Source organism: Pelodiscus sinensis, chromosome 14, assembly GCF_049634645.1.
Source record: "Pelodiscus sinensis isolate JC-2024 chromosome 14, ASM4963464v1, whole genome shotgun sequence".
In the NCBI taxonomy this organism is placed as follows: Eukaryota; Metazoa; Chordata; order Testudines; family Trionychidae; genus Pelodiscus; species Pelodiscus sinensis.
Genome location: NC_134724.1, coordinates 37,010,192 through 37,438,290, shown reverse-complemented (window position 1 = coordinate 37,438,290; position 428,099 = coordinate 37,010,192). Strand labels below are relative to the sequence as shown.

The window sequence follows — 428,099 nt, the reverse complement described above, 5'->3', positions numbered from 1 at the left end:
TGTAGCTCAGACTTTCCATTGTCGTCACGGGCATGCGGTGGAACAACTGCTTGAGGGCAAGGCCTGGAAAGTGAAGGCACAAAACCAAGTCAGGCTAACTCCACTGATTTCCCCCCAGGGCATTCCAGGGCTGGGCAGAGGCAATGGCTGTGCAGAGCACAGTGCCACTGACAAGAGCCTAAGGTTTGATTGGCCCTTGAGCCTGCATCCTTTGAGACTGCAGGGAACCCACAGGAGTTAGGAACCCACACACCACTCTCCTCAAAGCATGTCACAAAGGGCAGCTGTATCATTAGCACCATTTTACAGGTGGGGAAACTGAGGCACGGGGCGGGGACATGACTTGCCCAAGGTCACCCAGGAGGCCAGTGGCAGAGCTGGGAATGGAACCCAGGCAAGGAACAGCTGCAGATTGTAAATAACCAGGGTTGTGCTTTCCCTGTGCCCTAGGCCAGGTCTACACTCCTATAGAAAGTCACTTTAAGAGAGACAGCTCCAGCTATGAGACTTTCTGCAGCGTCCCCACTGCGGAAGGTTTATGGGAGAAACTCTCCCATCGACGTCTCTTACTCCTCGCGACTCGCTGAAGCACTGAGGTCAATGGGGGCGCCATCAAGAGTTGATTCAGTGGGGCCTCACTAGACCCACTAAATCGATCCCTGCGAGATCCATCCCTGGAGCACAGATCGCAGGTTAGTGGAAACCTGGCCTCAGTGAGCGAACACGGAGAGCAGAGCGAGCAGCACGCACATGAAAGATGTACCGCCCCGGCAGGGCCCTCTGGGGGCTGCTGCAGCACAGGGAGTAATGCTAATCCAGAGGCCACTCTCGGAGAGCATGAGAGGATGCTGAACTTCCCAGGGCTCGAGTGGCAAACCCCCATAGTCCCCGGGGGCGGAGACCCACGTTTTCAAATGTGGCCACTGTGTGTGGGCGTCCAAGTGGAGACTGAGGCCTGCGGGTGCCCTGCTGCTTTCACGCAGAGTTTGGGGCTTCGGCACGACCGAAGATCAGACCTGTGGCATCCCCAAATCAGGCACCTGAACATGGAGGCCTTCGGCCTCGGTGATCACCCTGGAAATTGCTGGCCTGAATTGGTGGCTGCCTGGCCTGCAGCAGCCAGCTCTGTGCCAGCTACCAGGCGGTTCCCCATTTTAGCCCCTGCCGGTTCGTTGCCAGCAGGCGGCTGCTCTCCCAGGGCTGGGTCCTGAGCAGGTGAGCTGGGCCTGCCTGGGTTGGGATCCAACCTCAGGAGCGTGGCCCCTCCCCGATGGAGGCTACCCAGGTGAACTCTACCCCCAGCGCAGAAATCCCAGTGGGGCCAGGATTTCGCCCTCAGTGGGAATAAGTCAGCGCAGGCGCTACGCTGTGTGGCGTGGGGGACTGTGCCTGAGGGCTGAGGGTGTGGTTACGCCCAGCCAGCTGGAAGCCGGAGCCCTGGTCCTCCCTGGTGTTTAGGCACCAAACACCCATTGATTTCAGGAGACGTTAGGACCTGGGTGATTGTTGAGCGGTGAATTGGCCCCCCTCATGCAAGCAGCCGCTGCGGTGATCAGCGCATGGAAAGATTGTCTTGCTCTTCGGCTGGAGAGCAATGGTGCAGCCCAGGAGCCAGGGAAGAATGCGCTGTCCCAGTGCCCGCCTCCTCATCCGGGGTCAGCCTGAAGGCTCCTGAAGACCCTCAGGGCTACAGCCTGCAGGCCCCTCTTGGAAAATGGGGCAGCCCTTTCCGAGGTGCAAGGTGGCCCCAGGTGAACGCCACAGCCCGGAGTCACTTTAGCAGAGGAGCATTTTGGTTCCCTTAGGAAGAGGCAGGGTTGCTAACACCTGGTTGGAAACGCTAGGGAGTGCGGGTGGCCGAGTGTTCCCAGGGGCACGGCTTAATTAGGCCTGTTGGAAGCTGGCCAGGGCCACAGAGGCAGCACCTAACTCTTGCAGAGGGCCATGGGACCTGGTAATGATGCCGCTGTCAGCTTTGCTATTTCCTGCCAGGCTGCTGGGCGCTCACAAAGGCAGCACCTGCCTCTTGCAGGCCAGAAAGGATTTTACATGGGGAAATGTCACCCCTGGAAGTGTTCACTGTTGGAGCAGGGGCCCAGGGGGTGACGTGCCTGGACTCTGGACTACACACGGCCAGCACAGCGGGTGGCTTTCTGCCCCGGCTCCGGTACTTTGTCAAACACCCCGTGCAAAGAGGGGCTGATTCACCTTGGACGTGTTGGGCCCTAAATTGCTCTCGGGGGGTTACAGAACTTAACTTTTCAGGGAAGCACAGGTACCTTGGGTCAGGGGCAGTTATTGTCCATTACTCCAGACTCTGGCTGGGTCATGCTGTCACCTCAGGGAAAACATAGGTAGGGGGCTATGAAATGCCTCATATAATTTCTCCACAGCTCTGCTGTGGTAGACAGAGAGTCCTAGGAGCTAGTGCACTAGGTAAGGCTTCAGGAGTCCTGAGGGCTAGTCCCAGCTCTGCTGTGGGCTGGTTGAGTGCCCATAGGCCAGTCATACCCCTCTGTACTGGGCCTCAGTTTGCCCATCTGTAAAACAGGGATAATGGCCCTCCCTTCCTGTGTGGAGAGCTCTGAAATTGACTGATGAAAAGCTCTAGGCAAGCGCTGGGGATGGGGGTGGGTTTTGCCAGTTACCCAGATTAAGCCAGGGGGTTCTCCTGTAATATCCCCTAGGTCAGGTGTTTTCTGCAGGAGTCTTCTGGTTGTTTCCCCCTTGCGATAAGCCCAGGAGCGTTGCTTGCAACCCGCAGCGCTTGCCTAGTGCTTTTCACCGGTCCGTGTCAGAGCGCTCCACAGCAGGGCAGGGCCATTGTCCCCGTTTTACAGATGGACAAACTGAGGCCCAGAGCAGGGCGCACGAGTGGCCTGTGCTCACTCCCCCAGCCCGCAGCAGAGCGGGGACGGAGCCGGCCAGGCAGAGCCGGGCGCCGCGGGAAGCTGCCGCAGCCGCTGGGCACTTGACTGGGGCGCTCGGGCCCCGCCCCTCACCTGAGCCCGGGGAGGCGCTGCGGGGGCGGGGCCTGAGGCGGCCAATGGGCGAGCGCGGAGGAAGTTGTGCGCTCTGTGGGCGGGGCTCCCGGCAGCCAATAGGAGGCGGCGGGCGGGGCGTGAGCGGCCGGCGCTGGCTGGAGCGGAGCGGGGCGCGGGATGACGGCGCCGAGCCGGGGGGAGAGCGCGGGGCCGCCGCCGCCCAGGTAGCGGGACGGGGGCGCCCCAGCTTGGGAGAGGGGGGCGCTGGGTGGGGGTGCGGAGGGCCGGGCGGAGGGAGATGGGGGGCGCCGGGCCGGGTGGGGGCATGGGGGAGGCGCCAGGGGGACGGGCCGGATGGGGGGGCGGGAGAAGATGGGGGTCCGGGCTGGGTGGGGAGGTGGGGGTCCGGGCTGGGTGGGAGATGGGGGTGCGGGCCGGGTGGAGAGGCGGGGGGAGATGGGGGTCCGGGCCGGGTGGAGAGGCGGGGGGAGATGGGGGTCCGGGCTGGGTGGGGGCGGGGGGAGATGGGGGTGCGTGCGGGGGGGGCGGGGGGAGATGGGCGTTCGTGCGGGGGGGCGGGGGGAGATGGGGGTCCGGGCTGGGTGGGGGCGGGGGGAGATGGGGGTGCGTGCGGGGGGGCGGGGGGAGATGGGGGTCCGGGCTGGGTGGGAGATGGGGGTGCGGGGGGAGATGGGGGTGCGTGCGGGGGGGCGGGGGGAGATGGGGGTCCGGGCTGGGTGGGAGATGGGGGTGCGGGGGGAGATGGGGGGCAGGCCAGGGGGCAGCGTGCCTGGGCTGGGCGGTTGTGCTCCGCGGTGCTGGAGGGAAGTTGGCTCCTGTTGTACCGTCAGACCCTACTGGCCTGTGTCCGGGGCGGGCGGGACCGGCCCTTCCATTCGCGCTCCGTTAGCAGCGGGGTAGGGGATCTCAGTCCTGCCCTGGGATCTTGGTCCTGCCTGGGGCTGTCAGCCCAAGAGGCACCTGCCGGCTTTGCTTGCCGCGAGGGCCCCAGAGGTGCGAGGTGCCTGGGTGCAGCCCACCTAACGCAGGGGGACTCGGCTGTCCCTACCAGGGGCCTGCGGTGTGGGAGTTTGCTCCTGGCGTGGCAGAGTCTGAGCGTCCCCCATCCTCTAGGGCTGGGTCTCCAAGGCCGGTTGCTCTGTCCACAAGCCGGCGGCTAAGTCAGGATCTGGAGCTGTCACTGGAGGCAGAGCTGGCCCCGCTGTGTGGTGTTGCCATGTGGGGGTTACACCTGGCCGCTGATGGGCTGTTTGATTTGAGGCTGAGACTGCTGCCTGCGAGGACTTTCCCTTCCTTGCCTGCCTGCTGCTCTCTGTACACTTGCCCCTAAGTGCCCCGTTCTGCCACAGGTGAAGCAGCAGGAAGAGGCGTTTGTGCTAGTTGCGGGAGTGTCTCCATGCCTGACTGTCCACAGGGCATTTGCAGTTCCTCTGCGCAGGCAGCGTCTCTGGGCTGCTCTAGCTGGTTAATCCGGGCTCTTTGCAGCCGGACTAGAGCAAGCGGGTGCCTGCAGCTAGGGGTTTTGCAAATGCCTTGCGGTGGAGATTGCCAGCTGAGGACAGAGCGGTCTGTCTGGCTGAAGGCTAAACAAGGAGCTTTTCTGCTAGAGTAGCAGCCAGGGGTTGCTTGCTGAGGGTCTGGAGGCCCCGTGGAACCGGGCCCAGTGTCTCACGGCTGGTGCAAGTCACTAGGAACCATGGGTGGTGTTCTTGTCAACACCCCCTTTTGGGAGGGAGAGATGCCTGCTTCTCTGACCCGTCCTTCCTCACTGGCCCCTTCAGGTGGTGCATATTGCGCTGTCTAGTTAGCGAAGTGGTACCAAGGCAGCGGGGCCCTCAGGTCCTAGGCTCCGGTCAATCTGGGGTTTGGAGCTGGCCTGCTGACCCCTTCCTTAGAGTGGCAGTTCTCAGACTCAGGTGCACCGTGACCACCCGCTGTTGACAAAAAGGGCTGCAGGACCCGAGCCTGCCTGAGTCCCAGTGCTCTGGGCAGGGGCCAAGCTCAGCTGTTTCATCCCCAGGAGGGCGGGCCTGTAGCCGGGAGCTCGCCACGGGGGCTGAAGCCAGTCTAATGCCAGCCCTGAGGACCCTGCTGCAATGGTGTCACGACCCACAGTTGGAGAATTGCTGCCCTAGAGCCATTAGCTGCCTTCTCCAGGCTTGGTGACTCTAACAGGGGCAGGCGGGGGCACTGTGTGGGATCTTTGCACACAGGGACCCCTGGGGTTCCTGGGCAATTGCTCCTTTGCCCTTTGTTGCTTCAGGCTTGGTTTGGGGCACTTTAATCGTGAGGGCAACGTTTCCCGTAAGGGCAGGGTGGGAATTCACTTCCCTCTTGGTTCAGGGGGGCTCTGGGTACGCGGCAAGGCTGCTCTGCTTTGCCAGCTTGGGAGGCCAGGGTGATTTGAAAGGGAGTGCTGGTTACGACCCCTTGGGAGGGAGGAGAGTCCAGCCCCTCTGATGCTTGTGTTTGCAAGATTTCCCGCTGCTTCTATGCAGGTGCCCTCTTGAACAAGAAAGTGGGCCCGAAGCCCAGCCATGCCCTAGACAGGGCTGCAGAGCAGCTGGGTTTGGGCGCAGCCGGCTCTGTAAAACCAGAGAGCTGGAATGGGACGGAGGAGATTTCCCTCGCCATCGTTAACTGGGCAGGAGCAATTCCACACAGGCCTTGGTGCCAGCGCCGGGCTGCGTCGTACCGAGAGGAGTTGCTGGCTTGGAGGAGGAGGAGGGCGGCAGTTGCTGGAAGCTCCTGGTTATCTCCTTGCACAGTTGTCGCTTTGTGTGCTGCCGTTGGTCCTGGAGGGCAGTGCTGCGGAAGCCGCTCGCTGCTTCCCGGCGCGGAACGGGGCAGGACACGTCGGCAGATTAGTGGGCAGCGGTTCTCCTGCCGACTTCCAGGCTTTGTGCGTGCGACTGTTCCGGGGCAGGGCTTAGAAGCCCTGTGGTTTTGCTGAGTTTCAGGGGCCCCTTTCTATCGTGGAGCACGTGGTTTTACACTGGTAAAGCCGAGGGAGACGTCAGACTTTTATTTAGCAGCCACAGAAAGTTTTCCCTGCACGTTCTGTCTCCTCCCTTTTACTGCACCCAACAGGCAGCGGGGTCGTCCCCCTGCCCGTGCTTTCTCCAATATGCTAATGAAGTGCCCTACTGTGTCCTGCTGGGAAGCGGGAGTCGCTCTTTCCTGTAAAGCGAGGCCGGGCCTGCCTTTGAATTGCCGCACTACCAGGATCTGCACTGTTTGTTCTGCTTTATTACACTTCGTCCTTTGTAGGAGCATCCGACTAGCACCTACCTCCCCTGCATGTGTGCAGGTGAGTTCTTCCCGCAGGGTCCTGGCTTGCGAATGCTGGTTTGCCTCTGGGTGCAGGACTGTGGCGCAGGCCCTTAGAACGTGGCTAGCAGGGAGGGAGAGCCTGGCATGCCTGGGTTAGTCTGCCTCGTTGGCGTGTCCTTGCTCATGCTGCTTAGACGGCCACTGTGGCCGCAAGGACCGGGGCTGCCGCACGCAGCCTCCCAGCCAGCCAGCAGATGACAATGACTTTTGATTGCTACTGACCTTCTCGTGACTGGCCGGCCAGAACTGCCTGGCTCCACCAGTGCCTAAAACGGGGCCGCTGGATTCTTGTGACTAAGAGCCGAGCCCGCTGCTCCGTTGCTTTCTCAGAGAGCTAAGCAAGCAACGTTCTCCTCTTCCCGGGATCTTCCCTTCCTGACCGGGCGCCTCCGCGCGTGGCCTGGGCTGTCACTCCCTTGCCCAGCGCCAGTCTGCGGGGATGTCTCGCCGAGGTGGAAGCCTTCCCATCGGCGCCCTCCCATCCCCTCTCCCGGGAGACTGCAGCAGCAGTCTGGCTCTTGGAGCACGTGGTGGAGCTGAGCCAGTTGCATTTGGTTTCCTGTTTCAAGGCTGTTCTCTGGAGGCCAGGGACCCTACTGAAGTCCAGGGCGAGTTTCCATTTCCTGAGGCGAGGGATGTAAAATCCCGGTTAATTGGTTAAGCGTTAAACAGTACGTCTAAGGGGTTAACCGGGGAGAGAGGGAGCGGATGGGGGTCAGCAGGAGGGGCTTACAGTTAGCGGGTGAAGCATTGACATCCCTCCTGGGGACCAGATGGGACGGGGCCCTTTGCCAAAGGACCTGCTGTCAGAAGGGAGGTTGCTTTCCCGCCTCCAGGCCAGCATGCTCGGCTGTTTGGAAACGTGGACGCTGTATCCCAGTTGCAGACCTTCCGGGCGCTGCGCCTCCTGGGGGCCTGGTGCAGCTGAGCCCCGTGCAGCCTGGCCCTCGCTGGAGCACCGCCGGCTGTTCCAGGCAATGTGGGGGGTGCAAGATTGATTGACAGGTGCCCCGGTGTTGGGGCGTGGTTGGGTTTGGGCTGTGGTAGCCCCCTTGGGCTGGGCTTCTCGGGGGTGGTAGCTGGGACCTGTCTGAGCAGCATGGCTAGGCGGAGGGCCCAGGACAGCGCCGGCGTGAGAGGTGTGTGTGTGGGGGGGGGAGGGGGAGCTGGCGTACCAGTGACACGCTGAGCATGGAAGTTGTGACCTGTCCAATCAGATCTCCTTGGGGCAGTGGGGGAAGGGAGCCCCACGCGTGAGCCTTCCCCCAGGACTCGGCCCTTCGTGGTGGCCACAGGCAGCGTGGGGCGATTGTTCCGGCTTCACCACAGGCTGGGCTCATTCTCCTCGCCGCCCGGTCTGTGGGCCGAGCATTGCGGGCGCCACTTCCTCCTCCGAGCAGGAACCCTTCCCAGCCTGGCTGGCCCTCGGCCGCCTCTGGGCCACGCCTGGCTGCCCCCATTCTCTGGTCTCCTGGCGAGGCTCAGGCCTGCCAGCCCCCGGCGGGCCTAGAACATGGCACGTCTGTGGAAGGGGTCTGGTGCATGTCTTGCCTCCATTCCTGTGGGGCGTTGAGCAGTGGGGACTAGTATCCCCCGAAACCACCTTTGAGCCCTGCGCGTGAGTGTGTGTCCCTGTGGCCTCTCTCTGGGCTGGGTGAGCGTGCGGCTGGTGGGCCGAGCGTGCACCCCCTGCCGGCCGAGGCTGATAGATGCTGCCTGTCGTGTGCTGCGGGCGACCTTGGCGAGAAGCAGGTTGTGCTCGGCCTGCCCTAGGCTTGCTGTACGTGCTGGGTGCGCGCTGCCCGGCTGCAGCGCGGTTTTATGGCACGCCTCTCTAGTCGTAAGGAACTAACTGAAGCAACCTGGGAGCTGTTAGCAGTTCTCCTGGGGCACAGCAGAGCTCCCGGAAGACTGGAGAACAGCAAAACTAGGCCAACTTGCTAAAGACAGGCCCTGGCTTCGATTTCTGGCCAGGTACTGGAGCAGGTTAATTACAAAGAATCCGTCTGAGCCCTGGAGGGTAAATGGGTGCTGAGGGAGAGTGGCATGGATTTGTCAAGACACAATCGTGCCAATTCCAAACTGACTGAACTCCCTTCTCCGACAGGCGTACGGAGCTAGCGGGTAGCGGGGAAGCAGTAGCTGCGATACATCTTGAATGTTGGGTACGGCTTTTGAGGCAGGTCTGCATGATAGTGTCAGAAGCAAAGCAGGGAAAGGGGTGTGCTTGGATACAGTTTCTAGGGGGTGAATGCACAACTGGTTGGAAGACTGTTCCAAGTGTAGCTCTTAATGGTTCACTGCAGACTGGTAGGGGATGGCTAATAGGGGCCCGCAGGGTGGGTCAGTGTGTTCATGAATGACGCGCATAACAGAGTCGCTCAGGCTTATAAAAATCTGCAGAGGACACCAAGCTGGGAGGGGTTGCAAGCACTGTGGTGCACAGGGCTAGATTGCAAATGGTCTTGACAAATTGGAGAGCTGATCCAAAAGCAACAGGAGCCTGACGCGGGAGGGAAAATCAGACACGCCGTTACAAAGTGGGTTACAATGGGCTCGGCAGTGGGACCGCTGGGGTTAGTGGCTCGCGAGTGGAATGAGAGTCAGCAGTGTGGTTCGGGGGTGTTAATGGGAGTGTGGTATGCATGGCACAGGAGCGCCGGCGAGGCCCCGGCTGGAGCGCTGGGTCCGGTTCTGGGTCCCCAGTTCGGGAAGGATGGGGCAGAGTCCAGAGAGCAACGCAGCTGATAAAAGGTTAATACAACAGGGCGTGTGCAGGCTGGAGAAAAGAAGGCCGAGGGGGCCTGATAAGTCGGTGAGGGCTGCTGTGAAGAGGATGCATATCGGCCATCGTGGGCCCGTTGCAGGCAGGGCGGGGAGGGCTGAGCCGAAAGGGCAGCAGGGGAGAGTTAGCCCAGGGAACGGTCTCGCTGCGCAGGTGGGGACGCTCCGGAACATCCCCGTCGCGGGAGGCGTTCGGGACCGGGATGGACGCCCGCCAGGGCCGAGCTAACGTGTCACCCTGCCTCCGGCCAGCAGGCAGCGCTTGGCTTCTCGAGGTCTCCTCCACCCGGCGTTTCTGCGCTAGTGCTGCCTCTGGCACAGTTCCTGGGGTATTTCCTTCTGCCCTTCGGGCTGCCTGGCCCTCGAGCGCTTTGTGTTCTGGAGTCGTTTTACTGCCCGGCCCTTTGCACCCCGCCCCGGGGTCTTTGTCCGCTCTGGCTGATCCCAGCTGCGAATAGCAGCTCACAGCGACTCCCTCCCCGCACGTCTGCTGTGGGTGCAATCTGCTGCTACGAGAGGTGCCACCCAGTGGAGCGTGGGGGCAGGGAGGGCGGGTGGAAGATGGTCATTGGTCTGTCTGGCGTTGGGCTAAGACGGAGCTAGATCTCGGGTAATCGTTCTGCTCCGTGTTCCCACTGTGCTTGCAGAATTGCATCTTGATCTTTTGTACTGAGATAGCGCTGGGACGTGGCTGTTTGTTCCGCGGCTCCTGGTTTTCAGTTACCTGTGGGGACAATCTGGGCCCCAGGCGCTTCCCCCCTTGCTCCTGACATTGTGTCCCCGTTGTGGGAGATGCAGGGGCGGGGAGGCGGTAACGGTTAAATGCCAGTGAAGCCTTTGCGCAGCCGGGCGCTCACGCCGCGCTTGGCTGTCCCCACCTCGCTGGGCCTTTCGGCTCCCCTTGCCAATATTCGCCCATCGCTTCCGCGGTGAAACTGACATTTCCCAATGGAAACATGGAATCCTGCCAAGCCGCGGTAGCAGCGTGCCTGGCCTGGGACCGGGTGGGGCAGAGGACAGCGCTCTGCGGTAAGCGCCTCTGCTGAGGTGGCCACCGCTCCGTCCTGGGACGCTAGGAGCCCCCGTGGCAGTCGAGGGAGAAGCCGACTGACCCGCGTTGGCCGGGCGAGCGTCTCCAGGCAGAACTGGGTCCCCGGGTTCAGTGGCGGGGATGGGTGAACGACGCGCTCTGCCCTGGGGCTGCTGGCCTCTGCGTGGCCTGCGAGGGCCACACGTGGCCGGGCCCGAGCACCGCAGTGAACAGCTGGTGCCCTTCTAATCTGGATGATCTCCAGTTCCTGGGAGACGAGGGGCTTAGTGTAAGCCTCCTCGCGCCTTCCTCGGGGCTCTCCGCATCCGTGGCTCAGGGTTCAGCCGGGGCTGGGGGCTGACGGCGTCAGCTGCTGGGCTGTTTAATTCTCCAGCAGCAAAAGCCTTTCTGCAGTTCCTGTGTCCGCCCCGGGAGGGGGAGGGAATGGCCTTGATTGGACCAGCACCGCAGAGCTCAGGATATCACCCCCCCCGGGTCGTTCTCCATGTCCACTGAGCCCCCCTCCGCTGACCTGGCTTGTCCAAGCAGTGGCCAGCGACCTGCCCTTGGTCGTGAGCCTCCCCTCTTGGGGGGGAGGGGGTGCTTCTGCCCGGGCCGGGGAGCCGACGAGCCTTCGGAGCAAACGGCAGCACGTTGTGTCTCCGCGCCTCCTGCCCCGCTGAGGTGAAGCCCCATGTGCAGGGGCTTTCTCCTGCTGCCCCCATGTGAGTGGTGGGGAGCCGGGGTCCCCCGACGCTGGGTTTCTGGCAGCCGTGGTGTCCCCGGGCCTGAAGAGGCGGGACGGCTCCCCTTGCCGTGGCGGCGGGGCCAGCTGAGTCAGCGGTGTGCCGGCCTCCCCCCGGGGGGGCATGTGGGCAGGTGTGCTGGAGGTAGAGCAAGTCCCGGGTTGTGCTGGGGGGGGTGACGCCCGTCACTGGCCCTGCTGCCCAGGCCGCCGCCTGAGTCTCCTTCTGCACGTTGGGTGCGTGCGACCCGAGTCCGCCAGATCGACTCAAGCTGAGGGAGCTTCGGACAGGTTGGGGTCACAAGTGAGAGCCAGTCCCTGCCCCTGACGGGGAGGGGAAACTGAGGTCCTGTGCGCACCGGGGACTTGCCCAGTGCCAGCAGCAGGCCGGGCAGAGCTGCCATGCTGGTGAAATGGCAGGGGAGAAGTTGGCTTGGCGGCCGCTTGCTGCAACGTGGCAGCTGCTCCGTTAGACGCCTGTTTGCAGAGCGCCAGAGAAGGAAGCTGGAGCCCGTCTGGTCTCCTGAGGAGCGAGACGCGCCGGGTGTGCTCAGCCGCAGCCGGGGAGGCAGGCACCTGGAGCCGCTAGCTGCTTTTTGCAGGGGCTGAGTCCCTGCCCCGGGTGCCGGCTCGCTTAGATCCTGCTCCCTTGCTTGCCAGAGAGCTGCCAGGGGCCTCTCCCCTGGGTCCGTGCCGGCTGGCGGGGGCTGGCATCGCTGAACCCGAGTCGTGAAGAGGCAGGGGCCAGGCCCAGGGATGGTGTTTGGCCCAGAGGCCAGGGCCGCAGCTCCAGGGCAGGTTGCTGTGCTGGCAGCCTGGCAGTGGCAGCCCGGTCCCCAGGTGGCCGGGGCCGCAGGGGGTGTTTGGCTCCTGCGGAAATGCTGCCACCGGCGCCCTTCAGAGCCCTGCAACCCTGTCCCGACGGCCTCAGCGACTGGGCCGTTCAGCCGCGTCCCCGCAGTTCACTCTGGCTGCCCCTGGGCAGTGCTTGGGGGCGCCCCGCCGAGGCAGGAGTCTCCCACCCTTCCTGCCCCACAGTGGGCAGCACCCTGTAGGGGGCGGAGGCGCTTACTGCGAGGGGTCGGGGGGTCTCCCGCTTGGTTCCATCCCAGACTTGCTGGGCGTGTTGAACGCGTCACCCCCCGGCTGGGCATCGCGATTTCCTTCCCAGCGCATGGTGCAGGGCGATCTCCAAAGCCGAGAGTCCCCGGCCCGGCCTTCCTGCCCCATGGCAAAGCCGCTGGACGCTTGGGAGAGCCGGAGGTGGGGCCGAGGCCGCGGAACTTGGTGTTTGGCACCCGGGGGGCTAAGGGCCAGAAGCCGGGCCTGGCGGCCCCAACAGGGAAACTGGGGAGAGGGAAACGTATTCTTGCACGCCGCCCCGGCCTGAGGGAAGAGGGAGGCAAATCTGAGCCCGTTGGCTTGTGGGTTCCGGGCTGGCTCTTCTGGGGGGTGTGGCAATGGGGCTGCTGTCAGACCGGAGACTGGCTGTTCCCCACTGCTGGGGCCTGGCTGGGGCGGGTTTTACGGGCAGGTCCCGACCGGCTTTGGCTGCCCCGGGGCTCTGAGCTGGTTAACCCGGTGCTGTGCCTGGCCTGCCGGAGGGGCTGGGACACATCTGGCCGAGCGCCCTGGCGTGTTGCGCTGCTGGGTGCTCCGCCTGGGTCCGTGGTCCCTGCCTGGTGACCGGGTGTGACGTAGTGGGGGGGAACTTGCTGGTTTCTATGAGTCTGTGGTAACCTCCACTGGCTGCCGTGGGTACCGCTACCCAGAAGCACAGGCCATGAGTCATTATGCAAAGAATGTCTCAACCTGTCTGACGAGTCACCCCCCATGGAGAGGGACAAAGGAAGGTGGATGCTGCCCTGGCTGGGGGGCAGGGCTGGAGGAGAGTGAGTTAGTTTCTGTCTGGGAGCATGGAGGAGACAGCCTAGGGAAAGGGGCTGGAGTTTAGGGGCCCAGTCTCCCGCATCTCAAGGGGGCCTGAGGCATCCTAGCCCAGCTCTGGGACCATCTGTGCTGTGCTGTATCCTGGAGAGGCAATAAACTTCCTCTATTCCACCGGCTGGTGCAGTCTGTTTGTGCCATTTTGGGGTGCAGGAGACGGGGGACCCCCAACGCGCTGTCACACCGGGCGGCCAGCAGTGGGCTGCGGTGGAGATGCCTGGAGCAGGCGCCCTGTGTGGCTGGCGCAGGAGGAGTGCCCGTGGCATGGAGCAGGCGGCGGGCTCCTCTCCGTGCCTGGGCTTGGTGGTTACGTCCCCGGCTTCGCCCCCCCCCCCCCCCCCGTGAGCCTTTCTGACGCCTCCTGGCTCTGGTGCCGCGACCCGGGCATCCTGTAAACACGTCTCTTCCTGCTGCGGCTGGCAGCTGGCCCCTTTCCAGTCCCTTGTCCCAGCGCAGTGCTGGGGCCTGCTTGGAGGGCTGCTGTTGTGAGCCTCATGTCCACTCCTGAGCCGGCTGGCCCCTCTCCGGACAGAGGCGGCGCCGGACCTGGCCGGTGCCTGCTCTGCGGCCCGGAAAGGGATTGGCCTCTAGAAGGAGCCATTTCCTCGGGGTGAGGTTCCATGGCACGAGCGTAGCCCTCTATCCTGCTGCTGCTCTGAGCAAGGGCCCTCGAGCCGCCCCAGAACTGCACCCATCGGAGCCACGAGCCCGGCTCCGGGGCCGCGTCCCGCTGGAACGGAGTCTGTGGGTTTGCATGTGTCTGTGTCAGGGTGCGGGCCGGCCGCTGCGCTCGGGGGGCCTGATCCCACCGCCCTGGGACGTATGTCCGGCGAGCACCGGCGTGGAAGGCAGCCGGCTGGAAGGATCCCGTCCTGGATGCCGTCCGGTGCCGGGCGTATGGGCTGCCAGCCTGCGCGCAGCTGCTCCCCTCACAAAGGGCGTCCTGTTAGCGTGCAGCCAGCTCCCCTCTTGAGCACAAGTGCTGGCGTGTGACTCCTGTCAGCTGCTCTCCCCACACAGTGCGCCCCGAGCCCGGCCCCGCCTCTTGGCCGGGTCAGTAGCTCTCTGGCTCTCCGGCCGGGGCCGGCCAAGCGCGTCCGGATGCTGCGTGCGCCGAGAGGGCTGTGGCAGAGAGCTGGGAGGAGAGCCGGAGGGTTTAATATGGCAGCCAGGCGAGCCGGAGTGCTGTCCGCCCCGCCCCCGGTGCCTGTGCAGCGGCCGCTGGTACAGGGAGATTGGCTCAGGCAGCTGCAGTGGTGAGGCAGGTAATTGACATGATCAGTTCTCGGGAGAGCCGAGGGGGTGAGGTCGGCTGCTGGGCGTCCGCTGCTCTCCTGGGGCAGGGCAGGCTCCTTCGAACCACACAGCAAACCTCTCGGTTAAACTAGGGCTGTCAAATCCTGTGTGTCAAGTCCCCAGGGTCAAGTGAAAGTTTCCCAGTTCCCCGGCATCCGGGGCTGCTCAGCCAGGCCGCCCTGGGCCACATGCCAGTCAGGAGAATGCCTCTGGGGAACGGGGAACCCTCGACATGCCTGGTTCAGCTAGAGCTCCGGGCGCCGGAGCTGGCTTGGCGGTAACTTGAAGAGCAGGCCGGCCAGACGCCTGCACGGGACTGCCTTGGGTTGCTCAGTCCGGTTTCAGTCCAGGGAGCTGGAGGAGAGGGCGTCCCAAGCGCCTGTCTAGCCCCACGTTCCCCGAGTTACTTGTGTCTGGACTTTGCAGGATTAGCCCTTCCCCGGAGGGCCCGGGGGGAGCAGGCTCCAAGGGGCCTCTCGGTTCTGGTCAGCGGCTTCCTCGCCGCTCAGCTTTGCGAGTGGCGCAGCAACGTGCCTTCAAATCCGCAGGCCTCGGGTGTTTCCAGACGGGGGCAGGGTGCACGTGGGATCGGAAGGCACAGCGGGATTAGCCAGGTCCAGCCTGGGCTATGGGAGGTTGCAAGCGTTGGTTGCTGTGGCTAGTGTGACGCGTGGCTTCGTGTGTTGGGTTTTGTGGCGTGTTGGCGAGGGGTGTTCCTGCGGACTCCACCCACAGAGGGCTGGGTCCCAGTCTGTGGTGGTGAGGCACATAGGCACGTGGGTGGAGCGTGTCCCTCGGTCTGTCGGTGGCTTGTGGGCCTCCTGGGGATGGTGTCGGGAGGGAGCGGGCAATCTCCCGGGCTGTGTGTCTCGGCGGCAGCCTCGTGGGTCTCCCGGAGAGAGATCTCTAGTCTGGACGAAATGCCTCGGTGGCCTTATGGTACTGGCCCTGCTGTGAGGATGTGTCTCTCTGGCCTGGCTACAACAGTTGCGTTTTGTCATATAGACAAGGCCTCGCTGCTGCTCTGTGACCCAGGCAAAGGCCAGGGCTGGACCGAGGTGCCGGGACGCCCCGTAGCTCCTGGCTAGACCTATCAGCGGTCGAGCACCGACAACGTCTTTCACCGCACTGTCAGTTTTGGAAACCTGCAGAATGCATCCCAGCGTTATGTAGGTCGCTGCTCCGCCGTCGCAGTCCCTCGCGCTTATCTAGAGCTTCTCCCCCGCGTGGCTCAGCCCATTCCACGTGGAGGGGGAGGCCCACTTGTTAGTGCGACTTCTGACACCCCTGGGGAAGGAGCAGATCCCTGGCACGTGGGACAGCGTCACTCGTGACCCGGGCGGCTCATGCGGCCGCTCCATCCTTAGTAGGGTGCGTCTCATGGGCAGTGTTCCCTGGGGGCGGTTGCCCAGGAGAGATTCAAATACTGCCCAGCTGATCAGCAGCGTGCCCCCAGCCGCAGCCTGTGGGTCTCGTGGTGGTGCACACCTTACATCCCTCGGTGCACATAACAAAATGTATTCTGCACATGGATCTAAAAAATGAGCAGGAAGGTTGCTTGGGGGTGTTTAATCTTTGGCCTCCTGCTGCTTCCCACCTGCAGCATCCTGTCCCCAGCACCTGTATGTCTGCCCTGCTTGGCAGTGGCCGCGGCTCCTGGAGGACGTGGGGCCTGGCTGGACACGCGAGGTGGTTCAGATGAGCGCAAGCAATCATTCGCAAGGGCAAGGGCGGCCGGGGAGCCACCTGGAATAACTGAGCGGCACAGAGACAAGCCCCGGGTTCTCTGGGTAGTAATGACATGGCAGGGGGTTCAGGGTTGGACAGGGCGGAGGAGGGGAGGAAGCAAGAATGAGCCGGTCCTGAGCGAATGCCGGAGGGGGAGCTCTGGGGACTGTGTGGACGACAGGCTGAACCATAATCTACTGGGGGGGGGCTTAGTCAAAGGTTCACGTGGCCCCTTGTGCTGCGCGTGGCCCCGGCACCGAACAGGCTGCTCGGCGCTTCTGGGGCGGTTTGTATGACTTGAACACCAAGGAGACTGAACCGGGGGGTTGTCTGGAGACGGGCTCCCCCCTGCCCAGGGCTGCTCCCCCGCCCACCCCGCTGAATTAGGGAACCGGTTACATATAAAGTTGAACTGGTGAATTAGATGGGATTTGACATCCCGACTGGGGCTGTTGAGCCTGCGTCCTCGCTGCAAAGAGGGTGAATTGCCAGCCTGTGTGAAAGCAGCCCCCGATTTCTAACCCCCTCCCTCCAGCCAGCTACTCCTGGGTGAAAGTGCCACTGGCCTCGGGGAGGGGTTTGTGGGTGGAGAGGAGGGCGGCTGGGAACAGCCACGCAAGATCCCGGCTCTCCTCGCCTAAGGCACGACGGAGCCATGGCTCTTGGGCTGAGCGATGGCTCTGAATCATACAACACTAGGACTGGAAGGTACCTTGAGAGTCATCGAGTCCGGTCCCCTGCCCTCATGGCAGGACCCAGTACTGTCTAGACCATCCCTGATAGACATTTATCTAACCTGCTCTTAAATATCTCCAGAGATGGGGATTCCACAACCTCCCTGGACAATTTATTCCAGTGTTTGACCACCCTGACAGGTAGGAATTTTTCCTAATGTCCAATCTAAACCTCCCTGGCTGCAGTTTAAGCCCCTTGCTTCTTGTTCTGTCCCCAGAGGCCAAGGAGAACAATTTGTCTCCCTCCTCTTTGTGACACCCTTTTAGATACCTAAAAACCACTCTCATGTCCCCTCTGTCTTCTCCTTGTCAAACTGAACAAGCCCAGTTCTCTCGGTCTCCCCTCACAGGTCATGTTCTCTAGACCTTTCATCATTCTTGTTGCTCTACTCTAGACCGTCTCCAAATCTTTCTTGAAATGTGGTGCCCAGAACTGGACACAATACTCCAGCTGAGGCCTAACCAGCGCAGAGTAGAGCGGAAGAACGACTTCTCGTGTCTTGCTCACAACACTCCTGTTAATGTATCCTAGAATGATGTTTGCTTTTTTTGCAACAGTGTCACACTGTTGACTCATATTTAGCTTGTGATCCACTATAGCCCCTAGATCCTTTTCTGCTGTACTCCTTCCTAGACAGTCGCTTCCTGTTCTGTTTGTGAGTCAGATTGTTCCTTCCTAAGGGGAGCACTTTGCATTTCTCCTTATTAAACTTCATCCTGTTTACCTCAGACCATTTCTCCAATTTGTCCAGATCACTTTGAATTATGTCCCTATCCTCCAAAGCAGTTGCAACCCCTCCCAGCTTGGGATCATCTGCAAACTTAATAAGCGTACTCTCTATGCCGATATCTAAATCGTTGAAGATATTGAACAGAACGAGTCCCAAAACAGACCCCTGCGGAACCTCTCTTGTTGTGCCCTTCTAGCATAATTGTGAACCATTAATAACTACTCTCTGAGAACGGTTATCCGGTTATCTAGTCAGTTAAGCACCTGCCTTATAGTAGCCCTATCTAAGTTGTATTTGCCTAGTTTATTGATAAGAAGATCATGCGAAACTGTATCAAACGCCTTACTAAAGTCTAGGTATACCACGTCCACCGCTTCTCCCTTATCCACAAGACTCGTTATCCTATTAAAGAAAGCTATCAGATTGGTTTCACATGATTTATTCTTTACAAATCTATGCTGGCTGTTCCCTATCACCTTATCTTCCAGGTGTTTGCAGATGATTGCCTTAATTACTTGCTCCATTATCTTTCCTGGCATAGAAGTTAAACTGACTGGTCTGTAGTTTCTTGGGTTGTTCTTATTCCCCTTTTTATAGATGGGCGCTAGATTTGCCCTTTTCCAGTCTTCTGGAATCTCTCCTGTCTTCCATGATTTTCCAAAGATGATAGTTAAAGGCTCAGATACCACCTCTATCAGCTCCTGGAGTATTCTAGGATGCATTTAATCAGGACCTGGTGACTTGCAGACATCTAACTTTTCTAGGTGATTTTTAACTTATTTTTTTATTTTATCTTCTAAACCTACCCCCTTCCCACTAGCATTCACTGTTCGGCATTTCTTCATCAGACTTCTCGGTGCAGACTGAAACAAAGAAGTCATTGAGCATCTCCGCCATTTCCAAGTTTCCTGTTACTGCTTCTCCCTCCTCACTAAGCAGTGGGCCTACCCTGTCCTTGGTCTTCCTCTTGCTTTTAATGTATTTATAGAATGTCTTCTTGTTTCCCTTTATGCCTCTAGCTAGTTTGATCTCATTTTGTGCCTTTGCCTTTTAATGCCCGTGCATTCCCGTATTGTTTGCTTGTATTCATCCTTTGTAATTTGTCCTACTTTCCATTTTTACATGACTCCTTTTTTATTTTTAGATCATGCACGATCTCGTGGTTAAGCCAAGGCAGTCTCTTGCCATATTTTCTATCTTTCCGACGCAGTGGGATAGCTTGCTTTTGGACCCTTAGTAATGTCCCTTTGAAAAACTGCCAACTCTCTTCAGTTGTTTTTCTCCTCAGTCTTGCTTCCCATGGGACCTTACCTACCAGCTCTCTGAGCTTACCAAAATCTGCCTTCCTGAAATCCATTGTCTCTATTTTGCTGTTCTCGCTTCCACCGTTCCTTAGAATCATGAACGCTCATGATCGCTTCCACTCAAGCTGCCTTCCACTTTCAAATTCTCAACCAGCTCCTCCCTATTTGTTAAAATCCAATCTAGAACAGCTTCCCCCGAGTAGCTTTCTCAACCTTCTGAACTAAAAAGTTGTCTTCAATGCAGTCCAAGAACTTCTTGGCTAATCCATTTCCCTCCGAGTTCCGCCCTGCGACTTGCCTTACGTGCAGTCCCTTGGGCTGGGTTCTTTCGGCCGGCTCTGGAAACGCGCCCCTTCCCCGCGCCGGCAGGATGTGCAGTGCCACAGGGCCCGAGCACGGCCATTTCCTCGTGTGCGCGGCCCACGCTCGCCACTTCCGTTCGGCTGCAAGGCCTGGGAGAACGCCGGGCTGGCAAAGAGCCCTGCCGACCGGGAGTGGCTGCTTATTCCTGGAGCGGGTGTGTCCCATCAGTGCTGCTCCATCCAGGCAGCGTGCCCCTGCCCTGGGGGGCTGGGGAAGTACAGGACTAGTTTGCCCTGCTGCTTTGCTCGCTCAGGGGTGTGGAAAAACACACCCTGCCTGAGGAGCAGGAACGGTCTTGCTCAGGGGTGTGGAAACACACCCTGCCTGAGGAGCAGGAACGGTCTTGCTCAGGGGTGTGGAAACACACCCCGCCTGGAGCACAGCAAGGCCAGGGCTGTAAAGTGCCAGCATGAACTGGGTCCCAGCACCGTTAGCTGCTCCCCCGTGGAGGGGGTTTACCTAGAGCGCTGGGGGAGAGCCCCGGGGCGGTGGCCACGTAGCCGTGGCACCTTTAACTGCAGCGCAGAGGGCCTTGGTCTTGTGGCCGGCTGCGTGTCGCTCTGCCCTGCAGGCGGGACCGGTTGCAGTGGGGCGGCTGTTCCGTAGGAAGCAGCTGGCTGTATGTGGCGAAAGCCGTTGGCGCTCAGCACACCCACGAACTGTTGCTTTTCCTCCAGCCCCTCGATTGGGTTTCAGTCCTTTGTTTGCCAGCAGAGCAATGTGATCGCAGCTGGCACCTTGCGCAGAGCTCAGGCCATTGTGTCCCTGCGAGCACAGAGGCTGCCTCGCCCGGCAGCTGGCTAACGCGGAACCGCGCGGGGCGAGGCCGTGTGTGCGGTTACTGCTAGCGCCAGGCCCCACCCAAGCGGCCTGTCTCCGCCTGCCGTAAGCGTTTCCAGGCGGTGGCGACGGCTTCCCGAGGCGCCCGGCAGGGCAGGACACTTGGCTGTTGGGTGGTGATCTTCATCAGGCCTGTTGCCTCTTGTGTGCCAATGGAGCTGGCCTGCGTGTGCACCAGGGCCTGTTGCGGACGGGGGAACTGAGGCACAACCATGCAGGGCCGTGGGCAAGGACACTGAGCGCGTGTGAAGAGCCAGGAGTAGAGTTCAGGCCCCTGAAATCCTGAGTGGGGACCTGAAAACACTGACCTTGAGTTACAGATCCGGATTTACGGGAAGGACGCAGTCGGGTTCCTGTCTTTGGAGGGTACCTGTGTAGGGTCGTGTCGCCCACTCTGCTGTGCAGCGCCAGAACTCCCAGAGCAGCCGCTTGAAGGAAAAAACCAAACGTTGCGGGACTTGGGATGATAATCACACGAGTGGGCAACATGGCAAATGGGGTTCCCAGTCCACCCCCCTGCCTGCAGGGCCGGCTGTCCTGGGCGGTTAGCAGGCTCTGGGCTGAGCTGGAGACGGACCTGGGCCTCCGTCTGCTGCGGCCTGTTAAAATGCCAAACTCCTTCTTGCGAGTTGCGTTTGCAAACACACAAGCCCTTTGGGGCGTGTAATTCTCACAGCCGGGGGCACGATCCCTGGGCCTTGGCCCATCCGGGAGCCACTAGACGTCGGGGGAGGGGTCCCTCACAGTTGCTGTGCTTGTGTGCGGTGAGGAGTGTGCACATGGGGGGCCGTGCACGTGTCCTCTGCAAACGGCCGGTTGAGTCAGTGGTGAAAATCCACCGACCGAATTAAAATTCCAGGCAGCCTGTCCGCCTGCTGCAATCTGAGCTTGTCCCGGCTTGCTGGAATCGCTGCGCCGGCCTTGTCTCTGGGCAGGGAAGGTGCTAAGGAAACGCCAGCCGGCCCCGCAGTCGGGGGAGGTCTGGCCTTATCGGCTGTCGGACGGCGCCGCCCGACGCGTGTGGGGTTCTCCCGCGACTGGAGGGCGCTGATGGGAGGAGGAGAAATGGGTCAGTTTCACAATGCGCATGGTAGCGAGGACTAGCCCCTTACGGGGAGCGGGCCTGGGGCTTGGTGCCGGGCTGCCCCGGGGCGCTCCCCAGAACAGATCAGGAGCAGATGTGGAACGAACAGCCGCTCTGGTGCCCTGGTGGGAGCGGGTGCGCCGAGCGCAGTGACTGGGCGCGTTGTTCCCGGTGGCCGGCGGGCTCCCGGCAGGGTGGGAGGCTCAGCCCCTCTCTCCTGGCCCCGGCTCCCTGCTCGAGTGGGGTCCCGCTCACCCAGCTCCCTCCTGCAGGCCATGTTAACCTGGCCGGGGGCTGGGAAGAGCGAGGGGCCCTAGGCTGTGGGGGGGCTGCTGATTCCAGTCCCACATGACAAAACCCTGCCGAAGGGGACAGGCAGCCCAGCCGACGCCTCCACTCAGGGCTGCCTACCCAGAGGCTGACGTCTGTTCCCGTCTCCCCGGCCCCCTCTCCTGCCCGGCACTCGCTGGCAGGCTGAAGGTCTGGATCAGCGTCCAGTCCCCGCTTCATCTGCTGCTGTCGGTGCCTGGAAGGCCGGGGAATTGGAGGCCTGCCAGCCGCTGCCGCTATCCCCGGCTGGGGCGCTCCTCCGCTTTCTGGCCACGGCTCGCAGCCCCGTGGCGAGTCCCCGCCAGTTCTCGTGGGCAAATCCCCCCTTCCGCGGCCTGGGACTGTTCAACTCACCCCCTTTGTTCCGTTCTGTCTGCCGGCAGCACGAAGCCAGCGCAGGAGAAAGCAGCTTCCCTGAAGAGCTCTGAGCTCATGCACAGCCAGGAGAAACTGGAGGCGTCTCCCAAGGAACGGAGCCTGGATGGCCTGGATGGCAGGTGGGTGCCGCGCGGGCTGGGCTCGGTCGGTTGATGGCAGATTTCAGCCTGGGCCAGGGTTCCTTGTACGCTGAGCACCGGGGCAGCCACCCAGCAGAGAGTCCGGCGCCACCCAGCTGATGGGTCCTGTGTTGCTACTGGTGGTGCACATCCGCACATGTAGGGCTAACTGGGCCCATTGCGTGCCCCGGGGCGCTCTGCGGCAGGGCAGCAGCGAAGGGCTGGGAGATCCCACTGAACTAGGCCAGGCCGGGCATCTTGCGCCAGCCGTTTGCCCTGCCCCTTGTGTGCCACGTCCCATGGAGAACCGCAGCTGGCACGACGTGAAACCCAGCCGGTAGGGCGCTCCCGCAGCATTTCCCAGGTACCACGTAGGTCTCCTGAGCTGCTGCTGGGTCCCCGTTGTCTCTAGGGAGGCCCAGGCCACCCCTGGTTCACAGAGCCCAGAGCGGGGCGAAGATCAGTATTTATAGCCCATCGCACTAAGGGTCCGTCGGCTCCCGGGTCCTGCCTGGCAGTGGCTGGTGTGATCTGTCCAGCACGGGCTTCTTTGCGCACCACCTTGACCTGCCCACCAGCGGCGGTTCCTGGCTAGCGTTCAGCTCACTGCCTGGAATCCAAGAGTTTACACCCATGATGTGGTTTCCCACTGCAGCTGTCTCCTGTCAATCTCCAAGTCTCCTCCCCTGAACTGCTTTATTTCCTGCAGCAGCTAGTTCCACAGGTTGATTGTGTGCGTAAGGCCCGGGGGGAGGGAGGGAACGCCTGTCACACGCGAAGCGCCCCCGTCTGCATGCTCAGCACCATTCAGTAGGTTGTCTCACCCCGTTGGATCTGTGCAGGGGCAAGGGCAGGGCGGAGTCTCACTAGGATCTCTCGATCTCTCTCTCTCTCTCTCTCTTGCACGCAGCTTGCACCTGAATGAAGTGCTGAAGGATGAAGAAATAAAGAAATGCCACCGAGAAGCGGTGAGTGGGGGTGCGGCTGCCCGTGGGGCACTGGAACTGTTGCGTCAGTCCCCGGGGTGGGGGGGGCGGCGGCCGTGCGGAGGGGGGTGACGGTGTCTGTCCTGTTGCCAGCGTCTGGGTCAGTGCTGGGCCTGGGCCGAGTGCGACAGCGACAGGCTCTGTGGCGCGTTACGCGGGGCGGGACGCCTGCTCGGGATCTCTGCGAGCGCCAGACGGGAACAGGGCCTGGGGCTGTTCCTGCTGGGCGGGGAGGTCTGGGCCCACTGACCCGTGGAAAAATCAGTTGGAGGCTGCACAAAAGTAAGAAGCAAACCCCCCCACCCATACTGACATGGCTCCGAGTGAGAAGCAGAAAGACCCTCCCCCACATTCCCCTCGCTCACCCTGAGGCTCTGGCGTGGGGTCAGAAACGAGGGGTTCAATGTGTGGGAGTGGGGGTGCCAGGAAGTAGGCTTGGGCTGTGGGCTCTGGGTCTAGGCTGGAGGGAGGATGCAGGGGTGGAGTGGGGGGTTCGGGCTCTGGGCGGGGGGTGCAGGAGTGGGGGGTGCAGGGTCTGGGCGGAGTGGGAGGTGTGGGCTCTGGGAGGGAGGGGGGTGCAGGGTTGAGAGGGGGTGCAGGAGTGGGGGGTGTGGGTCTGGGCTGGAGAGAGGGTGCAGGGGTGGAGTTGGGGGGTGCAGGGTCTGGGCGGGGGGGTGCAGGAGTGGGGGGTGTGGGTCTGGGCTGGAGAGAGGGTGCAGGGGTGGAGTTGGGGGGTGCAGGGTCTGGGCGGGGGGGTGCAGGAGTGGGGGGTGTGGGTCTGGGCTGGAGAGAGGGTGCAGGGGTGGAGTTGGGGGGTGCAGGGTCTGGGCGGGGGGGTGCGGGTTTGGGCTGGAGAGAGGGTGCAGGGGTGGAGTGGGAGGTGCAGGGTCTGGGCGGGGGGGGTGCAGGAGTGGGGGGTGTGGGTCTGGGCTGGAGAGAGGGTGCAGGGGTGGAGTTGGGGGGTGCAGGGTCTGGGCGGGGGGGTGCAGGAGTGGGGGGTGTGGGTCTGGGCTGGAGAGAGGGTGCAGGGGTGGAGTTGGGGGGTGCAGGGTCTGGGCGGGGGGGTGCAGGAGTGGGGGGGTGTGGGCTCTGGGCGGGAAGGTGAACGCAGGAACCACTCCTCCCTCTGCCACACACAGCCCATGGGTTGGCTCAGGGCCCAGCCTGCCTGACTGGGTCGGGGCCCCACCTGCTGCTCCTGGATCTGGCCCGGGGCCCGTCGGTTCCCCACCCCCGTCGGTTTCTGCTGCCCCTTGTCTGCACCTCCTGGAGTCCCTGGTCTCAGCCCCTCCCGGGACTCCCCCTCCCCCCTGCTTCCCCTCTCCCTGCGGCTGCTTTTTGCTGCCCCTGCTACATCCTGTGGCCTGGGCCCCTCCTGCCCGTGCGTAGCTGGGCGCTGCTGGTCCCTCGTCCTGCGCCCAGCCCCCGTGGGGGGAGCCTTTAGCGGTGCGGGGCAAGGCCGGGCGGCATGGGAAGCTGTTGCAGTGGCGGAGCCCGGCCTGAGGCAAGCGGGCGCTGGTCTGTGGCAGCGCCTCCGTGTGCCCAGATGGCCTAGCTGCCCTGCGGCGCGTCCCCAGCCCTCGGCTGCCCAGGGCCCGTGGCGCTGCCATGGGGAGTCTGAGGCCCGGCCCTTTGGATGCCCCTGCCCCCGCTCTCGGCGGGCCTGCTTTGAGGTGGCATCGGCTGCAGGGACCCCACGCGGCTCGCCCGCGTCCCCTCCTCCTGCTCCCTGCCAGGGCCGTGGCCTCTGCCGCCCAGGGCGGGGCGGCTGGTCCCACGGGTGCCAAGGGGGGAGCTTGGCAGCGGAGAGCCGGCTGCGGCAGCCCCCTTCCTCATGCCTTGTGATGGGCCCAGGCTGGGGGTGTCGGCTTTGCAATGCGCCCCGCGGCCCCACCCCGAGTCCAGGCCGGCGGAGTCGCACGGGGCTAAGGACAGGAGGGGCAGCGGAGCCCAGACGCAGCCCCAGGCCAAATGTCTCTGGGGCACTTTGTAACCCAGCAGCTGCAGCTGTGCAAGCAGCCGGCCGACCGGAGCCAGCTGTGCCGCGGGGGGGTTAGCGCCTCTCACCCTCCTGGCTTAGCAGCGGGGAATCAGGTGCTTAACCAAGAGGGGTACAATTGCACGGCCGAGAGCGATCCCGGGCTCAGAGCAGCGAGGGCCGGTGAGACGGCAGCTCTGAGTGCCGCCGGGCGGGTTCAGCCCCGCCTCTGTGCGTCGGCTGCTCCACCAACCTGTACCGGCGTCTCACGGGCACGGTGCGCGGAGACGCTTCAAGCCACGGCCTCGGAGCTGCCGTTGGGAGATGAGGCTAGCCAGGGTCCTGCTCTCCCCCACCCCATGGTGCTGCGGGGGCACGCAGGCCTCTGGGCTCCCCACTGTCCCTGCTGACTTGCTGGCCACCCCGTCACTGTCGCCCGTGCAGACCCTGGCGGAAGAGGCCGGCTCTTGCAGCGGCCCACGTCTGATGTTCAGGGGAGGTTCCTCTGGCCGTTTGCGGTTCCCCAGCTGTAGGCCAGGCCAGGGCCCTGGATGGGGACAGAGGCAGTGGGGTGTTTTCTAGCCGTGGACGAAGGGCAGGTTTGGGCTCTCTGCTGCTTTGGAACCCATTGGCCACGCGGTGCCGGCCATGAGCCAATGACAGAGCCCAGCCAGGTAGGCGGAATTGCTCGTGAGGGACTTGGTTTATTTCTTCTGAATAAATCCATTGTGCAAATGTCTCGTCTGGCTTGGGGGCTCCCATGGGTGGCTGCGCCGTGTCCCAGTTGCTGTGGGTTGCGGTGGTACCCGGGTCAGGCCCGTGGTCCCGGTTGTGGTGGTACCTGGGTCAGGCCCGTGGTCCCGGTTGCGGTGGTACCCGGGTCAGGCCCGTGGTCCCGGTTGCGGTGGTACCCGGGTCAGGCCCGTGGTCCCGGTTGTGGTGGTACCCGGGTCAGGCCCGTGGTCCCGGTTGCGGTGGCACATGGGTCAGGCCCATCCCAGATGGCACAGGGAGGCTGTTTGTCGGCTGTTGAAGGAACCCAATCGAAGGGTAAACGCCTTCCCTCCCACTTGTACGGCCTGGGGAGGGCTCCTCTCCACCCGTCACTGGGCGAGCAGAGAGCTACTGGCACGTGGCTGTTTAACCTTTGCAGTTGCCTGACTGGGCTGGCGCGCTGGTGGGCCTGGGGCGGGCCCCGGAGACCTGGCCGGCCCCTCCCCGCTGGGCCTGAGGCGCTGGAAGGCCCCAGTGGACAGCTGGCTAGCGAGGGCAGCAGGGGATGTTTTGCCTCCGTGTTCTCCAGGAAGTTGAATTCTCTGGGGCCGTGCTGCCCGTCCGGTCCCTCGTAGCCAGCTGCTCTCTTGCCTTAGCTTAGGGCCTGCTCGCTAGGGACGTGAGAGGTTAACTGGCTAACCGCGAGCAGCCCCGTCCGTAGTGGGCCCGGCCCCTGCACCGCAGGTTACTTGCGGCTCTGCCTGAGGGGCTGCCAAGGGCTGTCGGCTCCATTCCCGGGGAGCCGGCTGCAGAGCCCACAGAGGAGCCAGGAGCAGGCCCGGCGGGCAGCCGCTGGGGTTCGTGGCACGTACACGGTTTCCTTTTGAAACCAGTCCTGACGTCCCTGCTGTCTCTGCACCCGGGGCACTCGGTGACCACGCTGCTTTGATCGGCCGCTCGTCAGTTCCTCCGCACCCCACGCCCTCGGCTGGCAGCTCTCGGCTCGTCTGCGCCGCGCCGCGTGCTCCCGGCTCCTCGGCGTGGGATGCCGAGGGCGGGAAGAGCAGAGCCGGGCCAAAACCCTTTGGCCACACACAAGCGCTCGGATTTTCACCCCCAGCTGAACTCAGAGTGGTCAGGGGCTGGCTAGGCTCAGTGCGCACCGGGCACTCTGCTGGTCAGACACAGAACTGCCCCGTGTCATAGCCCCCGTACCGCTCTCCACCATCCTCCTTTCGCTCCAGCGGCAGGGCCCATGCTGCTGGTGCAGGAGGACCTGGGCGGGTCCTATCCCAGGGGAGACGAGGACCCTTCTGACTGCTCGACCGTCTTTAATTTCCAGCTCCCCAGCAAGTACAACTCTCAGTACCACAAGCTGTTCAAGGACATCCCCATGGAGGAGAGCGTCTTGAAAGGTGAGGGGCGGGCCGGGGGCAGCTAGTCCTGGGCCCCTCCCGTTTTGTCCCCTCCCACCCTTCTTCCCTTACTCCCCAGAGCCCAAGGCACCCCGCTGTGTGGAGCCCGGGGAGGGGCCAAGGCCCCGGCCCCAGTCGCTGACCCCCCAGTCGCTGCCCCCCCAGCCCTGGTGCTGCAGGTGGCTGGCAGGGCAGCACACCAGGCAGGCAGCCTGGCCTCACCCCAGCCACCCTGCAGGCGGGGCCATGGCTGGCATGTCCAGTGCCTGCTGCCCCTGCCAGCTGCCCTCCCCTTTCCACGTGACTGGGCAGGGCCTGGCCGCCAGCTGGGTCCCCAGGCCAGTGGCCTGAGCACAGGGCTCCGTGGGTTTTGCTGTAGGCCTGGGTCCCCCCCTTGTGACCTCTGCGTGTGTTGCAGTCTGCTCCTGTGCGCTCCAGCGAGACATCCTGATCCAGGGCCGGCTCTACATCTCGCCCAACTGGCTCTGCTTCCACGCCAACCTCTTCGGGAAGGACATCAAGGTACCGCAGCGCCCCCGCCCCGCCAGCCTGGGCGGCCGCCTCCCTGCCTGCACTCCCCCCGTCCCGCGGAGGCCTGATGCCCCCTTCCCTCTGCCCTTCACGTGGGCCAGCAGCACAGTCTTGTACCGAGCTCCCATGGCTCTTAGGCCGAGTCCCTTCCCCCCAGGTTCTGCTGTTGCCACGGGGCCCAAATGGGGCTGGGGATTTCCGTGTGCTGCTGGGGGAGCCAGCGGCCTGTCTAGTAACCTCAGAGGCCGCGCACGGGAGCCAGTGCTTGTCGTTAGGGTGGGCTTTTTAATTCCACGCTGCAAATACTCGTGGAGGCTCAGACTGTCCGGGCCTCAACCAGAGGCCCCCAGAGCTTCTGAAGCCGATCTCCAGCTTCCTCTCCGCTCTCTGCCAGGGCGGTCGTTGGCCGTTTGCCCGTCAATGCTGGAGCTGATGGGTAACTTCCTTGTGTGTTTTTTTGGAACAGACTCTTTTAAAAACTGGGCCACGCAGCTGAATTATTCATCCCAGGCTATTCCTGTTCAAACAAATCTCGGAGCGAAGGAATGCGCGGCAGCTCCCAAAGCTGAGCATGTTTCAGTGAAGTTGTCCTGCTAGGAAACTATGTCCCGGTTTATTTTTGACTGTGCCCTTGAATGCAGGGATCCTTATCGAGGTCCCTGGCTGCAGAGCAGCCCTGTGGTGTTGGACCAGGGCCTCTTTCTGCGTCGGCTGTACTGAGACTGTATAAACTCAGACCCCGTCTGAAGCCGAGGTTAACCCTGGAGTGCGGAGAGCCCGAATGCTGCCAATGTGAAGATGTGCCCAGCCCGCGATGGCCGCCAGGTCGCCGCCTACATGGGAGGCTGTTGGACAGCCGTGTACTGGCGACGGGGGCGCTGTGTTTTACGAGGCTAAAACCCGTCCCCTGGCTTGCAAAGTGGAGCGCTCTGACGCTAGGCAGCGCAGGAATTCCAGCTGCCCGGCGCATGCTGTTTGTCTCGTTCTGTGCACTGGGGCTCCAATCCGAATTGCATTTAACCCTCGCTGGCCAGTGTGGCTACGGCTTAGGGATGTGCTAGTGTAGCCGATGAACTGGTAGGCAAAAGCTCATAGGTGAATGCTACAGACTGCATGCATTTCCCCCCGCTGCCAGTACATTTTTTAGTAGGCTGGCCAGCAGCCCGGCTCAGTCCTGGCTGGAGCTCAGACCTGTCTCTTCATCAGAGGCAGCAGCGCAGGGAAACGGGCAGCCGGGCTGCGATAAGGAAGTTAAGTAGCGGGTAATTGACTAATCGAATAGTCGGTGCATTTTGCATGGACTATTGGATTGGTCGATAGGGCGCCGCCTCCTTTGAAGTGTAGCAACGGCCCTAGGGCAAAAGCGCCGCGTGGAGCCCGGGGTGAGCTGGGCACTCCCCCGCTGGCCCCGTGCGGCGTTGCTGCTTGGAGATGCTGCTGTGGTGTTTCAAAGCGGCAGTGCTGCACGGCGCCTGGGGTCAGCGGGGGAGACCCCAGCTAATCCCAGGCTCCCTGCGGTGCTGCCGCTTTGAAGTCCCCCCTTCTTCTCCCTCTCTTTCCCCCCCGCTGCCTCTATCTGATAGAGGCAGCAAGGGGGCGGGAAGCGACTAGGCGACTATCCTGTTGGCTGGTCCTTCACATCCCTAGTCCGCAAGGGCAGCTGGTTTTTCACCTGCCTGTCCTCATGGACCAGCTCCCGCCTGGCAGCAGCGCGGTGCGGCAGGACCTTGGGCGTGGGGGCTGGAGCGCGCTGGCTTCTGGCCCCGCCCCCGGGGACTACAGACTAGTCCAGTAACTGGGAGAGTTCCCGATGTTCCCCGACTATTCAAATAACCGACATGTAAGGTCCCTTGCGTGGATGCGTGCGGGGGGCCCAGGCGCAGTGTCTCCAGGCCTGGCTCGGCTGCCGGGCTTTAGAACAGCCCTGGAGACATTCAGGCCCCTTGCTGACCCCTTATTGCAGCATACATGCACCCTGCCCAGCCCCTGGCTTATTGCCCCCCATCCCTGCCGGGAGCACAGAACTGGCAGCTCCCTGGCGGGTTCCCCCTCCGGGCCTGCCTGTCGGCTGTATCCGTAGCGGTGTGTTCTGCCTCCCAGGTGGTGATCCCGGTGGTCTCCGTTCAGTTGATTAAGAAGCACAAGACGGCCCGGCTGCTGCCCAACGGGCTGGCTATCACCACCACGGCCAGCAGGAAGGTAAGCGAGCCGGCTTCCCGCTTCGTGCCAGCCTGTGGGCTCGTGTCCCGGTCTGGTCGGCCCCAGGCTGCTCTGCCCTGTTGCTTTGCCGAGACGGCCGGGGACACGTCTGGTGTTAAAATCCAGAACGTACGCTGTCTCCCTCCTTCAAAACCATCCCTCAGCCAACCCAGACCCTGCCGGGCATTGCATGTTTAGAGACGCGTTCTAGGCCGTGGGAGTTGGGGTGAGTGAGGATGAAGGATGGGCCTTATTGGTGCAGCCACTGCTGGGGTGAGGCATGGCAGCTGATTAGCTGCTTGTAGCAGCACGAGACAGCCAGGGCCCGGAGATGGAGAGGAAATGTCTGTGGCGGCGCAGGGGAGTGTGCGGAGGCCCAGTGCTGCAGGCTGGGCTTGGGCCAGAGTCCTCAGTGGACACCGCAGCCAGGGGATGGTTGCTCTCAGTTCCCCTCGCCCCGCCCATGAAGCGTGTGTGTGTGGTTGAGCCACACGCAAAGGCGAGCCCAGCTGAGCCTGGCTACCTCGACTCGGCCTCCAGCCAACCCCGTTAACCCGGCCTCCCCCAGGACGGGGGACTCGGCCAGGTCAGCCGTGTTACGAAACACCCGGGCGTAACCCTGACCTCGCAGGAGGGCGCCTGGCCCCAGCACTGCGCTGCCCCGGCTTCCAGCCAGCGGCCCCGGGCCCCGCGGCTGAGCCGAAGAGCTGAGCAATGCTGGGGCTTCCAGCCAAACCTTCGCAGAGTCAAACCGACGTAACGGTCAAAGCCAGCGATGGTTTCCTGTTGAGAAATGGAAGCCTTTGGGGTGTTTCTCCCGTTGGCTTTGGGCGGGGGAGGTGACTGGAAGGGCGGCTGGAGAGCCTGTGAATCCTGAGGATTCTTCTGCCGGATCCGAGTTTTCGTAAGAGCCCCTCTCGTGGTCGGTCGTTTCACATGCTCACAGCTTCCCGTCAGATGTGTGATGGGAACATCCTGAACCAGTAACATCCGGGGGCGTGCGACCTCAGCCGGTTCGTCTGCCCTGGTGAGCAGAGGTCTCTTGCGCCGCTCAAACTTAGCCACTTCTCTGCGGCGGGGTGGCCCGTAGGGAATGGCCGCGAGGACGGAACGGGCGGCTGAGAATGAAAACCCTGGTTTGGAATGTTGGGGCTTCCGACCCTGAATTCCCTACTGGAGCAACCGGCTGCGGTTCCTGCAAGGGGGCGGGGGGCATCTATGATTAGGGTTGCCAGATGGTTTAACCAAAAATACCGACCCCTCTCCTCCCCCCACCCCTCCAAAAAAACAAACAAACAAAAAAAACTACCGGGGAAAAAATTCTCCCGGGGGGGGGAATGAGACCAAAGTTGTTAAGCAAAAAAAAAAAACCCAAAAACAAGCACTGTGCTTTTAAATGGCCCCGCACTCGTCACTCCCTCGCCAGACGCGGTAGGGGGAAATTGTCCCCGCCGGGCTTCCGTCCGAGGGAAACAGGAAATACTGGACATTTTACGTCTGGTATTTTCTGCTGTTTTTTTAACGGGACGCGGGACGCGAGTTCTGGGCTGTCCAGGTGAATGCCGGACACCTGGCAATAATAGGACAGAGAGGTTGAGGTGGGTGTTAGCTTCATCTTCAGCAAAACTCAGACGCTCGAAGGAACTTGTGGAGACAGCCAGCCTCCTGCACGCCCCTCCTCCTGGCGCTAAAATGCGGGAGCAGAGCTAAGCCGTGTGGAGCCCACGTTTTGCTGGGAAACCCTGGCTTGGCAGCCATTTCAACGGAGGGAGGAAAAAGATTTGAGGCTGGGCCCTCTGGAGCAAAGCGGTACCCTCCCTTCCTTATTCCCCCACTGGCTCTGAACCTGCACTGACAACTTCTCCCCAGCCAGGCTCTCTTCTTCTGGGCAGTCCAGCAAGCTCAGCCCTCTAAAAGGCTCCTGGAAATTTCCGTGCGCTGCTGTCTCGTGGGAACAGGCCTCCGTGGAATACGGGCGGGTGGGCAGCGCTCTGCCTGTGGCTGCTGGCAGGAAGCCAGGGGGTGCGTGGCCCTCTTCCCGTGGGGATCGGTGCTGAGCTAATGGCCTGCACACCGCTGGAGGCTTCTGCCTTGCAGGGACGGGGTGGGGGGGAATTCAACACCCAGATTCTGACAGGTCTGACTAATTAGCTCCTGGAGTTAGAAGCCAGCCCCCGCATCCTGGCTGGAGTCCCAGCTCTGACCTGTCTGACATCCCCGCTGCAAGGGATGGGCACCCTGCGTTTCCTTGCCTCCGTCTCTTCAAAGCGATACGGACACATGCAAATGACTCCCCTTAGGCCGAAGCACCCGTACCAAATGGGCAGCGGCTGTCTAGGAAGGGGCGCTGCAGAAAGGGAGCTAGGGGTCACAGCGGATCACAAGCTAAATAGGAGTCAACAATGTGTCACTGCAGAAGAAGCAAATGTAATTCTGGGGGGTGTTAGCAGGAGTGCGGTGAGCAAGACCTGAGGAGTCATTCTTCTGCGCTGCGCTACTTAGGCCTCCGCTGGAGAGTTGTGTCCAGTTCGGAGCCCTGCGTTTTGGGACAAATTGGAGAAAGTCTAGAGAAGAGCAAGGAAAGTGATTAGAGGTCTAGAAACAACGCCCTGTTGGGCTTGCTTAGTCTGAAGAGGAGGAGATGGTGGTGGGAGGTGAAGGGAGAGGGTTAGGAGATGGGGACATAGGTGATTAAAAGGAGGAAGGAGAAAAATTATTCTCCTTAATCTCTGATGACAGGATAAAAAGCAACGGGCTTAAATTGCAGCAAGGGAGGTTTAGGTCGCACATTGGAAAAAACTTCCTGCCTGTCAAGGTGGTGAAACACTGGAATACGTTGCCGGGGGAGGTCGTGGAGTCTCCACCCCTGGAGATATTGAAGAGCAGGTTGGACAAACACCTGCCAGGGATGATCTAGACAGTGCTTGGCCCTGCCGTGAAGGCAGGGGACTGGACTCGATGCCTCTCAGCGTTCTTTCCAGTTGTGTGATTAGTGAAGAGCGTTGCGGATAGCTGACTATTCCACCCCAGAGGTGGCTGCATTTTCGTGCTGGCTGATGACGCTCTCTGGAGCCCATCAGAGTGGTGTTCTTGCGACAGGCGCTCTGCGTGGGAGCAAAGTCCTGTTGGTTTTAAAACGAACCCTTAGGTTTGCTGTGGGAGTGACCGGAAAGGGGGTTTCCCAAAGTACCCAGTGTCGGCCTGTCTGCTCCCACTGGAGCTAGAACCGTGGGGGAGGGGCCTCTGGATGCAAACGAGCTGTTCCCGTGTCCAGCAGCGTGACGCTGTGCAGAGCTGGCTGCATGGCTGGCTACAGCACCAGCTCTGGTGACCAGCCCCGGGCGTCTCTGGAGAGCACGTCGATGTGAGCGTTCCCCCGCTCCCGCCAGCGCGCTCTTGAGTCTAACGCTGAGCGTCCCGTCAGGCAGCGGAGCCGGGCCAAAGGTTGGGGCTGCCCACGGACAGCGTCTCACTGCGTGTGTCTCTGCTTTCAGTACATCTTCGTGTCCTTGATCTCCCGGGACAGCGTGTACGACGTGCTGAGGAGGGTCTGCACGCATCTCCAGGTACCTTCCGCTGTCACCAGTCCGCAGCCCCCGCCGCTGGTGGGAGGGAGCCCGGGCCCGAGCCAGGGTCTGATGCTGCTGTGCTTGGCCAGTGGCAACGCTGCCTCCACTTTGGGCCGTGTCCGAAGGAAGGAAGGCCCTGGGAATGGGTTTGCCTCGGAGTTGCATGGCTCTGTTTGGGGGTAGAGCTAAGTCTCCTTCCCATATTAGTGCTGTTGCACTGCCCAGGAGCTCCGCCGTTGGGCCCAGGTGGGGCGGCCGGGCTGACCCAAGAGGGGGGCTCAGACCGTTGGTTTCCTGCCGAGAGCCCGGCTTTGGAGCAGCCCCAGAGAAGAGCCCTGTGCCGCTGGCAAGCAGCTCTCTCCACAGCAGGAGTTGGTCCAGCACAAGACCTTGGCTCCCCGTCGCTCTCCCGTCCACACGGTGCTTGTTGGCCTTCCTCGGATGCGATCCCTCCCTCCGAGGGCCGGGCTAGCTCTGACTGGGGAAAAGGGGTTCACACCCCACCTGGGGGAGCACCGAGGAGGCTCCTTTGCTCGATCAGGCTGAGGCGTCTTCTCGCCCGTACACCAGCCTGCACCGTCCCCTGGAGCATTGGGACGTGACACACAATTCACGTGGCGCAGCCCCAGAGAGCCTCGATTTCCTCTGGTTTGTGCTGCCAGCCAGTTGCAGCCGTTTCTAGGTCACCGCTAACTAGGCTGGCTGCGCGAGGACTGCTTCGACTACCGGCGCGTGGGTGCGCTATTTGGAGCCGCCGCGCAGAAGCCCTGGCTCTGCCGGGATTTGCGTTCGGACGGGCTCTTGCCGGGGGGGTCACATCGGGAGAAAAGCAGTGAGGCACGTTGGATGGAAGGGGAAATGTAAAACACGTCTGGGGAGGAAACCCTCCGTCCTTAGCTAGGGAGAGCACAAGCCAGCTCCAAAGGACCCCCTTTCTTCTGACCCCTTGATTGTGAGGCATCAGGGTCTGGAGTAGAATTCGGAGACTCCCTGATGCAGGGAAGTGCCTCTTGTGCGTAACAGGATGCGCTGGGATCCTTCGGAGATGATGCAGATTCTTCCGCTGGCTTCCCCTGACAGCCCACCTAGGCAGCACCCAATAGCTCTGCCTCAGGAGGGCTTGCTTCCCCCGGGCTGGCGTTACCTGTGTGTTAGAGGGAGGAGAAACTGAGGCAGGGGGAGGGGAAATGACTCCCCCAAAGCCTGGCCATGGGTCTGGAGAGCTCCTGGGGTCTCCCCAAGCCCAGACCGTCGTCACCCACAGTCTCCCAAAGCGTCTTTACGCTGCTGATTTTGGTCGGTGTTGGAAACAAGAAGAGTCACCCCGATGCTGGTGAGTCCTAGTTCGCCTGTCTCCAGCCCGTGCTGTCTCTGCTGCAGTAACCCTTTTGTTAGCATATGTCCCGTGTACGGACGCCACAGCCTGAGGGTTTGCACGTGGCACGTTCGTATGCCGGCGATGTCAGCAGCGTGGCGCCCGGCGTTGCCGTAACTTTGTGTCGGGGGACAGGGGCAGCGGAGGGTTCTAGGCGAGATGCTCCGACTCGGGGCCTCGGGAGATGGGTCAGTAACGGCCGCTCCTCCCCCTCTTCCAGGTTTCAAGTAAGAAGAGTTTGAGTTTGAAAGAATTCGCAGAGGAACCTGATTCCGTGTCCCTGGTAAGAGCCGCAGTTGTGCACCAGGGGTCGGGAATGGTGGTGAGGTAGCTCTCCATGCCCCTGGTGCAGTCTCTGCTGTGAACACGGTAGCGCAAAGGCTGCCAGCTGGGAAACATCTGTTTGAAGTGAGAGCAAGTCTAATAAATCCCCGGGTGCGTTGGATCTGCCAAGAGCAGCACTGGAGTGTGTCAGACACCAGCTGCTCTGTCTGCCTCCTCCCTCGGCCCTGGCAAAGCTCGGCGTTGGCCGTGAGCGGAGGTCACGGATATGCACTGTTAGCACGTCCTGCAGGATCTTTGGGCAGAATCCAGCATGACTTGACCAATGTGGCTATTAGTGGGGGGGTGGAGGGGTGTGAACGGGCTCGTTTGGAAAATCCTGAGTTAAGCATGAGCCTTCAAAACACCGGCACCAAGAGTCCAGTCCAGGGTTATAGAAATAAAATCTGCTCGGTGTTCAAACAGCTCCTTCCGTAACGGCTGGAGCCGAGATCCTAAACTGCAGTAAAGCCGCCTGAGTCACCCACACCTAACATGCAGGGAACATGATTAAATGAGCGACAGATTAAAGCCCTTCTCTGACGCGTCCCTTTCAGCCGAGTCACCAGCTGATGGGGATGCAAAGCTCGACGTTTTGTATTTGCAGCGGAAATCGCTCTCTGGGAAAGCCAGCCCACGGGACAGCGCACAGTCTCTGGAAAGGCGCTGGCAGACAGCTGGGGCGGATTTGGCTGGAAAATAGGAATTCTGTTTTGTGGCTTCAGAATTGGGTTTTGTTCTGCAGCGGAAGGAGAAATGGAGCTTTTCACATTTTTCATGGACAAATGAGAGTGCGGGCGAGTGCCGCCCCGTAGCACCCCCCCCCCCCCCCTGGCCGGCGGGCGAGTGCCGCCCCGTAGAACCCCCCCCCCCCCCCGGCCGGCGGGCGCCGCCCCGTAGAACCCCCCCCCCCAGCCGGCGGGCGACTGCCGCCCCGTAGCACCCCCCCCCCCCGGCCGGCGGGCGAGTGCTGTCCCGTAGCACACCCCCCCCCCCCCCCCCCGGCTGGCGGGCGAGTGCCTGGCTAGTCTGGGGGTGGGCCTCTCGCTCGGGACTGAACCGCCGCAGGGACAGTGCACTTGCGGCCGATGCTGCTCTGTGGCGTTTCCCTTTGAACTCGTTGGCACTGTCTGAGGAGGAACAAGCTATGCTGAAAGATTCCCGCCCAGCTCCTGCTGCCGGGCAGGTAACCGCTCGCCCAGCGGGAACTCTCTGGCAGCTGCCTGGCATGAGCGGCGCATGCGCTGTTGGAACGGCCCGGGCGGCTCTGGCTGAACGGCAAGTGTCGGGTGTAGGAAACTGCCAAAGATGTTTCCCACAGTTGTGTTGGAAAAAAACTTGGGCCTGTCCAGACCCGCTGTGGTGGAGCGGTTCCTGCTTCGGATACGGCCGCGGGGAGGGAATCCAAGGGGGGGGGGGGGGGGACGACCACCCAGTGGTGCTCTAGGAAGACCAAAGGCCTTCGGGTCTGTTTGACATGCAGGTGGGGTTGATTTAGCGCAGGAAGGACCTGGGGCTAAGGGGGCCGAGGGCTCCAGCAGGACGAGCCACGGCACTCGGGTAAGGCGTGTGCACCACCTGGTGGTTGGACGGGTGTTTGTTTCATTCAGAAACAGCCGGATGTACACTCGTCGCAGGTCGGACCTCCCTGCTCTGGCACCGCTGGGACCAGGGAGTCTTCTGGACCAGGGGAGATCAGTGCTCCCTGCTGGCTGCCCGGCTCCAGGCTTCCTCTCCCTGGGGCTCCCCACCCGCTGCTGGCCCGGCCAGGGCTACCTGCAGCTCCCTGCTGCCGCGTGGTATCCTGTGGGCCCCACATTCTCCCAGCTAGTTCCTGCTCCCGCCTCCCGGGAGCAACATGCCCGGCCTGGCCGGGCCCCCGGTGGTGCCGGAGCAGAGTGCCGGATGCAGGGGCTCCACCCGTATTGCTGCTGCAGACAAAGCGAATGCCGTTGGCTTCTTCCGTCACTCGCCTCCCTTGCTAGGCCTGTGTGGTTCGGAGGCGGTGACCTCGCTGGAGCTGCGTGCCCCAGAGCAGCTGTGTCTGTGGGGCAGGGAGCGCTGGGCTGCTGCGGCCCCTCGACATCCTCGCAGGAGCCTGCCCCGTGTTGGCGGCCGCTCGCGTGCGGACAGCTGCCTCTGCCGGGGGGCGGATGCCGAAGGGAGAGTGGCCCGTTGGCTGAGCCTGACACCCATCCTGCTGCGAAGGCTCTCTAGTGCCCAGGGGGGACAGTGCTGGGCCCCCACCTTCATGGGCTCCTGTTGGGGGCTTCGTCCCAGAGCGAGGGTCCCGTGCCCTGAAATGAGACTGCAGAGCCCTGGCCGCTGGGAGCAGAATCCGTCAGCGCTGCCTGCCCGGGAGACATGGCAGGGGGACGGGCACTCTCGCGGCTCCGGCTGCGGCACGTCAGCCTGGCGTGCTGGGCAGTGGCCCAAAATGCCCTGGGAAAGCCGGCCCAGCCCTGGTTCTCAGCTGGATCTCGGGGAGCAGCTGGTGCAGAGGCTCCAGCTGGCGTCTGTCCGCGTGAGCAAGCGTTGCACCTGTCCTGCGCTCCCTGGCCGCGCTGCAGAGGCCTCTGATCCACCCCTGGCGGCACTGGTGCTGGCTTTAGGGCTGGCTGATCCCCTTATCGCAGGAGTTCCTTTGTGTTTGCCAGGTCCCTGCCCGTTATCTCTTGGCCGTTTGCCTAATGCGCCCTGAGGCGCAGGAGCTGCCGGGAGCCGTCCGCGCCGAGGGGCCGCTGCTCCGGCCTCCGGAGAACGGCGAGTGTGAGAGAGGCGAGGTTACGGGCAGTAGCGGGGGCGTCGCTCCTGCTGTAAAGGCCCTGCTGCAGCTGAAACACGTAAGAGCCAAGCAGAGCTCCCTGGCTCCAGCTAGGAGCTGTAGGCGCGAGTGCAGCCCTAGCCTGGGGCCAGTTTTAGGAGTGGGGGTGCTGACCTGCCCTCCCCTCCCGCGTTTCCCCCCTCCCCGGCCGGGAGCAAAGCCCTGGCATGCAGGGCCAGCCGCTGGGACCCGGGGCACAGGGCTGGCGGCAGAGCCCCCAGCATGTGGGGCCGAAGCAGGGACTCCGGGCATGTGGAGCTGGCCCCTGGGTGCTGCAACCCCCCCATGCCGAGTTCCCGTGCCTAGGCACCTAGTGCTTGCAGTGCGCCGGCTTGGGTCCCGGGGAGCTGCTCTGCGCCTGGGCTGCAACTGCCAGGGCCCCAATCCCACCATGTTTTCAAGCCTGCCCCCCGCCCCCCGAGCTTGGGTCTCCCTGGGCCCTCAGCCCCCTGGAGCAGCAGCGGGCAGGACTCGCCTGCCTGGCGGACGTGGGGCGGGGAGGGGACAGTCCCGGGGGACTCGGCTCAGGGATGGGAGAACCATTGATGCTTGCGGGTTACTTGCATTTATCTGCCCCCCCCCCCCCACCCCTCCGCACTGTGAGCCACATCCCCTGCACGTCCCCTCCTTTCGCCTGCGCAGGGCGGAGTGGGCCCCTCATTCCAGGGGCTGGGCCCCATCCCTCCAGCTTCAGAGGCCTGGCAGTGGTGCCAAGAAGGTCCCTTGAAGCGCGGGGGGGGCTCTGAGGCTGGGTTCCAAAGCCACCTCCTTCCAACCAGCCCGGCCCGCACGCTGCTCAGCCAGAGACCTGGGGCGAGAGGGGAGCCCCGGAGCCCTGCGAGCCTCCTGCGGGAGCAGGCAGATCTCCACTGGAGTGTCCCCGGTCAGTGGGGTCCTAGGGGGGACCCTCCGGCTTCTCGGAGAGGCTGAGACGGACGAGGGCAGAAAACCAGTCAAATGTGAGAATGGTACCAAGCAGAATCCCGGCCCTCTTCAGTCTGCCCCTGGGGATGCAGGGCTGCAGCGCCTGGATGGTTTCAGCGGCCGGCAGGCTGGGGATTCCAGCTCTTGCTCCAGCAGCGTGAGCTCTGAATTCCGCTTCCTGTAATAAGGAAGCCAGGGCCGGGTTTTCCACTTGGCTGTTGAGCGTGAGAACTTGGAAGCATTTAGCTGGGTCCTCTCCAAAGCCTGGGCAGCAGAAATGTGCTTGGGGAGGGGACAGTCTCAGACGCTGATCGGCTCCCATGGCCGTGCATCAGCAGGCGTGCACAGCCGCAGACACGCCGTGCGTTGGTCTGAGCGCTGACCCTCGGCCTTCCGGCTGGTTCCTGCTCCTCCTTCAACACCTGACCCTCCGCCTGACATCCCGGCACCCATTGAGGAGGGTTCAGTGAGCGAGCCAGGGTTTGCACTTGTGAGAGGGGCTGTGCATGGATTGGATTCCGTGCACGGCGGTAGTGCAAGGCAGGCGTGACGCCCGAAAGAGGCCAGGAGTGTCAAGCCCAGCCAGAAATCTTCCTCGGCACTGGCCGTGTTGGGCTGGGAGCCGTTTTACCGTGCGCTCCAGCAGGACGTTCTGCGGCGTGGAATCGCCCTGCCGAAACGTTTATAACAGCTGCCTCTGCCCGCGCCAGCTGGGTTGGCAGTGCCAGGGGCGGAGAGGGCCGCCGTGCCAGGAGCGCGGTGGTGAGTGTTTTCAGGGTGCTTGTGGAGGCGCTAGGTGAGATGCGTGGTGCAGAGCGGACGAACCGTTGGGCGACTTTCCCAGGCACCCGGCAGATTCTCCGGCCCTTGTGCTCAGAGAGCAGGGGCATCTAACTGATGTGCCCAGGCCCTTGCAGTCAGACCGAGGGGAGGGGAGGCTGCTGTAGAGCTCCCCTGGCATGGAGGAGCCATGGGGGGGGTATGCTCGCAGGGTGGACTAGCTGGGTAGGCCCCAGCCTATTAGAGACACAAGGGGATGAGGCCTGGTTTCTTCCCAAACCAGCTCTGTTGGCGAGATTGACGCGGGCTGAGCCGCACCGAGCTCCGCATCAGGCGGGTGGTGGTTTTACAACCCCCTTTCCCTTGTGTGCGGGTGCGTCCCGGCTGCTCAGACTGGGGAGAGCTGCCGGTCCCAGATTCCCTGTCGTCCCGGCTCCCCAAGGGGCGAGGTGCAGCGCCAAACCCCATGCGCCTGCTGAGCAGGCAAGGCCGGGATGCCGGATGCTGCAGCCCGAAAGCGGGGCCAGCAGGCTCCCCTGGGCGATGCAGGTGCGAGGCAGAGACTCCGGGAGCCCTCGGAGAGTGTCGCGGGGTCTGGCTGCTGGCCCTGTGAGCGCGGTGCAGGGACAAGGGAATCCCTGGGCCGGTCCGGGAAGTCAAGGCAGCTGCTCAGAATGGCCCTTCCAGCGAGATGACCAGAGATCCGCCCAAGCCCCACGATTGTGCCGAAAACCTCAGCCAGGCTTCCGCCATGGCCGTGCTTGCCGCGCCCTGCCTGCTCCGGGGGAGACGCCCCCTGGCCCTAGCGAGGCACCCTTCTGCCGGGGCTGGAAGCCAGCACTTGCGGCTGATGTTACTGGTCGCCCTGTGATGGGAATGTGGCTGGGGTTGGCAGCCCAGATGGGTCCTGGCGGGGGCCTCTCCGGTGCGCAGAGCAGCTCCCAGTCCTGCTGAGCGAGTTCCCTCTGGGCCTGGCTGGTCGGTGCTGGAGGCCGGGGCGGGGGTGTCGCTGACCTTCGTGTCTTCCGCAGGAGGTGATCGTCCCGGAGGTGAAGTGGAGGAAGGTTTCCCCGGCGGCGCTCTCCCTCGCTCTCCCCGATGCAGACTACCAGTGCATCCACCGCGCCTCCATCAGCAGCCTCAGCACCAAGGAGAGCTCCTTCAATTCCCAGGAGCCCCTGGTGTCAGGTGCGGGGAGCTGGGCGTGGAGGGTTGGCGCTGGGGCCACTCAGCCGCGTGTTTACAGTCTCCGTTGCGACTGGCCGTGGGAAGGTTTCTCTGGCCGGTGCCTGGCTTTGGATGGGTTGTTTGGCTGGCCGCCCTTCCGACCTCTCACGGGGGGAAATGGAGGCACCGGGGCTGGGGGATTGGCTGAGGGACTCAAAGGGTCAGACCGGGGATTAGAAATTGGCTTCCCTAGTTCTCGCAGCCCCTAGACTGAGCCTCTGGCAGCTGGTGCCTGGCTGAGCCCACATTCCTGTGCGGCACCGGGCCGGGCGGTGGGTGGAGGACGCGCCGACGGTGTCTAGGAGATGCAGGCCCTGGCTGCCAGGGAAGGAGGAAGCAGTATCTGCTGTCTCTCTTGTGAAGAGCTGACAGACCGGGCCGGGTCTGGGCACAGCTGAGGGCGTCCGCTCAGGGTGAATTGCTCAACTGCGGAGCTCCTTACAGCCCCCAGACTGGTGACCTCTCCAAACAGGCCACACACCAGTCCCACAGAGCGCTTCAGCTGCTTGTCTGAAGCCTCACGAGCAAAACCCCTCCAACACCCCAGCAATATCCGTGCCCCAGATGGCCCCGGGCCTCATACACAGGTGGGGGGTCTAGAACCCAATCCCACCTTCCCGGAACAAGTTCTGTCCGGTTCCAAGAAACCAGCCAGCGTTCCCTGGTCAATTTACACTCTGGACCTTACCCACAAATCACGCTGGGCCAATCCTTTAGAATCTATATCTAAAGGTTTATTACTACAAGAAAGAAAAGCTTGAGAGTGAGGCTGTTAAAGTATCATATGTTACATGCATCGAATCTCCCAGTTGTCGATGCAGGCTCTAGCAGAGATGTTACAGCTGCTGTCTTAAAAGTCCTTGGTGCACATCCTATGCCAGGATGGGTCCACGGTTCTTCCCGGCTCGTGATTCCCTCCGAGGCCGCATCTGGGGTCAGGAGCAGATCTGTAGACCAAGATGGAGTCGACCACATGGCCTATTTATCCCTCCTTCCTGGCTTCTTCCAAGCTGGAGGGAGTCACGTGGCCAGTGGCCAGGTGTGTCTTTGGCCTCCAGAGATCCATTGTTCCCTGGAGACTTGCTCATTAGCATGTCCCTGGGCAAACATTCCCGGCCCAATACTCAACCACATACAGAGAAACTTCCAGTCTCCATCCAGAGTACATATTCATAACTCCACCCCCAGACATTATACAGATCTATGAAGAGCAGATACAGAATCAGAAGACAGGGAGCTTTTGTTTGACACCTCACATGGCCCCTTTGTACCACTCTTGGGGCAAACACCCCCCACGGGTGCAGCAGTGACCTGGCTGCTCCCCTCAAAATCCAATAATGTGACCAAGAGCATCCCTTTGGGACCCTGGCTATCGATGGAGGCTGGTCCTCTTGGAGCGCTGGTTGTGCGCAGCTCAGAGCCATCACGAGAGCCCTACGGGCTGCAACCCTCCTCTCTGCCCCCCAAGGGGCATGTGGCGCTGCTCAGCATTGCCCTGCCGCTGTTTCCCCATGCAGCACACAGGAACAGCCCCCCGAGCTCTCCCGAGAGCAGGAGGCCTAGCCAAGGACACCGCTCCAGTGGCCTGTGCGACAGCCGCCTCGGTGGCAAAGCAGTTCCCTGGTAGAGTACAGCCTTTGCCCATTGCACGGTGGCTGCAGATCGCTCCACTCCACTGCGGGGGAGAGAGAGACACGGAGCCTGGGGCATTGTGACCCATCGAAGAGCTTTGCTCTGGTTGGGTTGCCTGGCTGGAGAGCCCCGGGCTCCTTAGTGGTGACTGGCGGTGGCCAGCCCCTCATGAAACATAGTCGGGGAACAGACAGGCGCCCAGGCAGCCCTGGTGGAGAGAGGGTCCTCTCCTAGCTGCTTGGGTGCCGGTTCCTGGCAAGACTTGGCTGCACGGGGCAGCAGAGGGTCGAGGCTCTGGTGCGGTTTTCCCCTCGCAGGAGAGAGTTCCGTTGTGCGGGGCGTCCCCGGCGAACACAGGCCGCGTGAGGTACAGACGCTCACGGAAAGGGCCGGGGATTGGCCAGGGGTTCCCCAGGGACAGCACCGTCGGGAGCGTTGGGCAGGGCAGGTCTGTCGGGGCTCCTGCTGGGGGAGGCCGGGTCGGTACGCGGGAACAGCCCATCTGTCCGTTGCGTCAGACGTCTCTTGGCCCTGGTTTCAGAAAGCGCAATAAACACGGAAGAGGAGTTGGAGGAGGAGCCCAGCTACGTAGCGGAGCTGAGACCATCCGATTATCAGCTCCTGAAAATCTTCATCGTGCTGTAAGCCTGCGCCGGGCGGAGACCGCTGTGTGGGGCGGAGCGCCGTGGCCGCTAGGGGTGGCCAGGTGACGGTGGACTGGTTCCCTGGGAGCAGCCCCACTTCTCATCCCAAGACCAGCGTGAGGGGCAGGAAGCTTCCTAGGCTGACGAGGGACGGCGGCTTTCTCCCCCACGTGCCCTCCGCCACAGGCCTGCCCCTTGCTGCTCCCTGGAATAGCCCTCGTAGGGGTGGGCTCCCAGGAGTCCTGAGGCCTGCCCCCTCTGTCGCGGAGCCAGGCTGCCCCGCTCTGTGTGGCCGGGGCGGGGCTGGTGTCCGGGCGGCGCCGTTCAGCACCAAAGGCAGAGGAGCCTGGGGAGCGGGAGGCTGGAAGCCGCTCGTGGCTGCAGAGGGCCTCTGTGGCCGGCAGCTCCCAGCTGGGCCAGAGTGGCCGGTTTCGGGAGGGAGCGTGCTGGCCACTCTGTAGTCGCACTGGGCTGAGGCTAGTGACGGGCTCTGCACCTGAGATCCACGGGAGGGCCCAGAAACGCTCCCCTTGTCCCCAGGCTGCCCAGTTGCTCTGCCCCGACACGGCTCCCGCTTGGGAGGGAGGGTGTGCTTACATGTCCCCTGCAGCGAGCCGGCCCTCTGTGCTAGGCTCCCGCTAGCTCGTTCCAGGCCTGGGAGCCCAGCACCGAGCGCTTCCTCAGCCAGCCGGTGCCCTCCCAGGGCCCTGGAGCAGGTCACGGGGATTGGGCCAGCCTCTTGCGGCTGGGAGGGGGACCCTGCACTGCTGCTGCCTGTGCTGGGGCTGCAGAGAACGTGGTCCCTGGGGCTCCCATCCAGCCCTTTTCTCCTAGCACCACGGAAGGCAAGTCTCCATCCCGCCCCGGCTGTATTGGGAGCCTGCCGCGGCTCACTGGGCCTGGCCCCCTTGTGCACGCAGGCTCTGTGGCCCTGCCCGGGGGGTGGGCGTTGAAGGCCGGTTCCCACAGCCAGAAGAGGGCCCTGCGGTCTTGGTGCAGTGAGGACGGCTCCCTCGAGCCCATGGGACTTGCTCTCCATGTCACGCCTGGGCACTGGGGTCTGTCCTGCAGGCCAGCCAGATGGTGCCGTGCCGGGCAGCCCCGTGGAGACGCGCTGCCGCTGTAGCATGTGGAGACTCAGCCGAAGTACCCGTGTGTCCCGCGGAGACGCCCCCTTGATTTTAGCCCCTTCCTCCCTTCTCGGCCCCGTAGGCCCCGACTGGGAGAACGCAGCCCCTGCTGAGCAGCTGTGGCCCCCGAGGCTTTCAGCCCTAACCCCAGCTCCTGTTTGTGCCTAGGATCTGCCTCCTGGTGGTGTCCTCCTCCTACCTGGCGTTCCGGATCTTCCGTCTGGAGCAGCAGCTCTGCTCTCTGAATCGGGACTACCTCTCGCGCGGGCACCGCAGGTAGGGCCCTTCTCAGCTCGGGGCCGTTTGGGGCCGGACTCTGCTCCTGGGGGGTGCCTGCTGTACCCTGCAGGAGAGAGGCCATTTTCCCACCCCCCAATTTGCCTGCACCCTGAGTGTTTCCTTCCCCCCAGCCCCTGTCTCCGGTGCCTTGTCAGTGTGGCTGCGGCCTTCCAGGGGGGGTCGGTGGCATTTGCACCGTGCTCCCTGTGGCCGGTGCTCTTGGCTCGTGCTGGGTGCCTTTCCCAGTATTGGCAGGGGAATGGACGTGAGCAGCTCTCTCACCCAAACCCAGCGCTCTGGCCTTGCTTCCCTGGTGGCGTGAGGACTGGCAGGGAATGCTGGATGGGAAAGAGCTCACTGGGTCTTTCTCCCTGATGGGCGGCGTTACTGAGACCCTCCCCTGACCCCAGCCCAGCACTAGCGGCTCAGCCTTTCCACGGCTGCGGCAGCGTCCCTGGTGCAGTTACACGCCACATGCCCACAGACCCGGCGCTGCTGCCTTACGGTCTGGACTTCCCACAGCGCTCGAGGGAGCAGGACTGGGCCCCAAGCAGCGTGGGGGCGCCATAGTCGGGGCAGCTCACTGGGCAGGGAGATGGTGCCTCTGGATTCCGCCCCCGAAGGGCGTGATAGGTCTCACGAGCTGGGATCTGTCCCCTGTCCCCTCTCTTCACCCCTTCCCCCCGGAATAAATTCCTGGGGAGCCCGGGGTGAAGGCGGGGCCCTGGATGAGTCGCGTGGCTCTGTGGCTTGTTTGCAGGTGACCGGCGCCCCACAGCTGTGGCTCGGATGGACCTTGCCAGGAACTAGCACTTTTGTCCAGCTCTCCAGGGGACCGCGGTGAGCGTGGCTGCTGTCGAGAGAGTCCGACTCTCAGCCTGTGTAGCTGCTGACTGGCGCCGCCGCCCTCTGTGGTGGCCAAGCCCCATGTACCTCCCGTGGCCCGGCGTACTGGCCGGCCGTGCAGCCACTTCTGTACGTAGCTCGCTCCCACGCGCCAGCTCCGTCGGAGTCCTGGGGCCGCCGCGCTGGAGAGCGAATCGAGCCGCGTCTCCGGCTGGACTGTGAGCAGGCAAGGAAGCGAGCGGCTCGGCGGCCCTGGAATCGCCTCTTGGACGTAGGAGGTGCCAGAGCAGCGCTCGGTCTGCCGCCCCGATCAGCACAACGTGCACCCGATACTGTTGTTTTCTTACCAGCAGGGACCCCTGCTCCAGCAGGGACTGACTGTCCGTCTAACCTGCGCCGGTGCCTGCAGGGCTCCCTGCTGCTCGCTAGGAGAGGGGCCGGTGCCAGCAAAACCACATGTTCTTCCAGGGCTTTGGCTTGGGCTCAGACGCCCAGTACCCAGCCCACAACGCCAGCGGAGCCGGAGGCTCGAGCACCTACCACACCAGCATGGGCCATTGTCGCATCCGTGGGACAGTGGCACGACAGAATGGCGACCGGGCCTTTCTGGGGAGAGGCTGCGGGGCCAGACCCGCGTTACCTCCTTTTTTATTCCGACTTCCGCTTTGTTTTCTTCGGCGAGGACAGCCGTGGCCCTCGGTTCCAGGAGACGCCCCGGGCAGGGGCTGGCCCTCCGGGAGGAGCTCAGGAGGGGGACACAGCCAGGGCGTGGCCTGTTCTTCTGCAACACATGCCCTATGCACAGTTCTCACCAGGACGCGTTTCCTCTTGCTCCGGGCCTGGGCCTCGCCGGGTCCCAACACGCAGCTCCGCTGAGGTGCCATGTTCCTCCTCAGGCCAGGCTCTGTCAGTCGTCAGGCCGGCGGGCAGTGGACAATGACGGGTGCCGGGTGGTGCCAGACAGGGTGTGGCGGGCTCCAGGCAGACTCCGGCTGACATCCAGTTATTCAGGGGCCAAGAGCAAACTGAGTGGGGGAGATTCTTGTGCCACGCTCCGGGGGGAGGCGCACCTCTGTGGGGACTGGCTGCAATGCAGCGACGGGCCAGGATCGCTGCTTTCCCCGGGGATAATTTCGGGGGTGGGTCTGACCCCGTCTTGCACAGCCAACCGCTCCTCTTGCTGGGGTACGACTGTGCTTACAGCCCTTCAGCGACACTAACCCGGGCTCTGGGGGGAGCCCCAGCAAGCAGGGCTGTGGGCTCACATGGCAGACAGGGCTCCCCCCCCAGGACCAGCCACCCACGCTGCTTCAGCGCTCTGCCTGGGTCAGGTCTGCGCCCAGCGCTTGCCCCCCCTGAGGTCAGGCCCCGGGCTGCCGGCAGCGGTGCACGCTGATCGTGTCAGCCGCGGGTCTTGGCATGCCACGGTAGAGTGGGCAGCATCCTAGGGGGGAGATGGAGCCACCATCTGTGCAGCCATGCCTGCTGGCTTGCGTGGCCCGTGCAGGGAGAAGCCCTGTGATGCTGACTCCAGAGCCCGGCTGAGCTTGTTCCACTGCCATTTGTGTCGTGGTGGCTACCGGCCTGTGCCGGGGCTGGGCTCCGGGCGCACCGAGGTAGGACTGTGCTGCCCATCGGTAAGTCTGTTGCTTGCTTTGAGCACTCCTCCGTTTTCCTGTCCTAGCTGCAGGTTACGTGCCATTTCCCAGCTGCGTTTTTTGTCCTTTGCCCCTCGAGCAGGATGGCCCCTAAGCAGGAGAACTCTACGGGGATGCCAGAGCGGCTCCCGCAGGAAGGCCGGACGTTACTTCCTCCCCCGCCCCCTGCGTTGCACCGCTGAACACCAAGGGCAGGCTGCCAGTCGTGCTAGCTCAGATCAGCTGGGAGGTGGCGGGGAGCATATACCCCGCTAGGGTTTCAGAGCATCCTTTCTTCTCTCCAGAGGGCAGGGGAATGCGGCCAGGCGGTAGCCCAGAGATGAGCAGCCAGGCAGGTTCTTGGTGGTGGCACAGTCCTTTTCCGAGACCCCGTCTGCCCGAGCGGGGCTGCACAGAGGAGAAGAGGGACCGTCCTGTGAGCGCTGTGCTCAGGAGACAAGGGCCCTCGCGGTGGTACGGGCAGCCGTGGATACCTCATGCGGGTGTTCCCAGCGTGCGCGCTGCCAGCCCTCCCTGCCACTCGCTTTGCTCCTCACCAAACGCCCCTCGCTCCTGTTCCCGACTGGCTGAGGTCTGCCCCGGCCCGCGGAAGAGCAAGCGGTGTTTGGTGAAGGACCCCTGCAGACAGGCCAGGCGCGGAGCAGGCTAGGGTTACCATCCCCTGATGCCAGCGGGATCTTGGCTGGCCTCCGCCCGAGCCCATGTCCCTCAGGATGTTCAGGGCCCAGCTGTGGCACGGGGGGGCCTCGGCTGGTTTGTTTGGGGGTGGGGTGGCTCGCAGTCCAGGAGCGAAACGTGGCGCTCAACTGCCATGACCTGCTTCTTACCCGAGTCGCCTCCTCTAGCCAGCTGCTGCCGGGCCGTGCAGACAGCAGAGCAGCCTGATTCCTGCAGGCCCCGCGCTCTGCCTGCCTCAAGATTCCCTGCCCCCCAGCCTGTGCTCCCTACTGGCGTTAGTCCTGGGCTGGCGGGGGAGGCCGGTTCACAGCGCCAGCGTGGTCAGGCTGGTGTGGAAGCGGTAAGACCCGGGGTACAAAGGCCCCATTGCCACAATCCCAAGGCACGAGGAAGGGCTCCACTCAGAGGCCGTGCTCCCGCTGCCTGGCAGGGGCAAAGGCCACAGCCAGCCGTGGTCCCTGTGGCCGAGGGAAGGGGAGGAGCCGGGGAGGGGCTAATGACCATGGCAAAGCTCGTTGGGAGAAGCCAGGCTCTTGGCCAGAGCCCCGTCTCGCTGGGCCAGGTGCTCGCGCAGTATTCCGGTCCCGGAGCAATCCTGCGCTGTTGCCCCTTCTGGTGCGCCAGGGCGCGCTGGGCAGGCAGCAGTGGACTCTGCATGCCCACCCAGCCTGTCTGCTGCTATTTTTCTATGTGCTGTAAACCAGAAGTATTGCTACAGGTCCAGTGCCTGGTGTGTGGCCCCCAGCCCGTTGTACCACCACGTGCGCTGGCCGGCGGGTGGGACGAGAATGCTGTCTCGTCGTAGCCTGTGAAGACGTTTTCAATAAACCCAGCATTTTCTAATGGGTCAGGGCCCGACCGGTCTTTGGGCGCGTGGGGAAACGCGGGGGCGCGGAGCTGAGGTTCACTGCCCTGCGGGCTCGGCCTGTGAGCATCTACGGTACAGACCAAGCCGGGCCTGAGCAGAGCACGGCTGGGGTGTCTCAAGGGAGATGCTGACGGTGCAGGAGTGGCGAGGGGCCCTTCCGGCTGTCGGTGCTGGGCCAAGGCCAGGCGGCTGCAGGAGGTCCTGGGTGACGTACTGCTAGGCCGTGCCTGGGATCCTAGGTGCTACCAGGGTGCCGATAAGGAGCGCCACGTGGTGTAGCTCTCAGCACTCCCCAAGGGGCGCACACGGGCGTTCCAGTCCTGCATAGCTCAGCGCGTGCTGCTCCCCCGCCCATCCCTCCCTCCCCCGGCACCTGGGCAGTGCTGCAACTGGTGGTTGATTGTTGGCTTCTCCCCCCTGCCCCAACCTCACTTCTGTGCTGCCTGGCTTGTGCAGGGGATGCCACCTTGCCAGAGGGGTGCCCAGGCAGCGCCCGATCCCACCCTGTTCCCGCCATCCCCGCCCAGGAGCGTCGGCAGGGAGGGGAGCAGCGGCTCCATGTGCTCCTGAGGCTGCGGGGCAGGTGGCAGCATCAGGCCTGCTGAAGGCCAACGGGTCCCGGCTCAGGAGCACATGGACCTAGTCAGTTGCACGTTGGCCCCCTGGGCAGGGCAGGACAGGTGGTCTGGCATCAGCATGGTGCTTTGGCTACCTCACTCCCAGCCCTCCCTAAGAGGGGCAAATAAGGCTGGAGAGCCCGTCCACTGGCAGGAAATCGCATCCCGGGGCCAAGCGCAGAACCGCTCCCTGGAAAGGAGGGAAAGTGGCGCGTTTCTCGTATGCTGACGAGAGGGAGTGTGGCCTGAATGCCGAGGAGACTTGCTGGTGAGCCGTCCGCTCCTCCCCCGCTGGGGGCCTTTCCCTGGAATAACAGGAGCCGAAGAAGAGCTGAGGGGTGTGCGGCAGCGAGTTCACATGGGGGTGGGGGGTGAGCGAGGCTGGCAGTGCGGGGTGCAGCCTTTAGTTCAAGGGCACTTGGTAATGACGTGTTCCACCCTGGCGGGGTTGGCTCTGGTGCCTTCCAGGCCAAGCTCTCCTCTGCGCCTTGTTCCAGCTCTAGTGCCTCAATGAGGCCAGACGGCCTCCAGAACGTCGCGGCTCCTTTGTCCAGGTGAGTGATGGTACAGCAGCCTAAGCAGAGCTACATCCCACACCAGTTACAGCTGTTGCTTTACTCCCATCGTCCTAAAGATCGCCACCACGGGGGCAGTTCCTGGAGGGAGCCCAGTTTTCCCATTCGGGGCCACCCTTTTAGAATGGGATTCTGACTGCACTTCATACCCTGTGCCAACCCTCTTTTTTCCTTGCTCCCCAGGAATACTGGGGTACCCCATTTTCTATAGGTGTTCTATAGGAACATTTTCTTGTTCCTTATATTCTCAGGAGCATGGATGTCCCAGGTTCTGCCGTTTGGACATGTTAGGGAAAAAATGTGCCTCTAGGGCATTTTGTGACCTAAAATCTTGCAGGTTAACTTTTTTGCAAGACCACTCATTGGTACAGTGTGGTGGCCCACTCGTGGGCCTTGGTTGCCCATCCCACTCCCAGGGACCAGCCTAGGGGCTGCATTAGTAGAAGCATTGCAGCAGATTGAGGGAAATGATTATTCCCCTCTATTCAGCATGGAGAGGTCACGTGTGGAGTCTGGCGTACAGGTCACCCACACACGCTGCAGAAAGGGTGTGGACGAATTGGAGAGAGTCCAGTGGAAGGCCATGGTCTCAAGCTGCAGTGGGGGAGGTCTAGATTGGATATTAGGAAAAACTCTTTCCCTAGGTGGGTGGAGAAGCACTGGGATGGGTTCCCTAGGGAGGGGGTGGAATCTCCATTCCTAGAGGTGTTTAAGTCCTGGCTTGACAAAGCCCTGGCTGCGTTGATTTAGGTGGGATTGGTCCTGCCTTGGGCAGGAGGCTGGACCGGATGACTCCTGAGGTCTCTTCCAGCTCTGATTCTATGAAGGCAAGGTAAACGATTAGAGGGCTGGGGCATGTGATTGCTGAGGGAACTGGACTTAGTCTGCAGAAAAGGTGGAGGAGGGGGGATCTGATAGCAGCCTTCAGCGACCTGAAGGGAGATTCCAGAGAGGCTGTTCTCACTGGAGGCAGACAGCTGAACCAGGAGCAATGGTCTCAAGTTGCAGTGGGGGAGGTCTAGGTTGGATATTAGGAAAAGCTATTTCCTTAGGAGGATGGTGAGGCACTGGGATGAGTTCCCTAGGAAGTGGTATGGTGGAATCTCCATCCCTGGAGGTTTTGAACACACCCGTGGTTGGGGTTGATCTAGATGACCTCCTGAGGTCTCTGCCAACCATAATTGTACATGTGGCTACTGTGGGCAGAGTCTGTTGATCACTTCTACAGTGAGTTGCTTGACCACGCTTTATTTAATTATGAAATATACTCGAGACCAAATAGCCAGTAAAAAGCCAAGTCCCAGGTACTTCTAGCCCACTTTACTAGTCTCATTTAGCACAGACACTCTAATTGACACTTTTTTCCCTCTTTTTTTTCCTTCTCTTTCCCTTCCTATCCCGTGTCTCTGCTATTTATTTGTCCCCTGCACCCCTTTCTCCAGTCATCTGAAAAAGTGGGTTGTGCCCACGAAAGCTCATGACACCACCGACGTGTTTTGTGAGTCTGTAAAATGGCACCAGACCACTGGTGGTTGTTTTTATTAATGAGTGGTTTTCCAGTTGCAGACTGACAAGGCTCCTGCTCTGAAAGAAATAGCCGGTGCCCGTCAGGAAAAAGGTTCTAGTTGCTGACAGTCCCTGCAAAGTGACGTTGACCGTACGCAGAAAGTGTGCGCTCAAAGGCACATCCCTAACGCCACTGTGTTCCATATCCGCAAGAGCATACCTGCAACTGCATTCAGTTAATTAGCTTTTTACCTCGTTTGTCTCCAGTGCCATGGTGAACCCTTTCCTCTCCTGTTCGGAGCCCAGGCGTTCCAGGACCCGCCCTTCTCTCTGTTCTGGGCACATGCATTTCCGGTACTAAGAGGTGTGGGACAAGGCTGAAGAGGGTTGGGAAGGTAACTCCCTTTCTGTTGCTATGAGGAAACAACTGTATGTCCTCCTGCTGCCTGTTTTAATTTCTACTTAGGCCAAAGTCTCTAATTCCTCTAAGGCTAGCTGTTGTGGGCTCCGTGAGAGAAGTGAACAGACTTCTAATAAAGCCATATCTCTCTCCGTGGTCTATGAATGCTTAGGTGTACTTGTTGTAGGCTTGGAATATCCACTGCAGCTAGTCCTATTGCCGTGCTAGGGATGCGAGCCAGCACAGGTTAGTCACCAGGTCTCTGGGCTGGAACTTGGAGCGGAGGGTGGGCCTGGCTTCCCCCGCCAGCGATGGCGAAGCACTCGAAGCCCCGAGCGAAGGGCTGGACTTAAAAGGGCCTGTGATGGGGCTAAAGATCCTGGCGGGACAGTTTGGTGAACTCTTGGCTACCCTGGAACGCACAAGGTGTTGACACTGTGGAGGGAGGTCAGGCCCTCGGCCCCTGCACCAGTGGTGGCTAAGCAGGTGCAGTGGCGGCAGGAAGAGGTTCATGTTGACTGTGAGACTTGGCCCGAGGTTTGGAGGAGGTAGGCTGCCTAGTAAGGCTGGCAAGGACGGGGGGAGAGTTTGCAGTATCTCCCCCAGCCTGTAGCAAGCACTCCACCCCGCTGTGTGCACACTTCCCTTGGCTGACACTTCTCAATGGCTACTGAGTAGCACATGCCAGCGCCGGCTGTAGCGGCAACAACCGTTCCAATCATTTCACTCACTAGAGGGCAATGCTGACTAAGAAACAGGCAGCGAGGATTTAAATAGTTGTGATTGTCCAAGTAAAATGTTTGCAAGTTACTTCTGTGCAGACTAAGATTGGCCTGAGCCTTTGTAACACACAACAGGCTGGGCACTGAGCGGGTTCTTTTTTTTTTTTTTTAAACTTTCTAGGCGTTCTGAGAATTAGAGGAAGGATTCAATCCATTTTACCTTAACCCAGGAGTAACCCGCATTACAGGATGAGTTCTATTCACCGCCATGCGCAAAGCACACTTAAGCACTTGCAGAATCAAGTTCTGTGTTCAGTGGTCCTCATGAAACACAGTGAGTTGTGCATGTGGAAATCGAACAATAACTTCCACTTTATGCCAGGGCAGTGCGATGTTAACATGGAGGCCAGGTTGTATGAGGATGGAGATGAGGCATTTTTTCTCCACACGAGATTTTTCACCAAGGTTACGATGTGGATGGGGTGAACTTATACGCTTCTAGTAAGTCCTGGAATCTATTCTGCTGTGGAAATTAGGCTGGAAATTCCCTGGAAAAGGCGTTGCTGGAACATAGCCAGTACTTTGTGTCTCAAGAGAGACTGTACGTGTTTGAGGAGTAGGCTCACAGAATGCAGACAAGTGGGCAAATCATTTTTCCAGGCAATTATTCAGTAAGCTGATTTCACTTTCAAAAGTGCGTGAGTTTAAGGTGAACTGTGCCTCTCTTGTGAACTGGCCTTGTGCACAGCCCTGTCTCTGCAGACACCTGAAATACACAGGTGTGCCTCACCCCTCCGTGTATTACTGACCAACCCTAGTCTCCAAGCCCCACCCTGCCAAAACAGCCACTAGGGATGTTCAATTTTGATTAATCAGCTAATTGAGTAGTCAATGGAATTTGCATCAACTACTCGATTACTCAGTAAAGGGAGGCTCTTGTTATCCCACTGCGTCTCTCCCTCTGAGATGTTCAAAAGCTGTCCATGGCTCTTACAGAATCATAGAGCTGGAAGAGACCCCAGGAGGTCATCAAGTCCAGCCCCCAGCCCAAGGCAGGACCAACCTCAATTAAATCAAGCCAGCCAGGGCTGTGTCAAGCTGAAACTTAAAAACCTCTAGGGATGGAGATTCCACCCCCTCCATAGCTAACCCATTTCAGTGCTTCCCCACCCGCCTAGGGAAATAGTTTTTCCTAATATCCAACCTAGACCTCCCCCACTGTAACTTGAGACCATTGCTCCTTGTTCAGTCATCTGTCTCCACTGAGAACGGCCTCTCTCCATCTTCTTTGGAACCCCCCTTCAGGAAGTTGAAGGCTGCTATCAAATCCCCCCACCCTCTTCGCTTCTGCAGACTAAGTAAACCCAAATCCCTCAGTCTCTCCTCGCTCCAGCCCCCTAATCATTTTGGTTGCCCTCCGCTGGATCCTCTCCAATGCGTCCACATGCTTTCTATAGTGGGGTGCTCAGAACTGGGTGCAACACTCCAGATGTGGCCTCACCAGAGCCAAAGAAAGGGGAATAATCACTTCTCTAGATCTGCTGGCAATGCTCCTCCTAATGCACCCTAACATGCCATTAGCCTTCTTGGCTATAAGGGCACACTGTTGACTCATGTCCAGCTTCTCATCCACTGTAACCCCCAGGTCCTTTTCTGCTGAACTGCTACTTAGCCGGTCGGTCCCCAGCTTGTAACAATGCTTGGGATTCTTCTGTCCCAAGGGCAGGACTCCTCACTTGTTCTTGTTGAACCTCCTCAGATTTCTTTTAGCCCAATCCTCTAATCTGTCGAGGCAGGGCCGTCCTTAGCCATAGGCAATTGCCGAGGGCACCAGTATTTCTGGGGCACCAATACTGCAAGCTTGTTTGTGTTGCTAAGAGCACATCAGGCATAGGGGCACCAGTTTAATAATCCCGCCTAGGGCACCATAAATCCTAAAGACAGCCCTGTGTCTAGGTCACTCTGGACTCTATCCCTGCCTTCTCGCATATCTACCTCTCCCCCTACCTTAGTGTCCTTTGCAAACTTGCTGAGGGTGCAGTCCATACTTCCTAACTTGTTCTTTCCCCACCGAGGGCTGCCCACCTCCTTCCCATACTGTGTTGCCTAGTGCATTAGTCTGGGAGCTGACCATGTCCCTGAAGACAGAGGCAAAGAAAGCATTGAGTACTTCAGCTTTCCCCACATCATCTGTCACTAGGTTACCTCCTGCATCCAGTAAGGGCCCCACACCCTCTTATTGCTAACATGCCTGTAGAAACCTTTCTTGTTATCCTTCACATCCCTTGCTAGCTGCAATGCCAATTGCGCTTTCGCCTTCCTGATAACTCCCCTGCATTCTCGAGCAATATATTTATACTCCTCCCTAGTCCTCTGTCCACGTTTCCACTTCTTGTAAGCTTCCTTTTTGTGTTTAAGATCACCAAGGATTTTCCCAGTAAGTCAATCTGGTCGCCTACCATATTTGCTGATCTTCCTGTGCCTTCAATAAGGCTTTTTTAACACTGCCAGCTCTCCTGGACTCCTTTCCCCTTCATGTAAGCATCCCAGGGAATCCTACCCGTCTGGTCTCTGAGGGAGTCAGTCTGCTTTTCTGACGTCCAGGGTGTGTATTTTGCTACTCTTTCTTCTTTTGGTCAGAATCCTGAAATCTACCATCTCATGATCACTGCTTCCCAGGTTGGCACCCACCTCTACTTCCCCTACTAGTTCCTGTCTGTGAGCAGAAGGTCAAGCTGCGCACGGCCCCTGGTGGGTTCCTTCAGCACTTGTACCCAACCTTCTCCAAAAACTTCCTGGATTGCCTGTGTGCTGCCGTATTGGTCTCCCAACGGATGTCAGGGTGATTAAAGTCACAGGCGACTCTTGTACGTTCCAAAGGGAGAGGAGCAGCAGTGGTACTGGCACAAGTGGGACTGTTTCAGTGCCTGCTCGTGTGGTTTCCTGCTGCCCCCTACCCCTGTGGAAATGGTACTGGGGGAGAAAACCGGCTTTTAAGTCATCTCCCCCCTGGACTGGCTCGTGGTGCCCCCCCCTTGCTGCCTCTATCAAGAGTAGTACTGGAAGTGACTAGTCAAGTGGGAACTTGGCTACCCAATGAGCATTTGCTATCGGGTAGCCAACTAGTCACTTACATCCCTACCAGCTATCCTGGCTTAAAAATCTACAGCACATACCCAGGCTGGGAGGCTGCCTCATGTTTTTCTTGTGCAGCGAGCATGTTGTAAGTGGGGTGCTTGAGGCTAGATGAAGCATTATGTAAAGATCACAAGTGACCCCATATCTGGTGCCGTGGTTGTATCTGCAAAAACAAGGAGGCGTGTGGCCCCGTGGAGGCTGACATATCTATTTGGGTGTAAGCTTTCGTGGGTAACGCCCACTTTGGCAGATGGATTGGTCCTCAAGAAGCCACTGACAAAATCAGCATTGCCAAGGGCTAGGTGAGCCTCTGTGCAGTTTTCTGCAAAGAACTGTGCGGTACCTACAGCCGGACTGTGACACAGCAAGGTGGAGGAAGGGAGAGGCTTGTTTAAATGGTCAAAACCAGCATTTGTGTTTCTGATGACTCTAAAATCAAGCACTGAGCCCCTCTCCATCTAGCCAGCAGGAGGGGGCCAGTCCCTGGCCAGCCTGGGGCTTGCAGATTGCCAGCCTGTCCTCACCCAGGAAGCTTTGAAGAAGATAAAGGAGGAAGGTGGGTTGGTACCTTTCTTTGCAGTGACACAGTTGCAGTGCCTGTTAGTTTTGTTGACCAGCAGGGAAGTATTTGTTTAACCCCCTTCACACTGTTTATTCTTACTGGGCCTGGTGCCGCCCTTGGTACTTACATATTTGCTTTTCTTTGTGTAAAGAAATTCCACCCTTAATTCTCTCACCACTTCCTCAGCTGCTCGCTGGCTGGCTGAGCAGGAGGCCAGTTCCGTGGCTTTATCCCCACATGTGGCACCAGGCCCATGGAACTCCCGGTTTGCTACTGGCACCCACTCTCACCTGCTACCTCATCTTTACTGTCAACGTTTCCTGGGTACCCAATTTGACCACCTCCCCCTAGGCATGCAGGTGCCTCTTTCTCCCGCAATGCGATTCCTGAATAGGGCCCTAACAAATTTGTGATCCACTTCGGTCAATTTCATGGTTGGAGGCTTTAAACAATCATAAAGGTCATGCTTTCAGCTATGCCAATCTGAAATGGCGCAGCTATGTTACTGTAGGGTCCTAAACCAAAAGCAGGGCGTGTAGGTTATTGTAGCCAGGTCCTGGTACTGCCACCCTGGCTTCTGAGCAGCTGCCTTCAGAGCCAGCTGCCCAGCATGGCCATGCCGTGGCCCCCTACTTTCAGAGCTGCTGGTCTCCCCTGTGAAATCAGTAAAGAGGGTGAATCTACCCAGGAGACCAGAGGTCACGGTCCATGATGTTTTTCACAGACATGAATTTGGTCGTCAGCTGCCTCAGCTGTGTGGGGGACCCAAACTGATAGACAACTGCTGAGCATGCACCCTGGGTTCGGTACCATTCAAAATCCAGGAGGTTGAGGTGCCCTATGTTGAATTTCCCTTCTCTGCTGGAAGGGGGGAGAGGTTTGAAACTGGTCTCTCGCTTCTCAGGAGATGACGTGAACCACTGAGCTATGAGATCGCTGAGTGGGAGAGGGGAGCTTCCTGTATCTTCTGCTGAAGCTGCCCTAGAGTAGCTAATGAAAACAGGGCCAGGGGCCTGCTCCCTCGAAATACTTTGTGGAAACCGAGGGCACCCAGTACTTAGGATTGGGTCCCTATGCTGGGCCACAAACCTAGGCCACCTATTTTAAAGCTCTCTAGATACCACTAACTGATGGAAAACCTCTCACTCACAAGCAGCAATGCACCCCTCCACTGCAAACAGGCGTTTGATCTCATGGCCAATCTTTCCTCCTCTAGGAGAAATTGTCCTGCAGCTCTTTTGCTGTGCAACAGCCAGTGGCTGCGTCTAGACTGGCAAGATTTTCCGCAAAAGCGTCTGCTTTTGTGGAAATACTTGCCAGCTGTCTACACTGGCCGCTTGAATTTGCGTAAGACCGGTAACGATCTAATGTAAGATTGTCAGTGTTGTTCCGCAAATACTATGCTGTTCTTGTTCAGGGGGGTAAAAGCCCTGTTGTGCAAATGTATTTGCGCAAGAGGGCCAGTGTAGACAACTAAAAACTGTTTTGCGCAAAAAAGCCCCGATGGCGAAAATTGCACAAAACTGCGTCTATATTGGACGGACGCTTTTCCGCAAAAAGTGCTTTTGCGCAAAAGCGTCTGTGCCGATCTAGCCGCTCTTTTCCGCAAATGCTTTTAACGGAAAAACTTTTCCGTTAAAAGCATTTGCGGAAAATCATGCCAGTCTAGACTTATCCAGTGGGTATTAGGGATGCAAAGAGACACTTAAGCCTGAAAATCTCTCCCTCCCCACTATCATATATGATTTAACGGGAGTTAATTTCCATGCTTCCTGACTCTTGCTGTATTTTTATACTCTTGCTTAATCTGCTCCACTGCCTAGTTGCTAGAAGTGTTGTGAAGTGATAGGAAGACCAGATTCAGGTCTGTTCCAACTCTGTGACACATGGCTCAGCAGCTCTTCATGGTGCCCAAACAGAGGAAGCATCTGCTTGTGAATCATGCAGCTGACTGTAAAAGACGCTACCGAAGGCACAGAAATGTTGCTGCTTCTTGGGGGCTTCGCAAAGTGTGGCAATGGCAACTTCTCCTCCTCCATGTTGTATTCCTATGCCTCTAATGAAAAGAGCTACATCAGGGTAAGGTGTTTCTGTGACTGGTTAATAAGGTGTAGGAATTCTTTCCTTCCCCCACCTGCCCACTCTATTCACATTGAAAACGTAACCTATCAAACACAGTGTGGCTTTTTCAATTGGTATCTTTCTTTATTCTTGGTACTGAATTCTCCATGTGATCGGCCTGCCTGGGAGAAGGGGATTTCTTTCCCCCTCCCCTCATATGCTGTAGTGAGCTAAGCTGAACAGCATTCTCGGGGCGGGGGAGATGTCTGCTAAAATCATACCACAGCAAGACCTATTTCTCTGTATAATCTGAACAGCTAATCTGGAAGGCAGGGCAAAAGAGCGAGGTTGTGCATCCATGTGTTAATTACTTCTTGGTGGCAGGAAATAGGAAGGGGGAGGAAAAAAAACCAAGCAAATAATCTCAGAGAGAGCAGACCACCTCACAGTCTCACCTCTGACAGGCTATCCAAGCAGCACAGTTCAGCATGTTCAGTCAGGCACTGTGTTTTGCATAAGGTGACTCAACAATCCTATTTCATCAGACGGTTCCCAGGATTTCAGATGCAGGTCAGTAGAACTGACTTCTCCCATATACTCAAAAGGATAATGAAAAAGCAAAGAGCAAGAGGCAAACCCTCTGTTGTTAGCATTGGCAAATCTAGGAAGGATCATTACCTTGTGATCGTTAACTCCTTCCCCCACAATCACTATGGTTTGTTTGACTGGGCACTTTGGAAGAATTCATTGGGACAGATGCTCACTTGGTATGAATCAGGGTTTCTCTGTTGAAATCAACGAAGCGATTTGTTTTCTGTGTCTACTATTCCATCTTCCTACTGTTTTGGATCCCCACTGTAATCCAGTCCTGCAGCCACAGCATTTCTGTTTTGAATCAACCACTTACATTGGGGAGGATAGAGAAGTACAACAAAGACTAACAGCTTGATTTTTCTGGCTACGTCTACACAGCTTCTGCAAAAGCCTATGCAAATGAAGTGTGGATTAGCATATTGCCATACTTCATTTGCATACTTAATTAGGAGCAGTTTTTTGCACAGCAAGGGGATGTCCACACAGTGCATTTTTGCACAAAAACCCCCTCTTGTGCAAGAGCTGTTCTTCTGCATTTTTTCAGGAAGAACAGCTCTTGAACAAGAGGGTTTTTTGCGCACAAACCTCTTGTGCAAAAATGGCTCCTAATTAATGATGCTAACAAAGCGCAGCAATATGCCAATCTGTTCCTCATTTGCAGAGGCTTTTGCAGAAGAGAGAAACTGTGTAGATGTAGCCATTGACATCAGCACCTCTGAAAAATCAGACACCACACTTGTGTGTGCACTCCTAGCACATACCGCTTTTTATGATACATGAAAAGATCCAAGAGGTTTTTTCCTTTGTTTTGTAAACTAGGAATATAAAAGGGTTTTTTGGGGGGGAGGAGGGAATTTTGCTAGAGAGGTTGTTGGAGGTCTTGTTTATTGAGTTGTCTTAAAACTTAACTGGAGGGGTGGAAGCTGAGGTTTTTTTTTTTTTCCCTTCCAACTTTTTTCAGATACTTGTACAAAGAAAGTGCAGAGGAAAATAAGCTTTATTCGGTGGTTAAAACTCTCTCCATCTCAAGCAGGTTTCACTGTCTTAGCACTTGTTTTGACACTCTTCTACTAGTTTTCCAGTGGTTCAACCATCCAGGATACAAAAAAAAGTGCATTTCTGACACCAAAACAAGCAGGCCTTTGTTATACATCTTTAAAAAAGCACCAAAAGAGGGCAAAAATCACTTTTCTTCTTACCTTTGGAGGCCCCTTTAAATGATCCTCAGCTTTAATGCTGATTGTGCAGGTGTGACTTTATACTCTCAGAGGACAAGATATGGATATCCCAGTACCAAATTTTTGGACCTAATTGTGTAGCTAGATTGCTAAATCCTGTAACAGGGAGACACAATTAAGAAGCAGGGAGAAAGCAGAGGTGTCCTTATAAAAGTAGGCCGTACGTATGTATGACAGACACCACTGAAGCTGGTTTGATTTAGACTAGAGAGAACATTTAAAATCACCTAAGGAGGACAGTTTGCTTGCAAGGGGAGGAACCTTCTCCTACCTAGTTTGAAAAGTGCTTGAACGCATAACACTGCTGCTGGGTGCACAAAGCAAGAGTACCTGTCCTTAAGTCTGAAGGCTAGTGGGTTGTAGAGGAGACTGGCTTTTTAGCTGAGGTGGCGCAGTGTAGCCATGCGGGAGGGGTCACATTCTTTTGGTGGAGCAATCCTGTACATAGCTACCTCCCTCAGGCACTGGGGGTGGAGACTAGAGGCCAGGAAAGGTAGGTCTTGGGAATGGAGAAGGAGCGTGGGGGAGAGCAAATACATTTCAATCATTTGCAAGCAAGTCTGGCAATGAGAGCTTTCCATTCTGACCGCCGCCGCGTGATATATGAGGGTGTGAGGAGCTGCAGGACTGGCTCCTGCAGGCCCCTGAAGTACCCCTGACACAGAGCCTCTGTGTTACAGATCACATACATTCCACAGTCATAGCTGTTCTGCTGGGCAGGGGCCTTCTCCTCTACAAAGGCCACTCTGCCTCCTCTCTTGCCCAGAAATGTCTCCAGCTTCCCTGCCACCTGCTTGGCATGAGCAGAGTTGCTCTTTCTCTGGGAGTCATAATGAGCAAAGCAGTTTTTGTCCCGGAAGTAAACCAACAGGCTCCAATGGGTGCCCCCAGCAGCCTGGTTGGAATTATCATTGATGGCCAGGAACACCACCTCCTTGTGCGGGAGGCACAGCGGCTTCAGGAACACAGCTACTTCCTCTGGGCTGGTGGCACACTTGATGAACTGAGCCACTTCGGGACTGACAAAGCATACTTGTTCGGAAAAGTCTTGGAATTGGTCACTAGAAAAGTACTCAAAGGCAAATCCAATGATGTGGTCATTAAGCCAGTTGGGGGGATCCAGCAAGGACACATCCGACTGCCTCAGCAAGCTGTCCACATAACTCAGAACAACAGGGTCCATTCTGCATAGGCAGGGGCCTCAGCACTCCAAGAAAGGTCAAAAGCTAAGATAAACCAAAGGGGATAAGAGAAGTTACTCTCCAACTAGCCTGCACCTTTCCACTGTGAAGACATGGAGCCATGAGAAAAACTAAGGGATTTTTGCCACCCGTGTTTAAGAAATGAAGGTAAAACATTTATCAAATGGCAAGCAGTGTAAAAAAGGAGAGAAGAAGGGTATGCAAGCACATTCCCCCTACCCATTAGTGTGTGGTGGAGATTGGGTGGAACCAGCTGGATCCCCACCCAGGCTGATGCTAGAAACTGCATTGCTGTGTTCCCCACAATACTGTGGAGAGGAAGAATGCTCCAATGGTTAGAATGCCAGTAAGGGCCATGGGTTCAATTCCTAACTTGCCACAAACTGTGTGTGTAATCTTGGGCAAATATTTGGTCTCTGCCTGCCTCACCTGTAAAAGGGGGATATGCCGTCAGTCTCTGCCTCCCAGGACTGTTGTGAGAAAAAACATATTCAAGATCAAGAGGGATCAGACACTCAGGTGATGGGACCATATAGGAACCTAAGATAGATGGCTGCATGGCTCATGGAAGGGGTAATGTGTGTCTGAAGGGGAATGGGGGCCAAAGTGAAGGCAGCTGGCTTCAGCAATGTGACTGAGTTTGCTCAGCATAAACCAAGCAGGGGAGCTTGTGACCCTCCCCATGTACCACCCCACTCCTCCCCACTTCTGGTTCACGGTGTCGGAAGAACTACTTGATGTAAAACAGGTTGTCTTCCAGCTTCGCGGAAAGGAAGCGGTCTGTAATGGAGGAATACACCATGGAAAAACAAGTTTATTATCATGATAAACTCCCCCATATGCAAGCACTCTTTAGCATCCAGTTTAGCAACTGTATTACTACTTGGACTATGTACATCGGTATCAAGTATGCAAATTCAAGATGTGCAATTACCCCAGCTGAAATCCTCACTTCTGCTCAAACATAAATGGTGTAGTAGTTATACTGTCTACATAACCTAAAGAAAGATCTGAGTCCCAAATGAAGATATCATTTTAAAATAAGGCCTTTAGAAATTTTCTGAAATTCAATGGCTATTAAAAAATTGTACCCTGTAACATTGGAAACTTAAAGAAAAAAGGATTTTACATGTCTGGATTCTCACCATGGAGTGAATTTCAACTCTGCAGGTAATTACGATCATCTCTGCCCTTCCCTTACTGCAAATTAAAATGGTGCTGAGTTACACCTGGTACAGAAAAAAATGGAGACCCTCTAGGCTAGAACATAAGTACTGGGGTCTGAAACTGACCAAAAGGTGAAACTGCTCAATCTAATATCCAAGGTAAGTGACATGCTCATTAGTCAGGCCGCTTAAGTAGTAAAAATTAAATCAGAATTTTAAAAATCTGAGGGGAAAAAACTACAAAACACTTTTAAAAAAAAAAATCTAATCATGCACATGGAAGGAAGTGAGCTATTGAATAGCAAATACTAAGCACTGGTTGCACTTTGAAACACAGATTAGGATTTGACCAATATATTCCCCTGTGTTATCGTACGGTGGTGACAGTGACTTCTGTGTCTTCCCATTTCCTCTCCTTCCCCAAGCATCTCCATGCCTGATAATCTTCAGCTGCTGAAATATGCTGGCCACAGGCTGCTCTGAAGCTACTCTACCAGGCCGAAAGTTTGATGGTCCCAGAAAGAGGGAATTGTAAAGGTGACTTGAAGCCACTTTTGCCATACACTAGAGATGTAGCAAGTAGTTTAAACATGTAATCATGTAACCACTAAAACTCAGTGGTTACATGTGTTGCAGGCTCTGCCATATGCAGCAAAGCTGGCTTCCTTAAAGTGGGGCTGGCAGGCTTTGCTGCAGCCCACTCCCAGGGAGCCATCATGTGACCAGCCGGGGGCCCGAACTGGCCCGCCATGGACAGGGACTGCTCCAGTCAGCCGGAGCAGCCCCTGCCTGTGGTGAGCCCTGCGGCAGGCGGGGAGCTGTTCTAGCCCCTACTGTGTTAATCGGCACCTGTAAGCTTCACCCATTAAGGGTGAGACTTACCAGTTAACTGGTTAAGCATTTACATCCCTGCCCTAGATACCCTCTGGCGTCACTTCACACATAGCCCAGAAGCAAGCAAGCCCTTTACTTCCAAAATTCTGTGCAAAAATCAATAGTGTCACTTCATGATTCTTTGTAATCAAGGCAGTACTCGTCCACTAGGATAGGAATCAGCTCAGGCATTGTTTGTTTATGCGTTACAAAGGAGTGGATTTGGACTGTTCTTTGTGGCCACAAAAACATTTTCCTGGTCCATGTATATGTTAAGGTTAAGCTTATCAGATCTTGGCAAGGTCCCTTTAACTTGTGACTGCCCATGAAAGCTTGTTAAACTGAATAACAATGATACATGCAACACATTAAATGTGTAATATATACCAGAAGGAAGATCTACCTGCATGATGTATAATACATAGGAAGGAAGGCCCAAGGTGAAATATCTTAACCTTTAAAAGCTCATCACTGCTAGCTCATATAGAAATAGCCATTCAAAAGGGAGCAGCCATGATAAGTCTGCTACTGAGAAGCTTTTCCAGATACATGCAGATCAAAGCAGCCAACTTGCCAATCATGCCTGGCAAGAATTAATGGTTCATGATGAAGCTTGCATCCTAAACTTTGTTCTTTTTACTCCCTGTAGCGACGAAACTTGGCTTTCCATTTTTTTCAAAGTAAATAATTTGCCAGCTTCCCACAAGCACACACACTTCCTGATTATAATGAACAACACTTAATTGCTATTCGCTATTACTTTTAATTTTATTCCCATCTGGTATTTGTGAAACTGCTTGTAAGATCTGCCTGATGACTCACTAGATGAACTGCACAGTTTAAAGGAGAATGCTTCAGAGACTCACATTCATCCTAGAGGCACTCAGCACAAGTGGTACATACTTCACCACAAATAATACAGCCAGTCTGGAATCTGCAGCTCTCTTTCTGTGGAATACTACCTTCCAATTAAAACTACAAACCAACTCTGCTGTTTGCAGGACATTGTTCATTTAATCTACTTCTTCATATGTCAGAGCTGCCTAATATGTTATATTATAAACTTACAAAACAAATGGTCTGGTAACACTTTATACAAAACATGTAGATGGTATCATGAGCTTTCGTGGGCACAGCCCACTTCTTCAGATGACTGGAGTTCTTAGTTTAGGCTGTGCAGATTCAAAATAAATAGAGAGGGGCGGGGGGAGGGGAGAAAAAAAAGAAGGGGATGGGAAACAAGGAACAGAGGGTATGAAAATATCGAAGGGAAGAACAGGTAGGCAGAACTGGTAACCTATAAGCATCTAAAAATTGGATAGTTAAAAAGAGATAAGGATCATAGGATAGCAGTTAGATAGGAAGGGTACTAACGCAAGAATCTACACAGACAAAGATATGTTGGCACCTTCATCGAATGTTAGGTTGATAATGTCCCAGCCATCCAATAGCTCGATTGAGGAGGTTATCAGTGTGAGAACTGAATTTGTGGATGAACTGTAATTCCAACACCTCTGTGTATTTGGCTTGTAGAATTGGTTTGTGATAAGACAGCCACCTGGAGATCTTTTAATGAACGATTAGGTAGACTGAAGCGTTCTCCAACAGGTTTCTGTATGTTCCCTTTATGTATATCTGATTTGTGTCCATTGATTCTTTCCCATAGGGACTGTCCAGCTTGTCCAATATATATAGCAGTGGGGCATTGCTGGCATTTGATGGCACAGATCAAATTACTGGATGTGCAGTTAAATGAGCCTTTGATTTGGTAGCTTATGTTGTTGGCTCCAGTGATGAATTCTCTTATATAGATATGTGGGCAGAGTTGGCACTGCAGCTGATTGTAGGGCTGGGTTCCTGGATGCTTATGATGTGGTTGCGTAGCATAGTAACTAGAAAAAATTCGTTTCAGGTTGGGGGGTTGTCTGTAAATGAGAATAGGCTTTTCCCCCAAGGCCTCGAGAGTGAAGGATCATTTTCCAAGATGGGTTACGGATTGTGTATAATGCGTTGGCGGGGTCTGAGTTGTGGACTGTAGGTAACGGCAAGTAGAATTCTGTTGTTTTCTCTTTTGGGTCTGTCTTGATGTAGTTCATGTCTGGGTACTTTTTTGGCTCTTTCAATCTGTTTTTTCACTTCTCCAGGTGGGTATTTCAGTTTTAGAAATGCTCTATAAAGATCCTGTAGGTGTTTGTCTGTGGGATTGGAGCAAATCCGGTTGTATTTTAGGGCTTGGCTGTATGCAATAGATTGAGAAATGTATCTGGGATGGAAGCTAGAGTCCTGAAGGTAAGTGTAGCGGTCAGTGGGTTTCCGGTATAGGATGGTGGAAATTTGTCCATTATTTAGTTGTACTGTAGTGTCCAGGAAGTGAATTTCTCATGTGGACTGGTCCAGGCTGAGGTTGATAGTGGGGTGGAAGTTGTTGAAATCCTTGTGAAAGTCTTTGTCTCTTTTCCGTGGGTCCATACGATGATGTCATCAATGTAGCATAAGTAAATTAGGATGGGAGGGAGTGAGAGCTGAGGAAACGTTGTTCAAGGTCAGCCATAAAGATGTTGGCATATTGTGATGCCCATGGCTGTGCTGCTGACTTGGAGATACAAATTGTCTCCGAATTGGAAGTAGTTGTGGGTGAGGACAAAGTAGCAGAGCTCTGTAATCAGGTGTGCAGTGCTGTCATCGGGTATGGTGTTCCTGATAGCCTGTAATCCATCTTCATGTGGAATGTTGGTGTAAAGGGCTTCTACGTCCATAGGGGCCAGGATGGTATTTTCAGGTAGATTACTGATGTTTTGAAGTTTCCTCAGGAAGTCAGTGGTGTCGCGGAGGTAGCTGGGAGTGCTGGTAACGTAGGGTCTGAGGAAGGAGTCAATATAGCCAGATAACCCTGTGATAAGTGTGCCAATGCTTGAAATGATGGGCCGTCCGAGATTTCCAAGTTTGTGTATTTTGGGTAGCAGATAGAAAATTCCTGGTCAGGGGTTAGGGTGGGATGTTAATGTAAATTTGTTCCTGAGCAGCATCAGGGAGCTTCATGAGCAGTTTTTTTCAGGGTGTGTTTTTTTTTTTTTTTTTTTTTTTTTTTTTTTTTGTATTCCTTAGTGGGGTCACAGGAGAGAGGATTGTAGAATCTGGTATTGGTGAGTTGTCTGTTTGCCTCCTGTTATCCTATGATTCTTATCTGCTTCTTTTAACTATCCAATCTTTAGGTGCTTATAGGTTACCAGTTCTGCCTACTTGTTTTTCTCTTTGATATTTTCATACCCTCTGCTCCTTGTCTTCCCATCCCCTTCCTTTTTTCCCCCTCCCTATTTATTTGGGGTCTACACATCCTAAACTCAAAACTCCAGTCATCTGAAGAAGTGGGCTGTACCCAAGAAAGCTCATGATACCATCTACATGTTTCGTTAGTCTGTACTGGATAAACTTAATAAATAGTCTGGTAGCACTTTATAGACTAACTCTCCTACCCCCTGAAATTGTGTTCTTTTATGTAATTCTAGTATAATAAAACATGCTTCCAAAGTTATCAAAAGTTACTAGCCCCTCCAAGATTTACTCACCCACCTCTTATAATAAGTCTTATTATTTACAAAAAACCTAATCCTATCAGAATAACTTGTCAAAGGTTATGCACGGTAAGAAAAGTGGAATGTTGCACGGTTTTAGTCAGGTTCTAGACAGGTAGAAGTTGAGGAAAATTTTACAGTTCTCTCATGCCTACAGACTGCAGCCACAGACAATGCATACACCTTCCAGTTTATCATCGAAGATCAAAGACCAGCCCTATCAAACTGCAAGATGGAACATCATTTTTGGAATTAACATATCAATTAAGCAAGCCCCAAATCCTGCCAGCAATAAAAAGCCTTTGAACTTAAAAAAAAAAAAAAAAAAAAAGTACACCAGGTCAGGACTGCAGTCATGGGCTTATGTTTTACTCAAGGGTGAGGGCAGGGAGACAGATGAGTGATTGGCAGAGTACAGCACTGTGATCTGGTGGAGATGGAGTTTGGTGAACAGAAGGGAGAAAAATAAATTCCAGATTATTTCATCTGAGGTGAAGTGACTGGTGATCCACTTTGTGTTTTCTGATTTTTCTACTTATTTCAATCTGCATTAATTCAATAAAATATTGCAAAGGCCTAAAGAAAGAACACATCTAAAACCAAAGTGTGCATCTTCCTCCTGAAAAGAATACTATATCATATGGTGGAATTCAGGCATAAGCACTGCTTTGGGCATTATGTTGTTTGATTTTTAAAAAATAGTAGCCACTGTGACAGAAGGATGACACATATCAAGTGACAGTGTAGATCCTAGTGTTCTTTTAGATGGCACAATCTGAGAGGTTATGTTTTTATATATTATTAGACAATAAGACTTTCACATGATTGCTGTACTCTCCAAGTAATTCCTCAGTTTCCCTTCTTTTGACGAACCGCATGTTACACAATTGGTATTTTAAATGTCTTTCCTTCTGAGGTGTGAAGAACATTCAGTTTTTCACTCGAGTGTAGGCTTCCTAAATTGTTCCTGGCCCTCTTCCCTAGTCTTCATTGACAAACTTGTTGCACAGCTTTCCTATGCCTCCCTTGCACGGTTTCACAACACTCGTGCAGCTGTCACTCCAGCTCCCTCTACAGAAGGGGTGCGGGTGATCACGTCCTCCCGGGAGGGGGCAAGTCCCTGTTCACGTCTCCTTGTCAGCAGAGGAAGGGGCTTATGCCCGCGGCCCCCACGTTCCAAGGGGAGGTGTTAACCGCCGGGCTGAAGCCCTGGGAGCAGACAGCCTCGGTGGGCCCACGGGCAGGGCGGGGGGTGGAAGAGGCGAGGCCGATAGCAGCGCGGCCGAGCCTGCCCCCCCCCCCCCCGCACAGCGCTGCTGAGCCTCCCCCTCCCGCACAGCGCGCGGTGCTCTCGAGTGACCAGCAGGGCAACTGCCCCTTCGCCCCAGGGCGCGGCCCCTCCTCCCCGCCGCTGGGAGGGGCAGGCCTGGGCTGCCGAATAAGCGGCTCGAGCCGGACCCAGCCCGGGAAACCTCCCCCAGCCCAGAGGCTGCGGTGAGGGGCGCAGCGGGCGGCCTAAGGGGTCACCGGGGCAGGAGGAACCGGGCCGGCCCCACCCCGGGAGGAGCAGCGCGGGAGGGGCCCTTGCCGCGGCGCCGCACCTCACCTGCCGCCGCATAGCTCCCCCGCCGCCCCCGTGCGTTGCTAATGACAGCCGCAAAGGCAGGCGCACACTGTCGTAAACCGGCACCAGGATGTGCGACGCCCACGGCGTGGGGATAGGAAAGAGGGGGGCAGTATCCCATTGGCCCCGCCCCTGAAGGAGGTTAATTAGCATAGGTAAGGAAAACGACGCAGACAGCTACTGCGCATGCGCGGAAGGGCGGCGCGCGGAAGCAAGAGATGGCTGGAGGCGCGGCGCCTGAGCTGGTAGGGGGCGGGGCGGCTCCCGGGGCCTCAGGGGAGGGGCGGGGGCGCGGCCGGGGGCGTGGTCGGGCGGGCTGGGCGCGCGGGTCAGGCGCGCATGGTTCGGGCGCGCGCGCGGCGTGGGTCGCGCGCAGGCCAGTTGGGCAGTGCGAGCCGCGCAACGCCCGTGCGAGCCGAGCCGCAGCCGGTGCCGGCGGAGCCCCGAGCGCGCCCCCGAGCGAGCGGCCGCGGAGCGCAGGGATGCGCCGCCTCCCCGGCACCCAGGTGAGAGACCGGCCGCGGCGGAGGGAGCCGAGCGACCCGCCTCCCGCATCCCGCGCGGGGCGCGCCTAGCCCTGCCCCCCGGGGCGAAACAGCCCCCCCTCCTACCTCCTGCTCTGCCCCTCTGTCCCCCCCGGGGCGAGACAGTCCCCCCTCCCACCCCCTGCTCTGCCCCCCGCCCTGCCCCTCTGCCCCCCCCGGGGCCAGACAGCCCCCCTTCCTGCCCCCCTTCTGCCCCCCGGGGCGAGACAGTCCCCCCTCCTACCCCCCTGCTCTGCCCCTCCGCCCTGCCCCTCTGCCCCCCCCCCGGCGAGACAGCCCCCCCGCCCTGCCCTCCTCGCTGTGGGCCCCCCCGGGGCGAGACAGCCCCTCCTGCTCTGCCCCCCTCCTGACCCCTGGGGCAAGACACCCCTTCCTCCGTTCTTCCCTCCCCTCGGCCCCCCTGCTGTACGCTCCCTCTTTCTTTCCTTCCCTCTGCCCTGCACCCCGCGGGCGAGACACCCCCCGTCCTTCCCCCTCCCCCCTGCCGTGGGCCCCCCGTCCTTCCTCCTCCCTGCCCCTAGCCTTGCACCCTCCGAGGGCGAGACAGCCCCCACCGTTCTTCTCCTCCCCCCGTTCTGGACCCCCCCCATCATTTCCCTCTCCCGTCCCTGCATTCCCTGGGGGTGAGACAGCTCCTCCGTTCTTCCCTTCCCCCCGGGGGAGCAAGACACCACTTCCTTCCCATCCTCCAGCTGTGCAACCCCTGGGAAGAAACACCCCCCATTCTTCCCCTCCCCCCGGCCCTGCTCTCCCCGGGGGCAAGACAGTCCCCCATCTTTCCCCTATCCCTGGCTCTGCACCCTGGAAGGGGGGGGCAAAATGCTCCTCCACCACACCTCTGACCCTGCACACCTGGGGACAGGAGGACCCTACCATCATTGCCCTCTGCCCATTCTTTCATTTCCCTGAGTGGGGTGATGGTGGGGCACTGCCACTGTTTGTGCCCCCTCCCTCTTCCCCTGGCCAGATGAGCGTTCTTCTCCATCTGGCTGGTTAAAGTGAAGGCAGCCCTGCCATTGCTTTGCTCGCCCCATCCCTGCAACCCACTCAGTGGGGGGAGGGGTATGATCCTGACATTGCTGCTCTTTCCTGCCCATCCCTGTAGGAGCAGGGAACCTCACCTGTCCCTGTGCCTGGTCTCTTTCTCCCTTAGGCGAGTTGTACAACTGCTGTGTTTTTCCTTTCTTCAGTCCTCTTCTATACCAGCAACCAATGCAGTACCTTTAGCAGCAGCAGCAGCCGCTCTGTGCTGTTGCTGGGTCTCATGCAAGCATGCCTTGTGGCTCCTCCAGACTGGGGAGGCGAGTCTTTATTGGGGTGGGGTGCAAAATAATTTCAGATGGGTGGGGTTATTCCCTGTGTTTCTTGGCCCCCTTCTCCTCCACCCCATATTAGTGCCACTGTAGGGTGGGGGTATACTGGGGCCCTGGGCCCTGATGGGGAAGAGATTGTACGGTCCTTGGAAATAGTGAGCTAGTCAGAGAGGCCAACGTTTTCAAACATGAGTGCCTAAAATTAGACACTTAAATGAATATATAGCAATATAAATACCTTATACATTGGTACCTAAATAAATGTGCTGATTTTCAGAGGTGTGGAGTACTCACCTTCTGCTGATTCCAAAACTGTTAAAGTCAATGAGATATGCAGGTGCTTAGTACGTACCAGTAAAACATCTGCCCTTTATATAGGCACAAATTTGTGGTTTATCTTGGATATCTGTAGTGCATGATTTTGAGCAATACATGTCAATGCCATAATTGCATCTATGCAACGAAACACATTTTACTTTATATTAAGTTTTCATTTTGTTATTTATTGTTATTAAAGGTGATATAGCCTTGTAAAGCAAAGCACTCCGTGTTGTGGCCCCATATGCACTATAAAATCCACCATGTCAGACACCGGGGTATAGCATTTCAATCTTTCAACAGAGTTAATACAAGTTTTGGGCTTGCAACCTAACTGAGACTAAGATGTTTTAACTGTGCTCCCAAATTGTGCTACAGCTTAGAACAAATCACACCTTTGTAAGTGGATGGAAATGATGCTGGTGGCTGCTCAGTTGTGAATCTGATTAAAAGAGCAAAATTAAACAGCAAAAGAGGAAGGGGGAGAAGCTATTTTCACTTGGCAACCTATAGAAGAGGTCTCATTGTTTTTCCATATGTCTTTTATTAGAGTTGGATAGTTTCCTTGTTGCATTGAGGATTTTCTCAAAACATTTGGTTTCTTTTACTGTCATTTTACGCTGGATAGGAAATAAGGTAAGTTCCTTTCTGGCATGTCAGAATAGTGGCAGGATTTGTTTCAATACCTAAACACCTATAATTCATGGTCAGTGTTTTGATGATGTATTTGTTGATGTTGATGCTTCATTCTTTGTTTCTCAAATGGGCAAGTGGAGAACACTGCAGTGTAAACTACTATCATTAGCAAGTTAGCCACATTAGACTGTTGTCACTACAAGGCTAGGAAATCACTCCAGGCAATAAATGTTTTGAATGATATTCCTCATAGTTATTAAAGGATGCAGTAGCCTGGTTGATTTGTATAGGAAAACTTTAAATGAAGGCATAATGTGTGTAATATACAGTAGACATTGTTATCTCTTTAAATTTATAATCTATTTTGTTTTGGGTCTTATTCAAGTGTTGTAGTTTTTGTAAAGCAAAACGATGCTTGTTTAAGGTAACATGACTGCAGACTGAAAAATAAACTATCTTTTTGTATTTTACTCATCAAAATATATGGTTGAGAAGACTTAGTTAAGGGTGGGAGGAGGATTAAGTGTTTCTTTTTTTCTGACTTAACATTAGTGTTTACATAATATATTTTCATTAAAGCATGGCTAGTACACGTTCAGTCTCTCTAGTCCAGCGCTCTTGGGTCTAGCACAGTGGTTAAGAACATAAGAATGGCCATACTGGGTCAGACCAAAGGTCCATCTAGCCCAGTATCCTGTCTGCCGACAGTGGCCAGAACCAGGTGCCCCAGAGGGGGTGGACCGAAGACAACGATTAAGCAATTTGTCTCCGGTCATCCTTCTCCAGCCTCTCACAAACAGAGGCCAGGGACACCAATTCTATCCCCTGGCTAATAGCCTTTTATGGACCTAACCTCCATGAAATTATCTAGCTTCTCTTTAAACTCTGTCATAGTCCTAGCCTTCACAGCCTCCTCTGGCAAGGAGTTCCACGGGTTGACTACACGCTGTGTGAAGAAGAACTTTCTTTTATTAGTTTTAAACCTGCTCCCCATTAATTTCATTTGGTGCCCTCTAGTTCTTCTATTATGGGAACTAATAAATAACTTTTCTTTATCCGTCCTCTCCACACCACTGATGATTTTATATACCTAGACTTTTTGGCATCACGCCCCCTTTTTGATTTTTGAGAAACCCTCATGCCCCCCCTCCCAAAAAATAGCAGCAAAACTTGGGGTGGGATTGATGGGGGTGTGTGTAGCTGGGTTGCCTCGTGCCCCCCTGGAATTTCTTCAAGCCCCCCCCAAAGGGGCACGCCCCCCAGTTTGGGAACCCATGGTCTAGCAACAGCTGTGGTTTGCCATGATTTTAGTTAGCGGCATGCCCACTTATCATGGGTGTAGCCAAGTTTCTCATGGTCCCCTAAAGTTTGTTTTCAGCCATCAGTCCTAGCTATCAGTGTTCTGTGCTGCTGCTTAGCTCTAATTTACCCCTAAATGTCTCCTAAGAGCCCAGTAAGCAGTAGAAGTGTTGGTTATGCTGTTAGAAAATATTGACCTCCTGTGGTTCGGCAATTTCTCTGGTTTGGCACAGGTCAGGTCCCGAAGGTGCCAGACTAGAAAAGTTCAAACTGTATATAGGTGTTTGGTGGTTTGAACATTTTTTAAGATAGTAGATAGAGGCATAAAATGTAATCTTCTGAACAGAATGTATTCTCACTGAAAACACAACCTGAGGATTTTTCTACACTAGTGTGTTGTTTTTTGTGTGCGCGTGGCGTAAGGAAAATTTCCTATAATTGGTAACGCTATTGGGAAAATTAGCATAGACAAAGTATTAAGCAAATGCTGGTACAGGTTGAACCTCCAGGACTCTCCGGTCCAATAACATCTGTGGTCTGGCAAGGCCACAGATGTTGCTGGACCAAAGAGCCCTGGGATAGCAGGGTCTGTGGAGTCCAGGCTAGGCCAGCAGCAGCTAGGCAGGGAAACCCCGGAGTGGGCCAAGCCAGACAGTGTCTGGGAACTACTGACCTGGCCAGGGAACCCCCAGCCTCAGTGGGGTCAAGTGGCTGGACGAGCCCCCGCTGGGGGATCCTGAAAACTCCCCAGCAGCAGGGCCGCACAGCAGCCTGGAAGCTCTGGCTTGGGAACCCCAATGGCAGGGCCAGGCAGCACCTGAGAGTACTGGCCCCAGCAGGGGAATCCCCTGTGGCAGCAGTGGCCCTGGCCAGGAAACCCTGGGAAGCCCTGGCTGGGAACTCCCTGGGGGCAGCAGAGCTGGGCCGCAGCAGTGGGGCAGGCAGTGGCCGGGCAGCCTTGGGGATGGGAAACCCAAGGAACCTCTGGAGGTACCAGGGCCAGCAGTCGCTGAATGGGGCTGGTGGCAGCCAGGCGGGGGCCCCCCGGCAGCAGGTGATGGGGAGCCCTGGCCAGGCCAGAGTTAGTGGGACAGCGGCCGGGCAGGGAACCCTAGCCTTGAGAGCCCCAGAGAGAGGAGCCAGCAGCAGGGCAGCCAGCAGGGGAATATTGACCTTCCCTGGTCTGGCAAACTCCCTGGTTCGGGACAGCTCAGGTCTCGAGGGTGCTGGATCAGGGAGGTCCAACCTGTGTTGTAATAGTGTGATTAGGTCTGTTTTGGATGGGATTTGATGACAAAATATTCAACACTGTTGCTTGTGGGAAGTCTTGTCTGCACTAGGCTTTCCAGTGTTACTGTCACCACTGGCTCTATGTAATAAGAGCAGTGGGGTGGGGGGAAATATTGTAAAAAAATATTGTAAAGAATCATAGAGCTGGAAGAGACCTCAGGAAGTCATAGATTAGCTCTGGTGCCTAACTTCAGTAATACATGCTGTGATGTCCTTTGCTATTAGTCAGTTTAATTATTTAGCAGTTTCAATAAAAATAGACTGATGTAATAAATAATCTTCATTTAAACCTCTTTTAGTTGCCAGTGAATTATCCCGATTTTTAAATAAATGCTGTATTCTTAATGTACAGTACTTTTAGAGTGGAACGTCCCTTAATATGTCACCGAGGCTTTGAGTACCATTCTGCTAGGTTAAAAAAGCTATTATTTTCATTATTCTAAAATTTTACTTAGGTGTAGAAAAATATCTACTTTGCTTTAGGGAAAAAAAATCCCCAAACTTAAGTGATATTGTAGAGTTTTTACAGCATCTAACTGTCCTTGTCCTTTTATTGTTGGAACAGTCTTTCTTCTGGATATTTTGGCAGCCTTCACTTCATATAGTTACATTTCATACCCTGAGGTCATGTTGAGACTGATTTAGAATATGACCAAAAGTAATCATGGCTTTCAGTTAGTTTGCTGTGGCATATGTTCTTGTGTCTGTCAGACTAGCAGGCAGTGTCTGCTAGGGATGAAAGTGACTAGTCGACTATCTGATAAGCAAATGCATATCGGATAGTCGACTAGCGACTCAACTGGTTGTCCTTCGCCACCCCCCCCGCTGCCTCTGTCAGAGAGAGGCAGCAAGGGGGGGAGCTGGCTTAAAAGCCGGTTCCCCGCCCAGCACCATCTCTGTGGAGAAGGAACAGGGGCTTCTCTGTGGAGAAGCGAGCACTTCTGCCTTTGAAATGTAGAAAGAGGGCTCTTGGTACATTTCCAAAGCAGAAGCACTGTGGGGAACCTGGGGAGAGCTGGGAACTCAAACAGTACTCTGCTGGCCCTGTGCTCCCTGCTTTTGAAATGTACAAGAGCTCTTGTACCTTTCAAAAGCAAAGTGGCACTGGGAGCTCAGGACCAGCGGGGGACTGTTTGAGTCTCTCTCTGGCTGTGCTCCCTGTAGCACTTTTGCCTTTGAAATGTAGTGAGAGCCAGCCGGGCTTTTGCTACATTTCAGAGGCGGAGGTGCCCTTACTGACTAATTGAATAGTCAATGCAAATTACATCGACTGTGATTACTTGATTTATCTAAATTAACATCCTTAATGTCTGCTCTATACCAGTACCAAACAATAGAGATGGGTGGCCAAAATTATTGACCTGCCCGGCTCTATACAGTAATCTCCAGAGGTTTGAGAGCTGCAAGACATGCACAACCTGCTCTATGGGTTCATTTTCCTGAGGAGCAGGGAGAAAGCCTCAAGTTTTTGCTCCTCAGAAAGCAGAATCTTCTATCCCTACCATCCTGCCCAAGGACAGAAGGCCTGAGCTCTTCCCCTCCCAAAGTCTGGTTGATGGAGAATGGGTAAGAAGGATGGGAGGAGCTTCACGAGCTGTTTTTTAATGATAAAAGAAGTGCATTAAAAGCCAAGGTTTGGCCACACCTATATAGAGAGTAGGAGCAAGCCTACTGAGAATGCTATGTAAAGATAGGTGTTGGTGAAAGGAATTAAAGCTCATTTACAAGCAGAAAATGTAGTTCTGTTTTTACGTGAGAAGTTGAATACTGAAAGTCGCTGTCTGGCGTTAAATTCAGAGATGTATTTAGGAGATTGAAAATCTTTGTTTTTCAAAATACAGTTTAAACCTTTGTTTCACTTTTCATAGTGAAGTGCTAGGTTTGGATTGTGAATCTTTTCTTCCTTTCAACTCCAACAGATTTTATATAGCAAAAGGGTTTTACACATTCAAAAGATACCAACGGAGCATAGATTTAAGGCTGGCGCTATACTAGACCCTAAATGTTGGCTTAAGGTGCGCAACTCCAGCTATGTAAATGTAGCTAGAATAGACATGCCTTAAGCCGAGCTGGGTGCTGTCTCCCTAACAAGAGGTTCATGGGAGCAAACACTCATGTCAAATTCCCTTCCTCCTTGTGAGTTGAGGAGTATCGGCACTAGCTGACGGTGCCCTCAGCATTCGATTTAGCAGGTCCTTACTAACCCGATTAAATCGACTGCCAAAAGATCAATGTCTGGCATAGCAAGTGGAGATGTGGCCTGATGCAGCCATCCTGCATATACTTAGACGACTTATCTGTAATTAAGCATGTGCTTGGGTCCAAGAGGCTGCACCTTTGCTCTGTACTTGCCGAGTATCCCTCCTTTAGCATTTAAGGATGGAGTTAGACACCTACAATTTCCTTTAGAGATTAGAAATGTATTAATTCATCAATCTTGTTTCTCATGGCTGTTTTTCTGTCAGTCTGATGCTTGAGAATTAAATGTGCTCTTGTCCAAAAGGACTATTGTTGTGTCATAGACTCTACTCTGGACTGCCCTTCCACAGTCTCTATTGTAGGAGGCATGCTGAACAGCCCATTCACAAGTTTTGGGGAAACCAAAATAGTGTGAGGCAATTTCTGCCTCATGCTTTCAGTTATGGCCATAGACCCAAACAAGGCCCGTAGAATCTGAGAAAAATTGGACTGGAAGGACCTTGACAGGTCAGCTAGTCCTATTCCCTGTACTGAGTCGTCATGACTAAGTATTATTTGGCCATCCTTGACAGGTGGGCATCTAATCTGTTCTTAAAAACGTCCACTGATGAAGATACTACAGTCTCAGTAGGTAATTTGTTCCAGTGCTTAACTATCCTTATGTTAGGAAAAACTTTTTTCCTAAATCTCCCTTGCTGCAATTTAAGCCAATTACTTCTTGTTCTGTCCTTGGTGGTTACAGAGAACCTACTTAAAGATTGTTATATCATCTCCCTGTATTTTCTTCTCCAGACTAGAGTGATCCGCAGCCGCGGATATAGGGCAGGGTGAGCGGCGCAGCTGCCCTGCGCTTCAGTAGGCCCCGTGCACACACTGCTACCTGTGGGCTGTGGCCGTGGCGCATGCGTGAACTTGTGCTGCCCTGGGCCCCACAAAACTCTCATCCGCCCCCCCCCCCCCCCCGGTGATCTGCCTTCACGTCAGTGGGCTGCAGCAACCCATAGTCCTCCGGGGCTCCACCTGCAGCCCCTCTGTCTGTCCATCCTCCCCCATGTGCTTCTCTTGCACTGGGGCACTGGAACCCCACACTTACCTGTCCTTCCCCTCCTCAGCATTTTCAGGGCATCCATATCTCCTGATTCATGCTCCATTTCCACTCCTCCCAGAGCTGGAACACCACAAACAGCTGATTTGAGGCATTTCAGCTCTGGGAGGAAGGAGAGGGAGTGGGAATGGAGGATGACTCAAGCAATTTGCAACTCCTCTGATAGTGCTGGGAGGGAGGGGGGGCTATAGGAAGCGCATGGCTCCAGTGCCCCAATGCATGATAGAGATTTTGGTAAATGTGGTTTTGGGTAAATGTGTAACCACTGTATTTTTCAGCAGTTACACTTTTACACATGGGGGCAGGCAAGCACTGGCTCTTACCTGCTCCTCCTTCCCCCCACCTGCTGCCTCTGATTCATAGCTGGGGGAGGGAGGGGGGCAGGCAGGCAGGCAGAGGCAGAAGTCTGGTGGGGGCAGGTTGCTCTGTGGGAGCCGGTGCTCAGGGGAGCCGGCTTAAACCCAAGGACTGCCTCCCACTTGTCTCTCTGTGGGAGGCGTCAGGATGAGGGAGCAGCTCTGTGGGAGCTAGCATGTGTGGGGAGTTGGCTTGAAAGCCAGATCCCCACAGGCACTGGCTCCCGCTTCTCCCCCCCCCACCCTTGCTTCCTCTGATTATCAGTTAAGCTCCAGGCTTATCGGTTTATTGTGTTAATGGCTACATGCCAAAATCCCTAGTGCACCCAGAGGTGTTTGGGGGAGGGAGGCAGCCGGGGGGTCCACAGATCACAGGAGGAGCACCAGTGGGCTGCGCGTTGCCCACCACTGGTCTAGGATATGGTTTTTAGTGCGTTTATGAAAAGATTATGTAAAACCGTATTAAAAGCTTTATCAAAGTTGAGATGTACAATAGTTACTGCATCTCCGCATTTACAAGGCTTGCTGCATTGTCAGAGAAGGATGTTAGTATCTTGTTAGTATCTTAATTCTTGAGTTTAAATATGCCATGTACGTACTCATGAGTTTCGATAAATTTTTATTTAGTTGCTTATTTTCAATAAGGCCAGGGAAATAATTTATGAATTTTGGGACCAAGCTAATGAATCTGTATCCCTTTAGTTCAGTGGTTCCCAAACTATTCGGCATCACGCCCCCTTTTTGATTTTTGAGAAACCCTCACGCCCTCCGTCCCTAAAAAATAGCAGCAAAACTGGGGTGGGATTGATGGGGGTGTGTGTGTGGTTGGGTTGCCTCACCCCCCCCTGGAAGTTCTTCATGCACCCCAGTTTGGGAACCCATGCTTTAGTTATTGTTGGTTGGTTGGTTTTTTGCAGTGTTATATTGACCACAAAGTCAGCAATGGATGTATAAGACTAATTTAATGGCATTTAATAAATACAATCCATGTGTGAGGTCCAGATCCCATCAATCAAAAATAGCAACTGTGAAACCACTTTCAAGTAAACTGAATCAAAACTCAATTTCAGTCTGGGTAATTTGATTCTGTTATTAAAACAGATGGGCAAAATTAATACACTATATCATGTATAGTTAATTATGTTATGCATTGTTGTATACAGTTAATACAAGTGCAGAATATTTTAGTTTTTTCTTTGGAGCAGCTATTGCAATAATGGCTTATAAAGTTTGATTTTTTCAGTCTTTCATTTACCAAAAAAACCATCAAAACAAAACAGCTCTTTGTAATTTGAAGGAGTCAGCAGGAAACTAATACAAACAATAGATCTCTTTCTGGTGGTATTATGTGAACATGCTGACATGTATATGTACTAGCTAACACTTCAGTAATTAGGGATGTTAGGAAAACTTTTTGCTAACTGTTTCCAATTGGCTAGATAATTATTTGTTTTCTACTGTGCATCTAAATTATTTTTTTAGTCTAGGATAATTAAGACAATTTTAGTCAACATAAATTATAATTATATACAAACCATTCAAAGGATAAACTTAAAAACCAACCAATAGACTAGCAGCACCTTAAAGATTAACAAAACATGTAGATGGTATTATGAGCTTTCGTGGGCGCAACCCACTTCTTCAGATGTCCTGTCATCTGAAGCAGTGGGTTGCGCCCACGAAAGCTTATAATACCATCTACATGTTTTGTTAATCTTTAAGGTGCTGCTAGTCTATTGGTTGGTTTTTAAAGTTTTTCCTGTTAGACTAACTCAGCTTCCCTTCTGAAGCATTAAAAGGATGTTAAGGTTGCATAATCAATCACTCAAAAGTTAAGTAGTATGGGAATTCATAGAATCATAGAACCACAGAGCTAGAAGAGACCTCAGAAGGTCATCAAGTCCATCCCCCTGCCCTAAGCAGGACCAATCCCAACTAAATCAACCCAGCCAGAGATTTGTCAAGCTGAGACTATTTAGTAGCCTGTGCAAAACCGCTCCTTTGGGTGTACGCATTATGATAGTCTTTAGTTACATGACAACATACAATTTATGTTTACACAGGACCCCCTTCTTCATGCCGGTCAGGATCTTGTTCTCTCTGCATTCAAGTCATTCTTAAAAACAGCTGAAGTGTTTTTACTGAAAATTTCCAAAAAAGTTGAGCCAGAGGTAGCGACTCGGATTTGGAAAATTTCAGCTCAGAGTGTAAAAGCTTGGCACAGTTATAAGCAACTGAAAATTGGGTTTTGCAATTGAAAATGTTGGGCAGTATATTTGGAATTATAGTTACAATTAAATATAAAATATTTTAAAGCATAAATAGATAAGCTAAGACTCTTTCAGTGCTTTAGAAGAAACTGCTAGTTGATAAAACTGCCGGAGAGATTTGTTTGCTCTTACATGTGATTATGTTGTATTTTAAATATTGAAACACTTATTTGGCATATGGTTTGCGTGATTTGTGTGTGTGTTTCCAAAAGTTAAACTTCCAAAATAATGAACATTGCAACCTCTGAAAGCCAGATCTTTATTTTGCTAAAAAAAAGTTTCACTTGCTAAGGCCTCGTTCCTGCAATATGTATTTGCAAATCATTGTACATGTGTCTACTTCCTCTGCAGTAAATGAGATTACTCCCGTGGTTAAAAGAAATATGTGCATGCATATTAGAGTGTTTAAATGTGTTTTCTAAATGTGTACCTGCTGAAAGTTTCGTGCGGGGGGGGGGGGGGGGGAAGGAGAGGGGAAGCCGGTTGTGAGGGAGCTGGTGCGTGCAGGGAGCTAGCTTTTAAGACTGCTTTCTGCGCATACCGGCTCCTGTGGAGTGGCCTTCTGTCCCACTCCCCCCCCCATGCTGATTCAGAGGCAGTGGGGAGAGGGGGTGGTGGGAGCCGGTGCTTGTGGGGCTCCAGTTTTTAATCTGGGTCCCCGCAAGGACGTTTTCAGCTGTGTGTGAGTGTGTGTATTGAGGAGGGGGGGAAGAGTTTGCATGCTTCTCTGTGGGAGCTGGTATGAATGAGGAGCTGGCTTAAAAGCCATTTCCCCCATGTACCAACTCCTGTTCTCCCCTCCCCCTTGCTGCTGCAGCAGAGGGCGGCACAGCATGGGAGGCAGACAGTATGTACCTTTTGACACGTTTACACTATCACATCACTAATACACATTTGAATTAGGGCTTAAATTTTTAATTTTGTGATTTTTTTTCTCCCCTGGTATTTCTCTAGGAAATGTCAAAATGGTAGGTCCTGCTTTTGAGCAGATGGCTAATGTACTCAGAAATAAAGCTTGTTAATTGTGTCATCTTCCTGTTACATAGTGGTATAAAAATGCATGGCTGTAATTTTTTCAAGTTAGGTGACTCTGGGGTCATCACAACTCATTGCACTGGTTTCAGGGGTGAGTGAGTTTCTTATTGGGCTATTAGAGTAATGCTTGTGCATAGGTACGTAGGCTATTAGAAACAATGTGATGGAATTGTTTCTGGTTTGAGGTAATTTGTATGGACGTCTTTTCTTCTTTATTCTAGATTTTTCTTATGGTATCTTATAAGAACAAATGTCCAGGAATTAAGTTCAATAAATATAATCAACATGCACAGTTCATATTAGATGATGAGGGGGGGGGTGGGAAGGAGAGGGAAAGGGAAATTAATTTTTCTTTTGTAAGAGATGTATAGGCATCTCTATATATCTTAATATTACCAAGTAATATAGTAGTAAGAGTTGATATCTTGCTTTACTGATAAATTAAGCATTGTATTAAGATTTCAAGTTTGTATTTTAGGAATCTTTGATATAGGTCAAATTAAAAATAAGCTCAGACACTTCAGATGGGGGCTTTATGGAAAATGTTAAGTTATTAGAACGTAAGACTATTGAATTGTGCCTGTTGAGATTATTAGGAACAGATGTAATACAGCTGGTTTAAGTGTAAAATCTTTTAAAGAGTTATCTTCTGATGTATTTTAACTGTTATTTGTTTTGTAGTGTGGGGAGATTATTTGATAGGTAGCAACGATTTTATATGCAAGATGAGCACTGGCTTTCATTGCCACAGATTCCTTTCAAAGTGAAAAGAGAAGAGAAAAAATAGTTTATCCTTTATTACTGTCCAGTAAAAAAATTCCTCCTGTTTTTTGCTTTAAGTATTTTTAATTTTATTCAGAGGGAATATAGCTTTATTAAGACAACATAACTAGATACTTATACTTACACTAATACTTATTTTTCTTTTGGCAGCTTATCAGAATTCCTTTAGGCTATGTCTCTACCTGACTCACTGGAGATCAATCTTCTGGTGTTTGATTTAGCGGGTCTAGTAAGGACCTGCTAAATCGAACGCTGATAGTGCCCCCGATCGGGGCCGGTATTCCTACACCTTGCGAGGAGTAAGGGAAGCTGACAGGAGCATATATTCCCGTCAACTTCCTGCTGTGGAGTTGGCACCAAACTTGGCTTAAGGTATGTCAACTCTTGCTACATTATTTACGTAGCTGGAGTTGCGTACCTTAAGTCAACCTTCTTGGTCTAATATAGACCTGGTGTTAGTCTCAGCAGGGATACACAATCCCCCTTGAATCCTTTCTGTCATGATTTAACCTTACAAGTATCCTCATTGTGGCTGAAGACAACTAGGTGGAACTTTCTTTAGACTCTGTCAATGCTTCTCCACTGCCAGCTAGAGGTATTTCTATGAGCATTATGAAGCTCTCTTTCCCTCACAAGGATTGAGAGAGTTGCCTTTCTGCCAGCCTCATCTCCTACAGGCATGAGGATCAAGAAACTGAGACTGGAAACAGAATCCAGATATCCCACATTTCTGGTAGTGCAGAACATTATAATTACTCATCTGATCTGGCCCTATTCAGTGCATTTAACTTCAGAAGAATCTGAGTATGTGCAGAGTCTGTTACTAGCACCACATAGAACATACTTTAACAGTGTCTGAATCACAAGGACTATCAATGTATTTTACTATAGGTGAAGCTGATAGTGACCAGTTATTTGACGCTTTTCATTATGAAAGATTCTTCTGACTTTTTTCTGAGAATCAGTCACACCTCCATTGTTTGCAACAGGTCTTTGAGATTCAGCAGGGTGAAATCTTTAAGGTCAGCAAAGTGCCTTTTGTTTGTCCCATGAAATTCTGTTGAGATTTAGCTCATTTAAGTCACAGTTGTCCTGCTGTGATGTGCATTTGTCAGGAAAGCAGTACACTCCCATTCTGAAGAGCTGGTCCCGGTAGCTACCTCTGCAGCAGCAGTACATATTGCACAGGGAATGCTTTGGAAGTTTGTTAGGGCTGTTGCTGCTGCGGCACATTCTTCCTCTTGATTGGATGCAAATGATCCAAATGACCTGTCTCACGTATGGGGATGCCACGTGGGATAGGAGCCCCCAATCTCCTGCATGGTAGTATGCAGGCCTGCCAACAGCAATTCCATGCCCCAGTGCGGAAGAGTCAATGGGGCCCATGCATGTACAAGCTGCACCCACATGGATGCTGTAAGCCTGATGTTTGGGTGGTGCTACACCTGCGCTGGCTGGTACCCAATGAGCTGCTGGGCGTGCTCTTCCGGCACGGCCAGGGTTTCCACATGCTTGCCTGGCTGCCTTTGCTGCTGCTTGTCCCACCTTCTGCATATCTAGGAACCCTGTGGCCCACCAAAAGGCCCCAGGGTTACCGGCCGCCAAAGCTGCCTCCTTTGCCCTCCTTTCCAGTCAGTGGGCCTGGTAGTATGTGAAATGTGAGTGGAGAGCTGGACCAGGCTACTCTTGATCACCTCCTGCACCTAGCACATGGCATCAGCAGTTTATTTTCTCCCCCTTTGGCATAACAGACTATTTTGCCAGCTCCAGAGGCATTTGTCTTTAGTTTCAGCTTCCAAGTGGTATCATGTTCGAGACCCAAAGCAAACACAATAATTATCTAATCTTGAGTTGGACTATGTTTTGATCATTCTGCTAACATGAGTATCCAAGAACAGTCTAGCATCTGTGACCCATGTTTCAAACAGTAACTGAACTTCTTCAGGGTTGCTGATCCAATTTTTCTATATTTTTCTTCCAATTTATCAGTGTTCCCATAGTCGTAACTCATAACAATGAGAACGGCCAGACTGGGTCAGATGAAAGGTCCATCTAGCCCAGTATCCTGTCTGCCGACTGTGGACAATGCCAGATGCCCCAGAGGAAGGTATCAAACAGGCAATCCTCACACGATCCCTCCCCTATCACCTACCTCCAGACAAACAGAGACTTGCCACACCAGTCCTACCCATCCTGGCTAATAGCCATTGATGGACCTCACCTCTATGAATCTAAATCTAGTCCTGTCTTGATCTGATATTAAGCCTCATCCAAGCTCTACTCTCTCACAGGCAGTGGTTTATTTGCTCTACAGCAGGGCTTCTCAACCTTAGAAGCCCCGGGTCCACAATGATATTCACAGCACATGCCGAGGGCCGCAATTTGTGTGGTTGCATATACATGCAAATTTATATGCAAATCGCTTCTTTGACACTGACGGGCATGAATACAAAGATTAAGGCAAGACTATACAACATGCAGGCCCCATTTAAGTCAGGTCTGCTGATATTAATAAAATGCAATATTAACCAGATTTCCACCCATATAACAACACTTTTAATGAGCAATGACAGACCAGGAATTTACTAAAACGCACATCAACAGAAGACCATTATATTGACTACTTTCTTGTTTTGGCTCCCACCTGTGGGCCATGTGTTGAGCCCTGCATAAATCCAAACCACACTGCAGGCTGCAAATAAACAGGCCGCGGGTCACATGTTGAGTAGCCCTGCTCTATTGCATCTAGAGGATCAGACATAAGAAATAGGGAGTAAGGTATTAACATCAAAGCCATTATTGGTGTTCTCCACTAGCCCTCCTTATGGGCTCATACACATTGGAAGGTCCATTTCTATTTCCTTCCCCCTGAATAAGAATGATGGGAAATGGTCCTAATTATAGTTTCTTATCTCATTTCACTAATCTGGTAAAAGGGAGAATTAATTGTTTACTAGAAGTTGGATTTTGAAACAAGTGACCATTGACGTCTCTGAATTCTGAACAGAAGCTGTATTTCATAAAATGGTCCTTTCCCCTTCCACAAGAATAACCTTTTCATAACCCTCCCACAAACATAACATACTACTTTTTCGACCAATTTTCCTGTAAGTGCATCTGCTCTTTTAGATGTGAGCCATCATTAAAGTGCTAAAGAAAGGAATTCTCAGAAATGGACATCCTACTGTTCCCTGGCTCACAAGAAATATTTGACCCTAAATGGATGTATCTATTCATTTTTACCACCAAATTCAGCAGAGGAGGTGGTTTTCAAATTTATGCTCACATTTATGACAAAAGTTGCCTTTCTGGCATCTGTGGCCATGCAAGACACATTACTATTTCTCTGCCATCAGAGATGCTCATATTTCCTGCTGGACCCTATTCATTTTCAATAATTTGTGCTTCCTTTTAGATCTACCTGTCAGGATAAGAAGCTCCTTTTGGCTTGATGAGGCTACACACAAATGTGTATCTCAGTTTTAGGAATCCTTGTGCTCCTACCATCTTATCTGAGTCTTGAGCTTTCAGACTTTAAAAAAAAAAAAATTACATTGGAATGTCCAGCTTCTCAGAGGGGAATAATATTGTTTTTTTCCCCCAAAGTGTTTGTGATGACTGGCTTGTTCATTATCCCTGTTGCTTCTTTTTCTCCATTTCACAAGAGTTCTCTGGAACTTATGCAGATGTGGTAGGAATGATGTTTGTTTAAACATTAGTTCTTTGACAAATGGTCTGCAAATTGCATTTTTGCCTCTGAAGGAACATCATAAACTTAAAAATCCTTAAATCTTCTGATTTTTGAAGTGTTATTTTTAACTTTCTAAAGTATTTAATGTAAGTGAAAGACCAGAGAAATCTCAATCTCTCTCTCTCTCTCTCTCTCGTATCATCTATTATGTGGGATTTTTTTTTCATACTACAACAGAAGAGAAAATATTTTAAAACTGATTGTAAAACCATAAAATTTGAGGAAACTCAGAAGCAAGGGTAATATCTAAAACCACTTTTAATTCAGCTATGAAATTGACTTGATTTTAAGTTGACACAGTATACCTTTTAAGTGAAAGCTTGATCTGATAAAATTCCATGGTGTACAGTTAATTGCTGTTGAACATCTCTACTTTTTCACCAGTTTTGTCTTTTCTGTAGGAGCACCAGTCTCAAGGTATTATGGTGGTATAGACAGTCAGTGTTCGCTTGTGACTCAGTGGTAAATTAACTAATGAGAACTGATGTAATGTTTGACAAAACAAATATATTCATTTTCATCAAATTTGGTTTTTATTTGCTGATAGCACACTTACCTTGAATCATTAACTGAGGATTTGCAATCTTTTTGCTGTTTGGCAGGTCTTTGTGTGTGTTTAGGGTCTGTTTGCTTTCAGCCGTCAAACACTGACTATTTAACAGATTAGAAAAAGTCCTTATTTTAAAAAATGCAAAGAACAAACACACCACCCCAACTATCTACAGTTATTTGAAGGCTTGGTTTTTCAAAGGGGCCTAAAGATTGGGTGCTCAGTTCTCATTGAATTTCAATACAAGTTGAATCCCTAAATTTTTAGGGGGGGATAGGGTGGCGGCGGGAAGAGCCAACCCAGCATCAACATAAATGAGTGTTTGTTTTAAATGCTTTTCTGTGTGTGGCCAGTATTGGTAATTATGTACAGTATGTATAGTAACTATTTAATTTTGAGCACTCAAATTATTGTTTTACAAGAGATCATTAGGAGTTGTGGTTGTAGAGGTAAATCACTACTTTCCTTTGTAGATTTCTTTGTTTATTCATGTGAAGTACCTCAGAATCATTAATGGTTTTATCCTCAACAGTGCTGTGAGGTAAAATATATTTCAATGGTTTGTATTTATTGGGTACATACCATAGGACTTCAACTGTAAGGACTAGTGGATGATGTAATCCTTAAAGAATGTGGTACCATTACTGCAGAAAAACTTAAAGTGCAAGTAGGATATGCAACAAGTAATTAGAAATGCTCTACTCACTTTATTAAAGGGACATTGGCAAGTTGTTTAGGCTCCAAATTTAATACTTTTAAATTTTGGATATTATAGTACTAATTGACTTACTAGGGTTTCTTTTGATGGTTAACTGCAGCATTGAATTTAAAAAGCACTTTGCTCTGCTAGCAACTAAAATGTAATTCCAACACATCAAGCTTGTGTGGAATTGACACTTGCTATTATAATATGCAATTTTTAATGTGCTAAAGGTAACATTCAGTCTGAACCCATAGGAACCTTCCTAAAAATACAGCTTTTATTTCATTTACACAAATGTGTCAGTAAGTTGGTGTTCACGTGAATGAACAATGTTTAAAATGCTGGGTTATTGGATAATACTTGGGAGTTGGTGATAAGGCACAGAGGTTTTTTTTTACTGCTGTTCTTTAAAGTTAGTACATTTTCACCCATTTTACACGAGTTGAATGTTGATGGTTAACAGCTGGATGTTTAGTGACCCGGGGGTAATGAATTAGTATCAACAAGTGTAAGATGCTGTTGTGAAGGCCACATAACAAAGAAAAAGTTATTTCTAGACAGTGATCAAGTAATTTTAACCTTCTATTGAATAGTCTAAATAGACTGGTTGTAGTGATAAATCACTACTTTCCTTTGTAGATTTCTTTGTTTATTCGCATGAAGTACCTCAGAATCATTAGTGGTTTTATCCTACTGCTGCATACACCATTGATGATTTATGCCTTCACAACTTGTTGATACTCAACATCCAACTGATAACCATCAAAATTCAACTCGTGTAAAATGGGTGAAAATTTACTAACTTTAAAGAACAGCCATAAAAAAAAAACCTCTGTGCCTTATCACAATTCCCAGTATTATCCAGTCACTGTAAAAGAGGTTTTCCAGACAGTGAACCATTCTTCTAGTTCGTCACTGAACCCTTTCCAGTTGAACATCTTTTCTTAAAGTATGACCACAAGACCTGGACGCAGAATTGCAGTCATGAATCATCAATGGTGTATGCAGCAGTAATGATACTTCCTGCTCTTACTCCGTATTCCCCTGCTTGTACCTATAAGGATCACATTCGTGCTGAGCCACTGCATCACACTGACACCTCATCAGTTGGATACCCACCCTGACCTGTAGGTCCCTTTCATAGTCACCACTTTCAAAAATATGGTTTCCAATCCTGTAAATTGTCACCTGTGTTCTTCGTTCCTAGATATACAGCCTTGCATTTGGTTGTATTAGAATCTGTGCTATTCAAATAGTCTGCTTTACTAAACAATCCAGATTATGGAACGGTCAGTCCCCACAACATTCATTAGTTACCACTTTATCAATTTTTGTCATTTGCAGTTTTTACCAGCGAAGTTATAGTGGAGTAGCAGTTCTGTACGGTCAGGGTTGAGTGTTCCTTACTGTTTAAAAGATTACTTTGCTAGGTGCTCTAAAATATATATGTTTACTGAGATTATCTTGAAATGTGGTGTTTGCCTCTTAAAAGTTTATAGTAGAGGTTTTGGAACTATTTTGGGGGTCATTTCATCAAAGCTTTCCTGAGATACAACCTCTCTAAAATGTAATTTGTTTACAAAATAAGATGGTTCTTCTATTTTTGCATACACTTGGGGCTCAAAATATGGCTTTGATCTTCCACCAAATCACTGCTTGTTCAGGATCATATCAGTGTCACTTTGAGGAAGCAATATTTAAGGGCTAACTTTAAAACTCACGCTCAGGTTGACTCAAACTCCTGAGCCAAAGAATGTGAAATGACATGTGCAGGAAGATGAGAGCTCTGTTGCTAGATGGTTTGCAGACAGGCTGTCTGTTACAGTAACTGGCTGGCTTAGGTGACATATTGTGGCTGTTGAATTTGATCAACACCCATTTATTAAGAGTTCAATTCCTATCGTTAGCAGTTTTCGGGTAATCTGAGTTATGCACATTAATTGTTCTCTCTCTGAATTATTCATTGGATGCCTTTTGGAAGTTTTGCCCTGAAGCCCAAGTTTTTTGGTTTAAGAGGCAATATTTTTAAGTGCTTTAAAAGCCACATACAGGCTCTGATTTTAATGTTATGGTATGGTCAAGGACATTAAGTACTCTAGTAAGTAGTTAGGCTGATGTAATCATGATTCATGCTTCTCAAGTCATTTCCAAAACAATGGAAATGTGTTGAGAAAAGCAAGTCATTGGGTCCTTAGGTCAACAGATTTTATGAAACACAGTTGCCTAACATGAGTTGCTCGTAACTTTTAAAGATCGTTATTACTTCTTGTGCAGATCTAGGCTAATGCTGGAGTAGTGCATGGGGTGTGGGGATTGGGAAGGTGCAAGGAAGGGGTTCTTCTTCCTTGAAAGCATCATGGTTTAGGGCTTTAGTCTGGTAGAACTCATTAGGGGTTAGCTCACCCCTAGACAGTCTTTATTAATATAAAGCATCATCCAAATGCAGTTATAGCTTAAACCTCTCTAGTTCAGCACACTTTGGTCTGACAACATCCATGGAATGACATGATTTTAGTTAGCCGGATGTCCACTTATTACAGATGTGGCCAAGTTTTCTGCAGTACTATAAAGTTTTACAGCCACCAGTCCTAGAGCTCAGTATTATTTAGCTCTAATTTACCCCAAATGTCTTCTAAGAGGCCAGAAAGCAGTGGAAGTGTTGATAATGCTGCTAGACAATATTGGCCTCTCTGATTTGGCACCGGGCAGGTCCTGAGGGTGCCAGACTAGAGAGATTCACCCTGTATTGAAAACCCAGTTTGCTGACTAGTTAGGATGAGCTACGTTTCCAAAACATTTAGCTTCTCCTGTGATCCCTTAGCAAATAAGGAATCATCATCAAGGGGACCTCTTGCTTTCTGGTAGCTAAGTATTACTGACAGAACAGGACGACTGGAGGGGAAAGGAAATTGGATTTTATGGGGTTGCTGTGTACTGTTGTTCTGTACTTCCTGGTTTTCAGGCATTTGAGTGTAGCTGAACTCCATGTTCTGGAAAAGCATAAGGTACCACTGGGCAGCGTTAACTCTGTTAATGTGTTTTGGCAGCCACATTCATTCTGTGCAATTGATAAAGGTTGAATAGCATTGGCTAAGAACAGATATTCATGAGATCCCATTAGAAATACCCCTGCAAGATGATGTATTACTATTTGATACATCAGTTTGCTAGTTTTTATCCATTTAATATGTGCCATGTTCATTTTTGTCTTGTGGTAATTATTTCATCAAATGATGTGGTCCTAAATCAGTACTTAGTGTAAATACATCATGGTAACATAGTTTCCTTTATCAACCAAACTTGTGATTGAGTCAAAAACTGATGTTAAATGCAACGAGACCTGTTTACAGGAAACCTCGGTTGATTGGCTTTAAGCATACAGCCCATTGTAGTACCATCCTTTAATTCTTTAGTTCCCTAATAATTTTTGTTGCCCTTTGCTGGATTCTCCCTAATTTGTCCACATACTTTCCGTAGCTGAAGGTCTAAAACTGGATGCGGTTCTCCAGTTGTGTTCTCACCGTGCCGAACAGAGGGAAATAATCACTTCCCTTGATCTGCTGGAAATGCTCCTGCTAATGCAGCCCAGTATGCTGTTAGCCTTCTTAGCAACAAGGGCACACTGACTTCTTGCTTGTTGTAATTCTCAGGTCCTTTTCTGCAGATCTGCTGCTTGATCAGTCAGTACCCAGGCTGTCGCAGTGCATGGGATTCTTCCATCTGAAATGCAGGAATCTGCACTTGTTCTTTTTAAACCTTTGATTTCTTTTGGCTCAATCTTCCAATTTGTCTAGGTCACTCTGGACCCTGTTCCTATCCTCCAGTGTACCTACCTCTCCCCCTAGCTCAGAGTCCTCTGCAAACTTGCTGAGGGTGCAATCCATCCCATTATACAGATCATTAATGAAGATTTTGAACAAAAGCGGCTCTAGGACCGAGCTTTGGGGCCCTCTGCTTGATACCAGCTGCCAGCTAGACATCGTGGCATTGATCACTACCCGTTGAGCCTGACAATTGAGCCAGCTTTCTGTATCCCTTCAGCTAAGCCACACTACTTTAACTCATGGCAAGAATACTGTGGGAGACTGTATCAAAAGCTATGCCAATATAAAGGTATATCTCATCCACCGCTTTCCCCGTGTCCACAGAACCAGTTATCTCATCATAGAATGCAATCAGGTTGATCAGGCATAACTTGCCTTTTGTGAATCCATGTTGGTTGTTCATGATCACCTTCTGCTCTTCCAAGTGTTTCAAAATGGATTCCTTGAAGACCTGCTCCATGATTTTTTCCAAGTTCTGAGGTGGGGCTGACTGGTCTGTTCTTCCCCGGGTTCTCCTTCTTTCCGTTTTTAAAGATGGGCCCATTTGCCCATTTTCACCTCCTCTGATCACCATGAATTTTCAGAGATATTGGCCAATGGTTCTGCAGTCACATGAGCCAAATATCTTATGCATTAGATCCGGCCCCATGAATTTGTGTGTGTCTGTTTTTTCTGCTCATCTCCTTCTCATTCTGTGCTGCCCAGTGCAGCAGTCTGTGAGCTGACCAAAGTGTGTGTGTGGGGGGGAAGTACATCTGTCACTAAGTTTCTTCTCTCATTTGGTAAGGGTCCCAGATCATCTTGTTGCTAACATACCTGTAGAAACCCTCCTTGCTATTCTTCACATCCCTTACTAGCTGCAACTCCAGTTGCGCCTTGGCCTTTCTAATGACCAGGGCTCGTGAACCGTGGCGAGCCCTGCTCGCCAGCCGCACTGTCCAGCATGCGCAGATCGCCCGAACCCATCTCTTCTGGGTTACAATCTACTCGCCACAGGTGAGTAGATAGTATTATTTGTCGAGCCCTGCTAATGACACGCCTGTATGCTTAAGCAGTATTTTTGTATTCCTTCCTAGTCATCAGTCCAGGTTTCCACTTCTTGTCAGCTTCCTTTTTTCCTATCCCACAGTGCCTGCACCCCTTTGCATTCTGGATTCTGCTCCAGTGTGCACTGGGACCAAAACTCTGCAGCAAGTTCTGGGTACACGTCGTCAGCAGCTTATAATGCACTCGTTTCCCCCTCCACCACTGCTTAAGACCAATGGCAAACAGTCTTTTAGTGCTCGTTTTTCTCTTGCTGGTTATCCGCGCAGTTACCATAGCAGAGTAAGCATGGAACCATCATGGATCCCATTGAGCATCAAAGCGTTACGATGATGACGATCATGTTACACTTGGTGCGTCTAATGTCCAAAGCATATCCAGAGTCAACTGGAATGAGACAGAATCACAGAAGGCCACGAACAGACTAAGGATGTAAATCCCAATGAATTGGTTAATCAGTTAAATGTTAGACTGACTTAACGTTTAATTGGTTAACCGACAAAGGGATCCCTGCCCTGACCCTGGGGCTGCCGCTGCCGCCGCCGCCTAACCTGTTAGAATAAAATGAAGGCCTGTCTAAGGACACTAGGGATGTGTTAAGTACAAGACCAAGTTATGCTTTTAAGTAGCCACTTTGCAGCAGGCACATTTCGGAGCTCTTGGGAGAGCAGCTGGACTCAGTTTGGTGGCAAGCCCAGTAAGGGACAGGCTGGGGCACGAGCCAGTGCGCAGGAAGGAGCACTGGGCTTGGGTGTAGTGGCAGAGCAGGATCGGGGCTCACATGGTGCCTGAGCGTTTGGCACACCTCCATTTGTCGGGAAAGTACAACTTGCCCGTCCCACGGAAGGGAGGAGGATGGAGGTCCTGGGGTGGCGGCAGGGTAGGAGCTCAAGCCAAGCTTCATTGGGGATGAGTAAATGGAGGTTTGAAGCGTCAGGTAATAGCGTCCCCTGCTTCATCCAGGTTGCTGTGCGAGAGATCAGTCTTCTCCAAATCTCACAATGACAGGGAGCAGGTGCTGACTGAATGTGGCCAGAAATCTGGACCTCATGCTGCAATGCTTTGAGCTGCAGTGCCGCCAGACCACTTACTGCTGGCTTGGTGTGGGACAGTGTCCTACTGTGGGGGGTCAGAATAAGGCAGCCCCCAGGAACCTTGTGAGAAGGACTAAAGAGTTCTTCTGCAAGAGCTCTATGGACATGATTCCCATTCCATCTCCAGCCATGTTAACAAGCTGTTCTGGGGACCCCTGACTGCATAGGCACATATGTAGCAGCGGCATATTTGTGGCAATGCTTCAGACTACGTTTGCCTCCTTCATCGTTTGCTACGACTGCCTCAGCGTTCACTTATGTAGGAAGGTAAAGAGCAGAGGACGGATCTGATGTGCTTGTAATAGTCACGTGGCTGAAGAGAGACAGTGCAGTGCCCCGTACCAGTTGGAGTTTCCCAAGGGCTGATGTCTTCATCACATGTATATTGCATTGACGTAGTCTGGCTGTCAGGTGGTAACACCATGTGTAATTGAGGCCAGATCATCATTTACCAGGTTGAGAAGGAGTCTTATAGCCAGTCAGAAATAGTAGCAAGCATTACTCATAGATGCTACCATGGGAGGGCTTAGCCTCAGCAAGAAATCCAGGAGCAGTCTTAAGCTACAGACTGAATTGACCAACTGTGGGTGTCTCTCTTTAGGCCAAGGAGACAGTTCCATGACTGCAAGCTCTTAATTTGCTCACCAGCATAACTTCTGTTGCTTAGGTTCATTTTCATCCAAATTCATGAGCTTATCTTGTCCAGACAAGGTGATATTGTGTTGATAGTGACATGGTCATATGCAGTGAAGCATAAATATAGCTGTGTATTCAGTTCTGTATCCAGTGATTGGATCAAGAAGCTTCCATTAGCACTGAGAGCTGAGCAGTAAAATATTTTTCACAGGATTGAAATTGTATTTCAAAAATTTAGTTAGAAGGAAGATCGCTTGATGGTAACCCCTCTGGCCACTTTCCCCTCACTTTCATTTCTGATACTTTATGGAAAGGACTTGATAGTGAACAGTTACTTGTTTTATATTTAAATGTACATTTTAATCTTACAATGAAATAGCTGTAGTAGTATATTTAGAAATAATATCTTTCTGCTTATTTCTTCATTCATAAATGGTGTTAACATATCTTCAGGGCAGTTGTTACTCAGCTAAAAGAAACAATATAACAAAGAAACAAAAGTTAAATGAAGACTTCAGAGAATTGGGGAGTGGTATAATCACTTTTGACTAAAATGAATGCAGAAGTACACACCTTGGCTTATAATACCGAGACATTTCAATTTTATCTGAAATTACTTGCTTCAGGGAAACAAGACTCAAGCTGCAATTGAGTAGAGCAGGGGTCTCCAAACTACGGCCCGCGGGCCGGATGCGGCCCGCGAGGCCCTCTCATCCGGCCCGTGGAGACCTTTTTGTCTACGGAAAAAAAAAATACAGAAATTTACGTGTATCCTGCCAAGATCAGCCGCAGCTTACGTGGACGTTATGTTTTTACCGAATTAAAATAGAGGCACACAGTAGTGCGTTATGTTTTCCAACCGATCATTACATTGCAAAACCTTATTCGCTGCTTACTTTTTCTAAATCTAAAGCCAGAAATGTCTGCTATTTTGGCATCCAGGAAACAATTTCACCATTCACACTAATACAGGTGTTCATGTGTAGTGTATCAATGTGTTATTAAATAATAACTGAATAAAATAATATTAAATAAATAATTAAAAACACCATCCATGTTTTGATTGTTTTTTATTTGGACCTCAAGTGTGTAGTCGGCCCCCGAACTGCTGTTTGATAGTTAATGCGGCCCTCGGGCTGAAAAGTTTGGAGACCCCTGGAGTAGAGTGTTGCATAAGAAGTTTTTTCTTCTATTTCGTATACCTCTAAAAAAGTTCTGGATCAAACAATTTTTGACCCCTTCCACGTACGAATTCACCAATAGTTTGTTCCAAGACACAGAGCCAACTATGGCTTTAGATTGTTTGAATTTTCTTCAGTCTCTGTGATTTCATTTCCCCTTTTGTTTTCTGTCTTAAAATAGGACAATTGCAGTGAAGCAAAGTTCTTGCCACATTCACTTATCTTTAATCAGGAACTGCTATGATTTTAAATCGAATGCTACAAGAAAATGTATGCTTCAGGTATACTCTTCCTTCATTTTTTTTCTCTCAGAGGGATTAACATCTCTAAAAGTATAGCAATAATAAAGCTGTGATGTGAGCCTTCTGGCTCTAAATTGGGGCTGAAAGTTCAGTCAAGTTTTTAAAACTCTTTTTTTTTTTATGAAAAATGTGAACTCCCTAACCAGGTCCTCAGTGATACAGAATATAAATATTGGCTGTCCTACTTTAAAAAAAAATCCCATCTCATTCCTTTGATTCCATGTAGAGGAAACAATTTTTTTCAAAAGTGTCTTTTTAGGATTTTTGTTCCAGGAGTAAATAGAGCTGGTAGTTGGGCATATTTGCTGATAGCATTTGTGGATGGGCTGTATACCACTCTAGGCAATTTAATAATTCCAGGCTCCAATAAACTTTTCAACCTCTGTCTTACCTCCACCCTATCCCTTGGAATGCTTTTCTGGGACATTAGTCCTCTGATGGTTAGGCTTGAAATCAGATGAAAGTTTCTAACTTACTGATGGCCAGTCTATATCCATTTGTTCTGATGCCAGCATTGTCCCTTAAATAACTCCTGTCCCTCTCTACTATTTATCGATATTGATGTATTTGTAGAGGAAAATCATATTTTCTTCCCTCACTGGCTAAATAAGCCAAGCTCTTTATGCCTCCTCTTGTAAGGTAGGCTCTCTAGTCCTCTGATAATCCTAGTAGCTCCTCGCTTCACGTGTCCTGTTTGAATTGGTCTGTCTTAAACATGGGAGACCAGATCTGCACTCCCTAGTGAGCCTTAGGTATTGAGTCGTGCGATTTATGTTAAGAAATAATAAAAATCCACTGATGAGACGTGGCCGTCTCAGTTGATGGCTTGAACAGATTTTTATTTCATATCTCGGTGAGGTTTTGTTTTTGTTTTTAAATTGGAAATCGCTTGCACTGCTTAAAATCTGGAATTGGAAATTCACTACAAAGTAAAAATGTACACTTCCTCAAAAACTCTATTTACAAGTGCAGGGTATCGTCTGTGATTGTGGATGCTGAGCACTTCTGGAAATAAGACCATAGGTGTTTCAAGTGGGGCATGGATAGAATAAGGGGCATAGAATTTGTAGCCACTAGTAAAAGCACCTACCTGTCCAACATTGTATGAAGTCTGTCTCACTCTTGGTGAAGAAGGGAGAAGCTGATGCTAATGAATATAAATCAAAAGCTAGGAATTGTAGAAAACGGATAATGAAGCAGAGAAGCTTAAAGAGAAATCTATGGTCAGCAGAGCTAAGGGCAACAAGAAAAAGTTAAGTGTATTAGGAACAGAGAGACTTGTAACAATGGTATTAGTCCATTACTAGATGTAAATGGGGGAGTTATCAATAATACAGAGAAGGCAGAAATGTTCAGTAAATATTTTGTTGTGTCCTTGGGGAAAAACAGATGCTGTAATTTGTATCTTAGCAATCATGTCAAGATGGGAGAATAACACAACATATAGATGGTATCATGAGCTTTTGTGGGCACAACTCACCACGAAATCTCATTATACCGTGGTTTGTTAGTCTTTGAGGTGCTGCAAGACTATTCGTTGTTTTTTCCAGTTAGACCAGTGGTCCCCAACACAGTGCCCGCGGGCGCCATGGCGCCCGCGGGGGCATTTGTGTGCGCCCGCCAAGTGCTCAGGGCTGGCCTGGCCCCGGGCATGTGGCGCTGCATGGTACCGGAGCCGGCCCCGGGCGCATGGTGCACGGTAAGCGCCGGCCCCGGGAGCGCTGCCGCCTGCACTCTGGCTGCGCGGCACTTGGAGAGGGGGAGCGCCGGCCCTGGTCGCGTGGCATTTGGGGAGGGGGAAGCGCTGGCCCTGGTCACGTGGTGCTGGGGGGAGGGGGAACGCGCTGGCCCCAGGCACGCGGCACATGGGGGGGCGCTGGCCCCGGGCGCAAGGCAGGCGAACGGCCATGCCCCCTGGCGCCCGGCAGCCTCTAAAGGTTGGGGACCACTGAGTTAGACTAACTCAGCTACCCCTCTGAAACTTTCAGTTGGTCCAGATAACTTGCATCCAAATGTTTTTTAAAAGAGTTGGTGGACAAGCTCTCTGGATTGTTACTGTAGATATTTCAATAGGTCTTGGAACACTGGGGAAAACCCAAAAGTCTAGAAGAAAGCTGCTATATTAATATTTTACAAGGATAAACAAGTTGATCTGGGTAACTGAAATTCTATAGTCTCATTGGTTACAGGCAAGATACTGGAATGGTGATTCAAAACTTAGTTTTACAGGATCTACATTTCACAAATCCATGCCGATTATATTCCTTGATTTCTTCATTAACTAATGTGATTTAAAAAAAAATGAAATTACTAATTTGGTTGACAATGTTAATAGTGTTGATGTAATATAGTTAGGGTTCTATAAGACATTTCACTTGGGATCACATAGCATTTTGATTAAAACTGGGAAGATATAATACTAACATGACCCAGATTAAATGGATTAAAAATTGATTAAATAATCAGTCTAAAAATTGTCATTGTAAACAGTAAATCATGATCATATGCTATGTTTTTATTGGGGTTCTGTAGGAGCAGGCCTTGGCTCTATGCTATATAAAATCTTTAAAAATCTCAGGAAAACGTTTGCAGATGTCACAAATTAAGGAGTGTTAAATAATGAAGAGTACATGTTGTTAAGATCGCTTGGCAAATTTGGGTGCAAGGAAACATATATTTTAATATGATCAAATGTACATATCTGGGGTCAAAGAATGTAGCCAGATTTACAAGGTGGAGCACCTGAGAAGCAGTGACCTTGAAGAAGATTTGGGGGTCATGATGGTCAGTCAGCTGAGCATGAGCTACCTGGACAAGACTGGCTAAAAGAGTTTACAGAACCCTCGGATGCATAAACAGAGAACTCGAGTTAGGAGGGAAGAGGTTATTTTGCCTCTGTCACTAGTGCAACTTCTGCTGGAATACAGAGTCCAGTTATTGTGTGTTGAATTCAGGAAGGTCTTGGATAAATTGGAGCGTCTTCAGAGAAGAGCTACAAGAATGATTATGGATTAGAAAACATAGCTTACAGTTTTAGACTCAAAAAGCTTCCTCTGTTTATCTTAACAAAGAGTAGGTTAAGGAGTGACTTAATTACAGTCTATAAGAACTCGCATGCAGGGAAAAGTATAATACAAGCCAACAGCTGGAAACTGAAGTTAGACAAATTGAGACTGGACATAAGGCATCCTTTTTTAACACTGAGAATAATTAACCATTGGAACAACTTACTCAGGGTCTTGGCGGATTCTCTGTATCTGGTGATTTTTAAATCAAGATGAGATGTTTTTCTAAAAGGTCTGCTCTGGCCATTAATTTGGGCAAGTTCTATGGCCTGTGTTATTCAGAAGGCTAGACTAGATGATTGCAGTGGTCTCTTCTGCTTTGGAATCTGAGTTAGGGATGTAAAAAACGGTTTAAAAACATAACCGTGTAACTGCTAAAACCCCTAGCGGTTACACTTGCGGGGGCTCTGCAGTGTGAAGCTTAAATAAGCTTTATAACGCATAGTCTGCAATGAAGCCTCTTCCCTGGGAGCTCCTGCTGGCCCTGCTCCTGGAGAAGCTTTGCTGTGGGCTCTGCAGCTGGCTCCCCTGAAGTGGGGCTGGCAGACCTTGCCGGTACCACTCCCGGGGAGCCAGCATGTAACCTCCGGCGGGGAGGGTCGGGCACCAGAGCAGCCCGTTGCTGTGGTCCCCACGGTGCTGGAGCAGCCCCCTCCCCAAGGCAGGCAAGTTGGTGCTCCAGCCCCTTCTTGTTAACCGGAACCAGTAAGCCGCACCCATTAAGGCCGAGTCTTACCGGTTAACCATTTACAACCCTGCTATGAATTTACATGTCTCCCCTTTTTCAGAGTGAAACCTGGATACTTCCTACAGACAAGAGCCCTATTTGCTCTGTAACCCTGATCTGTTCTCTGCATTTTAGACACGAGGAATTTTCACTAATGTCAATTATTCCAAAGTGTAGTTATTCCACTTATGTGATTTCTGGACATAACAAGCTCTAAATATTTTTCTGTATTAATTTTGTGAATATACACACGCAAAATGGGAAATAGCTCACTTTTCTAGATTGTTGTATTTCACAAGGCGAGTTATTGTCAGACCTCCCCGCAGCAATAACAGAGAAATACATCTGCCTTGGACATTCGTCAGATTCTCAGTAAGGAAGTAGTTAATCCTGAAGCATATGCTGATGTGGGGAAACAATGTAAGCCAGTTGCTGTGGCTGCTAGGGTGTGGTTCAGAAAAGACCAGTTTCTGGGGCTGTTTACTGGCTGAGCCAGAGAGGGCTAATTATAGACACAAACTAGGGAAGGAAGAGAACAGGGTCAATTAGAGCATCCAGCACTGTTTCCTTTAAATTAGTAGTTTGGTTGAATAGATTAAAAATAATAAAAAAGCAGAGAGTGAATTTTCAAATGTATTGACTTGGAATTGTGCCAGTGGCTATAGTGAATGAAATCTTATGACTTGTTCCACACTGATTTTTAAGTAAATAGTAGTATCCATTGTGTAGTTGTATTTGCAGTCCACCCATCTTCAGTTTTAAAGAAGACAGTGGGGATGGTATTCTCTTTTTCCTGTGATTTCTCTTTTTGAGCATCTGCGTTTGAATGTAAGTAAGTTGTCAGAGTGAGGTCTATGAAAAGAAGCATGTTTGACATTGTTTAACAAACTGGATCTTTGAAATAGAAGTAATAGACTCATATGCAGGCTAAACTGGTTCACAGCTAATAATTGTATTTGGTGCCCTTTAGCCAGCTGAGCTCCTACTCTCTTTCTGGTAAAAGGCAGCGTTCTACAGACTGTGTCTTTTGGAAGTAAGTGTCTGTGTTTCTTTCCTGTCTTCCAGCATGGCCTTTACTTGGAAAAATTTTAGGCAACTGAATGGAGAAAAAAGAGGAGAGAGCGCCTACAGTTGTAGTCTCACTGTTCAGCCCACACGGGCAGGTTCCTTCTGCCAGTCCTGTGACTCAGCTCTAGGCTTGCTTGCTTCCTTGAGGCAACTTCTGGCAACATATCAAAGGAGTGTCCTGTGCTTTCAAGCCGTGACTGAAAGAGGGCTTCGCTAGAGTGCAAGCTGTGTCCGTGGGATAGTGTCTCCTCAGGAATCTTCTGTGTCTACAGCCCTGTAAGGTACACCATTGCCCTCCACAAAATCTGTTACTCTTATGGGCAGAGAATGGTTTTTCTCCAAGTAAGCTTAGCAAGCCACCCATTTCTTCAAAACGGTGGTTTTCAAAGTAAATCACGAGAGCCATCGTCAGAGGCATGTGAGAATATCCTGTAATGGCTTACAATGAATGCATTTTATGTAGTAAGACTTGGCAATGCGATTATAGGTGTATTCTGACCCTTTCTCAGACGGGGGTAAGTGGGAGATTGCATTATTTGGAAAGGGGTATGCAGCCTAAAAATCAGGCATGCTGCTTTAAAGCAGTAATTTTCTATCTGGGGATATATCAGATACCACTATCAAATGTATTTCAGACCACAAAACTGTCCTTTGGGTGGTTCGCCCGCAAGTTCTTTGTGCTGTTGCGCATCTTCTAATGAATGGTCTGCTCTTCCGTTCATTTTCAGTATTTCAATTTTGGAAATCCTGGTTAAATACTGAGAGTCACTATCCCTCCCTCAGAATTGGCCATTTTGTAACCAAACATCCAGCTCATCACAGAATAGAGATCAGAATAAACCTTCCTTCTTTTGGTATCTGTTCACCCTCTTCGCTGGGGCAGATTGAAGTGTGTGGGAGAGGAGGATTTCCTTGTTGTTTTGAGTGGACAGCAATTACTTGAGGTCTTGCTTAGAAGATAGCTTCCTTCAGAAGATGCAACTGGGAATTGGGGAGGAGGATGGAATTCTATAAAATATCATCAGGTGACCTGACGTCAAAAGCAGGTGAGGGAATGTGGCTCTACAGTCTTACTAAACTTAAAAAATGGCTGAGTTTTGTGTCTCCAGTGTTCACTTCAAAACTAAATCCTTCAGGTCAACTCTGGCAGTCTGAGTGATTTTCTGACATCAGTAAGGATGCAAATGTCTGTTTCTCTGTGCATTCCCATGTACCTCAGTCAATAGAATTTTTGACATTTATGGTTAGATGCGACAGATTCTCGTTAGTCCATATCCTGCATTTGGCAAACCCACCAAGAGTTTTCAATAAAGGATTAATGATGACAGTTTTCCAGAAGGAGGGGAAACTCCTTAATGACTGACTGGTTCAGGAGAAGGCTACACAGAATAATAGTTATTCCATTCTCTGACTGTCAACCAAGAGAAAAGCGCTCTCGTTGTGGCCAAACACACTTCGTATCTGGGAGCCTGTGGGGATTGTCTGCAGGAGTGGAGATCTCTCAAGAGGTGTGAAACTGAAGGCTCTTACTCAGTTAGTATATAGTCAGGAAACATTCCTGGCAAGAACTCTTACATATTTTTGATGGCCTTTTCAGGCGTTATTCCCAAGGCTTGAATACTTCTGTGAACTTTGCAGCCATTTCTTCTGATTTCAGGGAAGAATTCAGTAAAGTGGAGGAAATATTTTGATCCCTAATTGCAAGAAAGGTTCTACCCTACAGCTGTGAATGAATAGGTCAAACACCCTTTATGGCCAGGGAAGGGGGATATCCTATTAACTTCTTGGTAGTCTGAGAGCAGTGGAATCTGGGGGCTTGTGTACATGGAGGTGAACGAGTGTGATTTGTGAAGTGTACTAGTATGCTGCATTTGAACTATCACATGGATTACCTATTGGCATGCTCTAGAAGTTACCTTAATTAATCTGATCTATGTATATTTTAGAATGCACAACAGGATGTAAACAGTCCAGTCAGAGCACCATATGTTAGTGTGCTGCACAGATCATGCCCTTCTGATGTTTTTTGCTGCACTGTGCAGGCGAGCCCCGAGACCCGGAAAGTAAAGAAACAAAGTTCTCCTTTCTCTTCAAATATTACTTGCAATTTCTCCTATATTTGGCTGTCTTTGGAGAATGCTTATATTCGTGCTGTACGGGGTCACAGACAGTGATGTTCAGATCTTACTGTGGTTTATTCCTGAACAATCTCTGTTCTGTCTGACTGTAAGTGAATGCATGTCATTTCGTAGTAAGGGAAGAGGAAACTTCCACTGTCTTCATATTTGTAAGAGGCTAAGAAAAGGCTTAGTAGAATAGATTGCATTTCCAGAATTGCCTTTGTGCATCTCTCCAGCCCTTTATGGTCAACACCACCATCTTGCCACCCACCCAACCTCACACTCTGGTACCGACTTGACTTGGCCTTTTCTTCAGACCTACCTCCCACCTCCAGCCAGAGTCCACGTCTTGCCAATTCTTCCTACGCAACGTCTCCAACATCTCCCAGGCTTTCCTCTTGTGCTGACCCACTAGGCCCCTATCCAACCTTTCATCTTTTGCCTTAACTACTGTAACTGTGTCTCTGGTTTTGCCTCAAATGCATTCAGAATGCGGCTGCTGAACCATTTGTCTTCTCCACTGCGTGAAACACAAGCTTTCTGTTCTCGCCTTTTCAGGCTCCTCTCCTGCAATTATTTGATTTACCGTTTATAAGCTAGATCATAAACTTGTTAAGATAGAGACTGTCTCTTAAATACTTGCAAAATGCTTAGCACAGTAGGGCTCAAATATTCCTTGGAGCTTTTGTGTTATGCACAAATAATAGGTATCAATTTTGTAACGTTTGACAGAAATCAGGGATGAAAATTTATTTATTTAGTGTAAAAACAATCCTGTCTGCCCTAAAACATCCCTAAGATCCTTATTCATAAAGTTATTTTCTATAAAATCATTACAACTTCAAATATATATCTGCTGTCCATATAAAACAGCCTAATGCTTGGATTTGCTGAAATTTAAGAAGATTGGCAATGGCAGTGAAGAAACTGATCAGATTCATCTCGCATTTGTTGTAGATTTTGATGTATCAGCACAACTGATGGACAGAATTTAAGCCAGGGACATTTCAAAGCATGGCTCTTAGTCCAGTTATTTTTACACAGACTGTAGCAAGTAGCTAAGTACAGCATTCATGCTTATTTGTAAACTTTTAAATAGAACTGATGGTTGCTTTCCCCCAGCGCATGTTTGTTGATACATAGGCTTAAGCAAAACAAAACACAAAACCAGAACATAACTTTGGGTGTTACAGAATACCACTTCCCAGAAGTAATTTGACTACTTACATGTCATTCACTAATAAAGTGGACTATGAAAGTGCACACTTTCTGCTTTAGAGGTCATGGCCTTTTCAAAATCTCAGGTTAGAATTAGCCATTCAACTCTTAAGTATTTCATTGAAAGTCATTGGGATCTGTAGGTGCTAAGGACCTCTGAAATCAGGCTAATTTCATGTGGGTTTCTAAACAAAGATTTAGGTGCCTATCTTCAGACATTCTAAATTTGAAAATTGTACCCGAGCGTGCATAATGTCTATGATTAGATGCTGAATAGAGCACAGAATGGGGATAATTGTGTCACTTCGGTAAGTGATTTGTCAGGTTTACTTTATACAAGGCATTAGTGTAATTTTGTGTAATCTTCACACAAATGTAATATTTATCTATGACTGACACCAAGATCATTGTTTCATTTACCACGTGTTTAGCCTACTAAAAAAAAATTCATAACCTGTTTTAACTTTCTCCACCACCTATACATTTTAGTAAACTTAGTATTCAGGAAATCACATTGGTTTTCTATGGACTATTTTTAGTTGCTGTTTGCTGAAAAGATTGCAAAGGCAACTGTGCATTGAAATAATAATAATAATAGTCCACCAAGTTGACAGGATTAGATTTTCCTTTCCTAGGATCAGAATTGATTGAGTGTTATACTATCCGAAAGCCAGTGTAAAGTAAGCAATATTATCCTGGCTCTTTCTACTGTTGCCGAGTGTTGTGGTAAGTCTTCTCTTCGGTCGACAATGCTGCAGGTGGTGATCAATGAGATTGCACAGGTCCCATGATTTTTCAGCAGATCAGCTTCCTTTTTTGCATAGAAAAGATTTGCTTCCTGCTCCGAATGAGGCAGGTCGGAACACAAGTGATAATTCTGTTGTTTAACTGCATGGTTAGCTTGTTTTAGTTAATTTGAAGTCACTATTTTACTCTTCTAAAATGCCTGTTTTGATTCTTTTCTAGTTGAGGGAGCTAGAGCTGGAACCAGAGAGGAAAAACTTGTAATAGGCAATCTGCAGCAGCTCTCAAGATCTCAGCTGCCAAATCTTTGTGTGCAGTTTGGTCAGCCTGGGAACCTCCTCGCTGAGGTGGTAGCTTCTCTTATTCCTGCAGCTGTGCTAGCAGCAATCTGTACTTTGGCTGATGTTCAGGACAGGAAACAAAAGGATGAGGTATTTCAAGGCTCGTAGATTGATGCCAAAGGTAAAGAACAATAGCTACATACGGTAAAAGCATACATGGGATAACACTGTTGCAGTTCAGACATAGCCGTCTCCTTGATGTTCTGGTTTCATGGACATCACACCCTGCCTGTATGATTTCTTTCCCTTTTACTCAGGGTCTGGAGCATTATTAGACATGACTCTATATCAAACATGAATGCTTAGCAAGCTCCGACTAGATTTGGCTACCTGCAAGTCTTCCCTTTGAGATCTGTGGCTAATGGTGAATACAGTGACCCGAATACAGCCTTCTCAAAACAAAGTATTGTTTCATTTTAAGAGCAGGAATGCAGAATAATGGATCAGGTTTATGGACCCATTGTTCTTACTGTTTTGGACAATCAATAAGATGGGTCTTGCTAGTATTATGCCATCATATAAGTTTATCTGAGGGTACAGTTGGCTTTCTGTGCTATGAAAAGAGTTCTCATGCTTAATTTCCTGCAGAAAGGATCAGAGATGACCTTTACAGCAGCTCAGTGTCTGAACAGCATTTACAATTTAGGGTGGTTTGTTTATTTTGAGCACAGTCTGTCGAATGTAGAGTTAATCTTGGACCCTGTCCCAAAGAATTTACATAGCTTCTGTACTTTTGTCATAAAAAGTCACTTTGTGTCTTTTCCATCACCTTGATGTTTTGAAAAAAAAAATTCCGTCTGTGTTCTGATCACTGACAGTTTCCCCATACTGCCAGACTCTGCTTCCATACTGCCTGTTTGCTGCAGACAAAAATGTTTTATGGTAAAAGTATGGAAGTATACTGGCACAAAACCGAGCAGCTTTAATCTCACCTAATTCTTCCATTTAGTACCAGGTCAGAAAAGGCTTTTAAAAATATTTTCAGGGGCCTACAATATGTACATCTTAAGAATGGTAACATGAATCATTGTTTTGCTTTATTTGCCATCTTATTTTTGAAGCCGCAGAAGTATAACTGTTAACTTGATAGCAGTAAATAATTTCAGATTTTGTTGTCCAAGGTAAAAATGACGTACTTTTGAACATATAATTGCTCTTTGGAAGAGGTCTATTCTCCTCTCAGTGGGCGAGGATGTTAATTACCTCATTTCTGTGACAATATATCACTTAATATATTGTGTCTATCCTGGAAAACGGAGACTATGAAAACTCGATAATCAGTTGAACATGAGCTTCCCTGTGTGACACTGTGGCCAAAACAATTCTTAGATGTTATAAACAAGGTTATCTTGAGCAGGAACAGGGAGGTTATATTGATCCTATATTTTTCACAGGTGAGACGACTACTGGGATATTGATCCTGTTCTTGTGTCAGTAATTAAGAAAGATGTTGATAAATTAGAGTTCCAAGAAGAGCTGTGAGAAAGATTAAAGGATTAGAAAACATACCTTATAGCCGTGGTTACCAACCAGTAGATCGCTATCTACCGGTAGATTTCAGGGGCTCTAAGAGTAGCTCTTGAGCCCTCTCTGAACTGCGTGCCTGCACAGTACATTTACATTAGATTTCCTCATTTGAGGAGCAGCTACTCACCGAGCAACACCACAGGTGAGTAGCTGCAAGGAATGGTGGGAGCTGGGAGGTCGGGAGGGCTGAAACACCCCAGCCAGCTGACTGTGGCTTTCACAGCGGGAGCTAGGCGCAGCCTCCCTGGGCTGAGCACAGGGCAGCCGGGCTGGAGGGAAGAGAAGCAGCTGACCAGCAAGCAGGCCATGGTGCTCAGCCAGGGTGCACCACGTTTCACGTGGGCTGGCGCAGAGGAGAAGCTGCCTGGCCAGCTGGCTGTGGTGTTCAGCCCAGAGGAGGCTGAACCGCACTCCAGCTGATAGGGTGGCTTCCCCTCTGCGCCTGACCATGTGGAGCTTGCTGGCACCCTGGCTGAGCACCATGGTCTGCTGGCTGGGCAGTCACTTTCCTTCGCTCCAGCCCGGCTGCCCTGCGGTCAGTCCGGAGGGAGCGCGGGTTGGAAGCTTCCCTATGTGGCTGGTGTAGGGAACTCCCTGCCCCCAACCTTGTTCCCTCTCCTCTGCCCCAAACTTGTCCCCCGCCCTCCTGGCCCCCTGTTCCCTCTCCCTTTCCCCCCCACCCCGCTGCAGAAACCTGCCCCCCCTGCAGAAACTTGTCCCTCGGCACCCTGCCCCCCCTGCAGAAACCAGTTCCTTCTGGCACCCTGTCTCCTACTACAGAAACCTGTCTCCCTGCTCCCCTCTGCAGAAACGTGTCCCCCCCAGCACTCTGTCCCATGCTGCAGAAACCTGTCCTGGCACCCTGCCCCCTCTCCCCTGCCCCCACTGGCACCCTTTTCCCTGCCCCAGAACCCACTAGCACCCCTCCCCAGTATTGTGTCCCCTGCTCCCAAGTGACTTTTCTATGGGTCAGTGACCCCTGACTCAAGGCAGGTTTCCTGCCATTCTCATAAATAAAGACAACGCAGAAACTTTTTAACATAGTCTTTTATTTAAAAATGAAGCTTGGCCAACAAACCTCCAATTGGGGCCAAGCCCCCATCTGGCCACAACCACTCCTGCATTCCCCCTTCCCCAGACCCTAGATCTGAGCCTATCAAACACTGGAATCTCCTGCCCTCAGCCCATCACATACCCCAACCCAAATTCCTGCACCCACCCCAGAGACTACACATCCTGTCTCAACACAGCAAGGGTCCAGCTGGACTGCAGGAGTTTTTCAGGATTCTGGAGATATCCCAGAAAAACTCTTCTGCATCCAGGGTTGCGTTGGTTCTTCCGCTTTTTTAGTGGAAGAGCAAACAGGCTCTTTTGGTCACCCCTATATTCCTCTTTCCACAAGGAATAAGGTGGCTTCCAAAAGAAGGGTTTTTTTTCTGACATTTGGTCCAGTCTAGACAGGCCAAATGTTGGAAAAACCTCTTCCTACAGAAGAATTTTTTTTTTAAAGCAGCAGTATAAGGATTGGGGATAGCAAGTGACAGAGAGGAGGAGAATAGAGAGGGCGGGGCTTCACGGAAGGGGCGGGGCTTCAAGGAAGGGGTGGGGTGGTAGATCTTGGCTTGGCCTGTCATTTAAAAAGTGATCTTGGGTGTAAAAAGGTTGGAGACCACTGCCTTATAGCAATAATCTAAATAAACTGAGCTCCATGAGTTTAACGAAGAAAAAATTATGGGCGTGTTTTGATCAGTCGGAAGTACCTACATGAGCAACAGATATTTGATGATGGACTCTTCACTGTAGGAAAGAAACGTATAGAAACGATTCAATGGTCAGATGTTGAAGTTAGACAAACTACAGGGGTGTTAAATTTGGTTTAATCAACTAATGGACTAGTTGATGGACTTTCCATCGACTAGTCAATTAGTTGATAAGCGGGGAAGTTCACCCCGCTGCTGCTCTGCCTTTTAAATGTATTAAAAGCCTATCGACTCTTAATACATTTAAAAGGCTAAAGCGCAGCAGGAGGGACCCAGCACGAGCTGGGACAGCTGATTCCCAGCTTGTGCCAGGTCCCTCCTGCTGCACACCAGCCTTTTAAATGTATTGAGAGCTGACAGGCTCTTAATACATTTAAAAAACAGAGGTGCAGCATCTGGGATTGGGCGCAAGCTCGTGCCTGGCTCCTGCTACTCCCCTGTGGAGACGGTGCTGGGGGGAACTGGCTTTTAAGCTATCTCCTCCCAACACTGGCTCCTGCTCCCCCCTTGCTGTCTGCAGTACAGGCAGCAAGGGGGAGAGGAGAGTGACTAGTCAAGCGACTAGTTGATTATCTGATGAGCAAAAGCTGATCAGATAGTCAACGAGTGGACTAGCTGACTAGAAATAAGTAAGTCATGAATGTTTCCAGCACTGAGTAATTTACCATTTGAATAACTTACCCTGGAGTGGTGAGGTTTCTCCATTACTGGCAACTTTTAAATCACGATCAGTTACACTCTGGTTCAAACAGGAATTACTAAAACAAAGTCCGATGGTCAGTGTTATGCAGAAGGTCAGACTAGATGATCACTAGTCCCTTATAGCTTATTTATTAATCTGTACGTGCTCTTTTACATTTTAGACATACATATTAATCTATGTCAGAGGTGTAGCCGTGTTAGTCTGTATCTGCAGAAAACAGTGAGGAATTCCGTGGCACCTAGATGGCTGATTTATTTGTGCGTAAGCTTTCATGCATCAGATGCATCCAATGAAGTGGTTTTCACCTACAAAACCTTATGCCCAAATAAATCTGTTAGCTTTTAAGGTGCCATTGGTTAATCTTTGAGAGACCACAATGCGTAAATAGTCTGCTCAACTTGCAGAATGGTGTACCAGAAATTTTACCTCCTGTTTTCTTCCCTAGGTACTGTTGACGCAATTTGTCTCAAGTGTAAACTCAAATAAGAGGGAAGATAGGGGAAATAATTAGACCCAGAAAAGTTTTAATTGTTAACAGCATCTGTAAAAGAAAAGGGAAACATTTACAAGGAAGAACATATTACTCCAAAAAGTATTTCCAATTAAACTTCATTCTCAATGAATACGCAATCATATTATAGTCTTAGAGTGCAAGGACGTTCCTAGAGGGCCCACCTAAGCTACTCTGGAGCCTTGTCTTACGCTTTGTACGAGACCTATAAAACTTATTCTAAACTAGAAGATTGACCTGATGTTGCTTGGGTGCTTAACTCAAACAAGCTTTGTTTTACTTCGTTTAACTCTCTGCTCTGTGGTGGGGCTGGGGATAAAAGGTTTATTATGCAGACTGCCCCGTGGAGAGAGGACAACCCCAGCCCTCTCACTACAGCAACTTGGGGCCAGGTGAGAAGCGCCTGTCCATGGTTGCTGCAGCGGGCATAGATGCGGAGGGATGCATGTTCCTCAGCTGGGGCAACAGACGTACAGACAAACTCTGAAATATATAGTAGATAGCTGTCCTTTTCTTCACCTCTTCAGGCTCACTGGGGTTATAGCTGTCCTGGTCCCCATCTCTGCCCCCTTGCTGTGCAGTGCAGCAGCTGGCTTTTTGGGAGTGGCAGAGCTTAGCCAGTAATAGAAACCAATAAGCATCAGCTTATCGGTTAACCTCTTATCTCCCTATAGTGTGCAGGAAAATTACGGATGGATTTCAGCAGTGGCCTTGCATAGAACTATTCTAACAAGAGCCAGTGAGTAAATCAACAGCAAGGGTTACGTTCCTTGGTTATGCGTGTGCTAGTTGGTCACTGGGACTCTTCATTGCATGATACTTGCTGCTTTAAGAACTTTTCAGAAAGCTGCGAGCAGGGATATTCTTCCCCAGCTGGTGGATAACTATTGGCAATGTTGAAAGACCAATAGTGATGCTGGTGGATTCAGACTGTCCCTTGCTCCTGGGGCTCATGAAGCTGTGACTGGAACCTGGATGGCACTAAGGAAAGATTCAGGTGTGCAGGTGTGGGATGTGCATTTGGTAGATTGAAGGGATGCTGGCAGTGTTTACTTACTGTGTTAGATCTCAGCAAGAAAAACATTCCCATGGCTCTAGCTGCCTCTGATGTAGCTGTGAAGTCAAGAGGAGAAAAGCTGCTGCCAGGATTGGAGGATGAGGTGGACCAGCTGTCTGCTGACTTTGTGCAGCCGGATGAGCAGACTTTTAGCAGAGCCAACTTGAATCTTTGCAGGTAAGGGAAGCCTTAGAAGACCATTTGGAGTTACACACAGTAATGTTATCATTAGGGGTGGGTCTTTGTCTGCCACTTGGAATTATGGAATGTGTCATGTACACTAGAAAACATCCTGCGTTTCCAAAAATTGAACTTCATTGTGATCAAAAAACAGGTGGGGCTGTAGCTGATGTGCTGGGGAGAGGCCACATGAATCAATTAATTAATTAATAATGTGTATCAATATGGAGGTGATGTGTCAATCATCGCCATATTGGTGACTATTACACACGTGGAATGAATTCTGTAAAAAGAATAAAAAATTAAAGGGAACAATCATGTTCGGGGGGGCAGGATAGCTCAGTGGTTTGAGCATTGGCCTGCTGAACCCAGGTTTGTAAGTTCAATCCTTGAGGGGGCCTTTTAGAGATCTGGGGCAAATCTGTCAGGGATGGTGCTTGGTCCTGCTGTGAGGGCAGGAGACTGGACTCAATGACCTCTCAAGGTTCCTTCCAGTTCTGTGAGATAAGTATATCTCCATATATTTATTTATGTATTCCTGCTGTACTGTTTCATCCCTCTGCCCCTATAAAGGAGCTGTATGTGGTTGTTTGGGGTAATAGCATTAAACACCATGGAAACACACCATGAAAACAAAATAACCTATTGTCTCTTTAATGTACCTATTTCCCTGCTCATAATATTTCTGCTCAGGCCTGCTGAGAGAGACCAAAACCAAGATTTTCCTCCCATCTGGCATCAGATGGAGGACACAGCCAGCCAATGCTGGCTCATGTCATTGACGGAAAAGCAAAATGAAAGGAAAATAAATAGTCTTATCTAACTGTCTCCAGTGAGAATTTCCACTCTGCTTCCAGCAGGGTTTAAAGCATTCTGTTTCCCAGATTGTCTGACTACCAAAATCAGTCATGGTTGAGGAATCTTCCGTCTTTTAACACTGTTCTGCCTGAATGAGGTAGTATCAGTTATGGAATTTTCAGGCCACCTACTTTTGATCAGAGGTGGTGCATAACACTATTCTAACAAGAGCCTGCGAGTAAATCAACAGAAAGGGAAGCTTCCTGTGGTTAAATTTGTGTCGATTGGGAGAAGAAAGTCTGCTACCTACTTTCCTCTCAAACTCCCCCTCCTCCCACACTTCCTTCTCCTGTCCTGTCGAGTCCTGCTGGAAACCTCATATCTGTGCAGATTCTCGGGGGTAGTACAGACTCTCTATCTGGCTCTTTTTGCAGAAAGTTAATCCCTTCAATTCCTCATGTAGTGCATTAAAAATATGAAGAATAGGACTGTCAACCCATTAAAAATTAATTGCAATTAATTGCAAAATTAATAATCTGTTAATAGAAAACCATTTATTTAAATATTTACAGATGTCTTCTACATTTTCAAATGCATTGATTTCAGTTGCAACACAGAATACAAATATTTGCACTGTAAAAAAGAGATTTTTTCAGTTTATCTAATTTAAATAGTGAAAGTTGCACTTACAAATATAGAGTTCTGTACAAAAATAACTGCATTCAGAAATAAAACAATGTAAAACTTTAGAGCCTAGAAAGTCTACTCAGTCCTACTTGTTCAGCCATTCACTCAAAACAAGTTTGTTTACATTTGCAGAAAATAATGCTGCCCACTTCTTGTTTACAGTGTCACCTAAAAGTGAGAATGGGCATTTGCATTACACTGTTCTAGCTGGTGTCGCAAGATATTCACGTGCCAGATGTGCTCAGGTTTCATATGTCCCTTCATGCTTCAGCCATAATTCTAGAGGACATGTGTCCATGCTGATGATGGGTTCTGGTTGATAATGATCCAAAGCAGAACAGACTGAAGCATGTTCATTTTCATCATCTGAGTTAGATACCGCCAACAGAAGGTTGATTTTCTTTTTTTGGTGGTTCAGATTCTGTCGTTTCTGCATCGGAGTGTTGCTATTTTAAGACTTCTGCAACCATAGAATCATAGAACACTAGAACTGCAAGGGACCTCGAGAGATCATCAAGACCGGTCCTCTGCCCTCACAGCAGGACCAAGCAAGTCATGACTACTCAACACGTGGCCCGTGGGCTGCATGCAGCCCGTGGCCTGTTTGTTTGCAGCCTGCGGTTCTTAAACCTTGGATTGAGTTCTCTAACTATCTTTAGAAATCTCACATTGGTTTGTTTTTCCGTTTTGTCAATACTGCAGTTGAAAGTGTTCTTAAAATGAACAACATGTTTTGGGTCATTATCTGAGACCGCTAAACATACACTTCCCCCCAAAGAGTTCTGTCACACATTTAATTAATGTATTATTTTTTTTAATGAGCATCATCTGCAGGGATGCATATCCTCTGGAATGGTGGCCAAAGCATGAAGGGACATACCAATGTTTAGAATATCTGGCATATAAATACCTTGCAGTGGCCTTTACAAAAGTGCCATGCGAATACCTGTGCTCATTTTCAGGTCACAGCGTAAATAAAAAGCAGGCAGCATTATGTCTTGTAAATGTAAACAAACTTGTTTGTCTCGGTGATTCTTTTGAAGAAGCAGCAGGACAGAGGCTACGTCTAGACGACCAGCCTCTTTTGAAAGACAGTATTTAGACTGCAACCTCTTCTTTCAAAAAAAGCGAGCTGCTTTTTCGAAAGAGAGCACCCAGGCAGTCTGGATGCTCTCTTTCGAAAAAGCCCTGTTTGCGTTCAAGAACGCCTTTTTTCAAAAGAGCGCTTTCAAAAAAAGGTGTTCTTCCTCGTAAAATGAGGTTTACTGCGGTCGAAAAAACCGCATGTTCTTTTGATTTAATTGAGAAAACTTGGCAGCAGTCTAGATGCAGGGGAAGTTTTTTTTTTTTAAAAAAATAGGCCACTTTTTTTCGAAAAAAACCCTGTAGTCTAGACACACCTTGAGTGAAGTTGTAGGCTCTAAAGTTTTACATTGTAATTTTTTGAGTGCTGCTATTAAACAAAAATTCAACATTTCTGAGAGATTGCACTTCAATATTTATATGAGGTGAATTGAAAAGTACTATTTCTTCTATCATTTCTTCAGTGCAGATATTTGTAACAATAGTAAAGTGAGCAGCTGTCTACTTTGCATTAGGGATGTGGTCGTGTAAACGGTTTAGCAGGCTCCCTGTGAGCACTGGCTCCCAGGGGCGCCACCTGTGTTTCTCCTCTCCCCGCGTCCCCTCCCACCCACTCTGCCCAGCGCAGGGGGGGGGCCAGGGACTGATGCACACGTACCAGCTCCCTCCTCCTGTGCGCCTCCTTCCCCGTGCTGCTGCCTCTGATAAAATCCAGCTCCCCACACACACTGGCTCCCAGGGAGCACCTCTCCTCAGCCTTCCCCCCGCATGTAAACGTGTAACCGCTGACATTTTCAGCACTTAGACATTTACCAGCATACACGCATTTTCACATGCCTACTTTGCATTCTGCATTGAAATCAATCATTCTAAAAATGTAGAAAACATCCAAAAATATTTAATACATTTCAATTGGTATTCTGTTGTTTAACAGTGTGATTAAAACTGCAATTCATCACAGTTTTTTGAGTTAATTGTGTTAGTAAACTGTGATTAATCAATCGGTATAATAAATAGTAGTGGGGCTAAAGATACATAATACATAATGTAAAGTGCTGTGGTTGCAGCGCTCTCGAGTTCTGTCTCTACAAACTCCTTTTCCTGACCAGTTGGACCACCCATCTCCACGTCTGGAATTCTGTTTGGCTCGTGTCATAGCATTGGAGGGAATGAGAAAACTGACTGGGTCGTTTTGTCCATCCCCTGACAAGCAGATGGTCTAAGAAGGCTCAGAAACAAAGGAGGGAGGCCTTTTGAAATGGTGAATTTTTGCTACATGTGTCATAAAAGAGCATAGATAATAAACCATAGCGAGAACAAGTTGTGAATACATAAAAAGCATGTTAAAAATAACAGTCCACAGTGGTCAAAATTACAGACGATAACAAAATGGCCATTTCATCCAAGATTTGCAAAAGAGGCTAATGACTTTGGTTGCTTCCAATTTTGCATGTCCAACTTGAAGTCCTTAGGTATGTACGTACTACCCTGGTCAAGAATCATTATTAGCCACAGTAGATGCACTGATATTTTGCTCCTCCTTTTTAGTAGGACTTACCAACAAAGAGATCCAGGGGTTGTAGGCCTATAACTCCCCCAGCTGTTCCTTAGGCTTTTTCTCCACACTGTTCCACACACTTGCGAACTGTAAAGCAGGAGTTTGATGGGTCAGTCGAGGTCAGCATATCAGCCTCCATTTCTCCAGACTTAAGCTGCCGCCTCTGTGCAAACTTTGTGTCCCGTTTCTGTGGCGTGTGATCCTAGTTTACATCATACCAATGAACCCTGAGTGCTGTGGGTATAGAATATACTTTCACGTTTGCTTCCGCTTCTCCCTCTCCCAGTAACTGTCTTAAGGCACTCGTTATCCAGGAAGTTCAATCACTCTTTCACTTGGGAGCCATAGGCCAGGTCTACACTAGGGGATAAGTTCGAATCAAGATCTGCAACTCCAGCTATGCTAATTATGAAGCTGGAGTTGACGTACCTTTATTTGAACTTTTGTGCCATCCCCATAGTGGGAGGTCAATGGGAGAAACACTGTCAACTTCTCTTACTCCTGGCGAGGAGTAGGAGCACCAGTGCTGACAGCAGCACCCTCAGCATTCAAGTTAGCAGGTCTTTACTAGACCCACTAAATCAAATGCCAGATGATGGATCTCCGGAGCGTCGATCCACGGATAAGTATAGACGTGGCTATAGAGTAGGTTTCCTTTCATTTTAGAGGGAAGGGATTTTTTTCTCCATATTTTCTAATCCCAAAATCAAATGGGTTTTAGACCAATTCTAAACTTACGTCAATTCAACACATTCTTAAAAAGGATAAAGATCAAGAGTGCCAGTTTATCCTTACCTAGATGATTGATTTGTCAAAGACTGGTGCAAACTTCAAGTGCAGAGCAGTGTTGTTCTGATCCAGTCAGTGATCAGTGCTCTGGGACTGTTGATTAACCCAGAAAAATCTCCCCGGTCTCTGGTCCAAAGGGTAGTTTATAGGCACTGGACTCATCTCAACCAGAACTTTTCTTCTGCACGCCAGGTTGCAGACAATTTGATCAGTTGTTATTGATTTGAAAGCTTGCTGATGGCAACGTTTAATTGAGGTTTCTGGGTCACATGGCTGCTTGTGCCTGCGTGTTTCAGTACACGAGACTGCAGTTCAGAACTGCAGCGCTGGCTGGCATCAGTCTACTGGCCATGGTGCTGTCAGTTAGATTCAGCGATGGGAGTGCCCTCCCATGTCCCAGCGTGTGTGTTCCCTTTGCTTACCCATAAGCGACTCACAAAGTAACAGATGCTTCAGCTCTGGGATGGGGAGCCCATCTGGGTTCTCTGCAGATGCAGGGTCTGTGGTCCTCAGAGGGCTTAATTGTCAATTCTCTGATGTTGATGTGTAAAGCTGTCAGACCGGCATGCCAAGAATTCCTGCTACAGTGTTGGGGAAGCACAGTCTTCACAGACAGCACAGTGGCAGTATTCTACCTCAGCAGGCGAGGGACCTGAATCCTCTTCACTCTGTCCAGAGTAGGAGCTCTCTATTGTCACTCGATAGCTCTGAAAGCATCTTACCTGCCAGATACAGTGAACAACCTAGCAGACCCCCTTAGCAGATTGTTTATGGCCTCTTTGCTGAGATGAGGAAACTCCTGTGGCTGGAAGATGGCCACAAGTCCACCTATTTGCAACAATGTCCATGAGAGAGAGAGAGACAGACAATAACAGATGCCTTTGTACTGGCGTGAGAGCTTTTCCACAAATCTTGCTCATTCACAGGATGAAACTAAAGATAAGACAGGATCAGGCCAGAATCATGTGAGCACTGTTCACTTTATCCGAGTTTTAACTGAATCAATATATTTGAAAATGTAGAAAAACAAAAATATTTACTAAATTTCAATTGATATTCCAGTGTTTGGCAGTGCACTTAAAACTGGGATCAATCACAATTTCTTTGAGTTAATCGCATGAGTTAACTGTGATTGATAGCCCTAATTTAAATTTTATATATATATATATTATATATATATATAAAAATAAAATCCTCAAGGTGTGGAGACATGCTTGAAAACATGACTAGTGCGTGCCCTAAAAATTAAACCCCTGAAGAACAAAAACCAGATTGCAAAGTGAACCTCCATTAAAAAAACAAAACAACAAAACCTGATTATTTTTTTTTAAGCCAGTCCCATGGCTTTTTGGAGCTGACCTCATGACTTAAATGTTGGGGACTTGGTGATAATGTTTTGCTAAATTTTAATATGTAAGTTTCAGTGAATAATATGTGGGAACCTTATTGAAAGTGTGTGTGTGTGTGTGTGTGTGTGTGTGTGTGTGTGTGTGTGTAAAAAAAAAAAAAAAAAAAAAGCAATTCTGCTAGGAGCAATAAGAATTAAGTCAGATTTTCTCAGTTTCTGCTTGAATGGTTCAGAATTAACTGGAGAAACAAATCTATTGTGCAGATTACGGATTTGAAATACTCACAACTTTAAAAGTACTACATAAATGATCACACTCATTTAAGAAATTAATCTCCCTATCTAAAGCCAGGTTTGAACTTTCTTGTGTGCCACTGAATGTCAGATACCTAAAAAATGGTTGAAATGTATTTTCCAGACAAAAAATTCCTTTTGTGCTAAGACCAAGCATAAACAAAAATCATCACCTTGGCATTCTATTTGTAAAAAGCTGAGTGGGACTGCTTTGCTGTGTCAGATACTGCAGGATTTCCTGCTATATTCAAGACTCAAGTGACTCCTTGATGCTGCTAGGGCTCTGGTGGAGGATAGAGGAGGGCAGGGGAATAAAGCAGTATTTTGAAAGTCAATTGAATCAGAAATCTGTGATCAGAAGCTGAGTGGCATGTGCTTCCTGTGCATGCTATAATAGGTAAAAATGGTGTTACTTCTCCATATATAGCCGCCATATCTGACTGCATGTGTTTATAGTCTTCTGAACAGGTCTGGAAATCTTTCATCTCTTCTCTTTGCCTTTTTCAAAAATTAACCAAACATGTAAATTGCAATGTAAATTCACAAGCAACCACATTTTAATCCAGAACTATTTGAAAAATAACATGTGTGTAATTTACTGGTATCTTGAGGATCATTTGTCAGCATCTGTTTTTTAATCCTCGTACATAGAGTAGAAGATGGAAATGTCTTGGACATGACAGTGACATTTCTTTGACATAGGGCCTTATGAGATACAGTTGCACAGTATTTCCCGCCTGAGTTTCAGATACTCTTGTTAGCAGCAAATCTTTGGAGCTCTTTTGTAAAACTGACAAATACCAAATAGCCGTGCGTCTGATTGCAGCTGAGAGGTAGCATCTGCTCTGTGACTGACCCTTTATTACTGTACTGTGACGAAACAGGCTGCAAGTTGAATGGATGGTTTGTTACATGGTATGGCCTTGGGCAGCTGCCTGCTGTGTTGAACGCTGCTGTCCTAATGTTTCTAATTCTGCCAGTGAATTGGAGTGCGAATAACTTCAAAAAAAGCAATAGGTTAAATCTCCCAATGTCTTCTTCCCTCCCCCATGCTGCTGTTTTCCCTGTTGTTTCATAATGAACTTGCTTTGCCTTAGGGAAAAAAACTGAGCTAATTTTGTTTACTCATTGTACTTAATACTTGTGTTGCTGGATCCCCTTGATTCTTCTTTGACAGGGAGACTCTGTCACTACTTGTTCATCTGAATGACTAATTTGGTCATATGGAATCAGAAAGTTGTTTCCACTTTTGATTAAGTACCCCTTTTTTCTTCCTCACCCTTCTACTTATATTCCATTTCTAAAATAAAATGTTGTAAACAAAAAGCAGAGGTGTTTATTATCGGAATGCCTAGGAAGTCTACTCATGGACCCGCTGTTGTAAGTGCTGTACAAACCCAGAGCAAAGATATTCCTTGCCTGAAGGCGCTTGCCATGGGGGAATACAGTGAAGCAAAAAGACAACATTAGTCACAGCCCACCAGCAGCCCCCAGCTGTTGTCAAGTGTAGGCCTCAGACCAAAGCGGTGTTTGAGGTGATCTTTGCAAATGGGTAACAAGGGAGTTTGGTGGTTGCTTATAGAGAACACCTCCCAGTCATGAATGGCTTGATTTTATATGCGTTATTGGAAGTTCTTCTGCTGAAGGGAAAAAAATCGAAATATGTAAGACTGAATGTGTATGCAAATTAAATTAGTAAACAGGACTCAAGCAACCAAAGACATTTATTTATCTGGGATCCTTGTGAAAAGTTGCTCTGTTGGTCTCTGGCTGTCCAGAAAATGTACAACCCTAGGGCACTTTTTGAAAATAAGGAATATATGAATCCCTGTTTCATGGTTAATAATCCATTTTTTTTAAAGCAGGTTCTAACATTCACAGGGGAAACTAAGCTATTCTGAAGAGAAAGACACTAGGGATGTGAAAGTGTAACTGTGTACATGGTTAAGCGTTGAGACTGCTCATCAGAGCTGTCAGAGGCAGCAGTGCAAGGGAGAGAGCTGTGGAAGCCAGCTCACTACCTCCCTCCCCCCTGCATGTAACAGTGTAACCGCTGACATTTTCAGTGGTTACATGTTTACTTACGTAATCGTATTTTAACATCCCTAGAAGATACTGTTCTATTTTAGGTTCCCTTCTTCAGATAGAAAAAATTGTCTTTGCTGATATCCTGTTGCCTAGCTCTGAGTATTGGAGGATGACTCTGAATTATCTTTGGCTTAAATCAAAATAGAAAAAGATCAGTCCATTTTGCTATTCTGTTTGATACAGGTTTTTACACTGCACTCCTCGGTGTGTACCTTCCGTCTGTGCATTCAGCAGTGTGATTGATGCCCATCATGTGTTGTTTGTCCTTTTATCTTCTCTCCCAGGGGAGAAACGTGTGCAGCAGAGCAGCTTGTTTTGGGAGGATTTTTAAAAATCTGGATGTTGCTATGTATTGGTTAGAGAAGGCAGGTCAAAGAAATGCGCCTTGTTCTTGAGCTGGCAGCTGGTGGTGTGTCCGATAGTCCTTGGTGTGTGGGAGAGTTTTCCATAGTCGGACTGGAGTTTGAGAAAGTAGGGTCTCCCACACAGATGAGCGTTACCCTTATTTTAGGAAGTGGCACTGTGCCAGAGGAGCGTAGTAGTTGACCATGGTCTTCATCCTGGAGCTTTAGGCATTTTTTTTATAACCAGGGCCTCAAGTCCTGTGCAATGTCAAGTTGCCAACTTTCTAATGGCCTGCCCTGCCCCTTTCAGGAGGCCCCTCCTCCTCCTCACTCCATCCCCCCATCTTGTCCCCCACTTTCATCAGGCCCAGAGTCAGTAGTCGGGATGGGGGCAGCACACAGAGGCTCCTGCTCTCTCACCTCGCCCCCCCCCCCCCCCCCCCCGAGGTCTAGGAGCTGCAAGGACCTGCTGTCCACTTACCAGGAGCTACATGGAGACATAGCAGGTGGGGAGCCGGTTTTAGCCCTGCTGTGCACCCAACTGGGCTTTTAATGGTCCACTTGCCAGTGCTGAGTAGAGCCACCAGGACCACTGTTCCCTCTATTTTCCATCCATGTGCGGAATAAATGTTATGTGCATTGAGGCATGTGTGGATGTGGACCACCACTAGTAGAAACATACTGCTGGCTGTGCAAGCTCTTCTAATCAACCGGGAAGCATTTGAATCACTCCTGGGTGGCAGCCTAAGTGCTCAGCTAGCTGGGGACATGAGCCAGTATCCCTTTTTCGCCAGGTGTTCTGGTTGAAAACCAGACTCCTGGCCACACTTGTGCAGTAGTGTGTATTAGTCAACGTATCAGTCCTCCTATAGAAAGCGCTTATTGCGGGGCACTTAACAGGGGAAGAGGGTTGCATTAGATTTTGATGCTCAAAGCCCCAAATGGATCTTTACAGAGATAGATTCATGCAGAGGAACTAGATTCAAGGAGGCATCTCTTTTACAGTGGCAGCCCTTTTCTTGGAGAAACATGATCTGAGTTTCAGTGTATGGAAGATTTATAAATACACCTTAAAGAACAAACTAAAACCATTTGTCTGGTAATCAAAATGAAGAGGTAGATAGATTTATGGCAGTTCACCTTTAAAAGAGTAGCTTGTTTTTAAAAAATGTAATTTTTAATACAACTTTGTTACCCATGCAAGATTGTATGTGCGTTTAAATGTAGCGCTTTTCTCTAAGATTATAATTAGGAATAATTGATATTACCATTTTAAAGAAATGTGTTTCCAAAAGAAAGCTTGTAATGCTTTCAGTGGATTTAAGAACTGGTGGTGAATGCTGATCTTGTAACGTTGTCTTTTGGTAAGACTAGTTCGCCTTCTTTATTTTGGCCAACAGTATGTTTTACCTTTCTGATTCTACCTTTGATAGCAAAGCCTGCAGTCCAAAAGATTTTCTTTTCCCACTGGATATATAACAGTATGTAAAGCTATACTCCTGTTTGTGAATTTGGCTGCATGGATGAACTAAGTATAGTAAAACCTGCAGATTAAACAGGAAACAGTCTATACCTTTTCATTGAGCAATGCAGATTGAATCGTTATGTAGCTTAAAAACAAATAATGTCAATATAAATTTAGTTTTTCATTTTTAATACTGCAAGAAATGCTGTTTCAGCAGCTACAAATTTAAATTTTGTTTGGATGTTTTTTCTAGGACTGTGTTGTTAATGTGACCTGGATGAGATGGCTAAAATCAAGGTGTGGCACAGATGTATTTCAACCTCTAGTAGAAAGTAGGAGTATTGGCAACCTGTTGTACTGTTGCCCTCGAGGCACTGGGATACTCTGTAGTACTAGAGGAGGGAATGGGGACTCCTGGTGTGGGTGGAGGGAGCCGTTGGACCTGAGGTGGGGGGAAGGAAAAGGAGGGGTGTACAGAGAGCTTCTAGTATGAGGGCTGTGTGTGGTGCCTTATATTCCTGAAACAGAAGAGGATGAGACTATGGCTCAAAGGGATCTTGGGGTGGAGGGAGAAGGGAACGGAGGAATGCAACGTCTTCAGCCTATGGAAAGAACAAAGCGTAGTAGTTTTTAGGACACTAATTTCTAGACTGTGGTTGTGGGTGTGCCTTGAGTTTGAGCTCACCTACCCAAGTTATTCTGGGCCCTGGAACAGTGAAGCAAGATGTGGCAGGGCAGACTTGTGTTAGGGCTAGCCCTATGAGTAACTATCCTGGGTTGGAGGCAAGCTTTACATCTCCCCGATTTCACTGAGCCGGGAGCCAGGCTAGCTAGATTAAAGTTAGCTCAGAGGATTCCTCAAGCTGCAGTCCAGATGTATCCCAAGAGTTCTGATGATGGAATTCCATTCTCTATCATAGTCTAATAATTCTTCAGTCTTCTTTTGAATGCTTTGGAAACCATACCCAACAAAATATTTGGCTGACACTATTGAATAATGGTTAACAAATAACTTTTTAAAATCCACAGCAACTTGAATATAGTGGGGATTCTTAACAGAAAAGTCAGTAATAAGAGAGACTCCCAAATCTTACAGGGAGACTGTTTGGACTTGTGTGAAAGAGCTCGAAGAAAAAAAAACAGATAAGGAAAATTGCTTCTCTATTCACTCTAGTATGCAGTTCAACAGTTGGCACCTCCCAGAGAAATGAGTTACTGTAATATGGGCATCCTTTGAAAGCCTAAAGCATTTCAGTAAATGTCACAGTGGAGTATGCTTGTGCAAATCTATCATGGTTGACAAATGAACGAGCACAAGGCCAGGAAGTGGCTTTGAAAATATTATTTAAAGATGCTTCTCCTCTTTCTGCCTTTGAAAGTCCTATTGAACTTGAGTGAGCTTTACAAGTTGCTAATGGTTTTCTTTTGCTGTGACACAAACCTCTCTGACCACTTCCTTAAGCCATCTAACAGAGCAGGATTTAGAGGCTGCTTGAATTTTAAGTAGTGGTGCTGTCTACAAAGTCTGTCTCTCCTTGTACGCCACTGATCACCAATCAGTAGATGGGGATCTACTAGTAGATCTTGGAGTTTCTGACAGGCAATCCTGACTGCTTTGTCCTGGAGCCCCGCATGGAAGCCTTAGAGCAGCCATGACCCGATCAGCAGTGCTTAGCTGGCAGCTGAGAGGCAGCACAGGGCTAGGTGAGAGGGGTGGGGCTAGTGCTGGGCATCTCTAAGAAGTGGGGGACATGGGACTAATTGAGGACTGGGGGCTGCCGCTGAGGGGATTGGGTGCAGTGGGGCTGTGGAAACAGGAGGCTGGTGTTGGGTCTCTAAGGGGTGGGAGTCTGGCACTGAGGCGTTTGGGATGGGTTGCTGGCACTGGAGGGCTCTGAAGGTGGGAGGCTGTTGCTGAGGGGGTTGGGTGCAGGGGACCCTAGGGTCAGTGGCTGTCACTGGGGGCTAGTGGAAGGGTAGGGGCTAGCGCTGGCACTGGGGAGCTCTGGGGCCAGGGTGTTCTCCAGACCCACCCCCCCGAACCACCACCAACAGCCAACTTGAGCTGTAGCAGCCACCCGCCCTGTGGCGACTGTTGGAGTTGAAGCTAGCTGTTAACGGCGCTCTAGGAGACGGGGCTTTTGGCAGATAGTAACATTTTATTTGCATACTTCCATATTAATTATCTGCATAATGAATATGCAAATACAATGTTACCATCTGCCAAAAGTTTGTGAATGAGTTTGTTGGTTCATGGTATAACACAGGTTGGGAACCACTGCTCTAAGGTGCTCCAGGGCCATTCGTTGTTTACGTTTTTTAAGTTACAGTCTAACATGGCCACCCCCGAGTCCTCCAATAGATAGAACTAGCACTCAGGTCTAAGATTAGGCCACCCTGCAATGCTGGAAATCTGGTCTGCCTTGCACAAATTTCCAATCACAATCCAGAAGACTGTTTCGGGAAATGAAATCATGTCCCAGCTGTTGTCATGGGCGTAAGGCAATGTGTCACACAGCAGGCCTTCTCATTGTTTGTATAACCCCAGACATGAGCAATTATATCTATACCTCAAGTTGAGAGGGGTTTTGATAAGGCCTTTTTCTTTGCCTTCTCCAGAGAGGTTTTAACCGTAATGATGTGCTTGGGGATCATCATGCTGGAAAACAAATCTCATGGTCATTTAATCTCCTTTTAATCTCTTACCTAAAAGCATTGCTGGAAGGATTAGAATGTTTGTATTTTAAGCAATGTGTGTCTCTTCTTTTTCCATTCCCCATTGTGTTCTTTGAGAGTCGACTTCTAAACATTAGATACTACCCTGCTTTATTATGGCTTTTTGTGTTTGTGTCAAATATCAATTCATCAAAAAAGCTACTCGGCATCCATACATTGTAATTCTACTGTGTATGTACACATACCACTCCTATGAGAACTAGCTAACCGTTCTCAGTGAGTCTTCTGTAAAGGTATAGAATGTGTTAGTGTAGAGATGTCAGATAGTCCTTTCCCCATTATTTTTGTCGTGTAACCCTGTCATGACTTTCCTTTTTTTCCTCTCTTTCCAATTTCTTCCTTTGGAAGAATAGCATCAGCAGTAACTATGAGAGCAAGTAGACTTTAAAAAGAAGTGCATTTTACAAGTAGACCCATCTTAAGTGTCTTTATCAAAGATGCATTCTGGATGCTGGGTTGCCTTTTCTGCTGCTGGTTGCATCCACTAGTCTGTGGCATCATTCTTTATTTGTTTTACACTTTGTAGACAATGCACTGACAATGCATTATGTCAGTACAATAGTTCAGGACTCTTCTCCTTCCTCCAAGTCCTAATATGAATAAATATGTATATTTTTATGGTGAAATATGTTTAACTCTTTTTGGGATTATATTAATGGAATTAATGCTATTCACACAATACAAAAGATGTTACTTGTTAAAAAGAAACTGGGAACAGAAATATTACACAGGCTGTAATTAAATTGTAAGTCATAAGAACTTAGAGGAATGAAGGTAAAAGAAAAGCGACAGTCCAAAAACATTTTTCCTAAACTTTTGTATGCATGTTGGCAAACAGAAGCTACAATTAGTTGCAGTTAAGGTTGACAGCCCACAGTCCCACCCACCCAAAACCTTAAACAAATGGAAATAAGAAGTTAGAAGGATTTATGCATTCCTTTCCACCTTCGTGCCACCCACAACGCTATTGATCGCGCACTGCAAGGCTCCACAAAGCTTTGACTTTCATCTGCAACAGCTACCACCTCTCTTCCCTCACCTCTCCCAAAAAAATTCCACAAAAGCAAAAATCATATCATGGCTTCATCAGTTCATACTCATTGTCAGTGTTCTAGAATGAGCTAGAATTTGTTTTGTAATGAAGTTTCAGAGGGGGGAGCCGTGTTCATCTGTAACTGGAAAAAAAAACGAAATAAACCAACAACGAATAGTCCTGCAGCACCTTAGAGACAACAAAAAATGAAGGTATCATGATGGAACGAAAGCAAAGATACTGGAGCGAATACCTGTTGCAAAGGGTAAATTCTGCAGCTAAGAATGTCTCTTGTTACAGTCATTTCTGTTATGTGCTGCTTTATCGTCATCATCATCAACCATGGGCTCGGCGCCCATTGGTGTCCATTGCCTCCCTCACTATTTCCTTCCATCTTTCCCTGTCCAGTGTGGAGCGGCTTAGTTTTTGTAGACTATCTCTGCACCAATCTACTAGATCATCTACCCATTCTCTGTGGGGTCTGCCTCTCCTATTCAGACCATACATTATGCTGAATACCAGGGTCTTAACTTTTCGCTCATTATTCATTGTGCAGATATGCCCGAATAGCTGTAACTTTCATTGTATAATCTTCTGCAGTAAGTTCTCTTTTGGCTCTATCTTCCTATATAATTCCTTGTTGATAACCTTCTGCATTCATCCTATTCTCAGGATCTTTCTATAACAACTTCTCTCGAATGCCAATATCCTTCTCTTCGCATCTTTGATTATCACCCATGTCTCACATCTGTACTACATGCTGCTAAATACACACGTTTTCAAGACTCTCCGCTTCATTTCTAAGGTAATGGCTTTACTTTTCCAGATCTTATCCATCGCCTTCAAACTCACTCTTGCTTTCGCTATTTTAGTTGCTGTTTCCTTCTTATAGTCTAGATATGTCATGTTGCTCCCCAAATACGTGAACTTCTCTACGGTCTCTAGTTAGATCCCATCTACACTGATCTTCCTTCCCATTTCCTTATGTCCAAATACCATTGTCTTCATTTTATCGATATTCATAATCAGTCCATACTGCTTCCCTTCCTCATTTAGCACCTGCACCATTCTCCATAACTTCTCTTCATCTTCTTCAATGATAATTATATCATCCGCATACCTCAAGTTGTTAATTCTCATCCCATGCACCGATATCCCTTCTATCTCTTCCTGGATCTTGTCTATCGCTTTCTCTAGGTATGTGATGAAGATACTCAGAGATATCGGATCTCCTTGTCTCGGACTTCTACTCGTTCTAAACAAACTTCCCAACTCTCTGCACAGTCTCAACTGCTGCCTCCGCATTATTGTTGATATCCTTCAACAACCGTATCAGTCTGCTATCCACTCCGTACGACTCCAACACCGCCCAAGTCACCTTCTGATCTATACCGTCAAATGCCTTCTGAAAATCAATGAAGCAATTGTAGATGTTGTTCTTTCACTGAGCTTTCTCTACTATCAATCTTAGTGCTAATATCTGCTGTATGGTACTTCTGTCTTTCCTGAATCTCGCTTGCTCATCCACTAGATGTTCTAATGGTATATAATAAAATGTGTATGGTTGCAGTCTGTACTCGTGCTCGAATGCACAATTTGCACACACAGGAAAGTTACTACGAGTAATAGAAGTGAGTGAAGTGTTGAAGCAGAAGGTACTTCTCTCATTTTTGAGATCAGATGTTCTTCATTCTAGTAGATGATAATGTGGTTGGTATAACAATTATGTTTAATATTTTTCCATATGTATACATAAGTCTTACATTTTCATTTCATATTTTACTTACCTATCCCAGATTAATAATAGTGACCTTTTACTTATTTGTCCCTAAAACGGAATGCTTGTGCCAGGAAGACTTGGTTTTGAAATTTTTATAACATTGTAGTACAGTGAGTCAATACATAAAAAGGTAAATAAACCCAGCAATGTAGCTCAAATGTGAACTGTGTTATGTAAGCCGTTCCCACCCTATGAATGACATTTAAAGTAGGAACCTGCTTTTCTAAATACATATCCTAGTTCTCAGGCTAATCTTCTGTTGGGTTTAGTATTAATCTTTCTTTGAATATTTCCCTTGTTAGATGTTTCAACTATACTTGTGACTTAACGATAACACAGGCTTTTTTCTATCTAGTCATCTGTTAAATATTAGATGTCTGGTTTTGATCACCCTGGAGCTGTTTCATGAGTAAAAATTATATCTTCGTTTATAACGCTGGTCCACTTTCAGAAAACACGCCTCCCAATTTTATTTTTCAGAATTAGCACAGATCAATTAAAAGGAAAAAAAAAACTTTAATTGAATGTATTGACTGGCTCTATTTTTGTAGAAATGCAGAAAAGCATTTCTTCCCTTTCCCGGTGAGATTTAGTGCTTTTGTAATGTGCTAGAATGACATCACTATACCTCGAAGCCTGTGGCTTACAAAGTACATTCAGATGAGCAGTGAGTATTTCCCAGTACTGTCCTACAAATCTTGCCTCAGCCCCACTCTGGAAGGACCACTAATGATGGAGAGTAATTGAATATTTGGCCTGTGCCTGGCTACTCTAAGACAGAGAACAAGGTCATTTTGTTCTGACAGTTGTGATTTTTAGCAAAGTTGGCATCTTACGATACTTCAGGGAGTTTCTAACTTCTTTAGGTGCTAAAAAAAGGTCATATTTCAGCCTCATTCTTCACCATGCACGAAAAGCACAGTGTTTCAGAGTTTGGTAGACACTAGGTTGTGGCACGGTGCTTGCATACGTGCCAGTGTCTGTTAAGTTTGCAGGGTTTTTCCATAGAATGCTTGGGTTTATCAGATATTTATTTATTCCACTTTTTGTGCCACTCTGTTTTCATCATACATCCCTGTGTTTAGAAATTTGTTTTTTTTCCCCCTGAGAGTGCTAGATTTAGCAAAAGTATCTGGCTTCTGTGTCACACAGCCCAATTTTTTCAGTGTCTGCAGCTGTAAGTGGTAGCTAGCTGCATTACCTTTTGCTGAACTGGGCCATATGTCCATAGCACTGTTTTGGCAATAAATTCTAAATGACTTTTAAAAAAAAAGTTTGGTGATTTAGTATCTTAAAAACATTCAGACTCATTCTGACTAGAGAGATTGACTGAACAACTCATCCTTCTGGTCTGTTAGCTTCTAGACCTGAATGTAATAAACTCCCTCTTGCTCTTCCATAAACCCTGGTCTCAGATGCTACCCTGGGATTTCTAGGCATGAGCCATGTACTGGTCTTCTAGTGGCTCAACCCTCCCCCTTCTCACTGTAATAATGGGAGCTGGTTACTGCTGTGCTCTTTGTAGCACTCGAGTTGCAATTTTAGCTAAACAAGACATTTTCTACGTAGTCCATGGCAATGTGAGCCATTCAGTGGTTCTACTCCAAAAAGAGACATTGCGAGGTTCCATGTTTGTGTCTGCTCCCTTTACTGGTAACTGTGTCCTTTTTTTTTTCTTTTCAATTGCCAGCTAATGTTTCATTAACCAGTTTTCTGCAGGCCAGATTCAGTCATTAGATCTTTGCCACTGTGTTTTATTCACTGAGGTGAATAAAATAGACTAAAATTTAACTTTGAATTGGCATTTAGTTAACTATTTCATTTATGCATGGAGGGAGATGAGAATCCAGATCGCTATGTTGGCTGTCTAGTCCAGGGAAAACTTTTGTTTATAAAGTCAGCAGCTATGACTGAATATAAGCAGGGATCAGAACTGTTGACTTAGATACCATTATTTCTACATAGTTACTTTCCAGAATAGAAATAGACTTTACATTTGTATTAATTCTCAAGGTTTGATGGTTGCTTTGTAACCTCTTTTGTTTGGAGGAAAAGGTTTGAAGGTAAATTTGCCTCTGTTTCTCAATACATTTTTGTTGTCCTTCTATGTAGATTATAATGGCCTTGGTGAAGTCTCAGATTGTCTTGTGTAACATGAAACTCACCGACTTTCAATAAATAAACTTTTGCAAGTACAGTTTTTAAAGATACATTTGGTTTGTAAAAAATAACAGCCTGTGGGCTCTTAACCATGCAGATGTTCATTTGTGGGTTGAATTCACATCTGAGAATTATTTGGGGAAAAGCTCCCAAAAAGGTAAATAAGTGGTGCTATACCTTAACCCAGAGGTTAACTGATCACATGCTCTGTTTCATTCATTCCAGAATTAACTAGTTGTGAAATTTACTATGAAGCGAGCTACATTTTAAAACATTTTGAAAGCCAATCTCAAAAAGGGGGTAGATTCTGTTGGATGGCTTGCTGAAACAGAGTATCTGTTCTAAGAGGATGAGTAACAGTGCTATTTGTTTGCATTTGATTACTAATGTAACCTTCCCATGGCATGAAAGGAGCTGTGGAAAGCATGCATCCATGTTTGTCATACCCCTCTTAATAGCCTTTGTGTAGAATTATCCAAAAGGTGAGGGTGAGGCTTTGGGAAATAAAAGAGAATTACCAGTTTAAAAGTTTCCAGGGAAGCTTGGCTCATGATAGTGAGTAAACCTCTGGTGTCTTTTTATAAACCTTCCCTCTCCCTCCCCCTCCACCTAACAAACTGCTTTGGGATTCCTGCTTTTTCTTATTTTTTAGGGTTTTGAAGTTGCTTCATAAGCTAAATTAAGATTTGAAGGTTGGGGCATATGGAGCACGTAGATTTGCAGAATCTACATCTTAGTTGAGTATATATGCTTAACGTTAAGAAAATTGTTCTAATTTACTCAGTATGCTAAAATTTAGAGCACCGCCTAGGTATTTTCCTGCAAAGGAATTTTCTATGATTTTTTTTATCATATTTTATTGTACTCTGTCAGCTGTGTAGAAATACACTATGCGATTTATGATGCTGAGCTCGGGTGAAGTGGGTGGATCTTGCTAGGAAGAAAGGATAATGCATGATGTCATCTCCTCCTTCCTCATAATATAAGACTTAACTCCAGCCTTGTGCAGCTGACAAGACTGCAGCTATTTAATGGAACATGCTGCCGAGGGCTGGTCTGCCTTTCAGATTTTTTTCCTGTGGTACCGTTCTGTGAAATAATTTGCCTTCCTATTTCAATCTACAGCACAAGCTGCAGACAACAGAAAGTGGTGGTGAGATGGGGACAAAAGGCATGTTTATTTCAGAGGTAATTGAGAGCTGCTTTGGATGGTAATGTGCAGATGTTGAAATCTATATGAACAGCTGAAGGATTTTTTTTAAGAACTTGGGGTTTGCCAGAGCTGAGGTGGTGCATGTGAAAGTAAGAAGTGTCATAAGACAGAGCGTGGAATTGTGGAACTGGCATTTGCAAAGAAGTTGAAAAGAAGAAAAGCTTTATACACACAACTGCTGCTGGGGTTGCTGATTGTGCTTTTTTGTGAAGGTTATCAGCGTTTGAGAGTCCACAAGGAAAATATATCAGCAACTTCGCTGATGGGAGTGGAACTAATTTCATTGCACGGTGATGACTGGGAACTGATCAGGACAGAGACAGAAGACTTGGAGGGTACTGTAAAAGTATACATTTGTTTAATTGATTGTTGTGATTGCCATACAGATGTTCAAGAAAGAGGAGAGTGGCACTCAGAGAATGACGCAAGAAATGTAACAAAAAAGTGTTTTGAGAGCTAAGTATTTTTAAGCTAGATGCATAGGAAGATGTGTTAGGTGTCATTGCCAGTCCCAAATGTTCAAAAAGCCCGAATGAGGCCCCAGAAAAGTCACAGTTGGCTTAAAAATAATTATTTTTAAAAATTACATGGGGGGGGGGGGTTTGGGGTTTTTCCCTTGTGGTTTTCTAATCTTTAGGGGTATATATTTTCATGCTTTCTTCCACATCCACGAGGTCTAGAAACAGTTTTAAAAATGAAAGCTGAGATTGTGTATTCACATAACTCCAGGGAACTGAGCATTTAAAAATAGTGCTAATTATTGCAAGATATGCAATCAAATCATGACCTGGGAACACTTGAAATATTTTATTTAAATCTAGCAGAGATTGCAACAAAGGTACAGTTTAGAGAACTTTATCATTAGAGTGATTCGAAAATATGTCCAGTTCACTATGGATTATAATTGAGACAGATCTGTACTATTGGTGTAAATAAGGGAGCATTATTTTAGTGACATTTTTTTATTTTGTCCAAGCACTACCCAACTCCACTGGTTAATTTAAAATCCTTTAACTGTGATCTTTGATATAACTGACAAATTAACAGAGAACAGTCACTTAACCTGATTTCTTGAACTTCAGTAACCTTTTGCAGAGTAAATTTTGTGGAGCAGTTTTTATGTATTGTTTCATCATTTGTAGGGTTGTTTGATTATTTGTTTTAATAATTATGGCTATAATCCTTTGTAGACAATACAATAAATCCAGTAGTTTATTCCTTTGTGTATATAAAATAGACTGAATTCTCCTTGGAAGATTGCCTGATTCTCAGTATACAGGCCAACAAAATGTAAATTACATACATTTTCAAACTGAGTATAATTGTTGTAGAACATCTCTCTTGGGGGAAGAAGTTAAAAGAAATATTTCCAGGAGCGTGTAAAAATAGAAATCTAGAAAGTAATTCTTTTAGCTGCTTTGTTTGATAGTATTTTTATAAAACAATGTAAATGACAGATATTTACCTGTCATGTATCAATATAAAATACATTTGATAAAGAATTTCATAAAATATTATCCCCATAAAACTATAATTTTCATTTTATTTATTTTAGACACTTAAAAATTAGAGATTTGCCTGTGTTCAGACCAGTACCATACAAGGATATTGTATCCTTGTGCATGCCACTCGGCACATTACACAGCCAGATTTGTATCGCTTCACCTGAGTACCTTTATGGTTGGGTTAGGGTGCGTGCATGTGGTTTTGTTCCATTTCTCTTCGTTCCTTAAAGTTGTTGAGCTCAGCAGGGTAGAAGTGTCTTGTCCCTAAAGTCCTGCAAAGCTCCTAATCTCTGAATGTAAGAGGTCCCATTTCCCCATCTCCTGCAGAGCTCCTGAGAAGCTCAGTTTCCCTCTGAGTCTGAGGACCAGCGGTGTTCTGTATGGTAATTCTTAATATACGTAGGGCTTGTCTACACTTAAAATGCTGCAATGGCTCTGCTGTAGCTCTTCAGTTAAAAACATTACCTATGTATTGATGTAGGTATTCCACCTCCCCAAATCGGGGGAGGAGGAGGTATATTGATGAGAGAAGTCTCTCTTCAATCTAGTGCTCTCTGTTGTGGGGAGGAAAGGGGTGGGGAGGAGTTAGGTCATGTTTTGCTCAGAGGTGGTGGGTTTTCACTGAGTATAGTTCTACCAACCTAATTTCCTTATTTAGCCCAATCCCAGGACTCTGATTCAGCAGAGCATTTAAGCAAATGCTTGAATCCTTTCCTATTCAGGAAAGCACTTAGCACATATTTAGCCGTAAGCGTATACATATGTATTTTGGATAGGAGTGGACTCCTGAATCAGGCCCAAATAGATTTGTCAAGGGATGTTGTTCTGCTAAGAGGGTCAGCTGAAGATCCCTTAGAAGGATCCTTCAAAACACAATAGAGAACATTCACTTTTATAAAGACTCATCTCCCTGACTACTGAGAAGTACTGGTATCCAAAAGCAGATTCCACTTTCGTTACAAGAAGCTATTCAATTAGAAAGGGTTGAAATTCACATTGCAGAAATAAACAGTTAAAATTCCATTCATGTCCAGTACGTAAGAGTTATTTAAACCCATGACTTTTTCAAGCACGAAGTAATGTTTTTGTCTGCAGTCCATGATTCTAAAGTAAAATGACAAGAGAAGTTTATTTTATAAGAAAAATAGGGAAAACTAGCCTTTTAGTCTGCTAGCTTTACCCCGGAGTCAAAAATGCTTCTGCAGTGTGATTATGGAAACTGTTAAATATTTTCTGAAACTACTGTAGCGTCCTTTACAGTGCGCTCTGCCTTTCAGTCTGTGTGCGCTTTTAAAGATTTGTATTGTATTGTTTGGCCCTGGAGGTGGAGACAAAGGTGGTGTGTGTGTGTGTGTGTGTGTGTGTGTGTGTGTGTGTGTGTGTGTGTGTGTGTGTGTGTGTGTGTGTGTGTGTGTATGGGGGGGGGAGGGTGTCCTTACCTCTAAGCATCACTACTCTCCATCCACGCCTGGGGCCTCTCTCTTCACTTTTGAAGTCCTCAGCAGGAGTGGTTCATATGGAGAGAGGACCCTGTTTTATTTCATTCTTTGAGGATCACAGATCTCAATTCTTACATGTTTAGTCAAGGGGTTTTTCCTCTAATTTTTTTTATCCTCACTGGAGCTGAACATTCATATCAGACATGGGGAAAAATGTTCTTTATGATACTTATGTATCACCTAAATGACATTAAAAGAAAGTTAAGTCAAGCATTCAAAAGTGAGAAAACATTAAAATTAAGGTGGCCGTGTAACGTAATTCAGCCCCCTTGTGCGTATATAAGTATTGAATGACATGATCATATACTATTTTTTTCCACAGGACCTCAGCCTTATTCAGTATACTAGATGGAGAGTGTTCACTGAATGAGCAGCTATTCAATATTTAATGTTATCCTCATCATTCAGTGATTGTGGTCCCATGCATTATTCACTGCACCCCATCCAGATCCTGCCCGCACTGAATATAAAATTATTACTTTTCTATGGTTTTATATTGAGTTCTCATTCTAGCATCTTAATTCATTGCAAACCTTAAAATCATATCTCTACACTTCTGTGTGGTGAGCTGATAGTGTTACTCCCGCTTTACCTAGGGGAATCGAGGCACAACAATTAAAACCAAAATTGATTCAAACTGAGCACATGCATTTAATTTACACTTTGGAACTCTTGGGCCTGCTTTTTCAGAGTACAGTAAACTTCCGATAATCCGGCACCTTTAGGACCCAGGGGGTGCCAGATTATCAGATATGCCGGACTATCAGAAGGGGGGGCTATGAGGGATCTGGAGTGGGGTGGGAGGGGATGCCACTCCGGACCCCTCATAGCCCCCCTTACGATAGTCCGGCTCTGCCCTAGGCATCCCTGATTCAGCCACTGCTTGTCAGTTTCAGCAGCAGCTGAATCTGGGATGCCTGCAATAGAGCAGCTGGGGTGCTGCCGGGTTGGTCCCGCAGCGCCTAGGGGTGGCGCTACGGCACCAACCCAGCAGCACTCAAGCTGCTCTTGGGGACGCCTGGGACAGAGCAGCTGGGGTACTGCCCGGTTGGTCCCGTAGCGCTGACCCTCGGGGCTGCGGGACCAACCTGGCAGCACCCCAGCTGCTCTTGGGGACGCCTGGGGCAGAGCAGCTGGAGTGCTGCCGGGTTGGTCCCGCAGCGCCGTCCTTTGGCGCTGCGGGACCAACCCGGCAGGACCCCAGCTGCTCTGCCCCAGGGGTCCCCGAGTCAGCTGCTGCTGAAACAGATCAGTGGCTGATTCCAGGAAGCCCCGGGCAGAGCAGCTCTGCCCCGGGCTTCCTGGAATCAGCCGCTGATCTGTTTCAGCAGCAGCTGACTCGGGGACGCCTGGGGCAGAGCAGCTGGAGTGCTGCCGGGTTGGTCCCGCAGCGCCAAAGGACGGCGCTGCGGGACCAACCCCGCAGCACTCCAGCTGCTCTGCCCCAGGCGTCCCCAAGAGTAGCTGGGGTGCTGCCGGTTTGGTCCCGCAGCTCCGAGGGGCAGTGCTATGAGACCAACCCGGCAGCACCCCAGCTGCTCTGCTCCCGGCTTCTCCGATTCAGCTGCTGGTCAGTTTCAGCAGCAGCTGAATGGGGGAAGCCTGTCCGGCTGCCCCAGCACTTCCGGGTTCCTGATGGTGCCGGACCATCAGGAGTCCCGGAGCATTGGATGCCGGACTAATGGAGTTTTACTGTACTTGGGGGTTTACAGCACTTACATATATTGGAACAGCATCCCATGGATCTCAGGTGCCTTTGTCAGTTTTCAGAACTTCTGAGGTCTGAATTGCATGGGTCTCTCAAACTGAGCCCTAGAGAATGGGGAACATACGGTGGCCACCTATGCACATTTTGCTTTATGACTTGCCCAGCATCACAAGACACTTGGTGGCAGAGGCAGGGATGGAAAACAGTAATCTGGGGTGGCATTCAAACTGCCCGAAATAAAGCCATCCTTTCTGTTCCTGCAGTCTCCTGCCTCATTTTCCCCACACCTTTCAACTAGAAGTTCAGATCCGGGGCCCTACAGCAACATTCACCACACAATGCTTTTTCATTCCCCGGAGCACCGTCCATCCTATGCACATTTTGAGGCAGGTAAAAAAAGTTTGTGATTGGATTAAAGTTTGTATCACAATGCACACATGCAAGGGCGCTGAATTAAGATTGCACGGCCAATCTAAAAAGTGTCCAACTTTTTTTTTTTAAGCGAGAGGATGTAATACTTTCTACCCTCCGCTTCTGCCCTCCAGCCTTCCACTCTGAGGAGTCAGTTTACTTTTCTTCCACTTCCTCTTACTTTTTGCCCACTAGAAAAAGTGCATGAGAGGAAGTGAAACAGTGAGGCTTTTCCACTTAGTTTTTTATGTGTTTTGTACATGCATGCATCCTCCTTCCCCCCCATCATTGGAAAAATTTATCAAAATACAAATATGGTTTAAAAAGTGAACAAAACTAAAATATTTGTGCAAACATTTTCACAAATAAAGACCAGTTTTGTACAACTCTACCTGAGATCGGTTGGACTAGGCTAAGGCAGAGAGGGCATGAAAAAGGGTTTCTTACAGGAAAGCCCATGAATGCTCATTGTTACAGTTTTCAGCGTGAGAGTTCACAATCCTTTGCTACCTGGCTCCTTGCTGATCAGCCAGGCTTAGGAGGTCAAATTATTTTGCTCTCCCTTCATGCCCAGCCAGCCAGTATGTTGTGTAGGATATCTTGAGCCCTACTCTCTGAGCATATTGCACCTCCAGACTGGGTGGGCTTCAGTAGCGGTACAGGGGTGGTGCTGCTGGGCAGGATTATAGACTTCAGTGCTCTGCTTGTTCAGGGCAGGAGAGGTCAAGAAGCGATCTGAAGATCTTTGCACTCAACAGCTGGAAATCCATTGGTCTGGATTGAAAAATGCTTTGTTGTAGAAACCTGATTGACATGTAGGGAAAATCTCCTCTGTCTCTTAATATAGGGCAAAGTTGGTGTTCCTTCTGGTGTTTTCAGGGGTGTTGCTGGCTTTGCTGTGAAACAGTCTAAAAATGTCATCTCTTTTGGGGGATGATATCTGCTTTAAATTATGCTCACTAATTGATATCTATTCCTCGTCAGTTACGTGCACTATCTGAAGGGGTTTGGATTGTGTGGGGTATCTCGAGGATCAGAATCAGTACCACATCTCATTGATGCCAAACCAACTTCACTCCCAAAGCGGTGCTTGAAAGCACTGAAATAGGTCTTTTTAAATGAAACCAAATACAAGTCCAACATGGATTAGCTGGACTAGTATTTTAAAGTAGTTAGAAAGAAATGTGCTATAGCATTTGGAGGGTTTTTTAAGCGTAAGCAAGTAATGTGTATCCTAGAGAGAAATCCAGAAAACAAAAATTTCACTGGAAGTAAGGATAAAGAGATCCTGCTGACACAAATGATGAGTGATACAAGCATTTAAACATGTCTTATGGTTTGACATCACAAGAGCCCTGCAATGGAATTTTAGCCTTAGTGTACATGCTGTTGAGGGTGCATAATTCTATATGTTCGTACGGCCCCAAAATGACTAATGTCACTTTTGCTGTTATGTTCTCAAAGGTCAAATATTTTAGTCATTAGTTTACATCATCAATGGGACTATTGTGTTCATATGGAACATTTTATCGAGACAATACTGGAGGCTTCAAGAGGAATTCATATGGCAAAAATATATTTTGATGTTTATATTATCAGACATTGAGTTAGATTTGGAATACAGAAAATCCCATACTGTTGCCCTTCTATGTTCCCCAATCATGCATTACCTTTAGATGATCTAATCTTGCCTCAGTGCAAGGACTAGATGAACTCTTGTTTCTGTGATTTTTACATAAGCCGTCTTTCTGTTTACATTTTTACGGCAGAACATTATTTTTTTATTTGGATTCCTTTAATTGATGATGATAATAATAGTAATTCTTGTTAATAGTGATACTTCAGATAGAAAGATGATACATTCAGTTCAGTAAATCACAGCTTTTCTATTGACACCTTATATGCCATACATAGTATAAGTTTTGTTGCAATTCTATAACTTTGGCACATAAGAACAGCCATACTTGTTTGGACCAAAGGTCCATCTGGTCCCGTCACCTGACAGTGGCCAATGCCAGGTGTCCCAGAGGGAATGAGCAGAACAGGGAATCATCAAGTGATCCCTTCTTTGTTGCCCATTCCCAGCTTCTGACAAACAGAGGCTAGGTACACCATTCCTACCCATCCTGGCTAATACCATTGATGGACCTAACCTCCATATATTGTAGCAGCAATGATCATAATTTAATCAGACAATGACACAATCATAATGAACCGAAATGAAAGTTTTTGTGCATGTGAATGAATCATTTATGCTCTGCAGTGAGTTACAAAAAACAATTCCTTCAGAGGAATGCTGAGTGACTTTATATAGCATGACTAAAATTTGGTGGTTCTGTCCCATCAGAACCTCAAGATGGAATTAATTCTTTGTAGCCCTCTGCAGATGCTTTGTAGCTTAACATCAAGGGCTATTTTTAAAATTTGAATAGCCGCATAAATAACCAAAACTTACATCGGTGCAGCAATCTTTAGAAATCACTAGAACAGTTAAGCAAAAAGACAATATAGTGTGGATTGTATTAAAATTAATTCATTGTGAGTTAGGCCTTGTGCTGGCAGTATTAGCCTAGAATTAATGCAATACTTTTCTGTCTCTGGAGTCTTAATGGAATTGTATAAATATCTAAGAGTTCTGTTGTGGTCAGTCAGCATATGGAGTTCGCTGTTAAATGATTCAAATTCATATCTGCAGAGGATAAAATATTCATGGCGGAGATTTCTTTGCATCCTGCCTGATCACTTGACTTTTGCTTTGTAATCAAATAGCTATTGGAAGGAGTAAAACAACTTTTGTCACTCATCAGTTTTCATTAAAACACGAACAACCTATCACTTAGACCGTAATATTTGTACATCACAATTTCTATTAAGAAATCACTTTTTCTTCCATTGGAAATGCAGCCCTCTAGGATGGAACATAGAGAGTACTTTCATAGCACTATCACTGTCTGTAAGTTGAGAAAAGCAAGAGATGACCCACTTGTGAAATTCTGTCCATTTGAAACTGCAGTAGTTCATAGATTCCAAGGCCACAAGGGATCACTATGATCATCTTAACATCTCTTGTATGACACAGGCCTATGCCACAGAACTGCCCCAAAACATCCAATTTCAATTTAAAAATGGTCAGTGATGGAGAATCCCCTTTCACCTCTGGTAAGTTGTTCCAATGGTTAATTTCCCTCACTGTCAAAAAATGTACACCTTATTTCCTGTCTACATTTATCTCGCTCCAACTTCCAAGCATAGAATCCTATTATGAGAGCAAGTGCGGATCCACATCTGATCTGCATCCGCCGGACTCAACTCCTCATCTGATCTGGATTTTACTTGTATCCACACAACAGAGCTGGAGGGAGGGAGCATGGATGAGCAAAGGAAGGGCAGGATTGTGCATGGAAGAGTCAGGTAGCATGCCAGGGCTCTGCAGTTCAGTGCTCATCAGGCAGGGTCAGCACTCAGCCCCTCCTGCACGGAGAGAGAGAGAGAGTGCAGCTTCTTGAGTCCTTTCCCTGCCGGCAGTGCAGGGGCCTGCTCTGGCTTCCCCCACCCCCTCCACGGGTATTTGTTCCACTATCCATGGATATATGTGGATATTGCACCCTTTTCTGCTTGATTGAAGGCCCAGAATTTAATATTTGTTCTTCAGTGTTTAACGTTAAAACGTAAAACTGTGATGAAAATTTACTAGTCTATTAAATGGTACAGATCATCCTATAGATTTTTTTTCTATTGAAGTATTTATATGAAAAAAGTAAGTATTAACTTGGTTAGAATTTTAACAGGGTTCAAAAAAGAGCTAGATAGATTCATGGAGGTTCAGTCCATCAATGGCTGTTAGCCAGGATGGTAGGAATGGTGTCCCTAGCTTCTGTTTCTCTGGAGGTGAGAGACAGGGGAGGGATCACGTGAGGATTACCTGTTGTGATCTCTCCCTCTGTGGCATCTGGTATTGGCCACTGTTGGCAGATAGGATACTGAGCTGGATGGACCTTTGGGCTGACCCACTATGGCCATTCTGATAGGGTGTGCGGTATTGGCCCAGACAGTCTGGTATTTTTGCCTCCTGTCCGGTATTTTCTGATTTTTTTTTTCTTTTTAAACGGACATCTAAAATGTCTGGTATTTTCTGATTTTTTTTTCCCCCCTGCCAGGAGGCAAAAATACTGGGCACCTGGCAACCCGACACATACTTAGTAATTGGGTCCAGCCCCCAGGCCCAGACCCCCCAGAGGAGCTGTCTTCTGGCTCGGAGCAGGAAAACAAGATGGCCGCCGGCAAAAAGCCTCAACAGGGCCATGCGGTTTTTTTTTATTTAAAAAAAATTTTTTTTTGCTTAGTAACTCTCGGGGTCTTTTTTTCCCTCAACAACTGTGGCCTCCCCCTTTTGGCGGGGGAGTGGGGGTGTTTGGTATTTTTGTTTAAACCATCTGGCATCCCTATGTTCTTATGTTTGAGTTAAGATTTTTAAGAGGAGTGACTTCTGAGTAGCTTAATTCTTTGGCCTGTTAATTTGATGCACATTTAAAGCCCCTGACTTTCTGAAGTATGAACAGCCTTTGAAAGTCAGATCGCTTCAGTATAGTTATTTTTAGACATCTTAGCTTTTTAGGGTAAGTTGTTATAAGTTTGACTGTCACATGAGCATACATCTTATTCATGAGTGTGTGGTCAGATTGAAAGTTCAGTTTCCGGTTATAAAACTGAATGAAACTCTTCCTGGAACAGAGCATGTGTTCGAGAGACTTTGGCATGAGAAGTGTAACAAGGACATGATGCCTTTCTCTGCTTACATCATTGGTGGGAACTAGCTGTGCAGACTGATACAGTGGCTAATTGGAGATAATAATAAATTGAGAAAGGATTGGTCTGATTATTTTAGCATTGAAAAACACTCATTACAGCATCTGTTTCCATCTCAAGAATTCCTCTAAAGAACAAACTCCAAAACCTTTCTGAATGATCATTTGCATACTTACTGTATGGTAAACATTTTTAAAGGCCTTAACTATGGCTTTAAGTTTCTGTTTTACTGATTTTTATAAGAATTATGTAGCCATTTTTTTTTTATTTTCAGAAATATATAACTTGGGCATAAAATCCACTCTTTTGGAAAAGATTGATTCATTTCGTTAAGAATGTAGCCTTTTGAAACTTGGCTATACAAAATGACTAGCTGTTTTCAAGTGAGATCTCCTTGTATAAAACTTTGCAGGCTTGTTTCAGTATATTCACTTATATTAGATGGAGTGTAAATTGTAATCTACACTAGAGTGTGGTATACTAATTGTGTGGATCCTAGCTGGTTTATGTTAAAAGTTGCTGAGTGCGCATTAATGTAATACGGTTTGAAATGGCGCTATATCTGTGTGTACTTGGGAGCAGAGGTCATGTCTTCACTACAGGCTGGATTGATGGGCCATAATCACTCCAGCAGGACTTGATTTATCATGTCTAGTATAGATGAGATGAATCAATCGCCAGCCACTTTCCTATCGTCTCCAGTACTCCACAAGAATGAGAAGAGGAAGCGGAGTCAGCAGGAGAGCCTCAGCTGTGGACTTACTGCTGTGAAGACGCTATAATAAGCTGCTCTGAGCATGTAATTTTCAGCTACATTATTCATATAGCTAAAGTTGTGTAACTTGGGTCGATGGCCCGTAGTAGTGTACACATAGTCTTAGGAACTTTTAGTGTGCATCAGCAGGGTCCACACGATCAATTAGCTCATGACACACTGCTGTGCACTAGAATGTATACCTCAACTAGTGTGGATCCAATGTAAACACAATGTAAACAAGTCCCTAGATATTTTATATTCTTATATGACCCTTCTAGCCACAGGTTGCCTATCACTGCATTAGAATAACAGGTTAATGAGAACATTATAGTGAATGCTAAGAAAAAGTGGGTACACAACAGAACATGAGGGTAATGAACACCATGCAAATTATGCTAAGCAGCTTGTAAGCAAGGCTTTGCATAATCATACTGTAGTGTATTGAAACCTGACCCTTGCTAGTTCTCATGGGCTTCCTTGCTGATAAAGTAACCTTCCCTTGCCTAAAGAAGAGAGGAACAATGGCACAGGAAAAGCTCCAGTTTCCTTCCCTACTGTGTTAGCACATGCTAGGCTATTTACTAGCAAGCTACTCCCTCTAGCAACAGCTTTGATGGCAAAAAGTTGTGTGTTTTCCTTATGCTTGAGGCAACAGCAGTGCTGAGTTCAGCAGTGTTTGCATTTTTGTGATGCTGTGTTACAAAATATTGGGGGGAACATTTTCCTAAAGTACGTTAGAGCTGCAAAATGTGTTTATGGCAATACGTTTTCTTGGTTTTTAGAAGTGCTTGAGTTTTCATGGCAACCATGCAGTATTTTCTATTCATCTTTTCAGGAATTTTTTATCCTAACAGTTTCCTGTGTCTGTTTTGTCAGTCTGAACATCTGTTACAAGTTATTGGTGGATAGGTGTTCCAGACTCCCATTAACTCTAATATAGGTTAAAGGGTCAATAATGGGAGGATTTGATACTTTTTCTTGGATAAAGGGAAGGTGCTTCACTAGTCTTTGCTTACTTAACTCTTACTCGCTTTTGTGAGATGTATTTTAGGATATGTGTATGCTTTGTCTTTGTCTACACTATACAGCTTTTAACATCACAGCTGTGCTGCTAAAAATCTGACACTGTAGCTGCTGTTTGTCAGCTCTTTTGCCAACACAACACTTCCATCCCTAGCAAGCAGTGTTCATGTTCTTGGCATGAGAGATCTCCCACTGATAACACACTGTTTGCACTGGTACTTGTTGATGCAAAATTTGTGTTTCAAGGGGTAGGGGTTAGTACCTCTGAACACCAAAAGTTTTCTTGTTCAATTGCCAGTGTAGATACAGTCTTAACATGCTACAGCAGCACAACTGCAGCACTTCGGTATAGATGTTTCCTACAGCAACAGGAGGGATTTTTCCATCACTTCCCTCAGATGTGGCAGGTAGGTTGATAGAAGAATTCTTCCATCAACCTAGCACTTTCCACACTGGGTATTAGACTGGTGTAGCAATACCTTTTATGGCTATTGATATTTCACATCTCTGGGAGACATAGTAAGTAAGTTTTCAGTGTAGACAAGCCCTAAATCAATCAAATAAAGAGAATTTATCTTCCAACACTCTCCCCTCATCAGTTCTAATCTTGACACTAGTCCTTTCTACTTTTTTAGCCATGCAATGTTTGTTGATTTAGTTACCACCTCTCAAGGAGGTGGATTTACTACAGCAGTGCAGTGGTGCTGCTGTAGTATTTTACGGGTAGATGTAGCTGAGTTTTGGTGATTGCAAGTTGCAGCTGTCACAAATGGAAGGGAAAAGGAGTCCCTCATGAATGACCACTGAATGGTGCCTCCAGAGGCCAGCTCTTTTCTCATTTGTGCCATCTGAAGCCCTTCATATCTGAAGAGAAGTCTGGCTGGGCAGTAGGCAGGCCACGAGGAAAAAAGGTGATATTTGGGCCTCAGCCTTATGTCCAGGTGGAAAGTCCAGTGCAGTGAGGGTAGTCAGAAATCTCCTATAATCTTCGCCTCCCTATTTTATCCCCTTTCGGGAGATGAAGGGAATTCTCCAGTAATTCTCCCCCCATCAGGGCCGTACTGAGACATGTGGGTGCCCCTTCAAACAGATACACTCTAAATACATTTATTATCAAGACTTTTTTTTAAGTTCAACATTTATCTATTAGGTACAGGGAGAAATTTGAATTTCTATTAAAAATTGTAAACTGTAAATTTTTATTCAAAATAAGGAATTTAAATATATATAATTTACAAAGGAATAAGAAGATTAGCATAGGCGCTGCTATTACTCTTGGAAATGTGGAAGCAGCATTGCCTATGAAATGAACTTTGTACAACTTAACAAGTCTCCCCTGGAGATAAATCACGTGTGCCTATAGGAGTTGCTGAACTAGGATGAGGGCTTTACAAAAACTTCTGTAAAGTGTCTGAAGATGCATATCTGAGTAGGCTAGGTGCTTAACATCTATTGACTTGTGATAGGAATTAAGCACCTAATCTCTGTAGGCACTTTTGTGAATCTTAGGTGCCTATGTGCATCTTTTGGTTCCTAAATACCTTTTTAAATGTGGCCCAAGATTGATACACACAACTCAATTTCAGCCTGGTGTATACCTCATGGAGTTTAATTGATTGTGATCACTCTTGTTGGGAGTCAGGGCAGGTTTTGGTCTACTCTGTACTCTCTTGTTAACAGAGATGAAAGTAAGGCAGTGCACCACTCCCAGCTAGCTGGAGTGCTTAGCTGCAGAAGGAGGCCGGGCATGCTCCCAGCTGAGCTTCTGGGGCTCTCCTGGAAGGTGGCACATTAAGCAGCAGGCTGGTTAAAGGAGCTGGCTGGGGGGTGCTCCCAGCCCAGCTGGAGGGCGGTGCAGCCTCCCCTGGCTGAGCACAGGGCAGCTGGGCTGAAGCAAAGAGAAGCTGCTGCCCTGCCAGCTGGCAGTGGTTTTAAGCTCAGGTGCATCACGCTCCATGTGGGCTGGAGGCTCAGAGGGGTAGCTGCCTGATCAGCTGGCTGCAGTGTTTAGCAGAGGCTGCACTACACTCCAGCCCATTGGGGGGCTTTCCCTGAGCTTTAAACCACGGCCAGCTGGCAGGACAGCAGCTCCTCTTTGCTTCAGCCCAGCTGCCCTGTGCTCAGCCCGGGGAGGCTGCACCGCCCTCCAGCTGGGCTGGGAGCACCCCCAGCCAGCTCCTTTAACCAGCCTGCTGCTTAATGTGCCACCTTCCAGGAGAGCCCCAGAAGCTCAGCTGGGAGCATGCCCCAGCTGGCCATGGTGCTCAGCCAGGGTCCCCCCCCACACTCCACGTGGGCTGGAGAAGCAGAGGGAAAGCCCCGAATCAGCTGGAGGGAGCCTAGAGGACTTGGCCAAATGAAAAGGAGTCAGCGCCCTCATGTTAACTCACCGCCCCTCAGGAGCCACCAAGTCTCCACACAAGAGCTGGGGCTGCAGGCGGGATGCAGCTGGGTGAAGCAGCAGCCGTCGCCCTACTGCGTTCCATGCGCCAGCCCTAGAGGCACCTGCAGGTGACCCTGGGTGTGTTTTAGCACCCCCTCATAGGATGGCGCCTTGGGCAGCTGCCCAGCTAGCCCATGCCGTAATCCGGCCCTGCCCCCCATCTGGGAGGATTTGAATGTGGCATTCCTTGGAGCCCATAAGTGGTGCTCCATTGAATAGCTAGCTTGGTCTTTTCAGAGTGATGCGTGAGACCCCTCCCCTGAAGACCAAGTGTACCGTTGCAATGTTCCCAGCTCATGGTGTGCGAGGGAGAGGGCCTGTAGTGTCTAGTTAATGCTAATTAGTCTCAGGGCTTGGTTTACCATCTTCAGACAATTTTCTAACTCTGGGTTAAAACTTATAATTTTAACCAAGCCATATTTATCTTACAGTTTGTAACTGTCAAAATAATAAATGTCCCACATCACTCTTATTTTTAAAAATGCTTGATTTAAAAATTCTGCTCTTCCTATGGCAAACAGTTAGTACCTAAATTCAGTTCTGCCAGCATTTGGTTTTGTCCTTTGAAAAATTTCATTCGCTACCAGGGTTTAGGAATTGAAGAGTTTATAGTACAGTTTGTAAACTCCTAAACTATTTACATACAGAATAGGTGCACAACAGATAAGGCATTCCTGTCTGAAGAAAGAACGGTCATATTTGGAGAACCTCTGATAGATTTCAAGGTCAGAGAGAACCACTGTGAACACCTAGCTTAACCTTCTGTATAACACAGGCAACAGCACTTCTCCAAAATAATTCGAAGAGTGCATGCATTAAGTCCACAAATAGATAAATAATGACCAGAGCTTCCAAAATTAAACATGGGCTTTCCTATTCCTTGTACTGCAAAATCTAAAAGTTGTGGTTAGATTTCCAGTGAAATAAGGGCACTTGTGCCCCCTCCTTTAGCCTCCTCAAAGATCAGCATATTGGTGTATCAGTTCAAAGAAATCTTTGGTGTAGACTGAGTCATGCTAATTTTATAAGCTGCAGCATGTTTGGTATAGACACATCTGTACTGATTCATTGCATCTCATTTATGAGTCTGTAGAAGTGAGCTGCGGTTTTCTTTAGCTACATGGATATAGTTTTATTTTGGAGTACTGGGATATTTGAAAATTTTACTCAATGTTCTTAAAACACATGGCATTGCTAAAAATGTGAAGTACACAGGGTTTATATAAAGCCAGTGTTCATGGATTATACCGTATCCAGTCTTGTCTTTTTTCATATCTTTATCATTTTAATTTACATATCCAAGCACAAAGATATGATTACATATTTATCAGAGTGATACAATACCACCACCTGCTTGGACAGTATTCATTTTGGTAACTCATCCTCTCTCTAGACAGAGGAATACAGCAATGCCATTAAGTGAAATGACTGTTTTCCTTTGCATGGATAAATCACATTTTGTCGTAAGAATACTTCTAGTGTGCTTGGATGTTTTTAAAATCCAGAGAGAGAGAGACCAAACATTGGGAAGTACCTTGTTAAACCTTACTTCTGTGCACCCATGATTGTGGAAGGCTCTTTGCAAACACTCCACTGATTTAAAATAACACATCTGTAAAACATTTCTGGCACTATTTACAAATATTAAACTGCATCATCTGATGGAACATGAGTGTGTGTAGCTGAAGCTACTTTTAGGGTTTGTATAATTCTGTCACTTTAAAATTGTTGCAAGCCAGTTGTCCCCTCTGCTGCATATTGCTAAATTAGAATTTCATTGGATGCTTCTAGCTTTAAAAGTAGCACAGTGAAACAGATTTCGCAAAGGTACAATTCCAAGATGATTGACATTTTTGCAGTCCAGAAAACCAGTTCTTGACTCTGTAGACTGCCAAACCTTTCAGGTTATAATATTGTAGCTCAGTTAAGCAACTCTCTATTATGACATACTACTGTGTCAAAGTAACACAGGTTCCTAAATTCATTCACAAATTCTAAGGCCAGTAGGGACTGCTATGATCTAGTCTGACCTCTTGTATTACAAAGGCCATAGAACTTCCTCCAAAGAATTCCTTTTGAGCTAGAGCATGTCTTAAAAAAAATTCCAATCTTGATTTAATAATTGCCAGCGACAGAAAAATGCCTCTCTAAAAATGAATAGAAGTTGTCTAGGGCCTCTTACAGACTTTGTTGCAGTTTATGGGGAGCCTGTCAAGCTTCAAGACCTCGTGTTAATTAGCCAGAAACAGGTTAGCAGGTCAAGTTAAACCCTAGGTTTCCCCAGTCGTAACGTGACCTGCTAACTTGCGTGGAAACAACAAACTGCCTTGTCATCACTAGGATTGTAGCTTGATTTACTTACCTTGTGCCAGGTAATGTAAGAACATACTTTATATCCCCTAATGGCAGATATTACTGCCAATGGAGGGTTTGAAAACAAACTGGGTTCAAAGTTCCTACTGGCTAGTATATTTGTTTTTATTTTTTTAAAGGTATGGCTAATCCAAAATCTAGCTGTATGTGCTTTTCCAGTATCAGAGGGGTAGCCGTGTTAGTCTGAATCTGCAAAAGCGGCGAGGAGTCCTGTGGCACCTTATAGACCAACTGAAGTGTTGGAGCATAAGCTTTCATGGGCAAAGACCCGCTTCGTCAGATGCAGCTTTTCCCAGTACATGATGTGTATTCTGAAGCAGTGTGTGCAGCTTTCACAGTTTGTTAGAATCCATGCCAAGTATGTTGCATGGGAACAAATTGATATACTGTGTTCTTCAAGCCTGTATCTAGGAATGTACACTCACGGAGATATTTGACGAGAGTTGAATAAGTAGATACAGCATAAAATAATACTTTGCATTTCTGTAATACCTTCCATCAGAGGATCCGAAAAGCCTTTTATACACTTGAATAAATTCAATGCTTTATCACCATTGTGAGGGAGGTGATTTTCTTATATCACACAGTGATAAAAAGAGGCAGAGGTACTGCTGAGTCATGCGAAGTTGAGCAGTTACTCTGGTATGGCCTCCTGCAGGCGAGCCATTGAATTATTGCTCCCTTGCTGGACGATGGCTGTTGAAGGTTGTTTAACCTGCCCCTGCGGTTACTTTACTTGGTGTTGTCCCGGAGAAGGGGGCGGGAAAGGGGGGTTAATGTGTGGCTCTCAGTATGTTTTAGTGACAGCTATACAACACAATCTCATAACTTCATATGCACTAGAGATAGGCCTGTTTAGAGAGATCAGTGACTTTCAGCTAATCATAACCTTTCCCTGATACCTTACATGGCATGTTTTATATGCAGTGTCAGTTCTATACAGGTGAGGAATATGGGACTCCTCCACAGTGTAGAATGTCACAGTGGTATGCCGGGGCAGGCTGCAGCTCACAGCACTAAGGAAGTTCTAAGCAAAGCTGCAACTCACGGACAGTGAGGGTCAGGCTGCCATATGCTAAGTCTACGCTTATACTTGAAAGCATCGCTGTGGCGGCGCTTTCATTTTAGAAGTTTAGCCGAAGCCATAGTTTGGCAGGTCCTTGAAGTGGTCTGTTTCACCAGGAGCTGCAGAGCCATCCAGAATTGGGAGAGCACAATGCTTGCTTGAAGCTGCCATCCCACCACCAGCTCCTGGGTTGTGACTTGTGTACGGTGCCTCTTACAGAATCTCCCCATGTTCCTGGGCTGATTGTGGCCCAGACCATAGAGAATTGAGATTATCTTGGGTGGTACTGAAAGGAAATGTAGGACTGAGTGGATGACTTGATTGTGTGTCAGGAAGTATGCCACAATCTCAGGAATTATTTTTAACTTTGGCAATATTTTCTGTTCTTTGAAATCAGCCAGTGTGTGTAATGCGCATACTTCCATAGACTCAGACCGACTCGCTACAGCACACGGTACTTAGAGGTAAGATCTGTTAATACTGTAAATAAATTGGAGAAGGAAAGGTAAAATCGCTAACATACACCCACGCAAGTGCTGTCAACTTGCAAGCTCCCCCATTTTCTGTCTGGAATGTCACAATAAGAAATGAGTGTCTGTTTCTGTGCTGTGTGAGAGTAATTTGGCTGTATATCCAGTGGGCAGTAAAAGGGTTGAGTTAGCTTCATGAACATTGATAACTCTCTGCACTATTTGAAGCATTAGAGGGAAAGGAGAACTCAGAGCTGGGTCTTTTATAAAGTAATTGCTTCATGATCCAGATTTGTACTCCGTTTACTTGTTTCTGTCTTTTTTTTTTTTTTTAAGATGTGGAGGGGGACGTAGGTTAAGAATTTGATTATGGCTGTAACTGGCCAACTGAGAATTGCCCATGGGAGTTTAAGATGGAGCACAAAAGCCTGAGGTGGTCTCCTGCACCCGCTCTGTCGCTGGCCACCTCATCTGGGAGTAGAAGGTGCATCAGAATGGAAGTTCTGCTGCATCAGCAAACCCTGGACAGTTTTTTCTCTTTGTGAAATGCCTAGAATGCTGCTAGGTATTATAGAAAAACTAACATGGATTTTTTTTTAACCAAATTCTGTATTTGTGAGCATCTTATGGCAAGTCACTATTTGCCAAAGTGGTAGTGTATTTACATCACGTGAGAAATAGTAAGCTAGCTTTCATTTTGCTTTGGCACTGAACTGAGTCTCAGTTGTAAAAATTTCAATATTGTTATGAGTGAAATTAGACCTCATGAAAAACAAGGAACTAAATTATTTTAAATAGTCTTATGAGCAACCTGCCAGTTTCCAGAATCCCTTAACAATATCGGACATACTCTTATTTTGATTTGAATGCTATCTTGTGAAATGTGTGTTGGAGAAAATGTATGTTTCATCATCTGGATTGATGACGAAAGCAATTTCTTTTCTGTTTAGAATATCTCTTTATTGCAGCAATTTGAAGCTGTTTAATTTTAAAAATAATAATAATTCTGTTATACTGACAGTAGCCCAAAATCACACTTAACAGATATTAAGGGTCATAATATCCTCACAAGGCAGATATTTTTAAATGCCTTTTACGTGTGAGTAAACGGATGCCCAGATACTTGTGAACCATTAAAAAAAAAAAGATAGTCTCTTTGTTTACTTTAACTATCCAAAGAATGAAAGCACCAAAAGTACAAACTCTCAAAAGTGAGTTAATTTGTAAAACTATACTGTTTTGTAGAATTGATTTTGTGCCACCATCGCTTGGGACCAAAAGTAGCTATACCAATCACAAAACACAACTTTCTTCACTGACTGTGGCCATAATAAAATGCATTTAAATCTAGAGATGCATTTCAAATCCCTGATGCCCTAGAGCAGGCATGTCCAAAGTCCGGCCCGCGGGCCAATTGCGGCCCGTGTTCCGATTTAATACGGCCCCCGCTTCCTCCCCCTCTCCTGGCTCCCCGGCGCTCTTTTGAACTGGCACGTCCAGCGCGCCGCTTCCGGCCGCGCCGCCGCCGCCCATAGCCTCCACGGTCCTAGAGCCTGCCCTGTAGGGCACGTCCGCAGCCCCGCTCCCCCGCTCGGCTGCGGGTTCGCCCTGCCTCCTGGCCGCCGTGAGGCTGGCATGCCCTGCGCTCTCGGCCCGCCTCCGACCCTGCGGGCCCTCGGCCTTGGGGCTGAGAGTGCAGGGACGGCCCTCACGCATGTTCACTTCTTCAAATCTGGCCCTCTTTGAAAAAAGTTTGGACACCCCTGCCCTAGAGTCTTGGTAGTTCCTGCAAAATCTGAAGTGATCTATCCTTGAGATGATCAGATTAGAATGGAGCCTGAAATTACCACCATTAGCACAGTAAAGGTGTTCTAGCTGCAGTTTTCTTGAAAGGATCATGATATTTAAACTGCTTTCTTTCCAAATGGCACCTTTGGAAGACTCAGTTACTTTTGTAAAAATCTGAATAGTATGGCTGAGGATGGTATGTAGCTGTTAGATTGCTTTACCTTTTCATACAAAGTGCATAAGTATATTTAAAATACTTGTTACTAAAAGAAATCCCTAAATCTAAAACATTTTTGTCTTGATTTTGTAGTGTTGATGTCATGCCGGCACACTGGACCATTCTAAAGATGCACTGCAGGTACTAATGGGAAGGGTCCAATATGAATGTAAATGATGTTGGAGGAAGACGACGCTTTGAGGACAGTGAGTTTACACTACACGTATACCCTGGGAGCATTGCTGAAGGGACCATTTATTGCCCCATTACTGCCAGAAAAACTTCAACAGCTGCTGAGGCAATAGACTCTCTCATAAATAAACTGCAACTAGACAAAACAAAATGTTACGTGCTAGCAGAGGTGAAGGAGTTTGGTGGGGAGGAATGGATTCTCAATCCGACAGACTGCCCCGTCCAGCGCATGATGCTGTGGCCCCGCATGGCCCTCGAGAACCGCCTGAGTGGGGAAGACTATCGCTTCCTTCTGAGGGAGAAGAATCTAGATGGGTCGATTCATTATGGCAGTCTCCAGTCCTGGCTCCAGGTGACCGAAGAGCGTCGCAGGATGATGGAACGTGGATTCCTCCCTCAGCCGCAGCAGAAGGACTATGATGATTTGTGCAGTTTACCGGATTTAAATGAGAAAACGCTCTTGGAAAATCTCAGAAACCGCTTTAAGCAGGAAAAAATTTATACCTATGTAGGCAGCATTCTGATCGTTATTAATCCCTTCAAATTTCTCCCCATCTACAATCCGAAGTATGTCAAAATGTATGATAATCATCAACTTGGGAAGCTGGAGCCCCATATTTATGCTGTGGCTGATGTGGCCTATCATGCTATGCTCCAGCGCAGGAAGAACCAGTGCATTGTGATATCAGGAGAAAGCGGGTCAGGGAAAACGCAGAGCACAAACTTTCTGATTCATCACCTCACTGCTCTCAGCCAGAAGGGATTTGTCAGTGGAGTCGAACAGATTATTCTTGGAGCTGGGCCAGTGCTGGAGGTAAGATTAAAGGGGCAGTGACGACACAGCCATTTTTGATGTGTTCTAAAACAAATAGTTCTGATTGTATATTATCGGCTGGGGGGTATCTGCTAAAAGATAGCAAGCAAGACTACAGCATTAACAATAACAATATTTAGGTGTGGACCTTCTTCAAGACCATATAAATTTAACGTTGTTGAAAAAATTCAGTTAACAGTTACTTTGTGAAGTAATTAATAACATACTTTTTCACTTTCGCATGCTATAGCAGAGCTATAAAATAGTGAATTTTATTTTCTAAAATCCTTGGTGATCCCCCCCCCCCCAAAATTCCTTTCAATTAACAGCCTTAATTACTAGAAGATTTAAAAATTGAGTTTACTACACTCAGTGCATTGGTATTGTTGCTTCAAACTACTGTAAATGTTTACAGTTAACTTTATTGGGTTTTTTTATAAAAAGACTTGGACAGGCTTTAGGTTAGAAGCCTTGCTCCTCCTTCCCCATCAGTCAGAAAAATTAATGTATACACGAAAATGTGCATGTGTGGTCTGTTGGCAGATGAAAATTTTTGTGAAGAAAAGAAATGAGGTGAGCTGGGCAGGTAGCTCTTCAAGGGCCTGCAGGTGTCCATTGTACTTCAGCTGTATGCACGCCCAGAGTTGGAGATTTGTCCCTAAGGACTGATGCAGTTAGGGTGACGCAAGGCAGCTTATGTTGATCTAACTATGAACGTGTCTACACTTAGATTTTAATCCTGCTGAAGTAACTTCCTGAGACATTACCCACTGTACAGCCTGGACAAGTGGACAGCTGCGTCCCCTCGATTCTCTAGCCTTGGGTGCCTTTTCTGCTGCTTTGTTGTGAAAGGAATCATTCCTGCTTGGCTCACCTATAGCCTCCAGCATGTAAACCACTCCAGCTATATTGCATGAGGTGCTGTAGCCAGTTACCCATGAATTACATTGTGGGCAACACCAGCAAATTCTCACTCCCAGGCTTCCCCCAGAAATGTCTATCTTGTGTTGCCTAATAGCTTCCAGGAAAAAACAAGCTGTAAATGCTGTCATTTCATTAACAGAAAAGGGTACGCACAAATCTTCTTATCCTAAATGAAGTTTGTCAAGTTCTTCAAACTAAACATATGTTGGTTTAGATAAAACATTAAAACAAGTGAATTAACTATGGAAAGACAGGTTTGGGGTGATTATGAGTAAAGAGGCATAGACATTAGGATTGGTTACAAAGAAATAAAAGTTAAGCATGATCAGTATCTAACTTAACAATCTAAATGCATTCAGAGGAAAGGTTTCTCTTACCACATGTTTATAGCAGTTGGGTCCTGGCTGAAAGAAATCCAACCAATCCCCAGTTTGATTCCCTATTCTTCATGTTTGTTTGATGCTGTGGGTAGAGATGGAGGGAGAGCTGTAATCTGTGGAGTCAGCTCTTATTACTTAGAGTTCTTAGAAAATAATCTCCTGCTGAGGTTGAGGAGACGACGTCTGTGGGGGCAGGTATCTCCAGTTGTCTTTGATAAAGTGTACATTTCTCATTCATAATTTCCTTCCAAAGAATGGCCACTTCACTAGCTGATGATCCATTTGATTTTGGTGACGCCTGGCCGAGGCATCATTTTGCCTTAGAAGCCAGTTGGTACATGCTTTGTATGTGGCTCTTCTTCCTTTTCAGATGACCGGAAACTGTGCTGGAGTAAGGGGTTTTTTCCTTGAGGGGAAAAAATTGGGGTGATTTTTGTTGTGAATTGAGTTCTGTGTTTTGTTTTTTTTCCCAACGTAGGGAGGTTTTGTAGTGTTTCCTAAAGACAGTCATATTTTGGATTTATTTTTTTCCTTTGGAAACTTGTTCTGTAATAGGATCCATTCACCTGAGAATCCTTGGTCAAGGTTGTCATGGGCTTCAGACAGGGTTTTGTAATCTGTCCCTTTCCTGAGTAGTGCAACAGTTTTGGCATTTCATGGAATGTGTTCACCCGTGTGGCTGAGACCTATTCTAGTAACATCTTTGAGGATTGGGATCAAGGCAATAAGTTGATAGCTAAGGAGAACCGGATGTCTGAGAGGCTGGAGTATGTGTTTTATGTGTGTGTGGCTGCCTAAATTATGGAGTAGGGGGACGTCTCCATTTTGCAAAAATTCGCCTTTGCTTTATTTTCATACTCAGCTTCAGATTCTTAGTATTGCAGTAATCTGGTCTGGAGGTGACAAATTCATGCATCACTTTGGGCCAGTCTACATCTGGGAAGATGGGACTAAATTTCCAACAAACTGGACATAGAATCCTAGAATACTAGGACTGGAAGGGACCTTGAGAGGTCATCGAGTCCAGTCCCTGCCCTCATGGCTGGACCAAATACTGTCTAGACCATCCCTGATAGACATTTATCTAACCTACTCTTAAATATGTCCACAGATGGAGATTCCACAACCTCCCTAGGCAATTAACCACCCGGACAGTTAGGAACTTTTTCCTCATGTCCAACCTAAACCTCTCTTGCTGCAGTTTAAGCCCACTGCTTCTTGTCCTATCCTCAGAGGCCAGGAAGAACAATTTTTCTCCCTCCTCCTTGTGACACCCATTTAGATACCTGAAAACTGCTATCATGTCCCCTCTCAATCTTCTCTTTTCCAAGGTAAACAAGCCCAATGCTTTCAGTCTTTCATCGGTCATGTTCTCTAGACCTTTCATCATTCTTGTTGCACTTCTCTGGACCTTCTCCAATTTCTCCACATCTTTCTTGAAATGTAATGCCCAGAACTGGACACAGTACTCCAACTGAGGCCAACTTACTCACAACACACCTATTAATGCATCCTAGAATAATGTTTGCTTTTTTTGCAACAGCGTCACACTGTGGACTCATATTTAGCTTGTGGTTCACTATGACCCCTAGTTCCCTTTCTGTCGTACTCCTTCCTAGATAGTCGCTTCCCATTCTGTATGTGCGAGTCGGATTGTTCTTTCCTAAGGGGAACATTTTGTATTTGTCCTTATTAAACTTCATCCTGTTTTACCTCAGACCATTTCTCCAATTTGTCCAGATCATTTTGAATTAGGACCCTGTCCTCCAAAGCAGTTGCATCCCCTCCCAGTTCGGTATCATCTGCAAACTTAATAAGCGCACTCTCTATGCCGATATCTAAATTGTTGATGAAGATATTGAACAGAACGGGTCCCAAAAATAACTGATTGAAAGAAGGCATCTCCATGATATGAGGGTCTTTGCGCAGATGCAGTATTGATTTGGAAATAAATAACCAATTTTCCCAATACTGTTGTTTATTCTAAAGTATTTGCTGCTGATTATGGAAGGTCTGTTGAACTGGGCTCTTAGTGTCACATTTACCAAGCTAATTGTACCTTTGGCTCCCTCGTGGACTCTGAGAACACACCCTGCTTAGCCTCAGGTTATCATTTCTTTTGGGTAGAATCATAACAGGCAACTGTGAGTAACTTAGTAGGTTGATTGATCTTCAAGTATCAGAAGTTCTGTTCTCACTGGGAGCAAAATCAGCAGTGACCAGACAAACTTCTTAAAGCCAAGCTAGAGCCAAGGCATTTGAAGAAAGAACAGATCTAAAAAGAGTAAACCAGTTTGTATGTATGCATGCCTGCCTCTCCCTATGGCTTACCAGTCCTGAGGAAGCTCATCTTCAGATTGCCTCCTGCCAGACCCTATCTTTGTGCTGTTCCACAGGACAGCTCCTGAAAATTGTCACCCCGCCCCCAGACTTTTAATTGTTTTGCCCTTCAATCAGTTAGTTCCCATCCTGAAAACACAGATGTCTCTTCAGATTGGAGTGAAATATTCCTCTGCCCTGTAATTGGTCTCCAGTGCTTGTTGGGGAGATTTTGTTTATCCATAGCTATTCATTTTCCCCATAACACCCTTATTAAGCAAACTAAGTTCATTTGTACAGGAAAGTCTTCTAACCCAATGTTCAATAGCTTCCTCTCGGATCAGGTTGCACAGTGTTTATAAAACCATTACATCTCAATATTCTTAGATTATTACAAAGCAGCTCTGCATAAGTCACATGTAGGATTAGTTCTGAGAAGTTAGGCTGCCTATTTTTGGAGTTACTGATTATTCTCCGTTCCTGTTGGACTCTGTAAACGTCACCATATGCCTGGTGGACTTCATAACGTTTGTCAGATCCTATGTATTCTTTATATTATCTGTCACTCGTTGCAGGAGCAAAGCTTCCCTTGTGGTTCATGCATGCAGTGCTGGAGCATAGGGTTAAGTAGTCCTGCAAGCGTGGCTTTCCAAAGGATGAGGAAAAAGAGAGACTTTTGGGGAAAGGTAATTGCTGAGACACCATGGACAAGAAGTCCTCTAATGCAGCGGTCTTAAATCTCGCAGGAGCAGAGTTTCTGGCCCACACACTGTCACGATTTAATATTTCAGATGTCTTTTTCAAATCTAACGTTCATTTATAATTTCCTGGTTTTAAGTGTTGGCTGTTTTTAAACTATTTTAATTCTGGTTTAATCACATTTTGTGTGTGGGATATATGTCAGAGCCCGCCTCCCCAGTGTGTGTGTGTGTTGTTGCTTTGTAAAAATATAAAACCTATCAAAAGACGTACAATAGAACCCAGCTACAAACTGTGTCCCTCCTAGCCAACTTTGAATATATACAGCAGCGGTTCCCAACCTTTTCCAGATGGGGACCCATTTTGACAATTCAGGAAGACTTGGTGACCCAGGGCAACTCAAAAACAGGGGGAAGAGAGAGGGCAGAGCCACCTGGGGGGAGACCCTTGGTGACCCTTTTGAAATGTAATGGCGACCCATATTTGGGTCCCAGCCCGTAGGTTGGGAAACCCTGATACAGGGGCGGCCCAAGGCGGGCTGCCGGCAGCTGGCACCCCAGGCGGAATGTGCGATTGGCGCCCCCGTATCCCAGGCAGAATGCGTGATCGGTGACCCTGCCTCCACTGCCCTCAAGGGTGTGATGTCATCATTGGGCGTCCCGTTTAACGCGGCGCCCTAGGCAATGGCCGAGTCGGCCTATATGCACGGGAAGCCCCTGCCCTGATACACAAGGATGGACAAAGCCCACCCAAGCACCTGGTAACCATATTTTTCAAATAGTAAAGAAATACTTTCCAGCCAGTTCCAGGCCCCTAAGCTAACAGTGGTCAAGCATGCTCATGTTCTCTCTGCAAATCTCCCTGGTTTCTGTTCCTTAGACACTGCCTTTTTTCTGCTGGTAAATAAGCAATTTGCATTTCTGTAAATGTAGGCAGTGCACAAGCCCTTTAATGTTGCTGTGATCTCAAGGACCTTTGTTTACAGGGGTTGTGGTAGGCTCTCAAGATCTAGATGCTCAGACAGACCCTCTTTGCTCTTAGAGTGTCTTGTATGTAAACAGTCTAAGGATGTTATTGTTGTAGAAACTGAAGTGTTTGCCATTCATTTTCTTGCGACTTTATTCCACAGTTTTTCCATGTGCTGGGGTTAAAAGTAGAGGAGGTAGGGCTCTGTTCAATCACACCTCACTGGACTTGCTGAGCTCTTAAACCATTTCATGTGCGGCATTGTGAATTTCACAGAATCGTGTGCTTTCTGAGCTCCTGCCCCCACCAGCTTTTGGCTAGCGTGTTCCATGTTTTGGCAGCCTTGTGGCTGTGAATGCACTTTTCTAACTGCTTTCAGATCTCTCGCCCATAGTGTGGTCATTCCAAAACTACTTCTGGACACCGATCCAGCTAGCAATCACAAAAATGAGCACCGATACATTTAATTGATGCATACTTCTGTTTTTTCATTCTTAGACTTTGTGGGGTAAACTGATTGTAGTCAGTGAAGTTATATTGTTGTCTGTGTAGGATCTGACCTTGGTTCCTAATTTACAGTGTTGCTATTTTTGCCTTTTTTACCAATTCATTTTTCTGTGAAGTGTGCTTCATATCTTCTGCATTTCTCTCCCCTATTTCTTCTTTTGTTCCCATCTTTCCCTTTTATCCTTCACTGCTAAACACTCAGGCCCTGAGCCACAATCACACTTCCCTACACCAAACAGCAGAATGGAGGCTTTGCTGATCACAACTTTTTTGGAGCTTAGCCTTGCATTTTCGTCAGCCATAGGCAATACCAGACTGAGACGCAACTGGGGACTGTTGCTGGATTTGTCCTACACTAGACCACCAGGACATGCATTCGCTCTATTTACATCACCCTTTCCAACCTCTCCGCAAAGTCCCTCAAATAGCAGTGACAATTGAGCTATCTCTTCACAAGCGGTGCATTCCCAATGATGCCAGCATGGCTGGAGTGGAAGTGCAGAATACTATGATTTTATGCGTTTTCCTATGGCTCCTGTGACACCTTTATAATGCACTTTGTACAACAGCACACCTCGACCATCTCCCTGAGATTCCCCCCTCCGAGATAGTTTGGAAATAAAATTATATGATCCTTGGCCAAATTAGATTCCTTTAGAACACTGTAAAGGCATGTCAGTATTTGCCATCAAGTAATCTTTGTGAGGTCCGTAATATATTTACAAAGCCAGTAGTGTGTATGGTTTCCTGCTTTCTGAAAGCATAACACCTTTTAGGATGTGATTGTTCTGAATTCTACTTCTATGAAATAAATAGCTTTTCAGTTTGTCAGAATGGTGTTTGAAATGTACATTTGGTGTATGGTGAGTTGCTTGCAGATCTGACAGTTATTTATAGAAATATCCTAATTGAATGGCAGTTTTGTCACATTTGGTATGTTTGTATTCATTTGGTATGTTTGTATTTGACATTGGTGGTTGACTTCAAACAAATCCTATTGGTATTTGACTTCATTGTATGAGTTGGCATTATTTGAACAGTGACTAAATAGCCCTTTTGTGATCAATTGCCACTTGACTGCTGTACCTACACTCCAACTGGGAAGCTTTCAAGTACTGTAGTGAAAAAGAGCCAACTATTTCTTTGTTGCTTCGTTTCTTGTTTGTTTTATGTGCATTTTCCAACTTCAGTTCATAGTGAAAATACATTATTTTCTTCCTAGTTAAGATGCTGTCTTTCATATGGTATTGGTGCTATTGAGTGTTTACAAGAAAATAGTGACCATCAAAGCAAGGTCTAGAGGAGTTCAGGTGCAAAACTGTGTATAATTTGTCATTAGGTTTAGGTGTTGAAGGAGAATAACCTTTTTTTCCCCCTGCAGAATAATGAACTCACATTATCTTGCTGCAATCCTAGTGGAAACATGGAACTGTAGCTTTATTTTGAGGTAAAATATGAGAAATCATCGATACGATGGTAACTCTTCCTAGCTACTTGGTGGTGAAGATGGTGTGCCTTGTCACCACTAGGATTTCACAGCAGGATAACGATTGTATCTGAGGAAGTGAGTCTGGCCCACGAAAGCTCATCACCTAATAAACCATCTTGTTAGTCTTTAAAGTGCTACATAGTCCTGTTGATTGTATCCTAATTAGTCTGCTGTAACCCCCCTAACTTCTTTGAGATGAACTTCGTCTTAAGCTTTGCTCTGAAAATGGCCTTCGCACTGTTACCAGTTTTTTGAGCAAGATATCGAATGGGGAAATCTGCTCAACTCCTGACTCAGGAGCACACCCCGTCCACAGGGCAGAGGAAACCTTACTGTTTGGATGTGGAATTATTTCTCAGTTTCCCAGCTTGTTTTCTTTATTACGTCCCTTCGAGATTGAAAGTTTGCTGACTCATCCTAGTACTTTTCACATGCACCATCACAGGGATGTTGTCCTGCTCTACGCAGCTGTAGGAGCCATGGGCACTTTCCTCAGTCTGCTGTAGAAGTAAGCATGGCAGGATTCGATTTCTATCCGGAATGTTTATTTCACTGTACACAGACAAACTGATGAAAAATATTTACATAGGTAATCAAAATGTATGGATAGGCAAAGTAAGAAAAAAGGCTGCTTGTACTTATTAAGAGTTTAAGGATATTTACTCTGTTTTGGCATGATAATGACAATTTGTGTGTTAAACCTTATAAAGCTGTAACTTTTTGAATCTCAACATTTATTGTCACAATAATTGCCTTGTAGTGCCCTATAATTTTGTGCTCTTGTGGCAATTTAGATAAAAATAAAAAAGCCTAAAAATGAACATTGATATTTTCTGTCACAATTCTACAAAAAAGAAATTCTACAAAGACTCTACAGAGGAATGGGCTATGAGCAGCTTTTTCATTCTCTGTAAACACTGTGAGCGTGAGTCAATGTTAAATTGTTTCCTTTTATTCATTCCTGTTGTATGTCAATATACAACATGCTGCGTCTCCGCTAGTAACCAATACCTCTTGTGAAAGGGGAAAGTCAGTGAAATCAGTGAATTTCTCCCCTCACAGTTTCTGGATTAGGAAGACTCCCTGAGACTTCTTAACGCCAGGCTATTCATCAAAAACCTTTTGCTTTGTCTGTTGGTCCCTGGAGAATCCACTGTGAAGCATTCTCCACGGGGTGGTCTCACAGGAAAACAGGAATTACTATAACATCCCCCCGTCCTTTTTGCCTATTTCATTCATCCTGTAAGTGATGGGGATTTTAGAAAGACTAGATTTTAGTATTGTCAGTGAATCAAGCAGGCTTACTGGAAAGCAGAAAAGTGCGTTATCATGCTAAGGCGGGCATTGTTTCTCAAGACAGATTTTCTTTCTAATCAGATGCATCTGCCATGGACTGAGTCTTGCTTCCCCCTGTTCTGGAAAGTCACCAAATTGTGTTCTTTTTTCCAGAGTGCAAAAGGACATTTTCCAGACCATGAGAACATTGGAATTGCCATAATACGGACCAGTGGTCCATTTTAGTCCATATTTTTCTGCAACAGTATCTAGTACTAGATGTTTCATAGGCAGGTGCAAGAATCTAAGTTGAGTGGTTGTGAAATAATCATCCCATTGGGGAATTTTCTGCTTAACCCTTACCAATTAGCACTTGATTTGTTCTCGCAAGGTTTATATCTTAAACTTGTGCAATTTTACTTTTTATCTACTGCAGCTGAGAGAATTTATCTGAGCAGAGATGCCTCAACCTTTTTTGTCTCCTATATTGTTGCTCGTAAGTCTAACTTTAAAATACATTAAAATGATTTTTCCTGAAAATCTTTTTTAAATTTAAAATGACTTTAAAATGTTGTATTTCAAATGCTTTGTGATTTGTAGTATTGCCTGTAATTTAGTTTGCAGATCAAAACTTCATTGAAAGTCTAGTGATACTTTACATAGGAAAAGCCAATGCAATAGAATTGCACTTATCTAACTGACTTGTAATAGAAAAGAGTTAATTAAATTTGGTTAGTAAAATTTAAGAGCTGTTATGCTTGAACTGAGACAGTCTGTTCTATATGTAGACTTAGTTGTACAAAATAAGAAGAGCTGTTTCATGTTGTAAAGTTGGTAAAACATATTCTGGGTAAATTAACGATAAATTTATTTTTTCTTAAAAAAGAAGCAGGTTACATGCAAAGAAGATAAGGGACTAGGATTTTGTGTATGTGAAGAAAGATGATCCACATGTAACAAGCAAGCTGATGTAGTGCTCTGTCTCTTTACACAGAAAAATGGAGGCATTTTCCACACTCTTGAGTGATGTGGTTATGCAGAGAGAAGTTTGTAGTGTAGTCCAAGCCAAGGTTCGCAATCTTCTGCTTGAATGCTATATCTCTTGGCCTATTTTGTTGTATCTTGCCTAATGAGATTATAAACATTTTGGGGTACGGTCTGTCTTTCTGCATTGCTTTGTGTAACGGGGTTCTGATTTCCGTTGCAGTCTCTGGCTTTTTCTGTAATGCAATTAACTAGACTAGGGTTGGCGCATTATTCAGTTTTGAGAATGTCTGTGTTGTATTCATCCCCTACATTAATGTATTTCAAATCAGTATCAGACTCAAGGCCAAAATATTACGCAATATTTTTGTTACCCCAGCTTTAAAATAGTCAGTCTGTTTACTTTGCAAGTTCCTAAGTATATTTGGTGTCTCCCCAGAATAGTAGCAAATGATAAAATCAATCTGGAGTTGAAGACATTTTTGCATTGTAATAAACATGAATAAGACAGTTACATTTTGACAGCCCTAAAATATTCCTTTACACTGCTTTTAAAATCCAGTCTCCTTATAACATTTGACTGCGAGAAACTGTCGTCTTATTGTGTTTCATGTGAACAACAATACAAAAAGTTTTAAAAATAGATTTACCAGAAGCTGATACTTTTCCCACTGTAAAACATGAGCAACCATCATAGTTCCATTGTGGAAAGGCTGACTGAAGGCCTGCCCTTATTTCTTCTTCCATGCTTCTCCCAGTAGGAAGATACAGGGCTAACAAAGTGACCTGAAGAACTTTCACTTTTAACTTTGTAGTTGGGTTCTCTTTTTCCATTAATGTCTGTTATATAAGGTCCTCTTTCCTTGTTACATATTTTAGTTCACCTCTATTTGCCATTAAGCTTCTTGCATTGATATATACGTTGTCTGAGGCTTGTCAGGAAAAAAAGGAGCTATGCTTTTATTTTCTCCCACACAAGTTACACGGAGATCAAATAGAATGACAGTGCATGTATCTGATTACTATGTTCAACATTGTAAGTCAAAGGCTTGATAGGGTAAGCCACTGTTCTGCCAGACAGCTTCTATAGGGAGCTGATGTTGATAGCACTGAAGATGTGCGCAGTGACAACGTGAGTTTTGAAAGAACTGTGTTTTGTAGCTGCACAGAATGAGAAATTGGTGCTTTTGGCAGTTACTCATGCAAATATGTCCTGAAAAGAAAACAACTGATAGCAAGGTCACTGTATAATACATTATTTATAAAGGATCTTAATAAGTATTCTAAATTCTCACTAGGAAGTGCTATTTATTAAACAGCACATTTGATGACTTTAATATACTGTATCAAAATTACAGTTGTGAAACCTAAATCCAGGACCTAACAAGATATACAGGTGTCGTCAATTATGAAACAGTATCTGAGCATCTCTCAGCCTTTCCAGACTACTGTACCCCTTTCAGGAGTTTGATTTTTCTCTTAGAATCATAGACCACTAGAATTGGAAGGGACCTCGAGAGATTGAGTCCAGTCCCCTGCCCTCATGGCAGGTCCAGGTACCGTCTAAACCATCCCTGATGGATGTCTCTTTAACCTGTTCTTAAATATCTCCAGAGATGGAGATCTTGTATACCCCAAGTTCAACTCACTTAAAAATTATTTGCTTTCAAAACCAGACATTAAAATACATAAGTATCAATGCACACTATTCGTGAAAAATTGCTTGCTTTCTCATTACCAGGTAAATATAATAGAGATCACACAGAATATAAATATTGTACTTGTTTCAATGTATTGTATGTAGAGCAGTCTTGCATGAAATTTTAGTTTCTACTGACTTAGCTAGTGCTTTTTGTATAGCAGGAAAACATGTAAATGAGTTGATGTACTCAAAGACCTCTGTGTACCTTTGGTGGAGAACCACTTGGACTTGGATCTATCTTTATTATTTATGGTAATGAGTCGCAATTGTTTTACTTTTTAATGGCTTCTGCTGTATATATTTATTATATTAGCACTGCAAGAGTGCTGGCCACGGATGGTTTAGAATGAATTTTTTTGTATGCTAGATACTAATCTTCTCAAAGATAAAATGTAGAATTTGAAACTGCTTACATTGCTTTCAAACAGTTTTTTCAAGGACTTAAAACTACAAAATCCTAACACACTCTATTTAATTCCGTTAACTTAAGAACTAGTATTGTTTCTTGTCCACATAATCATTTAGAGTTACTATCTGTCTTACTGAGCTGTAAGAACTGGAGCAAATTGCCCTCTGAGATAGCAAATCTAGTTTTTGAATGTCTGACTTCCTCTACATAACTTTCTTTAAATGTGGGCAATGTTGCCTATTTATTATATAAAGTTTCTTCTATTCTGTGTAGGTGCTGCTGATTTATACACTGAAAAATATAAACTAGTCTTCTAAAATTATTCTAATTTTTGGGGGATATTTATACACATTTTAAAAGGTGAGCGAGCGAGAGCTTGATCCAGTGTTTAGAACACTAGCCTGGTCTTTGGGACACCTGAGTTTAATTCACTTTGTCATACTTCCCACTGTGTCCAAGGACAGTCACTATTGGCTTGTCTATATTGCTGCTTAAGTTGATGTAAGTCACTCAGGGATGTGAAAAAGGCACAGCCTCCCCACCGCCCGGGAGACTTAAGTTACGTTGACTTAGTGCATTGTGAAAACTACTTTACATCAGCTGTCCTGCCAACATAGCTTTGGCCTGAGGTGGAATTACGCCAATTGGAGAATGCTTTCATGTCAGCGTAGTGTGTCTGGTGAAGACACACTATAGTGGTACAGCTATATCAGTGCAGCTGCCCCCATGTATTTTGGAGGTGCAAACTAGATATAACTCTTTCTATGCTTTGGCTCCTCATCTGCAAAGTGAGGATTGTAGCACCTCCTGGAGTGATGTGAGGATAAATACACTAAATATTGTGCGATGCCTGTTAGCATGGTAGTGGGGGACATAGATATATATGAGCGAAAGAGAGAATAAACACCACTGGAGGCTTTATCAAAACAGATTTATAAAGGAAGGATTAGCAGGCTAGGTTGCATTTACTATACGGGGCACACAATATAAAGACTCTTTATATGTCCATTATTGTTGGGGCAGAACACTCAATGCTTGGATATAGAAGCGCTCTGCACTATAGAGAAGGGAGTTTTTATATTCATCTCTCCTACCCAGAGCAAAACCTGATTTAAGCCATTGCACCAAGGACAGACAAAGCATTTCCTTAAGGCCAGCCTGCTGATGGATGGTGGTGGTGGATGGATGGAAGTATGTGGGGGTAATGGGAGCAGCTGCTCTAGGGCATGGCAGTTTGCAAGGTTCCTGGGTCCTTTACCTCATCACTGGAGCCCTGGACGATGCACAGCCAGAGAGACTGATAGGCTGGCTGGGGGAGGCTAGCCCCAGACCTTTCTCTTCTGCCTGAGGCCCCATCCCTTCCAGTGGCCTGGTGAGGGTCCCCCTGGGGCCTGTAAAATCGGTCCTCCTCATCCCTGGCCTCATGGAAGTAATTGTCTTATTAAGGTGAAACAAGATTGTGTGCTGTGCATTTGATGATCATTTTAATTAATTTAGTAAAATAGGGCGTGGTCTAATCAGGTTGCCTGCACCAGTTTGGGTTTAACTGTTCATTTTTAATTTAAAATGAAACTTCTCCATATGAGCTGTTGAATGTGTATCCTACACCCACTTGATTTTAAAAACTTCGGAGCAATAATGGGTCATACCAGGAACTTAATTCTGTCTGTCAAGTGTGTGGGTTTACTTTGAAATAAAGTTAAATACATTACAATAAAGTTAAATACATTACAAATGTTTGTTCACAACTGTGTTGCTACAGAATTACTGTGAGAGTGAGGTCTCTAATATTAGTATTGGCAAACATTAGACTGATACTATAGAAAGGAAGTGCCGTCACACTGTCCTTTGGGATTGTAACACATCTGCCAATTGTCATTTTTTGGCAACAGTATTTTATTTGCTATTCTTGAAATGTAATATATCCATTGTTCAGATTGTGCTATGCTGTAATGATGCTGTAGTTTTCCGGTCAGTGAAAAGCGTATTCCTGTTATGTAACTACACTCCATTTTTGTAGGTCAGAATCACCCTGCTATTTGGAGGTCTCTAGCAGAGATGTAAACTTGCCAGTAATTTGTAAATTTTAGGAGGGTTTTTTACCTTCATCAGGAAATATGCATTTGAACTTTATAAAGGGGATCTGTCTAGGATTTGCAGTGTTCTAACAGAGGTGCAGTGCCAGCTGTAATCTGTACTTTTCCTTTTTAAATTGCTCTTATATTTAATGTTGTTTGCTTCAGGTACGTTTTTTTCCCTCTGTATCATTCTTAGCACAGTTAATCTCTAGTAGTGGATAAATGCATTCAGCAACTCGGTGAAATGGCCCTCAGCTCTAATACGGTAAATTGAACAACAGTAACAAGCAGCACCATATGTAGAAGGGTAGCAGTTCCCAAGCTCTAGTGTGGCAGTACAGAATGCACTGGACGAAGTGTGTCTTTACCCACAAAAGCTTATGTGCGAATAAATGTGTTGGTCTTTAAGATGCCACAGGATTCCTGGTTGTTTTTCAGATACAGCCTAACATGGCTACCCCTCTGATACTTCTTAACAGAGTTGCTCTTCCTATGTATGTATTACATAGTTGATATGCCTGTTTGGAAGAATTTACATTTTGAGGAAAAATTTAAAGGAGTAAATAGTTTTCACTTACCCAACTGATGACCAGAGGGGAGTACAGTGATGTTCTTCAGGTATTTAAATGTTGTAAATACCAGGTACGGAGAGTTGGAGTTAAAGGTGGCATCAGGGAGGAATAAAAAAGTAATGGAATGCAATTAAATCAAGTTTGATATCCCAAACCATTTCAAAAGTCACATCCGTGAATGAAATGGTGGTAGTCCATTTCACATTTATGAATAGACTGGCCAGGTAATTGAAGGATATTCTGTAGGTAGGGCCCTTAGTTTTGTTTTTATTTTATTTAGTTTTTCCCAGGAACTTATGGTGTTTATTATTTTTTTTAAAAAAAGAACCCTGAGAGAATCAGTGGAAAAAATTAATGTTGCTGGGTAAATATCAGGGTTTTTTTGATGGACAGAAGGATGGGTAATAAATGCCACCTCTGAGTTTAAGAAAATACTAGATCTCTAATCCCCAAATAACTTTTCATTTGAATAAATGGTTTACTGTTGTAGACTTAGAGGTGTCAGCCTATAAATATATATATTTAATAATTGAGTTACATTGTTTGCAGCATGGACACCCAACTTCATTCTTTTCTCCTGTTCTTGTTTTTTAAAACTTTCAGATATTTTTCTTGTGTTCTGAATTGTATTCTGGAATAGATTTTTGTTCCCATTTGTGCGTGTCAGATGTTTAAACCGCTATCGTCAGAGTTGTCAATATGTTCAGATGCGCATGCCGTTCAGAGCTCTTCTTCGAGTGATGTCCCCACCGGTCCTCCACAGTTGGTGTGTCGGGCTCTGAGGAGGAGAGAACTGAGCTCCTTCTGTGACCGAGGGCGGCGAAGAAGGAACTGAGGAGAAGAGGGCTGTGGGTCCTCACCGACAATATGACAACTATGTTTTACATCAACCACCAAGGGGGTGTGAGATTTCAGTTGCTATGCACAGAGGTGATCAGGCTTTGGAATTGGTGCATCTGCTGCAATATTACCATTTCGGCAGAATACCTACCTGGAGACAAGAAAGTTATGGCAGATTCCTTCAGCTGCAACTTCCTCACAGCACGTGAGCGGGAACTACACGATCAGATCACCCACAAGTTGTTCCGCTGATGGGGGCAACCACAGATAGATCTCTTTGCCACCAGGAAGAACTCCAAAAGCCCCCAGTACTGCTCATGAGCAGGCATAGAGCGTGGCTCCCTGGGCGATGCCATGCTTCTCACTTGCGGGGCCACCTATTATACCCATACACCTTCCCACCCATTCCTCTCATTCCCAGAGTCCTCTGGAAGATACAGATGGATAAGGGCAGAGTGATCTTGATAGCCCCAGCCTGGCCCCGACAGATATGGTTCACGTCTTTATCGCCTGTCTCTATGACCTCCCTACCTGCTTCCGAACCGCCTGGAACTGGGGGTCAGTACTTTGCCCCCAACCACAAACGCTGCACCTGATGGCATGGGGTACCTGTCTGGTTCTTGAAAGTGGAGCATCAGTGCTCCTAACAAGTGAAAAATGTTCTGCTGCATAACATGACAAACACCACACAAGACTTACCTATACAGGTGGCACTGGTATACACAGTGGTGTGCACACAGGGCACTCGAACCATCCAGGGCGCCGCTCCACCAAGTACTGGAGTACATCACGCACCTGGAACAACAAAATTTGTCAGTTTTACCACTCGGATGCACATGGCCGCCATTACAGCCTTCCACCCTCCCATTGATGGGTTCTCCATATTTTCATACCCCATCTCAAAAAGATTCTGGAAGGGCCTACAGAACCTTCACCCACCTTGAAAACCAATTTGCCCTTGTGGGACTTAGAATTGGTCCTATAATCACTCACAAGACCACGCTTCAAACCAATGGCAAATGCACCGCTTCCCTTTCTTACCTTACTACTTGTTCCTTCTGGCGATCGCTTCTGTAAGGCGGGTCGGCGAACTCACAGTTCTCACGGCTTTGCCTTCATACACGACCTTTCACAAGCACAAGGTTATTCTGCGGCCACACCTGTCGTCCTTACCCAAAGTCAGCTCAGAATTCCATATCAATGAACTGATAGTTCTTCCGCTTTCTATCCAAAACCACATCATTCCAGGGTAGAAGCCACATGATGCACCCTGGACGTCAGAAGGGCAATTGCCTTCTATTGCCATAGGACTCAATCCTTTCGATCATCCCAGAGATTGATGATTTCCCTGGTCAAAAGGTCCAAGGGGAAACCACTGTCTTCCAGCGCATATCAAAACTCATAACATCATGCATTACTACGTGCTACTTGCTCCATAAAAGGGTATTATCAACTAATCTAAAGTCCCACTCTACCACAGCTATGGCGACACTGGCTGCTTTCCTAAAGGGAGTCTCACTCCAGGAAATAGCAGAGCAGCGACATGGTCGTCTAATCACACCTTCATAAAGCACTACGGTATTTCACCATGCTCCACAACAGATACGGCAGTAGCCAATGCAGTTCTCTCCACAATCTGTAGCAATTGATCGATGCCCACTGTCCATCTGAATGGGCACTGCTGTGCAGTCACCAACTGTGGAGCACTCATGGAGACATCACTTGAAGAAGAAAGAGAAGTTACTCTTTGCAGTAACAATTGTTCTTCGAGATGTGTGTTGCCATGGGTGCTCCACTACCCACCCTCCTCCCCACTTCTTTGGGCAATTATAGCAGTCCATGAGGGCATCAAAGAAGAAACAGAGGAGAAGTGGGCGGCACATGCTACTTCAAAGGCAGGAGCGCAGCTCTCCGTTTGTGCGTGCGCAGCCTTCCCAATCCCTACTCTCAAAATCTCCCATCTGTGGTGCCAGGATGAGCCTGACACCAACTGTGGAGCACCCACGGAGACACATCTCGAACAATCGTTACTGCACGAAGTGAGTAACTTTTCTTTTGCATGCGTGCCTGTTTGTGTATATCAGTGGTCCCCAACATGGTGCCCGCAGGCGTCATGGCGCCCGTGGGGACATTTGTCTGCACCCGCCAAGTGCTTGGGGCTGGGCTGGCCTGGCCCCGGACACGGGGCGCATGCATGGTGCCAGTGCCGGAGCTGGCCCCGGGCGTATGGCGCACGGTGAGCGCTGGACCCGGGAGCGCTGCGAATTGGCTGCCCATGCTCTGGGCGCGCGGCGCATGGGGGTGGAGGGGGCGCCAGGTGCACGGCACATGGGGGGGGCAGGGCGTCGGCCCCAGGTGCGCGGCGCTTGGGGGGGCCCCGAGCACGCGGCTATGGGGGGGGGGGCGCCCTGGGCGCACAACTGTCCCTGCCCCCTGGTGCCCGGCAGGCAAACAGCCACGCCCCCTGGTGCCCGGCAGCCTCTAATGGTTGGGGACCATTGGTGTATATCTTCTCTAGTAATACATAGCCTGACTTCAATGGGCTGCTTTTCATATACACACAGACTAATATAGTATCATAATTCATATGTGAGACTAAAGGGGGATATGATAGAGGTTTATAAAATCATGATTGGTGTGGAAAAAGTGAATAAAGAAAAGCTATGTACTTATTCCCACAAAATAAGAACTGAGGGTCACCAAATGAAATTAATAGGAACCAGGTTTAAAAAAGATGATTCTGGGAGGGGTGGGTGAGATTCTGTGGCCTGCACTGTGCAGAGAGTCAGACTAGATGATCATAATAGTCCCTTCTGACCTTAAAGTCTATGAGTCTAAAACAGAAGAGTTTTTCTTCACACAGAGCACAGTCAACCTGTGGAACTCCTTGCCAGAGGATGTGGTGAAGGCTAGGACTTTAACAGGGTTAAAAAAAAAAGCTAGATAGATTCACGGAGGTTAGGTCCATCAATGGCTATGAGCTAGGATGGGTAGGAATGGTGTCCCTAGCCTCTGTTTTTCTGGAGGTAGGTGATAGGGATATGGATCAGGTGAGGTTTATCTGTTATGTTTCCTCCCTCTGGGGGATCTGGTATTGGCTACTGTGGGCAGACAGGATACTGGGCTGGATGGACCATTGGTCTGATCCAGCATGGCTGTTCTTATGTTCCTATATCTTCAATATATCGTGTGTTCATATTACAACAGGGTTTTTTAAAATATTTGAATGATACAAAAAGTAGGATTACATTTAGAAGGAAAAAAAAGCTTTTGTAAACACAGGACTTTTTGGTAAAAAGTTTTATATTGAAAGGGCTTACTTGTAGGTAGCAGTCCTATCCTCGTGTGCAGGTCTGGGACAGATGTGACTTGATAGTATTCCTATAGCACCTCTCATCAAAATTAACTCACTTTTGAAGGGCTTTATTTTTTCCATTGGCAGAATTGACTTGCCCAAGTTAACCCAAGATCACTGTCAGACAGGAACAATGCCTGTTTTCTGCATTCCAGAACCTTACTTTAACTGATAGATGACACCTGTCTCTCGTGTCCTGACGTGGTCTACTACATACTATATAACAGACAATGTATTTGCCATGTGATGTATTCTGTAACTCAGCTCTCATTTTTTCCATTTCCTTGCTGTCTTCCCTCAAATTCTATCGAAGAATAATCCAGTTCTGGTAGATTCTGAATTAAACGGTCTTAATTATTGTAATCCCTGTTCTAAATGGGAGAACATTATCACCAATCACTTTAGACCATAAATGAGATGAGTATAGAACTGCAAATCAATGCTCTTGTTGGGTGCAGAAATTTGAAGGCAGCACAGGAATTCATACAGTACTAGGACTGGAGGGGACCTCGAGAGGTCATTGAGTCCAGTCCCCTGCCAACTTATGTCTCTGAAGCATTCACCATGATCTCTCATAAGATATTGAGAATACCAGGCCCATTATAAATATGTGCTCAATATTTGTACACTGCCTTGTACCCTTTTCATTTACCTTTGATTTAACCACATTTCTTATATTTGCATCATATGCAATTGCCCACCTGCAACAAATTTTCCTTCATGCATTGTTTGTAATTTATGTTCAGTGATGTTTCCTCAAAGTGCACACCCGTATGTATGTGTGTGTCTTGGTGTTCTGAACTATGACAAGTGGGCATCCAAGGATCTCAAGGTCCCTTCCGGTTCTAGTGTTTTGTGATTCTGTGACCAGTAAGCCTGGATTAATACTGTGTTTGGGCTTCTCTAAAAGGTGTTACAAACCACAATGATGGCATTAATGCTAGAGGGCCTAAGTCCAGCTATCTAAACTGCTGGTGCAGCAGAATGAAAACTTCGCTAAAACCTTTGACTCATATGGTTTTTATTCTACCAGTTTATGAAAGGGAAAGCTACATTTTCTAGTATTACATCACAATTATAATATTTGTAATAATACAGATGCAATATAAAAACCCTTATGGCATAAGTAAATTATATGGGTAATGAATGGGTGTAACTGGGTCATTTCTTTCCTGGTTACAGGAGCTAGACTGGAAAACCATCTTTTCTATGTAACATCTGGTTTTCATTAGTGACAGGAAAACTGAGTAATTCCAATAAAATGGAGAGAAAGCACTGTGATTTTTTTTTAACAAATACAAATAAGATGTTTTAGATGTTCATTTCAGCATTTGTCCATTGAACTGGGGGTTTTGTGGGAGGTTCTTACGGAAGAAAAATGTGGCAACTAAATGATTTTGGGCATATCGTAAACTTACCTGAAAGGGCAAAAGAATATTTGTCTTGTGCTATAATGTGAATCCTGGAATGCAAAACTGTCTTTAAATACCCTTACTTCATCAGAAGTGAACAGGCAGCTTGGATTTGGAATATTTAAGAGTTTTGGTGAACCCCAAAGCACCTGACCTCATTTATAACTTAAACATGACCGCAGTCTTATGTGGGCTAGTACAATTTAGCAAGTTTGTGTGATCCTTCTGCTCATACTGGTATTTAGAGCTTGCAATATATTTATAGTTAGGGATCAAGTACCTTCTCGTGTTTTTAAAATTGGCAACAAGCATGGAAAAACTAGGAATTCTCATTAAAAATATTTAGATTTGCTATTCCTGTTAGATATCCTCCACCTCTATTCTGTTTTAAATATACATTAATTGACATGATTGAATGAATTCTCAGGTTATTAGCCAGAACGCCAAACATTATTCATTATGAATAGCTATCTTAATGTCTGTTCCCAGATAGTAATATTATTTAATGTTTATTACTAGCTGACAGGTTATTTATAGTTTATTATTAACTGTTCAGTTAGCCACCTTCATACGGTGATGATCACACTAGTACTATTTAGATCAAAAATTCCCAAATGATAGTTCACAGTACTTTTGCTGGTGGTTCTTAGAGGTATCAGGTCACATTGAACTTGTCTCCTCCATTAGCTGTTAGATTTCATTAAAAGACAACTAAAAATATACACAATATTTTTACTTCTCTATGTAAACAATTACTGCTTTCTAACAGGGATGTTATACAGTTGTGAATGAGGGGGGAAATCCTCCATGAAAGATTCTGTGAGTGAAAAGATGGCTAGCTCTATGAAAGAGTTTAAAGCCAATTTTATGTAGTTAGATTTTTATATTATAATTGCTAGCATTTTATCACGTAATTGTTGCAGTGTAACCAGGGTTTTGACTTTTGTGGTATTTAGAAATTAGTACAGGCAGTCCCCGACTTACGCAGATCCAACTTATGTCGGATCCGTACTTACGAACGGGGCTTTTCTCGCCCCGGAGCTCACAGGCGGTGGGTCACCACCCGTGTTCTCCGGGGCGAGAAAAGCTTCTCCCGGTCTCCCTGGTCTGCTGGGGGGGTCCAGCAAAGCCGCTGGACCCCCCCCCCAGCAGACCAGGGACACCAGAGCAAAGCCGCCGCCTGGGCGGCTTTGCTCGTTTGCCCGGGATCAAAGCCGCCCAGGCGGCGGGACCCCCGCCGCCTGGGTGGCTTTGCTCCTGTCCCCCTGGTTTGCTGGGGGGGTCCAGAAAAGCCACTGGACCCCCCCCCCCAGCAGACCAGGGAGACAGGAGCAAAGCCGCCCAGGTGGCGGGGGTCCCGCCGCCTGGGTGGCTTTGCTCCTGGGCAAACGAGCAAAGCCGCCCAGGCGGCGGCTCTGCTGGGGGGGTCCAGCGGCTTTGCTGGACCCCTCCAGCAGACCAGGGAGACAGGAGCAAAGCCGCACAGGTGGCATCCCGCCACCTGTGCGGCTTTGCTTGGGGGTAAAGGAGCAAAGCCACACAGGCGGCGGGGTCCCTCTGCCTGTGCGGCTTTGCTCTGGTCTCCCTGGTGTGCTGGGGGGGGACTCCCCCCAGCACCCCGGGGAGACAGGAGCAAAGCCGCATGGCAGCGGGGTCCCTCCGCCTGTGCGGCTTTGCTCTGGTCTCCCTGGTCTGCTGGGGGGGAGGGGGTGCAGGTAGTGCGCCCCCCCCTCCCAGCAGACCAGGCTTTTGTTGCGGGACGCCTCGGGTAGAGCTGCTGGGTTGGTCCTGTGGGAACCTACCAGGCAGCGCCCCAGCTGTTCTGTCCCAGGCTCCAGATTCAGCAGCTGTTGAAACTGATCAGGCTGATTCCAGGAAGCTGGGGGCAGAGCAACTCTGCCTCCGGCTTCCTGTAGTCAGCCCCTGGTCAGTTTCAGTGGCAGCAGCTGAATCTGGAGCCAGTTCCGACTTACATACAAATTCAACTTAAGAACAAACCTATAGTCCCTATCTTGTACATAACCCGGGGACTGCCTGTATTATAATGTTGCAAGAACAGTTTTAAAAATTAATCTTCTGGATTTAAATGGGAAACAAAAAGTGTGATATTTTTCATTATAGAGATTGATTACTTCTCCATTATTCATCTGATTTTGACCCTCTTCTTCCCCAGGTCTGAAATGAATTAGTGTCGTATTATATTTTCCTTATGAGCTGATGCAAGATTAGAATTTTTGTTTATATATACATTTGCAAAGTAGACAAGGTAGCTCAAATGCATACAAGTTTTTAAAAATTAGATGTATTCACATCAAGCTAAGTTTCCTTATTTTGGTTCAGATTTTATAAGTCAAAATCATCACTAAAAACTCAGTTCTATTTCATTCTCTTGCCTGCACTGAGAACCCGTGTTTTAATCTATTTTAGGAAAGTTAATAGCTTACTTATTTTATGCATAAGCCTATTGAATGACCCAATATGAAGTATTTTAATGGTTGCTTCTATCTTTTTTCCTAAACTAAGAATTCTATTGGTGTGGTAATTGTAAGGAAAACTGCATGTAATTAGAGTTTTACTGATTACAGCATCAGTTATACTTAGCTTTCATTTAAAAACATTGGCTGAACATTAAGAAAAATGTGACACCCCTTTCCTCTGTTTGACTCCTGCAAATAAAGGAGCTTGAAAGCTCCTTCTCTATTCACTCAAACTTTCCTCCAAGAAGTGAGGCAAAAACTAGCTACATAAAAAATCCGTTGTATAACTTAATAGCTTAAGTGCCTCTTCATGTTTTAAAATTCAAGAGATTTATTGATAATCAGACCCACCTTTCTGCCGATTCATTTTTGTTTCCTTGGTACAAGGTAACTGGCAATAACACAAGCTGTCTTTAGGAATCTCTTTATGTATACAAAATGGTCAGTAAAGCCCTCATGACTCTTGCACTAGCTTCACTAGCCTTCTGATTCGACTCTTGACAGAAACCTGTTGGCTTGAGGGGAAAAAAATGTTTCTTCTCTATTATAATCTGAACTACTTTTGCATAAGCAACTGCGGTCTATCTGATCTCTTCTCAAAACTCTCCTTCGCCGGGATGCTGTAAGAGCGCGAGTCCTCTGCCTGTCGTGCTGACTAATATTGTCTATAGTTTACTTATAGCCCCCCATCTGTGCTCTTGTCTCCTCTGTAGATTGTAGCTCCTTAACATAAGAATGCCTGTACTGGGTTCAACCAAAGGTCCATCTAGCCCAGTATCCTGTCTGCCGACAGTGGCCAGCACCAGTGCCCCAGATATGGTGGACCGAAGACAATGATCAAGCGATTTGTCTCCTGCCATCTCTCTCCAGCCTCTGACAAAGGCCAAGGACACCATTTTATCCCCTGGCTAATAGCCTTTTATGGACTTAACCTCCATGAAATTATCTAGCTTCTCTTTAAACTCTGTTATAGTCCTTAGGCCAGGGCCCATCTTTGCGTTCTGTATTTGAACGCACTTGTGACAGGGGGTCCTGTTTCATGGTTCTAGTCACCATCAGGTGAGGTTAATCTTGTGAACAGCCTCTTGACAGTTAATGGCTGTGCAGGCAGTTGGGGATAAGTTCCTTCTATTTACTCCTGTTTATCAAAAGCAAAATGATGATTGATATTTCAGTTTGTTCCTACTATTTCAGTTCAGGTGCCATGCAGGAACTGGGGCTCAAGGTTGGTTTTGGACTCTTCTGTTTTGTGTACGTCGTTGACGTCCACCCCCACTTTTAACAGAAGTCTTAAAATAAAATTGAGTTTCAAAACAGCCCGGGGTGGCAGCAGTATTTTTGTTTGTACTTGTTTCCTTTCTTTAGCCATAAGGTGATAATGATTCTTTTTAAAAAAATTAATGCCTTACAAATAGAAAGCTAACACTGAAGTGAGCCTCACCACTGTAGAGGGTGTATGAGGCTGCTTAGCTTAAACTAAAAAGAGTTTGCTAGTTGACGGGGGACAATGGCTCTTCTTTGTAGTGGTCTTCAGGAGCTGTATTCATTTTAGTCATGTTTTTGGAAATGATCAAAATAAACAAAAAACCTGTTAGGTTTCCAACTGATGAAAAATGGATCCCCTGGGTGAGTTGCTAAAGGAAAAATGTTCTCATCGGCTGGAAGCGAACACAAATTCCTGTACTCGATAAAGGTATGCAGACAGCAAACATGTCACCTTTCTTCTTAACTGCTTCGCCTTAGAATTTGAGGAATATTTTATTTGGTAACAGTATCCTTACTCAGTACAAGCAGTTGATACATACAGTATGCTTACACGTAAAACTTCCTCTCTTACAGGAGCACTTCTACTTTAATTTAAAAATCCTTCCATCTTGCATGAATGCTGATATCGCTAATTTTTCATATAAAAGCCTGAAGACATTTGAGTTAAAACCCACATCCAGTAAAACTATAGATACTCACACTAATAACTGTGACCTACTGCATATCATGGAATTGAGGTTGTCAACTGATGCCTTTTCCATACCATGTTTTCAAGTGCTACCTTGTACTCCAGAGATTATTCCCATACTGGGATTTAGTGGAATATTTTGAATTCAGTAATAATCTTTAATTCTCATAACAATAACAGTTTTGGGGCAGTGGCATTAAACCTGAAGGAGAACTCAGTGTAGCTTGAAAGTTTCTCTCCAACAGAAGTTGGTCCGATAAAAGATATTGCCTCACCCACGCTGTTTTTGGATTAAATCCTCCTGAAGGAAGTGTTCAAAGGGAAAATTTAACTTCAGTATGTAATCAGAGTAATGGTTTTGGTTTTTCATGGGTGTTTAATCTTATTTTTTCAGCTGCTAGTGTGTAAATTCACATAACGAGTATCTAACTGGAGGCTGAGAGTCTGGGACTAAAACAATAATCTATAAGGGGTGCTGATTGATTCTTAGGTTTTATTCCCCCCTCCCCCCATGAAACTGTGCAGTGCAAAGCAAGGTCCCTTTTACTATTTTCGTATGATGGTGCGGTTGCAGGCTTACATTCTTTTTTTCTGACCCTTTCACACTAGAATGCTTTTAAGACTAACAAGATGGTTTATTAGATGATGAGCTTTCGTGGGCCAGACCCACTTCCTCAGATCAAATAGTGGAAGAAAATAGTCACAACCATATATACCAAAGGATACAATTAAAAAAAATGAACACACATGAAAAGGACAAATCACATTTCAGAACAGAAGGGGGATGCGGGGGGGGGGGGGGGAGAGGAAGGAAGGTAAGTGTCTGTGAGTTAATGATATTAGAGGTGGGGAAAGTTAGATGTCTGTGAGCTAATGGTATTAGAGGTGATAATTGGGGAAGCTATCCTGGTAATGGGTAAGATAGTTGGGGTCTTAGTCTGGTGTAGCTAACAAACACGGCTACATTTCTATTAGAATGCTTTTGTGTGGCATTTTTCACGTGGCTCGTTTTTTTCCTTTGATGAGCAGTTGAGCAATACAAATGTACAGGGTGTGATTACATGTCAGATGGACAGCCACTTGCTTTAATTAATCTTGCAATATTCTGGCACCCTAGATTTCAGCAGTCAGATCTGAAAACCAAATCAAATCTGAAAACCAAATCTGTCCCCCCAAGGAAATTATGCTTCTTGAATGGCTATGTTGGTGTTTTTTCATCTGATTCTTTGTAGAGTCATTTCCTCTTTATTTTTATTTCCAAGTAAATATTTTTTCTTTGAAGGTTAAATAACAGAGAGTTCTGGAAACTTTAATATTTGTTAATCCATAAATGAAGGACAGTTAGAATGGTATCTGGTGTTGGATTTTCTGTTGTGCTTTCTGTGACATAGGTTGTGGGTATGAGACTTGCTTCTTACATATTCTGAGAAGGAATATCCAAATTTTGTTTTAACAAGGCAACTCCTCAGGAATCCAAGGCTCACGTCTAGTTTGCTTTACGTGGAACAGGCTGCCACTTCTTTCATTGGTAGAGAAATGGCTCATGGAGATTACAAGCATGTCTGTCTTCATCCTGATCTGAGCATTCGAGGAGGACAGATTTGAAATGGATCTTGTACTCAATGAAAAACCAGTCAAATTGTTTCAGGATAAGGTTGATGTAGTCCATTGTGGTTCAGACAAAGGTGAAGAAGTCAGGATTTATGACTGCGATTTGTTTTCGTCAGTGCCTTTGTGTGACATTAAATGAATTGCCCCATCAAATGTTTGATCCTGTTTCTCAATCTATAAAATGGGTACAGAGTCTACCTCATCTGTTTAGGGTAAGAATTTGCATCTAACAAGTTTCAGTGGATTACAACTCGCTGAGCGTTTTTTGTTCATTTCATTTTAGTAACTTATTTCAATTTGACTGCTTTCACTTGCAACCACTTAAATCCTACTTTTTCTACTTAATAAAAGCCCAGTGTAATTAATTTTTACCTGGGAGGGGGCAACCACTGTGCATATCTCTTTTTCATAGATAAAGTGAGTGGACTTTATGATCTTTCTCTGTATAAAACGTTTACACAGAGTAAAATGGATTTATTTAGCGTTTTGGTCCCTTTTTGGGGGGAGAGGGGAGGGTGTTCATGTGCTGAGCTCTTGTAGCTGAACCCTTCCATTACTGAGCTGGTTCAGTGTCTGTGTTGCTCTGAAGGGGACAGTAACCCCAACCCTGTACCTTGTCTTGGGAAGACCAGGGGATCTGGCCCACCAGGGCAGGGTAGTGGTGAGCCACAGAGAGCGGGAAGGTGGGTGTCCATGACATGATCAGCACACCAGGGGACAACCCTAAGGGTAGCTGTGTGATTCAACCTGTCACACAGACAGTAATTTAGAGGCAGTTAAGATGAAGCTTCAAAATCAAGTCAGACAGAGAGGGGATCACTGAAATAGTCAAAAGTTATGTTCAGTTGATTATCAGCATAAAGTGACAGATGAGGTTAAATGCAGAGAGAATTTGACTGAGAGGGCAGAAAAGAGCAGAAGGCCAAGAGCCAAGTTCTCTGTGCAGAGAGAACATCTGAAAGCCATATTGATTCCTTCTCAGTGGCTAGGGAGATGAGTTGCTTCTCTATCTAACAAGGAATGCACTACTTCTGTGTGCTGAGTATTGGAAACATTTAGGTTCCAGTTTCTTCTCAAATAGTTAGGGGTAAAAATAAAGCAGTATGTTCCGAAATATGGTCTAGAGATGAGTCATTATTTTATCATTCTAAGTTAGCATCTAAGCTAGTGCATAACATCTTCAACACTAACAAATTATTAATAGCAAACCATTAAGAGAGGAAACTGTTCATTGTGGCGTAAAGTAACATTTACATAAAACCCCGAAGTGGAATTTTACTGCACTTGGATTATAAAGCACATACTCATGTATGGAATGTAATTCATACTGGCGACTTCTTGTTTGGCAATTGACAGATTTAATTCAGATTCTAGCCCTTCGGCCACTACAAAGTTTTTGCACTGGTCTTCGCTGCTGATCAGGCTGAGAGTTGTAGGCTGTAGTTTGAGGGTGTGGACCTGGCACGTCTGAGGTCAGAAGCAGAATGCTCACTGGAGGAACACTGATGATACGGTGTAGCAAGAAGTGACATCAGCAGGTTAGTTTTTCCTGCTGTTTTTTGTTGTTGATGATCATTGCAGATATGCAGAGATCTGTCTGTCCTGAATGGGGAGTCTAAATCAACAACACTCAGTTTGACATTAGGAAAAAGATTTTCTTTTGGTATTGCCCATATTGAGGGGTTTTTCCCTACTTCTGGACTTAATTAAAATAAATAATTGGTTTTAAATCAAGCTGAGGCTGTGAGAAACAAAATGTGAAACCTTGTGATATTGGTACTTAAAACTGATAATGAACTAAATTTTAAATGCTTCATTACTTTTAAAAATGCCACAACTGAGAGGATATCGTATTTGAATTTCACAAAATCTGCAATAGGCGAAAGTTTGAAAACTATGGCCTTATCCCACAAAAACAGGGTATATACTTGTACTTGTCCATCTTCTGACTTGAGTGAGACTATTCATGTGCTTTGAGTTAAGCCTGTGCTTAAATTTTTGCAGCATTAGGCTCTAAATTGTATCTTCACTTACAGCAATTCTTAATGGCATAACTTGCTTAGTGTTAACACTGGAATCAGTAGTTATTTTGACATGTACATAACACAGCTGTGAACTTTTATATACACATAGGGCAAAAAATTTTTAAACGGCCAAAAGTTAGGCTCCTAAAAACATGATTAAGAACCTTTAGTGGCAAGTTTCAAAAGGATGTGATTTAATAGTGCAAGTCCCATTGATTTCAAATTAGCAAAGGCTGAAGGTGAGAGATTTTCATCTTTCTTGTCTTATTAAAATTTCAGTAGATCTGAAGATGGTGTTCATTACAAATTTAGGACAGAGAATTTCCTTATCAATTGTGATCTGGAGTTTGTGTCATTGTCAATATCAGTGAGGCCTCAAGCTTGTCTGTTTCAGAACTGATCAACATTTTAAGCGTGAAACTTCTAGGTGGCAAAAGTACAAAATGTGTGTCGTCTTCTGAATCTGCAAGAATGAGTTGCGGATTTCCGCATTGACATATATAGATGTGGAAGCCCTCAGATGTAAAGCTAATTTGGATACCTGTGAGTTTGCAGGGCTTTAAAAATACATACAATCTGGAATTCTAGTATCAACTGGGAAATTAAAGGGAAAAGTACAAAGCATCAAATCTAGCAATATAAGATTCTTCAATAGGAAGAAAAGATACTAGCAGTGTGATTTTTTTTGTATAATATAAAAAAATTAACTGATTTAAATTAAAATTAAGATTTTAAATTGTTTTTAATATTTTTAATATATTATTTTTCATGTATTAGAAAAATCAGGACTTCAATCCACCTGGCTATAATCCCTCCTCTACTTAGAGCTTTGCATCTGTCTGTGTATCTGTATGTACCTCAGTCCATTTGTTCAAGAACTCCTCCTAAATTGCAAGAGCTAGACCCACCAAATTTGGTTTGCAGCCGCCTCTCCTGCTAACGTAAAGCAAGGTCAGGGCTTGGTTGTGCCAGGGCAATGGGAGGTGCGTGGAATGGGATAGTTTCCTATCACAATGAAAGGGAGGGGTTATACTTACGAATGACCATGGAGGCAGCCAGGGAGCAGCCACTGGCTGGCTGCACAGCTCCTATCACCCCAGGCTGGCCCTGGGGGGCAGCCACCCACCATAGGGATGTTAAATTGGAGTTACCAAGCTATACAATTAGTTGATAGGACCGGGCCACCTGCACTACAGCGCTGCATTTTAAATGTGTTAAGAGCCACTGGGCTCTTAATACATTTAAAATGCAGAGGCCCAGCATGCGCGCGAGCTGGGACTGCTCGGTCCCTGCTCAAGCTGAGTCCAGCAGCTCCTGTTCGTGGCAGCTAGGGCTGGCTCTGGGCAGGGGCTGGGGAAAGCAGCCCCTGTCTGCATCCAGTCCTGGCTGCCGTGAACAGAGTAAGGGTGTTAAGGACTAGTCGACTATCCAATAAGCAAATGCTTATCGGATACTCAGTTGACTAGTCGATTCTCCCCTCCCTCCCCTTGCTGCCTCTGTCAGGTAGAGGCAGCAAAGGGGGTGGGGAAGAAGGGGTACCTCAAAGCAACAGCATTGCACAGCTGAGCCAGGCATCAGCTGTGTGGAGCTGCCGCTTTGAAACCCCAAGGCGGCGTTTCAAAAGGCAGCCATGGCTCAGCTGTGCGGTGCTGCCCCTTTAAAACGCCAAAGCGCCGTGGAGCTTGGGATCAGCTGGGGAGTCCATGGCGGGCTCCATGGCACTGCCCCCTTTGAAATGCCGAGGCCCCATGGACTCTATGGCTTTGAAATGCACAAGAGCCCATGCTGAGGACTCTTGTACATTCCAAAGCAGGCACCTGCATGCAGCCCGGAGTCAGTGGGACTTCCCACTGGCTCCGGAATTCCGCATCCTCCTTTGAAATGTACAATAGCCCCTGCTGGGAGCAATGTGGAAGTGCCTATCGACTAGTCGAGTAGTCGATGGAAATTCCATCGATTCCTTGACTAGTCAATTAACCGCAATTTAACATCCTTAGAACAGAGGCTGCTCTGGCACCAGCTCTGGGGCAGCTCCCTACTGGGACCCCTGTGGATAGGGGCTGCTTCGCAGCAACCTTCCCTATCCTCCCCTGTTGCTTCTGATAGATGCAGCAATGGGGGAGGGTAGGTGGCATCTCTAATGCATAGCTTACCTCCTCTTCCCTGCATGTCAGCTAAGTCTTTGCTGAAGCACAGCCTAGGGGTCTATATATTCAGGGATTTAGAAACATTTTACAAAGAGTTCAACTTCAGGGTTTTGAATACAAAAGCCCTAAATGTAGGTGTTACTGTCAGCTTCAAAACCGAATTACTAACAAGTCTTAGTAAACAAACATTTACTAAACTGCTGCAAACATTATTTGAAATGCTTCTTACGTAACTTTTAAAACAAATTATTGGAGAGTAAAGCTACCACTACTCCTTCGGATACAAACTCCACAGCGGCACTGCTGGCACCCCAACAGTGTTCAGCATAAATGTCGCTTAGGTCTGAGTACAAACTCATTCTTCTGATCATCTTTTTTCACAGATGGCTTCCTCAGTCTGTAGTGCAGGCTGCGGTTAGTGTGTATCACCTGGATTATTTCTTCAGAGTACGAAATGAATTGCAGCATCACTTGGTGCCTTTCCAGACACTTGTCAGCAGACACAGTCTGCGGGCTCCTCATAGCTAACAGTGTCCCAGTTCCACTTGTGAAACAGGGAAATCTAGTCTGTATTCAAAATGGTGTAGGAATTGGGATCAGTAAATAAAATATCCATTCCCTGGAATGTTGTCCTGCTTTGCCTTTCCCCCACTCCAGCAAGCCCAGGGGGAGTCTAGCAGATTTGCAACCTCTCACCTCACTGAGTTTGGCCTTCGTTTTCTACTAAGGGAGACAAACTCACAGTTGAAAGCAGCTGATAGCGGGGTGTAGTTTTCATAGGCTCTGTAATCTCTAAGGGTGACACATGCTTCCTCTTGGCGCCATAAAATGCCCTATAATGCACCATATGTTATTCTGGTAAGTGGAGCTGGAATTATTCACCTATATTGAAAATGCTGCAGGTGTAGGGATTTAACTTTGACATCAAACACATCTCTTAGAACGCAGGGTTCATCTGCTGTCTGTAAGAGTATCTTTAACTCTTATGTTTACAGCCTTCCCTTTGTATCAGAGGCAACAGCGTGGGAGGGGGCGGGGGGAAGGTGACTCCATGGGAGCTGGTATGCACAGGGAGCCGGTTTAAAAGCCAGCTCCCCATGCGCGCTGGCTCCCACAGTCACCCCCCACATGTAAATGTGTAACCACTGGAAAATTCAGCAGTTACATGTTTACAACCCCCCCCCCCCCCACCCGTCGGACTTTTGACATCACTAATCACCAGGCTACTGCACCCTACAACAGCCCATATTTACCATTCTGTCTCAGCTAACCCATAGGGGAGTCACTCAGAACCACTCCCAACAAACACAAGTATGCTTTATTTCTCATATAAATTTGGTAAGGGGAGAGAAACAGACTTAAAACACCGAACACATTTCCTGGTACCTAATGCTTAATCTTTCCTTACCAGTTTAGGTAATCCTTAATTTAAGATAGCCTCTTTTACTGAGATCAGCTTGCATTTCTTCAGACCCCACTACTGTGTCTTCCTCTGTCTAATCTGTAGAGATTGTTTTGTTTCCTGCTTGCCTTACAGTAAGTGGGCAATCATCTAGTACATACATATTCATAAAGGTAAAACAGATGTGTCCCTTGTTTGTCACAATATTAAATAAGATACAAAGAGAAGGCAGAGACATTTCCTTTCTCCCAATTTCTATTTTAGGACTAGAGCTGAGCCTCTTTCTCTTTAGGTTCCTGAATCAGGAAAGTATCCCTGCTTAGGAAGGGTTCTTGATCATATGATTAAGTTAAGCATATGCTTTAGTGCTTTGAGTGAGAAATGTGCCCCTCGGCTTCTGTAAAAAGGGAAACTTTTAAATGGATAAAGGAATCCCAGAAGTACAAAACTGATTGGTAAAAACAAGGAGGAGTCTTGTGGCATCTTAAAGACCAACAATTTTATAAAATGAAATAAAACGGGACGCCTCTTTATTTTTGCTGAAACAGAATAACACGGCCACCCCTCTGAGACTGATCAATGGTTACCATAGAGGAGAGAGATTCGGATGGAACAAAATACTTATTGCTGGTAAGAGATCTGCACAGAAGATCAAACAGTCCTAGTTAGCTTATAGAACTGATTTACCTGAATCAGCTGACTGGTAAGTCTCCTAAAAGATTGTGTACTTACATTAATGGCAAAAAAACTGAGTACCTGAACTGATTTATTGAATGATGCCAGTTTTTTTGTGGTTGACTGAGGCACACAGCAGGTCATGTAAATTTGAGGTTCTTTATTCAAGTGAGTCACTTACAATGAAGGCAAAACTGAAATCAGCTCCAATTCTTTGTTCCATAATTAGGCCTCATTTTCCCCATATGTAAAGTGATTTAATATGCTTTGAACATTTATAATCTGTCATAGCTACCTTATATTTTAGCTTCTTATGAAGGCTTCATTTGATAACTGTTGCTCAGCCCTAGAAAAACTGATCTTTTTTTTTTTTTTAAGTGTGTGGTGGCCTTGAAATAGGTTTTTTGCTGTGGTTACCAAGCAGGTTTTTTGTGTGGATTTTAACCTTAAGATGTTTTAGTTGACTTAAACTAATTAAACTAGCATGGTAATAATAAGAAATACAAGAGAAAACACTGCTCAAAAGACATGCATTCTTAATCTTCCTCATGGTGACCCAGACAACGTTCATACAGGTTTTACCACTGTAGTTCGGCACTCTCAGGACCTGACTGATGCTGAACCAGAGAATTTGCTGAACCATGGGAGGTCAATATTGTCTAGAGCAGTGGTCACCAACCAGTGGATCGAGATCTTCTGGAAGATCTTGGAGCATCTGACTGGTGATTTTGACTGGTTTGTCCAAGAGGCTACCAAGCATAGCACTTCAGCTGCCTCTCCGCACTGCTGCACAGCTCTTACCTTTTGCCTTGGAGCTCCTGCCCCGCCCCCTGGGATCCTCCTGCTTGCAGTACAGAGCAGGGAAGGGAGAGGAAGGGCGCTGTTGTCAGGGTTCCCACTCTTCCACCCTGTATTCTATCTCTACGGAACGGGGGAGGGGAGTACAACAGGGCTTGGGATGGAGGGAGTTTGCTGGCTGCTTTTGAGAGTGGTGCAGGGCCAGGGCAGGGGTTAGCCTGCCCAGCCCCACTATGCCACCACCCAGGAGTCAACAGAGTCCAGCTGGAGCCAGCTCCAAACCCCTGCCCCAGTCATGAACCCCCTCCTGCACCCCAAGGCCTTGCCCTACCCCTGAGCCACCTGTACCCAAACTCCCGTATAGAGCCTGTACCCTGAACCCCCTCCTGCACCCCAACTCCATGCCCCAGGCTCAGTTGAAAGCCTCTCACACTCCAAATCCCTTAGCCCAAGACCGGAGCCTGTTGCCCCTGCCTAGTGTAAGAATGGGGCAGGGAGGACTGAGTGAGCAGGAAGAAGGAAGGAGGCGGGGCAAGGTTTTTGAGATCATACATGGCACTTAAATTCAAAAAGTGATCTTGTGCTTAAAAAGACCACTGGTCTTTCAGCATTACCAACAGTTCCACTGCTTACTGGGCTCTTAGAAGATATTTAGGAGTAAATTAGAGCTAAATAACCATATAGAACAGAGAGAGCCAGAACTTCTGACTTTAAACAAACTTTATGGAGCCATGGGAAACTTGGCCACAGCCATAAGTGGACGTCTGGCCAACTAATATCATTCCAGACCATGGACGTTGCCGGTTTAGAGAGTGCCAGACTACAACAGAGGTTCAACCTGCATTTTATAGTTGTTTTAACTTAGTATTTTTCCTGTAATAGGATGCTGCATGTTTGAATGTCACATACTGGCTGATTTTCTCTGACAATTTACTTTATCAGTCTGAAACTTGCTTAAAATACTTGCTGTGTTTTATATTAAGAGGAATACTGGCTTTCTCTCATAATGGTGCAGGCACATCATGAAGGCTATGCTGATGCTGAGAATAGGATGAGTATATAATTTTAGCCCAAAGAACCCAACCAATGACATGTTTGTACCCCGTGGCCCAACCCTGCAAATATTAATTAGTGATTTTGATCTGTTTTTATAAGATGCCCTTCCACCCCGCGAGTCAGAACACAAGCAAAACCAATCACATCCATGTAAGAACTCTAATGTTGTGAAAATTTATATTTTTATTCAGAAAAAAATCCCATACATAATTTTCATATTTGCTGTTTTTTTAATTTCCCTGCCTCGCAGAAGAATTTACATCAATATAACCTATATGTAAAAGATTTTTATACTCAAAATATTAGCATCTAATTTCAGTCGGTTGAATGAAAGCCCTAAGATCAAAGATCTTGTTCTACCTATTAGGAAATGGGTTTTGCAGCACTGCAACTATGTTCATATGAGACATTACTGCATGGCAAGCTGGTATATTGTAGTTTCATGCTCTGTCTTGCAGAGCAGTAATTTGCCATGTAGACAAGCTTTGAAAAGGGTTATAACTGTATAGAAGGGGAATGACTGGAGTGCTAGGTGATTAGGGAGGATGCCTTGTTTTATTGAGCATTCATTAGATGTAGGAGAGGGGAAAGGTGGATTTGTGAACTGTTAGAGGATTTGGTTTGCTAAAATCCAGGCTTTCTGGAGTGGCTCTGTATAAGGTTAGCTTGCGCTTTGCTCCTTCTTAGTTCTGAATCACTAGGTGATTGTAATTTTTGTCAGCAGAACATAATTAGAGTTGGAATATGGCCAGGATTCCAGGGTTAAGATAAGTGTCTTACAATAAGTATCATGGAAGTGAACCTCTGTTCTTCTCTTCTCCCCACTAGTGTAGTGTTGTGGCAGAGTGATAGTCCTGAAAAGCTCCCACGTCTTCAATTCATTTTCAGGGGATTTCTCATGGAACTTACAAGGCTTTAGTGAAAAAACAGAGTAGCTAATGTTTGAACAAAGAAGTTCCCTTGGGTTAGAATGTATTCCTTGAAAGCAGAGTAGATGAGATTGGGCACTTTTTCCGTGCCATACTGCTTTTGTTTTCTTGCACTGTGGATCAAGCATTTACATTGCTTGTTTTATTGTGGTGTGATTTTTGTCATACTTTTCGGATGGAGAATATAGTGTTTTGATGTCACAACAAATGAATAATTGAGTGATGTATTAAAATGTCCCTTCAAGGAGGATGATTGATATAGAATCGTCTTTTGTTGCTGGCAGGATGTTAAGCAGACGGCTCCCTATCATTCCTGTAGGCCCTAGTCCAGTGACTTAAACTGTAGCTGCCTGCTCTAAGGCATAGGTGATGTGGCAGAATATGAGTCCTTCAGGAACATGAAAGAATAGTTTGAAAAAAGTCCAGAGTTAAGCCATCTTTTCCATGATGTTACCTCTACAAACATTAAGCTACACCATTAATGAATAGTTTAAAGCGTTTCATTCTGTAACTCTTACGTGCTCTCACAAACAAATCTTGCAATTCATACAAGTGTGCCAGTAGTTTAGGGTAAAAACATTGATGCTAAAGTTAAAAAATTAAAACATACTGAGGTGTGGAATTGCATAGGGAAGGAACTTAGTTTGAACACTCAGTAAGCTTACAGTGATGTTTAATGCGTGTTAGTTCTTGTGGGCTCATATTCTAGAATTGATTAGTAAAGACATATTTTTTTTATTTCCCCCCTTCATCATGTCACTGCAGAGAATATTTAACATGTATTCATGCATAAGTTTCACTCTGTGGAGTAGGAAAGCATCGGGTCTAACCACAACTGTATCAGCACTCTTGAGAATCAGCTTCCTCATTTGCACCCCTCATTGTTTGGTGGTCAGGGGCCAAAGAGGAAAAAATTGCTGTCCTTCCTGCATAGCGGTATAGTGCATGTATCCCCTCTGGACAGGAGTGTGTGGTTCTGTATATGTCTGCAAGAGCACCTTACCAGCGAGTGCTTTGGCTGCAGATGCTTACTAGGCACAGTCAGATCAGAGATCCCAGGTCATTTTAGGGCACAATGGAGATTAAGGGGTCAAAGTTCCAGTTAATCTTTAGGATCCCTCCATAGAATGGAGAGGAGGAGAACAAGGCTTCCTCTGAGCCTTTATACATGGCCTTACTTGGTTAGCGGTCTGTAAAATAGCCTTTCTGGAAGCTATTAGTGTGTCAAAAGGGTTAAGGAATTGGTCGCTCTTTCTTGTCAGAATCTGTGTCTGACTTTTGCAGGAAGATAAGGAAAAATTTATAGAATGCTGCCTAATATTTCAGAAAAGTTAATTTTGAATTGCATAGGGTCCAGCTGACTAAGCTGTTGTCTTTTCCCCGAATCCTCCCTTTCACATGGAGACTTTTCAGCATACACTGGTCCTAATTAGAGCACTGAAGTCCTATTTGCATGTGACTGACAACCTTTGGTCCTTTTCAAGGGAGGAAAAAGCCAGAGGGGAGAGAGTGATACTCCTAGGTTAAAACTAGTAATACAGCTAGATTCTAGAATATTACTTAGTAAAGGGGTATGTCTATGCTGTTGAGAGATGGGGCTAACTCCAGTAGGGTCCTGGCTACTTCTTGGACTGAAAAGCAGGGATCATTAAGTGAGTTATACCCAAATAACCGTGGCAAATGACCTGTACTTCTGTGCAGCAAAGGCAAAACCCTACAAGGGTCACTGCCCATCTGACTTTGGAAAATTCCTTCCCAACTCCACAAATGGCAGTCTGTTAGACCCTGAGCATGTAAACGAGAACTAACCAGCCAAGAACCTGAGAGAAGGCTTGGTGCCACCTCACATCCCTGGCCCACCTCTGCCAGTGTTCCATCTCCAGCTGTGGCGTCTCTTCTATGTTCTCATTAATTACAAAACTGAGTGTAATTGTGGTAAGAGAGGGAAATACCTGTTCCTATGGGAGGGGAAGGAGCAGCCTATTCCTCTTGTATGGTCTTCCTTTGCAAAGTCAAAGTATAAGGTTAGGCCAAAATTCTTCTTTGTAAGTGTTATGTACCAATAGCATATAATTGGTCAGACTCTGGTGCCTTTGTGATAACATACAGGATGCTTGCCGTGATAAAGTTGCATTAAGGATTTACCTGTTTAACAAAGTGTTTTCAGTATCTTCTTATAGCCTTTAGGGTCATATTCTTTGTAATATTTGTAATCTGCTAACTTTAAAAGTATATAGTATAAAAATGCTAATCTAATAAAAAAAATCCTGTAAACAATAAATAAAAGCGAATATAATAATATCCATCACCCGCCTATTAGTATTCATTGTATAAAAATTAACATTGCTAAGTAATTTAAAAAAAATAGTAATAAACATGTAAATTAACATACTAAAATAAATTGAAAATTGTAACTGTTGCCAAATCATTGCACTCAAAATGTTGTATTGAGGGTCTAAGGTAAATCTGCATTGGCAATAAAGTGGTCTGTTTACTCCATCTGCTCTTGGGTTGCCTGTTTCTTCTCTAACATTAAGATTGTCTGTTTGTTAGAAGAGACATCTATATAGCTATAAAGACAAGTTGTGCACAGGTAGTCATGTAGATTAGGAGTATAATCCATGAAATCTAAATGGAGGAAGAAAAAAACAAACCAGCAATTTGGATTGTAAAGCACACCATAGGAAAGAACAGGAGTAGTTCTTTGGCATGTTTGAGACTAACAAAATAGGAAGGAAGTGAGTGTACACACAAACGTGATTAAGACTCTCTGAACATGTCAGCATGCAAATGGGTTGAAAAGGAAAGCAGTGGTTTTCAATGTTAAAAATAATTTGAATGTGGTAAAATATTTTCTAATTTTCCTTTTGTAGAGATAGCAGTGACAGGTCAGTTTCTGTTTCTAATCTTTGGGTTAGTTGTGAGGCACGAACAGTCTTAGAGGTGTCAACTTTTCTTCGCAGACTTTAATTGTATATTTTGCCCAAGCAGTATTTTAATGGTAAGGTAGCTGCTTTGTTCCAAATGACCTTTTCCCCTAACTATTGCACTAATGTTCAGAACTGATGTTTGTTATAAGTGTCATATTGTTAATTTGTGCAACTAGTAAAATCATGGTCCAGCTATAAAAAATACGTAGTTCTTTCTTACTGACTTTCCTTACAGAGCCTTCTTATTCTTAGCAAATGTCGTGAACACAATGAAGTTTCCAATGTGAGTTTTGTAAAGATATTTACTGCACACAGTCCAAGCTTTAAGAATCTAGTGCCTTCCAAAATCCTGAAGTACCTTCCAGCTGGGCTGGCTCCTCACGGCAAGACTGTCACGATCCTGCTCCCCGGAGGGAGCTTGTGGGCCAGATTGTAGGGTGTGACCGGCTGGATGTGGCCCACAAGATATAGTTTGCCCCCCTCTGATCTAAGTGCAACTCATGAAATCAGCATGTTGAATAACTGCCAATGATGAAGATTCACACAACCTGGAAAAATTACCTCTAATAATGGACTTCAGGCTTTCTGAATGATGAGGCTAGGCTGCACTGGTGGGCCTGCAATCCTGACTTGTTCTACTTACGTCCTTGAGAATAAGAAAATGCAAATGACTTCAAGAGATTTTTGATTAGCTCTTTGTGTGCTTTCCAGTTTCGATTAAAGCCCCTCTCAGTGCATCTACCAGGGCTGCAGAGACTAAGGCTATGTCTACACTGCTGTTTCATCGTTAAAACTTTTGTTGTCAGGAGAGCTGTCTCCTGGCGACAGAGCAGCTACAATGCATACCGTACTACCAAGCAGCTGTCGCTATACCAATTAAGCTGTGTCTGCTCTAAGCGACAGGAGAGAGTTTTATAGCCCAACAGTCTCTTGGTTTATGATTAGGGCCTACAGGTTCTAGATACTATAAATAGTGATAATTCCAGTGTAGAAACTTCATTCTTTCTCACACATTAATAGTGTGAACAGTATATTTGCCTTTTGAGTTTCATGCGCAGTAAAGATAGCTAGGTAAATCAGTGCTGGCACTTATTCTATATGAAAAACTGAATTGTCACAGATGTCTTAATGCACCTCACACTGTGCGCTAAAAGCCCTTCTGATTCCACCTCAGGAATAGGTTGACATGATGTAATAAAGCCTCTTTCGCCTTTCTTCTGCATCCTCTCCAATCTGGCATTCACTCCTTCCACTGAAATTGTCTTAATAAAAGTAATTAGTAACACATTCTTCTCAATATCTCCTGGCACACACAGAAGATCAGTTGCTTCACTTTGGCTCTATTTGTTGGACAACTTCTTCCTTTTCTTGCTGATCATTCCTTTAATATTACATTTTGGTAGAATTCTTCTCTTCTTCCTTTCTCCTGCTGTCGTCTTTTCCCTCCTGGACCCAATGCTCTTTTTGTGATGGTACTGCCTGGAATGCAGTACCAGCACCTCCAGTCAGAGCTCAACAACTTTTCCCCTGCAGTACCAGCACTTTTTGTTTAAAACAAACAAACAAAAAAACACACCACACCAACCCATTACTGCCTGGACCCATTTCTGGAAGACTGGGTGTCTCATCGTTTCTCTGTCCCCTTTTCACACACCAATTTCAGGTTCTGAATGAACAAACTACGATTTTGTACCAAAATTCAGTTCTGATGATTGATAAATGAATGCTTTTAAACATTAGAGAAAGGAAAGATTCCAAAGGTCTCTTCTAGTGCTTGGAGAGCTTCAGATTTCAGATAAGATACAGAACTGATAGACAGGAAAAAGTTCAGTGATAGAATTCTGGGTTGTTCCCACAGGTTGCTGGAGAGCGGTGGGAAAGAGATGCTAAAGGATAATGAGAGGTAGGAGAAAACCCTAGAGAGAACAATGTCTCAAAAGCCCGAGAAGGATAATACGTCAGAGAGGATACATGTTGAAAATAACAGAAGGAGAAGGGAGTAGAGGGTCCGAGACTTAGCCAGGGAGGGGTTGCTAGAGAATTTAGCAAGAGTGGCTTCAGTAGAGTTGGGGTGGGCAGAAGCCAGTTGGAAAGGAATTAAAGTGGTGATGGGCAATCTAGGCTAGCAAGTGTTCCACATGAGCATTTGTAACCAAGACAGTCTCCTGGGATAGGGTAGTTTTGCTCACTGTGCTTGCATACCTAGAATTTCAGTGTGCGCCAACTTTTCATGGCAGTGATTGGCCTGGATATAGGAGGAGGGCACAGCTCCCACAATCAGTGTTGTGTGCAATCAACATGCACTTCACATCCCTCGCTTTACATGCGTGTCGTTTTAATAATATCAGTAGGAAAAAAACTTCATGGAAACCGGCAGAATCTGACAACCCTGCATTGACAGCAGTAAACAAAATGTCTCCTGGGCCACACATAGAACCCCAATGGGCTGCAAGTGGCCCGCCACAGGTTGCCCACCACTGAATTAAAGGCAAACTGAGTGGGAGGAAATCTGTGCCCATACAATACGCTTGGAGAGCAAGGGATGGTTCTGTAGTTGGGGAAGCAGGTAGGGTGGAAGGATAGGGTTTTGATGTGGTGTTTTGTTCTGTTTTTTGGAGGATATGGAAGACCTAGTCCTAGTTATGAAAAGGAGCTAAAAGACAATGAGAGGCTGCAAGGAATTTGAGAGTAGGGATTAGCTGGGGGTAATGGAGATAAGCAGAAGTGATGGGGTCAATGGAATAGAGTGTGGGGGAAATCTCAAATGTGCATGTGTCGAGCTTTGACTCATCAGCGTTCACCAAAAGCTCATCCATTTTTTCACCTGTTAAAGTTCCTTGTTAGATTTTTATTTAAATCCATTTCCTACAATTTTTTTTAAATCCAACTCCTGCAATTTTTAGTGCCAGTCCCATATGTTTTTTTTTTTTCTTAAAACCTTAGCTTCTGGAATCATGATTCTATGAGAATTTCAGCTTTCGTTGCAAAAGCATAATTTTTTTTAGTTCTTCTGCTTGTGGGGAAAAAGTTTCAAAACATGAACCAGAAACACTCAAAACCCAAATGGCAATAAAAAAAGCTTTTTTTTAAAAAAAAAAACAAAAAAAACAACTCATGATATTAACTATTAATGTAATCCTTTTTTGTGACCAGACTCATGATTTTTGAACATTTCAGGTTGACAACACTGAATTTTCTGTAAACCTTTTCAGTTGGCCTAGCATAAGCTTTTCAATTTAATAAACTTTTAAAGTCAATTCCAGACCAATCAAAATATCTTTTTCTGTTTAAAAAATGCGGTAGGAACTTACAGGAGCGGAATCATTACTTGTCTGCAGCTAAATTTTTTGAATTCTTGAATTGGTGTTTAGTTCAGACAAGCTGTATTGCTCGAACAGAGGAGTATTGAACTTTTTTCCCTTCAGAATGTTGAGCCCTGGCCAGTAAAAGCTCTGGCCTTGCCTAGAATTTTAGGAATGCTCTTTATGGAGTTTTGCCAATAAGCATGTACAGCCTAGCGCCAATCAGCAGAGGGAAATATGAACAGAACAGAATTTGTTTTAATGAAATAGTTATATTCACAGTTTTTCAAGGCTGTACTGTTACATTGCACATAATCATACCGGCTTTACAAGAACACAGTGTACAGTTCAAATATATCTAGACTTGCTCATGTATAAGGCAATTTAATAGGACTTTTTATAGCCTAGTCACTCTTTTAGAGAGACCTTATAAATAAAACAAAAAATATATTAAATTGCCTCAAATTAATTCTCAACTGTTCTTGTTAGCGAGTTGGTAACTCTATTTTCAGAGTGCCTCTGCCATATGGTTAGTCTTGTGAAATTACAGCAAGACATGTCCTGAAAATCTCTCCCAAATAAGAGTGAAAAAGAAAATATTGCAAATATCTATTATGGACCCTGCGATACTACACAGAATAGTTTCCATGGACTCTCAGGTCATAAAACAGGTTGGCTTGTTGTGTAATCCAAAAGAAAAATGTGGTGAAGCCCACATCTTCCAAAGATGGAGAACTTACTACTCCAACACTTGTAATTCCCTATCCTTAGTCCAGACCTCTGATCCATATGTTAAACACGTGAGCTAAGGAAGCTTACTGCACTCCTAGGAACTGTGACGGCTAAATCTCTCTCCAGCGAGGCAGATGGGCCTCTCTGAAGAAGTGGGGAGAGCTGGTGGGATTGTGGGAGGAGTGAAGAGATCTGCAAATGTCCGTTTCTGTATGTGAGGTTGTTCATTTTTTCCCTCGGCCAGTGTCAGAAATGAGGCTGTCCGCTTAAGAGACCTGTGGGCTTTTGCGAATTTTTCTCTGGCTATGTGTGCCAAGCAGAACAGAAGTGTACGTCCTTCAGATGCTCGGGGCAGCCCTCCATGCAGTTTTCTTGTTACTGATGTGGAAAGCACTGAGGATCTATGTCCAGGCTTGTGGGAAGTGGACAGGAAGAAGTACTATATCCTGTCTGCCGTAGGCGTGGGAAGTAGAGGTGTGGGGGGGCTGTAGCATTTTGCACCCAGCGTCCCTGTGCCCAGGGGCTGCTCTGCTGCTGACCTGCAAGTCCTCGGTCTTGGCCTCTGAGCAGTCCCTGCAGGGTCCTACCGGCTTCTGCAGCCACTGGGATTCTGCTGTCTGCAGCCTGCCTTCTCTGGGGTCCAGGCCACCAGCCCTGCAGGCTCCATTGCTCCTTGGGGTCCTGTTGCCAGCCCGAGGCTCCACAGCCGCTTCTTCTGGAGCTAGGTTGCCATCTCTCCCAGACTGGATGCCATTTGCAGTAATGGTGTCCAGTCCAGGAGAGTTTGCAACCCTAGGTCTGACCCCAACCTGGGGTACTGATGGGCACAAACAAGTGTGGGATGAGGCCCAGCTTAGCACCTCCACCCTAAAAATAGTTCCAGCACAACCGCTATCTGATTGGGGAGCATCTCCTGTAGTTGTATTTTCCTTGAGTCGATACCCTGGTTTACTGCTGCCTAGAAGCCTTCCTAAATAACAATTGTAATAGACTTTATTTTCACTCTAAAAATGATCTGATCATTTAAATACTGTACTTCCCAGAGAACTAGAAAACCAACGCTCGTAAATCCTTAATAGGATCGATATATGGTTTATTTTTTTTAAAGAAACATGAAAGGCTGATGGGGGTACAACTGCATGACCATATGGCTGTCTGTTGTACAATGTTGCTTGCTGATGCAAACTGCTTTAAGCGAATAACACCAATTTGCTTTAAATAAAGCTTCCTTCAGTCACTTAGCATCTGGGTTTGGTGATCTTTAATTTCAGCCGTGTTCCAGAAAAGGTTCATAAAACTAAATTAATAATAATAAATAATTAAGTACAAACCATGTTCCAAACACAGAATTATTGTTCTAAGTTTATTGGTTTTATTCAGAGGACACCTGGGGCAGTGTGCTGACTGACATGGAATATAAACACATGCTGCTCCTTAAATTGGTGGAGGTTGGACCCCCCCGGTCCAGCACCCTCAGGACCTGACCAGTACAGAATGAGGGGATTTGTCAGCCCGGGGAAGGTCCCCTGCCACTCCCCAGCCCATTGCCCCTCAGTGCTGCTGGCCCCATTTCTGCCCTAGCCTGCCTCCAGCCCCCGCTACTGCCACCCAGGCTGGGCTGCTGGACCCACTGTCGCAAACCTTAGCTTGGCTGTGAAGTGGTGACTAGCATGTTTGTAATTAGATTTTGAACTCTGTTGACCTATAGACTGTACCAAAACTTAGGGGGAGTCAGTCAGTCCCCCCTGCCCTAAAGAGTTTAGAGTGGGAGTAGACAAGACAAAAGGGAGGTGGGGAGATAGGACTAGAAGGGTGAAGTGATTTGTCCAAGGTCACATTAAAGGACATGGATGGTGTCAAAAATAGAATCCAGATTTCTGGATTCCCAGTCCACTCTAGACCATGTTGCTGTCTCTTTGTTGTGGTTGGTACTACGTCAAGCAAACACTTCTCCGCATGTTCTTAGAAAGACAAGAAAAGCTGTTCGTTAGTAGATTCATAACTGCTGCAAAGAGAAGTGTAGAGTGTTTTGTTATGTAACTGACTGGTGCTCATAACATAAGACATGCATTTCTCTCCCTCCTCTCTCTGACAGTCCTTGTCCAAAGCATCATAGCTTCACTCATCATTTGGGTAGTGGTATTTGTTTAGCATGCTGCTTAACATTCTGCTTTTCCTTTGGATTCTTCCAACTATACAATTTCAAATTAGAGTTTTTTTTATTTCAAGTGAGAATTCTCTTGTCCCAAATTCTAACCTAAAAAAAATCCCTTGGTTTTATTTAGAACCTCAAGGGAGGCTGGATACAACATAGTTTTTACTACAGCACAGCACGTAAGATAATGGAAGTTAGGGAATACGGAGTCATCTTGCCATTGAGGCAACTTTTAAAAACCTGCCCTGAGAGCTATTCATCTCACGCATTTTTCTTACTAGTTTCAATCTTAAACCTTGGTAGAGGATTGTGTTGAAGTGATCAGCTCTGAACCAAAAGAGCAATCCTTGAAAATGAAAGCTTACTTTATCAAGAGACGTAAGAACTAAATCGCTAGTTTGGTGTTTCAAGACACGGAGGTAACATTAGCTTCTGTGTATTCTCAGACTGGTTGCTTCAGAATTTAGTAGTAAAGGGAATAAATATGTACAGTCTTCGTATTCGAGGCAAAAATGAATTTGGAATGTTCATTTGATAATTGTAAAGGGACCTTATGTACAAAATATTGTGTCTAGAGCAGATATACCATTTTTGGGTATTGAGTAGTGGGATTGTTTGTAGCAATCTGAGATGACCTTGTGTGCAGAAGTAGGGAGACGACCGTGATAACACCCATGCACACGATTGGATGTTTTTCCAAAACATCTACTGTAGGAATTATTTTGGAGAAATTCTATGGGCTGTATTACACAGGGGGTGAGACACAGGGCATGATCATAGTGTTCCCGTCTGGCTGTGGGTCTGTGAATCTCTGAAACACTCAGAGTACACCAATATTTACCAGATTGCCTATAAAATTGATGGTTTTCTGGAATTGTAAAACTTTTTTTTAGTGACCCGTAGAAACTAACATGGATTACATTGAATTTTAACAGATTCCACATGTTCACATTTGAAAAAAAATCAGCCAGCCATTAAGACATTAGTAAATATGTTTCATAGTGGATTCACTGGATTTAATTCTCTGTGTGATAATGGGCATTTGTGTTCCCTGCTTCAGTGATTTGATTAGAACCAAAATATATGCAAAAACATTACTGTAGGCTTAAAGAGGATTGTTTTGTTGCAGGATGTGATTTTGAGCTAGCACACGCAGTCTGAAGTATTCAATTCTATTTTACTGAGACTCATCACACTGCCTCTAGCTTTGAACAGCGATGGTTTAACTCAGGCTCTGCTTGTCAGGATAATCCTGCATTACTAGAGTCAGGAGGCCAACTCTGCTGTTCCCAGTGGCCTAATAACTCATGAACAGCTGCACTGGTTAGAAACAGCTTTGTTTTCTGATCATACTGGCTAGGGAGTCTTTACTGAAGCAGAACTACTCTCATCAGTATGTATCAGTAAATTAATATTTCAGTAAATACCGGTTTTTAATGAAAGTAGGTGGGAGAGATGCACTTGATATAGGTGCAGTCCTGTCGTGTCAAGCATTTTACAGCCGAAGATGGAAAATGGAAGCATAATGCAGTTTAATTTTTAAAATCTAGATAGCAATAGATTAGTATAGACTATTGCTAATGAACTGTTGGAGTAAAAATCTATCCAGAAATTGAATTCTTATTTGTTCAAATAATATTTTAAGAAGCAATGATGCAAATATGCTTGTAAGACCTTCTAAATTATCTCAGCCAATACTTTTGGGACAGGCCTCTACTCCATTAGGGAAGTAATCCATTTCACACTAGCTGAGCATTGATTTTTCTCACAGCAGAGGTTTATAATGGCCTATGATGGTTTGGTTGTATGAAACTGTCATACGGCTCCTTCCTATGTTAGCTCTTACGTTGGACATCAAAACAACCCCCTGAGGTTCAGTGAGAAGCCTTGTATTTATGAAATCATTCAGCCATCCTTCCCAGGTTTTCAGCATTATTTGTGCAATGCCAGCCAAGTCCCAAAAGCAAGCGTGTGATGTGCATGTGAGTTAGGCTATCTGTAGCTTCTGAAGCACAATAATAACATCTTTTCTTTACGATGACAGGCTTTTGGAAATGCAAAGACGGCCCATAACAACAACTCCAGTCGCTTTGGCAAGTTTATTCAAGTGAATTACCAGGAAACAGGCACTGTGAGAGGGTAAGTGGCAATCAGCAGCAGTTTGGGGTTTAGAATGGGGTGTATTTCATAGCCTGATATTCTTACCTTTACAACAGGAATGTAAACACTCAGAATATCCATATATGTGGCCTAGAAGGTTAGATGTCTGCGCACACTCTCTCTCCAATAAAGGCCAGCTTTCTTATTTTACAGCTACCTGTGTGGGGACATATGAAGAGTTTGCTTGTTATGAATTAATGTTTATCGGTAATGCAGCGTACGTTTTCAACCGTGCCTCCGTTTTTAGCCTCATGCCTCACGCCTCACAGGGATATAGGTCATGAGAATTGTGTGATTAAAATCCTGTGATGACAACATAGTCATACTCTTTCTCTTCATGCTCATAAGAAAACTGGTTTGTTCTATCATGTGTTTTCTTTAGCTACTATATCACCATGTTGGTTTTGTTTTTGTTTCCAAGCAAAATAATGTCACACTTTATTGCCTGGTTTTCAGAGGGGCTGAGAATCCACAGCTCCCCCAGTGACTTCAGAGCTAGTTGTGGGTAATCAACACATCTGAAAGTCAAACATCAGCTTTCCAGCCTTTTAAGGCAATTTTTCATGTCAAGCCCAACTTGCTCACCACCTTTATTTTTGTTTTAAACAAGCAGTTCAGCAATAAGTCCATACTTGTAATGTTGAGACTCTGCTACTTTGAAATACAGGCAGTCCCCGAGTTACGCGGACTTACGAACGGGGCTTTCTCACCCCGGAGCTCACAGGCAGAGGGACTGCCCAGAGCGCAGCGGTCCCGCCACCTCGACCTCCGGGGCGAGGAAAGCTGCTCCGGGTGCCCCTGGTCTGCTGGGGACCGTCTCCAGCAGACGAGGGACACCTGGAGCAAAGCCAGGGAGGCGGAGGGGTCCCGCGCCTCTGAGGCTTTGCTCTGGCAAAGCCGGGGAGGCGCGGGACTCCGCTGCCGCTGCGGCTTTGCTCCCCGTGTCCCTGGTCTGCTGGGGGGGGCACAGCTAGTGCCCCCCCCCCCAGAACCAGGGAGACATGGAGCAAAGCCCCGGGCCTGTGGTAGAGCAGGTGGGGTGCTGCCGGTCGGTCCTGCAGCACCGCTCCTTGGCGCTACTGGACCAACCCGGCAGCACCCCAGCTGCTCTGCCCCAGGAGTCCTGATTCAGCCACTGCTGATCAGTTTCAGCAGCGGCTGAATCAGGACACCTGGGGCAGAGCAGCTGGGGTGCTGCTGGGTTGGTCCAGTAGCGCCGAGGAGCAGTGGCACTACTGGACCAACCCAGCAGCACCCCAGCTGCTCTGTCCCAGGCGTCCCCAAGTCAGCCGCTGCTGAAACTGACCAGTGGCTGACTACAGGAAGCCCCTGCCCTGGGGCTTCCTGGAATCAGCCGCTGATCAGTTTCAGCAGCAGCTGACTTGGGGATGCCTGGGGTTCTTAAGTTGAATCTGTATGCAAGTCAGAACTGGCGTCCAGATTCAGCCGCTGTTGAAACTGATCAGTTTCAGCAGCAGCTGAATCTGGAGGCCAGTTCCGACTTGCATACAGATTCAACTTAAGAAAAAACCTATAGTCCCTATCTTGTACCTAACCCGGGGACTGCCTGTATCTACTTAAATCAAACCCTGCATCCTTCTCCATTATAATGAGGGTAGCTGTGTTAGGAAGAGGATACATTTCCTCTTTTATTTTGAATACGGCTAAAAGAAACAAGGCCACTTCCTTAACTACACCATCAATTTATGCAGCCCCTTTTCATGACACCTCTTTGCTGTGTGATAGTGGTATCTGTGGATTAATATTATAGGTTTGAGACTAGCAATTTCTTCGAGTGATAATCTTTGTGTATTCCACTTATGAGAGAGACATGCACACCGTGGTACTGAGTCCAGGATTTTTGGCAAGCCGTATCCATTGGCTCACACTTGGACTGTGGGTTTCCTTGTGTTCCAAGGGCTAAAAGGGGGTGTTGGCTAACACCTCTTCAATTCCTTCTTGCCATCACCTGCTCTAAATTGGAATCTTTGGTGTCCCCAGCTATTTTTACTATCATTGCTGTATGATGTTAAATGTAGTTAGTTTTTAGCTTTAGTATTTGTAGTATAGTCTACACAGGCAGATAATGTAGTTAGCGGTGTGTCCTCCCCCGCATCCCCCTCGAGACATAAGTCCGGGGTCCTGGAGTTGAAAAACATTACTTGCCATTGCTTTTTAGTGAGTGACAGACCTCAGTGCTGCTTTCCTTGATTTGATGAGGCTCGTATTTCTACCAAGTGTAGTATCTGCCACTGTACTCCTGTCCTCCCCTCCCCCCAGGCCCAACTCATGAGTATCAGACACTGAGACTCGGAAAGCATCTAATAGAGAAGGTGATGAAATCTCAGTTGAGCGTGGGCTAGGGACTGCCCCAGGTACGTTAGTTTCCCCAAGTGGGCAGCGCCTCTCTCAGCTCAAGCTCAGGAACAGAAGCCAAGTTTGTTAAGCATGAGGAAGAGACTTGACACAAGAGCAAAGGGCACTTTCACAGACCTAAGTACAAATCATCTTCCCCAAATTCTGCCCCAAAGAGCGCAAATCCCTCCCTGACCACCTTGAAGTTGACATACCTGGGTGCTTAGGCCCAAGTAAATCATAGAATCATAGAATACTAGGACTGGAAGAGACCTCGAGAGGTCATCGAGTCCAGTCCCCTGCCCCCATGGCAGGACCCAGTACTGTCTAGACCATCCCTGATAGACATTTATCTAACCTGCTCTTAAATATCTCCAGAGATGGGGATTCCACAACCTCCCTGGGCAATTTATTCCAGTGTTTGACCACCCTGACAGTTAGGAACTTTTTCCTAATGTCCAACCTAAACCTCCCTTGCTGCAGTTTAAGCCCATTGCTGCTTGTTCTATCCTCAGAGGCCAAGATGAACAAGTTTTCCCCCTCCTCCTTATGACACCCTTTTAGATACCCGAAATGTTCTGAGCAGGAGAAGGAGGCATGCCAGGGTATGCATCCGACTGCTCTGACAACAGCTCTGATATTGAAGATTTGGGATAAACTGCTCTTGGTGCTCCTATCCCCTTCCAGTGCAGATGCAGTGCTAGTAGGGGCATGCCCATGGAGCAAGCTAATTGCTGCAATGACCAGGAAACCTTAGGGTTCCAACAGCTTTGCCAATGGATTCTACTGGTACCCCGGGGTGATCAGAGAGCTGCCTCCTCCTGGGGTCATCTGTGCTCTTAGCCACATTCTCCACATTTCAGGACCATCACTAGTCGTGTACATGGATACACCAGAGAGAGACTGTCCTGACCAGCCTTGAGGTGCAACCACCAGGACCTTCAGTTGTGCCAGAGATAAGCTTATCTGCCTTGGTTTTTTAGTCTGAGACCCTCAGGAGTGTCTGTGGTATTGGATGGAGGTGGCATGGGGTTTGAGCTCCCAGCAGATGCAGTTGCTCAGGAGACAGCTGGCACTCTAAGCCTTGTGGTGCTGCTCTGCCTGTTGATCCATCCTCCTGGCAGTATTGGGGACTGAGAACCCTACGCTAGACACTTAGAATCAGTTCAGGAGTCCTGTTTGCCATCACTAGACACTTACGGCTGGCCTCATTGGGTTATGTGAAGCTGAAATTGTTCTGACAGTCCCAGGGGCAAGCTTGTTGTCTTCACTGGTTGAGGCAGTTAGTCCATCTTCTCCATCTCCATCATCAAGTGACTTGAAACAATATTAAGAGCTTGTGCACAGGTGGCTTCAGATTCAGCTTGAGGAAGTCCAGGAGCCTCAGCACAGGTTTACTAGACATTCTGGATCCTCCCAGTCCCAGAAGAGTGGCCCTCCTCATCATTGAGGTCATCATGGACCCAGCAAAATCAATATGACACACTCCTCCTTGAGTGCCCATCCCATCCTGAGGACTGAGAATTGCTGCTTTGGTTCCATCGGGGGTGGGAAGGGTTCTCTCACCCACCGTCAAACTCTTGGGTTGAAGGTGGTTGCAGAGTTGTCCAAACACCACCAACGAAAGACCACTTCCTCGGATAAAGGACACCAGGAACTCCACCTTTTTGATGGAAGAGAAGACTTTTCTCCCTCCCTTCAATTCAGGATTTCAGATTATGCAGCGGCGTTGGTCTAATAAGATTTTTGGAATTTAAGGATAAGCTCTCTGCAGGAGATAGGGCCTACTTCCAGGCCTTAAAGGATGGGGGCAGATTAGTGGCCAAAAGCTTCTTGCCAAGCTGCAGTGGACGTGGCAGTTACTGTGCTTAGCGGGGATGGTGTTTTCATTGTTATGAAGAGAGACTCCTTGTTATCCTCAGGTTCCCCTAGAGAGGCACAGAGAACCATCCAAGATCTGTAGTGAAACTGTCAGCCTATTCTTTGAGAAGATGGATGAATCTCTTCAATCCCTCAGACTCAAGAACAATATTGGCTTTCTGACCACTTATACCCCTTTCGCTAAGTCAAAATACTGGAATCAGAGGTATAGGGAAAGACCACTCCTCAGCCATTTAACCACCAATGTCCTCAAGAGCCACCATGCTAAAGCAATGGTTGGAGCCAGTACCCTAGCCTCTGTTACATCAATACTCCAAACCCCAAGTAGCGAGTTCTTTCAATGGGACTGTTGAGATCTGTATTCCTTTCATGCTAATTCATTTTTGTCCTTTGATATTCAAAAGTTGCCTTACCCAGTTAGCCAAAAGTTGGAGGGCGCTAACTACAGATGAATGGGCGTGATCAGATAGCCATGCAGGTTGTTTAAGTTTCTGGTACCTCATACCCACAAACTGCTTGCCAGGTTGCTTCTCAGGGACCATTCTTATGAGGAGATTCTAAGACGAGTAAACTCCCTTTGCCGCAGGAGAGCCACAGAAAGGGCTCCACTTCAGCATTAAAGGAAGGGATTTATTCCTCTTACTACTTGATCCCTGAGCAGAATGGGGGATGGAGGCCAAGTCTTGATCTGAGACCACTGGACAGGTTCATTCAGAAACAAAAATTCCACATATCCTTAGCCCCAGTAACTCCTTTGTTAGGGGAGCCATGGAGGTCCTGGCTCTCAGCCCAAGAAGCCTGTTTTCAAATAGACAGCCACCCAGCCCATGGCAGGTTCCTCCAGTTTCTCTTCAGGGACGAGCATTACCAAGTCAGAGCCCTCCCCAGGGTCTTGACAAAAGTTTCTTCAGCTGTGGCAGCTCTGATGCAAAGAGAAGAATTTCAGTCTTCTCTTACCTCAACTGTTGTCTTCTGACAGGCAGTTCCTATGAAGACGTCCAGTGGGCAACAGTGTTCCGATCGGCCTTCTGCCTTCCCTTTCTAATCTCCCACATGCACAGTACATATAGGGCGTATTGCTCAAAGAAGAAATTGAGGTTACTTACCTGTTCCTGAAGGTTCTTCGAGGTGTGTGTTCCTTGTCTGTTTTCCACTGCCCATCCTCTGCCCGCTATGCGGGGAATTGTTAGAACTGAGGTGAGAATGGGAAATGGGAGAGAGGCACCACAGTTTGTCCTCAGTTCAGAACACGAGGAGGCTATGGCACGTGTGCAGGCCAATGGGCACTGCCTGCGAAAACTCCCAGACTCAGGTGCGTGCTGTGTAGATGTGGCCCATGTGTGGAATACAGGTAGGGCCCACGCCTCTTGAAGAAAATGAAGGAGCCTCTTGGCTTCCTTTAGAAATTGCACTTCCCTGTCTCTGACCATCTAATGTACTAGGTGTCTACACTTAGAGTTGTAAGCTCCTTGCGTGCCACCCAAAGCACAGTAATAGCATTTAAAAATAATTAGCTGCCTCTGTTGTAGTATGATGTATTGTTTTTCCACGAACCTCACAAATATACATTATTTACTTTCCTAACTGTGGGTAAATTTAAAAGAATAGATCTAACAGATGTTTGGATTCAAATTTTCAGAACTTGTGCAAAATTTGTCTGTCCTGTACATGCTATTTATCAGCCGTGTTGTTATGGTCGTGCCTAAGACGCATCCAAAAATGGACACCTCTTGTGTTAGCCACAGTAGGATAGCCCTGCTTCCGAGATTACAATTTCTGATGTTTTTAATTGCATTTGAATGTGCACATTAAATGTGCAAACAACTTGCAGAGTTCTGAAAACCACTGTCTAATATTAGGTTAAAGAAATGTACATGTTTAATCGCCAAAACATGAAGAGCTTATAAATGTGAGAAGCTTAGTATCAAGATGCTTAACACTAAAATTGCTTGAATGTATAATCTACCATAATATAGGAGGGTATTAAAATGGAGGCCTGAAATTGCAATGAAATCTCCATGGGCAAATCACTAGAGCCCTGCATGGGTACAGAATTTGTATCTGCATCTGCAGCTCATTCCACAAAATGCTGTGGATATCTGCATCCATATGCACAGATGCGGATACCCATGACCATAAAGCAGATGTCTGCGGATTTGCAGGGCTCTACAGATCACTTCATTATGTGATCAGGACCAAATGGGCTCTGATATGTATTTGGAATGTAGAGGGTTAAGCAGTCAGTTTTACCTTGCTGAATTTTGGATTAATAGGAATCTTAGATTCTTTAGTTTCTGTCAAGGTTTCCATTTAGGTTGCCTGCAAACTCTTCAGAGATCATATAGGTGTTAGCCCTGGCTTCATATCAAACTAAAACCCTCAAAAGTCAAACATAATTTCGGGCTTGTTCTGCAAGGAAGAAATGTATATAACTAAATGAAGAAGAATGAAACAAAATGCATCTTTTCTGTACAGTAAAACATTTCAGCAATTTTTCTTGTATATAAGTCGAACATGAGCTGAATGACTATTTATTTATTTTTGTTCCAGAGCTTATGTTGAAAAGTATTTACTGGAGAAATCCAGGCTAGTCTATCAGGAACACAATGAACGGTAGGAGCCTGTTTCTTTCATATGTATATCCTTATATTGTTAATGACATATTATTGGGTGCATGATAGACGGTTTTAATACCCTATTTTACCTGGACTGTAGGATATCAGTTTCACCATTCTAAGTATGTATTGCTAATCAAGTTACAGACAGTCGACCTGTAGCTTATCTACATGGTAACATTCAGGAAAGTGAATGTTAAACTGCGTTAAACCCTTGTGTGAATACACTTTTTCAGAGTTAAAATGGCCTTAATTCAGTTTAAGTTAAAGGCTTATCTACACTTGACATTCAGTAGTGGCACAGTTGCCCTGCTGTAGTGCTGCAGTATGTAGATACTCACTACAGCAGGGGTCTCAAATTCAGTGTACCATAGGGCCAGTGGGAACCCCCCTCTGGCAGGGCTCCAGGGGGTGTCTCCACATTTTTCTCCCCGCATGCATTTTCTGGCCCCACTTCCCAGCCCACATGCTTCCTCCGCCCTGGCAGATTTAATTCCCTGCCCCCTCTCCCTCCCGCCAGCAGCCCTTGTCCGCAACCGGCCCGGACACCTCACAGGCAGGGGCTGCTCCGGTGGGTGCTGGGAGCCTGCAGCAGCCCCAAACCCTGAAGGGGGGCACGAAGCCAATGAAAGTTAATACCATTCAGGTCTTGGAAAGTCCCAGTCTCAATTTGTATGCTCAGCTGCAGGCCCACAACTTTGAAAATCAGGTTCCTAGTAAACACAGAAGAACGTGTGCAGCTCTGATATTCATTTTCAAGTTTAACATAATTTTTGTTTGTTACCAGGAACTACCATGTATTTTATTACCTTCTGGCAGGCGCAAGTGAGGAAGAAAGATCGGCATTCCATCTTAAACAGCCCGAGGAGTATCATTACCTCAATCAGGTGGGAATGAACAGGCAGTGTTGGGGTTGTGACAGCATGTTTAAACAGGGGCTGTATAGAATGGGTTAATCTCTAGAATGGTGGAACACTCTTTCCCAGTGACAGACTTCTTCTCTGTTGATTTTACCTGTTGCTAATAAAGGAAATAAGATGAATGGTGAAATGTCTTGGCCGTGGTCTTTTTGTTCAGGATTTCATGATGAGAAATTCATCCGTGTTGGCACGTCAGCTGTTTGAGCGGGGCAATGACTTTGATGCTGTTTGTTTCCATCCTGAAGTGGAGTACAAAAGAATAAAAATATAAGCCGTTTACTGATTATGCTCTCCTGAGGGAAATACATTAATCACTTACCTTCCATTTGTATGAATGTTAATAATTAATATTTGTCTTCAATCTGGGTCTGTTTAGCTAGAGATGTAGCCACTTGTTAGCAGTGGGCTTGTTGAATATAACAGCTTGCATGATATTGTCATAATTCTGTAGCTTTAGGGATTGGCTGTCTGGTAGCATGACTTTTATTCTTTAACAATATAACAAGCCTAATGTGAAGAAAAGGTAGAAACCGTCAACCACAAGCCAGTGAGATACCTCTGTGGGACTAGTCGGTTTGCATCACAGAAAATGTATGCAACATTTATGGGAGCGGGTCTTTGTCCAGCAAACTGTCCTCCTTTACAGCAGGTGTGGAGAGGAAGCAGTTGGAGCCATCTCAGGATAAGGTCAATGCACAGCCCTGTAAAGATCCTTTGGATTGGGTAGGGTTCTCCTGCCACGAATGCATGCTAAGAGGGAAAAGGTCTTGGCTCCCATAAATATCAATTGGATTTGGACATGTGGAACCCTTCCTTGTCCCTGGTTAATTATCCTAAAACTCAAAACATAAAGGATCCCTAATTACATTATAGGTGATTAAAAAAAAATTAAATACATGTTTTACTTTGAAATGACAGATTTGCAAATGGTTTAGTGTATATTTGAAAGAAAAATGTGTTTTATAGGCTAGCAGTAAATAATTTGCCATTCTTGGATTACAAGTCAAAGCTTCAATTGTGTAAACATAGTGTATTGCAAATAACTTGTTCATTTTTCTTATAATTGCGAAAGGATGACACCTTAAGCGGGCTAAATTCTTCAGAAAATGGGAACTTTTAAAGACTTTTAAAGCTGTATGTTAAAGCAAGAATCCAATGTAATAATAATGATTACCACCCACGTTTACATTAACATTATGAATTTCACACTAGTGAACTAATAGTTTAATGCTTTTGCTCTTAAACACTAAGTATTTGAGACATCTGAGAACAGAGTATGTTCTTTATGTAACATCTGTTCTGTAAGTCGGAAGCATGGCGAGGCCAAGATTTGTTCGTTTGTCTCATAACCTTAATTTTGCTTTTTAAAACCAAGATTTTTATTACATTTCCTTTATTTTTTCAGTTGTAAAACTGTAATTTAAACAGCCTTTTAAATAAATAAAATAAGAACTAAGCAGCGTGATGTACTAGTTAGGGAGGTGGCTGACATGTTTAAGATTAAAACATCAATTTTAATGTAAATCATGGTCCACTGAAGATGGTAGGAGGTGCACAGAATTTCTGAGGCCGTGTCCAGACTCAGGGTTTTTTTCGGGAAAAGTAGCCTTTTCCCGAAAAAACTTCCCCTGCGTCCAGACTCAAGCCACGTTCTTTCGAAATTATTGCGAAAGAACGCGGCTTTTCTTTCGATGGCGGTAAACCTCGTTTCACGAGGAAGAACGCCTTCTTTCGAAAGTTCCTCTTTCAAAAGAAGGCGTTCTTCAATGTAAAGAGGCCGTCTTCGAAAGAGAGCATCCAGACTCGCTGGGAGCTCTTTCGAAAAAGCGGATTTCTCTTTCGAAAGATCCGCCTGCAGTCTAGACGCGATCTTTTGAAAGAGGCTCTTTCGAAAGATGCTTTCGAAAGAGCCTCTTTCGAAAGAAGCCTGCAGTCTAGACATAGCCTAAGTGTCCCTCAGTGGATCCTCAAAGCAGATTCTGTGTTTAGTTGAGGATTATAAGTCTGAAGTTTTTGGCTTGATAACTGTGTTGTATCCAGGCTGAGTAGTTGGAGAGAGCCAGCATTTTATCCATGTGGACCTACACAAATTGGCTTCTTCGGAAGTATTAAGTGTGTTGTTTCATGTCGGTGCCTTCCATTAGTGCAGTAACAACATATTCTCATGGCCTACATCGAGCGCAGAAAATAAAAGAGAAGGCAGAAGAGGAGATGAAAACACAAAAATATTAAATCACTTTTGAATAGTCTCATACTAATTAAACGGATTTGTTACAGGTGCCGTAAAAATACCTAAAATAGGACATTAGAGAGGCATAGGAAGACATAAAAACATATCAGTTGTTGTTCACCTGAAAAAAAAGAAAAAAATAGGGAACAAAATAAAATGTTTTTCTTTCCATTTTCATCTGGGCCATGTTTAGGTATATAAAACAAAATTGTATTTTATATGGAGAGTGAAAATTAAAGCATCTGTTGTTCATCCCCTCCTTTTTTGTAAAAAGGATGTGCTGTGTGAGAGAACCTTCAGTGCAAGAAAAAAGCTAAAATAATTTGTAATAAAAAAGCCTCTCTGCTTTGGTCAGATTTGACCTATCAGTCAAATAGATTTACAGTCGAAATGCTAACGGCCCCCTCTTCTACTGAAGTCAACACCATGAAGCACTGGATCCTTAATTACTTTAATTACTATGATATAAACAGTTGTGCCATAACATTTTCCCAGTGGGGCTGCTTTCTGTTAGCCTTCAGACTCCTTACTTGTTGTCCACTCTAACTATACTATTTTTTAACCCCTTCTCTGTCTTTTTGGCTGAGAAGGACTAAATGACACTTCCTTAGGAGCCCCGTGCTGCTGTTCCTTAAATGGGCCTATGAGTCACTGTTTATCAATCTATGTCGTGCGCCAGAGAAGGTGCTGAGAGTAGAAACTAGACCTTGTTCTCCAGCACCTCTGTGCAGATCACTATCACCAGGTCAACTCATGGCTTAAGTCTAATAGTCCCAGATAAATCAGTCTTAGAAATATTTTAGTCTTGTGCTAGGCAGAATTATCATTCTACATAGTTTTAATTTGCTACAAGTAGAGATCAGAATATTGACCAATGTGGTAAATAATGCCTAAAGCCTAAATTCTGCCTTACATTTTTAAATTTCATTGCTCTTTGCAAAACGAATTCCGACTTTGCAAGTAATGTCATTGCATTGCTGTCCTGTCTCAAAGACTTGGGGGAGAGAGTTATGTTTGATTTGAATGCTACTTAACCTGATCTGCCTTGCTTTCAGATGACAAAGAAACCCCTCAGACAGAGCTGGGATGATTATTACTATGACTCTGAGCCGGTCAGTACAAGTATATGCGCATTCTCTGTTGCTGGTGTAGGGCGCTACTTGGCTTCTTTGAATCTGTAGTCTACACCAAGACACAGAGAAAACTTAATTTAAAATAGAACCGCCACAACCATAGATTTTATTCTCAATGCGATTGCTTGGATATTTGGGCAATGATGGTGCAGATCTTTTTCTCATCCCTTTTTTGGTCATTTTCCTTTGGTAAGCCGCCTCTCTGTTTAGATTGAATATGCCCATGTAATTGAACCAGGTATCAATTACCCAAGGATAGATTGTACCAAGCACAGTACATATATGTTGACAGAAAGGTGTCCATTATGTAATGATGTTTTCATGCTATTGCAGCTATGATTTTTCTCTCTTGTGAAAATAAAATATTCCTTTCAGTGATATTTCAAAATACAGCAAACCAAGATTTGTAATTAAATGGGCACTGAAAGATTTGTTCTCCATGTTCCTTCAGAATGACTGCCTTAGTGAATTTCCTATCTGATTTATTATATAAATGTACCAAGTATGTGAGAAAATGGAGACACTAATATTATTGAGAATAAAAACAGATCCTTGGTTAAAATAGTTTCACTGGTAGTGTTATCTGAAAGAAGACAGCTTCACAGCAAGACCTTTCCAAATACATATGACCAAAAAAGGAAAAGTGAGTCTCTTTATTTTCCCCTGTGTGCAATTCAGTCAAGCGGCAAAGGCCCAGATTAGAGATGTGCTTTTGGTGTGTGTGGCCTGTGGATGTTGTGTACGTGGTTTTTTTCCTCTGTTTTGTCTTAAACCTAAAAGCATGCTTGTAAGTCTAATTGCATGATGTCATTGCTATCCATGTTCTTATACTAACAGTTTAGTAATCTTAAGAAATGAAAGATAAACTGTAAAAGAATATCCTTACTATAAGGGCAAATAGGCAAAAATAAAAGGTAAGACTTCCATTTATAGTAATATTTAATCTGACTCTCAGAAGTGGCAGGTTAATTGCTAAAAATTTAAAATAGTGAGTATTGAATCATTCGGTTCTTGGGTAGAGAAATCTCTTAATAATATACTAACAGTTTCAAAGAACTAATTTGGATAGTAGTAATTGACTTTTCAGATTTATTTTAATAAGACTTAATATAAGGTCAATAAGACAAATCTTCCTTATATCTGAGCTGGGCTAATCACGCTGTGCAGTATTTATTTATTTTTTTTCAAACTAAAAGCAATTCAGGGTAATGTAAGAAACATACAATTGCTTTGCCCTCGTTTGAGCAGCAAAATCTGTGAATATTTTTAGTAATTTGTTGAATCTGGTGTTTAGAGCGGTTTGTTTTTTTGTTCATTACACTACCAGGTCAGTAGACAATGAAATGAGCTGCCATGTTTTGACTCCTGAGTTCCTTTTTGCTCACTGCTTGCAGTGGTCCTGGATGTTTGTTTTTTCCTTACGAACTTCTCGAAAGATTTAAAAAAAAAAAAAAAAGTTTATGAACGGAGCCACAACACAGAATAGAGACAGAAAGCTTGGACATCTCTTTTGTTTGATGCTCTGTCATTATTAGATATGTATTCTGGAACCTATCCTATGATCATGCTACAGCTATACAGGGAATGAAAAAAAAGTTGTTCATCAGATGATATTTTGGTCTCTGAACAAGCATGTCCTTTGTGAGTGAAGATGCTTGAATTGCTTCTATTTAGCGTTAGGAAGCAGGGCAGTTGCTTATATGACAAAGCTGAAAAAGCTGGGAGAGGACATTGCTTAAGCAGAATACAGATGACTTGTTTGATTCGTCTGCAAATGTTGGCACTTTTCACAGTTTGCCATTGCCGCATGAATGTTCTAAATTTATGACTCTGCATTCTGAGCGAAGAAAAAGTATAGGGACGTACTGCCGATGAAACAGTGTGCAGATCATCTGCTTTGACATGAATGATTTACAGGAAGCTTTCCATGCGGGTTAATGAGCTTGGGCAATTGTTATGTAAATTGTTAACCACATTGCCTTTGGCTTTGAATGCATTGCTTCTGAGTCAGCTGTAGGAGTTTCACTGTTATCTTGGGATTTTGTTTCAAATGAGTGAAACCCTGTAAGGCAGGGTGGGCAACGGGCCCTCTGCGACCATTCAGGGCCTGGGTGTGAGGGAGCATGTGGCGGCTAGAGAGACACGCGAGCAGTTTTAAAACAACCGTCGTCTCTCTCTAGCCGCTACATGTGTGTGTCTAGCTGCTGTGCACTCTTGTGGGGGCAAGGATGCTTTGCACACTCTCCACCCCCAGGCTCTGGGGCAGGGGAGTGGCAGGGCGGCTGTGGGCCCTTTACCCACCCCTACTGTAAGGAGAGTGGTCACTGGAATGTAGGCCATTTTTTCTTCATTTTTATATTTAAATGAAATTTTGGGTACTGGATACTAAATGAATGTACAGTGCGTGTATGTGCCTGTGCTGTCTAAGGTCGACAATGGCTGGAGTACAAACTACCCTCAATTATTCTAACACCAACTAGCCATCTGATAGCAATGACTTTTGGTGACTACAGTCGGGGCCAAAGTGGAACCACTGAGCGAGACCTGAAAGGTGTTGCTTCCTATTATCAGTTTATGGAATAAAATGAATTTGGCCCATTGCTGTATTACGTGGGTTATTTATTTTGAGCTACAGTTATCCCATTGGATACATTATATGCTCTATAAATTCATATATTCAGAGTTTAAAAGTCGTTTGCGGGGCTATACCCGGTTAAAACTGGCATATTTCCATAGCATTATCAAATCAGTTTAGCACAATGGATGAAAATGCCCAGTTCTTAATACATCTTATATTGAAATAAAATACAAATATATTCATTTCTAGTTAAATTGAGTTTCTGCCCAGATGGATATTACAGCTGATTTAAACAGTAAGTGGTTCATGGTTTTTAAACAGTTTTTAGTTGGGGTAATTGGATACTCCCAGGAAATATTGTCTAATATTCCTATATGTTTATGCTGATTATTGTTAATGTTTGAAATTAAAGCCTTTTATTTTAGGATTAGCAACTGGACATTACTTCAGAGAAGTTACCGTATTAGGGAAAGGCAAAAATAATCTTCCTCCTTAAAGGAGACAAATTGTCCGTCCACATGTATACGCTGAGACACAGAAAGGACAGACAGCTTTATGCTGTTTATTAAATATACATAAGAGCCCAGGCAACAGTCAGTGGTCTGTGACTGTGAAGTCCTGTTCATTGATGAACTCTGTAGCATGCAAGTAGCCTTCTTTAGTGTGAATTTTCACATCTGTTTTGTATGCACATTTCAGCACACAATTGTCATAATTGCTATGCAAATGACCAGAGTGGATCACACAATAATTTGTATGCTCAATTTCTTGATTTGTTGTTATAGGTGCAGTTTTGAAATATGGGCTGTTATTTTATTTATATGTGTAGCAATTTATTTCTGTACAACTGTTAAAAGAATCTGTGGTTTGAGAGAATCTGACTTGGATTTGGAGGCTGATGCTTTGGCCAGTAGCTGGATGGCTGGGATAGAAACAAAGAAAATAATGTGGCTTATCAAGGGAGGTACCCAGGCCAGGTTACCAAATCACATGAAAAGGTGTCAGGCTTCGTAGGCTGTCTACACGCTTCTAAGTTTAAAGCTCAGCCGTGGCAGTGTGGTCACAGCCCCTGAACTGGGGGAGAGAGCTCTCCAATGATTGTAGGTAAAGCACCTCCGTGAGGGGAGTAGCTACCAGTGTTGGGAACCTGTTTACAATCTGTTGAAGGGGTTTAGTTTTAAGGCACCTAGTTTTACCGGTTTTGAACATAGCTGTGAGGCCAATAGAGATGTAAAAACTATGGAACGCTTTGTTGCCATTAGGTATTAGTTTTGGAATATCAGTGGGTGATAGGAAACGCGATTCAGTACCTAACTCACTCACTGTATCCTCAAATGTCAAGTTCAGCAGATTTCCTGAATTAGCATTTTTAGAACACTCATTAAATGTTTAGAAAAAAATGAATATAATAGCCTCTAAAATTCCAAAATTAATAATTTTAACCTCAGAAAATCTATTGATGTATGTTGCAGTTAATGTTATTTTTAAAAAGAATGTAAAACAATCCATTTTTAATTTAAAAAGTGCCGTTCTTTACATTTGTTTGGCGTGTCTTGTGAGTAAAATTCAGTGGCGCATTTATTCCAAAGATTAAAACTTAGATCAGGCTGGAAATAAGGGAAATAAATTGCAGCTTCATCTCCTTGGAAAGGTAAATGAACAAACTTCTTCCAGCAAGCTTCTTTAACAGTACGCAAATGCTCACGTTAGCTCTTCTTATTCTTTGAGTCCACCTCCCCCACCCACAACAGGTATAGTTCACGGTTCCTATTGTGCATGCTCTTTTCATTCTGGGTTGAACTTTCAGAATGGTGCCGGGGTGTGTGTGAGATCAAAGTGTATGTTACTGGTAGCAAATGGAGCTGTTCCTCAATGTTCAGAGGGGGTCTGTCACTCCTCAGGCAGCAGCCTGGAAATACTTGTCATTGATAAAGGGCACGGAAAGCACAGATTGAGATTTGTGTAGTGCTGAATTGACTAGCTAGATACGTTGTGTTCTTCATTTCTGTTAACTCTCTACTCTGTGTTTGAACCAAACAGGATTGTTTCTCTGTTGAAGGGGAAGACCTGAAGCATGATTTTGAGCGCTTACAGCTGGCCATGGAGATGGTGGGGTTTCTTCCTAAGACTCGCAGACAGTGAGTTCATCTTTCTCATGAATATTTGACATAATGAGCAAAAGAGTGCTGAATGCACTTGTCCCTGACTCTGTTGCACACCGTATAATGTGTCAGACTGCTATGACCAGGTGCAATGACACTTGGTGATTTATATATTAAAGGAGCAAAGAACATTTAAAGGGATAAACTTCCTGTCAGCTGAGGTATTTTTGAATTGTTCATGAATATCAAAGCCTAATTCTGCATGACTTTAATAAATGATGATTCACTTAGATAGCCCTTCTGTAACCTTTTATTTGTTACTTATTTTTATCTCTCGGATCCATTCTGCATGCAGTTGCCGATACTAGATATTTTAGAAGCCTTAAAAACACCTTTGTGCATAAAATCTGGATCCACTCATTCGCTGGTGCAGCTAGTTGAGAAATAGGGTTTATCAGTCGGGTTGTAATGCAGAATGAGAATAGCAACGTCATTCTGAGAAAGAGAATGGCAGCTTTTGTTGTGAGGGGAGAACATCCCAGAAAAGAAAAGTAAGCAAATCTCACAAGTGTTTGGATAGAGATTTTGTTTTAGTTCAGCAAAAACTACAAAATAATTGTTTATCAATAAAGTTCTTTCAAGTTCTTTCGAGCTACATGATCACTGAAAGTTCTTAAGTCTTCAATAGACAATGAATAAATTATTAGATGGAGCCATGAATATCTCTTTCCTTAGATCATCACTTCTATAATGGATTGGTTTAACAGACATGTTTGTATTTTTATTAAATGGAAAAAAGGTATCAGGACAAGCAGTTTTGTTTTCAAAAACAAAATTCTCAGATTCACAAATTGGTAATTTGAACACTCCAAGTACTTCCATATATTTTAATTTTTTTTAAGTGTAAAAGCACGTTTACATTATTTTGATCCAAATGATTGGATTCACATTCTCAAGTAAGGAACCCCAGTTTCAGGGTGATTGTGGGAAGCAGGAAATGACTGTTTCACTGGGTAGTTAAAAACCGAGTTAACGAATCTTATTTGAAATATTACCACCTACTGTAGGTAGCTATCCATCTAAAAAATGCCAGTTGGCTATAGTCTGCCTTAGTGTGAGCTAACCTAATTTTTTAAAAAGAAGCTTTTTTCTGAATCAAGGCCAAGGAGGCCGTAAGCTTAGAAGCCCTGAATAATGTGATCTAAAGCTTTGACCGCCAGTAGCTCATCCCCATATTCTCTGTCTTTCCACTTTCTCAGCCCCCATCTCCTACACAAATCCTACTCCAGTTCAAAAAAGAAACTCCTTGCCCCAACCACCAGAAATGAATCAATGCTGCCTTCTTTCAGGGCTTCTTGCATCTCTGTGCAGACCTCAGCCGTGTCAAACTTGTTACTGTGCTCTTAGATTGCTCACTGTACTGGGGCATCAGGCATCAGTGCTCGGGGTTCCTCTTGCTTTATCTGTGTACATTAGAAAACAAGCAAAGCATTTGTCACTTTTTTGAAAGAAAAATTAGTGACTTCATCACTATTTTAATGTAGTATCATGAGCTTCCAAGGGCAAAACCCACTTCCTCAGATCAGAAATGGGTTTTGTCCACAAAAGGTCATGATGCTATGGACTACTCATTTTTTTTAAAGTAATTGACTAACACGGCTACCCCCTCAGTAGCTTGGTATGTGAAAGTCAGTGTTTAGGTTGAGACAGACTATACAAAGAAAAGAAAAACACCAACAAAAGTGGATGAGTGTGTGCGTTATATAAAAGTGACTATTAAAATCATCTGAGGGGGTAGCTGTGTTAGTCTGTTACTTTAAAAAAACCCGAGTAATCAGTAGTATCATGACCTTTTGTGGACAAAACCCATTTCTGATCTGATAGTATGTATAGTTCCATCTTTGTCTCAGTGATTTCCAGATTAAACTAAAAAGGTGGGTTCCTAACTATCAGTCTGGAATCTGTAAAGCAGCCTGAGTTTTCTCTTTAAGTATCATCACCAAGAAAAAACAGCCACTCTACTGAACCAGTGTAGCAAATTAAATAAATTAAATATTAGCTGAGGGGTCTTGAAAGGTAATTGTTAATGGGGAATCCTCATTAGATGGCACGTTTTCTCATGGGATTCTGTTCTTGGTCCAGTGTCTTTGTAAATAAACTAGAAGAAAATGCAAAATCGTTGCTAGTAAAGTTTGGCATTGACACACAGATTGGTAGGAAGATAAATAACAATAAGGACGTGTCAGTTACTAATGTGAGTACAGGCAGTCCCCGGGTTACATGGATCCGACTTACATCAGATCCCTACTTACAAACGGGGTGAGGCAATCCCGCACTAGCTGCTTCCCCCCAGCAGACCAGGGAGATGCGAAGCTAGCGCCCCCCGCCAGCAGACCAGGGAGACGCGGAGCGGCTTTTCTCAGCAGACACCTCATCTTGAGAATAAAGGACTGAGGGAAGTGAGGTGTGGGAGAATAAAACTGAGCTCTGGAGAAATGTTTGGCTAGAGTTTCCCCTACAACATGTACCAGTTCTGACTTACATACAAATTCAACTTAAGAACAAACCTACAGTCCCTATCTTGTACATAACCCGAGGACTGTCTGTATATCTAAAGTTATGCTGTAGCTAGCCAGAACATATTGTCTTAATGCAGGAATTGTGAGGTGAAATTGTATAGCCTGTGTTATATAGCTGATCAGGTGAAATAACCATACTGGTCCTTTCTATCCTTAACAACAATAAAGGTTCTACAAGCCAAATTCTCTTCTCACTGGCAACTATGCAAGCAACTGAACTAAATTGCTCAAGATAATTAAGACCAGAGCAGACTGTGAAGAGCTTCAAAAAATGTCACCAAACTAACTGATTGGATAAAAAATGGCAAACGAAATTTAATGTTGATAAATGCACATTGGAGAAAAACCAACTATGCATACAATATGATGGGGACTACTTTAGCTATAACTCCTTTAGAAAGATCTTGGAGTTATTGTGGATAGATCTCTGAAAACATCCACTCAGTGTGCAGCGGCTATCAAAAAAGCAAACAGAATATTAGGAGTCATTAAAAAAGGATAGAGAATAAGACAGAATATCCTATTGCCTCTATATAAAACCATGGTACACCCACATCTTGAATAGTGTGTACAGATGTGGTCGCCTCATCTCAAAAAAGATATATTGGCATTGGAAAAGGTTAAAAAAAGGCAACGGGTTTGGAACATGTCCCATATGAAGAGAGATTAAAAAGACTGAGACTTGTCAGCTTAGAAGAGAGAAGGCTAAGGGGGGATTGATAGAGGTCTATAAAATCATGACTGGTATGGAGAAAGTGAAGAAGGAAAATTTATTTGTTCCCTGTAACATAAGAACTAGGGGGTCACCAAATGCAATTAATAGGTAGCAGGTTTAAAACAAACAAAAGGAAGCTTTTCTTCACACGGTACAGTCAACCTGTGGAACTCCTTGCCAGAGAAGGTTGTGAAGACCAGGACTTTAACAGGGTTCAAGAAAGAACTAGATAAATTCATGGAAGTTAGGTCCATCAATGGCTGTTAGCCAGGATGGGTAGGAAGGGTGTCCCTAGCCTCTGTTTGTCAGAGGCTGGAAATGGATGACAGGAGAGAGATCGCTTGATGATTCCCTGTTCTATTTACTCCCTCTGGGACATCTGGCATTGGCCACTGTCGGCAGACAGGACACTGGGCTAGATGGACCTTTGGTCTGACCCAGTGTGGCCATTCTTATGTAAGCATATGGCTGTCAGTGTGGTTGCTTTGTTGTAACTGATTGGACCTTATCACTGGAACTTAGTGACCAATTCTAATAATGTACAAAAATAGAATTCAGTCTGGTTCCTTTTTATCTGTTCTATGTTTACTGGGCTAATAGGTCTGAAAAGTAGTATAAATGTATTTTATTGCTGACATCAGACATGACTGAATAGTCCCAAGAAGCAGATGTAACAGGCAGGGCCCTACCAAATTCACAGTCCATTTTGGTCAATTTCACAGTCATAGGATTTTAAAAACAATGGATTTCATGATTTCAGTTATTTAATGGCTATAATGTAGGATAAAAGAACACAAAAGACCAAATTTCATGGAGGTAGAGCAGATTTCATGGTCGGTGACAGGTCATGGCTATGAATTTGGTAGGCCCCTAATTATAGGATTAAGAAAATGCAATTGGGGGGAAAAAATCCCTGTTTATTTTAAAACATATGTTGATAGTCACTTGCCAGAATAACTGGCAATAACTATTACTCCGGTGTACGTGGGGGTAAGTGAGTGCCTGTACTGTTGTTCTTGGTTCTCAGTCTGGGAGTTATGACAGGGGATGGTGACTTTCCTCTATTTCTCCGAGGTCTGAGTTTCCTCGCATTTTTTTCACTTTTAACATGGATCACAGCATGGAACCACTGTGTTAGTGAATTGAACTGAGCGCTGGGATTCAAATGACCTGTATTCTGTTTTCAGCTGTGTTCCTACTGGTTGTGTCTTTGATCAAGTGACGTAGTTACAAAATGTTCAGAAGTATGTGCCACTGTTTCAGCCTTCGGTGAAAACAGGCCTTAGCTGTCTCAAGTTGAATACTAATGTTCAGGGCCTCAGTTATCCAGTGGATAGTTTTGAAACTATAGGGCATAGCCACACTGTGCCTCAGTTTCCCTTTTTTGCACAATGGGAATTATAATACTTAATAAATGGCCTTGTGATTTTGCTATGTCTCTGCAAAGTAGAAATATTAAGTATTGTAGCAAACAGGGTTCATGACATGCTACTGCTTTCAGGCAGCTTTCGAATCAGAATGCATTTCAAGAAATAATAGATGAGAGATGTGGGGGGTTTTCTGTTAGTGCTTAGTGTAGTGGGATTCCACGAACAAGTGTCATTCCAGGATTGTTGACACTGATGTTTGCTCTAAGAGTCTGACAGTGATTTTTTTCTTTTGGTATGAAAATAAACCCCTAACAACATACTTCTTGTTTCTTTTTATTTCTTTAGAATTTTCTCTCTCTTATCTGCAATACTGCACTTGGGTAACATCCGTTACAAAAGGAAAACATACCGGGATGATTCTATAGATATTTGTAATCCTGAAGTACTACCCATTGTCTCAGAATTGCTGGAGGTGAGCATTCACTTTCTTTATATGACGTATGGGTCCCCTCTTCTCCGTCTTTGATGGACCTCTCTTTAGAAGACAACTTATTTCATATGTTGTAGGGAAAAACGTCATATTGGGCTAACGTGATACTGGCAAGTTAATGCTCTCTGCCTAAGCACTTGCAGCCTCTCCTAGCTTTGTATTGTCTGAACTCTACGCCATTGCCTGTGCCATTCAAGATATTGAAAAGAACTTGTCCCTGGACTTGTGGGTGCCCCCCTTGGTACGCTCTCTCAGTTTGTCTGTGAACCACTGATAACGACTCTCTGGGAATGGTTTTCCAACCCCTTAGGCACCCACCTTTATAGCAGCTCCATCGAGGCTATATTTTCCTAGTTTGTGTAAACTGAATGCATTCATAGAATTCAGTTTCTATCATATTCCAGTATCCATTCAGATTTTTCAAGTTTTCATGTTTTAAAACTTTGCGGACTGATTTTAACAGGTTCTAATGTAGAATGGTTTCATGGAATTGCTGTGAGTGTAAAGAGGAGATTCTCCCTTCAGCCTCAGACTAAGCGGCCTTGTCCTGGAAGCCCAATTATAACCTCAGCTATGGAGAGTCTCTCTCCTTCATCTTATTCTGTTGAAAGTAACTGCTTCCTCCCCTTGCCTCTCAAAAAACCCATGGCACATTCTCACTGTTAGAATTTACATAACTGGCACTTTCATTCATATTATTAATATACGAATCACTACAAGAATAGTTTGTCTTTGAGAAAACACTCATGCTTTTTGTCCTGCCTAAATTAAATATGAATTGTAATCACACAATTATGTGGTGGTTCTAAAACTGACAATTCCACAGTATGAAGAGGTGCTAGCGATGTCCCTAAATATATAATCTTTAAAGGAAGGTACGTCTCAAGCAGTGACCCTCCTTGAAGATTGTCTTTATAGATATATTCATTATGGAGAATTTGAGGAAAATTGGGTTGCCTATATGTTAAATGGTATTTGGCTTTCTTTAATTGCCCTACTTTTGGGGCCCTAAAGAGGTTTACAGATTAAAAATTAAAAATAGAAAAGAATGTGAAGAGACATGGAATTGTTTGATGAACCCGACATAAAAGCTGGAACTTGAAATGCAGTGTCATGTCTGAAAGAATAATTTGAGTGGTTCTTCATGAAAAGCTTTCCCCAAGATTGAGAGAGAAATGTTCTGCTCTAGTAGCCATGTAACAGTGCTTTAGGCATTACGAGACCATCTCAGCTAGAAACCCCTTCTTCCTTGCACTCTGCATTATGGAAAAAAGTAAATTTGTCGTGCTTCAGAAAAAGCTACATACGTGCAAAGGATCTGGGTTTATGTTGCTGGAGGAATAACGTTGAGCATCTTTATTTTCACTTTTAAATTCTTATAAGGTTGTGCTAATATTCTGATGTTTGAGAGAGGAGGTTTATTCTTCGGAACTGTGAATTGTAGAGAAGTCTGGGGAAGTTGCTGTAAAGGGAAACTAGTGTTGGTAGCTGTGAGGGGAATATGAAGAGTGATCAAGTGCTGAAATGGTCTTTATCATTTGTAGGCCGTGACAATGCCTTCCAAACTATGGCCCTTTTTGATTTGTTAAAACATTTAGATAAGTATTTGTTGTAAAAGTAAACTGCTTGTATAGGATTTTGCCCAGACTCCGTGGATCATTGTTGCATTTACAGCAAGACCTCAATTATTTTTTTAATAATAGACATAGTGTATGGATTATGTGAAGGGCTTGGCAGATATTTCTTGGCCTTTGTTTAAACTTCACTGAAAGTCGGTGTTGTAGGATGAGGTCAATGTTGCCTGATGGATTGACCAGATGTGGAATTCTGTGAAAGTCATGAAGCTATTACACGGGGAGGGAGAATTTCTATGACATCAGGTTTCACTAGAAGCCCAAAGGATCTTTGTAAAAAGTAAAATGTAGCGTCCTTTCCCTGGTTCCGATCCTGAGACAGGCCCCACGGTCTGGCCCCCATCTGGCACAGGAAGGGCTGGGGATGAGCCTATAAGTACTCAGTTGTGGGCTTCTTGAGTCCCCTGTTTCTATCTGTTTTGCAGAGGCGGCCTGTCCATTATGGGTGAACTAGGTGGTCGCCTAGGGCACCAAGTTAAATGGGGCACCAAATGGTGGCGCAATATCATCGAGGGGTTTGGAGGTGGGGGCGCCAATTGCATGGTTCGCCTAGGGCGCCAGTTGCTGGCAGCTAGTCTAGGGCCGCTCCTGCTGTTTCACGTGTGCTAAGGAAGAAGGTCTCACAACTTAAGGTTTAGAATAATACGGCAGTCTGTCGTCTTGGCGTTCAGTGTGTTTGAGCCTGATTGGGACTGCTTAAACAGGACTCAGCTGAAATAAGTCTTGTGGGAGCAGATAAGCAAATCTGTTTGGTTTTCTGCTACAGTTTCCCCAGTATCAGACGCAGGTGGTTTTGCGTACCTTTTCAAAGGGGCTTCTAGCTCTTCGGGTGGGAAAGGACCCAAGCAGCGGAGACATTCTCTAATTGGGGCAGGCTGCCTCTGCACTGTTGGAGCCTTTCCTCATCACAATGGAAGGCTCCAGCACTCCGGAGCTGCCTCCTCCCCGCCAGAGCCTTTTCCTGACACGCGGGGCTACGCGCAGCTTTTCTTTTCGTTGTGGTGGGCAGGGCATGTAGTGCAGACTAGCCTGCGTGCCTTTGGGCTGGGTTAGCAGCAGCGATGTTTTCAACTCAGTTATAAAAGAACAGTGTCATTAATTGTACCGACGGGGTCCGTCCTTTTCTGATGAGTGCTCCCTTCCGCCTGCTCAGTCAGGTCTGTGGATAAATATGTGCTAGATTTTTTTTCTATGGAAAAGCTCTTTTTAGCTCTCCCAGAGGCTCTCTCCATTCTCATTTGCATAACAGGCTTGGGATAGAGATAAGATCAAAACCAAGGAAAGGCCTGTCATTGCCTTCTGTTCTCAGTCATGGCAGTCCACGGACAGATGCATCAGCGGGTTCCAAGGACATCTGGCAGGTGGCTCTCTGGGTCGCCTTTCGAGTAGGTTTCTTATGGCACCCTGCCTTTCCCCAGCCCTTCCTTTGACTCCTATCTATAGACATAGCTCACCTGGGGAAAACAAGGCTTTGGATGCACACAGGGCAGTTTCCTTACTCCCCTTACAATGGCAGTGCTGTTCTTCGTGGATGTGGGTGCAAGGGCCCCAGTGACAACATTCTCTCTAGACTTGATGAGCTCCCATTCCAGCTAAGTAGATACCTGGCTTTGGCCACGGAAATGTGCAAACCAGCAACAGAGAAACTCCTTGAACTCTGGCCGTTCCCCTCCTATTCCCATTCTGATAAAGCTGGGTTCCACACTGTTCTTAGGCTCCCGCCTGCAGATCTCAGTAACCAAGCGAGCTTCCTTCCTGGCGTGTGTCTAACCAGTGTATGTGAAAGCAAAGCCGTTTGCTAACTGCGCTGTGAAAATTTTACTTGGGAGGCGGGGGGAGGATGCTATTGCATTCCTGTTTGTGTCATGGTTAGTTCGCCCACAGGAATGGACTGAGGCTCCGTGTCTTTTCGACTGACATAGTAAATGTATTCAGGAAATGTATTGTGTACAAAAAAATCTTCCTCCGGAAGATGCCCCAGTGCTCTTAAGGAGGATGAAAGTCTCAAGTGAACAGAGCATTCAATGGGAGCAGAGGGAAACCATCCCGTAGTTGGGACCCTCCTTCCCGAGGATGTAGCAGTATCCTCTCGCACTGAGGTTACGTCTGAGGGGAAGGGAATGCCAGATGTTAGGAATAGGCAGGTGTTAGTAGTGGGTGATTCGATCATTAGAAACATAGATAGTTGGGTTTGTGATGACCGGGAGAACCGTATGGTCTCTTGCCTGCTTGGTGCGAAGGTTGTGGATCTCTTGAGGCATCTAGATAGAGACATGCCAGAGCAGACAAACAACCGCATATAAAGGGATCCAATGCAACAGGGAAGGGCAGACAAATAAGCAGTGGCAAATTTTTAAAGTGCTTGTACACAAATGCTAGGAGTCTGACTAATAAGATGGGTGAACTAGAGTACCTTGTGTTAAAGGAGGAGATTGACATAATAGGCATCACTGAAACCTGGTGGAATGAGGAAAATCTGTGGGACACAATCATACCCGGATATAAAATATATTGAAAGGATAGAGCAGGCCGGGTGGGTGGCGGAGTGGCACTGTATGTGAAAGATAATGTAGAATCAAATGAAATAAAAATATTAAATGAATCAACATGTTCCATAGAATCGCTATGGATAGTAATTACATGCTCCAATAATAAGAAATTAGCAGTAGGGATATATTACCGACCACCTGACCAGGACAGCGATACTGACATTGAAATGCTACTGGAGATTAGAGAGGCTACCAAAATAAAGTACTCAATTAAAATCCCCCATTATTATAATCCCCATATTGACTGGATACATGTCACCTCAGGAAGAAAAGCAGAGAGAACATTTCTCAATGCTTAAATGACTGCTTCTTGGAGCAGCTGGTGCAGGAACCCACAAGGGGAGAGGCAATTCTCAATTTAGTCCTGAGTGGAGCGCAGGATCAGGTCCAGGAGATAACTGTTACAGGACCTCTTGGGAATAGTGACCATAATATAATAACATTTAACATTCCTGTGGTGGGAAGAACACCTCAGCAGTCCAGCACCCTGGCATTTAATTTCAAAAAGGGGAATTACACAAAAATGAGGAGGTTAGTTAAACAGAAATTAAAAGGCACAATGACTAGAGCCAAATCCCTGCAAGCTGCATGGAAACTTTTTAAAGACACCATAATAGAAGCCCAACTTAAATGTATACCCCAAATTAAAAAACATAGCAAGAGACCTAAAAAAGAGTCACCGTGGCTTAACCACCATATAAAAGAAGCAGGGAGGGACAAAAAGGCATCTTTTAAGAAGTGGAAGTCCAATCCTAGTGAGATAAATAGAAAGGAACATAAACACTGTCAAATCAAGTGTAAAAATGTAATAAGAAAAGCAAAAAAAGATTTTGAGGAACAGCTAGCCAAAAACTCAAAAAGAAATAACAAAATGTTTTCTAAGTACATTAGAAGCAGGAAGCCTGCTAAAAAACCTGTGGGGCCCTAGATGATCGAGATATAAAAGGAGCAATCAAGGATGATAAAGCCATTGCGGAGAAACTAAATGATTTCTTTGCTTCAGTCTTCACGGCTGAGGATATTAGGGAGATTCCCAAATCTGCACCGTCCTTTGTGGGTGATGAATCTGAGGAACTGTCCCGGATTGAAGTGTCATTAGAGGAGGTTTTGGAACAAATAGAAAAACTTAATGTTAACAAATCTCCGGGACCGGATGGCATTCATCCAAGGGTTCTAAAAGAACTCAAATGGGAAATAAGATGCTAGGAATTATTAAGAAAGGGATAGAAAATAAGACACAGAATATCTTACTGCCCCTGTATAAAACTATAGTATGCCCACATCTTGAATACTGTGTACAGATGTGGTCTCCTCACGTCAAAAAAGATATTTTGGCCCTGGAAAGGGTTCAGAAAAGGGCAATATATAAAAGAGATATATAAAACCGTGAGTGGTGTGGAGAGGGCGGATAAAGAAAAGTTATTTATTAGTTCCCATAATAGAAGAACTAGAGGACACCAAATGAAATTAATGGGGAGCAGGTTTAAAACTAATAAAAGAAAGTTCTTCACACAGCGTGTAGTTAACCTGTGGAACTCCTTGCCAGAGGAGGCTGTGAAGGCTAGGACTATAGCAGAGTTTAAAGAGAAGCTAGATAATTTCATGGAGGTTAGGTCCATAAAAGGCTATTAGCCGGGGGTAGGAATGGTGTCCCTGGCCTCTGTTTGTCAGAGGCTGGAGAGGAATGGCAGGAGACAAATCGCTTGATCATTGTCTTCGGTCCACCCTCTCTGGGGCACCTGGTGTTGGCCACTGTCGGCAGACAGGATACTGGGCTAGATGGACCTTTGGTCTGACCCAGTACGGCCGTTCTTATGTTCTTATGTAAGACTTACCAGCTCATTTTATATTGTTGATGCTGTCAAGAAGAGAGAGAATTGATCTCCACCAGCAATCTCTTGGAAGTCCCCTAATTCCATTTGGCTGTGCTGGACACTTGATTTGGCTGTCTCTGGAAAGACTTCATTAATACATTTTCTAAGTGCCATGGTCTGCAGTAGCTCTTCTCGGTATTAGTCAAGTATGGGCATTGCTCTTTAGGGGATCTCTATGCTGGGATAAAAGCACCGTGGTTGGTCCAGATCAGCTGACTCAGGCTCCTGGGATGCTGCAAGGCTAAAAATTGCTGTTTTGGTGTTTGGTCCCAGAGGTCCGGCCCCAGCCCAAGTCTGAATGCCGGCACAGCAGTTGTTTAGCCCTGGAACCCAAGTCATTTGTGGCTTTTTATCCCTGAGCAGACGTACCCTCCAATTCCATTACTCCATTTTGGGTGGGGGTAGGAGGAAAATGTCCTTACTTGTGAAACCGTTTTGTTGGTATCAAATACCTTAAGCCCCACCTCTGACTTTGCCAATTAGCTGAAAGTAATTTTGTGTGTTTGTTTCCCCCAGAGACAGTTAATAATCTAGAGGAGCATTCTGCTGCCAGACTTTACGAACTGGTGAGGAATGGGTGCGGCCTGGCAGAATGGTTTGATTTCGCTGGGGGAGGGAAGGGCATTACAGTGACCTCGTTGCTCTGTTCCTTCCTACAAGCCAATGGCTAGATCAGTGGGCAAAGCTGTATTTCTGCTTTCCCAAAGGAAGGGCGGGGGCTACATCAGGTGAGGCAGGGAGCTCCAGTGCCTAGTATTCAAGTTAGTAGAAGTTCCATTTTCTTCAGCTGTGAGATCTTAAAAGCCCTGCATTACAGGAGACGTTCTCTTAGCCTGCCTTGGCTTTGGACCAGGCTTTTGGGAGTCTTACTAACCCTAAACTGCCTGCACGTTGCCCTCCCTCATCTAGCTGTGGTGGCATTTTTAGCAAAGGAGGAGTTGCCTGTCACAGTTGACTGGTTTTCAGAGATCCAGTCACCCAGACACTTCATTATTAGTTTAACGTAGATTTGGCAGGCAGCAAGGTCTGAAATCCACCTCAGTTTTATAAGAATTACTTCATTTTCCTTGTACGTTGTGTCCCTAGAAACAAGACATGGAGCCTTACAAGCTGTGCAGTTTTGGTGTTTGGAACCTCTCCTGGCTTCCTTGATTTAACATCAGGAAGCAGACAAGGAAATAATGAGCACAATGTATAAAGGTGACGTGTAATACTTAAATGAAAGAAGCAGGTTATTCTGTCCCTTTGGCTCCATCGGTCTTGATAGGCTGGTTAATCTACCGCATTCACCTGCAGTCAGACAGCAGCAACAAATAGGGATCTATTCTAAAAATGTGGAGTTACCCTTCCTCTTTTTCTAAACCACTTTCGCTACCAGTCTTCGTTTGGCATCCTTTCCTAACAGCTGCAGTTGTTTTCACTGTCCCCTTTGTCAAAGAGTTTCTTTCAGCTGACCACTCGAGGCTTTTTTTTGTGCAAGACAGCAGAAACGTGCCTGGAATTTTTTCTTCTGGAGCGAGTGGGGAACCTTTCCAAACTGTGTGGGAATGCATAGGACAGGTGTTTTGTCTGTATGGTGTTTTACTTCCTTCCAATTCTGTGGATAGCAAATGCTGTTTATTGGTTGAAAGAAATGTATTTTGTTTCTGAGGCATGCTCCTCTGCTTCCCAGTTATTGATAAGTCTCAATGACTGCCCATAACCTTGCTACTAGTTTTATCTGTTCTGTAATTCAAACAACTTTCCTGCAGTCACAGCTAGGAATCTGGACTAAATTGGAGTTCCAAAATGAGCCTTTTTGTTATGTATTTGTGACAGATTTCAGTGGTGAAAAATATGGCTCTGTCCTTCGGAGGAAAGTTGCTTTTATGGATAAGTCTTGAGTTAAATGTACAGTGGTGTGGCAGAAGATGAAAGGTTTTTCTGCACATTACTCACAGACGGGGCCTCAACTGAGTTCCCTGTTGGGAATGGTTAGACTGCTAGACGTTGCATTTCTCATGTAATGGTTTTTCGTATATTGTAAGGAATGGGGTCCCTAGCCCACAGACAACTGGGTGTGCCATCCCGGAACGAGAGTACAGATCGTTGTAAGAGTGTGCGCTGTAATTCTCTGTGCAGTTTAATTTCTCTCACATTATGACTTTAATATTTACTTCATTATTTATGCAGCATCCAGAGTGCCAGGTACGTTGCTCCCAAATAAAAAATGTCCTACACAAGAGGGCCACTTGGCTGAAGGTCGGTTACTGAGGTAACGTTGGTTGGGGAAACAATTGGAAGAATCTTCAAGGATGGCATCTGTGTCCTTATAGAGAGAGAGTATCTGCCATTGGGTATACAGATGCACAATTTTGGAGGTCTTAGTAGACCTAGGACTGCTCCTGGAGTCTTTTTCTGCCTGTTAGTACACCATTTTGGGAGCAGACTTTGCTACATGTCCTTTGCCTTTACTGCCTCAAAACTGTGTGGCTGTTATAATGGAGTTATATTGGGCTGTAGCTTCAGCCCATTCAGAAACTGAGGTGTCATACCATATGTCTGGCCTCTTCTGTCGCAGAGATACCTCAGAAAGCATGTGATACTGGTGCTCACTGATCTGCATGGGCTGCCTCTTAGGTGGGTATCTTCTGGGACTCGCCTTATTACCCTAATGACATATATAGGCCATATCTGAGGATCACTTTTTTTCTTCCATACCTCTATAATTGGCCTTTTCTCTAACCATGCAACCAAAACTCATCCAAAGCCTCATTTTTTTCACAAGTTGACTATTTTCTGCTCTGGGTTGCTATAACTTTACTCCCATCAAGTGTGCTCAGAATGTTGCTGCTAAATATTTAAGTTTATCCATCCCTCTCATTGTATCAGCCTCCTCCGAGTCTCTTCTCTGGCTCCCTTTACCCAGGGCTGGATTAACCTGCAGGCTAATAACCTTAGGCCCTCCTATTTTTAGGCCCTTCTGTAGGCTCCATTCCATATTGAAGTAACAGCAACAGTAGTGGGGCAACTGGAATTTTTTAATCTTATTAGATGTTGCTTTGTAAAAATTAATCCACCAAACTTGTCAATTCAATTGATGGTAGTTGTGACTTGGTCTTTCTAGGCTAATTAAGTGCTGGTGGGCCCAAGCAATATTGAACTTGGTACACAGTAGCTCTACACTGAGAACCAGTCGAAGAAAGGAGGATGGCAGAAATTTAAGGAAGCCAAAGAAAGACATTAAAGACGAGATGTAGTGCTGAAAGCTGCTACTACTCTAACGTTTTTTCCTCTTCCATAAGAACGTCAGGACGACCAGACTGGGTCAGACCAAAGGTCCATCTGGCCCAAGGTCCTGTCTTCCAACAGTGGCTGATGCCAGATGCCCCAGAGGGAGTGAAGGGAACAGGGAACCTTCAAATGATCCCTCTCCTGTCACCCATTCCCAGCCTCTGACAGAGGCTAGGGACACCATTCCTACCCATCCTATCTAATAGCCACTGATGGACCTAACCTCCATGAATGTGTCTAGTTCTTTCTTGAACCCTGTTAAAGTCCTGGTCTTCACAACCTCCTCTGGCAAAGAATTCCATAGGCTGACTGTGTGCTGCGTGAAGAAAAACTTCCTTTTATTTGTTTTAAACCTGCTACCTATTAATTTCATTTGGTGACCCCTAGTTCTTAAGTTTATGGGAACAAATAACTGTTCCTCCACTTTTTCCACACCAGTTATGATTTTATAAACCCCTCTCATATCCGCCCTTAGTCTCCTCTTTTCCAAGCTGAAAAGTCCCAGTCTTTTTAATCTCTCTTCATACGGGACCCGTTCCAAACCGCTCATCATTTTTGTTGCCCTTCTCTGAATCTTTTCCAATGCCAATATATCTTTTTTGAGATGAGGCGGCCACATCTGTACTTTCTTACTATGTCTGATGTAGAGGAAGTCCTAGCAAATAACAACTCTTGATGCTGACTTTTTATTGACAAAGCAAGAGTGCACTAATCAAAATCATCTGACCAAATCACTGTTTGAATAACATGTGAAGCCTGACAGAGTGCAGGTGAGAGTGGCTCAGTTATTTGCCTTTTCAGGGGAAATTATACTGGCTTTGTTGCTGCCTCCTTTTCAATAACCAAAAGTGAAGAATGTTTTTTGTGAAGGTTTTGGTGGTCAGAGGAATACTGAGGACATGACTAATCACGCAATGAGTGAGCAGCATGCACTGCCAGCTAGCAGTTCTCATGCCTGAAAGAAAGTGGCAGAACTGATACACAAATGGAAAACGAGTGTTTGAATGCTCATGCTTATTGGAAGAAGGTTCAGCTGCCTAGCTGAAACCATTGTTTTTCTTGCTGAGCGTGGTCGGCCATTTCATGGCTCAGATGAGACTGTTGGGTCAAAACACAGTGGCAGTTGCCTTAGTGTTCTAGAGCTAATCTCTGTTTGTCCCTTTCTTAGCACATCCGTGAACACACACATAGTGGAGAAGGCCGTACATTGTATCTAGCAAAGGCTATTTGTGATGAATTCATTGCACTGCTGGCAAGGGAGAGGCTATCATTGTCAATGAGATGAAACGTGCAGGTGAGACAGACTGGTTTCCAGGAATGAATTTCAGTCCTCAGATGAAGCCTGAAGCCTTGTCAAGAGCTGGCATCCTCGGGCTGTAAGTTCTGTGCTTGTGTCCAAGAGATGCAGCAGGGAATCTCACTTTCTCTCTCCTCCTTTTGGACCCTGCTGACCTTGAGTGGGGAAGAGCTGAAGCTCAAGGCCTCCCTCTGCTCCGAGTTTAAAGAGCCAGGCGATCCTGCTCAGCTTTGGGACACACGCTCTTGCGCTGTTCTCAGACAGCTACATTCTGAGCATGCTGCAGAGCCGTCCTCTGTCCCTTTCCTTCTGAGAGCTGGGTGTTTTAAGGGTCTGGGCAGTTGTTGCTCTCCTTGTTGTTTCATCAGTATTTTAAATGCCCTGACTGCCAGCTGGAGCATGGGATCTCTGTGCCCTGTAAATCTTAACTGACCTGCCAGAGCCAGATGCCCTCAGCTTATTTGACGTTCATCCTTAGCAGCCGCCAAACACTTTTCTACCAGAAGATCTTGTGTCTACACCCAGAAAAGATCAAAGCTAGGATATTGCTGATGTGTGTCCTGTCAGAAGCCAGTGTTACAGAGACATTATTTCTGATGTCTTTGGGGCTAGCTCTCCTCTGCAGCGGTTTTGGGACAGAGGCTGGGGACAAATGGGAATGGCACCGGTTTACTTCAGGGCTGAACTTCTTCCCCCTCACTAAGTCTGTTTCTTGCATGGAGAGATGAGTGCAATGATGGGAGCTGCCCTAGAGGGGTGTCAGATTTCCTGTCAACCTAGCACGTGTTCATATCTGGGTTTAAAACCAGCAGGATAATCTGGAAAGAAATCCGGAAGGCGAATATAGAGGAAAGTAGCAAAGGGTCTAACTGAAAGGAGCGGCTTATCGCTAACACACTGGTACAGGTTGAACCGTGTGCTCTAGAGGAGAGCCTTGGAACCATTTACATTATTTGTTATGGGCAACTCACTGAGGTTCTATATCTGAAAGTCATTAGCAGCGTCATCCAGGATTCGGGTGCCTGTTGCCTTGGTAATCAGAGAGACAGGGTACCAGCTGATTGGGACTGAGTCCTGCATTGTTCCTGCTTCAGCATGTGTGCTATTTAATGTAGGATAATGACAGCCTGAAATCTCCTTCTGTTCAAAGCCTTTCTGTTTGCTTACAATTCCTGGAGGTCAAGTGGCTGTTCTGCAGTGGTGAGCTACTGAAAATGTGTATGTATTTTGGTTTTGGCTGACAGGCTGGCTAAGTCAGCAGATGACCCTGTACATTTGCCCTGCATTTGCTGAGGCAGGAACTTGGAACCGAAGAGGCACAGGATTGGACGTGAAGTGATGTATAATGTTGATTCAGAAAGTCAGTTTTCCTCCAGTACCTAAAGAAAATTGTCAGTCATTTTGGCTTTCAACTAAATGGATTGCTTTTATGCTTAGCATTGGTTTTAAACCTCCTTAAATTGCAAAACTGCCCTTATATGTAGAGCCTTGCAAATCCACAGGTATCCACTTTATATCCACTGGTTTCCTCATCTGCAGGCATGGATGCAGATATTCTGAGCTCATTTCTGCAAATACGGACGTGGATACAAATTTTGTATCTGGGACCCTGTAAATGTGTGGATATCTGTTTTATATCCACAGGTATCTGCACCTACCCATATGGATTCGGATAGCCACAGCTTATTTTTGTGGATTCAGATACAAATTTTGTATCCATGCAGGGCTTTGATCATCTGATGCTGAGAGACAGAGTAGCTGGGATTTGACTTTTCATTACTCAAGCACCGTATGCTGGTTGCTGGGAGCTGCACAGAGATGACTTATTTCTTGCTCTTCAGAATTTTTTGTAAGAAGGGCTGAATTGGTTGAACAGGATTTCAGTCGTCCACATAAAAATGCATTATTTAACCATGATGCTTGTGAGGAGTGGTCTGATTAGGGGTAGTAACAAAGCCATGGAAGCCAAATGTCTCAAAATAAAAGTAAAACCATGTACAAAATTACCCCATTAGTCAGGAATTATGAGAGTTCATAAGCTCTGTTTTCACCAGATACAGAGAATTAGTGGTAATCTTTCAGATTGCATAGCTTTTGGGGTGGTACTTGTGGCATCTGTGCCTGGAGTCCTCCACCTCTGCTGTTGTGCATTTTACATTGATTTTAATTCAGCAGGATGCTCAGATGGTGTTTCAGAGACTATCCGGCACGATGTTCTCCACATGGACTGTCAGACAGTGGAATCTTATAAAGTGACGTATAATCACATACTCATTTTACCAGTACTATCATCAGCAAACTGAGTTTTCAAAGGATATTTCATAAGGCATATAATACTTGTTGTCCTGTAGAAGCAGTGAATATATGGATAGAGAGAGTCACACATACCGATGGAAAATGATGATAGACTCCTTGTCATTGTTTTATATGCACCCTGTTTATTTGTCCAAAAATTTAAAATTGTTTATTTTTCAGTCTCCAAATAATTCATGACTGGTGGCATGTTGTAAAACTTTGTAAGTCCATTCCTGGACAATTGGGATGATTTCCATTAGAAGCTGATACATAATATTGTACAAAAATGTTTTGGTTTTTTTTTTTCAAGACAATTCTTGCTTATGTGAGAAATAGAATCATGCTCAGTAGGGATACCATGGAGAACCGTGTTTACATGTAGAATGGAATTTTATCCCTTTTGTTTTAAAGCACTGTGAAGACGTTGAATAAAAGATTCTATAGAAATGCAAAACAGTAGCAGTAAAGGCATAATATCTGCACACACCACCACTTACTAGATCACCAACACCATTTACCATAGCACCTTTTTGGGAGGGGGGGCGGTGTTTCCAAGACTGTGTCTTGAGGCTTAACATTAATGGTAGCAATTTAAAAATGGCTGGCTTAAAAAATGTGATGTTCCCATGCCAAAGGATTCCTGAACATATGGAGGTGGGGGTGTGAGAATGAGTGTTCAAATAATATGGCTTGTGGGCATGTTACAAATGAATTCTGATTTGCAATGCACTGTGCACAACTAAGCTGTATAAAGCTCAGAGTTTCATTTTCATGGTTTCATAATACTGATTTTTTTGGGTTCAGCAAACCCAGTAACTCAAAACAAAATTCACGTTAACCACCAAAGTCTGCATAGTTCCTACCTGAAACATAATTTGACTAGGAACACTCAAAACTTGACTTGGGCTGTCACGTGAAACTCATTCAGATCTTGCTGAAACTTCCCAGACCTAGAATTGGGACTTGAATTTTTCGTTACGGGTGTTTTTACCCAGACCCAGTGTACATACTATACCTGAACAACGAATTGGTCTGACTTGAACAGTGCTGGTAAAACATTCCTCTGTTCAAAACGCACCATGTTAATAATGACCCGTGGATGTGAATTTGTGTTCAAAGGCTCTCAGGAGTGAAATCCACATGAAATAATTCTTTTCTTATTTGGTGTTGGAATACAATTATGGCCAAAAGAAAATGGTTGACTGTTTTTCATGGTCATATTTTATTTTTTATTTTATTTTAGTGGCCTGAGGGATTGTTATTGTAACAGGCTATAAATGAAATGTTAGACAGGTACTATGGTAGGGAGAGATGGACTGTACCAAAGCGAATGAAGTGTCTGCAGAGCATATTATTGCAAAAAGGGCTTTCATCTTGCAAAAAATGACCCTTTTCCCCAACGGTTCATATGATGCAAGTTAATTGAATAGGACTCCTGGCTCCCTGAGAGCTGTGCATGGGGCCCTGTCCATGCTGGTACCTGCGGTTCTTCCTTGGCAGTAATCGCTCATTTGCCACAGTATCTGGTTTAAACATCTAATTTATTTCCATCTAGTCTCTAATGTTGTGATTGGCAGAATGATTGTCACCTTGTTAAAAATGTGCTCCGCCTGTGAACTCCTCCTGCCCTTTGGCAGCTGGAAAGGATCTCCCCTGTTTCTTCTTCTTCCAGGCCTTCTTGCCCCACCACAGAATTGCCTATGTTTAGATATTTATTCAGTCTGTGGAGTAGCAGGCATTTTCCGTCATTACTTTCGGTATGTAGCCTTCTCAAGTCCACTGCATTGTGCTAAGTGCCTCTCTTCTACGGGGTTCGTGCTTGCTATTTTGTATGGTAATTGTGTGATCCTGATCACACTCAAAAGCTGTGGAGTTTTTTACTAAACAAACTGGGGGGGGGGGGGGGGGGGAGAAGGGGAATGGAGGGTGGAGGCAAGGCCAAAAAGCATCCAGGCTACGGACACAGAATTGAACCATTGGGAATTAGAGGATGTAATTCAGAAAAGTGGGCTCTCCACCAAGCTGTTCTGCAACTTATTATACGAGGTTTACGTTCAGTCGGCCTGGTCCCATCTCATGTTCGATTTCTGGCTCTTTTAGTTTTCTCCTAGAATTGTTATGATTTACACTGGTACTTTTGTTTTATTAGGTGAAAGAAGAGATGCTGTTTGAAGCCCTGGTTACCAGAAAAACAGTAACGGTGGGAGAGAAGCTTATTTTACCATACAAACTTGCAGAGGTATGTGATGTTTTATTTTAAAAGGGGGGAATAGGAATGTGGTTTCCAAGCTCTCACAGGAGAGTGCTGAACTATCCATGTCATGGGGCCTGGAGTGGCTCAGCTAAGAATGGCAAACTTAGGCCAAACTGTTAGAAACCAGGGTAGACACCTCAGACTGGTGGTGTGTTCTACCATTAGAGTCTACCAAGCCCGAAGCAAAAATATACTGGTGCATTTACATAAAGTCCAGACAATCCCCTCATGCTCTGTAGCTTCTCTGTACCACACAAACTGGACTTTGACATGAAAGTTTATTAAAACCAAAATTCACCCCACACATTAGATTACTTCCAGCCCCAAAGTGCCAGTCGCTTACCTTGGGTCAAAATATATGCCAGCCAGACTCTATCAAAGACAATGCAGTAGCCAGTCCTTCAGTAAACTAAAAGTAAAGACTGATTCATTAAGAAAAAGTCATGAGAGTTATAGCAAAGGTCAAGCAGGTAAAATATACCTTACAGGTGAATTAGAGTTTATTGGGTCAGAATATAAAAGCAGAGATGTAGTAATCTGTTAGTCTGATAGCGTCTTGCTATAAATTCTATATGAGCGTCCATGAAATGGTTTTGGCGAATCCCTGTTAGCGTTCAGATGGATCAGTGGTAAGATTGCTCACAGGGCTACCCTTTTATAGCCGAATCAGGTGAGCAAGCTGACAAGTGTCTTCACATGGACTTTGATGAATAGCAAATGCAGACTGTGGTCTCCCTTGCTTAGCTTTCAATAGAGCCATTCAAAGATAATGCATTTACTAAGGGCTATTCAGATGACTTAGATGAGCTATAGGTAGTTTACATGTAAATCAACAAGTTCAGATAAAGATAGTAACATTAGCATTTCACTAGTTTTCATGCATTTCATCTAAATGCTAATACATTCTTTGATTTCAGGTTAATTAAGCAAAGAAACGGACATGAAAAAGCAGGTCGCCACACTAGTACGCATGCAACAGGATGCATATACTATGTGAATAGTGGTCAGTTGATTACAGACAAATGTAGGCAATAACATTAACGTTGAGCAGATAAATGAATTGGGACACTTAACAGTGCTTTGAAGTTGTGGTCTGAGCTCAGATAGTGCCACAGTATACTTAGCTTTGGTGTGTACTGAGCCCTTTAGGGCCTTGAATGGAGGAAAAGGTGGTGCAGAAGAATGTCTCCAGGCAATTGAATACGTGTGTTCACCCTACCACAGCCTTGCACTGTTTACATTCTTGGAAGCCTAGTTCAAACTACTTAGTTCGTGCCGCGTGTAGCTGCGTGGCACGGGGTTCGAACGAGCGGGGATTTAAAAATGGCGGCGCCCCACTTATGCAAATGAAGCCCGGGAAATTCAAATCCCGGGTTTCATTTGCAATTGCGGTATGCCTACATTACCCCGCTAGTTCGAACTAGCTCAGTAGTGTAGACATACCCTGGAATATTGCCCAGGGAGGTTGTGGAATCTCCATCTGTGGAGATATTTATGAGTAGGTTAGATAAATGTCTATCAGGGATGGCCTAGACAGTATTTGGTCCTGCCATGAGGGCAGGGGACTGGACTCGATGATCTCTCGAGGTCCCTTCCAGTCCTAGTATTCTATGATTCTGATTAGCTGTGCAGGTGACACACCTGGCCACCAACTGCTGCCCCTTCTCTTGTACTGATCAGAGCAGTCTGAGGGCACTCCCAGCACATTAGCTGGAACTCCTGCCTGTCTGCAGGAAGAGCAGAGCATTCCCCCTCTTCACCTGGCTGAGAGGTGCCGCCAGTTCCTTGAGACCCCTACAGACTAGAGGGGAAATCTAGGGCTCATTTCCTTTCCCCAGATATAAAGCACTGAGACAGGTATTGCAGACTGGTCTCCACCCCATGGCCACCTTCTCTGTGTGCTTGTTAGACTGAGATAATCTGTTGTCAGTGGCCCTGGGCTCTTGTCACCAGCAGGCATATTAACAGTTATTTGTGGTCTTTGATGAAGCGTTAAATTGTTCTGCGCGCCCAGTCACTCAGTTGGTACTCTGGTGGGACTAGAAACATCACGGTGTGTTTCACTGAAACAGTGCTTGGAAGATCTGGTGACTCCATTCTTTAAGTCGCAATTAAATTGACAGGGTTGCTGTACTTGAAAACAATTTTGGTCCCCTACCCGCTCTCCGATGTTGAGGTACAGCTAAACGTAAGGACATATGAACAGCCATGAAGTCAACAAACTCAGCAAGTTATTGCAATTTTATTGAAGGGGGCGGGAGTCTGTTCTTTCTGGAATCCATTAATTCTGTTCCTGAGTTAGCAGTAGTTGTTTTTTAGAGAGGTGTGGTAAGCTATTTCACTTCCAGTCCCCACTCGTCCAGAAGTGGGGGTCAATTGCCCTACTCAGTAACGTGCTTTGAGTAGACAGATAGGAACTGTCTTATTGTATTACTGTCAGGGGACAGTTTCAGATAGAAAATGTCATTTTTAAATTGAGGATAAAATTTTGAGCCTGTCAACCCTGAGTTTCCCTTAAAATCATTAGTTTCTCCTCCTTATGCCTCCCCCGAGCGCCATCCTTCTGGTGGTACAGCAATTTCTAATAAAACCTACATCACTCAACCAGCCCTGCTATCCCCAGAGTGGGCAGATTTTTTTAGATGTTGTTAGGCACTACATGGGAACAACTGATACGAGAAATACGATTCTCACTCCAGGTGGGACTTATTTGGTGCTTTATGGCACTTTCTGAACGAAGATACAGTCTGGAAATTTGGAGATCTGATCTATTTCTTCTAGATTCTTGTACCATGCCCATTTCAACAGGATGATGATAATTACTGATCATATATTAAAACTGGGATTGTTGAAGTGTTCAGTTGTATAAACTACCAGCTTCTGTGACCGGTAATTCAGCAGTGTGCTGTATGTGAGAGATTGCATCTGACTTTCTGATATTAGCAGTCACACAAGGCCTTTTGCCTTTGGATTTACAGGTGGCATTGACTGTAATTAAATGTTCCTGAATAGGGGAGCAATGTTTGACGTGCTGACTGACATTTTTGTGCACACATTTTTGCAGATACTCTTTAGGAAGCCATTTGAAAAGAGAATTTAGCCTTCCCCGAAACACCCAGCAATTCAGATGTGCTTTTATGCCATATGCAGCTCCAGAGTAACATTGAGAGAGGATGGCATGGATTCATTTGGTCCAGTCATTTGGAAGTTGTTGAAATTTAAATAAAAAAGAATGTCTTGTCCATAAATAATGCTTACATTTACCTCTGAAAGCAGACTCTTATCTTCAGATCCACACAGGGTTTTGTGCTATAGAACTGCTTCCAAGAACCCTTCGTTTTGCCTTGGATAGTAGCTGGATGTGTTTAGAATGGGTGAATAATTTAGTCTAGAGTCTGGTTTAACAGCTTTATGCTGCAGATAAGCATATTCATGTTTGCAGTGTTGTGGTAGCTGTGTTGGTCCCGGGATATTAGAGGGACAAGGACCAACTTCTGCTGGTAAGCGAGACAAGCGTGTGCATTTGCACAGAGCTCTCCTTCGGACCTGTTCCGACTTACCGCAAGTTTCCACAGACGTGTGCTGCAGAATCAGGAATAGAACACAGACCAACTGCGTTGCGTCCCAGGTCAGAACTCTCACATCTTGAAATCACGCCCTGTTCAAGCCTGTAATCTGGGCATCATCTTGGAATCGGCCTTCTCTAGACCCACGTTTCTGTGCTATAGCCAAGTCTTGTTCAAAGATTCAGGGTTTTCTGGCCATACTGCGAGCGAAGACTCTCATGTAGGCCAGCCTCTGACACCTTGACTAATGCAATGTGTCTTGCCTTGACATCAGCCACACTCTGTCTGCCAGTCCATTCAACCTCCTGGCTTGGTGCTTTGAACCACCTCAGTGCTCTCCTGCTGTCCCTCCACGTCCTTTCCCTCCTCTGCTGCATCAGGCTCCTTGTCTTGGCATTCAAAGTCCTTCGCCATTTAGCCCTTCCCTGCCTACTAGGTCTACTAATTTATCAAGCTGTCAGTTTTGACCTTTGTTCTGCTCATGATGGACCCTCCATTTCTCCCTGGTGCACATCTATCGTTTCTGCCAGAAAAACTATACCTGGGGAAAATCTGTCAGAACGTGGAAAATGGCTGTTTCCCCTCTGCGGCACACTCAGATCAATTGGTAGCCATAGTCAGGTAGAAGGTAAGTATACTGGCAACTGGATGTATCGTTTTCTGTTCCCTGAGGCTATGTCTGCACTGCAGGCTTCTTGCACAAGAAGCTTTTTGCTCAAGTGATCTTCCACAAAAATTTCTCGTGCAAGAGTGCGTCCACACTGCAAAAGTGCATTGGAAAAGCAATGCGCTTTTGCACAAGAGTGTGTCCAGACTGCATTAATGCTTTTTCGCAAAAAAACTTTGTAATTAACAAAACGGTCACCAGGGCACCTGTGCTTCTTTCGATAGGCTGTTTTTGTGCAAAACCCCCGTTTCGCATCCCCTCACACCTTCCCTCCCCCGAAAAAAGGAGTTATTCCTTGTGGAAAGAGGAATACCTATACCGCAAAACCCTCTCTGGTCTGTTGATTCACTGTCAATTTTCTTGCGCAAAAACGCTCTTGAGGTGTGGATGCTCCGAGTTTTTGTGCAAAAATTCTGCAGTGTAGACATAGCCTGAGTGTCAAGGGCAGGGGCTGCTCCGGGGCATTCAGGAATGGACTGGACACCATAAGACAGCTGGTGCCAGTTAGGAATGTGCGAGAAGCATTTGAGAGACGGTCTAATTGGAACACCTGTGGTCTAGTAAGAACCTGCCAGGAGTAGTATAAGGGCTCCCCTTCAGGGGAGGGCGCAGTGCCGGCTTGAGCCATTCCTGCGCCCTTGGCAGCGGGCGTGCGACTCATGCATGGCTCCGCCCCCCTGGCGCACGGCACATGTGTGGCCCTGCCCCTGGTGCGCTGCGCACCTTACAGCTGCAATCGGGCGTGCGGTGCCTGATGGCAGCTCTAAGGGGCGCTGCGTGGCTGGGGCATTTGGTGAGGAGCTGGGTGTAAGGCGGTGCGCTGTGGAAGAGCTGGGAGGACAAGTGTGGTAGGGTGCGAGGAGCAAGGTGCTGGGAGAAGTGTCCCAGGGCAGGGCTATAGCTCTGGAAGTGGAGGCAGAGGCTGCAGAGTCCGGAATAGAACACAGCCCAGCTACATCCCAGGTCAGAACTCTCACATCCTTCAAAGAGGCTGCCAGCAGCAGACCAGAAGTAAGAGTGGCAGTACTGCACCCTCCCTACGATAGCTCTCCTCCCACTACTCCTTTTGGGGGCAGGACCCCAACAATTACAATACTAGAGCATTTCAGATTTAAACAGCTGACATCATGAAAAGTATCATTCTTAAAATCCTACAATCATGTTATGGACCATGAATTTAACAGGTCCCTACCCATTGTGGTGGTATCTGAAAAAACAGCTGTGGAAGATCTGAGCAGCAGCAGCTTGTGGTGATCTGTCTTGTGTCATTTTATTTTTGTTGTGGAGACGTACATTTCTGCAAGTCAGTGGAAGACTTTCTTTCAAGAGAGCATCTGTGCTCAGAGATGTGGCATGTGGTTGGCAGGAAGTTTGATTGTGACCTTCTGCTCCGTTATTAGATTTTGTTCTCTCTCTCCTTTGTGGGCTATACGGTTGTGTTTGTTTTCCTAGTTGCTGTACTCCTGTAGCTGGTTTCATGCCCAGGAATAGGAGAGAGACAGAGCAGTGCACCATAGCCAGTCTCTACAAGCTGTAACTGTAGTGAGCTAAAAGAAGGTGGTAGGTCTTCTTAACTTTAGGTTACACGCTTGCCAACTTGGAATTTAGGACATTTAGCCATGCTTAGAATTTGATGTGTCCAGAGAAGAATCCTTGTTTTGGTTTTGGATTCTTAACAAATTTATTTAAAGGGAAACTTTGAAAACTTTGCCTCATTGAACTGCGTTCTTTGTAAAATTTGCATGATATTACAACATGTGTCCTAGTTTTATTTTCTTTTGACAGATACATGGTAGAATAACTTGACACGCTCTCTGTAGCAAATGACCATGGAACCAAATTCCACTGAACCATCAACTACATTCTCAAACCCCTAAAACAGGGGTGGCCAACCCATTAAAGGCAAAGAGCCACAATAGTTGGGGATATAGCGCAAAGAGTGAGGGGAAAAAAGTTGAGCGTCAAAAAAAAAAAAAAGGACTTTAAACACAACTCCAGATGGCTTTTTGGCCACATCAGGTTCCTGTTTGCTGGCGCCATTTTGGTTTGCCGCACCGGATGGTGAGCAGTGGGAAATGGGAGCCAGGGGCCATTTTTAGGGGCGAAGGGGAAGCTTCACGAGCCATACTTGAAGCGAGGGAAGAGCTGCATGTGGCTCGCGAGCCGCAGGTTGGACAGCCCTGCCCTAAAACCTTTTGCAATGTTAATTTGATTGTGAAGTACCCTTCATTTCCCACCTCCACACAAACATACATGATTACAGTGCTGGTTGAAAATATTCGATGTAAACTGGGTCAGTGATTACTTTCCACTGTGATTAGTGAAGATCAGTAAAGCTGTGATGCTACTCCAGTTTAACTAGGCTTAGATAGTACATATGCAAAAGTTGTGAAATAATTAAATGAAGTGGTTGAGTTGCTTATGTTTTCTTATTAAAGTCAGCTACTCTGCTAGTGGACTAAAAGGATTATTAATGTTATACCTATAAATGAAAAGGTGTTAGGATCTAGGGAATTACCTATCGGTAATCCTTTCTATGCTAAGGAATTGGTTGAAACAGTAGATTAAAAGTAGATAATAGAATAAAACTGAGGCATTAGGCTAGGCCTTGAGATTTGGGTTCTGTTACCAGCTTTGATATTGACCTGTATGGCTGTCTTGGGCAACTCACCTCACCTTTCCGTGCCTCTGTTAACACTAGCCTGCTTCATGGCAAGGACTGTCTCTTAAGGTGGTATTTTTACAACACCAAGGACTATGAAGCCCTGACCTCAGCTGGCATCTTGGTTGTACAAATAACAAAGAACAGGGAGATAGTGATATAAGAGTCTAGCCTTCATGGGTTCTGCACAGAAAAATTGTGCCCTCGTAATTTTGAAAATGCTTTGAAAATGTCGGTAAAATAATAAAGATCTTCTGAAAGAGAGATGATTGTGGACTTTCAAAAGGCTGTTGCCGAAGTCCCTATTGAGAAATGATTAGAGAAACCCATACGAAGACAAATACTCTTGCAAGTCCAACAGTGGCTCAGGGCTCTTTAGCGGGAGTTACTTGGTTGCCGCTTAACTTGCGGAGGTTGCTGTATTTGTAAAGGTCTGTGCGTACACTCCCCAAATAGTTTTTCCAGGCTACAAACCCTGGTGCTTGGTATCTGGTAAAGAACCACATTTGGGGAGTTTGTCACTGGTCCTTACGAAACAGATTAACAGACTTGAGTATTTGGCAGCCACTCAGCGCAAAGTAAAGACGTCAGATGTGCACAAACTCTAAGTCCAGGTGTGAACTCCAGGCCTTTGGGTGTATAATTACATTGGAAAATCCATCCCGAGTGGCGCAGCTACACCAGCCTAACATCACAGGTAGGCAGTGCTACATTGATAGGAGAGCTTCTTCCGGTGACACAGCCTCCTGGGGAGGTGGCTTCGGTACACGGGTGGAAAAGTGCTGTATGTGAAGAGAAGCCCTTGGGGAAAGCAGCAAAGAAGGAATAAATGGGGACTGTTCATCAGGGTGACAAATTACAAGCAGGCTTCCCCAAGGAAGGATGCTCCATAGTTACTTCTGCCACCAACTGCAGCCTGGTGGAGTTTTTAAAAAGGATATTTTTTTATTCCAGGTCATTGCTCACGTGAGGCTCTAAAGTTGCAGTGCTTTCTTTTTTCTTTAATTTAGATGTCGGTTGCTGATTTCTGGCTAAGCTCAGGTCGTAACATTTGTAGTAATAGAAACAAATCATTCCTGAATTGGTTTATTCATTTTTCTTGCACGGACTGTGATTTTCACATGGGTGGGGGGGAACAGAGGGTTTTATGCAGTCCTGCACAATCTGTCCATGTTCTTCGGTTCATTTCCTCCGAGTGAGCGAAGGGAATGATTATAACCCTTTGGCAAAGGAGGCTGGTTTAGTGCCTTCCACTGCAGGCAGCTCGATGCTGCAAACTTTTTCGGCATAGCTGTCTTGCTTTGGGCTGTGCTTTGGTGTAATTTGTGAGTCATGTTGCTGTGCAGCTTTACTGGTACCAGATGGGTCTGCACCAGGAGTACTTTGCCATAGGGTGCAGTACTTTGCCCACCAAAGCTCAGGAGACGATCTGTCGATATTTGTTAGTCTCTACTGGTACATCAACATTGCACACTTATTTCGAAATCAGCTATTCCGGAAGAAATACTCAGGGAAGCCTCAAAATGAGTCGGAGGCAGGCTCCCCTAATGTGGACGTGCACATGCGCTCCCAGGAGGCACTGGGAAGTAATGATTTTGAATGGTCCTGGGAGGAGCTATTTCGAAATAGCTGCAGTGGAACGTTCAGAATAAGCATTATTCCTCATGGAATGAAGTTTACAGAATCCAGAATAAGCTGTCCATTATTTTGAATTTATTTAGAAATAATGGAATTGCTGTATAGATGCTCGCAGTGTTATTTTGAAATAACTGCTACGTAGTGCTATAGGACCACTTGTCATGTAAGCTTTTTTTAAGTTACAGACTAACACGGCTCCCCCTTTGAGACATCTAGTTCTCAGTAATTCTGCTTTCTACGTTCATCATGACCCACTAATTTTCACACGTAAAGATTGCTGGGATGCACAAGGAAGTTGGAATAGGGTTCCAGTTTTTGCTCTTGGCGCTTTTGGCACAGTGGAGACCGGAGGAGAAACAAAATAAGAGAAACACCAATAACATAGAATTAGCTTTGGCTAAGTGACTGTCCACTTGGCTCCCCCACCTTCAATCTTAGATTTGATCCAGAAATCCTGAGGTCAAATGAAGTTCTCTCTGCATTCTCTTTCCTACTTCTGCCATTTATTGAGGAAAAGAAAACAGAACAAACCTGCAAGCCACATCAGCAACAGCTAAGTCTACATTGCTTCCTTAAGTGGGAAAATTTGGGGTATATAAAATCAAAATAGGGAACTGATGGTAATGTGGCACAGAACCTTTCACTGTTATGTTTCCATATTGAATCTAGCCCGGGTCAGCAGTATTTCTACCCCCAAGCACTGAAAAAATCGTAAGTCAGACCCTTTAAAAAAAGGGGAGAGACTTTAAAAAAATAAGGTATTTTTAAATAATACTTTTTTTTCTTTTTTTTTTTTTTTTGCCTTCTTGTTTCTCTAGTTTCTGAATCTTCAGAAGTCATGTTTTCAAGTTTTTGTCTACAACGTGGCAGGCTAGAAAACGTATTTTTCTTTACGTGAAAGCTGAGATTCCTGGGTAATCACATATGCATGTGACTGGAGGCTTAAGACAAACATCAGGTGTTATAAGTCTTGTGATAAAATTGCAAGAGGACAACTCGAGGTTGGTGGTGACGGAATTTGACCCTGTCAGTGCTTTGATGAGCTGTGAATTGGTGCTCTGAGTTGTGTTCCTACAGTTAAGGTAGTGAAGTTTTTAAAAAAGCTAAAATCAGACTTTACTAATGGTGTGGATTTTGAATTCTATTGGCCTGCCTTGGTAGTGAGGCTGTGGGTTAGATGGTTTATGAAGGCTAGACTTCCCACCCTTGGAGGTTGATGCACATTAGTAAGGAGGACTTGGCCGATGGTCTCTGTGCTATGCTTTGGCTGTAATAAGGGGGTCTCAGCAATAACTGGGGGGAAAGGGTCAGCGTAGAAGCCTGGAACTAAGACTTTCATGTTTCAAATGTGCCTCAATTTGCAGTATTGCCCCAGGGCAGCCAGTTGGCCGGTCTGGGTCTGGTTCCCCATTGTAAAATCGGAGAGGAGAATCTTCACGTTTCACAAAGTTCTTGTGACAATGGATGTTTGCAGAAATGCAAGAGGATTTTTCTCCCATTGAAGGTTTTATTTTGGGAGGTTATTTAGTCTGCAGAAGAGAAGAGTGAGGGGGGATTTGATAACAGCCTTGAGCTTCCTGAAGGGAGGTTCCAAAGAGGCTGGAGAAGAGGCTGTTCTCTGTGGTGATGGATGGCAGAACAAGGAGCAATGGTCTCAAGACAGTGGGGAAGGTCTAGGTTGGATATTAGGAAAAACTATTTCCCTGGAGCGGGGGGGGGGGGGGGGGGGGGAGGGGAGGGGAAGTGCTGGAATGCTTCGATTAGAATATGAAGGTACTGACTTCTCCATTGAATTTTCCCATTAAAATGTAATGAAAGGCCTATGACTAGTAAAAGGGACTCTCCTGGTGAATGGCATAAGGAAATATGATAAAGGTTTCTAGGGCATCTGTGGTTCTGAAACATTCCCATCTTGTTTGCTTATTAGAAGCTGTTTTCGTGCATGGATGGTTTACTTTTAGAGTGAAAAAGGCAGTGCAGGGTGCATAAGGTAACCCATTATAGAAGGAGGGAGCAGCATTTTATGGTAGTCTAGGAATAACACATGCAGTGGCATTTCCAAAAGAAGAGGCAGACTGTTCCCATTTTAAGTAACTGTTGTAGTAATAGTTATTCTCGTTATTCAGTGTAGTGTTGTCTTAAGACAGGAAAGAATTGAACCCTAAACATTAAGATGATTTTGATTTTCATGTTGAGATTTTGGATTTGGGCTCGGGGGAGTGTTGGAGGGGTCTGGGTAAGCTGGTAGGAATATCTGTTGAGTAGAGAAGGATGGTGCTGTTTGAGAAGCAAGTATGGTGAGTCTTTCTCTATTGGTAGATTGTTGTCATGGTCTTCTTCCATCATGTAGAGGAAAGAGAGAAGGAGCGTTGGAGGAGACGTGGGGGGAGATTCACAAGGTTCAGGGAAAGCTGGTTCCAGACTTTGTGGATCAAGCAGTACAAAGAAAGTAGGAAAAAATAATTTGGGAATTTTGTAAGTAGAATAGCAATAAAAAGGACTTATCCGACAATAACCAGATCAACTCTTACTCCAGCAACTGGTAGCGCTCTAATGTAACACTGATGTTTTCCACGTATCTTTCAAAATCTACAAATATTTGAAATAGAGAATCAACTTTTTTTGTCCATTCCTTAAAATTACTAGTTGGGTAGCACCTCCCTGCCCCTGAGTTTAGCTAGAGATTTAGGAAAGAAGGAGTGTGGCTACTTCATGTACTAATATGCTAATAATGTAGAGCAGTTAAAACCCTTTACAATCTTTTACATGAGATGCCTTTGTTTACAGATGAGCTAGAAGAAACCCTGAAAAAGGACTCTTTTGTGTGAAACATACTAGCATTTCTCAGGGAACTTAGGAACAAGCCACTTGACCCTTGTTTGCAACTGTTATGTTTCATTTTTCCCCTCCTTCAGTGGTCCTTCAAAAGGGGAGGGTTGCATTTTTTTTAATGTTCACAGTCAATTTTAAATATAAGGATACAGCTAGCAAAGGGCATAATATCTAATGCTTCGTTGCACAGAATAGAGCTGTCTTTGGGAAAGTAAGAATGAATACATGGTTCTAACTTAATTGTGAGATAAAGTACAAGTACGGAAAATTACATCATGCCTATTAGGTCTAAATATGATCTATAATTCTCAGTGTTGCCAAGATAGGGATTAAGCTAGAGTCTGGTATTCTGCAATAGTACTTTTCTCTGGGTGTTAAGCCAGTGTTTAAAAAACTAAGCCTGCCTGTCTCAGCCTATGTCCTGTGACCTAAAGGGGAACCGCTAAAGCTGCTTAATCTATCTCTCGCCACAGGACACGTCTGTGAATATAAACCAGACACACAATGTATTAGGTAACAAAGAGACTGCTAGAAAAACAGCAAGAAATCATAATTCTCTGTACGCTCGCTCACACATAAGACTTGAGAGGACTGAAAAGGTCTTTACTTCTTCGTAACATTAATAGTTAAGTGCTGATCTGAAACCTATGGATGCTGACCAAAAGAGAAGGATTTCTTTCCCATATAAACAAGTTCAGTGACAGGCATATTACAATGCTGGGTCTGTTTCTCAGATCCAACTATCCTGAATGCAAGATTTTCTCAGACCTGGTAAGCATGCAACCAACGTGCAAACTGCAATTTGGTGTGTGCCCTTCCATAGTGTATCAGTGTCCTCCTCCCTCTCAGCTCTCCCGACTATTCTGCTGGAAACAAAGCCTTTGCTGCCTGCTTAGCTGTATGCTGGGACGCCCTCCCTCCCCCAAACCACCCACCAGCCACCCCACAGCCCTGCCCACATTGAGAGATGCAATCAAAAGTTAGTTTCTCTCTCCATACTGGTGCAATGGTAGTCCCTGCAAAATCCTCATCCTCATACCCCAGGGAGGAGCAATAGGGGGTATTGAGTAGGGTTTGTTCAGAGTTATTTTTTCCAACAGCAGAGTAAAAGCAGCCCGCTACCATCGTGGTCCATGACGGGCACCGAGGCGCTATAGCAATACCAATGATACATGTTTGGAAGGGCCCATTTTGAAAACTCATTAAAGTACCTAGGTTAAGCAGATCAGTTTCATACAGAGCCATTAGAACAGCCTGAATACTCCAGATTGTCAAGGATGTGCCTGGCTTTGTTCTTGTGGACTTGACCCCCTCATGAGGCAGAAGATTGGTTCATCGTGGCAGGTGGATGTGCTCTGACTGTTCCGGTGGCAGAGGAGGCGTATCAGTAGCGGTAAAGCATCTCTGTGCGCTGATTGTGCTAGTTCCACTTCAGTATGATAGAGAACGATCAGACAAGAAAGCGATTTGCTTTGTCATTCACTCATTCATACAGGGATGTCTTGTAGAAATAGGAAAAGCATGGACTTCCCTTGGGAATTTAAGTAACAGAACTGGGACGAGCTTATATCAACTTTAAAATGGAAGTGGAACTACAGGATTTAAAGGAATCTCTACTGAGACATTTAGGTGACTGCCAGCACAAAAGTGCAAATAGGTATTAGAGCGTGCTCTTTTTCTGACCCTGTCTGTGCAGAGGACACCCATACCTCAGTGTGGACTAATGTATGGAAGAAGCTGAATTCTCTTAAGAGGATTTACAGGAAACATGATAGGAATTTAAAACTGGCATCAAATTAAAAGAAAAATCCAGTAACCCATTTATAATCCAAAGATACTTGCTCATTAGACTTTGTCAGAATACCAAAGCTAATGGTCTCTAGCTTCTCAGAGGAGGAGACATTACAGCTTGCTATAATGGGAGCAGTTTGAATTTAGCCCTTAAATGCATGACTAGCCCTCACAGATATCTGGTTAAGGCACAACTGGCCTAGTAGTAATTGCAATGAATTCCTTGAATGCTACACTGAAAATGATCTCATACTTTTTACAAGGGGAGGGGGCACAGTAAAGCCTCATTTTGATACGTGAATGGAAAGGGATTTCCTGAGGGCAGAGAATTCTAGTGGTTTGTGTGCGTGGTGTGTCCACTGTTGAGTATTTCATTGGAGGCACCTTCCATCCTTGTATAGAAATTTTAGAAAGTAAATCAAAGGCATTGTGGTGGAAGGGGATATTTTCCTTCTTCCTGTGTTCATATCTGGTTTCCTGAAGGGACTAGAAATCTCCATTTCTTCTGTACTCAAGCAGAATATGTAGATTAACTTTTGGGGGGCAGGTTAGGTTGTTTAGCGATCAAAACTTTAGCGTTTGCTGTGTTTCTGGAAGTTTAAGTGTTTATATAAAGTCATTTTTCCAGTGGTCAGGGAACTTCTGTTTCTTCTTATGAAATTGTATGAAATATTGAACTGAAGAGCGAGCAGGAGGTTGTTTGTTTTCTTCCTAGAGGGAGGGGAAATCCGTGTGTGCGCATGCAGCCGTGTATGTGTAAGTATTTTTAGTTCTGTTTGCTACCGCAGACTTATTGGTTCAAACTCGCAGGTGGATTCTGCAGTTAAATTGTGGGATCCATCAAGATCATGCTTATTTATATTTTCACAGGTCAATGCTAGGGGAGTGAATATAGAAATTAGAAGAGAAGGTATTTGTATAGGCCTGACTCCTTGTACATGCAGAGTTCCTATTGTGATCAGTGTATGTGCACAGAATGTGGGATCCACTACTGTGGGCACATGCTGTAGATGAAGTTATTAGAAATAACAGAGAAATGCTTAGTCATGTGAAAGGGAGTCTCGGGAAGAGGAGAATATTAGTAACCACTGAAAGAATTTCTAACTTAATGGGCGGTGTGCAGCTGGTTTTCAGAAATACAAATTCTCTCGTCTCTCCTTGTATTACTGAGTGATGCTTAATAGCCAGGCTGGAGACGACATTTGCATTTAAACTCTGTTTTCAAGCACTTTTCCCATTCTGGTAAATTTGCAAGGGAAATGCATACCCCACGCCACCCTCAGTTATCTTTGAGTCCAGTGTTGAAAATTGGGAAAAGTTTAGTAAAATTCTTTGTCCATCTGAATGAGCCACCAGGTTTTCATAACACCTGCCAGGTTGGGGGGCAGGAGGGAGTCACAGGGCTGCAGAGACCTCAGGTGGAACCGCATAGTATAAAGTAAAAACTCCATTCTGGGTGTGTGCAGCCCACCACTTGCCCCCCAAGATTTAGTGTTCATCCCGACCCAGATTCAGCAAAGTGCTTGCACACATGCTTTCTTTAGAGCATGTTTAAGCCCCTCCCTCTTCAGCAAAGGAAGGGCTACAGAATCAGATTTTAAAAAAATCAACCCTCTGCATACCAAGTAACTTGTCTGTTGTAAACTGCATTTGTATGAGAGGCTTCCATAGCTTGGGAGTAACGGATACACCTCTCTCCTTACAATGCGATGCTCCCATGCCACAGGGATGGGCTGCAGTTCTAAGAACCCGGATAGATACAGGTTGATGAGCTGCACTCTAGCTGGAGTTTGGCTCCAAGATGGTCTCAGGCACTGTCCCCTAAGCGAAGGTCCTTGGCTCAGTGAGATTGTGAGGGAGTATTAAAATACATACCCACACGCTAGGGACTATCGCTTACCTCCCTCCCCTGCCCCCTTGCTGCCTCTATCAGAAAGAGGCAGCAGGGGAGGCAGAGAGGAAGGGATGCTGCAAAGTGGCAGTGCCGCATGGAGTCTCGGGTCAGCTGGGGACTCCCCACTGCTCCCATGCCCCCCGCAGTGCTTTTGCCTTTGAAGTGTAGCAACAACCCTGGGGCAGTTGCTATACTTAAAGGTGGAGGTGCCCAATAGACTAATCGAATACTCGATGCAATTTGCATTTGATTAGCTCGTTAATCTAAATTTACCATCCCTACCACACCCCCACAGAATGGAACTCTTCTCTTTAGGAGTTTGCAATTAGAGCAACATTTAAAAAGGGGGCACATGGTAGTCCCTATAAAACTCTGACTCCTCCTGAGTTGGACAGTGAGTTGCCAAATTGCCCCTGCTCAGCAGCATGAGTGGGGTCAAAGGGACTTGTATGTCAGTCTCGTTTGTACAGTGAGGCTCCCAGGTCCATATCTCCTCAGACATCCAGACTGGCTGCCTGCTCCCTTCCCTTTCCTCTCCTAGGCTTGTCTGTGCTACTAGGTTAGGTCAACGTGCGCCACCTCGCGTTGGCCCATTGGGGCACATGTGTGCACTCAGGTTTGGTGCTGGCCAACATAAAGAATGAGTTATGGTGGCCCCGTAAAACCACCTCCTCAAGCAGCATGGGGCCATGGCTGGCCTCCTGAGGTCACGCAGTATGAGCGGTGACACTGTGACCCGCGTCGACCCTAACAGTGCTCAGGCAGCTGTGCCCCTGCACTCTGTTCTCTGTGACAGCGGCCGCTCCATCCACTGCTCCGGGGGGGAGACCAGAGGCCCCCCAAGCCTAAAACCCTCCATTGTAGTTGTGAAGCGCCTTTCCCCAACGGCTCGGCCTGGAGCGCTCCCTTGTGGCGTGTAACTGCCCAACCAGCCGGGCCCGTAGCAGACACTCAACGTGCCCCGGAAGATGTTGGCTCCCTGTGCTTGTGAGGAGCAGCAGATTGAACAGAGGACACAGACGAAGGGGCATAGCAGAGCTCACCACCAGTGCTGCATGAAAGTGAGAAAACTTCACCAGTCTTGCAGCCGTGCCCAGGGGCATGACACTCCGTCCGGTTTCAAGCCATCCACTTGCTGCTTTTCCCAGGAGCTGCACGCCATATGTGGCGGTGACCCCACCAGCACTCGGCTAAATCTGTAGTCACCCGTACAGAGGTGACCTGATTGTTAGAGGTGCAGGATCACGCCTGCTGCCGGTGTAGTCAATGAGACTGCCCCTGTGGAAATGTTGCTCTTGATTTCTGAGGGTAAGGCGCAGCCGCCAGTGTAAAAGCAACCGAATCTCAAATGTTTGGGCACTGGCATAAAATAAATATTCCCTGTTACTAAGGCTCTGTTTGCTTTTCGGTACCCACAGCCTGTAGTACTGAGGTCCGACTGGCACTGTGCATGACACCCTCTCGCGCTTGAATCTTCAAAATAAATAGCTGCACAAATTGTTCCTCCCACCTCATTTGCCATCGCCCGCGGTCGCTTGGAAAAAGTCTGATTCTTTCTTATCTTGCACCCAGACCTGCAGAAAGCTGTCTCGTGCATTGAGTTAGTAAACAGTACGCGCACTGAATCTGAGGGCCACCAGACTGCACACTGGGGAACGTTTTTCCCCAGTAGATCATGTGAAAATATCTGTAAAAGGTTAGCTGAGCCTCTGCCAAAGAGGCAGGTCACTGAATCCAAGCTCTGAGAACGCTGTTGTTTAAATGGCATTTCAGCAACAATGATGCTGTTTGAAATGCACTTGAGGGGGAGAAAACCGCCTGGGCAGAATGAGGAGCCAAGGTTTTCAGATCCCGGGGCGCCCCTCACCGCTCTTCTGGTAACTCATCGGTGCCCGGAAGCACGGTTGCTGATTTTACTAGATACCGTCTGTGGTCTAATGTCCAAGAGCAGCGCGGCATTGAAAGGGTTGATTTAGCAAGAGAATGGGTTTAACCCCCATGTTTGCCTCCCAGGCTTTTCCTCTTTGGCTTTTATTGCCCGGGGGAGAAGTTCCATTTCCCAGAAGGGCGCCCGGTCCATCTAGCCCTGTGTCCTGTCTGCCGACGGTGGCGAGAGGGAGGGAACCAACAGTCCATTGCCTTAATTCCCCATTGAGAGCCCCGCTTTGTGACAGCAGGGTTACCATGTGAGCTGGGGGAGGGGAGAGTGGTGCCCAGCCCCGGCCGCCCCGCGTGAGGGGGGAGATCTGCAGCTTGAGCCCTGCTGCCCCAGGTGGGAATGGGTCCCAGCAAGTCTCCTGCTTGGCCTGGAAACCCCATTACGGTGGAGTCTCCGCCCAGGTTGAGTGGCTGCATTAGAGCTACGAATGCGTCCAGGCTTTTGAAATGCTTGTAAATTGCTCCGTTGCTCTCCCTTAGCATTTCTGTATCTTGTTGGCGTGCAGTAGATGTACTCTGGCATCAGGGGTTGACTACTCAAATGGTCGTTGCAGCTGCCTCTGCTCCCAGGGTAGTATGGCCTAGTGGCGACAGCCCTCGTGGCTGCCCTTGCCAGCATGCAGCAGAAGGTGCAGGCTGTAGTACAGGGCTGGGCAAGATGCGGCCTGGGGGCCGGATCCGACCCTCCTAACACTTTGATCCGGACTGCATCGGGCCACTTTCTATTTAGAGCCTGCTGCCCATGTCACTGAATTTCCAGGTGGTGGCTCAGGCAGCAGGATCCTATTTAAATGGCTCGCGGCTCTCAGTGGTGGCACTTCCCTGGCAGGGGCCGGAGCTGCGAACCTTTTAAATAGTCCAGAACCCGGGCAGCTGTCAGGCAGCACGGTCGTGGCAGAGCTGGGAGTCGCAAGCCCTTTGTTGTTTTTACTTCAAAGCCTCCAGCCCCAGACAACTCTGGGGTAAGACTCGGCCCCAGTCCCTCCCCTTCCACCCTGCCCCTTCCGAGGGATGGAGCCAGCCCATGGCCACCTGCCAAAATTCGTTAAGTCCCCTCACCCCCGGTGAAAATTATTGCCCACCCCGCTGCAGTAGGAGGTCCCAAATCTATCTCCCTCCACTGGGTCCCAACCCAGGCCTAGGGTTACCAACTTTCTACTCACACAGCAGCTTCTTTTACCTTTTGGAACCAAAGACTGTAACGTACGTACGTGTGTGTGTGTGTGTGTGTGTGTGTATGTATTTGCTTTAGCCTTGTAATAAACCTCTTGTTTCTTTTTCTTAGTTCATGTATCTTTACTCAGTTCGTGATAGGGTTGAACACAAGCATAGTATTTGGTGTAAGATCTAAGATGCAGTTGACCTGGGGAAAGTGACTAGGCCTTTGGGAGCAATCAGAATGTTGCTGTAATTTTTTGGAGGAGGGGACTGTGTCTCTCCCCCCCCCCCCCCCTCCCTCCCAGCAGGCATAGCTGGAGGAAAGACAGACCAGAGTACCCCTGGGGACTGTCTGGGGTTCATGGTTAGGCTGTTACAGGGCCTGCTGAGTTCACACATGGCTGGGGAAATGCAAGTATACACCTTGCAACCGTGACCCGCTTCCTAGTAGCCTGCCCTGCAGTTGCTGCTCCTGAGCACTGCAGGCAGCTTGGCAGTAGTGACCCAGGATCTGTCCCGGCCCATCTCCTTTCAGAGGAAGGACCAGGCTCTGGAGAGCGAAGGGGATGTCGGCAGAGTGGTTATAGACAAGGAAATGTCAGGTTGGTTTGAGCAAGCCCTGCTCAGATACAAGTTCTCCTAGAAGCACAGGCGAAAACTCTGAGGTTAAAGAAAAACGGGCTTTGTCTTTCCTAGTCTGTTTCTAAAAGTTACTGACTACAGACCAGGAAGTCTCTAGGCATGTTCACGTGTCTGGGACAGATTCATGGAGACAAGACTCAGAGAGAGATGGGAATCCCCTTTTTGGTGTTCAAAGGAGCAAAATGCCAGTGACTACATTGCTGCATGAGGTAGCCGAAGTAGACTGAGTAGAGTTACAGGAGGGGTGTCGGAAGTGTGAGAAAAAGCTGGGTGTTTGAAGTTATCAGGGAGTTAGGGGCTGCTGTAAAGCTCTGTAGTGCTACGTGAAAAGACTGAAAGTTGCAAAGTCAAACTCTCTCTCACGTCAGGAAATGCCAGACTTCAGACTGCTTGTTTGTATGGGTTGATAGGCTCTAATTGCATGCTTTTGTAGTATATTTTCCCTGGGGCCCTCATCTCACTTAGTGTGCAGAACAGGTGGGATGCAGCTTATGATGCGCTATTCTAAATTTTGTTTTAGCCTCATTGTTCAGTGTGTCATCTTAGGCTTTATTCACTGAGCACCCTTCACACCCTGCGCTGAAGACAGGCTCAATTTCTGCACGGGCTTTTCTGTTATTGAGTGTCAAACATTAATTAATCACCGTAAATTTCGGCAGGAGCGAGGGAATGGCATTATCACCAATTACAGGAGGCGGCAGAGACAGAGATGCTGAGGGCTTGTCTCTACAGTGGGTGAAACACAGTACTGTGTCAGCCTGCACAGCATTAAAACTCACCATTAGGGCTACATGGGCCGGGGTGCGCCATATTCGTGCCCTTAGACATCGCCCCTGAGTCATTGAGCTCCATGCTGACACGGAGCTGGGTCGTCAGTAGGGCTGGAATCTTAGCTGCACCATCCAGTCCTCTCCAGGCCAGCTACCAGAGCGGCTGATGGCACTAGCAGGTTGCTCTAGAGGATGATGGGATGTGCCGGTGGGTTTCCGAGATATTTGCGGACAGCCGCGGTGTGGTGGGACTCCGCAGTGGTGGGTGCCATACCAGACTCGGGAGGGGAGCGCACACTATTGGACACAGACTCATTTGCTCGTTTTCTCCAGGCTTGACCCCTTCCCTGCGGCCTGCCCCATGTCCTACCTCGTCTCTTTGTCTGGCTCCTCACCTCAGTCCCAGGCTCCCCTCCTCAGTCATCTCCTTCCATCCTCCTTGCCCAGCCAGTCCAGTTTCTTACCAACAGCTTGTCCAGGCTGCATCTCTCCTCCCACCACTGGTCACAGTCTCCTCATCAAATCTCTTTCTCTCCCCATTGGTTTGTGGTCCATCTTGTCCAGCCATTGCCCTGGTCCTGCCAGCTTCTTGCCCAGTGTGTGCACCCCCCAGCCAATGGGATCGCAACACCATCTTCTTCCATTGTCAGCAGTACCATACTGCTGCCCCCCACCTTCGAGCCTCTGTGCCCAGCCTGTTTGTCATGCCCCATTAGCTCCCTGTCAGTTTCTTGTCTCCTCTGCCACCCTCCAGTCTGTTTTATCAGGCTTTGTAGCCCAATGTACTGCTTTCCCTCCCTCATGATTGGCTCCTTTCTCTTTTCTTCTAGATTGGCTTAGCCACGTGCTCTCGGATCCAGTGCCTGCCCCACGCAGCTGGGAGCAGTCTGTACAGAGATCTGTATCGGCCCTAGACTGGAACCAATCTTGGTCCACATTAGGAGCTTTGAGAGACTTGAGTGTGCTCAGGACAGAGTCTTCCAAGACGGTAGCTGTTACGTTCTAGCATTCTCTATGGAGCATGTGCGAATGGCAATTATTCAAATGCTTGTAACTTGCCCAAATTTGGGTGCCTTTTTCTCGATTGGCAAAGGCGCAGCTCTTTAACAAATCCCGGCTCCAAACTACTGGTGGTGCTAGTGCGTTTCAAAGACAAGAGCTCAAAAGTTTCACCTGGGCAAAATAACAAGCCTCGTTCTCATAAAAAGGTGGACTCTTTTGGCTGAAATGTTCGAAGGAAAAGAAACCAGACCCCTTCGCTCTGAGGCAATTCTGAGCTCAGATGGTTAGTTTGGCAACATTTATAAGCAACTGAAAACAGGTTCTTCTCATGGGAAGTGTGGGGCAACCTTACTAGTCATCAAAATATTTCCCCCCAAAGTTAGTTTTAAGTGCAGGAGGCCTATTAATTAAAGCATGTGACTTGAATGTGTGTCAAAATTAAAATGCATGTAATCGCCTCTGCTTTTTGGATCAGTAATCAGCTGTGCTAGTCTGATCCCAGAAGGGTTGCTTTGGCACCATGTATATTTTCATTTTCCTAAGTGACATTATTACAGACATTTTCTGTAGTGATCACATGGCAAGACATCCTAACCAGACAAGAGGCTTTAGATTACAGAAGCTGACTTATAACACGAAGCAGAACTTTTTAAATGAAGCATTCACTGGCAGACTCAAAACAGAATTTCTGTTTTGGTGGCTGCATTAACCCCAGATCAAGAAGCTAGATTAAGACCCCACTAAGAGTCCATCTGTTTTTGTGCAAGAGGGAGAGGTAGCTATAAGCAAGGTTCTTTGGTTTTCCAGGTGTGGGTTTGAGAAAGTGGCAAAGAGCTATGATGGGTAATGGAGCTAGAGATTGGCAGAAACATTTGTCTTCAAGGAATGGGGCTAAAAATCAGTTAAATGAAGGGGAAAGTGACAGCTTGTACGACAAGACAATCCTTAACGTCTTACTAATCTATTAGAGTTCTTTGAAGGGGTTAACAAACATGTAAATTACATGGCCATGGGATAAGAGGGAAGGTCCTTTCTTGGATTGAGAACTGGTTAAACGACAGGAAACAAAGGGTAGGAATAAATGGTAAATTTTCAGATTGGAGGGGGTAAGTAGTGGTGTACCCCAATCCTTTTCAACTTATTCATAAATGATCTGGAGAAAGGGGTAAGCAGTGAGGTAGTAAAGTTTGCAGATGATACCAGACTGTTTAGAATAGTCAAGACAGAAGCAGACTGTGAGGGACTCCAAGAAGATCTCACCAAACTGAGTGATTGGGCAACAAAATGGCAAATGAAATTTAATGTGGATAAGTGTAAAGTAATGCACATCGGGAAAAATAACCCCAACTATACGTACAGTATGATGGGGGCTAATTTGGCTACGACAAATTAGGAAAGGGATCTTGGAGTTATCGTGGACAGTTCTCTGAAAACTTCCACGCAGAGTGCAGCGGCGGTCAAAAAGGCAAATAGGATGCTAGGAATTATTAGGAAAGGGATAGAAAAATAAGACCCAGAATATCTGACTGCCCCTGTATAAAACTATGGTATGCCCACATCTTGAATACTGTGTACAGATGTGGTCTCCTCACCTCAAAAAAGATATTTTGGCCTTGGAAAGGGTTCAGAAAAGGGCAACTAAAATGATTAGGGGTTTGGAACGGGTCCCATATGAGGAGAGGCTAAAGAGACTGGGACTTTTCAGTTTAGAAAAGTGGAGACTGAGGGGGGATATGAGAGAGGTCTATAAAATCATGAGTGGTGTGGAGAGGGCTGATAAAGAAAAGTTATTTATTAGTTCCCATAATAGAAGAACTAGAGGACACCAAATGAAATTAATGGGTAGCAGGTTTAAAACTAATAAAAGGAAGTTCTTCTTCACACAGCGTGTTGTCAACCTGTGGAACTCCTTGCCAGAGGAGGCTGTGAAAGCTAGGACTATAATAGAGTTTAAAGAGAAGGTGGATAAATTCATGGAGGTTAGGTCCATAAAAGGCTATTAGCCAGGGGATAAAATGGTGTCCTTGGCCTCTGTTTGTCAGAGGCTGGAGAGGGATGGCAGGAGACAAATCGCTTGATCATTGTCTTCGGTCCACCCTCTCTGGGGCACCTGGTGTTGGCCACTGTCGGTAGACAGGATACTGGGCTAGATGGACCTTTGGTCTGACCCAGTACAGCGGTTCTTATGTTCTTATTACAGACCAGAGGGGGGATCCGGGGGGGGGGGGAGGAAAGGAAGGTAAATGCCTGTGAGTTAATGATATTAGAGGTGGGGAAGGGGAGATGTCTGTGAGTTAATGGTATTAGAGGTGATAATTGGGGAAGCTATCTTTGTTATGGGTAAGGTATGGGTGGCTAAACACTGGAATAAATTGCCTAGGAAAGCTGTGGAATCTCCCATCACTGGAGATATTTAAGAGCAGGTTAGACAAACATCTGTCTAGATCATCCCTGACAGTACTTCTTCCTGCCATGAGTGCAGGACAGGACTTGATGACCCCTCGAGGTCCCTTCCAGTTCGGTGCTTCTATCATTATGTCATTACCCCTAAAACATAAATGGCTGTGAAGACTAGATTAAAAATAATAGGACCTGCAAAAAGTCATGAATTTTATTACAGCTTACTTGTAGGCCTTCTAGATTTCAGAGTCCTTGTGGAGTAAAACCGAGTCTTTCATTTGTCTGCACTGTAGCATACCATAATGCATTGGGAACATCTGACATTAATAAGTGATCAAGTAAAAAAAGAAATGGAAACTCGTTCTCCAAGCAAATTCCCAAAACCCTGTAGGTAAATCTTGTTTTATCACACTGTTCAAAGGGCAGCAGCAAGCGTTCCTTTTTTTAAATAAAAGCCTCATTGCTGTATATAGTTTGCTGTCTAATTATGATGAAGAGGGAAAGTGTGCTCCAAACAGCATTACTCTCTGTACATGCATTGAGTGCAGTCTCACGCAGAAGGACTGATCCCGAAGGCAATTATCTAAATAAAAAGCCTGTTCCATAAAAAATGTACTAATTTCTATTCTGAGCTGTTCTGTAAGTGTGAACGTGCTTTCTCCCCTCCTGCCAGCCATGCGAATTTCTCGTGTTAAAAGAAGCTACTGCTGTGTGCTGCATCCAAAACAGCTCAGGACCACGGTTGGTAAATCCAACTGGGCTTTTGGTAGTTCTCCCTCCTTTGACACTTGATTCATTTTTCATATGCAGTGGAGAAATTGTCATGAAAAGATGTACGGGGAAACAAAAGAATAGCTCTAAAATGGAAGACATTCCTAGCAAAGTTATAAGGGCTAGCAGATTTAACCTCCACTGAGGTTGGTGATCTTTCTAAGCACCCATAAGGTGCATCTTTAAAAAAACCTTAGAAATAGCTGTCACTTTGCTAATAGGTAAATATATGGCCACATCCCATTTTATGATGGAATTGTGCGTCTGTATTAAAGATGTTAAAAAGCAGGTAACTAGGTAACCCTGTAGCCACTGAAACATCTCAGCGGTCGCTCTGTTACACACACCTGCAGTGTGGGATGGCAGCTGGCTCCCACCTCCTGCCCCTGCTCCCAGGCAGTCAGGTGCTGCCCCGCACTGCTGCCTTCAGCGCGAGGTAGCAGTGGGGCTGCAGACGGGAGCTGGTACATGCCAGGAGCTGGTGCATGCCAGGAGCTTACTTAAAAGCCAGCTCCCGGCATGCACCTGCTCCCAGGTAGCTGGCTGCTGCGTGGACGCTGAGACACAGCCAGCAGCATGGGGGGCAGCCAGCTCCCCAGGAGTGGAGCAGGAGCCTGCATGTACCCAATAAATGGAGGCTTATCGGGTAACCATTTCAATGGTTATACTTTGACATCCCTAGTCTGTATACAAAAGTAATCTCTAGTCCAAACATGAGCAGTGAAGCCTGTAAATGACATCTGCTACCAACTATTTGTTTATAGGATTCCCTTGACCGTGAATCCTTGAGGCTCTGTAGCAGTGTCCCCCTCTCTGTTCATCCTCAGCACACCTCAGAAAAGCACCTAGGAATTTTTCTTGAGTCTCTTGCATCTCACAAGGCTTGCAGGGGAATTTCTGCAAACCACACGCCTCCATTCCTGTGTGCTATGCCACCGCCTTGGATAAATATATCAGGCAATCTGCTCTCACTTACACCAGTGCAAAGCTGATGTAACCGCATTGGTCTCAGCGGAGTTACTCTGGGTTTAATATCGTATAATTGAGAGCAAAACTGATCTGATAAGGAGCACTAAAATTGAAAACTAAGTTCATTTTTCACTCACACAGTTTCTGGCATATTTACATACATTTTTGTTCTAGGAGCTTCCTGCCAGTTGACTTATAAATCTGTGCAACCCAAGGTGCCTAGAAATTCAGGTAGAAAACTTCATCATCTAGGTCCACAAATTAGTCTGGTGGTGTGTGTGGGTCCTAGAGGCTGCAGAGACTGTATTCTCCTCTGTGCCTTCTAAACTGCGCAGCAATGGGGCTCGTCTTGGGAGGGAAGGAGCAGACCTTGTCTCCCTTTTCGCAGAACTCAGGCACTTACCCTGCCTACAGTGGGGTTACTGCATGTGCAGCCTCTCACTGTGCCATGGTTAGGTTTGTCACGAAGGGCAAAGGTGAGTGAAAGGAAGAGAGTTGTTTTATGCACCTCATGTTGTCTGCAGCAGGAAGGGGGGCATACTCCCTTTCCATAATATCACACTGTAAAATAGACCCGGTAGAAGTAAGGTTGCTTTAGCACAAATCATTGTAGCAGTAAGAAATGTCTCTGATTTCCTCCATCAGTTTGTCTTGGGTGGGCATGATACTGTGTTAGTGAATTGGCTTCCCACATGAGTGGATTCAATAAAACGAGACAGAAAGCCGGGTTTCTAAACTCTGTCCCAAAAACACTTCACTGCCTCTAATGTAATATTTGGGAAATGCATGGGAAAAAGATCTGGTACCAAAGTGAATTTTCAGTGAAAAGTATACAAGATGCTTTTATTAGAAAATGTAAAGCTCCATTTCTAATATTTTTGGTAAACTAACAGCTAGGTTCCAAAACAAATATGAAACTCCTGGGTTGTGTGAAGAGGGAAGCGTAGAATGAACTGTCCTTCAGTACAGCACATTTCCTTCACTTTCCTTGCTTGTATTTTTTGTCACACACAAGGTTTTCGGAAGTGAGCAATCATTTATTTTGGCATTGGCAAGTCATTCCTTTGTACAAATATTTTTTGCTTTGACGTCTTGTAATTTTCTTTTGTTTGCCTATCAGACAGTTGTGGTTTGTTACCATTTAGCAAAATATAGCCAAGGCAGGGTTAGTTACTTGTGGCATTGTACACACACACTCACACACTTGTGGGTTTGGGCCTGTCTTCAGATATACCCATTTTGAGTCTGAGGAGGTGATGTTCTTGGTTTCATAAAAGCCATCTGGGGGGGCGACAGAGGATAGCGTTGGCCCAAAAGCACAGGGCCATGTGAACAAAGTTGACATAAGGGACTCAGGGAAAAGAGGCACCTTCATTTGAAACAGTGTGATGTTTTTTCTTTTTTTGGTGACTCTCTTGGTGAAATGCAGTCACTCTTGGAGTGCCCTCTGGCTGGGGTTGGGTTTAGTGAAGGCGAATGTTTATCCTTGCAAACATTTGGACATCGATCTCTACGCAGAGAACTGGTGAAAGGTGGGAAGGATGACTTGGGCATACAGGAAGATCTTTCAATAACTTTTCTTTCCTATCCATTAAATTGAGACAGAACTTTCACTGCCTGGTTGAAAAAAAAATCCCATTTATGCTCAGTGTGGCATTCTGTAAGCTCACTCAGTGTGAAGCATTGTAGTGCTGTGTATAATAAGCTGGCAATTACAGTTTTAGTTTAAGGCTTTTGATTAAAATGGGCATTTCAGAACCTCCCGCTGATGAGAGAGACTATCTCCATCACCAGAAGGACTTGATAGTCTGTCTTGCACCGTAGCTAAAAATAGCTTTGAGTTAACTCCGTACTCACCAGTCTTCGTATTATTATTATTATATTTTACAAATGTGCTTCTCTCTCTCTGTGAGTCTGTTCAAGAACTCCTCCAAAATGGGAAGAGCTAGGACCACCAATTTGGTTTGCAGCTTCCTCTTATCATAACTTAAAGCGAAGTTAGGGCTTGGTTGTGCCAGGACAGTGGAATGTGCCTGGGATTCGATTGTTTCCCATAAAATGGAAAAGGTGGGGTCTGGTAGGAGAGCAGTTGTACGGTATAATGAGCAAGAGGCCAGAGATAGGGACTGACACAGCTATAACTACATTGGGCCACCAGGGGGCAGGGATAGAGAAAAGGACAGCGATCTACTATATATTTTGGAATTTGTGTGTGTGTCTGTCAGTCTGTGTGTCTGTCCCTCAGCCAAGGGGCATGGTCTCCTCCTCTGGCTATGCCTGCTGGAGCTTCGGCAGCCATGGAGAGGCGCTTCTCACCTGGCCCCAAGCTGCAGCGGTGAGAGAGGGCAGGGGTTATCTTCTCTCACTGGGGCAGTCTGCATCCTGAAGCCCTCAGCCCAGCCCAATGATTTAAATGAAGGAAAACAAAACTTGAGTTCAAGACCTGAGCGATGGTGGGTAAATCTCATCGTTTCATAACATTTTAAGTGATTAATATATGCAGCAGCCTTGAGGAAACAGCAACGTAACCGTTCAAGCCAGGGAATCATAAACGGGGAGCCCAAATAGCTTCAGCAGGTTGTAAATATCAGTGGGACCTTGGTGAGAGTGAATTATCAGTTCTTCTCCTGCTTAGTACCTAGGTTTCCATTTCAGAGAGCGCGCGTTTTAGGAAAAAACGAACTAGGTACTGCTATCGTAATTCCTCCTTCACTATCCTCAGTTGAGTGAAATCCCATGCAATCTGGAAGAAAACGTCACACCTGGGATGGTGTTTCTAAAGCAGCATTATTCTTTATTCTGTGATGGCTGCTTTAAAGAGCAGTTCACCTGCCTACGGCTATCTCTGCGCTGCAGGCCAGTGTTGGTAGCAGGCGCAGGATGTATAACCAGAAAAGCAAGCTGTGCCCACAGTGGCTCCCCACTACTGGCATCTCTCTCAGTGGTGCGGAAACGCTCCAGCAGCAGAGAAGCTGCAGGATGCGGCAAGGCTCAAAGCAGCTGTGTAGATGGTGAGTGGAGGGCTTGCCTGGGCTGTAGGGCCATGCACGGTAGGTATGTGGCTGAGTACCCATAGGCTTCAGGCACGGCTTGGCTCACCTAAGGACCTTACCGTCTAGGCCGTTTGTACCCGTGTCAGGAGTGCGGCTTGTGGACGTACAGTACTCCCCTCTCCAGACGTGGGCAATGTAGTGGGACCTTGTCCACAGCATTTGCAACTCCCGGCAATGGAGCCCACAGATTTTTAGCACTTGAGGGAGCTGAGTGAGTCTATCAAGGCTCAGATCTGTGTTTTCTGAGCTGGCCTCCTGCAGCATCCACCAGAGCAGAACCCGCCAAATTGAAAAACAAATTGCCAAGGGCTGTAGGAGCAGTGGAGCACTTAACGGAGATAAAAGATTTCTCTAAAACAAAGATGCGTGGCAGATGCGCAACTTCTTTATTAATACGTAAACCAGGTTTAATTGTTGTTTTCATTTTTTCCAGGCTGAGACTGTGCGGAATTCCATGGCTAAATCATTGTACAGCGCCCTCTTTGATTGGATAGTTTTTCGAATTAATCATGCACTTTTGAACACAAAGGACGTGGAGGAAAGCCCCAAGGTAACGTCTGAGTTCTTCTACCAGCTTGTCAGGCTGAAAACATCTTCTTTTAAAACGTGTAGCTACAGGGTAACGCGTTGCCCAAGGGTAAACAACTCCCGGTGCGGCAGGACCGTTAATATTTTAAGAATGAGCACATAGTTGGGGGGCTATAAGTCATGTTTGGTGGGTCAGTGCAGATCTTAACCTGTCATGAATTGGCATTGAAGTGTACGCTCTGAGTGATTTAAGATGGAGAGGTTTTGTATTGGACACTAAAAGATGCATGTCCCCCAGTGAGGAAGGCCAATATCCGTGTGTGTAGAAGGGCCCTGCAGAATTTTAGCACCCTACATTGTTCCAAAGGAAATCAAAAGAGGCTAGATGAGTGAGTGCTACTTGAAGGGATTGTTGCTCTCTGTTATTGATTTAAAGAACAATACACAAATATTTTCTTCAGCCCTCAAGAGGTTGTGACCCTGAAATGGTTTTTTGAAAGGTAGAGGAGGGTGTGTGTGTGTGTGTGTGTGTGTGTGTGTGTGTGTGTGTAAAAATTGTAACTTATTTTTATTTAGAATTTTTAACAGATTTACAGATTCCTGCCATGTAAATATTAGTGACACTACAGTAATCATCATGATGGTGAGCTTGGGTTCAGAAAAACGACACAGTAATACAATCTGAGCTCTCTCTTGAAAGTAACACTACCATATTAGAGAGCATCTTTGCCTGTGACCTTGTTGTTTCTAATTGTTTTATTAAATCAAGTAAAATCTCTGACTAAGCATTTAACAAACCAGGCAAATCGATTGAATGTTCATATGCCAAACAAATTGGACACGATGCACATGTATGTGTGTGCACGCACGTGTATGTGTCAATAAAATGTGTACCACTGCTAGTCACAGTCCTTTGGCTTTTACGTTTTTGGCACCAGCTAGCAGAACTTCTTGGTCATATGTCTTAGCTGATACTGTGAGTGCCAAAGAACGATTGTTTAGCTAAGTGCTAACATTGCATTTGAATTATCCTACTGTACAGTTGGTTGAAATTACAGATTTTATCATATGTCTGACACTTCATTTTACTGCACAGAAATGCTTATAGTTTATATGGGAAAATAATTATGGTCTGTGTGCACAAATCTTTCTTTTTCTTATTAAAATGCATGTTTAATATGTGGTGATGACTGTGGTGGCATGCAAGTTTGTTAAAATGGATAACATACTATGTTTCTTCTGGCTGTTCTCTTTGGTATCTTACTGTAAATTTCCAAGGCTTCGAAAGCTTTTCTTGGGTCTGTCTGAAGGGTGAATTTATGTATTTGGAGAACATACAAGTTTACTTTATTGTCAAGGGAATGTGTATTTAAAATATTAGCCAGAAAATTCACTACTTACTTTAAAAAGACTTGAAAAACACTAGGTGTCTTTTAATATCTGTCTGCATACTTGCGCTAGAACATGATTACTTGTCTTGTTGACCCTAGCTAGAACACTGTAAAAGAATGACCTGTTTGTTAATGGCAGCCCGTGAGGATGAAGCGTAGAAATACATAAACATAAGTTGGTACATAACACTTTTCAAGTTCAAAGCATTTTCAAAATTGGTTAAGGTTAATTTTCACAGCTCCCCAAGGAGACAGGTAGAACTTTGTATTGTGTCCATTTTATGAGTAGGGGAACCAAATCAGAGAGACGTGAGCATGAAACAGCTAGGAGGCACTCAAAGGGCTTGTCTATCCGGGAAGCCAGGATGTGAATGCACAGCGCGCTAGCTTGCTGCAAAGTCCCGTGTGGCCCCCGCTTCGGGTCAGTGACTCTCCTACTCTGGGAGTTTGTTCTTAAGCCACATTGGATGACTTGGGTTAAAAGAGCAGTGCAGCCATGGCTGCTTGCCTTTCCACGTGAGTGAATGCCGATGGGGTGCTGGGTTGGACTGATGTGGCCACCCCGAGTTAAAAGCCGAGGTGCTGTTTTAGTGAACTCCAGTGAAGATCCCACTTCCATTTGCCGTGTGGACCTACTTTAGGGTTCCCTCCCTCCCTCACCTGCGCATGTCTCAACCCAACTGTCCTTACAGGACTACAAAGACAGACCACCCACCTTAGCGAGGATGGGGCTGTTGTGCTGCTGAGAGAGCTGGGGATTCTGAGCACCTCGTACCGAAGGCTGCAGGAGGAAGCAGCCCCCCTAGTAGAAGAACAGCTCTAGTGTTGCAGGAAAGGAGGACAAAGCCACTGCTTTATCCACTAGGGATTAGGAGTGTTACCGTACTAGGCCCGGCCGGGCTGAGCAGCTCCACACCACGGTGCCTGAGTAGCCCTCACCCGCAGCAAACCAGAGTCGGCGGGCTGGTTCAGTCCCTCCCCGTTTCAGCAGTTAACCAGTTCAACGTAACATTGAACTGGCGAACTGATTAAATGGGATTTCACATCTCTACTAGGGTTGCCAGGGATCTGGTTTTTAACCGGAACACATCTGCCCCAGGTGAGAGGGGAAGAACCTATGAGAACCAACCAATAGGAGCGGAGAGATGGTGCTGGGGGTGAGGGTAGCCTATGAGAACCAACCAATGGGAGTGGAGAGATGGTGCTGGGGGTGAGGGCAGCGCGGGAAACTTCCCCTCTGGTGCAGACAGGCAAATAAAGCAGCCCGCCGCTCTGAGCCCTGGGGTGCAGTAGGCAGGGAGCCTGCCTGAGGGTCCAGCAGTGCGGCTTCAGGCTGCATTGAAAGGCTTGGCAGGTCGTATATGGCCTGCGCGCCACATCTTTCCAGCCCCTGCATTAGGGAAAACCTTCCAACCATCGTGCACCTGGCACCCACACACACCTATTGGAATGGACATGAACAAGACATCTTGAACAGCTATGAGAGAGGTAACCATCGTTGTTAATAGCACATCAGGGAGGGTAAATTCACGGGCATTAGAAACACCGGAATGGTGCTCATGCTTAATTGTTTGGTATTAAAATATTTTTGGAAGGCGACTTGAAGGGCCCATTAAACAAATGGTTAATTGTTCTCGCCCAGCAGTGCTTTAGTTTAATCCAAACAGTTTGAACATGCTGCTCATGAGGAGTGAGCACAACTGGGAATTGACCATGAATTCTTTCCGTTACACGTTTGCTGTTCTTTAATGTGCTCCTGTGCTCCTTTGATATGTTCTTTTTGCTCCTGTATGTGTACATGTGTGTGTGCTTGGTTACTTTACATGACAATAAGAGACTTCTCACCTATTTACAGACGTTAGAATAGAATAGAATAGAATAGAATACTAGGACTGGAAGGGACCTCGAGAGGTCATAGAGTCCAGTCCCCTGGCCTCATGGCAGGACCCAGTACTGTCTAGACCATCCCTGATAGACATTTATCTAACCTGCTCTCAAATATCTCAAGAGATGAAGATTCCACAACCGCCCTAGGCAATTTATTCCAGTGTTTAACCACCCGGACAGCTAGGAACTTTTTCCTAATGTCCAACCTAATGAATTATTTCACACTGTAGTCCTAAAAGCATGCATCACCCTAGAAGCTTTCCTTAATTAAGCAGGAAGAAGGACAAGTAGCGATTAAAAGTTTGGTATATTTGGAACATTGACTTTGGTCTCATGTTTCTGTTTGATTTACATAGCTATAGTGTAAGCAAAATTTTTTGTTTAAGCTGTTATATGTATTACACAAAATATTCTAAATACCTTTTATTAAGATGTCTGTACATGTAAAAAAGTAAATAAAAATAGTTCTGAGAGAAAATTATCTAAGCTGTAGGGAGTGTTTCAGGACTGAGTGTATAGATATACTTAACAGAGAACAAAGGGGCTCCCGTATCAGAGTAGAACAATGGCAGGCGTATTTATAACTCATTAGGGAGGGTGAATGTATGTGCGCTTAGTCATTGTCTGTTACTTTTTGGCCCAGAAACTGCAGAATTTGGTTTTTTAGTTAAATGATTGTTTCACTCAAGTGTTTGGCCAAATGACAAAAACTTTCAGGCTTTTAGCCAGGTGATTGAAAGTATCAGAGCAGGTGGGGCGTGTAATCAGTTTGGTAATTGGGGGCAGGAGGGATGGTAGCAGGGAAGCTGGAATGGCAGAAGGGGCGGAGCATGGGATGGCAGAGGAGAGCAATGGGAGAGATGAGCTGGGCATCCCAGGTGATTTGTTTAATGAGCAATGCTGCGAGAGGGTTTTATTTACACAACCATGGACTTAGTTCACAGGAATTGAAGGCCACGTTCATGCTGTGACCAGCGGCATTACTGGCTCTACATATGGATCTACCCTGGTCACTTCAGTGCGTTCCCACCGTGGCTATGGAATCATTGCAGGTAGTGCATGAGCGTTTTACCACCGCTTGCAGCAGGGAGCCCACGCTGGTGGTCCGTCAGTTCCGCTGTCCCCTGTTCCTAGCAGTTCTGGGGCTGGAGTGATGGTGGGAGAATTTCCGCACTTTCTCCGAGCAGATCAGAGCAATTGGACCGAGAGGTGGTTAGGAACTGAGACCTGTGCTGTGTGTTTCCCTTGACAGAGGCTTAGGCTTGGCGCATGGTTCTGATTCTGGAAACAGTCCCACCCATTCTTATTGTGGTGTGGCCAGGGCCCTCTCCCAGCACCTATAACTGGCTTAAATAGGCTTCCTTCTCCCAGCCATCTTTGTAATAGGTCGTTCCAGAATGCAAGTCCCCAGGACCTGCCAGTGCTAGGTTCTCTTGCCATATCAGACGTGCGCTGGAGACAGGTGCCCAGGTCTCCATAAAACCACAGCTGTGTTTTTAAGACAGCTAAAACCGGGGAGGTTTCAAGTATTTGGTAACAGTTGCATTGGAAGAGTTGCCCAGATGGACACATCATAAGCACATGGCAAAAATGTTCAATTTCTTTTCTTGTATCGACTTTGTGGTCTGCTGTGTCAGGCAAGTTTGATATTCATTGCTCTGTGGCATTTCCTATGCAAGTCCTTTACCTTCCATTGCTTACTGCAGTGTGTTATTTATTCATAACCCTCTCCAACGTGTTTTACTTTGAAATGTTCACAGCTGGAGTGTAACCATTTACAAAGTTAATGCAGGGAGTCCAAATAAGCACATTCACTTGGTTTCGCCTTCTTGTGCCGAGTCATTTTTTCCATTGGGCAAAAGCTTTTAAGTCTTAGCTCCAGTGGAGTAGGTTGGAAGTGTATTCAGATTCCCCTAAGAGGTGATAATTCATTTAGCTGTAAGAAAAAGCCAGATGAGCACATTTATTATTTAGACCAAACATTTTGCTGGCAGTTCAGTATGGGCTGCAGTACCACAACTGGAAGGAATTCAATGTACCTTGTTTTGGAGAGATGCACTAGAGTATTTCCTTTTAGTAAATCCCAGCTAAGCTGGACGTAGAATTACATGTTGTCTCCTTGATTTATGTACAGGCCTCAGAGTGGAATAATATTACTAGTTACAGCAGTGATTACAGATCTTGACACTCGATAGATTTGATTCTGTTTGCATGCTTTCCATCATGTCCTGAGCTACATCCATCAGCCTGGTTTTTCTAAGCAGCATACTTTGTTTTGTTCTACAGACCTTGTCCATTGGAGTACTCGATATCTTTGGGTTTGAAGATTATGAAAATAACAGCTTTGAGCAATTCTGCATTAACTTTGCTAATGAACGCTTACAGCACTACTTTAACCAACACATCTTCAAACTAGAGCAGGTAGGTCTGAATAGTCTTTGTATGTTGCAAATGACAGTTTGCATTGACACATTATATTGACGTGGCATTTTTGAATTACAGGGCAAGTTTTTACATCTAAATTGGTGCTGTAATGGATTTATTCATATTTAAAATGCAAGATATGGTTTTCACTAGTCATGATCTGTAAAAGCCAGTCTGCGTTAGGCCTCTTCTGTCCGATAACACCTTCCTTTCGGGCCAGCTCCGAACCAAGACGCACAGATAGTCATGAGGACCTCAGCTGTTAGGCATTTGTCATCCATGTGTGCACCCCGCGGCTCCCCAAGCGAGAAGCATCTCTCTTGCCTTCATGTGCACTCACCGCCATGCTGGCTAGCTGCCACATTTATTCAAAGTTCCCACGCTTCCTTTCTCCACATCTGCACGGGTGCCCCGCGAAGGTGAACTTACTCTTGGCTTTAAGGCAAAGCCTGAGCAGCTGTCACATGACATTTATTACAGCGGGGCTTGTCCAAGCTGCTTGGTCATGTGTCCAAAGCATGCCAAGGCTCTGGCCTATCCAGTTGCTGAGGGTCAAGGTCCTGCAGCCAAGAATGTTCCGACTCGACAGAGTTTTGTCGTGCCTTATCCGGAGCTGGCCAGGTGGGTCCTGGCGGGAAATGGTTCTTGAAGATATCTAGGCCCTCGTCCATTGAGGCTTTTAAAAATTAGGCCAAACGAGAAAACCACACAAAACCATTAGGCTTATTGGGCAGTTGACTCCTTGCTTCCGTCCCTACTTGGGCTGTGATAATTACCTCTGTATGGACGGTTCTTTGTGGAGCACCAATGGGTACTCTGATAGATGGGTGTGGTTCTGTCTTCAACGCTTGGCGCAAGAAGGAAATCCCAAGCAATGGGGCACGCTTGGGTGTTTGGCCCGTTGCTAGGGTCTTTAGAGCTTCCTGTGAGGAGAAAGGACGTTTTCTAGTAAGCAGCTAGAATCCCATGTGTGAGAGTGCTGTTTGCCAGTGGCATATTATCGCTGTTTGCTGTACCTTTTTCTTCAGTGGGATGCAGGCTCCGTTCCACAAAGCAATGCAGCACAGATTTTACAGAACGCTTTTGTGGTAGCAAATCGACTTGGGGCAGGGAGGGAGAATCCAGCACAACTTAGCTGTATAGTATTTTGTGGCAGTGTCTTGTATGACCATTGATTAAGTATATCTCATCCTGTGAGACTCTGTTTTTTGATATAAACTTTTGCTCTGCCTGAAGAGACTGCTACTACCAGCAGTTTGTACCAACCTCTCCTGAGAGAGTACAGGTATTTCTCCTCATAACTACACTTTCCATTGTGCTGTGTATCAAGAGAGTCTTTAAGACTGAATCAGATTAAAAAATGTTACAATAAATATCAGCAGGAAGAAGGCCAATCAGGAGATTGTTGAAAGTAATGTGAGGGTTTGCTGTTAGTTTTTTGCCTTGGACACAGACTTTCTAGTTGAGTGCTTGCTTGCTTTACTTATTTATTTTTAAACCAACTGTTCTAAATTACTGAAGAAGACTGAGCTTGTGATGATTCATGATAGCCTTGAAGTATGCTTTACCAGATGATAAGCACGAGTGAAATATACTACCCAGGCTGTAAAACACAGGCACATAAATCCTGCTATAGCTGTGTTGCCAAAAGCCTTGGAATCAGGGCTATAATGACCTTATTTCTGGCAGCCTGCCTTTGCCCGGGAATTGGGATATAAATGAAGCCTATGATGTCATTCGGGAGGAAACTTTTCCCTCCCATCTCCCCAATTATTTCAGCCAGAGCGGTTCTCGTCCTACCAGCAGGCAGGCAGGATGCAGTCTCCAACGTTGCATCGGCTGGTCTCTTTCAGTAATTAGCTACTCATGGGATGTGCTCACCTGTCTGAGCAGAATTCTCTCCTCCCTATGTGCCCAAGCCTGTGACACTCCATGTCCTGTGCAAATGGGTCTTCTCCAGGGCAGATAAGCATCTTGCTATTGTGCTACTGAGCTGGCACGGAGGGTGTTTGGACACTAGGAGAAATGGCTGCTCTATGCTATAGCACTGTGCCAGCGCATGAAGCATGACCATTTTCTCTGGGACAGCTGTAAGTTCTGAGAGAGCGCCTGCTGCTAGTAATAAAACCACTGTGTGACTCTTCTGCTTGTGGGTTTAAACGATTTATTCTTTTTTTACACTGATCAAAACTCTCTTGTGCTGATTCATTCACTTAACAATGGATCCTGTGACCAAGGAGCTTCCAGAGCTGTTCCTTCATTTCAGGTATTCTTCCTGTGGCTCCAAAGGACCCTGATTCAGTACATCTGCTCTTAGATGAGTGCTGGGGGAGTGGGGGAGGTAGCTATAGTTTGAAAATAGGCTCTGCAGTTTTTGAAACAGGTATTGCCCTCCGGTTCACATCTCATTTTGTACCCGGCCAAGGCAGAATTTTAGTCAATAACCAGTGTTCATTCTGGGCAGCAGGTACTTATCCCTCTTTAGGAGACTGAGTGAATCAACAGGGTCTGAGCTTGCAAAATCAGTTTACAGCATGCTTGGTAGCCATGGGCTAAGATATTTAGTGGAGATTAATGAAATCTTGTTATAATATAAACACACGGTTGCTGACGAGCCTGACCTGTTTTTTTTTTTGCCTGCAAGCTGCTATGGGTCTGTTGGCGGGAAGAGAGATTACAAAAATCGCACTGAAGTCTCTGCTGCACAATAACAAAACACACACGCTGCTTTCACCTCAGCGACAGGAAGGAGTTGTGGCTGAGAGAGAGAACAAGTACCCACCACCACTACAGTTCTCTGGATTTGTAGCTCCACGATTTATTGAGCATGCTCATCTTGGCTCATGGCCCTGGGGGACGTATTTGTCATAAACTTACCTAATTCTAGTTTGAATCCACTTATTCTTTTGACCATCACAAGGTTCCCTGGCAGTGAGTTCCACAGGCTGAGTCTGTGTTGTGTGAAGAAACACTTCCTTATGTTGGTTTTAAACCTGCTTGGCTTTAAAGCAACACCGGGTTCTTGTGCGATGGGAAGGAGTAAATAACGCTTTCTTATTCTCCCTCTCCACAGCATTCTTGATTTATAGACTTCTTCCTGTCCCCTCTTAGTTGTCTCTTTGCTAAGTTGAATAGTCCCAGTCCATTTAACCTCTCCTCATATAGAAGCTGTTCCATCCCCCTAACAGTTTTTTGTCCATTTCTGTCCTTTTCCCGCAACTAATGTATATTTTTTTGAACTGCGGTGGCCAGAACTGCATGCATTGTTCAAGGTGTGCGCATATGATCAATTTATATAGTAGCATTATGATCTTTTGTGTGTTTTAATCTATCCCTTTCCTATTGGTTCCTAACATTCTGTTAGCTTTTTTGATTGGTGCTGCACACTGAGTGAATGTTTTCAGAGAACTAGCCACATTGATAGCAAGATTGGGTAGGTAGTCAGGCTGAGCATGATGATGTCCTGAGTCTCTGTTTGCCAGGGGCTGGAAATGCATGACAGGGGAGGGGTCACATGATAATTCCATGTTCTGTTCACTCCCTCTGGGGCACCTGGCATTGGCCACTGTGGGCAGACAGGACACAGAGCTGGATGGACCTTTGGTCTGACCCAGTCAGACCGTTCTTAACTCTCTCATCAGCCAGGATGCTAAGATTTTGTCCAAGAGTCTATATTACTATTCTGATAGCCTAGATGGAGAAGTCTAGCAAGCTGGAAAAGCAGCACGGAAACCAGGAAATCGTGAGTGTTGTGACAGTCTGCATCACAGCACATGGTAACTCAAAAAGCCGAGTACATTTTGTGTCTGCCCCAGAATAAAGAAAAGTAATAAGCAGTTCTCTGGCATGATGCAAATTGACTGAAACCCTAGTTATTACCTGCAGTAATAACCTGCAGGGCCACACATTTGCAATTTTCTTCTCCATGATTCATCCCTGCAAACATGGCACTTCGGGTGTGTCTAGACTACAACCCTCTTTTGACAGAGGGATGTAAATTAGGCACTTTGAAATTGCAAATGAAGCCGGGATTTGAATTTCCCGCGCTTTATTTGCATAATCGCGTCGTGGCGCTCTTTTGAAAAAGTGCTATTTCGAAAGTAAAACCACAGTCTAGATGCGGTTCTTTCAAAAAAGGCTTCCATTTTCGAAAGAACCGCGTCTAGACTGCGGTTTTACTTTGGAAATAGCGCTTTTTGTAAGAGCGCCACGACGCGATTATGCAAATGAAGTGCGGGAAATTCAAATCCCGGCTTCGTTTGCAATTTCAAAGTGCCTAATTTATATCTCTCTGTCGAAAGAGGGATGTAGTCTAGACGTACCCTTCGAGAAAAATTACATTATGAAGAAAGGTATTTCTTCCCTCACCTTTTTCTCTGGTGAAGTTGCTTTTCTAGCCTGGCAGTGCATTTTAGGTATGTGCATTTTTTATCTTTTATCACTATGAAGGAGGAAAAAAAAACATTAAAAATGAACCATTAAGTATTCAGTTCAAGTTTCTATTTTAGTTGGACCTGGGAATTGCATGGGGTGCTTTTGGAAAAAGGGTTGAGTCAGCTGTAGTCCATGTGACGTGCCGAGAAATAACAAACGGCAGAAGCTATTGATTTGCTATTTGGCAACGTGCCATCAGACATCGCACGCTTTAAAAAACGAAATCATATAGATACTAACTCTCTAGAAGAGGAAGATTTCAAATTGAAAAACGTGACTCCAGGAATTACCAGATCAGATGCTGTTCACTTTGGCTGCAGCGTGTTTGGGATGAGAGTTTTAATGTAAAGGGCGACATTCAGAACCATTTGCCACAAGCACTTGACTAGATTTTTGAAACAACCAATTCACTTCTGATATTTCACTTTTGCTTTAGGTAACTAAATTGTTAACTCACTGGTTTTGGTTCTTAGTGAACCAAGGAGAGAGGGGGATTGTTTAGGGTAGAGTAGGAAGATACAACTAGAAGAAATAAAATGAAACCTTAAAAAGAAGCAATATTTAACCTAAAAATTAGGCAAAATTTATTGCCAGCAAGATCTGTTGGGCTGTGGAATAATCGCCCAAGAAGAACTGTATTGCTTGGCCCCATAAGACTAGGCTGGAGAAGGCACTAGAAAATGTGCTATAGAAAACAGCCCAGCTCTGTGGAGGGGATGGTATAATGGGTTCAGAGGTCTTTTTCATCTTTGATAACTAATTAGATTCAGCTGCCCATAAGAAATGTATGAGAAACACGAGAGGATTATTTTGGAATCTGTGACTGGGGTTTCATTTAAAGCATAATTCATGTGACTGAAACCTCTGTGAAGTCCTCTGGGGATGTTGCTGATGGTTTTACGTGGAAGGCAGTCAGATACTGGGATGGTGCGAGCCAGGAGAGACCCCCAGGATAACCAGATTTATTCTCTACTGTGGAAGCTACTGTGGAGAGATGGGAGTATAACTGATTGTTTTGTTCAGGGCTTGGTCTGGCCAGGAACTGGGCCCGGTCCCTGGCACCAGTGGTTGAGTGGGATGTGGCTTTCCCCCCAGAACTGGCTGTTAACTCAGTAGTGGTTGCATTCAGCAGCAGTTTATTGGCCCCTTCTCTTCACTCTCTCCCCCATCAGTTGGGCTGTTGAATATTATTTCTTCTCAAAAACCGATTGTCACAAGGGTAGTTTGGAGGAAGAGAGCAAAGCAGCTGCAGTCCTGGAGAAGTCTGAGCTCACGTGGATGCTTCCTCGGGTGTCCCCTCAGGAGCCTGGAAGCGCACGCACGCAGCTCTGGAGCCAGTCTGGTCATTGTTTTAGATGCGGAGGAAACGGCAAAGGGAACCCAAGCAGAATGAATGAAACCAAGGGATGTGGTATTGGGGAGCGGAGGGGAGAAGAGAAAGAGATGTTAATTACAGGGAGAAGATACTGAAGTGGTCATGGGGGCGAGGAGAGAGATAGGATGGGCAGCTGAAGTAGAAGAGGGTCAGATGGAAGGGATGAGGGATGAAGAAAAAGCCTCGGAGACATGCAGCAATGAGTAAACTCTCTTTAAGGGATGCAAGTATCAGAGGGGCAGCCGTATTAGTCTGAATCTGCACCTTACAGATTTATTGGAGCATAAGCTTTCGTGGGCAAAGACCCACTTTGTCAGTTGCACGTATGTATGCAGTTTGGCAAACTAAGATATAAAGAGTTTAGAAAACACGAAGTGATGTGGTGTAACAGAGTTGTCAGTGTGAACGATTTGCATAGCTCACAAGTGGTGACACTAGCTAAGATTTATATTAGGGTTCCCAGATGAGCTGCAATGAAACTTTTATACCACACTACCTTGTGTGTGGTTTAGAGAACTATTTAGTCATTTTTTCACTGATTTTTTTTTTAAGTTATTGGCAATACGTGCGTCCTTTTTGGAAAGCTTAGTCTGAGTATCATGAACCCAACTTTGCAGGACTGAGAGGAAGAGAAAAATTATAACAAAATGTTTAGAAGCCTTTTAAAATGGCCTAAAATACTTGGACCTAAAATAACTCTTCTGCACATAATGATGTTGCTTTTTAAGTTTTGATTTTTCTGGCCCTGTCCAGGGCTAGAAGCAGGTGCAATATCTTGGAAAGGTGTGACTCTGCTTGCATATGGTAGCTGAAGCAAAATGCAGGACAATGTAGCACTTTAAAGACTAACAAGATGGTTTATTAGATGATGAGCTTTCATGGGCCAGACCCACTTCCTCAGATCAAATAGTGGAAGAAAATAGTCACAACCATATATACCAAAGGATACAATTAAAAAAAATGAACACATATGAAAAGGACAAATCACATTTCAGAACAGGAGGGGATGCGGGGGGGGGGGGGGAAGGAAGGAAGGTAAGTGTCTGTGAATTGATGATATTAGAGGTGGGGAGAGTGGGATGTTTGTGAGCTAATGGTATTAGAGGTGATAATTGGGGAAGTTATCTTGGTAATGGGTAAGATAGTTTGAGTGTTTGTTCATTCCTTCTCGGAGAGTGTCGAATTTTAACATGAATGACAGTTCAGAGGATTCCCTTTCAAGTGCAGATGTAAAAGGTCTTTGTAGCAGAATGCAGGTGGTTAAGTCATTGAGAGAGTGTCCTTTCTGGTTAAAATGGCAAGAAACTGTTTTTTCTTAACCACCTGCATTCAGAGTACGGCGAGGTGGCCAGAGGTACAGTTTATCTAATGTGTACAGCACATGGCCCTGGTGAAGTGTGATATGTAGTGTTAGAGGAATGGCTAGGTCAGTGTTCAGAGCTGTGCTGTAGGGTTATGTCACGTTGTTATGTTCTTGTACACGTCTGAGGTGTATGAAAATTATGTATAGAAGTGTGGAGCCTGACGGTGACAAATCTGATGCAGGACAGTGTTCCCACTGTGTGTGTCTGAGCATTGCACTCAAACAAAAGTACCTTAACGTCGCATGATTAAGCTTGCAAAGTTAGGAAATTCAGTTCAGGTTGTCTGTACAACCCTAATTTGCATCCTTTTTGCATGTGCCTTCAGTTGCCTGGTCATATACAGGTTGATAGCTGTCTTGTCAAATTTCAACCTGAATGGTTAGTTTGCAGAGTTACGCTCGACAGAAAACAGGGTCTTGTAATGGGACGTGTCAGATCACTTTAACAGGGCGCCCTGTTAGCCCCACCCAGTGTGTGGGGGGTGAGAGAGAGATAATTGTATGCATGTGGGGATATGCAGCACAGATTTTATTGCCAGGAGTTTGGGGCAATTGTTCCCTCCTGGGACATACCTGCTTTTCCTGGGGAGATGAGGGTTGGGGGTGTAGAGGTTCCAGGGAGCCAATAGGCAGGTGACTCAATTAAGGTGAATTATAAAGAATGGGGTAGAGAGTTCCCAAAGCTGGTGGCTATTCTGACACATTCACCAACCCCACACAAAATAGCTTCTATACCCAGAAGCCAAAACACCATTCCCAGAAAGCAACCCAGCCTTAGGCCTCCACCCGGACACCCCAGGCAAACTTGATGAGGGTTACTGAAAAACTGATTCATCACGCAAGCAAGTTCTACCAATCCCAAAGGATCAGACACATGACCACTCATAGAATCATAGAGCTGGATGAGACCTCAGGAGGTCATCTAGTCCAGCCTCCTACCCAAGGCAGGACCAATCCCAACTAAATCAACCCAGCCGAGACTTAAATGCCTCTAGGGATGAAGATTCCACCCCCTCCCTAGGGAACCCATTCCAGTGCTTCATCACCCTCCTAGTGAAATAGTTTTTCCTGATATCCAACCTAGACCTCCCCCACCGCAACTTGAGACCATTGCTCCTTTTTCTCCCATCCGTCACTACTGAGAACAGCCTCTCTCCATCCTCTTTGGAACCTCCCTTCAGGAAGTTGAAGGCTGCTATCAAATCCCCCTTCACTCTTCTCTTCTGCAGACTAAACAAACCCAAATCCCTCAGCCTCTCCTCATAGGTCATGTGCTCCAGTCCCCATATCATTTTGGTTGCCCTCCTCTGGACCCTCTCCATTGCGTCCACATCCTTTCTATGGGGGGGGGGGGGGGGGGCAGAACTGTACACAATACTCCAAATGTGGCTTCACCAGAGCTGAATAAAGGGGAATAATCACTTCTCTGGATCTGCTGGCAATTCTCTCATAATGCACCCTAATGTGCCATTAGCCTTCTTGGCTACAAGGGCACACTGTTGACTCATATCCAGCTTCTCATCCACTGTAACCCCCAGGTCCTTTTCTGCTGAACTGCTACTTAGCCATTCGGTCCCCAGCCCATAACAATACTTGGGATTCTTCCGTCCCAAGTGCGGGACTCTACACTTGTCCTTGTTGAACCTCATCAGATTTCTTTTGGCCCAATCCTCTAATCTGTCCAGGTCACTCTGGACCCCGCCCTCCAGCGTATCTACCTCTCCCCCCAGCTTAGTGTCTTCTGCAAACTTGCTGAGGGCGCAATCCATCCCCTCATCCAGGTCATTAATAAAGATGTTGAAAAAAAACGGTCCAAGAACAGATCCTTGGGGCACTCTGCTAGAAACCTACTGCCAACCTGACATCGAGCCGTTGATCACTATCCGCTGGGCCCGACGGTCTAGCCATCTTTCTATCCATCTTACCGTCCATTTATTCAATCCATACTCCCTGAACTGGCTGGCAAGAATATTGTGGGAGACCGTATCAAAAGCTTTACTACAGTCAAAGTATGTCACATCCATTGACTTTCCCATATCCACAGAGCCAATTACCTCATCATAGAAGCTAATCAGATTGGTCAGGCATGACTTGCCCTTCGTGAATCCATGTTGACTATTCCTGATCACTTTCCGCTCTTCCAAGTGCTTCAAAATGGATTCCTTGAGGATCCTCTCCATGATTTTTCTGGGGACTGAAGCAAGGCTGACTGGTCTGTAGTTCCCTGGATTGTCCTCCTTTCCTTTTTTTAAAGATGGGCACTATATTTGCCTTTTTCCAATCATCCGGGATCTTTCCCGATCTGCACGAGTTTTCAAAGATAATGGGCAAAGGCTCCTCAATGACATTTGCCAACTCCCTCAGTACCCTGGGTCCATGGAATTGTGTCTGTTTAGCTTTTCTAAATAGTTCCTAACTTGTTCTTTCCCCACCAAGGGCTGCCCACCTCCTTCTCATACTGCATTGCCTAGTGCATTTTGTCTGGGAGCTGACCGTGTCCATAATGACAGAGGCAAAGAAAGCATTGAGTACTTTAGCTTTCCCCACATCATCTGTTACTAGGTTACCTCCCTCATCCAGTAAGGGCCCCACACCCTCTCTGATCACCCACTTATTGCTAACATGCCTGTAGAAACCTTTCTTGTTACCCTTCACATCCCTTGCCAGCTGCAATTCCGATTGCGCTTTCGCCTTCAGAGCCGGTGTCCGCCTGTGCACGTCAGCCAAGTTGTGGAAAACATGTGGGTCCTATTTGAGGTGGGAAGGAGACAGTTATGCTATCACCACATAAGCTAATTTGTGCAGCAGCTATTTGTTGGCTTTGAAAAGATGTACATAGTTTGCAGACAGAAAAGCACAGCTATCCCTGAAGTTCTCTGACTATTTTCGCTTACAGGTGTGATGTGACATGGATTCTGGAAGAGCCAGTATTTTCCACTCTTACAGAAAGTGGCATCAGACATCAGTGTACAATATAGCACTTGTGTAGGCTTAGAAAGATATTGTCTAATTGCATTTCCATCTATCTGTAGGCTGGAACAACTCAGAGATTCCACTGCAAGCAGCTCTTTAGTCTAATGAGCATTCAGGCTGGAATGTTTTTAACTAAGAATAGAGGCTGCCAGCCCATAGTAGGAGTTCAAATTGCATGTGAGGGGGAAGCGACTCTGTTATTATTCTCATCTATTATTTTTGTTAAAACTTAGGCAATCTACATTTCAGTGGCGTTCTGTGTCATTCCTAGAAAATGACCTTTACTTTAATTTAAAACCCTTGCAACGTTGTTAGAGTTGATTTACGTGGCCAGCTATGTAGCCACATCTGTCCTGTTTATGGGTCCGAGCCAAACCCTGTTGTAGTCAGTGGAAGTCTTTCAGCTGACTTCAGTGGGCTTTGGATTGGCTCCTAAATAGTGTCAAGTTCTGGTCATTGAAACAGCTGTTTATAAATTGCACTGAACTGCTGCCCTTTGAATGCAACTAAAATAGCCCCCTCTGATGTGAAGGAAATCTAGTGGAGTGCTTTTGTATCTCAGCCAGCTGCCAACATTCAGGAGCTGTTTTGAGAACCTATCTAATTAGGTGTGTACATGGTATTTGTCACACACAGGAGATGCTGCTGGCTGATTTACTTTCACTGGAAAAATTAAACCCAATCAAGTGGTGTCTGTAACATTTTTATGCTAATTCTAATGACTTGCACTTTGTGCTTCTCTGTTCCAGGGGTGATTTCATGTCAGCGGAATCGTTAGCGCAGATGTTTGAGGGGGCCTTAACATGGGAATTCCCTGCTTTTCCACAGAGGACTTTGTTTCCATAGAGAGACTTAATGGGGACCCCGCAGCTCCCAAATAAAAAAGTACTAGCGTGCTGCTCTGGGTTTAATTTTCCCCACCTTTCTTAGCATGCAAAACCATGATCCTCCATATTAATTTTTCTTAGAGACAAGCCAATAGGCCACAGCTTTGGAGCTGAAAACGCCTGCCATTGAATGATGTGCTGAACAGTTCTAAGCCAATTTAATGATGAGAGAAACAGAGCTGCTCTCACGAGCTAAGCGTTTTTCTTGCCAAAGAGAGAGGTGGCCAGTGATAAAGTGGGTGATTTAAAGGAAGGTAGTCAGTTCATAACTAGAATGGAACCGAAATGGTCATAAAGGCTGTTTATCGGAAAGCACTCACTACCAGACGGTGTAGTTAAAAAACTAGTTTATTAACCTGTTTATAGGTTGTGTGTGTTTATCCCACGCATGTGTACATTGACATGTACATTTTGGGGGTAGAGGTTGTGAAAAATAAAAATTAAACGGTCATGTATAGAAATGAGTCTCTTACTCACAAACTTAAACAAGAAACAGCCAGTGATCTCATAAATGAAAGTATTGGCTGCTTTGGCGCTGGCACTCTCGTCTGGAGTGCTTTCAAGAACTCTAGGTATGTGTGTCTCGTCTGGCTCATAAACACACAGAAGAAAGCCAGCAGTTGCGAGGCTAGATGTTGGCTCCGTTTGTTCAGGAGTAAGAGCTCCATGATAGGTTGTTTTTTCCCATTTTTGGAGTTGATCATATTAAGAAAATGTTCTTAATGACACAATTGTGAAAGGATGTTAGGAGGATTCCATTTCATTGTACTCTCGAAACTGGGGGCCAACTCAAAATTTCTGCAATAGGATATTTGACACAAGCATCCCATAATGTTAAGGGTCTGTGATATTGGCCAACCAGGTGCCAGCTCCTAAGTTAGTTGTGTTTGCATTATGCCCTCTGTAATTCACCAGACGAGAAAGCATTGACTAGCATGACGCACAGACTCCAATGGGAGATGTTATGTTGTACCTCACAAAGAAGGCCCATTGATATGAGGCAAACTGTTGTGGAACAAAAGGAGGACAGAAGATTTTGATTAATGCTCTCTCCCCGCTCCCTGGAAGAGCGAACATGAAAGTCAATTCCGCCCGTCCGCAGCTCGAAACAGAAAGGGGGAAGGAATGAAGAGGAAGTGTGTGCCTACTGCTTGGACTCTTTGGGGGCAAGATTTCTGTGCAAAGTGAAATGTCCCCAGCTGCTTAGCCTGGCTTGTCCCTAAGGGACTTACATAGCTTGCTTATTTAGAGAAGCTTCTTTTCGCTTTTAACGTTAAGACTAGAACTCATTTGTGTGTCTGTTCACCTGCTTAACCTAGGTAACTCTTCTTTCCTTTCCTCGGCAATAGGAAATAATACCAGATTGGCTACAAGGTTGTCCTGGGGTAAGAGCTAAGTGCAGTTGACCTGGTCTAAACGATTGGCCCTTTGGGATAGGGCGTTACCTGAATACTGTTGTGATGGTTGAGCCACATGGCCAGGTATCACAAAGGCAAGCTTCCCTGGGCAGCTCTGTGACTCCACGGTGGCAGGTGATTCCAGATCACAGTGCTTTGTATCTCCTGTCCCCCAGACTCCAGCACAATTTGTCCTTGTTGCTTTTGGCGAGATGTCTCTTATTGCTCCAGATGGATTGAGGACACGCTGTCTTGTGTTCGGGAGGTAGGGGTGGAAACTAGTCTCTGTCGCCTCTCTCCTCTGTCAGAGTGCCTGCAGCCCCTCTTCTCTGGGCTTAGACTGCTTCTGCCACCCAATGTCCACAATAGCCTGGTGGCCTCTGAGTCTCTGGGGGGAGATTCTGCTGGTTGCACATTTTACTGTGGTGAGGTACCGGCTAGTGAGGGTTTTCTCTGCAGGGTGCTGTGGGCTCTCCAGCTTGTTGCTCACATTGATAGCATCTTGGGCTCTTTTTTTTTGTTAAGCAGGGTTGTGTTTACTCCCCTGGCCCAGAGATTGGAGTTCTTGCCCGGAGAGCAATTCTCTCCATGTGTTTGTGTATAAAAATATAATCTCCACATACGCTGGAGGATTTCTCTGCTGTTGCTTGGATCCTTAACTGAAATGTTTTTGTCATTTAAATCATTGCTCTGGGGTGAGGCTAGGGAGGAGGGGGTCAGGATGCAGGCTGCCCCAGGGAAAGAAGGCAGCACTAGACCCCTCTCACTACAGCATCTTGGGGACAGGTGAGAAGAGCCTTTCCCTGACTGCTGCAGCTGCATGGGCAGGCCAGGGGTGAGGGTCAGACCGATAGACAAACTCTCTGAAATATATAGTAGAGATCTGTCCTTTTCTCCATCCCTGCCCCTGGCCGGTCCTATGGAGTTAGAGCTGTTCTGGTCCCCATCTCTAGTCCCTTGCTGCCCTATTGTGCAGTATAACTGTCCCTCCTATCAGACCCCTCCCTTCTCATTTTGTGAGAAACAGTCGCATCCCAGGACATCCCATGGTCCTGGCACCACCAAACCCTGACCTTGCTTGATAAGAGGAAGCTGCAAGCCACATTTTTTGGTCTTACCTCCTCCTTGTTTAGGGGGAGTTCTTGAACAAACAGACTCACAGACAGACAGACAAACTCTCTCAAATGTATAGTAGATATTGGAGAGGATCCCAATTTAATTTGGATGGTCCTCCCACATTCTGAGGTGAAGGGAGTGTTTGCTGAAGATGACAGCAAAAGTTGAATATTCTTGTGCGTTGATTAGAAGAACAGAAGAGGGCAGGCCAACAATTTGGGAGAAAGGGAAGTTTTCTGATGCTGTCGTGTATTGACTTAGATTTATAGGCTTATCCTATCATGCCACTTTTCACGTGCACTGACACGGATGCCTTGGCATAAATAAAGTGCAGCAATGCAATGACATACAGCCCACGAGAGCAAGATGGAGATCTCAAAAGCTGAAATTACTCTCCTCCTCCTCCTTCTCCTCCATTTTCCTACCTCCCTCTGTTCCATCCCCTGTGTTCAACTGCTCAGGGTAAAGAGGTGAGCTTTGCAATTAACCCTGATTGGATTGGGGGCATTTTGGGGTGGGAAGGAGAATTCCAAACCTGTGGGACCCTGAGTGTATTGTCAGCAATGCTGCCTCCTGTGTTCTATGGGAGCTCCAGCCTCTAGCATGTCTGCTCTCAGCTGTTGGTTGGGGAGCTATCAGATCAGCAGCTTCTCCAGAGAATTACTGGGTTGCCAGTCCCAAGCTTTCAGAAATCATGGATCAGGCCCCTCCCCTGGAAGAGATCTGATTAAAAATCAGGAGATTTAAAATAAATATATTTTGAATGATTTTTATTTGCCTTACGTGTCTGAGCGTTCAGGGTACCCTTGGTTCATGTTTCAGGCTTTTCTCTGCCAAAGAAAAAGGAAAAAAGTAAATACGAAAGCTGAGATTCATGTCTAATCGCTTGCCTCCAAAGGGACTTTAAAACACCAGGCAACACGTGGTTGAGCCATGTGTTTGTCAACGCACGGGCAGTTCATGTGTTGTGTGAAACACTCCTTCTGACGATGCACATGTGGAATCAGAGAACACTAGAACCGGAAAGAACCTTGAGAGGTTGAATCCTCACGGCAGGACCAAGCACCACGTACGATATAGCTGGAAATGTACAAGAAAGTTCCAGGGGTGAAACACAGCTCTTTGAGCACAGTAACATGCAGTGTGAATGGAACTGGTGGGATTGTCCTTTCCTGCCCACATCAAGCCTCTAAGCAAAGAACAGTGCCTGGCGAGAGTGCATAACGCCTGGATGCAAAGAGCACTGCCATTGATTGAAAATCAAAACGAGTAGATTAGCTAGTGACTAACTTGGAAAATTTCAGAATGAAGCAGTCCTAGTAGGCTTCATGGAGACTTAACTAGGTACCTGGACGGTGTTCTTTACTGGGATGGTCGTCCCTAGATGCCTGTTCTGAGAGCAGAGTCCCATTGGTGCGGGACGTACACCAGTGTTGCCAATATTCACAATTTTATTGGGGCTGTGCTGATTTTCGGTGGGTGTTTAAAGCAAAGCTGCCGCCATGAATTTTCCCTTGTCAAGAATGCCCTTTGCTTCCTTACAGTCTGTCTGCCCCGGGGAAGGGGGAGGCTGCCCATGGAAGGGAGCTTGTCCTTAACCAACTTGGCTGCTGCCTCACTGTTTTCAGTGAGATGGAAGTGATGCCTGATGGCAAAATGGCGGCCCTGGGACTGGGCAGGACAGGGATGGTGAGGAGCAGCAGAGAGACAGTGAAAAGGGCGTGAAGAGAGCGAGGGGGAGCAAGTGGCCAATCTAGGAGTTCGGGGGGAGAGCTGGTGGAAGGGAGGAAGTGTGGAGGTGCTGCCCAGCGGGCGGAAGAGGTAGAGACGGGAAATGTTTCTTGCCAGAGGCCAGTCCAGTCCCACTTTGTTTTTACTCTGACCGTGTTGCTCATGTGACTGATTGACACGAGTTTCAAGTGATTTGATATCTGTATCAGTAACTCATCAGCCCTAAACAGCAACAGACTGTGAGCAAGTGTGACTCGTGGTGTGGACCGTAGGTCAGTGCAGTGGCGCTCGAATGATTAGCCAGCCAGTCCTCCTTTTGTCAGAGGAGGGAGTTGAGGCAGCACAGACATGGATGGCGGGTCCCCGTCGTAGAGTCGAGGGGTGAGTGGGTATTGGGAGTCTCCTGACTGGCTAACGAGCACGATGCATTTTGTGTATTGACTTTTCAGGTTTACTAGCAGAAGCATAGAGGGGAGTGAAAAAGTCGAGAGAGAGAAATAACAATTTGGGGGAAATTAAATGTCATGCTGCTTGGCACCAGTCTCCGGATTTGGGGGGTCTGACTCATGAGTTTTGATCTCTTGTGATTGGCTGCACTGCGAAAGACAAAGAACCGCTTATAACAAATGGTAGGAAAAGGAAGAATTATCTCTAAGCCTTTGCATGGCAACGGTGGCCCATGTCAATGAAATGACTTGACCAAGGTTGCTCAGGGAGTCTGTGGCAGAACAGACTATATAAGCCAAGTCCCAGTCCAGCGTGTTAACGCTTTTTTAACCGTAAGCATCATCCTTCCATGTCTGCAGCAGGTGTTAGTGTGGTGAGTGCTCTGGAAAACCTCAGAAATAAAATGAGTATGTTAGCTCCCCACTCGTCTTGGTGGTCCCACCAGGCCAGCAAGTGAGGCACACGGAAATGAAGAGCATGGAGCAGTCCTGATAATCAGGACTTAGGCTGCCAGTGTAGATGTGGAAGGCACATGCTTGAAAAACTGAAGTTGTTTAAGTTAGTCTGAAGCCATTGAATAACCATTCTGGCCTGGTCTGCTCTTACATTTAGGTGAACCTCACTGCCTTACCCAGGGCTGGGAAAAACTTTGCACCGTGTATGATGTAGTTACATAGACTCAACCTTTGCTGTGAACCCAGCTAGAATTCTTGTGCGGCCTAGCTACTACCTCTCGAGGGTGGATTCAGTTCAGGGCTGGAAACTTCTCTGTGCCTGCGGCAACTCTCCACAAGAGCTGCACCGCTTTGGCACGGGTAGTGCAGCCATGCCATCAGTGTTTGAATTTCGTTTCCTGTATCTACCGTAAATGAAAATCTATATCTGGGCTGACACTTGATATGCCAAGTTATCGACTGGTTAAAATGTAAACATCTCTAGGATGAATATAAAATGTACAAAGCCCCCGTTGCTTCCTGCATGCTCAGGGCTATGCAGAAGCTGTTGGAAAGCGTCACAATCCTAAAAGGAAGAAGTAGGTAAAAAATAATTAAGGGGATTACTGGAAATAGTCAACTGACCATGGACCATTACAAACCTGCTGGCTCATCTGAGCTGTCTTTGCGGCTTCCTTCAGTATTACAAACACCAAGCAAGACGATCTCCTTTCCCAATACTTCCCTCCTTTCTCTGCACAGCTAGAAACCCGTAAAGAGAAGGTGGACAAGTAATGAACGCCTTCCATCTTCTTAAGCCTTGCAGAGTCAATTCATTTCTGCAGTAAGGAAGGTTGTTCCAGATGGACATGAAAACCACATTTCAGAGCTGTTCTGCTAGCTTGGCTGCCTTCCAATTGGCAACAATTTCAAACCCTGCAGGAGCCAGGGCTGCATTTCTGAAAGTGAAGTCATTAATGGCAACTCTTGCTGCTCTGCTCCCCAGCCTTCCTCCTCCTCCTGCAGACTTGGCCAGGGTGGTAGGAGAAATGGATCACAGCTCTCCTCTTTGACTTGCGGCCTTATGCAGCGGTGACCTTAGGGGTTTCTAAGTCCTTTTGTCTCTAGTCCTTTGTTTCTGAACAGTACGTGGAGGACCAGCGTTGAGGGTCCGTATGTTGTAACCTGTCTGGAGGGCACTTGGTTTGCTTCGAAAGGGATCTGCCCATATCATGCTTGAATTAATGGTGGCTGTGTCTGCCCTCCAAGTGGGATAGCGGCATGATTTCAGCTCTTCTGCATTAGTGCAGGCATTTGCCGCAGGGACAGAAGGGGTTGTCCCATTACTGCAGTAAATTCACCCTCTCGAGAGGAGATGGCTATGTTGACAGAGGAATTATTCCATTACCTACTGGTGGGCAAAGTTTTTGGCCGGAGGGTCTCCTGAGGGTGTGGGATTTGTATCGTGTGCCATAAATGCCCCCACAGTTGGGGATGAGGCTTCTGTAGGGGTGCAGGCTCTTGGGCGTGGGGAGGGGGGTTGGGAGTTTGGGGTGGGGCTCCAGGCTGGGACCAAGGCGATCAGAGGATGGAAGGGGGATCAGATCTGGGGTCTGGATGTGGGGGTTATGAGGGCTCTGGTTGGTGGTGTAGGCTGTAAGGTTCATGAGGCTTTTGAGGTACAGGAGGGTGCTCCAGGCTGGGACTGAGGCCAGAAGTGTGGGCTGGAGTTTGGGGGGCAGGCGGAGGCATGTGGGCAGCACTTACCTCAAGCAGCTCCCAAAATCAATGGCACATTCCTCCTCCAGCTCCTACAGGGAGGCGCTGCCATGCGGTTCTGTGCACTGCCTCACCTGCAGGTGTTGTCTTTGCAGCTCCTATTGGCCCTGGTTCCCAGCCAGTAGGAGCTGTGGGGGCGGTGCTTGAAGCGTGGGCAGCACATGGAGCCCTCTGGCTGACCCCTAAGTAAGGAAGACACGCTGCTGCTGCTTCCGGGAGCAGGGCGAGCCCCTGACCCTGCTTCCCAGCAGGAATGCTAAAGTGGGTCAAGTCCCAGACTCTGCCCTCCAGCGGGAGCTCAAAGGCTGGATTAAAATGGCTGACAGGCTAGATAGGACCTATGGGCCGTAGTTTGCTCCTGCCTCAGGTCTATACCAAAGCATAGGCTGGCTTAACTACATCTCTTAGGTGTGAATTTTTCACCCCCTGAGCACCACAGCTTGTTGACCTACATTTTAGAAGTAGACGCCTTTGAGACACACACAGAGATTTGTGATATAACCTTGTTGGGTCTAGATCCATGGGTTTATACCCTGCTTAAGAGATTTCTGCACTTAATGATGTGCTTATATCCTTTCAGGTTAGAGCAAGGAAAATACTTTTTAATAGTTAGCAGCTAGAGGAGAAGGCAGGGAAGGGGCTGTGCCTCCTGAACACACAAGTTGAAACCAGAAACCGCCTGTTTCTAATCTGGATTCGTAAAATGGCTTTTGGTAAATCGGTCTCTTCTGCTTCAGTTTCTCCTGTTGTCAATTAGAGAGGGTTCTACTTCAACTTGCACCCACAGTGTGAGCACTAATGAATTAACGTGTGCAAAGTGGTTTGCAAATGGGAAATGCAGAGCAACTCTGATTTGTTACAGTTAAACACATGGCTAGGCATGCAGGTATTTTCACTGGGGTCTGTTCACCACTCACATTCATCATAGCTAAAAAAGTGTCTTTTGTAATTAAATGCCACTGCACCGATGTTTACTAATATTTGAGCTCTTGGTAAGGAGAAAGAACCCGGAGTGAATGAAAGCCATGTGTACTGCATCTGATTAGCTGCTGTCAGAAGCAGGCAGCTGATGGATGATGCCCTCTCTTGCTAATGTTTCATGCACAGACGTAGAAGCAGAACTTGTACTTAAAAGAAGAAATGTGTGTCCCTCCAAGGCTGGCAGGAGGCTTTCAGCCACACTACCCTGCAGGAGTCACTGCCTTTCACGTGCAAATGTAAAAACCCCAAGATTAGTCTACAGCTAAGCAGTACTTTATATCTGATTTCTGACTTCTCTGCTATCATGTGGTGCCATTGTTCATAGCACAGAGATCTTTAAATATTAGAGCCTTCATTCTAATGCAACATTTTCATGGATTTTTTTCTTTATTTGGTATTTTGTCCTTTATTCCCATTGCTTAGGTGATCTGGTTAGTCACATTGCAGTTATTATTGTATCAACAGCTGGAGTTGGTTGGGAATCTTCTTATGGAACTTCCTGTGTTGAAAAGTGCAGATTCATCAAAAGCAAGACCTTCAGCAGAAGTGTTGAATTCAGTGAATTTGCATTTAGGTAGAAAGAGAGAAAGCATTTTTGGAATAAAACATTTTGATTTTTACTTTTCAAATGACTTTTTTTGCTCCAAAATGAAATCCTTAAAAATCAAAATGGAACATTTTCATTGATATGAAATAATCCTTTCCTGCTAATTTTCATTTTGTGGAGAATTTTGAACTGTATCGTTTCCTTTGGTCCGTTCTGAGATTAAAAAAAAGTCATGGAATTTCCCACAAAATGGAAAATCCATTTCCCACCCAGCTCTTGGCACACAATTGTTGATAGAGAGCCAGCTATCTCTGCATGTGAGAGCGGAGTTGCCCACTGATTGGGAGCCATGGGGAGGCCTGCCAGCTCTCACGATTTCCTTGGGGAACCTACATCGTTAAACCAAAACAGTATGTCATACTCTGGGGGGAGTCTGCATCAAAATAGGAAACATCGCGTGCCCAATATTTTAAAATTCTGCAAAATTCGGCATATTTTATGTTTAAATAACTCAATAATCACTCTGGTTTAAATTATTTTAGTAATTTATTTCAACAATAGTACAGAGGATGGAGAATGGAAGTGAGGAGCATTGGAGGGAACCCCCAAACCTCCGTGGTCTAATAGTAATGTAGCTAGGTTTGATCTTTTATTTCTAGTCTATTTATACCTGCCTCTGGAATATCCACCACATGCATCTGACGAAGTGGGTCTTTGCCCACAAAAGCTTATGCTCCAATAAATCTGTTCGTCTATAAGGTGCCACAGGACTTCTTGTTGTTTATGCAGATTCAAACTAACATGGCTACCCCTCTGATATTTATTTCTAGTCGTTAGTCGACAAATATCTGTAGCCAGATGCTTAGTGTTGCATCATGAGCAACTGAAGAGCAAGTTCAAACATAAGCAACTGAAAAGCAAGGAATCAAACTATCTGTATTACTGCTGGCCATCTCCAGAAAGATCAGTAATAAAGAGTTCAGGGACCACATTTTGAAAGGAAACTTTTTTAGTTCAAAAATTAAGGCCGGTTTTAATCATAAGCATGTTTAGGTCAAGTTGTCCTTTACACCACACTAGTGATGTGAAGGAGCCTTAACACTTACACCTGTTTTATACTCCTGGGAGAATTCACAAAGAGTGGGAACAATTCACTAAGCAGTGAGGCTGTATAACTTGCTTTGCTTGAGGGGACAGAGCAAACCCCATACGTATCTCCTCAGAAACACTCTGAAGTCCTTCCCTTTCACATCCAGAATACTGCAGTAGTGAGTGAGAGGGACAGAGTCTCTCTCTCTCTCACATGTGAAAGATGGCTACCCAGCTCTCAGTAGCGGTTTATGCCTTTACTGGCTACTCCGAGTGCCTGGACTGACTTGCCTGCACTGTTTGATTGTTTTTGTGGCTTTCCCTTGCTTCCCTGTCAGAAGTCCTTTTTTTTCCAGGGAGACGCATGTCTGAGGGGGACGTGAATTCGGCACACACGCAGTAACGCTAAATTCCCCCTGAAGTCCTAGAGACTTGTGAGCTTCTATTGAAAACAAAACAGCCTTACTCTCAGGTGCTCTTGCGAGGACCATTGCTGATGGCATCAACATAACTTACAACTGAACAGAAAATGTCCTTGTGAAATGTCCCAAAACGTGGCAGATTCTCACATGCTTCACACTTGTTAGTTCTCACCTAGACGCACACTCTTATGTCAGCGCTCTGCCAGGAGATATTGGCAGGCCATTCTTTTTTAAGAGTAGTGTGCACTTTAAAAACAGGACCAGAGATTATTTCCTGATCTCAGGTGTCTCCCACTAAAAATGCTCATGTGAAAGATGGCTGCTGGGCAAACATTGACTCTCGGGTAGATTAATATAGTCAAGTTCCCTCCCCGCCTTTACGGGAAACAAATTGCATTCTAATCACTTCTATGACTCATGTCTCTAAATGGTTTAAAACCTTTCTATATTTTAACTTGAGAAGATGTCTTATTTTCAAAAGCTGGGGAAGGAGGGTCATTGGAACTTTGTCCATCAGCTGATGATCTGGCACATAAGAGAGTCTTTATTTTGGAAATAAAGTTAGGGGGCAGATCCTCAACTGGAAGAAATCAGATATCTAAAGGTATCAATAAAATTACGCTGAGTGACTGGGTAGCAGAACAAAGCAGTAAAATATTGTGCTAGACAGAGATGAGCTACCAAGACAGTGCTATAATGTCTGAAATGAAATCAAACGTGTTGGATGTTATTTCTTAGTTGTGTTACCTTTCAGCCCTTAGGACAGTATTTCCCAGCTGCCAGGGCCCAATGAAACAGTAAGGGCTTTTATTGTTTTCCTTTACAAGTAAATCCAATAAAAGCAGCCCACGTTTAGTCCATATCTCCTACTGGATTTGTGTTGCGTGGTTCTGTTTTAGGAGTATGTAATGGGCCGGAGTGTGGACAGTAAACTGTTGCATGATTTTCATGTCAGCATTGCAAACTTATCACATCATTTGGGACAGCCAGGCAGAACAGAGAAAACATGGATGAGTGTGGCATATTTTCCTTGATTTTGTGCCCAGTGTTATATATAGTAAACCCCAGGTAGAGAAGATAAAATAGGGGAAAAGTGTTTCTCTCAGAAAAGTGACTAATGGCATCTTTGTAAGTGTCTAGATCCCACAGAAATAATTTTAAGGGTGAAGGTGGTTGAATATGTAAGATGCTCTGGTTTTCTCTGATGTTTAAACTAAGGAACTATTTAATCTCTTCTGCAAACCAAAAAATGATGGCAGAGCACCGTCCCAAGAGCTAGCCCCATGGTGTTATAAATTTTGAGAAGTTTTATATTGATGTCACACACAACCATTGGTGCTTCTGTTCACAGCCTTGGCTCTTGGCTTCGAAATAAGTCCCTTGGCATTGCCAACAAGTTCTCCCTTGGAGCAGCTGTGAACGATGTGGCATGTTGAGGATCCTTAACTTCCGCATCTTATTTCTGGGACACATCCTTTTGCTGACTACTTTACCATCTGAGCTTTCTTCTCTCTGTCCTTTAGAAAAGGAGAACTTCTGAGTTTTGTAAGCTCAGAACCCGGTGTTATGTTAATACATTTCTCTGTTCTTACTGCTTTTATTTCCCCCCAGGAGGAGTATAGAGCAGAAGGAATCAGCTGGCACAACATCGATTATATCGATAATTCTGGCTGCATAAATCTTATCAGCAAGAAGCCAACAGGCCTGCTCCACCTGCTGGATGAGGAGAGCAAGTGAGTATGAACATTTCTGGGTACCGCAGTGGCTTGCAGGCATGTGTCCAAGCTCCAAAGGCTCTCACTGCCTTCCCCAAATGATTTGTGCACTGGGCAAAAGGAGAGGTGCATGGTAGGTGAGGGAATATCTTTTACTGGGCCAACTTTGGTTGGCGGAAGCTATAAGCGTTTGAACTGCACAGAACTTTTCCTCGGGTTGCCATGGATGATAGTAAGAGAGAGATCTCCTTACCTCTTCTAATACTGGGAAAGGCAGATGTTGGAAATTCTTCTTTCCTGATTTTTTTTCAGAATTTGTTTAAAGCAGGGCTGTCCTGGGGGGAGGGGCACCTGCTCTCTTACTGAGAGCTGTTACATACACAGCTAAAATAGCCCATTTCTAGCAGGGTGAGTATGCCATGTACTTTTGTGGTGTGCATGCTGAGAGCCAGGCTGAAGACATGTACCTGTCTGCAGGTACATGTGGGGGAGGGATAGCTCAGTGGGTTGAGCATTGGCCTGCTAAACCCAGGGTTGTGAGTTCAATCCTTGAGGGGGCCACTTAAGGATCTGGGGCAAATCTGTCCAGGATGGTGCTTGGTCCTGCTGTGAGGGCAGAGGACTGGACTCGATGACCCTTCCAATTCTATGAGAGAGGTAGATCTCCATATAGGTATAGCTCTGAGCTCTAGATACCTGTGGGTATATGGAATTGTGCCGCTCTGAATGCCATCGCAGACAGCTGTGTGCATGAGAACCCTTTTGCAGTTGATTCACTCTAGACTCTAGAATTCTAGGCTATCCTAGATAGCGGCAATCGAAGCTTCATCGAATGTGTCTAGTATGTATGTATATAAAGGGGTGTGTTCACATAGGTGTATTGCCAGGTGTATTGCCGCTTTTAATAGGCATAATATCTGCAAGCACAGAGAAGGAGAATGTTCCCTGTTAATTTATGGTCTGTCAGCAAGGGTGTGTTTTGTTCTTTGACTTCACAGCTGCCTTCATTTTTTTCTCCCCCTCTTTATCCAGTTTTCCACAAGCCACAAACCAAACGCTACTAGACAAGTTTAAGCGTCAGCATGAGGTGAATTCTTACATTGAATTCCCAGCCGTGATGGAGCCTGCTTTTATCATAAAGCACTATGCTGGGAAAGTGAAATACGCTGTGAAGGTCGGTCACAATACCTCTTCGTTTGCCCTTATGTTAGCTGAAATGCATGTTAGCTGTGGCTGGGAACCAGTACACCCAAGACTGCACCGGGGTGAATAAAAATTAACTCTGTTATTTTCAGCTGGAGTTCAGGCAAAAAAAATGTGTGGCGCTGCAGGGTCCGAATGTAAAACCACTGCCAGGTGCTAGATGGGGTGTCAGAGCAAAGGTGTAGGCACAAATAGAGAACAGCAGGATGCCTTGAGTGGCTCCCAAACCTGGGTGTCAATCTCACGGCAGACTGGCAGGAAATAGGGCACAGCCCCCAAACGGGGTGTAGTCTGTACTTAGATTTCACAGACCAGGTAACAAACGTGAGTTTTGCAGGCATGGAATCACAGGCTAGGGCATCCTGGTGTGACTGACCACACCAGGCCAGCCTGCCTCTGCAATAGATGGTCCCTTGCACCGAAAATCACAGTTGTCCGCCTACTTGCAGTCCCAAACAACCAGTCACATGCCCTAGGTCAGTTGTGCCTAGGGTTGCAAACCCTTCTGCGTTGGCCGGGGTCTCCAGGAATGAAAGAAGAACCTTTCATTAACGCATGTGTCATGTGATGAAACCGCCAGGAATACGTCCAACCAAAACTGGCAGCTGTTGTCTGGTGAGAGATGCAGGGTACAACACTTGGAGTCGGCCCTTTCATCAACTAGCTAACAGTTCATTCCCGAGGGGAAGGAAACGAGAGTTCTCTCTTGGCTTAAAGAGGCTGACACCCACACATGAGTCACAGCCTTAGATTCTAAAAGGTAATAGAAACATCAGTGATATTACCCAGGCAACCCAGGCTAACCTAGGCAAAATAGCCTGGGGCGCTTTTGCTTATGCCTAGTGATACTGGGCCCTTCAGAGTCCAAACAACAAGAACCACCCAGTTTCTCCTTGTCTCTCTGTCCCCAAACTGGGGGGGACAGCACCCCTCTCCTGTGGCCATAGAGAGGTGCTTCTCACCTGACCCCAGGCTGCTGCAGTGGGAGGGGGCTGGGGTAGTCCTCTTCCCCCTGGGGCAGCCTGCCTACTGAACCCCTCATCCCCAGCCCAGAGCAATGATTTAAATGAAGAAAAACAAAAATTGAGGGAAGACCCCAAGCAGTGCCGGGTAAATCTAGTAGATGATGATATTCAGACTTGCCTAACAGTGCTGTGGCACTGAAGGAGAAATGTGGAATTCTCTCAAAGACATTCAGGTTTACAGTGCAGTGTGGACCCGCAGGCCACAAGCCCAGATCTCTCTGACTTGGCTTATTTGGTAATGCAGATATGCCCACAGGCTGCCTTTGAAACACCAGAGGATATAATGTGCCATATACTTCTTGTTGCAGCTTCCCCTCCAAGTTACTGTTCCTTCTCTGAAGTCCTAAACTGACAGCTGCCAAGTTTAAACCATTATTCTGCTTGGAGGAATGGCTTGTAATCGCAGTTAACTGACACATAGTCCATGCAGCGTGCGTGCCTCGGGTAGACCTAACTTGGATGTGCATGGCACCACCAGTTCTCGGGTCACGGCACCTCTATCACAGACAGTATATTCTTTAGGGGTTACATACTAGAAATACAAGACCAACTGCATTTTCTTTGCTTTTAGTCATTGTACTATTAAACAGCAACTGGAGTTTTTGCAGGTGTCTAAGGAAGTAAGGAGCCCGTCTCCCTGAGGCATATTTGAAAATTTCATGCTAGTTCTTCCAGTCTTGATCCTGTTCACATTCAGGTCACTAAAAACGTTGGGCTGAATCATCTTGACAGTGTTGGCACCTGGCCTAACTGAAGTGGGAGACTTTATAGGGGCTACAGTGTGTGTAACTGTGTACCCACAAGTCACAGGAAGTGGGCTGTGCTCATGAAAGCTCATGAAACTCTATTTTGGTTGGCCTCTAAGGCGCAGAGCCGGCCCAAGCTACGGGCTGACGAGGCTACCACCCAGGACTCCCCATTGTAGGGAGCTGCCGCGCATGCGCCCTAGGCCCGGGGCACACGAATGGCTCGGGCCAGCTCTGCTAAAGCGCCACAGGACTACTTGTTGTTTTTAAAGATACAGACTAACATGGCTCCCCTCTGAGACTTATTAAGAGTATTACATTTGTAGAGTGAACCATCAGTTTTTAGAATGTCTGTTTTATTAGACGTGTGCTGGACTGAGAATTCCATTAAATTGCCTTGGTACTGGAAGCTGTCACATACAGAATAACAATGAGGACTGTATAAATAAAAAATTGTGATATTACTATACCAAGAACAGTCAAGCCCCCTCCTCTTGTCTTTTTCGCTAGGATTTCCGGGAGAAAAACACAGATCACATGCGGCCGGACATCGTCGCTCTCCTAAGAAGCAGCAAGAATGCCTTTATCTGTGGGATGATAGGGATTGATCCAGTAGCTGTGTTCCGCTGGGCGGTCCTCCGAGCTTTTTTCAGGGCTATGGTTGGTTTTAGGGAGGCGGGAAAGCGATACACGGAGAAGAAAACTGGTGAGTAACAGAAATTGCCGTCCTATCTCTGTACGTCTTTGAATCTTAACTCTATATAATACATACACAATATGTCCCTGACTTCAGGTATTCCAGCATGGTTAAAATGTTACCTTGTCTAATTAACACATCTGCTCCTCTTCCTGATCACATGCTCAAAAGCTGATGAGTGGAATGGCTAGATTTCTGAACAGAGAGCAGTATGGTACTTCACACGTTGAATAACAAATGCAAGGAAGCCGTAGCAATTGGCAATGACAGATTTTCGTTTTGATGTAGTTATGCCTTTTCTGTAGAATTCATTCTTATGGAAATGCGCATGATTTAAATGGATGCTTAAAATGTTGAAGCAGTGAAAGGAATACTTTGATTTTTTTAACTCAATGGCTCCCAATCTTTTCTAGCATACAGACCCTTTTTCAATCTATTAAAATTTTTATGGGCGACTCTTCTCTCCCCCCCCCCCCCCCACAAAAAAAAAATAGAGCTGTGCCTACAGCCTGCACATCCTCGGCCCACACTTCTTCCTGAGCTGCTATCCCTCAGCCCGCTCAAGGAGGAGCGCGGGCTGAGGGACTTGCTGGCTACTGGCATGAACCCTTTCAGCTCCCCACTTTCCATGGACCCCCTATAGTACCAACGTGGACCACCAGGGATCCATGGACCGCAGGTTGGGAACCATGGCTTTAACTCATAGCTCTTTTATGTTAGCATAAAGTCTCAAAACACAAAATAGGAATCTGCTGTGTAACTTTTCAGCCTGTTCACTCTATAAGCTGCAAGAGAGATTGTTCTCCTGTCTAGCACAAATTCATAGCTGTGTGGTCAGCTAGAACGACCCACCTGCCCTTGTGCGGGCAGTAAATTAAATGGAAGTAATGATGCATCATCATGCTGTGGCAGGCAATACTTAGCTGTGCTTGTAGAACATTTCTCTGCATAAAGCTATTCCCGAACAACAGGTACAAGCTGTTGCTATTAATTTCTGGGCACAAGCGGGCTTGAAATTCACAACAAAACCAGAACATCAGAAGGGAAATGTCAGTACAAAGTTAAAATTAAGCAAAGAACTACTCTTACTGAGTTATAGCTTGAAATGTTCATAGATTTGCATTGATAAAGTGACAGACTCAAGGATAAATCATATAATTATGAAAATCCACCCATTTAAAATAACTTTCTGTGCTCAGTGAGAATAACATCAGGCCCTTGGGACAAATCCTAAGAATAGCAAGAAACAAAACGAGCCTTCCGCTCTCCAGAATAGTGAGAAGAAGGCAGCCCTAGAAAGTATCATTGGAAAGATGCTCTGACAAATGAACTTGGGACTTTTCTTACAGTATCTGTACAGGGTTAAGATAGCGAAAGGTCCATGCTGACCATTGTAATCCTGGGTGATAGAGGGAAGAGAAGTTTCACCTAGAAAGCCCCCATCATGACGTGCATTAGAATAGCGGCTTTCTTGAGACCTAGTGCTAGGGGAAGCTGAGAAGGAAAATCCCTAGAAATTTAGTTACTTGAATAAATGTTCCGGCTTTCTCTTTTGTACTGTGGGGGGGAGGGTGTTGGTTCTTTTTTACATCTTTCTGATTGACACATGCCAGATGGATAGCTGGCTAGCCTATAAAGCACTCTTCAAGGAGAAAAATAATAAAAATAAAAACGCTAACTCTGGCGGCAAGAGCTATTGCCAACGCTGCCGTGCTAATTTCAAGCCCTGCTTCGCCCTCTGTCGTCTGCAATCACATCTGCCGTGTTAGTGTCCCAAGCAGTTAGCTTTCTGATTTCTCACTCGTCAGATTGGATGAAGAACTAAAATGACATATAAACAAAGAAAACCTGTGCGGTTTTCAGACAATTATGAGATTTGACATTTGCCTCTCGTGTCAGGACTAATTAGGACTTGATTTCAGTTGAAACACTTCTAAGCCTCTTTCAGAATAGTCCTCTCTAGTCCAGTCCATCCTGTACTCTTTGCATGACCACTTACAAATGTCTCGCACTGTTTCCTGATGGCCTTGTAATATTTATTCTCCAAATAAAATATTTCCACTGAGATCAAGAAGACTAGCATGAGCCGTAAACTCCCTGACTACTCTGTCATTTGCAGCTTAATTTTTCTTACGGCCACATTTAGAGATGTTGTCAAATAACTGATGTAGTTGAGACATAATGATGTCAAATGTACCACCTTTATGAAAGCCGGACTAAAAAGAGGAAATGTGTCACAATTATCTGATCAGATAAGTATCATCAGATAATAAATGAGCTATTATATGCTAGCATTGCTGTCCCTTATTTATTACACAGGGTAGCAATGAACTCTCACACAGCTGCAGAAACAGTACCTGTCATTCCATTTAAATTGCTTGGATGGTTAATCTGAAGAATTAATGATAATGTAGATTAGTGCATTTTATATTTTTGTCCACTTTTTAAAGTTACATTATGTAAGTGTGTAACTGTTCTGTTAGCAGCAATAGATTGCTAGTAGGTACCAGGGATGTACTAGTGTAGTCGATTAACCAATAAGCAAAAGCTTATAGGTTAATGCTACAGATGACATGCATTCCCCCCCACCACCTTGCCAGTACATTTTTTAGCAGGCTGGCCAGCAGCCCGCTCAGTCCTGGTTTGCTGTGGGTCCGGGACCTACCCCTGCTGCGGCTCTGCATTTCAAGTGTATTAGGAGCCGGGTGGCAGGCAGCTTGACTCAGTTTTGGCTCGTACTGGGTCCAGGAACTCAGACCCCTCCCCCCATACAAGGGCTGCTGCCACCCTGCTCTTTATCAGAGGCAGCAACACAGGGTGACAGGCAGCTGATCTGCGAGGGGAGCTGGTTTTTAAACTGGTTCCCCTCACAGACCAGCTTCCGCCTGGCAACCCCGCGCTGCTGCCTCTGATACAGAGGCAGCAGCACTGAGTGGCAGGGGACTCCTTGGGAATGGGGCCAGAGCGCACTGGCTGCCAGCACTACTCCCAGGCACTATAGACTAGTCGAGTAAGAATTCATGAGGATTAACCGATATTAGGCCAGGGCCCTAATATGAAGTGATGCTAGACCCAACGGTTAAATGGCAGCATCAATGCTCTTTCCTGAGCAGAGAGTGGTTGTCTGGCGTCCAGGCGCTAACACGTGGAGCTAATCAATGGCTTTTTCTCCATTTGTGAGGAAATCTCCCTTTGCCAAGAATACTTTTATGCACGGACATTTTCATTTCTGAAAACAGTTCTGTTTTTCTCTTTAAAAAAACAACGTTATTTTTTAAAAAGCTGTTCCTCTGTTACGGTGGCCACTTATCCTTAGAACCTTCAGAGGGGGAGCCGAGTTAGTCTGTCACAGGATAAACTGAAAAAAGAACAAATAGTCTAGTAGTACCTTAAAGACTGACAGAACATGGAGATGGGATCATGAGCACAGCCCACTTCATCTGAAGAAGTGGGCTGTGCCCACGAAAGCTCATGATCCCATCTGTGTGTTTTGTTAGTCTTTAAGGTGCTGCTAGTCTATTTGTTGTTTAATTTTATCCTTAGAATGACAGACTAGATGAGCCTTTGACTGCCACTTTGAGAACACTCCAATGTCGGTCGCTAGTGCCTGCTCCACGCGCAGCTGTGGCCATTCAAAGCTCTTGTAACTAGCACTCCGTTTCCTGTTTTTCCTTGATGATGATCCCTGGGCCTCCCTTCCATTCAGTTATCCAGACTGTAGCCATGGGGTAGCTTGAAATTCTCCATAACTCATAAAAGCATCCCAAATGGCAGTGTGTGAGAACAGGCATAAGCGAGTGAGCAGCATGAGCTGCAGGCTTATACATTTGACAGATTAGCTCTGTGCATGAGCTCCCAGAAGATTGAGAACTTTGTTCTGCGGCACGCTTGCTCAGTGGATGCTGGTGCCTTTTGACTGCTGTGTGACAACGCACAAGAATCACAATGTGATAATCTAATGAACAAACCCATAGCGTTTATTCTCTGGGGATTGTTCAAGGAATCGCTCAAATGTTAGGTCCTAAAGTTTACCTGTGTTGATAGTTGTTAGGGCTGTTCCCCACTCTGGCTCTCCAAGGAGAGACAATGGGGCCCATAAGAGACCATAAATACCTTGCCTCTATTGGCTCTGATTGCAAAAACTTCCCAGAGTCACAGATGCACTGGCTCTGAGAGAAACAAAAGCTGCCACCCTCAAGTGATTTAAACCCTTAAAAAAACCAGGGAGGAACACCTGAAATCTTTCCCTGGGGTACCCAAGTTCTTTTACCACAAGAGAGCTTGAAAAAACAGAGAAAATGAACTGCAGTCTCTGATAGCTCACCTCTCAGTCTGAGGCATGCACACACACACGCAGACGGACCTCCGGTTTCTTCCCAGGACACAAGACTCATATCATTGCCTTCAAAAAAAGGATGATTTTATTATCAAAACAAATAAGGTCTACTTGGTAAAGCATACTTAGTTGCTAGGTGTTGAAGAGCAACTGAGTAAAACAAATTAAAACACAGTGAACATCTCTGGGTGCGGCCTAAGATAGTGAGTGGGGGAGGGAAGGCATGGATTCCCACAGAGAAGTTTAACCAAACAGCCAAATAAAGAAAAATACCTCTGCTCGCGATCCGTGCTTCAAAGCCCATGTCCAATATTTCTTATAGGCATGGTAATTCTGATTATTGCATCTGCTCCCTCCAGCCCTTAGCTTAGAAGACCAAAGGAAGAGCAGACCAGGTATTTCTGTCCAATTCAGATTTCAGCACTGTATCCCCATTGATTCTTCTGACCCCCTGCCAACACTCTTGCTAGCTACCTGAGTTTAACTCTTTAGTCACCAAGTGCTGGCCAGCACTCCTGCTATCCATCACAATAGTGCTATAAAATAGTGCATATTTCTAAGGGCTGCATATGTTTGGGGGTTTGTTTAACCTATCCTTTCTAGGGTTTAATTAGCAAATGCTGAACACACCGGGTGCAGCAGGAGTTGGAGCTCATGATACAGTACAGGTTTGCTAATAACATCCCCCACACACATACATTAACACCTAACGCTCCCCCCCTCCCCCAGCTCACGTACTGCTCAGTTTTAAATATTGATAAGAAAGGCTAGGTGTCTTACAAGCCCCTGTCCAGGGCCCTGCTGTGATTGATCAGAAAGTACAGTTGCAAAGCAGATTTAAATGTTGTCTGAAAAGCTGCATGTTTTCTTTGGATTACATTTTTTTCAGTGTTTTTAGGCCAAAAATCTGTACACTTTCCTTTTCCCTGTCTGAGGGCCTGTTGAGTTGTGTTAGCGAGACACAAATCTCAGTCCCATGTGGAGTAGGCTTTCCAAAACCTGGTGGTTGTTTTTTCCCCTTCCTTCGTTCTGTATCTGTCTTTCTTTGTGCCAGTGGTGTCCAGCGGCAGTGTGAACCCTTCTGTGCTCTGCTTTCAAACCAATCAGTGGTGGATAAACGAATACACTCTTCACTGGGAGCTTTTCTTTTCTTGCTGCACTGTTATAGCCTTGTATCGTAGCTTTTAGTGATGTTCTATTTATAACTGTGATATGTAGAAGCAGAGCAATGCTACTGTCTCAATTGTGTTGGCTACATGTCTCTTCTGGCCCAGTAGGTGTTTCTTACAGTGCTGCCAACTCTTTTCAAATTGAAAACGTGCAGATAACAGCTGGGGTAAAATATCGTGGTTGAAGGGGGAGCCCTTTCCGTTCCTTGTTTTCTAACTGAGCTTTCTGTGAGAGAGAATCAACAAATGGCGGTTAAATTCTAAAAGAAAAGCAGACATTTGAGTTGGATTTTCTTGAATCAAAATGAACTCAATTAAAGGGACATTGTCAAGTTTTTAGGATGCAGATGTCAGATTATTTCATAATTTGATGACAAATACCCTCACGACTAGTGGTTCTCAATCCATGGCCCATGGGGCACTTTTGGCCCAAACAGCAGACAGCTGTGGCCCGTGAGGCAATCTCAGGACCATAGAGGTATAGTATTGGATGCAGCCCACAATGGTAAGTAGGTTGAGGGCCACTGCTCTAGATGAATTTATTCCACATCCAACATAATATTGAACACCTCGTTGCTGACACATTTACAAAGAAAAGCTACTGTTTGGGAAAACTTACACGGATTCCGTGAGCGAAGCCAGTCATCCATAGCTTCCTCTTGGTTTTCTCTGGTTTGAGAAAGTGGGCTGTGATAAAGGATTTATGTTTCGGACTCGGCTGGCTGTGCATTGGTATTCAGCTAACGAGCACTATTCCCAAGGCAGTGCCCATTGCTGCTGCCATTAACGATGGGCTTGGTCTGCAGGCAGGGAAGCGAGCCAAAGAAAGCCCTGCCGACTTCTGGGGAATTAGCATCGTTACAAACCAAAAGGAAGAGAATGAATATTTGCTGAACAGAAAAATGACAGGTTGTTTTTTTTAAAGTGTCTTTGGGCTTCTAAACGGGCAGTACGAAAATGGTGTTACTAACATTAGCAAACTAATAATTGACAGTGTTCCTCTAAAGGGTTCAGATCAGTTGTGCTGATCATTCAAAGCGCCATCCTGGAACGCGAGGCATAAGATATCATGCTGATGTAGGGTAACTTCAGTGCCTCATCATTCCTCAAATGGAAGCATGACATGTGCCACAGCAATTCCCTTTTGCTCAGCCATTTAGAAGGAGCTTCTTATTTATACAAGTAATACCTGCATAGCTGTTATTCCAGTTATGTTTGTTATGAAATTATCCGAGAACGTCCTGTGCCACACAGAGATGTCCACCGTAACTTCTGACACCAGCTCCTTCCAGTCTCTGTTTGCCACCTAAACTCAGTGTCTGAAATGGCCGTTTCTCAGCCCTAGCACAGCCCAAGCTCACCTCTCTCCTCGTTCCTTTGTAGAATGGTGTGTCTAAACTACACGGCTCCGTTGATGGAGCCATGTAGTTTAGGCTGATCGGCAGAGGGAAATGAAGCCGCGATTTAAATAATTGCGGCTTCATTTAAATTTAAATGGCTGCCACGCTGAGCCGACAAACAGCTGATCGGCTGTTTGTCGGCTCAGCGCACTAGTCTGGATGCTCCCACGCTGACCTGAAAGCCCTTTATCGACCTCCCCGTTATGCTTCGTAGGATGAGGTTTACCGGGGAGGTCGATAAAGGGCTTTCATGTCGACAGGGGAGTGTCCAGACTGCCCCGATCTGCCGACAAACAGCTGATCGGCAGAGCGGGGCAGCCATTTAAATTTAAATGAAGCCGTGATTATTTAAATCGCGGCTTCATTTCCCTTTGCTGAACAAACAAATCTACATGGCTCCGTCAACGGAGCCATGTAGTCTAGACATACCCGAGTAGAACTCGTATTTCAATTGAAATTGCACGTGTGTGGCTAAAGTAGAAGTAAGTGTGTGGAGCATTTCAGAAAGTGAGGTGGCCGAGTTGGTGACCCTACAGGTGAGGAATTCTGAAACCAGAAGCCAACCTGAGCTGAACTGAAGCAGAAGGGTTATTGATGGTACTGTAGCTAATAAAAGTAGAGGTCTGCATAATCACTGTTTGTAAAGGTTACCTTGCAGTGATTATACAGCTGATTGTGCTTTGGCTCATAATGGCCCTTGGCCAATGCAAGAGCTGGAATTTGTTTACTAAACAGGTCACAAGCAATAACGATGCCAACAGACCCTTCCCCCATGTCCGAGTGCAGGGAAATGTGTAGCCGAGTAAATGCCTGCAAAGATGTGGGTCGGTTGGTTTACAGTGTCTTTGGACACTGGTGGAGAGAGAGTTGTCTCCATGACCGTGCGATATGTCCTGACACCTTGTCGTGAGGGAACTGAAGTTAACCTGGGTCAGCATTGTGCATTTTCATAACTGCTGCAAATAGCCTCCCTATAGTCCATGTACAGAAAGGAAGTGTGACGTTTGAACAATTTCTGCTCCCCATGGGCAGTTGGCAGCATTGTTCTGGAGTCTTTCCTGATTTCTGCTTATATAATCTCTTTCTCTTCTCTCCATTTTTTGTTTTTATTTTGCTTCCCAAGGGCATGATGATGCAGTGCCATGTGCGGTTTTGAAAAGTGTGGATAGTTTTAGCTTTCTACATCACCCAGTCCATCAGAGGAGCTTAGAGATCCTGCAGAGATGCAAGGAGGAGAAGTACAGTAAGGCTCCATATCCCACCATCCTCTCTGACATGACACTCACACATCAGGAAATGGAAACCAGGAGCATTCTGGGTAGCAAGGGGAAAAGGACACATGCAAAGAAACTTGCCGTGTAGCCCACTGAGATCACCATAAGCAGCTGCAGGAGGCCTTCAGGGAAGGATTTTAGCCAATTGGTAGCTAGGGTTTGGTTCTACAGAGATCTGGAATAGCCTCTCTGGCTTTCCTGTTCTTGTTAATGAGTCGTACAAAAAAAATCCAATATACATCTGTTTAATCATATGTGGATCCATTTCACTAATGGCTTCACAGTTGGTTCTCCTAAATAAGACAGTATTCTGAAGTTAGTAACACTTTTCATGCCATTAATTTTTTCGTGTTACTACTCTTAACCTAAAGCAAGTGTAGAGCACTTCGGAACCAGTAGGAATATTTCTAGTATGAAATAATATTGCTAGGATTTTACTCCAAGCTCTTCTGGATTCAGTCCTTTTCTTCTATTACAACTTGATTTACCTCATAATTTTAAGAATAACTATGTCTGGAGAAAGTGCCGATGTCTGTTAAGACTTTCAGTTCCATGTGAGAACTCGTTATGCTAGCAGACCAATACAAAGCGGGTGGGCAGAGATGCACTTGGTCTCCATTTCCTTGTCCTTACACCTCTGTTTGTTACATAATAAACTAGTCCTGCATGAACCCACAGGCCTTTCTGCCTGTGTTACTAATTACTATGGCTAGACTCCTATCGAAGGAAGAGAAGGGAGTCTGGCAGCATGGAACGTAACATCACCCGCCACAAAGAGTAGCGCATGGAGATTCAGTGTTATAACCACATAAAGGACCTGCCGCAAAATGCCATAATACTAGTTTGCTCTTCAAACTGCTCTGTGTATTGTTTCACTTTGACAGTCAGCTGTGCAAACAGTAGCAAGCCCTTGGAAAAAGGCATAATGCAATAGTGGCTTGTTGAGATGTGCCTTCTTGCCAGTGGACAGGTACTCAAGCTTTAACGGTGAATTTAAGAAATTACGTATTTTTGGTGTCTGTGTTTACAGAAGGCTCAAGTCTTGTGCCATCTTATTCCTCCTTCGTCATTTTGCGTAACGTTTACAGAGATGGAGCTCTGCTGTAAGCGAGACTTTAAGGCACACTCTTCCTCTAAAACGTAGGCTTTCCAACGCCTATAAGATGTGCCTAAACAGAATGTCAAAAGGTTGGTTCCACATGGTACAAATAAGCATGGTAAGTACAGTACTGCAGAAAGATGCGCTTGGCTTTGGAGGTTTCTGGCAGACTTCTTCCATGTGCTCTCTGCTGCACCTAGCGTTGGGAGAGCTAGGACAGGGTTTTCATTCTTACCTACAGCCTTGCGCTCAACTATTTGCCTTAATTTCCCACCATTACCACCAGTGGAAAATCTGAAGAAGCAATGTAATGTGTACACACAACCCCTAGAATCCCATAGTCAATACACTTCGGAGGGACACTAGCAGAGAATTACAGCGCTCTCAAGAGCTAGTGCCTAATAGTTTATTAGTGTAAGTAAAGCAATTGGAATCCAGTTTGACTTGCAGGTTAGGGTTTAGCTACATGAGTTCGGACAGCTATATAGCTTTAAGTATATGGGCAGGCGGTTTGTTCAAAAAGGTGGAAGGGGAACCCATACAGCACAGAATGTTTAACTCTAACCTGTACTTTGGTGTAAAAATAATCCATATGTTTATTATGGTCAAACCCAGTAGTGTTAAACGTTAATTCATTTTGCCATGGACAAAGCCTTGTGATCCTTTTCCTGGTACAGAATTCATCCCTGGCTGAGAGGGTGGGACAAGTGTTGTGTGTTCCAGCTGCTGCTGCTTTGTGAATTGTGTAAGAGTGGATGCTCTGGCAAACAAGCAGTTGATTAGCCACCTCTGTATTCAGACTTCTTGCATGTGCCCATAGCGTGTGCTGCCCTTAGGCTGCTCCTCAAACTTTCTCCTTAAAATAGGTAAATTAGAGTCCAAACCTGTGTAATTATTGGATGTGTGGGAGTTAGATTTTGTGGGATTCCCTCAGTTGTTTGCCTGGAGGCTTGCCTTCCCCAGTTGGGGAAAAGCCGATATGCTTACCAGTGGTACTACTTGGACTTGGCTTTTCCCGGAAGTTGAATAAAGTTACATCCTCTCCAGTTCTCAAAAGTGAATCGTTGGGTAGAATCCAACTTTGGTTTTGAATGTCAGAATCGGTTCCCGTCACAAGTGTGAATTACAAAAGCTATTTAACCAATGGACTAGTTAGTGAATCCAGATGCCCTTCAGTGGTAACACCACTTCCTGTTCAAGCTGTTTGGCCAGTGACTGCTAGTCCCCTTGGCATTGGTGATTCAGTTGCTGCGGTGCTTATTCCTAGTACGTTTCTGTTGATTGGCAGGAATCCATCCCAGGAAAGCCTCGGTGCCTTACCAAGTGAATCGCAGAGAGTAACAGGGCTTCACGCTCTGTGCTGAAGGGAATTCTAAAACACAAATTATTGCCCAGTGTGACATGCACTGGCCTCAGCCATCCCTGAATGCAAGGCAGGCACTCTCTTGGTGGGTGTTCCCGTAGCATGGGAGGAAAGTGTATTGACCACGGTTCTTCCCAAAAGTGCAGCAATCCAGATGTTAGTGACAGAAAAGTCCAATCAGACAAACCAGCCCAGCCCTTGAAAGGAGCGCCATTGAAGGAGGGAAACAAACCTTTAGAGGGAAGTGAGTTTTAGAGAATAAGCAGTGGTCATAAATACATCTAGCCTAGCTGTTCGGTCTACATCTGCCCTGTGAATGGAGGAACATGCAGGTCCCCAGCTCTTTGTTTGGGGAGTAATTGTTTCTATAATTAATGGATAAATGATCCTGGGTCAGAGTACTTGGTGGCAGGGGAGTCCAAGCAGATTAACAGAGGTAAAATTAAAAATAGCTACCCCTTGTTCCCAAAAGCCTCTCTCTCTATTCCCCCTCCCCCCCAGTATAAACAACACTGCACTAAGACCACTGGTGTACATTGTATTTTGGGGGGATGGAGAGCGCTTTAGGCATTTATGCTCCTCATATGTAGCCAAGTTTGTAATGAGCTACTGCAGCAGTCATTTCTCAACTCGGCTTGTACTCCTCTGTAATTTATTTTTGCATTGCAAGTGACAAATCTGTGGATGAACAGACTGCCTGGAGCACACGACACTTGCTACCTATTGTATAAGCTCCAGTGTAGTTTTAAGTTGATTCTAGAATAAAACTGTTTCTTTTCCAGATTTATGTAAGACCTAGCTATTGCAGGATTTTGGTACCATCTTAGCTGCATAATTTCAGCATCTCATAAAAGATTTCCCTTCTATGGCCATTACATTTCTGGTCATTGTAATCTTATCACTCTCATTTTAAGGTCACTCTGCAGTAATAGGATAAATAAATCCCTAACGTTAGGAAATCAGTATTCCAATGAAGGGTCACTGTTCAAAAGAGAGCCACTAGGTATGAAAGATTCCATCAAAAATGAAATATAATGGATTAAAGATTTTCTCCATATGTTTCTGGGAGGAAATCAAGACATTTATACCAAACATCAAGTGAGAACCAAGTCAGTGGCCACCAAGAGATTATCCACTTCGTAAAGTAAATAAATCATTGAAAGTTGGTCTGAGGTGTTGTGTTGCAACCCTGGTAACACACACAGCCTGCTGCCCAGCAGGGTTGGCACTGTCCACAGGCAAATTTCCACCTAATGAGCAGTTGTTGTATTGGCAGCTCCTTGTCAGTTATGGACAGTATAAAATCAGAGTGCATTTGTGAACATCTCTGGACAGCGAGGAATGTGCTGGAATCAGTGGCCGACGACAGATGCCTACCAGAAGAGGACATGGTGCACTCAAAATAGAAGGCAGCTTGTGTTGGATCATCTTTTCCAGGATCCGACATGCGAACAGTTGGTTGGACAGCAGCATTCGGCCATGTAGCAGGGACCTGGGAGAGCAAAGGAACTGTGGATCATGTGCTCTTATAAAAGCACCAGTCCCCCCATTCCAGTGTCTCCTGTCATTTGATACTGGAAGCATCTCCGAGATGCTGGCGTTGTTTTCCAGCTCTCCCTGTTCCCACCCTTCTCTGCAGACAGGAAGAGCCCCGGGAGAGGAGGAGAAAAGTAAAGGAGGGTTTGGGCCCAGACATTGCCTCGTGCGTCTTCAAAGGCCTCTGGCCGAATTCCCTCTCCTTTGCCTTCCTCTCACGTTTCAGATCTTGGGTTTGCGCTGGCAGCCAAAACCAGAGCCCCATGTCTCAGGGGGCAGTCGCCGCTGCTGGGCATCCACAGAGAGTTGCAGTTCTCAGCTGCTGCGCTGTCATGGCTTTCCATCACCTCTCCCCCCCCGGTCTATTTCCCAGCCTGACGGGCTGTAACATGGCAGGTTTTCTTGGCCCCGCACTGAAGAGGCTCAATCCAACTATCACTCTTGGCGACAGTCGCAATTTAGGGCCTTGAACTTAGCCTGGCTGGAGCAAGGAGGGGTCCTTTGCTAACTCTGACCCCTCTCAAATGGAGAGGCTGGGCGTAGCTGAGAGTGGGGTGCTCCATGGTGGCTGTGACCGGTTGGGAGGAATGTTGGAAGCTATCGACTTCAGACCCACAATCAGATTTGGATTGTTTGGGGAAAAAAATTGTGATTCAAGAGGCCTGCAGGAGGGCACTGCCACATGTTGGTATGTTGAAAGTGTCTCTGGATTGGCTTTAATTTGAACGCTCCAAATGAGTCCCTTGTGGGACCCAGGACTCCTTTAGCATGGCCGTACATGGCTCCATGTGGTAGGATCTCAGTGCTTGTTACTGTTTTGCAAAGCCCAAAGTAAAAGCCAATACAAGCTCCCCTACCTGGCCTCGAAAGTGGCTTGCTGCTGCAGGTTTTAATAAGTCCCCCCCACCTCCCCTGAAAAATATCCCTTCCTCCTTCCACGTGCTCATCTTTTAAGAGGCCATATTATGTATGATTATCTACTCCAGCCAAGGAGTACGAGAACTCATTCCACTGACCCCGGACTCACTCCCCTATTTTTAAAGGGAAGAGAGTGCTGCATTTTCTCTTAGCTGTCTTTTCTAACAAAATCTAAGAATTACTTTCTTCTGAGAGTTTCCCCATTTGTCATTTCGCCCTCCCCCCAGTCTGAGCGAATTCAAGGCAAATAATGCACACTTGCTGGATGTTACGTGATTTCTCAAATGTATCTTGGTTCATACGAATGAGCCCAGATAGCTAAGAAGTTATCTGTTTTCATGATCGGAATATTCGTTTTCAAATGAATTTGGAACTGTTTTGTTGCCTACAAGCAGTACTTTTTTTGTGATAGTATGGCCCGGAATGGCGTATCATCTCCTATTTCCCCAGTCCACAGAAAAGGAATGGGATTTCTCCCGTGTGTACTGGCACCTGTTTTCCTGGGGCGGCTCAGGATGCATGGCATTTTTTTCCATCTCCCAGCATGGCGCTGTGGCTCTTAAATCGGCCACGGCCCCCAGCGCAGGTGGTTTTTGGGTTTTTTTTTTTTGCTCAAGTTTGCCCCAGAGTACCGGCACCTTTTTTCTTACAAAAAAAGCACTGCTTACAAGTAATGAGAGCTTTTCCTTTATTTCTGTTAATGTCATTTGTACCCAAACCATTTCCGCTTCTTGGGCAGACCCATTTGAACTATCTGCCATTAAAATCTGCAAGGCTGCTGCACCATGTTCTCCTCACGCATTTATCAGGCCTGGGAAATTGAAGCTATCCCTATCAGAGGGTTCCATTTTGGCAGAAGGTCAGATGAGCCGCTACCGCATCCCGCTCACGACATCAGCGTCTGTTTGTTTTTAGGAAGGGGAAGAAGCCGTGAGATATCAGAAACAATTACTGGTAACGGTAGTGCTCCAGCTAGTTCTGTGTCTATCCCAACCAATTCCCTTCTTGATGGAGTGATTGACTATTTTAGTGCTGTATTTTTCATGTCACTGCTTTGAAGTGTTTTGACTGACGGGAAGCTGATGAACTGGTACCTTTATACCAGTCATGAGAGATCAGTAGTTTTCCTTCCGTCTTGCTTTCAAATAGCGGAAACAACACCATTGGCAAATTGTTCCCGTGTCACATGGGTGGGTGCTGGGGGAAGAGGTAGACTGGCGCAAACTGACTTGCTTGTAAGTTATGTCTCCTTGCCAGAGAACACGATAGAAATTAGTGCTCAGTCGATATTTCATCAGCCGTGGTTCCTCCCTGACCCCCTTCCCGTGTATTCCCAGCATGCGCCATAACAAATATAGATTCTTTTTCATTTGCAGCCAACAAAAAGCTGTTGCTGCTCTAATTTTCCTTGTGTAAAGAGGGGAATAAAAACTTGTTGTTGTTAATGTGCTGCTGCAGGTATTACCCGGAAGAGCCCAAGAACGCCCCTTTCAGATCTGCAGGGAGTTAACACCATCAATGAGAAACCCTCCCGGTAAGTCTACTCTTCAGATTAGCAGGTAACGATAATTCCAGGGGGGGAGAATGTTTTGGAAATGTTGCAAATCCGCTGTGTGGATGTTTCTTCCCAGCTTTTTCTTTTACCCATGACCTGCTCTTCCTTGAGAGATTCTTCAAGATGATAAAATTCGATTATGGTTCAGTCCTGGATTTTTCCATCTAGTTCATGCAGGGTGTCAGGGCTGGGCCTCTGGAGCCATTGGGGGTACGTGGGAGACCTGCACCCCTTCCCAAACAATTTTTCTGGCCCATCTTCAGAATTAACTCTCCTGTTAAATGGCCTGTTGCTGTCTTGAAGACAGGTCTAGGTCTCCTCTGTGCCCTGGCTGCTCTGCTCCAGTGATACAACATGTCAGGGAGCCTGCTTGACCAGATCCTCTGGGTTTCCCTTGCCTGGGGGCTTCACCCCGGCTCCTGGCTCTTGGCATCAGGGTACAGCCAGGGTGCTCTGGGGCTGCAGGCAGCTGAGTGTCACTCGAGCAGCCCTGAATGCCTTTACATTTCACCGAAGGGCTGGACCAGCACCAGCACAGACCAAGGTCAGTGTGATCTGAAGCCACCTTTCATCCCTCAGACCTGCCCAAAGCTCAGTCCTAGTGAGATCAGGGTCTTTTCTCTAGCATTACGGGCTCTAGATCTTCCCTATCGATCTATGTTACGTATCCCTGTGAACTTATAACCTTCTCCTGTCCCTATGCTCTCTTCTCTGGTAAAGTTGAGGGAGCAAGACTTTGTAATGTGCAGAAGGCTCTGCAGTTCTGTTGGAGCAGAATGAAAGACTCAGATCGCTGAGTTTATCTGGAGGTGCCAAAGAACAGCATTGTTCCCACAGAACTGTGCTCTCCAGTCGGATCCCAGTGTGCGTCAGAGATGTTTCTCCTGAGAGCCAGCGCTGTCCTGTGGGGGCAGCCAAGGCCTCTCCCAGCAGAAGCAATGCCATTCCTAGGGTGAGGAAAGGAATAGATCTGCACAGTCACTGCGTGGTCCCTGGCACAATTTCCCTGAGGCGAGAACGCAGATAGATTTTCAGTTACAGCATTCGGCCACACTCTAGCTTCTGATCTTGGAACGGAAGCCCACTCTCTTGTGTGACGTGAGTGCACTGGCTGTCTCTAGACTAGACTCTTTATTTCCTTAACCTTTCCTGCCACTGCGGTGGCTGCTCCAGCTCTGACCAGTGCAGTCATAGTGCAGTGATTGTACATGGCATGATGTGTAATTTGTGTGTGCGCAGTGTAACTGCAGTGGAATCCATCAGGAGCACAGGGGACCAAAAAATGGGCTTTTTTGTTCATTGTTCCTCGCAGTCATCTGCTCAAGTGCATTTATTCAGATCAAAACAAAATGCCAGATACACTCCCTGAAAGTCAAAGAACCCAGGATGTCAGGTTATGAGCTAAAGCTTAGAAAAATTCAAGTACAACACATCAGATTTAGTGGGACATGTAAACTTTTGAGTGCCTGAATACTTTTTCTAATTTTATTTAATAAATAATTTTTTAAAACTCCCAAAAAATGTTACCTTCATCCCGGTACCAACAAATGCTCCGCTAAAAAACCTGATGTCAGGTGAAATCTAACAGATGATGTGACCCTAGTGTATGTCATTTGGGTTTTGCATTGTTGTTAGTGTTAGAGTTGATCAGAAAATGTTCCATGAGTGGCACTGGCCCAGCTAATACAAAAGGATTCTATTCTGCTCTACAGCCTGTAGAGTTCATTTTCCATTGGCACAATAAACTCGTGTGCAGCTGTGTTACAGATCATTTCATCAATAGTCGAGTGACATAATTTATCCAGGAGCCTGGAATCCTTCAGAAGGCAAGGCTACGGAAAGATCTCTCCCCCTTATCTTTTGAAGTCAGTGACGTTTTAAGAGGAATAACGTACTACTCGGTGTAAATGAGGGGCCGTAATCTGGCTGTTAACGCAGAGACTGGTGTCATCGGCTAGAAACAAGAATAAGTACGTGCAGCGCCAGACACATCCGTTTGGCCAGTCCCTCTGAAGCCTGGCCTGCACCATCCTGTTACTCCACTTGGGAACGTGGGCTGTCAACCGTACCACGACATGTGGTACTTTGAAAAGAGCCCTACTATAGAACCATTGCACCTTTCTCATTTGCCCTAAGTGACATTTCAAGCCAAGGGGCATTGACTATCCTACTGTCATCCATTCCCACTTTTCTCCTATCTCTCTGCCACAGAGGCGGGGGTCCTATAATGTTTTCATCACTAACAGAGCTGCCTGTCGCTCAGGAGGGATTCAGATGCTGCCCAGCTGATTAGCAGAGCACCCACAGCTAAGTTTTGTTTCTACTGGTGGTGCACATTTGCAGATGCCTCTGTGCACATAAAAATTTAGTCCGTGCATGGATGGAAAAGATTTGGGGGACCATGGCAACTGTCCTCCCACATTGACTCAGAGTTACTGGTTTGCTGCTCTGGACCTTGCTTTATTAACTGTGCTGGAATTTGTTCCGTGGCTGGCCAAGAAAGCACATATTGAAGGTATCAGGACTAGTGCCTGCCTCTCTATCCCAGTACTTAGTAGTCCCTGCATGGTGCATAGTCTGTGGTTCCACAAGGCATAGTAAGCTACTGAGCCATGACATATTTTCTCTTCCTTTCCCTCCCCAAAATAGCCTGCAGCATCTCTGAAGGTGTTTAAATAAAAAATGCAATGACTGAACACATGTAGAATAGTAATAGAAATGTAGCCGTGTTAGTCTGAACACATGTAGGCTTGGAAGGGTTAGGTTTATCCTGGCAATTGTTGGTCAAGTCAGTTTTGCTGTACTTACGCAGACTGAAAAAACTACGTCCATCTAGAATGATCCAAATTTTCAAAGGCGTAAAATAGGAAAAATCCAAGTCACAACTGTGGGATTTAGACTTTTGCATTAGACCCATTGCAAAAGTACTAAATGCTAGGGCTGAAAAATCCTGCTCAGTGGGTTAACCGGTTAAACTGATTAAAGGTGGCACAGATGAGGAGGCTGCTAACACACCGCCCCCCCAACCTGCCAAGGTCAGGCTGGAACACCCTACCCCCTCCACAGGGTCTGCTCCCACCTGGCCCAAGCAGTCCCTTCCTGCAGGGCACTCGAGTTCCCAGTGGACAGAGGCTGCTCTGGATGCAGGAGCAGCTCCTGCCTGCCCCAGCCCCTCCCAGTTAATGGTTAACTGGAACTAGTAACCATCACCCACTAAGGGTGATACTTACCGGTTAACCTTTCACATCCCTAGTGAATGCATAGTGAAAACTGGGTGCGATTTCTTGTTTTAAGGATATTTACTGGGTATATTTTGATGTGATGCTGACAAATTAACAATTTATAAAGCCTTATCTTTGTGTCTATCCACGTCCTCTCTCCTTAAACATTGTTTGACCCTGCTCATAATTTCACAAACTGTGAACGTTTAAAAAAAAAAAAAATTATCTGCTGCACTTAGGAATGAAAATAAAAATAGAATTCTGCCACGCCAATACATGGGTCTAATTTTAATATCACTCTCCGCGGTTGATTTTTATGTTGAAAACAAATGTCTATTATTTTTATTAATATTATCGACTTTAAGTTGTGCAGGTTTTTAATGTAATGTCAACAGTTACCACATACAAAACGCTGTCTACAGAAATAAAGATAACGATCCACCTAATGGTGTAACTGGGGGGAGGACTGTAAGGTAGCTAATTAGAAGTCTCTCTCCAACTACAGGTTGAACCTCTTTAGTCTGGCAGTTTCTGGTCTGGCAGTATCCGTGGTCTGGCATGATTTAAGTGAGCCAGATGTCCACTTATCACGTGGCCACGTTTCCCATGGTCCCATAAAGTTTGTTTACAACCACCAGTCCTGGCTGTCGGAGTTCTGTGTTCTTCTTTAGCACCAATTTACCCCTGCATGTCTTCTCAGAGCCCAGCAAGCAGTGGCTGTGCTGGTAATGCAGCTAGACAATATTGACCTCCCGTGGTCCAGCAGATTCTCCAGTCGGGTGCCGGACTAGAAGGGTTCAACCTGGAGGATGGTCATACTCCAAACAATCATTCTTCCCTTCTGGTTATCACGTCAGTGATTTCTGAAACTTAATGCCTGAGCCATTAATCATTTTTTCTGGAGTTAAATTGAAACCCTAAGTTTCCTCTTCCCCATGTGGCTAGCGCCCTGCAGTGTAGCCTGAGCCATCGTGTTGAACGCAAATCTGAGCCATGACATCATGCCTGAAGTAGCTACAGATTCTGATGAATCCACATCCTTCAGCTCTCCTCCAGAGCCGTGGGTTTGTGGTTTCCACAGGAGTGCTCCGGCAGCTGGAGGCAAAAAAGCTTCACTGAAGCCAAGGCAAGGCAGCATGTCTGCAAAGAGCCTGAAGCAGCCCCTGATTATTAAAAACATGCTCTTACTAGCCAAGGCCTGGCAGGGTGGCTTTATTTCCAGTGCAACAGAAACTGCTTTATGTTGATTAATGGTGCAGAAATGGGAGAAGATTCGCTGCAGATCAGCCTCTTCAAACGATCTGTTTTGCTTTGTGACTCCTTAACCCCGATGACCAGGGTTGCTGGGGTACATGCCACTGTTTATATTTGCATCCAAAATATAATCACAGAGGATAAAATTCCCATAAAATCTTCTTTAAAACCCCCTGGAAATTTGTTCCCTCTTGGAGTAGATGCAGCCCTGTGCTCCACCGGGGTGCGCACCCATCGCGCTGGAGCTGGAGAATTCTGCTTGCCGGTACCCAGGGGAACTGTGCGTGTGCGTGATGGTCATGATCTCCCTGGTTCTATGCGGTATTATCACCTCCACCGCCCCCTGCTCCTTCTTCCTGCCTGGGGTTGCACTGGGAGCTCTGTGTGTTGCTTAACCTCCCAATCTTCCATCTTTGATGTAATTGATCTGTTTCTATATAGATGGTGTCCTTGGCATGAGTGTTAGCCCACCCGCCTGGCGCCCTGAGCGTGAGCGTTAGCCCACCCGCCTGGCGCCCTGAGCGTGAGCGTTAGGCCAGCCGCCTGGCGCCCTGAGCGTGACCGTTAGGCCAGCCACCTGGCGCCCTGAGCGTGAGCGTTAGCCCACCCGCCTGGCGCCCTGAGCGTGACCGTTAGCCCACCCGCCTGGCGCCCTGAGCGTGAGCGTTAGCCCACCCGCCTGGCCCCCTGAGCATGAGCGTTAGGCCAGCCGCCTGGCCCCCTGAGCATGAGCGTTAGCCCACCCGCCTGGCCCCCTTAGCGTGAGCAGTAGCATGCCCGCTGACAGAGCGGGGGACAAAGGGAGCAATTGCTCAGGTGCCCAGGTTTTTTAAAAGGGCCCACAGCCCTCGCAGTGGCATCCAGGAAACACGCCAGGCCCTTTTCAATTGCCTGAGGGGTTAAATTGCCGGCCTGAGCAGGTGGGCAGCAGGTAGAGCCCCTTTGAGGAGGCTAGCCCCTGGCTACGCTCCTTCCACCTGCATCTCCCTCCCTCCTCCTGTGGTTGGAGCCACAAGATCCCTCCAATCCCTCTCCCTCCGCTGGAGCCACAGCCCTCCTCCCCTCTGCCCAGAGAAGCCTGAGCACGACCCCTGAGTCTTTGAGGAGACGCCTGCTCCTCCAGGAAGAGTGCTATTGTCAGCCTCCGGGATGGAGCAGGCCCTGCCATGCGCTCCCCATGCTGGGTGGGAAACCCAGTGTTGGTGGCACTGACCCTGGGGTGTCCAGTACGAGCAAGGGCGACGGCATCTGCAGTCTTGCAGCCTCAATGGGCTTCTAAACCCTCTGGTCTGTCGGCACCGCCTCCTGGTAGCCCATTGCCAGGCTCCTTCCTTGCCTGACCAGTCCAAGTACTTTGCCTCAGAGTGGAGCGGGCGGTGGGGCCAAGCAGCACGTGGGGAGCTGATGACCAGGCCACAGGGGCATAGGGCTGGTGGCCGGGACACTGGGCAGCAGGGGCATGGAACTGGGGTGCCTAGTACCTGGGGGTACTGCAGCATCCTCCAGACCTCTGCTTCCCCTGCCAATAGCTGCAGTGCTCCTGCTCGGCCAAATGGTGACAGCACCTTGTTTTACAAAGGCTTTAGTCTAACAGTGCTTTAAAATGCCAGTAGGCGAACGGATGATGTCTCTGTTTTGTGTGGGAGTGAATGAACAGTGCAGGGGAAAATTGGTGAGTGCTGTCTTCTAATCACATGAGGTTATAGCCTGCTAATTTAGCGCCGTGCCGCCATTGCCGTGATGCGTGTCAAAGCTTCCTTTTGTATTAGACGTGGTTTTCAAGTGCTCGTTGTGACTGACCCGTGTCTCGTTGCAGCGATGCCTATGGAGTCGGCTGGCCTGGTAGGGTGGGCGTCCGACAAAGCCGAGTCTCCGGTCCCAGCTCCTTCCTAGACAAAGATGGGATATTTGTTAATTCAACCAACAGCAAGCTCCTGGAGCGGGCCCACGGCATCCTCATGTGAGTACAAAAGGGGCGGGTTTGGGCCTCGTGCCGTGCGGCTGCTGAGCTGCCTGGGTAGTAACAAAACCGTGAGCCGCCGGGGCATGAGAAGGGCGGCGGCAGCACAACATGGTGCTAGTGCACAAAGGCTGAGTGCCAGCTCAGACGGTCCAAGGCGAGGCAACACGGTGTATGTCAGGGTGATCTTGGCATTCTGGGCGGAGAGCACCACTTCTCTCCACTAGGGGGCTTTTCCACTAGCTGGGTCCCTGGTGCTAGATGGGGGGAGGGTGATCTTCTGAGGGGCCCTTTATTAACCCCCATTGGTGATTTAGAGCACAACTTTCTCATAGGCCTCAGAGGAGGCTGCCAGGCTCGCCAGAGATAAGTGGTGTGTCAAAGCAGATGGGTGAATCTGTTCTCCTCAGCCCCTCTCTCACTGTTCTTCACAAGCTGTCAACTACCCCGTTATTTCCTGTCTGTAACCATCCAAAATGGGTTCACCTCCCTCCCCCCTCTGAGACACGCAGGCAAACATGGAGGGGAAGGGTATGTGGAATGTGTATTAAACCTGGCTAGTTTGCAGCTTACCGGAAAACAATGCTAAGAACAGGCTTAAAGGATCTTTCATTGACTTGTGCATTTCCATCCTGCTAATCAAGGTGTTTCTACGCTCTGTCCTGCCGCCTGTAGCCTCAGTTCTTTCTGACCTGGCTATTTTGCTGTTGGCCCTAATGCTCACCATATTGGCTTTCCCTAATGGGAACTCCCAGCTTCTGCCACGAGGGCTAAAATGACAGCGTAGCAGGAAATGGGTAATCCCGTTCTGTAACCTCCTGCCTGTCTCATTGTGGCCCTTTTATTATCTCCTCAGGCGAAACAAGAACGTCAAAGCCAAACCCAGTCTCCCAAAGGTGAGTGAACAAACAGGATTGCTCCTCTTGTCCCTGGCATGCGTCAGGTGCACATGGTGCTACAGGCACTGCCATGAAAGGTTAGCTTGTGCGCGCTGTATACTTTGTCGGGTGGAGGGGTGCCAGTGCAGAGTCAACTATGCCTCTCTAAAGTGTGGCTTCTCAAGTGCCTATTGTCGTATGAGAGCTGCGCAAATCAACGTCAGCTAGGGGGTTATTTTATGGAAATGGAAGTTAGCGCTTTCTCGGTGGCAGGGGGGTCACTTGTAGATCCCTTCCTGCTCCAATGCTGGTCTTTTTTACTTGTCTTTTGTGAAGTTACAAGAAACCCCAAAAGAGAAAATATTGCCCCAAGGGTTGAAAGAGGCCTGCGTGTGTGTTTGCTGGGCCCCCCTCAATTTAAGTCTCTAAATGCAAAGAAATGTCCAGGGATCACTAAACTCCTTTGGACTTGGCATATACAGAGCAGATTCCAGCTCATCTACCCTCATGGTGGAGATTTCCTTTCCTAGGGAAAAGCTGACAGATTGTTAATTGCAATAGTAGAGTGCTGTATTTGGTACCTACCATTCTATTTAAGGTCCATCTCTAGCATTCCTGGTGTTTATTTTTGGGCAGGACTCTCTGTGCCTGAAGGCGTAGGGTGAGAAGAGATTCGCTGTCTGTAGTGACATATTATAGCATTGTATAGTCATTACCAACACTGCTTTGATTTAAAATCTGTCCGGTTTGTGCGGTGCACTTTCCAGTAAGAATTATATTTAATTAAATATAACAGCAGCATGTAACCTCAGAATACTTTCGAGGGTCCATGACTTGAAAATACAAAGACTTCTCCTCTCGTTTTGTTGACTCTGGTTCTGGGCAGATGGGAGAATTAAATGGTTTTGCTTCATCTCAAGGGGCGAGCAAACCAAATCACAGACCCATCAAGAATCATCGTGAGCCGTCGGCATTCATGAAATGCCTGAGACTGCACCACAGTAACGTGGAGGAGCTGGCAGGGATTGAGCGTGGCTGTAGTAGGGCAGTGTCTGATACAGAGATATTCTCCGAAGCAGCAGCATGGTTGCTGTCGCTTGAACAGGGCGATCTATGTTTGTGCATTAAAAGGCAGAGGACAAACAATCAGGCGTTGCTTCTCCTCTAGGGGCAAAAGGGAAAATCTGTACTGATGCTGCCCTTTGGCAACACAACTTGCAGCTAAATAAGCAGAGACCTGAGTCTTGGTTGTTAGTGATTTGGATTGGTTAAATAGCTGGTTTGAGAACTGTACGCTTCAAGCGGGTGGACTCCTTTTTTCATCTTTAACTATGACTGTCACTCACCCCTCCCCCCCCCCCCACCCATAACCCTTTCCTGGTGGTCTACACAAACCTGCCGTGTCGTGTGCGTATTTCACCTATAAGCTCTTTGGAACAGGGACTTTCTATCGAGTGGGTACAGTGACCGGCTGGGGCTACTGTGACCATTCCTAGGCGTGAATTGCTCCCTGGATGTTTTCAGGGGCATCACGTAGTCAGTGCCTAAGGGAGCCCTGGGGAATAGCTGGGTGGTGGGCAGAAGTGAGCTGCATGCAGTCCAAGTTCTCTTTGTCTAAAACTCTCTTGGTTTGTTTGGGGTTTTTGGCAGCACTTGTTGGAGGTGAAATCTCTCAAGCACCTAACTAACCTGACGCTGCACGATCGCATCACAAAGTCTCTGCTCCACCTCCACAAGAAGAAGAAACCCCCCAGCATCAGTGCACAGTTCCAGGTAATTTCCAGTGTGCTCCAGAGGTGAATAAGCGCCTGAGAAAAGCGAGCTGGTCCTGGACACGGTCCAGACAGACACCAGCATGGGCCCCCAGGTGCGAAGGACGGCTCTCACAGGCCCCCAGCTCTCTTCCTCAGCCCTGCTCAGAACACAACACCAGCTATGTGTGTGGAGCTTGGCTAAGCAGTGACTTAGAGGGGACATAACAGTCCGCTGATAGATAAAGGATGAAAATACAAAGTGGGGGCAGTAAATGACTTAGGATGAGTATAACAAAAAGCAGTGGGATGGAAATAAGAAAGTAAGATGGAGGAAATGCTTTCTAGAAATCTAAGTACACTATAGCCACTGGATCCCTTTGTGAATATGCTTGTTGACCCCTTCAAAGAGCTCTAGTAGATTGGTGAGGCCTGATTTCCCTTTACAGAAACCATGTTGACTTACCCCCCAAGAAATTACGTTCATCTGTGTGTTCTGTTCGTTACTGTAATTTCATCCAGTCTGCCTGGTACTGAAATCAGACTTAGCCTGTGATTGCCAGGATCATCCCTAGAGCCCTTTTTAACAATTGGCATCATATTAGCTACAGAAAATGATTTAAAAGAGAGGATACAAACCAGTTAGTAGTTCCGCAATTTCACATGTGAGTTCCTTCAGCTGGTGAGTGCCATCTGGCCCTGGTGACTTGTTACTGTTCAGTTTAGAGGAGGTTTTGCAATAAATTGATATTGACACATCAGTCTGGGGCACTTCCTCCTACAAAGAATGTCTCAGGTTTGGGAATCTGCCTCATGTCCTCAGCCCTGAAGACAGATGCAAATAATTCATTTCAATTCTCCGCAGTGACCTTATCATCCTTGAGAACTCCTATGGCATCTCGATTGTTCGATGGCCCCGTTTTTAGCAGGTTTCTTGCTCTGATGTACCTAAAAATGTTTGCTTGAGTTTTTGGCTTGATCGTCTTCAAATTCCATTTTGGCCTTCCTAATTATATTTTTGCATTTGCTGCACTGACTCTTCTGCACCAGTTAACCTGCCATTATGGGTAACCGAATCTTAAAAAAAAAAAAAAAAAAAAAATCTCCAGCCTTGTCACAGTGGATACAGACTTGGCAGCCATGATTGTTGAGCCTTGAGATGCATGCAGAAGTGTTTGGTAATATTACAGAGCAAATTTCATTTAAAATCAGGCATGTGGTCTAGTTTATAGAAAGGCCTTTTAGTTATCCTGGTCATTTCAAGAATGTTTCTCCGGGAATTGGTTAATTTTTAGAAACGTGCTCTACAAAACATGAATGCAACCAATGCCCTTGTCTCTCCCATCCCGGAGAAAGAGGGAATGTTGCAAGAGGCCTGCATACTCACCGCTTTGCTTCCAGTGTATTCTCTTGTATGAGAAGTAGCTCTGAATTATTTGCTGATCAAATTCCACTAAAAAACACAAAAAGCTACATAAGTCGGTCCGAGTGGTTCTAGATGCAGAACTACAAGAGTGTTCTCCCCATTGCTGCGGCTGTTCTCAAAGAGCCCCAGCCCGGCTTTTACAGGTAATAGAACAGTTGTTTCCTAACTGCAGTCGCATGGATAGTCACCAGGAATCCTTAAAATACTCCAGTGTCAGCAAGTTAAATACACACTCCATCCTGTTTCCATGTGTGTCTGCCTGGAGAAAGCTCAGATTGGGATCACTGGAATATCTTATTAGAAATAAGTACGGAGAGCTGCACTGCACATTGCACTTGCCGGTCCAGTTTGGAATGTAATATTCCCCCTTGAGAGCGTGACTCATGCAGCGGCAGGCCTGTTGTCACTGCAGTATGAAATCCCCTGTACATAGAATGGAGGGGAAGGAGGAGAATTTATTCTCCTGCTCCACATTTTGTGTTTTGTGCAAAAAGCTGCTCTTCCAGCTATCGCTATCACAGCCTACCATGACCGAAACGAAATCCATTTGCACCCGTGCCCTGTGATAGAATTCTTCCTTTTTGCTTTTTCCTCCTTGGGATTTGTTGCATCTGTAGTGCTCTCTCCTGGACTTTGAGCCCGGTAGCCTAAGGGGTTCCAATCAGGTTTAGGTATTTGTGAAATCCACAAGAGACCGAGCAGCCATACAGCTGGCTGTTTGGGTAGCAGCCAGAAAGCAGAATCTGTCACCCAAAATGGGACACGGTGAATGTTGGTTTCCTCTGTGTGACCCAAACCTATGTTCACTTGTGTTTCTTGCTGTGGTCTTGATAAAAAAGCTGGCTCCCAGCTTTGCACCAGACTGTTTTCATGAGCAATTACTTGGGTCTTGTGAAAGCTAAATAAAATTAGGTTTGTCACGCTGCATTTCTCCGAGCAGAGGGGAAGAGGAAGGCAGCCAGCATGCTGTACTTATTCTGAGACATAAACAAGCTTTTTGTTTGATTTTAAGAGTTACTTTACAGGGACATAATCATGTAGAGCTGCATGAAGCACCCAAGATGCACAAGGGCCATAAGTACATTTTAGAAATTGTAGGGAAGTCTAAGGATATGTCTACACAGCAAAGAACAACCCATGGCTGGCCTGTGCCAGCCAACTCAGTCCTGGTTAAGGGGCCGTTTAATTTTTGTGTAGACTTCCAGGCTCGGCTGGAAGGGTCCAATAGCCCAGCCTCCAGCCCAAGCTCAAAAGCTTGCATGGCAGGGAAACAGCCTCAGAACCTAAGTTGACTGATGAGGGCCGGCAGCAGTAGTCTAGCTGTTATATAGACATACCCTAAGGCCTTGTCTATACTTACCTGGAAGGTCAAATCAAAATATGCTACTCCAGCTATGTTAACTGCATAGCTGGAGTCGATGTACCTTGATTCAACCTCCACAGCGAGAGGTCGACAGAAGCAGTCAAATGGAGGGGTACCAGCATTGACACGGGTGCTGTCAGCATTTGATTTAGCATGTCTTTACTAGACCTGCTAAATTGAACTCCGAAAGATCGATCGCCGCAGCGTTAATATTCCCAGTAGTGAAGAAATGGTCTCAGTCTTTAAAATAACTAAATGGGTTGGGTCCTTCTCTGTCACCGGTGCATTCACATAATGCACACAATACATACACAACAGAGAATGTCCTTTAAAGTATCTCTATTATTAGAATCAAATCAGCTCCATAATTAACTGATGTTGCTATGTAGCATTGCCTCGCTTGTGCTGTTAGTGTGCTAGATGCTTTGCATATACGTGGGAGGCCAAGGCCACCGTTTCACCGAGCTTGTGATGTGAATAGCCGCAGTGCAGATGATGGATATGAAGATGGAATTCAACAAAAAGGAAGATGATTGCGTCCTTGTACAGAGCTTCATTTAACGGTTTTTGAGAGGTGAGGGGTAGACACTGTAGTTATTGTCGTGAGTTTAGAGGAATGGTTTAGAGGTATTCTTGTAAATAAATAAATCGATCCAGTTCTGCATAGCACACTGGTGAAATAATGCAAAAATAGGAGATCATTTTAGCTTAATTTGTGCACTGTTTGTTGCAAATGGCACCATAAAAGCAAAGCCAACATCGCTCTGTCGGCGTGGCATTTCCACGCAGGCCGCCACGCTTCTCCACGCAGTGTGAGGTGGCTGGACGTTTGCCTCAGAAAATGCTGGTCCCATGATTGGCCGGAGCCAGGAGCTGGAGGGAGTCTGGGGCCTAAATTCCCCCTTTGCTGTACAGCCACCCAGCGGGCTCTCCGGCGCTGTGTGCCTCAGGTGCCCCACGCTGCGCCTGCCCTCTGCTGTGGAGGCGAAGGAATTCCCCGTGAAGTGAGCTGTGTCGAAGGGAGGGAGGCCAGTCGGGATAAAGGGAGATCAGGCAAACTGCAGGAAGCAATTTGAAGGAAAGCAGCCAACTCGTCCATTTCAATCCCCGCCAGGAGTCTCCATTTTAAGACATGCACCAGTGATAACTTACTCCGATTCAGTACAAGAAAAGCCTCTGGGGCAGTCAGATGCTTATGGAGCGAACGGAGGAAAGGAGGCGATTGTTTTCCCTGCAGTGTCCTCCAGGGAATGGGCTTCTGACCACAAGCAAGGCAGCTCAGTGGTTAGCGCCCCCCCACCTGTCTTCTGAGAATTCTCTGCAACCTCCCAGCAAAATACAGAATTGCAAAGGACAATTCATAGCTCATTTCCCTTTAGTACTAAAACCTGGTGTCTAATTGTATGAGGCGGGGTTGGGAACTCTCCTATCTTTGCGGTCTCAATCACTCGAGTGTCGTTAGGGCTGCAGGTTGGATATGAAGACCTTAATGTTCCAGTTTATTTGGCCATAAGCTTTCCGGTGAAGTTGGTTTTACCCACGGAAGTGTATACCCCGATAAATCTGTAAGTCTTGAGTGCCACAGGACTCTGCATTGTTTTAACGTGGTTAGTGTGTCTAGAGATTGATATGGAGCTGGTGCTGAATTGAACGGCCCTTGAACCAAACGTGCTTCCCTTGAGTGAGTTAGCTGATTCTCCTCTGTCAGCAGCAGTTCTTAAGTTGTCAGTTTCCTCAGTGTCCCGTCGTGGGTGAAATATTTGATATTTCAGTATGTCTCACATATGGCTCTTTTCCAGCTTCTAAGTTTTCTTTTCTGTTGCAGGCATCCCTCAACAAGCTGATGGAGACTCTTGGCCAAGCAGAGCCTTATTTTGTCAAGTGCATTCGATCTAATGCCGAAAAGGTAAAGCGCTATCCCTGCCAAGTGCTTGGTAACAGAAACACCAATCTCAGCATTTGCATGAACCCGCCCAGCCGCCTCACTGAAGAAAACGCAATTGGAGGCAGGGGTGGCCCTAGACTAACTGCCAGCAACTGGCGCCCTAGGCGAACCATGCAATCGGCACCCCCACCTCCAAACCCCTCAATGATATTGCGCTACCATTTGGCGCCCCATTTAACTTGGCGCCCTAGGCGACCGCCTAGTTCGCCTATATGGACGGGCCGCCCCAAGAGGCGAAGATCAAACTCTGTCTTGATCTCACTGTGATGTTCCAAACAGTCCAGAGAAGAGCAACACACATGATGAAAGGTCTAGAGAACATGAGCTAGGAGGGAAAACTGAAGGAATCAGGCTTGTTCAGTTTAGAAAAGAGAAGACTGAGAGGAGACGTGAGAGCGGTTTTCAAGTACCTAAAAGGGTGTTAGGAGGAGGAGGGAGGAAAATTGTTCTCCTTGATCTCTGAGGACAGGACAAGAAGCAATGGGCTTAAATTGCAGCAAGGTTGGACATTGGGGAAAACTTCCTACTGGTCAGGGTGGTTAAACACTGGAATAAATTGCCTGGGGAGGTTGTGGAATCGCCACCACTGGAGATATTTAAGAGCAAGTTAGACCTGACAGGGATGATCTAGATGCTGCTTGGTCCCGCCGTGAGGGCAGGGGACTAGACTTGATGATCTCTCAAGGTCCCTTCCAGTCCTAGTGTTCTCTGATTCTATGTTAGATACTGTGATGTACAATGATCTGTAAGGTTTTGTTGTTTTGACGGTTTGTTGTCATGAACCCTGGCAGCTGCAATGCTTAGATACACTGTCGCTAATCGTTGCTTCTTTAGCTACCACAAACACCAAACATGCTGCCCCAGATGGGTCCCAGTGACCCATTGGGGTTTCCTGGGAATCCCAGAACCTGATACCAAAGAGGATCTCTCAGAGCAGCTGCCGGCCTGGAGAATGAGCTCTTTCTTAGGATACAGTTTCACCTGCATTCTTACGCGGCTGGGTAAAACCCACCACAACTTGGAACTGCTCAGTGCATGTGAAATGGTTCTGCTTGGCTAAAAGGAAGAAAAAGGACGTTCTGGAGAAGTCCGTGTGTACGGAGGCGTTGTTTGTGTGTAATGTTGTTCTTACTTGATAAACCAAAATGACCCTTCTGGTCGTCATATAAATACTAAATTGAGAGGGCTCCTTTGAAGTCCTTACCTTCGGTGACATTCTAGAGAGCTTACCGAATTGGAATTCATGTCTGCCACGAACGAGCACTAAGGCTTCCAGCTTGAATTTAAAAATAATCCATCTGAAATGGTAATTGAAGAAGGAAGATACTTTCACAGTACACCTCATTATCCAATGAAGTCAGTTATACGTGACATTTTCCCTCTATAGTTTTCAGTCCTGCAGGGTGGGGGAATTGTGCAGTTTTCCTCTGCCAAATGCAACGGTTGCAGAATTGGACTAATTTTTAGAAGCTGCATTGGTGTCATGGGCTATAAGCAGCGCTGGAATGAAAGGGCCTGGCTTGTGGAATAATGGAGTCTGTCTGCACTAGATCACCTTTTAAAATCCAGCCAGATCAATAACACTTAAAGCCATTTTCTTCCTGGGGCTGTTCCGTAATAAACATGTTGGTGGTCATGGGCCAATGTTGGGAGTCCATCGTAGGGTTGGCAACGTGTGTGTGTCATGCCCTCAGTCGGCTGTAGGGACTTGTGAGTTTCATGAACTATTTGTGGCTGGGTAAAGTGTCATGGTCCGTCTGCTCTTCTCTTTCAGCTCCCCCTGCGGTTCAACGACAACCTGGTGCTAAGGCAGCTGCGATACACAGGAATGCTCGAGACGGTTCGAATTCGGCAGTCTGGGTACAGCTGCAAATACTCCTTCCAGGTCAGGCGCGGGGCTTTGGAGGTTGATTTGGTTCGGCATATTCTGGCAGATCGAGTTGGCCCATTTTTTGTGCACCCCCTGATTTTGAAATCCTGGTGATTTTAGAGTGAATGAGTAATATCGCTGCTGGCTGGAACCAGACATGGAGTGCAGTCCTATGCAGGGGCTGCTAGGCCAGCCCAGCCTGAGTTCTAATATGCAAAGCCTCGGCTATTCCAGTTCTGAACCCAGACTGACAGTCACACGCTAGTTTGCATGGAAACGTGAACCCCATTTCCACGCACAGTGGTGCACATCTATCTAAAGTCGAGCGATGTTCACTAGATGCCAGAATGAATTCACTCAGCCACTCTGTGACCTAGAAAGGAGTTGATCCATATTTCCGGAAGAAAAATTCGAATGTGCTAAGATTGCTGGACCTCTTAGAGGTAGATGGCTGTAACATCAGCTACAGAGACGAGCAGAACCGACCCTGTTCCTCAACCAAGCAAAATCCTGTCTAAACTGCTATTGGGTCATATAGAATCCCAGGGTTGGCAGAGATCTCAGGAGGCATCAAGACCAGCCCCCTGCCCAAGGCAGGACCAATCCCAACTCCATCATCCCAGCCAGGGCTGTGTCAGGCTGGGACTGAAACACCTCGAGGGCTGGTGGTTCCACCATTCATATCAACAGAGAGGAATAGTTCTGGGTTGATTTTCTATTCAGCGAATCTTTTTTCAATCGCTTTTTCTTAATTTTGTTTATTACGGAGATCTCGGCAGGGAGGGTTTTTTGCCTGATAAATGTGAGCCAAGCTCTTGAGTTTAGAAATCAGTTCATACGGGCAGCCTCCTCTTACTTGTTTCTGGTTTTTTCCCTTTCAGTAAAGCTGACTTTTCAGCCACTCACCTGATTTTTCAGCCTTACTCAGGCGCTAGCATTTCCTGCCGTATTCTGCAAGTTCCGGAGGCATATAGACATTGTGCAGTGGTACCCCACCCTCCCAGCACCAGGGAGCTGCCTTGGGTCACAGACTTGCTTATTCAAGGGCAATATTTCTTTGTCCATGTTCTGTTCTTTTTGTGTTGTGTTGGGGTGTTCTTTCATCAACAGCTCTCACCTACTTGGTTTCCTTTTGGAAGAGGAGTGAATGACGGCTGTTTTATTGTCACGTCTGTTAAAACGACTGTTAGAAGTCAGGCTTGTCGGTTCCTTTGTAGGGAACCTGAAACCCCTCTTCCTTTGGGGGGGACTCTGGGACTCCGGGACTCTGGCATGTCTGATGTGTGAATCAGCAACATGGAAACTGTTGTGCAGCTCTGTGTGTTCTGAGATGCTCTGCGGGTTCTGGTGAATCCCTCCTGCAGCTGGATCTCAGGAGTCACTGCGCATTTTCCCACAGTCGCTGCAGTGTCTCCTTGCATAGGACAGGCACTGAACCATCCTAGGCCTGCCTCCTAGATTTGTCTTCCAGACAGCTCTCAGGGCCAACAATACTGTCACTTCACCAGGGCCGCGGTAGGGTCTCCATCGCTGGCCGTTTTAAATCAAGATTGGATGGTTTTAAAAAAAAAAAATCTGCTCTAGAAATGACTGTGGGGAACTTCTATGGCTTGTGTTATGCAGGAGGGCAGACTGGATGATCCCAGTGGGTCCTTCTGACCTTGGAATCTGTGACTCTATAAAGATGAAGGGATCTTTGAATTCTGCATGTTTTGAAAATCAGTTATTGTTTCTGCTGGTTTACTAGCACATACCTCAATTGACTATCAAACACCTAGAGCCTTGTGCATTTGTATCTGCAAATAGGAGCCACGAATATCCACATTGACATGTGCAGATGCGGGTACCTGTGGATATAACGCGGATATCTGCAGATTTCTCAGACTCTGCATAACTGTATAGCTGTATACCCATGACATAGCAGTGACATAGCAGTGCCCTGAGAATTTAACTCACGTGGCTTCTAATTTTACAGGACTTTGTGGATCATTTCCATGTTCTTCTGCCACGAGGAATCAGCCCATCGCAGCTCAACATCCATGATTTCTTCAGGAAAATAAAGCTCAGCCCGGACAATTATCAAGTTGGGAGAACAATGGTGAGTCCTAGTATCCTAGAACACTAGGACTGGAAGGGACCTTGAGGGGACATCAAGTCCAGTCCCCTGCCTGCACGGCAGGGCCAAGCACTGTAAATATTTACCCATAGCTCAGAGTCTGCACTGACCATAATATCTGCTTGTAGGTGGCAGCTTGGTTTTCATAAATTGTCCGTTGTCCAAAAGGAGACGGCCCAGAAGGTGGTTCGTTGTGTCACACAACACAGACGACTAAGAGTTTTGCTTTCTGGGAAGCCGAGTGATCTGAGCATGCTATTTAAAACCAGTCATCCGCCAGGCGCCGCTCTGCGCTTAGTCACCTAACTTCCTCTTAGATGCAATGTTGTAGCTGTGTTAATCCCAGAATACTAGAGAGACCTGCTGGGGGAGGGAGTATCTTTTACTGGGCAAACTTCTGTTGGGGCGAGAGGCAAGCTTTTGCGTTTCCACAGAGCTCTCCTTCTGGTGGTTTGGCTCTGGGTAGCTCCTGAGTTTCTCTCTCCCCAGTAGAAGTCGGTCCGACAAAAGAGATTACCCCACCCTCCTTGCCGCTAATGTACCATAATGCCAGTTGTCATCTCCTCACTCTGTGAAGGGATTTGATGTATTGGGCGCTGGATCTTGCTATGTGATTCACAGCCACATGCTGTAGTAGCCCTTCAGATACCTTTTCCGGGTCTCCCAAAGGGAAGCCAACTGTGAAGTGTCTTCCTTGATAATTGTCAGTTTAGAAAAGAGGAGACTGAGGGGGGGGGATATGATAGAGGTCTATAAAATCATGAGTGGTGTGGAGAGGGTGAATAAAGAAAAGTTATTTATTAGTTCCCTAAATAGAAGAACTAGAGGACACCAAATGAAATTAATGGGGAGCAGGTTTAAAACTAATAAAAGAAAGTTCTTCTTCACACAGCGTGTAGTCAACCTGTGGAACTCCTTGCCAGAGGAGGCTGTGAAGGCTAGGACTATAACAGAGTTTAAAGAGAAGCTAGATAATTTCATGGCGGTTAGGTCCATAAAAGGCTATTAGCCAGGGGATAGAATTAGTGTCCCTGGCCTCTGTTTGTGAGAGGCTGGAGAAGGATGGCAGGAAACAAATTGCTTGATCATTGTCTTTGGTCCACCCTCTCAGGGGCACTTGGTGATGGCCACTGTCGGCAGACAGGGTACCGGGCTAGATGGACCTTTGGTCTGACCCAGTACGGCCGTTCTTATGTTATGTTCTTATGAAGTGCTTTCCGGGAGAGCCTTCCAGGCCCAGCTGTCTGTGGCATTAACCCCTCCCCCTGTGCGGAGCAGCATGGCATGCACTGGCCTCACTCCTCATGTGCTGCCTGCTAGGTTTTCCTGAAGGAGCAGGAGCGCCAGCTTCTGCAGGACTTGCTGCACCAGGAGGTGCTCCGGAGGATTACTCTGCTGCAGCGCTGGTTCCGCGCCATCCTGGCGAGAAGACACTTCCTGAGCTTGCGGCAGGCGGCCGTGATCATACAGGTAGGCGACACTCCTGCTGTGTACGGCGCATCGCAGCCACCAAGGGCCAGGGCCCGGCCCTGAGGCGCTTACAGTCCAGCTTAGACTCCCCCTGCCAGGCGTGGTGATAGTGGACTCCACGGCCGGGAAGGGCAGGTTAGGACGGAAAAGCTTGTGGCGCTGGAATCCTTCCATCCATTGAAAGCACTGCTGCAAGAATCCTCTTCCGGGCTCCTCCCTTGCCCACTTCCCCGGCTCCGCTTTAGGTTAGTGCATCAAGCAGAGCCTGTTTGTCGTCGCTTTTCAGGCCCCTTCTGGCCTGTCCCTGTCTCGCCTAGCGCCTCTTACCTGCCGGGGACACGGACTCCACCAGTGTCACTGCTCTTGATGGCCAGACCGCTAGCCAGCACCGCCAGGCTTTCTCCCATGGCTCCGCAGCCGTGAAAGTTGCTCCCCGCAAAACTCCTCCCAGCTGAAACATCGTCCTTGCCACTTGGCCGTAAAACACGCCTGTGGCACAATGCCTGCACGTGAGCACTGCGCGTGGCACTGGTGGTAACGAAGGCTGAGATTTCATCGCTGGCTTTTCGTGTAAATCATGGTCTGATCGCCAGCAATAACCCCAAACCCCTGGCGCCCATTACTTGTCTGTGACTTCACTAGAAACAACAGGGAGGGGCGGGGGGGCAGGGCTAGGTAATGGGAAGCCGTGAGGACGGAGCACAGGCCCTGCCACAGGTGCCAGGCCAAGCCACGCAGCCCCGGCTGCAGCCCCCACCAAACCCAGGATGCCTGGGGCTGAGGCACAAGGCCCCAGCTGCAGTCCCAGGCGGAAACTGTGGAGCTGGAGCATGCAGCCCCTGCCAAGCCTGGGACACTGTGGCCTTTTCTGCAGCCCCGGCATAAGCTGTGGGGCTGAGGCTGCCAGGTCCTGGTTCCAGCCAGCCCCAGTTGCAGGGCTGGGGGGTGGGGCACAGTCTCGCCTTCACCTCCTGAAGCCGTAGAAGTAACAGAGCTCTGGGAAGATCCCGGCGTCCATGCCAGAGCAACGCTGCTGTGCAAGCCTGTGCGCCTTGCGTCTGTGCCGGAGCTGCCGGGGGGCTCGCTGCTGAGTTGCTGTAAGCTCGTGTGGGCAGAGACCGTCTCTGTTCTAGCTGTGTACAGAGCTCCGCTCGGTGGAGCCCGTTTCCTGGGTGCTGCTGCAGTATAACTGATCCATCTGTGTATCAAGGAGGCATCACACTCTGTGTGTTTGTGTGCGCATGCACGCTCAGGAAGTGGGGTAGCTTGTGTTCTGAGCAGAGATGAGTGGGAGCTCTGGACTGTATTCAGTAGTGACTTCATCTGAAGAAGCGAACAGGTTTGCAGGACTGGATTAGAGAAATATCTGGTTTGCAAAACCTGCCTGGGACTCCCTGGAAACACAGGGTCACATCTTGGCAGGATCTTCCTAGTCTTTCATCCTTCCCGGTTAGGCACAGCAAGCTGTTGACCTTTGATCTGCCTTTCCAATACACTCTGAAACTGAGGCCTTGTTTGCTTTCCAAGTGGCCATTAGAGTCCAGAAAACGTTCCCTTCCGCTAGTGGTCTGACCTGGTGCCCTTGGCAAAGCTCACGGTGCCCCCTTTCACAGATCCAAGGTATCTGTTCTGGCCCCAGTTTTTATCCCCTCCCTTGCAGGAACCCTGTCAGAGCCCCAAGGCGTCCCACCCTTCCTTAAGGGTAGGCCGTGCAGCCTGAATGCTCGGCGTGTTTATTCGGAGAATGGGTGAATTTCATGGGTCTGGGACCGAGTGCTCTCTGTTCTTTCTGCAGCGGTCCTGGCGTAGTTACCAGAGTAGAAAGCGCGCCGAAGAGTCCCTGGTCGATCCTCTCCTCCTCAGCAACGCGGCGCTCGTCCTCCAGGCCTGCTGGCGAGGGTTCGTAGCGAGGCGACGATTCCTGCAGATGCGGGTTGCAGCCTTCATCATCCAGAACTCTTGGCGGGACTGTTCCCGGCGTAGGCACACCGCCGCCCTGTGCATACAGGCGGGCTGGCGAGGCCACTGCGCAAAGAGACGCTACAGGGCCAAGAGGAACCAAGTCATCCTATTGCAAGCGGCATGCCGAGGGTACCTCGCCCGCCAAAGGTAATGGGAGGCTTCACCCCGTTCAAGTGGTGAACTGTAAACGAGCCAGATAGATACACTGGGCGTGTCACTCACTGCCTGATTGTAGCCCAGCCCGGACACCAGGTGCTGCATTTGAACTGTCCTGCCCTCGATGCCTTAATTTACAAAGGAAAAGCAAAAGCAAAACATGAGAGAGTTTAGAGCCACCCTAGCCCGTTCTCACTAAGGGCCCGTCTCCGCTGCACTGCTATTTCGGAATAAGCAATTCCGGAATAGTTATTCCAAAATAGCTTATTTCAAAATAGCATGTCTACACTGCAGGGAACCTCAAAATGAGCCCAAGGCAGGCTCCCCTAATGCAGACGTGCTCTCTAAATTTAGGGCCCCAGAAGGAAGAACTTAGAATGGCCCTGGAGAAGGGCAATTTGAAATAGCAGAAGTGGAGCGTCTACACACGCCTTATTTCGAAATCGCTGTTTTGGAATAGGTGTTGTTCTTCGCAGAAAGAGGTTTACAGAAGTCAGAATAGGCTGTCAGTTATTTTGCAATAATTTTGAAATAACAGAATTGCTGTGTAGACGCTCGCATAGTTATTTTGGAATAACAGCCGCTATTCTAAAATAACTTTGCTGTGTAGACACACCCTAAGAGGCACCAGCATCCTTCACAAGTGGGGAAAGGAAGAAGCAGGTGAAAATTGAAAGTTCCCAGTAACTAGGATGCCCATGTGCGGTTTCACGTTTGCTTTTAAAATATGTGTCTAGCTAATATATCAGAACCAAACACAGGCACTTTCTTTGAAGCATCTCTTCAGAATCAGTCCAGTGCATCTAAGCAGTGGAAGTGAAAACGCTCTAAAAGTCTGTGCTTTTCTCCGTTCTTGTAGGTGCACAGCTTTGAAAGAGCAGAGATTGAGGGAGCGACAACTGGCGAATGGCCTATCCATCAGAAAAGAGGGTGGGCTGGAGAGAGATGATGCTGTGAAAATTCGGGGCTCAGATCCATCGAAGTGGGAGGATGGCTCCTTTGAAGAGCGGGTGAGGGCTGTCGAGGAACAGAAATCCGTAATAGACACTAGTCGGGTGAATCATGCTGACCTAGCAGACAGCTCTGGAGACTTACCGTGTAAAAGACACGAGAGGGCCAGCAGCCAAAGCGGCATGGACACTGAAGAGGAAGTCGTCGTGAGGGAGAGGCCCAAATCGCTGGAGGATCTCAACCAGAAAAAGGTGGTCCGTGCAAAAAGAGAAAGCCGGAGAATGCGGGAATTGGAACAGGCGATATTTAGCTTGGAATTGCTTAAGGTCCGGTCTACTGGAGGGGCGTCTCCCTCAGAGGAGCGTCGATGGTCCACAGAGCTTGTGTCAGAGGTCCTTCATTCTCCGCAGGGAACTCCAGAGAGTGAAAGCTCTCAGGGGAGCTTAGAAATGTTAAGCTGTGAGGAGTCTCAGAAGAGTAAACTCGATTCTCTAGTTTCAGAAGAGCAAGACGTGCAGTCTGTCTCCACGGAGGCCCAGGATCATTTACCTCACAGTCCTGAGCTTGAGTTGCAGGACGCAACCTTCTTCTCAGCAGATGTGAACAGCAATGTGGCTAACAGAAAAAGGACACCGTCGAGTTCTGAGTTACCCGAGAGTCCCGCCACAAAGGAGCGGGTGGTCTGTGATCCCCAGAACATTATCTACAAGATGCATCCAAGAGAGACCTTCATTTCCAGCCATCTGCCTACTTTCTACATTCCGCCCCAGGACACCCGGAAAGCAAATCAGTCACTGGTGGAGAATAACTTGAAGAACAAACTAATGGAAAAGGAAGAACAGCCAATGGCGGTTCCTGAGGCTCCGAAGGATCCAGAGCCAGGCAGACAGGACCAGGCCAAACCCTTGGACAAAGAGAGAGGAGAAAAGCCTGTGAAGCAAGGGGAAAGCATAGCCGCTCTTGCACCAGATACACACACTTCAGACTCTGTGATCAGGAGACTGGAGAAGCTGAACGTGGAGAAGGAGGAGCGGCAAAAGCAGCAGCAGCTGCAGAACGAGAGGGAGATGATGGAGCAGATCCGCCAGCAGAAGGAAATTCTGGAGAAGCAGCGCAAAGCTTTTGAGCAGTTAGAGAGACAAGGGAGGGGAGAGGCCTTGCAAAGGACTGAGCAGAGCAGAGTCAAGGAACCTTTGCAAGGCGTGTCTCTCAGACCGCCAAAGAAAACAGACAACAGGCCTCAGTCTCTCCTCCTGAACCCCCAGAGCAAAGGGGACAATTCTGAGACTGTGAATTCAACAGCAACCTCTTCAGTGGCTATTAAGGGGCTCACTGTCGCAAAGAAAGGGAGCCCCCCAGCCCACACTGCACAAAAGGACAGGCCGGTCAGCATGTTCCTGGAGCGCAAAGAAAGTCAGCCCGGAATGACACAGGAATCAGCCAGGACCGACCGGTGGAATTCCCAACTTCCTGTGGAGGCTGGGGACTTCTCTGGGAGCCATGCTGCAAGGACAGAGCGCCTCAGGCAGCCCCGAATCCCCAGCCAGAGCACTGGTGGCTCTTCTAGCGAGTCGCGGGCGATTTTCTTCACACCCAAAGACAGCCATTTCGGCCTCCTGTGAGTAGCGCGTCTGCTTGCTTCTTTGTGCCGTCGGAGGGGAGAGGTGGCGTGACCTTTCTGACGATAGGGATTGATTTCTACAGGCTTGCAATGAAACCAAGAGCCACATGCTCAGTTTTGGGCAGCTCCCTGCCAGAAAGATGCTGACAGGGCAGCTGACAGTCAGGATGGGCCCCTGGGAAAAATGGGGGGAGGGCGGCTCCGTGCTCCAGAAGGAAGGGGCAAGACGGGGTGCAGCCAGCCCTCAGCACCTCCCAGAGCACATCACACTGCCCCTCCCCCCCAACTCGTAGAGCCACCTGGCGTGCGTCACGTGGCACTCCAGCAGCAAGGCCCAGGCCTCTGGCCGCTGCCTCTGCCACAGGGGCGGGCAGGAGCTCCTGGCCCCCTTAGAATAGGCCCAGGGCAGTAGACCCTTGTCGCTCTTCCCCTCACCATTGGCCGGCCCGGGTGCTGATGAAATGGGGAGGGGTCAGAGAAGAGTATCCGTAATGAGGAAACTTGGAGGTATTGACGTAAAAGGAAACTTGAAAGGAATTTCGCGCAGTGCACACCACAACGCGTCAGGTGGCTGCAAGCAGCCTCGGAGACCCATGGTAACCACCCACAGCACACGTCTAAACGGCGTCACTAGCAGGAGAGGAGAGAAACTCGGGCAACCCAAAGTGGTGGGAGTAGGAGAGGTGGTTTGGGCTTAAGGAAGGGGAATGTAAGAGGAGCATCTGAAAAAGTTAATTAGAATTATTCTCTGGTGAATAGATTCCCAGGGGAAGTGGTAGAATCTTCAACACTACACGCATTTAAAATTACCGTGGACCAAATAATAGTGAATAGTCACTAGGGAACAACCGTGCACTGTCGGGGCAGGGAATAAATGCCGGGGCAGATCTGGTGTGCAGCATAGTTGTTGCCATCTTGGTCCCAGGAAATTAGAGACACCGGGTGGCGAGATAAAGTCTTTCACAGGACCAACTTCCGTTAATGAGAGACCAGCTTTCCTGCCGCACAGAGCTCTTCTGCAGGGCCGGCAAAGAAGCTGTTACTTCCCCACACCGCACCCCAAAGAGAACCTGCAGAACAGCTATTGGCAAGTGTGCAATGGCTTGGAGGACAGAAGTTGCGTTCACGCGTGGCTTTTATCCCCACTAGAGTATCGCATGGTGTTGAGTGTATTTTGATAACTAAAACCGACATCCCTTAAAGCACATGAAATGCAATTGCAACGTATTCGGGGTCCCCTGAACTATATGTATTTGAATGTTTCTGGAATCTGGATTGATGTTCTGGGTGAATTGGACGAGGAATTTGAATGTCTTTTTGTTGTTGTTTTTGTTGAGTTTCAACAAGGAATCTTCAAATCATCAGATCCTTTCCAAAGATGAACTACCTAGAAAGTCACTCAGATTCCATGGGCCAGGCAGAGTGGGGGTAAGTCACAGCCGCCTTATTTCATCTTGTAATTGAACAAAACTTACTCGGCCAGTTCCCCCACAAGTGTTCGAAGAGAAAACAGGAAGGAGGATGCAGTTAAATTAAGAGTCTGAGAGAAGGAAGGGAGCTTACAAATGGTGTGGGAACTTTAAACCTTCTTTTCGGGGAACCCCCAGTTAACACGGGAACAGCAGTGCAGAATTGCAAGCCCTTTGCTGCCGTGAATGCCCCAGTGGGAAACACTGTAGCGTACAGTATTGTCTTGTTTTGGTAGCATTCCACAGCGATCCATTTTCCCAGTGCTGTCTTTTTGTTTTCCCCAACCCTCTGCACTGCCGATAATACTTGTGTGTTGTGTGTGGATTATCATGTTGCTCGTGCAATTCTTAAGGCCGTACGTGGCCTACCATGTGATGTCAAACCTCAGCAGAATCACCTTTTCTTTTAAAACATTTTTGTTATCTGTTTTATCATTTGGTCAAGCAGGTTGCCAGACCGGCCCATAAAAAGAAAGCCCGCATGGCGCGGACGCGCTCCGATTTCTTGACTAGAGGTACTTTTGCTGATGGGGAGGGGGATACGGAGGAAGATGATTACGATGACAATTTTGAGTTCCTTCTCTCCCCTGACCAACCGCCACACCTTGAGCCAGGGCCTACAGCCAGACTTGGGCAGGCCTGTCACAGTGACTCCGAAATGGTAATTTTCCGACATGCGGGAAAATGAAGGGAGCAAGGCGCTGTGCGGGTGCATTTCTTTGCTAACCCTTAGCTCTACTGACACCCTACACTCCTGCTTCTCCCACTGATGATGATGCTGTAGATGGGTAAACTCAGAGAACACAGCAGAAGCAACCTTAACAGATTGGGGGAGCGCTATTGAGTTTGTGTCAAACCTGCGGTTTTGGATGGATTGGCAGTCACCTGTTAAAAGTAGTGCTTCTAGCTGTCCATCAAGCCAGAGAGCTACGATATGTACCTAGTTCCCATGGTAAGGACCATTCTGCCAGCAATCATGAAAAAGACTGGGGCTTAGGGAGAGCTTGTGAGACTTATGTAGTTTCTCTGGAGGATTATAAGGAATGATTATCACATTCTACTGCCGGTTGAACCTCTCTAGTCCAGAACTCTCTGGGCCAGAAGCATCTGTCGTCCAGAATGATTTTAATTAGCTGGATGTCCACTCACATCTGACGAAGTGGGTCTTTGCCCATGAAGGCTTATGCTCCAACACTTCAGTTAGTCTATAAGGTGCCATAGGACTCCTCGCCGCTTCTGCAGGTTCAGACTAACACGGTTACCCCTCTGATACTTGACACTTTTCATGGGTGTGGCCAAGTTTCTCGTGGTCCCACAAAGTTTGTTTACAGCCCTCAGTCCTAGCTCTGTGTGCTGTGCTGTTTTTTAGCTCTAATTTGCCCCAAATATCTTCTCTCAGCCTAGTACTCAGGGGAAGTCTTGGTAATGCTGCTAGACAATATTGACCTCCCGTGGTTTGGTAAATTCTCTGGTTTGGAACGGGTCAGGTCCTGAGGGTGACGGACTAGAGAGGTTCAATCTGTAGTTTACAATAATAGCCACAGCCTGCCTAATCTGAGTCCCTCTTCTCTGGCCAGATTCATTGTCTGGGTGATTAGAAAAGAGATAATCAAATTGTCCCTCATACATCCAAACAATTCTTTGATGAACAATAAAATCCTGCCCGAGTCTTACATTTTTCCAATTAGTTTTGATAACTCCTCTCTCCTCACATTTTCTGTCCATTTATTTCTCTTTTAAAATAGTGCTTCTCTTATTATTTGAGGCCTATAACTTCAAAGAAACTGGTTTCTAGCATCAGGGGCTTTTTTCTTCTAAGATAAAAGAAAATGGGACTTAGACCACATGTGTGAATGCAGATAGCTGCACAGAAAGTGTCTCGTGTTTCCTATTCATTCATACGGTTAGGCCACCTCTGTCTTTTACACGCACACATGCATGCTTTTAATTTATGTGCAAGTTGTGGCAGAAAACTGGCCAAAGCTGCGAAGTCCAGAGTGGAGGTAGGCACGTCCGTCCGGAGCTGGTGTGAACTTCCTGCCACTGCCACATTCACAGTAGATGCAGTAGAGCTGCTTTTCTCGCCATCCCTGGCTTTTCCTGGAGCTTCCTGCAAAACTGCCTGAAGCTTTTCTTTTGTTTTTAACAGTAACTATAAAAAACCCCTCGAGTCAATTTTCTTTGGGGAGGGGAAGGGAGCAAATCATTGATCCAGTTGACTCTTGTCTTGTTAAAGAGTCCACGGTTTCCAGGCTTAGGTCTAGAGCCTTTACAATCTGTGGGTAACATTGCTCCATAGGCCTGATGCCGCTCCTTGGATGAGCGTTGATTTTCAGTTCCTCTCGCTTTGCTGCTTTCGTCACGGTGCGGGGAGCCTGGAAATCACATTCAAATACTTTTAGAAATGGCCAAACTGATTTTTTTTCTCAAGAAATGGAATAAAAACAAACTTTGTCTCCAATCTCGAGAGTTAGGTTTCACCTTGAACCGAGTGTCTGCAGTTTGGAGTGTAACCACCTCCAGCATTGAAATTCTGAAGGCTTCTATTATGACAAAAAAAATCACTCTTCTAAAATAAAAGGCGCAGGAGTAATATTTGCACACCTGGATTTTAAAACATCTGTGAATGTTTGGAAGAAATTCCCCCTCCCCCAGAGGAGGTGCACTCATTTTGGGCTTGTTTGAAAAGCATTAGTGCTGTGGAAAATAAGACTAGGAATGGCTGAAGGGTTGAGTACAATGAGCAAAGCAACTGACATTGAATAGACTTGTTCGAAACTGTTTGAGAGACTCCAAAATATTTTCCGCCAAGTTCACCTTGCTGCAGTTCTCTTGGCTTCTGTGCTCTGTGGATTATACACAGACCAGACCTCTAGAGAGGTTTTTAAAAGCTATTTAGATAAGCCGTTTAAAAGGATTCTGCACTGCCTGTCAGCAGAACCCCCAGTTAAGTGCATGCTGTGTTCCTGGAGATTTACCCTGTTACAAAGCATTAGTTCTTCTAGCAGTAGAGATCTTTCACTGGCAACCTCTGCTGAGATGCAAAACGGTGTTGGGCTCACTGTTGTGGGAAGGACACTCTCCTTGGAAGGTTTTACTTCATACCTCTTCCTGGAAACAATCCTGTGGTTCTGCTCACTGGGTTTAACAGCCGCCTTTGCATGCCGATAGTCTAGGCCTGTCTCATAAGTGCACACCGTATATCATCTCCTCCTGCATCTCTCTAACCCTCTGTACTACTCCATCACGAGCTCTAACCGGTGGTTGGGCGCACACAGTGTACTGTCTGGGAGCTGTCCCTTGCACGACCGGCTCTGCTTTCTAGCACATGCTGAATCGACACGGTTGTGCGTAACACTGCTGTATGTCTGTGTGTCTTGTGAACATATGCAGCGGTTCTCTCTGCCTTCTGAACTGCAGAGACCCGTGCTTTGGAAGCAACAGCGTTTGGCTGCTGTTTCAGAACCGCCTTGCCTTTGTCTCAGTGCTGGTTTAGAACAGCAGGATTGATGGACTGCTGAAGTAATGCAGTTCCCAGCAGCTTATTAGCATTTCGATGTTAATAGCTTAGCTCTTACAGTGCCTGACAGGCTGTTACATGTGATAAAGCAACTCAACAATACAGCTGTACGGATGGGAGCTGCTTTCAGTACAAACGCGTGAGTCCATGAATGTGGGTGTACAGTTGTTTGCCTTAAGATTTCAATACGGTAGGAAGGACTGCTGAGCAGTCTCCCTTTGGACGGGGGTGATTATTTTAATGAGAAAAGCAAATGAGTTTATCGCACGTGCACAATGGCTGCTAATTGCCAACGGGCAGTTTTTAGTAAAAGCTTTGGGTGTGCCTGTTCATAAGCCAGTGGCTGCCAAATCCATGAAAGCAATACAGATTGGGACACCGATAACGCGAACGCTTTTGGACTCAGCTGCTGCTGTTAGGACTTGCTGACCTGTTTGAAGTCCTGGCACGGTGAAACCTGCGGAGGTCCCATGGTCAAAATCGATTTTGTGGAGCCTGCTTGTAGCTAAAGATACATTACGTGATGTACCTAAGCAAAAGCGAATAGGTTAATCTTATAGACCACACACATTTCCCACCCCCCTGCGCTCCGGCCAGTAAATTTTTTAGCAGGCTGGCCAGCAGCCTGGCTCACGCCGAGTCTGGAACCTACCCCTGCTCTGGCTCTGCATGTAAAATGTATTAGGATACAGGCAGGCAGCTCAGACACCACCCTCACCCCCCCTCTAGGCAGGGGCTGCTGCCACCAGGAACTACTGCCTCTATATCAGAGGCAGCAGTGCAGGATGACAGGCAGCCAGTCCACAAGGGGAGCTGTTTTTTAAACTGGCTCCTCATATGGACCAGCTCCCGCCTGATACCCCTTGTGGACCAGCTCCTGCCTGGTACCCCGCACTGCTGCCTCCGATACAGAGGTAGCAGTGGAGAGTGGCAGAGGGTTCCTCGGGAATGGGGCTGAAACACGTTGCCTACCGGTCCCGTTTCTGAGGCCTATAGAATAGCCAAGTAACCAATGAGAATTGATGAGATGCATCAGCTATTCAGTTCACCGATATTTACCATCCCTAGTCTGCACACACAGTCTTCAGTCCGGCGTGGTCTTGCAGGTATAAATGTTTAATCTGGTTGCTGAAGATCAAGTAGACTTTGGTGAGAATCGGGTGCTCCACAGTGAGGCCAGCTACTCTATGGCTGCATGGATTTGCTCGTTAGCAGCTTATCAAACTGTGTGACAAGTACAAGTGTCAAGCACAGCTTGTCTTTGAGGGTTCGTGGTGCTCATTTTTACTTTTAAAGGTGGAGCACTTACAACCTCTTGTCGCTTGTCTCGCGGAGAGCTTGGCTAGAGAATCTGTTTTAAAGGCACTTTTGAGACATTTATCCTTTTGCAGCGATTAGTTTAGATACTTTGTGAGGTGGGGAGTGAAATCCTTTTGCCCCGAGGCATTGGAGGTGGCATTGAAAAGGAGACAAGACTGAGAACTCTCGCGTTACATCTTTCCTAATAAAGCAGTGACGTGAGTTTGGAAGTAAAACATCAAACTTCAGAATAACTCCGGAGTTTGTCACCCGTTGTCCAGCTCGTAAGCCAAACAAGCCATGGAGTTGGGGCTAGGACTTGAACAGAGATCTGTGAAATAAGGACCCTTGTCATAAGTCACCGCTAATCAGTGGGAAATTCATCTTAGGAAAATCCATCCATCCAGCATGATGGAACAAAGCACCAACTCTGTCAGTCAGATATTTGTGCAGCTGAATCTACTTGCTTCATCTAAACTCAGCCCATGTTGTTCCAGAGGAAATAATTTCTTCCTGTCCCCTGCCAGACCCAGGGCACATCTACACAGCAGGGCAAATGTTGAATTAAGCTACGCAACTTCAGCTACATCAGATGCATAGCTGAAGTCGAAGGAGCTTAATTCAGCTTTTAGCACTGTCTACGCAGCAGGAAGTTGAAAGATGAACACTCTTCCTTCGACTTCCCTTACTCCTTGTGAAATGAGGGTCACGGAGTCAAAGTAAGAAGTCCTCCAACTTGACAACGTTTCAAAATAACGGCTTGCTGTGTAGACACGCACTGTCGTGATTCCGAAATAATGCTGCTGTGTAAACGTACCCCCCAACCCCTGCCACCTGCACCATACAGAGTGCTCTACAGCTCAACAAACCAGCCCTGTTCTAAAGCAGGAGGAAAGCATGCTCCAGCCCTGAGCTGCCTGGCTGAGATCACTTTGCTGCCAGCCCCTCTTTGGGAGGGTTGTCCAGCTTGAGTGTATTTGCCAGTTGCAGTACGGCAGGGGGTGAGACAGTCTCAAGTCCCAAGGTTTGGACCAACACCCTGCAGCCCAAAAATAGTGGAGGGTTCAAGTAGCTGTTGGCGTTTTTAATAGAAGACAATCCCAAAGCTGTGGACCAGAGGAAGAGGCGGATCGTAAGGTGGTGACTGCCATCTCAGTGGTGCCAAGAAAAGAATAATTGAAATTAGCCTTACTTCATAGCTTAGTGATGACTGCTTGTCAGTTTCACCCTTCACACTGTATCCACACACACGAAAGGTGGCTGGTTTGTGTCTCCACACTTGTAACATCCAGTGTTTGCTTCACTGCCTTTGGCCATCACTCACAAAGCGCCTTCCGTAGGGCTGGCTGTTTGTGTCTGATGCCTGTTGACGTTGCTCACGTAAACACCCATGCTAGGAAAGGGTTCACAAGCAAGGCAGCTGAGCTCTGTTCAGATTGCTGGAAGTCTTGTGCGGTGCAATCCCCAAGCTTACAGTAATAAGCACGTTGTCCTTGCGGGCTCCTACAGTGCATTACCGAGAAGGTTACATCAGCTTTGGTCATCACATCAGCTTTGGTCATCACATCAGCACCACGTTCTTCCCCTGACTAATCTAATTCCGTGTCCCGCCCTTGATGTAAAAACAGTACACTGATTCTTTCATCAGCTGTGTGGGAAACTGCCCTATAGCCCCCTCTGGGGGCATGTCTGCGTAGCAAAGACAAACTTCTGGCTGGCTTTGCTGGCCGACTCAGGCTGTGGGGCTGTTTCGCTGCTGGGGAGAATTCCGAATGTGGGCTGCAGCCGGGTTTCCAGGACCCTGCGAGGTGCAACGCTCCCAGAGTTAGGTCTGCATAGCAATGAACCAGCCCCACATCCTGTTACCGGTGAGCCCCAGTTGGCTGAAATAAGCCAGCCGTAGGTTTTCCTTTGCCGTGTGGACATATCCTGTGTGCACAAGCGTAGGGTTGATCTGATGTGCAGTGTCGGATGTGAGGGCAGTAATAGGCTAGCTCTGAGGCGGAAGAAGGGATTTCTTTCCTTTTTGCTGCTTACAGTTGCAACCAATAGGGATGTAAGAGTGTAACGGGTTAACTAATAAGTATCATCTTATCGATCCAGGTTAAACTCTTCTGCCCTGCCAGCCCTGCTCCTGGGGGACGGGGGCCTCTCCTGCTGCCCGCTCTGCAGTGTAAGGCTTATATTGCAGAGCCCACAGTGCAGCCTGCTCACTGGGAGCAGGGCTGGGAGCCGGTGTGCACTGGGAGTGGGGCTGGGAGCCTGCTGGTTTGTAATGCAGAGCCCACAGTGCAAGACAGTTGGCTCTCTGCTCGGAGCAGGGCCAGTGCCCCAGGAGTGGAGCTGGCAGAGCCTGCAGTGCAGGGTGGCTGCCAGCTCCTCGGGAGCAGGGCTGGCAGCCAGTGTGCACCGGGAGCTGGCTGCACTGCAGGCTTTGCAATATAAGCCTTATCCTGCAGGGCCTGCTGCACTTTCAAACCCTTTTTTTACATCCCTAGTAACCAAGCTTTCTGTGTCGACTCCTGCACACTCAGGCCATGTGAACCAGGGCTTCCTTTTGCAACGTGCAATAGCAGAAAGCTCCAACACACAGACGCACACTTCTGAGAAATTCCCCTGGAAAGTCTTGTTTTGATGCGCATCAGAGCGAAGTCGTTTCTGTGGACAAGGATAAGCGATCACAAAATTGGATTGCATTCACTCAAGAGTCAAACGACAGTCATCAAGATGAATATTTTAACAGCGTTATTTTTAAATGGAGAGATTTGTGCAAACTGTACCTACTTGAATGAACAGCGTGTTTTCCGGCGCCTGTCATTTCAATACAAGACTAACTTTTTCTCTATTTTAGGGCATTTAAAATATGTCTTTAATGCAACATGAACTGATTAATCAAAATACTGGAAGGAGAGAGTATCTTATTTTGAGCTTCAGTGCTGCACAGCTGACCTTTGTTGGAGAAAATCCATAAGCTTCAGCTTGAAGGGGAAAAGTTTTATTTAAACAAATATTTCATGTTGGCAGTGTCCTGCATGGGCTGCTATCTGCTGGCTGAAAGGGATAGAACACTTTCAATAGCTAGAAAACAACATACTGTACCTAAAAGAAATAAAATAGACTCTTAAACAGTGACAGTTTTTTCATTACGTGGTAAATGTTGTTTCCCTGGAATCTACATTTTATGTAAGTTTGGTTAAAACCTTTTCTCAATATAAATTATCCATAGGCACAATTGGAAAATGGCTCCAATGAAAGAAATGCATGAAACATAAGCCAGCGGGTTCAGCTGATCAAGATGTTTTACTTTTAAAAAACAGTTGTCTAGACCAGAAGTGCCTTAGAGAGCTTCCTCACACCCCTCTTGCTGGAAAAGGTGACGCTCTTGTGAGCAAGAGCCAACAATGTCTTTTGATTGTGTCCTACAATCTGCTTTTGCAGCCTAACTTGCACCTCGCATGAGGTTTGCGCCAATGGTGACGTTTTCAGGAAGTTGGTCACAACCAGGAGTCCGGTGGTTCAGAACACACTGATTCTAGCAGAACCGTTTCAGAACAATCTCACCTTTTTAACACGTCCCAAAATGTTTCACCCAATGAACTGCCAGGCTGGTGTGCTGAGAGAGATGGCTGCCGTTTTCTTTCAGTAGTTGCATTGATCAGGTCATTGAATCTCATCGGTGTTTGGAGAAACCGACCCTTGTCAACTAATCCTCTTGTTTAATATGGCTAAATTGCTTTTCCAGGAATATCAGGCCTGGATAGCTTTGCATGCCAAATGAACAAAGATCTGCTCAAAATCACAACTTTCGTCAGGCTTTTTTCTTTTAGGAGAGAAGAAATAAACTATCAAAATATTATAATCAAGTCATTGCCTCCTATAGGCTGGGCAGGAAAAAAGATGTAGTATTTATTTCTAATTTTTAATTATTTTTGCTTGGATACCACAGTGTTGGGGCCATGAAAATACAGAGATTGGAATTAAATTATCAACCTCAGCTGGCTGATTTTGTACAACTTTTTACAACCTTAACTGTTGCCCTTTCAGATCAAATTTGAGATTACATTATGAAAATAGCCTCTCTATTATAACACGCTAGGCAGGTAATGAAAAAAACCATCTCTGCAATATTGTTTTCTCCTGAATGAGAGTGTCAAAGTAAGGCAACATTTAAAATCAAATAGACGTAACCTGGAAAAGCATACATTTTCAAAGCTTTGCATGCAAAATTGTTCCTGGCGTGCCCGTTGAATTTAATGAGCTCTGCCATTAAAATGTATTCACACTTTCAAAATGTACCCGCAGCATTTGAAGCTGTTGAGAAAACTATGAATCCTGCTGTTAGTGATTGAACACAGCATATGTAATTTCGTTACATTTCCGCCTCCAAATGAATGTCTTCATTTGAGCATATAAGTGTCCAAGCACTGTGGATCAACCAATATTGTTTTAGTCTTCTGCAGAGTGAATTCACAGCAAAACTTAAATGCCGAGGAGGGTGTTTTAATTACCCTGGTATTTTTGCCATTCTTGACAGTTTCAATGTTAGCTGGGAGCATCTTTTGCAACACCCCTCTTCTAAAATAAAGAGTTGGACTGTTCAATCAGTGCAGTGTTCCAGCTGGCTGGATGTTCTTGGTTGCTTTGTAACGTGAACAACATGTGGGTTTGGGTGAAGTGGCTGAAAATCTCCAAGGCTGGATGTAATGTAAGGGAGGTTCCTTTGGCAAGGAAGAGTTTTGTTAAGTCTGTGTGAAAATAGGGAGTTAAATACCGTGCAGAAGCCAGCATGTTGTGCTGCACTTGAAATCTTCTGCCTTTCTAGGAGACAACAAGGGTTCTTGTTTCCTGTGTAAGTGGATCAGACCTATCCAGTTAGGTTTCACCCCGTTGTTAACTTTTTGACCTGCACGCAGCAATCAGGACCCGTTTTAATGATAGCACGTCCCGTTTCCGATTGTTTTGTATCACGGACGAAATGTCCAGTTGTTCTAGGGAGTCCGTGTCGCTTGCAATGCCAAGCAGTCGCTTGATTGTCAAGTATTTTTACTTGTAATTGTTACAGACGTTGCAGCGTTTCACATCAAGCGAAGGCCAAGCAAAGCTTCATAAAACGATGTCTCAGGGTGAGATTGGGAAGCTGGCAACTGTTCAGAAGAACCTGCCCACGGATGGAAGGTATGAAAGCGCACCTGGTGTGGGGAGGGCGCTGAAACGACGGGAGAATGAGTCTGTCCCCATGTCGTGTTTGACTCGGTCTGGCGGTGGGGCAGCTGGCTCAGCCCCTGGCCTGGCGCTCTTTCTAACAATTGTTTGGACGGTTACACCCCAGAATTGCGATCATTGTTAGACGAAAAAGTTGTATTTCCTGTTACAAAAGACTACTACAGCCGAGAACCCTTATGGAGCAGGCCACTGGCTGTTTCCCGGTATTTCCTCTGACCGCTCATGCCACAGAAGCGTGTGTGCTTGGAAGAGTAGCCCTGAAAGCAGAGCCACGAGAATCTGAACAAATCTCAGGCCTGGGTAGGAATCTCGCTGGGTGAGAATCACCGCGTTGTCACTCCAGGAGATGGGTGGGCGCACAGGGTGCGACCCACGGCTCAGTCGCTCTGTAGCATTCTTTCCAAGCTCCCGTGTCCCCCTGAAGGGGAACGCGTGCGGAAGGTGAGCTCGGTGTCCGATGGGGCGTTCAGCTGCGTAGACCAGGGTTCCCTCTGTGATTGTCCATCCCTGGGCAGAGTGAGAGTTGTCTTGTGCACCAACAATGAGGTCACATGCGCTTGCCTCTGTGACACCCACCAGGGACGTTGTTCCCCACAAGACACTCCCAAGTAGCCCCCCCCATGGGGAGAAGGTGAGACGCCTCCCCCCCCACACCCCCACCGGGAGCGCTGTCTGCAGGGCAGGTGCTGCTGAGAGTCCCCGCCTGGAGCAGAGGGAAGCTGCTGCCAGCACCCAGGGATGGCAGGGAGTGAGGTGCTGGGGGTGGGGCGGCGACACGAGGGGCTCAGGGAGGACAGAGGGCTGGGAGCAGGGGGCTGAGAGGGGCAGAAGAGGAGAGGGGGAAAGAGAGGTGCAGGGAGGACAGAGGGTTGGGGACAGGGGGCTCTGAGGGGCAGAAGAGAGGAGGGAGGGGGGAAGAGAGGTGCAGGGAGGACAGAGGGTGGGGACAGGGGGCTCTGAGGGGCAGAAGTGGGGGGGGGAGAGGTGTGGGGGGCCCAGGAGCAGCTGCACCACAGCCCGGCTCTAGTTTGGGCAGTTGCCACGCAGCCCAGCCCGGAGAGCAGTCAGGATGCGACCATGCAGCCCAGAACACAGCCCCAGCCCTGGGGAAAGGCTGGAGCTGGCCCCAGCCTCCGGAGCAGGCCCCCCACCCCCACATGGCCCCAACTGCCAGAGAAGCCCTGGCCCCAGGCCCCCTGAGCGGGCCCCAAGCCCCCATGGCTGGCCCCAGCTCCCTGAGCAGGTCCTGGCTCACTCCACCATGTGGCAGGCCCGGCGCACACCCATCCCGCATGCCCTGCCCTCCCCCTCCGCCACCCCGGCCCCCCCACCACGCTGCCTCCGCTGGCCCCAGCCCGGAACCGCTGCCTGCCGCCCCACTCCCCTTCCAGCGGGTGAGTGCTGCTGTGCGGCTCCACAAAGCAGAGGGGTGGGCGGAGAATTCCTTGTGCGCGGCCGCGCAGGCGCACACCTGAGTGGGAACTCCGATGCAGCCCAGCTGTGGTCAGCCCACAGCCCATGGCCCACGTGCAGCCCCGCAGGGTTCCATGTGCATCCTGCGCAGCCCCCCGCCTCCTCCCCCTGCACCTCTCATGCTGCTCTTACCAGCTCCTCCCTCCCAGCACTTCCCAAGTCCTATGGCACTGCTGATCCGTGCCCTGTCCCGCCTCCCCTTCCCCCCCTCCCTCCCTCCCGGAGCTCGAGTGCTGGTTGTGGGGTTCAGGCTCTGGGGATGGGGCGGGGCACGAATCAGCCGATTCACAGCACTCCAGAAATGCTGGGGGGGGGAGGGGAAGGAGAAGGGACAGGGCGCCTTTGGGGAAACAGCAGGGAAGAGGCCAGGGGGCGGGGAGGTCTAGCGGCCCGGCACGTGTGTGGTGCATGCTGATTGCGCACATTGTGAGAGCCCTGCACAACCTCTGCTGCGCTGCGCTCCTTTTGCCAGCAATGTAACGCGCCCCGGGGGACGGCTTTGTGTTGAGAGGGGCATGCTGGTCACGGGCAACGTGTTCGTCGTCTTCTCGAGGTCGTGGCTAGCGCACATGCCCACGTTCAGTCTCGTGGCCCACAGAGAGAGGGCCGCTCACTAGCCGTGGGTGCCCATGGCTGATGTAGACTCAGCTACATAAATGATCTTTGAGAAGCAGTGGCAGATAGAATTGGGAAGTGCCTTTCGGTGCCGACTGTGGGGTTGGAATCCGAGACACGGCGTTCCTGGGCCAGCTGCAGCCTGGATTACAGAGTCTTTCTGAGTGGGCCATATGGAGAAAAGGAGACACAGGCCCGCTCCATCCAGACTAGACAGCTGCCAGGCTGAATACCTCCTGCTTTTCTTCCTTGCCAGATTTCCCAACAGCAAAATAGACCCATGTTCCACAATGCAGTTGTGCAGGTTTTGTGGCTGTTGGGAGGGAGGGATGGGATGGGAATCCGCTAGATTGGAGGGGTGGGGAATGGAAATCTCCTGAATTAAAGCCATTTCTCTTCTCTTGCCCCGTGCAGGCCCCCGAGAGCCAAGATGAGGTTCTGGGCGAAAGGGAAACAGGGAGAGAAGAAGACACCCCGAGAGAAGCTGACCACCCAGTTGGAGCTGCTAGAGATGTATGCAGAGCAGGAGGAGCCTGGCATAGAGATGCTCCCTGGCCTCCAGCTTGGGGAAGGTAAATGGAAGGAGGGAACGGGGCAGTTTTGCCACACGACTTGCAGGTGTTCTGCGAGTTGTACTCGCCGGAGTCGCCCGCAGACCCGGGCCAGAGCCGCTGTGGAACGGAACAGGAAGAGTTAAGCAGCGGTGCAGCACTGTGCAGTCAGGATAACTGGCAGGAAATGCCGCCGAGGCTCTTACAATCGAGCAACGACTTTACAGCTCCCCTGTGGACTGTTTCTGGCGGGGCTGGACAAAATCTCACAGACACATCTCCTGGTTGGCGCGGTGTTAGTGCCAGCCCGAGAGCGGGGCCCGTGTTCACTGCAGTCAGAGTACCTCAGGGAGGCGGTCAGAGAGCGCAGTGAGGGAAGGGCAGAAGGCAGGAAACCCATCGATTTTATTTAAAAATAAATAAATAAATAACCAGGCTAAGGGGTCAGGCTGTGTTGTCATGCCACACAAGAAACGCTGGTTTGGAAACGTGTGCGGCAGCAATTGAAGGGAATTGAAGTGTAAATGGGGTTTTGTGTTAAGAGAAACGTAGCATCCGAGAGCGGAGCGTTTGGACCAGCGGCTGTGGAAAGAGCTCCCCTAGCGTACTTGATGTCTCGCTCACTGCTCAGCCTCCCGTCCATTGCGTCTGAGCCCAAAAGCTGCATTCCGGCTCTGAGTCTTAGCTGAAGTGCTGGGGTCTCTGCCGAAAATGCTTCTGAAAAACGTATTCTCATCTCTTGAAAAGTCTCCATCTCCTGCTGCACGCAGTGGGAGGCAGCAGAGCTAGGATACAGGGCTGGCTGGTTGTTCTCCCTTGTGTGGGGCTGCTGTCTTCATCCGCTCCAGGAATGCCTGTCTAAAAATACTTGGAGATGGGATCGTGAGCTTTCGTGGGCACAGCTCACTTCTTCAGATGACCAGAGTCATCTGTGCCCATGAAAGCTCATGATACCATCTACATGTTTTGTTCGTCTATAAAGTACTACCAGACCATTGGTTGTTTTTTTCTGTAACAGACTAACTCGGCTACCCCCTGAAGCTCCTAAAAATACTTGGCACGTACTGTTATTACAGTGCAGTACAGCCATCAATAACTGATTTTCCCTGAACCACTTTGAGGTAGGCAGCTGTTCTCCCCATAGAAGAGAGGCGAAAACAGGCAGAGAGGCTAGGTTGGTTCCACTCTAAGGATTGTCTGCACAGCAGCGTTATTTCGGAATAGCCGACGTTATTCCGAAATAACAAGGAGTGCATCTACACAGCAAGCCATTATTTTGAACTAATGTCGAGCTGGAGGACTTCTTACTCTGACTCCTGAACCCTCATCTCACGAGAAGTAAGTAGACCACGCCAAAAGCCGAATAACGCTATTTCGTCTTCAGCTACACAATTGACATAGTTGAAGTTGCGTAGCTTAATTTAAGTTTTGCTCTGTTGTGTAGACAAGCGACATACAAATGCAACCCTTTCTTACTCTGCTCCTTGTGAATGTTCAGAGTCATAGCTGTTAACTTGAATGACCAGTTTTTTCCATCTTGTCACCCGACCTTGACCCTCCTCACCTCAAAAAAGATATTTTGGCCTTAGAAAAGGTTCAGAAAAGGGCAACTAAAATGATTAGGGGTTTGGAACGGGTCCCATATAAAGAGAGGCTAAAGCAACTGGGACTTTTCAGTTTAGAAAAGAGGAGACTGAGGGGGGGATATGATAGAGGTATCTAAAATCATGAGTGGTGTGGAGAGGACGGATAAAGAAAAGTTATTCATTAGTTCCCATATAGAAGAACTAGAGGACACCAAAGGAAATTAATGGGTAGCAGGTTTAAAACTAATAAAAGAAAGTTCTTCTTCACACAGCGTGTAGTCAACCTGTGGAACTCCTTGCCAGAGGAGGCTGTGAAGGCTAGGACTATAGCAGAGTTTAAAGAGAAGCTAGATAATTTCATGGAGGTTAGGTCCATAAAAGGCTATTAGCCGGGGGTAGGAATGGTGTCCCTGGCCTCTGTTTGTCAGAGGCTGGAGAGGGATGGCAGGAGACAAATCGCTTGATCATTGTCTTCGGTCCACCCCCTCTGGGGCACTTGGCGCTGGCCACTGTCAGCAGACAGGATACTGGGCTAAATGGACCTTTGGTCTGACCCAGTACGGCCATTCTTATGTTCTTCTCCATACAGCTTGGAGAGAGTGAACTGGCTTCCCTTCGGGTCTGCGTTTTATCAGCAGAATTGTTCCCTTGGTGATGGCAATAAAAGAGCGAATCCAGGTTGATTTTTCGGCCTTGGGTGGAGCTTGCAGTATTGGCATTTGGGGGATTCCTCCTTATTGTGTGTGCTCTGTGCACGCTGGAGTAGCCGTTTGCGAGAGACCATGAATATTGCAGCGTTTTACGTTTGAATAATGAAGTGATAAACTAACACCACGCTGGTGCTTCTGGGCGCTCGCAAGCCCAACTGCATCTGCATGTCTCTGTGCTAACTGTGACCTTAGATTTGGGACCACAGCATCTGACCCCCCCACGGAGCCCCGAGCTGTCCGGCATCCACAGACGGGAATTCAAGGAGAACAAGGAACCGTCTCCCAAAGTGAAGCGCAAGCGCAGCGTGAAGATTAGCAGCTTGGCCCTGGAGCCCGCGCAGTGGCAGAGCGACTCGCTGCAGATCATAACCAGCGCGGGCGACTTGAAAAGCATGGACGAGTTTCTCCTGAAAAAGGTACGTGTGCGCCATAGCCATGGCAGAGAACAAAAGGGAGAAACGCGGCTGCCTCGGACAGTCCGTAATCAGGGTCACCTCCTAAAGGAGCAGTAGCAGCAACACTTATACCACTACTGATAGGACAGTTGTACATCCAAAGCTACAGTCGGGTCTACAGCCATTCCAAGGGATTTTCCGGTTACCGCAGTTTATCCCGAACCCATATGCTGGCCATTTTTTAATACGGGGGAGGGAGATAGAAAACACTCCTCTGTGGTCCCAAAGGAAAACAGCTGATCAGTCAATTGGCTGTTTTCCTGCCGCACCATCAGAATAACCTGAGCCGGTCTTAGGGGCGGGCTGTGACCCAACCTCCCGAATCCTCCTCCCTGGTTACTCCCCGAACTTTTTTGTTTGTTTTGCTCGACAAATTTTCCTCTGTGTTTTTTGTTCAGTATTTTTTTTAAACAATCTGGCAACCCTACGGGAGAGCCCAGGGCTGCCGTTGAGTTAGGACCGGCTCTGAGAACAACATGCCAGGCCTTCAGGGAGTCAGGGAAGTCCTGGCTAGCTGGCTGGCAAGGAAATAATGGCTGGAGCAGAAGGCAAAGTGTATTCCTGTATCCTGTGCGTATCGAGCCATGCCTTCTGCAGGCAAGAGGGCAGATTTTCCTCAGTGATGGGGTTGGGGTGTAACGTGGGATGTGGTTCTATGCTCCCCAGATGAATGATCTGGAGAATGAGGACAGCAAGAAGGACACGCTGGTGGACGTGGTGTTTAAGAAAGCATTAAAAGAATTCCGGCAAAATATCTTCAGCTTCTACTCCTCCGCGCTAGCGGTAAGTAAAGGAGCTGCCGGGCCAGGACACCTTTCGAGGGGTAGCACCAGAAGAATGAAGGAAAGGTGTCCTGGCTTCCCACTCCAGCATTTTCAGTGCACCTTAACATGGATGGAGAGACTCAAGGGCGGGCAGAAACCTGTGCGGCTCCTGCCAGGAGCTGTGTGCTGCGTCTGGGTGCCTTGAAAGCCAGACGCTTCTACCGTCTGCTCAAAAGCTCTTGATTCTGTAAAGCGGGTGGAACCACTCCCTGAGAAACCCTGCTTCCAGCAGCACGTAACCCCTCTCTCAGTAGCGTAGATGCTGTTCTAACCTCTGGGGTCTCGTGCTGCTCCAAACCTCATCCCACGCGTATTTACCCGCCTGGAAGGCCCAGGAGTGCCTGCCGGGCCAGAACGGCTCTCTGGGAGCTCTGGGAATTGGTCCTAGACAAGCCCTTTTCCTGATCCTTGTTTCTCCATCAGATGGATGACGGGAAGAGCATCCGGTATAAAGACCTGCATGCCCTGTTCGAGCAGATTCTGGAGAAGACCATGAGGCAGGAGCAGAGGGACTGGAGCGAATCGCCCGTCAAAGTCTGGGTCAACACCTTTAAAGTGTTTCTGGATGAATATATGACAGAGTACAAGCCTCTGGAATACACGGGTGCAAAGGTATGGAGAGGTCCGGCCCACCGGCTTCTCTGCTCGTTGACAGGATGCTGTGTCGATTCACACACCGCATCTCTGGGCTGATGCTATAGACCAGGCCTGGGCAAGACACCCACAAAGGTCACCCTGTCTTTTAGCCTGGCTTTGGCAAGGCCACAAGTGTTTTAGCTTTGGCTGCTTGCTCAGCCATAGAGAACATAAGAACGGCCAGTCTGGGTCAGACCAAAAGTCCATCTAGCCCAGTGACCTGTCTGCCAATGGCAGCCGATGCCAGATGACCCAGAGAGAGTGAATAGAACAGGGAACCGTCACATCATCCCTCTCCTGTCACATGTTTCCAGCCTCTGACAGAGGCCAGGGACGCCCTATTACCCATCCTGGCTAACAGCCACTGATGGACCTAATGTCCATGAATGTGTCTAGTTCTTCCTTGAGCCCTGTTGAAGTCCTGGTCCTCACAACCTCTTCTGGCAAGGAGTTCCACAGGTTGACAGTGTGTTGTGTGAAGACAAACTTCCTTTTATTTGTTTTAAACCTGCTACCTATTCATTCCATTTGGTGACCCCTAGTTCTTATATTGTGGGAAACAAGTAAATAATTTGTCCTCATTCACTTTTTCCACGCCAGTCATGATTTTATAGACTTTTCTCATATCCCCCCCTTAGCCTCCTTGTTCTAAGCTGGAAAGTCCCAGTCTTTTTAATCTCCCTTCATTTGGGACCTGTTCTAAACCCCTCATCATTTTTGTTTCCCTTTTCTGAACCTTTTCCAATGCCAAAATATTTTTGGGGGGATGAGGCGACCACATCTGTATACAGGATTCCAGCTGGGGGCATCCCATGGTTTTATATCAAGGCAGGAAGATAGTCTCGGTCTTATCCTCTATCCCTTTTGCAACGACTCCTGACGTTTTCTTTGCTTTTTGGACGCAAAATCCAAGGTTGCTGCTGTGAGACTTGAGCCACCCACCACCTCTGCAGCCCTCCCAGGCTGGCTGGCCGGCCGGCTGGCACCCTGTGGTGGACGGGGCTGGATTGGCAGCACTGGGCCTGGCCCCTGTTACACCTTTTGTCTCTAGCCAGGAGACGGGCGTGATGCCGAGAGGTGTGAGCAACACAGTGGTGACTCCCGTGCCCGGTGCAGACAAAGTGCTACCGTGGAGGCTTGTTAACTCCCGGTGAGGCTGTTGTGTTGCACCCAGAGCAGCAGTGGGGGGGTTCAGACAATGATTTAATGAACAGACAAATTCCGCAAGTCAACGCTTTATAACTGTCAACACAGGTCAGTGTCTCATGGAGGAGTGTGCGGTGTAAATCTCCTTAACTCCTGCCACGTTTTCACACAACATTTTTCCTACCTCACCTCTTTGTGAAGGTCGGTGCTTGTCTGTGGAAATATTTTGCCATGGGTATCCATGTTTACTTCTGCTGATCAGTAAAAACCAAATCCGTTCAGGCTGAATTATCCCCTTTGGGGTGGGGCTGGCAGTTGGTCTCAAATGAAAGTGTGTGTGTGCTTTGCGCCTCCCGTTGTTCGGCTGGCAGCTTCCGAAAAATGGGACAGTTCTTCTCAGTGGGGCTGCGGGGGCAGTAGAGGGTCATGTGCACTTTCAGGTGGATTTTAAATGATTTCCATCGTCTAAGGGTGGGGAAAGGCAGAGGAACCAGATTACCAGACCACCGCAAGAGCCTTCCGTTTCTGGGTTCTGCCTCTGCCCGTCCTCCAGCGACCCAGAGGAGCAACTGCAGGGGATGGAGCTGGGTGGCGTGGGTCCCCCGGTTGCAGATCAGGGTGGCAACCAGCAGATGGGCACAGAGCTGCCGGACCCTGCCATAGGGCGCACCCCAGTCTTGCATCCATGCTACTATTCCTCGCTCCCTGCTCCTTCCTCTTGCATTAAAAGCATTCCTGGCTCCGAGGCCAGGCTGGTGCGGGGTCTCACCAGTTGTTGTTCTGGAGAAGCACCAGTCTCTGTTCTCTGACTCTCAAGCTGCAGTTCATCCACAGCCCTCAGCGATCCCACAATCGGTGGCCACTGGCCAGGACACGGGCTTGCCAGGGCAAGTTTTCACAGCCAGGGGCTCCATGCCGAAGCCGGGCAAGTGCAGGGATGCAGTTAGGGTGGGATTTTCAAAATCACCCATCTGGCTTTTGAAAATGGCATTTTGGCTCCTAAGTCTGCAAGTCCTGGCGGGCCTTGGTGTAGCGGAGGGCGTGTCCAGGGACCTGGACCGTCCAGACTTGTGCAGGCCCAGATTGACATGAACAAGGCGAGCTTTGGAGGGGGATGCCTGGACCTGGAATTACAGGGGCTGTTGCATGTCAGGATTGACATGCTCTGCAGCCCCTCGCTTTCTGCCAGGTTATTTTATCCAAGGTGGCTGGGGATGAAGAGTGAGAAGAGGCGGAAGGAAAATCTGAGAGAAGTCAGCAGACTTGAACTTGACCGTCTACTGTCTGATTGAATTATTCTCTTTTAAATACACCATAGGTGCCAAAAACAGAGAGGAAGAAAAGAAGAAAAAAAGAAGCAGATGTGGTAAGCTGAGATCTCTTTGCTTTCCAGTTGAAGAATTAAAGTCTGCGTGGTCGGACTTGGAAGCGAGCCAGGAATCACTTACTGCGACCAAATCTCAACGGAGGAGAGATTGAACAGTGTGTTAGGAAACTACCAAACTGGCCTTGCTTTGCTTTTACCTGTCTGGCTCCTTTTGGGCTTTGCTTGGTATTTCAGCCTAATTCCAATTTCATTGACAGGTAGCACTGACAGCATCATTCATAATACTTTAACAGATAATGGGAGGTATCAGTCTGTAGTGTGCAGTAGTGGCGAGTATTTGCCTCGGTGTCCCTAGTGTAAAATTCAGAGAGGTGCATTCCATTCTCGTGACATCAGATCAGAGAAATACGATTCTGTTGCGTTTCGAGATGGAGCCGCCTGCTGGAGAAGGAACACAACTGCAGCCTAGTGACTCAGCGCCCAGTGTAAGACGTGGGTAAATAGGAGTGCGCTGTGTCCCTGCTGCAGATGTTCAGATGGGCAGCCGGTTGGGTGGGAGCTTGAATACCGATTTAGGTGTCCAGATGTCCAGTTGCTAATGTTTGAGAATCGGGCTGGCTGAAGTGAAAAGAGCGAGGAACGAGGAGATCTTCCTCTGTTGGTATTCTGGCAACACGTAAATCGCTGGAGTTGGTTTCTCCAGCCTGGCGTGTCACCAGCCCTCAAAGGAGATATTGTGCTGTGCCTTCTGCCGTTCGGTAGGCCCGTTTGGCAGGCCTGGCTTGCTGGTTGAAGAGCTACAAATAAATTGCTTCAGAAAAGAGAATGCAGCCGATACACTGACTCAGCTAGACAGACCCCTCTGGTTTGCGGGAGGGGCTCGTATTCATTCCTAAGAAAGTCTCGGCTGCCCAGTGGCTGCAAGTCCTGGCAGTTGGTTCACCCATTCGGCCGCGGCTCCCCCCCAGCTTGTGTCACTGTGTTTTCACCCCTCTCTCTTGTCCTAGGTGGAAGAGCATAACGGACACATCTTTAAGGCAACCCAGTACAGCATCCCCACATACTGCGAGTACTGCTCCTCCTTGATCTGGATAATGGACAGGGCTTCTGTTTGTAAATGTAAGCCGGGCCCGTTGGGCATTTCCTCCTTGTCTGTTCTCCTGGGGAGCCCCAATTTACTTCCCTCTCCCCTCCCAGGACATCCTGAGGCCACGTGACCAAGCGGCCCATCTAGGGTGCTCCCCAAATCAGCCACAAAGGGAGTGCAGAAGGGAGACACCAGCTGTGTGGGGGGGGGGGCCCTCACACAGCCCTGCAAATGCACCGCTGGCTCTTGAAGCTGGGCATGGAGCATTTAATTAGATCTTTATCAAGACAGTGAACGATGATCAGAGAAAAATACTGAGCGGCAGCTGCGGAGTCCGGCTGGGGCGGGGGGGGCATTGACCTGTTCAGTCTGCAGAATTTCTGATGCCCAGATGTGCCCGGCCCCAGTGAATCCAGTTGAGAGTGTTGAAATGTGAGGGAATGGGGCCTTTGGGGTGCATTCGAGAAGTTCGGAGAGCTGGGCTTTCTGTCCGTTGTTTTTCTGACGTCTCTGAAAATGGAGAGGAAGGGCGGAAGTACTGTTCCTGGAGTACTTGAGTAAAGAGTTGGAGGCAGCAAGAGCTGAAATCAGATGTCATTTCCAACCCCGGCAAGCAGATCAGATCAAACAGTCGAGAGAAGCATCTCACTTGTGGAATATCTCCTGGCCTGATCGGCCGCCCCTGTGAATTGTGCCAAAAAAAGTTGAACTGTCGTATCTTTTAAAAACACATTTTCATTTGGTTTTACTTGGATTTTCAAGTGTTAGGGCTGTGAAGCAAATCATGTATTTCCGGCCCCAAGTAGTAGCAAATGTGCATCGCAGACACCTGGCTGTAAAAATCAGGTCCAGGATGCCACGCGGAAAGCTGTAAAATGTGCACAACGCCGATCTCGGCACGTTGGCGGATTCACTTGTGTGGTGGCTTTTCTAGCGTGTTTTGAATCCTCCGCCCGGTAAGGGATTCGCTCACCGTGCTGGGAGCCTTTGTGCTGTGCAGCAGCGGCTCAATTCTGAGACACAAGGAGCCTGCCCACAAATGTACGTTCTCACCCTGGCTCTCAGCAGCCTAATTGCACTTTGCAGGGTGACACCAGCGGCCCATGAGTCCAAAACGTGTCCTTCCCGCATGCTTAATTTCCCCATAGTTTGAGTGTTCCCCGGGGGTCATCAATCCCAAAGGCGTAACCCCTCCGCTGCCCCGTTTACAGCCCCGTTTGCCCCCACGCTCTGCGCAGCTTGCACATCAGAGACTTGGTTGGGAGAAAAATAAACAAAAAGCCTGTTAACTAGACAAGCCTCTCACTGAAAGACACAATAGGAAGGGGAAAGCAAACGCGTACACGTGTACATTGCCAATAGATACATGTTGCATGGAAAAGGGACAAAGCTGCAACCTCAGGCTGTACCTTTCCATGTCGGGTACCAGCCCTTTTCAGATCAGAGGTGCCTGTTGCTTTAAAACCGTTTTGCAGCTTGGGAGGAGGGACCCAGGGTTTGTGCACGCTTGAGACCATCCCCCACAAACACCTTCCACTGGCAGAGGGTCTGCTGTTTGGGCTTATTGCAGCTGTTCAGAGTAGGGAAAACCCCGTCCGTTCCTGGCTCCCGAAGAATGGGCTTCTCCTTTCACTTTCAAGTTGTTGCCATTTGCTTTCATGGTTCCCCATTGGTTTTCCCTCGGCTGGACGATGTCTAAGTCAAAATACAGCCCCTGTGCCGGAGCCAGCCTGCTGCAGGACCCTGGGGCAAACTCTGTCTGCCACAGTCCCACGCACTGCTCAAAGCAGCTGGCTGCACCCTTGCAACACCCTCCTGCACCCCAGCTCCAGGCCACAGCCCCCTCCTGCACCCCTTCCCCCCCGCTCCAGGTCACAGCCCCCTCCTGCGCCCACTCCATGTCACAGCCCCCTCTTACGCCCCTCTCCCCCGCTCCAGGCCACAGCCCCCTCCTATACCCACCCCAGGCCACAGCCCCCTCCTGCACCCCTCCCCCCCCCGCTCCAGGTCACAGCCCCTTCCTGCACCCACCCCATGTCACAGCCTCCTCCTGCACCCACCCACCCCTGCTCCAGGCCACAGCCCCCTCCTACATCCCTCCCCCCCCGCTCCAGGTCACAGCCCCCTCCTGCACCCACCCCAGGTCACAGCCCCCTCCTGCACCCACCGCAGGTCACAGACCCTTCCTGCATCCAAGCCAAGTCACACACTTCTCCAGTGCCCAAACTTCCTCCCAGAACCCACACCTGCTCCTTGCACCCTAGTCCCCTTCCCAGAGCCCCCTTCTGCACCCTCCCCCGTCCCAGAGCCACACCTCCCCCATTAGTCCCGTAGAGAAGTGCACCCGGGGCCACTTACCAAGCTCTTGCCACGGGCTCCCCATCAAAAGTTATTGCCCGCCCCGATCTCGGTGCTGGAAGCCAGTCTCGGCCTGGGGAAGTGGCCTGCTCTGCCTCATTGCTGCCCTGCCCTGTTGGGAGGTGATGCTGGCGTAGCAGCGCAGTTACCGTTGTGAGTAGACACACCCCTGTCCCCACACCCTGCGCACAGTGCTCCGCGGGGCTGACGTGCTGCACCCTTGCAGTGGAGTGGCAGTGAGCAGTCGCTTGGTTGAACTGACTCTTTGGGGGAGAAAGCTGGTTAAACTGTCCTGTGTCCCGCTGGCTTGTCTGGACTCTGATCTCCCTAAGGTGCCGGGGCGGCTGTAGCATGCTAAGTCCCATGTTCTCTCGTTGTTACAGTGTGTAAGTACGCCTGCCACAAGAAGTGCTGTCTTAAAACCACAACCAAGTGCTCCAAAAAGGTAAGACTTGCTCAGTCCTTTCACACATTCACCATCCGCTCCGCGCCTGTGACCGCAGCTTGAATGAGTGACGTTAGGGAGGGGTGGAGAGCAGCGATGGTACGAGCTGGAAACTCACTGTGTGCCCGGGGTGCAGAGCTGAATGCTTTGCTGTGCCACCCATCTGCTCCCAGGCCTTAAGTATTCTCGCCGGCAGGGGGAGCCTGCCTCATTTTACAGCACTGAAGGGATTTCAGAGCTGAGACACGAGTCGATGAAATGTACAGCCCGTGCCACGGTGCAGACAGTGCCAGGCGCCTGGTCAAGGCGAAGGGTTTCTAGTGTCATTTGTATTCCCTGCCTTGAGTCAGTGGCTTTGCTTCTAGTTACATTTGTATAGCGATTACCTTGTGTTAGCCTATACATCCAGCCAGCGAAATCCCCATCGTGCCCCCTTACCAAACCCAGCTGGCTCTCCTAGCCCTTCCTGACCAGACAGGCTGTGCAGAACAGGCTACTAGAGATGCCGATGAACCAAGAAACCGTTCTCTTTTCCTTTTTCCCTGTGTTGATTGCACTCAGCTGGCAGGGCTGGTGGAAAGGTACAGGGAGTCGAGCATGTGCAAAGGGTTATGAGTTTCCAAGTCTCGGGGGCAGCGCAGTTCAGCGTTGCCCTGGGTGTACGCTGAGGTCCTGCTGGGTCAGGTGTGGAACAGCCGGAGAGCGCGTTTACTTGGCGTCATTTGTCAGAGGGCTGAGTCTGAGTGTAGCCGAGGGAGCTGGACCCGGGGTGGCGTCCAGAGAGCAGCCGGGCCGCCTGGGCAGGGATGACGCTTCTCTCTGGTGGTCCGAAAAGGGAGTTGCTTTACGTCGGGGCGGGGGGGGGGAGCTTGTTTGTGTCGGGGGCTACTGGCCCACAGAAAAACCAGTCGGGGGCCACGCACAAGTGAGAAGCAACCCCTCCCCCCCATTGACGTGGCCCTGACTGAGAAGGAGGAAGACGCTCCCCACATTCCCCACACGCCCCAGAGCTTAGGCAGGGCCCGGGCTAGTAGACTTTGTGTGCTCCAGCCCTGCAGCGGGGAAACCCCTGAGCCTCTGGGCTGGATCCAGCCCCTGGGCCTGAGGCTCCCCACTGCTGCTATACGTGGTTAAGCATTTTGCATCCCTGTGGGCTCAGACCTGAAGCAGCGTGCACTGTGCTAATATGCAGAACTGCTGTCTCAGCCACGTGCCTGTCCCCTCCCTTACGCCCCGGAAACCAGCTTCTCTTCATGCTCTTGGCTGGCACGTGGCCAGAAAGGTAGCAAAGAGGCAATGCCCGAATTCAGTGCAAGGAAACGCTGCTACAGTAAAATCCCGACTCGGTGTAAAGTCCTTTCCCGGACGCTAGTGAAGCGACATTAAAGGACTAGCCAAGTTCACCTTTGACAGTCTCGCTTGCTCAGGCCCAGCAAGAATGTGGAGTCTGAAAAAGCAATGCCAGGCCAGCGTGCTGATGAGAAATGGCTGATCATTGGCACGTGTTAATTTGTGTGCTGGATGGATTCAGGCTGCTCAGGGTTGAATTTTCACAGCGCTTCACCTGAGGGGACTGGTCCCATCCTCAGGGAGGTGTTTGGAAAAGGTGCCCTTTACCCAAAAGGTACCAGCCGATTTCTTAGTTGCTTTTTACCTGTCTGCCGAGCTTGGTTTCTTCTCGTTTAGGCTGAGGGTGGAACTAGTAGAGCCTTGAGCTTGTCCGGCCATGTGTTTGCTTTGCTGGTTGTAGCCATCGACACTAATCGACAATGCCAGCGTTGGCAGGTCTTTGTGTCTTCGAACACGGGGACAGCAAGAGGCGGAGTGTGTGTTGTAGCGCTTGATGTTTGCCCAGGGACCAGCCCAGTCCTGGCACTAAGAGATGATGGCACGACAGCTTGTGCATTTTACACAAGCCATCACAGCCAGGTGCCGTCCCCATCTCTTCCCGGGAGGTTCTTACAGGGAGGTCTCTCCAGACGTTCCCCTCTTGCTGTTTCCCTTTGTGCCTGGTGACAGTGAATGAGAAGAAGCAGACGCGGAAGGTGGTTCTGGTCACAGGGCTACCCGAAGCCTCACGCCTGTTTCTCATTGGTAGTTCAGGCGGGATCCCTACCTCTGCTGTGTTGAACATGTGTCCAGATGTTCAAACCCCCCAGTGCATTCTCGTGTGAAAAGTTTCTCTCCATCTTTCGACTTGATCCACCCAGGGTGTCTCGTTCAGGCCGGATGTGATTGAATTGCTGAATGTTGATTCTCTAAAGCTGGGCTTGGGGCCGGATTTGGCCCCCCAGGCTCAGGGGTCCCCAGCTTTGGAAGCCTGCTCCGAGCGCACAAAATCGACTAGCCTGGGCCCCGCTAGGCTCTGGTGTGGGCGGGGGAAGTGGGGAGTGTGTGTCTCCTCTGTCGGGGCCATGTCAGTGAGGGGATTGTTTTGTGGGGGGTGTTGCTCCTCGCTGGTGTGCCGCCCCCGACTGATGTTTCCGAGGGTCAGCGGCCTCTGACCCTAAAAAGGTTCCTCACCTGGATCTAAAGTGCAGTTCCAGTCCACACAGCGGCGTTGGTTCCACACGCACAGTAAAAGTGCCAGGAAATGCAGCAAATGAGGCCTCTGAGGAAGCAAGGAGGGTACCAAGGGGCTGCTTTGCAGAGAACTTGCCCCGTTGCGGGCCTCAGCTGTGAAGGTTTGTGTCTCACCAGCCCTGAGCAGCGCTGCAGACGCAGCTGAGCAAGCGTGGGGATAGCGACAAGGCCCCCGGGACAGATGGGGTTTGCGGGGCAGGTACGGCCCGTCCCCTCCCCCCTTGTACCCAGTTAGTCGCTAGATTGAGTTGTAACCCCGCACCGTGGCCGGCAGGCAGAGAGCGCTGCACCGAGGCGTTGGCCAGTGCTTTCAGAAGCCAATCTCTCTCTCCATGGTGCAGTATGATCCCGAGCTCTCGTCGCGGCAGTTCGGGGTGGAGCTCTCCCGCCTGACCAGCGAGGAGCGAGCCGTGCCCCTGGTGATGGAGAAGCTCATCAACTACATTGAAATGCACGGGCTGTACACCGAGGGCATTTACAGGAAGTCAGGATCCACCAATAAGATCAAGGAGCTGCGGCAGGGCCTCGACACAGGTGAGCGCGTCTCCGAGGGGGAGCTACCGGGACAGCTGACAATTCACGTCAAGGGGGCCCTTTCCCCTTCCCCCACCACGGCCTCTGGCTTTGGGTGCCATGAGAGTCCAGCCATGTCTAACAGCGGCCTTTGCCCAAAGTCCATGCTGTGCTAGACCCCTCCTGTCTGCTGAATGTTCCTGTTTTATTCCACCTTTTGTACGTGTGCAAAAAAAAAAAAAGTCGTCCAAAGGAATTGGGAGAAAAAGCTGCATTAGCCGTGCCTCGTATTTATCCACGCCAACCAAGCACTTTGCAAACTGTCTAAAGACCGTTGCCCCTGGAAAACTGGCTCCTGCCTCGACCAGGGTTTTAACACGATTGTATTAGGTGCCCAGGTTGTGCAGCTGTTCGCTGTGTGATCTGTGTGTGTTACAGCAGTTAGCACGGTGCAGCGTTGTTGTAGCTGTGTTGTGTGTACTGTGCGCAGGGGAGCCAACAGCCTCTGTGGGCCACTGTGCAAGCAGAGTGAGGCCTCTGTGATCCCAGAAGGGGCGGGGCTTTGGGTGGAATGGGCGGGGCCAGGGCAACCAGCCCTCTGCTTTGCACAGAGCTTGGCACACCTCACCTGCCAGCTCTGAGCTGCCCAGAACATGCAGCGCAGGGCTCCGGTGGTGAGTTAAAGGGACCGGGGCTCTGGGTACCACCGTGCCACAGTGGGCAGCAGTTCTTTTTCCTTCCTCCTCTTCCCCACCCCCCATTGGTGGGTCTGAGTGTGCAGCGGTAGCTGAGAACCAGCTTCTGTTGATGAGGGACAAGCTTTGGAGCACCAGAGAGCTCTGCTGGGGCCCCTTGGCTGCAGAAATTGGTCCAAGCAGAGGGGTTAGCTAGTAGCCAGTGCTAAGAGTGACGCAGACACGGGCCTGTTCTCTGGATCAGACTGATCGTTTGCTTTTCCTTCGGTTTCTTCCCCGCTCGTGTGCCTCTGGCAGATCTCGAGAACGTGAATCTGGATGACTACAACATTCACGTCATCGCCAGCGTGTTCAAACAGTGGCTGAGAGACTTGCCCAATCCCCTCATGACCTTCGAACTCTACGAGGAATTTCTGCGAGCGATGGGTAAGGAAGCCAGCCCAGTCTGCCGTCTCCCTCACAGCCTGTGGCACTGGGGCGTCTCACACCCGCTTTCCGCCTGCCTGGAACAACTGGGGTCGTTGGGCTTTTTACTTCAGTTTTATCACCATGGGCCTGCTGAGCAGCCGGCGAGTCACTTTTCTGCTGGTGCGATTGCACGGGCGCTAGTTATACAGCGTTTGAGTCCCACCTGTTGGCGTTACTGGCCGCATGGGCCTTGCGGTGACATCTAAACAAAGCGTGAGGGGTTGTTAATGTACCAGTGGCGTTTGAACTGCTAGCGGCTGTGTGCAGGGCAGGGGTACATGTACCCTTGGGGGTACACAGAGGTCTTGAGGGGAGCACATCAAATCATCTACTGCTTTGCCTAACGTTACACCAGGCTACCGGAAAAGCACGCCCAAAGTCAGTACAAACTAAAATGTCACACAGCCAGGGTCTTGTTATGTTGCTCTAGACTCCTCAACCTGGGGGTCGCTGTTCATTTTATAATTACATGATAAAAAGGAGCGGGTCGGCTCTTTGTCATGACGTGCCGCGACACGTTTGTACTCGGGTGTCTGATTCTGAAAGGCAGTTGTTTTCAAGTGAGCTGACAGCTAGGTTTGTCTTGGGTCCCCATCTCTTGACAGGGGTACAGTCTGGGATGGTGGAGGCCCCCTGGTGGCGGGTTCGTGTAGCTACACACCACAGGGAGATGCAGACACAGTCCGCCCTGCGTGCACATGTCAGGGAAAGGGAGAGGCTGCCGGAGCATCTACCGGGCGCTTCCCCCTCAGAGCCTTTTCCCGCTGCTGGCGTCTGTCCCTGCCGCTGGGTGGGGGAGGAATGGCTGGGCCCAGCACCTGTAGGCAAAGCAGTTCATGGCCCCGGGACCGCTGGGCTTGCTGCCTCCGATAGGAAAGTAAACCGCCCAACGATTCCCCAGCGCCCCCAACTCCGTAACGCCCCTCAAGGGTGCACCCCCCCCCACAGAGAGCCAGCAACTACCTACTCCCCTCCCCCAGCTCCACCCGGCAGCGGGACATACCTACTGGGACTAGGAAACTGACAGACACCCCCTCGTCCCCCAATGCCTCCCACCTCCGTGCTGACCCGGAACCGGATGGGCTGCGAGAAACCAGAACCAGGGCCGGAGGAGACTTGTACCCAGCACCTCTTCCCTTGCAGAATGCGCACTGCGTGCAGGGTCATCCCCGAGCCTGCAACTGAGGGACCGAGTGGGAGGCAGAACCTGAGGGGCCGGCAGGGAGAGGAGGGAGCTGTCATCCCCGTCTCTGACGGAGCCCTGAGGGGAAGCTGCCCGGGGCGCGTGTAACTGTGTGTGCTCCCTCCAGGCCTGCAGGAGCGGAAGGAGACTGTCCGAGGTGTGTACTCGGTCATCGACCAGCTCTCCCGCACCCACCTCAGTACCCTGGAACGCCTCATCTTTCACCTCGTGAGGTAATGGCAGCCCACGCCTGGGGCCGCCCCCTGCACTTGCTGCTCCTCCTCCTCCCTCACATGGGCCTGGTGCTGACACGCTCTCTCACCGCGCCGCTCCACGAGCGGCCCTGCTGGAGCCAGGTGCTGCCAGACGTGAGCGAGAGCCCCTGAACGTGGGCCCGCGGGATGCCGGTACGTCGGCAGAGGAAAGGAGGGAACCTCGCAAGGGAGGCTTGAAGCTCGGTAGCGGCCTCCCGGGGCACCCATCAGCTTGACTGTTGAGGCTCTAGAGACCCTGGCTGAGGCTGTGCGTGTGCGTCAGCAGTGTCTGGGTTGGGATGTGGCCACGGTGGCGCCATCTATGAGGGTTCCTGCCACCTGCCTGCGTTTGGCAGGAGACACGAGTGCCCTGTGGCTGAGCCAGCATGGCTAAGTGAGCGGCTTGGCCTGGGCCATGCATGCGCTGGTAGAGTGGGTCAGAACACACCGTGCCCTATTGAGCGCTGTGGGGCGTGGCACGCCCGGCGCAGTGTCCATTGTTCAGTGCGGCACCGACACCCTGTTGCTCTAGGTCCTCACCGGACACCACAAATTGAAGCTCTTCATGTCAGAGCTGCGTAACAATGCGGCCTCCCCTCCTATCCCCTCACGCTGGGCGTGTGCAGCGCTCCCCCCCAGCCCGGCTCGGCTTTGGCGTCACTTCCTTTCTGTGCCCCACAGAGGGGAGCTGCCTTTAACCCGCATCTTTCTGGTTCGTTGTTTAGGATCGCCCTGCAGGAGGAGACCAATCGCATGTCAGCGAACGCCCTGGCCATTGTGTTCGCGCCCTGTGTTCTCCGCTGTCCCGACACCACCGACCCCCTGCAGAGCGTCCAGGACATCAGTAAAACCACCACGTAAGAATCCCGCAGTCCCCCTTCCAGAGTAAACCTGCGTTTCCGGCGGGAAGGAGGGGACGTCAGGGCAGCTGGTGGCTCCCTGAACAGTACGCGCTGGCCTGGCAGCCAAACCCCAGCACTGTTGCACAAATGAATTGCCTCAATGCCATTCTGGCTCTTCCACTAGCAGCTGCTGATGTGAAAGCGTTTGAAATGCGCAGGCCCAGGAGTTTTTAGAGACCGGGCCGCCAGGCTCTCGGAGCGGCTGCTGTGGACACTTAAATCCTGGAGCAACGGGGCAGGGCGTCCCAGAGGCAGCAAGAGAAGCTAATATCCGAAACAGGCTAACCAGGAGGAGCTGGGTAATGGGCCCAGTTAGCTGCGGTGGGATGTAAGAATTGGCGGGCGGTCTGCCAGTCAGCACTGGTCTGTGGACAGGCTTGTCCAGCGTTCCCGATGCCGGTGTTGGGCTGCCAGGCGTAGCTCGCAGTGCTAACCAGGCTGACACTGCAGACTTAGGGTCCAGTCGGGCATTGGCCTTAGAACCGCACGTCGTCGTCCTTAAAACGAACACCTCCGCATTCAGTCCAGCAAATAGGAAATGGATTGAAAAGTGGCGCACTGGGACCTCCGAAGTAACCGTAGGCAGGGGACAGTCGCCCAGGGGCAGGCGAGGGTTTGGAGGGAGCCCCCCGGGACGTGTGCGCCTTTGGCCCAGGAGCGATCCACATCAGTATGTTATGTCGTGAGGCGCACGGGTACTAGGGCACGGCGGGGGAGGGGTTGGACATGTACCTAGGATCGACAGGGTGATGCGGGAATCGTTGGCTATTCTGTGAGCTTTGTTGCGCCGGAGACCAGCCTCTGAACGTAATGGGCCTTCAAAGCTACGCCTGCCTCCCTCCTGAAAAGCAGCTCTTGGCTATTCTTGCAGCCTGCGACTGCGCTTTCCTAACCTGGGGGTGTTCCCCTTTCCGGGCAAAGAACCAGGTTCTCTGATGGAGCCCATGGGGAGCCCTCTCCTACCTAGTGCTGTTTGGGGCATTTCCAGCCCACAGAGCAAGAGAGCTTCCCCTTCCCCGAGCACTGTAGCAAGGGGGCAGGGCCGGCTCGCACGCAGCCAGCGCTTTGGGCTGCCATTTGATTGCCGCCTTCTTTTCCTTTGTACAGCTGCGTGGAGCTGATTGTCATAGAGCAGATGAATAAATACCGGGCGCGGCTCAAGGACATCAGCAGCCTGGAGTTTGCGGAGAACAAAGCCAAAAGCAGGTTGTCTTTGATCCGCAGATCAATGGTAAGTTTCGGGGTGGGGGGGAGGAGGTGTTGGTTCTGTTTCCATGGCAGGAAAACTGGAGCAGACCTTCCTGTCGCTGGAGGTGTCTCCAGCCGCGTTACCTATCGTCACTCCCCGTGGCACGTAAATTCGGAGGAGAGTCTCTTACCCGTGCTGCGGCGCCTTTGCGCAGTTTATTTGTTTGCTTTCTGGAACTGCAGAGAACACGCATGGTGCCAAATTGCAAGTCTGAGACGAATTTAGTGCTGGCAAGCCCGCCCCCCCTTCCTCTCCTTTTCTCTTCCCCTAATCTCCCCTGATCTTCTGCCTATTTCAACCTTCCGAGCTGCGAGAGCCTCCCCCAGATTTACGCCAAAGAAAAGCCGAACAGGGAGGGGTGCCTGGCAGGAGTCTGAGGAAAGTGCCACAGAGACCTGCACGGTTTGGGGATACGTTTGGCTGATTTGGGCTAGTTAATCTTTTAAGCAACACTCGGCTGGCCCTGACCAACTCACTCCTGTGCCAAAGCCCCCTCATTCCACAGTGCCCTGCTCTGATGCTGCCCCGGAATACAGCCCTTCGCTTGTGTCCCTCCCTCGTAGCATCGTGGAGAAACTAGGCTGAAATTGCCCTGAAACCGAGGCCTTGCTTTGCCTGCTGGTGTGCAGGTTGCTTCATCGGAAGTGCCTCCAGCAGAGGCACAGGAATTGAGATGCCCAGGAAGCGTCACCTTCCCCACCTGTCTGCCATCACCTTTCGCTTTCACACACCCAGTTGGGCCGCTGACAGGCAGCCTCTGGGATTTGAATCCGCCTGTTCCCCCCCGTTTGGTAGCTGATCGAGCCAGAGGCCCGTGTGCTGCGTTCCACCTCTAGAATGCGGGCGAACAGCTGATTGACTGCGGGCCGGCCCGCCCAGCGCTGTGCCCAGTAAAGCAGGCTTGCCGTAAGAAAGGCCAGTAAGCCCCGGGGCATGTCCTCTCAGGAATCCTGCTTGGTGACTTGCAGCCAGTGCTGACTCTGCTCCCAACAGGCGCTTCCCCCGCGACTGTGCAACGCTTGTGGCTCGGCTGTGCACGGCGGCAGATGCTGCAGAGAGCTGACTCACTCATGACATTAAAAGACTCTTGAAGTTCTTTTAAGGGGGCAGTGGCATGTGCGCTCTAACCCTCTGCTTTCCTTTTCATGTCCTCTCTAATCCAGAAACCCGTACTAATTGCGGTTAGATTTATGAGCATAACCCGCAGTTCAATCCCGGTATGTATTAACTGCACCGCACTCCGTGACCACTGCATCCCATCGCTGTGTGTAACCCGCCTCCCATCCCCGCACCGTGCCGCAGGCTGTGCCCGTTCCTTCCTGTGCAGGACCCACCCCAGGGACCGACTTTTCACTTTGTGCTCAGGAGGGAGCACCCTCCTCCCCTAGAGGAGGCACGAGAGCAGGAGGGGAAACTGAGGCCAAATGGTTGATGAAATAGCCCAGCGACTGCAATCCCCTGGCCCGTTCCTCCAGGGCTGCTCTTGTGCTCTGGCACTGGGCACACGCTGGACCATGCCCAGCTCCTGCATGCAGCTCCACGGAGGGGTGATGGGACCTGGCAAATTACAGAACCCTGCTCAGGGAGGTGGAGGGGAATAGCTGGGGGAACCCTCGCCGCTTAGCCAGAGAGCCGCCACGGAGCTCTCTTCGGAGTCTTTAATCAGCCGGCTTCAAGCAGCTTTGTCCTTCCTGTTGTGATCCTCAGGCCCTTCACGTTCTCCCTGCCTGCTGGTCCCTTCTTTTCTTCCCTCCTTCCGATTTTCATCCAAGCCCTTCCTTCTTCCCTCGCACTTCCCTCCCCTGCTGTCGGATTATATGCAGCACCTCCGCACTAGGCCGGCTGCTTCAGCTCTGCCCCTGCTTCCCCCCGTCGATGGATGCCCCCGGACACCAGCCCCCAGCTAAAGCAGCTTAGGGGTGTTAGCGACTAGTCGACCAACCGATAAGCAAATGCTTATAAGGTAGTCGAGTAGGAACTCAACTAGTCGCTCCCCCCCTTGCTGCCTCTATCAGAGAGAGTCAGCAAGCGGGGGAGCAGGAGCTGGCTTAAAAGCTGGTTCCCCCAGCAATGTCCATGCAGGGGGCAGGGAGGGCAGCGGAGAAATGGCAGAGCGCGGATTGAAACAGTCCTGTCACTGCCACGGCTGCTCCTCTCCCTTTGGAGTGTACAAGAGCCACCTGTGACTCTTGTACGTTTCAAAGGAAGAGACACAGGGGAACCCCTGCCAGCAGGGACTGCTTCTATCCTGCTGCCTCTCCCCCTTTGACATGTCCAGGAGCTGCAGGCGGCTCTTATACATCTCAAAGGGAGAGAAGCAGCGGGATTGAGCGTCCCCTTTATCGACTGATCGAGTAGTTGGTGGAAATTCCATCGGCTACTCGATTAGCTGATCGATCAACATTTAGCATCCCTAGTGCAGCTCTTGGAGAGCCAAACAGACCAAGAGGCCTCGTCTTTGCCCTCCCTATGCCGGAAGCCGAACACTGTGCAGTTCAGAGTTGGCTCTACCAGCCTTCAGGTTCTGGATCCAATTGAGGGAGCTGTTGTCTCTCGCCTCTCGGAAGCTGTTACTGCCTCGTGCCTGGCAGGATGGTCCTCGGTGATGGGGGGAGGGAGAGGAGCAGTCCGTGGCTGTGAGAGATGTGCACGATAATGCATCTGTTCTCTCAGCCACAGTAGTGCCAGGCTCGCTTAGCAGTGCAGTTTGCATTGCTGGGAATGGGATTTGGGCAACTCAAATTCAGGTGAGGGGGATAGCTCAGTGGTTTGAGCACTGGCCTGCTAAACCCAGGGTTGTGAGTTCAATTCTTGAGGAGGCCATTTAGGGATCTGGGGCAAATCTGTGAGGGATGGTGCTTGGTCCTGCCGTGAGGGCAGGGGACTGGACTTGATGACCTCTCCAGGTCCCCTCCAGTTCTGAGACACCAGTATATCTCCACATTAAAACAAAAAGCAGCTGTGCACCACTTAGAGCGAAAATAGCTCTCCCCACGTTCGCAGTCAGAACAGTTGGTGTTTTGCTTTCAGAGGCTTCCAACAATGTCCGAGTAGTTTCTCGAGAAGAGCCATAGGTGACATGATTGCAGTGTTTAATTACCTCTCTTGGCAGAACAGTGCAGGGCTCTGCATTCCAGCAGAGAAAGGCAGAACAAGAACCAATGAGCAGAAGACGAAATCAGATCAATTCAAATGGCACAAGGCCCACTTCTGAGAGTGATTAGCTATTGCAACAAACTGCCGAGGGATGTGTTCAATTCTCCAGCACTCGATGTTTCCAGCCAGGGCCAGGGTGCCTTACTGGAAGGGATGCCCTAGCCAAACACAAGTTACTGGACTCCGTACAGGGTAGGTGGGTGGAATTTTGTGCCTGTGTCATACAGGAGGTTGAAGAAGATTGAATCCCTTCATTCTCTCATGTCCAAAGAAACCTGTTGTTGTTTCTCTGTCCTCATGAGGCAAACTGGGCCGTCTGGTGCTAGGAAAGGTAAAATACAAACTAGAGCCCAGTTCCACATACAAGATCTTTGTTACTCTTTTCTTTGACTTCCTTTTCCCTGGGTTGGCATTCCCATCCTGCCAGGGAAAGCAATCCCTAGCTCCCATGAGTCGTGCTGGCAGAACGGCAGCACCTGCAGTATATGGGGCGTGAAGTTTGGCACAGTAATTCCCACCTGAATGGGAGAGACCCTCCGTGCCATAGTAATGTTTATGATGCCCTGCAAGTTACCAGAACATTTTAGTTACTGTTCTAAAATGGACCGTGGGGGGCTGCTGATCAGGTGTAGTGAGAGCGCTGGGTGAGTCTGTGAAGATCAGACCGTCCCGACTTTCCTCACTAGGTGGAGTTTCCCGAAGACACGACATTGATTTAGGATCCCAGCTCTCATTGCAAATCCATAGGGCTTGTGCGCTACCGTCTCTTACCGACTTCGGAAAATTCCTCCCAAACCAAACAGCAAAGGAGGAGCCTCCTCTGTAGGTCCCTGGTAGTTCTCAAACTCTTACAGTTTGAAATGGGGACTCTGGACTTTGGGCTCCACTTGCATCCCATCAGGCAAGTGGCCCGGTCTGCTGCAGCTGCCCAGTGCTCCATCAGCTGTCTGGTAGCGCCTCATCGCGCTGGAGGATGCTCCGAGGTTTCCTCTTGAACGGCTTCACCGCACATCACCTTCCCCCGCCCTTGCTTCATACAGTGGCACCTCTGCCGCCTCCTTCCTTGTCCCTGATCTAAGGAGCTAGCGTGTGCTTTAACTGGCCCCCGGCCTGCTTTAGCACCGGATCTCTTGTTGCCACCGACGTGTGGGGCTAAAAGTGCAGCCGTCGCTTTGTAGCTGTCTCTCCGCCCGCCACCTTTTGAGCTCCCTAGTGTGTGTCGTGTACGGAGAGCAACGCCCCGGCCTGCGGAGCTGCGTGTTCCAGTGGAGAGTGTTCCCTGGCTCGGGCTGATTGCAGGGCGAGGCCAGTTAGTGCTGTGCATGCCGACGGCTTGTGTGTAATGTGCAGCACGTCCTTGCGCTGGGCCAGCGTGGTGCAGGGGCGGAGGGCAGGCGTCCCGCCGGGCTCGCCGAAAAGCAGTCAGCCGTGGCTCGAATTGCGTGTGAAACCCTGACGTGCATGCCGCTAGAAAGGAACATTGACCATTTTCATCTGTCGTCTCGGCTGCGTCTGTCTCCGAGCCTGCTGGGAGCTCATGCACCATGCCTGGTGCGGGGGCTGTGTGCTGCGCACTGGCTGCTGACATTAGCTCCTCCCACTCTTGGGATGGGGGGAGAAAAGCACGCTCAGCCCGACTGGCCAGGAGCTGCCTGCAGGGTTGGGCCGCGCTGGCCCAGGTTGGTTGATCTGGGTTTTTACCTGCAGGGCAAAGGGCGGCTGAGGAGAGGAACCTTCCCCAGCCCCACGTCTCCTGCCTCGGGGCGTTTGCCCTCTGTGTCTGATGTCTCGGAGGAGACGGTGAGTAGCGAGGAGGCCATGGATGTGGACGTCTCTGATCAGCAGCAGGCGGCCATGCAGCAAGAGGAGAGGGTGCTGACGGAGCAGATCGAGAGCTTGCAGAAGGAAAAGTGAGTCCCGGGGATCCCAGGGGTGGAAGGGCACCATGCTGCAGGGACGCTGGAGTCTCACGTTCAGACCCTCTGCAAGTCACAGTTGAATGCACGCAGGGCCCCACTTCCTCCTCTGGAGGAGCTCGCGCAAGGCAAACTCTCGTTTCCCCCCAAGAGCCCCGAGACGCCCTTCCGTCAGGGCTCTGACCGGCCTCCCGGCCTGCCGGGGGAGCAGATGATGAAATGTTCTAAGCTGCAGCAACATCCATCTGCTGCTGAGACTCCGCTCCGTCTCCTGGAGAGGCTGCGCCTCGGCCTAGCTGGGCTGGGCAAAGTGCTTGTTGACAGGAAGCAGCACTCGGGGGCATGCATGTAGGCATCAGCTGTGGAAGATGTTCAGCCTTCCCGCCGCCCCTTGCTAACCTGGCTAGATGCACCATGGCTCCTGGTTCTTAGGCAGCCATGCTGGGCCAAGCACCTCCGCGGCCGGCCAGGAGATGGAGATTGATCTCCTCTGATGCGGACCTTGCCTTGGTGTGACGGGCCGGACCGGGTCTGGGCACAGCTGAGAGTGTCTGCTCAGGCGAATTGCTCAAACTCGGGGCTCCCTACAGCCCCTGACCGGAGACCTTCCCAAACAGGCCACACACCAGTCACACCAAGCAAAACCCCTTAGACACCCCAGCTCTCCCCGTGCCGCAGTCAGCCTAACACAGGTGAGGGGGTATAGGACCCAATCTCACCTACCCCGAACGGGTCTTTCCGGTCCCAAAGAACCAGCCACCGTTCCCAGTCAATTTACACTTTGGATCGTACCCACAAGACCACGCTGAGCCAATCCTTTAGAATCTACCATCTAAAGGTTTATTAATAAAAGAAAGAAAAGCAGGAGAGTGAGATTGTTGGGGAGAATACATTACATGCACCGAAATCACCCAGTTCTGGATGCAAGCTCTCAGCAAACTTCTGGCTTAAAAGTCTCTGGTGCACATACTACGTCAGGATGGGTCAGCAATCCTTCCCGGCTCGCTGTCCCTCACAAGGCTGCATCAGGAGCAGAATTGCAGACCAGATGGAGTCTGCCTCATGGCATTTTAGATCCATCCCTGGTATCTTCCAAGCTGGAGCAGGTCGCATGGCCCAGTGACCTATCCCTGTGTCCGCGGTCATCAGACACTGGGTGGTTTGCAGGTATCCCGATTTCCAGGCGCATTCCTCAGGTGTGTATTGGCACCGAGAGAGCCATTGTCCTGGGAGCCGTGCTAATGAGCACAGACACTGGCTGAGCATTCTTTGCCCGTTGCTCTGTCCAGCATAAGTGCAGAGTCCATATTGATTACTCCACATACTGATATTGCACAGGTACATGAATAGCACATACAGAATCAGTAAAACACAAGCTTTTATTTGACGTCACATGACCCCTTTGTACATACTTTGGGGCAAACACCCCCCCCCTTGGGTGCAGCAATGACCTCTCTGATCCCATTAAAATCCAGTAATGTGACACGTGGTCACCCCCAAGTCAGCCTGCGGGCATGTGCTCCGTCCCGGCCTGGGGAGCGTGGCATGCCCCCCGTGAACTCTGCTGCCTTTCTGTCTCCCTCAGCCCTGGGGCGGGCCCAGGTAGTGGGGAGGGCTGTCCAAGCTCTGCTCAGGGGACGGGCTCTTGGCAGACTGGGACTGGCTGGGAGGTTCTTGCTGATGGTTCCTCTTGCAGAAGTCTCCCAGGCCGCTGATGGCTGAGTCCCATGTGGGCTCCAGCTCCGAAATGTGCGCTCTCCTCCCGGGCCTCAGTGCGACGCCCCCGGGCCGGTGTTTGGCCTGGCACTGGGGGTTGGCGGTCTGTTCCCGACCCTGCGGGCGCAGCACTGGCTGGCTTCTCCCTGCCTTGCTCCTGGGTCACAGCTAGGGCTGCCTTTTGCAGGGAGGAGCTGACTTTTGAAATGCTGGCGCTGGAGCCCCGGGCCTCGGACGACGAAACCCTCGAGTCGGAAGCCTCTATTGGCACCGCGGACAGCTCCGAAAATTTGAACTTTGACTCGGAAGGGGCCGTCTCGGATCGATCGGGTAAGCAGCGGCCGCTGCCGCCAGGCGTTCTGACCAGCCTGGGCTGGCTCTTAGACTCCCCCTCCCTTCCCGTTGGGTGCGACGCCGCCAGTCCCGCAGCATAGAATTGTGAGCTGGCCAATCCCAGTGCTTGGGAGGAGGGATTCCCTTGCAGGGGCAGCGCCCTCTGCTGACGAGAGCCCAGGCCTGCAGGCAGGTTGCAGACCTCCCTTTGCTACTGCCTCGTGTATGGACCTCAGTGGGTCGGTCTGCCCAGATGCATTGTGGGTAACCCTTTCAGGCGGTAACCTGTGGGCACAGAGTGGGTCACTTCCCCTTGCAATGTAATTGCCCCCCCACTGCGCCCCCGACCTGCCCAGGCTGCATGGAAACGCTTTCCTGTGCGCACAGCTGGGTCTGTCCGGTCTCATTCTCCTCCCTCTCTCCCGGCCAGAGAGAAGTTTAGCACTTAATTCGCTGAGGCCCGCCAAGGCCGAACCCACCAGCAGGCTGCGAAGGCACCTGAGGCGGCAGCAGGACTCTGTGGATTCCGTGGACTCCTCGGTCTCTTCTCCGTCCTCGTCCTCCTCGTCCTGCTTACCTCACGTGCCCAGGAAGCGATTCCAAATGTACTCCAAGTCGCCCTTCTACCGAGCAGCGGCTCCGGGCGACTCGAGCGAGACGAGGCTGGGACTGGAGGGGTTGCCAGGGCCGATGCGGGGGCTGGATGACAGGCTCCAGTTCACCAGCAGAGGGACCTTCAGCCCTGAGAAGGGCAAACAGAAACTGAAGAATGTGAAAAACTCTCCCCAGAAAACCAAAGAGCTGCCGGAGGGGGCAGCTGGGGCAGGCCGGAAAAGGAACCCGGATGCTGACTGCGGCAGCGCCCAGCAGCTGGTGCTGTTTGGGAACAATGAGTTCATGGTGTGACCGGGGGCCTGAACTCTCCTCGTGGCTGCAGAGAAGCGAGAGCATCTCACCTTCGGTCTCGTTCCCCATCGCCGCCGCCACCACCATTGTAGAGTTGCTACCCGCTGCCACGCAAAGCGTTTAGTCACTAACTGCTCGGGCTCCCGGCCTTGCATTGCCAGCGCGGAAGGGAGCAGGGCCCCCCGGACGCAAGCCTGTTGGGGACCGTTTCAGCAGTGGCCTTAGCTGTTTTTAACCCTTTGGCACGCCAGCCCTGCCAGGTTTCTTAGACCGGGGACTCAGAAGAGAAGATCCGTTGGGGGAAGAGTTGCTGGTGCGCCCTGTTTACGTCCCATCAGCCCCTGGCTTTGGTCTGAGCAGAGGAAATGGGGAGAGGGAGAACCAAGCCGCCAGGTAACGCCAACGGGATCTTAGAGTTGGGGAGTTGTTCCATCCTGGCTCGCCCTTGCTGGTGAAAGCTGCAGACTTGGGGTGTGGGTGTTGGTGCTGGAGGAAGCGCCGGCACCTTACAAGGCACCCCGGCAGAATAGACGGAGCCCTTTGTCCTCAGCTGTTTCTAATGCACTCCGTGTTGTTGTCAGGTGATAATAAAAAGCTATCATTTCCATTCGAGCAATCGGAGCATGCCTCACCCCCCCCACACACGCCACGTAAACCCGCAAGGGAGAGAGGGATTTTATTTTTGTTGTTGAGATGTCAGGAAAACGAATGCCAGTGGGACTCCTGGTTAGTTCAAGCCAAATACTTGTGCCGAATTTTCCATAGCCATAAAGAAGCCCCCGATCGAGGCACAAAGCAGGGTTCCTAGAAAGCAAAGGAACCTGTTGAAATGTAACCCTCACCCTTGTCCAGCCACTTGCTTCTCTGCAGTGCTGCCTAGGTGCACACACTGACCAAGGGAAGTGCCGGAACCTCTCCGCCAAGCCACAAAACTCAGGCAGGCCACAAAGGCACAGCAAAGGCAAATGCCCGGAAAAGTGTTAAGGAAACCTTCCCAATCTGTTTTTAAAATGTGACCTACCCAATTTTCTTCCCTTTTCTCACATCGTCAGTATTAAAAGCAAAAAGAACAAAGAATCGAGGATGACTCTGTTAATGCTCTGGTTACTATCCGTACATGTTAATGGTTTTTATTCCCCTCCCCCAGCTGGAACGTTTTTGCCGGGGGGAAAAGGGAGAAGTGAGACGAGGTAGAATTAGCCCCTAAGAGTATTGCAAGGAAAGACGTGGCACCGTTTTTCCCCACCGTGCGGCAGCCCAGTGAATATGTGTGAGCTTAGAATGTGCGAGAGAGGCTGATGCGTGTGCACCGGGCCCTGTAACTATGGCGCCTTTGTGACAGCAAGCGTGTGACGACTGTCAGCTTCAAAGCTCTTGCTCAATCTCTTTGGGGCGAGCGGCGCGGAGTCGCTCTGTCCTTCCCATGCGACTTGCCGCCAGTGCAGATGCAGCTGTCAGGGTTTTTAAAGCAGTGTTGGAAATGAGTCGTGTAATTAGCAAGCGCAGGGGCAGTAAGCCACGTGGTGACTTGGAACATCAAGGGGCTGGCCCTCCATGTCAGTCTGCATCCATGGCCACAGAGCAGCAGACCTAGAGCATCACTCCGGGAAACGCTTCCCGAGGCCTGTTTGTTTCCCGAAGCCACCAGGGATCGGCTGCTCAGAGGAGCTGTTGATCAGAAGGGGCAGTTAGAATAAATGGCAGAATAAATGCTGGACTGGACCGGCCAGTTGACCTGCTAGTCCGTCCTGGGTCGTGTTCTGAAGCTAAATGTGGTTCTCATCTTGATCCTCCTAATCAAAAATCTAGAGCAGCAGTGTCAGCGCGGCAGGCCAGTTCGTGGCCCCGACCTGTCGGTCTCTCCCCAGAGTCACGGGAAGATCCTGGCATTTCAGACGTGAGTTGGGCAGTGGTTTTAGGATTTTACCTCCATAACGAGGAACGTGAAGCATCCTGCGTGCAGCTCCCAGGATCCCCGCCCCAGCCTCCCTTCCCGGACGGACCCACCTCTGCGCCTGACCTCACCAAGGCCCGCGTCCGTTCAGAAAGGCCCTTCCCGATCTTGCAGCTGTTGTGGCCAATGCACACGTGGTTTGGGGCTCTGGGGTGAGACAGGCTGTGGGAGGTTGCCTGTCGTAAGAGGTTTCACGATTCCTTCCTGCAGACTTCGTTGGCCGGGACGCGAGACTCGGGCTCACCCCTCGGCTGTGCTTCTTTCCCGAGATGCTTCCTTTCCTCTTTTTGCAGTGAAAAATATAATGTAGGCCGCTTTCCTAAGAGGGGTGATGTGGCGCCAAGCCAGAGACTTTTGGTTCCCGCTTTAGCCTCTGTGGGTTTCATCCCATCGCGCTCTTGAGTTCTGCTGATGCTAAGTTACTAGACTTCTGAGAACCCCAAGAACCCCAACAAGGTGGGCGGTGGTTATGAAGGTGGAAAGTAACTAAGGGAATTCAGCAGGGCACCACGCCCTTCAGAAGCCCTTGATAAGATTACACGCACACAACGCATAGGAAGTGGCTAGGATGTGCTGTACGTGCACTGATGCCGCACAGTGTAGCAAAGTGGGGCAGTTTTAAACGTGGCTACAGGCCAGCTGAGTACAGATCTGGCAGCTGGAACCGTGGTTAACCACACTGGTGGTGCATGAGCCAGGAGGGATTTCATCTTAGGGGTGGTTGGCTCTGTACAGCTCCTAGCGTAAAGGAGTAAAACTAAACTTGGCCAGTAGAGTCAGAGGAACCAGGATGCTCGCGGGAGCAGATCAGTTGAGGGAAGGACATGCCATTGTCACATCGCCTCTGTGGAATGAAACCACGGCTGCACTGCCCAGTCCAGGGATGCTCGGAAAAGTCGCTCTGTAAAGTGTTGTCTTAGCCGGTGCCTATGGGTCTTCCCATGATTTCCCTCTGAAATTTGCTGTGTTGAAAATTCCAAGCACAAGTTCTGAACTGCCAGCCCCGCAGACTCGCCTCCGTGAGCTCCTAACCCAGCTGTGTTCTCTCTGCCACTCGCTGTGAACCTCCCCGGAGAACGGGGTGTGTGAATGCTGCTGGCACCTTCCAGCTGAGCAGCTGGACCGGGGTCTGCCCAGCTGATGGGAGCACAGGGAAGGAGCCGCTGGGACACGGCTACTTTGGGGATCATCGGAGTGAGAAAAACCCCTAGTCTGATGGATGGAACCGTAGCCGCAGGACAGGGGCTCACTTCCCTGCTGGGGCTATTCCCGTTCCTTCTCCTGAAGGGTTTTCCACCCGTTGCCTTGCTGGTTCCTGCCATACTGAGCATCAGCAGAAGCAGCAGGTTGGGGGAGGGTAACGGGTTCCGGGTTGCTGCCCCTGCAGATTTAATATCACCAGCCAAGCAGGGCAGGTTGGGAACCCTGCGGCACACCCGCAGAAGCAGACAGACAGTACTGGAAAAGCATGCGGGGGCCCAGGGTGGATTTGTCTGCTCTGGTTAGCTGAAGAGAGGAACTGTCTCTCCCTTCCCCCGGGCCGTAGGTGCACGGGTGTTCCAGACGCACCTGCAGTTAAGCTGGTAAGCACCAAACAGCACGCAAATTCCCCTTGGAAATCAGAGGGGTATCGTGGCTCTCGACATGTCCCCTTCCCCCCGTGCTCGGAGCTTCTGACTCTTCAGCTACACGCCGGGTTTGCCCTCGTTTTCCTTTCTTCCGACCCCAGCGCGTCCATTGCCGCCAGCCCCCCCCCCAACTTCCCTTTCCGCTTGTCTTGGGGGGGGGGCAGTGAAATGGTTTTAGTGGGTCCAGACTACGTGTGGCCATTTCATTCTTATTCTGATCCCAGGTGCAGACTAGAGCAGTCCTTTGTTTCGTTCCCCGTCCGCGTTTCCACCTGCGGCTTCCCCACCGGTCCTGTCCCGCAGGAGGGAAGCGGTAGCTTCCGAGAGATGATACACGCCTTGTACCAAGTGAATGTACTTACCACTGGAAAGGAGGGGGGCTGCATATTATTATTATTATTATTTGTAATGGAAAATTTTAAAGTAATTTATAAGTATGCGGAGTGTAAATTTACAAAGCAAAGTCTGTATTGTAAAAGGATATATTATCCTGTGTCATACGCACGATACGTTTTACCTGTTTAGGGGAGACAGACAGACACATACAAGAGAATGAATTCTCTTGCCCATAGAGCCGGCTTGCGTGCCACTGAGCAGTCAGCTGGCACTTGGTAATTTCATGTCAGTAGGTTTTCTTTCATTTTTTTTAAATTAATGTTGTTTTTTCCTTCTGGAACAAGGCCGTCATCTGTATAAAGTGCAATTTGTGTAATATTTCATACATATAGACTGTGTGGCTGTACAAACACACCTTTATGAACAAATAGCCCCCAGCTTATTAAAGAGCAAACAACGAGAGCGGCTGACGTGGTTTGTGTGACTCGGACTCGTGGCTTTCCCGTGTTGGCGGGGTCAGGGGGCGGCCAACCCCAGCGCCTGGGTAAGACGGTTAAGACTCGACGGAGGAGCAGAAGCAGGGTGGGTCCAGCCTGCTTGCTTCTCCAGAACAGTCCTCGATCTGATGTGGTCCAGACGCATTCAGCAGCCATTCCGCAAGACAGCCCTGAGACGCGTCTGAGCTGCTGAGACCCGAGTTTCCATGCAGACTGAAAACGCGGGTGGCTACCGTCGATTCCAGTGGGGGCCCGGGAGATGCCGCTGTCAGAACGGGCCGTTCGCGCTCCCTGTCTGAAAGGGCGTCTCGGGGCTGGGACACCTGATCCCGGGGGGGAGAGGGGAGGAAACCCCATTCTTCCGGGTTTCCAGGCTCGCCTGCCTTCAGGGCGGTGGTTGAAATAGTCCCAGGGCTTATGTAACAGTCACCGGCACTGGACCAAGTTGTCCGAAGTCCAGACCCCCAAGGCTGGGAGGATGGGGGGAGACTCTCGTGTCGCCCTGACCTGACGTGGCATCCTGGGATGCTGCCTGGTGGGGGCCGTATCCGAGACCATGTGGATGGATTGTCGAGGATAGTCCAGCCCCGAGTCCCGCCCCATGCGACTCATCCGCGTGGGCACTAATGCTGCGAGGTTTCACCTCGGCAAGTCAGTGACTTTGGGGTGAGGGTGAAGGACTCTGGAGCATGGGTGGCCTCTTTGTCCCTTCCGGTTAAGGGTCAGGGCCAGGCAGAGACGGGTGCATCCTGGGGGTGCAGGCCTGGTTGCAAAAATGGTGTCGGCAGGAGGGTTTTGGCTTTCTGGGCCATGGGATGCTGTTCCAGGAAGGGCTGCTAAGCAGGGCTGGGCTGCTCCTCTCCGGGCAGGGTGGGAGCACGTTGGGCACAAATTGGCTAACCGAGCGAGCCAGGCTGTGAACGAGGTTGGAGCGGGACAGCTGACCAAAGCCCACGGTTAAGTGAAAAACATGGAGACTTGGGTGAAGGCTCAGAATTTGAGGGCAGAGGGGAGGAAGCATGGGCTGTTGTAGCAGGGATAAGGGAGAGATGAGACCAAACTGGGGAGGGAAATTAAATCCGCATCGGAGAGATCTGTGTGCTTCGTGCAGAAGCTGGGGGAAGAAGAAAGATCTCGTAATGTTGGAAGTAAACGGTGAGGTAATTGGCATCACAGGGACTTGGCAGGAGGATGGGCATGACTGGGATGTTGGTGTAGAAGGGAAGGCCGGCTAGGGAGAAAGGGAGGAGGTGGGGTTGCCTTGTTCAGCAAAATGTGTCCACTTGGACTGAGGGTAAGATGGACATAGCAGACAGACTTGCTGAAAGTCGCCAGTTAGGATCAGGTACAAACCAGGGGTGATATCCTGGGACAGGCCCGTTCCAGACACCTACCCAGGCAGAAGGTGGATGAGGCTTTTTTAAACCCCCTAACAAAATCATCCAACGCACGGGACTTGGTGGTGACGAGGGACTTGACCTGCTCAGGCATGTCGGGAAGATAACACAGCTGGGCGCAGATTGTCCAACAAGCTCTTGGAATGTGGTGGAGACTTTTTTTTTTTTTTTTTTTTTAAACTTCAGACAGTGGAGGAAGCTACTGGGAAGAGGCTGCTCTAGATTGGATTGTAACAAACAGGGAGGAGCTGGTTGGGAAGTTGAAAGGCAGCATGGGTGGAAGTGGCCATGAAACCATCGAGGTCGTGATTCTGAGGAATGGTAGGCAGGAGAGCCGCAAAGCAGAGGCAGTGGATTTCAGAAAGGCCGCCTTTCGCAAACTCAGGGAGCTGATAGGCAAGATCCCAGGGGAAGCAAGTCCACGAGGGAGGACAATTGGCAGTTTTTCAGAGAGACATTCTGAAGGGCATAAGAGCAAACTATCGGCTGCCATTATGGTCGTAACTTCGGGCACCGCCCCGGGCTGAGCACAGCAGAGAGGCTAACGGAGCCTTACCCGGCGCTGTGCTTGGCAAGAGGCAGCGATGCAGCCGGCCTGCGAGCGGGAGGGTGTTATCCAGGGCTGGACTGGCAGCTCCTCCGCCTAGCAGACAGGAGGCCCCGACTAAACGAAACGGTTCCCAAGAGCACTTTATTAGTGACCCCACGCCGGGCAGCAGCTGCCGGGCGAGAGGCCCTGGCTGGATGTGTCCTGGTACAAATACAAAGGAGCTGGAGTAGGCAAAAAAATAATTGTCCTGGCCCCCACATCTCCCGGCTGGGCAGCGATTCCAGCCTGAGCGCTGCCAGCCAAGCACCTGCTTAGGACAGAGGGTGTCGGCCTGGTGTCCAAAGGGAGGAGTTTATAGCCACTCCTATCGAGCCGCCTTGCTGTGGCCACCGATCCCGTCGCCGTTGTCCTGGCCACGCGAGGACGCTCCCACGGCTCTCCTGTGCGGCACTGCGGAACCCGGCTTCTACGTGACTGTCAGGACAGCCCTGCTCAGATGGCCTGCTGCTGCCGAAACACACCCTCCCCCCACCCGACAGCCTTCCTCCTTGACTGCACCCGGCTCTGCGGGTGGACGCCCCTCCCCGGGCTTTGACTTCGCCAGGGGCCATCGCAGCTGCAAGGAGGGTTTCAAACCCAACGGCCAGTCAAGGGAGGTTTCCACTTCCCTGCAAACAGCTGCGACACGCAGGTCCAAGGCAGCACTCCGCGCTCTGCCCTCACCGGGTGCTCCTCCCTAGATGGCTCCTGCGGTCATGCTCCATTGTTTCGAGACATCGGACCGCGCCCCCGTGTTAAGCGCCTCCGCCTGCCTTAAAGTCGGTGTCTGGGTCGCCTCTGAGCCTGGCACGTGGTGGGAAACCCCCAGGGGCAAAGTCCTCTACAAAACGCCTTGCCCCAAGGCTGCTCTGCGGGTGATCTAGTGAGCACCCAAGGCCAGTTCACGTCTTCCCCTTCCAATAGACAGTCGCCTTCTCCTTGGCCCTCCTAGGCCGCCATCGGGACCATGGCAGGGCACGTCTGGTGATTTCCAGAACCAAACCTTCCCCCTCTCCCAGCAAGCTCGACTGCGCTCCCTGCACGTGACATGGGTTCAGAGCCTGGACCTTTCAGTCGTGCATTTTTTTCACCAATTTTGCTGGCCTTCATGTCTCGCTTTGCACCTGCCTCCCCCGCTGGCTGGCATGAGCACAGGGGCCATCGGCAGCTCGTGTTCTTCACACGTGCAAGGTGAGTTTCGCCCGGGGAGGTACCGCGGGATTCTTGTGGAGGTGACATAAGCTGATACATTTGGATCCATTCTGGGTCTGAGCATCTGCTGTGTGAGCGGCCGGCGTGACGGGAGGTTGATGGGAAGCCGTTGCCAGTTGCTTGGGAACAGAGGTTAATGCCGGGCCGTGCTAGGCCAGGACTGGAAGATGCTTAGTTGACCGGCATGGCGCACTCTGCACTGACGGGGTCCCCACGCGCCTTTCACCGGCTCTTGGGCTCCGTGCGGTGCAAACCAGGGGCTGGTACTAAGCGTCCCTGCTGGTCCAGGAAACCCAGGACCCTGCTCACCAGGAGGCCAGTCAGTTTTTGAACATGTCGCAGAGCAGCTTCTCCATGGGCGTGTTCCCGATGGTTCTGCGGAAGAAGAGGAGCTCGATGCGGTCGGAGGAGATAAACCTCAGGGAGGGGAGGAGCAGGAGCAGTTTCCCGAACCTGGAGGAAAGCAGCGGGGTGTCAGTGTGGGCTGGGCGAGCTGTGAGCGGAGCCGGGATGGCACGTTTCCCGGGGCTCGGCCCGCAGCATGGTGCTGCCATCTGTGTAATGCCGGGGCCAGGTACAGGGGTGAGTTGGGGAAGAGCCCAAGCGAGGGGCCGTCTGGGCAGCAGGACGCTCAAATCCCTGCTTGTCGGCTCACCGTGGCGCTAGGACAGCGCCCATGGTGGGGAGGAGCCGGAGGGGGTTGGTGGAAGAGGCCAATTGGCTCAGAGAAGTCGCCAGACGTTTATCTTCCCCCCCTCCTGCTCGTTGGGGGTGTAAATAGCCTGGGGCGGTGGGAAGAGCCCAGGAGAAGGAGCAGCCCCGTGAAGAGGGCGGAGGGGGGCACAGGCAGGCGGAAGGCAGGCGGAGAAGCCCTCGACAGGAGGATGAGATGGAGGCAGGTCTAGAGCCCGGGATCCCTGGACCGGACGAGCAGGAATCCCCACAAAGCCGAGGTGCCGCTCCCCCAGCCCACCCAAGCTGCGCACACCCCAGGGCTCTAGCGTCCGGCCCTGCGGAAGGGCTGCTCCCGGAGCCAGGGCACAGCGCCGCTCTCCCAGCGCCACAAGGACCAGACGCTCGCCAAGGCCTTTGGCATCCTGGAGGTGAGGGGACAAGCGATTTCTAAAGGGCGTGTCCAAGGGGGCAGTTGCTGGACAGCTCGGAGGGGCGGGAAGGCGCATGAGCCAGGCAAGCGGGCAGGGAGCCAGCAGGGAAGGAGGCTGCGTCACCCAGGGCCCATCCGTGGCGGGAGGCCGGGTACCTGACAGGCTGGCTGGGGTAGTGCGTCCGGTTGTGCTGGTCCAGCATCACCTGCGACTGATCCTGCAAGTTCTCCACCTGCTCCGGATCCTTCAGGCCTCGCGTCTCTGTAGGGAGATCAGGGCTGTTCCGTGGGGCCGCGCCCAGACAGGCTCCCGGCCACAGCGGGCAGGCTGGGGCAATCGCACCCCGTATGACGCGTGGGCCAGCAGCCGCGGGGGGGGGGCACTGCTCCTTGAGATGTGCTTTTGAGATGCTTTGCGGGGCCTGCACTCCAGCCCCTTTTCCCTAGGACAGGTCCCCCCATCTCCCCAGCCTGCTGGCTGCTCCCCAGGGGCACAGCTTCACATGGGGGGGCTCGGCCACGCTGCCCCCTGGCCTGGGTGAGCAGCGACAGGTGAGCGCTGCCCAGCGGCGGGGCCTGGCTTGTTTTCAGCAGCCTCAGGCTCTCCCCTGGGGAGGTGCAGCTGGAAAGGCTGCTGACGGCATCCCTGCCGGGCACATCGTTCCCGTGGCACGAGGAGCCGAGCGTCCGTGGGGCTGGCCGGGGCTTGGGAGCGGCTGACGGTGCCAAAGCCGGGGGGGCTCCGCGGGTTGTCGGAAGCCAGATGCCAAACGGATGGGTTTCTGGCGAACGGCTCGGACCAGCCGCCCGCTCTGAACAGCCTCACCACGAGGCAAACTGAGGCAGACGCCTCAGGTGCCAGACTGGGGGCGGGGAGGGGCGCCACTAGAGTGTAGAAAATTGTGTCTGCTGCTGGTGCATGTGTATTCTCTCTGCGCTAGATGCACAGCGATGGGGGAGCGCTGTGCTGGAGGAAAGAGGGCACAAGAGACATCACAGGCAGGAGGCAGAAAAGCAGCATGGGGGGGGCATCCTTTGAGCTCCCCGCCTCAGGTGCCGAAATGTTGTGAGCCGGCCCTGAATGGCGGGAAGCCCAGGGCAGCGCTGCGGTGCAGGGCAAAAGGGTTACGCCCCGATCGCCGCCAGTCACAGCAGGGGGCAGCGGGAGGGTCCCGGCTCTGCCAGCCACAGGCAGCGAGGACGGGAGCCGCGCTCTGTCCAGGGAGATGGCTGGTGGCATTTTCTATCCCCCGACACGCAGCATGGGCTGGGGGGCACGGGCAAGCGCCGGGGGGGCTGTGGGGCAGGAGGGAGGATAGGGCAGGGTGGGACTGAGGGGCATTGGCAGAGATGTGTGGATGAGGCCCTGCCCCTCCAGCCGGGCTCACCTGGTTTGAAGAGCACGATGGCCTTCATACAGGCGAACTCCGCGGGGTCGATGGTCAGGGCCTTGAAGCGGGCGATGGTTTCCTGCAGGATGCGGACATCCCCACTGGCAGACACCAGCTTCCCGTGGGTGTGCGGGGAGAGCTCAGGCACGGAGAGCAGCGGGCAGCTCTCCAGAGGCATGGACCACTGGATGGCACAGAGGAGGAACAGCTCGCTCCAGGCTTCCTCCAGCAAAATCACCTGCCGGGCCAAGAGAAAGGAGCGTCTGAGCGATGGGATGGAGCATCTGTTTCTGTGTGGGTATTGGTGGGTGTAGGATGTATATGTGAGTGTGCAGGTGTCGGGATGCAGGTGTACAGTGTAGGTGGGGTACAGGTGTGGGGGTACAGGTGTACGGTGTGTGGGGGGGTACAGGTGTAGTAGTGTAGGTGTACGGTATGGTGTAGGTGGTGCACAGGTGTAGGGTGCATGAGAAAGTTAACAATGAGAGAGCTCAGCTGTGAACCGTGAGGGCAACTCCATCAGGCGTCTCCCTAACTTGGGGCAGCAAAGGGTGACGGGAAGCGGACGCAGCAAAGCGACAGACGGACAAACGGACAGGCCGCCTGTCCGAGCTCGAGGGATGTGTTCAGACTGTGCCAGGTAAGCAAGAAAAACGTGAGACTGGACCTTCAGGGCCCAAACGGGGCTGCCGGAAGCCAGGCCAACCACGGAGTGAGGGGCTGGGCTGCTCCGCCCGTCGCTTCCCCGGCCACGGAGCAGCAGCACCAACATGGCCGCCCCTTCCTCATCCTGCCCCCAGAGACGCCCTGGCCAGTGTGGGACCCTGAGGCAGCCCGAGGGGAGTCCCACCCCCGGCTGTGATGGGAGACGCCTCCTTCCCCACCGGGTGTCCCTGTCCCTCCCCTGCTGTTTCTTCTCTCCGCCTCGGCCCCGTCGCTCGGGTGTTTGTGCCCAGGCTTCCAGGCAATGGGATGGGACCTGAACAGCGTCCCCAGCCCCATGAACGTCCCCTGCCCCCATAACTGGCTTCTCCCCCCGCGAGGCCGGTTGTTGGATTCCGCCTCACCGACCACCAAGGGCGGGGGGCAGGGGCGCGGGGGGTCCAGCGGAAGGGGGGACTTGGGGCGTTCACGCGGAAGCCTCGCTGCGCCCTTGTCTGTCCCTGGTGCCCTCCTGCGCTGTCCCCAGGAAGGGGCGGCGAAGGGCCCGGCCGGGGGCTTGCGGGGCAGGCCTGTCTGTACGAACCGGCCTGGCGGGAGGCGCATGGTGCCTGGGTTCTGCCAGCGCTTCGGCCTCCTCCCCACTGAATTAATGGTGCGAATTCTAGCCCCCGTGCGGCTGCCACTTCCCCCTCGGGCCTGTGCTCCCGGGCGGGCGGTGGGACGGGGCTCGGGAAGGGGCCTGTCTGGAGCCCCCAACGGCCGCTGGCCGCAGCCCAGTCAGTCCGGCCGGGCTCCCGCCTCACCTGGTCGCGGAAGGGCAGGTTGGAGAAGACCGGCAGGTTCTTGGCCCACTTCACGGCCATGAAGAGGAGGCGGGCGGAGGTTTCGTAGACGCTCTCCGGGCTGGCGGGGGGGTAGGGGGACGCCTGGGGCTGCCCCGGGCTCCGCTCGGGCTCGCTGCCCGTCACGTCGATGTTCTCGTCGGCTGGCGGGAGGAGAACGGCAGGGTCACCGGCAGCCACAGGACCTGCCCCAGTGCTTCAGGGACGAGCCAGGGCAGGTCCGAGTCTCGGCGCTTGCAGGCAGCCCGAAATCGAGGCTGGAGCCCGGGCCAGGAGGGGGGCTGAGCAGCCAGTCGAGCGCGCACCCCCCCCATGTGGGGGAAGGAGGCCCCACCCTGCTGCCCTGGGGGGAGGACACCCCGGCCTCCCAAGGGTGGGGGAGCCAAGCAGAAGGGCTCAGGCTCTGGCCCAGACGCGGAGCTGGTGCCTCTGGTGCCCCGTGCTGGGCAGCAGCTCGCCCCACTCAGCTGGGTCGGGCCCAGATCCTGCTGCAGCCTCCCCCCCCCCGGGCCCAGTGACCCACCGTCCTCCGGCTCCAGCTTGGCACAGGTCTCGGCCGTCATCAGGCTGGCCATGAAGCGGTGGTTGCTGGGCGGCGTGGGCACCCGGAGCCCCAGGCTGCCCGGCCCGGCGGCGGCAGGGCCCCGGAGGCTCGGCGGGGCGGGACAGGGCGGCGGCGGGGCCTCCCGCGTGGTGGCCAGGTGGGCGGGCGCCAGGTCGCTGTCCCGCGGGATGCTGTCGAGTCGCACCTGTGCCGTGCTGCGGGGCTGGCGCTCGTTCTGCACCGCTGGGGAGGCAGAGCAGGGGGGCTAGGGGCTGGGGGTCCGAGCGCTGCCCCCAGCCTCCCTGCTGGGCAGCCGGGCTGTGAGACGGGCGCTGCCCCCGCCCTTCCTGTGAGCGGCAGGTGGCCACCGCCCTCCCGCCCGTTCACCCGGAGCCTGGCACCCCAGCACCATTGTCCCCCTGCAGCCGGGCCCCTCGTCCTGTCGCCCGGCTGAGCTGTGGCCAGCAGCCGCTGTCGCCCTGGGCTCCCTCTGCCCAGCCCCACAGGGTGAGTGCTCAGTGCTGCCCAGACAGCCCCAGGCCCCTGCCCCGAGGCTTCCCCAGTGGCAGGGCTGCAGGTGGGCCCCCCGGCCCTGCCCTCACCGTCTTTGTTCATGCCAGCTTGCAGGCACTTCTTCAGGCGGCAGGCCTGGCACTGGTTCCTGTGGGCCTTGTCCACGGGGCACATGCCCGTCCCAGCCTGGCACCTGCAGGGCGGATGAGCACAGGCCCCGCCCCGTCAGCCTGGGGGAGGGGGAGTCTCCCCTGCCCTGCCTGGGTGCTGCATCTGCCCCCTGACTCCCTGACCAGCCAGGCCTGGGCCCTGCCACCCTGGGGTCAAACCCATGGCCAGGAAGTGCAGCATGAGCTGCCCGGGATCCCGCCCCCAATGCCCAGCCCCTGAGCCTCTGGTGCCCCCCGTGAAAGAGCCCTACAGTGTCCGGTCTGCCCCTGCTGCCCCGTCCAACAGCCCCAGAGTGCCCCCCCACTGCCCCAGCCCCCCAGTGCTAATGGGCCCCCGGCCCCTACCCCCAGTCCAACAGCCCCAGACTGCCCACCCCCCCAGTGCCCACCCCACTCCCCCAGCCCCCCAGTGCTAATGGGTCCCTGGCCCCTACCCCCAGTCCAACAGCCCCAGTGTGCCCAGCCCCCCAGTGCCCACCCCAGTCCGAGTGCTAATGGGCCCCCCAGCCCTACCCCACTCTCACAGCCCCCAGTGCTAATGGACCCCCAGCCCCTACCCCCATCCCCAGTCCAACAGCCCCAGAGTTCCCAGTGCCCACCCCACTCCCACAGCCCCCCCCGTGCTAATGGGCCCCCAAGCTCCCCAGTACAACAGTCTTCCCAGTGCCAATGGGCCCCCCCACCCCACTCCCACAGCCCCCCTGTGCTAACGGGCCCCCCAGCCCAGCAGTGCCCAGCCCCACAGCTGCCCCACAGTGCCCACCCCAGCCCTACAAGGCTCGCCGCCCCCGGCCCCCCCTCACCGGTAAATGAGCTTCCTCCTCACGCTCCTCTTGAAGAAGCCACTGCAGCCATTGCAGGCGTAGATGCCGTAGTGCTTCCCGCTGCTGCTGTCCCCGCACACCCGGCACGTCAGCACCGGGCTCAGGGCTTTGCCGGGGGCCGGGCTGAGCCCTGCAGGGCGAGAGCAGGAAGTCACGGCCGGGGAGTGACCCTGGCCCCCCAAGGCTCAGCTGTCGGGGAGGGCCCGCCCAGTGCCCCCCACTAGTGGGACCCGGGGGGTGAGGGGAGGGCAGCCCGGTGTGACCGAGCATCTGTGGCAGCAAACCTCCCTCCGGGCAGGGAGCCCTAGAGCCGCGGCTCCGGGTGTCCCCTCCTCGGCGCGATGGCACGGAAGGGAGGGGGCCCAAGCGCAGCCAAAGGCTCGGCGAGCCCCTGGCACTGTCAGAAACAGCGATCAGGACCAGCCCCACGGCCTAACAGCACAGGAACACGGGGCCCGCAGCAGCCCGGGGCGAAGGGGGTGGATCTAGTACCCATCAAAGCAGCTGCCCTTTAAGCAGTGCGCCGTTAGCCGGCGGAACTCCCTGCCACTAGATAGTGGGGCGTCTTGCAGGGCTCTGCCGAGCTGTGTGTGGATGCGGGTAACATGCGGAAATGTTCCTGGCCATTTGTTTGGCCCCGAGTTCCCTTTGTTGAGCTGGATTTGGGCGGCGGCCTTGTCCGCGCACGTTTGACTGGGCTACAGCAGCTTCCTAAAGTGAAAATCTTCACAGGCCCAGCGCTCTCGGACACACGACTGAAATTTCCCCGGCAGGCCATGCTGCTCTAACCATCAGACCCCACTCCGCTCCTCTCCTCTCCCCGCCCCGACCTGGGCCTGGACCCGGAAGTCTGGCTCCCAGCCCCCTGCTCTAACCACTAGCACCCTGCCTGCTGGGGCGAGTGGCAGGGCCTCGCTGCTGGCTGTGGCCAGCCAGCCCGCTCGGGGCCGTGAGGGCCCGTCTGATGCCACGGCGCACCCCCCGGCTGGGACACGTAGCGGGGTCTGGTCCCGTGGCAAGTGGAGCCTGGAGCACCTGGTACAGGGGCTGGGGGCCAAAGCAGCACCCAGCATGCCAGGCTTGGGGCAGACAGCACAGATGGGGGGAGGGGAGCAGCACCTCGGGGTGCCCCCTGGCGTCCTCCAGTTCTGCTCCCATGGGTGGTCAGAGTCCGTGAGTAGCACCCCAGGCACCCTGCAGGGCTCAGTGCTGCCCCCTCCTCTTTCCCACCTGCCCCCAGTCAATGTCCGCGCACTGTGTTCAGAGCCCATTGCAACTGAGTAACCTGCTGGGGTGGGTGGGGAAACTGAGGCACCGCCAAGGGCCCACGTTCTGCACGAGCCTGCCCCGGGAGTATTGGAGACGAGGGGGGGGGGTCTCTCCTCCCCCGCTGTGGGGAGTCAGCCTGGGGGGCACAAGGGGGGGGCCTGAGGCACCATGAAGAGGAACAGATTCCTCTGGGCAGCGACCCCTTTGGTCACGAGCCCGTGGCAGCGTAACCGTGGTAACCCTCCTGCCCGTGGCCCGGCAAACCAAACCGCCCTGGGCGCTCGGCGTTCAAACGCTCCCCCGCACTGCTGCAGGGCAGGGGCGCAGCCCGGCGGCCCGCCCGCTCGGGAGCCATTGGGCCAGAGGCAGGCCGCCGGCGGGGGCCATGGCCCTGACTCCGCAGCTAACTCCGGGGAGTGCTCCCTGGGTCTGGAGGCTTGCGCCAAGCCCTGGCTCCCGGGGCAGGGGCTTCTGTGCCAGGCTCCACTTGCACGTCTTTACCCGCCCGGCGCGCGCCAGCCCTACAGGCTCCTCCAACACGACCCGGAAAAAGGACCCGACTTGATGATTTTCAAGCCAGGAACCGTGCGGCTGGCAGCCTGGCTCTGGTCCTCTGCCTCCCGGCAGTTGCCCCTTCGCCCCATGACGTGGCAGCGCCCTCTCGCACTGCTTGGCGAGGAGCCAGCCCCTTGCTCCGACGCGCGTTCACCTCCCGCCCTCGCTAACGAGCCCAGAGCTCGCCCGTCCGCCAGCGAGCTCAGCAGGTTCTCTGCCGAGTTCCAGTCCCCGCGTCGCTGCCGCGTCTGGGCACCCAGGTGCCAATCCACGCCCGCCCTCGTGGCCGTGGCTGCGTCCCATGGCAGCGCCGGTCCCGGAGAGAGCCCGGTGGCTGAGGATCGCCCCTTACCTGCCTGGCTGTCCTCCAGCCCCGCGCTGGCGAGGGACTCGGCGGGGGAGGTGGACATGCTTTTGGCTGGAGCGCCGGGTGCTGATGGATGAGTGCAGGGCCCTCGGCCTTCTCCCTCTGCCTCTCCTCAGCTGGGGGGGACCCTTGGTCCCCACAGAGTCCCCAGTCCTGGTTCGGCTGCCCCAGTGGTCAGCACGAGGTGTCCGGAGCACGGGGAGGAGCTGGCTTCCCAGCCCCCAAATGGTGGTGCGGCACGGGCAGAGAGCACATGGGCAGCGCTGGCCTCGGAGCCGCTTCGCGGGCTGGCTGGGGTGCCGGGTGTCCAGCCTCTGGCTCTGCGGGCTGGTGGCGGGGGTGTTTATGTGCCGCGGGCGCCGAGCCGGGAAGATTAGTTCTTAGCGCTGTGTAAGCAGATGCCTGCTTGTCATCCTCTTAATCTTTAGTGCCGCGGCGACGGCGGATCAATCAGCCACGCGATGAAGAATTAAAAAGGTGCCGGGACCCGGCAGGGATGGAACCAGCTCCCTGTAACCCGATCCCAGTGACATCAAACCCGCTGGGCCAACGGGCCCCGTCACCCAGCCCCGCGCTCCGGTCCCCGCGGAGGGCGGTTCCGGCTCGCTGGTTCAGCCACCGCGCTGGGTGGCAGGGACGCGCCTGGGCTCCCGCTCCGTGCCGGACATTCGATCTCTAGTCCCTGCCCCGGCTGCCAGCAGGCCCAGCGCCCGCCGGGGGGCTGTGGAAAGGGGGTGTCAGCCCTCACCCGAGGGCACCGGCTCCTCCGGATTTCAGGAGGCGGATTTCTGGGGCAGGTCAATGAGCTGGTTCCCCGTGCCAGCTGGGAGAGCTGCCCCTGCTTGGCGGGAAGGGGGGTAATTACAGGGGCCGCTGTTCACAGGGGCTCGGGGCAAGCTGGGAGCGAGGGAGGCTCCGCACCGCGCTTCAGGGGCCTGGGCCAGAGCGCAGCAGGGCCTCTGCTCCCCAGGGGTGGGGGAGCTGAAATCTGGAGCTGGGGTGCAGGTTCAGCCCCAGGCAGGGAGGGGGGAGTCTGCAGCTGGAGCGAGGCCCCGAGCACGCCAGGCCCCACTGCTGGAGGCTGCCCTGCTTGGGGAATGGGGCACTGATCTGGGAGCAGGCGCAGCCGGCGCCATGCCAGGGCTGGCTCCACAGCTTCCCCATGTGACGAGCCTCCGGCCCGCAGGGGCGTCTGCCTTCCCCCGGGGCAGCGGGGGGCACGTGCAGCCAGTGCCACCGGGGGACGGGCCTCGACTCCATGAATCCCCCAACGTGGCAGCCTGGTCCCGTCTGCCCAGCAGCCCCTTGCCTGCTTGCTGCTCGGTGCCTTGCTTGCTTCTCGGCGCCGCGGGGCCAGGGCATCTCGGGATGGAGCTGGGAAGGGGGGTGAGAGAACATGGAGGGAGCCATGAGCCTCTAGCAGGTCCCTGTATTTGCATCTGTCTCCCCGACCCCATGTCCTCACAACTCATGAGCCAGGCCAGAGCGTCACCCGATGGCACAAAAGGAGAGACCCTGGGCTGTTCCCATGGACTGTCTGGACTTCCAGCTGGGAGGGTCGCTTCCTGCTTTTCTCTGCAACCAGGAACCGAACAACGTTAGATCAATTCCTATGTGTCTTCCTGGAGCAGGTTTCCCTGGAAGCCGGGCGCTTGTGCAGCTGCCCAGGAGGGATTCCAGTGCCCCCGGCTGACAGCAGAGCTCTCATAGGTAGGCTTTTTGGTTCGGGTGGTGGTGCACATTCACCCCTGCCTCGGTGCACATCAATTTATTCCACACATGGAAAAAGTTAGAGGGGACCTTGCTTCTGAGCCACAGCCCACCCCTTACCCGCTGGGCCATGTTGCCACTTACACAGCATGTTTGAAACCCAAGTGGGAACACATGCAAACTGATGGAAAATGGGAAACCGTTCTCGAGACAGAGTCCAGAGCAAACCGCGAGTGGTTCACAGGGAGCAGCCCCCTGCCATCTCCCCTTCCAGCGCACTCTGCCTGGAGCCTTGGTCTGCTACTCAGCCAGCCAGAGTAACGCCTGGTACCCAGTGTATACCGGGCTGCCTGTGTTAGCCCCTAAATTACGGTAATTACTGGGCACGCTTGCAGGCTCTCTGCAATCCCGCTGCATTAATCCAGTTACTCCGTTGAAGTAACGAGGGGGGGGAGATGATAAAACAGGCTGAATGGAGCCTGCTTGTTGAACAAAAACAATTAGCCCCCGACTCACTCAATCCCTAGGCGTCATCAGAGGCCATATGGTTGGGGGGGGGCTTCTTCAGCCATTAGTAACAATGTCACCCCAGCCTGATCCCCCTCCCAGAACCTGCCACCTTGTTCTCCCCAGGCGGGAGCCCTATCTACTAGGCCACGCAGGAACCCACCCCTCTACCTTACCGTGGGTAGGCCCTTTATCCCGCCTGCCCCAGCGCCGCCCGTCCCGACCCAACCCGACCCCAGGACTTGAACCCACGACCCTGTCCTCCCCAGGCAGGAGCCCTATCCTCTAGGAGTGGAGCTGGCTGGCCACTGGTGACTTTCTCCCTCCTGCCCTCTGTGGCTGAGAGCGTGCCCTGGGCCAGGTCTCCAGCTTAACACTCCACTGTGCGGACGGGCCTCCCTTGGGAGGAGCCGTCTCAGCTCACGTGAGGCAAAAATTGTCCTGGGAAAGCCTTTTTTCATCCCCAAACCCCAATTTACAGCTTTGGTCCCAGCCAACGCCACCCCACTCCGTTCCGGGGAGCAGTTTGGGCCTGTCCAAAACGAAACATTTTCACTTCTTGTGCCTGATCCGCCCCAGCTGGGCTCTGCCGTCCAGTTTAATAACATGGTGTCATGTTACTGGATTTTGAGGGGAGCAGCCAGATCACTGCTGCACCCATTGGGGGGGGGGGAGGTTGCCCCAAAAGTTGGTACAAAGGGGGCCATGCAAGGTGTCAAATGAAAGCTTATCTTATACTGATTGTATATACGCTATTCATGTGATTGCATAATGTCTGTGTGTGACATTATAAGCATGTACTTTGTGTGATACCGAATGTTTCTCTGTATGTGGTTGAGCAATGGGCAAAGCAGCTCAGCCTATGGACATGCTAATGAGCAAGTCTCTATGGAACTATAGGCCAAGGACACACCTCAAGAATGGGGACTGATACCTAAGGGCTACCAGCAGGGGAGACAGGGATAGGCCACGGGCCAGGTGACCTGCTGCAGCCAAGAAGAGACCAAGAAGGAGGTATAAAGATGCCATGTGGCAGCCTCCATAGAATCATAGAACCATAGAGCTGGAAGAGACCTCAGAAGGTCATCAAGTCCAGCCCCCTGCTCTAGGCAGGACCAATCCCAACTAAATCAACCCGGCCAGGGCTGTGTCAAGCCGAGACATTTGGTCTGCAGATCTGCTCCTGACCCCAGATGCGGCCTCGCAGGGGATCACGAGCCGGGAAGAACCGTGGACCCATCCTGGCATAGGATGTGCACCAAGGACTTTTAAGCCACATCTCTGCTAGAGCCTGCATCGAGAACTCCATCGGGAGATTGGATGCATGTAATGTAGGATACTTTAACAGCCTCACTCTCAGGCTTTCCTTTCTCTTAGAATCTAAAATCTAAAGGTTTATTACTAAAGGATTAGCTCAGCGTGATCTTGTGGGTAAGATCCAGAGGGTAGGTTGACCTGGGATCTATGGCTGGTTTCTTGGAACCAGACAGAACTTGTAGGGGGTAGGTGAGATTGGGTCCTAAAACTCCTCACCTGTGGGCAGGCCCGGGGCTGTTTGGGGCACGGAGAGTGCTGGAGTGTCAGAGGGGTTTTGCTCGTGAGGCTTCTGGCTGGCCAGGCAGGCAGCTGAAGTGCTCATTGTGGCTGGTTTGTGGCGTATTTGGGAAGGTCTCCAGTCTGGGGGCTGTAAAGAGCCCCGAGTTTGAGTAATTCGCCCTGAGCGGACGCCCTCAGCGGTGCCCAGACCCGGCCCGGTCCATCACACACGGCACCAAGTTTGGTTTCACCCTCCAGATATTCTTAGCCAACTTTTGCCCCAATTTGTGGACCGCTTCCTCCCAGCTGTGGAGGGGGGCAGCTGGCCCGGTTGCAGCCCAGGCCGTTCCTGATGCATGGCTACATGGGGGCCATCAGCATACGGCCACTCCCAAAGGACCCAAAATCACGAGTCAGATTCACGAGACTGGCCTACGTAGAAGATGCCGGCCTGGTTTTTGGTCTGACAGCCCTGCCTCAAAGTGTTCACGGTCTAGTGCGAAGCCTTTGCACGGTCTAGTGCGAAGCCTTTGCACGGTCTAGTGCGAAGCTGAGTTTGTGACGTGGGTGCTGGAACTGAGATGGAGCATACTCGCCTCAGGTGCAGGCCACTGCAGAGCCATTAATGGGGTCCGCTTTCACCCTGTTGCACTGGGCCGGGCTCAAACAGGTGCCCTCCTTGCGAAATGCTCTGCTGCTGCGTAGCACTCACCTGGGCTGCCCACCCCACGAGGCACGGACGAGTCGTGCCATGTGAGATTTTTCAGCCAAAGCCTTTTTTTCCAGCAAAAAACACCGCGTCAGCAGCCCCAGAGAGATGGTGAATTTGTGTCACTTTTGCTCAGTTGTTTGGGTGGAAAACAAACCCTGTGACCAAAAACAAAAAACTGCCAAAAGTTGACTATTTTTGACTCTGTGTTTCAGATCATGTTGATTTTTAAAATAAGCCAAAACATTTTTAAAGGGCTTGAAATTGAAACCTTTTTTGGGGGAGGGGGAAATGAACGTTTCCTTCGATCAGAAAGGGGTCTTTTCCAATCGCTGATATTATATTTTGTTAACATTTTGGTTGGAGCTGACCCAAAAGGATTTTTTATTTTAGATTCCAGAATTAACTGAAAAAACCCGTATTCACCTGTAATAGAGGGGTTCTGGGGCACTACTAAGAGGGTAAAATCGGGGCAGACTGCTTAGAGACGGGGCCGCTCCCAGCCCAGGACTGGGGGTCCTCTGCTAGAAGGCACCAAACCAGGCACAAAGCACATCTGTGCGCCACATTGGCCAGCGAGAAGGCAACAAGCAAGCCCTTTGGACTCTGGCTTTCCTGTGCCAGCACCACCCCTTAGATGGATGAGAGGGGATGAAAACCAATCTCAGCAAATCCAAACAGGTTCGCCCAGTCCCAAAGACTCAGCCACAGGCCCAGGGCAACTTACACCTGAGATCTTACCCAAAGAACCCGCGGGGCCAGTTGGTTAGACTCTGCCATCTCCAGGGTTATTAATGGGAGGCAAGAAGGGGAGGGTGGGAGTTAAAATGACACAGGCCAGTTGCAAGGTTCATGCTGATGGCTTGCGGGATAACAAGTGTCCCGAGTACACCCGCCGGTAGGCTGGGTCTTCAGTCCTCTCGGCCGTCAGTCCCCAGCCACGATGCTCCTGACGTGCTGCGCTGGAGGAGCCCCCAGGGCCCGCTGTGTCGCCTGGCCCATGTGGAGAGACTCCCATGGGCGTGACAGTCGGTCCCAGCTGGAGTTAGTCACATAAGCAAGTGACCTGACCCAGTCCAGTTTAGGCAGCAGCCATCCCTTACATGCCCAGCCAGGCTCACCAGACGTGGATTGGCGCCTGTTCGGGCCCGTTGTCCATCAAGTGCTGCTTGACGAGGACCCTTCCCCACGGGCCCCACTGTCTCCAAAAGCGACCTGTGAAACACAAGCGCTGAGGCGGTGGTACCTGCCTAGGAACAGGCGGACGGACGGGGTCACTGAAGTCCGAGCTTTCGACAGGCTTCCCGATTGGCCCACTCGGTGCAAGACTCGGTGCAGACCCGTGACGGGGGGCAGCAGTGATAGGGACGTTGGCCCAGTCACGCCACCCAGCGCTGCTAACGAGCCAGCTTTCAGACTGCGGCTGCCTTCTGCAAAAGCCCCTTTCTTCTCGCGAGTCCCGGCCTCCCGGCAGCCTGTGAGAGCAGGTTCCCGCTGTGCAGGGAGAGAAAGCCAAGGCACCTGCCCCTTCCCTCCCGCTCGGTCTCAGACGCCTGCGCGGGCGGCCGCACCCCCCTCTGAAAGGGGCGGTTTTGGCTCCCCGCGTGCGAACGGCCGAGGTGCACGGCAGCGGAGGGCGGCGTGGCGCCCAAAGGCGCTCTGCGGGCACCGATCCTCCCGGCACTGCCCAGCCTCTGGCAAACAGGCTAGTGGAAAGGGGAGGCGGGGAGGGGCCGCTGGATCCTTGTTCTGTTTGCTCCCTCTGGGGCACCTGGCCTGGGCCAGTGGTGGCCGCCAGACCCCTGGGCTGACCCAGCCTGGCCCTTGTGCTCTCTGTCACCGCCACAGCCACTTCTCTGGATCTGATGGGTCCCCGGGGGTGCCTGGTTTCCTGTCTCGGTGCCCCCCTCCCGGCCGGGCCAAGGGCTCGTTGGTCGGAGGGCGGGCTGGGAACGCTTCCGCATGGCTGAGCTGCTCTCCCCGGAGCCTGGCTGGCTGCCTGGGCTGTCCCGTAACGGCATGGCGGGGGGGGGGGGCTTGGCCAGGCCCGGGACACGGGGGGTCCCTTCCTGGCTGTGTGAGCCTGGGCATGGCGCTAGCGCTCTGGGCCTGTCTGTGACGCCTTCATCTGGCATGCTGCTCGCACGGGGACCCCGGGGGGGCTTTGCGTTCCCTGCCTGCGTGCACAGCCCAGCCCCGTGGGGCACCGATCCCACAAGCTGCCGTACGACGCTTGGGGTGCCCCACGCTGGCAGGGCCAGGGCACTTCAAGGGGACACCCGGGGCTGCGGGGCACGGCGCGCCGGCTCCTGCTGCTCCCTCCGGGAGGGAAGCCGAGAGCTGGAGCCTGTCGCTGCGGGGACAGCCGGGGCTGAGTGCCAGGCCCAGACCCCACCACGGAGCCAGCAGGCGGCCTTGGCTCTTTGAGTCTGCAGGAGCTAGTGAGGATGGGTTCAGCGCTGGTTATTTCCAAGCTTGGGGAGATTGTGTGTGTGTGTGTGTACGTGCCCAAGGCTGTGTGCATGTGGGGGGGGCAGTGCATGTGCGTGCCTGGGGTGGAGTGTGGGTACATGGATGTGTGTCTGTGTGCGTGTGTGGGGGGGGGTACACAAGTGTATGTGCGCGTGCACGTATGTGCATTCCCAGGGATGTAGAGGGAGTACACAGGCGTGTGCATGCCCAGGGATGGGGGGTACACGGGCATGTGTCTCTGTGCGTGCATGTGCCTGGAGGTTGTGGGGGGAGGTACACAGACATGTATGTGTGTGCGTGCTAGGGGAGTAGGTGGGCATGTCTCTGTGTGTGTGCATGTGCTGGGGATTGTGAGGGGGAAGGAGGTACACAGGTGTGTGCCTGCCCAGGGGTGGGGTATATGTGGGTGTGTGTCTCTGTGCGCATATGTGTGTGCATGCCCGGGGATTGTGGGGGGAGGGGTGGTACACAAGCATGTGCGTGCCCAGTGGGGGGGGGGTACATGGGCATGTGTGTCTGTGCATGTGTGCCTGGGGTGTGCGTGTGAGGAGGTACACAGGCGTGTGTGCGCCCAGGGGTGGGGTGTATGCAGATGTGTGTTTCTGTGTGTATGTGTGTGTGCCCAGCGGTGGGGGGTACATGGGCATATGTGTCTGTGCGTGCCAGGGGGTTGTGTGTGAGGAGGTATACAGACGTGTGCGTGCCCAGCAGTGGGGGTACATGGGCGTGTGTGTCTGTGCGTGCCGGGGGGTTGTGTGTGAGGAGGTATACAGATGTGTGCGTGCCCAGTGGTGGGGGGTACACGGGCATGTGTGTCTGTGCATGCTGGGGGATTGTGTGTGAGGAGGTATACAGACATGTGCGTGCCCAGTGGTGGGGGGTACGCAGGCGTGTCTCTGTGCGTGCATCCATGTGCAGAGCTGATTAATTTTCTTGGCAGCGATTAGCGGCTGCGATTACAGACCTGTGGGGCATGTGCATGTGAGTCTGATTTTTCTCTCGGCTCCCCCTCCCCACGGTCCCCTACAGGCGCCCGCAGCCCGTTCTTGGAGCCCACATTAGCAGGACACGACACTCCATGACCTCTTCGGAGGGCTGGGGGTCCGCAGGCTGATCCCACGGGGGTGTCCATGGGAGGGCCTCCTCCTGGCTCTGCTGACCCACGTGGCACAGTGCGGAGGCACCGGGAGTCCAGGGGACCCTACGCCCCGATTCTCCAGCTCTCTAGCCACTGCCTCCGTCTCTGCCTGGCCCATGGCCGGCTAGTCCTCCTCTTCTCCCAGGGTGGGCTGCTCCAAGAAAGCCCCCCCCCCCGAGAGCCAGGAGAGACGTAGTCCGGGATCAGGGCCTGTGAGCGCGTAAGCCCTTCGCTAAGGAGGTTAAGGAAGGGGAATGAAAAGTGGTAATTAAAGAGCAAGACCTCCCCCCCCCCAAAGCAATTAATGATGAGCCCTTTCAGGAGGGAGAGGGGAAGCTAATAACTTCTGTGCACGAGATTAATTCCCTCCTCCTGCCCTGTCTCTCAGTCATATGCACACCTCCCCTCAGTCACACACACCCTGAGCCATATACACAGCCACTCAGTCACTCAGTCGTATACTCACCTCCTCTGTCCCACACACACCCTGAGCCATATACACACCCGTTCAGTCACTCACAGTCGTATACTCACCTCCTCTCAGTCACACACACCCTGAGCCATATACACACCCGCTCAGTCACTCAGTCCTATACTCACCTCCTCTGTCCCACACACACCCTGAGCCATATACACAGCCGCTCAGTCACTCAGTCGTATACTCACCTCCTCTGTCCCACACACACCCTGAGCCATATACACACCCGTTCAGTCACTCAGTCGTATACTCACCTCCTCTCAGTCACACACACCCTGAGCCATATACACACCCGCTCAGTCACTCAGTCCTATACTCACCTCCTCTGTCCCACACACACCCTGAGCCATATACACAGCCGCTCAGTCACTCAGTCGTATACTCACCTCCTCTGTCCCACACACACCCTGAGCCATATACACACCCGTTCAGTCACTCACAGTCGTATACTCACCTCCTCTGTCCCACACACACCCTGAGCCATATACACACCCGCATAGTCACTCTCAGTTGTATACTCATCTCCTCTGTCCCACACCCCCCGAGCCATATACACACCCACATAGTCACTCTCACAATCATATACTCACCTCCTCACAGTCCCACACACACTGAGCCATTCTCACACCCCCTCAGTCACGCTCACACACAATCCTATATACACCATCTCAAACAGTCATACACCTACCCCGAGCCATATACACACCCGTTCATTCACACTCACCTACACAGTTGCATACACACCACCTCATTCACACACACACACTAAGGCAACTGAAGGGGTTTTCCAGGATACCAGAGGTATCCAGAGGTATCCCAGAAAAACTTTGCCGCATCCAGGGATCGCGTTTGCTCTTCTGCTTTTTTTTTTGCGAAAGAGCAAGCGCGCTCCTTTGGGGAGCCCTGTGCACCTCGCTCCACGAGGGATACGGGCTCCTCTGAAAGGGGAGGCTTTTGCACCATTTGGCCACATCTAGACAGGGCTAAATGGTGGAAAACCCTCTTCAGGAAAAACAGTCAGAAAAAGCCACCACATTCTGGAGTGCACTTTGCGTAGCTTTTTCTGGTAAAACCCGATAGTGTAGACCTAGCCTGAGCCATGTACACACCCGCTCAGCCACACTTTCACATAGTCATACACACATCCTCTGTCTCTCTCTCTCTCTCTCTCTCTCATTCTGTCATGTTCTCACACATGGAAAGAACCATTTTCACACTCAGTCGTATACATACCCACTCAGTCTCTCTCTCACACACAGAGCCGTACACACTCAGTTACATGCAATCTCATTCTCGCACATTTACACGTGCGCATGCACAGACACAATCACAGTCACACACACACACATGCAGAGACAATCTCACACCTGCCCTTACATCCGGGTACCTCTGGTCTTTCTTGCCCTGGTGGCCTAGGCCATGGGCGGCCCTCCTGGAGCTGCTCTGCAAAGCCACCGCCCTCCCTTCGTATCACTGGCCCTGTGCCCCGGCCGCGGTGCGCAGTGGGAGGCGAGCGTCGGGGCAAAGGGTGCTTGGGGACACGAGTCGCAGCTGGGCACTGCCGGGGGCTGCGTCGTGGGGAGCTGGCCGCGACAGCAGCTCCCGTGCGCCGGGTACCTCTTCCTCTAGGCACGGGGCTTCTCCGAGAGACTCTCATGACCAATCCCGTCCCGCCGCTTCCCGCCAGCACCCTCCCTTTCGACAGCCTGGTGTTTTCAGGGGCCAAGACCCTCGAGCGGGCTGGTTCCAAATTCAGTGGGATTGGCCAGTGGCAGAATCTCCCTTGGACTGGAGTTCCTCCCTCCCCCCCCCCAGCGCTGATCTGCCAGCGCCTGGCACAGCCCCCTACGTGCTGTTCTCAGCCAGGGCGTGCAGGTGTAACCCCCAAACCTGCTGTCCGCTCCGTGGGACAGTGCCCCGCCCCCGTGGGCAGTGGAGGGCGCAGGCCTCTGTCCCACACCGAGGTGTGTTGGGGAGCGCTCTGCAGACGCACAACTTGCAGCACAACCCACTGAGAACAGGCAGCAGCCAGGGGAGCATCGTGAGCACAATCAGAGCCTGTCTCTTTGAGGGTGCTGCTTTAAACAGACCAGGAGACCTTGGGCAAGGTGCGGCCCGCTCTGTGCCTCAGTTTCCCCATCTGGAAAGCAGGGTTAACGATAGGCAGGCATCTCTCTCCGCTCTCGTGTGTGTCAGCCACGCTGAGACCCTCCACGGGGAGGTCACAGCCTGTAAGAGATGGTCTCTCCTGCTCCGCTGTCCTGGATCTCTGCTCGCTGGGCCCTGGGCAGAGTCAGGGACAGGCCACGCGGGTGTTAATCCTGAACCCCCAGAGGCCACCGAGCCCTGTGCAGAGATGGGTGAGCACGCCGGCCCATGGCACCAATGGGGACTGCTATGGAGAAGGGCTAGCGCCCCCCTCCCCCCGCTGCTAGCTGCCGAGGTGGGACGAGACCATAGATCTGCTGGCTCCTTTGCAAGTGCCCCCCCCAATCCTGAGCAGCCAACCTCCCTCGGAACCAGCTCCGGGCCCTCCCCAGGTGAGAGATGCTGGGCTGAGCTGGAGCCCCTCCACCCCCGGCAGCAGTGGGGCGCAGCAGGACTCCTGGTGGCCCGGCTCCTAGCGGCAGGAGGGTCCGGGGGAATTGGGGTGCAGGGGATGGGAAGAGCTCCCAGGAGGAAGGGGCCTCCTGCACCCCTGGACTGTGCTTGTAACGGTCCATATGTGATGTCTCCCCGGGCCAGCAGGGACCCTGCTCGGCTCCGGGTTCCTCCTTCACAGCAGGATCTTAGATAAGAACCCAGGGCTTGGCCCATGTGTTATGTGCATGGGGCCCTACCCTGCACGGTGCTGAGTGCCCCACCTGCCATTCGCGCCGCGGGCTCTGTGCGCCAGGCAGGATCGGGCCCGGGGAGGGGATCAGCCTTTAAAACCTGGCGGCTGATTCCTTCAAGTGCTGACACTGTCACTTTCGCGGCTGCCCCGGCCCCTGATCTCGCCCCCGCCAGGTGCTGCTGCCCGTTGTGTAACCTGGCGCTAAACCCTGGCTCTGACAGGGCAGCACAATTTAGGATTTGAGGCTTTAGCCTTTAAACCGGGGCACCTGGCAATTATGTGGCGGCTGCTCCCTGGCAGGGGGGGCTTTGGATTACAAGGAGACCACGTCTAAGATGTCACAAAGTCTCCGGATGCCTCCTTCATCCCTACACCCTGTTGCTTCATTAACCCTTTCCCAGCACTGGCCAGGGGGGATCTCAACGCAGCAGAATGCAGTCCGTCGCCTCGAGTTGTCAGCCCTGTGCTACTTTTTGGGAAACTGAGGCATGCAGAGAGGAGGGAGTGGCCCAGAGTCACATGATGAGTGTGTAGCAGAGCAGGGGCCAGACCCCTGACCTCCTGGCGGCCAGGCCCTGGGTCAAAATTCGAAATGGTCTGAGAAACACAGGATGACGTTTAACAAAGGACAAATGCAAAGTGGAAGGAACAATCCGTGTCACCTAGAATGGGACGCGACTGTCTAGGAAGGAGCACGGCAGACAGGGATCTAGGGGTCACAGTGGACCACAAGCTAAACATGAGCCAACAGTGTGACGCTGTTGCAAAAAAATCAAACCTCATTCTGGGCAGCGTTAAGAGGAGTGGTGTGAGCAAGACACAAGGAGCCATTCTTCCGCTCTGCTCTGCGCTGATTAGGTCTCAATTGGAGTATTGTCCAGTTCTGGGCACCACATTTCAGAAAAGATGTGGAGAAATTGGAGAGGGTCCAGAGAAGAGCAACGAGAATGATGAAAGGTCTAGAGAACAGGAGCGATGAGAGGAGACTGAAGAAACCGGGCTTGTTTAGTTTAGGAAAGAGAAGACTGAGAGGGGACATGAGAGCGGTTTTCAAGTATCTAAAAGGGTGTTACAGGGAGGAGGGAGACAAATTGTTCTCCTTGGCCTCTAAGGACAGGACAAGCAGCAATGGGCTTAAACTGCAGCCAGGGAGGTTTAGGTTGGACATTAGGAAAAACTTCCTGTCGGGGTGGTTAAACGCTAGAATAAGTTGCCGAGGGAGGTTGTGGAATCTCCATCGCTGGAGATATAGAAGAGCAGGTTGGACGGATACCTGTCAGGGATGAGCTAGACGGTGCTTGGTCCTGGCGTGAGGGCAGGGGACTCGACTCGATGGCCTCTCCAGATCCCTGCCGGTTCTAGTGTTCTGTGTTTCTAACTCCTAGGGAACACTGCTCCCAGGTGGGACATGGAAGGGCATCCAACCATCTCACCTCCAGGGGGCTGGCTGGGAGGGGGCTTTGCTCGCTTGCACACTGGGCTGGGAGGGGTCTGGTCAGCAGGGATCCTGGCCTGGTTCGCGGCGGCAGCTAGTTTCTACCCCATGTGGTGGGAAGGCAGCAGGCGGCTGGGGGGCAGCCTGGGGGACACAGCAGGGAGCTCGGGGGCTCACTATGAGCACAGCCCAGGCCTGAATCTAACCCAGAGTCCCTGCTTCCAGTGGCTCCCATTAGACTGAGCTTGTCTTGGGGGACAGCTCCTGGGTCTGCCCTCAGGGATCCTGCCCTGTCCCTGCTAAGCCAGAAGCCCTGCTAAGCGGGGACTCTGGAGGGAAGGGACTCTAGCGGGGGAGGGGGGGGCGGGGAGGGGCAGGGAGGCCAGCCACCCCCCTCTCCCCACCATGATGCATCTCAGCTGTTTCTCTCTTCCCAGCTGGTTCCCAGGCCTGGCTCCCCTGCTCTCCGGTCTCCCAGATGCTGGAACTAGGGGAGCAGGAGGTGCGGCAGCACCCCCTGGCTTGAGGGAGTTTCCCATTGTACAGAGGGTTTACAGTAATGGTCCCTCTAATTTTTTCACCTTGGTGTGGAATAAATTCTATATGCACCCAGGCATGCGCAGACGTGCACCACCAGTAGCAACACATGCTGCCAGCTGTGGGCACCGTGCGGCATCCGAATCTCTCCTGGGGGCCCGCCCGCGTGCGTCGCCAGGAGCCTGCGCGGGACAGGCAGCAGGTGCCCAGGTAAGTTCCGCTCCCCCCCGGACAATTTGCCCCCCCCTTCCCAGCCGGTTCTCCCCCACTTCCCCTCCTGATCTCCCCCGGCCAGCGCCGCTGCACCCCCCCCCACCAGCTGTGCTTCCTGCTCCCCCTTCCTCCCGGCCAGCCCAGTCCCCTCCTGGCCGGTCCCCCCTCCCCCGATATCCTGCGGCCTGCCCCATTCCGCCCACCCCCGCCTCACGACCAGCCTTGCTTCCCATTGGGCCCCCCATTTCCGCCCTGTTCGCCCCCCCTGTTAGCTCCCAGGCCCCCCCCTTCCCAGCCAGCACCGCTCCCTTCCTAGCCGGTCTCTTCCCCCCCCACATATGAAGTGTGTCCTTTTTTTTTTTGGCTAAACAACTTTGGTTCTCCCCCCCTCCCTTTTTTTTCCTTCAACAAAATTTTTTCCCGGTGTGTGTTTTTTGGGGGGGGGGGGGGGGGTGGGGCTGTTCGGTATTTTTGTTTCAGCCATCTGGCAACCCTGCCCACAGGGCCCAGACCCGACACCGAGCGCCCAGGCCTGGCAAGTCCATCTCGGCGCCTCTTGGTCACGGCTCTGCCCTGCACCGGAATCCTTTCCTGCTGTTCGTTCCAGAGCCGCCCCCAGCCCTGCCCAGGCCCCTCCTGCCCCAGCTCGCCCCCCCCCAGCCCTGCCCACGCCCCTCCTGCCCCAGCTCGCCCCCCCAGCCCTGCCCATGCCCCTCCTGCCCCAGCTCGCCCCCCCCAGCCCTGCCCGCGCCCCACCGTGCTGCCCCTAACGCCGGGGCTGGTACCACCCGTCGGCCCTGCCCCTCCCTGCTGCGAGGCGGCATGTGCCCGGTGAGCTGCGGGGCGGGCGCCCACCCGGGCCTCAGTGGAACCCCCCTGCCCATTTCAGCGGTGACCCAAATCAGGTTTGAAACCTGGTCTGCAGAGATCACAGGCGAGTAAGCGAGCCCTGTAAACCCCTTAGCGCCAGCAGATCCCGGCTATTTCTGGCTCCGCGCGTGGGCCTCTCCTGCCGCCCCCGTGTGCTTCCCAGGGAATTAAAGGGCCCGGACGTGTCCGTCAGGCCCTCGGCGCTCGCGGCTCTACCCGGGGACCCGCTTTGTCCAGACGGCCCCAGGCCCTGCGCTCTGGGGGCCCCGCAGCACCTGCCCCATCTGGCCTATGGGCAGGAGAGGCCTGGGAGAGGACGGGGCCTGGTGCAGGGTGGCAATGGGGGCGCCCCACACGCTCACTGAGACAGCTGGATCAGAAGCGGCCCAGCAGCCTGCTCTGTGGCGTCCCACCCCCTCCCAGCCGGCCATGCTCAGCTTCTCCGGGGCAGCGGGAAGTAGAGACCGCCCTCCCCCCCGGTTAGGGGAGCTGGCAGCCTCGGCGGGCCGCACCCAAGAAGGGATGGGGTGGCCTGCATGGACAGGGCCCCTCTGACGCCTGGTGGGGGGGGGGGGGGTGAGAGGTGACTGATACGTAAGGCAGGCTCTGCTAGGGTCTGGGCAGCTCTAGGTACAATGCCAGGTTCCCAGGAACATTTGACTCTATTTCCACAGCCAGGAATGCAGAAACGGGCTTTTCCTTCCCAGATTTACCCCTGCCCAGACAGGGCATCACCCCCCCCAGCTTGGACTGGGGGCGCTCCGGTTCCATTGGGCGGCAGTTCCATCGTTTCTCCAATGTCCCACATGGACCCGTGGTCATTGCACAAGCAGGATACAACTGAGCTGCGCCCGCTGGCGTCTCCCCAGCGCTGCCTGGGACGGGCGTGGCGATCTTCACCTGCCGCGCCCGACTGTGGGGTTGTTTTCTGTTCAAACAGCAACATGGTGATTTCCCCCGGGGACAGAGAGGGGACCAAAAGACCCACCGAGGCCCCTCCACTGTTCCTGTTTTTATGGGCCAGCCTCACGCTCCGGATCCAGATCCCTTCCAGTCGCACCGACTGAGAATGGTTCCGCCCTCCTGCACGTGGGCGACTGGCTCGTGTGGGTCTCCGGCGTGGGCTCCGCAAGGGAAGGCCTTGCTGGAAGTTCTGGTGAGCGGGACTGCTGGACCCGGGATCCCAATAAATATGGGAGGCAGCTAATGAAAAAGAGGGGCAGGTCAGATGCTGAAAACAGGGGAACTGGAGGGGGACACTGAGCAGAGAACCGTGGACAGCGCCCACAGCTCCTCCTTGCTGTCTAGGGAGCCGGTGGACACCTACTGGGGAAGATGGCCGCCCTGGCCGGGGCATGTTGCCGAGGAGGTCCCGCGACGGGGTGTGTGAAGACAAACCGGGGCAGAGAACAGTGCCGTCAGACCCTAAGCGGGAGGGCCCGGAGGAGCCGGAAAAGGGGCTGCAGCCTGGTGCACTTGAGGTAGGCGCGCGCCGGGTTCTTCCTCACGCCGCAGAAGGGACAGGCCTCGGGTGGGAGCGAACCAGGCCCGGTAACGCCCGGGCTCCCAGCTCCATGAAGGAGCCGCCGACCAGTGTCCCTAGTGGCCACGGGCCCAGCGTGGACTAGAGACTGGCCCACCAGGGTCCCTCACTCTCCACAGACAATAGGAACCCTCTGGAACTGGACCAGAATCCCTGGGGCCAGGCTCAGGGTGTTCAAAGCTGCCTGCGGCACCTGGCATTCCCGGGGGGCACCCGTCCAGGTACTAGCCGGGCCTGGGACAGTTACCCCCCGAGGTCGGGGGCGTGTGGCCTGGGGCCATGGGGCAAGAGGGGAAGGGCTCCAGAAATGGTTGTCTCCCCCGCCATCCCTTCCTACCCTCCACAGTGCACAGGGAGGGGGAGGCCTTGCTGGCTGGGTTGCTCCTGCCTGGCCAGGCCTCAGTGTCCCTCAGCTCTGGGTAGCAGGGCGAGGGTCACAGGCAGGGATTCTGGAAGTCTGCTCGGACTCCTCCCCCTTCCCCAGGAGCAGCCTGGATCGCCTCACCCTGCGCCAGCAACTAACATCTGCGATCCCCGGCCGCAACCTGGGCTGGCCCCTGCCCCAGCCCCCTGCCCCCTCCACTGGCAATTAGACCCCCTCCGTGGTCTCAAGGCCTGACCTAGATCTCTGACAGCCGCCATCTGCAGCGCCAGCCATCCCCCTGCCCTCCGCAGAATTATGACGCGGGGCTAATGCGGAGAGGAGCTAGCTGTCAGATTGCTCTCCCCCGATCCCCTTGATGGGGCTTAGGCACGTTGTGATCATTTAGCACAGCCAAAGCCCCAGGGCCTCCCGGCCCGCCCCCCTCATCCAGATAGCCCTGTGCCTGGGCTGGCCAAGGTGGGCAGGAACCTCTCGCCCAGGGCGGTCCTGCAGGGCTTTCCTGGGGGCCTGGTTGCCAGTCTGGGCTGGGGATGGTAAATATCCGTCAACTGAATAGTCGAGTAACCTCTTGAATTCTCATCAGTGTCTCGACTAGTCTATAGCCCCCGGCAGTGGGGCTGGCAGCCAGTGCGCTCCAGCCCCATTCCCGAGGAGCCCCCTGCCATTCCGTGCTGCTGCCGCTGTATCAGAGGCAGCAGTATGGGGGGCCAGGCGGGAGCCGGTCCGGGAGGGGAGCCGCTTTAAAAACCAGCTCCCCTTGCGAACTGGCTGCCTGTTGCCCGCACTGCTGCCTCTGGCACAAAAGCAGCTCCCAGACCCGGCACAAGCCAGAACTGAGCCAGGCTGCCTGCCCAGCTGGCTCCTAACACACTTTAAATACAGGGCTAGGTCCTGAACCTGGCAGCTGGGACTGAGCCAGGCTGCTGGCCAGCTGCTAAAACGTACTGGCAGGGATGGGGAATGCGTGGAGTCTACAGCACGAACCTATGAGCTTTTGCTTACTGGTTAATCGGTTTATCAACTACACAGCACATCCCTAGTCAGGGCCCGTTGGGGATCACTGAGCAAAGGAGGCTGCATCTCCCCGGTCTCTGCGCCCGGCCCACTTTTACGCCTGCTTGTTCTGGAAATGTCTGAGACCGTAACAAGTCAGTGGGCCACGGCTCAGCAGCGCCTTTCACCGGTAGATCTCAAAGCTCGTTACGCTCAGTCACTAATTACGCCACCTGCTGCTCCCACCGGCCACTGTAGATAAGCTTTGCTGTCCTCATTGTACCGATGGGGAAACTGAGGCACAGAGCTGTGACTGGCTCACAGCCGTCATGCAGGTGGCCAAGCTGGGACTGGAGCCGACTCGGAGCTGTCCCTGTAGGTGGCACTTGGTGGCTGAACTCAAGCCTATTCGGGTGGGCGAGAGTGGCTTTTGGCACCGGCACCTGCGCCTGGCCTGCGTGCTGGTGCAGGACACGGGCCGTGCACAGGGGCCCTGGCTGGGCTGGAGATGCGGCTGATGAATAATAGTGTGCACAACAGCCGGGGTGTTGGTCGAAACCAAACCCCACATCCCCATCCCTCACGTGTCCCTTCGGCAGGGTGGGGGTTTCCCCCAGCTGCCACCAGAGCTCCCAGGTGCTGTCCACAGGGCGGCCCCTCCCCCCGCAGTCTGGTCACTCCCTAATTCCCGGAGCGCGCTCTCCCTTTGCTCTGTGCGGTTGGGGCTTTGCCTTGCAGGGGCGGCGCGTGGTCCCACCTGTGGCCTCCATGCCCCTCTGCCTGGGCATCCAGAGAAGAGGTTGTGGCTTGGGGCCCCCGGCCCTGGGTTACGTCCTGCCCAGCTGCTCCCTGGGACTAGGGCCTGCCCCGATCTGCCCAGCACCAAGGCTGGGACGTCTCAGCCCCGGGGAGTGACGAACACGACCCCCCGCGAAGCACCGATGCATTTAACTGAATCTTGGGAGCGGCCCAACCCCCGCCCGTGCCCCCAGTCTGGCCCCGGACAGCCACACGGAACGAGGTCTGGCCCCACACCACAGCTGCCACTCGGTCCGTCGCTGCGTCTCTCCACGCTGCAGCCAGAGTCCACCTCGTGCCATAGACCTTGGCACGGTCGTTCCCATGCTGGCAGCGGCTCGGGCTTGCACCGCTGCTTGGTCCCAGGGCTCAGGCACTGGCAGCGAGCCCCATGCGGTTACATGTCGCGTGCCGGCTGCGGCGGCGTTGGCAGAAGCTCGTCTCCTGGGCTGGGGGCTCGCGCCCATCTGCAGTGTAGATGGCACCCCTGGGTGTTCTCAGCTCACCTTGTGCCCGGCACCAGGAGGCAAAGGGCGCAAGGGAGAGGCCTCGTAGTCTCACCCTGGTAGGCACATGGGTGGATGCCCCAGTCCACAGGGGCTGTGTGGCTCATGTGGCCGCTAGCTAGGGGGCTCGCTCCATTAGCTCCAGTTGGGGGTCTCCCTGGTCCAGCCCCCCCGCTTTGTGGTCTCTACCTCTCTGTGGAACGTGCAGCGCCTAGCGCAGGACAGAGGCCAGCGGGTAGGGAGCAGGTCCCGAGCAGCAGTCACAGCCGCTGGCAGAGCCGGAGCCGGCACGTGGAGCTGACTCGGCTAATTTCGTGCCTGCTTGATCTAACCGGCTCCCAGGCAGCCCAGAGCCAGCTCCAGGGTGAGGGGTGGGAGGTGGGGGGTGATGAGGGTTCAGGGGGATTAGCTTGGGAGCCATCTGCCACCAGGCCAATCATCATCACGCAGCGCAAATCCAATAATTAAAAAAATATTGTCAGGCCTAGCCCGCCCCACGGCACTTAGCTCAGGCGGGGAAGTGGGCTTGGCGGGCGGCACGGAATGGGGGGAGGCGTGGGGGGTGGGGAAGCCAGGCGGTTCTGGCTTGGGCTGTCTCTCAGCCAGGCAATCTCATTGCAGGGAGGTCTCTGCCCTGCACATGGACTGTGCGGCTGTGGGACCCTGCGGCCAGACATGTGCTGGGTAAAACAGGGCCACAGTTAGGCGCTGAGGGGCCAGGAATCCCGGGTATGGGGTTCTCGTCCGGCCATTTCAGAGCTTCCAAGTCCAGAAGGAACCTTTGTCATCACCTAGTCTGCCCCCCCCCCCCTCCCGATAATTCCTGTACCCCATCTGGTAAACAAGCATCTTTGCTTCAAAACCGCTCAGTGATGGAGACTCCACCAGGCCTCTTGTCCCTTGTTCCCGTGGTTACTCGCTGCACCTTCTTTCCAGCCTGGATTGGTGTCGCTTCCACCGCCGGCCTGTGGCTTGGGGCCCGTTCTCCGCTCAGCCGGGTGCACGGCGTACGGATCGGTGTCTGGCTGCTGTCACACTGTGTGGGAGGCGCTGGAGGGTTGTGAGACCCTGGCGGGGCCGGTCTAGCGTACTCCATCCTGGCTCGGCACAGGGCGGTGACTGCGGTGAGTCAGAGACCGGCGGGTCTTTTGGTTGAGTGCAGCAGACCTACGGCGAGATGAGTAGGCCCAGAGCTGCAAGGGATTTAGGCGCTGCTCCGCGTTGACACATCTGATCAGAGAGCCTCGACCTTATTTTCAAACGTGACTTAGGAGCCTAAATCTCATCTACGGCCAGTGGGATTTTGGCTCTGAAGGACTCAGCCCCTCAGGCTGCCAGAGATGTTGGGGTGCTGAGCACAGGCCCGCCGAGCGCCTGTACAGACCTGGGCTCGGGTTTCATTTGGGCGCCGACGCCAGACCTGGCTCAGGCTGGCCTCAGGCGCTGGCTCCGTGTTCTCCCAGCGCCGTGATGGGCCAGAGCCAGGCAGCCACTTCCCTTGCAGGCCCATGGCAGCGCGGCTTGCTCAGGGCGGTGACTGGCGGCCGGAGAGCAAAGCCAGAGCTCGCCGGCAGCGAGGTGAAGGAGCAAATGTTAATGCTGGCGGCGGGGTCGTGACTGAGGCCTGTGACAGACGCAGGGGCAGATGCCAGGGGATTACTTGGCCTAAAACCTCGGAATCTGCTCCCCCAGCAGGAGGACATTTAATTACTAATTTACTAATTACCCAGCGATGCTGCTGAGAGTCTCAAAAATCACTGCCTGGGAGCAGCCAGCTTCCCGCCACCGGGCTCTGTGGGCCTGTCATCTCCAGGGCAGCAGGGGCCCGCGCTGCGTGAGATGCTCTCGCCCAGCCCTGGCCCGGCCGGCCTATTGGTATCGGACCAGCGAGGCGCCTCGTTCCAGGCCATTTCTAGTTAACCCCCAGCCCGGGGCCTCCGGGCTGTCTGTTCCCTGTGAGGGAACGAGACCCCAGAGCCCCGGCCGGCGGGCTGTTCCCAACGAGCGCAGCTCTGAGATAGGTGCCAAAACAAAGGGGCTGGGTGTTCGAAGGGGCCTTTTCCCCGGCAGCTCCCGCTCGTCTCAGCAGGGGGAGGGGATTCTCGGAGCCCGCGATGCCTTGGAAGCCTCCCTAGCCGAAATTCTCAGCTCAGCGGCCCCCGATATTGCGGCCACCCCCCTTTCCCGTCTGGGTTCCCCCCACACCGGCAGTTACCTCCCGCAGGAAGTTTCCTATTACAAAAGTTCCGTTTGCCATAAAACACCCGTTGTGAGACACGGCCCCTGTTGGGTGCAGCGTGGTCGTGGCCGTTTCAGTCCCAGGATGCGTGGGGGACGTGGCGACTCAGGTAACATCTCTGGGAGCCGCATCCATTGGCGAGAGACATGGCAGGCTCTGTGTGAGGCCCCAAGCTTCCCTCTCGCCCCAGCTAAGAAAACTCCCACCTCCCCCACTGGGCCATTTTCTGGTGATAAATATCGACCCAGACTCGTCTTTCCTACCGATGTTGTCAAAGCAGATGACAAAATTAGTTTCCCTTTGACTTGGATGTTGGTTTTGTTATTTTTCACTGAAATGCCGGGTTAGGGCAAAATGTCCGTTCTGAGTGTCGATTTTCTCTGACCAGCTCCATCCACCACCGGCTGGTAGCGCAGTCCAGAGGCCACTTGTGGCAAGGGACAAAAAAGGCAGGTGGCAGGAAGGACCAAGCCCCAACGCCCTTTGCTGGAGCCTGTTATCTGTGAACTACACACATGGTTTTTGCAGCATCCTGAGTAGCAGGCTGTCCCCCCAAAATGAGTGTACTAGGAGCCTGCACAACCTGTAATTGATTGGCAGAGATGAGTAGAACGATCAAGTCGAGTGCATATAGGTGTAGAACACACAATCGGGGGAAGAGATGGGGGAAGGGGTCCCCACGACCTAATTCACTGCAATTAAGAAGTTGGTGCCTGTTCTGACTGGCAAATGCATTGTGGACACCTCTGCGCATGGGAAAGAAAAAGGCCACGACCACCCGTCGGACAACTGCATGTTGCTAACGGTGGAGCCATGTGCGAGTTATAGGAAGAAGCACGTGTCTGCTTAGATCCTTCAAGTGAACTCTCTTGAGCATTGTCCCAGGGGTAGGTGGTGGTGCCTGTGCTACCGATCGCATGGGGTGGATGGATTTATGTAGCTCTGCGTTGCTCTCCTGTAGGTTTCTGGGTAGAATGAAGACCTTCGGGGTTTCCTGGCTCCTTTCGTATCTAACATCCTGAACACAGGACCGCGCTCAGCCCCTCCCAGCGCGCTCCTGGACGGGTCTCTGCACAGGCCAAGCCAGACCCCTCTTTGCCCCTCACCCGTTCTGAGCTCTGGCTGGGGGGCCCGGAGCCCCTTGGCCCCAAGCATGGCAAAGCCAAGTGTGCTTGGGCTGCCAGGAGAGAAGCCGCCGGACGGGCCTTCGGTGTCTCCTGACAAATCCTGCTGCGGTGGCAGCTGGGCCATTGGGACTGGAGGGACGTGGCCCTTCCCAGCAGCCACGTAACTTCCCGTCAGAACTGGGAATCCTGAGGGGCCAGTGCTTGGCCAGGAGACCTGAAGGAAAGCCCTATGCTCCAGGGGACCGTGCCGGTGGGGGATTCTCTCTGGCTTAACGCTGAGCCAAGGGTCTCGCCCCCCGGTGAGGGGTCAGAGCAAGGCCCTTAGAATATGCAGTCATCACAGACCCATTGGTATGTTCCCTGAGGACTGTCCTGGCCCCGTTCAGCCCAGGGAAACACATTCTGCCTCAGCATCCCCCTGCAGGTTCGTCTGGCTGCTGGAGCCCTGTTCACCTCCTGCCTAGCTGCTGCAGTCTGTCCCTGTACACCGTGGCTCCGTTCTGGGGCTGGGCGCATCTCTCGGCCCGCCCAATGGGACGTAACAATAAGGGGGCTAGGTGCACTCTTAGCACAAGGGGGCAAAGTGCAGCCACCTCTGGGGAGGAGCGAGGCGGCTGTTTGGCACAACGGGCCGTGTGACAGGTGTGCCGGCTCAGGGCAGGACAGGGAGGGCCCAAACCGCCTGGGAGCGAGTTGGCAGGCAGGCTGCATTCGTTCACCCCACAGCTCCCTCCCCTGCTGTGACACACGAGGCCTCCTGCTCTGGGCCCGGCTGGCTCGGCCCGCTCCCGGCATCGCCTGACAAAGGCCGTGCTGACACCTGGGTGCGGCGGATTAAAGTTTAATGTGACTCTGGGCATGACCCGGCCCTGCCAGCCCCGGCGGGGAAGGGAGGCGTCGGTGGCCTTCCTTCATCATGCCGACCGGGCTGACCTGGGCCGGGCTGGCTCGGGGCCATCTCAGAGCAAGGAGTGCGCCGGGAAATCGGATCTGGGTGCCCAGCAGAGCTTTGTGGGCAGAGCCCCCGCCTCTGCACCCAGGAGTCCTGCACAGGCACTAACTTAGTGCACTACGCACGGACATGCATTCTGCGCACCAGCCCTGTGCACAGACACGCACATTCTGAGCACTCTGGGCACTAGCCCTGCGCACGGACACACGCCGTGCACCAGCCCTGTGCACAGACACGCACATTCTGAGCACTCTGGGCACTAGCCCTGCTCACGGACACACGCCGTGCACCAGCCCTGTGCACAGACACGCACAGTCTGAGCACTCTGGGCACTAGCCCTGCTCACAGACACACACCGTGCACCAGCCCTGTGCACAGACACTCACATTCTGAGCACGCTGGGCACTAGCCCTGCACACGGACACACGCCGTGCACCAGCCCTGTGCACAGACACATGCGTTCTGGGCACACCACGCACCAGCCCTGCACATGGCCACACGCATTCTGCACACGCTGTACACCAGCCCTGTGCCCACTCACACCCTGCCTCCTAACCCTCTGCCCCAGCCCCGAGCCCTGTCCTGCACCCCAAACCCTCCTTCCCTGGCTCTGCCTTTGAGCCTGCATCCCAACCCTCTGCCCCAGCCCTGAGACTCCTCCCACTTGCCAAACTCCTTGGCCTCTACCCCCGCTACATGAATTTTATTCTGTGTCCCAATATGTGCACATAACAAAATTCATTCCACACATAGGTGGGGACAAGGAGAGGAAACATTGCTCATGGGCCTCAGCATTTCACCCAGTGCCCCAGCACCAAGCCCAGCAACTCACGCTTCCAATAAATGCTTGTGCTCGGGGCCGCGCACGTCGGGTTGTGTTGCGGGGGGTATGTCTACACTACAAAGTTAGTTCGAACTAACAGACGTTAGTTCGAACTAACTTTAATAGGTGCTACATTAGTGCTCCGCTAGTTCGAATTTGAATCGAACTAGCGGAGCGCTTAGTTCGAACTAGGTAAACCTCATTTTACGAGGACTAACGCCTAGTTCGAACTAGCTAGTTCGAACTAAGGGCTGTGTAGCCCTTTAGTTCGAACTAGTGGGAGGCTAGCCCTCCCCAGGTTTCCCTGGTGGCCACTCTGGCCAACACCAGGGAAACTCTATGCCCCCCTCCCGGCCCCGGACCCCTTAAAGGGGCACGGGCTGGCTACGGTGCCCGTGCCAGGTGCAAGCCTGCCAGCACCCAGCTAGCAGACCCTGCACCTGGCACGGCACAGAGCCACCCACCCGATGCCCCCCAGCCCACCCCCTCTTGCCGGGACCAGGCTGGCGGCTCCCGGGAGCTTGCCCTGGACCGCAAGAGGCGGGCACCTTTCTGGGCTAGTGCGGACATCGTGGACCTCGTCCACGATCTCCGCACTAGGCACAGGAAAGTGGCCGTCTAGGGCAGGAGAGCTGCCAGCCTGGCCACCCAGGACCAGGTGTGCATGAAAATCAAGGGGGTCCACTGAGACCCCCGACCCTGAGCCCTGAGCTTACAATGGCCGTACTGGGTCAGACCAAAGGTCCATCTAGCCCAGTAGCCTGTCTGCCAACAGCGGCCAACCCTAGGGACCCTGGAGGGGATGGACCGAAGACAATGACCAAGCCATTTGTCTCGTGCCATCCCTCTCCAGCCTTCCACAAACTTTGGGCAGGGACACCACTCCTACCCTCTGGCTAATAGGACTCCATGGACCCAACCTCCATCACTTTATCTCACTTCCCTTTAAACTCTGTTCTAGTTCTAGCCTTCACAGCCTCCTGCAGCAAGGAGTTCCACAGATATACTATTTGCTTTGTGAAGAAGAACAACTTTCTCTTACTAGTTTGAAGCCTGCTACCCATTCCTTTCCTTTGGTGTCCTCTAGTCCTTCTTTATGGGAACTCAGGAAGAACTTTTCTGAATGCACCCTCTCCACCCAACCCCTGCTTTTAGAGACCTCTATCCTGTCCCCCCTCCGTCTCCTCTTTTCTAAGCTGAACAGTCCCAGTCTCTGTAGCCTTTCTTCATCTGGGACCTGTTCCCAACCCCTGATCATGTTAGTTGCCCTCCCCTCTCCCAGCCTTTCTCTTCCCCTCTCCCACCTCCTTTTCCCAGTCTCCCCCAGTTTTTTTTCAATAAAGACAGAGTCAATGTTGGAAGAAACGTTATCTTTATTTTGTACATCAATAAGAAGGGGGGGCTAAGGAAGGGTAAGTGGAAGGAGGTGAGGGAGGAATGGGGTACGAGCCCCCGATGGGGAGGACTGGGCTGGCTCTGCGGGCTTCTGGGGGTGGAAGCTCTCCTGCAGCCCCCCAATTACTCCCTCTCCCCAGATGGCAGCCTGCGGCAAGTGCAGCCGGGCTGATGGCCGAGTGGTGTGATGTGCCCAGTGTGGGCACTCAGGGCACTCCAAGCCAGAACTTCTTTGCAAGCGGGGCACCCCTTAGAACTGTGTGTCCGGGGTGGGGGTCGGGACCCTTTAAGCGCAGCCCTCGGCTAGCCTGAGACAGCATCTCCATGCTCTAAGTCCTCCTTTTATGCCCTGCCGGCACTGCTTCCGGCCATCCTTAAGCCCTGTTCAGAGTCCACTCAATGTGGACTTGCTAGTTCGAACTAGCAAAACGCTAGTTCGAACTAGTTTTTAGTTCTAGATGCGTTAGTTCGAACTAGCTTAGTTCGAATTAACTAATTCGAACTAAGTTAGTTCGAACTAGCGCTGTAGTGTAGACATACCCTGGGAGACTTTGCTCAGACACCCAGGCCCGTTAGGAACCAGGCCAAACATTTGAGCTGTTCCCTGCCCACTTGAATTCCTCTGCCTGGGTTTGCTTCCGGCGCGTTGTTACCAACACCTACAGGGGCTCTCGTGGGCCCAACCCGTCCCTGGAAATCCGCACAGCTGGACTCGATGCCGCGTCCCAGTCTGAAGCGGGCCCGTTGGGCGCCTGCGGTTGTTCAGCTCCGCTCCTTCCCTCGTGGCGTGACAGTGCCCGGGATCAGGCCCCGCTGCGGAGGCAGTGAGGTCAAGTAGCCAGTGAAGGTGGGTGATGTAGAGCACAGCTGCCCTCTGCAGTTCAACCGGGATGTTACCTCAGCCGAGGCCTGGTCTGGAGAGCCGAGCCCGTCGGAAAACCAGGGCTCCCATGTATGCCACGAAATGTGGCTGGTGTCTGAAAAGACCCGAACAGCCTGAGATCCTTTGGGCCCCCAGCGAGTGAGGTCCTAGGCCAGCTCCTCTGGCGGCACCTCCAGGCCAGCACTGCGACGGCATCGCTGCGCTGACGTGGCACTTCAGCCATGCTTTGCGCTATGGCATGGCCTTGCCCCACCCTGCTGCCCTCCTGGCTGTGCCCATGCCCCTCCTGCTGCACCCCATCCTGCTCACCTCCCGTTGCTACCTGCCCCAACCCGGCCTGAAGGACGCCGAGGCCTCCGCACTCAGGGAGGCGCTGGGAGGAGCCAGCCCTCCCAGCAATAACTCCCCCTCCCAGTTGAGAGCCCCTTCCTCCTCCCCCTCCCATTGCCCACCTTTTGTCCCTATGTAAATAATAGTCCCCCCCCCCCCGCAATCCTCCCCACACTGCTACAGAGCCTGTACCTGGATAGGGAGGTGGGGCTAGAGAGGGGTTCACCCCCATATAATGGACTAGCCTGTGATGAGTATGGCTCAGGAGGCTGTGAGCCTTTCCTGGGTCAATATTGTTAACTCTGGACCTGGAAGGATGTAAGAGAAAATTGTTAGGTACCCAGTGTCCATTACTTTGCATCAATTAACATTACATCTCATCTACCATCATGTTGCCCATCAGCTGGGTTACGTCTCTCTGAAATTCCTCAGTCTTCTGTGATCTTGACTAACCTAAACAACTGTGCGTCTGCTGCATATTTTGTCACTTCGCTGCACATTACTATAGTGACTAGTGATCTGTAAATTGAAAGACAGGACCTAGGCTGGGCCTTTGCAAGCCCCGTTGTTAAAATCGGCCTGGATTTAAATGGCCCCTTTATTCCTGTGCTGCTCTTTCTGACTCCTCATTCTAGTTTTTGATCCGTGACAATACTTAGCCTCTCACCTCAGGGTGACTGAGATTTTTAGTAGCATCTTGTGCACTTTGTCAAAGGCCTTTGAAAGTCTGGATGAATTGGCATGTCATGAACCCGCCTGTGAAAAGGAAGCTGTTGATCTTCCGAGGTGCAGCAGAGATGACCCTGCTCAGCCTGGATGGAAATGATTTAAGCTGATCCTCGCCTAGGTTCTGATCTTGGCTAGATTATAGGGGAGGCGAGAGGTTGTGCCAGGTACTGACTGAGAGACACTGACTCCCTTGCAGGCGCATTGAGTGCCCCCAGGCCATTACACAGGCCTCCATTGGCCTCCAATGGTCTCCATTGGCCTCAGGTTCACTAAGCACCTCAAGCCAGCTGGAGAGTTGACATCCCATTTGCCTCCCCGCACCGCATCAATGTAGGGAAGCCTTTAGATCTGCAATTGCGTGTCCAGGGAGATTGAAGTGTTCCCCTACAGGTTTTTGTAGGTTGCCATTCCTAATATCTGATTTGTGTCCATTGATTCTTTTACATGGGGACTGTCCAGTTTGGCCGAGGTATATAGCAGAGGAGCATTGTTGGCACATGATGGCATATATTACGTTGGTAGATGTGCAGGAGCATGTACCAGTGACAGTATGGCTGATCTGGTTAGGTCCTGTGATGGTGTTGCTGGTGTAATTATGTGGGCAGAGTTGGCACCGAGGTTTGTTGCATGGATTGGTTCCCGAGTTAGAGTTATTGTGGTGCCGTGTGTAGTTGCTGGTGAGAATATGCTTCAGGTTGGTGGGTTGTCTGTGGGCAAGGACTGGCCTACCTCCCAAGGTAGGGTCTAAAGGTAGCCATCCTGCAGCAAAAAAACTTCAGGACCAGACTTCAAAGAGAAACTGCTGAGCTACAGTTCATTTTCAAGTTTGACACAATCAACTCTGGATTAAACAAAGACTGTGAATGGCTCGCTAAGTACAAAAGCAACTTCTCCTCTCTTGGAATTCACACCTCCAGATCAGTTACTAGAAGTGGGCCTCATCCTCCTTGATTGGATCCACCTCATCATCTCCAGCCTGATCCTGGCCTGCATATTTATACCTGCCTCCGGAAATTTCCACTACCTGCATCTGACAAAGTGGGTCTTTGCCCATGAAAGCTTATGCTCCAACACTTCAGTTAGTCTATAAGGTGCCACAGGACTCCTCGCCGCTTTTGCAGATTCAGACTAACACGGCTACCCCTCTGATACCCTCTTCCAAAAGTGTCCCCAGTTCCTAATAAAGCCAAGCCCCTCTTCCCTAAACCATCGTCTCATCCACGCATCGAGACTCTGAAGCTCTGCCTGCCTACCTGGCCCTGTGCGTGGAACTGGAAGCATTTCCGAGAATGCCACCATAGAGGTCCTGGATTTCAGTCTCTTTCCGAGATGATGTATTCATATCTTACAGTAATAATATACATCTTTTATCCCGTCAGTAACTAAGGAAGTTGTTAAACAGTAACTATTAAAGTTTAATTTTAAAAAATGCTAAATTAGCAGGGTCCACTAACATGCACTTGAGTACAGGTTGAACCTGTCTAGTCTGCCATTCTCTGGTCCAGCAACATCCATGGTCCAGCATGATTTTACTTCGCCAGATGTCCATTCATCATGGGTGTGGCCAAGTTTCCCATGGTCCCATAAAGAATGTTTACAGCTCCCCGTCCTGTGCTGTTGTTTCATGCTAATTTACCCTTCTGTGTCTTCTCAGAGCCCAGCCAGCAGGAGAAGTGTTGATGATGCTGCTAGACAATATTGACGACCTGTGGTCTGGCAAATTCTCTTGTTCGGCACCAGTCAGGACTTGAGGGTGCTGGATTAGAGGGTCAACCTGTATTAAAATAAATTGGCTGAGGGGCTCTCTGAGCAAAGAGTGGGGATTTTTAACAAATCTTGGAACACTGGGGAAATTCCAGAGGACTGGAGAAAGGAGGAAAAAAAAAAAAAGCTAGCTTTGTGCCAGTATTTTAACAGGAAATTAGGATGATTTGGGTGACTATAGACTTGTTAACCTGACATTGATCCTGCACAAAAATCATGGCAAGGCCTGCAGGTGACGCAGTCTGTAGAGAATGAAAGGGTGCCAATATAATTAAGTTAATCAAAAAGTTTTATGGAAAACAGAACTTGTCAAATAAACCCGAGACAGTTTTTAATGAGGCTTCTAGTTTGGTTGATAAAGGGAACTGTGCGGATTAGAGATGTCAGTGTATAGTTGTGTAAATAATTAACCCATAACCCAAGCGCCACAACTAGAAGTAGCCCAAACACTCTAGTCCTCTGGAGGCTAGACTAGGAGGTGCCCCAGGTAGATCCTAGGGGGGCCTGCAGTGCACGGATACTCAAGAAACATGGGTGGAGTAAAAAAGATGGTGACAGGTTTGTCAGAAAGACTGGGCTAGATGTCTTAGGTAGATGAATTGATCCCGGGAGGAGGGGGGCAGCCTCTGCAGCCCGGCAGGAACAGAGCGTCAGGCCACTGCCTTCGGAGCGCTCCGCCTGGGCTGAGTGCTCTGCCCTGCACCTCTTTGGGACAGCACAGCGCCCCCTCCAGCGGTTAGCCTCCCCAGAATAATCACTCGTCAGGGTGGGTTTGAACAATGCTCTTGATAGCACCAAATCCAGGAGTCCTAAGGCAGGAGTCTAGGAGCAAGGAGCGTCGGTCTCATGACAAGGGGCCGATGTCCTGGAAAGACGTGACACTGAAAAGGACTCAGGAGTCAGGACAGAAAACACAACTGACCGTGCTCCCAGTGTGGTGCTGTAGCTGGGGGGGCAGAAACAGCCCTCAGATGTATCGGCCTTAATCCCTAGTTTTGCTTGTCTTGATAGTGAGTCTGGAGCCCAAATTCCAAGCATCCCCTAAGGTAATGGGATATGGGTGTCCAGAGGCAGCTTTGGAAATGTCAGCCACAGTGTGTGTCAGGCTTAATACAGTGATAGAAATGTAGCCGTGTTAGTCTGGGGTAGCTGAAGCAAAATGCAGGACAATGTAGCACTTTAAAGACTAACAAGATGGTTTATTAGATGATGAGCTTTCGTGGGCCAGACCCACTTCCTCAGATCAAATAGTGGAAGAAAATAGTCACAACCATATATACCAAAGGATACAATTAAAAAAATGAACAAATATGAAAAGGACAAATCACATTGCAGAACAGGAGGGGGATGCGGGGGCGGGGGTGAAGGAAGGAAGGTAAGTGTCTGTGAATTGATGATATTAGAGGTAGGGAGAGTGGGATGTTTGTGAGTTAATGGTATTAGAGGTGATAATTGGGGAAACTATCTTGGTAATGGGTGAGATAGTTCAAATGTTTGTTGAGTCCTTTTTGGCAAGTGTCGAATTTTAACATGAATGACAGTTCAGAGGATTCCCTTTCAAGTGCAGATGTAAAAGGTCTTTGTAGCAGAATGCAGCTGGCTAAGTCATTGAGAGAGTGTCCTTTCTGGTTAAAATGGCAAGAAACTGTTTTCTCTTTGTGATCTTGTCAGCAATTGCTCACCTAAGTCTTTTTTTTTTTTTGCTCAACAAAAAAATCTGGGGTGGGGGCCCCGCCAAAATGGTTCGAATTGGGCCCTGAACTTCCTAAAGCTGGCTCTGCCAACAGGAAGATGAAAGGTGAGGAGCAGCCCAGGAGGGCAGGGGCACACAGAGCTGCAAGAACAAGACACTATAGCACGCTAAAGGGAGGGCTAAGAACTGTGGACTGTGAGGGTCACACTTAACGCTCTCCTCTCAGGTACCCTTCCCCTCCCCAACAGGGATGTGTCCAAGCTACTCTTACAAATCTGCAAGGATGGAGATTCCACACCCTCCCCAGGCAATTTTCTCCCCAGAAAAGAGGAGACTAAGGGGGGATATGGTAGAGGTCTATACAATCACGACTGGTGTGGAAAAAGTGAATAAGGAAAAGTTATTTACTTATTCCCACAACATAAAAACTGGGGGTCACCAAATGAAATAAATAGGCAGCTGGTATAAAACCAACAAAAGGAAGTTATTCTTCACTCAGCGCACAGTCAACCTGTGGAACTCCTTGCCAGAGGATGTGGTGAAGGCTAGAATTTTAACAGCATTCAGAAAAGAGCTAGATAAATTCATGGAGGTTAGGTCCATCCAACCAATCTATTAGCCAGGATGGGTAGGAATGGTGTCCCTGGCCTCTGTTTGTCTGGAAGTGCGGGACAGGGGTGGGATCACATGAGGATTTCCTGTTGTGTTCCCTCCATCTGGGGCATCTGGTATTGGCACTGTTGGAAGACAGGATACTGGGCTGGATGGACCTTTGGTCTGACCCGGTATGGCCATTCTTATGTTCTTATGTAATTGATTCCAGTGTTTAACCATCTTGACAGGCAGCAAGTTTTTCCTAACGTCCAACCTAAACCTCCCTTGCTGCAGTTTAAGCCCATTGCTTCTTGTCCCATTCTGAGAGGGTTAAAGAAGAACAATTTTTCTCCCTCCTCCTTGTCACATCCTTTTAGGTACTTGAAATTGCTATCACGTCCTCTCTTGGTCTTCTCTTCTTCAAACTAAACAAGCCCAATTCTTTCAGTCTTCCTTCACAGCTCATGTTTTCTAGAACTTTCATCATTTTTGTTGCTCTTCTCTGGACCTTCTCCAGTTTCTGCACATCCTTCCTGAAACGTGGTGCCCAGAACTGGACACAATACTCCAGCTGGGGCCTAATCAGCGCAGAGTAGAGCGGGAGAATGACTTCTCGAGTCTTGCTCATAGAATCATAGAATACTAGGACTAGAAGGGACCCCAAGAGGTTGAGTGCAGGACCCAATACTGTCTAGACCATCCCTGATAAACATTTATCTAACCTGCTCTTAAATATCTCCAGAGATGGGGATTCCCTGGGCAATTTATTCCAGTGTTTAACCACCCTGACAGTTAGGAACTTTTTCCTAATGTCCAACCTAAACCTCCCTTGCTGCAGTTTAAGCCCACTGCTTCTTGTCCTGTCCTCAGAGGCCAAGGAGAACAATTTGTCTCCTTCCTCCTTGTAACACCCTTTTAGATACATGAAAACCTCTCTCATGTCCCCTCTTGGCCATAACGTGCCTGCCAGCCCTGTTGATGGCCTAGGTGGCAGTGGCTAAAGCTGCCAGCACAGCTGGCCACCCCAGGGCAGGCACCTGTTTCGAGGTGAGAGCAGAACTGAGCAACTCCCTCTGCCAGCCAGCCAGAGAGTGGTGCATTGGCTCCATCCATTCCCAGAGGAAGCCAGTCCCCCTCCTCCCCACATTCCCCCAGCACCCCCAGGGTACCCTGCCTCCAGGCACCACATGGACCATTCCCCTCCTCCCTTTCCCCTCCTCGCCGTGTCTTTGCCTCTGCAGACGTGTAGCTGAGCCCCTGGTTCATAAGGTGCCCGGTGAGCATCACGTCAATTACAGACTGTGGCGCTTCATTGGCCACCAGGGGGCTGCAGAACGAGCCATGAGCTTGTCCCCCCATTGGCCTGGCGCTTTCTGAATAGCATGAGCATTCAGGTGCAGCTAGCACCTTGCACCCTCTTTGCACAGGTGTAAATGCATCACAAAGGGAAAGGCCACGGAGAATCGGGCCCCGTTGCTTGAGAAGCACCAGGCTGGGAGGGAAGTGGAGTCTTTCAGGAGTACTCTTACACGATGGAGGTGCGTTTACACAGCACCCTACACTCGAAGTACAGGCAGTCCCCGACTTATGCGGATCCAACTTATGTCGGATCCGCACTTACGAACGGGGCTTTCTCGCCCCGGAGGTCGAGGTGGCGGATTGCTACCTGCGAACTCCGGGGCGAGAAAGCCCCGTTCGTAAGCTGCTCCGGTGCCCCTGGTCTGCTGGAGACCGTCTCCAGCAGACCAGGGGCACCGGGCGGGTTCCCGCGATTCTGCCGCTTGAGTCCCTGTACCTGTGGTCTGCTGGGGACCGTCCCCAGCAGACCACAGGCACCGGGACTCAAGCAACAGCAGCGGGCGGCTTCCCGCGCTTCTGAGGCTTTGCGGCTCTGCTCTCCGTGTCCCTGGTCTGCTGGGGGGGGGGACCGGCGCGGCTAGTGTGCCCCCCCCCCCCAGCAGACCAGGCTTTTGTTTTGGACCCTGGAGCAGAGCAGCTGGGGTGCTGCGGATTGGTCCTGCAGCGCCGCTCTGGGCACTACTGGACCAACCCGGCAGCACCCCAGCTGCTCTGCTCCAGGTCCTGATTCAGCCGCTGCTGGTCAGTTTCAGCAGCGGCTGAATCAGGACGCCTGGGGCAGAGCAGCTGGGGTGCTGCTGGGTTGGTCCAGTAGCGCCGAGGAGCGAGGAGCGGTGCTACTGGAGCAACCCAGCAGCACCCCAGCAGCTCTGCCCCAGGTGTCCCCAAGTCAGCCGCTGCTGAAACTGACCAGCGCTGACTACAGGAAGCCGGAGGCAGAGTTGCTCTGCCCCAGGCTTCCTGGAATCAGCCGCTGATCAGTTTCAGCAGCAGCTGACTTGGGGAAGCTTGGGGTTCTTAAGTTGAATCTGTATGTAAGTCAGAACTGGCGGTCAGTTTCAGCAGCGGCTGAATCTGGACGCCAGTTCTGACTTACATACAGATTCAACTTAAGAACAAACCTACAGTCCCTATCTTGTACGTAACCCGGGGACTGCCTGTAAGAGACGCAATTTGCACTACAATAATTGCGTATCTTATTTAGATTCTAGTTCAAAATAGCTCATTTTGAAATTTGGCACAGCTACACATCTAAATAATGCCCTGTTTTGAGACATCCCTTAACCCTTGTGGAAAGAGGGTTACAGGGATGCTGAAATGGCGCACCTGTCATTTCAAAAAATGTTTCAAAATAACAGTCGGCTTGTTAAGATGCGGGGTAGCTATTTGGTATCCTGAAATGACCGCACAGTGTAGATGTACCTTGTGTCACAAAACAAATAATTTGGGATCCCTGCTGGTTTACTGCATTGGTGCTTTCCTGGCAGGCACAGAATTGGCTCTTCCTAAATTTGTTTATTTCTCTTCTAGATGCTCCCAGGTAATGGCTATGAAGATCAACATGCCAATTTAGAGTTAAAACTGAAGGAAATGGGATCTTGGTTAAATAACGCCAATTACATGATTACTCTCCTACAGGAAGGGCCTGTATTGCCTGTGCTACTGGAGCCTAGTGAGTAGCAGTGGGGGTCTGTCCATTGATTTGGGTTGCGGGTTCCGTTCTGTAAGCTTTTGCAGGGGCTGAAGCATTATTAGGGGGAAAAAAGAACATATTCAAATTCTGCTAAGCTCATCATAATCTGTGCCAGAAACGTAAAAAGCTATCACTTATAGGGACAGTTTTCTGACTAGTGCTATAGCTCTGCAATCTGTTTTACATGCTTCTTCAGTGCAAAGCCAAGGGGTTTACCCAAAAATGACATTAAATAAACCCTTTTTATGGAAACAATCCTGTATGCAAATTTGGACAATATCTGTAGTCATACATTTTTTTTCTCCTGGAGTACAAAGAAAAGCGAGACACATACAACTTCTTACGAATTTCTCAGAGCTTCCAAACTGTCTCACCCCCTTAGCACTAACACATCACTAAAAGGAATTATTTTCCCAAGAGTTCTTTTCCACACAGCCACCTGCTCTGCTTGTCACAGGGAAATGGTGACACCAGTCGGCAGAGGCGATCTGTGCATTTCACAGTGAGAGGCCGGTGATGCCTGAGGCAGCCCGGCTGCTGGGGCTGTGTAGCCAGACAGGAACCCCCCTGTAACATCCATTTTTGCTTGCCTGGAGCATACAGGGCACACAGAGCAGAAGGCCCAGGCTGTTGTGACCATGAATGGCTGTAAACAGAGATACGCCAATTGCTGACCAAGAGGCTGCCAAGGAGTGCCCTTGACTCAAACCCATATTGATACGAACACACAGCCGTCCGCGGGGGGGAGGAATCTCTCGCCCAGTAAAAAAATGTCTAGTACTCACAATTTAGTTATCTCTCTTGCAAGTGTAAATTAACTTGAAACTTGCTTGTAAGAACTGGCGCCACAAAACGGACCAGTACAATTCGGCATCTTCGATAAGCAAGAGGATACGGGCCCCCAGGGGTATATAGATGGATCCAGCAGCACATTTTCTCTGAGTGTCAATCTACCATGTATCTGCTGGTCGGGTTAGGTGTTTGATCTCCCGAGGTTCCAAGGGGACGCCCACCTCGTATTCGTCTTTCCTAGGAATTGAGAGACCGGCCCTGGCCTGACACGCTGGAGTCGAGAGGCACAGAAAGGGGTAAAAATTGTACCTGGATGTGGTCCTTTGCTTAAGTATATATATATATACATAGTGTTAGAGCTCTTTAAAGATTAAGCTGTCACTTGGTACCATTATTTCTATTTTCTATCTTTACCTTTTTCCTGTAATCATTTTTAAGACCTATATATATATATATATTTGCTAGCATTTAAGAAATAGAGCAATAGCCATTGTAACCATATGCTTTATAAGTCTTTTAATAAACCTGTAACTGTTTAAGCTTTAACCTGACTCCTTCAGTTGCTGTAATAGAACCAAGCACAATTTAAAAGAACTTCAGCTGGTCATAAAGGGACAGACACAGGGAGAGCTTGGGCGTTTGGATCTGTGTCACTCCCAGGTGACAAGATCCGTTGGGGCACCTTTTCAGCCTTTCCTAGGCTGCCCGCTGCGAAGGAACCCCTGTGTTCTAGCAGCTAAAATCTAAGGTGTAATAAGCTCTTCCTATATAACGGGGCGTCTGTTGGCCTGCTGGCCACCCTCTGCGATGGGACCCCGGTCCTAGCAGTAAAGACACGGACGTTAAACCTTTTCTCGGAAACATACACACACACACTGCCCTGACCGTCGGCTGACAGGCTGGAGTGGAGCCTGTCGGCCAGAGGCCAGGCAGCAAAGGAACTGGCATTTGACCTTGCCTGGTCCAGCAAACTCCCTGGTTCAGGACTGGGCAGGACCTGAGGGTGCTGGATCAGGGAAGTCCAACCTGTAGTAAGAAATGAGCATCTGCCAGTTTCCAGTGAGTTTTGAGTAGGTGACTCCAAGCTTTACAGCTAATGACTGCTGCTCTTTCAATCTTGCTGCAGGTGTAGGCTTTAGGTTAGGTCTGGGCAATAATTTTTGCTGGGGGCCTACTCCCAAGATTTTGGGAAGTGGTTGAGGTCTGCACTCTTCCATGGTATTACTGAAGGGGGTGCGGGGTCTAGGATGGGGGGTGGTTGTAGAAGGGAGCTTGGGGTAAAGGATTAGGGTGCAGGAGGGAGAACGGAGTCTGGGTGAAGGAGGTGGTTGTGACCTAGGGCAGAGAACTGGGGTGCAGGGTTTTAGGATGTGACCTAGGGCAGAGGAGATTGTGATCATGGGCAGGAGATGGGGTGCCAGATCGAGAAGGGGGTGTGGGTGCATGTAGAGTAGCAGGGCAGGAGTGTGGGCAGAGGGTTGGGGAAAGGAGGGGCTGAGGTGCCAGAGGCAGGTTCTCGCCAGAGACTTACCAGCCTGCCTACCTGCAAAGCTAACAGCTTAAAATGTGTCTGTCTGCTTGGCCATGTGCTTAAGTGAGTGATCGGGAGGATTGTGCTTTGTGGCTGCCTGTTATTCACATAGGCAGCTCCCATTGGCCAGTGTCTGTCCACAAACTGGCCAATGGGATTGTGCTGGGGGTGGGAGCAGCATCTGAATCTTAGAATCATAGAGCTGGACGAGACCTCAGGAGTCATCAAGTCCAGCCCTCTGCCCAAGGCAGGACCAATCCCAACTAAATCAACGCAGCCAGGGCTTTGTCAAGACGAGACTTAAAAACCTCTAGGGATGGAGACTCCATTACTTCCCTAGGGAACCCATCCCAGGGCTTCCCCACCCACCTAGGGAAATAGTTTTTCCTAATATCCAACCTAGACCTCCCCCACTGCAACTTGAGACCACTGCTCCTCATTCTGCCATCTGTCACTAATATGAACAGCCTCTTTGGAACCTCCCTTCAGGAAGTTGAAGGCTGCTCTCAAATCCCCCCTCACTCTTCGCTTCTGCAGACTAAACAGACCCAACCCCCTCAGCCTCTCCTCATAAGTCATATGCTCCAGCCCCCTAATCATTTTGATCGCCCTCCACTGGACCCTCTCCAATGCGTCCACATCCTTTCTGTGGTGGGGGCCCCAGAACTAGACACAACACTCTAGAGGTGGCCTCATCAGAGCCAAGTAAAGGGGAATAATCACTTCTCTGGATCTGCTGGCAATGCTCCTCCTAATGCACCCTAATATGCCATTAGCCGTCTTGGCTACAAGGGCACACTGTTGACTCATATCCAGCTTCTCATCCACTGTAGCCCCCAGTCCTTTTCTGCTGAACTGCTACTTAGCTATTTGGTCCCCAGCCTGTAACAATGCTTGGGATTCTTCCATCCCAAGTGCAGGACTCTACACTTGTCCTTGTTCAACCTCATCAGATTTCTTTTGGCCCAATCCGCTAATCTGTCCAGGTCACTCTGGACCCTGCCCTCCAGCGTATCTACCTCTCCCCCTAGCTTAGTGTCATCTGCAAACTTGCTGAGGGTGCAATCCATCCCCTTATCCAGGTCATTAATAAAGATGTTGAACAAAACTGGTCCTAGAACCGACCCTTGGGGCACTCCGCTAGAAACTGACCACGAAAATGACATCGAGTCGTTGATCACTACCCGCTGGGCCTGACAGTCTAGCCAGCTTTTTATCCATCTCAAAGTTCATTTATCCAATCCATACTCCCCTGACTTGCTGGCAAGAATATTGTGGGAGACTGTATCAAAAGCTTTGCTAAAGTCAAGGTATATCACATCCACTGACTTCCCCATGTCCACAGAGCCAGTTACCTCATCATAGAAGCTAATCAGATTGGTCAGAACCCTCAAATGCATTAAATCCAGGCCCATGGATTTGTGTATATTTATCTTTTCTAAATAGTTCCTGACTTGTTTTTTCCCCACCAAGGGCTGCCCACCTCCTTCCCATACTGTGTTGCCTAGTGCATTTGTCTGGGAGCTGACCTTGTCCATGAAGACAGAGGCAAAGAAAGCATTGAGTACTTCAGCTTTTCCCTCATCATCTGTCACTAGGTTACCTCCCTCATCCAGTAAGGGCCCCACACCCTCTCCGATCACCCTCTTCTTGCTAACATGCCTGTAGAAACCTTTCTTGTTCCCCTTCAATTCCCTTGCCAGCTGCAATTCCAATTGCACTTTTGCCTTCCTGATAACTCCCCTGCATTCTCGAGCAATATATTTATACTCCTCCCTAGTCAACTTTCTAAGTTTCCACTTCTTGTCAGCATCCTTTTTGTGTTTAATCTCACCGAGGATGTCCCTGGTAAGCCAATCCAGTCTCCTACCATATTTGTGTTTCTTGCTGTGCATCGGGATGGTTTCTTCCTGTGCTTTCAATATGGCTTCTTTAAAATACTGCCAGCTGTCCTGGACTCCTTTCCCCTTCATGTAAGCTTCCCGGGGAATCCTGCCCATCAGTTCTCTCAGGGAGTCAAAGTCCGCTCTTCTGAAGTCCTGGAGGTGTATTTTGCTATTCTCCTTTCTTCCTTTGGTCAGGATCCTGAAATCTACCATCTCATGATCACTGCTGCCCAGATTGTCACCCACCTCTACTTCCCCTACTAGTTCCTCCCTGTTCGTGAGCAGCTGTGCATGGCCCCTGGTCGGTTCCTTCAGCATTTGTACCAAGAAGTTATCCCCAATGTTCTCCAAACACTTCCTGGATTGTCTGTGTCCTGCTGTATTGGTCTCCCAACAGATGTCAGGGTGATTAAAGTTGCCCATGAGAACCAGGGCCTGCGATCTGGAAGCTTCTCTCAGTTGTCTGAAGAATGCCTCGTCTACCTCATCCACCTGATCCAGTGGTCTATAGCAGACACCAACCACAAAATCACTCCTGTTGCTTCCACCTCTGAATTTAACCCATAGACTTTCAACCGTCTTTCTCCTCCAAGTACTGGAGCTCCGAGCAATCATACTGCTCTCTTACATACAATGCAACAACTCCTCCTTTTCTCCTCCGCCTGTTCTTCCTGAACAGTTTATACCCTTCCATGACAGTGCTCCAGTCATGCGAGTCATCCCACCAAGTCTCCGTTATTCCAATCAAATCATGGTTCTTCGACTGGGCCAGGGCTTCTAATTCTTCCTGTTTTTCTGAGGCTTCTTGCATTGGTGTACAAACACCTTAGATAAACAGTTGATCACCCTGCCTTCTCCATCCAAATCAGGGGTCCTTCTTTGTTGCTCCTTCCTCCTTGTGATTCTTCCCGGTGTCCAACTTCCTCACTTACCTCAGGGCTTTGGTCACCGTCCCCCAATGAACCTACTTTAAAGCCTCCTCACTAGGTTTGCAAGCCTGCCCGCGAAGATGCTCTTTCCTCTCTTCATTAGGTGGATCCCATCTCTTCCTAACAATCCTTGTTCCCGGAACACAGTCTCATGGTTGAAGAAACCAAGGTCTTCTCTGCAACACCACCTGCGCAACCACGCATTTACTTCCTCAATTCGAGGCGCCCTACCCGGACCTTTTCCTTCAACAGGGAGGATGGACGAGAACACCACTTGCACTTCAAATTCCTTGATCCTTCTTCCCAGCGCTACATAATCTGCTGTGACCCTCTCAAGGTCATTCTAGGCCGTATCGTTAGTTCCCACATGGAGAAGCAGGAAGGGGCCGCGATCCGAAGGTTTGATCAGTTTTGTAAGACTCTTGGTCACACCATGAATTCGAGCTCCCGCTAAGCAGCACACCTCTCGAGATTCCAGGTCTGGACAGCAGATGGATGACTCAGTCCCTCTTAGGAGGGAGTCCCTGACCACCACTACCTGTCGTCTTCTCTTGGGGGTGGTGATCGTGGAACCCCCATTCCTAGGACTACACATCCCATGCCTTCCGGTAAATGGTGTTCCCTTCTGATTTCTTCCCTGAGTGGTCCCTGCCAAAGCATTTTCTACCGCAGTGCCTGTGGAGAGAGCCTGAAAGCAGATCCTTACCTCTACAGGAATGGGGGATTCCTGTGTTGGCCTTCTTCTTCTAGGGGTTACATGCTGCCAGTTTTCTTCCTTGTCCTGTGCTGCCCTGACTGGCTCTTCAGCCTGCTGTGGCTGCAGGATTAAACGCTGCCTTCTATCGAGGAAGTCTTCATCCTTTCTGATTGAGCGTAGGGTCAATACTTGGGCCTCCAGTCCTCTAATTTTTTTTTCCAAAATGGCAACCAGGTTGCACTTAGTGCCAATGAAATTCCTTCCTTTTTCCGGGAGGAAGACAAACATGGCACATGCTGTGCAAGTAACAACAGCAGAGCTATCACCATCCATTCC

The 428,099-nt window shown here is 49.0% G+C and overlaps 4 protein-coding genes and 1 long non-coding RNA gene across 23 annotated transcripts; 2 read left to right on the top strand and 3 right to left on the bottom strand.

Annotated features, from left to right (window-relative positions):
- The first annotated feature begins 3,087 nt into the window (after positions 1 to 3,087).
- Positions 3,088 to 48,308, top strand: GRAMD2A (GRAM domain containing 2A). Of its 6 annotated transcripts, none has more exons than XR_012895817.1 (13): positions 3,088 to 3,208; positions 21,638 to 21,751; positions 22,662 to 22,719; positions 26,772 to 26,844; positions 27,263 to 27,366; positions 29,476 to 29,574; positions 33,069 to 33,140; positions 34,739 to 34,801; positions 37,497 to 37,682; positions 40,399 to 40,555; positions 42,768 to 42,932; positions 44,169 to 44,276; positions 45,040 to 48,308. XR_012895817.1 is itself a non-coding variant. In XM_075897531.1 (13 exons), the coding sequence occupies exons 1-13, from the start codon at positions 3,162 to 3,164 to the stop codon at positions 45,041 to 45,043; spliced, it is 1,185 nt and encodes a 394-aa protein (XP_075753646.1). In that variant the 5' UTR covers positions 3,088 to 3,161; the 3' UTR covers positions 45,044 to 48,308. The 6 variants fall into 6 exon arrangements, 5 of the variants coding, with proteins under 5 accessions (XP_075753646.1, XP_075753650.1, XP_075753648.1 ...); XM_075897531.1 differs by having other exon boundaries at positions 42,768 to 42,867; XM_075897533.1 differs by lacking the exon at positions 3,088 to 3,208 and adding an exon at positions 3,793 to 6,315 and having other exon boundaries at positions 42,768 to 42,867.
- Positions 48,309 to 59,483: 11,175 nt separating this feature from the next.
- Positions 59,484 to 68,316, bottom strand: SENP8 (SUMO peptidase family member, NEDD8 specific). 3 transcript variants are annotated; one of them, XM_075897529.1, is made up of 3 exons: positions 68,162 to 68,273; positions 61,374 to 61,414; positions 59,484 to 60,968 (listed from the first exon to the last, which is right to left on the bottom strand). In XM_075897529.1, the coding sequence occupies exon 3, from the start codon at positions 60,923 to 60,925 to the stop codon at positions 60,287 to 60,289; it is 639 nt and encodes a 212-aa protein (XP_075753644.1). In that variant the 5' UTR covers positions 60,926 to 60,968; positions 61,374 to 61,414; positions 68,162 to 68,273; the 3' UTR covers positions 59,484 to 60,286. The 3 variants fall into 3 exon arrangements, with proteins under 3 accessions (XP_075753644.1, XP_075753643.1, XP_075753645.1); XM_075897528.1 differs by lacking the exon at positions 61,374 to 61,414 and having other exon boundaries at positions 68,162 to 68,316; XM_075897530.1 differs by lacking the exon at positions 61,374 to 61,414 and having other exon boundaries at positions 68,157 to 68,238.
- Positions 68,317 to 68,401: 85 nt separating this feature from the next.
- On the top strand, positions 68,402 to 376,203 carry MYO9A (myosin IXA). Of its 12 annotated transcripts, none has more exons than XM_075897519.1 (44): positions 68,486 to 68,685; positions 129,023 to 129,145; positions 148,970 to 149,882; positions 196,030 to 196,124; positions 202,932 to 202,994; positions 203,784 to 203,883; positions 207,202 to 207,258; positions 211,898 to 211,995; positions 216,969 to 217,095; positions 232,185 to 232,274; positions 260,476 to 260,592; positions 266,135 to 266,269; positions 288,859 to 288,980; positions 289,995 to 290,136; positions 292,447 to 292,642; positions 300,662 to 300,781; positions 307,187 to 307,262; positions 313,575 to 313,718; positions 314,575 to 314,614; positions 316,247 to 316,369; positions 320,962 to 321,042; positions 322,856 to 322,966; positions 324,927 to 325,049; positions 326,388 to 326,537; positions 328,333 to 328,646; positions 329,515 to 331,224; positions 332,565 to 332,655; positions 333,142 to 333,357; positions 342,578 to 342,690; positions 345,241 to 345,398; positions 347,866 to 348,089; positions 348,795 to 348,911; positions 349,376 to 349,564; positions 352,053 to 352,100; positions 353,069 to 353,180; positions 355,890 to 355,951; positions 358,876 to 359,068; positions 360,040 to 360,168; positions 361,521 to 361,626; positions 362,373 to 362,504; positions 363,657 to 363,780; positions 368,662 to 368,864; positions 370,774 to 370,916; positions 371,350 to 376,203. In XM_075897519.1, the coding sequence occupies exons 3-44, from the start codon at positions 149,040 to 149,042 to the stop codon at positions 371,823 to 371,825; spliced, it is 8,013 nt and encodes a 2,670-aa protein (XP_075753634.1). In that variant the 5' UTR covers positions 68,486 to 68,685; positions 129,023 to 129,145; positions 148,970 to 149,039; the 3' UTR covers positions 371,826 to 376,203. The 12 variants fall into 12 exon arrangements, with proteins under 12 accessions (XP_075753637.1, XP_075753634.1, XP_075753632.1 ...); XM_075897518.1 differs by lacking the exon at positions 68,486 to 68,685 and adding an exon at positions 128,578 to 128,785; XM_075897522.1 differs by lacking the exons at positions 68,486 to 68,685; positions 129,023 to 129,145 and adding an exon at positions 68,402 to 68,424.
- Positions 165,047 to 166,154, bottom strand: LOC112546559 (uncharacterized). The gene is made up of 3 exons (XR_003090276.2): positions 166,068 to 166,154; positions 165,726 to 165,821; positions 165,047 to 165,177 (listed from the first exon to the last, which is right to left on the bottom strand). It is a non-coding gene; the product is annotated as an uncharacterized LOC112546559 (long non-coding RNA).
- Positions 376,204 to 379,472: 3,269 nt separating the features above from the next.
- NR2E3 (nuclear receptor subfamily 2 group E member 3) lies at positions 379,473 to 387,768 on the bottom strand. The gene is made up of 8 exons (XM_075897527.1): positions 387,667 to 387,768; positions 385,470 to 385,620; positions 384,586 to 384,689; positions 383,963 to 384,226; positions 383,401 to 383,582; positions 381,932 to 382,172; positions 380,700 to 380,805; positions 379,473 to 379,891 (listed from the first exon to the last, which is right to left on the bottom strand). Exons 1-8 carry the CDS (start codon positions 387,722 to 387,724, stop codon positions 379,759 to 379,761), a joined length of 1,239 nt encoding a protein of 412 aa, XP_075753642.1. The 5' UTR covers positions 387,725 to 387,768; the 3' UTR covers positions 379,473 to 379,758.
- Between the last annotated feature and the right edge of the window lie 40,331 nt (positions 387,769 to 428,099).

What these genes read in the sequence shown, in the direction of transcription:
- NR2E3 (XM_075897527.1), bottom strand. Translation starts at nt 387,724, where the DNA reads ATGTCCACCTCCCCCGCCGAGTCCCTCGCCAGCGCGGGGCTGGAGGAC. An exon ending in CAAGCTGGAGCCGGAGGACG is followed by an intron (nt 383,583 to 383,962) that starts GTGGGTCACTGG and finishes TCCTCCCGCCAG; the next exon opens with CCGACGAGAACATCGACGTG. An exon ending in ACCTGCCCTTCCGCGACCAG is followed by an intron (nt 382,173 to 383,400) that starts GTGAGGCGGGAG and finishes TTGGCCCGGCAG; the next exon opens with GTGATTTTGCTGGAGGAAGC.
- MYO9A (XM_075897522.1), top strand. Translation starts at nt 149,040, where the DNA reads ATGAATGTAAATGATGTTGGAGGAAGACGACGCTTTGAGGACAGTGAG. An exon ending in GAAACAGGCACTGTGAGAGG is followed by an intron (nt 196,125 to 202,931) that starts GTAAGTGGCAAT and finishes TTTTTGTTCCAG; the next exon opens with AGCTTATGTTGAAAAGTATT. An exon ending in AAGTGAAATACGCTGTGAAG is followed by an intron (nt 290,137 to 292,446) that starts GTCGGTCACAAT and finishes CTTTTTCGCTAG; the next exon opens with GATTTCCGGGAGAAAAACAC.
- SENP8 (XM_075897528.1), bottom strand. Translation starts at nt 60,925, where the DNA reads ATGGACCCTGTTGTTCTGAGTTATGTGGACAGCTTGCTGAGGCAGTCG.
- GRAMD2A (XM_075897531.1), top strand. Translation starts at nt 3,162, where the DNA reads ATGACGGCGCCGAGCCGGGGGGAGAGCGCGGGGCCGCCGCCGCCCAG. An exon ending in CTGGATGGCCTGGATGGCAG is followed by an intron (nt 21,752 to 22,661) that starts GTGGGTGCCGCG and finishes TCTTGCACGCAG; the next exon opens with CTTGCACCTGAATGAAGTGC. An exon ending in TCTTCGGGAAGGACATCAAG is followed by an intron (nt 27,367 to 29,475) that starts GTACCGCAGCGC and finishes TCTGCCTCCCAG; the next exon opens with GTGGTGATCCCGGTGGTCTC.